General features: G+C 33.5%; 41 protein-coding genes across 53 annotated transcripts; 21 read left to right on the top strand and 20 right to left on the bottom strand.

Annotated features, from left to right (window-relative positions):
- Nucleotides 1-18758: 18758 nt before the first annotated feature.
- dally (division abnormally delayed protein) lies at nucleotides 18759-104125 on the bottom strand. Its single transcript, XM_090120015.1, has 9 exons — nucleotides 103857-104125; nucleotides 43456-43599; nucleotides 34731-35080; nucleotides 33414-33622; nucleotides 31939-32107; nucleotides 22916-23163; nucleotides 22535-22661; nucleotides 21736-21898; nucleotides 18759-21347 (listed from the first exon to the last, which is right to left on the bottom strand). Exons 1-9 carry the CDS (start codon nucleotides 103981-103983, stop codon nucleotides 21220-21222), a joined length of 1665 nt encoding a protein of 554 aa, XP_089976141.1. The 5' UTR covers nucleotides 103984-104125; the 3' UTR covers nucleotides 18759-21219.
- Nucleotides 56008-57807, top strand: LOC149909877 (uncharacterized). The gene is made up of 5 exons (XM_090120145.1): nucleotides 56008-56014; nucleotides 56214-56307; nucleotides 56743-56880; nucleotides 57008-57069; nucleotides 57144-57807. Exons 1-5 carry the CDS (start codon nucleotides 56008-56010, stop codon nucleotides 57182-57184), a joined length of 342 nt encoding a protein of 113 aa, XP_089976271.1. The 3' UTR covers nucleotides 57185-57807.
- A 12763-nt stretch (nucleotides 104126-116888) lies between the features above and the next one.
- Mcm7 (minichromosome maintenance 7) lies at nucleotides 116889-125142 on the bottom strand. Its single transcript, XM_090120007.1, has 16 exons — nucleotides 124998-125142; nucleotides 124816-124919; nucleotides 124596-124736; nucleotides 124396-124523; nucleotides 124182-124273; nucleotides 123722-123948; nucleotides 122756-122938; nucleotides 122237-122421; nucleotides 121764-121932; nucleotides 121147-121299; nucleotides 120421-120587; nucleotides 119461-119627; nucleotides 118705-118816; nucleotides 118185-118283; nucleotides 117557-117677; nucleotides 116889-117050 (listed from the first exon to the last, which is right to left on the bottom strand). Exons 1-16 carry the CDS (start codon nucleotides 125026-125028, stop codon nucleotides 116970-116972), a joined length of 2160 nt encoding a protein of 719 aa, XP_089976133.1. The 5' UTR covers nucleotides 125029-125142; the 3' UTR covers nucleotides 116889-116969.
- An 894-nt stretch (nucleotides 125143-126036) lies between these two features.
- Nucleotides 126037-132782, top strand: PolA1 (DNA polymerase alpha catalytic subunit). The gene is made up of 10 exons (XM_090120016.1): nucleotides 126037-126159; nucleotides 126239-126436; nucleotides 126557-126744; nucleotides 127020-127247; nucleotides 127347-127919; nucleotides 128544-128735; nucleotides 129057-129314; nucleotides 129621-129750; nucleotides 129826-132267; nucleotides 132495-132782. The coding sequence occupies exons 1-10, from the start codon at nucleotides 126144-126146 to the stop codon at nucleotides 132716-132718; spliced, it is 4449 nt and encodes a 1482-aa protein (XP_089976142.1). The 5' UTR covers nucleotides 126037-126143; the 3' UTR covers nucleotides 132719-132782.
- Nucleotides 132783-132798: 16 nt separating this feature from the next.
- On the bottom strand, nucleotides 132799-147687 carry LOC149909880 (uncharacterized protein CG7065-like). 3 transcript variants are annotated; one of them, XM_090120009.1, is made up of 21 exons: nucleotides 147480-147687; nucleotides 146553-146738; nucleotides 143876-144037; nucleotides 143508-143628; nucleotides 143168-143294; nucleotides 142608-142761; nucleotides 141667-141827; nucleotides 140995-141101; nucleotides 140800-140870; nucleotides 140531-140640; nucleotides 139272-139371; nucleotides 138757-138934; nucleotides 138133-138520; nucleotides 137856-137939; nucleotides 137124-137255; nucleotides 136501-136798; nucleotides 135746-135943; nucleotides 135235-135405; nucleotides 134645-134796; nucleotides 134028-134343; nucleotides 132799-133740 (listed from the first exon to the last, which is right to left on the bottom strand). In XM_090120009.1, exons 2-21 carry the CDS (start codon nucleotides 146643-146645, stop codon nucleotides 132898-132900), a joined length of 3966 nt encoding a protein of 1321 aa, XP_089976135.1. In that variant the 5' UTR covers nucleotides 146646-146738; nucleotides 147480-147687; the 3' UTR covers nucleotides 132799-132897. The 3 variants fall into 3 exon arrangements, with proteins under 3 accessions (XP_089976135.1, XP_089976134.1, XP_089976136.1); XM_090120008.1 differs by having other exon boundaries at nucleotides 137124-137258; XM_090120010.1 differs by lacking the exon at nucleotides 146553-146738 and having other exon boundaries at nucleotides 137124-137258.
- Nucleotides 147688-147768: 81 nt separating this feature from the next.
- Spn85F (Serpin 85F) lies at nucleotides 147769-154729 on the top strand. Of its 3 annotated transcripts, none has more exons than XM_090120013.1 (6): nucleotides 147769-148020; nucleotides 149587-150038; nucleotides 150551-151435; nucleotides 151545-151823; nucleotides 152710-152845; nucleotides 154584-154729. In XM_090120013.1, exons 2-6 carry the CDS (start codon nucleotides 149649-149651, stop codon nucleotides 154715-154717), a joined length of 1824 nt encoding a protein of 607 aa, XP_089976139.1. In that variant the 5' UTR covers nucleotides 147769-148020; nucleotides 149587-149648; the 3' UTR covers nucleotides 154718-154729. The 3 variants fall into 3 exon arrangements, with proteins under 3 accessions (XP_089976139.1, XP_089976140.1, XP_089976137.1); XM_090120014.1 differs by having other exon boundaries at nucleotides 149920-150038; XM_090120011.1 differs by lacking the exon at nucleotides 147769-148020 and having other exon boundaries at nucleotides 148027-150038.
- Nucleotides 154730-155612: 883 nt separating this feature from the next.
- On the bottom strand, nucleotides 155613-157811 carry RpS8 (ribosomal protein S8). The gene is made up of 6 exons (XM_090120017.1): nucleotides 157722-157811; nucleotides 157389-157495; nucleotides 157205-157304; nucleotides 156908-157083; nucleotides 156111-156240; nucleotides 155613-155750 (listed from the first exon to the last, which is right to left on the bottom strand). The coding sequence occupies exons 1-6, from the start codon at nucleotides 157723-157725 to the stop codon at nucleotides 155641-155643; spliced, it is 627 nt and encodes a 208-aa protein (XP_089976143.1). The 5' UTR covers nucleotides 157726-157811; the 3' UTR covers nucleotides 155613-155640.
- A 265-nt stretch (nucleotides 157812-158076) lies between these two features.
- mago (mago, exon junction complex subunit) lies at nucleotides 158077-159311 on the top strand. Its single transcript, XM_090118236.1, has 2 exons — nucleotides 158077-158555; nucleotides 159084-159311. The coding sequence occupies exons 1-2, from the start codon at nucleotides 158298-158300 to the stop codon at nucleotides 159264-159266; spliced, it is 441 nt and encodes a 146-aa protein (XP_089974362.1). The 5' UTR covers nucleotides 158077-158297; the 3' UTR covers nucleotides 159267-159311.
- A 1606-nt stretch (nucleotides 159312-160917) lies between these two features.
- On the top strand, nucleotides 160918-250848 carry pum (pumilio). 3 transcript variants are annotated; one of them, XM_090120018.1, is made up of 18 exons: nucleotides 160918-161773; nucleotides 162396-162890; nucleotides 175592-175724; nucleotides 176544-176690; nucleotides 177938-178133; nucleotides 183746-183932; nucleotides 184234-184306; nucleotides 184424-184524; nucleotides 186091-186228; nucleotides 233708-234218; nucleotides 235563-235740; nucleotides 237451-237551; nucleotides 241342-241531; nucleotides 243893-244061; nucleotides 244756-244914; nucleotides 245099-245293; nucleotides 248820-249025; nucleotides 249254-250848. In XM_090120018.1, the coding sequence occupies exons 1-18, from the start codon at nucleotides 161558-161560 to the stop codon at nucleotides 249483-249485; spliced, it is 3627 nt and encodes a 1208-aa protein (XP_089976144.1). In that variant the 5' UTR covers nucleotides 160918-161557; the 3' UTR covers nucleotides 249486-250848. The 3 variants fall into 3 exon arrangements, with proteins under 3 accessions (XP_089976144.1, XP_089976145.1, XP_089976146.1); XM_090120019.1 differs by having other exon boundaries at nucleotides 177941-178133; XM_090120020.1 differs by lacking the exons at nucleotides 160918-161773; nucleotides 162396-162890 and adding an exon at nucleotides 173971-174000.
- A 4383-nt stretch (nucleotides 250849-255231) lies between these two features.
- Nucleotides 255232-261290, bottom strand: Fip1 (Factor interacting with poly(A) polymerase 1). Its single transcript, XM_090120022.1, has 10 exons — nucleotides 261133-261290; nucleotides 260693-260923; nucleotides 260283-260463; nucleotides 259710-259886; nucleotides 259450-259523; nucleotides 259000-259174; nucleotides 257916-258132; nucleotides 256484-256634; nucleotides 255715-255785; nucleotides 255232-255445 (listed from the first exon to the last, which is right to left on the bottom strand). The coding sequence occupies exons 1-10, from the start codon at nucleotides 261277-261279 to the stop codon at nucleotides 255298-255300; spliced, it is 1572 nt and encodes a 523-aa protein (XP_089976148.1). The 5' UTR covers nucleotides 261280-261290; the 3' UTR covers nucleotides 255232-255297.
- Nucleotides 261291-262452: 1162 nt separating this feature from the next.
- On the bottom strand, nucleotides 262453-265299 carry DCTN3-p24 (Dynactin 3, p24 subunit). The gene is made up of 5 exons (XM_090120023.1): nucleotides 264874-265299; nucleotides 264589-264678; nucleotides 263687-263794; nucleotides 263308-263474; nucleotides 262453-262562 (listed from the first exon to the last, which is right to left on the bottom strand). The coding sequence occupies exons 1-4, from the start codon at nucleotides 265099-265101 to the stop codon at nucleotides 263334-263336; spliced, it is 567 nt and encodes a 188-aa protein (XP_089976149.1). The 5' UTR covers nucleotides 265102-265299; the 3' UTR covers nucleotides 262453-262562; nucleotides 263308-263333.
- A 4681-nt stretch (nucleotides 265300-269980) lies between these two features.
- Archease (protein archease) lies at nucleotides 269981-271727 on the top strand. The gene is made up of 3 exons (XM_090118246.1): nucleotides 269981-270196; nucleotides 270476-270500; nucleotides 271311-271727. The coding sequence occupies exons 1-3, from the start codon at nucleotides 270133-270135 to the stop codon at nucleotides 271699-271701; spliced, it is 480 nt and encodes a 159-aa protein (XP_089974372.1). The 5' UTR covers nucleotides 269981-270132; the 3' UTR covers nucleotides 271702-271727.
- Nucleotides 271728-274988: 3261 nt separating this feature from the next.
- E2f1 (E2F transcription factor 1) lies at nucleotides 274989-290868 on the top strand. The gene is made up of 10 exons (XM_090120024.1): nucleotides 274989-275473; nucleotides 275830-276035; nucleotides 280037-280200; nucleotides 280695-280891; nucleotides 283324-283568; nucleotides 283941-284046; nucleotides 284269-284377; nucleotides 284982-285157; nucleotides 285665-285775; nucleotides 290406-290868. The coding sequence occupies exons 2-10, from the start codon at nucleotides 275832-275834 to the stop codon at nucleotides 290519-290521; spliced, it is 1428 nt and encodes a 475-aa protein (XP_089976150.1). The 5' UTR covers nucleotides 274989-275473; nucleotides 275830-275831; the 3' UTR covers nucleotides 290522-290868.
- A 4103-nt stretch (nucleotides 290869-294971) lies between these two features.
- Jhbp16 (Juvenile hormone binding protein 16) lies at nucleotides 294972-305625 on the bottom strand. The gene is made up of 6 exons (XM_090120025.1): nucleotides 305391-305625; nucleotides 301451-301543; nucleotides 301122-301269; nucleotides 300827-300905; nucleotides 300481-300661; nucleotides 294972-295463 (listed from the first exon to the last, which is right to left on the bottom strand). Exons 1-6 carry the CDS (start codon nucleotides 305485-305487, stop codon nucleotides 295312-295314), a joined length of 750 nt encoding a protein of 249 aa, XP_089976151.1. The 5' UTR covers nucleotides 305488-305625; the 3' UTR covers nucleotides 294972-295311.
- A 2793-nt stretch (nucleotides 305626-308418) lies between these two features.
- Jhbp2 (Juvenile hormone binding protein 2) lies at nucleotides 308419-318960 on the bottom strand. Its single transcript, XM_090120026.1, has 6 exons — nucleotides 318755-318960; nucleotides 312923-313041; nucleotides 312457-312578; nucleotides 310259-310392; nucleotides 309756-309905; nucleotides 308419-309363 (listed from the first exon to the last, which is right to left on the bottom strand). The coding sequence occupies exons 1-6, from the start codon at nucleotides 318819-318821 to the stop codon at nucleotides 309170-309172; spliced, it is 786 nt and encodes a 261-aa protein (XP_089976152.1). The 5' UTR covers nucleotides 318822-318960; the 3' UTR covers nucleotides 308419-309169.
- A 6127-nt stretch (nucleotides 318961-325087) lies between these two features.
- Nucleotides 325088-327573, bottom strand: LOC149909891 (uncharacterized). Its single transcript, XM_090120027.1, has 3 exons — nucleotides 327417-327573; nucleotides 326448-326710; nucleotides 325088-326223 (listed from the first exon to the last, which is right to left on the bottom strand). The coding sequence occupies exons 1-3, from the start codon at nucleotides 327469-327471 to the stop codon at nucleotides 325165-325167; spliced, it is 1377 nt and encodes a 458-aa protein (XP_089976153.1). The 5' UTR covers nucleotides 327472-327573; the 3' UTR covers nucleotides 325088-325164.
- Nucleotides 327574-328330: 757 nt separating this feature from the next.
- Nucleotides 328331-330225, bottom strand: LOC149909892 (uncharacterized). Its single transcript, XM_090120029.1, has 3 exons — nucleotides 330155-330225; nucleotides 329738-330012; nucleotides 328331-329515 (listed from the first exon to the last, which is right to left on the bottom strand). Exons 1-3 carry the CDS (start codon nucleotides 330216-330218, stop codon nucleotides 328463-328465), a joined length of 1392 nt encoding a protein of 463 aa, XP_089976155.1. The 5' UTR covers nucleotides 330219-330225; the 3' UTR covers nucleotides 328331-328462.
- A 7081-nt stretch (nucleotides 330226-337306) lies between these two features.
- On the top strand, nucleotides 337307-342363 carry LOC149909893 (protein takeout-like). The gene is made up of 6 exons (XM_090118253.1): nucleotides 337307-337391; nucleotides 339226-339368; nucleotides 340193-340287; nucleotides 340878-341011; nucleotides 341508-341657; nucleotides 342191-342363. Exons 1-6 carry the CDS (start codon nucleotides 337328-337330, stop codon nucleotides 342343-342345), a joined length of 741 nt encoding a protein of 246 aa, XP_089974379.1. The 5' UTR covers nucleotides 337307-337327; the 3' UTR covers nucleotides 342346-342363.
- Nucleotides 342364-345608: 3245 nt separating this feature from the next.
- On the top strand, nucleotides 345609-356489 carry LOC149909894 (protein takeout-like). Its single transcript, XM_090120031.1, has 5 exons — nucleotides 345609-345778; nucleotides 347584-347675; nucleotides 353185-353333; nucleotides 353853-353986; nucleotides 355465-356489. Exons 1-5 carry the CDS (start codon nucleotides 345724-345726, stop codon nucleotides 355761-355763), a joined length of 729 nt encoding a protein of 242 aa, XP_089976157.1. The 5' UTR covers nucleotides 345609-345723; the 3' UTR covers nucleotides 355764-356489.
- LOC149909895 (uncharacterized) lies at nucleotides 348015-350369 on the bottom strand. Its single transcript, XM_090120032.1, has 2 exons — nucleotides 349564-350369; nucleotides 348015-349484 (listed from the first exon to the last, which is right to left on the bottom strand). Exons 1-2 carry the CDS (start codon nucleotides 349612-349614, stop codon nucleotides 348222-348224), a joined length of 1314 nt encoding a protein of 437 aa, XP_089976158.1. The 5' UTR covers nucleotides 349615-350369; the 3' UTR covers nucleotides 348015-348221.
- Nucleotides 356490-360603: 4114 nt separating the features above from the next.
- Nucleotides 360604-366770, top strand: LOC149909896 (circadian clock-controlled protein daywake-like). The gene is made up of 5 exons (XM_090120030.1): nucleotides 360604-360793; nucleotides 361927-362167; nucleotides 365059-365198; nucleotides 365547-365690; nucleotides 366018-366770. The coding sequence occupies exons 1-5, from the start codon at nucleotides 360736-360738 to the stop codon at nucleotides 366173-366175; spliced, it is 741 nt and encodes a 246-aa protein (XP_089976156.1). The 5' UTR covers nucleotides 360604-360735; the 3' UTR covers nucleotides 366176-366770.
- A 1696-nt stretch (nucleotides 366771-368466) lies between these two features.
- On the top strand, nucleotides 368467-371375 carry LOC149909897 (uncharacterized). Its single transcript, XM_090118263.1, has 5 exons — nucleotides 368467-368764; nucleotides 369368-369614; nucleotides 369991-370124; nucleotides 370366-370506; nucleotides 370914-371375. The coding sequence occupies exons 1-5, from the start codon at nucleotides 368656-368658 to the stop codon at nucleotides 371063-371065; spliced, it is 783 nt and encodes a 260-aa protein (XP_089974389.1). The 5' UTR covers nucleotides 368467-368655; the 3' UTR covers nucleotides 371066-371375.
- Nucleotides 371376-372326: 951 nt separating this feature from the next.
- On the top strand, nucleotides 372327-374880 carry LOC149909898 (circadian clock-controlled protein daywake-like). Its single transcript, XM_090120205.1, has 6 exons — nucleotides 372327-372405; nucleotides 372547-372636; nucleotides 373009-373156; nucleotides 373504-373637; nucleotides 374110-374262; nucleotides 374732-374880. Exons 1-6 carry the CDS (start codon nucleotides 372333-372335, stop codon nucleotides 374878-374880), a joined length of 747 nt encoding a protein of 248 aa, XP_089976331.1. The 5' UTR covers nucleotides 372327-372332.
- A 2163-nt stretch (nucleotides 374881-377043) lies between these two features.
- Nucleotides 377044-390212, bottom strand: LOC149909899 (protein takeout-like). The gene is made up of 5 exons (XM_090120033.1): nucleotides 389843-390212; nucleotides 380685-380925; nucleotides 379345-379478; nucleotides 377789-377938; nucleotides 377044-377282 (listed from the first exon to the last, which is right to left on the bottom strand). Exons 1-5 carry the CDS (start codon nucleotides 389946-389948, stop codon nucleotides 377131-377133), a joined length of 783 nt encoding a protein of 260 aa, XP_089976159.1. The 5' UTR covers nucleotides 389949-390212; the 3' UTR covers nucleotides 377044-377130.
- A 1732-nt stretch (nucleotides 390213-391944) lies between these two features.
- Nucleotides 391945-407306, top strand: LOC149909900 (MFS-type transporter SLC18B1-like). The gene is made up of 10 exons (XM_090118270.1): nucleotides 391945-392166; nucleotides 401280-401449; nucleotides 403016-403163; nucleotides 403565-403751; nucleotides 404066-404181; nucleotides 404689-404882; nucleotides 405189-405284; nucleotides 405524-405692; nucleotides 405965-406113; nucleotides 406666-407306. Exons 1-10 carry the CDS (start codon nucleotides 392056-392058, stop codon nucleotides 406835-406837), a joined length of 1512 nt encoding a protein of 503 aa, XP_089974396.1. The 5' UTR covers nucleotides 391945-392055; the 3' UTR covers nucleotides 406838-407306.
- An 11383-nt stretch (nucleotides 407307-418689) lies between these two features.
- Nucleotides 418690-481433, top strand: LOC149909901 (uncharacterized). 2 transcript variants are annotated; one of them, XM_090120034.1, is made up of 7 exons: nucleotides 418690-418873; nucleotides 432245-432431; nucleotides 467580-467945; nucleotides 475506-475630; nucleotides 476129-476395; nucleotides 476524-476713; nucleotides 476866-481433. In XM_090120034.1, the coding sequence occupies exons 3-7, from the start codon at nucleotides 467602-467604 to the stop codon at nucleotides 480689-480691; spliced, it is 4752 nt and encodes a 1583-aa protein (XP_089976160.1). In that variant the 5' UTR covers nucleotides 418690-418873; nucleotides 432245-432431; nucleotides 467580-467601; the 3' UTR covers nucleotides 480692-481433. The 2 variants fall into 2 exon arrangements, with proteins under 2 accessions (XP_089976160.1, XP_089976161.1); XM_090120035.1 differs by having other exon boundaries at nucleotides 432249-432431.
- Nucleotides 439065-444566, top strand: LOC149909902 (uncharacterized). Its single transcript, XM_090120206.1, has one exon. The coding sequence runs from the start codon at nucleotides 439065-439067 to the stop codon at nucleotides 444564-444566; it is 5502 nt and encodes a 1833-aa protein (XP_089976332.1).
- A 131-nt stretch (nucleotides 481434-481564) lies between the features above and the next one.
- LOC149909903 (uncharacterized) lies at nucleotides 481565-484426 on the bottom strand. The gene is made up of 6 exons (XM_090120036.1): nucleotides 484142-484426; nucleotides 483943-484064; nucleotides 483577-483786; nucleotides 482708-482842; nucleotides 482407-482448; nucleotides 481565-482178 (listed from the first exon to the last, which is right to left on the bottom strand). The coding sequence occupies exons 1-6, from the start codon at nucleotides 484258-484260 to the stop codon at nucleotides 481592-481594; spliced, it is 1215 nt and encodes a 404-aa protein (XP_089976162.1). The 5' UTR covers nucleotides 484261-484426; the 3' UTR covers nucleotides 481565-481591.
- A 2307-nt stretch (nucleotides 484427-486733) lies between these two features.
- LOC149909904 (THAP domain-containing protein 1 B-like) lies at nucleotides 486734-488901 on the top strand. Its single transcript, XM_090120037.1, has 5 exons — nucleotides 486734-487026; nucleotides 487326-487500; nucleotides 487666-487728; nucleotides 487950-488009; nucleotides 488329-488901. The coding sequence occupies exons 1-5, from the start codon at nucleotides 486956-486958 to the stop codon at nucleotides 488443-488445; spliced, it is 486 nt and encodes a 161-aa protein (XP_089976163.1). The 5' UTR covers nucleotides 486734-486955; the 3' UTR covers nucleotides 488446-488901.
- A 1111-nt stretch (nucleotides 488902-490012) lies between these two features.
- LOC149909905 (thiamine transporter 1-like) lies at nucleotides 490013-496400 on the top strand. The gene is made up of 7 exons (XM_090120038.1): nucleotides 490013-490579; nucleotides 490791-490921; nucleotides 491042-491186; nucleotides 493319-493455; nucleotides 493713-493898; nucleotides 495269-495486; nucleotides 496022-496400. Exons 1-7 carry the CDS (start codon nucleotides 490345-490347, stop codon nucleotides 496266-496268), a joined length of 1299 nt encoding a protein of 432 aa, XP_089976164.1. The 5' UTR covers nucleotides 490013-490344; the 3' UTR covers nucleotides 496269-496400.
- Nucleotides 496401-497162: 762 nt separating this feature from the next.
- LOC149909906 (single-pass membrane and coiled-coil domain-containing protein 4) lies at nucleotides 497163-497941 on the bottom strand. Its single transcript, XM_090118282.1, has 2 exons — nucleotides 497793-497941; nucleotides 497163-497704 (listed from the first exon to the last, which is right to left on the bottom strand). Exon 2 carries the CDS (start codon nucleotides 497695-497697, stop codon nucleotides 497515-497517), a length of 183 nt encoding a protein of 60 aa, XP_089974408.1. The 5' UTR covers nucleotides 497698-497704; nucleotides 497793-497941; the 3' UTR covers nucleotides 497163-497514.
- A 755-nt stretch (nucleotides 497942-498696) lies between these two features.
- On the bottom strand, nucleotides 498697-500172 carry LOC149909907 (polyisoprenoid diphosphate/phosphate phosphohydrolase PLPP6). 2 transcript variants are annotated; one of them, XM_090118294.1, is made up of 5 exons: nucleotides 499982-500172; nucleotides 499817-499884; nucleotides 499555-499698; nucleotides 499320-499419; nucleotides 498697-499238 (listed from the first exon to the last, which is right to left on the bottom strand). In XM_090118294.1, the coding sequence occupies exons 2-5, from the start codon at nucleotides 499823-499825 to the stop codon at nucleotides 498844-498846; spliced, it is 648 nt and encodes a 215-aa protein (XP_089974420.1). In that variant the 5' UTR covers nucleotides 499826-499884; nucleotides 499982-500172; the 3' UTR covers nucleotides 498697-498843. The 2 variants fall into 2 exon arrangements, with proteins under 2 accessions (XP_089974420.1, XP_089974428.1); XM_090118302.1 differs by lacking the exon at nucleotides 499817-499884.
- Nucleotides 500173-501188: 1016 nt separating this feature from the next.
- Nucleotides 501189-501868, top strand: LOC149909908 (uncharacterized). The gene is made up of 3 exons (XM_090118309.1): nucleotides 501189-501332; nucleotides 501480-501644; nucleotides 501728-501868. Exons 1-3 carry the CDS (start codon nucleotides 501189-501191, stop codon nucleotides 501866-501868), a joined length of 450 nt encoding a protein of 149 aa, XP_089974435.1.
- Nucleotides 501869-501954: 86 nt separating this feature from the next.
- Nucleotides 501955-506284, top strand: RpL10Ab (ribosomal protein L10Ab). Its single transcript, XM_090120039.1, has 5 exons — nucleotides 501955-502069; nucleotides 502217-502372; nucleotides 502880-503035; nucleotides 505610-505775; nucleotides 506082-506284. Coding segments are annotated over exons 1-5 (651 nt in total). The 5' UTR covers nucleotides 501955-502067; the 3' UTR covers nucleotides 506253-506284.
- A 1026-nt stretch (nucleotides 506285-507310) lies between these two features.
- Fancd2 (Fanconi anemia complementation group D2) lies at nucleotides 507311-511614 on the bottom strand. Its single transcript, XM_090120041.1, has one exon. It carries the CDS (start codon nucleotides 511513-511515, stop codon nucleotides 507466-507468), a length of 4050 nt encoding a protein of 1349 aa, XP_089976167.1. The 5' UTR covers nucleotides 511516-511614; the 3' UTR covers nucleotides 507311-507465.
- Nucleotides 511615-512894: 1280 nt separating this feature from the next.
- On the top strand, nucleotides 512895-513749 carry mRpS14 (mitochondrial ribosomal protein S14). The gene is made up of 3 exons (XM_090118317.1): nucleotides 512895-513058; nucleotides 513137-513360; nucleotides 513588-513749. Exons 1-3 carry the CDS (start codon nucleotides 512990-512992, stop codon nucleotides 513688-513690), a joined length of 396 nt encoding a protein of 131 aa, XP_089974443.1. The 5' UTR covers nucleotides 512895-512989; the 3' UTR covers nucleotides 513691-513749.
- Nucleotides 513750-514838: 1089 nt separating this feature from the next.
- RpLP1 (Ribosomal protein LP1) lies at nucleotides 514839-516066 on the bottom strand. The gene is made up of 3 exons (XM_090118326.1): nucleotides 515906-516066; nucleotides 515418-515667; nucleotides 514839-514942 (listed from the first exon to the last, which is right to left on the bottom strand). Exons 1-3 carry the CDS (start codon nucleotides 515975-515977, stop codon nucleotides 514929-514931), a joined length of 336 nt encoding a protein of 111 aa, XP_089974452.1. The 5' UTR covers nucleotides 515978-516066; the 3' UTR covers nucleotides 514839-514928.
- Nucleotides 516067-516497: 431 nt separating this feature from the next.
- LOC149909913 (small G protein signaling modulator 3 homolog) lies at nucleotides 516498-519259 on the bottom strand. The gene has a single exon (XM_090120042.1). It carries the CDS (start codon nucleotides 519135-519137, stop codon nucleotides 516750-516752), a length of 2388 nt encoding a protein of 795 aa, XP_089976168.1. The 5' UTR covers nucleotides 519138-519259; the 3' UTR covers nucleotides 516498-516749.
- A 2038-nt stretch (nucleotides 519260-521297) lies between these two features.
- Nucleotides 521298-533759, top strand: MBD-R2 (PHD finger protein MBD-R2). Of its 5 annotated transcripts, none has more exons than XM_090120047.1 (17): nucleotides 521298-521614; nucleotides 522412-522810; nucleotides 522890-523022; nucleotides 524432-524676; nucleotides 525181-525606; nucleotides 525804-526018; nucleotides 526188-526730; nucleotides 527304-527450; nucleotides 527731-527825; nucleotides 528022-528271; nucleotides 528438-528525; nucleotides 528608-529390; nucleotides 529864-530015; nucleotides 531245-531456; nucleotides 531981-532273; nucleotides 532678-532818; nucleotides 533319-533759. In XM_090120047.1, the coding sequence occupies exons 2-17, from the start codon at nucleotides 522441-522443 to the stop codon at nucleotides 533444-533446; spliced, it is 4221 nt and encodes a 1406-aa protein (XP_089976173.1). In that variant the 5' UTR covers nucleotides 521298-521614; nucleotides 522412-522440; the 3' UTR covers nucleotides 533447-533759. The 5 variants fall into 5 exon arrangements, with proteins under 5 accessions (XP_089976173.1, XP_089976172.1, XP_089976169.1 ...); XM_090120046.1 differs by having other exon boundaries at nucleotides 521298-521559; XM_090120043.1 differs by lacking the exon at nucleotides 521298-521614 and adding an exon at nucleotides 521646-521885.
- A 2230-nt stretch (nucleotides 533760-535989) lies between these two features.
- On the bottom strand, nucleotides 535990-537804 carry Prosbeta1 (proteasome beta1 subunit). Its single transcript, XM_090118337.1, has 4 exons — nucleotides 537695-537804; nucleotides 537293-537560; nucleotides 536749-536883; nucleotides 535990-536290 (listed from the first exon to the last, which is right to left on the bottom strand). The coding sequence occupies exons 2-4, from the start codon at nucleotides 537552-537554 to the stop codon at nucleotides 536013-536015; spliced, it is 675 nt and encodes a 224-aa protein (XP_089974463.1). The 5' UTR covers nucleotides 537555-537560; nucleotides 537695-537804; the 3' UTR covers nucleotides 535990-536012.
- Nucleotides 537805-561504: 23700 nt separating this feature from the next.
- hb (zinc finger protein hunchback) lies at nucleotides 561505-565097 on the bottom strand. Its single transcript, XM_090118346.1, has 3 exons — nucleotides 564952-565097; nucleotides 564294-564382; nucleotides 561505-563928 (listed from the first exon to the last, which is right to left on the bottom strand). Exons 2-3 carry the CDS (start codon nucleotides 564378-564380, stop codon nucleotides 562168-562170), a joined length of 1848 nt encoding a protein of 615 aa, XP_089974472.1. The 5' UTR covers nucleotides 564381-564382; nucleotides 564952-565097; the 3' UTR covers nucleotides 561505-562167.
- Nucleotides 565098-576716: the final 11619 nt, after the last annotated feature.

Here is a 576716-nt window from a genome sequence, read left to right on the forward strand (position 1 = left end):
ACTTAACAAACACACGCTCGCGTCCACGAACAAACTGCGCTCCCCTTTGAGTTCGCGCAAAAAACCGCTTCCGGAGCGCTCCGCCGTGCTCCGATCGTGCTCCAGTCGCGCTCCGCGATCACGACGTATCCATTATGTTTGGTTTGCGGAGCGGGCGCGTTCGCAAACCACGGCGAACCTAAGTGGATACCCGGCTTAAGACGGATACCATTCCAAAATATCAAACATGCTCAACGTTAATAATCAAGTTTTCACTTCTGCCGGCACTCCCGGAGTGCAACCCGTCTTTTTTTTTTAATTGGATGCTTAATATTTGTATTAGTATAATTCTCAAATTGAATTTTAATTATTTCGTCTTTTCTATTTAATGAATGACGTGGAATTTATCATGTTAAAACGATCTTCAGTCATCACTTGATTATTGCTGTTATTTTTAAGTAGGGATGTAACGATACATGATTTTGCCGATACGATACCGATACCGATATTTGTAGTAATGTAATATGTATCGGCGATACCGATACCGATACCGATATCGATGGCTTGGTAGAAAAATAAATAGTGAATTATGCATAAAAAGTTACCAACATTTAACAGAGACTCAACTGTTAATTGTATTCTTTTAAATAAAAATGCCAAATCAAAAAACAACAAAACCATTTATTTTAGTATTATTATTTTGCAAAGTCAGTTAAACTTTAAGTAATACACATACAATCAGTACCTAATAAAAGTTTACTATTGGTAGTTTTTTCAGAAAACAAAGTACGCACGCGCGGGCGGCCTCCCGCATCGTTCATTGAGCGCGGTTTTTTGAATTGTTTGATATCGGTATCGGTTGTTTTATTATCGGCGATACCGATGTATCGGCTTGCCGATTATATCGGCCGATATACCGGTATCGGTATCGGTATCGTTACATCCCTATTTTAAGATTAAAAAATGAAAAAACCAAACCTCATTGTTATGATAGAATAAATCGGATGAGCTAATGATAATATGCATATTTTAAATAAGAAGTATTCTTGTCACTAGAGCACTTCACTGTGAATGCGTTTAACATCAATTTCAAAACTGTTTTCTACTTCATGAGTATGCGTTGTGCCAACAAGAATTATGTTTCAAAATATTGATCGCTTTCAAGCTAGTTTGCTGGGTGAGTATGAGGTATTTTGAGTGGCATGTTAACTGGTAAAATTCCAAAATAAATCGTATCTCGGTCAGTAAAGGTTTAATTAATGAAATTCTTTTCAGTTTTTAGTGAGTCTTCAGTCTTCTGGAATCGATGTCTGTCTTTGCACTGGCCACTGATAAATATACTTCAATACATAAGCAGAATATTTTTTAGCTGTCCAATACATCATAAGATAATTTATATGGTCATTGATTTCGTCGTGATGAACATTGAAACTTGAAAGTAGCTCAGATGATTGATCCACGTCTGTGGATACTGGTGGAACTAAAATAAAGATCGATTACCATTGCGATTTGAAAGTGATACGTACCTACTTTTACCGAGCCAAAACATGCACGTTTCGCTTTTAAACAACAATATGCACATGCAACAATGCAACGTAACAAAACGCCTTTCCCACACGTCATAATATTTTATTTGCATACTTTCATATCTGAACGGGTTGAGTCGTAAACCGCCTACAGTGCGCCGCCCGCATGATCGATTCCCGCGCTTATTGCGATAGCTGAGGAAACAATGTACTCTAAAATATTTACAACTATTTTTTACTGCTTTATTTTGACAATGTATTGGAATATTCTACACGACTTAGGTACCTACCTAAAATAATTGTAAAATACATGATTATAGATTTTGTTTTCTGATTTTAGAGATATATAATGTCGTATTTTAGTTTATCCGTGTAACAATATTATTATTATGCATAATATATTGCTACATTAACGATAGTTGAAATATAATAGGTATCCATTTGCATGGCTGTCCTTGATCCTTGCATAATTGAATTGGTTTCCGGAATAGTGAGTCAGTACCCAATTACAATATTCAATGCTAAGGATGTTCCATTCATAGTTCGATTTAAGAGTCTCCAAATAGGCCGTAAGTCTGTCTATTTAAATCAATGCCATTTTGGTCATCATTCACTGAAGGTTACGAATCCTTATTGAAACAAACTAACGTATTACGTAATGTTTTTAAACTAAGGAAGTGGAACTATATCGTTAAAATTGTTCCCATTTACAGGCGTTCTCGGTTTAGCTCAAAATAAATAATTCTTTTAACATCAATTGGACAGGTACTATTCGAATGCAAATATGACAAATGTTGGCCATGAACGCCATTTCCACGTGGATATACATAATTCCCCGACGTTTAGTTCACTTAATAAAATTTAAACAGCACTTTATCAACACGCGAGCATAGGTAATACTTTCAAACGTTTGACCGTTACATACAATAATGTAATTTGTGAAAGCAGTTATGCTAATTTATTGATATTTTTATAGTTCTACGGAGCTCGGATGACAATGGCCTTACAAAATTCGTAAGATAAAGGCATTTTTATAGGATTATGTGAAATGTTGACCTCGGGTCAACGTATTTTCCTATTATGTGGCTGATGTTCGTGGAATTGTTTGACAGAACTTCAATACAATTCACAAAACTTTATTTGTAGCAATAGCCATGTTTTAGCATTAACATCAATTAAGAATATATCTTGGTTTTATTTTATATCGTTTTATATGAACATTGATTAACAATATCATTAAGCACAGTTTGCTCACTTCAGTAATACCTACGTACACACTTAGGTGCATCATACGTGTAGGCTCCCTAATGCTCCCTAAAGTTGACAATCTTTGGTGGGCCGCAACTGGAGTCTGGAACCAGATAGAATTACACTTCCGAAAATCTTACCACACTTGCAAGAAACTTACAGACGGCTTAAAATATATACTTCTTCATTAACAATACTACCGACCCAGCCTCTTTTCGCTTCCTTTCCAAGAACAAATAGCCTTATAAATCAATTAAGGAACTGATTCTCTAAGTGTGAAATATGTAAACATTATCTACTCTATCGATATTGCTAAAATACAAGTTTCACACATGAATCGTTTTTATATATTTTATCAATATGTAAAAAATTATAATTGGTATTAGTGACGCACCCATCATGATCATAAAACGTAATTGTTTAAAACACTTGCAGTAGACGTAACTAATTAGGTTTCAAGGTTTATTGTCGATGCCAAACTAAATGGTCAGGTTCAATGACCCAGCCAATGTCATGGTCAATTTACATCTCAATTAAAGTCTAGTGTGCTAAAAACTTATGATAAACGAGCGAATCGCCATCATGTCTGAACGAGCTTTTTAAAATTGGTATTGCTTGAACATCATACTTACCTATACCAATAACTATCTATATACCTTCTAATTATCAAGTAAAGGTAACAGTTTTGTGAGAGGACTTTTGGAGTCATGACTCTGCCCGCCTTGGTGGTAGAAACCTCATTCATGAATTGTTGTAAAAGTTCGTGTGCTTGTTTTCAAAACGGTGTATTTTCAGGATAAGGAAAAGGGAGAAAAACATTATACAATTGCAATTACAAGTAAACACTCGTTCAATGTGAAAGCTCCACCACCTTATATTTCCCACTGTTATTTTCAAGTAGGTAGTGTGGGAACCACTATAGGCGGTAAATATTGATATGAGAAATAGCATAATGAACTTCAGGTGTACCTATGTAGTTTTCTAGTAATATTTTTCTATTAAGAATAAAAAGTATGGTAAAGTAGATAATAATATTATTATCTGTATTTAGACTATCCGTATGTTCATATTATCCCATTATTTTTTAAGTATAAGCATTTATACACTAAATGCTAAATGTGGAATTTTAAAAGCTTTTAATTTGAAAAAATTTAAAAGCTCCACCTAGAAAATAGAAATAGAAATAATAATTAAAAATAAATAAAAATTAAAAATAATCAAGGTACCACGCATATGTTTTTATATTAAAATTTCTCATAGTATTCAATTTAGGGCTAATCTAGAACATAATTATGAAGAAATGTATACAGTTTAGAGAACTAAGAATGTAGGTATATACACTTCTGTTCTCTGGCAAAATTTTCTAAAATTACAGTTTCTTTTTGGCTCTTCTTTAAAAAAGCTGCTTTCAGAATCGGTTAAAAAGAAAGTATTTTTTGTATTTTGATGTTTCAAAAGTGCTTCTAAACGAAGCCTTGTTGAATAAAATATGTTCGAGTTTAAAGCATCAGATACCATCGAATTATGGAAGTCTTAATTACTTAATCTGATTGATCCAACACACTACTGGTTTTTTGATTGTATTCAATTAAGAACATATTTTATATAATTAAATTTTCAATATTATATGTAGGTACCTAGCGTATTTCACACAAAAATGTACGTTTATAACAGCTTTGCGTGTCGGCATTAAAATCTTTAAATTTTCTATGCAAATTAATTTACAATTATACATAATAGGCGATTGTTAAAATTTGGTTTCGCTATTATTGCTTGGGTATTTTGAATAATTTAAAAACCTTTATATTATTCACCTAATCTCCTTCGGGTTTTTCCTACATCTATAATACCTAATTTGTGTTAACTATCTTTGACCTACGACTCTCCATCGATATATTTAAATATAGTTATGCTCTAAATAGAAATAATAGACTTATGATTTTTTTAATGTTTTTATTTGTAATAAATCATTATTTTATATGGGTAAATGCTTAAAGGCCTAGCGGTGATAGGACGTTTGCAACTTTTTAACAGTAGTTAAAAACACCGAAAAAGGTTTCCAAATTGTGCGCTGTGGCGGTTTTTTTCAAACAATATTTTACCACAAAATTTCAATGAATATCAATAGATGGAAATTATATATATTCTCTTAGCTAATCCGTTTACTTCCCATAATATTTAAGATTCTCCACCAGTATAAAATTTGGACGTTAAAACAGTGACTAACTGGCGGCCAGTATTACAAAGCTCGAGTTAATAAAAAGCTTTTTTAAATGTGTTAACAATGTTTTTGTGATGGCAAGCAGAATGTATTGGTCTGGTCGTCTGTCTGTCGATCGTTGACCCGTCTACAATTTCGCATTGTCCGATCCACCGCGCTTCATTTGTGCGATAGCATCTCGGTGGATTGCGTCATGGCATGTTACTGTCATGATACCATCATAATATGATATTAGAAATGGTCTGTCGTTTATCATGGATTAAGAAATCTATAATGTATTGTAATATACCTCTGAATATAACTGGTTAAGTTCGGTTACACTTCATTGAAAGTATTAACAACTCTACTGTACTAAATAAAGAACTTTGGAGCTTTGAAGTAGGACGATTTTTTTTAAAGATACGAAGCGTAAATACACGATCTAGACTTACATTATTAGTTATTTAATTTCATTATATTACCGTAGCATTTAAGTATTGTATTTATAAAAGAATTAAATTTAAGTTCTAATCTAGGACGTGCTTCTAATTGTTGTTGTTTGTTTTCTGAGGAAGTCGGCGAGTACTAATTTAAAGTTAGACGTGATAATAAAGATAACCTCTACTGTTTTAAGTAATGATATTATACTGATTAATCTTTTTTCTAGCATTTTTTAAACTCATTTCCGTACTATTGTCTCATGCTGTATTTATTCTTGTTAGCTTTAGAACTGCAACAAACTTATTATTAACCTTCGGATCTTTAATATTTGTAGGAATAGTCTTTGCTCAAAGCTTCTTGGTCAGACAATAATGTACCGACCATAAAGGCCTATTAGAACTGAAGTAAAATGTCGATAGGCATATTTTTATCATGTACATGAAAGGGCACATTAATTAGTGCAAAATTAAAGCATGTTGTCTCTAAGAGAGCGGCATGTTGGTAACTCGCACTATGCAGTAATCGCTGCTTTATGACAACAATCGTGCCGCTAATTACTTACGGACTCTTTATACTTCACTATTGCTTTTTACTTTTATTTCCACTTCCCATATACTGTATAATTGTTGCGTTCACGTAATGAGCTTTGTTAACCCTGCTCTTTATATTTCTTTTGTAGCCTGGATTGTCTGTTATTTTAGCTAGTCATTAGCACAGGTTTATCTAGATGTAATCATATGAAAACATGGGCAGAATTTGCGAAGTTTAAAGAACAACTAATTACATGTTTTATAAGAAACATAATTTAGGTTTTCTTTTATGGTGTAGAACATCATCTCTATTAGCGATGTTCTAATGTCGTTATGAATAAACCTTGCCATTTTTTCCTCGACCTAAATTGTTCGTGCAATATACCCTATATTTGTCAATTTAATATACCGTGAAGGTCGGACAAGGGAAGAATGAAAATGATGGACGAAATGAGGCTCTATTTATAAAAACGCCTTGGTTAAAGAACATCTTATTCGTATTTCAATTTGCCGCAATTCGATATGTAAAATATGTTTTCAATTTAAATATTCTTGAATTACAAATGTAATTTTATTTTTTTATTAACGTTTATATTTTTGCTGCAGAGTTTTACAATGTGCTCGAAATTGAAGCATTTTAAATCAATATGAACAATTAATGTTGTCACTAAAATCAATAAGCTTGCAGAAATAATTTTAATTGTCGAAATTATTAAATAGGCTCAAATTAAAGGTCATTTAAAAGGACAATTACTGAGATATTAGTATATCCATATGTATGAAACTACTCTATATTCTCTAATCAAAGTATTGGGTTACAAAGGCATTGTGAGATATTTGAAAGTATGTCACCCTTTAAGCTGTTAATGTACGAGTACCCTCTAATTGTTTCATGGTAACTAGAAACAAGAGCTCTAGTGAAGGACTCTTCACACCGATTGAAGAAATGAGGGATTAACTAAGAGTTTTTATAACCTTTCAGAAGTCATTTAGGCGACATAGTTTTGTTTACAATTATGTGACGGAAGCAATTGCCTACTGTTTTTTTGGAAGAAAAAATTGAACACTCGCGTAAGGACCAATATAAAATATTTTTTACTATAAATGACCAATGTATTCTGGGCTGTTTCGTAATTTAACACAATAGTTTGACACTTAAAATATAAAGTCTTCCATTTTCTGAAACAGTGTTGGTGGATCAGTTTAACTTTTTACATGTCATGTACATCGTCCTGTCGCGAACGACCAACTTTTTCATTACTTTTAAATAAAAATCGTCAGATCGTTTGCGAGTTCTATAGAAGAATAAGATTTGCATAAAACCAACTTGTGTGAAGGCACCCTCAGTGTTTACAAAGATATCATGTTACAGGCTTTCTCTTCCTCATTCACGTGATGGCTCTGTTGGTTTCAGCGATGTCGTCATGTTGTTACATTACTGTTATTAAATGCACTTAGATAGCGCTGTGAATACAGTGTGCTGCATGTGCTATTCATTTGTTTAATTCATATCGTAATTAAACTTATGTGTGTGGTTTTGTTTAACAATTAGCCGTATTTGGAGGAGCTGCTTAGGTTGATATTTAAATTTTTAACCGGTAAATCTACACTTTTTACAACTAAATAACTTTTTGTTAATTAAGAGTTATAACTAAAGTGATACAGATTCATTTTTATTAATACCCTGTTGTTAGTTTACAAATGCCAAGGTATTATGGTTATCAATATGTAAGTATTACATGTAATGTATTGCCAGTGGCGACATGTAGGTCTATTACACAAATTAATGGCTCTTAAGATAAACTATCACCGTTCATCATTAGGCGCCAACGTAATGAATGCTTCAAATCTATTATAATTAATTTTTATTAGTGTTGAGGTGAAGCAATTTGTTCAATAAATTGTACATAAGAGATTGGAGGTCCTAGTTACGCAGAGTACCTGCTATATGGTATGTAGTTTAGATAGAAGAAGGTTATTTGTCAAGATTGCTGGAATTAAATAAAAAATAAAAAAAAAACAATAAAAATATTGAATAGGTAAATGTCATATTATATAGCCAAGGTGCAAGGATTTTTTTTATGTATGTTTATAGATAATAAAACTTCAATTTTAATAAACTAGAAATCATATAATTAAATATGTGGATGTTAACTTAAACCACAATTCAAATGCATAAAATAATGTGACTGTCATCTTATTCAATTCCCAATAGGTTTCTTAAGTAACTAATCATAACAAATGGTCTGAATTTAATGAATAGAGCGGTAGAGTTTACGAGCACGTATTTATGGATAATGTAAACATCATTAAACTATAATGACACGAAATGATAAACGGTGCAAGGAATCTAATCTGTACAATCGATGAATGAACTTTTCGTGAAGCACGTGGGTATGAGCGAGATAAATAAATAACTCTATATCAGGGTTGCCACAAAAATATTAAATAAACATGTTTAATTGGTGTTTTTTGGCAATGTATTTAAAGAATACTCAATTCACTTGATGCGCTGCTGAAACTTCAACGCACTGTAGTTTATATAACGTACTAAACATAATAATTTAATAAACGTATTATCAACATTATCAACAGATTAAGTACTTGATTATTTTTACTGATACAACATCACAATTTTTTACTAATTACCTTCTACTATAGTTTTGAGGTATGTTTAAAAGAAACCTTATTAACAAAGGTTGACGTCGTTCAACGAAGCTGACTTACATATAACAATATTATTTCTTCAACAATTATACTAGGTACTTCAGACTTCAGAGTACAATAGGGGTGCGCCGTGCGTTTATACTAGTAAACAGACAACCGTCAACTATGCACTAACTGACATACCAAGTTTTATGTGGCGACCGTTTAGAGTGCTCGTAAACATATCTCAGCCGCCCACGACCTTAGCTTCAATTTGTTTTACGTTAATCTCGAGAAAGCAACTGATTAATGCTTTTGTTAAGCTAATGAGGCTCGTGCCGAGTTCTTAAATCAATAGACTTATGCTCATGAGTCTGTTTAATGTCGCAACTAAATAAATATAAAGTGTACCTACCAGTGAAACTTAAACCCAAAATTATCTTATTTTATAGCTTTTCCGATAGTGTTGTCTTAACTAGTTCTTCTTATTATTTTGCCCTCACTTTTGTAGTAAAGCCCTTAGCCCTAATACCTATTCAGTAAAGTCATAATATTATCATCCATATCTATATATTTTTTTTAAATATAATTAAAAATTAGTAGCTATCGAATTTAGAAAGTTAGAAAAATGAAGAAAGGTTGAATAACTACAATTAATATCATCAGAACCTATAAATAGTACCTAATAGAAACTTCTATTAACATTTATGGGCAAACTTTTTAAATATTGAATATTGACACGAAAAGATCTTAAAGCATGATAAAGCGATAACCATCTAACGTAAATACACATTTTGGAGCGTTGCACTTCAATATTAAATTTAATGGCACTTATAATACGACATGACGTTCCCAACTTGTACTTGTTAATTGAATAAGCAATGATATGATGGTCGAAATTTATGAACAGTAGTTAATCTAACTGCTTTGCATTGGAACTTGTTAAGTATCCACCGTTTCCATAATCAGAGATAGATTTAAAACGGGTAGAGGTCGTGAGGTTATGAATTCCAGTCGATGTACTGATTTCTTGAATAGATTACACAATATACATATTTTTGATTCAACATTAGATGTACCCGTTTAAGGGTACGTGTGATGTTATTTATTTTAAGTGTAGCCAGTAGGCTTTATTGAGTGCAAATTGAATTATTAGTACATATTTACTTGATAAATTTCATCAATTATACAACTCTGCAATGAATGATTTACATTAATGACATGGATGGAAGATTAGACTTAGTGCAGGTCCACACTGCGAGCCTAGCGCGGTTGCGACGGCGGGCGCGAAATATCAAACGTATGAAACGCGCCTTTGCGTCCACATTGAAATGACTATGGCGGAAGCCTAGTGCGACGGTAATGAGCGAGCCAGCGCGCGTAGTTTTCAAACTCTCCTATCCGCGCGTTCTGGCCACACTACGGGCCTAGTCAGCAAGCGACCCAACGCGCGGACGGCGGGGGTATCAAACCAGTTCGGTCTTGTCGCTCGACTTCTTATATTATATCCTTTAGTGTGCGTCCACACTGAATGCGCGGTGGCGGCGGCCTAGGCGGGCGCGACGAGCGGGCGCTCGCGGTGGCCACACCGACGCGCGAGCTCAAGTAGCGGTTCGACGTTTTTCGGGTGTTGCAAACTTTGGACGATTTGCTATTTTTACTGGACAGTCCGATTTTGAGATTAGATCATTATAGAAGTTGTACACGAAATAAATAAAACAGAGGAATAACGGGTGAATCTTATATGAAGAATTGAGATTATACCCTACAAAATTACTGTGGTATATATAAGTGTTTTAGATTGAATCGCACTTATAAATAAAGAAGTTTCACTTCAACAATTAAGTATTTACCGCTATTTTACGAAAAACAATAAAGGATATAATATAAGAAGTCGAGCGACAAGACCGAACTGGTTTGATACCCCCGCCGTCCGCGCATTGGGTCGCTTGCTGACTAGGCCCGTAGTGTGGCCAGAACGCGCGGATAGGAGAGTTTGAAAACTACGCGCGCTGGCTCGCTCATTACCGTCGCACTAGGCTTCCGCCATAGTCATTTCAATGTGGACGCAAAGGCGCGTTTCATACGTTTGATATTTCGCGCCCGCCGTCGCAACCGCGCTAGGCTCGCAGTGTGGACCTGCACTTATTGTTTTTCGTAAAATAGCGGTAAATACTTAATTGTTGAAGTGAAACTTCTTTATTTATAAGTGCGATTCAATCTAAAACACTTATATACACCACAGTAATTTTGTAGGGTATAATCTCAATTCTTCATATAAGATTCACCCGTTATTCCTCTGTTTTATTTATTTCGTGTACAACTTCTATAATGATCTCATCTCAAAATCGGACTGTCCATTAAAAATAGCAAATCGTCCAAAGTTTGCAACACCCGAAAAACGTCGAACCGCTACTTGAGCTCGCGCGTCGGTGTGGCCACCGCGAGCGCCCGCTCATCGCGCCCGCCTAGGCCGCCGCCACCGCGCATTCAGTGTGGACGCACACTTATGATTTAATTGTTATAAACCTATAAATATAAATATGAATACGCTTTTAATCTGGGATCTTAATTGACATGTCGCAGTGAAATTCCTAGAGATACCGGAAATCACAGATGTCGAATAGTCTTGATTATTAAGTCTTTGAAAAAAGAATGTTTATAAGATATGACAAAATGCCAGTTTTCTATAAAAAAATAGTGATAAAGTAATCAGAATCTATTTTTTATATATTAAAATAGCAGTTATTTAATGAACTTTTGTAGTTTTAATTTCATGAACCCCTCCGCACTAAAACCTATCCCGGTCGTCCTATGCTTTCAAATCATATTCCACCATGTGCAGTGATAGTTCTCTATAAAAATAAAAAACCCTGACCCGTATATTCAAATATTGAAAGTAAAGGCTTTCAGTTCAAAATGTTAATATATTTTGTCGATTATATACATAGACAGCTAAGCTCGAGGCATTAGCTGGCAACTTCCCAATAGATCGCTCAGTGAATTTAAATGAACATTGTGCAACGGGCATATTACATAATTTATGAATGCAGAACCTACAGTGCTATATAAAATCGATGCAGAACGTTTCTTTATTGTTTTGTGTAAATGAAGGTTACGTAAACAAATAAATAAACCTAAAATTCTAAACAATTTAGGATTTTCGTTGTAATAGATATCTTATGCTATGAGTATAATAATTGTAGCATTATGAATATTGTCTTATTTGTGAATTTAGCGCATATAAATGATTCTAGGATACGTAAGAGTAAAAGTCTTTCAATTTTAGGGAGCGTTTTATTTTAAATACTTACCTCTCAAAACTCAAAATATTCTATTCTCGGATAATTCAGTGTAAAGATAGATAACAAATAAAGTAGACATATATTTATCTAAAGTAGATAATATATTGTCACTATCGATTGTAATAATTAACATTCTTTCGATACTCGGTGAGATGAAATGTGATTCAATTGATAACATATTTCGTAAGGAATTGGAGATAATCGAAAAGATAATATAACTTTAAATGTATTCATCTACTAAGATCGTTAATTAAATAGCTATAAAAATTCTTATGTCTATTAGTATGAGCGCGTGCGGCCCTTTCACAAGCGTGGGTGAAAATATTAAATCAACGTGCAGTACCATCATTATAAATAATGGATAGATAAGAGTAAGACAATAGATTGCATCTCTCGTGGGTGCGTTATGGCCATTTTATTTTGATCTGTAAATAACACCTGCGCATGTTTAAATTATAATCGATTATTATCTTTAAGAGATCTCTTTAATTTGGTTATTATAACATCTGTATGTAGGTGTATCGTTTAAAGAAAAATAATCAAGTGTCCGATTGATAATTAAATATAAATGAAATTTCATCATATTAATGATATAAGTAGGAAGAGTATAAATTGATGACATTATAAAATATACCTATTGATACATGAAATGAAATTTACTACTTATACAATTTTTTTATTTTTATTTGTTTGCGTGATTCTTTGCGATATGACAATTTTTTGTTATTTAGTTGTTAATAATAGGTTGAAAAACTACTTAGTTTGATACATAAAGTAAAATTTTATCTCCATAAAATACTGTAGATTAACGTGTATATCTACGTTTATTTTTTATTAAGTCAGTATATTTGATGATGATTCAAACTTTAACAATGTATTAAAAATTGATAGAATCTAAAATAATTGAATAAAGACGAGAGAATACATTATAAGTGGCCATCGTAAGATATTATACATGTAATGAAATTGTTCTGTTGATATTAATAAAAAAAATATTCATTCAAAAACGTTTAATTTCAATTCCAATAAAAATACTTATAACTCTCGAAAATTCCACTCCTTATGAAATCAACCCACGTAGCATATTGTTAGTAACTACAAATGTTTGTTTCGAGAATTAAACTGTTTATTTATTCAGGTAAACTCGTAATTTAATGACCATTAAATCTGTAGCGCCGTGTAAGAAACTCTTTGAACCGTTATTGGTCAAGTGGGCGGTTTGTTCTCCAGATTTATTAAACTCATCTAAACGACATTAACGTTAAATAAAAGCAGTCGGCTCTATTATCGCGCGGCTAAATCTATTTTATAACGGGTTAAAATGTTTAATAGACTGTGTTGACATCAAATAAATTGAGTTCAATTAATTTCTTATTTTGACACCAAAAGATTGCCATTATTTAATATGAAAACGTCAACCTACACTTGTTTTGTTTTCGTTGACAATGATGTTGAAGATTTATTCTCTTGGTTTATACATAAGATTTTGAAGATGTTAAATTGGTTGGTTCACTATACAGGGTGTCCCACTGTTGGTATACTAAGCTCAAAGGAGGTTATAGTTTTGCATACGCTGAGTTCGTAAAAAATACTTATAAAAATCCAGACGTATTTTTTTTTCAAATAGAAACATGGATTTTCAGGAAAAACTTAGAAAAAAATTTTGGCGTTATTTTGTTGTTTAAGTATTTTTTACGTGATCAGTGTATGCAAAACTATAAGTTCCTTCGCGCTTAGTATACCAATAGTGGGACACCCTGTATATGTTTTTTCTGTAAAAATTTCATTCTTCTCCAAAAAAATCCGCATGCGTTGCCTCTGAGATTGAAATTTTGAATTGCCTTCCTCTTTACTTCAATATTCAATTTCATACCTAGAGATAATAAATATAACAACAAAAATACAAACGTGTTAGATAATAAAATAGTCACAGATAATGTTAAAATCATGTTGAAATAATAATTTGATGTAGGTTTTTCTTCTAGACACTTTTAGCCAAGTCCATCTCTGTTTAAATGGGCATTTACGTCTTACTCATTCTTATTTATGTACTCATAAATTGAATATAGAAAAAATAGCGATGATAGATGTTCTGCATAGTAAAATGATCAAAAAGGAAGGCGAGGCGCGGCGGTCGCAAGTATTATATTGATTTTGACCCCAATTATGTAAATGTCCCACTCCTCAATTTAGCAAGAATCTGGCGAGGATTGAAAGTCCGTTAAAATGACAACCGGGAGCCATTCGCTTTGAATAATAAATATGCAAAGAATAATATTTTATTCTTTTTAGACTAAAGATGGATGTGTCTCCGGTGTGAATTCTATTATATTTTGTATTTTAGAATAAAAAATAAGTACATTTTTCTATTTTATCAAAATGTACTGCGTAATCTTGCCTGGCTTGAAATATTATTTCGTTTACGATTTGACTGAATATTAGAATAAATCTAGTTATAAACTTATAAGTATTCCCCAGGGCTTTTGCATATTTCTTATTCTTGCTAATAATTCAAAGACAAAATTAGGGGTTTTAAAAATATATCTACAAGTACCTAAGTATATTTACAATTTTTGGAGTATAATTGTGTAGTTAATGTGTCTTTATTTTAATTTTTAATATAAATGTTTACTGATAGGTCTATGAAAGAACAGAAAGGTATGAAATAAATAATTTATTACATCATAATTTTATTATCTATAATATCGCACACAGACTAGGAGCATACGCCATATGCTTCGTCTAATATTAAGTGATATATATTACCATCCTTACCCAATACATGAGCAACATTCAGTGAGTGGACATATTATTGCTTTTCTTAGAAGGTTTCAAGAAAATTCTGGAAAGGACTGTAAAATTGGATAGATAGGAGATAGGACTTCAAACCTCTGATTTATTGTTGGAAGTTGGAACGCAGTAACACAATATACCTAAACGCTATTACATCTTATTCAGCATGATACCTTTTCCAAATTATATTTCAAAAATTCTAATAAGAACAACAAAAATAAATTCTAATGCTATTATTTTGCAAATTTATACTTCTCTCAATTTGCATTACTGATAAAGTGTCGGCATAGTTTGAAGAAAAGGACGCTATAAATGTTTTTGATGCAAGTACCTTCGTCACAATATAGGAAGGTCCTCAGGGATACTTATATATTTGTACCTACTTTGATGATTGAGTTTTCTTTTATGTTTCCTTCCCTTTGTGCACAAATGCGAGGATGGCTTTTTTTCTTTTGTAGAATATTTAATAATATTCAATGCGGTATTTTAACGAGATTACGTAATCGCAGATGATTTATACATATATTTTATTGTTCAAAATATCCCGGGTTTACTATTGCTTTGCAATTTATCACTAATTAAGTATTCAATTTTTTGTTTAAGTATCAATTACTGAATTGTAGCTCGTTAGTAGAGTTCATATTATTAGGCCGAAACTGGTCGCAGCAAAAAGTAACTCCGTTATTCAATAGACGTTTCGAATAAGACCGCTGATTTTATTATCTATAAAATAAAACAGTAGGTCTATAGCGATTGGAAAGCTTTGTATTAACTTTTATGAGATCCCCGCAGCGTTGGTTGACCGCGAGTTTATTTCTACGAATTAATTAAGTTATTGTTTACATTTCTTTCAAACTCTATAAAAGAGTAGACGGACAACAGATTTAACAATATATCTTATTGAATGATTTTGCATTCTCATCGTTTTGCTTCGGTAATAATATATTTTCTCACACCGACTTTTGAAAGTAGCTTAAAAAAACCTTCGGTAGCAAAAACGATTTATTTATAGTTTATTAGGTCGTTATTATAATTTATGATCTAAAATTTCACTGACTTGAGTTTATGCATCACAATATTTTACTGATAAAGTATCTTAAATATATTAATCACTTATAATAAAAATAATCTGAAGAAATATTTTTAAAATACTATCAAAATCGGACCCTTGAGCAGTAAATAACACCTTAAGTAGGACGTAAACTCTACCATCTGGAAACTTGTCCAAACTTTATTGATACCAAACTTTAGTGGCCATTTGCAAAATGATGCCCCGTTGTACAATTTTATAAGGTTATTATAGGAGTTCGGCGTTTTTTCAACTCATTATTTATTGATACATTTAATGAAGCAGAAGAAATAAACTTTGAGTAGTACATACTTATTGTTTTTATTTACGTCTAGGTGACCCACGCAACTTCGTCTACGCTAAAAAGGATTATTTTGCTACTCGGTTCGCATTGATTTTAGTGTGATGTTATAATTTAATTGCAGCTTGTATCCTTCGTCGATAAAGGGATAATACAACGCAAATAAAGAAAAATGCAGTAATTCCTGAGATTGGCATTTGGCACATTAAACAAACAAATGATCTTCAGTTTTAGGTGTTATGTTAGTCTTTATACTTTATAGCTTTTATATTGTTATAAAGCAAAAATGCAATAATGGATTGCATTGAAACAATTGCTTAAATAACTAGTCTACAATTTTATACTAAATTGAAGTTAATTAAATAATACCTACATAACAGTCCTTTTTTGATTTAATTTTATTAAATTTAGCAATTGAGTATATCAATCTCAATAGTCAGAAAATGAATCATCTTTTCAAACATATTGATTTCATATGCGAATATCATAATAACGGGTGTTCGGTTCCTCAGGAAACTGAACAAGTCAAAAGTCACGAAGGTGACACGACTTGACACCGACCTGTGTTCGAACATACCATTCTAATTTTGCTGGGTTATATAATTACATTTGGCATTTACAGTACTCTGGAATGCTTCAAATAAGTTTGAATATGGTATACAATTTTTACTGCTACGACAGATGACAAATCGTATATAATATCAGGAAAAGTGATTGAATTCTGCGAGAAAATAATTTTCAAACTATTGTAACGACTACGTATGTTATTTAAAGGAAGGGTTGAAAAAGGTCTCCATCTTCCTTAGGGAACCATCTATTTCCGAAGTCCAAACTGATTCTAAAATCCATTTGATTTAAGTAAATAACATATAACACATGAAGGTATTTTTTATAATATGGTCAATATGATTGCTTATCTGAACGTTATATCAATCGATTATTATATTGCCTAGAAGGATATTCAAGTAGATCGGTGTTTAAATTCGACCATCTCAATTCACCTCTAAAGCTTCACCTGAGTTTCATTGATATGAAATACATACAGAAAACAATAACTTTTAAAAACATAAACCAGTGCGTTCTCTCCTTTAATGTTCCTCCTACGACTTTATAATGAAAAATTTAATTTATTTTCAATTCCTAGTGCTTCAGTCAATGCTACCTTTCAGTTTTAAACAAAGGCATTTCGATATTCAGTAATGGTAAGCAATTGTATAAATCGAACCGTTCAGTGGCGGACGCAATGGTCCGCGAAATGGTTCCCGATACCGACTTTCTATCTTAATGCTTTGGCTCCATTTCTTAATGTAACAATTTAGGCCAGGCTATATTTTAGGTAAATGGGATGTTTATAATATATATGTTGATATTTTAAATATTTATTGTATGCATAAATAAGTAGCTGTGCCCCGCGGTTTAACCACATTGCTCCGGTTCCTTTGGTCTTATACGATGATACCTGTAGCCTTCAACGATAAATAGATCATCTAAGAGTGATATAATTTTTCAAATCGGAGTTCGGACCCGTGGTTCCTGAGATAAGTGCGTTCAAACAGACGAACAAACTCTTTAGTATTATATTAGACTAGCTGGGCTGTGCGGTTTTACCCGCTTTGCTCCGCTCCTGTTGGTCTTAGCGTGATATAGCCTTCCTCGATAAATAGACTATCTAACACCGAAAGAATTTTTCAAATCGAATCAGTAGTTCCTGAAATTAGCGCGTTCAAACAAACAAACTCTTCAGCTTTATAATATAAGTATAGATATAGATGTAGGTCATATCTTGTGTCGTAGGTAAATGTCGGTGATCTGAGAATATTACTCATGAACATGAGTTGTTCGAGGCATGTTTGCGGAGAAAGCAGACTGTATTCAGCCTAGATAGGTCCTTTTAATACTCGCCTTATCGACGATAACTTTCAGGATGATTGAATTCATTGGTTGTTTTTGAAAAGTTATATATTTTGTATTTTACGTAACAACCTTTCCTCAATTATTCATTATTTCATCATATTATATCATCCGGATGATGTGAATTGCTATTACATTTTTATATTTTGTTTTATTAAGGGCCGATTTTTCAATGCTTGGATAAAACTTATCCGTCCAATAAAGTATTACACGATAATATTAAAATGTCACGTAAACTGTCAAATGCGGGCAATAAGAATACGTTTTTAAAATGGTAGTTTTATACATTATTCGACGAATAAGTTTTATCCGAGCATTGAAAAATCGGCCCTTAGAGTTATTAAATTGTAACTTTTTGTACATGGTAATTCACAACCATGGTGGTGTTTGTTGTAAACCAAAAACCCTTTCCTTACTTATATGCTGAATTTATTGCACCATATCCTTCAGCATAATATTGTTACGCTATTGATCATACCCGAAAAAGTTTTTACGAGGAAAAACATACGCACGGAGAATGGACTTTCTTACCATAAATAATAATTGTATGATCAAAGTTTTCCATCCATAATATACCTAAATATACATCCCTTCGGGTTTAATTTTGTCTCTTTTTGTTAAGTAAAAAAAGAAAAATACACATGGTCAGATGCAAATATGTATTTCTGATCATACAAACAATTATAAATGCAGTTTATATGTATACATATTTTGATGTATCTTTTACTTACCCACTTAAATATTCTAGTTCTCGTATCATACTTGGGAGTATATAATTAAGGAATGTTTCTTGAATAAAACAAAAACAGTTATGGTACAGAGTTTATTTTCATGATATAAACACACTATCTGTCCAATATTTACAATATTCGGGATAAGTTCGTTGACCTACGATCGAACTGCATACAACTTAATAGCATCTACTTCCATTCATATATTAAACAGTTTTCGTTTTTAGATAATGTATACCTTGCCCACTACACCATATAAAATAAAATTTATTACCGACTTTATAAAAATGCATAAATATTTCAACATAAAAAAGAGTGCCGAGCACACGTGTCATAAGTGAAACTTCTTTGGCAACATTCAAAGACACCAAAATCGCCTTACTTCATGACGTGACGGTATTGCCATGACGCGGACGCGACCATGAAATTTTACTCTCAACGCGCCTAAAGCAGTTTCACTTCAATAACTAACACTTGACTTGAAAATCTAGTAAAAACGTAGATTTTGTGTGATAGTTAAGACCTTTGTTAGTAATTTCTGCTCTAATGACCCTTATTGTTTAATTAAAATGGAATAGTACGGTGTAGTGGGCAGCCCTTTATTTATCTTACAAAAGAAAGAATCACACTTTCTTAACGAGGGTTGAAACAATAACATTTTTATTAAACGTTAAGCAGAAATCATTTCGCATGAATAAAAGATTTTCTTGGGTGAAAAAGAGATAGGATATTGTATTAAAATGTCAGTATGATACATAAAAGTTTGCATGTATTTTGGTATTGACCATTCCCGATAGGGTTATGCTTCGGTAATAAACAATAATAATAATTGATATATTCGTTACCGGTTCATCACTAACAATTTATATAATATACAACACAATTAAAATACATTTCGACGCCATTAAATGGCGAATATAATACATTTTTAAAGCACAATCGATTCATATAATATCCAATTTTCACTACGTCCTTTATAACTAATAATTTCTTGGAATTTTTAAGCAATTTTATCTAAATGTGTCTAAATCAAATAAAACCATAAAAACGGCTTTGTCAAGAATTGATAAGTGCCTACTTTTTGGCTTTTTGTCTTTTATTATACAGACTACCTAGTTAACATATCGTGTGATCTTAGCAAGTAGGGTGTCTATTTAATATATTAGTCATATTTTGACCTTTTAGATTAGAAATCCAAAAAAATGTGTGCGTGTACTAGTGTACACACGTAAGAAGTGGAACTTCTTTATAACCTTATTTTTCAAAAAATAATTTACTATATGCAACTTTACAGAAATACGTCGAATCACGTGTGGTAGGGATCAGAAAAAGATGGCGCGTACCGGAAAAATGTCACGCGCAACGAAAAAATGTTACACTAAATTTTTTTCCAACCCCGATAAAGAAGTTTCACTTCAACAATTTTCTTTATATTCATGAATACTAAATGTGTATCACAATGGTTTGGTTAATGCATATAATCATCTACCTTCAATTTTATAAAACGTATTTTGAGGTTAATTTAATTCAAATATAAAGACTCTACTTGTAAGTAATACGTATTAGGTAAAAACTCTACATTCGTAGACCAAGAGTAACTTACTAATAGATACATATTTAAATAAGCAGTAAGCAATTTGTTATAAAATTAGGCCCTATCCATCCTTTCATACAGCATCTATAAAATATTACTACAATAAACAAAGTCAACTTAAATATAGTAATCCTGTATCACATAATATTAGATTAAATTATGACTTAATTATATTTATTATAAATAATAATATGGCAACAAAACATGATTACTTAGCTAAGCACCTAGACCAGTAGGATTTTAGGTATGTACACATATACAATCGATACTTTTATACTCATTATACTAACCGATATATATTTTCTAAGAGAATTATTGCCAATCAGCTAATATTAATATTAACATCGAATAGAGATTCTTTATATATGTTTCTTATTATGACGATTTCACACTCAATTAAATGCAATTATAATATAAGATTCTTCCTATGCTAGTTATATAAAACGAGAAAATTATTTACAAAATACAGTTAACATTTTGATATGCTCTGTACAATCGCAGACTTCAAAATGATATTTTCAACGCCGGTATCGGCATTTTAGTTTATATTAAACTTAGTTTAATTTGGAAGCTTTCATACCGGGGACTAGCTACAGACACGCCTACGGGTTCACACCGAATATTTGGATTTATTTCAGACTACCCTCTAGTAGCGTTTATTTTGTACGAATTTAAAGTCACTAACATTTAATTTTGCCTACACTTTTACCCTTAATTACGTATGCATAATTCAATACAGAAAACGTGAATTACTATTGAAGTCAATTTTTCCAAAAAAATATTGAATGTGGAAATCAATTTTTCCAAAAAAAAATTGAATGTGGGAATCAATTTTTCCAAAAAAATGTATGTAATTTACCTTAATCAGTACGAGAGTAATCTCACAAAACGTCACAGTTTTCATTGCACAAATCCATATTACATATGATATGATTCACTGGGTACTTAGAGAGTGACACTTGAGATAAGGAAAATAATTGTAATTCCGAAAGACATGGACAAAGTTGAAGCGCTGCTGTTCACTTTGGGCGGCGCTGAGTGTGTCTTTTCTTCACCACTTACTGGACCACCAGCTAGAAAAAATATAAACCATGAAATATTGTAAATGACTATAATGTTTTTAATTACTTTTGCTATATTTGTGGAGACAGATATGAGATATACTTTCAGCAATCAGAACGCTTCAGTTTCATGAATGAATAAAGCGAAACGAAGCAGTTCAGTCTGAATGGACATGGTTCGGCCGAAAAAAATTACGGCTCATGACTTTTTGTTTGGCCGAGCCATGTGTAGACTGTAGGTACAAAGGCTGCTTTGCGTGGAAATGCTTAATTAAACAGGAATTAAAACAATTAAGAAATTAAAATGTGCTGAAATTGTCTGTCACGTTAAAAAAAAATTGAGAAGATTTTTCTATCCAACTTTCAAATTATGAAAAATAAATAAAATACAATAGCTCACCAATATCATGTGACCCAGACCCCTCCTCGCCAGACCCTTCAGTATCATATGAAGCATCATCATCAGTGTACAGTCTCCCCGAACCAGACCCTTCGTCCCCCGCTTCGTCTCCCTGCATGAAGGCTTCCGCTGTCGGAGCACTCCACGAGTGTTTTACTAGTAACTGTGGACGAAAATATTGTTTAAAATTGGGATTTGTGAAAAATATTTTTTTTTTGGAAAAAGAAAATTGTTTAAATTGTTAATTTTTCGAAAATATTTTTTTTTACAAGTAAATGTGGAGAGTTATTGTTTTATTTCATTAATATCTTAAATTGCATATGTTTACTATTTGAATTGCCTGTATCAATTATTTACTAGTAAATGTGGAAAAATAGATTGTTCTAATTTCTAAATATAAAATCATAGCTATTTTTCTTATAAGTAGGTAATAAATATTTATTTTCAGAAGCTTTACGACTTAATATATAATAATAATATCTGTAACTGAGGCTTAATGAAAATGATTTGATATTTCACTCAGGATATATACATACATGCAATATGCCAGTCTATCCTGGTCATAGCACCAGTCTTATTAATACAGTTATTGATTTTCATTGTGCTTGTGCTAACCTCGGCTTATTGAATATCACATGAGATTCGGCATGGAAATGGCTTGTCTAGAATATTTATATTTTATTATAAGTATAGGTATATACTATATATGCAATATATAATCGGATATATGTACTATAAAATATATGCTATTTAAGATAATATCTTAATTAAATATAATATTTTTACATTAAGCACATACCTGTCTTGCTTGCCGTAATCTATCACCGAGGACTGCAATTTTGGAATTTTGGTTCATCTCCGTAGAAACTTCTGGATTGTATTTTTGATCACTTATAGAAGCCGATGCGACCAGTGCTTTGGTATAGCTGAACAGAGAGAAAGTTTATATAAATTACACTGCTAATAAATTTGGTTAAAGTAGAGCTTTTTATTTTTATTTTATTCGCAATCTTATTTGTTATTTCGTATACAAAATGTAACTAAAGAATTTTTTTTAAACTATAGCATTTTGAAAAAATTTTAATACTTACTAAATTCAATATCACAGAGCTTTTATATAAAATTTTATAAAATAGGAACCAAATAGGTTTTAAAATTTGCATCCAATCGTAACACTTACTCTCCAATGCTTTCCCCGTTCCAGCAGTGTTCATTGCTATCAGCTGCGAAGTCTGTATTATCGCACAACCCATCAGCCAACCCCGCAAAGAGTTTCTTGCTAGCTGCAAGTGTTGCAGCGAACTGCAATAGCTCAGTGTCCGGTGGAGGCGCGCGGAGGGCATCCCGCCTGCTGGTCGTGGCTGTGGGCTGTGGGGAGGTGCTGCTGCCCGTGTCTAGGGTGGACGGCGGACCGCATTCTTGTCGCACCTATTAGTAATAGATGTTGATGTATTGGTGTGTTTTAAATGAATATAGATAGAGTAAATAGATGTGATGTTAATTCGAATTTGTGTTATTTCGGCAATAATACGCTAAGGCTAGATAATAATAGTAATTTTATAGTGAGTAATCAATCATCTTCTTCTATAATATAAAAATGAATCCCAAAATATGTTGGTAAGCGCATAACTTGAGAACGGCTGAACCGATTTCGTTAATTCTTTTTTTATTATATTCCTTGAAGTACGAGGATGGTTCTTACGTAGAGAAAACGTAAATATGTACCACGGGCGAAGCCGGGGCGGACTGCTAGTATAGGAATAAATATTAATAACTAATAAATTCTTAATAGATATCATAAATAGTTATTGATTGTAAATAACTCTTTGGCATTAATATTAATAAGTTTTATTTATAGTAACGGGGGGTCCTAATAAGCAACAATAATTACACATCAACGACCACGCCGGAATGTGCGAAACAGACAGACCGGTTGCCGACAAATTGCACTCGCGACGTGTTATTTATCTATCCGCATATATTACCTTATTGCAATTCAAAGGGATCTTATCCGCGTCATTAGTCTCTGTTTGTCAGTATGTAGTTACGAATATCATCAGCTCAAGACATCGGCGTTCGTGCGTAAATAGCGCCCGAGCCGTGTGAATGCCCTTAGCGACTCGCGACAAGCGCAAATAAACGAAGCCTGGCCGTAAATAGGCGCATAGTTCGTGCTCTGGACTACAACAATTTTGTGCAATTATTCTAAAAATTGCACCTTTACACTTACGCGGATTCGCGGAACAATTCCCATTGGAATGTCAACAGCTTTTGCTTTTGTTCGCTTGTTTAGTTTAATTGAAGTATGCCTTCACTTTGTGCTCCATATTTTAACATTTGAAATAATTGAAATTGAGGCATGTTTAAAATGAATTTTAGAATACGTATGTAAAGCTAACTAGTTAGTAACCTCATTAGGGTATAATATACCAGAAGGCATTGTTATTCTTATCTTTAACCTCATTTTCTTTAAATATTTCCTTATCTCCCCGGAAGCAGTTAAATGAGTAGGTAATAGAACTTTATTTGCGTTAAAGAAATGTTTTCACATTTAACTCACAAAAAATCTTATAAGTTATAAATTTCCAAAGTCAATAGGTAAATAATGAATCTCCATATACGTAACATGCTATGATATCGTCGATGTTTATACGCATAATAGATGAAAACAAGAATGAGTTATTACACCGAAATAATTTATTTGAGACATTATTCACATATCTCTACGATATTGATCATCAGATTCATAACCCACTGACTAACGCCATTGTCTCAAACTTTAATTAAAACAATTGTTACAGACGTCACTGTTTGTCCTTGCAATATGTCATTCATTATTATTTATTAGCTGAATATTTTGCCGCCCAAATGAATTTGAATGAAATAATAATTTTAAATGAAGCATTTTATCTGTTATTGATATCTTGCTCAAATTGTATTTAAATTTATTTTAACGCTGCATATTTTGATAACTTTTAATTGTCTATTGTTATGGAATATTGGTATAAATCTAAATGAATCAGTATTGATAAATTGTATGTACATATTATGTAACGGTGGTATATGAAGTGTATAAAAATATACAATATTTATTCGGCTCATTTAGCTCTACATCTCTACTCTATCAAAAAGTAGAAAAGCTTCAAACTTTAAAAAAACTTACAATAATTGAAATGGAAAATATACCTAATTTTAAAAATAATACGATAAGAAACGAATGAAAATGTCGCGTCATTATCGAAATACCACAATTAACTGATTTTATTTACATTCTCAACGTTAATAAAAACTAATAAAACGATGTTTTACTATTCCATTCTGTTCTTTAATGAAATATTTCATCAAGCTCTTTACATATTGATAAAGCCTCCAACAGCCATTAATTAACACATGTCACTTATAAAAGATAATATAATGTATAGTCACATGTTAATTACTTTTCGAGAACTTTAGTAAAATGGAAAAGATAAGATATGACAATACTTTCCAAGATTTAATGAATACTTGTAGGTATAACTTGTCAGATTTATAGCTAATAAAATATATGGTTGACATAATTAATAATTTAACATACTTTTTGTGTGCCTTTTCATCAACTTTCATAGATAACATTATATATTATCTACCTATTACAATGTATAAATATAGTATATCCATATTTTATTAATCATATATGCCGTGTTTCGCGGAAAACTAACTACATTGCAGTCATTGGGGAATTGTGAAAGCTCCATAAAGAAACTACGCAAACCAAAGTTAATATGATGAGATGTTTTCCAGTAATAAAAGTGAACAAACATTCAGTAGGAAATGTTCGATATATTATTTTTATAAATATGTGTATAGTACGAATATTTTATTGATTAATTTTCGCACAAAGTAGTGCAAAAGCAAGGGTTGCTTTGATACATGAAAATGTCTTTTGTGTTAAGAAATATTTCATAAAATATTATTATTTTCTTTCATCTCTTTTTTTCATTGATCCATCCATTCATCCATCATCGACTCTCTCAGTTAAAAATAACTTTTTGACAATTCTCAAAGTAAAATCCTTCGTGCAAATATATACAAATACATTTGAAAAACAAAAACCTCATCTGCGTCTGACAAAAACAAACTGGAAACCAAAATTGATGACTTAATCACAAGAACTATAATTTAGAGGTATATATTCTCAAAAATAACAGGCTGTCATATCGCTATTTGAATCTATCAATACCGGCTAAACGTTTTAAATTGAAGCTGTATAATCTATACAAATAGTGGGCTGGTGCGTGGGCGACAAGTGCTTGTAATTAATTCGTCTTTGAACATCCGGACTTGCGTAAAAGTTCAATCGTAGTGACAGATAAGGCAATATTAGAAAAGAGGTTGAGGTTTTATAAATTAGTGGACAACAGGTACATTTAAAGCGTTATTGTGTAAGATGAAAACGGTAATTCTCTAAATTAATGGGATGGTAAGGATATATGTCATGGTGTTATATTTCAAACACACTACCTACTACTTTAATTATTTAATTCAAAAGAAAAGCTTGTGTTCCATGTTCATGATCAAAAACGTACTGTATGCATTATGTAGTACATATATATTTTTTCCAAATGAATATTCACCTGTTTTAGACTGCTACGAATATTATTACCATAAACTCAATCTCCTCATAAAGCATGATGCTTTCGATCAAGATAAAAAGAAAGATTCCTCGAATATTGAAATAAAAGAAAATTAATTAGGCGTTCCAATCATTAGTGATAAATATTTAAAACAAAACAACACGGTCTGTTAAAATGTCTGGCGCCTTTAACGAATTTACATTAAACCATCAATATTATTGCAAATGACAATCGAAACAAACATTAATATTCAAAAATACCGGTTACATTTCACCAAACGCGGGTCGAATCAAATCGAGTCGTTAAAAAATCAGTAGTCGTAGGCAGATAGTGTCATGGCCATAAAGAAACTATCGAAGTTCAATAAATAAGTGTGATGCGGCGGTTTATCAATAAAATTGCGTAGTCGATTGGCTGCGCCGGCGCCCACGTGGCCTGTGGTGCAAGTCAAGTGAGCGGCGACTCACTTGGAAAAGAGAAATCGGTGCACCGACACCTCTTCTTATATGAATAAAAACCACTTGTAGAAAAAGAACTTTTCATGTAAGTAAGGAAGTGATAGATCACTACGAGTACACATAGACGCCAAAACATACGATTGAAAGTGGAAAACAATTGCAAAAAAAATGCAATTCTACATAGCGTTTCGTTTATCACAAATGACAAAACCTCTATAAACATGGTTTTTGTACGAAAAAGAAATACAAACATGATACTTATTTTCGCAGTCGTGTAATCAAAATCGCTAGCCGCTTATTCCGTAAACTCGGTCGCAGAGAAAGCTCGTAGCGTGGGCGGGCGCCGGCGCTTCAACCTGATGGAACTCGAGACGCGGATTGTTGTAACATTTGATGACTTTTCACTCGCGACGATGCTAATGACCTTACGATTTTTACCTCGTTCCAAATTTGAAATTAGCTTTTTTACGATTTGTTAAATTATGACCAGTCACGACTTAATCGAAATTCGAATCATGCGTTTTGTGCTAATATAATTAAATTTAAAATTTAACTAATATTTGGTAAATTAATTAATACTAAATTGATATTATGATGATGATTGAAAAGATTAAAACATGCTTGATTTTAATATTATTACGTACCTACCTATTGAATAACGTTTTTTATTAGCAAAACGAAAATAAATTTCAATCTAAATATTTTCAATCTCTATAGTTTACTTCAACTGTATGAAAAAAAAATGTTATGTAATACACAATTTAGAGTCATCTACAGTCGTAACATAATCCATGGAGAGACATAATGTCAACATAATCTGAATCCGTGCCTTCTGTGTGTGTCCTTTTGATAAAGGGATCCTTTGAAACCCCATCCATTGTCTAACGATGTGATGTTTTTAATCTTTGGCGAATAAAGCAGAAAAATTTGCTAAGTGTTAACACCGTTTGCGAAATGTATTTGCTTTATCCATAATTTCAAGTGTGCTTTGCGGGTTCTTTTTGTGTTTTAGTTACATATATATATTATTTAGGTTTATGTATTACTTACACATGATACTATTAAAACAGTAAATTCACATAATTTTAGGACACTGTTACAATTTATTTCATTTTTGTTTCTTTACGACATTATGAAAGGTAATCTTTTTTCATAAATCTATACCTATCGCAAAATTACATCTTATTCAATATCCATTTACCATAGACAAACCCAACTTGGTAACCGAAAAACCCAAATCAAAGTTTCCTTAAGTTCTAATAAGTTACGAAGAAAGTAAGTAATCGAAAATTTTATCGATAAGCAACCGATCCCTAAAGTTGTATCCTGCGAATTCTTGGGGGAATGGAAGCCGCACCAAAGCTATTAGTATGAAAATTGAAAGTCAACATTTTACCTACAGACTTCGATGCTTTCTAGAACGATTTACGACCGCGTGGAGCGGCATTGTAATGGAATATTAAATGTTTACTCTTTATCGTAAAAGTACTTTGTTGAAGTAACTTTAAAAAAGTCATTATGTTTAAGAGTCGACCTGTCTATAAAGACTTTTTGACAGAATATGATTACTGATGATACCGATTAATTGATCCAAGTACACATAATATGACATAGGTAAGTACTGATAAGCATAACCTACTTGTCATAATCGATGGCATATTTTCCATATATACGTGCCTCCAATATTCCTATTGATAATCGAAGCAATTCCAATTGTAACTAATTACAATGAGAACACGTTACTAGTTCAATATTACGACATGGCTTAGTAACATCTAAGGTCACTTCAGTTTTATTGTCATTAACTTTGCAATTTACGACGATCAATTGTGATCAACGGGTGTGAAGACTGTCAAGGGGACATAGGGCAAACAGATGTTTACTAATGATGTGTACTCACACACAGAAGTTCAGTCTTTATTATCATTTATCGTTATAATTTTGTAGGTATGTTGGTTGAATTTTGTATGGCATAATAGTTTATATGTATGTAGCTTACACGACAATAAGATCGTCTTGATTGCTAGGACTATTGTGTGATATAATCAAGGAAAATATCATCATATATTTGGAAGCATTTTCTTTGCCAATATCTTATGAAAACTGCTTTATACGAAATATTATGTGAGCAAAATGTGAGCACAATGAATTTAGAGAATTGAAACCGGTAAAAGAAACACTTAACAGTGAATTATAATGATCCGATGTATAGAATGATGTATTATGTCGAATTCAATGTAGCCCACATTTGCTCTTCAATGCTTTCACGATTTCAATATTCATTAAGTGGAAGCCCACGCGTACTGAGCCTATTATCCGCGAAGCAAATTCAACATAAGCACTTATACATTCGTACCGCGAGCATACAATAAAATTTAACTACGTATTGTATTTAGAACTAGATTCAAATAAAAATGAATAAATCTATATTATGAAATGTTTAATCACAAAATTTATACGGCAATTTTAACTAATTAACATCGTTATTTCTCTGTTCCAACTGTCATGTATAAGGTCAATTTATGCTCAAATGAAAAATGATACTCAAAATGAGCAAGCTGTAATGATATGTAAATCGTGTTATGTGTAAAGAGATATAATCTATATAATTAGTAACACATTAAACATATTTCCGGCCAAAGGTATAATTCGTTTAAGCGTCTGTGGTTTAGCGAAGACGTTCTTTGCCCTACGCCCACGATTGACCTGAACTTCGCCCACGTGCACACTTTATGGGCTCATAATTTCACATAAACTTATAATAAGAAAATTTCGAACTTTATTGCCTTCAGATGAACTGCAGTGTTGTTCGATTTTGAAGAACATAAAACTACAATAAAAAATAATGGCTTATTCTATTTTATTCATTTTGGAAAACTGCTAAAATTAAGGATCGATTGAAATATGCAGGAATGAATTTTTTTGAGAAAGATACGTTTCGAAACAAATTTTATTTATGTTTGGTCGAGATGATAAGCGAAACCTAACTATTTTTTAAAGAATACTTCTATTCGAATAAATTTTGTTGTGTCCATTTAATACTTCACAAAAGATAACAATATTTTGTAGTAATAAAATTTGAATTATTGTAAATTTTATTGGCTGCGAAAAGCGAATGTATCAAGTTTTCGTGTCTGGTTGATAAGCGAACTTGTGTGGCGTACTGCCAGTGTGAAAGTTTGAGGAAACATTTGTTAACTACAAATTGCAGTTAGCCAAGATTACATACAGCCGTCAAAGTGTGTACTTTAGTGCATTATTATAATTACGTTATGATTTATTTCTATCATTATGAATGTAATAATAGGTAAGTAGTTGAAACTCTACTAAAAGAACAACACATCTGACTCGTTGTTATTAAGGTATTTTAATTCGGATAAGTTCGGTATTTAAGTCACACTGAAGCTAAAATATAAATAGAGACTAAATAATATGGAAATAGATATTAGTTGCAAATGTCTTATAACTGTTTTCATTTCGTAGACAGGTTTTAATTATTCATAAGCTCGATTTTTTTACATAGGAATACTGTGTTTTGATACATATAAATCATTTTTTGAACGCCTATCCATTCTATTATACTTTTAAATATTTTTTATCTATAACTTGATGCAAATTTAAGTCGTATTAATAAATTAGCTTTTGAATTCATGCTGTTCATGTATATTTTAATAGTGATAAAATGTTTTGTTTATTTTTTATTCAGCTGCATTAGTAGGAACTGAGCTCATTATTTATCTATGTTCAGTTGCATTGTCGTTTCCCGCCATAAATTATCTCTAGGTCAGTGACATTTAGCTAGCAAGCTCAAATGGCGTGCAAAATGCACAACTTATTGCTTCGTTCGCTGTAAATCAAAAGTTAAGCTCATTGTAGATTCAGAAGCATATTTTATGCAGAAAATTATCTCGTTCGCACAACTTGTGTACTTAGCGGCTGTAAATTAGTTTAAATTTAGTTCTGTAGCCCGTTTTGTCTACTTGATGAAGTGTTATTAATCATAACTCTAGATAGATTTGTTTTGTAATATAGGATATAGTGCTAAATATTTGTTATAGTTGACTATTATGCAGTGGTGCTGAATCTATAGTTTCTTTGTGTGGTATTGAGAACGATTATAGGCATAGCATACAGCACAATTTACATAAGTATTAAAAAAATCATCATAATTTATAATAACTTCTAAAAGCATAAATAAAATATTAAATACTTTAGAGTTCATAATGTAGATCTAATTTCTCCATAAATTGATGCCTGGATGTTTATTTAACCTTATCTCAGCAATTCTCGCCAACAAAATTACAAGGACGTGTAGTCAAGAGGCGAGTCTGCTTTGTGCTAGCAATAAACGAGGTGAGAGACAATTTAAACATAATGTAATATGTAGCGAGGGCATAAACCACTCAAGATATTGCAAGTGTCGTGTGAGAAAAATTACTCCACTTTAAAGAGATTTTCTTCAAAATATTATATGGTTAAGTGTGACGGATTTTGGCCAGGATAAAGCTGCACGATTTTGGGATTTGAGAAACTTATTGTATACTTAGAGCACGCAACGCATAGAGCCCTCGAATGTTATTGACTACTAGCTGACCCGAAAGACGTTAAAATCTGTCTTCACGCAAATTTTCAAACCCGTGAAGTTTATTTGGCCGTTATGTTTTTGCATTATCTTGATTTTTTGGCGAAGCTTGACTTTTTTCCTGAGATCCTTCTCCTGATTATAACGAACACAAACAATTTAAGAAATATCAAAATCGGTCCTACCGTTCACGCGTGATGCCGTGAGCCGGTGACCAAGAGGGATTCAATTTTATATATAGAGATTTTTTAAATATACAAGGTAGCCTATTTTAAGATTTATTTATGTTCATCTATGAACAATGGACGTCGCGAGGCAATGAGTAAACCTTAATTAGTACAAACACATTTATACCATTAACTAGCTTCCGCCCACGACTTTGTACGTGCATCCCCGTTTTTCTCCGTTCCCGCAAGAATTTCGGCCTGCATGCCAAATTTCAGCCCGTTACGTCCAGTGGTTTGGGCTGTGCGTTGATAGATCACTATATCAGTCACCTTTGAGTTTTATATAATTATATAGATTACTAACAACTCTTTCCAGCACGTACCTTTTTCTCCAAAATGACGTGGTTCTCCAGCGCGTGCATGATCGCCTCCGAGACCCTTGCGTCCAGCGCCCGCAGCGCGGCGTCCGCGTCCGCGCGCGCGAGCCGCTCCACGCCCTCCACGTAGCCCGCCCACGGCGCGTCCAGCTCTGATACTAGGGAACCTATGCAGCTAATGGAAAAATAATTCATTAACGTATAATATTTCAAATTATTGACGTGACAACGTCTTATAATTCGATAGAGCCGGCTGCACGCACGAAAAAACATGACTCATGCGGCGTTACCTCGCTCTGAGGCGTTCCATGTAAGGCAAGCGAGAGCGCGGAACGAGCGACAAAGAAGCACAATCGGACGTTGTCACGTTCAACTATCGTCAGTAAACCGACTTAACAGACAACCAATTTTTTTTTATATCCTTCTAGTTAAAAGTAATAGACTAACAACTTTACCTAACAAATGTTGCGATGAAATTTAAATATCATGAAATGGTATTCACAGCGTCATATTATACTCAAGTAGATAAAACAGAGCGTGTCAGAGAAGTGAAATTTCTTTGGAAAGATTCGAAGATACCAAAATCGTAGAGAGCATGAGGCGGAAATCGAACCCGCGTCTTTTTCTATTAATAGAAGTTTTATAAATATATGATTAATATTTAATAAATTAATATTTCTAATAATTAATATTCACCTAGTTGAATTAATCCTTCGTTAAACACCTACTACAATGGTTGAATAGACTACTAACTATAGCCTACTGAAAGATACGTTCTAAATAGATGAAATTAAAATGTCAAGACTTGAAGAATTGAAAGAAATAGACTGAAATGATACTCGACACGTTAATATTATACTCAAGCAAATAAAAATAATCCTTAAAATTAATGACCGCAACAGCTGATTAAGATATATTTTCACAACAACTCAACTTTTAAAAGTTTTAGTAGATAATATATTATGAGACATAAATCCTTTCTATTTTGCTTTCGTTTAAATTTCTAAAAGCTCTATCAAAACAAATTATCGCGAAGCGACATTCAGGATTTAAGAAATTTATTATAACGGTACAATTTTCAATCTCGCAAAAGAATCAAGACCTAAATTTAGTAGCAAAACATTTTCATATAATGGAAAAATAATTTTCGTTTCCTTTTCTTACTAAATGTAGGCTAGCTCCGTAATAAGAGATCCTTTGTTTTCTTTTAATGTGGAAAACGAGTGCATGTTGTTTTTAAAAAGATTCCCATTTTCAGATCGGAAAAGCGTTAAATATTTTTCTTTGTTTATGTCTTTATTTATTGCTATAGTACCTAATTCAAATTGATAATAATGGTGTGGCATTAAAAGTTAATTATACGTACGTATACGATACGTAAAACGACATTTGACGCAAGTAATTATTTTAAACATCAAAAAGAAAACCACCCTCCCATATAACCATTTACTATCTCTAAAGATATATTTAAAATAACTCACCCTCTCGCAACATTAAGGCAATAGCTTCTACAGGGGCTGACTTCGAATCCCTTGCACCTCGAACAGCCAGCCAACCGCAGGATCTTATTGGAGCACTCTTCATTGGAATTAATGACTTGCTCACTGGCTGTCAAAGCACCAGCGCCCACCGCAAGGACTTGCAGTAAGGCTCGTGCCGCTTCAAGCGATTTTGATAGAGATGCACCCAACTGTATGAATAAAAATAGAGTGAATATGTTTAATCATTTTGAGGACTTGTAGTAATGCTCGTGCCGCTTCAAGTGATTTTGATAGAGTTAGTATTTGTTTTAGTTTATAGAGATACACGTTAATATATTTTTATGATGGCTACATTGTGCACACATAATCAATTAGTGAAAGTAATTAGAAATTTTATCAATAGATTGATTTAAATAATATTGAATTATAAATGAATTCAAACATACAACGGAAAATTTACTAAAAATTAACTGTAATTTATTAATAAGAAACAGAGATTAAAAAATATATGTACACTACAAATTATATTTAAAACTAGCGGTCCGCCCCGGCTTCGCCCGTGGTACATATTTACGTTTTCTCTACATAAGAACCATCCTCGTACTTCAAGGAATATAATAGAAAAGAATTATCGAAATCGGTTCAGCCGTTCACACGTGATGCCGTGACAACGCGAAACGGGTACAGACCCGCCGCCTTTTTATAGCTCCCGCCGCGAAGCGCGTCGAACGCGGCAACTGATACACAAAAATAATCCTTATGGCATGATTCTGTATTCACGCGCGATGACTTATAGCGTATATTTTCATGTATAACTTTCGTGTTTCTACACCGATTTACATGATTCTTTTACTATAACCTGCCCAGGAGTATGAAGAATAATTGTGCCAAATTTGGTTAAATTCCGTCGTGTAGTTTTTGTTTCTATAACGAATATACAGACAGACAGACAGACAGACAGACAGACAGACAGACAAAAATTTTACTTATTGCATTTTTGGCATCAGTAGCGATCCCTTATCACCCCTTCATAGTTTTTTTTTTAATATATTTCATGTACAGAATTGGCCTCTCTACAGATTTATTATAAGTATAGATTTAAATATACCTCGTGGTACCTAATAAAGTTTATCTTACTGTTTATATTATTATTTATTAATCCCGAGAATGTAATTATTTAACATTAATTAATTTAATTTAAGGTTCTCCTAACCTAACTGCGGAAATTACCGTTTATTAAGCGTTCGCAATTCGCATACATTTTCATTAAGAAGTAAATGTAAGAACTCCAGTATGCAGAAATAGAAAATATTTTACCTGTTGTGGCACTTCGCCAAACGGCTGAACGGCATCATAAGCGTCTTTTAAGCACGCTTCGTACTCTGGGGTGAATTGCTTCGCATCCAATCTCAACACGTTTTGATACGCAACCGGGAATACCTCTCGAAAGAACTTTTTCGTGCTCTGAGCCATGTCTTTTGGAGGCGGTGATCCCAAATCCACCCCATTCGTGTCTTCGATTTCTGGGTTTGATCGTAGCAACGTTCGAATGTCATCGTATAATGTCGCTAGAGGTGCGTGAGCTCTCGTCGCGTGACTCCGATACAGTTGCGAGAATAGCACAGCTGTTTTGTTTTGAGACTGCTGTGATAACGCTGTCAGATGTTCTGAAAACAAAATGCGACTGTAAATATAAACAACAAAATGTAGGACTTTGGGCAACAAAAGAAAATTAATGAGTGTTAATGACATATAATGGGGTTAATGTAAATTCAAATTCGTACCAATTATTTTAATTTAGACACGAGGTGTTGGTTGAAGTTAATCTATTAGAAAACTATAAAAGATCTATTCTAAGGAACATTTAAGTTTTAATATTCTAGAGTACCTACTGCCGTAAAAAGACGTGCAATTTCTTTCATTTTTTTTGCTCTATTTCAACGGTGTAATGACTGGCGGGCGGCGGGTGCCAACGACCGCTGCCCACTTCTCAAATAGCATTCAACTATTTAATAGCTCAAAATGTGACTTGATGATATATTTATTTTACGCTATCTCTATTCAGTCGAATTAATTACTTTTGTTTGAAAAATAACAATGATTTGTGATCTATAGGCGCTTATAAATGTCGGCATTATTAATACTCATTTTAGTTCAGTTTATCCTTATTTTAAGAATACATATATGTTTTTTCGCATCATTATGAGAATGGTAGGTATGTTGTAATAATAATAACATTGAATTATGAAATTTTATCAATAAGAATTATTAAGTAATTCATAAGGTTTTATTTGTCTTACATATCACTCCTTACTGTTGTTATATTTGGGAGGACAAACAACGCACTCATAAACTTTGATAACGAACATACAGAGAAGCTCACTTTGACAAACTTGTCTTGTAAATAGTTATGTAATTCAAGCTCAGCGACGCAAACTAAAATCAAACAGTTCACAAACAAACAGGCTTAACAAAGCCTAAGTAAATACATATTGTAACGTCTCATATTTGAATTCACAACACCTGGGGCCTACCTTATCTAAAAGGAATGTAAGGAAAAAGATCAAATGCTTAACATTCTTGAGATATAGTTAAGATCTTTGCGTGAAGTCCATTGATATTACACATATATTTTAAACAGAGGCTTGAAATGATGTTCCGGTAGGCGCCGAGGCACAACATAGAAGGATTAACCTAGGATAAAGGGCCGTGTGTATTAATTTATTATCGGCAGAGTTTGTTTTTATCCCTTTTATGTCAAGGTCTTACGTAATATAAGAACATTTTATTAATGAAAAAAAAAACAGCCATGTGAAAACATAACCATAATACCAATAAGTATTAATCATCGACATTAATTAAAATTCGAACACAACACTTACACAGGGGTGGAAAGGTTAAAAGAAAGATAAAATTTTCCATTTAATAAAATCTGAAACAAATCTGTTAAAAATACGCGCTCCTAAAAGCTCTGCACGCTAAGTGCTACATTGTTATTCTATACGAATAAAAAGTGAATTAAGTTTACATGAAGGGAGTGTTTTGTATGTAAAAGCGAGTCTTTGATGTTACAATTCAAAGACATTCAGGCGAGGAATATGAAATGGCACGGACATGTGCGCTTTTATACAGGGCCATTGGTATCTCTGAATGCTTATATGAAAAGTGTTTGGTAATGTTACGAACGGTGCATTTGGCGGCTTTTATAATGCAAGAGTATTAAATATTCTATAGTAGTTGTACACAGCTTATGTGTGACGACAGATGGCATAGCAATAAGGCTTTAACACGGTAGAGGAGGGCTAATGAGTAGATTTGCCTTGTCACCTAATGTAAGCGCCGCCCTGTCACATTCGCTTTGTAGAATTGCGGATGTGATTTCCTCAGGTATAATAATAGAATAACAAGGTTCTTAGATTGCCGTAAACTTAAAGTTTGTAATGAAGCTTATAAATTTTGATAATAGAAAAACGATTTGTCATAATACCATAAATTTTCTGGATTAATTGTAAGAACAACTGATAAATTTATTTTATAAATGTACCAATTAAACTATATTTATTTTAGTACTGTGATAAAATTTATTAAATTTTCTCAAAGCTTGAAAAACACTAATAAATCGTTTATCTAATACAAACTCTTCCAATTTAAATATTTTACGTGTGATTTTAAAAAGTGTCTATGTTAATATTTCAGTTTACAATACTTAACCCATTTCTCTTCAATATTGCCACATTATATTCATAAATCGTGGCCCATAAATACACATTTAAGTTCCCGGGAAAATATTTTGCGTTCCCTACATCATTTTATTTTCAGTATGTTTTTACTGTAAGATTAATGATAGCCGCCATTTTCGCTATGTTAAGAATAAATCTACGTTATTCAAGGCTCGTTATAAGTCGCGTGTCGGCAAATATGATTTATTTACTTGATTGGGAATTGCTGAATAAGTATTCATTTCAGGTATAAGAATGAAACGGCATTTTATGAAGTATAAGGTAATAATACACATGAAATGCATATTTTATATTTTATTTTCGATATGATAATATAGAAACAACGATTTAATTTTCTTGATTTTCCTTTATCAAGAAAATTAAATCGTATAATAGTAGATTTTTTCAAAAGAAAAAAAAACAGTTAACATAGCAAATCTTAAGAAATTTAGGTAAGTAATGGATTCTCAATGGAAATAAAAACATTTGAATTGTTGCTCGAAAAAAAAGCTTTTATTTTTTAAAAGTTGCTCTCCAGAGATCAAGGAGATAAATCAAACTTGATTGTGAGTTAGTTGCCGGAAAATATAGTCACAGGAATTTTCTAAGGTACTCTGATAGGAATTTAAACAGCATGCGACTTTTTGCAACCTGGCAACTTTACATTCAATAAATAAAAAGTATTCATCTTTTAACCCGTCGGCGGGACCTCCAGACGCCCTCAAACGGTATAAACTCTACATTAAACATACTCGTATAACGACTTAAAAGTCTGCCTTATAGTATCCATAAAACTGTTAAAAACTAACTTTGACATATCTAAACACAATTGTTTATTACATCGTTCGTTTAGATATAATGTTCACAGATAAAACAAGCAAGGAATACCATTAGCATTTCTTTTTAATAAAAACTACGCAGTTATAAATGAAGGCGGGAAAACAAAATTATGTTCATAGCGCAGAGAAGAGGTATGCAGGCAGTTTGGAGTGCTGTAATTAGTTATGTAAATTACTGCAAACTTTGTTTATTATAAATGCTGAGCGTTGAAATTTGCTTGCAGTATAACAATAATATATTAATATTTGTTTGTTCCTGTATTTGTTATATGATTAAATTAAACTTACATGGAAATAATTAAGTGACAACTTCCAATTTTACCTTTTTGGATTACAGTAAATTTAGTTATCGAAACATGATTATTATAGGGTGTTATTTAAACGGTTAGCAAAGTATTGGTATATTTGTCAGTGGAAATATATATTATTGGTAAGCTAAAATATTGATATTTGGACAGCAACTTGTGTTCAGCAAATATTTATAAATCAGTCTGCAATATACTATATCATTCTGAACAGCAGTATTTTTTTTACAGCTGAGTATATATTAAAGCTGCAATGAGTGACTATACCTTATTAAATTTTGGTAAGCACTCCGAGAATAAGTAAAAAAATCAGTTAAGTGCCGCTAAAATTAGGTAGTCTAGCAAATAATAAATAAACAACATACTTAAAAAGCACTAAATGGGCTTACTGATGAATCATTTATTTATTCACCCTCAGCCCCTTTAGCCAACCGTCAAAACGCAAAGGAATAGAATCCGCTAGCGATACTTATTGTCATAAGCGTACGATATTTCGCTAAGGATTTGTTCACCCTACCAACGACGAAGACGACCACAAACAAAATTTTCATCCAGTCGCAATTTAACAAAATTGTAAAAAAGACACTTAAAAATAAAATATTAAAATTTCCTGTCGTTCGTGATTGGAATTTTTTTTTGCGAATAATGAATGAAAATATAGATTTTTCGTAGAAACGGTGGCTCCTAGAAAAAAATGTATCGGAAGTTTTTTATAGATAATTTTATGATCTACAATTTTGGTCCTAGGTAATTATATAATTAGCTTACCATCTCGGCGAAAATCGCAAAAAACCTATTTTTTTATTAATTGACCTCGAATTTTTTTTTCTTCCGAGTACCAGTATGACGGGAAATTTTAATATTTTATTTTGAACGAATTTTGTCTGGATGGGAATTTTGGTCGTTGTCGTCCTCGTCGTTGGTAGTGTGACCGAACCATTACTAAAATGTCATGAGCTTATGTCAATAATTAGCGATAGCAGTTTCTATTCCTTAGCGTTTATTCTATTCTTTGCCGTTTAGTCTCGGCCTGCAAGGTAGGTTACTTTTAGTATTATCGCATGGATATTTTGAAGGTTTTGAAGGAATTATAAAGAAGCCGTTTTAGTTTTATAATTATTATATTTCAGAAACAGTAGGGACCAAATATTTATTGTTATTAAAAATTATTATAATGAAAATATCATTATTTTTAATATTATACTTATTGTATAATTGAAGCTCGTTTTGCCTTTGACGGCCGGCCATTTTCCTCTTTTCCCCTATGGGAATTAGGAACTTGAATATTTTCCATCTTTGTAAGACTTTGCATTATTGCTTTTGGTTTCATTTTTAAATCAAATAATCGATTAATTTCGTTTTTTAGAGTGTCACACAAACCGTAAGTCGAGGATAACTCCTTTTTTTCGTCATGATCGTGATTCGTGATCAGCATTAGTTTTAAACAAAATCCCGGAATCTGCAGTGTTGTCCAATAGTAAATAAATCCTTGCAGAGCATTGTGGACCACGTCTTTTCAAATTGTTGCACCTATAATATTTCTTTTTCCCGTCTTCTGTTTCGTGGCAATAATGTAGTGCCCAAGTACCTTCAGTTTTAACGTATGTTTCGGCTTGTTCCCAGTTATCAAACTTTTGAATTAAGTTCCAGTCCAAACACAGCTTTGTTTTCTTCTTAACTACCAATTCTTCACTATCACTACTATTTTGCGTGTCCGAATCATAGTCTGGAACTAACTAACATCTTGTCATCAAACAATCGAAAATATTTACTACTAATTGCCGCACAATCACCGAATGACAATTCTCGCACACGACTGGCCACCTCATGTGCCGGCTTCCAATCAATTCATCATTTTTCAATAAATACGCAAAACAACTATGTATTTAAATTGCAAACATAAGTTGCGTGTAGAAATGTTTTCTGTGCTACCCGAATGTATAATCTTGCTGACCAAGAATTATTCTGCCGATTGACTATTAATTTTGCAGATACATGTGTACATAATAAAACTCGCTGCAATTTTATTTTTAAATTGCTGACCATTGTCATGATTATTTACAAAACACGAATTGCAGCCTGATTTTAATTATTGCTAACAAAATCTTTGTATGCTGACAAAATGATTTATTAGAGGTTATTTCTTGCAAAACAACTTTTAAAAAATGGTATACTCGGTAATTACTTCTCATTATTAAATGTATAGGTAGGTAATGGATCATTTCATCTTTGATATTTCTAGAAATTTCTAATAGAATAAAATTATCATCTACAACTCTTAAAAGAACTTTAATGATTTCAATGGCAACTATAATAAATAATTGATATGGAATTAATTAATCTAAAAATGCTTTCCACACCATTAAACTTGTAAGAGTCAAAGTATAAGTCAAGGACAAGACGGTAGAGCGTTTAATTTAATTAAGTATGAAATAGTTGGCTTCATAAACACGAGTTACGTTCAGGGTAAGGCACAAAGGTGGAATTATTTAAGTTCTAATGACGGTCTCAGGTCTGCGCTTGAAATTACTTGTAGGCACAACACAATGGTACAGAGTTGTAAAGTACACCGAACAAAACATGCTAAGCGATAACGAGCCCTTTTAATTTTATGAGATTGGTCTGTAGGCACTACTCGAGGAGAATATCAGAGTCAAGGTATTGGAAGGCTTAAAATGGCTTTAATAATGAAATTTTAATTTTGTTTTTATTACTAATATAATTATAGCACTATCAAACCTAGTTATTATAAAAAAAAAGAGTCAATCTAAACAAATAGGCTAAAGTTGTTTACGCTCTTAGGTATCAGTTAAAAAACAAAGTAAATATAAAGGTGGGAAAAATGAATTTTTTCTAATCTCGTTACAAAAAAAGTTCGTTGCACATAAAAATAGTGCTGCTTACACGGTGTAACGACAGTTTAAAAGGGACGTTTACACTCCGGTTATTTCCTCTCACCGTCTAACCGAGGGTGTAGAGTACGTATTGTTCTTAACCCACTCATTATGAAGAGGTCGATGCACTTGCCAATGTCAGAATTTACTTTATGCATCGTTTATGCGACTGCTGGCGGTTTTAGCGACGCTGTTTTGGGATGGCTGGTGAAAGGATCATTAGGCCTTTTAACTCCGACCTCTTGTGTACCTTTGACGTTTGAGAGCTGTGGTTTAATTTATTTTTTTGAGAAAATTCGAGTTCTTACTGGTCCACTGTATTAAATGTCTACTTGAGCTTTGGATGTGATAGAGTCACCTCTACATAGCATAGCAAGCGTGAGCTTTGCTATGCTATGTCGAAATATTGTAATATATTGTATACATATTATAAGAATCAATATCGTAGATACATGTATATTACGATTTGTTTTACGTTTACGTTGTTATTACGACTTATTGAATATAATTCCGAATTCCGAATTTGCTAATTAATCAGAACAAGTATTTGAATATAATACCTTAAAATAGCTTGATATCTAAACAGGTTTACAATCAAACAAACGATTGTTGAAATAGCTTTTACAGTTCAAAATCTCCTAATAATCATTTAACTTTTGTTTTATGTTCAACATTTTCTTATTAAGTCCCATTTAATTACGTAAAGCAAACATGAAATGAATCCTTAATACTCAAACGACATTACACCAAGTTGTCGGCAAGTTGATGACTGTAGCCATTAAATTTTATGGAATATAAAGCTTCTGTAAATAAAACTGATTTGTTGAGCGGCAGAAGATCGAATGAAACGACAATAATTTTTTTACGATTTATTTTCTGTTAAATTTTGCGAGAGTTATTGCCTTTCTTGTTTCTATGACCAATTTTCGGTGGAAGTGATATGAACAAAATTCATTTCATTTCGCTTGGATATAATAAAATAAATTATGATAAATTTATTGTAATAAAATATGTAGACGTCGCTATGTTAACAATATGAAATCAGAGGTATCTACATGAAAACATAATCGTTAAAAAATGGACACTAAAAGTTCAATTTGTTACCACCATTTGTTTTAACTTATAAGTATCGAAATAGCTTTCAAGTATTTATTGTTCTAGCATTCGATCAAAAATAAACGTCACATAAAACTAAACTTTATGCCTAACCCATACGTCACATAATTGTACACTAAAAGAGATTTATGATGTTTTCCGCGGTTGGGGTAGGCCTGATAGAACGCATTTGGTGTTTGTTTGATCGATCGCTCCTTCGGACACTTCAAACAATGTTCGGATGATGAATTATAAAATAATTACAACGCTGCTACAGAACAATAGGGAACTGTTTATGCAATTCTAGTACGTAATAACTAATACGGGGGTATTGTATAATATTTAATGCAAAGCAAACTGTTATGATTGCTTTGAAAATTTGATCGCATAACATCGGTTAAATTTATTTTAGTAAAGTGAAACTAATAAATTATAATAACCAAATATTGTTATAGTATTCTTAAAATATTTGACTAGTTGGTTAAACTTTATGTTAATGAATACCTACTTCTTTTGAATTTGTAAGACGTGATAATAAAAATGAAATTTGATACACCCAGTTACAAAAGATTATAAATTATTGATGTAAAATAATGTTATATTTTTATATATTACTTCAATATTTTTATGAGCCGCAATTAAATAGATTACTTAATTATTATCTAATATTCACAGATAATAAAGACTAGATTAAATTATATAAGTTTAAGACAGCGATATCGTACAGATTAATATTAATATATTCGCATTGTAAATGGTAATTTCTCTCAAGGCTGTGGAAAGTGTATTATGTGCTGGATTTGAATTTGAAATCTCTGAAATATCTCGCTTACAATATTTGTTTGTGACGCACTCTCGTTATCCCAGATTTACTTAATTTATGAACAGTGAAAATGACAAGATGTTTGATTTAAATTTATAATTAAATCTTTTATGAAGTGTACATAATCAGACTTATGTCTTTATGCGAGGTAAGAAAATATTTTTTTTTCATCTGTAAAATTTATTAGAAAATATGCTTAGATTTTAAATATTTGTTTCAAATTTATCAATATGAAAAATAAGGTAGCGTTTCTTACAAAACTGAAGCCTTATGTAACTTGCCGGGTTCGTCAGGCAATAATAATAATTAAATTCAATATAACAAGATGATTATCCAACACAAGTAATACTAATATAATCACACAAACCTTGTAAAGTCCTTCTTGTAGCCAACAACAGCTCAGCAATAGGCCTGGTGGCGGCTGCTATCTTGTCCTCCGCGTTCCTTCGTAAAGTGGTACGTAAGGAATCTTCTCTCCCCCGACCGCAACATTGACTTCCGCAAATGAGACCTATGAAAAGAAAAACCACCAAAAATTAACTCAACATATAATTTTTTCCAGACAAATTATGATAAAACTTAAAGGAAACCAATTTGATGGTATAAGATATATTAATCAGTCGATTAAAACTTTACAATTCTTGCGAGATCAGAATATTCAAGAGTTAAACTTGTAAGTTCGAAAGCATGCATCTATTAGTCTAAAATGCGGTGCAGCAATATTGCAAATTTGCATTGCAATTTGTTCCTGCACAGAAGATATTAACTAATTTCCGACGTAGAAATGTGAACGCTGACATTTATTAACTTTTCATATGCTTTGGACAAATACAACAAAGTAATAACATTTTATTGCAGTAAAGAAAGACTTATAAAGGCGACATCTTAACCGTAAATATTGTATAACCCTCTTAACACTATTCGATCACAATCGGGTGTGTACACTTGTATGTGTTCGTTGAGAATTGCGAAGGTGATTAAAGTGGTATTTAAGTAGTCTGTATTACAAGCAACATTGTTTCCCTTTTACACTTCATTATAAACAGTTTTTCTATTCTGGACTCTATCTGATCTACGACCTTAAAAATATATCCACAATTTACTACATAATTAATAGTTTCTACATCTAACGGAAAAAGTTTGCTAAATACTGTAAAATATTTTCTAATAACATTCCACATTATGATAAAAATAAAACAATCACAAAGCCATGGACTCTCATGTGCTTCTAAAAGTAATATATTCAGGTAAAACAAAGTGTAAATTACATTTAAGTGAGGTCACGCTGACGTAATGACAGGTCCCATTGTTGACGAGGGTCCAACCCACATTTATTGGACAATACACTAAGTACATTTTGAAGAAACTTACCCTTGCCGGTAACAGGTTGAATTTAATACGAGTTACGGATTGTTTACCGTAAGTCAAATTAACAACTAAAATATGTATTATAGTTGAAGAAACAGTTTGTTTTGTTTGCGAACTTCAATTTAACCTTATTTTTTTGTGCAGAACTACGGTCTAAAAATCGATATTCCATAAAAATCGAAACTAATCCATGAATGAGACATGGCAATAGAAACAGGATAACTTGATTTTGTATTTATAGAATCCCGAGTCTCTTCATACGTTTCTTTTATTACTATTTGTAGATATATCAGGTTCATAACATCAATATCTGCACAGATTCTTAGAGATCTTATAAAGATTTTGTTGCATACTTCAATGCAATAAAATATTCGCATATTTCTAAATAAAAAAAAGAATAAAGCTATTGATATAATAAATAATACTGTAATGACTTTAAATATAAACTAGGCGTGTTTTATTTAATACAATTTAATAAAGGTTAGATATAGGAGAACGTATATAAATTACCCTCATGCAGTGCAGAAATATCGCTTCTAGTCTAATAAATAATTTGGAAAATCCAAAAGTGCACGCCTCATAATTTTTTTTTAATAAATATTTATTAATTATTATTTTTGTTTATTTAATAACAATTAAACCACATCGAATCAGACCCTGAAAAATGAAAGGGTTCTATTCCTGAGCATACTCAAGCGTAAGAAAAAAAAAAGACTCGATTAGTAAAGTATTTTGGTCGCTATCGTGTTAACAAGAAAAAGGATCCGCACATACAGACACACGGACGTCCAAGACAGAACTTTTTTAAACTGTTTTTTAACTAGTTTAAATAACAAAAATGACATCAAAAATATCATGAACGTTAAAAATAGTGTTTTTTCTTAATATGTGTGTGTATGTATTATCTTACAAGTGCAATGTATGATACATAAAGACATTTTAAGTTTGAAAGATCAGATGTTTTGCGCGAAGTGACAGTAGTACCCACCTCAACGCTTCGCTTATGAGGCGTGCAATATAATACGATATGATGTCACCATATGTGGTAGAGCAAAATATGAACGTAAATGATCTGTAACATCCATTAAAGCCAAAGATGCGTGGTTCCGAAATAATACATTCTATAAATATCATATTATGTCTACATAAAGAAGTTTGTTTCTAAAATGTTGTTGTTAAAATTGTGTTGAATTTTTTGGAATTGAATAATAGTAACGAAATCTTCAATTTCTTTCATAAAGTCTAGAAACATTTAAAGCAACAGCTATTAATTATGAAACTTATAAAATGTAGGTACAGATTAATTGAACAATATGTTCTTTTGGTTAAAATCAACGAAACGAGTTAAAATCGCATACGCAAACTGTCTTTCCAAACAAATCAATGCGCTAGTCTCTCCATCGTCTTTGATATGTGCTCTATAATACGGTATGTTGATGTATGATATATTAGATACATCTAATATACTGTAGACAGTATACTGTATAATACAGGATATGTCATCGTTCAGTCATGAAACGTTTGGCACCGTCGCCGAGTTAACGCTCGCACGCGCCCAAGGCCGGACCCGCGCAGACATCGCGGAGTCCGCAAAAACTATTTTTATATCTCTTTTTGTTTAAATCGTAACGTGATGCAATTACTGAAAGCATTTTTAAAGAGTATTCGAGTACTTTTTATCTCGTTTTCAAGCGACAGGTGGCTAAATAAGATTAAACACGTTCGCGGCGAACCACTTACTTGAAGTCTTGAAGAGGGGACATGGTATTTTTATATGGCTGGTAAGGTGAAAATTTGAGTTAAAATTATCATCCACAATAATTTTTGCGTAGAAAATCTGCGATTTTTGCGAATTAAATATAATATAATTATGTAAGTAGATATTTCTTAAAATGAAAACGTCAACACATTCTACTTACAAATAGAAGACCTAACGTTACGCACACCTCAAATGAACCTAAAAGTGGAGTAGGTATTGATAATGAACCTGTTTTAAAGCGCAATCAGGTAAATTAGCATCGGCATTTTGAGATAACATCAAATGAATGAATAATAAGTATCCCCAAATGCAGTATTACAATATAAATAGGACGACCGACATCCGCTACTTTGTACTTTACGACTTCTAAACGACCTTTGAACGTGCCGGTATTTGCATAAACGAAATATTTTTACTGCCATTCTTACTAAACATAATGTATTTTTATTTAATTGCCTCGTTAAGCCTACACCACTCACATTCTAAATGTTTTCAATAAAGCTAAATGTTGTAAACGCATGATTCAATCGTGATTCAAACGGAAAGAGGCGTATAAAATCCAATGCGTATATTTCTCACGATTTCCAATAAATGCGCTGCTACAATCCGCAAATCCTTTGATATAGTGGCGATATTTCAGTATTTTCTTTGATAACAAAATATTCTGTATGGGATAAAATGTAAGCTTTTGTTTGTAAAAACTCGAAATAGCTCGTTCACCGAACGTTAGTGGAGGTTAAGGGTGCTTACAGAAATATTGGATTAGTACCAGCCGAGTGTATTAAATAAGCAAAGCACTATCGAATATACACGAGATGAAAGAGCTCGTACAGATAGCCGAACAACAATAAACTTATCCTGTCTCTGTGTACGATATTGATCAAATAGTTAATATAAATAAACTCGATTATACTAAAAACAGTAGCTGATGTATATTGATTAGTACTAATACATAGTTAAATAACTATTGTTATTTTAAATGAAATATATGGAAAAGCGAAGGTCTATGTTATATTTTTTTTTGTAAATAAAGAAAATACATAATATGCGATGCGCGCAGAATTGTATGATATATGATATAAAACAATTTCTACCGTTCAAGACTGAAGAAAGAAAAGAAAATGAGTGAATAAATAATGTCACGTATTTTTCTCCTTGACATTGTCTGATTATGCTTGATACGAAGATCGGGATGTGAGCTCTGAAGAAAAGGAAGTAATATAGCTGTAACATCTGCAATTTCATACTTGTATGTATAGAAGTCGGTAATATTATGTGCTGCGAACAAGCTGGTACGTATGTTATAATTTTAGTTGACAATTTACGGCAGATGTTTCTTTTTCTATTAAAATACATATAGTTTCTACACAGATATATCTACTAACAATAATCACAATAATAGTAATCAAGATCTTAGTTAAGTAATGAAATGATTTTCTTTTTTCAGCTAAAAAAAATTAAAAAAAATAATTTGAATTTTCTTTGAAATCGTTGAATATAAATTCATACTCGTATGTTAATCCTGAACTATGTACAAATGTGAAAAGCGGGTCATTATATTATTATTTTTAAAATTTTCTTGCGAACTTTTAGCGCTATAAAGCGTTGTCACGGAAATAGACTGAATAAACTGTTTCATGAAGTAGCTTAGCGAGAAATATAATTAAGTCTGCGTAAATTGTTAATTTTCGTTTGCGAAATGGTTTTAAGATTGAATAGTGGGTATTTAAACGTATACATAATTTCCTTTTGAGAAAAATATACTTTTAAACATATTAGATTGAATTAAAATTTATTAATTTAGTTACAATTGCCACATTTCATACTTTAAACTATTTTTTTTTATTTTTGTTACCTTCTCACTCCATTTTCATAGTTTTCGTATCTCATACATTTTTTACAGAAAACTAACTTTTCAACCACACCATGTCTAAAATTTGCTTTTCACTTTTTTACGAACACAGTCACTTTTATTCCCTTCAGTAATATTTTATTTAATTAAGAAAACGATTAACTTTTTCCCATATCAAATAAAACTTCATCCCCATATTATACGCGTTTAGTGTTCACGCGGCAATTTTTTTTTTTTCTGTAGCACCACAGATTATAGAACACTATACTAGGTTAGCACTTAGCACAGATAATATAATACTATATTAAAGATAATATAGAAGTATATACCTAAAAGGTATGTTTGTTTAACTTGGATGACACACATGATATTGCGTTTGCGTACTTTGTATATGCTATTATTAATAATATCTAGAATATTGATAAACTTAAATCAATTACATTTAATGATAATTGAAAATAACACCTATTGACATGATGATTATAGACCCTTGAACCGTGACATTAGTAATCGTAAAAAATAGGATTTCCATATAGATAATCTTAAAGATTATAAATCCGTATTAACGTAACGTATAACGTAACAATAATTATAAAACTATTTTTAGTATAAAATAATTGTACATAACGCCAAGCGACACTTTTGCTTTCTAAGCGAATAAAAAGTAACTTTAAAACTAAACGAGTCTCGGAGGAAAGAGGTCACTACAGCGAAGGCGTATAAGTATCATTATAAAAACGTGTGGGCAAACGAAACCGAGAGTTTAACTCTTTATATAGACAGTTCCCTTAATTAGAGTCGAACCCACTTGCATTGCGTAAGGTATTACCATATTCATACGGGTCCTAATACTTTGCATTTCATAGACTTACGTTATATTTTTAATTAATGACAGCCCGCGGCAGGTTTATTTAGTGGTAAAAATAAACCTAATTAAAACATACTTATAATCCAATTTCATACCAATTTTTTGTCAATTTTCATCAAAAATTGCACTTTAATTAATTACCACACACACGCACACGTACACAAACTTTCTTCTTCTTTTTTCAAATGGTAACTTTTAAATGTGATAAAATAATTTAACATCACTCAGATTAATATACGATAATTTAATAAGATACATAGCTATAAACCCACAGATCTATACAGATAAATAATTAATTAATCATAGAGATGCAACAGTAACATGTAAACAGAGTAATTTAATTGTATGATGGATAGCAACAACCAATGCAAGCTATAAAGCAAATTATACGTTTGATTGATCTATAAATAAAATATTATATTATATATTTATTCGCCAACCAGAACAAAAAGTTATACTATTTTCCTAACATAAAATTACCTCCCTTTTAATATTATAAAAGTAGTGTCACAGTATAAATGTCATAAATTTACCGTATAAGTTCATAAAAAGTAAGCATTACATAGTTAACTAATCGTGTTCTTATTGTGTTTAATTTCACATAAATGTGAGTTAGATGTTATACGTGGGCAAATTAAAACTTCGCCAAAATGTTCCAGCCATATTGTGCTTAAGATTTGCATTTCAGAAGAACATGCAGAGCATCTTTCTTACAAAAAGTGAGTTCATTAGCTGTTATATTCAACGTCTTACGTCTCTAACTAGGAGTCAAGAGGCAGGTTCAAGCGCTCTTTGGAGCGGCGATGCTGGATTAAACCCGCTTTACAAGACTATTCCGAGATCTGTATCTTTGTGTGTAGATAATTATAACTAGGATAAGGGACAAGGGTACGGATCCCCTTGAAGTCCTTACAACTTCTATAACTAATATTATTGAAGTTATATGAAACTTTGGATTAAGGGTCTGTAATCTTGGCACGTAATCATTTTGTCTGAATATTAATCTAGACTCTATTTGGATAATATATACCTACATGTGATATTTATTTAAAACTAGCTTTCCGCCCGCGGCTTCGCCCGCGCAGTCATAGAAAAACCCGCATAGATCCCGTTCCCGTGGGATTTCCGGGATAAAACCTATCCTATTTTCCGGGATAAAAAGTAGCCTATGTCCTTTCTCGGGTATCAAAATATCTCCATACCAAATTTCATGCAAATTGGTTCAGTAGTTTAGGCGTGATTGAGTAACAGACAGACAGACAGAGTTACTTTCGCATTTATAATATTAGTATGGATGTTAAATAAACGTAAATTTTAGAACACAGTGGATTTACTTATATTTTGTAGAGGAACTGCAGGTTTGGTACTTTGTAATGAATTTATATTTACAGCAACTTTTGCTGTGACATATTTTCTACTCCTAAATTGAAAATTAAAAAAATGTTCTACTTCCGAGTATGGTTAACGATTCATTTGGTAAAGTATTATATAAGTGTCTATCTATAAATAAGTAAATCGTAATTTTTCATCAAATACTTTAATGTTAAACATTTGTTTAACTTATATAAAATTTATTCAAGTAGTGAGTATAAGCAACGACGAGCTCGCAAGAGAGCTACAAACAACAAACAAATTAAGTGTCTATAAATATTTATAAACAACGCGGACTGTAGAAATAGCTGAAGTAGCCTAGCGTAGATGGAGGATATCTACTGTTTAAACTTTAAACAATATCTATAAATGGAGCTCGGTTTAAAAGTACGTATTATCGTATGTGTTTTAATGCGTTGATATATGTACAAAACATTTCCTTGTTAACTTCATATAAACAAATCATTTAATTTCACATGAAAATATCGAATGGCCTAAAATAGTCTATGAACGACCTTAAATTAAATTAAATTCAGCCCTAATACTAGCAATTATAATTATTGCTATTATATCTGTAGAAATCCGTATCAATGTTGGATTTTTCATTGATCAAAAGTGGAAAGGAAACTGGGAACTCAAACTGAAATCAACCAATTAAGATACGCAGTTAACATGGTGTTTATTTATTAGAAGCACTTTAAATGCCAATTTTAACAGTTTTAGCTCATTAATTATGTATTACTATGTAGGTTAGAGGTTTTCACATGAAACTTCCGCAATAAAGAAAAGTGGATGAAGATTGGCTTTCATTGGAATGCACCTTCTACATTGTAAATAGTGTGACACCATGTGACACTATGCGGGCATTCCGTCTTAATGGAAAATTAGCGTTTTAATATGTAGGTACAATAACATAACTTCCTTTTCTTTATTTATTTTATTGAAATGTTTAAGATTTTAGTGATTGTTTTGATGTCAATGCAAAAAACTACTTAGCTGCACATACTATTATATCTTACTCTCAGACGATTGATACGATCAAAAGATTGTATACCACGTATCTATTTATACCGGCTTATACCCGACACATCTGACCCCATCTTTATAGATTTTTTTCTAATAAATAATTAATTTAATATGTGATAAGTTGGACTTATTTTATTTTGGAAAATGAATAACGATTATTTGCATCAAAACGTAAAATATAAACCAACGTTTAATAGTTATACCGACCTTATTTATTACAGAATATAATTTTATTATGGTTTAACATAATATTCTCCGATAGCATGTAATATAATATTTATTGATTGATAGAATATTCGCCGGCGATACCGGAATGTGCTCTGACAAAAATCGTGCCCGCATAGGCCTTGAGATATTGCTTTACATCCATTTAAGTATGAACAATTAATTTACCAAACAACACGTAATAAATTTATGCTTTAATATTTCTCGATCATTCAGTTATCGAATTTCATGCAGGTCATTCATTGACATCCACGATTAATACAATGTTATTAACATCGCTTAAGACACTTTGTAATATTAAGAAATTGTAAAAGTTCTTGTTTCTAGGATACTGACCAGACTAAGACAAAGTATTAAAGTAAATTGCTTACAATCCGTACTATATACATAATCTAATCTAATAAAGACCGCGGATCCTAAATCAATACAAATATCTATATTTAAAGTTTTGAGCTCATCTCTTCTGAGGTAAACCACAGACGAAAGTTCTAGTGGAATACCCATATCCCTGGTGGATATATTAATAGCCTGATGATGAATAAATTAACACTCGATTAACCCACACTGCCGTGGGTTAATGGCTCTCTGAAATTAGAGACTTCTCCGCTTACTAAATCAATATATTATTTCAGTTGATGGAACTCGAGTTCATAAAAAAGAAAACAATATAGGGATAAATTTGGCTCAATGTCTAATGTGATTGTCTTAATATGAATATTATTGTATTATCTATTCAGTTTTGATTGGATAACGAAAATATTGTGGTAAGTATAAAAAGCTCATTTTAATTAGGATTTTCTTATCATCCAATGAAGCAAAATACATATGTTTATTTGAAAGCGACTTGCTTAAAGTTATAACTATTTTGATTTAATTTTTTTTTCATTTGTAGCTCTCCATAATATTTTAATTACAAGTCATTCAGCAAATTTCAAATACATATGTCTTAACCAATATTTTTCACAAGCGAAGATTAAAATTTACAAGCGACTGTAACATAATAAGACATTTAAATTATTACTTAATATACAAGAACATTTGAAGTCTGTTCAAGAAGAGAATAAACAAAGATTAGGATGATATTGTACATATTTACAGAAGCAAGGTATATTTAGAGCTAAGCTGACTGAAATTGCAATAAGGCGGTCCACAAACAAGTAATTCAGTCGCTACGTTAGCGTAGGGCTGCCACTTCATTATATCATAATATAATATATTAAAAAAAAAGAATAACAATTTTAGTATCTACGAAATCTTTAAGCCCATGGAATTCACCAATAAACTATTCATTAAAAAGAATAAGTAGGTACTTACGTTTAGGAAAGATATTAAATTAAGTTGGACTAAATGAAAACAGTTAACAGTCCAAACAAGGTTAATTAATGTCGGCTAATCGGTCTAGATACTAGAGGGAATTAAATAGATAATTCGAAACCTACATACTAAACTTGATTAGGAATACCACGTTAATAGGATTAGCATGGAAACAGTATTAAATACATGAAATCTATATAATCATGAACTCATTTGTTAATTCCAATCTCCTAATAACCTATAGCATAGGCTATACACTAGGTATACACTAGTATACTGTGTAGTATTATATTATCTGTGCTATAACTAAGTTGAGCCACAAATAATGCATTATTACTACCGAACATTACAATGTTCGGTAGTAACATAAGAAATAAGAGCATTTTCATAGTGGCAACCCTAGAATCATGAGATTTCGCGTAATATTCTTTAACAACAGCAACATTCGGTAACAACATTATCATTACGGAAGGATTTCACTAACCATATTACTGCGACGTGTAATGGCACTGCTATTAACTTCTCTTTGTTGTAAGTACACGTTTGTTGCATTAAACTTCTTTTGTTGGGAAGTTCGGTCAAAATGCACTCGAATAAGTTTTTAACTGGTAGAGCCAAGTTTTATTTAAATTCAGAATGTTTTATAGTGCATTACTAAATAAAGTTAGGAAAACTGAAAAGCACAAATTCCTAGTCGTATCTTATATAAGTATCACTGACACTATACATTATTATATTACATTTTTGAAGAAGTGTCGAAATAATTTACTTCGAGAGAAAAAAATTGCTAGTTTTTCTTTCAACTAACTACAATGAATTAGTTTATCAATTTTTTGCGTTCATTTCTCTCTTTTAATTTTTAATACGTATTTATTACATTAAACTACTTCAATATTTAGCATTTAGAAATGTTAGTGCATGCGGCATGTCAACAAGAATGCATCGTGTATAAGCTAATGCAAGCGCAATATTAACCGCTTATCTTGTTGCAATTATCTTATCAGATATAATATCTCGAGAATTGCTTTGTAAGATAAACTTACTTGTTCTAATTTCAATAAAACGGTCGTGTTAATAGAAAATGCAAATATAATCTTTAAACTTTTAAAGTATTTTGGTATTGAGTTTGCATTTGTTACTAACAAACAATAGAACGTCTGCAAACAAAGCGGGATAATATTAAATTTCCAAAAAGTCTTAATTTTTTGACATGACAAAATGCGGGCCGAAACACGAAATAAAGCCCTCAGCGGCGACTGACAAAAGTATTATATCAAATATCCCTTTATGTATATTTACGACGTAATCTGAAACGTGTCCTCGGAGCGTCGCATGTCAATGTACGCTTAAAGTGCAAATGCAATTTTTTCGTGAACCAGACCGGTCGGTAGGTACGCACTCAACACTGCGTGTCAGCAGACGAGACATATTATTATATACGTTTAGGACGGTTGCTAACGATACCAATTAATATGTAAAAGGTTTTATTGGCCAGTAAGGAAATACACTTTTTTTTTAAAGAAGAAATGAGAAGATGACGGTAATGTGCTAGTGTAAACTCAATATTAAAAATCGGAAATTTGAAGTCGATTCAATAAATTGTCTTTTAATAAACTTAGTTAAATAATGCAAATGTTATTTTCCTGGTATAAAAACAAGTTTACATAAGTTAAATTGAAATAAATGAACGTTTACTTTTAATTTTAAGCTAATTAAATGATACTAACTGGAAGTGAAAAATCAATAATGCAATAACGAAGCAACAAACAAATTATGCGAGCTCCTCCGAACCGTATATTTGAACAGAGTTTAAATTTTATTTTTTATTTTTTGGGCGATGCATCGATAGCCTTATACGTAATTTGAAATGAAGGTGTAATAAGAAACCATTACGTAGCGAAATGCGAGTAAAAAGAATTTCGTAATTAAGCTGTTTTTATTGCCTCCTAATTTATATATTACATTTGAGCGTGCGCTGTTATTTTGATGAACCAAATGCGTAAATAATTATAAGCTGCCTTTGATTATGACATGTGCGGTGTTTTATTTTAAAGCACCTACATCTATATCATCTGCTCACATAATGGGTATTTTATTCATCAATTCGAAGCCTTTACTGACCTTAAAGTCCTCACAAAGCCGTGCAAAATTAAATTCCTTTCCACACTTTTCGCTGTTTACTAAAATTGTACATAAAGGGCTATGGAATTAATTACAGGGAATTTCCAGGACGCAATTTCGTATAATCTTATAATACCTTTATTAATGTGGATAAATCTTTATACGTTGTTGTAACAATGCAAAGTTTATAAGGAAAAAAAAAACTTAGGTAAAAGTGAAACTTAGGCACAAAATTATCGTACGGTTCGACCGTCACGCGACATGCGCTACACAGACCAAAAAGTTTGAGACGATGTAATAAAAGTTTCACTTTAAAAACATGCGATTAAATTATAAGAAATTTACATAACACGACTTGTTAAAAAATACGATTATCACACAGATTATCATCAGTAAACATATGTAGACATGATCCATTGCGTGTTTCATGGATAAATATAATACACATTTCTCTCCAAAAGTTATTCTTGAATTTCTGTACTAATTGTTATTTATGGCTTTTTAATATAATTGTGCAGTGAAGATCCCAAAACTTGAGATAATATCATCAAAATCAGACAATGAGACAACAATAAATTGCGTTCCAAATCAATTACGAGAACGAACGAAGGTTTATAATTAGAATTCGATGAAATTATACAGTTTCAAATAAATTCAATTTTAGTTAGGCTTTGTCGTGTTGCAAAATTCCACAACAAAAAGCTTTCAACTGGTTTTCCTTATAAAAGATAACATAACAAAGCAAACAATACGATCAAATACATTTGTATAGCCGGTAATGTGATGATGAAGCCGGATTAGAAAGAGAGCAGTGATGTGGCAGGTTATCGACGGTCGATAAGCCTAATGTAATGGATGAGTCGATGAGAAATGTTTCCTTAGTGAATTGATGTAATAACTGGCTTTGATGCGATGCTAGATAAAAATAACGCTGAAAATACCCTTCCTGGGATATTGGCTTGTTACGAAATCTAGGGCTGTGAACCCATACATCATTATGCTTTATAGTGATATAATGGACAGTAATTATTGTAAGTGCCATTTTTCCTACTTTTTTTGTCCGAATGGAAAAGTTGCTTCACAGTTCACACATATCTTTATAATAGATATTAATTAATCTCTATATATGAAAATGAATCCTTATTCCCATGGTCATGGCATCAGGCCTGAATAGCTCGACTATTTTTGATAATTCCCTTTTAATGTCTTCGTTATTGTAAGGAGACGAGTCTTATGAAAGAAAAACAAAAGAGAAATCAACGGCTATTGAAACTTCACGGGCTGGACAATCCGCACGAAGACAGAACGTTTTAAGGTGATGAATTAATTTTTCTAACATTTACGGCCCTTTTTAAACCTTCGTAATTTTTATATTATTAAAGTTGTCGTGATGAAAATTCTTGACAAGAAAGTTCAATAGTTACACAATACGTCTACCGTTTTAGAAACATGATTCCATGATATTTTCTCGATAGAAAAAAAATACAAAGTTCTCATTGTTATTTTTTTTTAATCTCTGGCATCTTCAAAATAACAAACGTAAAGTTACGACTTTTTGGATATTAACTATAAAACATACAACCTATACGTCTACCGATTTAGAATTTTGAAATATGCGATGGTTTTGAAATAAACAAGAAATACTTGAAATTAGCGCGCGACCAGCCAATATAGCGAGAGCCGCCCTGTACCTTCCTACCCCGATCGCTGCACGAGTCATTCCCGCTACGGCCGTCACACGGGGAACTAGTGTCGCTCGCGCCATCGTAAAAAAGGGTGACAACACAATAAGACAAAATGAGACAAATGGGGACAATAAAGAAAATAAGAAGAAGAAACATAAAGGTTGGAGGAAAAAGAATGCTTACAATTGGAACAAATTAATGAAGTAAGTTGGTTTTATTTTAAATTTGATGATAATTGTATTATAGACGATGTTTGATATGTACCCCTGTTTTAAGTACATAACGAATGTGTAAGATTTTTTTCATTTATAGCATAGATAATCTTTTCAGAAATCCGGAATCCAGAAGGAAAATAAACCCACTGATTGTTCTCAATGTGAACCCACTCCTTCGTAAGTACCTTTATTCAGTCAAAAATGTATGTTATCAACGCTCTACTGGTTTTATCGCATGATTCCATTTTTAGCAAAAAGCAACAAAGTGCAAAGAAATAAAAAATCATGGTGAACTTAGTGGAAGTATGGTGGCCGTAATATGGAACAGGAGCTCATCGGAGTAGTATTATATTTAAAAAAATACGAAAAAATTTCAAGAATTACATTTCTTAGTAGGTGGTAGATAAGTATGTTGTATAAAGAATTTGATGTTGATATTTATTTCATTTATACTTACTACACCTGTGCGGGAAATTGCTTAGTACTAAAACAGGTTTATATTCATATTTACATAGTAATGTGAGTTTTCATTTCGAAAAATTTTGTGTAAGTATATTAAATTGAGTTCCTGGGTGATCTGGAAACACAATTGGGCCCGGAAGATGGCGCTGCAGTCACTCCTCCTAATCACATGAACCGATTTGGATGAATATTTGTGTGCACATTTCATTGTTGTGGGATGATTGGTTGATTCGTTTTCACATTAGCTAATATTATGTATTTTTGTTGTAAACTTAATTTAATGTTTATAATACATTATTATTGGTATAAATAAGCCAGTGTTCGTCTCACATTGCTGTACCTGCCTACCTACCCTACCAGGGCCTAACTTTGTTCTGGCTATTTTATTTTGATTATTTGTAATGAATAATTACAATTATAATAGAGTGCAAAAAATAAATACATGCGTCAATATATTTTGTGTTTTTTTTTAAACAATTTTTTTATTTAAAAAAATATCATTCCGACCGCGGCTTTGCCCGCGTGGAATTAGGTTATATCGTGAATCCTGTTTTTCCCACAGAAGTGTTCAGTTCGGATAAAAAGTATCCTATGTGTAAATCCAGACAATTAGCTATATTTTATCAAAATTGGTAATGTAGTCTTGACGTGATTAAGTAACAACTAACAAAAAAATATACAAATTAACATCCAAAGTTTCGCATCAGTTTTACTGTATTAGTGATATCTTCCACTCTTGACTTTGACTGAGAAGAATTAGGGTTTATAACTTCTTTCAGAAGTAGTACCTTTCATTTCTGGGCATGATGTACCTAATATCTACGTCAGCATCAAATTCTATCTAAATCAATTCAGTAGTCCGCGTTATTGAGTACCATTTCATTTTTTCAGAGTAACAATATTTTTTGTTATTTTAAAGATTATTTATAACCTGTATTATTTTGTAATAAAGTAAACATTACGAAATAATAATAATTATTAATAATGTCTAAGTAGTTGTTAAAAAGAAGATTATTTGTTTGCAAGAAAATAAAACCAATAAATAAACAATTAAATAAATGTATAACAATATTATAACTATATGACGACTCCATACATGTTTGTCCCGAGTCGGCCAGCGGCAGCGCGGCGAGTTTGCAAGAATGACTTCGCGCACACCCGCGTTCGCGATAGCGAGCTATTAGACTCCGCCCGCCAAGCAGTTGATTTTTTTTTGTGTATCGTCTTAATCATTCTATCTGTTCACTTGTTAAAAAAAACTAGCTTTATTCGACAAAACTATATAATTCTTACCACTTTATTTCTTCTGAAACTTTTTATTTTGGAAATAACCTGCCAAGAAATTACACAACAATAAAATTATTAATACGTTCGTATATTTTATTGCATTCTCAGTGACATCGTAGCGGTATCCCGCCCACAGTACAAAAGAATGTAAACAAATTTCAACACATTCAAATAATTTATATTGTTGTTGAAATTTATAGCTTGTGATCATGATAGTTATTATAACATTAATATTAAAGTTTCATCAAACGCTTAGTACGAATTAACCTTTTACCTCTGTCTTATTCATAATCTTGACGATTGTCTCGTACGGTGTGGACGGATGGTCTTACCTGAAAAAGAAAAATATCATTAGTATTCAATTTTCAATATAGTTCATTTTTAAATACCTACTTCATAATTCTAAACTATAATTTGGAAAATCCAAAAGTGCACGCCTCATATTTTTTTTTAATAATTATTTATTAATTATTATTTTTGTTTATTTAATAACAATTAAACCACATCGAATCAGACCCTGAAAAATGAAAGGGTTCTATTCCTGAGCATACTCAAGCGTAAGAGAAAAAAAAAGACTCGATTAGTAAAGTATTTCGGTCGCTATCGTGTTAACAAGAAAATCCTCCGCACATACAGACACACAGACGTCCAAGACAGAACTTTTTTAAACTGTTTTTTAACTAGTTTAAATAACAAAAATGACATCAAAAATATCATGAATGTTAAAAATAGTGTTTTTTCTTAATATGTGTGTGTATGTATTATCTTACAAGTGCAATGTATGATACATAAAGACATTTTAAGTTTGAAAAATCAGATGTTTTGCGCGAAGTGACAGTAGTACCCACCTCAACGCTTCGCTTATGAGGCGTGCAATAGTTCATTTTTAAATACATCGTCACTCTAAAGTCTAAGCTATATCATTTATATTGTAGCACTTTTGTACACATAAACAACTTATATCTATCAGTCCTAACGTTATAACTTACAAGAAAGGAAAGCTTTTCTATCAATTACTAATGTTGTTGTATGCGCCTAGAAAATCATTGCCAATTCTTTTAATTCCCACTTATATTACCTCTGCGTTTCATTCTTTTATTTTCCACTATGCTTTAACTCAGAAAACCATTAACTATATTGAACTACAAATCTTATAACAACATTGCGTGGTATAAATCGTGCCAGTAGCAGGGGGCAGACAGTATGGCGATGGCTAATTCCAACCCACGCACGCATTCGCACCCTCGTGGATCGTACATGCATTATTTCAAGAGTATTACACATGTGAAACACGAAACTTCGCACTTTATAAACAACCACTGCTGACGGCTCTGCAGTTGACTCATGTTGAATTTTTATTCGCTAAGTCGAACGGCTTTTGTCAGACGGTCTTAAATATATGGAACGTAACATAACAGAACTTATACCTTTTAATAAATTAGAAACTTTGTAAATATGAATTATAAGTAGGTATATCAGTCATCCATCGTTAAAGAAGACCTTGATAGAGATCTTGAATAATATTATTTTTTATGCAGGATTTATGTTCAGATGCCCAAAAATATCCAAAACATTATTACCTACATTTAATCTCGTTTAAATTAAGTTTAAATCTACAGGCTGTTTTAACAACAACTCTTATTATTTTAATAACACCTAAATATAAAATTACTTACATTACATAAAGGCTTTAATAATAAATATGAATTATTTATAGGTGGTTTATCAGCGTACCGCATCACTCGCCGGCGTATTGCACATTACACGTACATACGTTAATCATATTAATCAGATTCCACAAAACTCAACATATGCATTCAAGTACATATATATTATCAATGCAATATAAATCTAACAATGCACGTTTTCCTCATTTTGTACAGATTAAACCCAAATATGAGCATTATGTTAACGTATTGGTAAAATATTGTGAATTCAAAGCCGCGAGATCTCTGCTGATTTATGCACCTGCAACATTCTTGATATTTACGATAGATAGGAATATTTATTGCTAAATAACGAAGGGTCTCTTTGTTGCACATTTAATAGTTGTTAGAGGTATAAAATAACTTTTCTGTATAAAACAAGATTATTTTCATCACTGAATGTCATTGTTGGCCTCACCTGACCAGCATTCCGTATTTATTTTTCGATTAAATTGAATATATAGCGATTTGTATGTGGACATTTCCATACTAAATTGTACGTGGTGGTAGGTACTCATCAAACGTTGGACAATACAAAAAATAAAAGATAGTATGCTTTTGTTGTCTTGCACTGCAGTCTGCATACCTTTGCCTCCCGATTTGACGATAAAAATTATAAACTAAATTGATGTACACAATCCACACTTGTAACTAAGAGAAATACCATCGCATAACACTCAGTAACAAAGCCAACATCAAAGAATGTTGAAACATATCTCCGAAGTATAACAATACAGATTCCTCGGACGTCTCGTGTCGGGAACGCGAACGGAGATTCGTTACTTCTTTTTACATATTTCGTAAAGAACTGCGTATCGCGCACTCACTTGACAGGCGGCTTTTTTTGATGATCGATCTTCAGTAAAAAAGTCTACAAAGCGACACAAAGGCACGCGGATTAGCGAAGGAGGAACGAGAGATCGGGCGTCAGGCCAAGGAACGGGTTGCGTGAGAATACGAGCTAATGTATGCGTTGGAGACAATGCCGTGCCTGCTGTAACGCCTCGTATATCTCAAACACATTTGCATACATGTCACTTATATTACTATAGAACAACTTGTAAATAGATTATTATGTGTTGATTGTTTTGAATTAGCTGGGTGTTCGGTTATTGTCAAACATCAGTAATTTATGTTGAGTTTTATTATTTGATATGGATCGTGAAACGATGAGAAACCTGATAGTTTGCTTACAACGTGCCTATCAGTTCAATCACACCTAATATTTATGATGACGTTAAATTAAACGTCTAATCTAATTAATTATCCAGTTTCAAATATTCTTCACGCTATTGTAAAAAAATCACATTGTTACTTCGATTACGCAATCATATTATGGTAGGAGGTATAGCAAAAAATCCTGAGAATGTAATCTATTATATTTAATAAATATAAGGCTGTGGTAAAATATGATATATTATTTCTTTATACCTTTATTTGTTAGATATGTATTAGCTATAACTATATCCTAAGAAAAATATATGAAAACAACCTTTGGCGACAAAAATGTTGGAAATTTTTGCAATAATGAAGTCACTCGTTAATTACTGCGGGGTTAGATAAAATTTCAGCGCGATAATAATTATTATTATACATCATTATTACCATCTGGCCCAGTAATGGAACTAAGTATAGCTGACTGTGCACGTGCAAGCACCTCGCTTCGTTAAAGCTGCGGATTTAAAATAAAACTTTTGCAGAACAATAAAAGTTGCGGTTGTACTGAAACGTCACGAATGTAATCCGTGACACGCTGAAACCGTTCTTTATTCCAGTTGTTAGTGGTTAATTTCGCGTGCATAGCCATTTGCACTTCTTTCTTGGCCGATCTTCAGCTGCAGCGTTTTATTTCAATTGTCTCTGCGGGTGGATTGCCCTATTTGGAGTGCGCGAATAATTCTCGCTCGATAGAATCTGGAGTAGCGCTCATTACCAAACACTATGCCAGGTGAATGTGAATGCCGTGCACCGCTATTGAAACACCCACTTGATGACCCTTCATTTGGAGGCACGTGTTCCGAGATTAATTGTTTTTATTACCATTATAATAAAATGCTGAACAATAGACTTTTATATACAATGAAACTTCAACGAACACATTCAGAAGTGACTGCACATTGTCGATATTATTAAAAGAATAATAAAACATGGGAGAATAAGACACAGCGTCCCGACAATTTGAATAATTTAAATTACAGTCATCATGTGACGTCATAACGTGCCCTTATTACTGGTAAATGAGTATCAAGTGATAAGCTCAGCTTAATAAATGGTAATAAGATTAGAGCCCGCCTGTCTGATTGGGTGAACTTGTTATTACGGATCAAGTTTCTTGACGGTCAACGCAATTTTCCGCTCTGGTACCTTATGAGTAGGGCTGCTGATGTTATTTGGTTATTCCAACTGTGGATTGTTATCTAAACTGGAACCATCCATACAAAACTTTGATAACATTAAATAAGTCCAACTTTTCTTAATAAGAATTTTGAATTAACGCAATCAAAAGATTTTAATGAATTAATTAACTTATTGTTTTTTACTAAAAAGAACATACTGTAATTAAATATGAAACTCTTAAAATGATTTTTGAGCGCTTTAGTGTCAAGCAAAAAATGTAGACGTTAAAAAATGAGGGCAACACTGTTTGATTAATTGGACCGTCTATGTCGAGGATTATGGTGGGAAAGAGAGACCGAGAAAATATATTATGTTAGTTACACCGAGTGATTTATATTGGAACTTGTGATATAAAGCAAACTTACGATAACATAAATAACGCTTTCAGAAAGAAAAACAAAGGGAATTTAAGTATGTATTACAAATACTTGAACTATAATACAATAACACTCAATAATTTGTTTATTTTTATAAGATTTTAATAAATTTAAAGCTATCCTGGGCTTCTATTGAAAAAAATATTTTGATCGTGTGAACATCCCAGCATCGCGTGATATGTATGAACACATTCCACTACCTTATTTATGCACTAAGAAGTTTCTTTTGAAAAAAAAATCCCAAAATTCTGTCTTGAAAAACCTTCATGCTAAATTTAATCAAATCTGAACCAGTCATCCGAGAAAACGAAACAGAAAATAAAAATAGCATTACTATACATTATTGGTTAAGCAGATACATACCTATTCTAGTGAAAATGGGAGATGGGTAAATAAACTCATTTAGAAAAAAAACAGTAGAAGCAACCCTAACCGTCTATTACCGTCTATTGAGCCAGACGTCCTGACGACGCGGACGTTACTGTAATAAGAACCCTTTCGTTTTAAGTTTTAACTTGCTATTACTTTAATTGATTCTTTTTTGTCCATTAACAAATACAGTTTGCTCTCGTTAAGGGCCCTTCGAATGATCCTTATTCAATGAATCAGAGCTATTGGCAAAATAAAGAACTGTGATTGATTCGCTTGAATTATTTATTTTATTATTTTTATTGTATTTATGTGGATTTTCAAACGTAATTCGCATTTTTTCTTTAACTTCACATTATCATTGTAAATTAAAAAAATAAAATGTCCTTTTAAGGAAAGTATTTTATTTTATTATTCCACAAAGAGGAGAACCAAAGGCCATCATATTCTACTGCTCATTTGTTTAGGCTATGGTTTAGGCCTATACTTAGTCAGAACAAATATTTTTAAACAAAATAACATATTTTATTATGAGCCATGGCTGTCCCACTGAGCAAAGGCGTATCTTCCCTCAATCCATTTCTCCCTATTTTGAGCAATTTTGCTCCAATCCGCTAAATGAGAATCAAGCTCGTCCCGCCATCTTGTCCTGGGCCTGCCACGCAGCCTTTTGTCCTTGTTGGGGATCCACAAAGTGGTAATTTTCGCCCACAACTCCTCCGACATTCGGCCAAATAACATATATGATTACCATTAATAACATATCTTTAATCAACAAAAAGGCATTCCGATATTTGATATATTTAATGTAAACACGGGTATGCAACACAAAGCCTACATGATTGAAATATTATACTTTTATAAAATAAGCATGCACATAGTTCCAATAAATATATTGGCGTAGTAATTAACAGAAAGCTGGCGGTAATTAAAAACAAACAGGCCGGACGGTAATCGGCGGCGAATTTATTTTAACGATCTAATTTGTTATGTTAATGTGCTGATATCAGCCACTAGGGATTTCATTACTCTATTATATTTTTATTCATGTGTGTACAAATATAAAATATTAAATAAGCTCAAAGAGACTCGAAATTATTACTTTCTTCGCTGAAACTATGAAGCATGTTTGAAAAAAATTGTTATAAAAATAGGTAATAAAATTCACGTTCAAGAAATTTCTTAAATATTTAAGTTACTTCATGGTAGGTACAATAGTAATAAAACACGATAAGCAATTACAGAACTAGGTTTAAAGAATCATTTAGACAAAGCTAAATGAGAGTAAATTAACAAAGTAAATACCTAAATAATGAAACAGTCGTCCGGGCACAGCTATTCCAAAGGTAAGTTGTTTTTACTCCAGAAGTGATTGGTCATTAAGTATGTGATCAGCTAGGCGCTTTTTAAATACAAACATTGATTTAGCTGTTTTTATATCACTGGTGAGTTTATTATAAAATTGGGCACCTTCAAATGTAATGCATTTTTGTCCATAGCCAGTCCTGAACTCCTGACCTTCGGTATGTATAGATCCCATGTGTTGCGTCTAGAATATGTTGGTTTATTTTTTGTGAAAGTTAGTGCTGTATAAGAACTATCATTGTTATACTTAATAATTCATTATTATTTATAATTTACGATTGAATCATCATTATAAAATCAAACATCACATCGACTTACTATTTCAGTGCAAATCATCCAACTCAATGCAGATTCTTAGCGAGACACCGTTAACGAAGCGTCTACTCAACTCAAGCAAAACTCAGCAAGCTCAGATTGTTTATATCATGCACGCAAATATATGCCGTACTGCCTTCAAATTATGAACAGATTGGAATGCAAGGGATATTATATTGTGCGACATTGGATTCACGAATAGGACCCGAACTAATCAGGCGCTTGCTGTGAGTGAATGCTTTTTCTAGAAAAAGCTGTAAAGTGCTAATAGTCCTTTTGCGTATAATTTAGAGCTAACATGAATCTGCAATGAATGAAAATTGGAAAACTCTGTGCTTAAATCAAGAATATTACCACGAAAGTTAACACAAGAAAAATATATTATAACTCTAAAACTATAAGGCAAATAAATATTTATTTTTATAAATCCTATTTTCAGTTTATTCTGTTCGATAAAACTAAAAGGCATATTTGCATTAAATGTTTTTATTATCTTTAATAGCACTGGTATGAAATGAAGAATGAAGAATGCAGCATACAATACTTAATACGCTCATTTAACGAAATAATCCATGAAATAAAAGCGGAGCTCTAATAGGAAATAAAAAGCTACGCTGAAACTTATTGCCTTCAATTTTATGTCGCGAAGACAACAGCTGTTCTCTATCGATTCGTCATTAAGGTGACCTCAGCCGGAGGTGTCGCAGAGACATTAATATCGGATTATGAAGGAAATAATGATATAATATTAATAATATTAATCGCCTGTACAAATATATTAATGTCATCTGTATTATATGGGCGTAGCTGGTGTAGGTAATAACGAAGAAATTACTATTTTTTTTAACACGAGGTATAAGGTACTTGATAATTATAGTATAAATAAATCAATACTTTGCGTTACAAATTGTTTCAAAATATAATAAACCATATAGGTAATTATTTACGTACTTATAATTACTATCGCAAAATACCTATACAAATATGAACATGCCTTTATTTTCACACAATAGAATGCTATCTGGGATAAAGCGTGCCTGCTATAACTCTTTTATCTTAACCTTGAAGAGACAATACTTTTTCTGCCAAAACGAGCTAGTAGAGGGTTTTACCCGCCGGCGTTTCCAAACATAATTTTCGCACGAGAGCCTTGTTATTTTGTCAGTCTTTGAATGTTTGAAACTTTCGATATTCATTGTATGTTCAAATTCAAAATGTAGTACGTTCGAAACAATCCCCACAACAGCATTGGACAAAGTAAATCACTTCAGTGTAGTCTCATGCCCGCATAATATATCCGTACACAAGCTTAGCGGTGAGAATATATCTAGAGGTGCCACTAACCGTAAAGGCTTATTAAATGTTTACGAGCGCCGTAATACTGTCGACGTTTTACCGCTAATGCTATGAAGAAATGATCGTCCTATAAGCTACATTAATTTACATTACGTATGAAGTTTTACGCTGTTCAATAAAACTCTATTTAAGTACGCTATAAAAGCGAAATTCATTGTTACGAAACTTTTTTTTTACGGATTAGTGCGTCTGCCGAGCGAGGACGACATTTTTTGATGTTACCACCCGCCGATAACTAAGACCAACTACTGTATAAGAAGATAAAATAAACAAATGAATAATACAAAAGCAGAAGATGAAACGATATTTTGTTTAATTGATTGTTTATAATGACAAAGGAGATTCTGAAAGCAATGCAAAAAATTCAATTATGGAACTCGATTTCTCATCAAATTGTAAATCAAAGTACGCTCACGATGACATTCCAGCGCTACAATGCTAGCTTATTTTCTATACAAATGCTAATGAGGATGAAATTGCAGCGCTGTAGCGGTTCAAGTCGACATCACAAATGATGTCTAATCATACGGAGTTATACACGAACACGTACTAGTTAATAGTTCAACTGTAATCGTGATTATGGTTACGATGTATTATTGAGTCAATTTTATGCGGTAAGGAATTTCAGCCTAAATAACGGTAATGTTAAAACTTTTTCTCTTACAAAAATATGGTAATGACAAGCGACAGCCGCCTACGAACTCGCTACTGAATGATGTTTTAAGAAAATTAGGATATAACACTGAAAGTGTCATAAAAATGTTTTCCTTCTGTAATTCATAAATTCAATGTCTTCGTTTTAAAATAAATAAGAATATCCCATATTTTTCCATAAATGCAAACCTGTTTGCAATAAAATAAATAACAAACAATCCACGGCAAAACACATACGTATAAGCTATAAGCTGGCAATATTTCACATGACGGCAAACCTTCTACGATTGTAGGACAATATGGTTCGCATGTAATGCACTAAGATAAGTTTCCTTGGCACAGTGGAGCCGAGTCGATTCAATGCTGTACGTACGCCGCATATCAATCAAATGCACAGATGGTTGCATAGATTTATTGTGCCTCCTCATATGCATTTAGATTGAAACATGATATTTTAGAGCACGCTCTTTGTATCAAATATGTAGACCTGCACGGAACTTTTAGCATCAAATATTAAAAGCTAAGAGGATCTTTCAATTTATAGCAAAATTGGGAAGTAAAAGGAATAATAATTTTGGCCTTTATACCTACATAAGTATATGTGATTGAGAAACTGTGTATTATATGGATTTTTAAATAATAGAAATGTGTATTTCATTAATATCATTTTATAAAATCAATTGAATTAAATTATCTTCAGAAGATAAACAAAACATAATATATAACATTTTTTGCAAATATAAACTAAATAAAATCCGGCACTAAAAATATGTAATTAAATTGCAAAATACCGGCAGCAATGAGAATCTGTATAATTTATGACACTATTCGATTTAAATGATAATAAACGACAGCGCTAAATTGCCACTAAATTGATTTGCTCCAAATTGGAATTAAATTTTAGTTTACGATGTAACAAAATTATTAATTCCACATCTATATTATAATCATAAATTGTTAGACTTGATTTCTACATCATATTACGTATTTCCCTTCTTTAGAGGTTTTGAATTTTAGAAAACCCTGTATGAATCCTTGTTTAACAAAACCTAACCAAGTTTCCATTTTATACGTGACAGATTTAGGCAGATAATCTCGATTTTTCAATGGGATGGCACTAGTTTGTCACGCAGCGCCGCGGACGGCCAGGCATGAACCTCAAAATGTATGAAAAAAATGGGATTGTCCGATTTTTAGTATCGAGAGCCTTTGAAATTTCCATCAGCGTCTACAGTTTATTTTCCAAATAAGACCTCATTCACGAAAATGTATAGTGAAACAAAGTACCTAATTTATTTCCCTATTGTATAGATAGTAGGTATGTATCAAACTTAAAACTTAAGTTCCCATTGCTCCAATAATGCCGGAATTATTTTTTTTTCTTTTTATCATTTATTTTCCATAGTTAATCAAATTACTAATCACATGGATTACGAACGACAAGGATTATATTCATTAGTATACACGTTCCCTTTCCAGTAATCTTATAAAGTAAAAAAAAACTTTTAAATTCAAGGCACGTATCCGAATTGCGTTCTAATGTTCGTTCTTGTTTAATTGTCTCATAGGATTAGCATATATTTGTCATTGTCTGGGCTACATATGCTCTTAACAATTTTAATTAGTTATTACGTTATACTTTATACCTAAGGCAGAGTTTCTATAAAGGTACAACATATTCACATTGCTTAATATTATGTCGTTGAAATTATAGACATTAATAAGGATGAACGATTAGAAAATGAAATCAAATTAAAATAATTGCAAATAATAACGGCACGGCGTGCAATCAATTTTCGTTTTTTTCCTTTAAGACATAAATAATTAATGAATACCTATAGCCACATATAAAATATTCTCCGCCTATTATTCAATTTATTATCCCCTGAAAATATTGGATATGAAGTTGAAAGGTTTAATATCGCTTAAAATCTATTTCAGTTAACATTGAATAGCCAATATTTAAACGCATTAGCGTGACCATTGAAATGTAATTTAAATTGAAGAAAGCAATAACAGATAACACACAATTTACACATTATCTCCTAAAAGCTTGCACACCGTTCTCATAAATCATAGCCAAATCATGCGCTAATACAATGCAATATATCAAGCGCATTCAGATAAACATAATTGTTCATTATAAGCGGGAATCGCGTTACGTAATATCAGTGTTTGTTTAGCACTATGATGTATATGTAGTTTTCATTTGTTATTTCAAAAACAAACTTTGTGTCATTGAACCCCTACGCAATAATGACTACCAACCAAGAGGTGGATAGACATAGTCTTCTGTTATCTGTGTTTCGTTAAAACAACTTTTTCAACACCAGCGAATACATAAGGTACATTTATATACATATTCTTGACGTATCACATACATGAATAAAACAAAATCCTACGCACGTTGAAAGCTCTTTTGCTCTTAGCGTATTGAATGTCAGAGAAAGTCAATCGTCTAAAGCTATTTTGTGAGCTTATTTGTTGAAAACGACAGGATCGGTAAGGGCACGTATTGATGGTCTTACATCAGTGAATTTTCTGAAAACAACACTCAACAATCAATTCGGCTCTCGTTAGTACGTGTACTTGTCACGAACAAAATGTGTCAAGAGCCCGTCTCTAAGTTTTAACGACGTTACCGCTTGGAAACACCTACGCTTTTCATTGCTTACGTTTGAAAGAAAAGTTCCTCCATCATTGGGTATTATATAGTTATATTGTGCGAAAAGTAATTGAAACTATAGAAACCAAGAATTTAGTGATTCGGTCGATAAAATGAGTAATTCATATCTCTACCACATCATACCTCTTTTATGCTTTGTTTAATATTTAAAGACTGAAAAGTGATTATGAAATACCTAATTTTTATATTAATTCGTGATTAGTGAAATTTAAAGGTAAAGGTAATGGCAGTCCATTGATATGGCTATTGGCTATATCTACTGTTTAAGAATCTAGCGATGAATAGCATTATAAAATAGGTAAACAAATCTAGAAGGACTACTGATAAAACAAAACTTATCCATCAAAGTCGACAATCGAATTACACTACTTAACTGATACAAGAGTAATCGAATGTAAATTGAACCGTTCATGAATATTTCGACTGTATAATTAATACAATGTTGGCGACAGATGATTGATAACATCCTGCCTTCAATACATCAACTATTAACACCATACAGTATATATAAGTAGCAATGGCTACATAAATGATAAACTGAGCTAAAAAGTGGTAATAGTTATGACTATATTATGTATTTTAGAAACAATAACAAATAACAATAAGTACGATGATTTTCATGAAGACTACCTTCAGCTGTTATATAACAGCTTCAGTGAAATAAAATAGTAAAAACGTATCTGGCAGTTTCATTTTTTAATTCAAGATATGGAAAATACGACCGCAGTAGGCAGGTTTGAAAACTGTCGGATATTGCTGTTTTGGCATCGATGATTCGATTAAAGTCGGACAGAATAATAAAAGTTTCCATCGGAGTCCACGCTAATTGCCAATCAAGGACGCGTTGGTTAGTTACGATTTTAAATTGTGTATTATTGACACTGTTCAATTTTTTATGTATTGTGTATCTATAGTTTAAACTTTAAAGCAGAAAATTCGGCTTAAAATTACCTCAAAATTGAACATACATTACGTAGTAGGTATTCAATAATTACTTTTGCAACTTTCAACTTCCAGACTAAGATATTAAGCAAATACGTTTGCTTCTCTGTCATGATCAAATAAAAAAAACTAATAAATAAAAAATCTTTCACATATGAATACACAGTAGCGAGTAACATGAGCTGCATTTGCTAATGGGATTTGCACTCACTAGGATGATCCTGCACAGCTATATGAATATGAATAATACATAAAAACGATGCAAAATATGTATTCTTGAGGTCTCTGGTCTAACAGCTTCGCTATAATCGTTTTATCAGAATGCTATTGCGTAGTTTATCGTTTCGAATAGTAACTCCTAAGTGCAACCTAACTCTCCGCTCTCTATTTCCATCCAGATTTTATGGTAGTTCGTAGTTCCCTTTATTGACTATCAAAGGTCCATCAGCAGCGTCTTTCCAAACTATACAAGGCCAGTACGCAACGGTGTGAAACTAATCACGTATAGTTTGGAAATAACTTTTTTACAAAGTTCTTCCAATCTATACAACAGCAGTACGCAAATACTCGCGTATACTTTGTAGTGAAGTAAGTAAGAATAGCGCTCCAAAATATACAGCGCCAGTACGCATGCGGACTAATCGTGTATGTTTCGGAGTAAGCGCGGCGTCTTTCCATTGCTCGCGTTTATATTATTGTATTGCTGTTTTGAAATCTATTATTAAAATGCATGTGTATTGTGTATATAATGTCGCGTACTGATCGTATATTTTTTGTATGGAGGATGCTTGTGTCTTCGTTCCCGACTATACTGCACGACTTACAATTGACAATAGTGCTAAAATGTAAGAATCCAATAAGTCCAGAAGATAAGTAAGATAATAAGTCAAGACGGTTGCGAGGCGACGGAGCCCCGCTTCGCGGGGCTCCTATTTTTGTGTAGTTAAAAAAAAACACGAACCTAACCTAACCCATAGGTAACCCTTATATCTGTTACCTATTTATTTTTCTAAGCTTACCTAATAATATTTTTTTTCATATTTTACTGAATCAATCAAGAAGAATAAAAGTAGATGGATATAGCTGTACAAGTCTTTACTCTTTGATTGCCTATATATTTATTATTTCACTCAAGTGTAAGTTGTGTAGTAGCTATATTTAGTTATACATATTTTGCGTACTGCTCGTGTATAGTTTGGAACGAAGAAGCAAGCATCCGCGTTACAAAGTATACACGATCAGTACGCAAAATTCGTGTATATATTGTAATAACAAACTTAAAAACAGCATTACAAAGTATACACGAGCAGTTTCCTATGGTTGCGTTCTGGCTATGTATAGTTTGGAAATACGCCCATCAGCAAATAACTTCCAAGAATATTCAAACGAGGTCATTTCTAGATCTCCGTATCTTCGATGACCGTAATTGATGTGCATTGCAAACGTACTCGCATGTCGCCCGTCGGCCCAGCGTTCGTCACATATTGTACTGAATATTAAACAAAGTTTGTTTCTTTGAATGCATATATTATTACTTTCTAGTAACTAGTCTATCCCAGGCTGCAACATTTCCTGTACGAGACGTTTCCATCATGCACAATTATACGCAAATGGAATTGACAAGGTCTTGCAAGAGTTGTCAAGATTTATAAACTTTTGAATTAAAACCCTCTTATACAACTCATGTCTTTTAAGGACATTTGTTTTGGCGAAATAGATAAAATCTATTCTTAACAATTATCTCCCATTAAAAGTTTGTAAAATATCGAAAACAATCTGTACAGTTCGCTCATTGAACTCTGACCCACAAATGGCACTAACTTTAGTTCACCGAAGCATTCCTAGTCACGCACTAAGGCACGGTCCTATTCCATTACGTCACGCCATCAGCTGTAATTAAGAGTTCCAAGAACCGACCGATGCGATCTGCTTTTCCTGTCACGATTGTGATCAAATGCAATTAGCGACTCTTTGTCAAACAAATGAATACCTGTCGCCATAAAAAATGAACAATCCGTTGGAAAGATTTAAATTTTAGCATAAATATATCATTTGAATAGATTATAATAACTATTGGAGGCGCCCGCGCAGTATCTTGACGCCGATACGGTATCGAAGATTTCATTAGGCGCATTTATTGTCGGGTCAGGCGGAATGCCAAACAAACTATAAAAAGGTTTATAAAGGCGTCCAATTTACATAAAATTCCACAGCTACATCGGAATAGCGTTAAAGCCGCTTCGCGACCGATGAGCTGTATAAGATTACAGTGTAGGTATTGTATGAAGTATGCGGTGGGCTGACGAGGGTTGTTTTAATTTAATTCAAAGACTATGCCGCCGAGTAAGAAAATAAATCGTTTGCGGATAATGATGAGTGATAATTCACGCCCGGGAGAGCGGTGCCGTCGATTCCACCCGTATAACCCGTTCCATATAAAGTAATCAGAATAACTCCGCGGGCGCTTGCATCTACAGTGCTATAATTTCATAATAGTTATGAATTTACTGGGCTTCGAGTTCGTATTATTAGTAGCCAACTTATTTAGCTAACGATACTCTATTATACTCGACTGCTAGAGAAGTTTATCGGTGCTGTTAGCTAATTAAATAGTAGGTACTTTTCGTAATGTGACTGTATACGTGAGATAGAGTTAATTCAGTTTACGTAATTTTTATGAATGGACATACAGTAAATATTTGAATAATTAAAACAATTTCCTTCTTAAAGTATTTTTAATCTTATTTTAAGCATGAAATCGTGAATATCAAATTTCAATGAAATATTATAAATTAACCAAGAAAAACAATATGTATACGTTAACCTGAACTACATACAGATTATCCTCAACTAATGACGGTATAAAATAAGAATGGCCATTCACAGCAGAATAAAAAGGTTTAATTAAGGTTTTGGAAGTGAGATGATTAAGAATCCCTATGATGATTAAGCTGATAATGAGACGAGGTTAATGAACTCGTGGGCGAGATGCACTTAGTGTTTATTTGATGGATTAAATTAATGTTTTTACTGGATGGATAAAGTTTCTTGTGATTATATTATTTATATCAATGTTTATGTATAGCTTTCTTTTTTTATTAAAAACTAGCGGTCCGCCCCGGCTTCGCCCGTGGTACATATTTACATTTTCTCTACATAAGAACCATCCTCGTACTTCAAGGAATATAATAAAAAAAGAATTATCGAAATCGGTTCAGCCGTTCTCAAGTTATGCGCTTACCAACACATTTTGGGATTCATTTTTATATTATAAGGATATGAACTCGAAATTAATTCATACTGTATCGATTTAAGAGATTTATTAAAATCTTTTATGTTGAATGCACATGAATTATTTTCTAATTATTTTTATTTACATTATTTATTTAGAATAATCTATTATCATGTATTGTTTTGTTTCATGTTGTGTTGTTTTAATTTGAATTAAGTATTGTATTTTGTGTCAATTGTGTTTGTTATTAATTATTATTGTGGAGTCAAATAAATGATCTTTCTTTCTTTCTTTCTTTCAAATTCAAAACAAAATAACGTTGCCAAAATGGCTATAATAAAGGGTAGAGTAACATTTATCTATTGCATTAAATTTGCTATAAAACATTATGAGGGATTTTCAGAAATGTTATCTCGAATAGTCACATATAGTATGAGTGCAAAGGCAATATCGTGTAAAATTCTTATATTGCGCCAACAGATATAAAGCTGTGCAGGTGCGCCCGGCTCGTAAAATAAATTACATTAGTTCGCAACAAACGCTATTGTATGTAAGCTGTAAATATATGTGAAACGCTGATTGCTAAGGACTTTCTAAAAATAACTATTCCATTTTCTTTAAAGCACATTTTTTATTTCCTACAACTAAAGGCTTGCTCTATAATATCTATAACAGTTTGTCCTAATATGTCATATTTTTCAGACTTATAAGAATCTCTCTATACTTACCTATGCGAATACGATAAAAGTTTTCAATTCAAACTGACTTACTTTACTTTCACAGTGCTCAATAATGCCTTAAATTTTGATATAAAGGTATTTGAAGGTTACATACTTATATATTGACCCTGTTATCATTATTCTCCTTTTTTGGAAAAAATTTCAAAATAAAAAACATAATGTTTCTACATGTACATTGTACATATTAATTAAAAAGCATTTTAAGGTTAAAACCAAATAGCACTAGAAATAATTACATTATATTAAGTAAATTATATAATATTCAATATCTCTATTTCCCTTTAAATTACATAAAGATAATTAATAAAGAATTTCCATAACATTTAATATTGCGTTCAATTTTTGAACAAGCCCAGAGATACATTTTATGGGAAAGCAGACAACTCATAAAAATATAAAATTCATGTTTTGGGTTTACGTCTTAATTTTATGAAGGAAACCCATGACCCTTATGTTGCCAGTTTGACCCCTGCGTATCATGATTATTAAAATTTATTGCTGAAATTATAATAAAAATTTGATAGTCCACTCGCAGTCGACTTGAACTTGTTGGCGTCATGTTAATCAAATCGTTAATGTTATTAAAACGTTAATACCTTCTCTTATGAAAATAAATATATTGCGGTGCTTTTGGAGATAGAGGTTAATATTAATTAAGAATATATGTTGCAAGAGTACCAAATAAAAAAAGAAAATGATTAAAATGTCGTCTAACATAGTAATGGTATGAAAATTATAGTTTGTAAATGTATAATTCCATTTATAATACAATAAACAGTATGTACAAAAAACAGTACGCGTAATACGTGTTCATATATTGAGATATATCCGTCTGCTCATCATGCAGACCTAAATAATTAATACAGAAAATAGGGCATAGCGTCATCGCTGGAACTACGGGTACCTTCATTAATGAACGACTGCATAATATGATCGTGATGTAATTTACAAGGATTTTTACGGAAATGTAGATTGAATTTGTAGTTATCTACGTGTTTTATTTTTAAAGGAATATGGGTATATAAAATTGTAATTTGAGTATTTTTATAATATCATTTTGCTCTATAATTTTCACTATATTTTCCTACATATCAGTGAAATTCTTTTTTGGCTAGTAACCCAAAAAAATGCAGCATTTCATCAACAATATTCAAAATGAAATCACGCCACCTCGTAATACTTTAATCTAAATTCGCATGGGTTCAGAATCAACAATTCCAATATAAATGTACAAACGTGACCACCCACATAATTTTATCTCCATGCTCATTTCGAAGTGTCGTTCACGCGACACGCGTGTATTATAAAATCCTTTTTAACCCTTTTATTTCTACATGATTTAAATTTTAGATAATTTTCAACCAAAATTTTATATCCTTAATAAATTATTGATCATTAATAATTAGGAATATATTTGGTGCCCGCAGTCAGACGTCTGCCGTTTTGTCACTTTTTTAGTTTTTAGTAATTAAGTATAGTCGTATTCACCTGTCGGGTAGAGGTGATTTCGTTAATTAAGAGGTGCGGAGGATATAAAGAATTATGGCTTCTTGATGAAAAGCAATCTGATGCCCTGACTCACACGGCTCAGTGACTCATCCAATGAATTTAAATATTGGCAGAATGCAAAAAAAGCACGAATACAAACGGAATAAAAAGTTTTTGACCCTCGTCTGCTTTGCAAACGTTTATTATTTTTAGCATCCTAAAATATTGTTGGGTAAAGTATCAGATGTTTAAAACATAAGAATATGCATTACCTACATACAGCAAAATGAATTTTATTAAATAATTTATAGCGTATGATACAATATTTTGTCAATTGATTTTAACTGAATCTACACACCCATCTCATCTGATTAATGTAACAGGCACATTGTGATATCTATTAAAAACAATTTAGTTCGATTTGAATGAAGCTTCTCATAATTTGCAAGTAAAGAACCATATTCTTGTTATTAATTTGTTTAAATTCGCATTTAAAATACTAGTAAGGACTAAGGATACCTACTAGATAGGTACTTAAGCGACCAATGCACGATTCCATGAAAACAATTGAAGTATCATTTAGACAATTGTATTCACTATTCAGCTATCCATTATCGTCCACCGATAAGCTCTACTGTATAAATGGTAGATTAGGATTTGCAGGACGTTGGGCCAATTTATTTGGCGTTCTGTTAAACTAAAACAAATGACGCGGCATTATTGCATCTATGCCACGTTCCATGTAACACACATACGCAATAAACGTCGTTTTAACCTAAATACTGTTCAAATGGTTAGTTTTAAACCGTTTTGCGAATAAGCTAACGAAAATTTATTACATCCGTATAGGTATGTGTACTTTCCGTTTCACGGACATATATCAAGATAGACTAAGCGAGTGTATGTACTTCCCGTGTCCAAACTACGATTATGAAACTTACTTGACGCTGGCCTACACTCAGTCCGCGCTTGCAGTTCGCCAAGGAAAGACGTGAAGCTGAATAAAGTAAAATGCCGAATTACGCCGTTATAAACTGTAGAAACTCCACAGCTGTGAGTGGCCGAGTTAGCAGAGATGTTTCCTTCCACCGGTAAGTAATTTTCTAATCAGAATATGCACTATTTATTTTAAAATCAAATAAAGAATATCTGTGGAAAACGATCGTGACAAACACGGATACCAAATCATACGAAATGATTCGGAATACATTGCGGCTTTTACTTGGCACGGTAAAGATCGCGTCGTATGATAACAAGCAATGAATAGCGTCTTCTCATTTTTCTGTTCTCATTTTTCTGTCCAATTTTGTGGTTAGTGATGTTCATTTGATGCAACAGTTCTCGATTCTAATCGATTTTATAATCGAACAGATAAATGATAATTTGAAGGAGCAATTTTTCAGAAAAAAAGGCATAGATTTTTTTTGTCATTTAATACGACTTGACCTAGAACTTTTAAGTATTTTAATACAAAGGTACTAAAAATAAATATTATGACATGGACGCCATTAGTTAAAGTGTCATCTTGGGAGTTTTTTAAGAAAACTCCTTATTGCTTAGACTATGTTTGTTTTTTCAGTTTTCCAAGTAACCCGAACATAAAAGGAAAATGGATCGATACAACGGGACATAAAGATTGATTGATTGACAGTTTCATTACTTTCTTTCGATGGCCTCTCTAGTACGTAGTACATGGTAACTCAATGGGCATATGTAAGAAAAAGCTAAAACACATTAGTTTACTTGTTAGAATATTAAAAGGTTTATAACTTTATTTTATCATCCCTCTGTCTATGGTAATTATCATTTTTCTGTCTTGAATCGATTTAGTAATCGATTACGATTCATTTATTTGACTACCTCTTAGACATAGATCTAGTTTGATCTGATTTCTTTCGATTTACTTCGATGGGATAGGACGATACTAGAATCGCCGCGCGAGTGGCGGCCTAATCGATTTAGCGTAAAATGAAATTAACATCACTAAAAAGCGCTCGTGACGTCATAACGCGTCAAGGTCAGTACAAAAAATATGACACGCTTGGTTTTCATACAGATCGCGGTACTTGCGTTGTCTACTTATATATACATGTCTGTGTTCCGTTTTTATGTCCATTTAATGTCCTCGCGTATGCTTCGACGTTAAATATCTATTTTTAAGAAATTAATGGTGATATAAAAGTGCATGAAATTCATAAAAATAATCTTTCATAGAATACCAACATCACGTAATAACGAATAAGAATTTAATGGTTACAATCAAAACTCATTATAAATTCACACAGTTAAACTTTTTTGCGCAACCGTCATTACAAATAAAAATTCACAAATCCAAAAGCTTGAAAATTTATGCTATGCTTTAAAATGTTTTCTTCGAATTTATACGAAAAAGTTTCCAGCTTGTGAATTCCCGCGCACTGCACCAAATAAAAATCTCTTTTTTCTGCACACAGATAAAAAACAAATATGCGCCGGTTCACACCAGTTATAACTATCAAACAGTGGAACTTTCATGAAAATGCACACAGATAAAAAACAAATATGCGCCGGTTCACACCAGTTATAACTATCAAACAGTGGAACTTTCATGAAAATGCACTTGGTTACGTAAGACACTGAATTTTAATTGGATTGTTAGTTGCTTAGTGTTCATTCTAATTGCTTAACTGTTATTTAAAGTTGTCGTACAATTAATGTACAAGTAATGTAATAAATAATATCTGTAAATAATTCAAGTTATAATAAAGAAAAATAATATTATACGGTTAGGCGTTTACATCTCATAGACACTAAACTTAATTTACACGTAAAAAAATAATAATGAAACAATCATTTATCATATCTTACTTCAATAATATTTAAATTATAAACAAGCTATCGCCATAAACTAAAAACAACACAAGTTGCAGTACCTATTCTTTAAAATAAAACTCACCCAGCTAACTTTTTGATAAATTCAACTGAAAATTTTAGTTTGTGGAAAGTAAGATAAATCCAAACATTATAATATTATTTAATTATTTATTTAGCTTTAAGTTATAATGTTTAATGTTTTGTAAACAGTGACATCTTGTAGGTACCCTAGATTCCAAATATTCCAAGATTCCAAGTATTACCTACACGGTAATAAATAGATCTCAGAACGGGCCAATTACCTACTTATCAATACTATAGCCAGCATTGATAAACACATTATTTTTCAGTACAATTCAATACCTACCAGTCAATTGTAATTAATATTCATAAAAAGTAATAAATACCAATAAATCAAACTCAGCGCCTGTCACAGTTAACTCACGTCTTATATAATATACAATTCATTGCCATTAGCATGTGACGAAAATAGGATTGTATAACAGTTCTGTAGATGTGCTATCAGTCCATATTAATAAAACATAGGCGACAAAGTATGATTGTAGTGACATAATAAGCGCAATGTTCGAGACATTAATAATGCAGACGTCTTGGTTTGTATGGACCATTGTTCTAGACTTCAAACAGGGGCAACGTAAATGAATATTAAAGTTTCTTAAATCGCTTTGTACTCGGCTTTAGTTCTTTGGCAGTTTATTAAGGATTTATAATAGCGTCCTATAATAATTAATAGCAAAGAAACTAGAAAGGAAAGCAGAAACTTCACAGTGCCTGTAATTAAGGTGACTAAACATAGGTATAGATACACTAGTATCTTATTATTTAATATAACATTCTTATAATATTTGTCTGCTCTATTTTGTTGTGTATATCGTCAACATTGCCTTCATTCTAATTCTAAAGTTAGGAACATTTTTTATTTGAATTCTATGTAAAATAATTATTTATTCTATTTTCAGGAGATCCAGAGTCGTTTCTGCTATCGTTCTCTCTTAAACCGGGTGTGTGAATTTTATTCAACTTACAACTTGTTAACGTTACAAATGTTAAAAAACAGTGTATTGCCTTAAAAGTATGTTAAGTAACATTTACAAAACATGTAAGAACGTCTTCAATAGAGACTTTCAAGACAATACACTGTTCTTTACATTTAGAACATTGTCAAGTAGAGTTGTATAAAATTCAGTCAACCTTAGCATTGTCTCAAATGCCTATCTTTGGATTTAGTAGAAAAAGCCGCTGCCCTTGGGAGTTCCGCGGCGGATGACTCAAGACCTTGGCCTGTGGGGTCGCCTGATCGATCAGTCGCACCTAGAACTTCTTAATTCTAGACACTTTTGTTTTTCGCCTTTTATTTTAAGTCTAGTGTAGGAATATAATACTCTAACAAACAGATAAGAACTACGTAAATAAAGGTGCTGCTTAAATATAATTTTATCTGCGATTTATTGTTATCTGTGTTACATTTTCCGAAGTAGGGTCCAATATCACTGAAAACGTCAAAAAATAAGATCTACCTACTTTTTTACGTATTTAAAATAAGGTGCGTAAGTAGTTTAGTAGATTCAGATAGATACATAATTTTAAATATTTTCAATAGCCATTCCATATCAAATTACCACTACATTCCACTAGTAACAAAATAATTCTAAATTACTATTAAATATGCGGGACATTGAATAAAAAGCTATCATGTTAATATAATTGAAACGTTTGCTACGACATTTGTGTTAAAAGTTGTTGTCAAGCGACTGTTTCAATTCATTGGTAATTTAGTTTAAATACAATAGGGACATCAATACTATTGCCAATTGAATTTCAACGATACATGACTGAAGGTATAAGTAAATTATTGTATGTATGTGCATCGTTTAACTTAGTGTAATCATTTTTATTGAAACTGATTCTTAAAAACTTAATAAATCATAATAAACAAAGAGACTCTTGTGCACGCACAAAAAGTTTTTAGATGCAGGTTTCAAACTTTATCCACTAACGACAAATGCTCCAAAAAATTACCCTAATTCAATACACGGTCACAGTTGCGTAAAATGACAATATGTTTATTTAATCCAAATTTAATCCAGTACGATGTCAAAGAACTGTATCAGATATCAATTCCAATAATTAATTATTGAATATATACGAAATAAAAGTCACTCAGATGTCATATAAATATAATATTGGCATGCTTCCATCCGCGAAACTATTCTCGAGAAAGGTCAGCATATAAGACGACAATAGGAAGATGGAATTGTGTCACGCGAACCATACCTACGCCACGCTTCACGAACCGTTCATGTGCAAAATATTGATTACCGTAGTACTTCTAATTTATTTTTGAAGTGAAATTTCTTTAGGCGCGTTGAGAGTAAAATTTCAAGGTCGTGTGACATATGACAATACCGGCACGACATGGAGTAAGGCGACGATTTTGGTATCTTTGAATCTTGCTAAAGAAGTTTCACTTCTGACACATGTGATCAGAACACACGCTCTTTTTTATTATTGTAGATTAAAATTTAAAATTAACCTAGTTCTGTAATCTGTTAAACAAGATCATACTTTATCACAATCTGGGTTTTGACAGCTAACCTTTTTTTATTAAAATTCACACAGTTTAAACTTTGTTGCGCAACCAATGCAACCTTTGTTACAAATAAAAATTCACAAATCCAAAAGCTTGAAAATTTATGCTATGCTTTAAAATGTTATATGCAAAGCCCAGTTTGAAACTCCCACACCAACCAACCACTGTACCAAGAAGGCGTCCTTGATTTTAAAAATTATATTTAATTAAACAAACACGCTATCACGTAATAATCAACTAAATTAATCTACACTCGATAAATGTTTATGAGTTAGTGATTAAAATTTGCTAATGAGCTTTTAAAAAATTAAACAACGTTACCATATTCGATTTCGGCCTGCAACAATCGGATATTTGAAGCAGTTCCTATACAGGGTGTAATCGTTAAGTGTGCACAGGCGATTTTTCCGTAAGTATTACAGATAACAAAAAACTTTAAACTGATATCGAAAGTACTTAACCTAATGAGTAAAATGGCCGTAATAAATTTTTAAAAATAAATCGAGAAATATCAAGAAAAATATCTTTAAACCCTCCCATACATTAAGTATGAAATATGAATATCCCATATACATTTAATATGAAAGATTTTAGCTTTCTTTTTCTTTTTTGGTTTTCTGCTTTAATTACTTCGCAAATTTGAAGTGGCGTTTTCCACGCTTTTTCCGGACATTTTCACGCATTTTCCGGATATTTTCCGGGGATTTTCCGAGCATTTTCCTGGCATTTTCCGGGGATTTTCCACGCATTTCCCAGACATTTTCCGGACATTTCTCAGGCATTTTCCGGGGGTTTCCAGGCATTTTCCGGATATTTTCCGGACATTTTCACGCATTTTCCGGACATTTTCACGCATTTTCCGGACATTTTCACGCATTTTCCGGACATTTTCACGCATTTGCCGGATATTTTCCGGACATTTTCACGCATTTTCCGGATATTTTCCAGACATTTTCCAGGTATTTTCCGGTTATTTTCCGGGATTTCCCAGGCATTTTCACGCATTTTCCGGATATTTTCCAGGCATTTTCCAGGGATTTTCCAGGCATTTTCCACGGTTTTTCCGGAATTTTCCACGCATTTTCCGGATATTTTCCAGACATTTTCCGGTTATTTTCCGGGAATTTCCCAGGCATTTTCCGAGCATTTTCCACGTTTTTCCGGACATTTTCACGCATTGTCCGGACATTTTCACGCATTTTCCAGGCATTTTCCACGGATTTTCCGGGTATTTCCCAGGCATTTTCCGGGGATTTCCCAGGCATTTCCACGCATTTTCCGTACATTTTCACGCATTTTCCGGGTATTTTCCCGGAAATGAAAATGTCTAGGAAATGCGTGGAAAATCCCCGGAAAATGCGAGGAAAATGCTCGGAAAATCCCCGGAAAATATCCGGAAAATGCGTGAAAATGTCCGGAAAAAGCGTGGAAAACGCCACTTCAAATTTGCGAATTAAAGCAGAAAATCAAAAAAGAAAAAGAAAGCTAAAATCTTTCATATTAAATGTATATGGGATATTCATATTTCATACTTAATGTATGGGAGGGTTTAAAGATAATTTTTTTGATATTTCTCGATTTATTTTTAAAAATTTATTACGGCCATTTTACTCATTAGGTTAAGTACTTTCGATATCAGTTAAAAGTTTTTTGTTATCTGTAGGTAATACTTACGGAAAAATCGCCTGTGCACACTTCAATTACACCCTGTATAATGTATATTATATTTACTCATGTCACTCAAATTGACATATAGCAATTGAAACATTTTTCTCGCAACGAGTTTGACAATAATGGGGCCACGAGTGATCTGACCATATAGGGAAACGACGTGGGCAAACAAAAACCGTGGGATAAATTGTCTCACAACTACACTTTACTAAAGAAATTTGAAGCAATTATAGTTTTTATGCGACTTTACGCTTCTAATTGATCACAGCTATGTATACAATTTGACACATTATCGATACCATAAGGCATCTAGTTATATTTTATCTGTGCCATAAGTAAAGATCATTCACAATGTGATTCACAACATGTATTTCATAATTGCTTGGAATGCTCTTTTATCTATGTCTTTGTAAATATTAAAAAAAACATTATGCAGTTCTTACACAATTCTCCAAAATAATGTCACAATTACAAAGTATTGTTTAATATTTACAATAACACAGTATTAAAACTTCATACAGTCTATGTAAGAGATATTCTAGGCGAAAATTCATACCGCAATCTCTAAATAGAACACCACAATGAGAGGCCAGTATGTAGCGTAGTCCTTTTTATTTTTAACTCAAAGCAGAGCCTTTACAAAACTTGTACTAAATAAAACAATAAGGTATTCAGTTTGCATATCCTAGTTTTTAGTCGGGAAAGCGCTTTCACAGCATGTGAGTTCGGATTGGAGATAATAGACTTTAGAGGGCGCTGTGCGCGCTTCGGTTCGTATGAAGAGAGACTACACTGTGGCTTTTATTGTAAACCCAATGTGTGATAGTTCGAGGCAAGAAGAATTTATATTTGTACCCGTAGTATAATATGTATGAAGTGATTTAATGCAGTACTATAAACTAAAAATATTTATATATGTTATGTGCATTATGTCCTAACTTTATTTTACACTACACACTACAATACTTCTATAAAAATTGACTATAACTAACAAATAGATCATAAATAATATATGATTTATAAGGTCTCGTTCTTACTCTAATAAAATAAGAATAGAGAAAATCCCTCTTTCATTTGTTAGTGGTACTTTATTGAAGGATTTAAATAATGCTTACGGAAGTTTTCCACTTAATATTAACTTTCCAATAGCAAAGTTTTGCAAAAGAAAAATCATTTATTAAAGACGGGAAGTTAATTTAACTACGCTCTTACAAATCCTTATGTCCGCATGAGTAATTTTATCCAAAATACACAAAACATCTCTTTTTATTAATAAAAATAAAACAAAACTTGAAAAGAAATACTTTATATCTTCATTAATATAAAACAATAAAACGCTCTTAATTATAGAGCAAGTTTAAAATATTCTATTAATAAATATGTCTTCCACAAATTATAGCTATTTCACGACGTCTCCCTCTCTAATTAATTACCGTAATTTTGTCTTTGACAGGTAAATCGATACCTACACTTTTAAGCCAATCAAAAGTTATATTTTTTCTTCTGTATAACACAGATAGATAATATAAATAGCCAGTATATTCATACCAATATAATCGTTCGATTCAGACCCGTCTGTTACCTATTCAAGCGAATCATTAATTTTTTGCGCGTCAAATAGAAAAACATTTTTCATTTAAACTCCGATAGACATTTGAATGTCGTTAACTGCTCGATATGTATCTCTAATCCTTATACGTGTTTATAATTGAAAAAGTATTTTAAATTATTATCGCGAGCGATTGTATTACTCTTAGCCGGATACATAAAGTGTTGTGTCGTGACTCTACAAGTTCATGTAGTGTAGATTCTTAAGCACACACACACATATACATATATGTATTGGGTACATAGTAGGTACCAAACTCACATTATTTTTAATAAACAATATGCCAAGAAGGCATTATTGATTTTTCTATAAGTTGTGTTTACTTCTACGTCATTTTATTTGAGAAACAAAGCTTAGGTACAGAACCTACAAAGAAAAATCTCGGATGCATCACGACTACGCGAAACCCAAGTATAAATCTTAGCGAGAGAACTTTTTGATGCCACAAATTTGTCCGCAACGAAAGTTATATGGCATCCGTGATTCTGAGATTTCATTTACGAGTCTATCGGGAGTTCCTTTATCTCACGGTGAATTAACCTTGTAACAACGTATATTCACGATCCATATATAGCGTTAAGGAGTGACACCCAAACGTGTTGGGAATGCAGTCAGAATACATGCCGCTAGAATTCCGTACCCGTCCGCCTACGTCAGGGCACTATATATTTTACACGCCTATGATAATTTAGAAAGGAATGAAAATACAACCAACATAAATTTAGTTTAAGAACCAATGATTATTTAGTTCTCGAGACCTTGTTTACAATCTCTGGAAGATAAATGTTTATTGTAAATATTTAAATATAGGAAGTAGATAATTGCACGAAACAGGAGAAGATTTTGTCTCAACTAATATTTAAATTAGAGTAAATCATCTTTCGCTTAACACACAATATAGATATAATTTGTAAATATAAGTACGTAAGTATAAAATATTAAAGATATTTGTTAAAACGCCTGACTTTACGTGAATAACTACAGTTCACTATAAAAGTCTCAACTACAGCAGTACTATCGACATACCAAAAACTTGTAAAAAGTATTTCACTTTCTACACACGAATAATTTAATTCCGTGAAAAGGAGAATGAAATTCCGTTTCATTAGTTGTCGGCAGTCGGCAGCTCGTGTAGGTTGCTCCAAATACGTCTTTATAGCACACGTGGCAATTTTATAAATGAGTCTGGACCCTAACTCTGACGGCGCGGACCGTGAGATCGGACTGTGTCAATGCTTAATCTCTGATCGATTTAAAAAGTATCGGTAGAACATGCTTTTTTGTCAATAAAACTTGTACGTTCAAACTCTATAGTGAAAAGCTCTTACCCAATTTTTCAAAACTGTTTTGACGCTTTGACGGAGACATTCGAAATAAAAGTGGTTTGAGACTGGAGAAATTGTACTGTTATTTCGAAAGTAAATTATTAATCAAAAGGGTTACTGTATTGACTATGAATAAATGAAAGCGTATCAGAAGCTGTCAAATACAAGAAAGTCAATAAAATTAAAGCGGATGCAAAAAGCTCATGCCTCCATTATTCATTATTCAGAAAATTTCCAACCTTTATCATTTAGATTTTGAGAATAGAATTTTCTAGACCCTAAAATCACTATCTTTTATTAGATTCACAGATAATCTCTTCTGTATCCAAAGTAGATAATTCAATCAAGGGCCGGACTTCAAACCGAGGGGCACTCACGGTTCGTTGGGCAGCACACCTCACACAGAAATTGGGTTAACCTCAGTACAACTCTACTGTAACCTCTACTAATTTAGCGATACTTCACTACCACTTGACGTCAAACTAATTGTCTGATATTGAGAACAATCTTAATGTGCTAAATAAATTGTATTAAAATATATATATTGTATATTGTATATAATAGAGGAAAGAGAGTCTGTAAGGCATAAACAACACGATATTTCGGTACTAACTGTACGTGTTTATTGAATATGTACTCTTTGATTATTTCTTATAATATCGAACGTTATAGATACTGCTACAGCTAAAACAATCAAATTGTTTGTATGTAAATTCCAAGAACAAAGACTCCTTATTGCAATTTGCAATTTATTCTTATAGATGAAGATTCATTCCGTTATAAATATCAATTCAACGCTTCAATAAAAGTCAAACAATTGTGATTTTGTTCATTATTCAATGCAGATATTGCTGAACAATGAACGGTGAAGAAAATAACCAGTCATAACTGATAATATGAAATTTACTTCATGGATTTACCACGAATGCTACTGTAAAAGCTTCCGATTTCTAATTTGTTGCTTGGCGATTTCTCAAGCACTGAACATTATTCAAAATTGAATTGCTATTTATATAGTGTCGATAATAATGTTTTCTATAAATATTTATAGACATTATATCTATTTTCTGCCTAATTTATGTGTACCGCTTAAATTAAACCAAATAAAGATGTATGCCATAGTTAGGTTTGTTCATTTATTTAAAAAAATGCAAACATACATCAAGAAAAAATTTTACAAGATTAGTTTGTAAAAGTGTCATAATCTTAATAAAAATTTAATTTTTGTTACATATTTGGTTTAAAACATATTTCATAACAAACCTGGTACATATATGAGATAAAAAAGGAATTACGCAGTTTGATATAAATTACAAGCGGTATCATATATCAAGTTCGCAGCATCACAGATTACAATAGAACTAAAAACTACTCTGTATTGTAATAAAAAGGTGACGCAAAAACAACAATTGTGACAAAAGCAAAGAATTATGTTTAAAGCGAAATATGAAACAAAAAAATATGATTCTATATTTTCCTATGAAACAAAATAAATACTCTACTTTATCATAAACAAATTAAAACAACATAATTTTTTTATAATTTAAATATTTATACGATAAGCCCATTGAACGTTTCCTTCCTATATTCATTTTCTAAATTTAATAGGCACTTTCATAGTTAACTACTTCAAAGAAGCACACATTGCTAATAATCGCGCTTTAACTTGGACACAAAGGAAATAATTTTCATTTCATATTCTGGTACATAACATGAAATGTGCATTGTACAAAGGGTGGCACTGTCTACTTGTTTAATGGCTGTCCGTCGGCAGCACATGGCAGTAGGCTTCATTAGCATTGTTACCCAAGCTTGCAAGAATACGAGCGACTGCGAAATATTTGCGCTCAGCGGACTGTGCAAATTTTAAATATCTCGATTTTAATCAAAATCGTTGCTATCTTCTGCTCTATTATGTTATCCAAATCAAACCCATATCATTAAATGTTCTTATTGAAAACTATAGAGTTTTGTCGTACTCTACATTGATGCGATAAGCCTTCATTGCAGCAGAAACAAATCATGCGACAGAATTAATTTAAAAGTTAAAACAATAAGCAACGCAAATTGTAAGCCGATTTCTTGCACGAATATCTCAATCCTTAACTATAAACTATAAGTTCAAAGCTGACTAGTGCTAGTCGGTACTAGTTACACGAACCGCGGACTGAAAGTTTTATCGTCGCTAAAAAATATAGGCCAGTTCGTACAAGACATGCGAAAACCGCGAATAAAGTCTGACAAGTCTTCTTATGAACTACTTGAAAGTTTTGAAAGTCCGTTTGTAACTCTAATTGAACACAACTATTTGCTAAACGAATTTGTACACCATTAACTATTAAGTCTACAATAGTTCAAATCAGATTACGACGTGCTAATGAGAATGCCACGATTCTCTTTGAATGTAATCCAAACACCGGCAACGTAAAATCGATAGCTCCTACACGTAAAGCCAACTCGAACTAAAACTATAATTTATAGAATGACTTTCGAATGCATGTGTGTGCAATATCTTAAAGCATAAATCAGTTCGTAACACATATCGAAATGCAGTCGTCACAAATTCAACGGCAAGACAGCTGGTGCATGCGGTCAACGCATTAGCTATGCGATTCGAACTCAGCATCTTGAGAATGTCCTCGTTCACATAATATATTCAAGACAAATGTATGAATATATTCGCATATTTCACTTACGCGAGGCGTTAATAGTACGAGATAATTCTGAACTTATCCATTTCATTGATTAAATTACTTCGTTTGAGGTATGACCGCTGCGCTGGTTTAATTTTGTCGATACCAAAGTGACTTTAGAATCGCCCAGCGTAACGCGACAACGGGGAACGTTAATTTCTCCATAGAAAATACTGTTTCTAAACATTTCTTTTTACATTACCTGGCGATTCACACCCCAATTAATCCTTAATTTATTTCTTCACGACGTACCTGGAACAATAAAATAACAATAAGATAATGATCCAACATTGCGCAACCAACGCAAAGTACACTCAATGGAAAAAACAAATAGAGGTCTATTAGGAAGCGAATTAATTAAGCCGTGTTTCGGAACGGGATCTTAATTAATGGAGGGAACATTCAATAGCAATTGTTTAGCGCCTCCGGAATACTAATCGATAAACAAGAATTCCAAATGCATCTATAGATAATTTAACTTTGTTTAATATTGGTAAAGAAAGAAATAGGATATTAAAATTTAACATAGATGATAAAAGAAAGTAGGAAAAAATCAATCCATTTTGGTTAAAATCTACGCAATTTCTTATTTAACTAATAGAAAATCGCTGCGTAAGTATAACAGACGATCTAGGCTTCTGTTGATTTTGCAAATTAAGCAATTTATAAAATAAACACAAGAAGGCAATAATGATAGAAGTTTTAATGGGAATTTAATTTTAGAGTAATAATTGAAACACAAGCTGTCTTCATTAAAATTGATAATAAACTTTGTTAATTGGATCGTTTCGGTGAGCATTTTTAAGAACTTCGAAACAACAGAATGTTCATCCTTCAGCATTTTTACCTGATAACTACACCACAAAATATTCAGAATAAAGATAAAGAAGTTCTTCGAATTACGTTGTTCTTCAAAAGATTGAGGTGTTAACACTTGTATTGTTTTTAGAACACTATTTACAGGCAGGTAGCATTGTTTAAAATGAAAGCAAAGATGAGTAACATTTTTCTAAAATTATAATTCTACGTTTTTGAATAAGCTTAATAAGCCTAATATTACCTACACATAAAATAATACTAAGTAAGAGGATTAGTATAATTAGTCACAGTCTAAATATAGCTTTTCGTAGAAAATTCAATCAAAATGCTGAAAAACAACCTTTAAGATTTATCTTTTAAAGAAAGCGAGTCTAATAAGCGAGATTTTTGTAATTTCATTAGTTTTAGTAAGTACGAAACGAAATAAACTTTGTTTTGAAAAGGGAATAAATAGAAGCCGTAGGTACCTACTAATCGTACTTTTGCAGGAAATGTGTTTTTTGCTCAAATGCAACAAAATTGAATATACTTAAATGCTGATCTTTAAACAATGACACATAATATTTAGACGAGACGAGAATTATTCTGAAGTAAATTTACAAGCTCAGATTAGTTCTGTCGGGCATTAACCGGGAGAAGGGATATAAACTTTTAAATTAAGATATAGTATGGATCGGAAATCCCATTGTTGTCCTTTCATTATCAATCTGAAGTTTAGCAAATCCGTTGTAGTTGGGCTGATCCGAATTACCCGGGCTTGTCCGGGTCAGGTCAAGGGCAGTTCTGAGAAGAATACGTGTTGGCGGGAATAATATTTATTGTTAGACCTTTTTTATTTTCTGTAATGTACGTCGGATTGGGAATATTAATGATAACGTGTACACCATTGTAGTGTTTATAGAGTTTAATATGTTTACTAATCACGACATAATAAGTAAAAATATGATTTTGTTCATCCTAATTCCTAAGATAGGTAAGTCTAGAATTAGGTCTAAGCTTTTAACATTACGTTTTTTTGCGAAAATAATATGTTGGCGTGCTATCACTTCTCTAAGACCGCAGAACACTAATAAAATGAGCATGTTAAGTAGGTAACACAAAAACCTATAATCCGTATACATAACCTCTCGGCCAGGCAAACATAAAAGCGGGGCGAGCGGTAAGCCGATAACTGTATTCAATAAAAATGTATTATGGCTGTATTTTGGATGAAATTCTTATCGTTAACGAGCAATGATGTCAGGTTCCGACGTAGCAGGAAGTAGGCCATTTCACTGTCACGGATGAATTGATTTAATCTAATCAAGCGATAAATTGCCTCTACAGAGCTCGTTATATTTGAACAAGTATCATCTCCACTTCATTCTCCACACTTGAGATAAGATATCTCATAACACTCGATGATTAGCGCTAATTAAGTGCTAATGAGCGCTCTTCAGTTAAGTGTTAAATTCCTAAATTACAGCAGCAGGTGCTATAAATCATATCACGCCTTATATGTTATGTAGTATATTATTCTTAGTCTGTGGTTATACCGTCGCGTATGAGAAACCGATCAGTAATTACCCTTGACAAGAATTAACACATGGAACACGTTGAGGGATAAATTTATAATATAATATTATAATTATGTTAAAGCTCTTCATTTCATTCTCATTCATTTCGTATTTACAATATCATTAACTTAAATTATATAATAATCAATATGAATAAGTATAAGTTGTTAAATAAGACATCGTAAGGAAGAAATAAAAGGATTTATATCGTATAGTGTAGACTGTAAAACGTCCGAGCGAACAAAATTACTGACAGGAAACTCCCCAGACATTTCGTAGATGCCTGGGAAATTGAAATAAATCTAACGTCCATTTATTTCCAACGAAAAACTATCATCTTTCAATTATTTCATCATAAAACCCATAACCTAAGTCAAGCGGGCGTTAATGTGGTTCCCAGTGTTCGCATTCGCATTGGTTGCGAACATAAAATATATTTAGCCCATCCGGTGACGCGAGCGCGTGATGAAAAACCACATGTGGAGACCGCATCTAAGCCCCAACCAACGGATCCTGTTTAATGTGGAAATCATGTTAAGTACGTTTTGTCCTTAATTGTGTTTAAACTATATATTTACGGTTACGATTTTAGAAAATTATAGACATTCTGTTTTGTTCTGTACTGTAATCAGCGTACGATGCTTTTGTGATATGATATATCTTGTCATTAATGTCTACTATTCTGAATCTGATCTATTCTTCAATATTCTATTGGCACAAAGATTTACGCCGGGAGGTTGCCACTCCCAGTCCACGAAGCAAGTACATAAAATATGCTTAAGTATAAATAAATAACAGGCGAGCAGTAATATCGAAATTATCTGAACATTACGGTGTTGTACTATTGCAGGATTGTGAAATCTAGGTTTCGCCCACACCTGTTCACAACTTTATAAATAAAAGCCGTATTTAATGTCATTTGATAACAGTTATCGCTTCCCTTACAAGACATTTGTTACGGACGAAATATATGCGAAGAATTACGCCCGTAGCACACCTCCGCTGCAGAACTGTAACAGCGGAACCGCAGTAGTTTCGCTCTGTCTTGTCCCGTGTACGAGAAGCGGAACAGTAGCGAAACTGCCTGTTCTAACACATACATCTAACTATTTTTTATCACTTTCTTCGCGCGGTTTCGCAGATCTCTTCTAACGCCAGCCACATTACCGCGCTCACGCCGCTATTTGTTTGCGGTGCCGCATTGTTTTCGCGCGTGTTTGTCAAAACCGACAAAAATAAAACGCGGAACTACATTGTTATTGTAAAAGAGTATGTAAATCATCAAAACTCTGAGGGGTCATTCTAAAAATACATATGTATATGTATAGAAACGATCTTCATGGTACTCGAGTTCTTTACATAGTAGGTTTTCTCCTAATTTCTGTCTTTTTTATTAATCTCATGCACCCAAATTCTACGAGTTTTATGTCTTTTCAAAGTTAAAGTCCACAATAATATTTCTTCTTCCTCTGACTCCGATAACGACGTCATTTCGCTTCGATCGTTGCTTCTTGATCACATTCTTGACTGACTCACATGAGGTTTCGCCGATGCCGATTCCACTAATCAAACTACACTTGATCACAGCGGAATTCATCTAGCGGTTCCGCGGTCATGGTATCGCAGCGGAGGTGTGCTACGGGCGTTAGCTATTAGATATCAATGGAAATGCTTGTAATTAAAGATTTATAAGATGCCATAAAATTAATTAAAACACAGTTTAATTTAATTTCTTCTTATTCTAGTGCACGGTGTGTTTCGATTAAACCGAGCAACCATATGTGGTTTCATATGTTTTCTTTTTATTAGTGACCTTTTTCATTTTTTCATGAAAGAAGCTAATTATTCAAAAAACAATAGACACGGCCATAATTAAACGTAGACTGTTATTTCTACAACCGAGACAATTTTTATTATTGTTTGTACATTTATTTGTTCAGATATTTAGAAGCTATTGCTGGACTTAATAGCCAAACACACAATTTGCTTTTTTTGTAATTAAACTATTGTAAGCCCCAACGCCCCATAACTTTCAGTATGGGGCGTTGGGGTTTGGGACCAATGGCAATCCTGTAATACCGCGCTTCAGTCAAATATCCTATACATATTTAATTTTGTCTTTTATAATGCGTCCACAATACCTACTTTACGTTTTTTAACAACAAATTTAAAATATCGACATATCCGTGGGATCATAATTTCACCCTACAATCTGGAATAAATGATCACTTGACAGTAAACTACCGGGATGCGAGTCAAACAATTCGGTTTCTAACTAAAGCCGGAACAGCTTAGGGTAAAGAGATCCGGCTTCATATGTTCACAATCACTGCTACTTTCCCATATTTAAAGTATACATTAACATATTGTTATACAAATAAAAAGAGACTAGTGTTTTCTTTTATATTTCGTTTGAACTGTTTCCCATTATCTTTTGAAGGTTGATCAAAGCTTTTTTCCTCGTGAAATCATTATTATACTCATTTGTCAATCAAACTCTCATTTGAAAGAGATAAAGAAGAATGAAAGCTTGGGATTAAATTTTATAGATAAACGTCTCTAATCTATAATATAAAAATGAATCCCAAAATGTGTTGGTAAGCGCATAACTCGAGAACGGCTGAACCGATTTCGTTAATTCTTTTTTTATTATATTCCTTGAAGAACGAGGATGGTTCTTACGTAGAGAAAACGTAAATATGTACCACGGGCGAAGCCGGGGCGGACTGCTAGTAAATAATAAAAATATGCTAGATTACAATTTTTGATAATATCAATATTAAACATGAAGCAGAACATAATTTTATAGGTACTCTTTTGGAACTTAAGTGATGAAAGAAACGATATTTACTTTCCCATTATTATATAAGTAATCAGTATTAAAGTAAAAAAAAAGTAATTTAAACGCTTTACTGGCATACTTTGTATGAAATTAATAAACCATAATATTGTAATTCATTCTTTGATATTGGGTAAATATTTGATTAATCATTAGTCGCCAAGCCCAGCCGCGTTCTTGTTGGACAATTAATAACTCATAAGGTTGATTGCTTTTATGTATCCAATTATTAAAATAATATAATATATGTACAAGCAAACGAAAATGAAGGACATTTTCGTAAAATTATCATCGACTTTTCCCGAGCTTTAACATCGTAAGAACTGGGACGTTAACTCGACATTTCTACAGAATTTTGTCCGACAGTTATTGGAATAACTCGCCGTGATTTACGGAAATCTGTTCAAATTCACGAATTTCAATATAAACAAACATTAATTCCCGTAATACTCTGTCCAATTAATATCCACGCTTGATAATTCAAACAGTTATGATATCATGTCTGTCTGTTATATTTACAATAATAACATTGAAGCGGTTTTCTTAGAAGCTGGTCAAAGTTATGAAGTTCCACCCTCTCAAATGTGGCATGAGATTGACACTTTTTTCTTATACATTTTTAATGAAATCAGAAGCTTATAATCTTTCTGTTTTCGAAGTTAGCCCTTGAGCAGAGGATGAAGTTCGTTACATTTTAGAGATGAAATTGTAATCAATAAATAACTATTTGCATTTAACTAACATCGTATTCAAATAGTTTATTATGTGGTTCCATGTTAGAAGAGATAAATGAACCAGTGTACATACAACAACCTTAAAAACCCAAAACTTGACACTGCGTAAACTATTACCCTTCACCAGTCACCTACCATTTTCCAATCAACCAAAAACGCTCTAAGAAACCACAAACTAATTGCCAGAACCACGTATCGATGTCTACAACTCATTGGCTTATGACTCATTGATCGTAACTTGACCCGGGAAGCCACCGAGGGTCGGATGTGAAAACTATACCCGGATCACACGACCACCTGTTTTATGACCATTGACAATCCAAGTGCTTGATAGCTATCGACGCCAGCTGCGATCGTGTTCAATACCAATTACCTTGGATTAGTGTTAATATCTATCTAACATTTCTGATTAGATTATTGAATTTGTAATTCTATTGTGTAAATTATTGTAAGTTTAACTGTGTGTGTTTATATTAAAAAATCCTAAAGCAATGTCACTTGAGAAGCTAGAAGGTACACAAAAAATCCCTATCTCATTAAATATGACTTCAATTCACTACCACTACACTCATACACACTAAACATGCAAATCCCATTATTAAAAAGAAAGCGTCAACGCTAGAGGCGCAAAATCTTAAGTAGGTTCGTTTAATAAAAATTTATTCCAGATAAGCTGGGTTTACCCTGGAACGTAATAACTTTTTTATTAATATTTAAACCTGTCTCCGGCACAAATCCGACGCCTTACCTCGTCGTCCCGGGGGAGGAAATCGAGACTTTGCAAGACCTCATTCGTGACCTGCATTTTCTTTAAGACTTTTACCTCACTTATTCTCTGAATATAGGACAGATAAGATGCTTATTTCTCGCATCTCGAGAGGAAATGCCTTATTATGTATGTTACATGATGTATAACTCAGATGTCATCTTCTATCTTATATTATTAGATGTTACGTCAACATCCGACATAAGCAATAAAGAACAATTGCAGGACCATCTGCATTACTTATATCTTGGTTAATACTGAAGTTTCCTTGTGACTCATTTACTTTATGTTTTAACTAAATGCAAATTGTAGATTATTAGTTTATAGAGCTTATAAATTAACTGTTTCTTTACGATGAATATAACAGGTATTTAGATCCAAATATAAATAAGAACGCTATATTTGTGTGTAGAACACTTAAATCGAATAAAATTACAATTAATATGTTGTATGATATAAGGACAGTAGGCTAAACCTAGGCAAAGCTATTACAATATTGAACATAAACAACTCCGTCCATATATTGCAGTATCATATTGTGTCTATCTCATATATAAGCTCGACAGTGTCCAGCCTTTTTGGGCTGACGTTTAAAAGCTCTCAGAGAAGTAATTGTTCCTATCTAGAGGCAGATGAAATGCCGTATAAGGCCTGCACAATTAGGTCTCACGGTGTTTCCAGCTCGGTGAACCTTTGATGCACCGACATGAGGAAAATTAGCAGTGATTTAAGTACATGGCTTTTTATTTAAAACGACTAATGAGTTGAACAGCTGGTGGTAATACCTTCAATTATTTGAAGGTAAATGTGATAAAATAAATTCACTCAAATTATATAAGTAGATATGTAAAACAAAAAATAGATAGTGGACAAACGGATTTTTGGATAACTTTATTGCAAGATTTGTTGGTGCCAATCATATCTCGTCTATTATCATAACTTTATAGCTATACTACCCGAAATTATCTTTGCCCAATTTCAGTTGACAATCACAAGAGCACAGATACAACAAGATAGCAGATAAACAATGTCCCAATTATTCGCTCGACTCGCAAACATCTGTGAATGTAAACGTGTTCTTGTCAGTACTGTCATGTACCGGAGACATACACCTATACGATAGAAGGGATCGTGAACCGGCGATAACAGCCCAGATACTTGACCCCTGTGGGCTGAGAGCTGCTGCAATATCTCGCAAGCTAATTAGGTAACAAGATGGTAACAAGCTATCAAACGTTCTCGACTAACAATATTTTACATAATTAGTTGCAACGATTTTTTTAATGCTCTACATTTTCCAAGTTTATATATCTTACGGATGAATTTATATCAAACTAAATATATTCCGTACAATTAAAGTATAAATACAGCTTTGACCTCTAAATATATAGAAAATAATGTAAATATAGAAGTATCTACAAATTGTAAACTGATATGTTGTAGCTACTGTTGCTAGTAACATGAGTAGTTCTTAGCTTAGAGCTAGATGCCTTGGATCGTTTTAGTTCATAACAATACAAATATAATATTGATTATTAAAAAAAATGAGCATTCGATCTCTGAGGCTATCCTCACAAGGGACAGTCGAGGACTAGAATAATTAGCGCGGCCATCTTATCTCTGTTAATTAATTCCAAGAGAATCGCTGGGCTCTATCCGAATATATAACATTACTCACTAATTAAATTCCCTCACAAAGCACTCGAACGGGAAAATAAAACCCAATTTACCGGATTGTGTTATGAGTGCGAATTTTCTCACTTGCCCGGAGATAAGATAAAGTTGTTTGACACAGTCAAAACATTTTCTTTATTGATCCAACAATGATGTGTTAATAAAGGAATTGGTTACAAATTTAAAATGTTTTTATGCAGTTATTCGAAAAGTATCATTGAATCGATATATTTCTTTTGACAGTTTTAATTGTTTAATGCAATAATATAAATAATATTTAATTTCATATCAATTGTCATGTTACTCACCGAACACATTAATATAATGGCAAGTGCAAATTATACATAGATATATTATATAACTTATAGCAAATTTCTTGATAAATTAATAAAAAGCCTGTGTAAACATTAATTTGTGTCTTTAATAAATAAACGTAATAACAAACTAACGAAGTTCAAATTATTCAATTAGGCATATATGTATAAGTAAAAGCTATTTTATTGTTAAATAAAGTAAACTAATTAACTGATAACATCAAAGCACCCCGCTTCCTTAAATTTGTATGCACTTAAGTGGTGCATTGAGCAACTCAATAATCCTTGATCTTAAGCACCTCATCAACTACTCAGGACCCCTAAAAGTATGAAAGACATAAAAAATAACAATAAGGGCTCTCCCCTCAGATATTAAAACTTCCGTTACAATAAAACTTTCGTTTTTATTTATTATTCCAATTTATTTTGCCGCTCTTCTATCAGTTTAACGTGAGACGTTAATATCAACGGAAAAACTTAACTTATTTTTCATGAAGCTTTGTTATTTAAATGTTTGGAAACTTCTGTGACGTGGAAGAAAAAATAAGAAATTAGACTTTACCTATTATGTCCTATTCTTGTACACATCGTACATAAAATAATATTTTATAAACAACAATTTAAATTACAGACAATTCACGAAAACTCTCTCCATTCTAAAACTCTATATAACTCTACAAGATACATTTATATAAGTATGTATATCATTTCAGTAAGTTAATGTTGAAATAAATAAAAATAAAAAGCGTACTTCAAACAGCTTCATTTATCTATATGTTAGGTATTTCGCAAACACAGCACGGCTTGCTACGTGCCGCTCCGACTACGAAAATGCTTCCAATTTATTCGGACTTTCATCACTCCCTGACGAAGTATACTCTTCATTTAAAGCATTTTGGTGTGAATCGCAAAACGAATGTACGTGTACTTCAGTGGAATTTCATTCGTATGAGCACGTTTTCATTGCAGGTTATGAAGTGATATTTTTTTTTTTTAATAATTTAATCTTTTTTATACCGAGGATTTATTTCATTCAGGTATTATACACGTGGAATTAGGTTTATAATTACCTTAACCACTATGATTTTTTACTTTAAACCTTAATATTTTCGTTGTTGTAAGCAAGAACAAAAAGGAAAGCAGCTAATGACAGACTTTTTTGAACCCATACAGAAAAAGAGCCTTCACAATTTACGTAAATACTAAATACCCAAAAGTAATATCCGTCACCAGTCGACTAATCCTCGAAAACAAATAGAAAAAGCGTTCAAAACTAACAGTTACACAGATAAGACAACAATGCCACCTTGGCGATAACTTTGCGAGTAAGAGGCGATTGTCAAAATGCATACAATAATATACCTGCGCGCAGGTACGGCGGTGAGCACAATGGCATTCCAAACATGGATATGAATCAAACTCGATTCGATTTTGAATGAATCCAATCTTAAATTATCGACTTTCGATTCGTGAAAATAATACCTCTGAATATCGTTATGCAATCTTATAAACGCTTTTGCAAATTGAAAAATATCGAAAGGGCAAGTGAATGATATTCAACGAGGATAGAATGTTCGGCTGACTAAGACTGTTTCAACACTTGTAGTGATAACTATCTTTTATTTGCTTGTTTTAAGGCATTATAACATCCTGACTTAAAACTTGCAATAATGACTGCACCTTACTACCCTTCTAACAAACCATAATAATATCCTTTATCGTCGTTATTGGGGGGATGATTTCATTAGTACGACGGAGCAGGTGCACCTTCGACCGAGACCTCTATTACCTACCTGTCAACCATATGATTAGTGTTAAATAAAAAAGAAGGTCTTCCGAAGTTAAACAGCGCTTAGTAAATTCTAATTGTCTTTAAATATACGTCCAGCTGCATAATAACATACATTATCGTTCTATAGGAGTTTAAGTACATTTACGACATTTATCCTATTGCGATTGACGTCAGCCAATTTAATTTGAACGAATTGAAATTACGAGTGTCTGCGAATGCTTACATCGATATTTCCAATTGCCCCGTTTTCCCTAAATGTCATTTAAGGATACGGCGAGCGCGTTTATTGGAACGCGAACAAGTCCTCCCCACTTAAACAACTGGTTCCATTATTTGTAGGAGCGGCGACCTACCGCGCCGACAGGAACAATGAAAGTGAGAGAGGCAGGAATGTGCGGGGCGCGGCGCGGGGCGGCCGTTCCCGGTTCCCAGGCGAGGAATGTCAGCACGACCAACAAAGCCTACCGGCCGCCATTCACCCCGCTCTGCCGCCACCCTAGCGGTTCCGTCTCGCACTCATAATTTTTCATAACCCTCTAAGTACCGTTTACAATCCGAAATTGATTCGAAAGCTCGATTTTCGCAGCGCATGCTCATGTATCGAAGGAACAATGAATCGTAAATACGAACGCGAACATACGTCGATGTATTAATGCATGTTCAGTAAAACATTTAATGCGATATGATTGTTCCATTCATGAGCAGTGTCAAAGTTCACGGCCAAGTGTCAAATAGCTACAGCTGATTTAACGTATCGCGGTTTATTTACTCCGTACCTCAGAACCAGACTAATAATAGTACAGTTACACTGTTATTAAACTAATAATCTTATCAAACAGAGTGGAGCACTTGTCCGCGTCTAACCGTTGATTATTTAAACTACTGTATCGTCTAGCTCGTAACTCGATAATTGCACGTAATGTAGTACCTACTGTGGATATAATTGCTCTATAATTTGGATATTCGTTTTTGTTAATCCTATACTGTATAATATGCGCTTCTTTAATGAATTATAGTAACTAAAAAATATGCAATAAAAATAGAGTCAACTTCCCATCCAAATTTTGATCCAAACATTGACTCTCCTTAAATTTTAGGGTAAAAGAACTGCAATGAAACTGACAAAGAATAAATACAGTTGAACGTTGCAAGTTTCCCCAAACAGTAGACAAAGTAAACGCAAATAGCGTTGAACAAGAACAAAAACGTATTTACAATCCGATCAAAGTCAGCCATCGCTAAAACAAAGGGAGTAAATAAAAAAATTACCCCGTGTCTGTGTTTATGCACGCGAGGTGGGTATTAGCGCCAAGCGGACTAGCTTACACCGTACACGATGCCTACACGATATCCAATGCAAACTAATTCAACGTTACGGTACGTGTGCAGTAACTAGTAAATTATTACTCCATTTAGATATACGTTTTCAATATAGACAGCGATTTTTTGCAAACTAGTCTAGTTTATAACGGGAAATTGACAAGGAAATCTTAAAATAAATAAACGAATATTGAATGCTGAGTTGAAAATTAATGTGTTGACAATTTTAATACAGATAGGTATATAGATATAAATATAGATATAATATGTAAATAATATAGTTTATAGAATAAAAACTATATTATTTACATACGTTTATAGAATATAAAATATATAATAATATAGATATATAGAATTAATATGTAAATAATATAGATATAAAATGTATATTAAACCATTTCTGTGATTAAAAAGAACAGTGGTTATTTGTTTTATACTAATAGAAAGTAGGGCTTCTGTGTAAATAAATCACTATTACAATAAAAATCTTGTTCTATATGTACGTCTATTATAACTTAGCCGAGATAACGCTGGTCAACAAGCCGCGAAAGCCCTCGAAACAATTTTTCTTTGTGTAGTCATCAAAACCCATAACCTCTAACCTTTAGTATATGTGTCATAAGGGATAACAATGCTTCACATTTATTACGTAATTCGAATATGTTTAACAGCCTCTAGTCTTAGCCTTCTATCGCGTTTATTACAAACACTATTCAATGTCGTATACCAAATCACACCCAAATCCATAGAGCCTTATTATTTTATCCAGATCCATAAAGTTGACAAAGTAATCAATACTTACATACATTCAAACTGTCTCATTTATAATAGCACCTACGATATAACATATCGTCTCATCGAATTCAAATAAGATTTGCAAACCAAGATATATTGTGACCTCTACACGTATTCATATGTCAAAATAACATTTTGCTTCGTCCGCACAAGATTTTATCGCAAAGTACAGCGGATCATTGTCCACACAATAGATGATTACACTAAGTATTGTAATCCTGTTTGTCATTGCCACAATTGAACCTCACATGATACGCTGTGGTCACACTCTTGCTATTAGATCATTCATATGTTTTTATTCATTGTATAGTATAAGATTACATCATAACTCATAACAACTGTACACTTCATTATTATTAAGCAAATGTTAATTAACAAACACGCGAACTTCCCAAATTTAATAGAAAACAATTTAATAATTAAAACGTTTCAATTCTAAGAAAGCGAAAAATGATAACGCGAAGCAAACATTGATAAGAAAATTTAATTAATAAATGTTTAAAATCTACATGACCCTTTTGTTTTGGGTAAATAATAAACATTAAATGTTTTTTTAATAAAACGTAAAGGTTAAATTAATATGAGGTTAAAGACACATAATGATAATAACAAACAAACAAGTTTTATATTAATAAACTATCGTTACCATTTATCTCAGTTCGCTTGAATGCAGTTTATACTTTATAGTGTGAAAATAAGAAATATGAAGTGTTTGCATACATAAATTAGTTTATCAGTGAGCTATCAATATTCATATTCTCGTTCTTGACTCAGGCAACTTATTGATAAAATATTAAAACAATTTTTATTTCTGCTCTTCACTGGTATAATTCGGTACAAATCGACCTACAAATACTACATCCGGAGGGTCCAAATCGTATAATCCTCTTGAGGTCAATATTAATCTTATCTGCTCTCGGTATTTAACTTTATTTTCGAGACATTCAAAATATAGAAAGAAAGAAAGAAAGAAAGAAAGAAACATTTATTTATCAGAGACAGCACAACACACACACATACATAGACATAAAACATAAAACCGTACAAGTTAAATAAGAAAACACCGCAATAAGAAATAGTTACAATAAAAGAAGCAAATACTTAAATTAATAACATGAAAAACACGTACAAAAAAAAAAAAAAAATAGAATGATAACTACATTTATTAGGGTGTGTCGTAGGGCCCTGACATATATAATCATATTATGTTACTTCAATAGCTCTAGAATTATCCGGAAAAAATTAAATATGTTTGAAATAAAGTAAAGAGAAGTGTAAGGAACAGTAGAGCCTAATATTTTTGATGATTTATAGCAGTAGAGTCGGTAATTCTACTATCTCTCTATTTCCAACTGTTCCTTATAGACAGCTGAAAAAGTCAGATAAAAAAATAATAATTAATAGAATCTTCATAATATATACGGCAACATAACCGTATTATCCTGTTATTTGTTTCATGATGTTATTAGATTACGGAAAATGGGTCATTAATTATCCAAAATAACAAGAGTTATCATATTCAAAATTTTGCATAAGTTCAAAAAATATCAAGTCAGTTCAATAACTTTTATCAATAAAAAAACATAAATGTTGATACAGATATGTACTTTAAACAAGGAAAAACCGACAACTTTTCGCCAAATATTCAGTCATTATTTGTAAGGAGCTTTAAAGCCCATCCAAATATACTAAGAATTAAAAAGAACACGTTGGATAATTGCAATTGTTGTATTGTTAATTGTCCACTTTTTAATTTCACTTTTTCCTTCGATGTTGAATATAATATTATTTATATTGTATGTTTAAATTGTTGAGAACGAGGAAAACAAATTATCTGCCTGTAAATGAAAGAAAATATTTAAGATAAAGATGTAATTGAATACCTAATGCGAAGCTCTTCATGATATACCTAGATTTCAAAAATAAAAAAAGTTTGTACGTTGTAAAAATTAATTTATTATCGCGATAATCATCAAAAGGCTCTACATCATAAAATGTCACTTTTGTATTCGTCGTATGTACGGAAGACTTAATAAAAATAAATAAAAGGTACTCTGATTATTGTAGGTAGAGCTTTTTACCGCTAAATATGAACTTCATTAATACAGAAATAATTTTTGTGTTTAAGAAAATCGCTCCAACACATAAAATTGCGTAGTTCAGTCAAGAATGCTATACTGAAGTTTTGTGAAACCGTGGTGTTTACAAGATTCGCACCTGGCTCATGGCTGTCATCAGCTGATATATTATGTTTCTTGAAGAAGTCTTCGGCGAGACAGGACGCCGCCGCCGCCGAGGCAGAGCTCACACACGCCGCAATACAAACAAGCACTAAACACCTCATGGTCACAGGTACACAGTATGGTCACAGAATACGAAACACACACGAGATCAACGGAGTTCCGCAGACGAGAGCGCGTGCAGCCACATCGGTGCGCATTCCCTAACTGGCTGCGAGCTTCGAGTGACGACCGGCCGCGACTGCAGATCGCATCGTTATAAATTAGGAACAGAAATAAAATAACTGGAAGTAGCTATGAGCTGTCCGGAGCACTTTTAGCAATTTTAAATCTTTTGACTTTTTTAGTTTTATATTTCGAAGTCAACTTTGGAACCTTTTATACGCCGTGACTCCGGTTCCTTGGACTTAAAGTTTCGTGCACATTAAATATTCACTTCGCCGCTTCGCTTTTAGCGAGTATGCTTGGAATAACATGAAACTTTTGATATTGTAAGGTAAGCTTGGCTTAGCAAATGATCAAGTGGAATAATTATTTTGGATTGCAACGTTTGCATTTGAAAGCTTTCAGGTGCTTTACAGGAATTGTGTTGTAGTGTGAAGTCATACGAGTATAATATATAATTAGGTAATAAGCATGTTTGAATAGAGTGTATTATAAAGGTCTGTGCAATGTGAGCAAGCAGCAGCTCGCCGGCAGACAAGTGTGTGCCGCAGCGCTGCGCGCGCACTGCTATCGAACCATTTGAGTCCGCTCCACGAGACACACGACTTTATTAAAATAAAGCCTTAACGTACGACATTTCGTAATTGCAGTTAATTATTCTTCTTATACAACTTAAATACGTAATTGCATACAACTTAAACGCATAATGTGCACGTTCTGTGCGACGCTATATAAGATAAATTCTGCATTTAATTGAAATACACACAATACCTTAAAAACTTCTGTAAACTTATACAATTATAAGACTATCTATCTAAAATTAATTCTTTGAATAAATAATAAAAGTTTACTAATTTTATACCTATTTTGATCAAAAAATGTCTTTGTAATGAATTTGTATTCGCGCTACATTCCGACTGACAAAACTTAAATCAATGCATTCTTATATTCCCCGAACAGTATTAAAACACCTTACATGTGACCTTCGTGTACTCACGTTGCATTTTCACGTTCACCCCGAACGGAAGAGCGTCTAGCCAGACTTCCAGACATAGCTAATACTCGCTACACCATGAATTAAATCACGTAGTCACGGAATGCTGACTCTTACAGTCCTTTGTTTGTATAATGTTCAAATATAACAAGATTTGTTTCAAACGCAGCAAAGATAATTGCATGCATGGCAATTTAAAAACTATTCTAAAGAAAAAATATTTCAAGGACATTGTTATGAAATTCGCTGTTTCAATAACAATAAAATGCTTATTTCAGCTATTGTGTTTTGTGTCAATATTGTTTTCATTACAAAGAGGTCACCCGTGCATCGTTGCAAGAAATCTCACGTTCGCAACACAAAAGGCATTAAAATTATTTAACGAGCCACTTCACACAAACTAACCTCGAATTTATTCGAGTCACATAAAACAATCGCGCACAAAATATTTTAAGGTATAAAGAAGCAGAAATGACCCATTCGGATGATAAATGCCGTTCAAATGCCATATTTATAATTTATCACCCGATAGATAATCCAGGTAGGTTTCATTGAGTCCCGACACCTCGCCGCCCGCCGTGATGCTTTTGTTACTATGGCTATGAGAGCGGCTGCCTCTATTGCTTTGTGCAAGTCACACGATCACGGCGGAAATTGAAAAGTTTTACATATCATAAAGTCTTTTTGATATATTTGCCTAAAACGTTATTTTTATATATATAAATGATCTTGATATTATTCAATTGATCGTGAGCCCTTTAGAACCGTTAAATATTTATGAAATAGAGTTTGTGGTAACGGTGAGCTTTTTGATAAATTTTTATTATTTACTCATACATTAAGACTCTACCTTTTTAAGATCCTCGTTAAGATTTTTAAAATAACGTCAATCCCAATCTCTTATAACTTAACCCAAAACCTATTGATACAGCTCCAAACTGCACACCGGTTATGAATGTTAGTGGTAATAAAAGGGACGTCTCATTTATTATTACAAATATTTCGCGCTGAGCCGAACTCCGTACGGAAGGCGCCACCTTCATTGTATGAATGTACACAATGACAGTGCCCACTTCGGGCTTTGGCGGTAACTTTTGGGAACCATTAAGATTATGATATATACAGGTGGATAACAGCTGCTATTGCTGTTTCTATTTATTTATTAAATTATTATTATTCATTTATTCAGGAAAACATTTACAATTCTTAAATACTCATTGTTTTCTTACACGGTTTATTCGAGTACTATCACATTCGATACTGTAACATTTCAAATGAAGCTATGAAATATTTTTGATGTAACGTTATCAATTGTATAGCAAAATTAAGGTTCTCATTTATCCTGTGTTTTGTAATTTCATACTTCAGCTTCATATCTATGTGTAAAATATTGAATACAAGAAGAAACGTGAGATCCAATCAATCAGAATTCAACTTTATCCATATTGTTAGTAAGAAATAGTAAGAAACATTAACTTGAAGTCTCTCCTTTATGTAAAAAGTGTCTTCAAATGACAGGAAATAGTATGAATTGTAAGTCAGCGTCCTCTCCCTGGCTGACAGTTGCGCGCGCGTTTATGTCTATTGTGCGATGCGCTTGCGCATGCCTTTGGAATTTCATTTAAATCCACTTTTTGTGTGCGAATAGTATTAACCACCTTGTGATTTTGAAATGATTTATATTTGGTGTGACTAATCGTGTGTAACTTTTTTTCTTAAAGATGAATTCCTGATGATGAGTCTTCTTTAATGTGACGGATACACGTATTTTGTAATAGAATGAGGCTTGTTTTAAAATTATCCTTTATATAAAATTTCCTGGTTTAATGAGATGATACTGATTCGCAACCTGTGCTATATATAGTTAGTGGCTCTATCTACATGGAGTAACAAAGTTAAAAGTTCTAAGTTTGCAACGTAATATCTTACAATCATAGATTCTATAAAAACATCTTCAACCATAACCTTTCTTGTCCCATATTTATAGCTGTTTAGGTCGTAAACATTAACGTTTTTACCTGTAAATAAAAATAATTCAGTTAGTATATCAGTCTAGGCGTGTCGTATCTTGTCGACACACGAGGATTTACGCAAAGCACACAAAAACGTGCACAAAAACAAGCGAACACAATGCCCACAACCGTAAAAATTCTTTACAAATAAAATCATCTAAGAGATGCGTACTCATTTTGTGGCCATTGTTTTGTATGAATCTCGCTTTGAAATACTGAAAGCATTATTGTGGCATTATGTTTCAAATACTCTGTTGAAATATACTTTAGATATAAGGCCGCCCTACTTTCATAGTTTAAAAATTTGCTACTAATTTTATTAATGCGATAGTTTGTAAGAATGTATGTTCGTTACTCTTTTACAGAACATAAACTGAACTGAACATATTGAACAGAATTGTATCATACTTTACAGTAATGTAGATGGTGTGTCAGAATAAAACAAAAGCTATAGAAATATACTATCTTTTACCACTGAGTTCGTCCGCGGGTTAATCCACAAGACATAGCTAAAACACTTAAATGTATAAACGTTACTGTTAACATTACTTAATTATTATGCCATTACAACACTTTATTACGAACACTTAACTTAAAAGAAAAGCTTGTCTTTGACTCTCAGACTACAAGGGTCCGAAACGGCCGACGCGTTGTTTGTAGCTAAAATATGTACATATTAACGATCAGATAGTGCAACATCATCATTTGCTCAGTCGGCTACACTAACACAATTGCCGTGTAATTAATTAAGACCGGGAAAAGGTAAAATTTAATGGCTATCTATGATTTTACGTTTTAATAGGTGAAAGATTTATTATAAATTTGGACTATTACACAGTATTATAATAGAAAACAAAGCATGTAGCTGTAGTATTTATGTTTTATGACAGAGTTTAATGCTAGGCGTCCATTAGAGGCGGATCGGGCCGGGCCGCATCGCAACGGGCCGTCTCTAATGGACGCGCTGTTTGCTCCTGCGTCCACCTGTACGGGGCGCGGCGGACCGCCTAGACGGATTTTATCTAACAGACGCTCGCCGCTCACATCCGCCTGCCTGCGTCCACTAGACGGGTCGGGGCGGGCCGGGCCGCAGCGCACCGCCGGCAGAAATCCGCCTGCGAAGCGATATCCGCCAATGCGTTGCAGCCCGCCCCGGCCCGATCCGTCGCTAATGGACGATGTTTCATACAAAACATAGGCCGGCGTATTTTTGCGTTGCGATGCGGCCCGGCCCGATCCGCCTAGTGGACGCCAGCCATTAGATGGAGAGCGTATTTTTCTGAAAGAGGTTGATGTTCGCTTATCAGTACAAGATATGCTCCAGGCCAATGTATTTTGTGGGAAAGCCTGCGAGTGTACTACGTAACAACGCACTTCAATGCGTTATACAAGAGAAATTGACTCCATTTGAAGTATTGTGACATATCTTCTTATTAAATTTGTGGATGTGTAATAATCGACATTTAAAAAATAGTAGATAACCGTATTCTCATTATGAAAGTTCTGAAAGTAAAAGTTTTAAATGCAATGTGATTGTCAAGATGTCCACCTTCTGTCCTCCATACACCTAATATATCGAACGATTATTTAATATAAAAAATACAAAACAGCAATATGCAAATACCATTGAAAATAAATAATTTTCAAGCACATTAAACGCGATTCAAATCTTCGATCATTATTAAACTTTCCTGTCGATACACAACAATAAACATAAATAAAAACAATTTACTGAATGCGATTGGAAGCGAGCCATTGTTGAGCAGTTGAGAAATAAACGAATCTATTGTCAATGCGATATATAAATCATTTATATTGCGAAAGCATTCAAGTCTACGTACTTTAGTAAGAAAAATTTCAAACCCTTTGTTCAGGAAATAATTGAGTGTTGATATAAAGTACCATTAACTGTTCATGAAGATCAAACAGATTATAGAATTCATAGAATTTCATTTCTACTTCTGTTACGTGAACAATTATATTATGTAATCGACCCAAATGGACTTAAAATCAAACTGCAAACATAAACGTTTTCGACGTTGATTTCGATAAATATGAAGATAAGTAAATTCATTTGTCGTAAACTGTAACGCGTAAGACCGGTATAGACAACTCTAGCTTTTATTCAAGCGTACATATAATAAAAATGGATAAATCACATTTCCTATGTAGGTTTCTTGTGTGATCAGAAAAGTTCACTTCGCACATTCAATTGGGACATTCAGTGTTAATTTCAACACTAAATCAGATATCCTGATTAAATAGAAAGAATGCGATAACCGAGTGAGCACAAGTTTATATAAATAGATAATGCGACTTAAATATACAATTTTATCAGTAGTCGTCTGAAAGAATGTCTAGGCAAGCAAACACTGACGCTTGCGTTCGCGTTCCCACCCCTTCAAAGCCTGTCACTAGCGAGATATGATTCTAATTTATAATATCTCGTTTTATACGCTCGATAAAAACCTTCACACGACAACACTTGATCATTACCAGGTCGTTAACTTATTTTGTGACAGGAAGGACAATAATATCACAAAAAAATAATTTCGTTTCACAAAATAAGATAAACTAATTATGAATTATCTTCATATTGTACTAACTATCCGTATCGCTGAAGAGAAATCATTTCTAATATTTTATGTCAACAAAGTTTTATCAAAAGCTTACGAAGCTTTCACGGTACTAGCGCTGATCGCGACTATAATCATACAGAAACTAGGTACCTTCCGTTTCCTTTATCTTATTAATACTTTTGTAATCTAAACTTACAAGGATATTCGGCTAGGGAACCTTGTCATTGCTTCATTTTTTAAATTGCGCTTTTTAATGATTAGATTGAGGTAGAGATAGCTTATTATTTCTATTCCTTTATGGAATTCATAATTTCATAATATCAGTTTTACACCATACAATATACCTGTGTATACTAAATAATTAATATAATAAATTCATCTACTTTAAAAACATTCCCATATTAAAATTATGAGACATACTTGTACTTGAAATTAACTTTTACAGAATTTCATCAAACATTTCATGTCTTACACGGCTTTCATATTTCAAATAACAAATAACAAGACGCGAGCCGACTCGCCTCAAATTATACAAATTACGCAAAAGATATTCAAATTCATATTCGCAGTTACGTTTACAATTTCAACAGCCCTCAAGCTTGTTTTATTTACTGAGTAAAACATTATTCACACAGCAAATGATGTCTGCCGAATATATTTTATCTCACGTATGAAATATTTTTGAAACGTTATGTACCTATGTTTACTCGAGATCTAGAGGATCTTAGTTTATTCAAATGCCACTCGTTTATTTAGCTTATTTATTATTTACCTTAACTAAATATTAGAATTTGCTCTAATTGTTTACATTCCTCAAATGTTATTCCTACGGAAACTAACAAAATATGTATTTCGCTCGCCTAAATAACTATAATTCCAGGCATGTTTCACAACCGCATGTAATTTATTTCACAACTACTTCAGTATCGATTTTAATGGCTCAGGTCAACTATAACCTTTTTACAAAGTCCAAGAATTTGTTATCTAGTCTTGTAGCTATACAAGACTAGAAAATTACGTAATTAGCTCCTTGTGCTAGAGCTGACGGTGTTTTCACATATTTCGTCGCTCTACGTGCATTATCCTATATAGTTATTGGTTATAATTAAGAACGTTACAGCGCTCAAATTAACTCTATAAAATAAACATATGAAAGTATAACTAATAAAACAGCATTATTAATAAAACGATCGTTTATGTCATAAAAAGCTAGCTTTTCAAATAAACTCTTATCTATCTAAAGCAGCACCTGAATGGTGCGAGCGAAGCGCGAAACGCCCGCCGGCATCGCTTTGATACACCGCACTCGCATATCAATACAAGATAAATCGTATCTCAATGAAAATCTATTTCATGCTTAAGCTGCTTCTACGTCACATTATTAATCCGTGCCATAGCTGTAATGAATGGCTTTGCTTGTAATTAATGTGCAAAACAGAATGAGCTTTGATAGTCATCGAAGTGGTTTGAATTAGAATTTGAAACTTTAGTGCTTAGAATATTAACATGTTATGTTGTGTTTATATGATAAATTGTGTTTTTATGTAAAATCGCAATAGGTATTAGATATTCTTAGTCTCTATTAATCTATATTAATCTCTATGTTTATCTATTAAATAAACAGTAGATATGAAAATATTTAAAAAATTTCATAGTTTGACGAAACAATAAAGTAAGTATACATATAAATTTGGATTATTAGAAAAGCCATAAACGCGGCGCTATCAAGACGTCACGTAGACGAATGAAACAATTTCACAGAAGGTGTTCACAAATCAGTGGAACGTCATGCCGGTAATTATCCGGGCAAGTCTCCCAGATCCGATACAATCTTCCATCCCGAAGCCTGTGTGACTAACTCGTGAGGAATGCGACGTGCGAGCGCCGGCGGTAGTCGGGCGCGAGAACCTGCTCAAGGCACAACTGCAGAACATCATAACACAAACACATTATACACAAAAATCTGTCTTCCCCACAAGGAATAAGGATGGAGGTACCTGCGGCAAAATCATTTTTTATATTCCTTTTTTAGAGGTGTCAGTTAGCGCCGGCGACAAAGCAATCCTGTGATACAGCCTCCGAAACTGATAAATAGATCAGGCTTTTAATATTTTAATTTGCATGTTAATTAGGGATAATAACTTAACAAAAAAATATGAGATATTTGAAAGACACGGAAAATTGATCCCAGTTTTGGTGAATTAATAACATTTGGATGTATTTCATGTAATATTTGAATGTTATAGAGACTGTCCCTTTCATAGGTTTTAGCCCAAAAGATTATTATAATTCAAGTTTTGCAAAGTATTGCAATTCCACAAATTGCTATCATTATCGATTTCTTGAACTATTCCCGCTATCCTATAAATAACAATACTTAGGTTCATTGACAAAGCTTAAATTTTAGTTCGTAAAACTAAAGTTTGCGAACAGGTAAGTAACGAACGCCAGGAAAAAGTTTTAAGGCTAACATTAATCATTGCCAAAACTTAGCCGTGAAGAAAGGAATTATATCTTCTTTGACATGTTCTATGAGTTATGAGATTTTCTTGTAGGACGTGTTTTCAAGATATAATAAAAAGTAGGTGTTAGTTTGGAAGCAAAAAGAAAGGATTATTGATATCAATGATGTAGCTATGATTCAAATATTGTATTTAATTCATACACGGAATAATTTAGATGCAGCTAATATTTTAAAATTGCAAACTCAATATTTTGAAAGACAATTAACTACAGAAATCGACTTTCTTGCTGTGCTTTATCCCTTGTGAGACTCAGAAAATTGCAAAACGTTTAAAAATTTAAATTTCTACATTTCGGTACTTAATTTAGGTACTTCAATGTAGATAGATAATATAAGTACAAATAAAAATCGAACATAGGTACAAACTAAAAGCGAATAACAAACAAATTTTACTAAATGATGTATAATCAACATAATTCACAACTTGAAGTTTTAAATGTTTCATAGTTTATTCACTTTTATCCTAACTACACCATTTTACGAATACGTATAAAAAGTTATTGCATAAATAGCTAATATGAACCTCAACTCCCAATAATCCTTGCCGTGCTGACAATAATAATCAAAAACCACAACTACAGACAACTCGTGACGTTTATTAAAGACGTCTACTTTACCAACTTCCCCTTTCAACTTTTTCAATTTCGACCCAAGCTCGGGGCTTAGACGCGAAACGCTTTTCGGTACTACACCTATGGATAAGCAGAAAATTCTTTAAACGCTTTCGAACAAAGTTTTGATTAAATAGTTATCCGGCACAAATAGTACCAATTTATATTCCTTTTAATATAACAACTAAAATCAATAGTTGTAGTGCCCTTACAAACTTATACAGGTAAATTAGCTTGGAGAAATTTTTGCGTTTGTAGTAGTGTATGGTCAGCAAATAAAATAAAACAACATTTTATTTTTAGTTTTTATTTTATATATATATAATGGTTAGGGAGCCAGGTGCAAATTGGGTTCATTATTTCCTCTCAAGAGATAATTCGTCAGAAGCATCAGAGTATAGTATTATAAAGCCTCGTGAACGTCAGCTGGCGCTCGGTTGGGGGGGTGAGCGGTTGTAGCCTCCCACGCACGTAGGAAAAAAAATACATTCATTCATTCATTTCCTCTCAGCTAAAAATTTGTCAAATTGTAGCTAACCCAATATCTCAACGCAAAAAAATAATCAGCTGGTTACAACATGGTGTATTATACGTCAGCTGGTGTCTCGAACATGAAAGTTAAATTTAAAGAAAAATTTATTTTCCGTCATTTCCTCTCAAACAAAAATTTACCTGATGATAGCTTATATGTAACTGTGGATAAATATATAGGTCAGCTGGCTGTATCTTGGTGGAAAAACCGTCAGCTGATACGGGAGGCTACAACCGCTCTTCCCCCCAACCGAGCTCCAGCTGACGTTCACGAGGCTTCATAATACTATACTTTGATGCATTTTACTAATTACCGCTTGAGAGGAACTTGGTCATAAAATCTGTTCCTGGCTCCCGTACTATAAGGGATTTTAAATTAAACTATATGTGTTTCTCCTCTGAAAAAGATGAGACTTTATTTTAATATTTGCACATTTAACATACGTATAACTTTTACATTAACTAGACCGGGAGATATTGACACAAAATTTCGAGTCATTTGTAACAGGATGGCGGTTCTACAGGGGTCTTAGTACGCAATGACAAAAAGAAAAACGATGGTGTGAACGCTGGTACCGGCGGCTTAGTCACGTAGGCGTTAGTCGAACTCGTCGGAAAAATAGCGAAGTCAAACAATTTGTAACACAAAAATTTTAGAATTTACCGATAGCCCATAAAAAGAAGTAGGCGGTAGTGTCATGCCATACTTTTCCGGTGTGACTTACAGCCCGCCATACCGACGCGAATGTGTTGATTTAAAAAAAAACAATTCAACCATTTGTACCAGGCTAACTTTTGCACAGGTAACCATCGTCGTGCAGCCATTTACGAAAATCGCCATGCCATACTTTTCGGACGATTCCAAATGGTCGCCATACCGCCGAAAATCTGCAAATTTTTTTTTTCGCCGAACCATTTGTACCACCCTAAATTTTTTTTTCAACAACTCCTGAATGATTATAAATAGAAGTGTGATAATGCCATACCTGTGGGAGGTGGCGAATGTGTATAAGATTTTTTTTTATTGTAAGATTTTATTCGTATTTTGAACGATTAGTAACAGTATGGCACTAATTTTTCCTGTAAGTTTGAGGTTCAACGAATATAAATACAAAATTTCAAAGATCTAGGTGGTGGAAATCTTCACTTATATAAATTAATACTAAATTAATTTTTTAAGTATGGCAGCACTTTTTCCCCCTACTAGAAGTATGGTAAATATAATAATGGTCACATTTTATCAAATACTCTCCAAAAATCCAAATGCAATACTGGTACAAAAAGTTTGGCGAAAAAAAAAATTTTTGCAGATTTTCGGCGGTATGGCGACCATTTGGAATCGTCCGAAAAGTATGGCATGGCGATTTTCGTAAATAGCTGCACGACGATGGTTACCTGTGCAAAAGTTAGCCTGGTACAAATGGTTGAATTGTTTTTTTTTTTAATCAACACATTCGCGTCGGTATGGCGGGCTGTAAGTCACACCGGAAAAGTATGGCATGACACTACCGCCTACTTCTTTTTTATGGGCTATCGGTAAATTCTAAAATTTTTGTGTTACAAATCGTTTGACTTTCGCTATTTTTCCGACGAGTTCGACTAACGCCTACGCGACTAAGCCGCCGGTACCAGTGTTCACACCATCGTTTTGCACGCCTCATAAGCGAAGCGTTGAGGTGGGTACTACTGTCACTTCGCGCAAAACATCTGATTTTTCAAACTTAAAATGTCTTTATGTATCATACATTGCACTTGTAAGATAATACATACACACACATATTAAGAAAAAACACTATTTTTAACATTCATGATATTTTTGATGTCATTTTTGTTATTTAAACTAGTTAAAAAACAGTTTAAAAAAGTTCTGTCTTGGACGTCCGTGTGTCTGTATGTGCGGAGGATTTTCTTGTTAACACGATAGCGACCGAAATACTTTACTAATCGAGTCTTTTTTTTTCTCTTACGCTTGAGTATGCTCAGGAATAGAACCCTTTTATTTTTCAGGGTCTGATTCGATGTGGTTTAATTGTTATTAAATAAACAAAAATAATAATTAATAAATAATTATTAAAATAAATTATGAGGCGTGCACTTTTGGATTTTCCAAACTATTTCTTTTTGTCATTGCGTACTAAGACCCCTGTAGAACCGCCATCCTGTTACAAATGACTCGAAATTTTGTGTCAATATCTCCCGGTCTATACGTAATAATTATAATTTTTGAATGAAATGTGTGCTTTATGTTCACGGTACCAAACGACTGCACGTGGCACCTGCGGACAGCGTAAACTGGTTTATTCTGGTTTTGTGCGTGTTTCCACTTTCCACTATCAAGTGACGATTTATTTATTTGTTTTGTTTCGTAATTATTATGGTCAAATATTAATTATGAAACAAATTATTATGGACACGATATTTTATTGTTTCACGGTAGTCGCCTTGTCGTTTGCTCAAGGACGTGAAATTGAATGATATATTTTTTTTTATAAAGTCAAAACCATTTTCTTTCAAATAAAAACTTGTTTTTATTGAAAACAAAAGTGTTGCTAGGAATAAGTATAAAATTAAATAGTAATGTTAGGATATCGAAACATTTTTGTATAGGCCAGAAGTCAGAACGATATAGTGGAAACGCGCTCTAAGATCTGAGTAATATACACACCACTACATATGCAAAAATTTCTCCAAGCTAATTTACCTGTACACCTAGTCTTACTTATTAGATGTTAAAAAAAGCTTTTTCAGTTTTAGTTCACGTAATCATCTCAGATTTTAGTTGATAGTCTAACTATTCAAGATAACAATATTTTTAGAGATTACAGTTAATTGTGAGGATCGTTTCAGCAAGTCGATGATGTTTCAAATACTTATCACAATGTAAAATTACCATCGTTTTCTATGCAAATACATGAACTCTCAACAAAATGAAAGTATTTGCTACGATCACTACAACTATACTGAACCATTATTAATTTCAATATTGTATGACATTCGATTCTTCACATCTCCCTAAAGCACAGATATAAATATTAAATACATGATTCATAAACACAAACATACATTTAAATGAAATAGGTCGTTCCTTTGCGCATTTCCTGCATTCGATTGTTTAAGTTAATATCCACACATTCGGAATGTGAAATTCGGTCGAGAGTCGTGACCCGTTCCGCGACCCACATGAAAACTTTAGCACTTGTCAAGCGCTTTAATTTATTTATACTTCTCACTCGCTTACTAATTAACTCTTTACTGTTTGTTTCGTATATTTGTTTCCGTTTCGTGTTTTTTCAGCAAACAATTACTTTTTATAGCATACCCAATATTACGTGCAAGAATAAACGTTAAGGTACAATATACCGATGCTATAGGAAATGAGTAAAAATTTCGTGAAAATTTAACAAATATGTACTCTTATTAATAAATGCGAAGACTAGGGGCGGTAGAACTACTGTTTGGATACATCATCGTTATTCGATTGAATTCCGCTATGCATATTTGAAATCACAACTAACTTAGTTAATAATAGATAAATAAGCTTATTAGATAAAGGTAAAGGAATCCGTAAGTAATAAGAAATTAAACAACAATAGTATTCATCAAAAACATTTATTGATCATTCACAAAACTTATAACTAAATAGGCAGAACAGATCTTAATTCTAATTTCTAAGGTTACATAAAAGTAATTTTGGTCCGCACTTGGTTCACTTGCCATACATTCAAATTTTCATACTCTTCAATGCACGCATCCACCTGAAATTTTTTTTATAGTTAGTTTAGTCTAAAATCTACAGCTTTTTCATCCTCACACTATAGATGAAGTAATAAAAAGAATAATTTTCTCCACCGAAGATCGGAAACTTTAGATAATTTAAATTCATACAACACAATTACAACGAATACAAGAGATATGCCTGCAGAGCACAAGCGTGAGCGCAAAAGCTTTACTCACAATTTACTAGAGACTTTAGGATAACTAAATACAGTTTAACTTTCCCAATGAATTATTAAGTAAAAAAATGTAACAAAAAAAACTAAAAAGAATTGGTTGTCTGTAAAGTCGGTTTACTGACGATAGTTGAACGTGACAACGTCCGATTGTGCTTCTTTGTCGCTCGTTCTGCGCTCTCGCTTGCACTTCAAGCCTTACGTGGAACGCCTCAGAGCGAGGTAACGCCGCATGAGTCATGTTTTTTCGTGCGTGCAGGCGGCTCTATCGAATTATAAGATGTTGTCACGTCAATAATAACTAAATATACCTGATCAGGTTTAAAGCCCTTATCCACACAGCGCTCGATGACGTCAGCGATCTTCACCGTGCTGGCTCCGCCGGCCAGCTCGCGCACCACAGCGAAGATTCTGTCCGTTGCGCTTATACCCCTGGAATTTTATTTATTTTAGTACTTACTAATTGTGTCGCGATATTTCTCCTATCTTAATATATATAAATCTCGTGTCACAATGTTTGTCCTCAATGGACTCCTAAACCACTTAACCGATTATAATAAAATTCGCACACCATGTGCAGTTCGATCCAACTTGAGAGATAGGAGAGTTTAAACATGTAGGTAGCACGGGCGAAGCCGGGGCGGACCACTAGTATATTTATATAGCTTATTTCTAGTCCATAAGATTTACTTTAGTACTAGTTATGCCGCGCGGTTTCACCCGTGGACGAAAAATCGGACAAAATACAGTATTTCTATAGATCATATTGTGTTATTCTAATATATGTTTTTTCATGAATGAGTAACAAACACACATATATCCAATATCCATACTCACAACCTTACAAACTTTCGCATTTATAATATGCGTACGATAGTATTAGCACCAACAAACTCAAAAGGACATATCAAATGGGTACAAAATAATAACAAAAGGTACCTTTGCACGTTTTCTTCGACGTGTTGCAGCGACTGCTTCGACATGTCCACAAGGCGGATTGCTTCAGACACATCTTCTTTTTCAACCACATCAGATAACCTGATATATAAAATACACTTATGATTGAATGCAAAATACTTACAATTTGATTTTATTTATAAAATTTTATTTAAGTACCATTTTTGTTGGAGATTTCCACTTTTTATATTTCACACACATTACTAAAAACATGTATTTGAAGTGAATTTTACATTACTGTGAAATATAATTAAAAAAAAATATTGGTTGTCTGTAAAGTCGGTTTACTGACGATAATTGAACGTGACAACGTCTGATTGTGCTTCTTTGTCGCTCGTTCCGCGCTCTCACTTGCACTTCAAGCCTTACATGGAACGCCTCAAAGCGAGGTAACGCCGCATGAGTCATGTTTTTTCGTGGCGGACAGGCGGCTCTATCGAATTATAAGACGTTGTCACGTCAAAAACTGGGAGTTTAGACATAAATATTTCAGAAAACTTACCTAAGTCTTGCGAGCGCAGTGGAAAGCCGCAACACGGCGAGTAAATTCCTCGCTGAAGTGAACGTCACGTCGCGGCTGTTGCGGGCCTCACGACGCAGCTCTACGTATGACGCTGAGAGAGTTAAAAATTTATAAATAACGCTCTATTGTTCTTAAAATGAAAGTAAGAGATTGCTCTATTGCCATTTGAAAAAGAAAAGTGGTACAGGTTTTGCGCTCTAGACGTCCTATTCTACATAAAGCGTCACTGCTATCTAGAATTTAGATACACTGTGCTGCGCTCTATGTCGTGCTCTGCTCTATGCATATCACAATAACTACCGCGCTTTAAGTATTGCACTCTGTGTCGCTGTCTGTGCCGCGTTCTAGGTGTCGCTCTTTAAGCGTCGTGATACCGTATTACTCGTATAACCCTCTAGATGTGCACCGCCCTACCTGTCGCACTTCTCTATATTCTACTCTACGTAGAGCGCAAGTACTCACAAGCAATATAGTCAGACAACTGCTCTAGGTAGAGCACAATTACTCACAAACAATATAGTCAGACAACCGCTCTTGGCAGAGCACAAGTACTCACAAACAATATAGTCAATCGCTCTAGGTATAGCACAAGTACTCACAAACAATAATATAGTCAGACAACCGCTCTAGGTAGAGCACAGTTACAAACAATATAGCCAGACAACTGCTCTAGGTAGAGCACAATTACTCACAAACTATATAGTCAACCACTCTATGTAGAGCACAAATACTCACAAACGATATAATCACTAAGATGTGTGGGCACGGCGGGCTGCTTGCGGCGTGTGAGAGCCACGTAGCGGCGCACGAGCCGCATGCTCAGCGCTCGCACTTCGCTCGGCGGCTGCGATGAGTGCTGGTGAACGTATGCTATGTGCTTCGCTAGTTCCAAGTCCTTGTCCCTGTTTATATTGAGATATTATAGATACAATACAATACAATACAAATATAGATACTTCTCTACATCTTATGAATGGATGGAAATCTTGTTGTATGAAAAAAATTCTTTGCCCATTTCTATAGATTAGACAGGTCAAAAATGATTTTATAGCGCTTGGTGTTAAAGCGGTGTTAAGCACTTTTATGCATAGAATTTATACAGCTATAAATAAATTTGGAATACGTATTTGCTCTTGCTGCATTTTTTTTTTTTTAATTTTCTGATTAAAAGACTACAGAACGTAGTCAGGGTGGACAGTATTAGCGACACGTTATACAGTCACCTGTTGGGCTTGTCCTGTATGAGCCAGAGCAGGTCGAAGCGCGAGAGCAGCGCGGCGGGCAGCTGGATGTTCTGCTCGATGGTGCGCTTGGGGTTGTAGCGACACGTTATACAGTCACCTGTTGGGCTTGTCCTGTATGAGCCAGAGCAGGTCGAAGCGCGAGAGCAGCGCGGCGGGCAGCTGGATGTTCTGCTCGATGGTGCGCTTGGGGTTGTAGCGACACGTTATACAGTCACCTGTTGGGCTTGTCCTGTATGAGCCAGAGCAGGTCGAAGCGCGAGAGCAGCGCGGCGGGCAGCTGGATGTTCTGCTCGATGGTGCGCTTGGGGTTGTAGCGACACGTTATACAGTCACCTGTTGGGCTTGTCCTGTATGAGCCAGAGCAGGTCGAAGCGCGAGAGCAGCGCGGCGGGCAGCTGGATGTTCTGCTCGATGGTGCGCTTGGGGTTGTAGCGACACGTTATACAGTCACCTGTTGGGCTTGTCCTGTATGAGCCAGAGCAGGTCGAAGCGCGAGAGCAGCGCGGCGGGCAGCTGGATGTTCTGCTCGATGGTGCGCTTGGGGTTGTAGCGCCCGTACGCCGGGTTCGCTGCCGCTAATATTGACACGCGCGCGTTTAGGCATGTCATAATACCCGCCTAAACAACAAGTATACAGTTAATAACAAACATAATATAACATAAATATTTAAATTATTTTGAAATAAACAATTCAGATAATGATTTGCTTATAAGATATATGTATTACGAAAATAAATAGACAAAATTACGCCAAACAATCCGTAAGGGCGTATTCAGAAAGAAAGCTTGAAACTTATAAGCGCTTATCGGCGCATGTCAGCGCTGGTAACCCGCGCAGGAAAATATATGAACATGCGCCGATAAGCGCTGATCGGCGCCGGCAAGTTCCGACAATCTTCAACAAGCGCTGGTCAGCGCTGGGCGCTGCCATATAAAATTTGTTTTGGTCTGCTTCAACCTGCTTCCTTTGTGTAGAACGAACCAGCGTTGACAAGCGCCGATAAGCACTTATAAGTTTCAAGCTTTCTTTCTGAATACGCCCTAACGCACCGCAAAGTCGACGAGTCGCACGGGAACATTAATTCAAACTTCTATCCTTCAGTTCCATCTCAATTTCAAAGTCATTTTAGTTTTGACTAATATTAATAATGTTATTGATTCATATTTCATACATTACCTTAGCAATACTGATAGTCTGTTGTTCCATAACCTCGTGTATGGCGGTACGGTCAGTTTCCGCCATCTTGTCGAACTCGTCAATACAACACACGCCCTGATCTGCGAGCACTAAGGCACCACCTTCTAACATCATCTCGCCTGTGAATGGATCCTATGGAATACAAATAAAATAAATAAAGCTTTAATTTTTTTTTTAATTTTTTAATAAATACCAAACAAAAAACATTAGCAATTATACAGAAATCTGCTTCATAGTAAGTTATCTCATGATAGTTAAAAGTAACTGAAACTCAAAACAGTGAATTGAATGGTCATGTTCCAACACAAGTGTAAGATTACAGTCTATTATTTTCCTAATTCATAATATTCGTAATATTAGTTTTGACACTATAAATAGCATTGAAATAAAAAATGCACACCACATCATATGTGGGGCTAGACAAGTGGCTTTCTATTAGCGTAAAGTTTGATAGAATAGATTATGAATGTATGAGATTGACGTTTGATTACGACGACGACGACGATTGATTACGTCAATCTCATACATTCATAATCTATTATATTAGACTTTACGCTAATAGAAAGCCACTTGTCTAGGGGGGCTGTGCTACAAACCTTCATAACAGCCGCCGTAAGCCCGACGCCAGAGGAGCCCCGGCCCGTGGTGTACTGCGAGCGCGGCGCCAGCCTGTCTATGTAGTTGAGGAGCTGGGACTTCGCCACCCCGGGGTCGCCCATCAAACAGATGTTTATGTTGCCACGGATCTTCATGCCGTTTGGACGTCTATGAAGTTATGAAGTTAGAATATGGAATGAAATAGAAAAAACACAACAATGTATAATGTCGCAGATAACTAGTAGTAGTAAATGTTCTTTACACAGTACTTGTAACTAACCTAGAATCTTAATAAAACGTCTGAATAAACTAGCTGACTGCAACATGTATATTATTTCAAAACTGTAACTGTAACTGTATGCTTAATCATTATTGTAGTCAATACAAGCCAATTTTTTTAAGTTATCACAATTTTTTTAACTTAATTTTTTCACATCCTTTTTTTTATAAAACACAATTAGCTAATACATACCTATCAACCCCTCCCACTAGAAGTAACAACAAGGCTTTCTTAACATCCTCATGTCCATATATCTCAGGCGCCAGACTCCTCGCCATACGAGAGTACAAGTCATCTTCTGCTAACTCCGCCAATTCTTCTTCAGTCAGAGCTTCCGCTAGCTCACTCTCGTCGCTTTGGTTTAAGCATGAAACGGACTAAAATAAATAATATGTATTTTATTATTTTTATGAATGAATATTGAGATTTCACAATATGAAAAGCTTTCTCTTCTTTATGTTGTAGTTAAATTGTAATAATTTTTTTTATCATATATATTTGGTGATGCAAATATGATGACAAAAATTAAACCTTTGTCTGAAATACAAGTATTGGGCGTCCTTTTTTTAGTCATGTAATGTAATAACATATTTACAATAAAAAAGCATGTAAGAATCTACCTCATCACCACTTAATACTTGAACCTGCCTTGTCACTATACACTTTGAAGATCATTTGTAATATTTACAAGCCTGTCTGTCCTTTACTCACATGAGCTTCCAAATAAGTATCAGACAGCAATCCTTGCACCATTTGTCGGAAGCCTGCATTCAGTAACGGCAGGAATATACCAGTCACCGCTACATGGTCACCGGGCTGTGCGCGGCGGGTTGTTTCACCGCGGCAGTAGACGGATAGTTGACGAGGTATGTGGCCTACTGGCACTTGGTCTGACTGGAAATTGATATAAGTTTAGCATAAAGAAATTTTATTTATTTATTTATTTATGTAAAGGTACCATACAGCTAAACTTACACTAGGTATTACGTTAACAACTCAATACGCCAATTAAAAGGTACACCAATAACAATCATAATACTGTGAGTGAGCAAAGTAATAATGTCACGATTTGGATAACTTATGTTACTGCTATTAACAACCTGTACTTGATTGTGATGCCACTTTAAGAGTACAGAAGACATACAGTAGTTTCAACATACGCACTTACTTGCGCACTTCATTACGCGCTTGAATAAACCGAATTCGCGTAAACGGGTATATTTCGGCGTGTTCGCTAGAACCGGTGGTGGCGACATGTATACGATACGTTGTTTACGAGCTTAAAAGCGAGTCAACGCTCGTATAAGTTGAGCGTGTGACATAAACGAGCTCATACACGCGTATAAAACGCTAGTCTGAAACTGTTCTTACATCAAACTTTATATTCCCTAAAAAATCAGCAATATTAAAACTTTTACAACATACAAATACAATTTAGCAACAATCATGTTAAACTTATTAAAATTATTTTAATTTCAATGAATGGTTGCTGGTTTGCTGACGGGGAGTCCTTTTTGCCACCATTGCTATTTTTTTTTCTGTTCTGTGTGTTAGATAATAAAATTTTTTGGTTGCAAATTTAAAAGTTTTTTAAATGATGGCAAATATATGCTTTCTTTTTCTATTTCTATTATTTCATTACAATAATTATCTACAACATCTACATCTATTACTCACATGCTCTTGAATTTTCAATTCCTGGAATTTCTGGAACCTAGATCCCCGAGTCTGTAAGTGTAGTTGTCCAGCGGTTTTGTTCAGGCGACACTCATCAGCAGTACATGCTGGTGGTGGGGTGAACTGTAGTGCTCGTACTGGCTGGTACGTCTCCGCACCACAGGCACTGCATGAGTATGTCGCTACTATGAGGAGGGGCTTCACATCTGTGCATCTTGTGACAATACCTGCAATTTTAGAAATATTTAAAAGAAATTTAAGGCTAAAGATAACTTGGACAGCATGTTGTTAATTGACTTTGTATGACAATAGTGTGGTATGATATAATATGGAGTAAATTGGGATATTATTGCTACATTTAAGTTTAAATTATATGCATTGTCATAATTAAAGATGTCTTAACTGTGAGAACTATCACTAAAATAAATATGTAAAATAGTTATTAATGATAATATCATACCTCTTACAGTCACTAATTTGCCAATATGTTCAGCTTTTACTTCCCTGATTGGTACTGATTTTGACGTAGATAAATCTTTGAAGTATACTTCACTAGAAATTAAACATTTCATACATGAAAAAAACATTAACAAAGAATGAAAAAAATAAGTATTAAATAGATGAATGATATTTAATGTAAATAAAAATTTAGCACAGGAAAAAGTTAAACTTACAATCGTCTTATTAGCTCTGGTGGGTATCTATTTCTGGGATCCCTCATTTCACCAGGAATTCTGTGGTTTCTGGATTCTAACATTATTCTGTGCTCTATATACACATCCAGAGAATCTTTGGCTTCAACCTAAAATGTTATTTTATACAAATTTGCTCCAAAATTAAAATAAAATATAACTGTTGATAATAAAAGGCTTACCTCTCTTTGTTTATAATCTGGCAGCATATCATATACTACATCAGAAACCATATTTGTGTATCGCCTAGTATTTTTGATTACAGCTTCGCAAAGCTCTTCATTCATTTCATGTAAATCATCCAAATCAACCACAAATGCTATCTACAAAATAAACATAGGAAAATTTTGAGGTTGCAAATAAAAAATTGTTTATACCTAACCTAAAATGATATAAACATACCTGCTCCCTATGCGCTACTTTAGTCAGCTGCTCAGAGTATTTAAAAAACTTGTTGCCCTCATCATCGGTTTGACAAAAGTCGATAAAGAAGTTTTTAAAGGACTCTGAAAGACAAAAGGAAGTATTAATAAAAATGTAATGTTTATTAAGTCTTCATTGAGTATAAATTGTATTATATTCACCTTTATCAGCAGTATAATCTCGCATAGCCATTTTTCTAGGTTTTATTATTAACTTAGATCCCAATAACACAAAGAAATTGTAAATATTTAGGGAAACAAATTAACACAACATCAATCCCAACTTTGAAGTTTGACACATTGACAAACTTTTTGGCGCGAAACAATTATGCCAAGTGCAAAGAATATACTACTCTCGTGCAAACTGCCAGAAACATGGGATCGGACAGCTGCAGCTCAAAAATATTCGTTACTTTTATCGGCGCTGCCAATATGAAAATATATAATTTTGCTCTATAATCTTTTTAGTTTTTAAAAATTCCTAAGAAAAATTCCTACGCTTTGTTATTGTTTATTACAGATTATTATTTCCGTATAATTCATACCTTTATCTTTTTGTTCGAAAATAAATTAAGCACAAATGTAATAATACGAATTTTACATAAAAAATTTACATTCAAAGTTGATATCTATACTAATATTATCTATACTTCTATACTAATATTAAGAGGAAAGGTTTGTAATTATGTATTGTGTATTATGTAATTATGTATGTATGGTTTTCACGCATAAACTATTGGACCGATTATGATGAAATTTAGCAAAGACAATCTTTAGACCCTGAGAAAGAACATAAGCTACCTTTTATTGCGAAGTATGTACCACAGGTGAAGCCGGGGCGGACCGCTAGTATTAACTAAACAAGAAGTTCCATATTATCTTATTTCTATTTATTTTTAAAGTGAAACTTTTATTACATCGTCTCAAACTTTTTGGTCTGTGTAGCGCATGTCGCGTGTATCGCGGCTGCCGAGTAGGTATACCTACTCGGCAGCCGACCAACACGCGACATGCGCTACACAAAGCAGTGTTCGGAACCGTTCGAACAGTTTCACTTTTACCGTGGTTTCATAAACATTTTTTTCATTTCACGACAAATCTCAATATTTTAATTTATGGCAATACTGCGTTCACTAGGCTACAGAAGATAGCAATCGTTAAAACATAACGTCAATATTTGGCGCCAATTTAAAACGTCATAGTGACAATAAACTTGGGAACTGGGAACTTGGTACAAAAGAAGTAAATTTAAAATTGAGATGAAATTCGTGTTTATATATTAATAATTTGTTTACATAATTCTTTGAAATGGCAGACTCCTTAGGTATGTTGAAGAATATGAGATTCATAGTGAAGGAAAGTTATTTTTGTTGGTATTTATGAAGTTCCTGATTTGTTTACAGCTGGGTCAAGAGCTAAACGCCAGAAAGTAGATAAGCATGGGCGAATGTCAGCGTTTGAAAAGCTGAAGAACCTAAAGAATAAAGGAACAAAGCATAAATATGATGTAGATGAACTTGAAAATGTTTACGACACTGTTGACGAGCGGGAGTACAGTGAACGTGTATTGCAAAGGCAGGAAGAAGATTGGATTGAAGATGGTGACTATACATATTTATCTGCTAATTATAAATCTTATTCCAAGTCTAAAAATTCCTGGATATCATTTTTTTAATAGTCATGTTATAACAGCTTGTAATAACCTAACACATTACTTTTAGATGGTACTGGTTATGTGGAAGATGGACGAGAAATATTTGATGATGATGAAATTGAAGATACATATGTTGCATCAGACACCAAAGAAAATGGAAGGGGTCTTAAAAGAAAAGCCAGAGTGGCTCCTCCAACTGCAGGAAAGGGTAACATAAGAAACCTTTTAGGAGCTATGCCGGCTAAGAAAAAGGAGGTAAGCTTACAAGCAAATAAATAAACAAACAGTTTATATGTTAAACTATCCAAAAATCTATATTTGAAATTTTCAACTTTTGATAAGGTTTCTTTGCTTCTCAAATATAGTTAATCTTATCACTTATTCTTATTACTTTTCAAAAAAACATGTTTTTTTTTTAATTTCACAATTTTATAATTATGATACACATGTGAATATACGGTTATAATCAAACCAAACAAACTTATATTCGCCTATAAATTGTCATATAGCATTTTAATTTTTATTTACAGGATACTAAGATATCTGATGACAATATTCTGTCCGACATTATGTCAGATTTAGATGGCAGTGGTCCAGCTATTGTAAAACCTAAGGCCTTAGCTACACCCAAGGCTAACACCATACAATCAACTAAGACAGATGCACAGAATTATTTTAAAACCTTATCATCATCTGTTAAGAAACCCGTTGCTACTGTTATTCTTGATGAATCCCCTGTTGTAAAGCAGGAGAAAATTGTAAGCTACTTTTTTACTTTATTTATTTAAATTGAAGTTACCTTGCTTTCAAGCATTAATAATAAAATATAATAAACACCTTATTTCTCATAATTCTAGGAAGTAAGCCCTCCCATTAAAGAAAATGGCAATGCTGCCCCCAAGAAAAACACATGGAAAATAGATAAGGAAATAAAGAAAGAGCTGGAAGATTCTCAAACACAAAACATAGAAGAATTTAATACACAAGACATTGATTTAGGGGATGATTTCAGCAATGACGCCCCAATAGAAGTGAAGGAAATAAAAGAGGAGCTGCCCAGTACAGCAAATACTATAACAGATGTAGCTGAAGAATTTCTCAATGAAGACTTTGAAATATTTCCCACTAAAAATGCGAAAAAAGAGTTAAAACCCTTGCATACAACATGGGACAACCAAATGGGTGAAAATCATGTTGTGAGTTCTATACAGTCTGATGGGAAATTACCTTTACAGATGAATAAAGATGGTAAAAAGGTCCTCAAATTCTATTGGTTAGATGCTTGGGAGGACAGGTATGTGAAGCCAGGAGTTGTATACTTGTTTGGCAAGGTGTATGTGAATCCAAAAAATAAGAAGGCAGGTTGTGTGTCCTGCTGTTTGGTTGTGAAGAATATTAATAGGCAGATGTTTTTGTTGCCTAGGGAATATGTAAGTATTAATTGATTGGAAATATAATTCTGTTATTATTTCATCATCTTGATCAAGTGAGAAAATAAAGCCTATGATATCTATAATACAAGTATGAATTGTTTCCTAAATGTAAATTACCTGTCCATATATCAGAAACAATCTAATATCACTACATAGTATAAAACAAAGTCGCTTTCTCTGTCCCTATTTCCCTATGTCCCATTGTATGCTTAAATCTTTATAACTACGCAACGGATTTTGATGCAGTTTTTTTAATAAATAAAGTGATTCAAGAGGAAGGTTTTAGTATATAATTTATTAGGTTTTAGACAAAGCGGGCGAAGCTGCGGGCGGTTAGCTAGTATATTATAAAGTGAAAGTTTGTAAGGATGTATGGATGTTTGTTACTCTTTCACGTAAAAACTACTGAACCGATTACAATGAAATTTAGCACACAAATAGAGGGTAACTTGGATTAACACATAGGATAGTCTTTATCCCGGAAATCCCACGGGAACGGGAACTATGCGGGATTTCCTTTGCAAACGCGGGCGAAGCCGCGGGCGGAAATCTAGTATTATTATATATTTCCATTATTAATGAAATACATCACACATTATAACATTTCTTGTCTTTTTATAGAAACTAGACCCAGTAACTTTAGAACCAACAGATGAAGAAGTTACCATTATGGATATTTACCAAGAATTCAATACTTCAGTTGCATCAGAATTGGGTCTAAAAGAATTTAAGTCTAGAAAAATCACAAAAAACTACTGTTTCAATATACCTGATATTCCTGCTCAGTGTGATTATTTAGAAGTCAAATATTCTGTGAGTAATTTGAATATTAATTATGTGGAAAGATAAAATAATTAATGTAGAGCTTTATCATTTATATTTTTCTAAAGTACCATCAATTAAATGTAAAAAAGTTTCAAAAGCTAGCTTAACAAGAAATAGACTATATTATAATAGATATGAATATATTTTATGGTCTCTAAAACATGTACCACCTGGTACCTTTATCATTAACAGTATTCCAGAATAAACAGTTATTCTTTTATAGTTCACACAATATAAACAGATTAAGTACCACTACATAACATTTAAGCATATAAACATTATAACCAACATTTTTTTTTATAATTTTAGGCATCCATACCACCCCCACCAACAAACAAGAAATTCTTAACTTTCTCACATATTTTTGGTGCTAATACATCATCATTAGAGATGTTACTTCTAGAGAGAAAGATTAAAGGACCATGTTGGTTGGAAATTGTAGAACCTGATAATGTTCAAGCTAAAGTTTCTCTGTGTAAACTGGAAGCAAATTGTGATGATATGGAAAACATTAGTGTTATTAGAGGTGATGAAGACTTGGAACCACCGCCCATTGTTATAGCTACAGTGAGTTGTGTTAAATTTTATAACAAAACTAGAAAATCCCAATGTACATTGTAAAAAGCTTGTGCTCCTACCACATTGAAGTGAAATTTCTTTAAACGTGTTGAGAATCATGGAGTAAGGCAATGACTTTGGTATCTTTGAATCTTGTCAGAGAAGTTTCACTTCTAACACTTGTGCTCGGCACACACGCTCTTATTTCATGTTTCATATTTATGGACATTTCTAATGGTCAATTATTTATTAATTATTGTAGTTTATTTTGAAATTGATAAATATTGATTAAAATAACACACTTTACATTTACAGATTAACATGAGAACTGCAACAGATCCTAAAACGAATAGAACAAAGATTTTAATGATTAGCTGTCTAGCACATAGTAACTTCCCCATACATAAACCTCCACCTAACCCACCGTTTCAACAGCATTTCTGTGGTAAGTATTTAAAATTATTGCAACCAAGTGTTCAATTATTTCTCATACCAAAAGTGATTTTTGTTTTTTTTTCAGTAATGACAAAATGTAATGAACTTTGGCCTCTTGATTTAAAACAAAAGTTGCCTCAATATAAAGCAACAAAACTATCAAAATGTGACACAGAAAGAGAGCTATTAAATTGCTTTATGGTTCAGTTTTGGAAATTAGATCCAGATTTAGTAGTGGGTCATGATTTGCAGGGATTCCAACAGGATTTGTTAATAGGAAATATTTTAGACTTGAAAATACCAAATTGGTCGCGTTTGGGAAGACTTAACAGATCTGTGGCTCCTCAAAAGAAATATGCCGCAAAAGATGCGTTTTTGGGTAGACTAGTTTGCGATATTAAAATTTCAGCCATGGAACTTATCAGAGCTAGAAGTTTCGATCTAGACACATTGTGTATCACTGTGCTTAAAATGAAAGAAGGTGAACGTCTAGATGTGGCAATAGAAGATTTGCCGCGTTATTACGAAAGTAGCAATGATTTATTACAACTTGTTACTCTGACAATGCAGGATGCGTCCTATATCCTCAAAATGATGTGTGAACTTAATGTTTTACCACTAGCCTTACAAATAACGCAAATTGCTGGTAACATAATGTCTAGAACTCTGTTAGGTGGTCGGTCGGAAAGAAACGAATTTCTATTACTTCACGCATTCACAGAGAAAAATTACATTGTACCAGATAAAGTATATGGTAGAAAAAATGTATCTGATGATCCTGATAATGAGGATAAAGAAGAAACAGGTGTAAATAAAAAGCAAGGCAAGAAAAAGGCTGCCTATTCAGGAGGTTTGGTGTTAGACCCTAAGAAAGGCTTCTATGATAAACTAATACTTCTCATGGATTTCAATTCCCTATATCCTAGTATTATTCAAGAGTTTAATGTTTGTTTCACAACCATAAAACGGAAAATATCATCAAATACTAATGATGATATAAGTAATTTGATTCTACCTGGTCCTAATACCGAATTTGGAGTTTTACCTACACAAATTAGAAAGCTTGTTGAAAGTAGGCGAGAAGTGAAAAAGCTTATGAAATCACCAGATTTGCCGCCAGAGCAGTATATGCAATATAATATCAGACAAACTGCTTTAAAATTAACAGCCAATTCCATGTATGGGTGTTTAGGATTTACACATTCAAGATTTTATGCTAAACCACTAGCAGCTCTTGTTACTATGAAAGGGCGAGAAATTCTCATGGACACTAAAGAAATTGTACAAAAACTAAATTACGATGTTGTTTATGGTGATACAGACAGTTTAATGATAAACACAAATTGTTTGGATTATGATTATGTGTTTAAAATTGGTAATGATCTAAAACGAGAAATTAATAAAAAATACAAGCAGATTGAATTAGATATTGATGGAGTTTTTAAGTATCTATTACTGCTCAAGAAAAAGAAATATGCAGCTGTTGTCATAAATCGAAACAAAAACGGAGAACTAATTTATAGCCAAGAACATAAAGGGTTAGATATTGTTAGACGTGATTGGTCGCAACTAGCCGCTGAAGCAGGAAAATTTATTCTCAAACAAATTCTTTCAGAGCAAAGTGCTGATGAAAGAATTGAGAGTATACAAACACATTTAAACAAGTTAAAAGACGATCTGTTGAGTAATAAAATACCAATATCGCTCTTGACCATAACTAAGCAGTTAACCAAAAATCCAAACGAATATGCCGACAAACACGCCCAACCTCATGTTCAGGTCGCTATGCGACTCAATAGCAAGAATAGTAGGCGATTCAAAAAGGGTGATATTGTTCCATATATAATTTGTGTAGATGGCACCACCAACTCTGCTACACAAAGAGCATATCACATAGAAGAATTAAAAAATTCGGAACATCTTAAAATCGATTACAGATACTACTTAGCGCACCAACTTCATCCCGTTATATCGCGTATATGTGAACCCATCGAAGGTATGGATCCAGCGCGAGTCGCCGACTGTCTCGGCTTAGACCCATCTGGCTATAGAAATATGTTAAAAAAAGAAAACTCAAACGGAGAAACTTACGAAGTAGAAAACGAAAAGGAGAAATACAGACACTGCAAAGAATTCTCATTCATTTGTGTAAATGAAAATTGTCAAACTGAGAATAGAATAAGAGAAGCAGTACGAAAATTAGATAAGGAAAGTGTAACGTTTTTAGAGCGTTGCCAAAACGAGCAGTGTACATACAAGCCAATGGACTATTTGCCGTGTATACAGAATCAGTTATGTTTGCAAATAAGGCAGTACCATAATCAGTATTACGCGGGTTGGTTATCGTGCGAGGACCCAGCTTGTGGTCATCGTACTACGCGGATGCCACAGAATTTCCAAGCAGGCTATCCACTGTGTCGCCTGTGTGAAAAGGGCCTTATGTATAGGGAATATACAGAGAAGGACCTGTATTTGCAGATCAATTTCTTCCTATTCCTGTTCGATCTTAGCAAACAGAATAACTCCAGTAAGTATATAAAACAACAAAATATTAGAAGTTGCATTTCTTTGAAAAACGCATGATGAATCATTCATGATCAACTTTTTTATATCCTTTAAATTTTTTCAAATAATTGTAAACTGCACTTAATGCTATAAAATACTTAATAGTGGATATTTCTTGTTGGAAAAAAGTAAATCAATTCAATCTATCAATTCGATCAACAACTCTACTAAAATGCCTTTTTTTTTCAGAAATCAAACTGTCACCTCAAGTCATATCTGCATTTCAAATACTCAAGGAGATGGTGGCGGACTGGCTCTCGCACTCTGCATATTCCATTATAAACCTATCGAAACTATTTAGATTCTTTAGCGTCGATTCCAAAGGCGGAAAAATTAAAACTGAGCCAGTTGAAATAGACATTTTACCAGAGACTGAACACATTGATGCTATCATGGAAATGGGAGCATACTAGATTTTATTTTTATAACTTATATGTAGATCATGGTTCTTATATAGAATTTGATAATAAATTATAAATAAAATACAACTGCGTTTAATTTTAATACCTTTATTTAAAACAATCATAATTCATAAACCAAAATGGTTTTTGAGACAAGTTTTAAAATATACTTAATCCTAGGTCTTATAATACTAATAATAACCCCTTCCCCGACCTCTTTGGGGTCCTCCGTGCCCTCTTCCTCGACCTCTGTAATTATTCTGCTCATAGTTTCCAAACCCTTGCCGATTTCCGAACTGCTGTTGATTAGGATTATTATGTCTGATATTTTGATTATCTAGCTGTCTTCCATTCATGAAATTCCCTCTAGAAGCTTGATTAAATTGATTTCCGGGTGGCCCTTGATATGAATTATTAAAATTACCAGGAGCGTTAAAATTGTTCTGAGGCATTTGTTGTTGGTTATATTGCATATTATCTCGATGCGGACCTTGATTAAAATTATTTTGTGACCCTAAAGATGGAATGTTAAAATTACTGCCTTGTGGCGGCCCAGGTTGCATGTTTTGATAAGAATTAAAGTCTCTCTGTGGTTGATTCACGTTCACGTCGAAAAAGCTATTATTCGGTTGCCACGAAGAATTATTCGAGTTATCGAAATTTTGATTTCCTAGGATTGGAATTCGACTTTGAGTATTGAGATTATCCATATGAGGCTTTCTTTCCATGGGGGGTCCATCCTGGGGGTCACCGAAGGATCTCGGTTGTATGGAAGTGATGGGCGTTGGGTCTATCGTTTGCGCGATAGGCGCCGTGCTGGCCTGTGCTGCCTGAGAGGATTGTATCGAAGCTTGAACTAGCGCCAAAAGATCTGACGCAGAGGAAATGTTCTTAGCGAATTCGAACACCGCCGCAGCGCTGCTCGGCTCGATCGTGGGTGGAGTCGATTTCGCCTCTTCTATTGATTTCTTTACAATTTCCATCTCCTGTCGTATTTGATTCTCTTTTACCTTTTCTGTTGCAGATTTAAATACCTGAAAATAATTACATAATTATAACACAGCCATACTAGTTTATTATCATAACATTTACCTTTATCTGAATTTATTAATTATCCTACTAATATTAAAAATGCGAAAGTTTGTGAGGATGGATGTGTATGTGTATGTTTGTTATTCTTTTAAACAAATACTACTGAACCGATTACAATGAAATTAAGCACACATATAGAGACTTTTGATAACCTATCCGATCGAACGTAATCCGTCTTTTACGGATAAATAAGCTAAATGACTAAAAACAAATACAAAACACCACCCACCTCCTCCACAGTGTAATCATCATCATCACTCTCTATACTGACAGTCCTGATATCATCCTTTAACGGCTCATTTGGTTCCTCTATTGCCTCGTGTGCCTCACTAGCCTCGTTTGCCTCGCGCGGCTCCGGGGCATCAGCACTCACATACTGTCGTAATCTTTCTACGCGTTGAGGCTCTCGAGCTTCAAGTTTCTTCAAATACGCTATTAAGCTGTGCTGTTCTTCTGCTGATAGTTCGTTGAAGTTCTTTAGGAGCGTTTCCAAGTCGGAGTCGGATAGGCCGTCCATTGCGTCCACTACGTCTTCCTTGTCAGTTCTGAAAATGTATTTATAAGTTATTATTTATTTACCGTTCCAATTGTTGATGTTAATAAGGGCTATTTTTTTTAAGTTGGATTAATTGTATAGCATTAGAGATTACCATTTACCATTAATTATTTATTTTTTCAGAAGCAGTAATAATATTGATATTCCCTTGTGGATTGCATAGCATTGGTATGAAGTGCTAACATTGCATTAATTATTGAGAATAGGATTATATTTTTATAGCATTCACAACAACACAAGTCCCAAATTTTTTTCAAGTTATCTAGTTGTTAATAAATTACTATACTAACTTTTTATCATCGTAAGCAGACTGTAACAACTGCAACGCCGAGGCCGCACTTGACGCGCTCGCGCTCGGTTCAGTCGGCGCAGGTTTCGATTCTATCGCACGAGCCTGCTCTTTGAGTTTCGCTTCCCTCTTTTTAGCTTCCGCCATTCCAACCTGTATATAGAAGATTGGGTAACAAAAAGTTTGTCTGTTGGAAGATTAAATTCTCAGGAATTCTAAAGTAAAAAAGGAATATTTTACGTTGTGTTGTTTATTGCGATTTTGATAATATTATATAATTAGCGACTCAAATTTAAAAGTTTTTTGCCAAGTATATTCTCGTAAGAAATAGCAAAGATCTTTGGCCTTAAATTTAACCCCAAAAATATTCACCTATATGTCTCAGCCCACTCAATTTAATGTTAATCCGTCAGTCCTCGGATCACAGACACAATAGAAAATCTATTGTGTCTCGGCCCGATCGGGCCGCTCGGTGGTCAATGGGTTAAATCTACCAACTAGTTCAAACTCAATGATTTATCGAACTACACTTCTAGAAGTACTTTCAACCAAAAGCCCAAACTTACTACATAGCCAAACAAACAAACTGACCACAGCGTCCACAAGCTGCGCGAGCTCCTCCGCCGACACGTCGGTCTTGCCCTGCGCGATGAGCGCGGCGGCCATCTGCTGCGCGATCTCTTCCCGGTCCACTTCGCCCACGCCCGCTACGGGCACGCCGTCCTTCTTGTTGCTGCTACTAGCAGCGCTCGCTTTCGCTTCCTGGATATTTCGTAGATAGAATAATGAATAAAGGACATTTATTTAATAAGTTAGTAAAAACATTTTCTCCAAATATTTCATGTAAACTACACTTCATTCAAAAATGTTTGTGACCACTGTCAGTAGGTAAAGAAGTCATTGTACGAAATTCTTCCTGCTCCGCGACCGGACTTTAGTAAAACTTTTAAGGCTTTTGTCTCTTATTGGTATGGATTTTATTGGATTGCTTAATTGTCTTGTGATGTAAAAAAAGGACAACCATAATGTATGATGCTATAACGTACACGTGTGCACTTTGTATACGCATGTGCGTACGTATACGTGCTGATGTATATCTCACCTTACTACTCTTCTTAGCGCGCGTGTCCGCCTCGTGCAGCGTAGCAGCCGCACGCACGACCGCACTGCGGGCAGCCGCCGCAGCGCCGCCCGTCACGAGACCGGCTTGTAGCGCGCCCTTCAACTTCTCCTTCGCAGTTTCGATCAGCACCAACGCCGACTCGCGCTCCAGCAGCAGCTCCGAGGAGTTAGGCTTCTCCTGTTTTTAGAACAGTGAGATATATGAGTTTTGAAAACATTTTCGCTAATTTATAAAAAAAGAATAAGCATTTATTTTGTTGCTAATTTTGAAGTGACAACGTCTTATAATTCGATAGAGCCGGCTGCACGCACGAAAAAAACATGACTCATGCGGCGTTACCTCGCTCTGAGGCGTTCCGTAAAGCTTGAAGTGCAAGCGAGAACGCGGAACGAGCGACAGAGAAGCACAATCGGCCTTAAGAAGTTATCACGTTCGACTATCGTCAGTAAACCGACTTTACAGACAACCAATTTTTTTTAGAACAGTGGTGAGATATGAGTTTTGAAAACATGAACCATCAAGTACATCACCTCACTATAATTTTCGCTAATTTAAAAAAAAGAATAGGCATTTATTTTGTTGCTATTTTTTAGATTGAAAATTGGTGGAAAATTATAAAACTATGTTATGAGTTATGGCGATTCAAAAGTGTTTATAAAAGAAGTCTAATTGAATAAAGAAATGTCAGAGATTGAGTTAAAAGTTTAAAACTACACACAATATTGACCAATCACCTTTTCCATCCGTATCGCCTCCGCCAGCAGATCAACAACCTTCGGCCCGAGGCTGCCCAAATGATCCTCTAACGCCACAAGCTGCCGAAGCGTGGCCACAATATTATCTGGAGCCCCACCAAAGTCGTTCATAGATTCCTTATGGTCTGGAATAAACTCCGGTCGAGGGGGATCATGTCTGCGCAAGCGAGATGCGTGTGAAGCGAGACTGCCGGTGCGAGAACGTGAGCGAAGGTCGGGCATGTCCGGTAACGAGCCGAACGAGTCGTCTGAATCCCATGGCGACATGTTGCCTTCGCTGTGGGGCAAAATTAATAATAAGTTTAATTAAAATAATAAAATATCGAAGTTTAAAAAAAACACAAAAATCTGAATAGATAAGAAATACAAACTGTTTTTAATGCAGTCTTTATACTCTTTAATTACTTATTCTTCAGTACAAAGAAATCCTGTCCAACAATTTTTGCATTTCCTTTTTTGCCAGGTTGTCTTGTAGTAATTTCTGTTCAGCAATAATACTGCCTTTTGTGCAAATTATGCTTTTTCTAACACTACTCCATTTTACATTATTTCTTTCTTATTTTGTACAATAAAGAATTACAAATAAATTATACGGCACTAACGGTTTGAGCTCATCGTCGGATATGAGCACGGTCTGCATGGAGGGCGGCGGGTGCGGGCTCGGGTTGCGGCCGCCCGGGCTGCGCCGCCGGTCGCGCGCCGACAGCGGACTGGCGCGCGTGCGGACTGGACTGCTACTAGAAAAGTTAACATTTGAATTTAGAACTGGGAATTAGAAAAAAAAAAGACGGGTTGCACTCCGGGAGTGCCGGCAGAAGTGAAAACTTGATTATTAACGTTCAGCATGTTTGATATTTTGGAATTGTATCCGTCTTACGCTTTTTCGATCAGGTCACGTGTCCTGACGCGAGTTTAAGATTTATACCCATTACAGAAAAAGTGCTCTACGCCGCCAAAGAAGTTTTCACTTCAAAAATAAAAAAATAGCGCCAGTAATTTTGTCGCGGATTTTAGTAATAACTCATATTTTCTTTACGCGCACTCGGACCGGGCTGCTACTAGAGAGTTAACATTTTAAATTAGAACTGGGAATGAGAAAGAAAAAAAAGAAAACATTCAAAAAAATATAATAATGTAGATTTTGTCGCGCATTTCGCTAATAACAGCTAACTATTTCAGTCATCAGTAACATCACTCATAAAAGAAAAAAAAAGCGTGTGTGCCGAGCACACGTGTCAGAAATGAAATTTCCTTGGCATGATTCAAAGATACAAAATTGTCGCCTTACTCCATGACGTCATTTATACTTATTTTATATAATTATAAACTATTACTTTTTATGAACTGGACTTCTAGATCGAGTTTTGAGAGTCCTCACTGGTGAGCGTCTTCGCGGTGGTGAGCGGCGATCCTTTATCCTGCGAAATATTTATACTTTAAGAACATTTGAAAGTCCATACTGTCGAATCAATTCTGATGGTATTATTATATTAATATTGTTTTATAGATAGACAGTCCAATAAAAATAACAACTTGGCTAGAACATAATAATGATGCTATAGTCGTCAATAACAAACAATAAGGTAAAAATATAAACTTTTATCAACATACCATCTATACCGTTCTGTAGACCTGCGTTCTGGCGACCTGAGTCGTCGTTCAGGCGTACGCCTCAGGCTGCGTCCGTCAGGTCTGCGTTCTAGCGACCTTCGCCTTTCCGGAGTCCTTCTACGTTCTGGAGTCCTGCGTCGTTCTGGCGTTCTGCGTCTTTCAAAGCGTTTGTATGGAGATATACGCCTTGGTGACTTTCTCTTTTCCACCGCACGCGGTTCTTCTTTCGCTGGAGTCGGTTCGTTATCTTCGGGAGCCGGTAGACTGAACTTGCGGTATATCTCGTGTATGGTGATGCGTAGTTCCTCTTCGTGCAGCTCCTTCATACGCGCCGTCCAGAACGTAATCCATTCTGGTTTGAAGTCGTGCTTCGATGCGTCTTTTCCATCTGGGTGGTGTAAGATTTTTGGTAATGTTAATAAATATGTGCGGTACAAAACATAAAAATCTGTATTTTATTCATAATTTCGCAATTTGAAACATGAGGTTTGTAACAGCGATCATAATTGATACACACGAAAGTCATATTACACCACATTTGATATGTGCTTTTTTAAATTCTATCGATATAAGTTTTTCATAGCATGTCATACTATAAGAATTTCGCAGTACATATTTCCTGACCTGCTTGCAACTCCTTATAGCGTCGATTCCAGAACTTCTTCCACTCCTCCGGGTATAGCGGATGCTTCTCAGGATTCTTCTCGTGGTAGGCGAGCATTTTCTTAGCAGTAGCCTCCGCTGCGACACGCTGCTCCTTAGCTTTCTTCACTTTGAACTCGTAATTTCCGGTACGACTCCGCTGATATAAAAAGAAATAATACATAATAATTATTATTTTCTCTATGATTCTGTTTTATATTTCAAAGAATATATAATAATTGTGGCCACTCGAAATCGAAATCTTGATAGACGAGTTTAAAAAAATGCGGTCAAATTATTTTCAAAAATTCAAGTGACCTACATTATACTGTGATTACCACAATTATTACCTTTCTTTTAAAATTTAGTTTTCTATTAAGTTAATAATTTCATATATCTATTAATTTATGAAAAAATACAGGAATTTAAAGATGATTTTTACAATTAATATGATACTTTATTAACATGTTTATTGAATAATAAATAAATAACAATACCCTTTCATTTCGTGCATTGTTTGCATTGGGGTCAGGTTTACGGTTTTTAACCGGTACTGGAGCATCTGGACGTCCATAAGGGGAGAAACGATGTCCCGGTCTTAAAGACAAAATAGAATTACATTAATACTAAAAAAAATAATAACACTCATTGGTAATATACACAATATAAGTTGGTTTGGTATGCATGACCTTTATAAAATGCGGGCGATTTTGTTTTAATTTCACAACATTGGTCAAAATTATTAAAGTTCAGAAATAATGGGGTGTTTGAAATCAATACAATTACTTCGTAGATCGTCAACATTATCAATTATGAATAATATTAAACAATTTATTTTCTCAATGGTTTTCAAAAATGAATAAGTATCACGATAAAAATGTTTTTATAGAGCCTATTTTAATATTAAAGATGGTGGTGTTAATAACACAACTCAAGAACGGCTGAACGAATTTGCTGAGTTTTAGATGACTATGAAAATTTTATAATAACTTACAAAAAGAAACGTCTATACGGGCGTGACCTGGGCCGGATGTAATGGATAAAAGAGATTTTTGAATCAACTATTCATTCCTTTTTGAATAAAATAATTTTAAATATTGAATGACAAATGCATATACATATCCTCATGTATCATATATTATTAAAAAGAGGAAACATTTGCATTTTTGTATGTATGTTTTTAATGTTTTCACACAAAACCTAGAGGTAGAAAGATACATTTTTTATCTGAGTCACATTTTATTTGTCTCCTCTGGGATCAGAATGACAACAGTTAGAATTTTGAAAAACTTACAAGGAACGTTTATACGGGCGGAGCCGGGGCCAGCTTGTAATAGAAGAAGATAAATTTTGCAACACTATGTTTACTGCATATATCTTCGTTTTTTTTTATAATATACTGTATATTTAAAGACGAGCCGTAGTCGTATCTGAACGGATATTAATGAAAGTTTTATGAAGTTGACTTTTACATGAACAGAATATGAATCTGTATAATTCAATAATAAAGAAAACTTAATTGACCATGTGTTAGTACTTGGTTAGTACAGACGGTAAAGTGAGCAAGAGACAAATAAGGGAGCCGATGTATTTGGTTGTGTAATTTAAAATAATCGTAACATTTAACATGAACCTAATAAAACTCAATACAAGAACTACTTAATAATTCACTTACTTCATTATAATTGGCCCAAAAATGGACACGAATCGGCTTGTAATATTCAGTAATGAAAGGAAATAAAAACAAATGACCCACCTATTATTGGCTTTGTTGTACCGCCCAAATTTCGCCGCTTCGTCCTCATCGCTGAGGTCCGACAGGGAATCCACTGACACATTCTCACGCTTTCGACCCGCTTCATTAGGCTGTATAATATACAAAAAATAAAAATCATTTATAGATGCCGAACATCGTGTAAACTATACCCTATACATATTTAAATATGTCTATAAAGATATAATTCAATTTCTTCAATTTAAACAAAAGATTTTACATGCTATAACTAATAAGCGTAATTCAATGACCTTAAATTGTGGTTTTGTAGGCGCAGCAACACGCGGCGGCGATGGATCTTCAGTATCTGGTTGTCCACGACCTTTCCGAAATCAACACTCCATTAACAGTATAGTTCTTTTTATATTAAAAAAATAAAACTTTTATGTAAGTATGATATTAATAAAAAAAAATTATTGGTTAAATATTAATCCTGAATAAATTACCTGCATCAAGTGATTTTAATAAATCGACGTCAACGACTTCTTCAAAGGTACAATCCTCGACCTCGGCATAATGTTTGCCTTTGAATATCAATTTTCGTATTTGGTCCCTGAAAAAAATAATGTATTGGAATACGAAATAAAGAATACAAATTTTAAACAAAAAATCCAGAATCGTTATAAGCTGAAAATTTACATTTTATTTATTCACTTATATAATTTCCCTACTTTTCCAGTGTACGAACGTAGTACACACAACTATGTTTAACATAAAAGAAGTCCTTATTCATTGTGATCAATTTAAAGGTTCAGCATTATTTTTCGTTCGCAACTAGACATTTGCATTTTGCACTCGTTATCTCTTAAAACTCACTTATTCTTCTCTTACTATTCCTTCATAGACTATTTACGTAGGAGGCGATACAAGATATATTTGGAGACGCTCGATGTGGACGCTTCCATACATTATTATTAACCGATTACTTAACTATACAAAAACTGACTTATACTTTACTAATCCTAAATAGAAGTTATTTACGTAGGAGGCGATACAAAATATACTTACTTTTTAAATTATATATAAAGCGCTTCTAAACGAAATCTAGTTGAATAAATAAGTATTTGAGTTTGGAGGATATTTACTAAGTAGAACCGACTATAGTACAGTGCACCCACTTGTTCTTGTCGAACTCCTCCTTCTGCCAGTGCACGGGCTTCATGCGGCCGTACTTGTGCTCGATGCAGTGCGCGAGGCGGCTCACCGTCATCGCGAAGCCGGTGCGGTGCGTGCGCCGGAACGGCTGCAGCAGGTTCGTCGCTTTCGGGAAGTGGTGCGCCTGGGTGAATGTACAAACCACAGAACATATAAAAGAGGTTAGAAAGGCATTGTAGGCGGGGCAGACGCGCCAAGGATATGAGCACTGCTCACATCATCATCATGCGTATGATTCGTTCCATTTTAAATCGCGTGATCGCGCGGCGCTATGATTGGCTAGATTTGAAATTGCGAATATGTGCGTAAGCGGACTTGCGCGGACTTGGCAACACCCACAGGCGACACCGGTTCTTATAGGAACGGCGAATTATTGCCATTCTAACCTCTTTTATATGTTCTGTGGTACAAACCCATTGAGCCCCGAACGGCCCGATCGGTCCACGACACAATAGATTTTCTATTGTGTCTGTGATTCCGGGGCCTGAGTTATTACTAATAACACATTTTGTACTGGTACACAAGTAATAAAATATGTATTTTCATGATTTGATTTTAATTTTTAAACAGGGTTTTCCAACGTCGGTGTACTCATAGTTTTGCATATACACATCACTTGTGATTGACTATATGATAGATTACGTAAACGATGACGTCAAAAAAATAAACTTTATGCAATATAAATAATTAGGTCAAAAAAATATCGCGGGCGAAAAAAAGTAAGCTTCAGTTTATGTGAAATTCTGGTACATAAGCTACATCATTGCCAATGTGTCATGATTTTATGTTGTTGTTTTGATGAATTTTCTTAAACTTTGAAAATGTTATTTATTAATTTATTTATCTGAAACAACATAGCCGAACAAAATTTCTTTAGTTCACTCCAATTTACGAATAAACTTACAAGATACGTATGGCGATGCCAAAAACAGGTGAGATGGTTGACGATAGTTCTGGGATGTCCATGCTTATTGCACAGAGTGCACACGTACGAGGGCTCGTGATGAGATTCCTCTGGAGGGTGCTCCACTAGATACTCGATGCCTAACAGAGGCGCTCTGAAAATCAAGTTTATAGTAAATAACCAAAACAACAAACATCTTTCCTTTTTCCACATAGCCTTTGTCCCACCCAAAAAAAGGTTTTAGAACTATTTTTGAAGATAAATTATTTTGCATTATGGTGCTTCGACTGCATGGTCAAAGGAAATTTCCCTAGGAACAAAATGTTTGCCCGTCGTAAAAAGTAGTATATCGATCGCTAGCTTCCTAACTATCTCCAGATACAAAAATCATGTCGTAAAATAACTTGGTTGTTACGGGAAATAAATACAAATAAACAAATACACTTTTGAACGAATTGGGCGTAGTTAGCACGCCATTAGGAGAGCATATAAAAAAAGATTCGATTAGCGTTGAGAGAAGATATTATAGTACGTGAATCTTTATAAATGAAATAACTTACTTTGTTTCGTTTAAAATGTCTTGAATGTGACATGGCAAAGTCTTGTAGTAGTTATACTTTTCCTCAATTGTTGTAGCATTGTGGAAATTCACTTCTTCAGCCATTTTTTTGAGCACATTCGACATGGCTGAAATCAAAGCAAATTTAGCTTATACTGTGAAAATTAAACTAGTACCTATATTAGTTATTTTAATCCTTTCAGTAATTATTCTTATGTTTGAAATTGGATATAATAAAACGATTGGTTTAAAAGACAATAATAGGTGAATAGACACAAAAAAAAATAATCATTATAATAATAGGAATGGAATATTTATCAAGGAATGGCGAACGAACTTACCTCCAGGTTTAGTATTCGCTCCCCTTTCATTGAGAAGGTAGGGATGTTCTTTGAATATTGCTTGCGGCCAAATATTTCTAGTTGCTAGCCTTGTTTTGTGCTTTTTCCCCGATATATGTGTCTGTTGAAAATAATTGAACTTTAAATTTACCACCTAAATTGAGTGGTGGGATGTGAACAAAACACTGAACATCAACCTCAGTAGTTCTTACTACAAACCACCTGGTTAGCTGTATCCTCAACTGCAATAACTTACGACTTCCATTCATGACATGTGTTTTGAATTCTAAGGTATCCAAAACTAATATTTTACAATTCTACAGAATCTAATACAGGATTATCGATGTTTTAAATCACTATAAATATACCTGTAAGACGCTCTCTCCGCTGCATACAGCTGCGCAAGGGAAGCACAAGTAGATCCATTTCCCCGAGATGTCGCGCCCGCGTCGCTCCACCATGCACCGGACCGTGTCATCTTCAACCTTGATCTTCAAACTGTTCAGATGTTCCAGAAACTCCTGCTCAGCCTGTAAATTATATTTATAAAGTTATATTACCGTCTCGATTTTAAGCGCGTAGAAAATAGCGTAATAACGATAATCATATTACAGAATTGCATGTAAACATCAGTCATAATATGAGGGGCAAAGGAAATAAAATACACAAATAATTGTTTTTTTCCATTTATTTAATCAACAAACCCTTTTTTGTAAACATACCGACTTACCTTAATAAAATAACAGCTAGTTCAGTTTTAACCAAAATTCACAATCACGAAACGGAATCGATGATAAAAATCAGTGTGAATATTTTTGTTTTATTAAAAATAAAAGATTTAATAACACCACACACTACACTATGTCAAGAAGTTTGACCTGAATATAGTCTGATCCACACATCTAGTGGTCATATTTTTTTAATACATACTAGAAGGTTGTTTTTTTTTGTTCTTTTATTTAAAACAAAGGAGACATGAAGATAATTTATAAATTAATTTTAGATATTTAATTTTAGTCCCGACTATCCAAGTACTCTCAGTTGAGGCCAATTTCATCGACATTTTGCTGCTTTTGCCCATTAACACCTGGTTAAATCTCTAAATATTCTTTATGCAGATTGCATACTTTAATCCAAGTTTTATGACGTCAGTGCCTCTTTAGTTTTTTTTAACAGTGTTGTAAATATAAACAACTTTAGTGTACTATTAAAACGATATTGAAAATAAATGTTTTACTTTAATGTTATCACCAAACAGAAAAGGTATTGTAAAAATAATAATCAGTTTTTGTGCATGATAAGCTTTTAATAATATGTATTAAAATAATATCTGTTATTGGATAGATAGGATTAATATGGATTGGATATGAAATTGCGAATAATGTTTTTATTGGTACTATCGAAGAATAAAGTATAATTTCTATGAAGATATTTGTCATGAAAAAAATGCAGCTCATTCTGTATCTATCATGAGTTCAATGCACATGACAGATTCTCTAGTTGGATACTACAATATTATAACACAAACTTAAGGTAAGAGCAACATTATAAAAGCTGCTTGTCTTATTGTGTGCTGTTCCCTAACTATTGTAAGATCTTTTGTTGTATTAAGATTTGGGTAAACAGGCACAATTTTTTTACCTTCATGTCATTTAAATATCAGTTACAACCATATTAATTAATTTCCTTACATTAAACTCTTACATATTGAATGTATTTGATAAAAGGGGACATATTATTATAAGAGGTACATCCACAGTGCCTGAAAATGTTATTGTGTACAGTGTATTCCTATAAACTTTTGTCTTATTCTGTATCAACTTTCCCAAAAAAATATGGAAGATCCCCATATTATGTACCTTTTTATAATGTTTTTGTTTAAAGTAATTGATCATATCATTGTTTTAACAAATATAATGTGATATTTAAGTTATTAAATAGTTGTCCGAATATGGGGGGCCGAGTGCTTGAGCATTATTTGTCATTTCATTCCATCAGAATACCGCATCATCTTTTCTTATCTATTCTTCACAATGTTTAAATGGATAAATTAAAATAAAATTATAATTTGACAAATTAAATGTTTTTAGTTCAATACCATAATCAATAGTCAATAACATTGTATTTAGAAAAATGTTTCCATATGCTTTAGCAATTGAAAAGCAAATTATCTAAATAATAATTATTTATTAGCATTTTTCACACATTTTTTTAGCTGTTATCTCTGGCTTTCATTAACACCTTCTAAATAATATTCTTAATCCCAATAGAAAGCAGGAAATATTTATAAATTCTTAAACTAATAATTACTTTTAGTACCCTAGTGCCTTATATTATAAATCTTATATATAAAAATGAATCGCAAAATGTGTTGGTAAGCGCATAACTCGAGAACGGCTGAACCGATTTCGATAATTCTTTTTTTATTATATTCCTTGAAGTACGAGGATGGTTTTTATGTAGAGAAAACGTAAATATGTACCACGGGCGAAGCCGGGGCGGATCGCTAGTAATAAATAATTATGATATAAAATCTATAGTTACAATCCATAGAAGCTACAGGTCCTTCTAGAACTTCAATTCAATATATCCTATAAATACTTTTTATTCTATTCAAATCAACATTTTGATTAATAACTCAGGCCCCGGAATCACAGACACAATAGAAAATCTATTGTGTCGTGGACCGATCGGGCCATTCGGGGCTCAATGGGTTAACAGAATTTTGTGAGAATCTTATACTTACACTCAGATGTACAAAAATACACTATTGAACAAGAACAATGGAATAATATCAACCAAAGAAAATCAGGTATCAATTATTCAGAATGGGAATTAATTTTCCCACCACAATCTATGCAATCATATAATTTAATAATTTAAATAGAGTTGGTTAAGTTTATACTTTTTTATTTACTTTATAATGTAGGTTAATAAACTCAAAATAAAATATCATGTACTCAAAGCTAATCTAGACAATATTTAATAAATGTTTAAATCCAATATGAAATATCAATTGAAAATAATTTCAAATTTAATATTTACCTTAGTGCATGTTTCTACGTCTGGTTTCTTGGGTACTTCAGTTACAGAATCTTGATATCCCTCTGCACCAGGAGGGCAGTCTGGGAGCTCCATCTTGATTCACTACACTTTAGTTTATGACCTCAGGACGGTCATAAACAATTTTTCACTACTTAAAAAAAAATCTTCACTGTTCCTTACACACAACTGGAATGAAACAAATAATAATAATAAATAAAGGTAACAGACTCGACACCTAAACTATAAAAACTTTTGAAATAGAAGTGTTCAAATGATACTTACACAGTAGCTGCATACTTACGTGCAATTTTCATACTTCACTATTGAGGGTGGTTTTTAGTATTAATATTACATTCATCATAAATAAGGATGAACCCTTTTTGTAAACGATATGAAGAATTTTAAATTGTGACATTATAACCTATGTACATTTGAGCATTATAAAATAAGTGAAAGCATTTAAAATTATTCAAATACAACCAATTAAGCATCAACTCTTAAGAAATCATAATATTTTATCGTATAAGTAAAATATTATGATTTCTTGTTATTTAGGTACCTCAAATATGCATTGAAAAAGTCCGATAACTTCAGATTCCATTCTGATCTAATAAATGATAAATGTGTTAAGTAAATCTTTACTTACCCATAATTATAAAGGCACTTTAAATCACTAAAATGTATTGGTTTTAAACAATACTATGTCAAAACAAACAAAAATATTGATAATTTATATACCTAGGTATGAATTCATGTCAAAGGCAAACAGCATCGATTGTCAAAAAAGAAACGCCAATCCTTTCTAAATCATCGTCAATTACATAAAATTTGGTTATATACGTAGACTTATTCTATTTTTGACAAAAGATAATAATCATTTTGGGTATAATATGGTTTCAATATTCTTAATACGTAGATGTAACTAACCTTAAATTTACTGTTGCTAGTTTCCTATAATGTTCCATACATTCGTAGGCCAGGTTAATTTATGGGCATACTTGTTACAAATAATAATCCAATATATTTAATATCTTCGTGTGATTCTAAACGACGACCAACTGAAATCAGAATACGAGATATTGATTGCTCAAATCTACCAAAAGCGTAGACCAAAAGGCAAATTCCAAACCATAGAAGCTTGTCAATAACCTTTTGACATTTAAATAGTACTCTATGCACCTCGCTATGCACAGACTCTATGTATCATACTCTATGCCCTATCGCATAACTTTAAAAAAAAATATTTATATAATATTTATGAATAAGAATTAACTGTGGAATTAACAAACAAAAACCATACAAAAACACTTTATTGTGCACCAAGAAATAAAAATTACAAAAGTAAATATGTACATAAAAGAAAGACACAGTTGAGCACAACAGGCGGTATTAAGTATCGCTAAAGACAGCGATCTCTTCCAGACAAACTGGTGGTCAAGGAAAAACAGTGGAAGTTTATGGGCAAGAGGTGCGTTTATAAAGTTTAAAATCATTGAACTATTATTACTTTGTTTAAAATACGTAAATAAAATTAAGTAGAGAGAACCTCCAAAATTTATGTGTGTGTGGACTGTGGTGTAGGCACATATAGAAGTGATTAGTATGGCAGAATAAATAAGAACAATACATGGTTGATCATAGTATTGTGCTCTTGTGCTTAGTAATTTTCAATTAACGCTGGCCTTATCTAGCTTCTTCAATCTTCACCCACTTTGTCTAATACCTAATAAATTATACTATAATTAAACTATAACTGTAGTAAGATTATAAAAAACCGCATAAAAATCCGTTGCATAGTTTTAATATATATATAAATATATTTTTTATAGTATGAAGCTAAGAGTATGAAGCGATGTACCTATTACGATTTGGAATAGATTTTTCTAGGCAACCTTGGGATATAGGATAAAAAATAACGAATTTGAGTTCTCATGAAAATATAAAAATTGCTTACGTTACCTAGAACAAGTCTCTATCTACCTTTTATATTATGTTTATTATTTGGGCAAATAAACTTCGCACCGTCCTTTTAAGAGGCCTCAGATACTTTGCTGACTTTAAAATCTTATAAACTCATTTGCAATATATTATATTAGATTTATTTTTATACATAGAGTTATTGTTTCGCAAATTCTTTCACCAATCTTTCACCAATAGAAAGCTTATTAATTTTTCCTTTTTCACAAGAATTAATGCAGGTGAATTATTTTGCTATAATATTACCTAACTAGATATAATTAAAAAGTGTTTTTTTTTTGGCAAATAAGTTGGTAGAGCACAACGGTGTTGGGGTCGTGGGCTCGGGGGCACTCCGATGATAGAGCGGGGAAAAATCCAACATCAGCGCGTTGGCGGCGTAAGCCCTCGTTCTAGGGTTCTAGACTCTAGTGGTGGGCCTAGATTGTTTATCTGCTGGGCGGGACACTCGGTCGAGTCCCGAGTCGTAACTAGTAACCGCGCGTTCCCGCAGTTCCGTTCAAAGCAGATGGAACAGAGTGGGGTTTTAGTCGGTAGGAAAACGATATAACCACGGTTCTATTCCCGGGAGCCAGTGGTATCTATGTAAGATTTCCCCACTATAAAAAAAGGAAGAGCAAAACTACGAAAGCCATCGAGGAAAGAATAGGTCTACGTCTGATTAAACGCAGGCTAGAAAGTTGAGAAAAAATACTTTTATTTTATATACCTACCTATGCTTATTATGTTTGTGTAATTCATTATAATTGTACGGGTTCACTGTACTTTATTATCGTACCTAATAATAATTGTTTCACTAAAAAAATACAAAATACATAATTATATAGTTAAGTCAGCGTCTTTAACGTTTATATAACATATTGTAAAAACGAACTATTTAGTGGGATATATACCTAAATACTACTATGTTGAATACATAATATTATCTTGTTGTTTTAATCGTAAATTTTGCAAAATAGCATTGACCCTCCCCGACGAAAAAGCTTTTACGTAAAGCTATATATGACTTACACCTAGAGGGCATTCACCGTATGCCCGGAGTTAATGCTAATTACAGGTAAAGAAGCCTCCAAGTATAGCAGCCTTATTCATCGAAGCGCGGACAGATTTGCGCTCACAATGAACTGGAGCGGACGCATTAGCGTCGCCGCCACTTTTGGCATAATACCGCGATTGTTTTGTGTTTACGCTTATATCGACACTTTCTCTCCCATTGCGGTTTCGGAACATGGAGTACCTATAGAAGTAAAGTTTTGGGACACTAAAAGAACTCCCCTTGCACATATGGTGGACGTTACCAATGAGTTTGGATTAAAAGTTTTAGCTGAACATAATTTTTTAAATGATAATAACATTGCATTTTCGCCCTACGGTCTTATGGGCATTTTAGTAGCTTTATACGAAGGTGTTGATGGTGAGTCTTCGTATCAAATTAAACGTAGCATGCAATTACCATGGAATAGAAATATTATGAGGATAGGCTTCAGGGATATACATCGTACTTTGAAGGTTAGTATGTACTAAATACAATTAGAAACTCAAAATTTTTAAGTGTGCAACCCATTTTGTTTTGATTTAAATAAAGGCCTGTCCATTTTTTATAACTTACTAGCTGTCTCGGCAAACGTTGTTCTGCTGTACCTACTCTTGTCACTTAGGAGTATGAAAAATGTTGGCCGATTCTCAGAACTATCCAATTGCCATGCAAAATTTCATGAGAATCGGTCCAGCCGTTTCGGAGGAGTAGCTGTGGTAACTTACATTGTGACACGAGAATTATATAATATGTATATTGTTAATTGTATACATCAGATATGGAGAAAGATAGAGAAGAGATAGATTATCTAGGTAGGTATTTAGTCGAAACAATTGAACAGAACTAGCTTAGAACCATTAAATTGTTTGAGAGCCAAATAACTAAGTAATAATTATATTGTTTTGTAACAAAAAATGTAAAGATAGTTATTTGAAAGATCAATAAGTATAATTAATGTTTAAAAGCTGTTTGCTAAAATTTTCAGACTTATTTCGTTCCAGAAGAAGGATTTTTAGCTGGTTTAGCACTTAATAACGAGAATGTGACTTTCAGCGACAGCTATCGAAAAATTTTAAGATTTTATGGTTTTGATTTGCAAAGTGACCCATTGCCAACACCACCAGAAGTTAATACCACGGATAGTTTAAACGCAACTACTACTGCCACAGATTCTCTTGCTTCAAATGGTGTTACTGAAAACGATCAGGAAATAACATCGGAGCAAACTTCTACAGCTCAGCCTACTATATCTGCCAAGGAAGAAACAACGATAGCCACGAACTTTGAAACGATAAATGGAACAGACGATTCTCAATCGCCTACCATGGCATCAGCGGCAAATTCAGAAACAACTTCGGAAATAACAAGTACTCCGCAAATGGAAACTACTGAAACAACAACACAAGTTTCTTCTTCTGAATTAAATGTGAGTACTGTAACGACATCTGCACCGACGACGGATTCTGTAACTACAATGTCAACTATATCTACAACGGACGAAATGTTATTGAATAATGATGTTGAAATTCTGTCTACTCAAACAACCATCATGTCATCGGGTTCAACGACAAGTTTTGATTCGAGTTCGACGCTAACAACAGATATGGAAAGCACAGCTTCAACCATGACTGAAACACAATCAATGGACGAGATGACGACGCTTGAATCCACCACAGCAACAGTCAACAATTCAACGATAGAAACACTTGAGCGTCGGAAAAAATCAATCGTAGACTTCATCTTTACCAGTCCGCCAAACATCGATGACTATGTGGTTTATAGATCCTTTAATATAGGTCCTGATCTCCCTGATACGGAAGGTTATAATACTGATTCTATGTTTATGGTGAACGGGCTTCGAAATATTCAGGTAATAATTGACTGTATTTTTAATGATCTAAGGTATTTTTAGATCTTAATATAATTTAGTTTATGTTATTCTTTCAAAATCCATTTATTTTTAAATTATTTTTTCACAGGTTTCTTACATGCATTATGATACAGTTTTAGAGCATGCGTATCTACCTCATTTAGAAGCATCTGCACTTCGGTTACCTCTGGACAGTGAGCGATATTATTTATTGGTCGTATTACCAGTTAGAGCAGGCAAAGGGGAGTTGGAAAGACTGTTAGCACGAATGGCTCGGGAATCAGACCTCTCTGATGTGTACGCGGCGCTGAGACCTCGCCGTGTGAGGGCCGTAGTACCGAGCTTTACGGTGAAGGGTCATGTTACCTTAACCACAGATTTGCAAAAAGTAAGAATACACTTCATCGTGTTATTATTATATCTTAAGCGTTTATCAAATTAGGACACATGAAATATGGTTTATTGAACATCTTTAAACGCATCGGTGAATCCTCATAAGCGTTTTCTTTTTCGAAACTTGTTTAGTAGGTATGTCTTTCATTTAAATTTAATTGAAGTTGACTACTTGCCGATACATATTATTATCTAAATTCTTAATATCATCATGGCTCTTCAAACTAGTTTGCTTTAATCGTTTCGCCCCATATACTTAACACTTCCACCTATAAAAAACAATCTTTAAAGGTTACGCAAAAGAGGATATTGAAACTACATTATTTCCATTATTCGAGCATTCACTTTGTTTTTTATTTGGCTGTGATGAATCATCATCGCAGCAAAATAAATTTCTTAATGCTAAACTAAATAGGTTATAATATGTAGTTACGTTATGCTTATAACTACTTAGGTACATTTTTGCCTAGGTTTGTAATTTGAAAATTGCAATTTGAAAATATTTGACCCAATTTTAACTGATGAGGCAATAATATAATTTATAATCATTCTCCGTGACACTTCCACAAAATCGTAACAAATTGTATGTAATTACCATACAATTAAACGAGATTTATATCTCTACAATGAGTATTAATTTACTCTTATTCGCTCTAATTTGCGCTGATTTATTTAGGGAACGCGTTTATTGTCTCAAAAATTATGCAGAAAATGTTAGGTATTACGTGCTCACGTTAATTAAATTTGAAGTAGGCATAGAATGAGTTTTAGAAGCCAAATATCATCTTCACGGTTCACCTCACATCATCAATGACTTTTTTATCCAAATTATAAATACCTATGTGAAAAGCTTTTTAATGCTTTCCTACCGTTCCTTTCAGCTAGGGGTTCGAGATGTGTTCGAGCCACGACAAAGAGACTTCACGACAATGACGTCCCAGCCGGGTGTGTATGTGCGCAGCATAGAGCAGGCGGTGTCCGTTACAATACGAAAATATCAACCAGATGATGCTAAGAGTAAGCATTCCAATTATTGTATTAAAGGTATCCTCGACGTAAGATCTGGTTATTTATAACGCTACATTCTTTCGTTTTAAAATATATGCAGTAATTGTTTAGCAAAACTGGTAATTTTTCGGCAGTATTGTTTGAAAAAATATAAAATAGGTAACTATATGTTGTTTTACAAAGGGCTGAGAATGCACTGTGGTCACGGTGTTGATCTACTTAATTGTAACAGGTGTGGTTGTGGCGAGCTTTGAACAAGACGAAGTCATGCGCTAACGACCGCACATCCTTGAAACCGTTCACAGTTCACACGCTCAGCCCTGTGGCGAATCACATATCGATAAAAAACATTATTATACATTGCTAAACAGGAAAACCATTATTTTATAGAGGAAAGATTTGATTTTTGGTTTGTTACGGTTTCAGAAAATGCTGCATCGATTAAAAAAGAAAGCTCTAACTATGTTTACCAAATAACAGGTTATTTTTTATCCCGAGTCAATCCGGGCCAGTACTTAATATTATGTATTAATTAATAATGCAGTTTTATCCATTTATGTGGATAATAATCAATTATCATTATTTATTTTTTATAATCGATTTTGAAACAGCCACTATCGATACATAAATAAAAAATTTCCAAACATGTTGTATTATAAAAATAATTTTAAATTTTGAGCAATTCATAGTTACTAAAGATTGCTATGTGAGTGATATTATCATCACCTACGAGAACGTGCCAATGTCGCAAGTACGGCAACTGCGGCAATTAGTTCTGTCATATGCATACGCATTACACAGATTGAAATTTTTGCTTCGACCTTATTTTCCGGTGTAGGATTAACTTAATGATTATTACCAAAAGAGTGCGAATTTGTGGTGCCAAAGCATGAGAGGACAATTTCCATTGTCTATGAGTAGTGATGTCGCAACACGGCGACACGCGCATTTGAATCTATTGATGCGCCCGCGCCGAGCTGATCTGCGTAGGCATCGACAATTAGGAAAATGGCCTGTTGCACAAACGCCATTACCGGAATTGAATACCTAATCGAGATTGGAATAATGATTCCTCGATACAGCAACTTTTCAATTACATAAATGAGCAAAACTGGGGAAAAATTACGATGTAATTGTTTCCTGTCACCACAAATAATTCTGCTATTTTGTTTTAATTTTAACGGTCCGGCGCATTTGCATATCAAGGACGCAGTTTTGCTACATAACGTCAATTTAGATTAAAAATGAATTATTAGTACCTACCTACTTATACATTATTTATTTGCTACTTCCATTTATTATACACAATATTATATCTTTCTTTATATAAAAATGAATCCCTATTTACCTTGGTCACGACATCACGCGTGAACGGCTGTATGTACCGATTTCAATAAATCTTATTTTGTTCCGAAAAAAAAAACGCCCATATAAACTTCGTTAAGCTACTAGAAGTAAATGCTTTTAAGGATTTTTAAGGGTCCAGAGGGCTTTTAACTTTTTTTATAGGTTCTTATCATTTATTTAAGAACTAGAGGTCCGCCCCGGCTTCGCCCGTGGTACATATTTCGCAATAAAAGGTAGCCTATGTCCTTTCTCGGGTATCAAAATATCTCCATACCAAATTTCATGCAAATTGGTTCAGTAGTTTAGGCGTGATTGAGTAACAGACAGACAGACAGACAGAGTTACTTTCGCATTTATAATATTAGTACGGATTGTTTTGTAACATATAACTTTCTTTCAGGATACGTGTCAAAGAGGAATCCAGTGCTATTCTCGGCTACATATCCCTTTTTATATTTTGTTATGGATTCCAGTATACAAGTGGCCTTGATGGCTGGCAAAATGGTAGATCCACTAAATACTAGAATATTATAAAACGTTTGAAAATAAATTCGGTAGTTTTATTTTTTACTCCAGTATTCATAGTTACATCTGTGGTTACATAGTAAAGATATATATCAAAGTTTAGTATGTAAGGATTTCTGCCACTGCCCACTATCTTATAGATATTACTAGCGGTCCGCCCCGGCTTCGCCCGTGGTACATATTTCGCAATAAAAGGTAGCTTATGTTCTTTCTCAGGGTCTAAAGATTGTCTGTGCCAAATTTCATCAAAATACGGTTGAAAGTTTAAGCGGGAAAGCGTAACAGACAGACAGACAGAGTTACTTTTGCATTTATAGTAGGGATGTTGATTTTGATAAAATATTGTTGTTATACGTAAAATAAGCATAGTTCTTTGTGAATTCAAATCAATCATTTTATTCATTGCTTTCAGTTGTGTACCTATGTGTACATTACTACAGATCAGAAAGCATAAATAATTTTCTTTACATCCTGTTCTGTATAATTTTTAAAGTTAGTAGTAAAGAGAAACTAAGTGTTTCTATATCAAAAATAATATGGATGCTTTCCTATATTTTGCTAATGTCCCTGAAAGCTTATTTTTACACTGTATATTTTCATATATTGGTTGTAAATTTATTTATTTATTTAACAGACACATGATCTAAACAGAACATATCCAGATGCTGTGTAACAAATTCTAATACATGAGTGCTAACATATTATGCAACAATATTTAATTTTCTTACTACCTCATTTCAATTACATTAACTGTGGAAGAGTATTGTAGCAGTGTATTTACACTGCCAATCATCTATCTAAATAATATGCCAACATGAAAATTAGAGCTTTATGGAAACCAACAATTTTTGCTTCCAGTCTTATCAAAATAACTACACTACAGAATTAAATGAAACAAAAGAAATTGTTTTTACATTATTTAATTACACTTCTCACTTAGCTCTCTTAGATTTGATCTTTCTCAAGTAGAACTCAAGTTCCTTGCCCTCAAGAACGTAACCATCAGCCCGTCCGCATTGGCCTGGCCGACTCGCTACACATGCTGCAAAACAAACACAACATTTTAGTAAACAGTCAAAACTGATATATAAGTAAATGTTTGATAAAATTTATCAGAGTAACTATGACAGTAAAAATCATTCAGTTGCTGGACAGTTCCCATAACGGTACCCATCCGTGACGCAACTTCAAAACTTCTCGATTTCATCACTTAATAAAACATTTATTTTGCCGTTTGATAAGTTAATCCCGCAGTCCCCGGAATCGTGTCGTGGCCCGATCGGGCCGCTTGGTGGTCAAGGGGTTAATATATATTTTCTTAACTTATCAAATATACAATTACAAATTAAAAAAAAATTCCACACAGATATTTCTAAATAATTGATAAGCTATAAGATCTTACCTAATAAACGTCCAGTGTGGAATTGCTCTTCTAAAGCAGCTTCAACTTTGGAAAGGCGCTGCCTGGACAAGTACTTCTTTGCTGTCTTTTTACTTCTCTTCTTGTTGATGATGGCTTCTTCAGCTTCAGTCTGGAAATGTGAATTTAAAACATTACTAAATTATATTTATTAAACTTGAATTCACAATAGCAGTTGTTAAGAAATGCATGTGTTTCAGGTACCTTTAGTCAAATCACTGAACATCATTTGACACGCAAAATGTTATCATCATGATCAAAAATGTTTTTTTAAATGGATTTATTTATATTCCATATTTATTCCAATTGCATTGTCTTAGGAATGGTTCACATCACAATTTAGAATTTACACTTTTTAAAATGACTTGATAACTAGGAGAAGATGAGAGGACAAATTCAAAAGTGATTGATTATTATGGTATATTTAGTACTTTGTAAATAAAGTATGGTTAATGCAAAAAGTAAAAACATGTCCAATAATAATAAAAAAAAATGTATGATACATATTAAAATAACATCCAGATAATTCCAGATAATTAATCTGAAGAAACCATAATAATTAAAAAATAAGTTTATAGGAAGTGGTCCTAAGATTTCTACACTCCAAAATTAACTACCTAATGAATATTCTGTTGTATATCTTCAAATTTGCAAATATATTCACAAAAATGGTGTATGTGACAAATCAAAGAATGAAAAATAATTTACAATAAGTTATAAATCCAATAGATTTTAATATTATTATCTTGTTACATATGACAAATAGAAACACTACTTACCAACTTGGCACCCTTCTTTCTTCCAAGAGGGAGAAGGTAGTGGGATTCATACCACTGCCTGAAGGGTGTTGCATCAACCACCACAATTGCGTTCTTGACCAGGGTCTTTGTACGCACCAACTCATTGTTAGATGCGTTGTATACTACATCAATGATACGGGTCTTGCGAGTGGCACCTGAAATATACGAAACATAACAATCATTATTTGAAAATAAGAAAACCTGATTAATAGTTTTTATTCTTTTCATTTAAAATGTTAATATAGATAAACAAAACCACTTCTAGATTTTACTTACATTCGGAACCCCAAGCGAAGTTTCCAGTGTCAAGACGTAAAGCACGATACTTGGTATTTCCACCACGAGAACGCACCAAGTGGATACGTTGAGGTCCAAGCTGGAAGATGAAAATAGATCATAAATTAAACAGAAATAAACAAAGTCAAAACAATATAAAGAGGTTATAAGTACACGTTCTTACTTTGGTGTTTGCAGCCGGGCGACCTAACTCGTACTTCCTCTTCTTGCGGATTGGGGCGCGTTTACCGCCCGTAGCTCGCCTTTTATGCCAGTGATCGCGGCTGATACCTACACAGTAACAATAATTAAGATCCGATTTCAGCGGTGTCCTAAGTTATGATATACAAATAGACCGAATCACTTCACTATTATGTTGCAATCCTAACACAGAAAATAATAACAAATATAATTTAACCCAAGGGTAATGCACACAATATTCAGTACGATTAAGTAAATGAAATTATCACTGAGAAGATATTATTCGATAAAATTTCACAATAAACATACTACTCACCCATCTTGTCTGGGTCAGAAAGAAAAGGTTGTCAAAAAGAACTTTGAAGTTTAATGAAGTGTTGTCTATGGTCACCTCATTGACCCTAGATGAACTAATGCCTCATCCACACACTTTTTGTATTTCTTTAATTATTGTATGTATTAAAATTTCAATGACAATGGGAGAAATAAAAGAAATTAGAATTTCGTATACCGTAATTCACCAAAAAAATTGCGAACAAAATATATAAACTATTTGTTATTATTTTTTTTATAATCATGTTCGCCCAAAAAATGCTGTATCTTTGCCTTCTATAAAAATGGAGAATAAAAAAAAATCATGCCATACTGACAGCGTTTTCTGGCGTTTTCGTTGTTTACTTGACTTATCTATGGTTTTTCGCTTCGCTTTCCTTCGTTGTGCGATTTATTGGTTACCGCCAAGTATATTATTATTGTAATTGAAATAATGTTATTTTGAATAATTAAGAATATTATTGTAAAGCTTCTTCTAAATAGATTGTCAACTTATGATTCTTTAGGAACTGGGTAAAGAAGAGGGTGAAGGAAATCTCTTTTGCATAGGTTATTGAGAATGTCTACTGATTTTTACATACGTTATTACGTGGGCCACAAAGGCAAGTTTGGTCATGAGTTTTTGGAGTTTGAATTTCGACCTGATGGTAAACTCAGATATGCAAATAATTCTAATTATAAGAATGATACCATGATTCGCAAAGAAGCATACGTACATCCTTGTGTCATGGAGGAATTGAAACGTATAATAGTGGATTCCGAAATAATGCATGAAGATGATCGACTATGGCCACAACCAGACCGTGTCGGCAGACAGGTAATTAAACCTTTCAGCATAATAACACTTGTTCTGGAAGACTTATCTTACAATTTATTTTTTTCCTATTAACTTTCTAATATGGTGTACATTATCTAAAAATTACATTGAGAAAATAATGAACTAAATAATAATTAGATAAGGAAAGGTATAAGTTCTTGTTTATTTTTATAGTACCTATGTTGTAATTGGATGTTACAAAGTTTAAATTCAAATACTATGTTGATGATCAGAGATATTGTTCATTCTACAGTGCAAAACATTAATAATTGATATAACTTATTAACAGTTCACACTATTTAATAAAACTCCTTCGACTAATTTTTTTAATGTATAGTATAATATAGATGACTACTGAAATTGTATATAAGATACCAATGAAAAATACCGTCTTGTAAGGATGATAATATATTACATCTTTGTCAGGCAATCTGGTGTACTATAGCAGACAGTCAATTAATGTATTGTTATGGCTACATATGTCATAAAGCAGTTAGTATAAATAATATGTTTAAATTATCTTTTCAGGAACTAGAGATAGTGATTGGAGAAGAACACATTTCATTCACAACATCAAAAACAGGATCTTTAGTGGATGTAAATCAATCTCGGGACCCCGAAGGTCTCAGATGCTTCTATTATTTGGTCCAGGATCTCAAGTGTCTTGTATTTTCTTTAATTGGTCTACACTTCAAGATTAAACCCATATAGAGATGTATTTTTGTATTAAGTTGAATTAAATAATATTTGTACTCATTCGCTTTTTTATTTAAAAATTATTAGAATAAGCAGCCTTAACCTTTTTTTTTAATTCCTCATAATTCAGAGTGAAGCAATTTTTTTTTTTTTATGCTGCGATAGGGGAGCGCTTGACCACGATCTCGCCTGATGGTAAGCTGAGATGTGGCCTAAGATGGAGCATGCTTCCCTAGAATGTACCTGTTCACTCTCTTGAAGACCCCCATATTGTACTCGTCGGGGAAATTTAACACTGCCACTTCAACAAGTTGTGAAATTATTAATTAGCTGTTGATTTTGTGTAGTAAGTGAAATAAAAATAAATATACACATAACTCAGAAATTGGTAACCTATATAATATTTATTATTGGGTATTGCACGCCTCATAAGCGAAGCGTTGAGGTGGGTACTACGGTCACTTCGCGCAAAACATCTGATTTTTCAAACTTAAAATGTCTTTATGTATCATACATTGCACTTGTAAGATAATACATACACACACATATTAAGAAAAACACTATTTTTAACGTTCATGATATTTTTGATGTCATTTTTGTTATTTAAACTAGTTAAAAAACAGTTTAAAACAGTTCTGTCTTGGACGTCCGTGTGTCTGTATGTGCGGAGGATTTTCTTGTTAACACGATAGCGACCGAAATACTTTACTAATCGAGTCTTTTTTTTTCTCTTACGCTTGAGTATGCTCAGGAATAGAACCCTTTCATTTTTCAGGGTCTGATTCGATGTGGTTTAATTGTTATTAAATAAACAAAAATAATAATTAATAAATATTTATTAAAAAGAATTATGGGGCGTGCACTTTTGGATTTTCCAAATTATTTAATATTTATAGTTTGAGTTTGAAATGCTTCAAGCATACAGTGAACTGGTACCTTCTGGAAACGCGTTACATCTTAGACCACATCTCAGCTTAACATCAGGCGAGATTGTAGTCAAGCGCTTCCCTATTACAAATAAAAAAGAAAAAAAAAATGATTGTAGAAAAGTAGATGCCTACATGAAAACAAAACAGTGGGTAATAAGTCGTGAATGCGTCCGTTTAAAAAACGTCAATGTGCATGGACTCGCGTTAAAATGGGTTCCATACAATTAATAAGTTAAAGAGGAACTGCAGAAAAACGAAAACGGGTTTAAGTACTGAATCTTAAAAAAGAAGGGAAATACGTGTTTTCATAATCGTTTTTTTGCTTGCATAAGCATGTATAATAGTTTTTTATTAATTGTATTAATTATTAAAGTGAAACTTTTATTACATCGTCTCAAACTTTTTGGTCTGTGTAGCGCATGTCGCGTGACGGTCGGCTGCCGACCGTCACGCGACATGCGCTACACAAAGCAGTGTTCGGAACCGTTCGAACAGTTTCACTTTTACCGTGGTTTCATAAAACCACATAACATTTTTTTATTTATATTGTAGTTAGAAAAGGAATTCAAGTATAAAATTATTTAACCATCGCACATCTACATTTCTTTTAATTATTCCGATATAAATTTAGGAAAATTTAGATTATAGATATATTTTTTCTTATCAGTTGCTCTCGGTATGCATGAAAAGAAACGTATGTTGCTGTATTTATTTATGTTTATAGTATAGCTTTGCGCGTTGCGCGCGCATCGCATCTGCCCGACTATGGCGGACGGACAGTGAAGTATGGTAGAAGTCCTTTTTAAATCGGAAAGTATCGACTTTAGCCAATGGCATAAACCGGGTTTTCTGTAAAAATTGTACATTGTAAATAGTCCTGTGTACATATAGTAATTATATTTGTGGTCGTTTTGTTTAGAAATTGTGTGAATAGTGTATTATTTTGAGTGTTTATTGAATTCAGTTCTCGACGCCGACAAATCCCTATTCAGTGTGTTAATACATTGGCTCATAGCATAAAACACAAAAATAAGTGATATCACAGCGCTTTTATGCTGTTTACAAGCGTATTTGCCATTTGTCTTTGTTTCTAAGTCGTCGAAACAAGCCATTGCAGTTTCTTGCAATATTTTGGTTTTCTTTAGCGGCTGTCATCGTGCTTCGATAAAACTAGTAGCTGTCATTACAAAGACAAAAAGAATATTGTAGTCTCTAAATGGCTTCAATTTAGTATAACGCTAGGCCGCATGTAGTATGTTTGATGATGTAAATCATAAAAAAATAACATAGATCGATTAATATTTACCGTAGTCGTGTGATACAGAGATTGTGATTATTTGTTTACGGTTGTGAGGTATTGAAGCATTGTGAAACTGAATGCTTGAGCCTCACGATAGCCCAATGAAGTGGCCAGGAACAGGCGGTGAAGAAGAGGCTGGAGAAGGGGGATTGCAAACGGCGCGAGTGTCCCAGAACCGCGCTCAGGATGATGCTGGTGTGCACTATGTGTTTCAGCGTGAGAGCCAAGAAGCTGAATTATCGTCTTTAGCACCCAAACAGCGGTGGGCTGTTGGTGATGATAATATTGCTGAGGTAAGTGTTCCCACTTGGTTGGAATAACATTACATTTTAATCATTGTCAACTGTCACTGATGTGATTTAATAGTATTTTTAGTATTTCAATTTTTAACTTGAAATCAGAAAGTATATACATATTCAATTTACTTTATGTTATTGTTATTGAAAAATTCAAACATTTTGTGTTTGACATTTGTGTAAGTTAGGTTATAAATATAAAACATACATTGTATTCTTTCTTTATAACATAAGTTTAGTTCAGCTAATACCTAGTGAAATAATCTAAGTAAGTATTAAAAACTTTATAACATGAGAACGATTTTTCACTTTTAGTTTTCTGAAATAAATCAAAATTCACTACCAAATATGATGATTGAATTATAACAAAATGCTTTGTTTTTTTGAAAATGAAATCCCTATTGGCAAATGTAAGGTTAACTTTATTATATTAGGTAAATTTATTAAATTGAAGTAAATGAATATGTTCATACTTTCCATATCCATTATTATGCATGCAAAATTAAGAAGGTACAATTGTAAGAATATGATTATAATGTAATAATAAAATCATGGCATTCAAAACAAATTGATATTGTGTGTTTAGCATTATTATACTATTATAATTTTTAAATTCCAGAATCAGGATAAATGGAAACACCCTGCCCCAATGGCAATGAATAACATGCAACAAGGTCAGATGGTGCCAATGAAGAACTCGCAGGGCGCCCCACAACAATATATTAACCAGAACATTGCATCATCTGTTGGACCTTTGGCTATTAATCCTTCTGTTATTGGAAGTCATCCTCATTTGACAACAAATATGGTTCATACTCAAATGGCACCACTTCAAAATCAAGCATTGGGGAGTAATCTAACAATACCGAATAGTGCTATGATGCTGCCTGCTCTACAAGGCATGCAAAATGCTCCTCAATTGGGACAGCAAGGATTGTATGATATGCACCAACATCATGGAAATCCAATGCAAGCCATGAATGGTATTAGCAAGAGCGCTGAACATATGATGTATTTAAGCCAGGCAGGAATGCTTGCACCTGGAACTAATCAATTCCTTCAACAAGGACAAAACCAATTAGGATTAGCACCCATACCAGCCGTCAGAAATCAGGTAAGTCATATATCCTTTATGCATACATTTAAATTTAAAAGTAATATTTATTAATGCTAGAAATATACATACTAATTGATTCAACTAAGATTAGGATAGACTCTGCGCCATTTTGTGTTTTCATAAGTATGAATTCAGCTACTTAATAATATATGTTAGGAAATAGTAATGCTATTGAAATATATTGTAATAGTCAGGCAATAATAAATAACATTATGTTTGGAATGCATAAAATATTTCCAAAAAATCATAAGATCATTGATTTTCCTGTTGTTATACCCGGCGCGGCCTAAGATGATCCCTATGACAGTTCGTCTTAGTGATTGCTCGTATGATGGATCGTGTCGATACTTTACTATTTTATAGGCTAAGGCGTGGTTTGCATTCAGCCACGTCGGTAAACATGTTTTTACAAATATTATAAAATGAATTTTTAACGTCTATTATGTAAACGAAACGGTAAGTAAAACGAAAGTTTTCCAAAACATTAAAATGCACCTTATCATTTTCTCGTAATCTTTAACCCGTTTAACACAGTGTATATTATTTTATCATGAAAATGGAATCCCCCATTTAATTTTTCTAAAAAACTTATATTATCATAGGTAAGTAAATTAACACGAACGGTAATTAATTAATTAATTATGCTGCGATCTTCTGTTCCATTCAATAGAGAATGAACTATAGCTTAAGCATGGAAAAAATGTGAACTCGTTTCCATTATCGAAATTTGTTTATCGATACTTTCCGCACTAGTCGATAAATGCCAACGATGTAAGTTTTGAAGGACGTAAACGTAAAGTCAGATTGATATAATTTCTCGTAAATGTTAAGAATTGTTATAATTCCAACGGAATATCATTGTAATGGCATAAAGCTACGTAAAAATTAATAAATGCCATTTTTAGACGCCTCCAATACGTTTCTAATTTAATGGTGACGCCATTACAAGTTTGTCTCTTGAGAATAACTGTCAGTGTCATAGGGATCATCTTAGGCCGCGCCGGGTATAGTTGAATACACACACATAGTATGTATATTTTAGTTAAAAAGTATACTTTTTGCATTAATAAAAATTATAAATGTACAATCACCATTTTCATTTTTATAGTAGTTCAAAATAATATTATGTATGGTACCCCACAACAGTAATATTTGTATTCTTTAAAATGTTACAAAATTTGACCATATTTTGATAATTTTTAAACCAAATACTGTGTTACAACTTACAACTTATAATTACAACCATTTTAAATGGTTACATAATTTAATAATTAATAAATTATAAAAATGTTTCCAAATCAAAATTACTATAATATAGTATGGCCATTCCATGTATCATGGATACTATGCAAGAGTAGATTTATTAATTTTATTATAAGGTTAACTATTAATTAAGTGTTAAACAAATGAACAAGTAGACAAAAATTTATCTTAAGAATAAGTATAATTTTAGGTAGGTAAACACCACATGCATAAATTAATGATTTGAAAATAATTTTTAAGTAAAATTACTTTCTATCTAGAATATTATGAAATTAATTTAAAGTACATAATATGCTATAAAATAGAGTAATTAAAAAATCTGATGTTCCTTATTGTTACTATAATGAATTTATTTGTTTTTAACATGTCTGTTTGTACTGATGGAGTGTTTTAGAGCAAGTGCTTATTACAATATTAATTGTATTGTACAAGTTAATTTAATCCTAATAACTACTTTCTATTTACACAAACAATTTTCTCTCAAAAACATGCCTTTATATCTATAAAAGACTAGCAAAGAAAATTCAAATGTGTTGCTAGTGTGTATGACCAGTGGTAGCCAGCCTCTTTTGTTTGCTTTACCATAGAAAACTGTATTGAGTTTCCTCCTATCAATTCAATCAATCAAAATAACTTGACTGCTCAACTAAGAGCAGCACACTAATTATATTATGTAAGAAGTACATATTATTGGTGTGCTAATAATATTTCCTATTCTTTACTCCAATTTCATATAAATAACATATATTCGTAATCACCATTAAAATTTATTTATTTTGATAGCAAACTCGATAAACATATTATATTTTGAAATGTTTTTAGATGATTTTTTGGCGCCAAAAATCCCCTTTTTATTTTCTATGTGCCCATTGCGCGTCTCACGACTAAGACGATTCTTTTGACTCTACTCATATAAAAATCAAAGTAGCTGCTCAGGCTCCAGATTGCCAAAGAAACGGACCCAACAGATATTGTACATGTATTCGCGCGAACTGTCAGTCGTGTGAAATTTAAATAGCTGTAAAGTTTAGAAAACTCACTTCTTTATTATATTTTCGACACAAATATTTTAATAATAATCATAAGGTTTTCTTTCATAAGACCCTTCTCCTGACAATAAGGAACACAACAAAAAAAGAGTTTTATATGTATAGAAATTGATCCAGCTATTCACACCTGATGCCATAACCAAAGGAAATAGGGATTCATATTTATAAATAGAGATAATTAATTTAATTTTAAAATAGTTATATATTTAATGTAATTGAAGCTAAACCATTTTAATTATTATGACAATAAATAAATAATAATCAATTAGTTGTAACAGTAATTATAAAATTATAAATAAAGATTTTGTATATAAATACATACATAAATTGATAAGCACAATAATTTAAAGTTAAATTTATTCAAAAGACCAAAGAAAATTTATGTCATTCACTAATAAAAAGATCACCACAGAAAAAGTGTGACTTGCTTATACTATAAATAGTATATTGTGGAATTGATATTTATTATTTTATGGCATTCAAATTCAGTCGAATTTATTCTATTCTTTCAGTTTTATGTGTCTTAGTGACACACCGTGCGCCATCTATTGGGATGATTAACAAGTAACAACCATCTCAACCAATATGAAACACTTTTCAGTGAATACAATATTGTAACGATGGAGCACGACCTTTTTTGTTGAAATTGATATTTATTATTTTATGGCATTCAAATGCTTTATAAATATAAATTTATAAAGAATAGAAAAAATTCGATCACGAGGCGGGACTCGAACCCGCATCCTTTCGCGCCATTCCGGGGCGGATGCCTGACCAATTCAGCCACTCGTGACCCGCCAGAGCAATCGAATTTATTCTATTCTTTCAGTTTTATGTGTCTTAGGGACACACCAGTATATCGTGTCCATAATATAACTTGCTAAATTAAGGGTTTTCTCATTTATATATGAAATGATATATGTATTTATGTTAGTGAAGTTTTTTCTCCTTTAAAGTCCTATTTAATTTCATTCATATAAAAGATTATAAATTTATAATTAACTTCATCAATCTCAAAAGTATTAACATAAGTTGATTAATGTATGATTCTATTAAATATAGTTAAAACAAAAATCAATCAAGTTCATTTTCATTTACAATACAATTTAATTTAAAACTATTCCAAGGAATAATTACTGCTTTTTCAGTTATCACTAGTTAACTGTTAAAATGTTAAAGCCTTAGGCCAAAACAGAGCTAAAATATGATATACATATATTATTGTTTTTAATAATATTGTAAATGTGGAATTTGATTAGTAATAACTATAAATCAAAACTAGACTAAATTTTACGACATACAAGTACTTATTAGTCATTTTATATCAAAACTTGTACTTCAATTATATTTTATACATCCATAATATCTTAAAATATTATATTACAACAAATGAATGTTTTAGTTTTTGACTGTTATATTAAATATTTTAATTATTTTATTGTTCTTTTACAGCAGATAGTATTGGACAAATCATGTGTGACAGTATAATTGTATATATTTCACAAAATGATGAAACCCATGCCATCTCCTACTTAGCATATTTCTGTCCTAATGTTTAATCCTAATCTTCTCATTGGTTAAGGCATAAAAAACTGAGGTAGACAGTTGCTTTCGCATTATTCAATAGTAAGATTTAATGATTTGATATTTTGTTTTGTAGCATTCAAATGTTTTATAAACATAAATCCTACTAATCCTACTAATATTATAAATGCGAAAGTTGTGAGGATGTGTGTGTGTGTGTGTGTTTGTTACTCTTTCACGCAAATACTACTGAACCGATTACAATGAAATTTAGCACACATATGGCGCAGTTTCATTAGTCGATAGGGCCCGCATGCGGGGTGCGAGAGATTTCTGGAACGCGTGCCACAGGGCCAGCATTCGGGGAACCGTTTTCATTAGTCGATAGGGCCCGCATGCGGGGTGTAGGGAGAACCTCCATTTTACGTAAAACAATCATAATCTCGATAGATTTCCACGAGATTCAACATTTGCGAATCCGTAAAGCGATCAGCCATTTTGTGCAGCGTCTTTATAATCCAACAAGCACTCACGAATGAAATTGAATAATGAAAAAGTATTTGACTTAAGACCCGCAAGCTGTACCGACCTTGATGGCGCAGTTTCATTAGTCGATAGGGCCCGCATGCGGGGTGCGAGAGATTTCTGGAACGCGTGCCACTGGGCCAGCATTCGGGGAACCGTTTTCATTAGTCGATAGGGCCCGCATGCGGGGTGTAGGGAGAACCTCCATTTTACGTAAAACATTATGATTGAACGTAAAATCTCCTGCGGGGACTCCCCGTATGCTGTATACCGAACGAGTTAACGACTAATGAAACTGCGCCATGACCGATGAATTTCATTGGTCGATATCACGGTCGGTATTAAGCATGCGGGGAACTTGTTTTCATTGGTTGTTATCTCGCCTGCGGGGACTCCCCGTATGCTGTATACCGAACGAGTTAACGACTAATGAAACGGCGCCATTATAGAGGGAACTTGGATTAACACATAGGATAGGTTTTATCCCGGAAATCCCACGGAACATGAACTATGCGGGTTTTCCTTTGAAAACGCGGGCGAAGCCGCGGGCGGAAATCTAGTACTAGGTACTACAATATTATAAAAGCGAAAGTTTGTAAGGATGGTTAGATGTTTGTTACTCTTTCACGCAAATACTACTGAACCGATTATAATCAAATGTATGTAGGTAGCTGAAGAGCCAGAATAAGACATATGCTACTTTTAATCCCGGAAATCCCACAGGAACGCGAACTATGAGGGTGTTTCATTGAAAACACGGGCGAAGCTGCCGCTAGTTTTTAATGAATCATGTGAAATGAAAAGATCATTAAGATTGCTCTGGCAGGCCGAGAGATCAGAAATAAATTGAATCCTTTAAAAATATATTCAAAAAAACTCGCATCGTTATATTGTAATTATTGAAATAATGATTCATATTGGTTTAGATGATTGTTTAATCATCTCAATAGATGGCGTGGGGTGTCCCTTTCTTCCTCCTCTCCTTGTCCCAAACCGAAAGAGTAGAATAAATTCTATTGCTCTGGCGGGATCACGGGTGGCCGTCAGGTCACGGGTCGTCCCGGTACGGCGAAAGACGCGGGTTCGAATCTCGCCACACGATCGGATTTTTTCTATGCTTTAAAAATTTATAATACATAGTACGGATTATCTAACTGTTTTCTGTATCCTTTTGAAGTTATTATTAAATAAAATAATAATACTGTCATGTCACAGAGAGATATGTCAAAGAATCTGTATCTGCAATATTGCTGGTACCTAACATCAGCTCATCATTATAAAACTGAATGGATTATCTAAAACTAAAAAGAAAATGCGATAAAGTAGTAGAAAGTCAGGTAATTGCCTGAAATTGTTTTATGCGTAAGAACTAAGAATAAAAGAGCAAGGTTTTCGCCTAAAAATACGATTTTGTAGGTCTAAACCTGTTTATCCTTTTAATACGTCAATAGCAACACCCATAATATTGGACTAGAATCTAGATCTTTTTTTCTGATATTGTTTTCTTCAGATCGATCCATAATCCTTCACCATCATATTCATATGTACATAGTTGTGGGTGTTGAAGCAAACATTTAATGTGTGACAATAGGTAGGAATTAGACTATTTTTTTATACTTTACATCTTCTTGTGTTTATCTTGCATTAGCATTTTTTGGCTGACTAATTTTTTCCTAAGGCTGCGTCCCCAGTAGGCAAACAGTTAGCGGCTGACTGAGTGAGCCGCAAATTTGCAGCGAACTGAAATTTGAGTTAGCTGCAGACTCAAATCAATTTTCGTGCGTCGCAAGCAAACTGTTTATGCTAGGCGTCCACTAGGCGGATCGGGCCGGGCCGCATCGAAACGCAAAAATACGCCGGCCTATGTTTTGTATAAAACATCGTCCATTAGCGACGGATCGGGTCGGGGCGGGCCGCAACGCATTGGCGGATATCGCTTCGCAGGCGGATTTCTGCCGGCGGTACGCTGCGGCCCGGCCCACCCCGACCCGTCTAGTGGACGCAGGCAGGCGGATGTAAGCGGCGAGCGTCTGTTAGATAAAATCCGCCTAGGCGGTCCGCCGCGCCCCGTACAGGTGGACGCAGGAGCAAACAGCGCGTCCATTAGAGACGGCTCGTTGCGATGCGGCCCGGCCCGATCCGCCTCTAATGGACGCCTAGCATTAGAGTTAGCCGCTTATTTATCCGACCGACTGAATTATCACTTTACTTTTGTTGTACGAAGGGAGTGGTTGTGTTGGTCACGATGGATATTTTGGAAGTAGATTGGCATCTTAGAAGCGCTGAAAGAGGATAAAAGGAAGCACTGGGTTCACCCATTATACAAGAAAAGCTTTTTTCCAACTATCCGAATAATCAGTTTGCGGCAAACTGAGTCACTACGCCCGGCGAACAAACAATCGCCGCCGCCGACTGGAACCGGTTTTGGGTGGTAGTCGGCCGCTCACTAAGATAGTCGGCGCGCGTATCGCTGCAAACTGCGTACAGTGAGCGCAAAACTAGCAAACTGTGAACACTCCATTTGAAATATATGGAAGGGCGTACTAATCCGATACGCCGCTAACTCAGTCGGCGGCTAACTGTTTGCCTACTGGGGACGCAGCCTAAATCTGTGAATGCAGTTGAGAATATCATAAATTTTAATAAGAAAGAATATCATAAAGTTATAATTCTTTCTAGAGCTACATCGAAACATTTCTTATATAGATATTTAAAGAGATTGTAATATCTAAGATATTTCCAAAATTAGTCCTATTAATATTGCCTTAGTCCTTCGAAAAAAAAAGTTAGAGAGTTTCTTCTCTTAGATTTCTGTTTATTGCTGCAAAATAAACAAACAAATTTGTTCATTATCTTATATAATTGTGTATTTTTGTAGCTTCACTGTAAACAACCATGCTAACTTGTTCATGATAACGGTAATGTTTTTAAAATAACAAATTTATCAGAAGTTAAATTATACTCAAGCAACATGTAATATTAAAATCGAAGTGCAAAATGCAAACTGAACGCAAAATAACCTGCCGGTGGACACATTTACAAGCTTCGTAAACCTAGATAATATTAGCACAATATACAGATACATACAGTAAGGAAACTTCATACAAAACGTTCGAAATGGCACACGCACACAAGCAAGCGTGTTTACGAGAATCATAAGGCGCGGGACAGACACAAGCGGCGCGGCGCGTTTCGGGCGCACTGCCGCGGCCGGCGCGCATCGGGTGCGCTATTGGCTATTTCCAAAGTTCTTTCATACAAAATGTAGAAGAAGGACCTGGTGCAAAACAGGTTGAAGAGGTGCGCTTATGGCACGCCCGCGCCCGCGCCGCTTGTTTTTGACCCGCGCCTAAGGGTAGCAGGGGGATCGATAGTAGCGGGTGACACATCCACAGATTTTGAATGACAAAGATACATAGTATAGAAAAGTAATGTCAATGACTTCACGTTAAATAAATATCGATTGTTTCAGTTTGCAGCCTAACTATATTTTTGGCTTCGGTATCTATTGTCCCAAGTATTCTTTTAAAAAAATATTCAATCTACAATTTTGACTTGCCTACGATTTTATTATATGTATAGATATTAAAATAACCATTACATAAATATGCCTATAATCGAAAAAAAAAATTACAAATTATTTACTGAAAAATACTTTCGTCTACTACGACTAATTTGGAATTTATTGTTAAATTTTATAGTGTAAAATATTCTCAATCTTATGAACAGTTTTTTTATGTAACTGATTATGTTTAATTCGTTGTAAATTAATTCAGCCACTTTACAGTTTATGTGTTCACTCTTAAAGCAGCAACGAAAATGTTATCCATTTTCTCGACATATTGAACAAAATCATCTGGTGGTATAATTGGTATAGTTGAATTCAAGCAGCCGAATACTGCGCAATTAGTACGTGGCATTTTTAAATGATCGCCGAAATCAACTTATCTACAAGCACGTGTTCAAATTAAACTGAAATAATATATTTCACCAAAATGTTAAAACATAAATACATAAAAGATAGATATTATAATTATTATATTTTTATCGATACGTGACTTCACCACTTTGTCAATCACTAAGCCTGTCAAACTATTTTCCTTTTCATTCTAAAACAAAAAGGTGGAGGTTCTATACTCGTATAATAATAATTTTAACCCTTTATTTTTGCATATTTTGTGTTTTTTAATTTAATTTAATTTATCGTTTTAAAAATAATTTAGTAGGTACTTATACCTACATACAAGTATTGCAAATTCTGGTTTAAAATAATTATTGAATATATTATGTATAATACAAATATCAAGCATTATAAATAATTTAGGTACATTAGCCTTCAGCGTCCATAACAAAACAAGATTTCGAAATATAGCACTGATAAAAACGTATTTACTTTTACAAGGTGTATTAATTCGGATTGTTTCTTGTAAATTCATATTTAGGCTACACCATTTTTGTATTTAACGAGTTTTAATCTCAAAATTACCACAAAATTGACTGTGAAAAAAAAGCAAACAGAAATATACAGGCCGAATTGATAACCTCCTCCTTTATTTTTGAAGTCGATTAAATATCAAAAAGGTAACAGCCCTATAGCTATAACAGTGCTAACGTCATAATTTCATCGCAGGGGCTTAATTTCCTAACTGTATGTACGTATATATATCTGTCAACTGTGATATTAGCCAGGTTCTATGAAGCTTTAATTCAAACTAAATCCAAACAAATGAAAACATTCATGAAATTGAAATAAGATGACATTTATGATAAGAATTTTGTCTATAATCTTCTTTCTTCTTCTTCTTATATATAAAAATGAATCGCAAAATGTGTTGGTAAGCGCATAACTCGAGAACGGCTGAACCGATTTCGATAATTCTTTTTTTATTATATTCCTTGAAGTACGAGGATGGTTCTTATGTAGAGAAAACGTAAATATTATGTACCACGGGCGAAGCCGGGGCGGACCGCTAGTAATAATCATAAAAAATATACAAACATGTTATTATAGATAGGAATATCTCATATTGGTCTACTATTTTCCCTTTATGCTAGGCGTCCATTAGAGACGGATCGGGGCGGGTCGCATCGCAACGGGCCGTCTCTAATGGACGCGCTGTTTGCTCCTGCGCCCACCTGTACGGGGCGCGGCGGACCGCCTAGGCGGATTTTATCTAACAGACGCTCGCCGCTCACATCCGCCTGCCTGCGTCCACTAGACGGGTCGGGGCGGGCCGGGCCGCAGCGCACCGCCGGCAGAAATCCGCCTGCGAAGCGATATCCGCCAATGCGTTGCGGCCCGCCCCGACCCGATCCGTCGCTAATGGACGATGTTTCATACAAAACATAGGCCGGCGTATTTATGCGTTGCGATGCGGCCCGGCCCGATCCGCCTAGTGGACGCCTAGCATTACAGTGGATTGCTTCCCATCAGGTGATCCATAAGCTTGATTGCCAATTGTTATAAAGAAAAGTAGAAAATATGATTCTGTTTACAAACACCTATCTATATTTCCCATGAATGTTATACAGATCAGCTACAGTGCATAACATGGAACAAATATATGGCTAGCTAAATATAATCTCATTCCATTCTTGAGAGTTAATGCCATTGAAGAAGAGGCCATAATAAACGAATATACAGGGTGTCCCAAAAAGTAGTGATATACTGAAGCTGGGAAGTAGAGGACCTAGAGGGCTATCCGAATCACCCCCATGTATGTTATGCGATTTTTCGATTCAAGCATCTTCCGCAATAATTGACGTCACCATGAGTGAAAATCTCATCGTACTCGGCGATAGGTGAAAAATTGAAAAAAACGTCATAACTCCGAAAATTCGAAAAATCGCATTACATACATGATGGGGGTGATTCGGATAGCCCTCTAGGTCCTCTACCTCCCAGCTTCAGTATATCACTACTTTTTGGGACATCCTGTATAAATCCAACTTAGTAAGAAATTACCTGAATTGATTCCAATAGGATAAAAGTAAAGAAGCTGTAGTTAACTTGTATTGTATTCACTAATAAATTGCAATTAAAAAAGGTACGTGCCTATATCAGAATAATATATTATACTATACTAGCTTACCGCCCGCGGCTTCGCCCGCTTTGTCTAAAACCTAATAAATTATATACTAAAACCTCCCTCTTGAATCAATCTATCTATTAAAAAAAACCGCATCAAAATCCGTTGCGTAGTTTTAAAGATTTAAGCGTACAAAGGGACATAGGGACAGAGAAAGCGACTTTGTTTTATACTATGTAGTGATTTGAAATGCATAAAAAATAAGAAGCGGAAATTGGGAAATGTAGATTACAGACAAAACGGAATAAACCCTGAAAAAAATCAATAGCTCTCTATGGTCCGCAACTTTTGTATTGCGCGCCATCTATTATAAATTCCGCGAAGCCTTAGTTCGTCCGACGCTCCCGAGAACGGGAAGTTCACGCAGGCGCCGTACTCGGCGTATGTCCTTTGTTCGAAACAAGTCAACATTGTATTTTACTTAAGATTTTTCCAGTTAAAAATTGAAGAAAATAAGCATTTTTGTGTAAGAATTGTGTTGTGTCACTGTTTAAATTAGTACGAATACTATGTAGATAAAAGTATTGATGTGTAGTGTTTCGTTTGCAAGAAGCTTTCGTTGTGGTAAATGATTTGAGCTTTAGGTGGATTGTACGCATGAAACCTTTGAGTGACTTTTTTTTCGAACCTAATGTTAAGGATATGGGCCCCGACATGGTAAGTTATTATACATGATAATGAAGATATCTGAACCTAGATTATGTTTTAAGTCATGAAGTTGCGAAAATTGCGTTTTTTATCAGCAACAGGTCCGTTTTTGTTTTGTTTACTTGTCACCGGCGTCCGCCATTTCTGGCTCGTAATAATTGTGTTCACCGGCATTTGATCAGAGTTCAGCGAAACATAATATTTTATGAATATTTAATATACGAAATGATGAATGACTTTGATTGTGTTATACTAACGTTTCTATGAATTTTCAATGCGGTTTTCATATAAATATCAAAACTTATCTTTGAAAATAATTATAAAAATGGTGTAAGAATAAATCCTGATGTTCTTATGTTCGATATGAGGTAAAAAGAATGCAATTTCATTTATATCATAAATACATTAATTGTTCTTCAATTTCTACCAATACCTAGTAAAAATTAACATAATAAAATTACCTAAGTATAATTTATATTGATTGATGATACCACACACAATGTACTACTAGGTTTATGTGATAATGTGCAGGTTATTTGCTCTTAAACATTATTATTAATTACATTGCACATTTTAAAATATAAAGTTAAGAATATTTATGTAATAAAGTTTTTAGATATTTTCTAGTTTGATTCCTATCATAATATTTTAAGTACAAACGGAGGCTATTTGCATCAGTAGGAATGTGTTAGATTTAAGGTTATATTATAGTATAAATACAGAAATGAAGAATGTAAGTGTGTTGCACAGACATGCAAATTCATGATAGTGATAGCAAGGTTACCTTAATTCAATAGGACAGTTCTATGTGTTAGGCGACAGTGGCATCTGTGGACTCTACGGCTAGCAGAACGCTGCTAGATTGCAATGCAGAATAGAGCACAAGTCCGCTAGGTAATGAAACATTTCAATGCGCTTAAAATGAATGTTCATGTGCTTCTGACAAGTTTTATGACATTCCCCTTTTAGTTTTGCGTATTATAAAACTTTCTGCTCATTGCGTCTATAGGAAATCTGTCTAATTTATTTTTTTACATGAGGTGCACACTATCTCTGACTTTTGGCTGCATTATCTGGAATTATGTAGGCTAAAAGCTTATTAGTGCACTTAATTGTGCTTCCTTGATTATTATTTTTGTTTCAAGTACTTAGAGTGATATCATTGATTTTTTTTTTGTTCAATTTACAATAAAAATGTTTTATTTTTGCATGAATCCATGAATAAATATGAAGCATGACATGTATTGATGTTAGAAATGTAAACAATGTTAATTAAATGTTATTAAAAAAATATGCATTAAACTAAATATGTATACATGGATAGGTATTATAAACATTGCAACTGGATCTGTTGTGGGGACTAAGTATTGATTAAATTTGAAAAAAAAATTCTACATAAATTTTCTCATATACCATTAAATAAATATTCCATTTGATTATTTGCAATACATATTATGTGTGTTTTATAACAGTAGTTGTGTGTTATTAATTAATGGTAAATCATAATATATGCCAGATTTTTATTTATGTTATACATCATCATAAAATAGTATGCAACTAATCTTGTTATTTATACTTAAGCATATGGGGTATTCTTTAGATTGCACCTGCTGCAAAAAAGCTATGGGATAAGGGCCCAGGTGCTGGAGGTGACAGCAAAGGTCCACCACAGTTGCCACCTTTGCAGCTCAACCCTGAACAAATGTGGCGTGATTCTACTTGGTCCGCACAAGGTTAGTGTGAAACAATTTGTATAAAGTGATGTCAAAAATCCTTTTTTATTATAATACTAGATTTCCGCCCGCGGCTTCGCCCGCGTTTTCAAAGGAAAATCCGCATAGTTCCCGTTCCCGTGGGATTTCCGTATAAAACCTATCCTATGTGTTAATCCAAGTTACCCTCTATATGTGTGCTAAATTTCATTGTAATCGGTTCAGTAGTTTTTACGTGAAAGAGTAACAAACATCCATACATCCATACTTAAAAACTTTCGCCTTTATTATTCGCCTATGGTTAAAATTAGGAATATGTAAGAAAATAAGAAATTTTACTTATGCCTTTACTTTTTAAATTAATCTTATATATAAAAATGAATCGCAAAATGTGTTGGTAAGCGCATAACTCGAGAACGGCTGAACCGATTTCGATAATTCTTTTTTTATTATATTCCTTGAAGTACGAGGATGGTTTTTATGTAGGGAAAACGTAAATATGTACCACGGGCGAAGCCGGGGCGGACCGCTAGTAATATATAAAACATTTACATCATAAAATTATTTGAGTGTACCTACTATACTATAATGGCTTTTATGAATACATACTAGAACTTTCTTAATAGTTAATGCATTTTTTATGGTACATGAATATTGAATATACAACTTAATTAGATTATTAAATTCAATGAATTATTTGTTTTATTTCAATATTTGCTAGGTATAATTACTTCTTCAAGATTTTAATTATTACTGATGATACCTACCACTTCAAAAGTTCAAAGATAGACTAAAGGTAAAATTTTATCAAATACTTGAACAATATATTAAATTCGCTAGTGGAACATAATGTGGGTGTACCAATGATGGGCACACGCCGTGGCGTGACTTTCCCTGGCGGAGACGCGGGCAGCATCCTCTCGCCCAGAGACACGGCGGGCCTTGGCGTCAAGATGGTAGAATATGTCCTTGGCGGATCGCCCACAGGTAATGTGTGCCATTTCAAACTTCATGCACTCACTGATTAGTTGTTGTGGTTTTTTCTTTTTAATATTTTAAATCTTAAGAATTATATACATATAAAGCTACATATAAGTACAATAATAGTTTTGTTTTTCTTTAAACAAAAAACTCATCATTGGAAACAGTTTCATATTATGGCCTCCGATTAAAAAAGTAATATTTACCCCGCATTTGCTGATTGTGTCTTAAACAAATCTGTGTCACAATAAGTGTCCACAGCGCGGCAACATGAACGTTATGACGCAAATGCTTCTTGCTTCGCTCCGCCGCTCGTATGTTTTGTAATGCAAATTTTTTATTTAAAATTGTGAGAATTAAGGCTTTGTCAGATAGGACGCGTATTTTAGCGCTGCGTAGTAGCGCTACAGCGTCCTGTTTTAACGTCGCGCGAGGCTTCGTCAAACAGAACGCTTTAGCGCGCGTTAGGACACAGCAATTGATATTATTAAAGCTGCATGTTGTTTACATAATTATTACTTACGAACAAAACAAGGTACAGCGATATTAACTCCGGAGTCGGAAGAATTTTTTACTTAACAGTTTCATTAATTTCTTCTCCAATTTGTGCCCACAATTTTGCCTTCATTGATATATATTTATAGTTTATATGAACTATCCTTCGTATTATATAAGCATGGATATTTTCTAACCAATTCTATCAAATTTTTGGTCATTATGCAGTATTTTATTATTATTTTACGCCTATTAACTCCGACGCTAAAATAAAATTTGTAAAAAAATACAACACCCGACGTTAAAGCGTCCCAACGCCGCGACAGAGCGTTGCGTACTGCTAGCGCCGGCGCTCTGTTTGACGGTATTCTACGATGATAGTAGAACACATCTTAGCGTCATATCGCGGCGTCAACTTAACGCTCTGACGCGCGCTAAGTACGCGTCCTGTCTGACAAAGCCTTTAGACAATTCATTCATACTCTAAATGTCCATCTTTGGCAACCTTTTATTTTGATTTATTTTTTTAACACTAATTTCCTGTAAAATAATAGGGGTTATGAATTACGAGAAAATTTCAACGTTAAGTCCTAAATGTATTTATTTTAATTTATCAAAACCACTATATCATATCTTAGATAAAACTTCTTATAAGGCCCGAAAATGGGTTAGTGTCTTAACTTATTTAATGTTAAACATTTATTAATAATGGCAGCATTCCGGAAAACTTGAAAGACTTACAAAATACTTTTGAATAGAAGCTGGTGGGGTTGCTACTGGCGGTGGGAATGAAAAAGTCGGTGGTGTGGTGGCTGGTCTAAGAGGGATGGTTCTAGAAGAACGTAACGAAGAGAAATCCGGCTCACCCTTCGAAAAAGATCTCCATGAGTTGCATGATCATGGACCCCTACCGAATGGTCTTCATAACGGCCAAGAAGACGATAAAGCTTTCAAGTGAGTTATTATTTGTATTTATTTCTTATTTTCGCACAAAAAATTATATAAAAGATGCGCGCTTTAAATTGATCGACTTTTAAGCAGTGTCGTTAAACCCGGAAGTGTTTAAAATTAATGTCTCGGAGATAATAATAAAAGTGCAGTTGTTAAAATAAAATTCCTAAGAAATTGATGTAAAACATTACTTTCTCAGTATTTCTACAATATATTATTTAATATTTACATCATTTATCATAAAATGTGACACGAATGGGGCGAAAAGCGTTAAATTAAAGTATTCGGTCGAAATAACGAGCCGAACGGCATCGTCTCGGGCCTAGTAACTCGACCGGTGTGTCTGTACGTGAGATCGGGCGCGAGTCGTGAAGGTCGGCCGCGAGCGGTGCGCAGTGGCCGGCACCGGGCGGCGAGGCGCGGGCAATAACCGCGAGCGTTCGATCATGGCCTCTGTCAATGCCAAACGCCCCACTCCGTCCTCATTTTTGCCGTCTGCGTCCGCGCAACTCCGAGCCTTCCCCTCCGCGCCCCGCCTCCCCGCGACGAGCGCATGCGTAATACTTTATCACGTCGCTATAAAACATATGATTCACATAGTAAACAGATTTCCTTAGATAGCGAGATTCGCGCTCGACCGATATGACTAATTAAATAAGTGTCAAATCATAAATTTTTATCGAAGATGTTTTTTGTTGTTATGAAAAATGTATAATTAATTTCAATTCTGTACCAGTTATGTCGATAATCTATATATTGCACGCCTCATAAGCGAAGCGTTGAGGTGGGTACTACTGTCACTTCGCGCAAAACATCTGATTTTTCAAACTTAAAATGTCTTTATGTATCATACATTGCACTTGTAAGATAATACATACACACACATATTAAGAAAAAACACTATTTTTAACGTTCATGATATTTTTGATGTCATTTTTGTTATTAAAACTAGTTAAGGGGATTACTATGGTCAAAACCGGAAAACACCTTATACATATTGAATTTTGTTGAGGAAACTGTTGGTACGATTGTCTTAAAAAAAATATATGTGATACTCAAGGATATAATTAACAAAGTGTATTGTTTACTTTTCAGTTTAGAACGGCCTAAACATAAAAAAAATACATACAAATCAACCCCTTTTTGAAGATAAAACGCATTTTGTTAGGAAAACGGCTACATATTTATACATGAAATTTATACCAAAAAATATGTTATGATATTTGTAACAATGTGTATTGATTGTTTTTTCAATTTTCATTATTATCGTTAGATTATCAAGAAAAAACTCGAATTTATAATAAAACCCACATAAAACCTCACCTCTATTGCATATTTTCGACGAAATTTGACGGTGTCAGTTCGACTCGGACGGGGGACTGTACGTGCGGTTTTTTTTGCAAAATAACGCTAAAATTCACCGAATTGAATGTTTTGTTAAATTAAACCAGATTTTAATAGGTATTTACATGAGCAGTTCATGAAATGAAAGTTAAAAATAGGTATGTAAAGATATAAAAATCTGTTTGTAAATTAGCTTTGTTTTTGAAAGGCGTCATTGAATAATATCCAGTGTTGATAATTTTTGACAGTAAAATAATTATTATCAGACAACACATACCTATAAAACAGTAACCAGACTTTCCCTGTGCCTTGAATATTTTTTAAAAAAGATTAATTGCTGTTCTATATGACACAAAATTTTGGGTCATTTGTAACCGGATGGCGGTTCTACAGTGGTCTTAGTACGCAATGACAAAAAGAAAAATCATGGTCAGAACAGTGGTACCGGCAGACTAGTCGCGTGGGCGTTAGTCGAACTCGTCGGATAAATTACGGAAGGCAAACGATTTGTAACACAAAAATTTTAGGATTTACCGATAGCCCATAAAAAAGAAGTAGGCGGTAGTGTCATGCCATACTTTTCCGGTGTAATTTACAGCCCACAATACCGACGTGAATGCGTTGATTAAAAAAAAAATTCAACCATTTGTACCAGGCTAATTTTTGCACAGGTAATCATCGTCCAGTAGCCATGTACGAAAATCGCCATGCCATACTTTTCAGACAGTTCCAAATGGTCGCCATACCGCCGAAAATCAGCAATTTTTTTAATATTGTATAAAATCATTTAATTTTATATTATTGTATAAAATCGTAGGAAAGTCAAAACTTATTAAACGTATAGCAACATTTTTAGCCGACGCCATTATAGGACGAAATTCTCAATTCAACTGAATTTTTTGTTGGTTCCGTTACCTCCGCACTTTTAACTGGGTGAACCGATGATTTCTTCTACACTAATATTTTGAAGAGGAAAACTTTGTTTGTTTGTTTGTTTGTTTGTTTGATTGTAATGAATAGGCTCATAAACTACTGGACCGATTTTAAAAATACCGTTCACCATTCAAAAGCTACATTATCCACGAGTAATATAGGATAGGTTTTATCCCGGAAATTCCACGGGAACGGGAACTATGCGAGTTTTTCTTTGAAACCGCGGGCGGAGCCGCCGGCGGAAAGCTAGTGATTCATAAAAAAATAAATTATATTATAACAATAATTCCTTTGCAGTGACTCTCCGAGGAAAAAAGAAATAGATTGGTGTTACAAATTTTAAAATCATACTTAGAACATTTCCATCGACAAGGTTTTCTGGTATTTATAATCTACCGCCTGACAACTTAACCTCCCCTCCAGTTGGTTAGTTGTCAGTCGATCGCTTACATTTTTTGAAGAGACGATCAGCGAGCCAATTGATCTTAAACAGCCGACCAGTGCGGTCTATAAGTGCCATAGCCGTGCCTTGTGATTTATGTAAGATTTAAGAAAACTATCAAGTGAATGTACCAAGTGAAGGAATAATAAAATATGAATTGTGACGAAGGCGTTTTTATTCTACAACCCAACATTCGGGATAATAATAATCAAATAAGGCGTCATTATAAATATATTTTTAAGAAAAACGAAGGTTTTTTCAATATTATTTTTTTGTTAAATTTTTACTTCACGAAAGCGAAAACTCTTCTGAAAACGTCAACTCTCTGGAAAATCTGTTTAATCGGAGTACCAGATAATATGTCGCAGTCATCTGCTATTTGATTGAACAAATATCAGATTTAATCAGATGTCGGCGATGTCTTATAGACACAAATAATGGAAACAATGCTAAAAAACATAAATTTAAAGTTACATCATAAAAAATAGATTTGATCGGAGCCCTCAGTGCGCGAGTCTAACTCGTACTGGGTCGGTTTTATTTCCTTCTCGAATACCTTTAATCTTCAACTGTACTATAATTTTCCTGTTGCCATGACATGGTGGTACTGATCTACACACGTCACATGCATTTTTTCCAAAGCCACAACAAAATAAATTATCCAAGTTTGCACCCTTATAAAACCAATTCCAAGTTGCCCAATTTCTTCCTTGCCCGCGCCAACATAATATTATGTAAGACTGCTTAACTATAGCGTTGAACATTGTAATAGACCATAGATACCGACACAACTAACACTGTATTCTTTGAACGGAAGGTATGACCCATATCAGTCATAGTCATAGGCTCTGGTAACTTCAGTCGCAGGAAAATCACTCATTTTGTAATGTGTTCAAATATAAACAGTAGAAAAAAATAAACTCAGTTTAAAACACGTTATAATATTTTTGATTTTAAGCTGCTATATAGTCGATAAATAGGCACCAAACTCTTAAAGGGGTATAATATTTTAATGTTTAAAAATCGAAACATATTTTATTTCTCGTCATCATTTCAAAGACGTAAGGGATTTAAAAAATTAACCCCGAACTAACTACAAAATAGTCGAAAAAAACGTGATTTCTTGTCCGTTCCCCTATTTTTTTCGGTGTGTGTAGGTTGCATGCATATATTCCTACTAGGTATGAAGAGATATACAGAGAACGCTAAATACATTTGCCTGGTCACCATTACCATTCGATACACCATGACATGGAAGAGGCCGTTCTATAGAATTACGTCAAATAATGTACTCCATCTTTTATATCTCTGTAGGTGAGATGTTCTCCACCCTAGCCATCATCAGGTCTCCAGAATATAGTAGAGTCCGTGTTGAATAAAATTAATTTCTAAATCGGTGTTTTCTTAACTGTTCCCCACTCTAGAACTTATAATTACTTGCTTAGTCATCTTAAGGTCTCCAGAATGGGTCATGTAGTAGAGACTTTGCTTATAACGGTTAATGTTGAAAGATGAGTCTTCCTACATTACATTTACAACATACATAGTACACAATATTTACTATTCATAAATGTAATATGTTACAGCCTCTCAGAGAAAACATAAATTAGGTAGAAACCACTAACACATTACGATACAATACGATACAGTATACAATTCCATAATCTTTGGTCACTTTTACTTCAACAACGATGTATATTTATAGAGGGCGGTTAAAAAAACAAATTCAAATGTAGTGACAGAATCATTAAGGTCGTTGAACCGTGTAATTGCCTTAAAAAACAGTTTAAAAAAGTTCTGTCTTGGACGTCCGTGTGTCTGTATGTGCGGATTCTTTTTCTTGTTAACACGATAGCGACCAAAATACTTTACTAATTGAGTCTTTTTTTTTCTCTTACGCTTGAGTATGCTCAGGAATAGAACCCTTTCATTTTTCAGGGTCTGATTCGATGTGGTTTAATTGTTATTAAATAAATAAAAATAATAATTAATAAATATTTATTAAAAAAAAAATTATGAGGCGTGCACTTTTGGATTTTCCAAATTATTTAATGATTGCTTTGAATACTTACAACATTTAAAAAATTTAATCATTTTTTAGGCATACTCATATCGACAAATTAATTAATTTAAACGTTTTAAATCTATCGTCGCGTTTATTAATTAATGATATAATTATTAAATGGAACGGAACAAATTTTTATAGTGCAAAAGATCAAATGAAACACTCCAAACACTATAGGGTCAATCTGGGTAATTGTGAACAGGTGTGATTGGAAATAACTACACTAACACTTTTTATATCTATTCTAAATAACTAGAAGAGTTACAACTGTAAATAATATTTCATTCTGAAAACTTAATATAAAAAAATTCTTGTCAGTTGTTTACAATCCATCCCTGTTAACATTTCCAACCCACCCCAAATATAATGACGTTTTTTTTAAATTATTATTTCTTGTTATTTTTAAATCCTTGTATAAAAACGGTTTGAATTAATGTTTCAAATTAAAAATAATTATAAACCTTTCTTAATAATTGAAGAGACTGAAGACTTATTTAATTAAACAAATTGTATTAGTATTTTTTTTGCATTGATCTTTAATCATTATATCATAATATCATTGACTTTCATATTCTTATTTGAATCACACTGTATTCATTACGTTTTCACACCATACAATTTCGGGTGTATAAATAAGGAGCACTGGGCACTATATCCTAATTCTAGATGCTAATATTATAAACTCAATACTCAAATTCATACATTTATTCATTCTATTAGACTTCGAATTGTTATAACATACTTTTATCAATTACCATCGATTCGGAAGATCAAAGAAAGAACAAGTTAAGTGGAGCCTTTACCAAATATGAATGTGTCGTATCGTTGCAGCCGCACTCCGGGCTCGCGGCAGCCATCGCCCGCGGAGGAGGAGGGCGGCGTGGGCGTGGGGCCGGGCGGCGTGCAGCACGTGGGCGTGCGCAACGGCGACGCGGGCGCCTTCCCGCTGCTGCCGCACGCGCTGCCCGCGCACCAGCCGCAGCCGCTGCACCACCTGCCGCACCTGCAGCACCCGCAGGTACACACACACGTACGCGTTCATACGCACGCACACGCACACACAATTAAGACTGAATGTAGAATCATGCAGTAAATACTAACAATAAATTTTAGAAGTAAATATAATTAAAACCTTCGTACTCATAAACCATACAAGAAACTTACTTAACTTTAACTAGTCCCATTCAGAATTATTATATATAAATTTGCCTTTATCAATCAAATCCTAAAAGTAATATGAACTTAGTATCAACAATTCAATATGATTATATGTTAGCTATGATAATTAAATTAACTAAATTGTTGGTTTTTTCTTCCAGCACCACCCAGGAATGCTGGGAGTAGCTCCACTACAAGGACTGCCACATCCACAGCATCCGCAAATACATCCAGGTAAGCTACGACGAAAATTGATTTAGTTATTATTACATTACTACAGAATATCATCTATGGAAAGATATGTGTTTTAAACTTGATTGGTTGCTAAAAATATCAATAATAATATTTCAGGCATGACATTGAATGATTCCATGAATCAACACATCGAACTGGTTCTTCAAATGGAGCAACATCCTCAATTCGACAACAACAGCTTTGCCAACACGCAGCAGGTGAGTGTTTCCAATAAGTTATTTTATTTTTTAAATGTTTGTATAATTGTATGGGATAATGGTACATATAACTTGTCAGCAATTATATGTTTTTACTAACATGGACCTTAGTCTTCAATGAAAAGAAGTAAAACCGTAAATTAATCTAAACGTTTTCAGACCGTAACGTAAACACGTTAAGTCGCAAATTATGTGTAATTTATTTGATATAGGAGGGCATATCTTCGTTATTTAGTTAAATCGAAAATGGTAATATAAATCGTTTTGCTGCAAATTCCAAATATTAGTTCAAAATTTTAACCTACCCCTTCAGTTGAGTAATCAAAATAACATTAAAACATGATAAGGTAATTAATGTATTACATCATTCTCAATCTAGTTCTGTTTACTCAATACTTGCAATTAATTGAAAAAAACAATGTGCTAATTACAATCACTATATTATGTGATTTCATAATTTCGAAATAAATATTTTTAAAATACTTAATCCTTTAAAAACAATAACAAATATACAGAATATTTTTCTTGTTATTAAAACGATTAAGAAATATGTCTCTATTTTTTATATCACTAACCTTTTTAAAGGTAATTTATAATAATTTTGTAACTAACGTAATTATGGGAAATTTGCATACATTATTATAAATTTTTTTTTTTTTTTTTTTTTTTATTTATTTGGTCCGCTAACTGGACGTTCCAACATTAAGAAATGGTGAAAATACAATCATAATCTTTGTGACTTTTAGTTGGACGGCCTTCTAAGAGCGAACACAACATGCAACAATTATATAAACCTACACTTATAATAATAATTAAAAATAACAATTAAAACATAATATTAGTTACATATTTGTTAGAGAAAAGAAGAATTTTTTGATTGTACTGACCGATGCATTAAACAAGTCGAGCTCATGGCAGACAGTGTTATAAGAGGTACACATGCGGTTGATAGGTGAATTTTGGCCGTATTTAGTGCGACATAGATTTAAGCTAAAGGTCTTATGAGTGTGGATACGGGAACCAATTCTTGGCGCGTTCAAATTTAGGAGACCTAGCAGATCAGGACTGTCCACCAAACCATGAAGAACCTTGTATAAGAAAACCATGTCCGCTGACTTACGCCTTATAACTAGGGAAGTCATATTATAGTGTTCAAGCCTAGAATTATAGGTGGTTAAGCGTCGGCAGAGGTTATTGGTATACGTAAGATGGTATAAGAATTTCTTTTGAAGTTTTTCAATTCTATTGACATGGACTGTGTAAGATGGGCACCAGACCTGACTACAATATTCAAGCAGACAGCGAACGTAACAATTGAAGAGTATATATGCTTTATATTTCCTTAAATAAGTATCAGAATGAATAATATAATAATTCGTGTTTTTTGTTTCAATAACTGCAAAATGATAAATAAAAAGTTCTTAATAATTATGAAGTAACAAACAAATATTACAGCCTTTTCCTTTATTAAGTCAGTTTAGTCAGCTATTGATCCTACACTTGTTAAATTGTGAACATAATAAGACTAGTTTGTTTGACCCAATAAGTGCATTGCGTGTGTGTCAGTACGCGGGTGGCGTGGGCGCAGTGGGCGGCGTGGGCGCGGTGGGCGGTGCCAGCGGCGGCGGCGCGCTCGTCAACGGCGCCGCCGTCGGCCCGCCCGCGCCCGACTCGGCGCAGCACCACCAGCCCTTCGACGTGCAGGTGCGTGCGACACTTGATCTTATGCGGTAGATAATAAGGCTCACAATCGCGTGTAGGACTTCGTTACGTGTACGGTACCACCAGCCCTTCGACGTGCAGGTGCGTGCGACACTTGATCTTATGCGGTAGATAATAAGGCTCACAATCGCGTGTAGGACTTCGTTACGTGTACGGTACCACCAGCCCTTCGACGTGCAGGTGCGTGCGACACTTGATCTTATGCGGTAGATAATAAGGCTCACAATCGCGTGTAGGACTTCGTTACGTGTACGGTACCACCAGCCCTTCGACGTGCAGGTGCGTGCGACACTTGATCTTATGCGGTAGATAATAAGGCTCACAATCGCGTGTAGGACTTCGTTACGTGTGCGGTACCACCAGCCCTTCGACGTGCAGGTGCGTGCGACACTTGATCTTATGCGGTAGATAATAAGGCTCACAATCGCGTGTAGGACTTCGTTACGTGTACGGTACCACCAGCCCTTCGACGTGCAGGTGCGTGCGATACTTGATCTTATGCGGTAGATAATAAGGCTCACAATCGCGTGTAGGACTTCGTTACGTGTACGGTACCACCAGCCCTTCGACGTGCAGGTGCGTGCGACACTTGATCTTGTGCGGTAGGCAATAAGACTCACAGTCGCGTGTAGGACTTCCTTCCGTGTACGGTACCACCGGCCCTTCGACGTGCAGGTGCGTGCGACACTTGATCTTATGCGGTAGATAATAAGGCTCACAATCGCGTGTAGGACTTCGTTACGTGTACGGTACCACCAGCCCTTCGACGTGCAGGTGCGTGCGACACTTGATCTTATGCGGTAGATAATAAGGCTCACAATCGCGTGTAGGACTTCGTTACGTGTACGGTACCACCAGCCCTTCGACGTGCAGGTGCGTGCGACACTTGATCTTATGCGGTAGATAATAAGGCTCACAATCGCGTGTAGGACTTCGTTACGTGTACGGTACCACCAGCCCTTCTACGTGCAGGTGCGTGCGATACTTGATCTTATGCGGTAGATAATAAGGCTCACAATCGCGTGTAGGACTTCGTTACGTGTACGGTACCACCAGCCCTTCGACGTGCAGGTGCGTGCGACACTTGATCTTATGCGGTAGATAATAAGGCTCACAATCGCGTGTAGGACTTCGTTACGTGTACGGTACCACCAGCCCTTCGACGTGCAGGTGCGTGCGACACTTGATCTTGTGCGGTAGGCAATAAGGCTCACAATCGCGTGTAGGACTTCGTTACGTGTACGGTACCACCAGCCCTTCGACGTGCAGGTGCGTGCGATACTTGATCTTATGCGGTAGATAATAAGGCTCACAATCGCGTGTAGGACTTCGTTACGTGTACGGTACCACCAGCCCTTCGACGTGCAGGTGCGTGCGACACTTGATCTTATGCGGTAGATAATAAGGCTCACAATCGCGTGTAGGACTTCGTTACGTGTACGGTACCACCAGCCCTTCGACGTGCAGGTGCGTGCGACACTTGATCTTATGCGGTAGATAATAAGGCTCACAATCGCGTGTAGGACTTCGTTACGTGTACGGTACCACCAGCCCTTCGACGTGCAGGTGCGTGCGACACTTGATCTTGTGCGGTAGGCAATAAGGCTCACAATCGCGTGTAGGACTTCGTTACGTGTACGGTACCACCAGCCCTTCGACGTGCAGGTGCGTGCGATACTTGATCTTATGCGGTAGATAATAAGGCTCACAATCGCGTGTAGGACTTCGTTACGTGTACGGTACCACCAGCCCTTCGACGTGCAGGTGCGTGCGACACTTGATCTTGTGCGGTAGGCAATAAGACTCACAGTCGCGTGTAGGACTTCCTTCCGTGTACGGTACCACCGGCCCTTCGACGTGCAGGTGCGTGCGACACTTGATCTTATGCTGTAGATGGTAAGAGTTACAGTCGCGTGTAGGACTTCGTTCAACGTATGGTGAAGGTTCAGAACGATGTACCACCTGCGATGTTCCCGAAAAACAGATATTAGGGCCTTCATGAAAAGAAGATCGGTGGTAAATGTTAAAAATATGTTATGACGATTCAAAAGTGCTTCAAGAATTTAACCAAATGTTTGAGTTTGAATTTCAAGAGCTTATTTTTTGTCCTTAAAAGGCCGGCAGAGCACCAGTGACACTAATAGTGTTACTTGTTTTAATGGGTGATGGTGAACACTTAACATCAGGTGGTCCACCTGCCCCTTTGCTTGCTCTGACATAAATAAGGACGATGAAGCGGCCTTGCGTCGTTCTATTGATATATATGCATTCAAATTTACACCTTATAGTGTGATAGTAATGTTCAAAGCCTTTTGTTTTGCTCATTAGAAACACTGCCCTGAGTAGCAGTGTTGACCGTGATTGTGAGTCTTGTTGTTTATTGTATGTCAATGGCATATATTAGTTTGTTTTTGATGTGATAGCGTGCTATCGAGGTGGTGGATCGCCTGACGTTAACCGATCGACACCTTCAGTGAAAATTGCAGAGATAGGCAAAAGAATAGATACTACTTGACCAGAAGGAACTTTACGTTGTAACACGGACGCGTTAAATAAAGGTTCTTCCTGGTAATTATATAAGTTATAACTGCGTGCTCGCACATACATTATCTTGCGTCTTACATTTAATGATGTATAGCGACGCTTTAGACATCGGCGTAGCTTCAACATAGAATACAAATCTGTACTGCTCTTTGAGGTGAAGATTTGTATTATCACGAGCTTTAAAATCGTCCAACGTATGTTTAAGATTTAATTCAAAAAAAATAAAAAAAACAGCTCGAGTTATGTCTATAGCCATTTATGGTGCAGATTTGTATATTCGTTTTCTCGTGGAAACGTCATGCTGTATTTTATTTGATAAGATTAAATAGAAGTCTATCTTAAGGAATACTAATTCATTAATTGCCAGCTATTTATTGTACGAAATAATAATCTTTCGAAATCTTAATATGAAGTTTATTGCGAAATAACGTCCCCGAATTAATATTTAATACCGGATATGGTTGGGTTGATTAGATCGATGCTGGTTTCTGGGCATGTACCTACCATTAAGACAGATGACATAAAACGATATAATATGAAAAAAGCTCCCTGAAGGCTTAAGATTGTTGTCATTCTGGGAGTGGATAAATTCAGGTAGAAAACGTTCTTTTAACATACATATTTTACAGGATTCCATGTATAGTAATAATTTCCATTATCCCGTTATTTAACCTCAATAAGTTATATGTCATAAGTACATATTTTTATATAAACATAATAGAGCAAATACCAAAGCCACCAGACGTCGCGTATTTTCTGATAAACGAAATGTGGACGATTGAAAAGTGGTAGTACGTATTACGATCGAATGCCCAATTTGCTACCTTGGTTAAAGAACAGATGATAATGATACATAAAAACATTCACGTAAATTCTCATGGTTGGTTTTCACTCATGTTTTAGACAATATAGTTAAAAACAAGTCTTCAATACTTCAAGACATGGGTCGTTGAAGTCAGACAGTTCAGGCGACTGTAGACTGCAATTGTGCACTCGGTCACACTATGCAAAGTGCTGACTTCGCAGCAGATAGCTACTGTACTCGTATACTTCGTCCAATGTATCATGTCTTTTCCAATGTTGTCGCGAAATCATGGGCCATAGCGTAAGAGATGTGTACCTATTGCAATGTCGCAAAATCATGTGAGTTGATGTTCGAGCTCAAAAAGTTGTAGTATCTCGAGAGGTCATGAAAAACATCGCTAGGAAACCGAAACGTCGAAGAATCAAAAGTACAACGACATACGTGATATCTACCTACCCGCACTTGGCCAAGTAAATTAAGTGGGAACGTATATGGGGTGATGGTGATATAGTAACTTCGACGCGATTACATATTACATTTGTATTATTTATTTGGTAATTCATCATTAGTGCCAAGGTTGAAACTTTCCATTATCTATTGTCCTTGTCTCTGCCTTAACGCTGAAACATGTATTTAATAAGATAAGTTCAAATAATGCTACAAATACATATTACATCAGATTAATATAAAAAAAGACGTGTGGCACTCGGAATTTCTCGATTCGGTTCCCGCGCTCAAGGCCCGCGATAGAAGCTATGCAATAGCTTAAAAAATACTTTTTAATAAAATCACTCAGAAATGTGTCGTATTGACTTAAAAATTTACCTTATTTATAATCTTTCTCCCGTTTACATAATTTTAGTTATATGTTAATTGAGTAACTCTCATATCACCTCGTCTTTTAAGAAACTATAATTGTATGATTGAGTATTAATTTACTTACTCACTTAATTACTGACTCACTTATTCACTTACTTAATTACTTACTATTTGGCGCATCGAAATTGGTAATTGACTCCACTAATGTCAGAATGAAGCGACGTTTTCCCCATCTTTTCTAGGCATTTCTTACATATTGTATGAAAATCGGCCAAGTGCGAGTCGGACTCGCGCACGAGGGGTTCCGTACCTGTAGGGACCCTATCCCTGAATATTTATATTTTTTAATATTTCTATTATTTTTTTTATTTTTATATTTGTTGTCGTAGCGGCCACGGAAATAAGTACATCATTTGTGAAAATTTCAGCTTTCTAGCTATCACGGTTTATGAGATACAGCCTGGAGACAGACAGACAACGAAGTCTCAGTAATAGGGTCGGGACCCTTTTATTACCGTTTCAGTACGAAACCCTAAAAATGGATCTCCTCTGGTGATCTCTCGATGCGGCGTACCGCAGGCTCGTTGAAAAAACGGTCTAACTATCGATGCCTATGTGATGTGATGATTTGACCTTGCCTAAGATATTAAGTTCCGCAAATTTTTTTGGTCTCCTCAATTCTCGAGGTCTATTAATACGATAAAATAACTTATTTCTAGTCTTATATACTCCGCAATTTATTTTACGTTATATTTAAATTTATGTAAACTACTAAAACATTGTAAGCCATTATATTTATGTTAATGTAGGAGTTGTTCTTTTTCATAATAAATGGTTTATGCAATAATGTTACAAATTTGTATTAATAATACATTGAAATATATTTTATGCCCTTTGCTCTATTTTACTTGATAATAAGTGTAACTTTGTCTATAATATGTTTATGTATTGTATAGGGTTGTTAGTTTATGATCGGAAATTAGTGATATGCGATGTAATTATTAATTTTCCATACCATAAGGCTACAGTTGTCTACTTGAAACATAAGTTCTTGACATACCTAACAAAAAATAATATATAAGTATTATTTTACTACAATTTATTTTTTATTCGTGATTTCTTTGAACAAACAACATATTAGTCATAATTCAAGTATTATTATATATTTATATTAGGTATTATTATCCATATTTTTACGTGTGATAATTAAGTTTTTATTGTATTTGTATTGAGTAGGACATGGAAGGTGAGCGTTTGTGTAAAGATAAATGCAAAGTATTTATGTATATTCATCTGTGACGCCTAGCTTTGGCGACGATTGAAAAACCCATTAAACATGTAAATAACATGATATTCAATTTTTACTTTTAATTTATCTTATTGAACCTTCTCAACTCACAAGGTGCGTCTTTAAATCAAGATGAATTGAAATCCGTTGAGAGTTCCTAGGCTAGAAGTACAATAGACATGTAGACAAATATTTCTTCCATTATGCTCGTGCATGTGGTGTGGGTCTGTGGCGTGCTCTAATATCATACCGTAATAAAATAAATTAAAAATATAAAATAAAATAAATTTGTTTGTGAATTCTGATGTATGTATATTTATTATTTTGTTTGTATATTAAGGGTAAACTTATTAGTATCATATTGGTCCGTGGGCCTGGTGCAAATTTCGTTAATCATTTTTTACGGAATTTTTACGGAACTTTTACGGAACTATGAAAGCAATGGTTGTGATTGCATCGTGAAAGAGAAGATCAACGACCAGTCTACACGACTGGACAACCAGTAAAGCATTGTTTGATGATGTTGAAAAGCAATAACCTTTTCTTATCCTTTCCACACACGAATCTGTGCAGTGGCACACATGTTCACCAGAAAACATTGCATCATAACCAAACTCATTGTCCATTTAAATAATACTTTCTTTGTTTTTGTTACAATTCCATTGATAACAATGACACTTATTATTTCTTCATTCAATTGAGTGATCAATATTTTTGTGTACCTATAATTCCGCCCCTGCATTAGGTATCGTTGCATCCACAATCTTCTTAAGTCATTTGAGTTAGGTACTTTTGACTCTTAGAAGTGTCAATCCACCCCACTCATCAACTCTGATTTGACCTAGCCTTGGTGGCCGTGGTCCAATCCAAACGTTAAAGATCGAACCAGCTACGTATTTATAGAAACTGCATCATATTCTTAACACGGCACGCTGTGCCTTGACGATGAGAGGCTATGTGTGGTAACAGCAAACATGCAGAGCTTCTACTCCTAGTACATAGTAGATGTTCACGTCTGGTCAGGACAATGACATATCACATATGTACACACATATACAATTATGATTAGCGTAGTTATAGGAAAGTTATGAATAATAATTAATAATACTGTAGTCATAATTAAAATATCTAACGGTGTAAGTGACTATACAGATTACGTTAGGCAATTTCATAAGTCATAACCAATAACGACATCAGAAAAAGCAGGTAATTAATCTTTTTTTGTGTGTATTATAAGAACATTTTTATCATTGTTTATGCGCAATATTTTGTGAACGTAATCAAATTATTTTGTCTCTTTTGTAGTGATGTATTTCTTCAATTGCATATATCTTTAAGTATTTCATGCTTGCTTTTTTTCATAATATAAAAAATAAGCAAATTTTAATGATGATTAATATCCTTATATGTTATAACATTCAACATCTGTAATTATCAATGAAAATTAAGCATAAGAAGTTATAACTATGTACGAGCACAACATAGTAACTAAAACTTATTTTGTGTTCATTATCAGAATTTGGTTTTATAATCTACTCACCGTTACAATATTATATAATAAACCTTTGGGTCTATGTATTTGCTAACTTAATGAACACTTAAAACTTGAAATTTATCACCTAATTTAGATAAGTAAAGGATGGTATATCAATACCATCATACCCCGTTCCCTCCTGAGTGCGCCTTCATATAGGACAAATCTTGGCAAAAATTCACCCATAGTGAGACTCTCCCACGAGTATAATAAGCTCACGAGTATCTCGGGAGACATAGACATCTTCGGTCAATCATTAACGAAATTTAAATCGTTAATCCTCAAAATCTGTTATTGAATGACTGTAAAAATGTTATTGAATTCCGACAATTATTTTTGACAATATTGTTTTCACATTGCTCTACATCTAACATTTTTTTTTCTGTGTATAATTATTTAGATTAAATATTAAATTCAATCCAATTCTGAAGTAATGCTGTATGTACCTATAATTAGTAGCCAATTTAGATTAAGACTTTATGTACGATTATTTATATAATGTTACAAATTGAGTTACTGTTGGTGCATCATAAATAAATAAATAAATAAATAATATAAATAAGGTTTGACAGTGTAACAAAAAATTGAACAACAGTTTCCAATAGTATGTCATCTTAAGGACACCTGTTTTCTAGATCTTCGTGTACAAGTAACAGTGCTTTACACTTTACATGTGTTTAACATTAATATCACGTCCAGTCGTTGCCCAACCTAATTGCAGATGCAAAACGTAAGCTTTTTAGTTTTTATCTTATGTGCAATTCTATGAAGCAGCGGTTCTATATAAATGGGTTAAAATAAGATAAAATTGACAATCAATTTTATCTTATTTTAACCTTGTCAATTATTGACTGAAAATTTGCACCCCCGTCTCTGTTTGTACGAATCGCATTTTAATGATGACATGATTAAAAGACAAGCAATGCACCTATAATACTAGCAGTGTTACTAATGTTTATGGGGGGTGGTGACCACCTTATATCAGGGAGCCCATTTGCTTGCTCTATCATTAAAATAAAATAAAATAATTGTAATTTCAAAAAATTGAAAATGGCATAAATAGCACAAAGTGACAAATGTAAGAGATATAAACAATTCGGGTATCTGTAGCTATTATTATGTATTGATGATTAGAGATATGGAAGTGATTTCCGTAATTGTCACTTTCGTATATGGAAGATACAATTACGGAAATCTATTACTTATGTAAATGTCGCCGTCGTGGTTGAATCTGCTATTTGATTGAATGACTAGCGCGTTCATTGAATGACGACATTTAATTGCATGACGGCGACATACACATACAATATGTATATTGTAACGCTCATTATTTCTTCAGTCATTTTAAAAATTTTAAAAATATTTAATTTTAACGTTAATATACAGAGTGTTCTGTCAATCTTCGCTGAATGGTAAATGAGAATGAGCATTATTTTAATAATACTCAAATTAATGCAATAAAAATATTCATCAACTTCCTATAAACATTCTTGTATTTGTAGATATCGTCAAATAATCTAAAAGTTGAAATTAATTAACTCTAACAAACTTACATGAAAATTCATTAAAAATATCAAAACAAGGCGCCATATTTTAATGCAATCTAAATTTATGAAATCACGTGAGATTGGGATAACCCCGGATTTTGTTTGCTGCCATCGCTCTGACAAAGTGTCGTTAACATTTGCTTTTCGTGGTCACGCATAGAAACCTGAATAATTATTAAGTAGCTTGAAACTAGGTAGAGGTTGTTATATTTACGTAACGCGTAATATAACTCGTCGAGGCGCTGAACTCGTAGCCACTTTACTCGGGTACATTTATACATGCATGTAGGTGATGTTACCGTTAGTGTTATGTAGGAACCGACGCGTGCTTTTAACGAGTGACTATCTCCGGCGCTGTTCTCATGGCGCGTCGACTAGGAAGCAATAAGCGTACGCCCTAACTGCACACACCATTACCGATTGTACCGCGCAAATATGCGATACAATCTGCCCGGATCGAGGCGGCGAGGCGGCTATAAAGCCTTATCGAATCGTCGTCTTGAAACTGCCGAACCAATGCTTTCGCAACGCTTTTGTACCGATTTGATTGATTTTGTACGATGTCAACAATTTTTTTGCAATAAAACGAATTTGTTACCCAATTTTATTTTTCTTTACAACAAGTCGAAGTCGAACTGGAGTATTTGACATTTTCGTTTGTTCCCATGGAATTGTGCGTAACGAGATATTGTTTGCGCAACTTTTTAAAATATCATCACAGTCTTATTTAAATAATTAGGTTTTTTCGTTACTGAATTTTTACATTCGGTCGCCGGCCGCCACGCTCAAAGTCCGAGATAAAAGCTATGCAATTGCTTAAAAAATATAAATTAATGAACACATTGAGCTGAATTTAGATAAATTCAGTTTAAGGCAGTCCAAAAAAAGACGTAATATTGTAACAAAAAATCTCGTTTCGTTTGGATGACGAACTTATATGCCCAAAAGGAGTTGTTTGAAACTGTTTTATTCTGTTTCATACGCAGCGTTCGCATACCTAAACAAGTAGCGCATGCATAAAAGGTGAACGAACTTATGACAATGTCATGTTGTAACTTGGGACATGCTCCGATTTGCGATTCGTGTGAAACTTACATTAAATGCGATTATCTAGGTAATCAAACAATGGGCTATTTAGTTTAGCTAAATAATTATTATATATTCTTAGGGAATTGATACTATTTATCTTTTTATATAATATTAGTTCTGTGTCCTCGCATATTCGTGTAAACATATCCCTATAAACCAGGATAACCTGGTAGACGCCGCGGCCGTTTGGACACGTATCTTATTTAGAATTTATTTCTCTGCCTCTGCTTGTACAATTAACTAAAATAAATACTGAAAAATGTTTTTTTGGGTAGAAGAATGTCATATCGCGATATTTTAATATTTTATTGATTTTCAAAATACACTATTTAGCGTATTTATCGAATACAAATTATAATCCATTTCGATAATAATTTGTTCGCCTAGCAGCTCGATAACTACCTACAAGGACATAATAATTTTTTTGGATACGAAAGGTCGTGTAATTTCTTAATTCGTGTACATCTATACATAATTAACGGATGTTCACTTGACTATTCATTACTGGCAATTAATTCCCGCGGGCTGTGCGCGCGGCGCCGAGATCGACCTCGTGGGAAATTAAACTGTGCTCGGCCCGTCTTGCGCCGCCTCCGTCTCTCGCCTCTCGCCCTCCCTCTACTTGCACACATATGAAACACTTTCTCTCGAGCATTTTCACATTTTTCTCCAAGTGCACTCGCAATAGCAAAACAAGACTGTTTAATTTGCGAGCCACAAAGATACATTTATAAGGGAAAAAACCATTGTCTCTAGAGTTAATTGCAGCTCTCTTTTGTTATACTGTGCGTAACGCATGCCACACTTTATTAAATAATCAAGAGGGTATTGAAATTAGTCTGCCCCCGCTGCGAGCCAACTGTGAGTGGCTCATCAAATATGGAGCCGTAATCAGTATGGTGTTGTGTGCTCACAAAGTCCTCTACGCTTTGGTATCAAACAAACAACAAAGGACATTCAGTTTTCGTGAATATGTCGTAGGAAAATGACTAACACCGTAATGGTTGGATTTAGTACTATTGATTAACTGGACTGATTTTTGTCGGACGACTAATATTTCGTTTTAGAATAAATACTACTTAATTTTACCTATTTGAGCAGTTGTAAAACTAGAATTACGTTATCATGCCGCTTTCTTTTTCTTTGGCGGAAGGAGCGCACAGAATAATGTTGCAATCGAAGTTACCGCGAATCGGATCGGAATCGCTCAGCCGCGCCCGATTGCGCCGATACGCATGGATGATCGCGGAGAAATTCAGGTATAGCGGCAAACTGTTCTTAACGGCTTGCAAAATTTTTCGTGAGTTAATTGCCTTAACCCAACGATTTATTTTCGACGCGATTATTGTAAACTCTTAAGATGCTGAAACTCTATTAAATTTAAGAATAACCAATTATTTATCTAATAAGTATTAACTTCATATTATTTGTGTACAACAGAAAAATTCTCTTTTTTTAAATAGGTAATGTAAGATTATACTTTTGTGACGGTTTGTGTTGGTAAAACTAGGGCTGAATAATTACCCATTTTATGAGTACGAGAACAATAAAATTGTACGTTAATGGATACGAGAACGGAGCGACGTTGGCTTCGTGCAGTGGTGTTTGCTCAAAGAAAATCTCACTAAGCCCGAGGGCGCTCAGCTTAAGCTGTCCGCGTCGTCCGGACCGCGGTTATGAGATTATTCTCGCTTTGACGAACCAACGCGGCTGCATACACCAGGGCGCACTTTAAGGTTCACTACTCTTTTGTAATAACTAATTTGCTGTTTAACTTTTCTTTTCATTCAGAGATAAAAAAACAGTCATACATTTTTGTAAAGTTTCAAGTAAACGTCACTGTTGCATAACTGCACTGTTACGAAACACTATCGACAGCTGTAGAGCGACCTTAGTGCGGTTATCGAAGTCGATCATTCACGGCCTAATTGATACAATGATCGCGTTAGTGAATGTGTTGGATGAGTTATAACGTGTCGGGAGATTCGAGATGGGCGAGAGAGACGGGAGAGCGGCAATTTGTACGTAGCAGCCGTGGTCGTACCGGAGATAACAGTCGCCTTATTGCCAGCGCCGCGCCTCCAACCCGCTAACTAACGCTTATTAAACTTCACAAGGCTCCCGCTGATCACTTCACCTTCTTGTTAGCTCTCTAAACTTAGATTAATCGTTCGTTCGTCGCCGTCTGCTCTACTATTTATTTTTATTATCAAGAGCAATTTTTCGATGTCAATTATTTTTATTGATCGTAATGAGTTTGTACTTTAGTTTCCATTTCGAAGTTATAATATGAAAGAAATATTGGTTATTAGAAAATATTACTTGAATACTTAATACTTCATGTTACATTCATATAGACATGAAAAATGAATTCACGCGAAATTAAATAAAAAAAGCATACTGGTTGCATAAATAGAGTAGTTATAATACAATAGGTTTGATTATTAACTGTGCGTGATCAAAACCAGCCTTTTATCAGTACAGGGCTACCGACTTTGATCTTAAATTAATCAATCTAATAAATAAATAAACAAATACCCTCTAATATAGTCCAAAATTATATCTAACTAACCTGATTTTAACATAATACCGTATAAATTTGACCGAGGCTGTTCTGTGGTTGAGTGTATGAGCACATACATGTACCTCTAATTTGTAAGCATTATTTAATTGTATCTACATGCTGAATTCGGAATTATATTACCTACTAACCTTTTTTTAATTTTATAAACATAATTCCTCTTGCTTCCTTTAATAATGTTTAATTATGAAATCAGAGCGTCTTATAGGTACTTATGCGTTTCATTAAACAGTGTGGTACGTAGTAAGAATCAATTTTATGTGTCGTTTGATATACATATAGGCCGTACTTCGGCGACACATAGCTATGATTAAATTGCACCGTTACCGGCACTGGCGACAATGACGAACGAGTTGTACGTTACAAGGTATTTTCTATCACGTGTAATTTAATGCGACTATTTTTTATTCCTTATACCCTAGCTTTAGTTCCTACCATCATAGTACAAAGCACTTTTCAATTTTCATTGATAGATATATTGTATAGATAGATAATACGATCTTGATACCTACCGTAATTTTATTTAATTCAATACAAAAAGAACAATGTTGTCATTTCAAAAATTTATTAATTTCAATTAAAAGATAATGAAATTAGTGAATTAGGTACTTGTTTCATTATAATTATGTTTTACACTAGGCATTTCAATTTTCAAATTTGAACAAATACAATCTGTACAAAAAATAGGTTTATTATCGATACTCGAGTTGAATTACTTCACTAAGTAGGCGTGATACAACACCACGCGACACAATCTACGCGAAGAAACAAAGGAAGTCATCCAAATGTTCCGCAAAGCAGTCACGCAACCCACCATACGTTTGCCTCTTTCACCGGAAGGCCCTTCTTTCGAGAATTTTATTATCCGCTATGCGAACTAAATGACTCTTTGTTATGCTTTTCTTAAATGTTTAATAACGAGTTAAGTGGTTGATATACTGCATATTTAACGCCAATGTATGCGATTTTATTTTCAAATTGTACATATGTATTTACTTTTTATATAGGTATGTAGTTATAGCTTGCGACGCTATGAAAGCTCTCCCACACGCACAATAGCAGCTACTATTGGTATTCTCTTGTTGTGTACTGTTATGTTATTGTATCGTTTCGCATCTATACAATTGTGAGAAATTGTTATTAGCTATCGTGGTCCAGAAACTTGATTAAATTTCAAACCACAAGTTTGTTCACCGCTTGTTTCTAATAGAATACTTTTAATAGAGTGGATAACGATTTGAGTCATGATTTATCATATCACATCGAAATACAAAAATTGGTTTATGATTTACCCTTCTAGCAAATAATAATTTTCAAGCAATATAAAGATGAAAATCAGTGCTACTTATACATATATAATTTTTGCATACGGATTGCCCGTAGAATTCTCTTGGTGACACATTTCATATAGGATTTGTTTCAAGCGACCCCGGACAACCTTTAGGGTCTTGCAATGTCACCATCGGCGAATTTCGGCTTAGTATCGAAACCTAGATTAATGGGATGGAATCCTTTGAAATGCTTCCAATTTAGCTCATTTTATTACATGAGCCTTTTTTATAATTATTATCGTCGCTGTGTGAATTGTATGATGTACGTTGTGTATTGTACATTGTTTACATTAAACGTTTAATGAAAATGTATTGTTACCTAATAGTCCTCGTATTGGGAAAACTATCCCTTTCTTCACTATTGTGTAGTCGGAAAACCTTTGATTGTTAACACAATTGGGGGACAAAGTTTACAATAGGGCACGTGGAAATGTAAAACGTTTAGCTTTTATGTGTCGAATTAAGTCGAGAGCTTGAACAATAGCGTTAAAGGTACACAAAATAGTAAACAAACGGAACAATTCGATTTAATTCTAGAATAAACGCCTATGATAAACATTTAATACCTAAAAGTTTGTACATACATATTTAGTTATCCAAATTATTTTTTGTCCGCATAGTTTACAAGTCTATGTATTTATGTAAAGAAAAAAAAAACGTTATTAATGTTTTCTGTATGATTATGTATTTGAAAATTTTATTAATTTAGGAAAGATTACATTTTTTATACGTTTAAATGCATACACATAGGATAAAGTACTTTCTATTTTGAAATTTATTTCACCTGAAGAAAATTACCTAACTATATATTTATTTAGTTTTACCACGGTTTTAGCCGAGCATGTAGTCCAGGCTAGGGGCTAGTTTTATAAATAAAGAAACCCCAACCTGCTCTGGTATTTTGCCAAAACATTCATCAAGGGATACGAGTCATTAATGCTGACTTTTAAAGATCACATTGACATTTTCACGAACGAAAGTTCTTTTGTCCTAAATCCTAATATGGATCATAGTAGTTCTAATGAGGTCAACGTAGCAAAAAAAAATTTGTTTATGGGAGTTGAATTTTTGGAGATTTTAATAAATCATATGTCAAAACTTAGTGGAGGCACTAGTGTAGAGTTAAAGCATTAATTCCACTGCGGTTTCAGATCAACGCTGGCTAATTAGCTCTGCGTTTGTATCGGTCTGGGAGCAACTGGTCAAAGGATTTTCAGCTCATTACTGTTGTCGCGTTATAAATACGCATCATCATCCTTAGTTTTTGAACAATGCTATATATTTACTTACTATTCATATTGTCTAAACTCGTTATTCCTTTTTCTCTTATCTTTCATGATTTGTTATAGCTATCGGAATATAGACTTACCGGAATATAGACCATAGATAAATACGATATACCAAAAATTGCAATGTACATATTATGTTAAATGGTAAGCCTCTACGTATTTATTTACCTTTTTATTACGTAGTATGCTATTGAGAAGTTATTACAGCACAGTGTAAGAATTTTTCCTATTCGCTTAAATATGTGAACTATGTGGCTAATACAGAGAAAGTCATATAAAAAAAATTCATAGAATAGACGAGAGCGGGCAGTGGCGATGCCATGTTCGCGGAAGGCACGATAAGATCGCGTGAGGCGGGCACGGGCTAGCAAACGGACAAACTCAGGGTTGTCAACGAAACATTTTCGCCTTTTGTATCTACCGTTTTATAATACTATTGTAGTAAATAACTAAATTATTAAAAAAAATTGAACAATAACAAACTATGATAAGATTTATGTAAAGATAATACTATTGATTGAATGAATGCCCTTGCTTTTTAATTTTTATCCTAGAATTAGATTTGACCCTTTAATTCTGAAAGGAGGAGTTTTGTTTTGAATTTTTAATTATTGTCCGTTAAGATACGATTGTCACCCCTAAGCACGCTCCACCGCGCCCCATACCGATGAACCCCGGATGATTCGTCACGCTGCGTTAATGGTAGCATAACACGCTACACTTGACTATCGTGTATCTGCTGCGATATCCACACGACTTATTGACGTAACCTCTTACAAAATAGCTTTTCGGTTCAAGCATTGTAATTTGTTATTAATAGCTTGAATGTTTTAATGACTTCCAGTAACTTTTATGATTGTATGACATTTTCCGCTTGATCTGTTTGTTTCTTTTGATTGAATGAAATGTTTTAAGATGTTAACTATATTGTTTTTGAAATGCCAACTGACAAAAATAAACAAATTTACACAAATTGTATTAAACCAAGAAAAAATAATTATAAATACAAAAAATAAACGATACCTTTGAACTGTTTACTGGTAAATGTGATGAGATGATGAATTAACTGAAAACATGATTAAGTATTAAATATTATATATAATATAATATTATAATAGGTTATTGCTCTTTTTATTTATTTAAAATTGATCCGGTTCAAAAAAGTGAATTTTATTTACACGAATGACATGACATCAATAATTGCCTATATAATAATTAATAGTGCAAATATTTAAAATCGAGAATGAATGGTAAATCTTAAATATCTGTAGTTTGTTTGTCTTCAACATTCGCTTAAGTGCTAAAAAATGTTTAAAAATGGGTGGTCGTCCCCGACATAAATAGGTATGTTAATTTTTTTCTCTAATGAATAGCTAGTTGCAGAATTTCTGGATATGTTCCTTTTAGCTTATGTGTCACTTAAAATTAAGTTATGTACGAAAATGCATGTAATTTAAACAGTTAGAAATAGGCTATATCTTAGTGTTTCCTTGAGTCTTGAAATTGGCCTTTTAGTTTAACAAAAATGTAAAATATAAACAACCAAATATACTCTACATTTGCGGATATTTTTGCTACCACAAATTATGAAATATACATAACGTAAACCTTACTTACTAGTGCACTATTTTTTTATAGAACAATTATTTCAGAGTCGCGTTGCAATGCTAAATGTGTTGTGATGTGTTGATTGTTACATTGGTAGTATACTTTAAAGACAGGAGCCAATAAACTTAGTAATATAAGCTGTTGCAGAAAAATAATTGTATAAAACCTCACCTACTTTAAAGACAGGAGCTAATAAACTTAGTAATATAAGCTGTTGCAGAAAAATAATTGTATAAACCTGTTAAATTTAAAAAATCTAGGTACATATATGAAAAACATTTGTTGAGCAACAGTGGATCAATAATGTTGCTGGAATCTGTTTAAATGTTGACTCTCCTGGACGCGTTCTCTCGGGCGAGATCAGCATGCGTTATCAAATCTGTTACACGCAGTGCTGGTAGCAAAATGTTGTTGTTTATTCAACTTTGTTGCCAAACATTACCATAAGACCGGGCCTAAGCATTAATTGAATAAGGTTCTTCACTTCACGAAAGCTATTTTGAATATCATGAGACGCACACAAATGTAGAAGCAGCATTAATTTACAATTAAAAGTATATTTCAGTCCATTAGTAAAATCAGAAAAAAATAGGCTAGTATATATTCCAAATATATTTGCTATAAATAAAACAGAGTCTTAAAATAGACGCTTAAAAATAGAACATAGTAAAAAAATTATTTTATAATTCGCAGGTGTTGATGTTTCCACGGAATCTCTTAAAAGTACCTACATTAGAACATCGGCTTAAAATGTTATATGTAATAGTTGCTGGCTCGGTGTAGGGTTTCAGCGATAAACTAACACGGCCTGGAACACGGACCATACGCGGCGCTGTAACAGAATATTATGAGGGCGTAACCCGCGTGGCAGATGGTCGTGGCTCTGATTAAACTTAATTAACTGAAGCCATTTACAGGCGACGGGGACAGGCGCGGGCCAGCGTCGTGCGTGATGCGCCGTCGCACCCCTATATGTGGCCACCAGCCACGGTCACCGACATTACATTATAAAGCAGATTAGCCTGTAATATTCTTTTTATAACTAATTGAATTGACTCAATGTATTCAACGTTTTAAAGTATTGATCCAGAAATACGTCTACTTACATTCAAATTTTAACTATTTGTAGCATTTTAGACGGACGTGTGAAGTTTCTTTTGGAACTACATGTATATATCACTACATAGTATAAAACAAAGTCGCTTTCCCTGTCCCTATGTTCCCTTTGAAACTACGCAACGGATTTTGATGCGTTTTTTTTTAATAGATAGAGTGATTCAAGAGGTAGGTTTATATGTATAAAAACATCCATTAAATAGTGGAGAAGTACTGTTATTTTTGAGGTTTCTAATGTGATGTCGTAAAAAATTACATTTTTTCCGCTTACGTTGCAAACGCAGGCTGAACCCTACGAGTTTTATCAAAATAAAGTACTAAGTATTATACACATTGAAAAGGTCTACAGACAAGTCCGCGATGGTATATGTCTATCTCTTATGGATAACCCACAATAACTTTTTTTTGTCATTTACTTTTTACGACAAATAATGGCTAATTTTCGATGCGATTTTAACCAATACAGCATTTATCCTTAACCAATTGAATACCTTGAATACATTGTTCATTTAATATAGATCTATATGGCCCTTTACACCGTATGATTTAAGTGAATATTTTCGAAGATATTACAGATTTAAAAATTGCGGGACGTAGCGTTTGCGGCGGCACCGGCCTGCCGCCCGGCTATCTATTTTATACCTGTGCGAAGCGAAGCCGGAGCGGGCCGCTATGTTTTTATATATCTACAACGTTCACATTTTTTCTTTAGTGTATTTAGTATCAGCATTACACCCGTGCGAAGCCGGGGCGGGTTGCTAGTATATATATAAATGTACTATAATATGCCGCATTATGTTTTTGTACTCTATAGATTCAATCGGGCCCATCCGCAAGATTTATCGTGCGGCCTCACGCAGCTGGCGTAGTGAGGTCTAACGCCCTTGTTCCTTTTATCACCAGCTAAAACACGCCCGTCGTGTTAATTTGTTTGCTTTGACGCGGCTAAACTAATGAATCGCCTCGGGTCTGACCCATGTCCGCGACCCAGCAGAGAATTAAACGTTACGCCCCTTAAATTGTTACGAGCCAACAAATAAATCGTAAATCAACTATAAAAATACAAGGTAATTTGTGGAAGATATTAGATATATCGAATCTTTCGTCTCTGTAGAACAGCTTACCAGTTAACCCTAATTTAATATTTACACGATCCCGACAGAATAGCAACACAAAATTGAGCGATGAATGGTGTGGCGAAATGTGTATCTCTAAGAATGATGTCGAGCGCACTGATTTAGCTCGAATGAATCAGAAGCGCTCAGGTGAGGTCGCATTCCGCGCACTACGCTACCTGCTCGCTCAAAATATCCTCTCGTGCGCTCTTCGCCTCGCACACGTATATACGTGCGGATTGTTTATTTTTGTCGTACATGCGTTTAACGATATTTCCTTGAATCAAAGTGGCACTCCGCAATAAATTCTAATATCATACACATTTTTCGCGTTCAATACGTGCTACGTACGCTCGATATTGGCCAGGATGGTTGTTATTCAAATTATCATAACAGATCTCGGTTTGATTTAGAACTTTTGGATTGACTTATTGTGCTAGTGAAAGGACTAGGATAACAACTGATTGAATTTTTTAATATTTTCGAAATGTCTACCCAGGCGGAGACGGGGCGGTCAGCTAGTTCTAGAAAAATCGGCTTGATTTAAATTATACAGGGTGTAATCGTTAAGTGTGCACACTAGCACAGGCGATTATTCCGTAAGTATTGCAGATATCAAAACTTTAAACTGACAAAGTCTAAATGAGTAAAATGACAACAATAACTTTTAAAAATAAAACGGGAAATATCCAAAAATTTTACATCAAACACATTACATACATTAATTTCCCATACATTTTGTATTCAAAGCAAATTTTCGAAGTGACATCCTCGTTTTGGAATACCATTGTATTCCTCATCGAGCTCTATTTACAGTTTCTAAATGAATTTTCATGAACATTTGCGAAGTAATTTAAGCACAAAACCAAAAACAGAATAATCGCTTGTGCACACTTAACGATTACACCCTGTATACTGCGGAGCATAATAAAAATATAGTTCTTTTTAAAATTTAAATTCGTCCAACCAGTGCTCTTCGTCAAATATCAGAGAACTGATTTGGATGAATTACTAATTTTTATTGTGACGTTGTTTTTCCTACTATACACAATACTTAGACTGGGTACATTTTATTTTGGTGAACTGCCATAAATAAGTAAGCATCTAGCAGTACTACAGCATCTTGCTTTTGTAGTACCTACTTATTTAAATGAAAATGTTATTAAAATGGTCTATGTCCTATGATATAATCTCTAATAAGTTCTATACTTATAAAAAAAAAATATTTAAAGCGACCAATGCTGGCATATCTAGTAAGCATGAAATAATATAATAGCGCTGGTTAAATTAAACGAGATATTTTGTTTATTCATGTACGGATTCATAAGAAGTAGATAGGATTGCAGTTAATATGTTACTGTTTGTATAACGTTTGTTAAAGAGTACTCAACTTATTTGTACATAAACGGTTTCTTGGTTTTGTTTGGTTCACCACTTAATTAGGTACTGCTCGTAAAACTGTCTTCCTCATCTTATATTTACCGCGTTTGCCCTTTTTATTATCCGATTACATGGGCCTCGCGGTTTGCAAAGCATTCTGTTGCGCGAGGGGGAGCCGTTTCATTTGTTTCTTCAGAAATTACTCCAAACGATCTCCGGCCTTCTCGTAACTCCCTTTATGCCTTGTAAAATAATTTATCGGGAAGAATAAACAGTATCATACAATTAGCACAAGCTTTTGTGCCGTTCATTTGTTCTGACATTTCCAATAATTAATGTTTCGACCGATATCATTACGGATGCTCGTAGCTTATCAGTGCAGTCCTTTGGGTAAAATTTGTCGCGCGGTGTAGAGATATTTACTTTGATGCGAGAAATTATATTTTTAATATTCGCTAAAATCTATTCGCGCGAAGTGAGAATGTGAATACGTCATTTTATGATCGAGCGTAGTTCTACTGAGAGTAGAGTCGGTAGAGGATAACGTGGCGTTGCAATTAGCAGGGCACTCGACGCGTCGCCGCCCGCAAACCAAAGCACGGACTGCACTCACATGTCGCCGCGCAAATTAAAACGCGACACTCGACCCGATCACACTCAAACACAGATTTGTTCTATCGAGTGAATCATTTAACAAACATTTTTTATCCATCATTTAATCCTTGGTAAATATAACGTTGCCGCAGCGTAGCTCAAGCGAATTCAGCTCGGGTATAATACTATATTCATAGTAGATGCAATTTTATTGCACATTAACTAATTAGTAAAATTTATACAGAACAATGTATGCTTATGATTAAAGGATTGAATATGAATAAAACTCAAAGTAATATAAAATATTACCATTAACTTGGCAGCGAATTGTTACCATTGTAACAAACAACACATGTTTTGTTAAAAAAAAAGTTCTGTAGCGTTATTTTAAAATAAAAACTTCTATCATATAGCATGAAAAGCAGGCAACATATGGCTTGGTGTAAAATACCCTACACATTTAAAAGTGGAGCTTGTTATTTTGTCATATAGGAAAAACACAGAGAGTAAATAAACACAGAAGCTTTTCAGTCATGTCACTAAAGACAAAAGTATATGATATCACGTTTCAAATTATAAACGGATATTATTATTTTTTAAGAAAATATTTTCAATTAATTATAGATAATTCAAATTGCCATAGAACAGTGGTCTATAGATTATTTCATACATAATGAACAGTTGAGCAGGGGTTGCTTCGTTATGTAGTCGCGAGGAAGATTAGTAGTGAATCCCGCAGACCCTATACGCTGAAGGTGCAATCCCACGGGCGCGCCTCTTTGTAATTGAGAGCGCCAGCGGGCCGATAATTGTGGCTGCTCGCGAAACCAACCGGCCGCGCTCCCGACCACCGCGCCGCGTAAATCATGCCCGTTACTCTCCATTACTTCATAATGCCAAATTGACTTGCGAGGATTTTCAGACTCGCCCCTGCTTTTCTAGCCTTTAGCGGACCATCTTTTGTTCTATTTATATTCACGGCTTAGCACGCGAATAGTGTTTCAAAATAAACAACACGAGAATAAATGTAAATAGCAATTTTAGTTTTCTGATCTGAAACACTCGCGTTTAAAGTTTGTTATGAATGCAAAGATTCTTTCCACCGATACTGGTTGAAGCATTTGGTGTAGGTACTGTATAGTAATAAAACGTGTGGCATTTTCAAAGGGTTTTTGTGAAATATAGTTATATCGAGAGTTTACACCACTCGTCACGACAAGGACGTCTATTTAGTAAAGACATGCGAGCTTTTTAAACAAAGTTTATCTGTTCTATAAAAGAGAAAGAAGGTGCGCGATAAAACGATCGCGTGACTTAGCCACGAACCGTTGCTTCGGTGAATGCCTTGATTAGGAGAGAGTTATATCGTCTAAACCGAAAAATAACGTTATTTAAAAGCGTTTTCATATAACTGTAAGGCGCCGAATATTTAATTGCAACAACTGTAAGAGTGCTGTACATTAACTGCAGATAAATGTGAGGAGAGGTACGGCGGTACCAAAGGATCGCTGGCACTATACGCTTATCGGCAGTGACGTAATTCCATGGGCGGTGCCGACGTAGAAGCATGTAGATCGCGAAATTGATTGCATGTTATCAGATAGGGCACGGGTTCTTCGCTAGCGTTTAATACTGGCGTCGGACTAGGCACGCGATCCTTGACAGGAGATCGCCCGCGCCCCCATCGAGCGTGGTAATTACGAAGGGCCGTGTGCTCCGGCGACGTCGCCGCTGCCGACTTCGGAACACAGCCCCGTAATTACCCAACACACCTAATACTTGTCTGTTTACCCTAATGTATATTGCAACGTTTACTTTGTATTCTAACGTCCATTTAACTTTCAGTCATGCCAGATGACTTTTATTCATGTGAAAGTTTTCCTTTTTACGTAGTTATGAACACAATCAATGTTATACTTAGTAATGTTTTGGTTATTATTTCCGTGTGTTTAATTCGTTGAATTGGCATGGAAAATATATTAAAACAAATAAAAACATATTAACCGTAAAGTTCTTGTATGTTATTTGTTTTGTATTATAATTAAAAGCTTAATAATATAAATGAATAAGCTAAATGTTGACAATTATTAATATTCACTTAAAAATTGTTACGTTAGAAAAATTGACCGGTAAGGTTGACGCTATTATACAATATACTTATTAAATTTATGCGCATAATTAAAAGGTAGGCGCGACCTGGAAATCAAAATTGACGAGAAACTCGTTTCTTTTGTCTATTAGTTGGAGTGTTGATGTTGCGACATGAATTGGAAAAGGTTTGTTTAATGGTTCGGTGGGGTGAAGTGGTGTTTCTCCCGCGAAGCCCCGTAATTTGATTGGGGCCGTGGATGGACCGAGAGCCGCTAAGAATCGCGCCTCACCCGACTTGCACTAATTGCCTCGCGCAATATAGAAAACAATGACAAAACTTGGAGCCGCTCCGGTCGGTCTCGGCCTTCGACCTCCCGCTTTTTATTTAAAATTCGTTTACCCGCCTCGCAGATTGTAATTCAACCGAGTTAGTACGTCTGACGTTATGAAAACAAGAGTAAACTTAATTTCGTTCCCATTTTCAACTGAAATCTTATACCAATTATGATCTTGTTAATTTATTTTTTACCATAAATTTGAAATAAACAAGGCGTTTGGATCACACAAATCTATTGGTTTTGAGAAATCGACAGTTTAATTATATTGGTAAGTGTGGTGGCGGACGCGGACGCAACTCGGGGCCGCGCCAGTAATTAATTGATAGTGACGTGTGATGGACGGGCAGCAAGTGTATATTGCACCACCGGGGACCTTACACTGGCGCACTAAACTTAAACCGACAATCATTATATTTGTAACAATCTATTTACAGATTTATTTTTAATTTTAATGAACAAAATATGCTCACTCATCTTGTATTTGGTAAACATTGCTCAAAACACTATTTCAAATAATGTAACATGTTCGTGTCGTACATTTAAAGCCCGCTTGTCTTGTATTATAAATTGGAGTCAGTCTAAAAGATTCAAAATATACCTTTGTATTTGTTACACGTTCCTCGATTATTTAGTTGTGGCCCACACTTGTGTCCATACTGTGTGGACATTGCAAACTAAATAAACTCACCTTTGCAACCCCTAGTTTAAACCTCTGCAAACCAAGGCCGCTGTGAAAGTTTTAAGGTCTGCTTAATAACGCAAGCAATTTGAGGGTCTCCCCTTTGTTTGCTTTCTTGTTTTACTAAGGTGATTTGATGATTTCGACTTATTCAACTTGTGGATTTTGCTGCCCGCTTTGAAAATAATTCGTGGCGCTCGTATCTTTACTTTGCGTCATACCATATAATTATTATTTATTATTATTATATTATAATTTACAATTGTCAAAATGAAAAAAAAATCTTATTTTGAATATAAATAAAATTATAATAATTATCTACTTACTGAAAATTTTAAGAAAAAATTTATATTAGGCCATCATTACAACGGATATTTTGAATTAATTTTTGGCATCGATTTCCTGTATACGCTTTAACGAATATAAGATAATTTGTAAGTATCATGAATCTTTAAAATTTTTTAGGTGTATATACATTCATGGCTTTTCTAAGTTTCACTATCATACGCTTAGAGAAACTATTGGCGTTTCTCTGGAGAAAGCAACGTTACCAGTCTGCTAGAAATTACAGAAATAATCAATTTAGTTTTTACCATAGAGTAGGTATTATGTAGTTGGTTTTTTGTTATTCCTCAATTATGTGTGTGTTTGCTCGTACAAAATTTTATGCGTTATCTCCAGTAGTCATTACTCGGTAGCACAAGACATAAAATTGAGATAACGGTCACACATGAGAGGTCGACGTTATTGCTAAGTAATATTGATTGGTAGAGACAAGTACGAGGTGGGGTACGCGAGGTGCGATGTTTTTATTCGCGCAACACGTCCTCGGCTGCCGTCTGCCACGATATGTCGTCCTCCCGCGGGACACTAGCCGCACTTCCGAACGGAGATATTTATAGCCGCCCCAGAAGACGCCGTTACCTAATGTTACGTTTTATGGTAGCCCTTATTACGGTTCTCCTTCAGACTTCTTATATTACTACTTTTCTTTCGGTGCGGAAATTGGTCCTTTTCAATATTAACCAAACTAAAGCGTGTACCGATATTTTGCTGCAGTCTATTCGACGGTCACTAGTGGCTCGCAAAAACGACACGTGGAAGATATTCTTTGCGGCAATCGTAAATTGAGCAAGTCCCGGGGGTGTGGCGGATAAGGTCGCTACAGGCTGAGTTCCACCGTATACACTAATCGCTCTAGCCGAGCTCCTTACGCTCCTCGCACCCGGTGTTTCGTTCGTGCATCCCGTCCTAATGGCCGCGAAAAGCCTCTTTTGTTGCGTTACCTATTTGTTATATCTCGACGCGATTTACTTAGATACCTTCTTTGACTCGGGTAATTGTTCTTTAAAATTGACGGTTTTGTTGTGCATAAAATGCTTTGTCACATGAAGCTTTCAGGAAGCTCTGTTAATTCTGATTTATTTGTGTAAATAAGTCAGGATTTAATGGTGCTCGTTCATTCTGAAATAGGATAGTATGTTAAGTGTTTACTTCTCAATTATATAATAATTAATAATACAATTTTTTTATTTTTAAATTTGTTCAATTATGTGCGTCTGTTATGACTAACGTTTTTCAGCAATACCAAGCCAATTCAAATTTGAATGTTTTAATTCATTCATTTAAAATTGGCCAGTTTATACAATTAAATTGGAAGTAGCATTTGTAAATCACAAAATCATAGTGCAAAGTATAAGCGAAGCCGTATACCGCATCGCTCTTGCTACGCTCTGATGCTCCCACGGCCGTTCAACTCGAGATCGTTTTACTGATTTCTGGTTAAGACTCCGTTGCTTCCTGTATTTTTATTTAAAAATTTAACTTAAACAGCCGTACAAATAAAAACTTGCTTATTCAAACCTTATGCAATGCATAGATATGATAAGAATAAATAAAGAATAAGGATATCATAATTTCTTACAAATAAATTTGGAGTAACGTCGATGTAACTATGCTCACGCTATGCAATAGGCGCGGAGCGGCAACGTAGCAATTCATTCACAAAATTATGAAAAACATTGAAATTGTCTACGGTTAAACCTTGGTGCTGTCATTTTGACGCTCGTTTGACTTCGTCGAATTTGTTGTGAAGTTTCATCATACGATGTTCTGTTTATTTATTTTTTAAATATTTATTTGAAATAATTTAAATACATATATCATTAAATATGCGAGCAAATGAAAGGGAACCCTATCCAATATCCGGAGAACAGAAGATAAACCCACCTCGAGATAGAGAGTTGCCAAATAACTGGTACTCAAAACATACAACTCGAAGCTTAGAAGATTTATATTTTCAACGAAAGTTTATAGTATTGTGATAAGTTTAGAAATAAGTGTTTTATGTATGTATGGTTTGGCGCATGTCGTATATAAATAAATCATTATAAATATCAAAAGGGTTTTTCATAATCCATACTAATATTATAAATGCGAAAGTAACTCTGTCTGTCTGTCTGTTACTCAATCACGCCTAAACTACTGAACCAATTTTCATGAAATTTGGTATGGAGATATTTTGATACCCGGGAAAGGACATAGGCTACTTTTTATCCCGGGAAAATGACGCAATCCCGGAAATCCCACGGGAACGGGAACTACGCGGGTTTTTCTTTGACTGCGCGGGCGAAGCCGCGGGCGGAAAGCTAGCATCCTAAATTTTCCATTTCAATAGGTACGTAATGAAATTATTAATTTGCTCAACTTTTTCTACTTCTCGTATTACTCTCATTGCTATTATCTCAAATTGAGATTGAAAATAGATTCTAAAACTTGTAAAACACAGCACAATGTACTAAAAACTACGTTATAACTCAGTTATGTCAGACTTATACTAGGGTGGTAGCCGGAATAAGGACGAAATAGCATTAGTATGAATACTTATTACGAAGTTATACTAGGTTTCATTTATTACGTGTTTATTTGTATGATTTTTCCTTATTCTTAGAGTTTATTCTTTTCATAAAATGTTATAACTCGTTTTTTTGTACGGAAAGAAGTTTGGCCTGACTATTCCGAACTTATTTGTTGGTGCATCATATTTTGACTTAAATAATCATTTAACTTTGATAAGCATAGAAGAACTAATAATCGAATTAAGAACTTGATAGATAATACGTATTTAATAACGTCAATGTTGAAAGCTTGGAAGAGAAACAGGTTTCCATATCAGTTTGGACGCAGTTGGGTCATTCAGCTTAACATTTGAGAAGGTCGAAAGGTTGTTTAAAACTATTCAAACTAATCAAATGGCAGTGTCCAAAAACAACGGTTTATTTTTATAGATTGCTTAATGAAAATACATATCTCAATCCGAAACTTAATACAGCACAATAGGATATCTGATATTGTTATATATACCTGCACATACGTAATACATAATGGTTATGATCAGTGTACAACGAGGCTCAGACGTCACCTTCCTTGTGTACGTGTCAAAATAATGATACAACGTGTGACATACTTTGCTTTTGTGACAATATTCGCCGTAAGGGGCTACTCTTGCAACCCCATGATGACTGCGGTCCCTCGTTACTGTTTCAGTACCACCTACAGCTAAACACACGGCCTTTGTCGCTAATGATCTTGCTTAGATATTATCATAACAATCGAGCAAACAAGTATTTTTGAGCTTTATCAAACTTTCTTATTTTTTGTTATCTCGTAAATACTGTGTAATTCACATTTTTCTATTGTTGTAGAAAATATGCACATGAAGTAAATAGACTTTTCACTTTGCGCCACCATTCATCCAGATTCATTGTTCTTCGAAATTGCTCCGCGCTGGTAGTAGCGCTATGGGTCTCGGTATTTTGCATCTATTATTGTTGCTAACAGCGCAGGCCTTGCCAATCTGGAAGGATTTTTTCGATATTTGGACAGCTACAATAGCATGTTAGACGAAGCACAAGTAAAATCTAACAACAACGTGAATTAATCGATACTCAATGTATATTGATTATTCCTTTTTTTTAAGTGAAAACTTCTTTAGCGGCGTTGGGTATAAAATCTTAAACTCGCGTCAGGCTCAGGACACGTGGCCTGATCGAAAAAGCGTACAAGACGGATTTTTTTTTAGCCCTTATATTCCATGCGTAAGACGGATACCATTCCAAAATATCAAACATGCTGAACGTTAATAATCAAGTTTTCACTTCTGCCGGCACTCCCGGAGTGCAAGTTGCAACCCGTCTTTTTTTTTTCATATAAACGCAGCGGTCAGTCTGGCAATATTATCCGTATTGGCAAATAGATAGCCGATAAAATGATAGTATGTTTAGCTGTAGTTGTTTACTCGACAGCGGTAAAAGGTTTGCGAGTCCCTCGCGGCGCGGGCGCGTTTGTTTTCATTTCGTTATTTACTTTTAATTTGGCAGCAAGCGGATGATGCGGCCGATGTACAGGGGCGTGCCGTGTGAATAATTGAGCCGGTACTTTGCCATTTATCAGTCGTCATGATTACTCTGTCACGAATATAAATTTTCATAATTACACATAAGTTTATGTAACGCCAATAGACGCACTGAATAGTTTTAGGTCAGTTTAGTAGTGTGGAGGCAATTTCTTCAGACAAGTTTATTTATAAAATCAACAAGTTATAATTGAAGCTTTAAATCCCTGATCAACAAAACATCACACTTTGTGTATAAAAAAATATAACTGCTTATATGAATAACAAGGTCAGTCATAATATCTAAAATAAGTGGTAAAATATTGAAGTTAGTAGTTTTGTTTATAACTTGTAATGTGATTTCCTGATGTTAAATTAATCAGTTTTATAATATACTTACTACGTTTCCGCCCGCGGCTTCGACCGTTTTGGCTAAAACCTAATCAATTATATATAGTAGGTACTAGTGGTCCGCCCCGAGTTCGCCCCTGGTACCTACATGTTTAAATTATCCTATCTCTCAAGTTGGATCGAACTGCACACCGTGTGCGAATTTTGTTATAATCGGTTAAGTGGTTTAGGAGTCCATTGAGGACAAACATTGTGACACGAGATTTATATATATTAAGATATACTAACCTTCCTCATGAACCACTATCTATTAAAAAAAACTGCATCAATATCCGTTGCGTAGTTTTAAAGATTTAAGCATACATAGAGACAGAGAAAGCGACTTTCTTCTATACTGGTTAATGGCAAAGTTAGATACTAAACCTTGTATATTTTAGTTAAAAAATTATAGGATTGTCACGGTCTACGAAGAATATGTACGATTACAACAACATTTATTACGTTACATAAGGGTATGTTTGTACGATAGGTAAGCTTCTCTACCTATTGACAGTTAATTATTATATAGATGAAGTCAATGTATTCCGGTACAAAAATAAAACATAGTACAACCATTTTAACGAAATTTTAGTTAATATTCATGGGTATGAACTCAGACTAAGATCTGTATTAATGAACGAATGAAAGCTTTATTGCAGGAAAATTTACAAGTAACAATTAAAGCTTACATAAGTTTTAACTGAGGATCCTTTCTGAAGACAAAGAATATTATATTTAGAATAATACACTTTTTTGTCTGATAACTACCGCCCCCGATGATGTTTTTGTGAAAATAGGATCTCCCACAAAATACATATTATTGAGCTTAAATTTTTTTCTATGAAGTTAGACATACTTAAAAATAATAAGCAAAATTATTAAAGTCGTTTTATGAGGGAAGAGGGATTACAGCAATGTTTGTGAAAAAATTCTATAACAGTTATACGTATTTCTAAAGCTTTTTCAGAACTTATATCATCACTCCCATACGTCTCTCAAGGGGACATTCTTATAAATTGGATTTAACTTAGAATAACTTTTTTCTCTTTCAAAGCCACTGTGGTTTTGTTTGCTTTCATAGTATTAAAATTAGGAACATTGGTACATATTATTAGTTCTATTTATTTCGTGACAAGTTCACTAATTGTTTAAATTTGTTTTTAAATATTTGATTTATTAAACGCGAACTTTTACTCAAGTTATCTCGAAACGTGGCCCCCAAGAACTTTCTTCGAAATACTTTACATTATTAATGTGATGTTGTTTAATGATTAAATAATACCATAGCATCTTATCGATCGTTTCACAATACATACATATATCGGATATCGGTATAGTAGTTGAACTTGCAACACCACATGTCGGTTTGGGAAAGTGGGACGAAAGTAGAGCTAGGTGCAGGGCTTGTGGCTCGCGGCCGCTGCAACAACGGTGTTTGTTGACGAGCCGGTGGGCGGCGCGAGCGGGGCGCGGGTCGCGAGCAGCGCGCCGGCCGCAGGTGAGCGCCGCGGCAGTTCCGCGACCAGAGCCGCGCGCGACCCACGTGCCGCCCGCCAGACATGTAGCTCCCGTCGTGTGCGCACTCAGTGATGTGTCTAGTGTTGTGTTTGTAAATAAACTGTGACTGGATACTCGGACGATATGGTGGTTCTCGAGGGTGGCGGCGCTCTGCTCGAGCCGGCTCTGGCCCTCGACGGGGCCGCTGCGGCCTGCCTCGAACGAGCTTACGCTCAGGCGGATGTTTCCCTTAAACTTTTACCAAAACGTTATATTAATTTGCACCAGTGGTTGTCGCCCGTGACCACTTCAGTGACCGCTGCCTCGGCTGCTGGAAAAGATCTCAAATTACAAATTGTAAGATATGTTTGATGATTATTTTACTGTTTAAATAACTTCGCTTGTATTTTTAAATCCAAATACCGCGAGTGTAATATACAACAAGTATATTCATTTTATAATCATTGACATAAATATTGGTGAATCAACAATTTTATAAACATGAATATGATAGTATACTGTAAGTTTTCATTTATCGCGCATTCAAATTCTTATAAGTTTTAACAAATATGCACCAAAATGATCGCCACCAAATTCCACTAATGGGTCAGATAACCTGTTTCAAACGATGTTGATGGTACTGTTATTTCATTATTTTCAACATCAATTTCATTCAAATTATTTATTTCACAATAAATAATTTGAATTTGAACAACAAGTAGACAATATCAAATCGTCAAATACAGTTCCAAATTTTATTTATAAAATAAAATAACTTTTTGTGTTCCTATTTGAAATGAGAATAATATAATAAAATATATGGTACTTTCACTGTGACGAAATTATAATTATTCGAGATAAAACATAGGTTTTTTTAAATGATCTGGTGTAGTGTTACTACTATTGTTTCCAAAGAAATTACGTTTCTTTAGGTACCTACTTAAAGGAATATGTTGTAAAAATAAAAGACACTAATTTACTGTGATATTGATAAATAAACGTACAATCAGATAAACTGGAATGATATAGATGAAAGAATCGTAATCTATTACCATACCATTTAAATAATTGTTTTAAATAGCCGCATAATAATTACAATTTCATTAGCGATCCTAACTTGAGAGGTATCGGTTCATCGGTTTTAGTTGTGCTAGCTTCGCTTTGGTGGATTTCTAATAAAAAATGTTTAAGTAAATTCTATGTTCAATTTTTCAACACACAACTTCAATTTCATTCTAAACTTGCTTATTTTTTTTTTAAATTCATAAAAGAAACAAAAAATCTACGTTCTATTGAAAAAAAGAACGATGATATAATATGTATTAATTCTTTACCGACTTGAAGGAACAAAAAATTTAGTAGTGGATAAAACGTTGTAAACATGTTTATGCAGAACTTATAGTTCGGAACAAATATCTAAATTATTTGAAAACAAACGGAATATGTATTAGGTTTGTACTACATATCGTTGCAAAGTAAGAACTTAACAATTTTTGTTTGTGATTCGTAGAATAATCAAGGCAGAATAAAAATGTACAAGAAAATCTCTCTTCAGATATGAGTTGTCGATCTGATTTCCTAAAATATATTTTGCTCGTAAAATTTAAGGAGTTCAATGAATGCCGCAGGGTTAATAGCAGATGTATAAGTATGATTGGAAAGCGTTGCCTTTTGCGCGTGGTGAATCCGCCGCACCGGCCACGCCGTGGACCGTCCGCAGTATCGTAGCGTCCGATCTTGCCCGCCATTCATAGCGTATCCCTGAAAACAAGCTAAATGAAAAGATTTGGTTTTATAAACCGACTCACCTACGGCTTTTGAAAGTTCGTGCACGGTCTAAAAGTTTCATTATACAGATTGAGTTCGCCTTTTGTAGTGCATTTTGCAGCGGATTTCCATAAAATTTTGTAATTTTTGACGGTCGTAGACGCTGAGCTTACGAGATAGAGTTTAAAGTTGTATTAGGTACCGGTACCGCGCTCCATTTTATGAATAAATTCAAGTTACAGACAATAGCGTGATTAAAATGTTTCCTGTTAACACATAACTTTAAATATTCATAAAATAGTTGAATAATCAGCAAATGATATATAAATAACGTTCTCAATAATATGAATTTATCTTAATAGATTATAATATATACATATTGTATGTTTTATGTTTCTTTGATTTACCTAAACAGTTTGAGGCTTAGGTATTAGGATGAGGGAACTGCAGAAAGTAGCGCTCGTTTATTTGCGCCTTTCCAGCTCTTTTGTTATGTGCTGTCGCGTGAACCCGCTCTGAAAAATTGTACTTGTTGGGGCTTGTAGATGCGACTTGCTGCGATTGTGCTAGCTATTCTTACGAGCCAATGTTAAGTTCTCGAGATTATTAACCCGACTATTTATGTCACCTCAGGCGCATACTCTACATATTTGATCCAGTATTTATAAGATTAAAAAAAAAACATTATTTCTATTTTCTAGTTATATTCATTATATTTTTATTCATTTGATCTATCTATTGAATATCTTATATTCATTTAATCATATCACACATGTACCTACCAAATCTAAAAATCTAATATTTTTTAAGGAGGTCCTAAGGATTTTGTCGCATTGCTTATGCTTAATTTACATGTAACGAGGTATATTAATAACATGTGTATATTATACGCGCGTTGCGGCGAATGGGTACTTTGTATGTGAAAACACAACACAAAGACGAAGGGTAAGGTGGAACATACGAGTTGTGGAATACATTAGCCGCCACTAGCGGTGTTAGCGGTAGAATACAGTAATATATTTCACTAGCGGTCATTTTCGACAATTAACCACATAAAATAAGTGAAATTATGCATGCGGTCGACGACGGCGTATATCACGTCCAGTTACGGGGCACAATACCTACCCACCTGTATATTCATTATTCAAAGAAATGTTTCGCTCGACCATGCCGCGTCCGGAAGTGCTGCCTCTGTTCGAGTGATTGATGGAGAGCTCTTTATATTTATTGTTCTTTTTCACTTAATGCCATCTCGCATTTTTCATTCCATCTGCTAAATACGGGAAATTTTATAACCCTTTTAAAAACAATTAACTAATTTCAATTCCTAAATTATCATTACATATTACATATATAGTAATTGTTGTTCAGTACATATAATAAATAGATCCTTACATAGTGATTTTAAGAACAACAACAGTAATAACCAGTTCCCGTAATGAGAATTTTAAATGGTTTTTAAATATGTGAAAGTCTCTTCTAAGCCTGTTTGAAACGGACCTCCAAACCGGGCGGCGGATTCATTTTCTGTTGCAATTTCCTACAATTTCCGGGCAACGTTTAGTATACTGACGTGTTGGAAAATTATTTTCATGTAGATAGCATGTTTTACGAGACAGTTACCGTTTCACATTAATATTTAATTGCCTACTACATATACTTAAAATATAAATATTATTGCTTAAAGTTAGAACTGGTTTATTATAGAAACATGTGCTAGATTCGAATCGTGAATGAAGTTGTTGAAGGCAACGTAAGCCAATAGAAGGCAATGTCAAGCGCGAGATCAACGTCCTCATTGAGCAGTTGTATGTTACGCAAGGCGCAAGAGTTGACCATACAACCTACGAATTACGAGTGAAGTGTCGTGCTGAGCCTACCTCACTTGTACCAACAACAAAATTCATCGTTGGGTACATGCTGCTTATTTCGCATTAATCATTTTCCTGCAATTGTACACTCACCTACTTAATATATTTTAAAGATGCAAAACTATTACTAACTAGTTAAATTTGTAATATGTAGACATTCATGACCATTTTATAAACTGCGATGCGTATTAATTAATCAAGGATTACAATTACTTTAAGATGGTAATTAGACCATCACGATGATATACAAGTTAATTAGTAAAGCCAGAAGTAGCATGAGTAAGGGTTAGATAATAATGGATTGGGTGAAATGAGACGTGTGCTCATTCCCAATCGACATCACCTTGAGGTGTGCGTGAATCAGCAGACGGCTCACGGCGTGCTCACCGGTGCGGTGTGACGGCGGTAGTTCAAGAATAGCATGCGGTCTATTTAGGATTCCTCTCTGTTTGTTTGCCAGCAATATGTGTCATTGTTAACTAATTTAAGTAACATCCTCTGCCAGCTGTTACGACATAGCAACCTGTGAGATCATTTCACAAGGGAACTCCGATACGCTTATTAATTTTTATGACTTTTTACCGAGAGGCTCTGTCTTTACTTAATTATTCTTAATTTAGTAGGTAGTATACGTGAAAATAGCCACTCGGAAAATTGTTATTGGGTTGATTCACGATGCCTAAAAGCAGTAAATTTGTCTCATACGTTTTATTGCAACCTCGTATAATCTCTCTGTATACGCACTTTTTACGACCATTAGAATTCTGAATGAAATTGTCTATTTCCTGTATCATTTTGAGAAAAGTTTACGCTTTGTCGTAGTCCACAATCAATTCTGAGTCATAGTCAAAGTAATATTTAGGATTACGACTATGTTGTGTTTACTTAATACACAAAATTAACTAATTATGTGCTCTTGTGATTGTAATCAAGAACCACCGACATAATAATGAGAATTTTAATTTTTTAGTGAGGTCGGCCGCATTAATAAATACTTTATTAATTAATGTGAAACCCTGGGTTGCAACATCCGATAGCCGGGGACATTATCGGTGGAGAGTTGCGTAAACATCACAATGTAAAACACGATACCGTTTAGCCAGTTAATTAATTGCCGTGACTGAGACCGGGAACGAGGAGCGAGCGACGGTTGTCGTGGGCTCGTTATGGAAATAATGAATGCGAGCCGTGCTCTACCAACAACCGATGCACAAGTTGTTACTCGCCGGTTAGCTACCTACATCTGCAATCCTCGGCGCCCGCTTCCATTTTTATTGTTAGCAACAAACTTCTACGACTCCAACGGTCTTTTAATTGATATTCGATTCATTTTTATGTATGTATAAACTGTCTGGAACATCTAAACTGCATTTAATGCAATTTTATAGCGATGATGTGTCACATAGCTAGCAACGGGACGTGTATGCGAATAGTCTGATCCTAATTAGAGTAAATATGTAAAATATACACTTGAAACACCCACAAAGAAACATCTATATGCGACATGTGCAGATACTAAACTACGTTGTAGTATGTTATTAACATTTTGTATAATATAAATGCTGCAATCGATATAAGACTTTACAATAAATTCTACAGATATTGTATTATTATACGTTGTGATGTTCATTATCCATTAATAACATATGAATATAGAGATAGTGATTATCGATATCATTGTAACTCCCCCGCCTTTTCTTTGTCTATTTTTACAAGTATTTTACATTTTCTATATATTTTCGTATTTATTATTGTATGGGAAGTTTTCTAAATGTGTTTTATTTTAAAGTAAGCAATAAGATTTCTTTCAATTCTAAACAACATGAATTGTACTCGTATGGAAATAACAATAGGTTCTGCCAAAACTAATTTTAATTATTACAAATTGAAGTGATGCGACGAGAAAGAGCAAAGCACAGTTCGGTATACGAGCTTATAGGGGTCGTGTGATTGAAGCTACGAACGAGACGTGTCACTTGATTTAATTAAGAGTCGCTATACCTCCCGCACCGCCGTGCTAACACCACCTTAGGTACCTGCAGGTTAATTTCCAACCGACTCATTTCGTGCGAGATTTATTTCAATATTAAACCCATCTTAAACCTTCCACACATCGCGTTTTCACCTCTTTAATTTGTTAAAGGAGTGTCGTAGCGTGGACTCGCCTTGTTTGTCACGATGTTATTCTCTATTTTGTTGGAGAGCACAATTAAACCGAAATTAATTAATATTTTATGAATTTATGATTTGTTATTTTTATTCTCTCTGTTCCGCCCGAGTTGACCCGGGACAAAAACAAAACAGTCACTCAGAATACTGTAGCTTTCCGCCGGTGAAAGTATTTTTGAATAGTTTCAGTAATTTTGAGTTTAATCGTTACGGATATTCAACGATACTCAATACTTATGTGTTTACATAGATTGTTGAAATTTGATCGATGAAATAAAGGGCACAATTTAAAAAGGGTCTGATCCTTAAATCCGCTAGTGAATTGCATCATTTATAGAAAATAGCCGTCATTTCTCACAGTTAGCTCGCAGAGTTGAAATATAACGAGTGATCTTATTTGTTATCCGGCTGGATAACAAATGATCATGAGAATTATCTATGGTTAAGTAGGTAGGTCCAGCAGATTTGTTTCTTTTTTTATTAACATTTTTGATTTATCTTAACATTTATTTGTTCGTTTAAAAATTACATAATTTATGGATTTTCAATAAGAAATGACGACAAAGTCCATTAATTGTATATATTATATTGCAATCAAGTTATTTTATTCTTTTTGTCGGTAATAAATCTTGTAGACTTATGTAAGCGTAACTTAACTTATTTATACCGCATTTGAATAAAAATTTCCAAGGAAAGAATAACATCGGATAATTAGAAAGAGATTTTGCGAATTTTCAGTGTCGGCGTAATGGGCTACTCTTGTCGGCCGTCATCACGCGTCGCGGGAGAAGTTTGTTATTAATTCATCGTTTCTCAACTCGCCCGCTTTCCCCGTGTTACCCACTTACCATTGCAGCTCGATTATTAACTACTACTTTTAGAACGGCTTTATACGAAATTTCTCCATATAAAAACCAGATGCAGATAATTTTTTAAAGATAGAAAACGTACATAAAGTCGACATAATTTTTTAAATTGAAATGTATGCAAGATTTTTGCAGTCTTATTTAGTTTCGGCGAACATCCCCAGCCGGTTGCAACTAGAAATGAAATCTTTGTTACAATTATGGCGAACCACAATCGGCAATCATATGATGGTCAAAAAGCGTCCACGCGATGTTGATTGTGACATTGTCTGATAAAAGCGAAGCCCGGGCTCCGTGGTCGGGTGAAGGGAGCGCGGGGTGCAGCACGACCGCCACCCGCATTTGTGATGCAAATTGTTGCGCCGCCGCGACGCAGAGCGCCGATGCGCTTCACGCCTTACCTGCTTTGCTCGACATAATTATTGTGAAAAATATTCATTTGTCCGCATTTACCACGTCGCTTACATAAAGAAACTACAGTTAACTTTGTAAAACAGACTATTTCACCTTTGCGTTTTGTTCTATTTAGTTCACTTTACGTTTTCTTTTGCCGAGTAAGTCGACACCGTTGTCGATCCGCCAATTGTAATAGCGGAATTCAATAGCTAACTGACTGCAAGAAGCCCGTGTGAAGTTTCGTGAGAACTTACGATTCTCGGCACTCGATTGAACGTTATCATATTTCAAACGATTTCGCAAAACGAGTAAGAAACGAAGGCAAGAAGCGTGCGGTGAAACCGAGTCAAAGCGTGGGTATTAGAAACGCTCCGATTACCACGGCACCGAGAGATGCTTCTTTTGTTTCTGAGCTTAAACTTTGTCAAGTCGCTGTTTCATGTTGAATGCATTGATGACGCGATAATCGAGTGTAGAGTTGACATGGGCCGTTTATTTACGAGATTCACGGACAGCTCTACCACCGGTGGCATGACCGCGTTCCACTAACGGTATCCACTCCGAAGTATTTCTCTGGCGCGTGGCACACTTCGTGCGTACATTCACCTCGACGGTCTCGCTGGCTCCATTCTGCTTTCCACTGCCCTTTCTCTATCAAAACATTAATTACTACGTTATTTTGCCAAATAAAGCGTTTTAAATAATACGCGTTACATATGAAAGGTATATAACAAGTATAGCTATCTACTCTGAACCGTATTAAATGAGATCAAAATACCGTTAGATAGAGTTCGACGCACTGGCGGTCGCACTTAAGTTAAAGCTAACAGTTTTACAAATTACTGTTATTTGTTAATGTTTTCATAAGAACGAGGAATATCTATGCAATATAAAATCTATTTTCTACGCTTACGCGACAGAAATATGTTAATTATTGTAATATTATTCACATTTAACTTAAAAATCTCGCGTTAATCTTTAAATTAATTATTCAATATAATTTAAAAATACACCTGGATGGTAAACCTCTCGTTAATTCTATCACAGACCAGCCTCACAAAAGAGTCGCACAATCTGGTAATGAGGTTCAGAGTTCAGAGGGAGTTTCTTTTAATTTTTAACGATTTATTTTGCTTCTTATGATGTTTAAATAGATCTTGAGTTTATATGAATTAAAATACATAGTAAGTTTTGTTATCAACCTTAATTTGTTTAAAAAATATTTTAATTGATCTTTATTGCGATTTAATGTCCATTAACATTATTTACGTCGTCAATTATAACTTGAAATAATAGCGAAAATCCTGTCATAATTTTTAAACAACTAGCTAGTTGTTGCCCGCATATCACATTTTAAACAGACGATCATCTATCGGTATTTATAAAATTTGGAGTGATTCAAATGCGCATTATATATCTTTCCATGGTCATGAAATTAAAAGTAGCCTATGTCACTCTCTAGTCTCTATCTATCTATATTAGGGATAATTATCTCCAGACACGAAAATCATATCATTTAAATTTTAAACCCCCTTCATTGCTACGTTACAGAAGAACAAACAAACAACTCATACTTTCACATTTAAGTATAATATTATTCAAATAAAGATAAGATTTTTTTTATTAAAAACAAGTGTACCTATACTTACCTTATTGGTGCATTAATATGTACTTACCTTATTTAATGTAGAAAGCAACATAATTTATATTGTATTTCATAATTAAACGAAAGCTTACAATAGCTCTATATAACTATGAAAATTGCTATTATCAAGTTTCGAACTTTTTAAAGTCTCTTCCAACAAACGGGCTATAAGGAAGCTATTTCGCTATCCTTATCTAACATTTCGAGCGGCATAATTACATCGCTTTGCTTATTTTCCTTTGACTTATAGAATGAAAATTAATTTTAGGCTCAAATATAAACGGGTAGTAAATCGTTTAAGAAATATACAATATGTATATACATACTGTACATAATAGATTGGCAGTATATATAATGGCAAAATAGCGAGGGCCGGAGGGTTGTTGTGTTATGAGTCCAGTTAGCACGAAATTGGAGCGAGAGCGACCCAAGGCGTAACGTGCCACTTCATTACACCATTTCGTTACCGAAAGCGTCTTATGGACTTGTCTCGTTAACACCTCTCGCCTCCAGATCTTGCTTTTGGAAAACCCCTCATACCGTCTACCATTTCATAACACAAATACATTCAATGTCTAGAATGCCCGTGAATATTGTTATATCTCATCGTTAATCTTGAAATGCTATATTTTAGCCTCGCATTATATTCTTTTCTAAATAGCTCGAAATTAAAGTGTACGTAGGTGAATTATTGGTTTTACAAATAACATTTTGTACGTGTGCAAGGCGTAGAGCTCGGTTTCTTGCGTGCGTATGATTACTTGGCCCGTTTTACTGTGTAATATATTCATATTTTCACCACCTTCGCATCCTTAATGTTTCGTTTCCTTCTCGGTTCTTTATGCGAGGTAAAGCTTATGCGACTATATTATTTATTTGATACCAATTGTTTTTGTTTGAGTATTTACGCAAATATTATTATGCCCAAGCAAAAATAAACCTATTAGCTGACTTTTGCATGTAACTATTACAAGTACTTACGATTTTTTTTTTATTATTATGTAACAGGAACAAGTTTTTTTATGAGTCTCCTATTTAATATATTAATGATATATTTGCGTGTTGTTATTCTAAAAACTTAGCTTAAATTTGATACTTATATTATGTCGAGTATAAATCATCCGGGGTACAAAGTTTCATTAATGTGTTTTAATACATCGTGTTACTGCAAATAACATATAAACATGCTCTTCACAGTGCAATCTGTTGCAATTCACTCAATAAAATTGTAAAACTTAGGGCTTTAATATAAAATTATCACAATTTATCTGTATGTGTAGCTATGTTATTGATATGATGATGCATACAATAATAAAAACTTATTGAAAAAGCAACTTTATTTGCTTTTTAAACTGAATACTGAACGTTCAAACAAATAATAAATTGAATTTGACATATTCTGTGGTAGGAATATTTAGGAGTCTTGGACGGTGATGCTTTGCGTGTCATTTGAAAAGATAGTTTTCGATAAGCAGCCTGCATACAGATAGCAACTTAATTGACCTGTTCTACACAGCAGTGTCCTTACCGCCTGACCGAATTGGTCATGTCGTAAACTGATTTACAACGATTACCATTCTATTCGTTTGTAAAACAAATGGAATCAGTTTTATATTGCAAAATAAACTATTAAACTAAATTGTTCTAACTTTCTCGAAAGACTATGGCGTTAGGTATTATTTTTATGAAGTATAATTTCAAAGCGACCGCTATATGTAAATTATATAATGCCGGCGTTGATACCCAAATACCACCAACTGTTAGACATCTGATCCATATAATCCATGCGCTTCGCGCTATATCCGAACATGCCTTTTTACTATTCCAAGCGGTATTTCGAAATACCACTTAAGTCTTATCGGACCGTGTTTATCCCTATGATGTCTGCAGTTTAGGACTATGGAGTCAAACAATGAAAGATGTTTGATGCAAAATATTCAAGTTAATTTATTATAAATATTGATTTTATGAAGGGTGAAATATAAGGGTGTGATAGCGAGGTGCGGCTCTGGAGTCGTTGATGCGGTGACGGCCGTAGTCTTTTACGATAGGGGTGTGCCGCGGCTGGGCGCGCCGCTAATTTTGATAAAAGCATCGTCCGACCGCACCCGTACTACCTCAGAAACAACATTTCTCCCAAATACCAATACGCTCCATGAAAATATTTATTCATCTATACCTATGTTATTTCTTTTTTTTTTCATCGATACATTTTATTCTTCACTAGCGTAGCAACCTAAATCAAATGTTTATTTTTATACAATACCTACATTTAATAAAATGAATCCTAACCTTTTATTTTTTATTTTTATTGAACAATGTACATATATGTAGGTAATTGAATTCGAATGCAATCTCATTCTTATTTTTAAAATTTATAGAGTTATCTATTTTGTGAGTATAGGAGTATAATTACCCTCTTGTATTATTTGTAATGTATTTTTATTAACTCCTCTTTTACAAAAAACTAATATTATCTACTATAGTGCTATATTGTTTTAGTTTAATGATTAGATATTCTTATATGTACTTACCTTAATTAAGATTAGCTTATTTATGCAATAGCTGAAAACGTCCCTGAAAGCTTTTTAATGTTTGTGTAAATATAGTGTATGAACCACCATGGGATTCAAATAAATGTTAAATATAAAGTTTTGATAGACAGTATATTGAGTATTTTGATCATCCATATTAAAATATGTGAAAAATGTTTGTAGGTAGGTAGTAGTAGGTACATGTTTTATGTAAGTAATAATAACTTACGTTCATGATTTCGTTTTATACTTTATAGTTTTGACTAGTAAATATACCTAGTTAATAGTTTCAAAAAATGATAATTTGTCAAGCTCCCAACTTTCGCACTTTAGTTCTTTATTTCATTATGGGAAAACAAACAGGATACCGTTATGTAACTTCACCGCAAGGTTTAAAATAAATACTACCTATTGGTAAGGAAAGTATTAATTGTGCACTATTGTAATTAAAATATACATTATTAGGTAGTAGATTCGTCAATTTTAATATTAAGTTTTAATTCTGGCAGGGCGTGGGCGACGAAGGCGTGGCTTTGCTCCGCCCAACTTGTGCCCGCCCTCGCCCTTTGCCACCTTTTCACGAAAATCTAGAGGCTTTCTAAAGCGAAGGTAGCTGGAGGTATCCAATCAAATGCCGTAATTAGAACTTCTTTTCATTTGAAATGTTAAAAAATAGTTACCTTTCCTTTTTCTAAAATTGGTAGCGTTATTAAGGGGATGGCAAAAGCGTGATGAAATTACCACTTTATTGTTTTACTCGTGAATGTTATAAAAATGTTTTTTTTTTGTGAAAATTGATTACATTTGGGCTTAGATGACAAAAGAGATGAGCAGCCTGCGGGGCAGATAAACTTGTTACGGCAAGATACACGACAACCACGGTCGAAGACGCCGGAACACGAAAATCTTGGATATCCCTCTAATCTTATTTTGACTTCCGTCCTCCCCGTCGACATCAATTTACTCCACAAAGCTAATTTTGTACGAAATCGTTTTTAAAATATCCCATAATACAACACATTTAAACAAAATTTTAATTTCAACAGAGTAAAATTGTTTTTTTAAGAAAGTTAATAGTGAAACGTCCGATTCGCACGTAGCAGGAGCATTTCTTCTACCGCTAAAAGGTTCTTGTTGACGGAGCGTTCGATTCAAGAGGCACGGCGACATTCTCGTTCTTGTAATTGATTGCTTTGTCACGTAATTTGTTTGCCGACGCCTGGAAAGTGCTATTCTCGCGGGAACACAGAGTAGCGCGTCCTCTCGTCATCAGCCTTGTAAATAATAAATGCCATCCAACGCGAACGATGCTCGTACAATGTAGCACTCCTCACCTTCTCGTTTCGTGACTCGACAAATACACATTTAATTACTGTGCTAATTAATGGTCCTCTATACGACTATGCACTATCATGAATTTGCTTCATTATTGATAATCCAAGATACCCTTTTTCGGTTGTTTGATTTTTCGTGTTTAATATATCAAATCGTTTAATAATGAATAAAAAAACTAAAAAATATAAAAGATATTTTGTAATATATACATTGCAATAAGTTTTGTTAATCAATTATGTACGAAAGTTCTATTTAGAAAAATATAACCAAATAAGGCTTTTCTTAATTTTTCCCAAAGCATGGCATATCGCGGATATTTGTAGCTTTGTTCAGGTTAACTGAGTAGATCCGAGCACGTGTTTTCTCACTAATAACCCTGTAATTGGTATTGGAGCTCGCCGCAGCCGTAGCCGGATTACTGAACGTCTAATTGAATGCGAGGCGCTTCCTTGCTTCCTTGCTGCGACAGAAACGACTTAATTTTGTTGCGGTCAAGTTGCTCTGTGCACGTGCTAGCTTCGCACCCGCACGCCTCTTAATTACAACATCCCGATGAATTAAATTGCTATGGAATCCGGAGCCGAAGCTAGAGATCAAAGGCGACACCCCGACCGAATGAGACTTTGGATTTACCCGCCGCAAAGTTACGACGTTAGATAATCATTCCGTGTCAATTAGCTAATGAAAAATAAAATAGGCACCCGGAATGTAGTAGCTCCGTAATTAAAATTACGACGGTCGTGCCTGGCGTCTGTTTGAAAATTTTAATCTTTTCAACTTTCTGACGAGTGTAATAATGTTTTAATATTATGAATTTAATTTAATCGAAATATAAATCACCAAAACGTTGAGCGATAAATCTACTAATAATTTTACCTTGTTTATTCTTTAGGGAAATTTTAAAAACTACTTTTCGTGTTGGAAGTAGTTTATGATTTCCGTATAAAAATAAACACATTGATACGTTGCAGAAAGAGGATGAAATTAGCTACGTTAAACAAATATTATCGGCAAGTGTAGTTTTGTGAACTCATCTATACAAGATAGGCGCCCAGGTGGTAGCAATAGCAGCAATGGCACGAACGGTGTTTGTATGGCCAATGTTTCATAGTGTTTACTAGATCGCGCAGAGCTGGAACCGAGCCAACTAATCTCTTCCCAACAGGTAAACCAAACTTACTCGTTCTAGATGACATCACACTCACATTAACCATTTCAACGCATCGTGAACCATCTCGCTCAAACCTCGCACCTAAAATAATTGTACAGGTAAATTAGCTTGGAGAAATTTTTGCGTTTGTAGTAGTGTATGGTCAGCAAATAAAATAAAACAACATTTTATTTTTAGTTTTTATTTTATATATATAAGGGATTTTAAATTAAACTATATGTGTTTCTCCTCTGAAAAAGATGAGACTTTATTTTAATATTTGCACATTTAACATACATATAACTTTTACATTAACAATGTTACTAAAATGAAAAATTTACTAACCTGAAAAAGAAACGACATTTAAAGTTTAATTCTTTAGTTTGAGAAGTCAAAGGCTTGCCTCGACCATGTTTTAACACTGGAGCCATTTTGAATTAACAATATAAAGTTACAACACTTACACACAAATTAAACACTAGTTATGGCCCTGCCTTCATACAAAACTGCTGAATACGCCGTTCGCACGGGAATAGAATGTGGATGCGATTTCCCTTAGTTAGCATCCAAGCTTACGTCTTTATAATTATTAAACTGTATAAATTCATTCTTTAACTCCGGTCTGCATCGTGCAGACATGGGTGTAAAAGTCTCATTTTAGCTATTAAATGTAGTTTTTAAGTACATCTGAGTTTTCATTTGGGGCCTCCGGCTGCGGGACATGTAATTCACTTCAACAAATATTATAACAATAATAACAAATAATAACAACAATCAACAAATACAAAATTTATCAATTAAACTACGTACATAATAATTATAATTTTTGAATGAAATGTGTGCTTTATGTTCTAACGTTACCAAACGACTGCACGTGGCACCTGCGGACAGCGTAAACTGGTTTATTCTGGTTTTGTGCGTGTTTCCACTTTCCACTATCAAGTGACGATTTCTTTATTTGTTTTGTTTCGTAATTATTATGGTCAAATATTAATTATGAAACAAATTATTATGGACACGATATTTTATTGTTTCACGGTAGTCGCCTTGTCTCCAATTTCTCAAGGACGTAAAATTGAATGATATATTTTTTTTTATAAAGTCAAAACCATTTTCTTTCAAATAAAAACTTGTTTTTATTGAAAACAAAAGTGTTGCTAGGAATAAGTATAAAATTAAATAGTAATGTTAGGATATCGAAACATTTTTGTATAGGCCAGAACGATATAGTGGAAACGCGCTCTAAGATATGAGTAATATACATGTTATGGACCAAGTGATAAATTGGGCAGTATACATAATGCACGGGCATTATGAAAAATGCCCAATATGAGAGTGCAATTTGATAATAATTATTCAAATAATCAAATTGACCGGGCATTATACATATTGCCCATCACCTTTTGGGCAGAGTAATACAAACATATTTAATTACTATTTTTTTATTGTTATTGTCATTTAACTTAAAATAAACTAAATATTAAACCACTTAAACAATCAGGCTCATTATTTGGATTAATTACCAAGGACTTCTACCTTAAAAATCCACTAGTTTTTGCATTTAAAACTTAAGGAAAGTCATATTAAAAATATAACATAAAATATAATTAAATTTAAAACAAAAATTTCACAACGTACCTTTGTTTTATAGAAATGACTTATTATTATGAAACATAAAATAAACTAAAGTTTAAGCAATCAGACTCATTATTTGGCATAATTAGCAATTACTCTTAATAAACGAAATGTGAAGAAGTAAAATAGAACATAACTAAAATTGAAAACAATAATTATACAATATGTAGCCTGTTACTTGCTACATTTTATTTATTTATAAATAAATAAAATGTAGCAAGTAACAGGTTTATTTATTAGAACAACTGCCACTGTGATGGCATTTTGAGGCACACAACTTTTTGGCTTTGCGACAACTACATTTATCCGACTTGCAACCACCTTTACAACCACATCTATTATAACCTTGCCCTCCGCATCTAGATGACATTCTACAACACTCTCTCAGCGAAATCTGTGTCTCTGGAACATCTTCAGGCGAAACAAATCTTTCCTTGCAGACAGTAAATTGGTTTCTTGAATATACATAGTTGGTTTAAAACACCTTGTTTTGTTCCCAGTTTATAAAGGTTATTGGCTGTTAATTCAATAACTGTAGCAAGCATATTTCTTCCATCGCTACGAGCGCGATCAACATCGGGAACTCGGACTCTTACAGTGTCACCAATTGCAGCCATGGGATATTTAGCGCTTGATACATCCAACATTTTATTTGCTTGTTTCTGCAAATTTTGTAAAGCTAGTTTCCTAACTGCCATAACATTTTCTTTTTTGCGCTCTAGGTTTTCGTTTTCGTTTGTGGGTATTGGGTTTGAATCATTTTGAGTGGACTCCACTTGGTCAGTTTCGATGGGCTCGAGTTGATCATTTTCGGCGGACTCTACTTGATCGTTTTCGGCGGACTCTACTTGATCATTTTCGGCGGACTCTACTTGATCATTTTCGGCGGACTCTACTTGATCATTTTCGGCGGACTCTACTTGATCATTTTTGGCGGACTCTACTTGATCATTTTTGGCGGACTCTTCTTGATCATTTTCGTTGACAACCACTTGATTCCTTTCAGTAATAGTGCTCTCAGTAGATAATAGTTTCTCTAAGTCTTTTTCAGAATTAATATCAAGCAGAGCCTCATGTGGTATAGAAGAACTTTTAAGCCCTACTTTCAACTTCGTTCCAAACATTGCTTCATATGGAGTACAGTTAATACCTGTGTGATGGGCTCTATTTTTCATTAATTGTACAAAACGTAATCCTTCCGACCATTTCTTAGTGTTGTTATCCTCCAACCACGTACTCAGCATATTCTCTATGTCCTGGTTAAATATAGCTTTATTATCAAATTGCCCAATTGTCATGTAGCATTATAATAATGACCGTGCAATGTGATAAATAATGAAGTTAAGATAGTAATTAATCACTTAGCCCAATAAAGCTAGACATTATTCATAATGCTCGGGCATTATAAATAATGCCCGCATTAATCACCTGGTCCATAACATACACACCACTACATATGCAAAAATTTCTCCAAGCTAATTTACCTGTATTGCAATGTAATTAATTTATTAACTATCTTCTTGAATACCAATATGCGCGAAATCTTATTAGTTTAAGAATATTGAGAGACCACGGCGTGCATGTATTTCCTACGTTGTATCGATTTATATCACCGTTATTTACGCTTACAATTTTTCATCCCATCTTATGCAGAAACTTGTGTAGAGATATACCTACTTTTTTATTTGCGGAAAGCCAGACAAGATAATACCGTAAGCCGGTAGAGGCATATGCGTCGGACAGCAGCGTGCCTTGTTATTAAGTTTTTAAACGATTGTGTTAATTAGCGCGTTTCACGGCGGCCGGCCCTCGAGCAAATGCTGTATTGAATAAAAAGTAATAAATGATACGTTTCTTTATTAATTAAATTTAAAGCTAACCGCTAGTTTTAAACGGTACGCTTATTAGAAACCTTTATTTATATCTTTAATATAGTTCGGTCCATAAAACTTAAGTATTTTCTGTAAAATGTTGGCACGAACTTGACGAAAAGTCATCACACGTAAACGCTCATATAGGAGATATTACTAGTGAGCATAAAAAAATGTAATTTCGTTTGTTGCAGCAATTATTCCGATCGCAACAAGCGGCGGCGGCCGGCGGGCAGGCGGCGGCGGCGCAGCTGCAGCTGCTCCAGCAGCAGCAGCAGCAGCAGTTCCAACTGCAGCAGCAGCTGGCCGCGCAGCAGGCGTTCACGCAGGCGCCGTACGTGATCAACGCCGGGCAAGAGGGCGCGCCGTACGTGAGCGCGCTGATCGCCGGCGTGCCGCCGTACTACGGCGTGGCGGCGCCGTGGGGCGTGTACCCCGGGCTGGTCGCGCAGCCGGCGCAGCAGCAGGCGCAGCAGCCGCGCCGGCCGCTCACGCCGGCGGGCGGCGAGCAGCAGGTGAACGGGCAGGGCCAGTACGTGATCCCGTACTACGACCCCGGCTCGCTGGTGATGGGCGCGCGCAACGGCACGCCGCTGCGGCTCGTGTCGCCGGGCGGCGTGCTGGCGCCGCGCCAGTACCCCGCGCACCCCGCCGCCACGCCCGCGCCGCACCAGCCGCCGCAGCCGCAGCCGCAGCCGCAGCCCGGTCAGTACCCGCGCCCCGACTTCTTCTTATCAATCATTTCATACAATTTTTCTTTTCAAATCTTTATAACACTCTCTACTTCAACTTGTGGAAACATTTTTATATTTCATGAATTCATTAATCAATTTATTGCGGTTACGTATATAATAAATGTACTCATGATAATAAATGTTTATCTTAAGTGAATAAATTAGTGAACGAGCGTGTTTGATTCACGGTCTTTATTTATTTTATTATTAACAACTTTTAAATTACAAATATTGCGGATTTTACTATTCCCTTTGTACAATATATTAATCGAACAATATAACAATAGTACATTAGTACAATATGATGTCGTATATTTTATTCTATAAAATTAATTCCATGGTTTCGGTTTGATAATTGACATTGATTCATTTAATATTGTTTATTAATAGAGGTAAATTAACAATGCATCAATCATTAATATACCAAAGTTCATTAAAATTAAATTAATCGATTCACTTAATTACTGACCCTAGTTTTCTTTTAATAACACAATTTCTTATTCCATATCAGGCCTACAATTCTTGTAAATTATTAAGTTTTGTATATAAAAGCACACACATTTCGGTAACATAAAAATAGCAAAATAAAAAATATCCTTACACAAAATGGTTTGATTTAACTTCTGTGAATTATTGTACATACAAAAATTTTGTCTCACTTTACATACATAGTCTAGTTATGTAGATTAGTATTTTGGTATTCGTATGTATAACATAATGATTCTTTGTCACGCTTTATTTTACAGTACGATGAAATTTACACAAAAATCAGCATATTTATAAATATATACAGACATGCAAAAAATAGAAACAAATTAACACTTATGGTATAATTTTTTCTTACAATGAAGAACTAGAGTTGTTAGTTTGTTTATATTTTTGGCCAGTTTTTAGAAGAATAATTGTTTTTAAACATTTATTTACATTAAAATAGTGACTCTTTCTATGTGCATTTGCGTTTTCTATATCTTATTGTATATAAACATCGCCATTTACATAGGAATTTGTACATAAAAATGTAGTTATGGGCGAGAACGGGCTGATTATTTAAATTTTACGTAATTGCCGTATGCAGCATCATGAATTTTTATTCGATATTAATAATGCAGTATGCTTATGGCGGTAGTTCGACACTTGCATATTGAACAGGAATAGTTGTACATTTAACGCGAGGTCCCAAGTTAAACGGGAGCAATCGTGCCGGCCGCTAGCGCTAGGGGGGGGGCACGTAAAGACCAATTGGGCGCGACCCGCAACGGTTGGTCTTTGGGAGCGGCGGCAGGCAGGCTCGTGCAGTGCGGAGGTATGGTTGCAGGCGGCGTGGCGGCGCGGCGCGACTCGCTGGAGTTCGGCGCCGGGCCCGCGGCCGCGCTGCAGGACTACGCGCGCAAGTGGGGGCCCTCGCCGCTCTCCCCGCCGCTCGCCGCCGCGCTCGGGCCCGTCGGCCTGCGCCCCGTCTCCGCCGCGCCCGGCGCCGAGACCGCCAAGTACAGGTACCCGCGCCCGCCACACCACATACACCACTACACACGCACACCACTACACTTCAACACGTACACTATTTTATTTATTTATAAGCTTTAATGCACACGAACGGAAAATACAAATTTTACTTAATACATCTACACGTACATCACACATTTCACACACTCCTACGCACTTCCACTTCCGCACGCACATAATACATTCATACATGCACATCAACTACTCGATGTGATCTTATCACACTCACACGCATAACACACATCTACACATGACTTCACACACACACACACACACATTGACACTGCTCCCATATAATCAGCTAGCCAGTCGGGATAGAGTTGGATAGGGACAGGGTTAGGAGAAAGACTTGTTTAACTTGGGTTATATGATCCTCTATAATCCTTATTTTACATCCTCGCCCGCTACATGTATACCAGCAAACCCTGTATGGAATATTGTAACTACTAAGATCAGTCGGTGGTCGACGTCTGAACCTTTTCATTCTAGTGAGTCTTACCCATGCCATGTTCCAACTGCATTTATCGCGATGAAAGATACTTTCGCCAAGTCTGCATTGTACCACGAAAATAGCAATCTACCTGTCATCACGATACAGACGTTGAGGAAACAATTTAATATTTATTTCAGAAGCTAACACACAATTATTAAGATTGAGATTGGTTTTCATTGTCCCACTGCTGATAAAAGACCTGTCTTTCTTTAGTCCAGTCCATTTTTCATAACATTGGTCCAGTTCTCTAAATAGAAATCTGGTTCCATGCTTCAGTGTGACATCACCTCCCCCTAGCTCTATTCCGAAGTCGAATGTAATAGTCGGGTATCTACTTCTACTTTATGCCCACAAATCTTCGATAGCTAAAACATGGCCGACTAAATTATATTTCAGCTGATCAACATTTTAGTCTACATTGAGTATTTGAGTTTTGGAACCATTATAATATTATTAATAAATTAAAGAAAAGTAACATGCATCATCGCGAAAGGTTTTATTCCATACGCGTTAAACTTGAAAACCACAGCAATCATTTTTGGTCATACTGGTTAAAGTTTTATGTATTATTTTCTTGTGTCTTATCTAATTTGTATGATGAATTTTAACAAATATCAGCGTGATGGGCCAAAATTTAAGACATTAGCGATGCCACGTAATGTAGCATGATAAAAACCAATTTTGTACGAAGTGAAATCTAACGTTAATTAAAAATTTGTGCTGGCACTTGATTTGTGGAAATAAAAGCCAATTTTACGTCCCAAATTTTGTAAATTTCTTTTCTTTCCGAAGTTGTATTTTGTTACAGTTTCATTTCCGCTATAGTTAGTAAAGTTTTACTTTTCCACGAACTCTAGATGATCTCATCTTATGTTTTAATATTGCATGTACATATTTCATTAAATTTTATTACACCTCTCATAATGGATTAAATTATAAGCATAATTCACGATGAGACTTGTAAGCGCGCGATAATCAACCAAAATTACATAAGACGGTGTGGTGCGGTGTCGGCTTCCGCCACTGTTTATATATTGTATATAGCTTTGTATATTTTGTCTGTGTTCTAGACGGCCCCAGCGGCATGTACAAATGTACCGATATCATTTTTAGCATGCTCATCCTGTATCTTTAATTCGATAGAAACGTGCTTTGTTTCCGAGACGTGATGTAGATTGATTTTAAAATTGTATTATTTACATTGCAGAGCTGTCAGCAGTTTAGCACAAGGTTTAACGTCAAATGGCGGAATGTTCGGATCATCATCTTCGTTATTGAGCAAACTGAGCGGCGTCGGCACCATCTCAGGTTGGTACGGGCGAGCCTCACATGCCTCTTGACACTAACTCATAGACATTATGTCGACAGAAGTAGTTCACACCTACCTCTAAACGTTTATAATATTTTATTTACCCCACCGTGTGTAATAGGTATTTTCCATATACATATATTTTTCACAACTAATGTGAGTCATTACGCGCCACTAGATCTAAACTTGCAGTTCAATACTTGCATCACATTAAGGCTGACTTACGTAAACACGATAGATTTGTATCAATCATTATTTTATGCGCCACATAGCAATGGGTGCAAGCAGTTTACTTTTCTTTTAATTATGTGTACTTACTTGTTAGTATGGAGGAATATAAGATAAACATTAGATTTATAAACATTTTCAATTTGCATTATTCTCGGTAAAATACGGATACATCACTGGTAATAACCAATTAATGTAAGGTATTTATTCTGAGTAACTTAATTATTATGGATTAGCCTATTATTTTTATAATAATATTGATATACACTTCTAATGATTCAACTATAATCGAAACTTACGTAATATATTTTATGACGTTTTGAAAATAAAATGATTCTTACACTTATTCAAAAATAAAATTAAAATACAATTACATAAAATCAGCGACACATGTTCTCTGTTATTTAAATAACAAATTTAGTTTCTTATAATAAATAATTCATAATATAAAAAAATCCACACAAATTATAAATTAATAACAATTTTTATAGTCAACTAACAATACATTTACTAATAAATTTGTTAACGTTTGCACGCTCATAACAAAGAAATAAAATTGTATCCAAAATGATCTGATTAAAAGGTAACCAGACCAACTAGCACAAGAAATTGAGTATTTGAATTAAATTTTTTTTTGTGATAAATGGAAAGATTATATATTAGTTTTATAACAAAACTGTTTTTATTTTTATTTTTTTTGCAATAATTCAAAAGTTATTTCAAAATAAAAATTAGTCTTTGAATCCAGTACCGAAGACACGCCGACAACTCCCGAAGCGTCACCCGAGCGCGTGTGACGTCATAATGTTAGTTTTCACTCATTGCAGTTGATAGAAAATTAAATATAGTTTGAAAAACTAAACAGAATAAAAAGATAAATTCATGAAATTATTGTATTGTTACCGGGTTTTTATAAGTATACAAAATTTAAATTAAATCCGTCGGTTTATAGTGGGTCTAAATCGAATCGAAAGGAGAATTGGTTACATACAAACATATGTTTTAAGCTGATCCTGGCGATCCTTATCAGGATAAATTTATGATATTATTGTATTGCCATCGGACCTTGATAAGTGTTCAAAATTTGAACAAAATCCGTCGGATTTAAGTGGGTCAAAATCGAGTCGAAACTTCGAAAGGAGACGGTTACATACAAACATACAGGTGAAGCTAATAAAAGCGTGTTAATAATAAATACAGTGTTTTGATCTATTTAATTTTGTTGTCATTATTAAATTACATATTAATTATATTAAATGTTAATTATATTATTTAAATTTATATTAAAAATGGCGAACCTCAAAAGTTATCGTTTTGTACCATTATGTACGAATACTACAAAGGCAACTCCTGACAAAAATCGGTGATCATAAATATATCAACATCAAGAATATTATTCGTAACTAACTAACTAATTCGGAACCAACTAACAAATCGTATGTAAACGCTATGTACTGCAGTTAATAATAGCTATAACAATATGACGTCACAACTGTGGTGACCGCAGTCATGGCGCGTTTTTAGTCACGTGATTCTAACTTAAATTTCATCAATTTTTAATTGCTTATAATTAACGGAAAAAATTTTTTTTGTAAGTTATTTGCATTAAATATCATTATTATTAATAATAAAGTTTCAAAATACATAAAAAAAATCAATAATTTTTTTTTATTCAAATACTCAATTGTGAGTTTGGACGACAATGAAGCATAATCTTTTGATAAAAAATGTTTTCTTGCACTTTCCAACAATTTATTGAAGCTGCGAAAAAATATTTCTATTCTTAAAAAATTCTATTGTGCTAACTGTTATAAATTTAATTTATTTGATAAACCAGGACCCGTATTCCACAGTACATTTTACAGTGCTTAAGCTTAGTACTTACAATAAGTGATAATGATAAATGTGAAGCAGTTAAACACAGATAAATAATCGGTCAATAAATCAATTATAAATGATCTTCCAAATTGCTTAGTATGAGACTGATGTAATACAAAAAAAAATTGAATCCTGTTTCTAAAAACACCATTGTACATGGGTTGATCCAAAAGTAATGATAATCAATATTAAACAAGGTCATTACAGTTAAAATTATTATGTATTCCTCTAGATAGTCTTCTAACTAGAAAATATACTTCGATATTTTTTTTCTTAAAGTTAAAAAAAAAAAACTTTGACTTCATCCACAAAAACTCCTCTACTGCGGCCATCACTTCGCTGTCGTCTTAAAATTTCTTGCCTCGAAGATGTTTCTTGTGCCGAGGAGAGAGATAGAAATAACTAGGAGCTAGATCTAACAAACAGGGTGGGTGTTCAAGCATTTGGAATGCCGATTTTTGAATGGCAGCCATTGCAACTGACGCTTTGTGATCTGGTGCATTGTCTGGGTGAAAAAGCATTCAAGCCCGCATTTTGCCATGTCTCTTTTCCTCACTAACCTACCGCAATCTTTTAATTTGGTCTGTGTAGTAAGAGCCCAATATAGTGGCTACCTTCTTAAAATATCCCACCATAATTATTCCTTCAGCGTCCCAAAAAACTACCGCTTTAATCTATCCCACTAATTTTCACTTTGAATTTCTTCATCGTCACTTTGGAAGCTCCCATCGCAGGTCATTGATTGTTTCTTGGTTTCAGCATAAACATGGTGAACCCGGGTAACGTCCATAATCACAAATCGTGACAAAAAATTATCCTGGTCTCATAAAAAATTTGGAAATTCACCCTCTAAATGTCGAATCGTTGTTTCTTCTTTTCGTCGGGAAACATTCTGGCACCCACGGTTCACTTTCAAATTAATGTAAATACTTGGAAACGTGGCCTGTTGATATGATTTTTTTGTGATAACTTAGTGAGTACATGAGCAAGAAAAATATATTTATTTTGTATTTTTATGTGCACAGGAAATACCCAATTATCATTACTTTTGGATCAACCTAGTATAAATTGTTTAGCTTACAGTTTCAAGTATAACTGAAATATTATCTTTTATTTTACGTTTATAAATAAAAGCTATGACACGTATTTTTTATGGATCAAATGCTTATTGGCTTCTTTTTCCATTGTAATCTTCACCTGAATCGGTTTAACAGCAGACCGACGAGTGCATAATAAAGTCAGGATTAAAGAGTGATTATTGGCGCAGCGATAAGTAACAGGTTAGCTTCAGATCAGACCCACACCGAGTTTTTCTAGTCATAATAATTATATATGTATGTATTCACAAAACAACAGTTATGTTTATTGGATGTCTAGTTTCCATATGACAAGCTTTGCTCAGTTTTTCTATTTTGTCAGTAGAGAATAATGAAAAAAACTGGACTATGTATTAAAAATGTAATCTATATGTCGCCGTCATCGCATTGAATGTACTATTTTATTGAATGAATAAGCCGAAGGTTGAAGCGTCACTCGTCTATCTAGTTAGTGGATTGTAACAGCCTTTTGAACAGACCGAATATGACTGAGAATTACCTTTTTCCAAACGTCCACAACAAGACGGTTCGAGTCGTGTGAACTGTGAAATGTGCGGCGACATTGACGGCGTGGCGTGCGTTTCAGAGCTGGTCGGCGGCGGCGTGGGCGTGGGGTCGGTGGGCGTGGGCTCGGTGGGCGCGCTCGTGGGCGACAAGCCGGCCGCGGGCCGCTCGCGCCTGCTCGAGGACTTCCGCAACAACCGCATCCCCAACCTGCAGCTGCGCGAGCTCGCCAACCACATCGTCGAGTTCTCGCAGGACCAGCACGGGTCCAGGTAACTTTAACTCTTTATTCACTTGTAGGCAATGTTACATTTTAACAATTCATGTAACAAACAAACATAAAAAAAATATTTACTGTGCACAACCGGCGGTCTTATCGCTCAAATGTACTTAACTTAAAAACTACTTACAATCATAGCCACTTGGGTATCAACTGAGTATTCTGTAGGCATATTTTATATGTGTAAAAATGTACAATATTTATTACTATTAATTTTTTAATAAAAGCTTAAATTTTTTCGTTCATTAAAAAATGTCTGATGTCATGTAATATTTTTTGTTCTATTAAAATTCTGCACCTCTGCAGGGGCCTTAAGGGCGTTTGTCCACTACAATGAATTTTACGGTCCGACATTCCGATTTTTTACGGTCCGGTATGGCACGCAATTAATCTAAATACTAGCTTGTGCACTATACGTAATTTTACTGTCCGACATTTTACTTTTCCCTATTCCGGATGGTTTTTTGAGTTTACGAGTCGCTGTAGGTATAATTGTTTTCGAGTGCCAACTTGCTTGGATTTTACTCTTTTTATTGCATATGCCAATTGAAAGCAAGCTCTTGTTTTACTTTCTTTAGCTGGCAATGAGATTTGAGAAGTTGGTATTGTTATTTTATACCAAGCATTGACCTATAATTATTATCTAAGTAAGTGTTGGTAAGTTAAAGTTCAAGTGGGAATAGATTTAGCTCCTCGTCACCGATTAAAATAAATAAGTGAAACACGCGTTTTAAATCTCTTACGGAACTTTACTTTTAATTATAACGAAGTAATATAATATTTCACCTTCTATATTTTTACTCGTTTCTTGTAAAATGCGAAAACAATCATTTATGATAGCATTATACCGCCAAACTTCCTTGAACTGTACCGCACTGATCCGAGTAAAGACGGACAGGTGCACAAGCAATTCATCGGTTTTTTCATGCCACACCGGACCGTAAAAAATCGGAATGCCGGACGGTAAAATTCCTTGTAGTGCTCAAGCGCCCTTACATTGTCCTAACTCCATACAGTGAGGGCGTTTGTCCACTACAAGGAATTTTACGGTCCGGCATTCCGATTTTTTACGGTCCGGTATGGCGCGCCATTAATCTATATACTAGCTTGTGCACTATACGTAATTTTACTGTCCGACATTTTACTTTTCCCTATTCCGGATGGTTTTTTGTGTCTACGAGTCGCTGTAGGTATAATTGTTTTCGAATGCCCACTTGCTTGGATTTTACTGTTTTTACTGCATATGCCAATTGAAAGCAAGCTCTTGTTTTACTTTCTTTTAGTTGGCAATGAGATTTGAGAAGTCGGTATTGTTATTTTATATACATTGACCAAGCTTTGACCTATAATTATTATCTAAGTAAGTGTTGGTAAGTTAAAGTTCAAGTGGGAATAGCTTTAGCTCCTCGTCACCGATTAAAATAAATAAGTGAAACACGCATTTTAAATCTCTTACGGAACTTTACTTTTTATTATAACGAAGTAATATAATATTTCACCTTCTATATTTTTAATCGTTTCTTGTAAAATGCAAAAACAATCATTTATGATAGCATTATACCGCCAAACTTCCTTGAACTGTACCGCACTGATCCGAGTAAAGACGGACAGGTGCACAAGCAATTCATCGGTTTTTTCATGCCACACCGGACCGTAAAAAATCGGAATGCCGGACAGTAAAATTCCTTGTAGTGCACAAGCGCCCTAACTTAGAGAAAGTTGAGAATAAATATCCTAAATTACGCACGCATAATATAAAAGATGAGATATACAGGTTGACCTGCATGTGGTGTATTATGCTCAATAGAACTTGAGAATGGTATTTGCTGGCTATGCGAAGCTAAGAATGTAAACACACAATTGAGAAAAATAAAATCAACAAGTTTTTACCACGTTTTTTTTTTTAATATTTTTTAACGTTATCGGCATATATGGAATATGGAAAACTATACGTTCTTTGATAAATCTGTGGCAGCCTGTATACATAATTATTATTAATTGTATAAAATATTATATTTATTCATCTTACGAGCCATTGTAGAAGAAGTATAATTTATACATATTTTTTATTTCCTTGTGCGAGTATATTGAATGGGCTTATATATAATCTAAGAGCCTTGGAATTACTTGTGAATTATAACAAGTCGTCAGGTTTATCATTATTATTTAATGACTTAAAAAAAGCCTATTAATTATGATAAACAAATGACTTTGTATGTTTATTTATTTGGGCAAAGCACAATTCCAAATGACTGTTCAAATATTTGAAATGCAAATTATCCAAAAATTTGCGAAAATGACTATTCATTATAAATACTTTTTTTACTGAGCAACAAATTATTGATAATTCCAGATTTATTCAACAAAAGTTGGAGCGTGCCACAAATCAGGAAAAGCAAATGGTGTTCAATGAGATAATTAACGCGGCGTACAGTCTAATGACGGACGTGTTTGGAAATTATGTGATACAAAAGTTCTTTGAGTTTGGCACGCCCGAACAGAAGACGACGTTAGCGCAAAAGGTATGTATCGGCCATACTAGTATGTATTAACAACATCCTATATTAACATGACACCTATAATTACTGCAGTCTCGAACAATAAGTTCATGGACATTTAAATTTTTTGTTTGTTTTTTTTTTATCATAAATATTCGTAAAAAATTATAATATGCATAATATTCATAATGGGATGAATTATTTTTTAAACAAAAAAAAATTGGTTGTTTGTAAAGTAGGTTTACGATCGAGATGTTTACGTGATAACATAATGCAGTGGCAGCACTCGAGATGAGACGGGAGATCGGTCCGTCTCTCTCTCGTTATACCTGCGATCGCGCTCGTGAGGTTTTGGTGTGACACAAGTTTCTGAACATGTCACCCGACTAAAACGATTTTAAAAACGTTATCACGTTAAAAATAAAAAAAATCATAATTATTGTAAGATTTTCTGGATAAACTATTCGTTCATGCTTTTTCATGTAAATTTAAACAGCAAATGGTTATGCACAAAAACATCACGCACATTGACAGTCAATTAATTCACTTTTGATTGATGCACATACAACATAGGTAGTAATTATTTATCTATAAATGAATATCGTTGGTTGTTCAAGTTGATCTATAAATGAATATCGTTGGTTGTTCAAGTTGATCTATAAATGAATATCGTTGGTTGTTCAAGTTGATCTATAAATGAATATCGTTGGTTGTTCAGGTGAGAGGGCACGTGCTGGCGCTGGCGCTGCAGATGTACGGGTGCCGCGTGATACAGAAGGCGCTCGAGTCGATCCCGCCCGAGCAGCAGCAGGAAGTGGTGCGCGAGCTCGACGGGCACGTGCTCAAGTGCGTCAAGGACCAGAACGGGAACCACGTGGTGAGTGTGTACGACACAATATACTACTTTATAAGTTTGAAATCATAACAATATATTATTGCTTCTACCGTTTTTTTACAATTGATACATGTATATCATAAGTTTATGATAAATCAGTCTATCAATAAAAGTTAAAGTTTATTTTTATTAAAACAGATGATGATAAGTAATGATCGATTTGCAGGTCCAAAAGTGCATCGAATGCGTGGAGCCGGGCGCGCTGCAGTTCATAATAAACGCGTTCGCGGGACAAGTGTACGCGCTGTCGACGCACCCGTACGGCTGCCGCGTGATCCAGCGCATCCTCGAGCACTGCACGCCCGAGCAGACCGCGCCCGTGCTGGCCGAGCTGCACGCGCACACCGACCAGCTCATACAGGTACAATCCTCGAGCACTGCACGCCCGAGCAGACCGCGCCCGTGCTGGCCGAGCTGCACGCGCACACCGACCAGCTCATACAGGTACAATCCTCGAGCACTGCACGCCCGAGCAGACCGCGCCCGTGCTGGCCGAGCTGCACGCGCACACCGACCAGCTCATACAGGTACAATCCTCGAGCACTGCACGCCCGAGCAGACCGCGCCCGTGCTGGCCGAGCTGCACGCGCACACCGACCAGCTCATACAGGTACAATCCTCGAGCACTGCACGCCCGAGCAGACCGCGCCCGTGCTGGCCGAGCTGCACGCGCACACCGACCAGCTCATACAGGTACAATCCTCGAGCACTGCACGCCCGAGCAGACCGCGCCCGTGCTGGCCGAGCTGCACGCGCACACCGACCAGCTCATACAGGTACAATCCTCGAGCACTGCACGCCCGAGCAGACCGCGCCCGTGCTGGCCGAGCTGCACGCGCACACCGACCAGCTCATACAGGTACAATCCTCGAGCACTGCACGCCCGAGCAGACCGCGCCCGTGCTGGCCGAGCTGCACGCGCACACCGACCAGCTCATACAGGTACATCTTGCAAATAATAATTAAACGGGATCCACCTAATGAAGTCTCGTCTAGCAAATGCATTGCTTTATCGCTCGCTCTGTGTGGACTCGCCTAATACAAGTAGCGTTGACCGCAATTCCAGTATAAACCTGTGTTCTATATTGACCTTCTATCTAAGAAGGTCAATATAGAATACCTCATAAGCAGTGGCGGTACGTTCATACAAGCCGAAAAGCCCGGCTTGCCTTAGAAATTCGCTACGAGACAGGAAAATTCACGTTTGAATATTCGCGCGCAATGAGCAATTCATAATTTGCTCCGAAATTCAATGAAAACTCACCTACAATATAATATATAATACGCCTAGCATAAAACAATGACGAATTCGAGTAAACTTTTTAATTTCATCCTTCTTCCTATCGGAATAAGGTCGTACCTTTTATTTTGACGTTACAATCTAAATTGGATGGATTATAACATGTAGTTGTCTCGCTTGCACGCGTGGGCTTTTACAGTCCCCGGCACGTAAGTTGGCAAGGTTTTGGCGTAGTGGGGGCAAGTTCGCGCATCCTACACTTGTGGAACAAAAAACTGGTCACTTTTATTGATTGTTATTATGGTTATTGCCATCATTTATTTTTAATCTTGTAGTTAAACAAAGCGGAGGAATCCGTGACATTTAATGGGTGTTATAAATAAAACATAATATTATGCATTTTTTTATTCAGTAAAAAAAAAATATTATTATTAAAAATTATAAGTTCTCGTCGTCACTATCGGTTAATAATACTGTTACACCTGGCATCAAACTAGAACTACCACCTGAGCTGGTGGAAGGAGTTGGCTCCTCATCCTCGACAAAACTATTGTAATACACGTTACAAAAACTAAAGTTAAAACAACAACTATAACACTAATAAAGCCAAAAAAAATCAAAACTTAATTTAAAACTGAACTCGTAACAAAAAGTCAACAAAAACAAAGGGTACAACTTTCGTGCACGCAAGTGTAATCGGGAGCGAACGGAACGTAAACGCGGTGCGGGAGGCAAGGGTCGACTGACGCACCAATAGCGAGTCGTGATCGGCGCTACGTTATACCCCGCGTCCCGCTTGACCACCAAAGAGACCTAAAGAACGACTTCTGCGCATCTAACGACTCTTGCCAAGTTACGTGCCGGGGACTGTACCGGGCTTTGCGCTCATCTCTTCTAACGTATGAAATTTCGTCTAAGTAGATACATACCTAGCTATAGAATTCTATAGCAATCAGTATGGAAAATAATGCCCGGCTTTAAGAGTGTGAAGATAGTTACGATTGCGCGAACGAACGTCGTGAATATTATTGTTATTAGGTATAGTTTGTTTGAGCGGGTGATTATATCGGTGTAATTTAGGTTAAGTTTTTCGAATTTTGTGATAAAATGAGTGTCGCGACAGCAGATTGTGTTGTAAATTGTGATGGTTTGCTTTGTGCTCAGCGGGGGAAAGGTAAAATCATTAAACTTTACTGAAAAACATCAATTAATTTCTTCATAAAAACCAACTCCCGATTTGTGCATTACCCAAACAGCTAATATGGCACATAAACGAAATTTTAATTAAAATATGTTTACGAATTAATCGATTTCATGAATAAGAATTGCTTACAAGCCCCAGCTGTTGAAACTTGCACATTCGGTACTTGGTAGTTACGATTTCTGCTAGTAGGTACCTATAAGGTAGTTCTTCCACGGAGCGTGCTTTCTCATCGTTAAATCGAATTCATAGGTACGTATTTAAGAAATACACAAGGCCAAGAACGCCTGATTGAATTATCAATAATTGCCAGTTGTTAGGTAATTGAATTCTAAAACAATCACCTACTTTCTATTCCGATGTTATAAAATCTTTCCTTCAGAAGATCGCCGTTTGGAATTATTAGAATATAAATGATCTGTACAATTCTAAGATCCGAACATAAGACGAAATTCAACGGCGTGATAATAGAATGAGACCAATTTTATAATTAATTTAGTCTAAAAAAAATTTATTAAAAATGGGTTGACTGGTTAAATCCTGGACAGGACATTTTTAATGAATTAAAAAAAAAACATTTTTTTTAATTAATTGCAGTATCAAGATAATAAAAAAAATATAATAGACTTAAAGTATGAAACCTACAGAATGTGCAGTCATAGTCGTTTTCTAATATTTACCGGGACAAACGGCTAGGTTGGCAGGTATAAACTGGTATGTCGGTACCAGTTACTTTCACTTGATAGGATGATGAAAAAAAAAATTATGTCAGCACTGTTTTATTACAAAATTGTTTTATTATCTCGAAACTGCAATTAATAAAAAATAAAAATAAATAAAAAAATTTAATTCATTAAAAATGTCCTGTCCAGGATTTTCCCAGTCAACCCATTTTTAGTACATTTTTTAATAGACTAAATTAATTATAAAATTGGTCTCATTCTATTATCACGCCGTTGAATTTCGCCTTATGTTCGGATCTTAGACCATACAGTTTAATATAATTTATCGATTTTAATGATAAACGTTTGACTCCACTGTTAGCGGGCGCGCGTGAATATTTAGAAGCAAATCTTCTTAATTACTAATTACACAGTATACCTTAGGAAGGTTTCTAATTCAAGAAAAGGGTACCCAGCAATAACTTTGAAAACTTTGGGCTTGCCCAGTCCTTACACCCTGCACGCCACTGCTAATAAGGCTTCATAAATTTACTCAAACATTTATTTACTCAGTTGGACTTTTTAGATGCACTATTGAATCGTCATAACCTAGATGAAAATTTACCATAATATACAACCGATTCGAAAATCTGATTTTATTCGAATCTCTTTTTAGCAATTAGCTTCACCTGTATGTTTTTATGTAACTGACTCCATTGGATTCGCTTTAGATCCACTTGAAATGTATAAATGTATAATAGAAGGTGTATTGTTTGGTGCGCAGGACCAGTACGGCAACTACGTGGTGCAGCACGTGCTGGAGCACGGCGCGGCGGAGGACCGCGCGCGGCTGGTGGCGGCCGTGCGCGGCAAGGTGCTGCAGCTGTCGCAGCACAAGTTCGCCTCCAACGTGGTCGAGAAGTGCGTCTCGCACGCCACGCGCAACGAGCGCGCGCTGCTCATCGACGAGCTGTGCGGCTTCAACGACAAGTGAGCGCCTCATCCTTGTTTGTGTTTATTGATATCTATGATACCTTGCATATACATAATGAGATACTTTATTATTCAAGTTTTTATTTGTCTAAAATCATAAAGTAGTATATTCCATTCTGGACTCGATAACAATACTTTTGTAAATAAATAGTAATTTATTTAATTTACACATTTCTTTAATGATATAATGTTCAGCATGATTAAAAACGTGAACGTTTATTGCAGCGCTCTCCATGTTATGATGAAAGATCAGTACGCGAACTACGTGGTACAGAAAATGATAGACGTGGCGGAACCGACGCAGCGCAAGGTCCTGATGCACAAGATCCGGCCGCACATCGGGTCGCTGCGCAAGTACACGTACGGCAAGCACATCATCGCCAAGCTGGAGAAGTTCTTCATGAAGGCGCCCGAGCTGGGCCCCATCGGCCCGCCGCCGCCCAACGCGGTCCTGTAGGGGCCCGCCCGCCCCCGCCCCCGCGCCCGCACCGCCCGCCCGCCCCGCGCCGCGTATCCTACTTGAGATTATTTATTACCTGTACATTCGAAACCCACACTTGCGTCGCTAGTGTTGATGAAATTTAATGTGATTCATGAAGCGCGTTCACGGAGAGTTGCACGGTAGCCCTCGTTATGACATTAGGATTAAATGAAACGAAGCTGTTCAATAAAATATATGTAATAGAAAAGTTAAGAGAAACGGCCCCACTGCACAAAACTGCTAGTGATCAGCCTATCGGTATTATCGGTGGAGCATAGTGAGTAGGGAGCCGAAGCGACGGCGCGGGTTCCCGCCTATTATAAATTTGTGAATATTGCGATTGTACATTTGTAACTATATAGGTCGTGGCGCGGGCCCCGCCCGGCGCCTGTACATAGTAGCGCAGACTGATGTACAGAACGATACGATTACTGTTACTGTTATCCCTAGTTGTACCGCGCGAGCCGAGCGCTCGGCCGTCGCCTCGCCGCGCCGCACCGACTTAGCCTCTTAAGTGTTCTAGTATTATTCCTTGTTCGTATGAATCTATGTATAAATATTTTGAACGTCTCTCATTCTCGTGTAATTTATGAATCGAAGGAAAGCAGAGGTCCGATGACTCCGTGCGTTTCCGTAATTTTAGCTCGTCGTAGATTTACTATTAGCTGGGCTAGGGGACCTTGAATCTTAAAGCGACGAACGGATGCCGCAGGCAGTTCTGGACAATCGGCACTATAGTCGTGATTTATTATTATCGTTTTTTAATGTTCGAGTCGAGCTCTCGTTTGAGTTGAATGAAACCGGCTTTAATCGTACATAGCTTATCGAATATTTTTTAGCGCCGGTGTGTATAGTTTGTCGATTATGATTTGTGAAAATGATATTTTTGTATATTTTTATGTAAGGTAACGTTAAGTTATTTAGTGGAAGCGCGCACCGACGTCGCTCGCGTCTGCGCGCAGTAGGTTATAGTGATGATTGTAAAGTCCTGTACTGATATTTGTAGTCCGAGGTCTGCCTTGCCGGTCGCACGTCACGAGCGTAGCGTAGCCTCATTCCCCCATTGTAATTATTTTTTATAGGAAGCGTAGTTTCCTACGACACCTCAGATTTTCTACGTCTAGATGTATGTAATTGAAAATAAAATTATTGTATATGGCTGTACAAAAAGTTAACAAAATGATTTGTAAAACCTGTAATGTGATGGACGGGGCGGGGCGCGCGCGCCGCTCGGGCTCGCGCGCCTCGCCCGCTAGGTTGTACTAGATAACGTTTATATGATGATCCATCTATTTAGACATTAATTAATAAAGCATTTCTGTAATAATATTACAAATTACGTGTAGTTTCATTCCTTACGACTCCCTCAACCAATGCAACATAATTATATACATATGCAAGAACAATATTCATGTATTGTTGAACACAGTTGCTCTAAAATCCAATTCTAATATGAACAATGAACATATACGAATTGATGAAACATATTATCAGATTTGTATGCTGACAAAAAATGAAATAGACAAATGAACAATATGCCTTCACCTATTCTTACACCTACTGAACATGCTAAGTTATATACAAAATTATAATTAATATAAATAACGCGTAAGCCGTTTCTTTGAAGTTTGATTACAAACCACATGAGATTAAAGAAAGCAAAAACGCTCATTGAACGGAAAAAACCATATACATATGTACTTACAGGTAAATTAGCTTGGAGAAATTTTTGCGTTTGTAGTAGTGTATGGTCAGCAAATAAAATAAAACAACATTTTATTTTTAGTTTTTATTTTATATATATAAGGGATTTTAAATTAAACTATATGTGTTTCTCCTCTGAAAAAGATGAGACTTTATTTTAATATTTGCACATTTAACATACATATAACTTTTACATTAACAATGTTACTAAAATGAAAAATTTACTAACCTGAAAAAGAAACGACATTTAAAGTTTAATTCTTTAGTTTGAGAAGTCAAAGGCTTGCCTCGACCATGTTTTAACACTGGAGCCATATTGAATTAACAATATAAAGTTACAACACTTACACACAAATTAAACACTAGTTATGGCCCTGCCTTCATACAAAACTGCTGAATACGCGCGCCGTTCGCACGGGAATAGAATGTGGATGCGATTTCCCTTAGTTAGCATCCAAGCTTACGTCTTTATAATTATTAAACTGTATAAATTCATTCTTTAACTCCGGTCTGCATCGTGCAGACATGGGTGTAAAAGTCTCATTTTAGCTATTAAATGTAGTTTTTAAGTACATCTGAGTTTTCATTTGGGGCCTCCGGCTGCGGGACATGTAATTCACTTCAACAAATATTATAACAATAATAACAAATAATAACAACAATCAACAAATACAAAATTTATCAATTAAACTACGTACATAATATGTAATTATAATTTTTGAATGAAATGTGCTTTATGTTCTAACGGTACCAAACGACTGCACGTGGCACCTGCGGACAGCGTAAACTGGTTTATTCTGGTTTTGTGCGTGTTTCCACTTTCCACTATCAAGTGACGATTTATTTATTTGATTTGTTTCGTAATTATTATGGTCAAATATTAATTATGAAACAAATTATTATGGACACGATATTTTATTGTTTCACGGTAGTCGCCTTGTCGTTTGCTCAAGGACGTAAAATTGAATGTTATATTTTTTTTTATAAAGTCAAAACCATTTTCTTTCAAATAAAAACTTGTTTTTATTGAAAACAAAAGTGTTGCTAGGAATAAGTATAAAATTAAATAGTAATGTTAGGATATCGAAACATTTTTGTATAGGCCAGAACGATATAGTGGAAACGCGCTCTAAGATCTGAGTAATATACACACCACTACATATGCAAAAATTTCTCCAAGCTAATTTACCTGTACATAATGTGTTATGGTCTCAGTGAGATAGATATCCACATCGCGAAATACTTGTTAACCGTTCATGACACGTTGTTACATTGAAGAAAAGCCTCGATGCGTTATAAACATAACACAACAGACGGGCATTTATTCCTTGAAATATGTATATTTAATTGTCATACAAAAATTTCTTAGTATTTTAGGTGGGTAGATTTTGTTATCGATATAAGTGGAACCACCGCACGAGCCGAGCGAACAAAGCGAGCGTGACCGTAGCTGCTAGCGATTGATATAATCGACTTTTTGTATGAGTTTGAAGTAGGTTCAAATAAAAAAATAAAACCGCAACGCATTGTGAGCTGTTTTTTCGCTCAATGAGCGTTTTCGAGCGTAACTTACCTACCTATATAGTAATTATAATATGTATGTAGTTAAGGATATACATTATACAAGTCGAATAAATTTACACAGTTGCTGCCCCTCATTCACAAAATCTTCTGAATTATGTTTGAAGTAATTCCGTTCATTGACCGCATCTACACTGCTATTGTAAATGGAAATTGAGATTTTTATTTTCTTAAGTACCTACCTAACAAATAAACTCAAAAACGACGGGCTTGTTTTCAAGTTATTTTTATATCATTATTACATCTTTTCCTAATAACATAGTAGTTATAGATTTCGTTTTAGGGTTCAGAACCTCAAAATGAAAATAACGGAACCCTTATAGGATCACTTTGTTATCCGTCTATCTGTCTGTCGACACGAGGTATCCAGCTGAAATTGATATCTGCGGTCCCTTGATGCTGTGAAAGACTCAAATCAGCTCATAAGGCAACGCAATCAAACGATACAGGGTAGGTACTTGCCATGAACACACGAAATTCGGTACGAAGCAACATCTTATAGCACAGATATAGGAATAATGCCTACATGTATTAAATTGATATTCACATCAAAAATTTAGGTCAATCCCTATAAGCTGTAATAAAATTCTACTTCTACATCAACGCAATTAGAAGAAATAGCAATTATTATAAAGCCGCATATTCTGAAATTCGCAACTACCTACGGGAGGTTCCCTTCCAGTGAACGCAGAAGAAATGTCTCAAGCACAGATGAGTCAAAAATTGCTAAAAAAATAATAAAAAATAGATTTGTTCGGAGCCCTCGGTGCGCAAGTCTGCATTAATTATTATCCTAAAGAAACCTTAAAAAGTAACACAGTAAAACCACTCCCGCATTCTGTTCCCATGCGAACGGCCACGTAGTCAGCAGTTTACTGTACAGTGTACACATTTGAAAAGACTAGAGGCGAAGGCGGAAGGAATATTCAAACGCAACATTATATTTTGTGGCCTTATTTACAATTTGTTCTTAGGACTATTAGGATAAGTATTCTTTTGTAATAGCGCTTGGATATATCGGTAAACGACCGCACTTACTAACATTTATATGAGGGCTCTACTATAGCACTACATCACTCTAGTAAATGTAAGCCGAAACGGTTGACGGAAAGCCTAAAATGTACATTTCTATGAGAAAATTAAATGATTTTACTTAAGTCATCCAGAAGAATGCTGTTATACGTATAGACTACTAGAGGTCCGCCCCGGCTTCGCTCGTGGTATATATTTCGCAATAAAAGGTAGCCTATGTCCTTTCTCGGGTATCAAAATATCTCCATAGCAAATTTCATGCAAATTGGTTCAGTAGTTTAGGCGTGATTGAGTAACAGACAGACAGACAGTTACTTTCGCATTTATAATATTAGTATGGATAATATACAGTATAGTGGTTAACGTGTAAGAATATACGTGTAACATGCAAGATAAGTTTGTTGACACCGCGTTACAAGCAAGGGAAGTTTTATCCTGCTATGCTACGTGCCGGCTCTCCGGCAGAAAAAAATTTTTATACTTTGAACAATTAATATAAACTGCACCTCTCCTTTATTACCAATTGATTACTAATAGCACAGACTAATAATAATATACTACGTATACTAATAGTAAGTTCTCACGAAGGCATTTGTTTAGTTGATGGGAGTTTTAGCCAGTTTACACTGATACCGCCTTCACCGCGTGAAGGTACTCCCAGCTTACGTTTTGAGTACTCAGATTGTGAGTGATTGTGCTATGCTCTATTACAAGAAAATTAAATTTTCTACAACGTTATTTTATAACCTTCTCATAGAACGAGCGGTTTTGCCAATATTTTACTTCAAATGTGAGCAAAACTAAAAATTTCAAATTTTCGGGTAAAACTGACTATCTTTGAATGGCCACAGTTTAGTCGTTATAAGGTTTAGAGAGCTGCGGTTAGGCTTAAATTCTTGCAAATTTAATTACCTTTATTTATGTACTGAATGTTATTTGTCGGAAACGCATAGTTTATGACTTATAGAGCAAAAAGTGAAAAAAGTCCAAAATTTTCGCAGTTTATCACGTGGTGCGCAGCGAGCACAACTTTTTCGAAGTTGCAAATTGTGATTTACATCACCCTAACTGATCCAAACAACATACCAAAAATGCAGCACTACATCGTGCTTTGCGAATTTAATGTTAATTTCCACTAGCCTAATATTCTAAGTAAATTTGTATAACCAATAATTTTGATAGAACCATGGTTCAACTACCCCACGTCTTGTCTTTGTGATGTATGTAAAATAGCTAACTAAGAAACAGGACATATTTGTCCGCCAGATATATCTCTCAAATAAGTACGTGTTCCCATACTTTACAATGATTATTATAGGTACAAACTTTTTCAAAGAAATGTAGATTGGGGATTCAGTCGGTAAGCTGTATCATAATTCGCAGAGAAATAAAACACATATTATAGTTCTTAAATTACATTTAATAGACTTATGAAGACTTGATTACTGCTACAAGTAATTTCACCGATGAGTTATTTATCGTCATCTTTTTCTTTCGGTTCCTTAGTCTTGGCTTTGGAAGCGCGTTCACGGTCACGAGAACGATCACGTATCCGCGGTGACCGTGACCGTGACTTGTGGCGCCGTGACCTTGACCGTGACCGCTCCCGTCTGTACGATCTGCAAAATAATTATATGTTTTAAATGTGTTATGTATCTTTCCTAATAAATACTATTGTGAAAAAACTTTGGGACGTTTTATTTATTATTTCACCAAGCTCCTTTTCTCCAATTTTTAAAAGAAGTAAATTTTTAAGGAAATCTGTTTTTATATATTACACGATGAAAACGTTCAACATTCACGAAATCTTCGATTATTATGATTAGTATGTGAAAATTAGTGCATAATATGATCAATATTTCTTAAAAAATGAAAATAATGTACTCACTTTTCACGGGAACGATCGGGCTTAATTGATCGTGATCTTTCGCGATCTCTGTCGCGGTGCTCTCTTTCTTCCTGTAAAGTTATAAAAAATATATTTTAAATTGAAAAATTTGAATTGAATAATGCTTATAAAAAATTAAAAATTAATCAAGTCTCAACCCCATGATCGGATGTAAATGAATTTTTGTACAAAGGAAGCTTTTAGCACAGACATATATGGAACTTAGTGTCTCTGTCGTGGGCCGTGGCCATATCGTAGATTTGCTCATTTCATGAAATGATTGATCATTTCACGAAATGGTCGCATTTCATGAAATGGCCAACATAGTTTGATCAGATCGTTAAATCGTTAACGTTTCACGATTTGGTCATCCACATTTGGCCATGATCGTATAAAATATAAAGAGTCCATAAAATATTTAAAAAATTCAGAATATTTTAAGAACTTGTAACTGTTTATTGTCATATAAGTTAGTGCCGCGGCAGCGGCAGGCGAATGCCAGAAGCGAATGGTTTTTGCAATAGAAAACAGTTAGGTTAGTCTTTGATAAACAACGCACGAGCCGAACGCATTGATCTGCTCAAACCACATCATGATGTGGCCAATAGACATCCAATCATTTCATGAAATGCGACCATTTCACGAAATGATCGATCATACCATGAAATGAGCAAATCTACGATATGGCCACGACATCTCTAAAATAACTTGCACCTTATTACATAAAATAAATAAGGAAGGTAATAAAAAAATACATTACAATCATTACCTCTTCTCTCCTGTCCCGCTCCCGGCGGTCCCGTTCCTCGCGCTCCCGTATCCTGTCACGGTCACGGTCACGGTCGCGCTCACGGTCACGGTCACGTTCACGTTCGCGGTCACGGTCACGGTCAAGTGGATGTGGCGGCGGGTGGTGCGGCCTGCGTTAAAAAAAATTGTTGTTTATCACTACATAGTATAAAACAAAGTCGCTTTCTCTGTCCCTATCTCCCTATGTATGCTTAAATCTTTAAAACTACGCAACGGATTTTGATGCGGTTTATTTAATAGATAGAGTGATTCAAGAGGAAGGTTTTAGTATATAATTAATTATGTTTTAGACAAAGCGGGAAAGCCGCGGGCGGAAAGCTAGTTTAGTATATTTTGCTTTTTACAATCATTCCGTTTGTTATAAAATTTTAATAAATTCATAGTATTTTTACAAGAAAACGTAAAGGCTTTTAATTTGTATGACGCATATGTTTACCGGTTTGGGTGGAAATTAAACCGCGCGTTTGCTGCGTGTGTATTTAGAAGCAGTGGGTATCTAAGAAGCTCGCTAAAGGGGCTCGCACGCATTTTGTTATATTTTATTTTTACGTTTGTAACAACGCGTCGTGAACGTTAACGTGAAGAGTAACAGCCATAACTCGAATCGATTAGAATTTTGCGATGCATATTTTTTCTCGACTCTCAACGCGTCGTGGTCACGATCACATGTTGTGAGCAAATTTGTCGCTCAGTGAGGGATAGCGGTCATTGAGCGTAACATATATGTATAAAACCAAACTATCGTAAGAAACTCGTATGCTTAGAACATATATAATAAGTATTTTCAACATATAATTATTGTAAAAATGATATTTATTTAGTATTAGAATAAGATCTCAGAGCCGTAAGACACAACTTAATTTCTAAAGCATATAACTTTCGGTTCACAGTAGTCTCTAGTGTACTTTTTTATACCAAAATAAACTAACATACTAGAGTCTAGTATATTAGTTTATTTTTCCCAGTCCACAGTCTAGTAACTAGACTGTAATAGATTGTGAGTTTAAGAAGGGGATCACTCTATCTAAAACGCATGTATAGCTCAGGTGTCGCAGTCACCGCTAGTGCTCCACAAACATTCAGATATTAAAAAGTGCACTAGAGACTGCTGGGAACCGAAAGTAATATGCTTTAGAAAATAAGTTGTGTCTTACGGCTCTGGGATCTTGGACTATATGACATTGTATTGTAAATTTTTGCATGCCAATCAATTGGCGATTTGTGCTGAACAATGAATTATGTAGATAACATCTATAAACCTTCCATTTCTTGCAAAATTAATATTTGATTTCATTTGATTTGAACATAGTCAAGGCAATATTAGGCCAGAAAAAAGATCAAGTATTTTCGTTAGGTACAATCGAAATCTGTTAGAAACTTGTAATGCATACCTGTAGGGCGAGTAGGGTGCAGGCATCATGTGCGGGGGCGGGTGGGGCCCCGGGTGGGGGCCGGGGTGAGGGCCCGGGTGGGGCCCGGGGTGCGGCCCCGGGTGGGGCCCGGGGTGCGGCATGCCCATCGGGGGCCCGAGCGCGGCCGGCGGGGGCATGGGGCCCGGCGTGAGTTCCTTTATCTCAGTGGGAGCCCATCCACTTTGTTCTGGAGGACCTGTGAACGAAATGTTTCAGAAATGTTGCTGTTTATTTGTGATTAAACTATTATGCTTAGGGCCGATTTTTCAATGCTTGGATAAAACTTATCCGTCCAATAAAGTATTACACCTTAATATTAAAATGTAACGTAAACTGTCAAATACGGGCAATTAGAATACGTTTTTAAAATGGTAGTTTTATACATTATTCGACGAATAAGTTTTATTCAAGCATAGAAAAATCGAGTATATAAATGAAAATTTAAATATTTGTTTTACTTGTCTTTTATTACAAACCTTCATAGATACTGTTAAATATGGTACAGACACCCAACATTCTTCCAAAATATTATTAGTGTTAGTTCTGGACTAACTGCATAGGTAATATTACTTTTGGTGAGGCAACATTTCACTGAATAAATTCTCTATTGAGATTCCATGTACATGCTGATGATTTTTATACTTGTACTGAAGAAACTATTTAGCTATCTGTAAAAAATAGACTTGTGATTTCAAACAGTGACACTACAAATTACCATACAACAAGATTGATAACACATCAGAACTAAAAGTATGAGTATTGATATCATACAAACCATATAGATAAAGCCTTTTGTATTCATGGTAAACCTTTGTTAAGCACAATTTTTTTTTTAAATTGTGTCCTATAGGTAGAGTAAAGAATTTTTTATTCATTTCATTCTTTCATGATTTATTTAAATGTTGTTGCTCCTCGGGCAAGACCTTTTTACATGCTTTAACAACTCAACAATATGCAGCGACCGCCAGCAACATATGTATTTACAACAACACTGCAACATTCTGTCTCAATTTTGTTGTAAAAACATTATTTACCATGAAGCTGCAGATTAAGGCTCACTCACCCCAAGACGGTTCCTCGTAGCTAGCATGCGGCGGGTAGTAGTGGTCGGGCGCGAAGTAATCCGGGCCGGGCCCTGGCGGGGGGCCCCCGGGGCCGCCGGGCCCTGCCCCGGGCCCCCCGGGCCCGCCCGGCCCCGGACCCGCGCGCCCGTACTCGCGCCGCTCTGCTGTCATCACCTGCAAGATAGCATATGTTTTGTTTATGGTATAATATTTCAAATAAACATAATACACATAACAGCTTCTCTCTTAATTATTTTGTATATAATTTTTTGCAGTTGCTCTTTTCAAATCTAATAAATGAACATTGTTGAAAAAAAAACTTTGCTAAAATTGTCCCAGTAGCTCGGAATAAATTTTTTACAAAGAGAACTACAAAATGAAATTTATAATATTAGCTTTGAGCTAATATATTGAGCTAACTTTGAATTTGAATATTTTATATTACGTACCTGTATAGTATTCTCTCTGGCTTGATAATTATTTTGCATCATAGGTGGTGGTCCATCATCATGCCTTACTGGACCTAAAAGTTAATAAGTTATACATTAATATAGAACAATTCTATAAATTAACACTTGCTACAAATGAATGTAACTCAAACAATATTTTCCAGTACAGTATACTAGTGGAGCAGCATACTTTGAAATCCACTTGCGCAAAAAAATTAAATTTTGCTACCCTATCAAATCAAAACACCAATATACCGCACCTGACTGTCTGCGCATATCGTTGCTCTGGCGGGGCGGGTGCGGGGGGTGCTGTGGGTGCTGTGGGTGCGGGGGGTGGGGGGGGTGCATGCCGACGCCCGCCTCGTTGACGCGCATGCGCCGCTGCCGCTCGCAGTACGCGCTCCACGTCACCTCGTTGAAGCCGTAGTTGAAGTAATCTGCAATTTTAGTTTTTTGACGTGACAACGTCTTACAATACGATAGAGCCGGCTGCACGCACGAAAAAACATGACTCATGCGGCGTTACCTCGCTCTGGGGCGTTCCATGTAAGGCTTGAAGTGCAAGCAAGAGCGCGGAACGAGCGACAAAGAAGCACAAACGGACGTTGTCACGTTCAACTATCGTTAGTAAACCGACTTTACAAACAACCAATTTTTTTTTACACTTGGAGTCTGTTGCACGTAAAATATATTACTTTAGTACTTAATATTTATTTAGAGAGGTCTGCTCTTAATGATGGTTCCAATTACATTTGTCAGTATGCTATAGCATAGTTAAATATTTTTTCTTTATTTCTTAATTCTGTATTCAACACTTGTAAACAATATATTACCTGATATATCAGCACCAGGCTTGTTCCATGGTTTATCTTCAATTGTATCAATATTGAATTCAAGTGCGGGTACTCCATTGATGCTGCCAGGGCCATCCATATCCTCGAGGGTGACCTTACCTCCAGCCGCTGGTCCAGTTCTAGGCTTGTCACCTCCTGAGGCGACTAAGCCTACCCCTCGCTACAAACATATCATGATATTGTAAACCAAACACATTTTAAATTATAACAGAACATAAAGCCAGTGTCTTATATAATTGATTAGAATATTTCAATAGAAATTGAAAAATAGAAACAATGTAGGTACATAAATATTATTTAAATACAGACATACAGTTTACTGGAAAGAAGCAAACATAAACGTAAAATGGAACCAAAAACTAATTTTATTGGACAAGGAAACTTTTTACCTTAATGTTCAAGCTGGCATAAGCTTGTGGGCCTGATTTGATCTCTCCGATTGTAACTTTGACGTCATCACTGTCGTCGGAGTCCGAGTCCCCATTATCCTGACTATCAGCATCACCATTGGTCTGACTCTGTTCATCTCGTTCTACTTCACCGAAATGTTCATCGTTAAAGTGGGAATCGTCGTTATTCCCTTCAGTCTCATCTTGATCCTTTTCTTCTGTGTCTTGATCCTGAAAATAGCGAAAAATAATTACTAAGTGTAGGCGAATAAATTTATCAAAATTTTAATAAATACCAAGTCATGGAATATTATACGTAATTTCGATTTTCGAGCAGATACTCATTCAGATAGCAATAAAAAATAAGAGAAAATGAATATATTACTTTTTGAAAAAATAGACATAACCTTATCCGAAAGCAAAACAACATATAATCTTACCGCGCTTTCAATCGTCGAAGGTTGTTGTTTTTCTTTTTCGTTAAGATTTGGCTCCGTGTCTTCATTTTGATCAGCATTGGACTCTCCGTACAGCCATGTATCATCATTTTCATCATTCGGCGCCGTTTCAACAGCAGCGTCTGCCATCTTTGTTTGACAACTAGACTGTTTCGTTTTGACAGTTCTTTGACAGAAATCATTTTCTGTGATTTTATCGCAGTAACCACAGACACAATTTTTTTTTTTTTAAATAATTTATTCATAACCATGGATACAAGTCCTTCAGTCGCAATCGTGCTTTAACAAAATTGCCACCCTTCAAAAAAGTTGAATAGAATTAAATTGAACCACAGACCACGAAGATAAGCAAAATTTAAATTTAAAATTACCAAATCACAACGTTAGGCTAAAACCATACAACGGCGGAATTACCGCGGATTATAGTCGTGAAATAAATATCTGCGCAACTGTGCACATAAAAAGCTCAAATGAGCTAGCCGCACCTGCCGCACCACAATAGGTAGTTTTAGCTTGCTATAAACAAATTTGCCTAAATATCGCTAGCGCGATAGTGTAGAGGTGGACCTGCGCGCGCTACGAGCCAAAAATAATTCAAATTCAAATTATTTGTCAGAATTGTAGTAATACAAAGGGTCACCCTTAGAGCGTATACGCATTATGCGTGTAACCGCATTGCGGGTAGCCGTCCGGCTGACCGCAAGCACAATTATGTACGTAATATTCATTTCTATGCGCACTGTGCGGTCTGCGGTTGCGTACATAATTGTGCTTGCGGTCAGCCGGACGGCTACCCGCAATGCGGCTACCCGCATAGTGCGTATACGCTCTAAGGGCAAGAGACCGCTAAGGACCGCGGAAGATGGATAGTTCTCGTCTCAGAGGCCAAGACCCACTTTGGGGTTTCAGCGCCATAGGAGTAGTAGTAGTGGTATGTAGTAGTATAATCCGTTACTGAGTAGAAATTTCCCTTTTTTACCTTAGTCCCCGTGGTTGGCTGGAAGAGATACTGTTAGGTGATAAGGTCGCCAATTGTGCTACATCTTTATTGTACCATATTGTTTAATTTTTAATGATTGTATATGCACAAGTGGAATAAAATAAAAATAACCGTAACACGATCATGCCGTACATTCTGTGTGTACTTGTAGTTAAAAAAATGTCCCCAGTCCCTCGTATAAGAGGAATATTTTTTTATCGAAAGTTCGTGAATTTACTGGACTCTTGATTTACATTTTCGATATAAAAAAAACAGTGGTTTGTAATCCATAAAACCAATGCTTGTAATTAATAAAAGAGCACAAAAGATGCATACCTAATTATATATATTTTTTCATGTAAAAAAACCACTTCATTGATTTGAATATACTTTTTAATTTAAGCGATTAAATAAATATAAAACAATACTTTATTGAGGGCCGATTTTTCAATCGCGAGATAAATAGTCTAATAACTACCTCTCGAATAGATTTATTCAATTATTTATCTAACTCATAACGGCTCGCCTATTTTTCAATCGTGATTTATTTGATGAATAACTATCTGACCAAATATTTCCATATTGGCAGCTCTGCTCTCGGAGTGGCGAAACAAACAAATTAAATTAGTCAGGTTAGAGCGGGATAGAGCTCTTGCAATTTGTCAACAACCGCCATTATGACTCACGTCAGGAGTGCATTTTAAGTTTGTCTTGTATTGCTCTTGTCTTCTATGATTGTTGATTGTTGTTTTGATTCGAGTAAAGAGTTTGGTTAAATTTTTGTTTCAATTTATATATTTTACGATAGAAACGACATACTTAAAGGCAGCGTTCGGCAAATTTTCAATGGCATGGTCATCAGTACTATCAAAAACATCAATTCCAATATGATTTTAATTGATAATAATTATATAGAAAGAGGTTTCATTGTTAATAATTCTACGCTCTATGTTATGACAAACGAAAATATCCCAAATTTGACGCGTTAGTTGTCAACTCAAACGCCTAACCGTCGAATAGCGCGCTATCTGGCCGTTGGAGCGGCAAATAGATTTATTCCTCAAATAACGTAGTTATTCGATAGATAAGTCCTATTCGTCTATTGAAAAATTGAATATTTTGTTAACTGAAGAATAAAGTCTATCTAGCTGTTTATCTGGGCATTGAAAAATCGGCCCTAACAGATGTTACAGATCTGAATTGTTTAATCTAATCCATTTCGTCTTTTAGGAAACAATTTTTGTTCAGCCTGCTCAACCTTTTGAGCAACATTAGTCAATTGTTCAGAAGCATTGGAAGCAGCAGCACCACAGGTTTCAGCCAGTTCTTGAATTCCTTGGGATACCTATTGAAAAAAAAAAGAAATTAATGTAGACAGATAATGAACATCTTTGAAATCAAAATGAATACAGCTTTAAAATATTCATTTTTAATATTCTTTCTTATTGTAATGATCACCATAAGTTGTAACTATAATATATTTTGTCAACCGTTTTAAAAATTTACCAACACCACCTCAAAGGCAAAATAAGAGTATAAATTTAAAACAATACAAACCCCATCAGCTTCTGCCTTTGCTTCTGCAGCAGCAATGTGCATGTTATTTACAGCTTCCTGCATTTGGGGAACTTGCTGTAACACCTCAGACTCCAATACTGGGGCAGCCTGTAATATTCAATAATAAAGTGAAAGATTATGCAGAGTTGTTGATTACTTACAATAATTTATTGTATACCTATAGATATATTACAACTAGCTATCTGCCCTCGTTTTCAAAGAAAATCCCACATAGTTCCCGTTCCTGTGGGATATCCTATGTGTTAATCTTACCCTCTATATGTGTGCTTAATAGTTAATTTCATTGTAAACGGTTCAGTAGTACTTGCGTGAAAGAGTAACAAATACATCCTCACAAACTTCTGCATTTATAATATTAGTAGGAAGTAGGAAGAGAGATTACATTATAATAAGGACAAGGAGTATGTTTGTACGAGTGAATCTGAGTGGAAAACTTATAAACTGAAACAACATATTTATTTGTTTGATACAAGACCTACTTTGAAATTTTTATTAAATTTTATTATAAAAATAATTATTTAATTAGAAGAAATTCAATCAATCAAATCATAAAATCCATCTTCACCTTTCAATCAATATACACACTTCAAAGGGACAATCCATACTAATATTATAAATGCGAAAGTAACTCTGTCTGTCTGTCTGTTACTCAATCACGCCTTAACTACTGAACCAATTTGCATGAAATTTGGTATAGATATTTTGATACCCGAGAAAGGACATAGGCTACTTTTTACCCCGGGACATAGGATAGGTTTTATCCCGGAAATCCCAAGGGAACGGGAACTATGTGAGTTTTTCTTTGATTGCGCGGGCGAAGCCGCGGGCTGAAAGCTAGTTTATTATATTTTGTTAATTGAAAGGACAATAATTATCTTTACCTGTTTACATCTATGCATACAATGGCAATGATGTTTGATTACAGGCTCTGCGGCTGCTATTTCATGCATATTCATGGTATTTTGTTGCATCTAAAAGTAAGAAAAAATAAATATCAATTGAGTATGTTTTAGTGTACCCCCCCAAAAAGTGGACGCATTATAAAGTTGGGAAAGCAATAATTGTTTACTGTAAATTACTGATTTTTATATTATCTGGTCTTAAAAATATTACTATCACTATTCATCAATGATGGTATATTATATTATATTGAAATTTTTACTTACATTTTCTATAAAGTTTGGATCAGTATAGTTGTTTAATTCTGAGGCCATATTCTGAGCCTGCATTAGCTTTTCATGTCCAGCAGTAGCATTGCTGATAGCTTGTGCCGTATTTATTAGGTTCGCTGTTACTGAATCACCTTGTTGACCCTCAATAAGGGAATTAGAGGGTAAACCCAATTTAGCTTCGAGTTGCTCAATTCTGCTTTGTAAAACCGCAATGGGATCCATTATAAATTTCTTCACAAAAATGTAAAAAGTAAAAACCAAGAAAAATACGTTGACTTGTTAAGCTGAAAGGTAACGAAGCAAATGCAAATAAGATTCTAAATTTAAACCTATCTTTTTGTTTTAAATTAAATCTTTATCTATTCAGCCAGTGTTATTTTGTGATTTTTGATCAATTTGGTATGGTAGAAATTTAGAAAAAAAAAACACTATAATTTTGACAGATGACGTATGACATGACGTATGTATGACATTATTTCGACTTTCGACATGACGTCATTTCTTAGGGCGTATTCAGAAAGAAAGCTTGAAACTAAAGCGTCTTATTCACGGTCAATCCCCGACGTACGTCGGCTCAAGGCCGCGGTGCTGGATGTATCCTACTGACGATCGTGCGCGCATCAAGCATGGCTAGGGTTGCCAACTTTTATTTGAAGAAATAGAGTATATCTGATTTTAAAGGAGGTAAATAAAGAGTAAATAAATATTTTTAAAAATGTATTTTTTTGTACTTTTTGCAGTAACTAAGAATTTTTCATTATTTTTAAATGAATTATATGAATCCAAACATTCCAAATCTAAATTTATATATTTCAAGAGCTCATTTTTAATTAATTTTTAATGAAGCTCGGTTTCTCTCTTCCCGCCACTTCACATTCATGACCGAAAAGACTCTTTCAGTAAATGCTAAAGTGGCGGGAACAGAGAGTAGGTATATAGCTAATCATTTTTTTTAAACAAACAAATTCGTCAAGATATTTTTTTTAAATAAATTGCCATTTTTCTGCAGTGGACTTTTGCATAAAATCTGTGTTATTCAACAATTCGCCTTGGAGTTCTTTTAAAATAATAACTTCTGAATATAAACTGTCCATGTGTACAAGGTTGATCCAAAAGTAATGATAATTGGGATTTCCTGTGTACATAAAAATCAAAAATAACCGTTTCTTGCTTGCTCATGTACTCACTAAGTTATCACAAAAAAATCATATCAATAGGCCTCGTTTCCAAGTATTTACATTAATTTCTGTTGGCAACACTAATCTGCTGTACGTCCGCGCTATTCACTGTCCATCTGCACGACGTTCGCGGTGGAGGGGGTGCTTGCTGGATGAAAAGTTGGTCGTGCACATCCAGCAAGATAATAATAATAATTATTGACGTACGTCAACGCTATTCACTGTCGTTTTGCGTCGTGCATCGTGTATGACCTTGGCGGGACGTACGTCAAGATGGACCGTAAAGCGTCTTAAGCGTCTTATTTACGGTCCATCTTGACGTACGTCCCGCCAAGGTCATACACGATGCACGACGCAAAACGACAGTGAATAGCGTTGACGTACGTCAATAATTATTATTATTATCTTGCTGGATGTGCACGACCAACTTTTCATCCAGCAAGCACCCCCACCACCGCGAACGTCGTGCAGATGGACAGTGAATAGCGCGGACGTACAGCAGATTAGTGTTGCCAACAGAAATTAATGTAAATACTTGGAAACGTGGCCTATTGATATGATTTTTTTGTGATAACTTAGTGAGTACATGAGCAAGCAAGAAACGGTTATTTTTGATTTTTATGTACACAGGAAATCCCAATTATCATTATTTATTTATTTATTTATTTGACACTTCATTACACACATTATTTTATAAAATATAAAAGTAAATAATAAATCACAAATCCATTACTTTTGGATCAACCTTGTACACATGGACAGTTTATATTCAGAAGTTATTATTTTAAAAGAGCTCCAAGGCGAATTGTTGAATAACACAGATTTTATGCAAAATTCCACTGCAGAAAAATGGCAATTTATTTAAAAAAAATATCTTGACGAATTTGTTTGTTTAAAAAAAAATGATTAGCTATATACTCTCTGTTCCCGCCACTTTAGCATTAAAGAGTCTTTTCGGTCATGAATGTGAAGTGGCGGGAAGAGAGAAACCGAGCTTCATTAAAAATTAATTAAAAATGAGCTCTTGAAATATATAAATTTAGATTTGGAATGTTTGGATTCATATAATTCATTTAAAAATAATGAAAAATTCTTAGTTACTGCAAAAAGTACAAAAAAATACATTTTTAAAAATATTTATTTACTCTTTATTTACCTCCTTTAAAATCAGATATACTCTATTTCTTCAAATAAAAGTTGGCAACCCTAGCCATGCTTGATGCGCGCACGATCGTCAGTAGGATACATCCAGCACCGCGGCCTTGAGCCGACGTACGTCGGGGATTGACCGTGAATAAGACGCTTAAAAGCGTCTTATTTACGGTCCATCTTGACGTACGTCCGGCCAAGGTCATACACGATGCACGACGCAAAACGACAGTGAATAGCGTTGACGTACGTCAATAATTATTATTATTATCTTGCTGGATGTGCACGACCAACTTTTCATCCAGCAAGCACCCCCACCACCGCGAACGTCGTGCAGATGGACAGTGAATAGCGCGGACGTACAGCAGATTAGTGTTGCCAACAGAAATTAATGTAAATACTTGGAAACGTGGCCTATTGATATGATTTTTTTGTGATAACTTAGTGAGTACATGAGCAAGCAAGAAACGGTTATTTTTGATTTTTATGTACACAGGAAATCCCAATTATCATTACTTTTGGATCAACCTTGTACACATGGACAGTTTATAATATTCAGAAGTTATTATTTTAAAAGAACTCCAAGGCGAATTGTTGAATAACACAGATTTTATGCAAAAGTCCACTGCAGAAAAATGGCAATTTATTTAAAAAAAAATATCTTGACGAATTTGTTTGTTTAAAAAAAAATGATAAGCTATATACTCTCTGTTCCCGCCACTTTAGCATTTACTGAAAGAGTCTTTTCGGTCATGAATGTTAAGTGGCGGGAAGAGGGAAACCGAGCTTCATTAAAAATTAATTAAAAATGAGCTCTTGAAATATATAAATTTAGACTTGGAATGTTTGGATTCATATAATTCATTTAGAAATAATGAAAAATTCTTAGTTACTGCAAAAAGTACAAAAATATACGTTTTTAAAAATATTTATTTACTCTTTATTTACCTCCTTTAAAATCAGATATACTCTATTTCTTCAAATAAAAGTTGGCAACCCTAGCCATGCTTGATGCGCGCACGATCGTCAGTAGGATACATCCAGCACCGCGGCCTTGAGCCGACGTACGTCAGGGATTGACCGTGAATAAGACGCTTTATTTACGGTCCATCTTGACGTACGTCCCGCCAAGGTCATACACGATGCACGACGCAAAACGACAGTGAATAGCGTTGACGTACGTCAATAATTATTATTATTATCTTGCTGGATGTGCACGACCAACTTTTCATCCAGCAAGCACCCCCACCACCGCGAACGTCGTGCAGATGGACAGTGAATAGCGCGGACGTACAGCAGATTAGTGTTGCCAACAGAAATTAATGTAAATACTTGGAAACGTGGCCTATTGATATGATTTTTTGTGATAACTTAGCGAGTACATGAGCAAGCAAGAAACGGTTATTTTTGATTTTTATGTACACAGGAAATCCCAATTATCATTACTTTTGGATCAACCTTGTACACATGGACAGCTTATATTCAGAAGTTATTATTTTAAAAGAACTCCAAGGCGAATTGTTGAATAACACAGATTTTATGCAAAAGTCCACTGCAGAAAAATGGCAATTTATTAAAAAAAAATATCTTGACGAATTTGTTTATTTAAAAAAAAATGATTAGCTATATACTCTCTGTTCCCGCCACTTTAGCATTTACTGAAAGAGTCTTTTCGGTCATGAATGTGAAGTGGCGGGAAGAGAGAAACCGAGCTTCATTAAAAATTAATTAAAAATGAGCTCTTGAAATATATAAATTTAGATTTGGAATGTTTGGATTCATATAATTCATTTAAAAATAATGAAAAATTCTTAGTTACTGCAAAAAGTACAAAAAAAATACATTTTTAAAAATATTTATTTACTCTTTATTTACCTCCTTTAAAATCAGATATACTCTATTTCTTCAAATAAAAGTTGGCAACCCTAGCCATGCTTGATGCGCGCACGATCGTCAGTAGGATACATCCAGCACCGCGGCCTTGAGCCGACGTACGTCGGGGATTGACCGTGAATAAGACGCTTAAATAAGACGCATTATAAGCGCTTATCGGCGCTTATCAGCGCTTATAAGTTTCAAGCTTTCTTTCTGAATACGCCCTTAGTCATTGGCACAGAGCAAGTAATATAGCGTCATTGGTTTATTTTCTATTGATTTTATATTAATATTGATTATTAACACGATTAACTCGTAATTCCCAAATAAAATTTTTTAAAGATAAATCATCGCTTATAAAATCTTTATTTTGGTAGTTACTGTGATAATTTTGGATAGAAGCAAAATGATCCGTGAATCACGCTACGCCTAGGACCAAAGAGTATAATGTATAATAGGGCATCTAGGAAGCACGAATTGTTGTTTCTTAATATATTAATTATTGTAATGTAGGTACACATACTTTTGTTTAAGGAGTAATTTTGTGAATTTTTTATACACGGTATGCACTAACTCGTCAGATTTACTTATTCTGTAATATTTTTTCAGAATAAATAAATCGCAAATGGTATGTGAAAAACCATTTGTGATGTGCTTACACTATTTTATTAATAATTATTATTCTGGGGGCACGGCAGCACCCCCGTCCCCCGCTTACTGCCAAGTCGAGCAAAGAAGTGGCACGGCCATGGCACGCCGCACGGCCGACCATCCTTTTCTCGAATAATAATTATCTTAGATAATTATTATCTATGTTCTCATAGATATAGATAAAAAATCATAACAGCTGATTGTTAATACCAACCTCCCCATTGGGCGTCTCAGCTATTGACATTTTGTAAAGTGACAGATCTGTGACAGATCATCCTCATTTCTCGCCGCAATTCGCGTGTATTATTTTTCAATTCACATTTCAAATTTACGATAGTTGATGCGTATTTTTCAATAATATTTTCATGTTATTTTGCAACCAGGCACAGAACTAACAGAAATGGATGAGGAGTTAGGAGAACTGACAGAGAATGACTTTATCATTCCACCTGTGAAGTATGAATGTAAGTTTATTTACTTCTTATTTTTCAATATTTTAGTCTTTCTACATTTGTAAAATTATTAATATATTTAAAATGATGCTTTCCGAATTTCATGTGAAGTCTAAAAATCTTATTCAAAGTGAAATAAACTGCTTAATTTGTTTAGTCAACAGAGACTAGATTACACATATTTGCATCACATTTCTCTGATCAGTAAAAAAATAAATAAAAATAATGTAATGTATAATGATTAAAAATTTATGATACCTATTAGTAATATTAAACTTTCTTTTTTTTCAGATTTAGACCACACAGCTGATGTCCAGTAAGTTTAATTTATTTTTATACATAAAGCTAGCTCCTCCTAAATGTGTTTCCTTGTGGTTGAAGGTACCTTCACTCTATCTCACATATTATAGCCTATATCCCAAAAGTCATATCATAAAAATGCACTCCAATGCAACATGGAAAAATGATAACCAATTTCGAGATATTGAAAAAATTGCAACAGAAAAATTGTAGGCTTGGGTTAATGTTATCAGTAATTTTATTTCAAGATCCTTTTTAAAAACAGCTGTTGTGAAAAATAGGGAAAGTAATTAAATCAGCAGTAAGAATTTAGAATCTATATAAATAAAATCCTTATATAAATATTTCTGTATACAATATTATCTTAACCATAATATTTTGCAAACACCCCAAAATCTTTTAATTTCCAAAGTGAACTATATAGTATATATATACCTAAAATAGACTGTGATGTCCTACAAACACTACAAATTGATATTTGTTACTCATTCCCCCTGAACTGATTTTGATCATACTTGCCGGCAATATAGCTATATACTAGAATAAAACATAAGCTATAGAAATACTTGATTTAGCCCGAGGTTTTGTATGTGGATTAAACATAAATACAACCACAGCTAGTATGATCATTGATCATATTACAGACATACATAGAATGCTATAGATATGAATATGAATGAATCTGCATATTTTTTAATAAGAAAATTGTGTTTACATATTTTTAACACAATTTTCTGATTAAAAAAAGTTTACTGTATTTTATTTTATTAATTTTTTTTGTCATAACTATATGTATTTATCATACATTTATTTTTTATAATTTCAGATTACATGCATGGGGTAATAGTTTGAAAGAGGCATTTGAGCAATGCGGCATGGCAATGTTTGGATACATGACAGACCTGAATTATGTACAAATTAAACAAGTGCACACAATAGAGGCATCAGCAGATGATATGATGGGCCTGTTATACCACTTCCTTGATGAGTTGCTATTTTTGTTTTCTGTTGAACCATACCTTATTTGTAAGAAAGTAGTGATCACAGAATTTAATACAGAAGAATTTAGAATAGTTTGTAAGTGTTATGGCGAGGAGTTTGAGATTGGTAAACACCCTCAAGGATCGGAAGTCAAAGCTATCACATATTCAGCCATGCAAATTGTAGAAGAACCAAAAGATAATAAGTTTGAAGTATTTGTTATTATTGATATATAATATAATTATATTTTTATATTTTATAATGTTTTGGTTTCATTTTCTTATTTAATACTACATTAATCATAATTACCATATTTCCCTCGATTTAACGAACTGTAACACCACAACCAACATTTCTCTAGTGTGACTTACAGCTACACTACATTACCCTAATCTCTCCTTATTTATCGACAAAAATATCGGAAAATACAACCATTACCAGATACTCTGTGTCAACATGTGTTTCTTCACCATTTTGAGTAGTGGTAATATGGACAATCTGCAATTAAATTAAAAATTAATTTATTTTTGCGCGCACGTCTACAAAATGCTCTCACTGCTCTCATTTTCACTTACAAAAAATTTTAACCACATTCCTCGTCGTCCGCAGATTCGATCGCACTTTGTATTGCTCGTATCGTTGTCAATGATATACAGATGTAGCTACGAGGGAAAAATTAGAAGGTATCCCAATTTATCCCTCAATGCCTTACCAATTTGGTACTAAAAAGGGTAGCTACGATCAGCATCCTATATTACTTGCTCTGTGATCAGCATGTGCTGCACAGTGCACTGCACATGTGAGCGCATCAGTTGCCCCTTGTTGGAGTGCCAGTCATTAGATTTAAATTATAATTTATATTAAATAACAAAGCTTTATTGTTATCTATACTAATATTATAAAGCTGAAGAGTTTGTTTGTTTGTTTGAACGCGCTAATCTCGGGAACTACTGGTCCGATTTGAAAAATTCTTGCTGTGTTAGATAGCCCATTTATCGAGAAAGGCTATAGGCTATATCATCACGCTAAGACCAACAGGAGCGGAGCAATGCGGGTGAAACCGCGAGGAACAGCTAGTTTTATATATTTTGCTTTACAAATTTATATTATGCTGTCAGTAATCCATACTAATATTATAAATGCGAAATAACTCTGTCTGTCTGTTACTCAATCACGCCTAAACTACTGAACCAATTTTCATGGAGGAACCAAATTTCAATTTTCAAATTTGGTATGGAGATATTTTGATATCCGAGAAAGGACATAGGCTACTCTTTATCCCGGGAAAATGACGCAATCCCGGAAATCCCACGGGAACGGGAACTATGCGGGTTTTTCTTTGAATGCGCGGGCGAAGCCGCGGGCGGAAATCTAGTGTATTATAAACGAATAACTTTCAAAGAAAAACCCGCATAGTTCTATCATAAAACCTATCCTATGTGGTAATCCAAGTTACCCTCTACATATTATATTGTGTGCTAAATTTCATTGTAATTGATTCAGTAGATAGTATTTGCGTGAAAGAATAACAAACATACATCCATCCTCACAAACTTTCGCATTTATAATATTACTAGCTTACCGCCCGCGGTTTCGCCCGCTTTGTCTAAAACCTAATAAATTACATACTAAAACTATGACGTCGTGGACTAAAACCTTTCTCTTGAATCACCTATCTATTAAAAAAACCGCATCAAAATCCGTTGCGTAGTTTTAAAGATTTAAGAATACAAATGGACATAGGGACAGAGAAAGCGACTTTGTTAAATACTATGTAGTGATGATGATAAGATCCTAATAGGATAGGATTCACGGGGCCAAGACGGGGCCCCCCTTCAAAAAGTAGATCGAGGAAATAGTCGAGTTTAGTTAAAAAATTAAAAAATCAGAATGTAGTTACCTAAATAGTTACATGTTGCAAAACTGTAACATTCACATTATTAGTGATAATCACAAACTTATCGAATTAATTTAGTTTAAACTTTTTATTAAATCTGGCAAGTTCACAAAAATAGACAAATCCATAACCTTTATTAAAAAACAAGTCATGTTGTCTATGTAAAATGCCTGATGTCACATCCGTTCAAGTTCGCGGTATTTTATAATTTTGTATTTTTTATTGTTTGTTATAATTTAAATATAAAATAAATTTTAAGATATAAATCAATTAAAGAAAATAGTGTAGAACATGTCAATATTTAATGAATATAATATTACTAATTTTAAAATAAGTTATTTTCACATAATTTGGAAAATAATTTTTGTATCAATAATTTAAATAGTATGTAATTTATTTAGGGCAAAGTAATTTAATTTATGTAAGTATTATTTTTTAAGAACATATATATTTTGGTTTGATATTAATAAGAAGGTATTGATTATATTTTCTGGAAGTATATTTTGGACATGGCTACTTAACTAATTGAGTCCTATGCAAGGTCCTATGGAATAATTATTTCTAAAATTTTGCCAATTGTTTCTCGAATGAAATGAAAATTTTGTACAGTTGTATCTAAAATGAACGTGTTCTACGAAATATCTCTATAACCAATTGCTTAACGTTTAAAATACACAAAATCTTGTATGATTATGTTGACTATTTGATGAGCTAAAAACCTTCTAAAAACAGTTGAAAACAATTTTATGAAGTAAAAATAATTTGTTTAGTTTAATTATTTTCGATTATTTATTAAATTAATACAATATTGATGACATACGATTATGTGCGCAAATATCAACGTAAATTGAGTAATTTATATCCATAGTATTATTATTTTATTGAACCACATTTTAGACAAACTAGTCTGGTACCTACCTAGTTACCCGTTATTTATCATTAGTCATAGATACAGAGATATTACATGTGTTTTTATAGTTTAAAAAGTATGCAAAAAAGTATATTTCTTGTAATCTACATTATTATGTTATTTAGTATTATTTATTTCAATTGGCCAAAGAAATCCGTTGATAAATTAATGGACATACTTCGTAAACTTAAATAATATGTACATGTGTCATAATAACAAATGCACGTAGGCCTACACAAGCTAGAATCCCTGTAGAGCTTTATTGATCCGCTTTTAAATTTCCTTCGCTAATAGGAAGCTGCAATGTGAATTGTGGAGTATCTACCGGTTGTGAGCAACGTGAGATCTACATGTATGATATTATCTTACGGAAACACATTAATATTATATTATCCAAAATCTAAAATTTTATATGTACATAATCAATTCTAATAGGTACCTACTTATTTAGAGTATTTCGTGAGGGTGCGCACGAAATTATGGGGCGTAGTTATGAATTACGCTGGCCTAAAATCTACTCGTAATATTTAATTAGCATTTTTTTTTGCTATTACAAATCAATGTAACCTGATCAAACGTATTGATTTATGTATACTACCTATATAGTAAATTATTTTACATCACAAGGATTACGATGTATGGATTGTTTCTAATATAAAATAAAGCTGCGTATGTATTTATATTCAAGAGAATCGAGACATGCGCAAAGCGCTACGCTTCTACAAAACCGGTCTTGCAACGAAAATTCAAAAATTCGTTATATTTTTTATGGCTTCTCAAACGAGGGGAGGAATTTAGAGAACGGCGTCCGCTAGGGGTTGCTTGGTTTGTTCGGTCGCTTCGCGCCTGCGCGCGTAGTTCGCGCCACTGCTACGTCGCTTGCAAGCCAGATGTTCTGAAAAGCTTCCTGTCGTCGTTTCACAGCTCTGCATTTTCATCTATTAAAATATAAAATGTGGACTAGGGTTATTATTTTGTTTTCAATTATTAGTGGTATATTAAGTGTGTAAATGAATATGTGTTTTATAAAGTGTGACGATTAACTGAAAGTTATCGGGCGTCTCGATATCCACGAGTTCACTCGAGACCAACAAAGCGGCGGACATTTTATTTTGAGTACTCGATAATGTAGCGTTTGCGTCGAAAACATTAAATGTCGTTTTATGGTTCTGTATTCGGATATCGTTCGCTTACACCTTTTGTAAGTATTATGTATTTATAATAAGTAATTTATCTAATTTTTCCATGTTTATGGCGAACCTGGTAAAGCGGTTATGATTACGAATTACCGCTAGGTTGTCGATATTTTTGGTAAATGTCGTTGAAAAAATGACGTAAGCTAATTTGGACAATCGCATATATCTCTAGAAAATATGGAAATATACTAGAGCATATTAAATTTTGTATGAAGACTCGTTAACGGTGGAGTCTTCCAAGATGTGATTTCCGCGCGCACGGCGCCCCTAACCTCTTCACTAATTTAATTGAGTCGATCACGTTTGTGTTTAATGAGGAATTGATAAAATGCGTATTTACATATTGATGTTGGGGTGACAGCGATGCCGAGGGGGGTGAAGCGAGGGCAGGCGGAGGGCGAAGCTGAGGTGGTGGTCCGCGTCGGGGCGTCTCCGTCGCAAACCACGCTCCTAGATGACAGCCCGAGCCAGCCCATCAGCTATCACCTGCTCGACCACGGCTATGGCGCCACGCCGCAGCATCAGATACGGCGGGAGGCGCCCTCCGCACCGCCGAAGACTTCTGAGGTTTGTTATTTACATCATATCTTTCCTTACTCTACAAACAGACATGTATCAAACAAAATGGTTATAACTTGTGATGTTCTAAATCCATGAACTAAAAATTAATATCTTCATGTGTTAATAACATCATGCTCTGAATATCAGCTGTTTACTGCATAATTACATATTCATTTCTTTATGGATTGGTTATTGAAGCAAAGAAGTTTTTATTTATTTGGTAGTATGTTTTATCAAGGATTAGAAAGTTAAACTATAAGTGCGCTTAATTCTTTCAAATAACTATTTAAGGTTAACATAATTAATAATGGTTTTGTTCTTATATAAGTTAAACTAAAGAGCTCACATTGCAATTCACATGTACTGTCCTGCAGCACTTGTATGATATATCTTAGTTTATAATCCTTTTTTAGCACCAAACACCCATGGCTTGGTTTCGCAGTTACATAGTTAAGTTACAAGCGAGAAGAATGACTATCATATAGATTTATATACACAGCTAATTAACATTACATAGGCAGTGATGTTCAAGGATGTAGGATCTCTTTGAAGAGATTATTAACGACATAAAGGTAATATCCAACACCCTTGCTGATAAAACTTGTTGTTGTACCTACAATGGTACATTGGATTATTCATATGTATAAAGATATCTTCTCATATACATCCAAATTTAAATTGGTCAAATAAAGTATACAAGAAATTAGTTGCAAATTTTATATGGGCCATTATTTGAGGTCAAAGACCTATATAGGGTCATTGAACTTAATAGCAAATGTGGGGGTCTGTTAAAAGATACAAAATTGATGAATCTTTTCATTTTCTGTTCTAATCTAATAAAGCAAGAGTAAATGATATTTCTCATAATTATTAATCTTATCATATTTGTGTTCAATTTAACATTCAGTTCTTCATCATGTAGTTTATGAGAAAAAAGTATGTATTTTGATTTCACACACTGAATATAACCAATCTTAAGATTCATAGCGGTTATGCTTCTTGAAAAGCAGTTACTTTTATCAAAAAATATATTAAAACATTGTATATAACATAGCCTTAATGAGGATAGAATAACATATATAGTATATATATATGTAAAAAGATTTGATTCATCTTCGAGTGCATTTATTTTTTGCAGTTAGGTCTATGTAAGAAACCAAAAGTTAAAGTTTCTAGTCCTTATCTTGAATGGCTTGGAAATTCTTTAAACAATATGATATTTTTCAATTATAGTTATCCCATTTTGATTTCAAATATCTGCTTCTCATATATTCCAGAAAAGGTTTGATTGTATGAGTGTACTGCTTGTCACATGGTATTTAATTGGATTATTACCATTAGCTATATGTTATGTGATCACATTCATATAATATGCACATTATATCTTTGCTATGATAAAAACATAGCTAAGTCTTGTAAATACATAATAGGGAAGTCATTATACTATCCTCATTGATTATATGGAAGGAAGTGGTACACATAGATTACATTTGTTGCTCAATTTATTGAACAACTATAGGCATAGTTGTTGGTTATCACAAAATCGTGTAGGCGCCATTTTGACGAAATCTGAGGGCATTACTTTCTACTGCCCATAATACGTCGCATTTAAGGTTACAAAACATGTCAATGGCGTGCATTTTTTATGATTAAAGTGAATATTCTTGTTTCGTGTTTGTTTTGTGTGTCGCGTATATTTATCCAATAACCATTGTAATTGGCAATCTAACTGTTCCTACGTCCGGACCTCAACAGGATACAAGTTAGGTGTACATTCGATTACATCTACGCTTCCGAATATTGTGCTTGATCATGACGTGGCGTAATTAATCCGATCATCGATAAGAATGGAACTAGACAAACGATAACAAACGTTGCTTCAGACGTTTATCTGTGTGCATATTTGAGAAATAGAATTTCGTTGTATTGTTTATTTGATAATAATCAATAGCTATTTTTGTCAGGTTTTTCTTACAACTTCGTTCAGAAGTTTTTTATAGAGTTTTAGGATAAGATTGGTCCAAACTCATATATTATGAATTCAAAGATCATCGTAGTTTCTAAATTACGAATCGAATTGGTTCGAATATTTAAAACAGTTCAGAACTCGTCGAAACTCTTGTTTCATCCACACTTGTTATTAGGCTTCGAGACATTTAAAGTCTTTAAATTTTAAAATATCAAAAAGGTTCCTTGTACATTGCTTTCTTGGGGGTATTTTTAATGTATTTAATACATGCCAAGGTCATGGTCCTTTTATTTCGACAATTGCTTTAATAGTTAGTTAGTTCCCGTACCATAGAACTGACAATTTATTACCCTTGTCTTAATTGTTAATTAAGAATGTCCTAATTGTAACTCAAGAAATATATTCTTTTGACGAAGAAATCGTGGCAAGTTGCCGAATGTAACGATGTTGACAATACAGTTACAGTTGACGAACCGTGTGTGGGCTAGGCGTTTTGTTTCAATGATTCTGGATCATGTCGGTGGGTACATATGTTAGCAGTAAGTGACGCCTCGAGTGGCGATCACTCGCCCGCTACGCCATGTGGCCCAAACGCTATGGGGTCACGTGGCCAGGTACCTAATTCCTGCGTTGCGCAATGCAATCCCTCGTCCTTATCACGAACAAGAATATAAATTCAAACGCTGGATCACTCGCTTTCCTTATTAACGTTAAAGGATGCAACCACAATGAAGCTGTAATTTTATTAAAGTTAGAATCCGCTCCTCTATTACAAAAACCGGTTCTAATCATGGGGGATGCATTGTACTATTAGATCGGAAGGGCTAAATTGATTATGTAAATATTGCAAGCGCAATTTTTAATGCAAGGGTGTCGAATGATGTTTTATCTTAGATGTCACGCTTTAAACATCTGCTCTGATTTAGACGATGCTACACAAAGCTGTGCCAGACCCCGCAAAATCGACGGATTAACAATAGTCCTGTCAGTTCACTATTAATAATATCAAGAGTTTTTAAGATAAGAAATTGGCATTCTTTTGCCAGGAGTCCCTTCCGAGAGCTCGGCGCTTTTGTGTTGATTCTAATTTATGTCGTGTATTGTGTAGCTTCGGGTACCCTCCCCACACACTTCCTTAAAGGGGACTTTGGCCCCGCAATTCTTTAAGTTGAATTAGTTGCATCAGCTCATTGAAAAATACCTCTTGCATCTATCCTCGGTCGTGATTAAAACTAAAATGTTTGACCGGTAATTTGTGCAGTTATGGAGTTTTGGATTTCAATTATGGAATACCGAACGGTGGCTCGTAATTTTTTTGTGTTATGTGCGCGTACTAATCAGCAAGTTGTACTTAATTGAAGAAAGACGGATTTACGATGACGTACACCATTTTGAGAGTGAGTCGTGATTTTTGTCACGTTTTGCCGTGGGTACTACAAAGGATAGAAAAATCTCATTACACCTCCTCATTAATTACGTAATTATCTCACGATTCATGGGTCGCTTATTTTCGTTTAATTGTGGTATTTATATCGCGGATGCGTGATATAATGTATTTATAATCCTGAAATACGGCTTCAGTCTACATGAAGCTACGTTAGGTTCGTAAGAACTCGTTGACTTACTTGTGTTTATATTATAGGTAGAACATTTTTTGATATTATTATAAAAATTTACCCTGTATGGAATTTCGCCACAAAAGTATACTATGAAGTTTATGTTCTATCAGATTTTGGTTTAATTTATTCCTATAATTATTTCTTATAAATAAAACACTAATAAAGCCATGGTACCTACACACGAGATGCTTACTTTACCGTTATACTATAAGGATATAGGTATATTTGTATCTCGTTAGCATTTCATTTCGTTTTACATACCGAATGGTTAAAACATGTTTATGAACAACTATCGCATCAAATATATCACTATACTATACGATAATATGGAAAGCTGCTATGTGTATCCAAGAGTGTACTATTATAACGACAATTGTTTTCATGTATCGAATGTACATTTAGCAAACAATCGTTGGCAGGCGGTGAAAAGACGACTGAACCTCAGCGAGAGCAGTTCAGGTAGTCAGGGGCATGTGGTGCCGATGAAGGCGGACTTCAAGACGCCCAAACAGAAACGGGTGAAGGTTCTCACTCCGTACAGCCGACCGTCCAGTTCTATGAAAAAATACACAGAGCGCTCCAGGTAGGAACGAACATTTCGATACAGGTAATCATTATTTTGGGATTATGTTTCATTCAATATCGTTATTTGGAAATTCATTTTTTGCCCCGTGTAGTGTTGGTTCGTGATAAACGACTTCTCGCAGAACATGCAGACTTTTAAAATGTTATCCCGATTAGGGCATTTATATAGCGACAAAAAATGATTTCGTTTTTGCCGTACATTACATTCTACTTGATCACAGTTTATGAATGGGATTTGAACGACATTTCTCTCGCGCACGTAGATAACAACGTTGGCGTTGTTCACTTTATTTTCACAGTAATTTCTTATCTATGCTAGAATTAGACTCACTTACGATAAAGTATTATTCTGAAAAGATCATAAAAATTAATTGATATTTCTAAACATGTAACGTTTATTCCCATTGAAGAAGCTCAGACGTTATTCCGTCAAACAATGCACTAGCTATGATTCTATGCTATTGTATTGAACGGCGCTATGGTTTGTTCCAGGTTTGACACATCACTAGGTTTATTAACAAAAAAGTTCGTCGCACTGCTCAAGTCATCACCTAACGGTGTCTTAGATCTCAACGTCGCGGCGGAACACCTTTCGGTGCAAAAACGTCGTATCTACGACATTACCAATGTGCTCGAGGGTATAGGGATATTAGAAAAGAGATCGAAAAATAATATACAATGGAAATGCGGTGAGTGCTTTCAACCCCTTTTTGTGAATCTGTGGGGAGTTGCCGACTATTGTAGGCTTTGGAATAAATGTAGACTACCTGGCACGGTTTTTAGATTGAATTTTGGGGCGACACTATTGTCTTAAGACAGAATATTCGGCCATGTGGTGTTTATTGTAGAGGTGCATACGAGCGTGATGATTTTTATACTAAATACACTACACGTTATACATAATAGCTTTGCTATACTTTTATGTATGTATTACCTATTATATTTTATTCCAAAAGCAACGACAGTGAGCAAAATATATTACGGCACAGTTCTCGGTTTATTAAATGTAAATCAGAAGAGAAAATAGCAGTTCTTTTAAAATGTGAATGTCACTCTTTTTTAATCGTTTCTTTTAAAATTGCAAATGAGTCATAAAATTTGCACCATATTTTTTTTAGCAGCAAGAAACATAAACATCTCATCTCAGAGAGAAATTTAAGTATGGTAACATATTGTGCATCACCGCAATGATTCAAAGAGATTGAATACTTGAATAGCCTTATTAATTAATATACATATATTTTCATACATTAAATTAGGGATGTAACGATACATGATTTTGCCGATACGATACCGATACCGATATTTGTAGTAATGTATCGGCGATACCGATACCGATACCGATATCGATAGCTTGGTTGAAAAATAAATACTGAATTATGCATAAAAAGTTACCAACATTTAACAGAGACAACTGTTAATCGTATTCTTTTAAATAAAAATGCCAAATCAAAAAACAACAAAACCATTTATTTTAGTACTAGCGGTCCGCCCCGGCTTCGCCCGTGGTACATATTTACGTTTTCTCTACATAAGAACCATCCTCGTACTTCAAGGAATATAATAGAAAAGAATTATCGAAATCGGTTCAGCCGTTCACACGTGATGCCGTGACAACGCGAAACGGGTGCAGACCCGCCGCCTTTTTATAGCTCCCGCCGCGAAGCGCGTCGAACGCGGCAACTCATACACAAAAATAATCCTTATGGCATGATTCTGTATTCACGCGCGATGACTTATAGCGTATTTCATGTATAACTTTGGTGTTTCTACACCGATTTACATGATTCTTTTACTATAACCTGCCCAGGAGTATGAAGAATAATTGTGCCAAATTTGGTTAAAATCCGTCGTGTAGTTTTTGTTTCTATAACGAATATACAGACAGACAGACAGACAAACAGACAGACAGACAAAAATTTTACTGATTGCATTTTTGGCATCAGTAGCGATCCCTTATCACCCCTTCATAGTTTTTTTTTTAAATATATTTCATGTACAGAATTGGCCTCTCTACAGATTTATTATAAGTATAGATTATTATTTTACGAAGTCAGTTAAACTTTAAGTAATACACATACAATCAGTACCTAATAAAAGTTTACTATTGGTAGAGTTTTTTCAGAAAACAAAGTGCGCACGCGCGGGCGGCCTCCCGCATCGTTCATTGGGCGCGGGTTTTTAAATTATTTGATATCAAAAAAATTGGTTGTTTGTAAAGTAGGTTTACGATTGAGATGTTTACGTGATAACATAATGCAGTGGCAGCGCTCGAGATGAAACGGGAGATTGGTCCGTCTCTCTCTCGTTATACCTGCGATCGCGCTCGTGAGGTTTTGGTGTGACACAAGTTTATGAACATGTCACCCGACTAAAACGATTTTAAAAACGTTATCACGTTAAAAATTAAAAATATTCAAAATTATTTATATCTTTCCTTTACATAAACAAATTTGTGATTGGAGCACTCCTAGTAAGCAAATAAAATGCTTGTGTCAGTAGGTTCCGCTCTTCCTTAACACTATTACAGAAACAGAAATAAAACAATATGAATGAATACAATGCAAAAACATAAAAGAAAAGAAAGAATTTAATAAAAAAATATCGGTATCGGCTGATTTATTATCGGCGATACCGATATATCGGCTTGCCGATATATCGGCCGATATATCGGTATCGGTATCGGTATCGTTACATCCCTACATTAAATAATGTAATTTAAAACTGACCGAAAAGCCTTATACCAAGTACGGGATATTTATGTCGATAGACGACCTATACAATATACATATAACTCACATCATTATCACGCACATCCATTACTCTTGCTTCAAGACGAAACAATAACAACTCCAGAACAAATCTAAAGGCTGTAAAATATTTATTGAAGATAATTTCTTTAGGCGCTTTGAGAGTAAAATTTTAAGGTCGCGTCATGGCAATACCGGCACGTCATGGAGTAAAGCGACGATTTTATTATCATGGAATTTTGCTAAAGAAGTTTCACTTCTGACACGTGTGTTCGCATACACGTTATTTTTATCATTCCGTTTTTTTTATAAACTTTGTACTATAAAGCACAATATAGCGTTTGCAATAAAAGTCGGCAATCCGCGCGCAGGCATCGGCGCGGACGGCGTCGGTGAGGAGAACCGCGTGCGGCGGCTGCGGCGCGAGGTGGAGGCGCTCGGCGTGCGCGAGGCCAAGGTGTGCCGCGCGCTCGCCGCCGCCGAGCACGCGCTGGCCCGGCTCTCGGCGGAGCACGGGCAGCGGGCGTACATCACGTACGCGGATCTACGGTCGATCAAGGACTTTAGGAATCAGACGGTGATACCTATCAAGGCGCCGCCTGATACGAGGCTCAGTGTGAGTTGATGATTTGTTCTTCAGCATAAGGCGGATCCACACAGCGCGTATGCCGCCGCTTGCTTCACGTATCGTCAATACAGATTAAAATGTTTCGCGTAGCAATGGCTTCGCGTGGCTGTTCGCTTTGTGGATCCACCTTTTGAGATTAGGAGCCTCACTCTAATAAAAATTTAAAAAAATAAATAAACAGAATAAATTCCATTTGCCTTGATTTGGTATTTGGATTCTTCTTGTAAAGTTGAAATTAAATTATCATTGATAGCTACAATTCAACTCAAAAGCATGTTTATTGAGTATTTCTGCTTCCTTAAATTATTGAAATATTTAAATTTCATCATGAAAGTTAATTTTCTACAAACATAATTGCAGGTACCTCACCCAGATGAAAAGGGCTACATGATCCATCTGAAGTCCTTATCTGGTGAGATTGAAGTGTACCTCTGTCCTAAAGAACGGCCAGCATCACCACCTCCTTGTAAGTAACACTTATTTTGGTTTTAATCGTCTATTTACAAAATTTATTTCCTTTGTTAAGCAATAATAACAAACAAAACATTTAAATATACATTTGTTCGAAATATTCTGTGCGAATAATATATTAATTAATTTCCGAAGCCCGGAGTCTTTGCACTATTAGAAGTTATTTCGACAATCATTAGCATTTTAACCTAAATAAACAACAAATTTAATTCTGTAGCGGCCCTGTTACCGTCGGACCCGCTGCTCGAAGACAACAAGGCGTTGCTCGCGCCGCTCATAGCACAGCTCCAGGCGTTACCCTCTAGCTCTATAAACGCCAGTTTTACGTGAGTGTTTGTATAACATGGTTTATTTATTATTTTAATTGTTATTCAGGAATTGTTCGCCCTTCTGCTTTGGATTTGTTAAATAAAAAATGTTTCTCATTTCTCTCACATTAAAAGTCAATTCATTATTGTGTCACAACGCTAACTAAAGCTGGGTATTGTTAGGAACCTAAATTACAACTTTGCTCAACTCTGCAAGCAGCAAGATTACATGTATAATGTATATTGTATGTGCACTGTGCAGTGTTCACGAGTCACTAATAAAGCGCAAGTCGAATCTTTATCGATCAACATAGATAGGCATAGGTTTACACACAGAACATATAAAAGAGGTTAGAAAGGCATTGTAGGCGGGGCAGACGCACCAAGGATATGAGCACTGCTCACATCATCATCATGCGTATGATTCGTTCCATTTTAAATCGCGTGATCGCGCGACGCTATGATTGGCTAGATTTGAAATTGCAAATATGTGCGTAAGCGGACTTGCGCGGACTTGGCCACACCCACAGGCGACACCGGCTCTTATAGGAACGGCTAACTATTGCCATTCTAACCTCTTTTATATGTTCTGTGGGTTTACATGTATGCTCTGTATACACAGGACGCCAATAAAGCGCGAGCCGGAGGAGGAAACGCAGGTGGAAGTGGAGGTGGAGGTGGAGGCGTGCGGCGCGCTCGTGGTGCAGTCGCCGTGCGTGACCGACCCCACGCTGCCGCTGCACGCCGCGCCCCACCCGCCGCACCCGCACCCGCCGCCCACGCCCCCGCCGCATGATAGTGAGTACACCTATGTTTAGGAACCTTTAGTAGCCGTATTACTCTCTAGTAGTACGGCTACTAAAGATAAGCCGTGTAAGCCGTGCGCCACGCACGCTGCCGCTTACGCTTACGCGCTCGGTTCAGAGAGCCCTGGGTTTGGACACTGCTCACAACGGACGGAAAAGGAGTGATCTATCAAATAAATTTTACTGCGTTCAATCGTATCGCTATATTAGCGGAATCATGAGTTATCAATGGAGCAGCAACACTGTCAAGATCAGAATATCACCAAGCTCTACAAATTAGCTTACCCTACAGTAGCTTACTGTAACTTTGTCAGATTGAACACTTACGTGTTGACCTTACGGCCAATAAAGAGTTAACTGAGCGTCGCCATTTACTGTATATTATTTTAGTTTTAGTTTGGCGAAGAACACAACTGCGCGTTTAAGCATCTTCATAGTTTCGAAGACACAAATTCATATTAAATTTGATCTAGGTTTCTAAGTATCTATTTCTCTCTAGCCGGTGGTGCACGTGGTCGGCTACGCAACGCACTGATAGCGGACAGCGACGACTTCGCGCCCATCATGGGCGGCGGCCGCTTCCAGCTGCAGACGGAGGACCAGGAGGCCGGTGAGCATTACATCTATTGATTTTTAACATAAAACTTTTACTCGTTTTTAAGTGGCCTTTCATATAAATAGAATAAAAAAAAGTCTGTTTCTTATTAAATAGATAGTTTGTAATTGTCAAAGCAATTGACGGACTTTAGTTTTGATAAGCAGGATTGTATATCTACATCAACTTTTTGCCTTTAACGTCACAACATTAACTCAATGGTGATGGTTTTAATTTGTAAATAATGTCCATATTGGTATTTTAAATGTACAAAAAATCTTCACATAGTAACATACAACATAAATATAACCTAATATAAATCATTTAATTGGCGTCTACGATAAACTTGGGAGTCTAGATTTCATACACACAGGTGAAGCTAATATAAGCGTGTTTAAAATACGGGAGCTTAGCTTGAGGATGCCGCGAGGAAGAAACGGCGTCTCGTGGCTAGCACTCGGCCTGTGACCTGTGTGTCACTCACATCACAGTCAGAGTTCTAGCTACGCGGCGTCTGTGGCGCCGAGACATCGCTGCATTTGTTATCTGTAAGACGTTGATATTGTGCACCGGCGCAACGACGCGACCCAATTTTGCAGGCGTTCCAAATTTTAAAAATAGAAAAAAAATCTATTTTTTTAATAAGCAATAAGATGTTTATGTGCCAGTGTTGAATAAGAAGATTTTCTTTTATTAATGTTTTTTTTATTACTGCAAAATTTGGTTGCCAGTGTCCGCTAATATGTAAGGTTGGTTATAGCATGCTTTTTTCACAAATCATCAATCATTCAAGCTTCGACACTAACTTTGTTAACAAAATTGGGAGACATTTGAAAAACTGAATGGATAAAATTTTCAGTATTTCATGGGCTGGTATTTTCAGATGTCTGATCAAATTTTTTAATGTGTGTTTTTAATATAATAATCTATTAATGACAGTTGTAAATAAATTTTGTAAATACATATGAAACTAATACTACTTGTGATGTTTATTGTTTGTCACATCATACATTTGCAGTGGCGGTACGTTCATACAAGCCGAAAAGCCCGGCTTGCCTTAGAAATTCGCTACGAGACAGGAAAATACCTATATTCACGTTTGAATATTCGCGCGCAATGAGCAATTCATAATCTGCTCAGAATTCAATGAAAACTCACCTACAATATAATATAACATGTATAATACGCCTAGCATAAAACAATGACGAATTCGAGTAAACTTTTTAATTTCATCCTTCTTGCTATCGGAATAAGGTCGTACCTTTTATTTGGACGTTACAACCTAAATTCGATGGATTATAAACAGTGCGGTGTCTCGCTTGCACGCGTGGGCTTTTACCGGGCTTTGCGCTCATCTCTTCTAACGTATGAAATTTCGTCGGAGTAGATACATACCTAGCTATAGAACTCTATAGCAATTTCTAAGGGAAAAAAGGCCCGGCTTTAACAGTGTGAAGATAGTTACGATTGCGCGAACGAACGTCGTGAATATTATTGTTAAATTATAGTTTGTTTGAGCGGGTGATTATACCGGTGTAATTTAGGTTAAGTTTTTCGAATTTTGTGGTAAAATACGTGTCGCGACAGCAGATTGTGTTGTAAATTGTGGTAGTTTGCTTTGTGCTCAGCGGGGGAAAGGTAAAATCATTAAACTTTACTGAAAAACAATTAATTTCTTCATCAAAACCAACTCCCGATTTGTGCATTACCGAAACTAGTAAGTCACATAAACGAAATTTTAATTGTAATGTTTACGAACGATTTCATGAATGAGAATAACTTAGAAGAAGCCTTTCCCCAGCTGTTGAAACTTGCACATATTTTGTTAGTTACGATTCCTGCTAGTAAATAGGTAGTAGTTCTTCCACGGAGCGTGCTTTCTCATCGTTAAATCGTAGATTCATAGGTACGTATTAATTATTAAGAAATACGTATAATAATTTATTTGGCCAAGAACGCCTTTCTGTATTAGGTATCAATAATTGCCATAGAAAAGTAGCTGTTAGGTACTTAATTGAATTCTAAAACAAACACCTACTTTCTATAATTCCGATGTTATAAAATCTTTCCTTCAGAAAGATTGGCGTTTGAATTAGAATATAAATGATCTGTACAATTTTATTAATAATATAATGTCATACAGTTTTATATAATTTATCGATTTTAATGATAAACGTTTGACTCAACTGTTTGAGGGCGCGCGTGAAAATTTAAAAGATTTGATTCGGTATGTAATATGTTCACGTTTTTTTATAAGTTTTATAACGAACATAATTACACAGTATACCTAGGTAGGTATCTTATTCATGAAAAGGGTACCCAACAAACACTTTGAAAAATTTGGGCTTGCCCAGTCCTTATACCCTAGGCACGCCACTGTACATTTGGTTATGGAAATTGGTGAATAACAACATTTTACACAATAGGTACATTGAAAAGAAAATAAAACACCCAAACATATTAATTAAACCTTGATTCACTAATAATCTTGTTTGTAAAGTATCATGATGGCATATGAATCCTATCAATTCCTTCTGCAACTAGAAAACACTTTTCTGAACAAAAAGGAAACATATTGTAAAGTGTAGGATGTTTACAATAAAAATGGTATGAGCATGTTTCATTCTAAATTTTATGGTCACAAATTAAACAAAATTAACCTGCAACAAATCAAGTACATTATTATGTTAAATTGATAAAAATGACTTTGCTCATACCCTTTTTTGTACATACAAATTTTTGCTGGGTTTCAAAATATAATATGTACCTAACACCTGAATACTCAAACTATATGAAATCATGGGACAGGCATAAAATCAAAGATTTTGTCCAATAAATAATAATCAAATACCGAATGAAATTAAATGGATATGAATTTTAAAATATCTGATACACTTTATTATTTTTCATCAATAAAGAAAAACTAGGTGTAATAATCATCCTTTGAGTATTTAGTAAATTTATCTTTGTTAATAGCAGTGGATCACTAGGTCGAGGGGTAAATTAGGGAAATTCACGTTAATTGAATATTCGGGTGTTAAAATTGCACATAAGCACTTACATGCGATCCAACTAAGAATAGGTTCGATTTAGCGCCATTTTGTGACGTCACAATCAATAACGTTTGTATATAAATTTAGTTTGTATTTTTTCTTCAATTTTTTTATTGGTCGTATTCGCTTGACCACGATATTGCCTGCTATTTTACCTATTCTTAGTTGATTCGTATCACACCTTATTATACAAATACTGTATGTATAACTCTCGGGCGTGTGTACGGCAGCGCAGGGGCGCGGGGTTACAGGGCACAGGGGCGCAGGGCGCAGGGGTTAAGGGCGCAGGGGCGCAGGGCACAGGGGCGTAGGGCGCAGGGGCGTAGGGCGCGGGGCGCCGCTGCGAGCTCCATCCCGTGTGGCTGCAGTCGCACTTGTAGCACCATGGGATTCAGCTCAAGCGCGCCCCACTAACATCATCTACTAATACAGCATACCGCATCGCCATCGATAACATTGTCTAACCGTCCGGCACACTGTGCTTCATGTTTTTTTTTCTAATGTATGTAACTGTGTAACTGTCCGTTGTGAGCTTGCTCTTGTGACGGAATAACCCATGTTCATTTTATGTCAAGTAACATCACAAATCTAAAACATTTGGATATGTGTTGACGAATAGTATATAATAATATGGACCATATTATAACTAAAAATTGTTTTTTTTGTGTGAATTACATGGGTTATTTTGTTGGTTAATGGGTCTTTAATTTTAACGTAATATAGGTTAAGTAACGTGTGTATAATATTATTATAATGGTATTGAGTCATGTGATTAATTTTTGTGTAAAAATAACAATGGAAAACACTAGAATATATTTTATTAATCTATGAAATAATTAAAGAAGTAAAATATATTCTAGTTAATTCCCAACCATGGTCAATGGTCATGTGTAGCGGATAATTACATTTGAATATATAATTTACTTATAATATTATTTTGTACTTGGTGAATTAAAAGAAAATAACATGAAATTTGAGAAATAAAATCATCTATTGCTTTTCTTTATGACTAAGCGTTATGATAAGACAGTAGTTATACTTAGATTAGATTATGGATTTCTTATTTCATATACATATTTTAACTATCTATCTCCAATTTAAATAAAATCAAATATCCATTGTTATGCAATGAAAGGGATAAGAACAAAAATTTCCTTGTAACTCATAACAATGGAAAGTTTATCCTTCAGGTTGTTAAACAAAAACAATTCAGTATTTATTTTCCTTTACCGTGTAAAAAAAATCAAACAAGAGTTGTAATATTTGGATTTATAACGTGATTTCCATCAGTAATCTTAGTTGAACGTAGAAATATAACTTTAATGAAAGATATCTATATAAATCTTAATAATCTCGTGTCACAATGTTTGTCCTCAATGGACTCCTAAACCACTTAACCGATTATAATAAAATTCGCACACCATGTGCAGTTTGATCCAACTTGAGAGATAGGATAGTTTAAACATGTAGGTACCACGGGCGAAGCCGGGGCGGACCGCTAGTAAACTATATTTTCTATACACGCCTTTTCAATACACACTCCGCGTAAATGATTACGTCAAAAATTTGACGCGTATAACCAACATTTTCAGAGCCGCTGGAGCTGGAGCCGTTCCTGGCGCTGGAGCCGCCGATGTCGGCCACCGACTACGGGTTCTGTCTCGACCACGACGAGGGGCTCTCCGAACTGTTCGACTTCGAGTTCTAGTGATAGTTCCTGGGCCTAGACACTCGCCCGACATTCACTTTCCACTTTTCTACACTTGTCGTTTGTAAAGGAGTACCTCAATCAAAATCAACGAGTTTTTCGTTTGACTCGCGTGGGAATGTAAACGATTAACGCACACGGAGGTCGAGCATGGCGTAGGTGTGGGCGGCACGCTATAGTTATTATTGTTAGTGAAGATTGTTGTAAATAGTATTTTTGTATAGCCTACGTTGTAAAAATGACCAGGTGGATGTGGCGGTAGTTTTAGTTATGCAAGTGAACACGCTGTATAGGATAATGGAGATTCATCATCAAATAAATGTAATTTCTCGATGGAGTAATCAGTGTATATAGAAAGATCTGGTACGTACACAAGCGCCCATGCCAGCTACAGGGTGTTTATATTCCCACAGAGTCGAAAGCTTCGGTTCGCGGCCGCAATGTACATATTCTCGCTCAAATCACTGGGAGGCCGCGACTGAGCGTGTACATATTAAATGTAATGAACGGTGATATCTTAGCGGCCTTCGATTTTACTTGTAAAGCTAGATCTTAGTACCCAGTAACAGTGCTATTGGTGGCTGAAAGGTTTGCGCCGCGGTTACGGTTGTGGGACGCGCTGAGCGTGAATGGTAAGCTTTATTTGCTTTGTTCAAACGAATTTCACATTGTAATCATAGAAAGTAATAAATTCAGAATATTTTTGAAATTTGTTCATATTCTCGGTACATTTTCATGGGTTAGCATGGCCTATGACTAATTAAATCTAAATTCAATGTTACATAAACTAAAGCTCAGTTGCTATTACTAGATACTTACGACCCTTATATCCTGAGCATTATAAACACCATATCATATAAGAACATAATCAAAATTAACACACATAATCACAATTATACGATATAATCACAATGGTGCGTCCCACAGCGGTACAACCGCGGACGGATGTCGTTTGCCAAATATTTAGTTCGTAACATTATTTTGACGTTATTTAAGCTTCACGTTTAGTTGTCATTGTAAATACGCCCCGCGGGCTCGGAGACGTCGCGGCAATGTTATTTCAGGTATAATTTGTAAAGTACAAAAAATGTTTAAAAATTGAAACCGTCTCAATCGTAATGTAAGTACATTGCAGTGATGTTGCGAAGATTCATAAGTTGGGGAAACGTTTGGTTCTAATAAAAAATTCTAGATAATTCATGTATTGTTCGGAGAGCTTAATGTCATAGTGTCAAAAATTTCATATCAAACATGTTGTAATGTATACTGTTGTTGAGTTTGGTTGTTATCCTACATCAATACCAACGTAAGAGTTGTCTCTGAACTACATAATCGATTGCAAATTTAATTTTTAACATAATGTACTTGATTTTCTGTTGAAACATAAATGCAAGGAGATTGTAAAAATATAAATATCCTTGTAAATCATTCAACCTTCGCGACACCACTGCACATAGCGTCCGCGACGTCCTCGGTCCGCACTATAGTGTACAGCACAAAATTCATTGTAAAAAAATTATAAATAAGTGCATATCAGAATAAAATTAATGTTAGTATTAAATGCACGTGGACGTTTGTTTCGTAGTCTACTCCTCTGACGTGTTCCGTTTTAGTGTAAACTGTATATTGTATAGTGCTGTCACATTCAATGTGATTTTTATAATATGCGTTTCTTTCTACGCTTATAAATGTCGAAATGCGTCAGAGTGCTAGAGGCTATAAGAGCCAGTCGCTGATGGGACCTGCTCGGTAAAACATTCTGAACATATTTATTTTCGTTTTTTTAGATATTAGACAAAAAAAAACAAATACCAACGAGATTTCATACATTTTCGTATTGTGTCAATACTAAATTGTATTGGTTATAAATAGACATCGGATTATATGCACTAACAAAATGCCAAAATATGCATGCAAATATGCACTAAAAAAGGCCGAAATATGCACTAAAAACTACTGATATGCCTAAAATATGCACAATACAAAATCAAAAAACTTTTATTATTTTTATATATTTAAATCAAAGATTGTACAAAAACAGTGAAATTTTCTTGAAATTAAGTATAGTTTTTGTGCCAATATACAATTAAGCATTTTTACCCAAATTTTCGAGCGCAAATTTGTGACGTTTGTCACCCGCGAGCCCAGTGTTGCCTTAGACCTTTCCGGGCTAAATCTAGCCCTTTTTTGGAATTCAACCCGTGTTTTAAGTTTTTAGCCCCAAAAGGGTAATCTAGCCCTATTTTGAATGGCTAAAATTTACTTAAAATGGAGCCCATTATGTAATTTTTTGCCATTTTACCATGCCAAAATAGGGTTTGTTTACTCGCTGAGCGTTCTGATTGGCTAATAAAGGTTAGTCGACCAATCAAAATTCCCGCTACTTAACGAAATATGCACGATTGGGGAAAAAGGCTAAAATATGCACTAACGCCGTAATTAGAGAGTTTTATGCATTTGCATATGCAAATATGCAAATGCATATAATCCGATGTCTAGTTATAAAATTTTATAAGAAATGTTGGCGCGAATAAATGTGTTCAGTTTTAGTTACGAAATTTTTCCTTACTAGAGAAGACTGTATTAAAATTACATTACTGGTATGTTTCGTTATTCCTTCTTTGTACAGAGTTTTATGTTTTGGTTTCGAGTCCCGCCAGACATTTAAATTTAAACTAAGTAATCATTTTAAATGTCTTCGTGTCTAAATCTAAAATTAAATGAAAGCTACTAATGAATTTGCGATAATTTTTCCATTATTCTATATTCGATTCGATTATATTTTGCCTTGTTACTTTATTTGGTTTTAGGTTCTTTCTTTAATTTATGAAACGATATCTTCTGATCGGATAGCAAAGGTTTGTTTAGATTTTATCATTGTTATTTGGAAGTATGGACAAGTGACCGAGTCAGCTTTAAAATTAAGGTCATTTGTCGCGATTATTGGACATTATTTTGTTGAAATCTAGAAGGTATTATTTTATCGTATGATTTTTGTGGATTATTACACAAATTCAGGGGCCAAACTCACGAGAAAAGGAAGTACAAATATAAAATGTTTTTTTCTCGTTATTTAATAAAAGTTACTACTTTGAATGATTGCTTTCGTTAATTTATTAATTTCGACGTAATTGGTATATTTGTAATTGAAGACAAGAGTGCGGTGTTTGAGAAACAATAATTCGTTTATTTGAGATCTTGCTTTAGCATATTCATTTCAGTTCGCCTGGATACTAACTGTCTTTGTGGAACATGTTTCGACGAACGTTGTACTATATTCATTCATGATGTTTGAGTTACGTACATATTGTACATTGTTTTATCGCATAACCACAATAAAGGTGCATGGTTACTTTATTGTTACTCAAATAAGTGGGTAATATACCGTGACTTAGTTGATGCTCACTGATGGTACACAAGATAGTGATTATGAAAGAATCTTTTTCAATATGCTAGAAAAACATTTTGTACATTGATTTTATATAAAAGACAAAAACTGATCTCGATTCGGAGTGTTACAAAAATTATGTTATCTGTTGATAAAAGAAAATGAAAGATACAATGATAATCTCGAAGTTATAAGACCGATTTCACGCTGGTCGTATATCACATATGTTACATATGTATTGCAAAATCTCAGTAATCAATTTCTGAATGTAACGTGTACCGTTATTTAGCATCGTAAAGTTGCTGCATAAAGTCGCACGGATTTAATTTGTGCTAACAGAACGTGCCTGATTGTTATAATAATCAATTGTTTTCAGCGCTCGTTTAACTGAAATTAAACATTGCGGTAACCGCTTTAAAAGTATCAGAAGTATGTAAAAATTAATGCTAGCGATTGTTTGAAATTCAGTTAAACGCGTGTCTATAAGAATCAACCTCATAACATTACGCTTATAACATAGGATGTATAGTAGTTCACTGCGAGCGGCCGCCGGTCGAAGTGAACTGCCAGAGCAACATTGTATAAACAAAACAACGATTTTTATGTGACAATTGCGTCGTTTGACGATCCACAGGGTCCTAATGTAGTACGATTTGTTATGGCGACTGTTCATTCTTAGATGCATTTTTAATATTCGATTGTTAACCATTTACAAACGATTTGGGATACTGCTTACTTGAATTTTTTAATCACATTGATCTAAATTATCGTGTACAACAGTTTTTACTCCTGAACTCGTTCTGAGAATAAACAGTCGTCAGAATAGTTTTAAAGTTTACAACGCGTTTATTTGCACGTATCGTCTGACGCGGGATTTCCGATTAATTGTATGGTTTTGTTCACTTTCCTGTGAATTGTACTTATTTTGACTTCCAACAAACGGTTTTGAGTTGAACTGGCTTAGTGATGGACATTTTTGACGGCATGTTTTTGTGTATAAATATATCTGGTTTTATAAATGGTGCAATGTTATACTGTATTTATGGAGTGAGTGGACTCGAGGGTGCGACCGTCGAACCCGTCGGTGTATCTTGTGTCGGAAGACTGAGGTTGATTATTCCAGTTTCGAACGAGCGAGTTATTTGTTGATTGAATTTAAATATAAAGTCATATATATAGTTAGGTTATATTTTTTAATAAATATAATATTGAGATATGTAATATTTATGTCTTTTATTTACCTTAAAAATAATTAACAATAATGGTCTTAGGACTAGTTTAAATTATAAAGTTATTACTCGACGTATAATTGGATTATACAGTGATATTTCTGGAAGCGAACCCGCATTTTATTAAAATTTTCTATTGGTTTCTGGCACTTAATGGTCTAGTTTTCTATTGGTCAGTCTCTAATAAAGGCTTCAACGGGGAAGTGTTGGAAGGATTTGCTCCAGATGTCGGTGAAGGCGGTGCTCACGAGGTCGTTGATAAGTGGCCTTATTACTGCGAAGCCCGGCTTCCATGATGCGTTTATGATACGGTCCAATACGTTTTCTGAAATATAGTGTTGGTGAAAAGTGACGATTATATACTAGCTTGCCCGCTGCTACGTTGGCATAGTAAAATTTCACAGGCATCACGTCTATTTGCCCATATTCTTTTTCATTGTCGAGTTTATTATTGTTACATATTTCATCACAATTGGTTCAGTGGTATAGACGTAAACATAAAGGCAAACAGCCTCACACAACTCTGCTCTCAAAAATAATATCTTAAGAGCGCATATTCAATTTAACGCAAGTCAAAATCTCCGCGATCTATTACGATAGATCGCGGCTTGCGCTATCCTTTTACTATGAACAGCATAGGTCTACAGGAGAGCGCCGAGCAACATGTCCTCTCTCTGGAAAGGCTCGCAGAGTATATTTGTTCTGTGAGGCTCGCTGCCGACTGATTTTAATCGGGTCGCGCGCAGTGTTTTATAGTACTTTAAAAAAATTTGTAGAAAAATAATAGAGGTACCTTATTTGATTTTTTAAATTTTATCTTATAAGTAAGACATTCCTTTATTGAAATATGTATAAATTATATTCAATAAAGTCAAATATCTTAGTTAAAATAATCATTTTGTCGACTATAATTTAAAAAAAAATTCACATTGTTCGGATTTTAATTTCGTAAGTTAGGAGTCCAAAATAAAAAAAATCTTTTAACTAACTATTTTAATAAGGATCTTTGCAGTTAGTTAAAAATAATTGTGTGTTAGATCTGTCAGCAATTTCAGATATTTTTAGCTTCGAAATTGACACTAAAAGTGAAATCAAGTAATCATCGGCTCAGTTATCTTGATGGTATTCACAACTACTGTATTAATTGAAAAAAACTCTTAACTAACTACATAGACAATACAATTTTCTAAAATTATTAGTAATTCATATGTTTGTAAGATAAGTGGTTGATGGACAATCTGGTTTGAAAAATCACATATTTGAGCCAAACAGCGCACGGACCGCGTACACGGCCTTATAGTCTGTCCACTATAAAATTATAAACAGACGTTCGAACTGGTGCGACCGGACCACCGTACACGTGCGGTGCGATCGACTCGCCACACGACCGCACCGCACCTAGGGTTGCCAGTATTTAAGATGCCAGGATTTAAGGGTTAACAGCATCAAAAATACGAGTTTTAGTTATTTTTTACGGGAGATACCTAATTAAAACAGCAATGTTAAATAGAGAAAATTTATTTTTGGCATTTATATTTGCTGTTGGAAGAAACAGCTTTTAATAGCTCTTCATTTTCTAAAGCGAATGTATAAAAATCTTTGCACGATAATTTAAAATTACATTTAATTAATTTGCAGCTTCGCCTTTACAGTTTCAATATTCAATTGGTTTCGGCTATCCATCCAGGCATTGCCGCACAAAGAAAATATTCTTTGTTTAAAAATTATGATTAAATTTACGATTTTTAAAAAAACATTTAAAATATTGGAATTTTCGCGGCCGACTGAGCTAAATAAATTCGTATAAAAAAATAGATACACTAGTGACTAGATAATTTATTACGTTGCTAATATATGAAGTGATTAAAGGCGCAAATTATCCCTTTTTGAAATTTTCGATATTGTCGATAGAGGCGAAATTATTGTAATTTTTACTGATTTTCGTTTTTATTTTTTATATTATATGCAGGCGTTAGTAGAAGCTCTGTTTAGTACCAAAAGAAACCTTGAACTGAGTTCTACATGTGACAAAAATACCACATTCTAGCCACGAAGTTATTACGAGATATAGATTTTCAAAGAATGTCAGGGTTGTCCCTAGTAAACAAAATTATATATATCATCTATCTATTACCAAGTTTTTGTTTATGTTTTAGTCGTTAGTTATAGTCGATATTTCAATATATTATTATATGTAGGTAAAAGGTTAATTTATTACAATCTTTATATTTAATAAATTAACTGAACAAAAAAAATATCTTAGATTTATAAGACAATTCAATAATATCAAATTAATCTCCTTTTTTTGTGAATATTTCGAGCATTGATCATAGTACCTAATCTCATTAAAAGTCAAACCGAATTCCTTGAAAATCTATTTCTCGTAATAAATTCGTGGTTAGAATGTTGTATTTTTTCACATGTAGACCTCAGTTCAAGGCTTCTTTTGGTACAAGTACAAGTACAAGTTACAACCATTGAAAAGAAGAAAACGAAGAGAAAAGAATGGGCAAAATTATATTTAAAAGACAGGGATTCATTCAGACATATGCAGTCATATCATAAATCTTTGTAGAGTTCTAAAATTTATATTATTAATCTTTTTTCAGTATTAGCCACGTCATCCGACGCCATCGCCATTGATAACGATCGACCGACGTCCGTTTTGTTTGGCGGTAGAACTATGACTAAAGCTGTAATAAGTATATAGTCTATGACTAATGCGCTGTCCGGTGCGATCGCCCGTCCACACGCGCGAATTTGGTACGGTCCGCACCAAGTTCGGATGAAAAAACCATCGAACCAACCGTACCGTCAATAATAATAATTATGTCCGGCGGACCACTGTACACACGATCGAATATGGTCCGGAGCGCACCAAGGTCACGGTGCGGTCCGTACCAAATTCGAACGTCTGTTTATAACTTTAAGTTAACTTTAAGTTACTAAAAAGAAACTTTTTCTAACTGTTTATAACTTTAAGTTAACTTTAAGTTAACTTTAAGTTATAAACAGACGTTCGAATTTGGTACGGACCGCACCGTGACCTTGGTGCGCTCCGGACCATATTCGATCGTGTGTACAGTGGTCCGCCGGACATAATTATTATTATTGACGGTACGGTTGGTTCGATGGTTTTTTCATCCGAACTTGGTGCGGACCGTACCAAATTCGCGCGTGTGGACGGGCGATCGCACCGGACAGCGCATTAGTCATAGACTATATACTTATTACAGCTTTAGTCATAGTTCTACCGCCAAACAAAACGGACGTCGGTCGATCGTTATCAATGGCGATGGCGTCGGATGACGTGGCTAATACTGAAAAAAGATTAATAATATAAATTTTAGAACTCTACAAAGATTTATGATATGACTGCATATGTCTGAATGAATCCCTGTCTTTTAAATATAATTTTGCCCATTCTTTTCTCTTCGTTTTCTTCTTTTCAATGGTTGTAACTTGTACTTGTACTTGTACCAAAAGAAGCCTTGAACTGAGGTCTACATGTGAAAAAATACAACATTCTAACCACGAATTTATTACGAGAAATAGATTTTCAAGGAATTCGGTTTGACTTTTAATGAGATTAGGTACTATGATCAATGCTCGAAATATTCACAAAAAAAGGAGATTAATTTGATATTATTGAATTGTCTTATAAATCTAAGATATTTTTTTTGTTCAGTTAATTTATTAAATATAAAGATTGTAATAAATTAACCTTTTACCTACATATAATAATATATTGAAATATCGACTATAACTAACGACTAAAACATAAACAAAAACTTGGTAATAGATAGATGATATATATAATTTTGTTTACTAGGGACAACCCTGACATTCTTTGAAAATCTATATCTCGTAATAACTTCGTGGCTAGAATGTGGTATTTTTGTCACATGTAGAACTCAGTTCAAGGTTTCTTTTGGTACTAAACAGAGCTTCTACTAACGCCTGCATATAATATAAAAAATAAAAACGAAAATCAGTAAAAATTACAATAATTTCGCCTCTATCGACAATATCGAAAATTTCAAAAAGGGATAATTTGCGCCTTTAATCACTTCATATATTAGCAACGTAATAAATTATCTAGTCACTAGTGTATCTATTTTTTTATACGAATTTATTTAGCTCAGTCGGCCGCGAAAATTCCAATATTTTAAATGTTTTTTTAAAAATCGTAAATTTAATCATAATTTTTAAACAAAGAATATTTTCTTTGTGCGGCAATGCCTGGATGGATAGCCGAAACCAATTGAATATTGAAACTGTAAAGGCGAAGCTGCAAATTAATTAAATGTAATTTTAAATTATCGTGCAAAGATTTTTATACATTCGCTTTAGAAAATGAAGAGCTATTAAAAGCTGTTTCTTCCAACAGCAAATATAAATGCCAAAAATAAATTTTCTCTATTTAACATTGCTGTTTTAATTAGGTATCTCCCGTAAAAAATAACTAAAACTCGTATTTTTGATGCTGTTAACCCTTAAATCCTGGCATCTTAAATACTGGCAACCCTAGGTGCGGTGCGGTCGTGTGGCGAGTCGATCGCACCGCACGTGTACGGTGGTCCGGTCGCACCAGTTCGAACGTCTGTTTATAATTTAAGAATTGCTTTTTGACAGCTCGACGGGTGATACCAGAAGTGATGTTCAAAAGATTATCGATTGTGATACCATTTCAATTATAAATTCAAAATATTATCATAAATCGAATCAGGTACGTAAATAATAATTACAACGTAAACGTACTAATAAGATATGTAATAATAAGACCACATATCTATGCATTGTATGTTAAAACTAAACTAAACTAATATTTTATTATTTATTGGTTTCTATCTTACAATTTGGTTGTCTTTACGTTTAAATTATATGACATAATAGAAGAGTTTTTCTGTATCGGATATATTTTACAGAGTATTTCTATCGATTATTTTAATCTATCGACCCATCATTGAATAATTCTGTGTAGGCCTCACTAAGTGGGCGGGACCTGTCCATGAAGTACGATAATTATTTGTATGACATTTTAACATAGACAATACAATTATACATAGGCGTGAAGCTGTCAAAAAGCAAATAATATAATGGACAGAGTATAACAACATTTTTCATTTATGCTTCGCTCCTATTGGTCAAAGTGTGATCTTTTATATAGTATTTTGTTTTCCTCGATAAATTGCACTATCTGACACAAAAATAATTTTACCAGTAGGGTTCGAATTGAAAATAGTTCAAGTAGTTTTTTAGATTAGCATATCCAACCAAACGAGCCATCTTTTCAGCTTTATAATATTAGTATTTGTTTCTATTAGTGTAGTTGTATTTACCCATAATGCTCCTGCCCTCCAACAGATTGCCGATATGTATGTCCATATCGCCGATATGATCGATTTCTACATGCACGTCGACGCCGTCGCCGTTGCGTTTGATTCGAGTGGTCTGCGAGTAGTCGCGGAGGGTTAGGTTCCAACGACCCATACGGAGGACGCCTAGACCGAATGCGTCACCCTGGAATAGTAATATTATTTGTTTGTGATTATGATTAATAATAGAGTAAGGCCACTAGGTAAGGTAAGTAATAACAAAAATGGATAGAGAAAGAATTATGGAGTCTTATAGGTAGAAAGACAAATTGGTTTTCATACAGAAGCAGGATATTTTTCAAAATATTACCTTAAATTCGTAATCACCTTCTAACCACTTCTCAGGGAAATATTGCGAGTAAATTATTCTTTGGTTTTCCCAATCGGTCCTGAAATATCATTATAAAATGAAATCTAAAGATATTCGAAAACAGTAAAATTTGCGAACATAGTTTGTAAGGTATTTTGCTTTTATACAATTTCTAAATAATATTTTTTACTCAAATACGTTACCTACTCAATACACAATGAAATTAGCCCGAAGAATTTAATTTGGACGCCTTCAATGAAAATGAGAAAATATCAAACAATGTTAAAAAACTTACTTATATTTAGTAACAGTGGATTGAGTCCAGCCTCTTTCAAAGACATTTTTCAAGGTAAGAGTGTAACCCATTCCTCCCACAGAACGTATTTGTTTCACTTCTGGCGCGAAGTGGGGGTCGAATGGAGCTATTCCCATTGCTGGGATTCCTGCAAAATATTCCATAATTATTATCAATGATAGCTTCTTTATTATGGTGACATAATTTGATCTCATCTATAACTTGTAGGTAAGTTAGCCTTATTACTTTACCTATTATATATGATTAAAATGTCACGATACATAAGGAAAATAAATTATTATATTGTTCATTCAATCTTATTGGCTTACCTTTTTTGAAATACGGTCTTAGTTTATTAAACGCTCGCTTCATGCACCCATCAAAGTCTGCAGAGGATTTCTTACATGATAAGAAAATTTTTTCTGAAAAAATAATAAATATTAAATATCAATTATTGGATAATAATTGGCTTTATACCTAAGGCAATCCTAATAAATGCAATGATAAATTATAGTTAATATCAACAATACATATAAATATTTTTAAAAGTTGTTTGTTAACTAAATGTTCATAATTAAAATGCATACTGCTCACCGAGTACTTTACACTTATTGGCCATAAGTAGTTTTATATGTAAATATTGGTTTATTATTCAAAAATTTCACAACCCCATTAAAAAGAGTTAATTATATTAGCCTCAAGGCTATGAATTCCATGTTGGGAACATTTCGTAAGATACCTAGCTAGTGGATATGTTGCGTCAACAGCTTAACGACTTAGCATTGTTCATCCTAGCACCTCGATGCACCTAGATATTGTATGTTGTATAAACATCTATAAACATACCGTATTAAAAATTTAGGTTGGCAATATAATAAAAATGATTGATTTGACTATGTGTTTGTTTGTTTGAAATGATTATAGATTCCGAAACTGCTGGACCGATTTGATTAATTCTTTCACCACCTGATAGCTATGTGACCGAACCGAGAGCCGGGACGATCAGCTAGTATCTTAAATAAATAATTATATTTTATTTTTTGAATTAAATAAAATGTAAATAGGATCTAATATAAATAATAATTAATATAAGATAATTTTATTAAGTTTGCTTCATGTGGTTTTGTTGCATTTTTTGCATTCATTTGAAAATTATTATACCTAATATTATCTTTCGGTTCGAGATATATTTATCTAGTTGTCTAATTTTTTGCCTCAAAAGTTCACAAATCTGATTTTGATGTAAAAAATTACCTAGTCCATTATTCTTCCAGTGCTAATCAAAATATTATGTAGGTAAGTAAATGTAATTAACAAGTAATGTAATTAACATTATCTCTTATATATTCTTATGTTTATAGGTTTTCGTTAAAAAATGCGTGTTGCAACACTTATATAGCGCCTTCACCTTTTACAAAATTCTCGAGATTAATTTTATTTTGTAATAGTGATGTAAACAGATTCTCGCAAGTATGAAGTATCCATGAATAATTATAATGCACGATTAATCAATAGGTACGTAGGTTATTTACTAAGAATATTCACATAGTGTAATAAATTAATTGAGACATGGAAAACAATAGTTTGCTTCAAATCTGTAAAATAAGACGAACAGTATATTTCTAAAATTTTAATCTAGTAAAAAAATATTATTTTGAAATATTAAACACTTCGTAATATGTATTACGTTGCGATTAGGTTAATTTATTTGAAAGATCGATATTCAGCTCATAATAATCTTTATATATAAAAATGAATCGCAAAATGTGTTGGTAAGCGCATAACTCGAGAACGGCTGAACCGATTTCGATAATTCTTTTTTTATTATATTCCTTGAAGTACGAGGATGGTTTTTATGTAGAGAAAACGTAAATATGTACCACGGGTGAAGCCGGGGCGGACCGCTAGTTACAAATAAAATCCATTGTTTATAAAACGAATATTATGTATTATAAATTATATTATTAAAATCTAATAAATACCCAAATGTTATGCATAGCTTGAACTTGACCAAAATATATGATTGCATTAAACTTTTGTGCGAAAATTCCTTGAGTAAATATTATCTGTTTAGAGAACTATGAATGTTATGTACCTATAGGTATGTAGAGGCCTGTGGTAGAGGCTATAGGTATAGGCGTGGTAGTTAATACTTAATAGGCTTCATTATTTTTCATATTTCAAGAAGTAGGTAGTTATGATAACTTGGTAATTATTTACCATATTATTTTTATCAATGCACATTTTCGTAGCAAATTTCATTTTTTAAATTATGTTTTATACATATTTACAAAATAATACAGTTCAGTGAAAATATTATACCTAGGCTTAAAAATAAATACTTGATGAATAAGTTTTAAACACTACCTTAGTATAAAATTAATACATACCTTTCTACGTAGTACGTACTTGTTTTGTTGCACTTTAAATGAAGTGCGAATACCTATGTTTAATTATGAGGAAATCTTATATGCATTTGTAAGCAATCAACGATCAAGTTGCATCTGTAGAAACTTGTCAGCCACTACCTACTTCTTCCAATTTCCTAGATCTTAAAAGAAAGTGATTTCCGCATATAATTAATAACTATAACATATATTATGCTAATACACTAATGAAATTTTTGCTACTTGTTCGAGATATTAATATGTATTAGCTTAAGCTTGGCATACGAATGCCTACTTTGCCTAAACGAATTCCAAGATTTTTAATTTTTAAGAACGTAGGTGACGTAGTATATGTACGCAGCCAGAAGGGAGTAACCCCCATAGGATATACTGATATAGGAAGAGAAGCTTATTGATTCTGAGAATAATAATCTAATTACTGGAAAATCGTCTTCGTCGCCTATCTATTGCTAGCCACTGATGCAATGTATGTATAGGTACAAATGTGTAAATAAACTCAGATTACCTATCGATTTGAACATAAAGATAAACGAATCGTGAATTGTGGTTTTATGGGTAAATACACACCTATATGAATGTTATTATGAAGATAAAATACAATAAAGTAGGTATGTTATGTTAATTCTTTGGTTATAGAACAATAATAATAAATAAGTAATGTGCGGTTCCAGGCTCCAGCACTCTCTGATGATATTTTAAGAATATTTTATAAGTAATTGATTTTCCGATTATGATCAAATATTTTATATTGAGTTTTCTGCTATCAAATATTATTACTAGGTATAAAAACGATCTAACCAGATACGCCCTTCCAAAGTTATGGAGTTAACCACGTTAACCCTTCTTTATTGGCGGTATTTCCATTTAAAAGGTAGGTTTTATTAATATCTACGTATTTCATCATTCACAAATAGTGCTGTAGTCAAAACATACATTAGAAGCAATTGTAAACGCAATGCTAAGTTCGAAAAGTAAACATAAGTTTGTAAACAGTCATCAATGCCTTGCTTGTACCTGGTTAATTTTAACACACAATGTTACTATTTGTTTTGCAAGGACGATTATAACGATATAATAATTATAATAATGACGTTAGTAAAAATTAAAAGTGCATAATTCCGCATCTTGTAGGTATAGTTTTTGCTCTACTACTCTCTTTTACCGGTATTTTATAGAGTATTTATTATAATAATTTTTATTTATTTATACAGAAAATATCCAACTGTTAATTAAATCTAAACTAAACCGATCATTATCTGTTTCTGTGGAGATGTTTCTTATCGTACATACCTAGGTACATAGGGGTGCCCTTTTTATTTGTATTAAAACATTTCAAAAGATGTATTATATTTTTATGATATGCTTTGATCTTGTTACATTATAATAATTTAATAATTTTATGACGACTGTTTCAAAATTGCAAAATGACCTTATTTGCCAAAACTTTATTCTTGAATGCAACTTATGTAATGGTAGTCGACCAACGACCCACATTCGTAACTTGTTACCAAAGGTTAACTATCATATTTTGATACTGAAAAAATATTTTTATTTAAGTAAGTATTTAAAAATATTATTAGATTTGATGATCGCGCATACGTACCTAATATTTAGATTAGAGGCTTGTTGTGATGTTAAAATAGGTTGTATGAATTTATTTATATACAAAATTCCAATGAAAATAGCTAATTTTTGTTGATAAAAGTAAATAGACCCTATACATGTGATGATCACAAATATAATTAAAAAGTTAATATTTAAATAATAAATATCAATTTATAAATAGAGTAGTAGTAGTAGTAGGGACAGTTCAGCTTATTTGTTTTTCGTTATGTTTACATGTAGATCAATAAACACTTACGTATTTCTATTTCTTCCTTTTCAGAAACAGTTATTTGCGATAAACATAACACCACAGCACAAACACTGAGAATTTTCGAATGCATTTTATACATCATTTTTTTCGTTAATCGCAGATCTTTATTGAAACTTGTGAGAACTTAGGAACGTAATATGAGGTCTGTTATGAAGTTTTGAATGCAGCGCACTTGTCCGTCACCGCTAAGGTCTGAGAAAGTACCCCTACCGATGCGTTGCGACAGCCAGCGGTCTCAACGTTCGTAGATGTATGTTGAATATCAGTTCAGGGCTAATGCTAGCATAATATGAGTAATTGGATATTTATATGCGTTTGATTACAATATGCATTGCATTTGATATTGTAGACTAGTTGACGCTTGCGGCTTGGTTCGCGTCGGTTATGAATTTTTCAAAGAAAGGTTATGAATTTTTGAAAGACAGACAGACAAATTTAATAAATTTTTGTTGATTGTTTTGTGTTGTTTACGTTTAGTCGTCGTTGGAAGTAGTGTTTAAATATTAAAATATTTTTTTCCTAAATTCCCCTATTTCGGTACTAGAATAGAGTTCCCCTTCAGTTCCTGTTCCACTTTATTGATGTAAAATATTAAAATAGTTTGATGTTTAAATTTTATTTTCATGCTCTACAAAACTGTGACAAAACGCTGTGAGATTATTTACAAAAATTCCCCATTCAAATTATTTTACAATTTGAGTATTCTGAATATTTTTTTTAAATATGCAGTAAACACCTTTAAGACGGATAGAATAGAATCATGTATGGAAGTTTACCGATTTCCACAGCGATCATAAAATGTGTACAAAGCCACATTACAGAATAAACACATCGAAGAACACTCGTCAGTGTTGAAATATTATTATGAAAGCATCTTCAATCTTCAAATCGCCTGCACTTTACATTTGAACTTGTAAAGCGTATCAAATGAAGAAATGTAAATAATGTAAGAGTTCATACAGACGAACGGCAAGTTGTGAACGGCACACTGCACAGTGCACAGGCTACTTCAGCCGTCGCGGTCGCCACCTATCAACGGCAGTCGTCGACGCGTCCGCGTCGGCGGCACCAGTCAATACGTCGAATAGTAAGCCTCTGCCGTTCACAACTTGCCGTTCGTCTGTAAGAACTCTAAATTGTTAACAATGCAATAGTTCTATTACGACTATAATGAATGAAGTAAACTATTCGGTTACAAGGTCACAACGTGGTCAATGGACACGTGAAATAACGCAGATTGTCTTTTGTAGAGCACTTGATCTGTTTTTAATATTATTATTTAATAATATATTGTAATTTGTAGAGTGGGTGAGACCGAGACCCAAACTTTTTTTATAGCTTCTCCCGCGTGGCTCCGTTCCTGTTGGTCTTTATAAATGAGCTATCTAACACCGAAATAATTTTTCTAATAGGACCATTTCTGAGATTAGTGCGTTCAAACAAACAAACACACTCTTCAGCTTTATAATATTAGTACCATGGATGTACAGATAGAACAGACTTGCGCGGAATTTTTCAGGATTCTCCGTTTATTTCAACGCGAGATAATGAAAATTTAATATCAATGTTTTTGTACTTATTCACGAGCGATTCACAATTAGCTGTTTTTATTCATCGAGATAGCACAGTATTACCATCCTACAGTATGGCGACGAATGTACTTGTGCAGAGAAACGAAGGGGAACTGGCGGGGGGTCGGGCGACGCGGGCCGCTTAATGCAATCACGCTGAGTTTGCATTAACTATCGCGAAAGGACGACGCAGTCGTATTTTTTGTGTAATAATTTTATTATACATAGGTACTTACATATTCTATTATGACGCGCAAAAACTGTTCGGTTTACGGATGTAAATCTACATTGAAATCCCAGAAGGAAACAATATTTCAGAAAGATTGTATTAATTGTATCTGTTGAATTAAAATCAAAGCTATGTATATGTTGTCCTCATTATTTTCTAATCAGATTGTACATCCCAATGCGAATGCATTACTTAGTTAAATGGTATAATATACAATTAAGAACATCCAAAAATAAAGTGTCCACGTAAATAATATTTAGCAGTGCAATATCTGTAATTATATATTTATGAACAAATAATTACATCAGATTTAATAATCGCAATTATTTTGAATGTACATATGAATAAATGATTTCATCATAATATTAATAATCAAAATTGTTTTATTTCCCATTTGTTGCAACCCTAGCGTATTTTCGTGTGGCAGCGTAAGTACCTACGCTGGCGGCGGCATCGCGCGACATCAAAGGCGATTCCTTACTGTAGGAAATAATATTGTAATACTGTGGAGATAGTATGTACAGTGCCACAAACTTATCTGACCCGGTGGCAAAAACTGGAACTACGTGCCGCCATTTTGAAATGTCACATTTTCACAGACTTTTCATACGGAATATTTTGTTTATATAAAAGAAAGCGACATCAGTGACACTGTCACCGGGTCAGATAAGTTTGTGGCACTATACTACATATCTCGATGTTTTTATTGACGTTCCGTTGACGTTCGTTAACAATGGAAGATTTTAATAATTATAAATAAAATAAATTAAAATAAATATAATTTTCGTTGATATTCGAATTAAGTAAATTACAGTTCACAGATTTTTACTATAAAATTTTATAATCATTAGGCAGTGATATATACGAGTAGATCATTACTTTTCCCGTTTAGTTTAGCTTTGCGCCTTTTGGTATTGGCTATAAACGGACTCTACCTATGAACAAGCTGGATATCTCGGTGGTTCTTCATCTGAATGGTGTGATGTGATGGACTGTGACTACCTTCCCAAATGGTTGTAGTTAGTATTTACAATCATCTTTGGTAAAATAAACGATGAATAATTATGTCGATATATGTATATGGCGCCAACTCGAACTTGAACTTGTAAAAAAGCTTGTAAAATATGACATAAAGCCTCATAGACTTCCTGTTTCTTTTGAGTGGGAATAAATATGGAATTATCATGATGATAAGAGGAATTAATAAAACAACATTTATAAATTATATTTTATTCACTGAGACCTTGCTTCCTAATCGCTAAACTAATCCATGCTTTATAAACACAACCTAAATAAATAAGGAAATAACTTATCGAAATTAAAATTATGTATAATATGTATAATACTAAAATATATTTTACCATAGGTAATTTCTTATTTTTATCGATATGATATTTCAAGATAATCACAATATTAAAATAAAAAAAGCTCTATCTTCAATTACTTTCAAAAGTACCTAGTTATTTTTGTACGATTGATTGTTTCGAATACTCTGGAATTTAAACAGGTTTTTTTCTTTATTTGTTTGCCAAACTGAACCTCGATGTAAGAGAATGTTACTCTACAATCATTGAAACTGCACACAACCTTATAGCACCTTTAGATTCTTTCAAAGGAGTACAAATTTATTGGAGAATAATTTACAATACTTAACAACGTAAGAGAAACAATTACCTACGTAAAAAATTGTTGTTATCAGATACATTTTACGTTGAAATACCTTTTCTTTTTAGTTATGGGATCAAGAAAATTGAATAATTTTTGAAAAAAAAAAAACGATTCTACCAAAAACACTAGATAAAATATAGGTACAGATATTTAAAACTATCTTCATATTTTCGAGAACTTTCAGTTTTTTAAATTACCTACATAATTTTATTCACATAATTATATTTTATCTCTCAATTCGCATTCCACAGGTAAAAAATATCTGACAATACAAAATTGGCGGGAGAATTTTTTATTTATTTTTCTTCTTCTTCTTCCTCCTCTGCTTCTTCTGTTTCTTCTTCATTAATCCAATCATCATATGGTATTTTAGCGAGGATCCTATCAAGGAATCTGGACATTTTCTCAGCCAAGTCCCGTTTGAGCGCGGGCTTCATTTCCTTGAGGAGTTCTTGCGCGTTCGTGTTTATGAACAGGTTTAGTGCTGCTTCTGGAAATGTATGGGTTTGTTTGTGAGTAAATTTGTTTTGAGCAATCTATTCATATAGGTATTTAGGTTCTTTATGTATAAATTTACTTAATACGGTCTACTAAAATTTGTATAAACGAGGTTTATATTATGTAAAACTTGAAATTGGCATTAGAACAAAGTATCATGGGTGCAATTCAAGACGTTAAAATCTTTCTGTGAATTTTGCCAAAATCTGCTACAAATAAAGCATCGATTTTTTGTAATACTAGATTTCATTATTTCTATAGGGTCCAAAATTGAATATTTATTACTTCCATTAAAGATTTCAAAACCACAATTTCCTTAATCTTACCAAATTTATGTCAAATTAACAACAATCCCAAAAACAAATAATATCCCTAAATACTCACGTAACACAGTGTTACTGTTATCCAGATTCTCGACCCCCATCTGAATGCCCTTAACTGAAAAGTCCAACTTCAACTGCTGCAGCTTGAGGTAAGTCCGCCCGTTGCGAGTGTATGGTGATCCGCGGAAGTATACTTTGGCTTTTACACCGTCTGTCGGGAGTTTTTATTTTATTTACAGAAAAAGTTTACAATTCTAAACTAAAACAAAGGCAAATAAAAACATAACGCAATTTCACGCAAGACCTTTAAGAAAAAATTGAAATAATATTTAAAATTTTCACATCGATGGTAATTCCCACTAGTTAGTACTTCCCCTATTTTGTATTAATATTCTTCGCATAAAGTGTGACTTATTAAATTGTTGAAACTTCTATTTCTTAGGTCAAATAAAAAGACAGGTATCAAAGAACAATTAATTGGGTGGAAATATATTTTTTTATCAAAATACGCGAAATAAAATACTTTAACTAGTCACTTCTTAAAAATAAATAACTTTCTCTTACCATATTCCCCCCAATAATCGCCCCCACCACTCGCTCTAACGAGCAGCAGGACGCCAGAGGAGCGGTAGCGTGCTTTAGCGCTAATGTGGGGTCCGAACATTGTGAGTTGGAATTGATGGGTTTCTAAGTCAGATCTGTAAGGAGAGGAGATTACTTTATTTTAAAGAAAAAATTGTTAATATAATAACCATGAAAAAATGCACATTTAGGATATTTTCTTCGCTATTGAAGATTTACAAGAGAGCGAAAATCAAAAGATATTCAATCAAGATGCGCTTGACAATTAAATTTCTGTATTCTGCAAAAACTTCATTACACAAAAATGGGAACTTGAACTTCGAATATTGTTTTTAAGATATTAAATAAGTACCTTTACCAACTGTAGTAAGTTTTACAACAGGAAGTCGGTTCTATATTAATGAATAACTTTATTAGATTTACTGTTCAACAACATACGTCAATAGCTAAGAATGCCTAATAATATATTTAGGTAACTACTTATAATTCACTTTATTATCTATTTCGAACAATGAATTACGTAAAATCATGAAGTTCACAATAATATTTACTACCATTATTTTGACAGACATAGCCTTTGGCATTGACGACGAACATGTAAAGGATCAACGAAGGCCAAGATCACACATTTCATATACACATTGTCGTAGAATAAATGTTTGCGGTTATTAATCATATTCACTACACAGTATAATACCTACTAAGTCGCTTTCCGCCATCTGTACCTAAGTCTGTATGCTTAAATCTTTAAAACTACGCAACGGGTTTTGATGCAGTTTTAAAGTGAAACTTCTTTATGCGCGCTGAGAGTAAAATTTCAAGGTCGCCTCATGACAATACCGTCACGTCATGGAGTAAGGCAACGATTTTGGTATGTTTGAATCTTGCCAAATAAGTTTCACTTCTGGCATGTGTGCTCGGTACACGCTCTTTTTTTAATAGATAGATTTATTCTCGAGGAAGGTTTAGTATATTATTTATTAGTTTTCCGACAAAGCGGGTGAAGCCGCGGTCGGAAGCTATTTTAGAATAAATGTTTGCGGTTATTAATCATGGCAAATACAGGTGATCGATGACTAGTCCGTGCATACAGCTTTGTCTGCCAGCTGTGTGATTGAACCGTGTGTCATGGAGTTGTGATCGGAATAAATTAGAAATATTTTGCACTACGGTTCTTGACCAGGAGTTTATAAATAAATTGTTGAGTAGGGGTTCCGGGTTTTATCACATGTGTAGGTAATTTTTAGATGGATAGGCTATATGAAAATGTTTTTAACGATGTTATTATATTTTATACGAAAAAATAACGTTTTCGACAAAGCCATAGAAATCGACTTGGATATAAGTAATTTGAAATGAAAATATTTGAATTTCCAGAGTCCAATATCTTATACTTTTTACAAAAATCAATCCCTACCTTGCAGACTGCAGTCCTAGTGATTAAAAACAATTAAATACATTGCATTTGTGTGGTCGATTTACATAAGTCATATATTTTGTAGAGCTTTTCACTATATTATTCCAATGTGACTTTAAATTGCTCATTAACAGTGCGATGTACTTTTTGTTTGACTTTGACTTTGAATTCAACGTGCTAAGAATTATTTAAATACCAAAAGGGTAATACAAATTTGAACTCGATGTTAGGTTAGTCGAAAAATTTTCTGCTTGATTACTAAAAGCAGCGTCATCAACCTTCATCCCTCCTTATGATAATTATTGAGTTATAGTGGTTGAATTTTATTTAAATTCATCATCAATCATCTTTAGTATTTAAAAACAATAGGTATACCTATGTGATTAGTGATTACATTTTCAGATTTGAATTAAACTTTATATAAGTACACACAATGTCTTACATGTCCTTTATTTTTATGGTTGCCTGGAAGAGATTGCTTTTAAGCAATAAGACCGCCTATTGTACACTTTCCAATTTTATGTATTCACTTATTTTAAATTCCTGTTATATGTACAATAAAGTGTCATAAATAAATAAATAAATAAATAAGTACCTAGTGTTAGATAACATTTGCTTGGCTCTCCAATCTCCATTAGGTAAGTATGTATATAACTTTTACATCCTTAACGTGAAAATGAAGTAATTTATTACATTGTCTCATCTTTTTTTACTTTTGCATAGTAAATGAATTGATAACAACAAGTGAAAATAATTATATTACCTGACATTAGTGATAGTCATGTTATTGACTCCCGTCGCGTGAATATCTTTGAACGTAGCTCGGTATCCATCGGGACCTCCACCCAGAGCTATAGATAGTTCGTCTATCACTATCTCGTCTGACTGTAAAATAACAATAAAGGTTTTATTAATATTATTACGTAAATTAATTAATTACTTTAAATTCGTGTTTCATAGCTGAAGAAAAATGTAGAGCAAAATTATAATGTCCTCATATATCTATAAGTTTAAGCTATTTTAATCTTATTTTACGTAGATAAATAACTACAATTTAACACATTTTCGGAACTTTAAATGTTTAATGGAAGAATGTTTTTTTAAAGGATAAATAGAACCTTTGATAAGATGAAACACATTTATAATATGCAACAAAGACTTTATTATAGTTATTTAAAACGATTATCTCTTACAATATATGCGAAAAACAAGACATAAATAATAAATACCTCTTCCAATCCGAAATCTGGAGCACCACTTTTCAAGTAATCTAGCAGATTGTTAAAGCTTCGTAGTAAACACGCGTCCACATTGGGATCCTGTTTCGAACAACGACCTCCAAATATATCTGAAACAACAATTTCAATTTACAGAAATATACAAGTAGGTATTGTATTTTTAAGTGAAGTTTTACTTCTGTCAAACTTCTACAAAGTTTGAAAATAATATTATTCCGTTAGGTATGTTTAATTATTACTAGAATACAGTTTATCTAAGTTGCCCAAGTCTAATGTATTGATAGAATTCCGCCGCTTCTAAATAACAATTATATATTTGAATATGTTTTATTTACATCATTTTTGGTTATGTTATACCTATTCGTGTACTTAAATAAGAGTCATATTTTACACTAAAAAAACGCAATAGTTAAACGACGTGAAGTATTGCGTTTTTTAGTGTAAAATTAATTAATTAATCCAACCACAGATTCTTAATCCATGACCTGAATCAATACCCAAAAAGCCGCTAAACCAATAAACATCAAAGAAACAGTTATTAACACGCGGTATATAGGCAATAAGCGATAGTTATCAGCTGGTCCAGCTTTCTACATACATTAGTATGCAAGAGTGGTTCTTGTAACGGTAGTGTTGTCGCTAACAGAAAGACAATAGATACACGCTGGACAATGGGACTCTAACCTTCAGATATTTTATCTGGAGGTATACAATAGCTTTGTCTGATGACCTATGGGCTATTAGAGGTTAGTTTGTATGTGCATGATTTAGCGTGAGTCTTAGATACTAACTGTACGTTATTGCATTTTTGTACTCTACTATGCAATTTTCTAAGATTCTATTTTAGAAGATAAATATACAGTTGTCGAATTAATCGGAATAATAGTAGTAGCCATATTTTTAAACTATAGGAAATGTGAAAAATCATTCGACATTTTTTAAAATTTATTAAAATTTACACACATTCTCATAATATTTAAGTGTTATGTCACTTACGTAAACCTAATCATATAATGTAACTGAGTTTGTAATAACAGTTTTCTATAGTAGAGATAGAACAAGATACCATAGAATCGAAAAAAAATTCAAAATAGAGTTATTGTCCAACAGATATTTTGAAATGTTTCGTATATATGTTCAGTGGTGAATTTAACCTCCTTTTAAGCTTTTTCCATTGAAAAAGATTTTTTCTTGATATCAAGAGCTGATCAGATAAAAAGCTAATGATGTCCGTGAGGTCGTTGGCCGTTAAACTTGTCCGCAAAACTTGCAATCGTGCGGCTTGTACCGTTTATTAAACTTTTTATTGGACGTTTAAAATATGAGTATTATATATAACGTATTATATAATAAGGTTTATAATGTTTAGGAGGAAATTGTTTGATACATATTTATAAATCTATATATGGAGAATTTTATCTACTATTCGTAAATAATTTCAGTTAAAAATAGAGTTTGTGGCTTAATAAATAAAAGTATAGAAGTGATAATAATACATAATTACTGCTTTTTGTTGTTTCAATTAACACTATTTTATTTCGTAGTTAGATAGAGCTTTGACCGAGCCTTAGTGATTCACTTCCAAAATAGATTCTCTTGTTATGAAAATGAAAACTTGCTGCAAAATATTGAATATTTAAATATAGTCAAGATACAAAATCTTTAGTTACTAACAATATATGAAAGAATACTAAAACCATTATTTTGCATTCAGTCAGTCTATAAATCGTCTCTACATTTGCATATGGGTTACATCTGTCGTAATTCTTATTTAAAATATATTACATAAATGTGCAATTGTGTTTAAAAATAAACATTAACTCCTGAGAAGTGCGAAATACTAATTTTACAGGCAAGATTAATTCAAAATTTAAGTGAAGTATGTATATCAAAAGTACCAAACTATGATGAAAAATAGAAAAAGATTAGAATAACGGAATTATTTACAAACATTGGTTGCATAAGTATTATATCAATAGGTAAATGATGAGCTTCATAAAATTTACATAAAAAGTAGGTACCTACATTAAGGACATAAAAGCTTATATTTTATCAAAAGTCAATAATACTGATTTGTATATCTGTCTTATTTTTCATAGAAATTATTACATAGTCTTATTTTTCCATTTAAATTCTAACTTTTTTTCTATGTTTATTTTAAAATTAAAAAATAAATAGCATGTCGTAACCACAATTTTATAACACATTAGATATGGAATATCTTCCGCGTGATGACTGCACATTTACAATTTCTTTATTACATAAGATCATTACGCGAGATCATTAAGAGTGAGATTGTACTCACTCGTTACATTTCTATGAATTCTAGATGTATAATTAAACAAACAAACACACAATCTTACATCGTTGATAAACTGATTTTAAGGTGCTTTGGTGTGTTGCGAATAGTTTTAAAATAGTATAAAAGAGTAAGTCTATTCCATGCTTTAGTAAAAATATTAATATTATAAATATAAATTTATAAAGAATAGAAAAAATTCGATCACGAGGCGGGACTATTATAATTATTGACTTTATATACTTACATGAAAGTAAATTTTTCTTAGTTTAATAATAAATTTTTAGAAAGAAATCAGATGAAAAGAATTTGAAAAGTTCAAAGTTCTCTACCCACCATCAGACGTGTGAAAAATTAATAGTCCAGGAATATGTACATCACGTTGCACATTTAATAGCAAGCACCTTATTGTATTATTCAGGGAGATGTTTGATAAAAAGACACAGTTAACTCATAATAAACAACTCATAAATCCAAACAAACTATCAATTAGGTACCGGTCAAATGTGGCTACTTGACCACATTTTTTTACTTTTTCTTAGCTAGCTTATTTATGTTAAACTTTTATTAACATTTTATGATTTGTTCATGTCATGGATGATTTCATCATTCACTTTTACTAGGTATTTCTTAAAAATATATTGAATCTGATATTATTTACAAATAAACGTAATACAGGTCAAGTTGACACTGATGTGGTATCTTGACCTTGCACATCAGTTTTCATAGGTAGATGCTTAACATTCTTGTTTTAGGCTAAGTTGCTATTACTTTTTAAGTCTTCGACTTTTTAAATATTGCAGCCCGAAGCTTTACAATAAACTGTTAGGCTCTGGCTACCTGGTCAAGTTGCCACGGGATTTGTAATGATTTCATACAACGCATTACATGTCGGATAGGGTTGTCACAAACAAGACACAAATTTTAATGAACTATTTATTTATTAAACTAAATTTAATACATATGTATATGTATATTACTTAATACCTATAGGTATTTATTAATAGGTAAGGAAAAATTTATTTTTCATTAGAAATATGCAAAATCGTTGTCATCAAAGAGAGTATAAGTATCTGGATTGTCTGAAATTTGCAGCAAATTTATTGATTTTACTATGCAAAACTCGAAACAGATAAAAAAAGGAAAAAATGCAGTCACGTTATTTTTTGTGTCAACCCTAGGCGTCGGTCAAGTTGCCACGCAGCGGTCTATGGCAACTTGACCTAACCTGAGGCATCAATGCCCAAGCAAATATTTCGACAGATGAGCCTAAAATTGGATAGTTCCCACTGTAAAATCAATCTCTAGGGTTTATTACACAACATATCAAAACTGTACTCACCTGAGATGTGCAGTTTAAGCTCTACAAACATAATAATACTGACACCGGCAAAAGATCCTTAGTCACAGTCACACTTCGAAACGTTATATTGCGAGAACCAACAGAGTTACCGCTTTAAAATTAAAATATGTTGCCAATTAATATTTTAAAAACCTACCAACATCGATACGTTAGGTCAATTTGCTTTCAATTCTACAAAATTTGATATTTTGTTGTTAAACGGAAGGTGTGGTCAAGTTGCCAAGTAAAGGTCAAGTAGCCACATTTGACGGTACGAATTTACACGGTTAATAGAAGACAAATCACAAGTATAGTTTCCGGCAAACGAATGAGGCGAAGGAAACAAAAGCATACATTATTTTAACCATGCATATTTATGGGATGTCGTATGCTCATTGCATCAAGCTTTGTGCAGTTTTAGTAGGTTAGTACATAATTAATAATATAAACGAAAAATAGGAAGGGACTTATTCAGTTTTGAAATAAATAATCGCTAATTATTGGTACCAACAATACGAAATTAAAAAAGGTAGAAAACCTCCCCTAGACACTATTCGAGCTAAAAGAATTTCCTTCGTTTTGATAATGCTATTTTTTAGTAATCGGTAATAAATAATTAGATGATTTTAAGTGTAAACAACCAATTTATATTTAAGTAATTTCAGTATTTGTTTAATATTTTCAGGTTTGAGCCTGGTGACTAATACACTTTTATTGAACTTTTATATTTATTTTATTGGCTACAAAACGAATGAAAAGATAGTATTAGGTTATAGTATACTTCTTCCATTTTTTAAATACGTTTTACAGTAATAAAACCTGAAGATAAATGTATTTAGTTTGTTCCAAAATGAACTCATAGAATCACTATAAAATTAAATATAATACGATCGAAACGGAGTGTGTATTTACTTATTATATTATAACAGAAAGGCTTCTTAGAAATTCATAATAAGTTTGGCTAAAAAGAAGTTTCTTAGAAAGTTATTCATTTTCCTCAAGCCGTTAGCAGGAATTTTTATTTACCAAAATTCGTCTTAAATAGGTATTTTTAATTAAATACCATCATGTAAGTTAGGAACGTCATACACTAGTACTTAGCAGTAGTGTAGTATGTAGTACTAGGTTATTTAATTTTATATTTAAACAAGTTTTCCACCTGCGGCTTCGCCCGCTTTGTCTAAAACATAATAATTTATATAATAAAACACTCTATCTATTAAAAAGTTCGCATCAAAATCCTTTGCGTAGTTTTAAAGATATAAGCATACATAGGGACATAGGGACAGAGAAAGCGACTGTTTTATACCACGTAGTGATAGTATATTTTCCACAAAATATCGGCCAAAAAAAGTTGTTTGTCTCTCCCTATATTTCGTGGAACACACTTTAGCAATTTTGGAACATCGAACGTTTACAGTATTGGTTTGAAATCGAAAAATTCAGTTAATTAGTAATGTTTACAAATATTTATGATGAATTAGAATTTGGTGCACTAATAATGTTATCGTTAAAACATCCTCTAAACAGACAGACACTTTTTGCATATAAGATCCAACATAAGTTTTTACAACTCTCATGTAAGGAAGACATTCCAGGTTACTCAATAGTTTAAATGGATATTTCCTTCACGAGTTAGAGCAACGTTTTATATAATAATTTAAATGTACAAGCAACTACGAGCTTTGTATCTAGTTTTGCCGAGGAAACGTTGTGTCATGGTACCTAGAGAAACAATGTAAGGTTTCACTCAGGAAAATGTAAAAAAACTTGAAAGTTATTTTAATATAGGAATTACACTAGTAGGTACACAAGTATTCAGCGGGTTAGCCAGGAGAGTCATATGAACTGTATTGCAAATTATATAAAAAAATAGTATCAATTATATGGATCAGTTACATTTAAGAGTTATAAAAGTTTAAAAATACAAAATTGTTAATTATAAAGTGATAAATTAATTCTTTTTAAACTATTATAAGGATAAGTTTGATGTAGAAAGCCAAAAGCTCTGAAGGCTGAAAGCATATTCTGCTAATTAAAATAATAATTAAATGATTCCCAGAAGGAAACTCAATTATTGTACAGGTTTATGAACGTAAACCGAACATGTTGGACGTGGTTATATCCTAGACGAGTCTAGGCCCGCTACGGTAAATACTTTCTTCTAAACATAAGCACTTACGTGTGTTCGATGTGGTCGGTGCAATCACAGCGGCGATGAATAAAATAAAAACTTGATACGATTTCATTTTTACTAACAATTAAACCAACATTTAAATTAGGAAACTTAAATTCGCGCGTAAAATTTGAAAAGATTCGAAATTATTTTTTTTAAAGCGCGGCAAGCGTGCGCCCTGGCCAGCTTCAGAAACAGCAATGTTGGAGCTTAGCAGCCACAGATAACTTCCACTTTCCATATAACACGATGCGTCGACCGCAAGCCTGTTTTGATTGTTTTAATATGGTCAGGATTTGTTTTCCTCCTTTTTTAAGTGATCCCGGAGAAATGTCATTTATAATCGATCAATGACCTCTATGTAGCTTTTAGGAGTTATGTAAATTAAAAAGTAAAAATGTTTAAAATTCAAAATTAAAACGGAAATTCCGAAGTTGTATGTCTAATATCAATGAGTCGGATATATTTATCAGGTTGAACTCGTTGCCTTTTAATATGAGAAATTGTTCCGTTACTTACCGGTTGGGTTACCTGACGACATAATTGATTGAATAACATGGTTTTAATACATAGGTGCATCGTTCAGCATTAAAAAAGTAATAGAACCATGTTTTAGTATGGTACTTCTAAGTACATGATCGAGGTTTCCTATGTAAGTTTCCTGAACAGTCAAGAAATATAAGGACAAATATTCTAATCTTCGTTTAAATAAATGGATAATATGGATAATTACTATATATAGTAAAGACTATCTATGTACGTGACATTGGTCATTTGCGTCTATAAATAACATATTATGTTCTTAGTTTACAGCACATTTAATGTTTAAAAATGGCACCATTATGAGGAGTAGAAATTTCATTTAATAGTTCTAGGAAATTATATTAGAACAGCGGTAAAGTTATGTAAGAAAGTAAATTTTAACTACTTTTAATTAGGGCTTATCAACATATATAGTGACGTTCTTGTCTTATTCATTCTAATTCAAAAGATTTTCACTAATGCCTGAAAATGGAAAAGAATAAATCTCATGTTTTCAACAATATTTTTTGTATCTGTGATTACTATGGTGATTACAATTTAGAGTGAGAAAAAAAAAAACAACCTTGTAATGGAAATACGACAAATATAATATCACATAATAGTATCTTATTAATAAATATTCAACTTTCTAAATCGATTTTAGAATGAATCCGAACATTTTTAATCCTGGTGCTAAGTACTTTAGTTCTTTCGATTTTTGTTTTTTGAGAATATTGAGATTAAATTGTACAGCTAAAAACCTAGATTTTTTTGTAGCAATCTTGTACATTTCAAATTGTATCCGGTGAGTACGTAATTTATAAATATTGAATACTAGCGGTCCGCCCCGGCTTCGCCCGTGGTACATATTTACGTTTTCTCTACATGAAAACCATCCTCGTACTTCAAGGAATATAATAAAAAAAGAATTATCGAAATCGGTCCACCCGTTCTCAAGTTATGCGCTTACCAACACATTTTGCGATTCATTTTATAATATATAAAGCTACACTACCACTGACTGACTCACTGACATCGGGTTTCTCGGAAACTACGGGGAAAGTTGGGGGGATTTCGACGTGGACGTGTATAGGTGCTCCCAGTGACCACCGGAAAAATATTGACATCTCCAACACCCTGGACAAGAGAGTGGACCCCTGGAGGTGCGCAAAAACGGTGACACCTGGAGGGGGGGTGTCGGAACAAAAAATGCTCAGAACTGGTGGCGATTACCAGGGGGGGTGGAAAAATGGGGATTTTCGCGAAAACAAGATGGCCGCCGTACTTTGCTAAAATCGCCGTTTATGAATCCTTACGTCTCAAATTTGGCACACGTGCTCTGTTCGAGCCGGCGAATCGATCGGTGCCCCGTTCGAGTGGCTCCGGGCCCCAGTTTCCGACTTCCATACAACGTAAAATCCAACGGCCCGCGGAAACGGTGCGAGTTGGGTGGAGGGTCCCGGAACTAAAAATGATCACCACCCTGGGACGCTACCAGGGAGCCATAGTGGGACGCTCGATTTTGGAATTTTTCCATTTTTGGCGCAAACATAAAAACGTAAATTTAGACGAGGTGGCGCAACGGAGAAACACACCAATGATGCATTCGTACTCGCCCAGCTCCCAGGATATCCAGAAAAATACGAAATCTTAAACTTTCCCTCATCTCTCGAAGACGGTCAACGGCCCGCGCAAACGGTAGCAGCTACATCTGGGGTGCTCGAACTAAACTTGTAGTAGACCTCGAGCAATTACCACAGATAGTGAAAAAAATTCAAAATGGCGGAAAAAATGGCCGCCGCCATACAAATGCTAAAACGGCCATCGCTGGTCCGATCGCGCTGAAACTTGGCACAGGGGCTTTAATCGAGCCGCACATTAAGTTGGCATACTCATAATCGAGTTTCCATCGCTGGTTTCCGAGTTTCATACAACGCGAAATTCGACGGCTCTCCGAAACGGCGCCAGATAGGTGGGGGGTGTAGAACTAAAAAATGATCAGGAAGATGGGGCGCTACCAGGGCAATGGAGAAATTTCAAATTGGACGCAATTTTTTTTTCAAAAATGGCCAATTTTTCAAAGCAAGATGATGGCGCCGATTACTTTACGATCGGTCTGAAAATTGACTTATGTGCTCTAATCGGCCAGATTTACAAAACTGCATACTCAGAATTTCTCTTCGACCCTCGGTTTCCATTTTCCATACATCACGAAATTCAACGGCTCTCTGAACCGGTGGCAGGTAGGTCGGGTTCGCCAAAGTAAAAAATGCTTCAAAACCTGGTCCGCTTCCAGATATATAAATTTTTTTGTTAAAAAGCGAAATTTTTTTTTTCGAAAATTTTGTATGGAAATTTCCATAGTAGGAAGGGTAATTGAATAGCAACGGCAAAAGACAGCGCCGCGGGCTGCTTGCTGCCCGCGCACCGCGCAACCTCGAAGGTCGACAGCCTCCCGGAGTAGAAAATATTTATTAACTTTCGAACTACCGCACGAGCCAAGCGAGCGAAGCGAGCGAATCACGGCAGCGGCTGGCGTAAATATTCAAATTGGTAGCGAGGAGCGAAGCGACGAGCGAGTTAGGTTAACTTTTGAAATACCGCACTAGCCAAGCGAGCGAAGCGAGCCAGTCACGTCAGCGGCCGGCGTAAATATTCAAAGAAGTAGCGAGGAGCGAAGCGACGAGCGAATTAGGTTAACTTTTAAACTACTGCACTAGCCAAGCGAGCGAAGCGAGCAAGTCACGTCCGCGGCCGGCGTAAATATTCAAAGAAGTAGCGAGGAGCGAAGCGACGAGCAAGTTAGGTTAAATTTTGAACTACCGCACTAGCCAAGCGAGCGAAGCGAGCCAGTCACGTCATCGGCCGGCGTAAATATTCAAAGAAGTAGCGAGGAGCGAAGCGACGAGCGAGTTAGGTTAACTTTTGAACTACCGCACTAGCCAAGCGAGCGAAGCGAGCAATTCACGTCAGCGGCCGGCGTAAATATTCAAATAGGTAGCGAGGAGCGAAGCGACGAGTGTGTTAAGTAAACTCTTGAACAGAAGCGACTTTAGGGCGATTCCCAGTCAAACAAAAAAACTACGTAGGTTAAAAACTATTAAAACTACATTAAAAAAACCGACTTCAAAAACGGAAAAGTAGGTTCTTATTTTTAGTGCCGAAAGCATACTGAATTTGATTTTAAACGAAGCTACTAATGAAGTTTTCAATACGTAATAATATACACATCTTCACACATTTATTGAGTGAATGAGATGATTTATAAGCGTAGGACTTACACCAAGAGTAGTGTAGTTTTTATATCGAAAATAGCCAATGTTGCGAATAATGTAATTGAATTGCAAGTAGGTAGTTCTTGTATCGAAATAATCGTAGTTCTTGTATCAAAAAATAGCGTAGTTTAATAAGTGCTTAGTGCTTGGCACCGACTTCAAACCTATATACTTATATAGTGAACTAGCAATGCCCTGCGGTTTCACCCGCATAGATAGCGATATCGTTACAGTGAAAAGTCTACTATAGGTCGGACTATAGGTTTAATTTTTAATCACATGGAAATCACCTTTACCCCGTCCCGCACTACGGCCTTTTTTTTTTGTTTTAGTGGGGAAATCTTTCATAGATACCCACGGCCTCCGGGGGAGGGGCCGTGGGTTATGTCGGATTCCTACCGACCAAAACCCCACTGTGTTCCGTCAAGACACATATAGGTAGAATTCCTCCGTGACCCCCGCACTACGGCCTGCTCGAACAGTATACCTACTATTTTCTGTAGATTGACACTTTTAAAAATTCGTTATATCTTTTGAATGGAATATCCAATTCTTTTCATTTAAAAAGTATTTTGCTGGTATTGAAACATTCTATAATAAAACATCATTTAATGGGATAAGGATTAATATATGTGTATGGATAACATGGTTTGATTACTGTCGGCACTTCTATTTACTTTGGAAACGTAAAAAAGTTGTTGTAGTAACATAACTACTGAAGATGGACATATGGTATTGCGGACTTTCTTGTAGATATTGATCCATTCTATAATACCGTAGAACATTTTTTTGTTCTATCTTCAATAGATTCCGCAGCGCACGCGATGACAGAAGTTTTATTGAGGATTTTTTTACACCTTGGGTTACATTATTGCATTTTTGGTAAGGATCTCTAATTTTTTTGAAAATGCAATATAGCCTATGTTGCTCAGTAAAGATGCAGCTTTCTAATGGTGAAAGAATTTTTGAAATCGGTCCAGTAGTTTTTGCGTGAAAACCATACATACATACATACATACATACATACTTACAAACTTTTCCTCTTTATAATATTAGTATAGATATAGATAACACAACTAAATAATATTATGTAGTAATTAATTATTTTTTACTTTTCCGTTTTTGAAGTCGGTTTTTCTAAAGTAGTTATTTTTATAGTGTAACGATATCTTATTCGATACACCCTTTGACTGTAGTCCTATGGCCTTGCATTTAGATATTTTTAGTGCCGAAAGCATAATGAATTTGATTTTGAACGACGCTACTAAAAAGACTTGAAGTTTTCAATATGTTTTATACATCTTCACACATTTATTGTCTTGAACAGTTTATTATGAAAAGTCACCGCTATTGATAAGACACCTCAAATAAATGAAATTCGGGATCACGTTTCAAAAATTTAACTAATATTTGAATAAGTAATTTATAAGCAGTTTCGACTGACTGTAGAATCGCTGTTAGCAGATGTAACAAATGGACAGGAAATTCGAATGCATTTTCAAATGACTGAAGATTTCTGCCCTTGGATGAGCCGCGAGCTGCTTGCAGCTCGCGCACCACGCACCCTCGAAGGTGGACAGCCTCCCGGAGAGGAAAATGCTTGAATGGGGAATTTATAAGCATTACCGACTGACTGTAGATTCGCTGTTAGCAGATGTAACAAATGGACAGAAAATTCGAATACATTTTCAAATGACTGCCCTATTGCTTCAACCCAGGGGCAAAAGGGGCTCGCGGGCTGCTTGCAGCCCGCGCACAACGCACCAGCTAGTTTATATATAAGATTACTAATTTGAGCCGTATATTTATTTACTTGCATTTGTTAAAATAAATCACAATTTTAAATTATAGCCCTACAAAACCAAATAATCTTCATTCAACTTTTACATTAACCTTGTTTACAATCCAATAAAATCAAGTTATATTAATATAATGCAATAAACATAAGTCAATAATTTACAAATGAAGTGGTTAGGGAGCCAGGTGCAAATTTGGTTAACTATTTCCTCTCAAGAGATAATTCGTAAGACGCATGAGAGTATAGTATTATAAAGCCTCGTGAACGTCAGCTGGCGCTCGGTTGGGGGGGTGAGCGGTTTTAGCCTCCCACGCACATAGGAAAAAAAATACATTCATTCATTCATTTCCTCTCAGCTAAAAATTTGTCAAATTGTAGCTAACCCAATATCTCAACGAAAAAAAATAGTCAGCTGGTTACAACATGGTGTATTATACGTCAGCTGGTGTCTCGAACATGAAAGTTAAATTTAAAGAAAAATTTATTTTCCGTTATTTCCTCTCAAACAAAAATTTACCTGATGATAGCTTATATGTAACTGTGGATAAATATATATGTCAGCTGGCTGTATCTTGGTGGAAAAACCGTCAGCTGATACGGGAGGCTACAACCGCTCTTCCCCCCAACCGAGCTCCAGCTGACGTTCACGAGGCTTCATAATGCTATACTTTGATGCATTTTACTAATTACCGCTTGAGAGGAACTTGGTCATAAAATCTGCTGCTGGCTCCCGGACCAAAGCGTTAACTTCATTGGGATGTAGTCTAATCACTCTAACCATGTACTAATGGAAATTTAAAGCGTTATTTTTTTGGTACTAATTAAAAGTTAAAAAATTCATCTTCGTCATAAGGTTCTTCTTTGCTCTCTGATGCTATAAGAGTCGATAATTTGAGACCGCCTCCTTCTTGCATTTGATCTACCTTCGGTAATTCCTGCTTTATCATTTCTTCAACATTGATTTTATTCAGTTCTTGCTGTACTTTTTCTTTAATAGGCGTCTCTAAAGCGTCCATGATTTGGTAACGAAGTAAATTAGGTAAAATATTTACTACTAATTCGACAACGTAATCTATAGTACCCGCTCCGTCGAAACGTACTTGGATATTACCAACTTCGAGATCTAAATCTCTGAATTCCGGTTTTTCTCTTGTATCGAGTGGCTGTGCTAAAATGACTCTACCACTTATATATTCTACAGAAAACGACGCACTACCAGCTCTTGACATTAAACCGCTTATAGCTGATATATCCCAATGAGTTGTGCCTTCTAGTTTTTGCGTACCAATTTCGAAATCAGCTATAGCAGTATTTTTTTCCATCATCAAAGTGATATTACCGACTCTGTGGAACGAAGATATTCCTGTGACCCAAGTGTTAGATAGAGTAACTGTGAAAATGCTGACTGTGGTGTTATAATCTTGAATTTTATAGGGGTCCATTTGCAGATCTCTAACCTTTTTCCTTGCGTCAGCTATAACCATATCTAAAGGAGATATAGAGTTCGGGAATTGCATGTCACCCGCTACTTCGTCAAGCTTCTTGTTTATTTCTTCTCTCGCCTTAGTGTATGCTTCCTTGAGAATGTATGGTTTGATAGAATCAAACAAGAACGTTCCCATTGAGTTCACAACACCCTGCAACATTCCACCCAAGAAACCTGCATTTTGGAAGTCCATGGCAATATTGGTAAAGCCTATATCGATGACAATATCTTGAGCTCTTATTTTCCCATCTCTTTCCACTCCAAGATTCGCTTTAGCTGTTATTTTAATTCCAGTTACATCTACCGTGAATGGACCTTGCACTTTGCTCAACCAAGTTGCCATCGTGTAGTTACCGCGTGCTTGAAGTTTGTCTATTGCAATCGCTGCGTGAACCTGGAATTATAGCATAGAGTTTTAATAAAGTGAATGCGCTTTAGCACGAAGTGCATAATTATAAAACTAAATAAAAAAATGAATGTGTGAAGAATTTTTGCAATCTTGAAAAGTAAGGTTTATTGGATTGGCCTTGGTGACATCACTCGTTAAGTATTTGTTTACGAGTTGTTTATACACGAAAGGAAAAATAAATAAATAGTAAATACGTATGAAAAACCCACCTCCATAGCACCCATTTCAGCGTCTACATGCAAAATGCGAAATTTGCTAATACCATAGACAGCTGTATTCTTGAAATACATTGTTCCAAGTGAAATTGACTGTTTCATGTCTGGCACATGGTAAGGTTCTGGTATCTTAGCTCCGGGCAGACCGACTGGGTTTGGTTTTTTGAAATGCTCCAGCACTTGCAGTATGTATTCACTTATTTTTTCCTCACCCTCTGCAAGCTTGGATACCGTTGTCGTTTCGATGTGAGAGGCATCTGGAAAATTCAAAAAATCATTTAATATGTTATACTTCATAAGTCTTAAAATAGGTTGAAACTTAGTTATTATTACCTTTTTTATAAGTAATTTTTACTTAAACTTGTAAAGAGTAGTTTACGTCATACTGAACATTTCATTATTTTTATTAATTTAAAAAACCTTAAGGCCATACTTATATTTATTTTGATTATTGCCAATGTGTTTTTCAATGTACACTATTTATACAAGTTATTGTGCCCAAAGGCTTGCGTTCTCTTAAAACTGTGTTATTCGAAACGTATTAAATTACGAGTATGTTTTGCATTCTGAACGTATGCATAATGTTCAATATGCGTTCAATAGATCATAATAAAGAGACAAGAATGTTTTTTTTTAGCTTTTTCACTTTCTATTTCGACGTGCTTAAGAAATATTTTTATTAATGTAATATCCATATAACCGCATATACGGCCATTCGATTTTTTTGCTCTACATGTCCTTATTGAAGATGTTGAATGGTTGATGTGAATGCAATCTAGAATAAGATCAAACATTTAAGACGGAATCACAACTTCTTACGCTAACCGAGCTGAATAAAGTCTAAAGTTCTATATATCTAACTTATGGTCCATATCCGTCACATTGGTTAAAAACAAAACACGCTTAAAATCGAATCTTGGCGATTAAATCCAACACCAAACCTAGATTCACATTGTAACACACCTTCACTGCTTCCAAAAGTAAACACGAAGCACAGAATCACAAATTTTAACCACATTTTTCCAATTTTAGAGAACTTCCTGCGATGAATGAACACCCCGACTACGCGGGTCAGAGTTTATCACTTGTCAACTATTTCGCTGGATCGTCAAATCAATTCTGAGTAATAGCCATTGGTTGGCCCCTCGTTATCTTATTGTTTTGTTTGTTATAACCATAGTATTTACCACATGCTGACAATACTATTTGTTACCGTTGCAATATTTGTTTTGCAAATCATTAGGCTTTTTAAAGACAGGCTCCGTAATTACCTTATAATGGAACAATGATGTTAGTAAGTAAAGGTGTCATAATAGGATTAGGCTCTATGTAAGATTTGCTTATTATTATTTTAAATTGTATTTGAGGGAGTATCTGATGTGCATGCCTGTTTTGGTTTTCAACCATATGATAATTGTGCTATATTTTTGAAAGCTGATTGATTTTGTTTTTTTTTTGGTTAGCGTTGTGACGTCTTTGTAAACTTATGTAAATAAGATAATATGTACACTGTAATCTAAGACTGTAATATTATATTATATTGATTTGAAAGTTTTGGTTTAATGCCATCTAGTGGTGATCACTGAAACAAGGCTGTTTTTATTGTTAGATTTTGGTTAAATCACCGCATACATTTTTAACTTTCCATGTTCTTTTTATAATAATTTTTATTCTAAGCCAACCTGGGGCGCATTGAATAAAATAAAATAATAAAAAGAAAATAGTGTGAGCCCTTTAATCAAAAGACTTTAATTTAATGTAACAGTTTACTACTTACACTAAAACAATCACAAACATTTTTCATGTTTTATAAATAGGACTTTAATAAATTCTACTTAACGTAAACTTAAAATGCATAAACACAATTTCATACATTTTATTACTATGTACGGTCTGCCTATAGACGTAGATAACTTGTTAAGTAATAACCAACGCCTCCGCGTCAAAAGAGCAAATATAACTCGTAGCGTGATAACTCCACTTAAATAAAGTTATATAATTAATACAGTTTAAAAATTAAAAAAGTCATCTTCATCGTATCTTTCATTTTTATCAACAGAAAATAATTCACACGGATTAAAGCCATTTCGCTGTAATTCGTACATTTTTGGTAAATTTTCTTTAATCATATCCTCTACATCAATTTCATTAAATTCTCTTTGTATCTTCATCCGTATGGGGTCCTCTAAAGAATTCATTATTTGATTCCTTAATAGATTCGGTAACATATTTATTGAGAACTCTGTAATATAATCAAATGTCCCTGCTCCATCAAACCGTATTTGTAAATTGCCAAGGTCAACATCCAGGTATCTGAATTGAGGTCTTTTTCTCGTATCCAGCGGTTGACCTAAAATTATTCTAGCCCTTATATAATCTATTGTAAAAATTGCAATTCCAAATCTTGATAACATTCCTTTTAACGTATATACGTGCCAATTAGTAGATCCACGTATCTCTTGGGTACTTATATCAAAATCAACTATTAAAGTATTATTATCCATCATAAAAGTTGTATTTCCAATACGATAAAATGAGGACAGACCGACAAGCGACGTCCCGTTTAAAGCGACATTAAAAACGCTTACTGAAGTGTTATAATCATCGATTATTAAAGGGTCTTTATGAAGTGCAATCATTTTCTTCCTTGCATGTATCATTACCATATCAACAGGTGATATTGAGTTAGGGAATTGTATAAAAACATCCAGCTCTTCTAGCTTTTTGTTAACCTCTTCTCTTATTTTCGTATACGCATCTTTTAGAATATAAGGTTTAATGGTATCGAATAGAAACGTTCCGAGTGAGTTAAATAATCCTTGCAATACAAATGCCAAAATTCCAGAATTTTCGAATTGTACGTCTATTTTCTTGAATGCTATATCAATGGAAACGTTTTGAACCCTTACTCGCCCGTCGGTTTCTACTCCAAGTGTCGCTAGACCAGTGGCCTTGATGCCCTCGACATCAGCTGTGTAGTTCCCAGAATAAGTTTTTAACCAAGTGTGTAAGCTGTAGTTGCCATGTGCATGTAGTTTGTCAATTCCTAATATCGCTGTTCCCTGAAATGCACATAGATTAAATCAGATAAATAAAATTATGTGTTAAAAAATATGCGTAAAAAATTAAGCTATTAAACTATTTGGTTACGTTCTGTACGATTACTCTATATTTATCGAAGTATTGAACAGAACGCTATAGTGTTAAATTTTATCATAGTATTAAGGACTTATTTGTATATTTATCGCTCATTATAGCTAGTTCATTAATTAAATAAATCTCACCTGCATGGCAGAAGCTTCTACATTCACATATAATAAACGAAATTTACTTATTCCGAGCACTGCAGTATTCTTAAAAGCAATGGAGCCACCAAAAGTTAAATACTGTTTCATATCTGGGACATGATATGGGTCTGGTATATTTGCTCCTGGAAGTCCTACAGGATCTGGCGATTTGAAATGCTCTAAGACTTCCATAATATATTTAGATAAATTTTCTTCTTCGTTGAAAATCTTCGTTTTTGTGGCAGATTGACAGACCTGTGACGAAACATCTTCTGTAAATTTGAAGAGAATACGATAATTTTATAACCAATGTCTTGAATATTTGGTGTCATCATGACTAAAAGATTGCGAAATATTTTTAGTGGAATATTTAAAAATGATTCAACGTAAGTTTTAGGTAATTTCAGTAAGTACCTTCACAGTTTCCAGGTCGGATTTTGATACAAACGATACAAATAATAATTATCTGGGTCCACATTACGCAAAACACTTCACAATACTAAATACAAACCGTGAACCCTATAAATTTGTGAGAACAGAGGTCAGCTTATCGACAATTGAATTGACGAGGGAATTTTTATCAAATCCGATTTCTACATCATATAGCCAATAGCGAGCGAACTCCCGGGAAAACCAAAATTCAAATTTCGTTAAACCTGAAGGATTATAACAAAAAGTTCTATAAAAAGCTGACAGGAAGAACATAGCAATTCAAAGGTTCAAAATAAGGGCAAAAAATGACATAAAACCTTCCTAAATATTTTTTTTTGATATAGGCATTCGTAAAAAAGTAATGTTGAAGAATTCAGCTACCGTAACGTGTTTGTTCTATATGAAATCGTGGATAATGGTAAAAAAAATGAACGAATGAGTATCATCTCCTCTACATTAAAGAGATATTTATTATATATATAATCAATAATTCAGCAGTGATTATATAGTACATTAAAAAAAAAGGAAAAAGTGTTCCTTGTATTTACTTCAAGAGTATATACACTGGGGTAGATCCCTTTAAAAATAATAAAAAGTGCAAAAAAATCGCAGTCGGATGAAACCCATTAGAAAAAGAGGGGAATATGATGAAAATTAAAGGAAAAATAAATTACGGTCAATCCGAGTTCGGGAAGTGGGAGGGGGGAGCTTTTAAGAGAAAAAAATGGTTTCTCTCGATTTCCGACAAAACTACAAGGCCTACGGAAAAAAGTTCAATGGCAAAGTTGTAGGTAATAAAAAAATCTACAACTTTTGTATTGAGTATTTTTTCACATAACCTCAAAATTTAGGTGAAAAATTCAAAAAACCAAGTTTTTGGTTTTTTATTTTTAACTACTTCAAAATTTATTTTTTTTCTACGACATTTGGTAGAAACTTGCTTTATTATGTCCCAAATACACTGTAATTTATTTGATTGAAAATATTTATTTTTTCGCCTTATTTTGAATTAATACCAAAAAAACAACCTAATTTTCAATCGAAAAGTCACCCGTCAAAATATCAGCTTTTTTCAAAAACTTTGGGAGCCTTTTATTCATCAAAATCTCTACTTTTATATGGTGTAAAAAAAATAAACCTTACCATAGTAAATGTTCTCAGGAAATGCTTACAAACAGTGTCATAATTAGCTTTTACTAAATCAGGCACACTTCTCGAACTCTATATCTTCTCTTGTATCGGCTTTTCGGTAATATTTCAAAAGAAAAAAAATTATCTGTTCTAAGTATAATATTTTACAGCATATTCAAAAGCAAATTGATGTCGATAAAAACATTTCAGGTAGTTTGAGAAGTGTGCCTGATTTAGTAAAAGCTCATTTTCACACTGTTTGTATGCATTTTCTGAGAACATTTACTATGGTAATGTTTATTTTTTTTTACACCATATGAAAGTAGAGATTTCAATGAATAATAGGTTTCCCAAGTTTTTGAAAAAAGCTGATATTTTGACGGGTGACTTTTCGATTGAAAATTAGGTTGTTTTTTTGGTATTAATTCAAAATAAGGCGAAAAAATAAATATTTTCAATCAAATAAATTACAGTGTATTTGGGACATAATAAAGCAAGTTTCCACCAAATTTCGTAGAACAAAAATAAATTTTGAAGTAGATAAAAATAAAAAACCAAAAACTTGGTTTTTTGAATTTTTCACCTAAATTTTGAGGTTATGTGAAAAAATTGTGAATACAAAAGTTGTAGATCTTTTTATTATCTACAACTTTGCCATTGAACTCTTTTCCGTAGGACTTGTAGTTTTGTCGGAAATCAAGAGAAACCATTTTTTTCTCTTAAAAGCTCTCCCCTCCCTTTTCCCGAACTCGGATTGACCGTAATTTATTTTTCCTTTCATTTTCATCATATTCCCCTCCTTTTCTAATGGGTTTCATCCGACTGCGATTTTTTTTTGTTTCAAAAATTATCTACTCTAGTCTAATAAGAAAAAAGCTCTTAACAATATTTGGATATGATATGCTGAGTATATAATTAATTAGTAGCTTTCTAAAAAACGTTCATCTCTTATTACAAGTCAGACACACACACACATACACACACACTTACTTTCGCATTTATACAGGGTGTCCCACTGTTGGAAATTGGTATACTCAGCTCAAAATAGGTAATAGTTTTGCATACGCTGAACTGTACGTAAAAAATACTTATAAAATTCCAGATGCAGTTTTTTTTCAAATAGATGAATTCTTAAAACTCTATGTGTACACCCCTAACAAGCAACCCCGCTTTGCTGCCAGCACGTGACCTATCGTTTAAGATTATGTTTTCATAGACAAAATGCTCACATTAGCGAAGCGGTATATGCCGGCTGCGCGAAGCTAGAGAAGAAAACATTAGCAATTTTTTTTTGATGTAATTTTGTTGTTTAAGTATTTTTTACGTGATCAGTGTATGCAAGAATACAAGTCCCTTCGCGCTTAGTATACCAATAGTGAGACACCCTGTATAAGTGTATAGTGTATATTATGTACAGTACGGATAGTTATGTTAGGAAAAAAATATACCCGCATCGCTCTGAGATTAATATAATCTGATTAGATTTTTTTATGCACAAAAATATTAAATTATGTTTAAAACACGTGTTTTAATTGATTCCTTCCAAAAAAACTCCTCAATGTTAGAAATTATTTATTATACGAAAACTACTAGGTACCGAAAAATCTAAAACTTTGAAGATTTAAATGCTATTTGGTCTATTTCTAGTTTTAGTCTAATTAATAGATAATTTTTGCTGACCTTAGTAGGCGTAAATATTTATAAATTATTTAAATAGAAGTGAACATTAATGACGTTCTCTGCTATATTTTTTCCTTCTAATTGTTAGAAACTAAAAGGGAAGTGATAATGAGTTTATAATTTAACTATCTTATCTGAATCTCCAGCGCCCTTGCTTCTGTGGTTAGCGTGTGAGCTTTACAGCCTATAGAGTATAGAGGTCATCGTTTAGATACACCCTCTGAAAATTTATATTTTATTTTAATAAGGAAAAATGCATTTCTTAGAATCAAGAGTTTTCGTCGTTTTTGGGAAAGTCAGGTAAAAAGTTTCTTTCGCATATAAGGCCTATACAGTGCCGTCTTTAAGGCAGGGCCCGCAGGGCCCTGGCCCGAGGCCCCGAGGTAGGCAGGGGCCCCACAATTCTGAAAATTTTCGATATACAACAACAAATTTTATAACATAATAAGAAAAATATGAAATCACACACTTGGTAAAATAGAAACAAGATTTTAGGGTATTAGTTTTTTAGATTCAAAAAATTTATTTATTGAACTCTCATATGTGGGGTGTTAAGAGACGGGGTTACGATTTAGCCTATTGCGTTATTGTAAACTGAAAAATGATAAAGTTAAAATTTAAGGATTTTACATCCCTTACATAGGCCCCAGCCAGTACCTTGGCCCATAGCCTCGTTGATCCTAAAGACGGCACTGGGCCTATATCCTTATATATCGAATTTATCAAACTAAGCTATATTTAAATTTATACATTTATTATATTATGCCAGTAATATTTAGTTCAAACTAATGTTTGTTCAAACAATGGCATTGACCGGATATAAGGTAGCAAGTTAGTTGATAGCTGTATTTAGTCAAACGATTATTTGTATAATCAATCTTGTATATTATCTAAGACTAGCTGTTCCCTGCAGTTTCACCCGCATTGCTCCGCTCCTGTTGTTCTTATCGTGATGATATACAGTCTATAGCCTTCCTCGATAAATGGGCTATCTAGCACCGAATCAAAAATTTCAAATCGGGTCAGTAGTTTCTGAGATTAGCGCGTTCAAACAAAGAAACTCTTCAGCTTTATAATATTAAGTATAGATGTGGGTAAGTGGGTAAAGAGTATAAGTTATTCTATATGTATGGTGTATTCTGAACACGTGGATGCATGCAGCGGATTGGTAATTAATACATAAGTTCGTATACATATCACACTCGTGTTTTTTATGCGATGATGATAGCTTGGCATTTTTCCATGTTCTATTTTCTGATATTATGTAATTCTCTTTTAACGAAGTATCGTTTTTATTCTATAATTTAAAAGGAGTAGTGATTTTGGTAATATGTTATGTGAACGAACTTTGGTCTAATATAAGCACAATATAAGAGATAATTTGACATATTCAGACCTTGTCCTTGAATTTGAATAATGTAAACTTTATCAAATTTTAAATGGGATCACATCGGCTATTTTTAATTAGTAAAGTGTTATCGTATTAGATAAGTCTGACTTGAAGGAAGCGAATAAAATTTATTCCATATACTCACTGAATTACACGGGCCGATTTTTCAATGCTTGCATAAAAATTATCCGTCCAATAAAGTATTACACGATAATATTAAAATGTCACGTAAACTGTCAAATACGGGCAATTAGAATACATTTTTAAAATGGTAGTTTTATACATTATTCGACGGATAAGTTTTATCCAAGCATTGAAAAATCGGCCCTAAGTTAAATAAATATTATAAAATTAGTGCATTAGATAGGAAACTACAAAGCTTCAGTGGATAGGATCGGCGCTAGATGCATAGGGTTGTCACTTGTCAGAATTTTTTTGGAATAATGTTTGCAATAAATATGAAAAACCTTCTCAGTATTATTCTCAAGCCATTTTACATAACTAATGGATATTGATTAATTATATAGCATTATGCTTGATCTGTCATCTATTTAAACATGTGAAGGTTGTCGTTGAATGGTTTATTAATCTTGACCTAAAAACTATGAGGAGTCTATCGAGATCTAGAACCTAGATCCTTAAGCACTAGCACACTAGCACATAGCACATTGACAGCTTTGTCAATGTTGAACTATACTCAACTTAGTCCTCATAATAGTGATAAAAATACCCGAAGCAATATTATAAAAAGTAAAATGAAGGTAGGTATGTGTAATTAAAATTTATAAAATACTAAACTAACATAGCTAAAATACTAACTGACATAGTGGACTTCGCACAGCCTCGTGAATTTTGAATATGTATGATTTGTTTGTATTTTTCCGATATTATAATAGTTATTAGAACCGGAGATTATAAACTTTGGACAACCCTTCTTGGCATAGTTTGTTGTACGTCATCTCATGTGAAAAATACTTCACATTACTAGCAATTATTTGCGAGTGATTTGAATTGACCTATCTATTAACATGGCGAAGAAGACCTGCATTGATATTTTTTGGAAGAAACATTTGGAGGTAATCTGGCCAAACAACTTGAATATGTTCCAAAGGAAAATAAGGAAGGTATTTTGTAGGTATACCTCTTGTAAAATGTCTAGAATTAGCTCCAAAGTTTCCTTCTAGTTGAATTAATTATTAAAACTTTGTACTAAATTATGACGCTAATTAAATTTTTAATATATAAAAATTCAAAGAATCAAGGAAAAATGCACTTAATGGCTTCTATGTTGTTTAAGGTCATACTGAAAAAAATGGTGGATTAATATTATAGAGATAATTTTAAGGATTTACGTATAGTCAACTGAAATAAACAATATATTCTATGATTTACCGAAGTTGAAGACTGAGATATACTTTTATCATAAAAAAGGAAGCTTAAAAAGCTCTAAAATATAATATATTATATACCACCTTACACTATAAATTGAATTTGGAGTTAATTACAATATGCCTAAACAATGTTTAGAGGTAAAAAAATGTAATCATATCATTGAATAGAAAAAAAAGATATTTGCATTAAAATAGTTATGAATTTATGAATATAATACATATATAATATATTTCCTACACAAGTAAATTTACGTAAAAAATGTTTAAAATATGTATTTCATGGTTATAAGATTGATGCTTTTTATATTTCAGTAATTATTACATTTAATTTACACATCCGTCTTGTGACGTCATAAAACGTAAATCTAGCATAGATTTTAATTAAGATTAATAACAAATAATAATTGGTTTGGTTAAATAGTCAATAAATTTATTATAATTTTTCTTAGAAATGTGTACAGCTGTTTATAGCGATCATAATTTGATAAATATCTGCTAAGATTAATACTGGATAATAGAAAAAATATTGTACCTAGGTAGAAGGAAAAAAAAAACAATTCAAATCAATTATTATATCTTTTGTAAATACAAATTTTATCGTGTGTCTCGTGGAATACATAAAAAGCCATGGAGCAGGAGAGAATCAGAGTATATTTGATAAAAAAATTCATTGATCGTTGAATGATTTTTGGCGGGAATACTTTAGTAATAATAATACTTTAGTCTTCTGGGGCAGAGCTAGGGCGGCTATCAATGACTAACTACAAAACGCAACTTGTAAGTACTAGGAGAAAAATACAAAATTTTGGTAAAAAAAATTAAATCTTTCGCATTTGCCCTTGCCATCAGGATGCATTGCAATTAAATGCTTGAAAATGTCCAAAGTATTATAGTAAGGAAAATATCGTTCTATTTCAGGCATCCATGAAGGATCCTGTATTCTTACTTTTGATCACTATTCATCAAAATTTTGTTAAGTGAGGTTCTCCTCCAATGTATATTTTGGTCTAAATAACCCATGCCCTGTTGAAACACGTGCTACATATATATAAAACTGGATATATGAGTGTGTTATTTATAGAAAATAGAAGAAGATTACTTCTTCCATTGCTGGGAAATAATAAAAGTGAAGTAATAAAAGAAAAGCAGTCATTAGACATTTTCTTTTCGAAGTTATATATACATTTTACAATTTATATAGCACTTATCTCCATTCATACATTTCAGTCAGTCTTATCAAGATATTTTACTTACATTACGTGTACATGGCTTGAGATATTTTTTAATTCCACACCATAAGGATATTCCGGAATAAACTTCCCAAAGACAAAAAAATTACAATGTGGACATTTCGGCGTGATGATACAGCACCCTTTCACGGTATTTCCTCCTAATTATTTAAACAAACGAATCAAAAGGCATTCATTTGTCCCATTTTTTGTTGAACCGCGGATTTTAGCGTGATCGTCACCTTGATACTTAATTCTTCACGTCAGGTATATAATGTATCATACGGTATGAGGGATTATAGTTGGCAGTAGACAGTCAAGTCAATCATACACAATGTTTCGTGGTCTATTCTTGGTGTTTTATTGTTTAATCAACAATGTATTCTCGGTGCCTTTGCGTGAGTATTCTATATTATTTATAATATGAAATAAATTATTAGGATATCTGTAATAATTTACGATTTTAATAGTTTTATGGGAATTTTATGGGAGTCAGAGAGGAGAAATTTACTTAACATTTTAAATTTAAGAAATTAAAGTTATTATTATAATTATATGTATAAACATTTTTTAAAGAAATCTAATCATTCAACATCATCGAATAAGGAAGAAAAATATAAGAATCCTTTAAATTCTATGAAAAATGGCGGCTCATTGATATGCATAATGTGATGGTTTTATAAATACTGCCTGTGCAGTTTCACCCGTTGATAAAACTGAAATAGAAAAAAATAGAGATAAAGCCCTTTACTTTAAATATAGGGAAAGCTTACCATGTCACTATCTAGCTTCTAGCATAGTAGCTTTTATCTGGATATATTGATAGTCGAGTAAATAATTTCTAAGTATATTTATTATATTTTTATTATACTAAAAAGTTTTTGAGGCCAAATCCTTTGAATAGCATATTATTATAATATAAATAGCATTTAAAAATACGCAAATTCCACACAAACGCACTAACAGGCTACATGCATACATAATTTAATTATAAAAAAGATAATAATTAACAATTTTACATAATAGAGGTCAGAGTAGAAGAGTGCCTTCAATTTGATGTATTCCAGTGGAATAATAGCGATCTGTGCATGAGGCGACCTTCGGAATTGTTTAATTTATTATTTTATTAAAAAAAATAGAAAATTTAACTAAAGTGTATCATCTTCGTGATTAGAATAAATTTGTATAATGGTGCATTGCTAGATCAAGAACATTCTTTCGTGATCTTTGTAAAGGAAACTCGGATTCAATATTGTTCCGTATTAGTACACGGTATGGAATCTTTTCGAACTAATAACAACGAATGAATCCTCTAGCCTGTTTACACTAAAATAATTTTACATACTGGGGTTAGAATGAGCATTCGCTCGTTTGGTGTAAATGCACCGTAAGTGAAATATTGTTACATATAGAAAATTCGATGTGCTACGAAATTGTAGAGACTTTTATATTAATGAAAATGTCTGTCACCTTCAAAAATCAAATCCCTTTTGCATTAAAAATTTAAAAAGAAAAATATGTTTAAAGATGGGATTTTCTAATCAAAAATTCCCCTTGCTTATGAAAGAAAAGCGAAAGAAAATTAATACATATATCTTGCTTTCTCTACAACGGAAATCTACTCCGTATAATTGAAAGTACATATTTGTTATTATCACTTAATAATGTGTTTGGTATACAAATGCTTTATTATTCAGTCACAAGCGATCAGCTGTCACTGTGTGTGTAATTTTGTATTACGTGCAGAAAATGCAAGTATGCAAGAATCATTGATATTAACATTGAGAGAGATTATTAACAGAATGCACACGAAATTAACGATCTTGATGAATTCCTATTAAAAATTAAGTAAATATCAAAGTTTTTGTATTTTGTCCAAAACAACTAAAATTATACGTAAGACTAGCTTTTTGCCCGCAGCTTCGCCCGCGTAGTCAAAGTCAAACCCGCACCCAGTTCTCGTGTGATTTTCAGTATAAAAACTATCTGAATATTTTAATCTAATTTACCAAACTTTCGCATTTATAATGTTAGTAGGATGATGTGCTTCAATTTAGAATAATTTTACTGAACAGATATTTCTGCCCGATATGCGTTTTAATATCGTTTTCATGATAGGGCATCGAAAGATTGGTTTTAGAGATCGGATTGGTAAAAACCGTTTACTAACTACATTTAGTAATAAGTCTAAAATATCATTTATTTATTTCTAATAAAAATCTGTGTTTACAGCGGATTACATGAAAGTCTGTAAGCGTGACCAAAGCACCATCAATGAGTGTGTCAAGAATTCCATCGAGAGCCTTCGCCCGAACCTCATAGCTGGTATCCCGGAGATCAATGTGCCCAGTATCGAACCGTTTTACATTACTGAGGTAAGACTTAATAAATAAAACTATTAATACGAATGTTAAAATTTCAACCTGTAACATTGATGATTCAAGTGTATCTTTTAGTTAAAAAGATATAGTAGATATTTAAAAAAAATATACGCACCAAATTGAGAACCTCCTCATTTTTTTGAAGTCGGTTGAAAAAAATCGATCATTACTGAGTCATAAATCTTGCTCGATTTTAACGTTAAACTACCTACGGGGTTGAAAATTGACTGACTAGAAATTCAATATACGTTATATATTATGTTTTTAATGAAACTTCTAAACTTCTTATATAAGTAAAATCCGGGCAGACTATAACACATAAATGCTCGATTTTACGCATTGTTTAAGATGGTTAATTACTATAAAAAATTGTACCTTTTTGAGGAAAACGAATATAAGCCAAAGTAGACATTTTTTGCTCGTTATTCTTTTAAACCAGCTGTGAAATGAAACTAAGTTTTATTTAAAAAATGCAATTATAATGTTAATGAAATATGTTTTTTTGTATGTAGAGCAAAGTTTATTATCAACGTCATTCTCATGTTTTATCTTAATAAAATCTTAATATCAGGTAAATCTTACATATGATTAAATTTTTTGTAATAGATAATAAGAAGTTAAAAGGATATTAATTCAGTTTTTTACTTATCACGATTTATTAAGTTAAATTTTATTCACGATTTATTTTTAAACTAACGATAATTACGTGCATAAATTCGACTCTTGTTTTTTTTTAAATGAGAACTTAACATGAAGATAAAATTAGGTTAGTAGGTGTGTATGTTATTATTTATGTATTTATATTTTTATAATTTTAGGTGGTTGCCATAAATGGTGAATTGGCTCCACTGAAGGCTTCCGCAACAAATGTCAAAGTTTCAGGCGCCGGAAATTTCTCTATTAAGAGCTTGGAGTAAGTACAAACATTCTATCATCATAATGGAAACATAATTAATAATTGTATATAATTCCATACTGAGTCACTGGTTAAATCATAAAAATATACAATTTGTATTGGCATTGCCTTAACAATAAATAAAAAGCACGAATGTGATATGATATGATAGGCGCATAGCGCGCACTTAAATTTGTAGAGACAGCTTTGCTTCTCTATTTATTTAGGAGTCTTAAATGTAAATCTTTAACAATACTTTAAACATCATATACATACATTAAATTGACGGAATAATTACTTTTAAAAAAATATTATCTCTTTATGGGGCATAATTTCCCATTTTAATTTGATCTGACCAGGAAAAGTGTTTACGACTTTCTTTAATTACTAGGTTCAGTCCTGTAAACAAACGTTTATGAAAGCCATATTACACTACGTTTTCCAAATGCTGTAGGCTGTATGCTAAGGTTTAATTCAAACACACTCTACTTTCTCCTTCAACAATCTTTAAAGCATCTCTTAATTAGCCTGACTGCTCTTGCTACAATCCTCTGGCATAACATTATTACACTTAATTTACCAAATATAACACTAGTATTGTTTTTCAGCCTTGACTTGGAAACATACACGATTCGTGCCCGTGTCCGCTTCCCCCTGCTTCACTTGGAGGGCAACTACAAGATGGACACCCAGATCCTCGTAGTACCACTCAAAGGAGAGGGAAATGTTTACGCTGATGCAGGTAATTGCTTTTACTTTTTTTTCATCTATCGTATAAAGGTTAAATAACATTTAATTAATACTGTTTATTAAATGTTCTGTAAAGGTTAGACTTAATATATTTAGGCCAGCTGATAATGTCTCTGATAGTCTATAAATATTCTAAACAGAACATATCACGAAGTTGTGAAATCATCTTGTATTGTAATTTTTTTACAAATATGTTTCTGAATTTCATATTGTGTATTTCTGAATAACATTCAGGTATTGTATGAAAATAGATTTCTTTAAATGTTTGATCACTTAACACATAATTGAGATTATAACATTAAGCGTTCAACGATTTGGTAGAAATCTCATTTCATTTCTTTTCTTCTCTTTTTTTCATTTCTTTCAGTTCTTACAAAGTTTAATTTTCCTGTAAGTATGTACTTATAGGAAAATTAAACTTTGTAAATTGTATTAAATTTTGAAATAAAGTTGTAATATACATATATTAACAAAACGACTATTTTCAGTGAAATGCGACGCAGATATCGAACTAAAGAGCAAGATTTACAATCGCGATGGAAAGCAACACATCAAATTCACGAGTTTGAACGTTAAGTTGAGCCTTAAGGACTATAAAATTCGTCTCACTGGACTCTTTAATGGAGACAAAGCGCTGGGTAAGTCAATAAGAAAATTTTGATAATTATCGGTTTTGATATAACTCTTTAATTGAACTATATCTTCTACTATAAAATATACGCCATAAGCTTGTGAGTTGTACCAACAATTTATACGAAGTGTTTTATTAGATTTCGTCAAAACAGCTAGTGTGTTGTCACCTTCTAAAAAATTTACTTCAATCGATTTAAAAAATAAACTGAATTTCCCGTAAATTATTTTAATATTTTTTGACGACTGACGCTATTCTATATTTTCTATATTATAAAGGTTTTGTAACCCTCAAAGTGTGTTTAGTAAACAGATAAGGTTGCTTTAAGAATTTTAAGATATAAAAGACTTTTACGGATTTTAAACATGATTCATCCATTATTCTATATTTTATCCCGACGATTCTTTAGTATTCGCGGGAATACACCACTCTTGAAAATCCGTCTAAAAGGCTTTAATTTCTAAATGTGAACAACATAAAATGTAAACTTGCATAAAATGAAACACAAGAAATTGATATAATTTTATTATAATTAAACAGAGGAAGCTACAAACGAAGCGATCAACCAGAACCGTGCAGAATTCTTAGAAGCAATGAAACCATACCTCGAGAAGACGGTCGCCAAAGTGTTGTTGGATTCCGCCAATAAGATCGTCCACCCCTTGCCTTTAGAAGACTTGTTCCCTATGCCTTGAATAAATGTTAATTAAATATATCAGTGTTTCTTTTCGTATGTGATTTTACCTTATTCAAGTATTTATTTAGGTCTGATAGATAATTGTAAGGATTTGCTAATGCTTCAATGAAAAAAAAAATTAATGCTCTGCGCTTTATTTTCGTGCGAAACTGGTACCACACTGGTAGCTTCATTCCTACTCTTTTTATCTTACATTTTTAATAGAAAATACTACAACTTGAAGGATGTAAAAGGAATTTGTTCCTCTATAAGACTTAATCTAGATTATTAAATACAATGAAATCTGTTCAGCTGTTCCGATTTTCAGAAAGTGCGCAAACAAACATACATAGAAATAGAAACACATACACGACACGAAAAAAATAATTCGCACTGCTTAGCACACAGAAGAAAAGTGATGGTCAACAATTGCATACATTCCTACATGAACCTTGATAACATTTTCTAATTACTCGATAGCGGATTTGTACCAAGCATCCTACGACCCTTCCGTTGGCTCAGCGGACGCGGTAATCACAGTGCCGGTTAAGAAACGTTATGTTTTAAAACATTTAATAATAGTGCTATAAGTTATCCTTACATCGGGGGAAGTTCTGAGAAATATGACTCCCTTTTTACGAAATAGAGCTATTTCGTAAACTATTTAACGCTTTGTATATGGTGTTTTAACTGTGATAAAATCTATATTCTATAGGTACTCAAATCAGTACTTATTGTTCTTACTTAGTGTAGACAGCGAGGTAGAAAGGAAAGGTTATATTTAGAACCTCATTATAGTATCTACTATAATATTACCATTTTTAACTTATCGAAATCGAATCTCGATAATGATGTAATTATCAGTGAAATTAATACCTACAACAAAACAAAAAACATCATTACAAATTTTATCCAGTTCTGCAAATCATACATAGAGTATCCAATTTCCACAATTTTCATCCAAAACACATAAGTCACACACAAATCCCTACAATAGAAATGAGTCGTGTTACAGCGATTGCGAAAATGCATCTTCACGGTATTAGTTAGGAGCACGGTGGCTCGCCTTGACCAGCTTGCGTCATGTGGGGGAAACGAAATTAATGTCATATAGATTGTCTAATCTAAAAATGAACGCCCCTCCACTGTGTTTACGCTCACATTCAAAGTACGTGTATAGACGCAATACACACAAATTGGTCTGCCTCATTGGTCGTTCAGTCCTCCAGTCCCGTCCATGCCCGAACGACAGGACCAGTTGGCCAACTAGTGTATAAATGACGCGATGCACGACAAGACGGACGTGTCATTCCGTACATAGCGCGCTCTCCCCGCCATACAATGCTAGGCACCTGAACTGATCGCCCGATTAGTTGACAAATCAGTGCGCGAGTGTCAAAGTTTGCAGTAGAATCGACGCGCGCACACATATAAAGTGGTTCAATAATTATTTGTCCTCACACATTGAAACAATTAAGTTTAGTGGAGGGGCGTTCATTTTTAGATTAGACAATCTCTACCCATATCCCGGTATTGGTGAAAGGAATGCATTAATAACACTCAAACTGTGACTATAGCTTGGGGAAAATTGTAAAGGACAGTTTTTGTTTTAGCAATCAATTGGAAAATCTACTCTACGACGACGATAATAATGTATTGTTTAAAAGATTTAGATGGTGCTAATGTCCACAGATTCGGTAAATAGAAACTATCTGCACCTTTTCCGATGAAGCGGCTTTTGTATATGTTTTAGAATATTATATTTTTACATCCAGAGTTCTAAATTATCAAGTTCATCACTTACTAATTTAACTATTAGGCAATGCAAATTTGGAATTTGTTACTTATGCTCTTTTTCTGTATTGGTTTTCTTTATTGGTATACACTTAAGCGTCTCCTAGTATAAAGGATTTTACTTGGGATTGTAGAATAAATGACAATATATGATTGCAATTTTACTATTACAATGGTTGCCTAACTTTCAATCCTCTAAATATGAACACAGAGCTGATTAATTGGTGTTATTTCGAGATAAAAATATTACTTGCTTTGAAATCCGTGTTGGTAAATTATAGGCAATGGTATAGCCATATAATATTACGAGCAATTGGGAAATTGTAGCCCAGATATTGTATGCTAGATTTGTAGTTTGGTTGTATGAATATTATTATTAGTGTACTATATGTTTTAATTTCAGAATAAATATATCACTTCAAATATGTTTATTCCTGTGTATCACACAAGAGACACGGATTAAGGTAAAATAATTCAAACTTACATTCCTGGGTAAGTTGCAGATTTAGGTACAAGTTATTGATCGTTTATAAAATTGTAAGAATCTGCTAAATTTGGTGTGTTTCTTTTACAAATCTTCTATTCTAGAATTCAATAAAATTTTGGGAAATATCAGCTAGTGATTTAACAAAATTGCATTTTTAACATGAAAGGAACTAGGTCGAATTTACGAGTATGCAAATTGTGCGGGCAAGCCTAAGTGCGTACTATGCATAGGTATTGCACCATTTGTTGGTACTATCATTTTGTCACATTTTTGTATAACAAGTAAAATACGTGTTCGTACGTAAATCTTCTATAATAAATACATTTTTTAATCGTATGTTTAACTTGTTTGTAAGCTGGAAGTTTTAGATCAAATATGAGTAAAATACTTAGGGTGTTACACATCGTGAGTAAGGGATTCTTCTGAATAGGTGATCCTGAAACCAATTGCTTTTAAAGTGAAACCTGAGTACAAAATATAAGTTCATAGTGAGTAAAGCCCTTTTTTTCAATGTTATCAGTGCTGCAGACTCCATATAACGTACCTAATAGGTTAATAGAGAGTGTCGAATATGGCATAATACTGATTTGAGTAATTTGTACTTATTATAGATATGTATCTACTTACGTGCTAATCATGGATTTCGGGAAGCGCGTTCATCCAATGACTCATAATCGTTAAATTAATAACTATCTAACAGCTAACTAATAAAACGTATAAAGTGCTCTACATTCCACCACTAGGGAATTGATACTAAACTTAAAATAAATTTAAAAGGATGCAGTCCTTGACTTGACTGCTTAATTGGAGCCCTCTTACTCCACAAATATGCATAATGGAAAACATCGGAAAATTAGCCAACAGGTCTCGTGCTAAAACGGATGCCGGGATCAGACAGCTTCCACCTTGTAATAGGAAACTTGCGTCTCGCTCGATCACCTAGCATTAGAGGGGGATGATCGATGTTTTTCGATCTGGTCAGGTGGTGGACGTTCACATGTCCTCAGCAAGTAGACCGCTCAGTGCCGGAGCGAGCATCGGGCCGGCCGGTCGAACCCACGGCATTGCCACATAAATGTTTAGTTTACGAAAGAGTTTCTTGTGCAAGATAACGAAATGTTGACTATCGCTCCGTTCCTGTTTGCTCTGCACTTTGCGGGTGCTGAAATACGTAAGTATGCATGTTGTTAATAGAAGGGCGGGCTGTGTAGCGCCTTTTTGTTGTTTGAGTTGCACTTTTAAGGGGGTCACAAAATAAAAGTAAATAAGGCATAATATTTTATGCACACATTTGATTTCATATATATTTAGCTCATTTGAACATTCTAAAAATTTTGCGAGATTAGTAAAGCGCAACCTATAATGATAAGTCAGGCTTAAAAAGTATCGAGTCTATATAAAATGTCTTTCACCAATAGAAATCTATGTTATTTACTTTATATTATGCAAATAGAGTAACGGACTTCTTAAACGAAGTCGCATAAAAATTAGTTTATGTCAATGTGAGAAAGTTTATAGCTGTTTCTGAGATTACCCGTTACAAACAGATAGAGAGACAAAAAACATTTTCTCTAATATGCATTAACTTGACTGTTATTATGTATTATGTAGGTATAAACATTTAGTTGAATTATTATTTACACGTAATATAAGAAATTTATTTTTCAAATCCATCCTGATTATCAGGTAAATAAAAAAAAGCAAAGCGATTTATAAACACAGGACGTCTGATATAAATATTAAAATAACATATTTGTATTATGTGTTTTTATGTAGCTATGCAGGTTATGTTTTGCCCTAGAACCAATAGGTCTTTCGAATAAAAGTAATAGCAATAAAGAGTTATTATTAATTATCTGCATATTAAATGTGATTTAAATATGCTGCAAATTATTTTATAATATCAATTAAATTGAAAATAATATTGAGGCATGCTTTTGGCTAATAGGATCAGACATAAATCTATTTTTGGGATGAAATAGATGGATCAAACTTAATTGTACTAAAAAAATGTTCGAAATAGTTCATACAAGTATGTTTTATTTTGACTAATTGGCACGAAACAAGTCCAATGATAAACTATCGACTGATAATGTTGAAACTGCATGTCAACACTCTGTGGTCTTTATTGCGAGATTTTAAGTACAATTATTTTTGAGTATAAGACATAGGTACGAGCATGGTACGAGTTAAAAGTATTAGGTAATTTTAAGTATGATGGAACGTTCATTATAGTTTTTTAGTAAATCAGTTCATATATTTTAAAAATACGTTTTATGATAATTCCTATAGACGCTAAAATACAGACAAATATAAGTAAAAAGTAGCTTAAATCACTTCGGATAAGTTTTCGAAATGGTGAAAAATTATTATTGTTGTAGAAATTATTGTGAATATTCATTGCCAATAACAAGAAGCTTACCTAGATTACAATTTAAGGTTTTTAAAATAAGGTTGCGTTTTATATTCCTTAATTGTCCCCCTAATAATTTTTAACATAATAATATCATTGTTTTATATTCATCGTAGTATTGATAATATTTCAATGAACCAATAAGCCCTAATATTGGGAACAAAATTTTCCTACCTATCGGTAACGGGTTATCTATAATCATTTCTAGGTGACTCTTATTATTAAAAAATGAAGGTCCATATTTCATGCTCTTAAATTAATAATTTGCCTCTGGTATAGTGGTTAATTCATATATATTTCGAGTTCCTAGGAGATTCGATTGCCAGTGGCGTTAAATTAGCTAGAGATTGCTAAAGCTGACTGTACCATTACAAAGACTGTTTTGTGAAAAATAGTTTGTATGACATGAAATTAAATATTACTTAAAGGGTTGAAAAATCTTCTAGTTTTAGTAACAAGCTTAAAAAAAATATATATATATATATATATATATATATATATATATATATATATATATATATATATATACATATATACTTATAATATATTTTTTCTTATTATAGCTCCATACATCAAAATATGTCATCGAGATGACCCCAACGTGGACAAATGCATCATGAACTCCATAGAGGAGCTTAGACCTAAGCTTATCAAGGTAATTATTGTTTATAAAGGTAAATACGAAAAATATCAACAAATTCGAAATAGATAAATCGTTACATCTCAATAAAGACAACGTAATAATATTTTTGTGCAAAAAGCTTTTATGAAAGTTTAGATTATGTTTTTTTCGTATCCATTCCATGTATTCTTAGGTCAAAAATATATTAAAATTAAATACTATAAAATTTAATATTTTATTTAGATCAGGAAAAAAAATAAAAAGTATGTATAATGTTTTTATTTGTTTTTTTAAAACCTGTTTAATTAATGGGTTACTGTTTGTAACAGCTAAAGCTACAGCTCTTCAAAAATTGATATGATAATATTTATTTACACCTTTTTGCTACTAATTAATTAGTTAATTATCTATGACACATATTGAATATGAACCGAATATCACACCAAAGCATTTAATATGTAAATTGAGATATTAAAATGAATTATAATACCTCAATTGTACAAATTATATATTGATTTATAAACATTGTCATCCGCTTTTGGTGGTATTGGTCTTAATAACCGAAGGATGTTTAAATAGTTATTCCTTTTTTTTATCATCTTTATCATCCTTCTTATCCTTATTGTCTTCGTCTGATTTATCTTCGCCGGAATCTTTAGTTTTCGGATCTTTCTTATCTTCACCAGAATCTGGTTCGCTAGAATCATCTGGTTTCTTCGATTCCTTAGAATCTTCTTCGTCGGAATCTTTTGGTTTCCGATCTTTCTTATCTTCACCAGAATCTGGTTCACTAGAATCTTCTGGTTTCTTCGATTCCTTAGAATCTTTGTCGTCGGAATCTTTTGGTTTCCGATCTTTCTTATCTTCACCAGAATCTGGTTCGCTAGAATCTTCTGGTTTCTTCGATTCCTTAGAATCTTCTTCGTCGGAATCTTTTGGGTCCTTTTTTTTGTTTGGTTTGCCTGAATTCTTAGGCTTGCTATCTTTCGCTGGTTTATCCGAGTCTTCTTCACTGGAGTTCTTTGAGTCTTCGTCCGATGATGGTTCTTCATCTGATGACGGCTTTGCGTCTTTGTCTTTCTTGTTTTTTTTCCCTTTATCTGATTCCTCTGAGGAGTTATCATCATCTTTTTTGTCTGGTTTATCGTTCTTTGGTTCGTCTTCATCTTCTTCACTACTTGAACTACTGCTCTCGGAACTTTTGTTTGGTTTTCCAGCTGAAGCTGATGCTTTTGGTGTCCCATTTGGAGGAGCACTAGCTTGAGCACTTGGGACGTTTTTAGGATCACTAGAAGCTGCAGAGGCTGCCGCAGATGAATTTGATTGTGAGTTATCTGCGATGAATATGTCTTCGGTCTTCTTCTTACTTCCATCAGGAGCAGTATCTTCGCTTGTGAAATCAGCTACAATTTCTGAATTCGAAGTTGATGTAGATGCCGCTGCAGCAGCGCTGTTATTTGTTCCATTTGCTTCAGCTTTACTGTCACTAGTTGCAGAAGACGAACCTTGAATAACAACTAGAGTTCCCTTCTTAGTTGGTGATGTTGTACTAGGCTTTGTGATTTGCACTGTTTTCGATTTAGAGCCAGCGACATCAATAATAATATTAGTTCTAGAACCAGGTAGAGAAGTAGGCGCTTTATTTTCATTTCTATTACACCGACTACAACCCGATTTCTGGCATGTGTAGCATTCTCCAAAAGGATTCCTTCCAGAACCGAACGGATTCGGCACGAATTGCACAGGATTTGTTGTAGGCGGATATTTTACGTTTACATTAGTGCGTTGTGGAATTCTAACTTCTATAACTGTATTTTTCCGATTGCAGACACCGGCATCGCACTAGAAAAAATATATAATGACAATAAGATATGTTTTTAAAATTATTTTAAATGTTTTTGTTGTTGTTGTTCTATCTTACCTGCGCAATAATAAATAGGACAGCGTAAAGGACTATCCGATAGTGCTCCATATTGCTCTGTTTTGAAATAATTACAAAATAGGTGGCTTATATACTGGGCTATTTACTGATAGGAGAGCATAATTGTTCGTCATACTTTGTTAGTTTTTTTTATCAAACAAACAATAAGCACGTACGTTTTGCGTATTTATTATGGATACTTGGAGATATCGTCTGTCAGGTGTAGAAAAATTAATACATAATGTTCCATATCCAGCCATTCATGACGACAGTAGGTCAACAATGTAATAAACACGTTCTGGTTAAACGATTGCGGTTTCAAATTAAAGTACTCATTTCATACTATGGTTAAATATAGTATAAATATTTACTGCGACATTCATATTTCATCTAAAGACTGTTGGAAAAATATAAGTTTAATAATTTAAGTTTATCTTTAAGTTTTACCTTCGATTTATTTCATTAACATTATAATGTTCATATTACTTTGTTTGAACTAATATAAAACATAAAAAGAAACTTCAAAAGTAACTTAAAGTTAACTTAACATTCTATAAAATTAAATAATAATGATATAATTAAAACAAAGGAAAGGCACGTGCATATTTACGACCTAGTATAATACATTCATTGAGCAATTCAAAACGGAAAATGTCTATCGTCATATTTGCGGCCAACGCTATTATGAACTGTTGCATAACATCGATTATCGAATAAAATTGGATTTCGTTGCGTTAATTGTTATAATAGGATATCCCTTAATTTATGCAATTTCATTTGTTTTCAAAGATTTTTGTAGTCAGTGGTTCTAAAGTGAAAAAATGCACTATGGTTAATCTGTATACAGGGTGTAATCGTTAAGTGTGCACAAGCGATTATTCCGTAACTATTGCAGATATCAAAAAACTTTAAACTGATATCGAAAGTACTTAACCTAATGAATAAAATGGCCATAATAAATTTTTAAAAATAAAACGAGAAATAACCAAAAATGTTACATTAAACGCTCCCATACAATTTATTTCCCATACATTTTGTATTCATAGTAGATTTTCGAAGTGACGTCCTTATTGTGCAATACAATGAGGAGGTCTATTTACAGTTTCTAAATGAACTTCCCTCCAAATTTGCGAAGTAATTAAAGCAGAAAACCAAAAAAACAAAAAAAAAAGCTAATATCTCTCATATTAAATGTATAGGTTGATCCAAAAGTAATGATAATTGGGTATTTCCTGTGCACATAAAAATATAAAATAAATGTTTTATGCTTGCTCATGTAGTCACTAAGTTATCACAAAAAAATTATATCTACAGGCCACGTTTCCAAGTATTAACATTAATTTTAATGTGAACAGTGCGAGCCAGAATGTTTCCCGACGAAAAGAAGACACAACGATTCGACATTTAGAGGGTGAATTTCTAAATTTTTAATGAGATCAGGATAATTTTTTGTCACGATTTGTGACCATGGGCGTTACCTGGGTTCACCATGTTTATGCTGAAACCAAAAAACAATCAATGGCCTGGATGCGAGCTTCCAAAGTGACGGTGAAGATTTTCAAAGTGAAAATTAGTGGGATAGATTAAAGCCGTAGTTTTTTGGGACGCTGAAGAAATGTGAAATATTTTAAGAAGGTAGCCACTACTACACAGGGCTCTTACTACACAGACCAAATTAAAAGATTGCGGGTAGGTTAGTAAGAAAAAAAGACATGGCAAACTTCGGTCTTGAATGTTGGTTCACCAAGACAACGCACCAGATCACAAAGCGTCAGTTGCGATGGCTGCCAATCAACAATCGGCATTGAAAATGCTTGAACACCCACCCTGTTTGTAAGATCTAGCTCCTAGTTAATTCTATCTCTTACCTCGGCACAAGAAACACCGTCGATACAAGAAATTTTAAGACGACAGCGAAGTGATGGCCGATTTTGAGGGGTTTTTGTAGATAAAGTCAAAGTTTTTTTTTTCTAAGTTAAGGAAAAAAAATATCGAAGTATATTATCTAGTTAGAAGACTATCTAGAGAAATACATAATTATTATAACTGTAATGACCTTGTTTAATATTGATTATCATTACTTTTGGATCAACCCATGTAGGTACATGGGATATTCATATCTCATACTAAATGTATGGGAGGGTTTAAAGTTAATTTTTTAGATATTTCTCGTATTATTTTTAAAAATTTGTTATGGCCATTTTACTCATTAGGTTAAGTACTTTCGATATCAGTTTAAAGTTTTTTGATATCTGTAATAGTTACGGAATAATCGCCTGTGCACACTTAACGATTACACCCTGTATATGTATCTATTATTATTCTTTAGGTGTGTATGGTTTTGTGTATTCAGGATTCCAGTAAGATTTAGATTTACAATTCGAACGCCAGCGAAGCCGTGGGCAATAGCGTAATAATTATTATAAAGTAAAAAAAAAAACATATTTTAGGGTGCACTCACACACATCAGTCACCGTCAAGTCACCGATGACTGATCGGTGACGGTTTGTGTACGTATCCACAAACACCAGTCACCGTCATGTTGTCCGTCAGTCACGTCGCCGGTTTGACTGAATCATTGAACACATACATCAGGTTAGTCAGTGATTAGACGTGTGTCACGCTAGAGAACATGTAGCAATTGACGGTAGCACGACGCTGACTGAACTGAGACGTGACGGCACCGGGTGAGTGGGGATAAAAGTATGGTACATGTATGGAAAGATTATTTGACGTGCCTGACCGGGGACGTCACTGATAGATTTCGTGCCGGCGACTGTCGTGTGGGAACAGAGTCATACTAGAACTATTGATACATATTTTTTTTTAATCCTGTCCGGTGACGTGCCGTGACGGTGACTGATGTGTGTGAGTGCACCCTTATTCAGAGACAATAATTGTATTATACGGATATTCAAACATATTTTTATCTTAGGTATACCATAGCTACAATGTATGAACCTTTGTTTCAAATATTTTCACGCTTTCAGTTAAATCGCTTCAATAGTTTGGATTAAATAATAATTGGGTGTAGATTGGAAAGTATGTCATTGTCAGCACAATTTCATAACGGTCAAGTGTGTCAAGCAAACGCGAAAGATTAAGATTCGCTTAACATTTGTTTAATAAACATATTTCTACGTGAACTTAGCATATATTTATTTATTATTATTTTATGGTTATTATTTAAATAAATTAACCGCAATGATGTGCAAATAAGTCTTAAATGAACATAGAATTTAATTGATTTATAGATGTTGTCGTTAAGAAATTGAATGCGGTTGTGAATAACGATTTGACGTATTTAATCACTGTTTTGAAAAGATGTAATAGAATAGAATTCTACAGTTTAGTTATTGTCGCTTATTGTTGCTATTTATTTACCTTATTTATCTTAGAAATAACTTCCTACTCTACCTGTATTAAACTTCCTACACTTATAAGACGATTTTGTCGTATGGCATTCATTTTATGGTGTTTACCAATTATGGTGTTTGTATGAAATTTTATAAAGAACATAAAAATCTTTGCATAAATCTAATTTGATTCCATAATTATAAGTTTTTTTCTATGTGGATTATTAAAAACATGAAGAATAATGGCAAAAAATTTCAATTCTAGGGTATTCCCGAACTAGATGTACCAGGGATAGAGCCTTTAAGTCTTGGTCAGATTGCATTGGCAAGAGGACCCCAAGGTGCAAAGTTAACTGCTGTGGTCAATGACGTCAAAGTGAGGGGACCGAGCAACTTCAAAATTACTGAATTGAAGTGAGTATATTTTTATGTATATTGTTTGAAAGTTATGCCCTAAATAAAGCTGTATAGCGTTAATAAATTGGTGCAGAAAAGAATATGAAAGGGAATTGACCTCATTATTTGTATCTTAAGTTATTTATTCCTCTCAAAGATGTACTACAAAAAATCAGTTGCGTTCCAGTTCATTTTCTTAAGAATAAATGAGATATAGGTATTTAATAATTGCCAATATTGAATAAGCTTAACAAAAACTAAGTTTTTAACCTAGAAATCGAACCTATAAGGACTAGTGTAGCGCTAACCTAGATATTAATAATGTAATAGGTACCTTTTCTACGTTTTATCTAACTAATCACTAGGATTTATTTTTGTATTCTATATAAACTTTAAATGATATAACGCATATTACATGACTTTGACTTTGTATTTAGATAAATACAGTTTACAATGTTAGTTGTGTATAATTGTACACAGTTTTTCAGATAATTTTAAAACTGCACGTGTTCTGATCTTATGTTATTCAATTTCCAGGTCGGACCTGAACAAAAACAAGTTTGATTTCAAAATATTATTGCCCAAGTTGGAGTTCGCTGGGAAATATAAAATGGACATCCAAGTGTTGCTGCTTCGTCTTCAGGGAAGAGGAAATATTACGGGATCATTTAGTGAGTTTTGTTATTTTAATAGTCATGTTAGACTATCATTATGATATAACATCATTGTAGGAAATGCGGTATCATTTTTAAGATGTGTATTAGATGTTCATATGATTAGGAAGTTGGATATTTTCTTAAAAAAATATTGTAATAACCGCATTCAAGTATTTTTCTAATTGTTTTATGATTTAAATACATGAAATAATTAAAAAATAGGGAACATTGAAGTCACCTCCGAGTAGGATTAATTTTGTGTTATGATATAAATTGGATAAAGTGGGTAAAATAAAAATTAACCAATTTTTCACTAATTATTATGATTTCGAGCAACCGATTTGTGGAACCAACAATGAGCTGATAATTTTAAAAGCGTATTCGACAGAAGGCTTATGTTACCAAATTAATTGCAAACATATTATTTATGTTACGTCAACAATACAAGTAATTAACATACAGTACTTGTAATAGTTATTTAGTAATAAACGAAATCTGAATGCTCTGGGCAGTAATGATCATAGACACATTATACTATGTCAGAATGTGTGTTAACGAGTGTATAGTTATCAAGCTCATTTATTACATATACACCTCGTAATCTTGGGTTTTTATAATCTAATGCATTTGCATGTAGGCTAGAAGGTTTGTTCGGTAATGGTGTAAGACAACGTAATTATGAGAAATGCAAAATGTTTAATTATAGGGAAGAAATTTAACGTATTGTACTAGGGATTAAGTAGTTATTTAGGTAAATTAATAATTAAATTAAAAGTTTAAATGGATAAAAGAAGCGGTTTTTTACGTTATAAATTACTACCCCGATGTTGTAACTTAATAGAAGTCTTTAATGTTACGCATAAAACTACAATAAACCATCACTGTAATATTATAGGCATTTAAATTTTACATAAACTAGACAAATTTGCATCTTTTCCCACCATTATGATGATTCTATAAATCTCAGTGAATGGGTAAAATTTCAGTAATTTCTTTTGTTTTAACAAAAATAATTGCCCTGTTAAATTATTGAAACATTTTATGTACCATAAAGTATTTCCAATTACACTAAATTAATTTTTCAAGTTTTTATGTTTTCGTATCATAAGCAATATTGATCTAAAACTGAAGTCTTCATATAAATATTTTATACTTACGCTTTTTTATTGACCAAGAACTCTCTCGCTCTCTATATTAATTGATCGATAAAAATGATTATGTACCATGTTATGTACCAATTAATTCTTAAATGCACAGGAAGAGAATTAATTACTGACTTTACTATTGTAAATGGGGAAACGTTATAATATAATACTTGTATCGTAGTAGTCGTATAGGTAATCTTGATGGCCCTTGTAACCAATGATTAATCGTCTTCTACATTTGTACCGGAAACGAAAATTCTTCTGTATATTCCACTAAAAGAACTAAATCTAATATATCTAATATATTATAAAAATAAATAATATCTAATTAAAACACCATCATTACAGAGGACTACGCCTGCAACGTCACCATGCGTGGACACAAAGAAAAAAGGGGTGACGAAGAGTACCTAAAATTTGATCCAATGAAGGTCAAACTACGTGTAGGCGACTCTTCCATTTACCTCACAAATCTGTTCGACGGTGATCCCGTACTCGGACCAGCTACCAACAGGGTCATCAACGAAAACTCTCAAGTATTCCTCTCAGAAATCAGCCCAGTTATGGAGAAAAGTTTGGCAGATATATTCACGGAAATATCAAATAAAATTACATCCAAATTCACGTATAAGGAACTTTTCCCTTAAAGTTTAGGGTGTGGCTACACAGTGTAAAGCATAGTTAATTTTTCGTCTATAACTATTATTTCGTGTAAATTTATAATTCCGATTCATGTCATTTTGTAGTTTCATATTAATTTGTGACTTTAACATTAAATAATTTTGGCACGAATAAAAAATAAAAAGTCTTTAAAAACAAATATCACATGTGACTTTCTGAACTTTGATATCATATAACAAAAAGCTTATGGCGATATTTTAATACCTATTCATTTCATGAAAATATATGTAAATTAAAATTAAATCAGGTGGCACGCAAATTTGACTATTAGCTTTAACTTACTGGTAGCCACCATCATTTTAGTTAGTAGTTTTTTTGTGATAAATGTTTGAAAACGTGATTTTTAGTTGGTTATCTATTTTTTGTTGAACTTAATTCGTTTTCTTTTCAATAAAAATTTAGTTTGCACTATGGATGCATTGAAAGTAATGAGGCTGTTTGAAAATGAAGTAAGTATTTTTTGTAAACGTATGATTGATTATTAATTAGAGATTAATGATTTTTAAAGAAAATAACTGATTACAAATTATTTTTCAGTTATATAAATTACCAAATGTCTGTATATTATAAGATGGTGTTAGTTTTTTGTATTTAGAATTTAGTATTAGCTTGAATGATTGTAAATATATTTTATTAATGTTAAGGATCAATCGGTTTTTATATGTTTTTAATAAAATTTATGAATGAAATTATTTTTGAAGTAATTTTATTTATAGATATCTATGCTTATCCAATATTTGTGTCTTCACTATAATAATTTATAACCCCGAACATATGAAGAACTAATAAAATAATAGATACAGGTGAGATGAATATGTACATAATATTTAGTATTTACCCTACTTAATACCGTAAGTAAAAATGAGAAGTATTACGCGGAGTAATTTATGAAAATTATCTTAGTCCCGCCGCTATTCTATGATTAGCAGAGTATTTATTATACATGTGGTAGGCTGACGATTTATACATGTATAGATGATATTATATACAAATATGTAATAATGAATCCATTAAATCATGGCAGACATTATCTTAATCTTAAAAAGCTTAAGTAATTTTGGATGACCACCATAATTTGTAGATGCATTTAAAAACAAATAAATAAACGATTTTTAGTTTTCAAATAATCTTTTTTTTGCTTGTCTTTTTTGATCAATAAACTGAGGATTAACCATCACATTGATCATAGGTTAAACATTATTTTATACTCATTTAAAAACTTAAAGCTTACATGAGAATACTCATTATATAAAGAAATTAAAGAGTCGTCCGGGTACAGTTGTTTCAGCGGTAAGTTTTTTAGTTACTATCAACCTCATAGCATTCCAGGAGTTATTTGTCATTAAAAATGTGCTCATCTAGTCGTTTTTAAATTTATCAGGTTTCTACGAATCAATGCGAACATATATTTGGTAATAGAATAATCCAGTATATTTAGATCGGCATTGATAACCTTTTAGATATATCTGAGTAGATTGCATCGGGGCTTGAATAATGGTGTTGCAAAAAAGTTTTGACAAATTAGTTTGTTGCTGTAACATTTTTTTAACAGTTATAAACGTTATAACACTAGGAAGTGCGCGTAAGTAGGAGCACAAAAAGTTTTGGCGATTGTATAATACCTAAAGCACTTCTAATATGTGATTTCTTGGTAAATATATGGCTGAACTAAATAATAAAATTATTATTGAATCACATTTAAAGTTTAATTTTCTGTATTGTAAAGCTGCGCGCCAAATAATAATAAAGACAATTTATGAATTATTCTGATTATCTTATTATTTGTGGAAAGCTTTAATTGATATTTCGCTTCATTGAAGCTTTTATTTTATCTGAAGGTTGATATAAATTCAGATCACTACCGAGTATCGTAGCTACGGCCCAGAAACTGATTGACAATACTGCAATTGTTCTAATTAAAGAAGTTTTGATTTTTAAATTTATGGCACTTATGACGTAAAATTATGTGCAGAAACGGTTGCGTTAGTTACATTTTTTTAATAGGTATTGTGTTACATGGGATAATACATTCAATTATATCCAATCAATTTGAGATGGATTGTGTAGAGTTCATATCAACAATATTTTATATGACATTTAGGCCCATTTCCACTTTATAATTAACGAGCTGTGCCCTGCGGTTTACCTGCATTGCTCCGCTCCTGTTGGTCTTAGTGTGATGATATATAACCTATAGCATTCCTCGATTAATGGGATATCTTACACCGAAATAGTTTTTCAAATCGGACCAGTAGTTCCTGAGATTAGCGCGTTCAAACAAACAAACAAACTCTTCAGCTTTATAATATTAGTATAGATAATATAGATTTATGCCCATTCCCGCTTCATAATTAATATTAAATATCTAGCTAGATATTCTACAAATTCTAGTCCGTCTTATAACTAGTTACGCTAGGTGTTACAACATCATACCATAAAATTACGACTCGGTTTGAAGGGAAGTCACCTAAATGCGTACGTGCGTGGTAAAACATTGTTCATGCATGAAAATACAACGACAATTAACGATTTGTCACCAAATTGCGATTGAAAATTACGATAATATTAATTAATTCTACTTCATAGTCTAGCTTTTCGATGCTTTGCCCGAAATTCGCCCGGACAGGGTCATGTAAACACAGTAGAGAGTGAAAATTAAATAAAGGGTTTTTTTATATTGTTTTGTAGCGCAGGATAGAGTTGATATTATATTAGATTTAGAAGTTTATTCTCATTTCAGATGAATTGATTGGAATATAGGATCTAAATGACTAATAGTGCTTCAACGCAAGTACTATTACCTAGAGCAAAACATGTTTCAATTGTTTTGTACAATTTAAATAAAAGCCGGTCAACGAAATTAAAAAGCTAAATTGTATTTTATATATTTCATCAGCACCCTTATACACACAGAACATATATACTCAGGGGAGCTTATACATGTTTCGAACTTTTAAATTAGGGTTAAGAAATGAAATTAATTATTTTAATTAATGAGTTAAACTTTGTGAGGTTTCGTTAACTTTGACTCGAGTTTTCGTAACACAGTGGGGTCAAAGACGCATGTTACTGTCGTTATTTGTTTTATTTGTAAATATTTTACAATTATAAAGATAAAAGATTTCGAGATGCATTATTTTTATGATAATTGAAATTATGATGTCACATTTACAACATCTACAGAAAGTTTAACAATTTATGATATAACTTTTTCCTAATTTCTACTGTTTTATTTTTATGTGAAAAAGAAGATGAATACTGTGGTTATACAGAGTGGTAAATGAATAGGTGCTAAATTTAATTGCACTATGGCATCTAAAATGGACTCTGAATTTTCGAGCAAGTTTAAAAGAGCAAAATAATTTGTTCAATGAAAACCTTAGAAAAGTTTATTTTCATAAAATGACAAAATGTAAAGTCGTTAGTGAATTTTAGTCGCTATGGTCACTTCCGCACTAAGTACTAAACACCAGAGGAGCATGTAATCTCTTTCAATTATTCATAAACTTTACCTGATCTCCAAGGTACTGTGGTATTCCAATCCCCCTGCTTTCCTATCTGCAAACTATTAATGGACCCATGAATCGAGCCTGAAACTTCAAGATATATCAGCTATCTAGAGAATAAGATAAACAATACATTCCCAGTCATAGTCATAGAATAAACATAGGTATTCAAAGAACATGTTTGTCAAATAGTGAAATGGTGTCCTAGTTGTCTAATTTTGTAATTTTGTTATTATTGTATAAGAAACCATTATTTTAATTATTTTAATTGTCTTTCTTTTATATCTAATATTTAATTATTGAATTTTTAATTATGAATTTATTGTAACACGCTTTAAATAACTGTAAGCTGTATCTCATTATAGTAGTAATTGTACACATTTTGTTGGGTTGCGATCTGCTCCCGAAATTGATATGTCGCCTATGGGTCCGGCATGGGCAAGATCGTGACCTGTTGTGTGTGTGTATTTAATTTAAATAAATAAATAAATAGTCCTATTAAAGCAATAAGTTTTAGACTAAACGTTAGGCAATCGATAACAAGAGTATTTACAATGAGATATCTCAATTACAGATTGTATAATGGTAGCAGGTCAATTTGCGACACATTTTTATGTAACGCTTCACGGAAACAATTATTTAAAGTCGAACACTATTTGCGGATAAACCATACGGAAGGCTTGTGTTCAGTGGTGGTTTCGTCGGAAATTGTTTATAAAAATACACAGTACCCATATTTAATCAAAAAAAATGTATCTAATAAATATTTCCTATGAGGTATTGCTAGAGATTCCATAAACATAACCCCATAATATATTCAGAAAATATCAATCGAGGGTTCAGAAAAAAAAATATATACATATATATATTTATGACTGTTACTAAAACTAAGGAAGCTGAAACCCAAAAATACTACTTACATAACATCTACCTGAGATGCACTTTTCGACTGATATACCTAATAATGACGTCAATATTACGCTCGATAAAAATAAAAGTTGTTTTTACAAAATCATGAATAAATCCAAAAATGACCTCCACTTCCGCTTCACTTATTAAACGGGATAATCCGAAACGACAATTTAAACTAAGATGCAAGTAAAAGTAAACTCGATTGTGCAAGCTACAAGGCTTCCTTTTGTAAATAAAGCAAGGAAGTAGTGTACATAGGCGTAATGTCAAAGTTTGGCTATAAGGCCGTGCAAATTCATAAGAATTCCCTCCAAAATATTTATTTTCCTCCAGTTACTCAAGCCCCTGCACTGCACCAGTGTTGCCGCTCCTTTCATACAAATATCGGACTCGATTCGGCTACCGCGCACTCTTGCGTATTCCTTTGCCGCGAAAGTATCCATAAATGAAACAGAAATTAGTTTAGTTTTTAATTTTTTTTATTTACTTTTTTATTAGAACCGGATACTTGGTTTTTAAGATGCGAGTGTTGCTAGTTGTTGCGTTTTGTGTCGTTGGCGCTTACGGGAAAGTTTTGCGTAAGTTTGTTATAATTACACCCATTGTTTTTTATGTTAATTTTTGATAATCAAAACAAATATTTAATTTTAAAATTATTGTTATTCTACAATCAATTATTATATTATGTTCTTCTTCTTCTTCTTATCAGCCGTGGGACGTCCACTGCTGGACAAAGAAACAATTATATTATGTTAATAAGTTTAATTTATTTATCCTAAATTCCAATTGCTACCATCTCGCGTGTAGTCATTTCAGTTATTGTTCCAAGGTTCTATTTACATAAATATTTTATTAATAGCAAAATATAGCCTATTTAAATTAATAATCACCCAATTACAAACATTATCTACATGAAATACGAAGATAATATGATTCTTCTCTTGTTGCTCGTCTATTCCCTATTTAAGTATAATGAAATGAGACTATAAAAAAAGGACACTTACACTTGAATAGATATGTTAATCAATATTTCATAAACAAATATTGAGGTTAAATACATGATTGTTAAGTGGATACAATGACATATGTCCCGAAAGGATGTTGCAACGTAACATTAAGAAACTGCATTGCAATAACGACTTGTTGAATTTATTCGCAACGATAAAATAATAAAGCTTTGAGACAATGTTATTAGAATTGCGTTTTGTATCATAAACTTTGAATTGCATGTTGATTAAAATGATATTAACTAATATTCATATTTATGTTTATTCATGTAGTGAAATTGCATTGGGAACTAAATAGTATCCACTCAAAATATGAACTTGATTTTTGCTGTGGTTCTCGATGCAACTTTTTTTTTGTTTTGTTCAATATTAATTACTTTTTTTCGTTCATATTATTTCATATGAGTTAGGTATTTGTTAGGTAGTTTTGTAATAAATAAATAAAATAAATAAACTGAAATCTCAGAATAACAGTATTTATATTCTATCATTCAGTACTGCTGACTGAACATACCAATTACAGTTTCTTTTCCCATACACAAATTTAAAACTAGAGCCAAATGATTTTGAATAAAAAACAATAACAAATAGTGAAAAAATATGAATAACCAGATATTTACACAAGTTTTCAATTACTTTGTAGTAAGTTTTAAATTAACAATGTCCTACTAATACAATTAAAACATTACACCTTATTTTTACAGCGGATTACTTCCCCCAATGCAAGAAAAACGATCCGCAAATAGAGAAATGTATCCTAGACGCGATAGACGTCCTAAGACCTAAGCTCCTGGGCGGTATCCCGGAGATCAATGTGCCAGCTTTGGAGCCCTTCAATGTACCAACCTTGAAACTAGACAGGACAGCTACCAACCTTAAGTTAAAAGCAACCATAAAGAATATGAAGGCGTACGGCGGAAGCAACTTTAAGATTGAAAAATTTAAGTAAGTATTTAAATATGTTTATTTTAGGAGGCAGGATAAGTTTTATAAAAGTCCGAGGTGCATTGGGTTAGAAAATGCATAAGATTTCTGGCTTCAAGTTATTGTTCGTAAAAACTTGAACTAGGTATATTGAGCTTTTATAAAGTCAAATATTTTTATTACGAGAGGTCTGCCATATATATACGTAGTATATAGATAGTTAAGTAGGTAATGATTGTTTGCAAGTTAAGGGGGCGCATAAAGCAAAATAACCAATCTTCTATTAGATGATACGTGTAATATGCAACACCAAATCTAAAAAATAAAATATATATCAAACTAGATGATATGTTCAACGATTCTGTTTAATCAAAAACATAAAATATTAAAATTGACTTGATAAAAAAAAATCACCAAGTTAGCTCTAATTTTCACACTTTTACGTTTTCTACTTGACATGGTAATACTTATTATGATTTTTTTTTCATAAACAATTATATTAAAACATTTGCAAGATATTTGTCAGAGCATTTTGTGTAATTACTTTTAGTTTTGGTTTTATCTGCGATAAACCACTTTTGGCGCTCTTTTTTTCTCGAGATAAACGTTTGATTTTGTCACGATAAAAGTGGTTTATCGCACATAAAACCAAAACTAAAAGTAATTACACAAAATGCTCTGACAAATATCTTGCAAATGTTTTAATATAATTGTTTATGAAAAAAAAATCATAATAAGTATTACCATGTCAAATAGAAAACGTAAAAGTGTGAAAATTAGAGCTAACTTGGTGATTTTTTTTATCGAGTAAATTTTAATATTTTATGTTTTTGATTAAATAGAATCGTTGAACATATCATCTAGTTTGATATATATTTTATTTTTTAGATTTGGTCTTGCATATTACACGTATCATCTAATAGAAGATTGGTTATTTTGCTTTATGCGCCCCCTTAAAACAATGTTAACTGTCTTTTTGGCATTTTATAAATAAGAAGAACTATCGACTATCATGCCTATGTAATACGAATAAAATATTTCTCAGTTTAGATTATATAATATAGGCTTCCTATTATGGTCATAGTAATTAGCAGTGTGATTTTAACAGGCGTGTCGAATGGATACAAAAATTCGATATAGTTATACTTTATGCAATATGTATCAATTGCAATTAAATTAATAACGAGTTAAGTTAGGAGAATAATTATTTAATGAACTTCATTAATAAGATAAATTTTCAATTCGGTCTCTTTTTAAACCGAAATAAGTAACAGAAGAGCAAAAATAAAAAAGGTTCTACTACTCTAGATTACCCACATCAAGAATGAATTAACATTAACATTGACTAATCAAAACAATCAAATTTCGATTTAAATTATTATCCTGAAATTAACACAAATTCAATACATCGAGATAATTTTGGTTACTTATATGCCTACTCGTATTAGCTGCCCTGCCCAACACAAAAACAATATTAACTTATAATTATTTAATTATTCTTTCTTCATCAGTAGCCCACGCTCTACTAGTTATTATGTTAATGTGATTTTCATAATAACCCTTCCTTTAATTTAATTAAAGATTAATAAGAAATTAAATCTTTTAACTACAAATAATTAATAAAATCAGAGCATTATTCTTCAGTAGAATGGTTTCATAGTGCTAACTAATCGCCTAGTCCTAATCAAACAGTTATTCGTCATGGTAAATAATTATAAAAAAAAATACTTTGAAATTCCAGGGGAAAGAATGAAATACCTACTTATGATAAAGTAGGATAAAAAACCGCAACAATAAAACACTATTAGCAATACCCCTTTTAATTCTGAGATCAGAATCGAAAGTAGGTTTAAGGAGTTAGGAACCAATTAAAACGACTGCTTAAAATTTATGAAAATTCAATTGCAAGCAACACGGTTGTTAATTAAATAAATAGCCAAATTAACGCGACAGAACTAACATTGCAAAAGAAATTAAACCCTGACACTAATAATTAACTGGAGGTTTAAAGATCACGGTTTTGTAGAAAGTAGACATATTTTTTAAATGGTACAAGAAAACTATGGGTCCGTTCACACAGACCGGCTCGGAGAGCATCGGCACGCATTTTTCTTTTCACACAGACCGGATCGTATATGCTTGGAGTAGGTCGGAGCGGAGCCACCAACTATTTCACATAGACCAGCTGGAAGTTATCTAAAAGCGGATGCACATGCAATCGGAGCCAAACGGCTGCGCGAACGAGAAAAAGTACGCGATCGGAGCCGGTCAGCTCCTCTTATTATTTCACACCAAGCGCGTTCAATCATTTTTAATGTCAAAAGCAGTGCACACGCAAAAATAAACCTTACTACATATACTAAAAACTCTGTTTTCATCGTAGTAAGAATCTGCTCTTCTCTCCGAGCCGGTCTGTGTGAACGGACCCTATTTCTCAATATTTACATTTATAGCTGAACTAGAAAATGTTACCAATAAATTACAATGCTTACAAAAGTGTTATGCTCTATTACTCAAGATGTTATTATGATTTGCATAGAATATTGATTTGTTTGTTTTTCATCGGAGTTTATGTAATTTTACAAGTTTAATATACACGAGGTATTATTAATGACATGATTGATTTTTAGAACGATTATTAAATAATGCGTTTATTATAAACCATAATTTCATCATCTCTATTTACTTAATACGTTTTCAAATGGTGGTGTTAATTTTATTCCTTTATATGGTGGCTGAAATAAGAAAGATGTTATTCACCGAATTTCGGATATGAACTTTGAAAATACCTACATAAAAATGTAAACTTTGAACTTTCTTTTAAATTTGACTAATCATTGTTAGTTTATAAGGTGTATAAATAATTTTCGTAGTGAATAGTTACATAATGAAATATATTAATTTATTTGCAGTTTGAACCTAAACAACAAGTATCTTGGTGAGATGAAGATAGTTCTACCAAAGCTGACAGTGACCGCAGATTATGACGTTCGTGGGTCCAAGATACTGACCTTGGACATCAGCGGCAAAGGGAAACTTAGGAGCAATTTTAGTAAGTAATTAATTATTATTATGGATTTAAATTTCATTGTGTATCCTGATACTTTTAGAATAATAAATAAAATAAGTTAATTAAATCAATATTTTTGGATGGTCGATATTTACATATTATATTGAGCCAAGTTAACTAAGTGGATTAAATTTTCGAAAAATTAACTGCCTTCATTTTCTCTCTTTTTAATAAACCAATAAGAACTATAATTACATAGAGTTAAACCAAACGTAATTTTCTCGCTTCACATACTTAGTAAGTATATAAATTATTTAAGAAGCAAGTCCCGAAAACATTTTTTTCAATGTTATATGGATGGAATATAAATTTCTCTTTTATCAATTACAGCTGGAATCACAGTGGTAGTAAAGGGAGCAGCAAAGGCAGTAGAGAGGGATGGTGTGGAGTACTTGCAGGCAGAGAAGATCATCACCAAGCTCAAAATTGGACATGGCCAGCTTGCTGTGGATGACACTGAGAGACCTGTTGCTGGTAAGAGATATGATCATTGAAATTTATGGATATTATTCTATCGATAAATTTTTCATTGGGAGATTCGGCTAGAAGCCTATGAAAAAATCTTTGAAATTTAGAAGGAAACGAAAGCTTTTGTTACTATCCTACATATTTTGATAGATGACGCTGTGTGAAATACCCAAAATCAATTTGCAAAGGATCATTAGTAGACGGGTTATGAATTGCGAACGAAATGGAAATAACGAAAATAATTCTTTGAAAATAATTAAAATGCTAATTTAGTTTATGTTTTTTTAAATAATTTTTTTCTTCTTTTAATCTGTTTAAATTGATTGTCAACAGCAACATCAGCAGCTGCATTTTTCAACGCCAGCCCCGGCGTGGTGTTGGATATTCTGAACCCACTCATTGAAGAGAGCAGTGCCGCCATCTTTAAAGCTTTCTTCAATAAAATCCTTTCAACTATCCCACTTAAGGAAATTTTGGTGGAAGACGCTTAAGTTTATTATTATTGACTTTGTGATATTTGTACATATTTTTATAAGTTAGGAATATTGAAATTTCGGACTAGAATCAAAATCCCATGACACTCACTAGGAATGGAATCTAAGTACTGTTCTAGCAATTGTAAAACTAACAAAGTGAATCTTAATTATCCAACAAAATGTCAGAATAATGCTGTTCTTTTAGTACTTGCCAAATGATTGCTTAACTGCCTGCAGCAAGAAAAATATGACAATCATTTTAAATATGACACACACCCGCAAGCGACATCGCGGGTACTAACTAGTTCACATCTCGGTTTAGTAATTTAGTCTTTAATATATTTATAGTAATTGTAAATTATTTTTATACCAAGAATGCGGTTTACACCAAAGAATTAAATCTACAATTGTTCCGTTTTCTTTGTAATTTCTTCTTCTTCATCATTACTTTGTAATTTAACAACGAATTTCTATTACAATCATTGAAATGATATATTTGTAATGAAGTTTCTAGAAATATAATCTATAAAAACGGGACAAATAATCTGAATTTATCGGACTGTGTTTTTTATTGGTGAAATGTACCTACTTAATAAATGATTTTAGTATACAGTGGCCTTTTATTTACACGTTAGCCTTAATTTTCTAGGATTTATTTCCTAGATCCTATCCTTGCACTGTTACTTCCTATAAACCATCAAATGTGCAATCGTAATTGAGTTTGTATTTATATTCTTGTAACTTGTCACGAATGTTGAATATGAAACAAGAATTCTATGTGATCTGATGAATATTGAATTCATATACAACAAATAGAATTATTCTTTTTCACCAGAAAACTTCCTTCAAATGTTAAAAGAAACTAGCCGGAAGGCACTAGCTTTCAAATGAAAATAGAATAATCAAAATCGGTTCACCCAGTTAAAAGTTCTGAGGTAGATCTCCAACGGGAAAATCTCTCTATAATTCTGTTTAATCAAATCCCAAAGCTGAAATATAACTGCTGCTTGACCAAAAAGACAATAATTCAGATAAAAAGACTGTCTCTGCTTAGCAAACGTTGATTTTGTCTTCTTAATTGCTTACTTGCTTTAAGCTTTCGTAGCTTTTTCTGTAGTTATATAGGGTGTCCCAACAAGAACGCAAGATTTAAATTTGGCGCCATTCGAAGTGTCATTGTTTGACATATCAACAAGTGTTATTTTTTTTTAGTAGAAGGTATAAGGTTAGTGAAAATGGAACGCTAAACGAAGGATCAACGCATTCTCATTGTAAAATTTGTTTTATCAAAATAGTGAAAGTTTTGCGGCTACAGTACGCAAATTGCGATCAAAGAAATTGCGATCAGTAAAAGAGATTAATGGAAAAATTTGCTGAAACTGGGTCTGTTAGTGATGTAAAGACAACAACGCGCCTTCGACCTGGTCGATCAATCGAAAATATCGCAGCTGTATGTGATGATATCGCTCAAACTCCATCCATCTCAATTCAACACTGAGCTCCAAAAATTGGTGGTTCCGAATCCACTATGCAGCAAATTTTGACAAAAGATTTGTGTCTTGCATGCTGGAGGGGATGTGGTTTCAACAAGACTTCACCACATGTCATACAGCCAGAGAAACAATACAATTGCTGCATCAGTCATTTCTCGGTCATGTTACTTCACGCTTTGGGGACCATAATTGGCCACCTAAATCATGCGATTTAGGGGTTTTTTTGAAATCGATGGTTTATGCGATTAAGCCGACGATGACTCAAGCCTTAAAAGACGAAATTAGACGCTGTATTAATGAAATACCACAGCATTTATGCAAAACGGTCATTGAAAATTTCATTAAAGATCGCCTATGTGCCAGCAAAGCCGCGGTGGCCATCTCCCTGATGTGTTGTTCCAAACAAAACCTCATCTTGTCTACTTTATGATATAATATAGTTTTCACAATTTTTTTTTAATATCTGCGTTTTATGTCAAATTTAAATCTTGCGTTCTTGTTGGGACACCCTATATAACAGTAGTAGCTGCTCCGCGCGGTTTCACCCCCGTGGCTCCACTCCTGTTGGTTGTAGCGTGATAACTGATATCCTATAGCCTTCCTCGATAAATGAGCTTTGTAACACCGAAAGAATTTTTTTCAAACAAACAAACTCTTCAGCTTTATAATATTAGTATAGTTTTACATGAAATTGACGAATTAAAACATAGATCCAATTGGGAAAACATTTTTTTTAAGATGAGAAATTTATCCTGTTAGAACCTTTGCTAGTTTTTATACATGCATTCGTATAAAAACCACGTTTATCATCAAAGTATCACTCTACTTACTAAGGTCATTAATCCTACCAGTATTTACTTCATTTACTTATGTCCTGGAGACCTTAAGAACGAGGCTAAATTACTTCCACATATGGGCTGTATGAGCGACCAGTTCAAACTATTATAAAGGCAGAGTAATTGATTCAGAGACTTAGATAATTCTAGTCGATACAGAGACAATATGCTCAGTGCAATTGTGAAGTTTTTGTTGGTTGTGAGTGTGAGTTATGTTGTAGCGAAACGGTTGCCGCAAAATGAAACGGTCAACGCCGGGAATATTGAAGAAATGGGTAAGAAATGGGTCTTTAGCTATGAGCGCATACAAAGTTATAAATTGTGAATTAATTTCCACTGGTGTTAAACAAAACTAAGCCAACAAGTAACGAATACAAGAAAGTTGGATATTGAAAACCAATTCTAATTAAATATTTTCCTTATTTTCTTAAACAATAGGATCGTAATATCTGGAATAACTGTACTTTAAGGATTTTGTTAAAAGTAAAACGCACACGTTTCATTATGCACTTAAATAATCGAAACATAGAGTTTTTTTAACTTAGTTAAAACTTAGGAAATTACAAAGTAAATTTCATTTCGTTATTATACACTAGTTTTCAAATATAAGAATATCCAATCAAATAAGTGCATTATCTTGGTACATAAGAGCATAAATAGATATACTTTTTTATAATAATAAAATGATTTGATCTGCTTGGCACTGGTTGCGTGGAAGAAATTCCTATTCCACCAATTGCTTCTTATCCTGATTTTCTAAAAATTAAAATTGTGTGCAAAAGAATATATAACTATAAACATCATGTATTTCCATGCAAAATAATATTCTATTAATTCCTAATATTATATCTATATTTCCTAATACCATCATATTATAGCCCAAAAGCCAGTATGCCACTACAGCGACCCAAATGTGGGAGAGTGCATCAAGCGAGTAGCAGAGCAAGCCAGAGCGCTGCTCGCCCACGGCATCCCCTCATTCGGCATCCAGCCCCTTGAACCCTTGAAGGTACCGAGCATACGGTTAAGGCAACATAACATGCCGCAAAACAGGTTCAAATATGATGCCTGGCTCTCGGACTTGGAGTTGGATGGACTGACTAATTACACGTTTAATAAATTGGAGTAAGTATGGGAGGATTTTCTTCATTTTATGATGTAGAGTACAAATGATATGTTGGATTAACCGCTGTATAATAATATATTATATTAGTCGTAATGGACTCGTTAATATAGTGCTTATTATGTATCTGTTATACTACACAGTAACTGTACCAATTTTCAATAATACTCTTTGAAATTTATAAATTATTGATCTTTTTGTTGTTATGTAAAAAAATGTTTATTACATTTACGAACGAAAAGTTATAACTAAAATAACATAAACCTATGAACTAAATTGTGTTGGAAGACAATTTGATTAACCGAACGATTTACCTCAGATGTAAACATAACACATGTTTCCTTATGGTTTCCTTACGTTACTTATTCTTCGTTCTAGTGTGTACCCAGAAGATTTAAAAGTGTCTGGTAACATCAGCTTACCACATTTGGTAATGTCAGGAGAATATGTTATCATTGGCGAATTCCAAATGCTACCTGTCGAGTCCACGGGCTTCATTTCTGCTAATTTTAGTAAGTTTCCTTAAAATTTTAGAATTTAGTAGAATTGGAGAATTTCCGTTGAAATTGTAAAGCTTTTTAGAGATAGAGTTTCCATCAAAATTGTAGAGTTTAGTAAAATAAGAGTTTTCGTTGAAATTGTAGTTACCATTATTCTTTTTTTCTATAACACTTTATCCCAATTTTTGTTAAGGATATATGTACATTAAGATGTAATTTTGCAAACTTATTATATTTTTCAATATGATTACAGCTCAATGTACCGCAGCTCTTGACGCAGTGGGTGCGAAAGTTCACAAGAGAATAGTAATCAAAGACGCTAATGTGAAATTGCGTTGCGCTGGGCCTTTGGATGCAAGTCTTAAAGAGGCTCATTCAACTACCGGAGAAATGGGTAAGTTTTTACGTAATATAGTTTTAATTTAAAGCTTATTAGCTAATATTTATTAGCTCAGTTAGCTTTTAATTTAAAAGAATATATATATGTAAAAAGAAGTGTTAATTTGATGAAATTATATTATGCTTTGAACAGACAACATTATTATTTTGCACACATATTATTTTGACATCATTTCCACAAAGTTTCTCAATGCATGTTGTTTTATTAAAAAAAAAAAATTGTCCATCTTGGAGCAATCATGGAGCATTTATTCTTGTCTTTTTACATAGTGTGTATGCCATGCTTTCATCCAATATAGTCTAACATAATAGTATTCTTGTGTTCTATGTATTTCACTTAAGCATTTTATTTGAACCAAGCATTTCATTTCTATAAAACTATTCATTGATATCAATTCACAGAAATGGTGACAAAACACATAGTCCACATGCACGCAAGTGAATTGGCCAAGGAAGTTCAACCAGCCGTGGAGACAGCTCTCAGTATGGTTCTAGAAGACATAGCCAACAAATTCCTGAAGCATGTACCCCCCAACATGGTCTTCCCTGCTTAGTGCCACCTGTTCTTAACATTTTGTGTTGTTTGTTTTATTGTTTGCGCCATTGTTTTAGTGCTAGTCATAAAACGATATAATTGGTGTAATAATGCACCTTAATCTTGAATAAAATACATTTTATAAGAGTTAGAGATTGTATGGATTAAGTTTAAGTAATAATTTATTGCTGAAGGCTTATTTATTTAATTTATTGTAACAAATGTGATGTGAATTGTCATGTTTCGTAGTTCACAGACGAGTCTTGTCTACGCTGCATGAAATACAAATAAATGTGTAATTTTGTATTAAAATGGTACAAAGCAAACAATTTGTTTTATTTACTTATTATTAACTCTTAACTCATTTGCTTTTTTATAAAATGACTCAGCGACATCTCGCAACAAACAAATTGCGATGTCAATTCCACTAAAAGTTAAGAAAATCAAACACAAGGTCATCTAGATACTATTTTGAACACACGTCTATGGTAAGCAAACAGAAGACGCGTTTCGTTGTATACTTGTACTAAATAAAACTGTGCCAAGCCTGGTCGCTAGCCCACAAAACCTTACGTCACTTAACATTACAACATGCACTTTAACTAGCTATATTAATTTCAATCTTAAGTTACTGAAATACGGTTGAAAGTTAAGTAGCAGTGGTTTTAGGTTGATCTGACGACACTGAACTGCAAGATTGCATCGTCATCGCTCTGGAGCGTGGAAGAGTAACGAATTTATTAAGTAGTATTAGATCATTTTGAATACAGCTATTATGAATACAAACTCGTGATATCGGCATTGAGAAATTGATGACATTTTTAACGAATTTAAAATTCGATTTATTATACCACTTATCTCTACTTTGTAACATTTTATAAAGAGCACAGTCAAGGTCAGATTCTTACATCAAAAAGCTTTTTAATTATTAAGAAATTATTGCATTTAGAAATAACAAAACATTGCCTTACATATTCATGTTTTCATTTGTCCACTTACTTGTCTACTTTATCGAAGAAAATTGTCAAAATTATGAATTACCGTTACCAAAGTTTAGAGCGTATCTTCATATACGATTAAGATTTGAATGTTCGTATTCGACTTCTCAATGTTGCAATATTAATCATTGTATGTACGATTCCCCATATCAAACAAGATGTGAACGTGAGATAATATTCAATAGGTTTATCGATAATTTCTTTCAATACAATAATCACGTTTTGTTTAAAGTAATTTTAATTTCTTACTTGTAATGTTCACATTAATTAAGATACCTTAAAGTAAAGATGTGGTGTGGTTTAGGAATATGTTTATTTATTTTAGCTTCAGTTTCGTGTGATGAAAAGAGCTATGTTAATTGTAAGTTCAATTTTTTATAAGATATTTTAAATTAAATATGTTTAATCGTCATTCAGTAGTTATTCAAATAAGGAGAAATATGTTTTTTTTTGTATGTCTGAGGAAAAGGTTTTATAGTTCATTTTTAAACTTTATTTTTAGTCGGTGGATTTATTTGTCCAAAAGAAGAAAAAGCCTTAGGACGATGTCTTCGAGATGCATTGAATAAATATATTCCACAGCTTGCCTCAGGTCAGTAATTACAAACTAACCATACGTATAAATTTATGCCAACATTATATTTGAACAAGGCTATTTCAAATACTTCTTCAATTTGAGATATGCATATCACGTATTTCACAAAATCTTACAAAACATATCCTAATTAAAATTAAAATAAAACTGACTAAAATTTGCATCCACCAACCAGCCAGTAATTTGTATTTCTAAAGATTAAGATACATATATGTATTTCTTGTCTTTGTCATCACTTTTTTTTTGCTTTAAGCAAGCAATTACATTAATGTATTGGAATTTCCCCTTTGTAAAGTCTAACTTTATCTCTCACTATATAGCTATTTAACTATTTAAACTCTAATTCTCTCCCTCTCTCTCTCTTACCAGGAATACCCAAATACAAAATACCACCATGCGAGCCGCTGATAATAAAAACGCTCTCCGTGAAGCAGCACAATGGACCCATTTCTATAAGGTCATCATTTAGAGATGTATCTGTGAGGGGCCCTTCTACTATGCGTTTGACGGATGTTGAGTAAGTTTGAGACAGCTTCTATTTTTCCACAATCTTGCGAATAAAGTCAAATTTAGTTTTTAGATTAAAAATTAATCTTACCATTAGAAGAGATAGGTTAATTTTTTATCTGGGATTAACCGGGGCGAATCTATGGCAGTTAGGTAACATGAGATATATTTGCGGGGTAATTTAACGACAGTAAAAACAAAGTTTGAAACTGAATTGTTGTCATAATATTAGGTAGTCTTTCAAGTACTAAATACTTACATTCTGTTCCATTTACCAAATGGGAAAGGTTCGATACATTTAAAAGTTTCTTAATTTTTTCGCATTATGTCCTTAAAGTCTCCTCAATTTGTTTCCAGGGTACATTCCAAAAAACATGAAATAGTGGCTAAACTACACATACCTGAATTGAGAATGAAAGGTCATTATGATCTTAAGGGACACTTACTTATGTTACCAGTCGAAGGAGATGGTGAATTTACTTCTAAATATCGTAAGTACATAGTATATTATTTATTATACATTGATAACTACGCATAAATAGGTATATAAGTATCTAAATACTGCAGGCCACAGCTAAAAATACCGAGCAATTAAAGTTACAAATTACTCCTATTGTATTGTATTGCATATTACTCTTATTGCATAAGTAAGTATTACACAAATGGTTATATACGAGGCTTCTCCAAATTTATTATGTAAACCGATATCAAAGCAAAAGGGTAGAATCTCAATATGGACTTTTTCGGCCTCTACTTGTTGAATAAAGAAGATTAAATGTCATAGTAATTTTTTTTCTTCTAGAAGAACTTTTATGTCGAACCATATAGGTACCACATGTTCGGACAGCAGTTTCTACGGTGTAGAGCCAAAAGTTATTATCATTATGATGATATTCTAAAGTTTAATTGAATTTAAAACTAAAATTTTATGTTTCCCTTACCCTTACCCTGCCTTATTTTCAGGTGATATCAATGCAACCGTCACAATTCATTTGGCAAGAAACAAAACGTCCAACGGACCTGACACTTTGTTATGTAAGGATCTGAAAGTGAAATTCCATGTAGCTCATGCATCTATGAATATGGAGCATCTGTTCGGAGGTGATAGTGAATTGGGTATGTTCGATTTTTTTTAATTACCTGTGCTATAGGTAGTGCCTATGCCCCTAGTTGGGTATACAGGGTGTAATCGTTAAGTATGCACAGTCGATTATTCCGAAACTATTGCAGGTATCAAAAAACTTTAAACTGATATCGAAAGTAATTTACCTAGTGAGTAAACGACAATAATACCTTTTCAAAACGAGATATCTACGATATCTACGAACCCGGTATATAATTTTGCCATATCGCATATTTCATAGTTTACTAATTACTATAATGCAATTGGCTTTTTAAGTACCAGTAAAAATATGCCCCTTTTTGATGAGACTAATCTCTTCTGCTGATCGATACGCTTTAATTGTTATTTTCATTGATAATAATTCATTAGTATATGCTTTCTCTTGTGGGCATATCTTGAAGTTAGTTGTGAACTTATGAATAAATCCATATCTATGATTAAATGGTTTTTTGATGGTTTTAGGAGCCGCCATGAATAAGTTCTTGAACGAGAACTGGGATAAATTGTCTGAAGAACTTCAAGAGCCAATAGAAGAGGCTTTGAGGGAATTCCTGAAACCATTAGCTGAGCATGCGTTTGCTGCACTTAATGCAGATGATATATTATTTTAAAAATAATTATTTTACTAACCTATTTATTATTTAAACGTACTTTATAATTTATGAGATTGCATAAATAAAATATCCCACAAAATAAAACAATTGTGTTTATTTTTGTTTAAAATTTTTTGATATCTATAGTCTTTCTTTCTACATTTTATACTTATGCCTTTTTAACAGAACTTTATTCTCCATTTCTGTATACCAATATCATAATGCAAAATAGTGTTTGTCTATTTCCTGTGATTGGATGATTTGAACAAAACTTGGAATAAATAATAAACATAGGATAGGTTTTATCCCGGAAATCCCACGGGAACGGGAACAATGCTGGTTTTTCTTTGACTGCACGGGCGATGCCGCGGGTGGAAAGTTAGTAATAATAATAAATATAGTTGAAGACCCAAAATCAAACAAAGGTACCTTTTTTTGAAAAGTCTTAAAGGTCGACAAATAAATGTATGCTTTTACATTTCATAGAGTACACGTAGTAAATCCAAATAAACATTAGCCTATAAATCCTAAAACATTACGGAGACATTATCAAATCTCATTAAAGCTTCATAAATGCGTAACTTTACAGCCATTGCTCCATAGTTAGTAAAATTACGTCAAATTACGTTGTTATTGCGATTGTAACTAGAACTGATGGAAGGTTTCGTCAGTTGAATTAGTTGTATCCAATCTAGTGAACATCTATGAAAGTATGTTAATTATGGTTTATCATTTACTCGTAATAAAGATTGGTAAAGAGTTGTGATACCCAGAATAGTTATAGTTGACCGTAATAGTTATAGTTGACAGTAATTGATTTCATTAAAAGCTCGATTTTTTCCGGAACAGTGGACTGATAAGTTCTTAATATTTTTTCCAAATAAAATACATAGTAATATTATACTACGTATTTTATTTGGAAAAAATATTAAGAACTTATCAGTCCACTGTTCCGGAAAAAATCGAGCTTTTAATGAAATCAATTACTGATTATTCTATACCTTATTCAATAAATAATTTTTTTTTATTCTTATTCCGAGTGAAGCAAGACAAATAAAATAAAATACAAAATGTTGGTAAAATACTTTTATTATTTAACATATTCACACTATCACTTACATGCTATTCAGATCGGTCGCAAAGTCGCACATTTACAATGTCTTAAAACTAATTACAACTAAATAAATAAAGCTTTTAATCCAATTAATATATTCTAATTTGTCCCGTATCTTGAGACACTTATGACCTTTTTGATGAAAATTTATAAGTTTGTATCTTATATATATTTGTTTCGTAAAACAAATATGAAGAAACATTGAAGTATAAGAACTATTTACAAATACACAATACTTGTATGAAACATTTGTTAAGCTTACATTAGAACTTATGAATAAATGCTAAAACACTGTTTTACAATGTCTCACTTTTATGTTATAGTCAAGGTTTATTCGACTGATGAACGTTAAAAAATTTCTTTTATATTCACTACAATGCCCGCTCAAAAAAGTTCTCTTAGAAAATGTATGACTATTGAATATTTATGGTGAATAAATCGCGTTTAAAATCCGCTAAAATCGCGCGTAATACTCGCCTAAAATCAAACTATTAAAAGGGTAATATGTTAATAGTATATTCAATATTTTCACATCTTCAATTAATGGAATTTATACTTGTATGATAGAGTGAGACAAATTGTACTTCAGACTTCCAAATTTTATAAGACAATTTCATACGAAAACTCTCATTCTTTCTACAATCATAAAAGTCTGTTTGAAACAGAAATTTCCGCCAAACAAATCCTACATTAAATCACAAATCCAATCAACACTGAACACAAAGAAATATCGAAACACACAAAAAAATACCGCATGTTTTACAATGTTATTTTAAATAAAAAGGTATAGATAGGTTACCAACACGAAATTCGATCTTCAAAAACGGCACCAATAATTTGCACCAATAATATGCGAGGATGTGTAGAGAGTGTTTGTAAATAACCAATAGTACCGCTTCAAACTTTAAACTAAATGAAGAGATATGATTGGTTCTTAACAAACACATTCCTCACTACACATCCTCGTACATTATTGGTGCAAAAGCAACCTTCGCACACACGATACGTCAAAGTGAGATGGTATGATTAAACTATCGTGAGCGAAAAAAAGACAACTCATGTAATTAGCCACATTTCGACGATAACCATCTTACATATTTTTACTTACAACACCATTGACATTTTAGGACAAAGAGCTAGAACAACTAAAATAATCAAGGTTTAAGCCAGAGATCGACAGGAATCTTCTCAAACGCGGCGTTAAGGAACACTTTGAAATGTTTAGCGATGGCCGCCGCAGCTGCGGGACGCATCTCGTCTATGATCTCTGCTGCGTTGTTGTTTAAGAACTGGTTCATTGCTTCACCTGGAATGGGCTTTCATATATGTCTAATACCTATCTTTTGTATTTTTAGGGCCTCGAACTTGAAATAGGCAATGTCTGTTTTGTAGGTCATTTATTAAGATTTTGGACTTCAATAAAAAAGTCCAGTACTGGGAAATAAGAAATTTGGTCGAAATTTATATTGATGAGCCAAAATGAAATCGATTTGTTAAGTTAACTACACATTTTCCGTTTCAGCAATATAGAAGATATTCAATTTAAAAATTTATCAAGGAAAATATAGCTAGGAAACTGGTATGCCCAAAAAGTAAGAAATTCGACATACTTAACTAGCGTGGTGCCCCTGATTAATGGGAGCTACTATGTGCCGATGGTCTATTCCTAAAATGTCTTATTTTTATGTCTGCCTTTTGTCTAATCATTTCTTTATTCTAACATATAATAACCAATCCGGAAAATGGATCTTCTATTTGCAATTTGAACTAGGTAACTTTTTTTATAAATATAAAAATACTAAAAGATCATACCAATAACGCTGCCATGGTTAACCGTGTCCCTCACTTTGAACCTTGAGCCTCGCAACTTAAAGTCCACCAACATCCTATCAGCTGTGAGGAACTTTGTGTCTTGTCGCACTGACTCCTTGCCGAAGATCTTCACAATGGCGGCCACGTCACCTATAATATTTCGTGTAATTTTTTGCTTTTAGATGTTTAAATTGGTGCAGTACATTGGGTATAAAAATGTATGGAGTTGAAGTGTCAAATATTTTTTTACCACGAGTAGGCACTTATGACGTGTGTGAATGTTTGCTGAAATGATCGCTGTTTTTGTCTTTAATATATTCAATGCCCAATGGTCTGACCTCAACATTTCCTACATATATTTGGAAATACGCACTTATAACTTTTTTATGCCATTAAGCAAGTAAAGTGGCAGTATATGGTCGGTATATTATAGGTATTTCATCATTAAATTATATCCTAAGCATCAGAATTAACAATGAAGTTTTAAAAATATGTATGCTGAGCAAAGCAAATCATATTAATTAAATAACAAACAGTTTGCAGACTAAAACAACGAAAGCGATATTTTTATACGTTTCCATAATTCAGGAACGTAGAACTTACCTAAATTTACTTGGGATGGAAAACTTCAGTCTTTCTTAGTTTCAGGAAAACAGACCAAAATTATAAAAGCAGTTTTACCGAAATAAAAAAAAAAATATTAAAAAAGTAAAATATTTTCGTTGTAAAATAATTTTCGTGAAATCAAGATTGCTTCGAGTACCGTCAATATGTATTACATATACATATATGTATTGCCTAATGAAATTGTTCCTTATTTCCGTATTAATCATTTTCAAAGTAATGTACCCGGTATTAAAATATAAGCATGTTTTGAATATACTTAAAACATTAAAATTGTTGGTGAACGTAAGAAATTATTTTAGTAAATTTGTAATGTGTTCCTGAAACTCAATAGGTATAAGTAATTTAATGAATATGTCCCTTCCGCGAAATATTTGCAATTCATAATATATCGTAAGGCCATTTATAATAAAAAAAAATATTTTTGAAAGTTTTAAATACCACGTCATATGTTTTACAAGTATATACGTATAAACAATCACCGAAGTACAAGGACGACAACTATTAAAAATAAATTCATTGATTTGTAATGTTATGTCATATTATTATGTAAAAACCAATAATACCGGTAAATTAATAAAAACAATATTGGTAAAGAGAAAAATAAACTTTTCTATTGCAACGAATACATGTTCAACTGCAGTACAATACAATGCTGACGACTAGTATTTACTAGAATTAGCAAGACCTACATTACATTCTTTTAATTAAAATCTATCCATTTCTAAAGCAGCTAAACCACAAGGTTATGTTATGAAAGTCTCATATCTATTATGACATACAGTACATATACATACTATACGAAGAAAAATCAACCTATCACTGCACAATGCACATACAGAAATAACCTCGAACCTTGTACGTAAAATGACAGACAGACAGTACCTATACGTAGAAACAATATTATATACTTTATAAAAACTGATACTAACTGAAAGAAGCCCAGAAGTCTCCCTGTGATCTGACCGGGAACAACAGCACTTGTCCGCTCACTTCGTAGCGACCGGTCACCTCGATGCGCGGGAGCACTAGACCCATGTCTATGCGTAATTTTTTCAGGTCCGATCTGAAATGTATGTAGTAATAAATGTAGTTAAAACCAAAAAAATATAATCGTGAAATTATTGCATTGTCACCAATCCTTATTACGTGTACAAAGTTTGAATTAAATCAGTCCGTTTAAAGTGGATTAAAATCGTAGGTATATAAAGGAGTCGTTTATATACAAGCATGCAAACATTCAAGTTAATAATTGAAATCTATATCAATAAAAATAATGCTAAACAAACAGACACAGTAAGTTTTGTTTAAGTAAAAAGGTAAAAACATATCTGTATGTTATTTGTCTCTGTATCCATTGTGTTGTTTTCAAGTGTGAGCAAATATAGGTATACTTAGATGAATATTTTTCGCATTTTTTTAAATTGGTTTTAAATATGAATCTACTTGCGTTTTGGATAGACGGTGTTAATTAAGCTAACAAAATCATAAATTAAATTATAACTTCTATTATAGATAAGAATGATTTTATTTAATTTATAGACATTTGTTGTAATCGTTATTGGATATACATCCGTTAATTAATAAGAGAAAAAATATTATATGTACTTGGCTTTATCACAAAAAATATTTTAGTAATTTATAAATAATAATCATTATTTAATGTGCACATTTCGTGTAAAACTCAGATTTCCTTATCTAAGGTCGAAAATAATGATCTTTGAATAGAATAAGTAACGTAATTTTGAAACTAAATTATCGTCTCCTTTTTAGTCTTGACATACTTTTGGTAATTGTGAATAGACAGATTATAATATTCCACACGCATGCCCATTGTGTGATGTTTGCTTGCAACTTTACGGTGTTGTAAGATGTCATTCTGCTGATTACTATTGCCAAGTATACTGTCATTTAATGCAAATTATGATATTAGTTGGTATTTTCCATAGTTCTTAAAGTAATGGGATCTATGAGAACCCTTATCGTGGGATAATCAAAAGATCGGCATAATATAAAATGGAAGGATATGAAAACTAAAAGATACGATTTTTCTTTACCAATCTGCACACTTTCCCTCCTCCTATCGACAATCCTCTATTCCTATTTCCTATCCTATTTTATCCTCTTTTTCTCCTGTTAAAAAACCTGACCTAACATAGCTCTGTAAGCGCTTCTGAGCGAATTTTAACCATCACCCCGTTATTTTAGAAACACTTAATAATAAAGGCAAATTCTTAATTAATAAAGGCGAAAACAAGGAAGCAAGCAATACCTGATCTTGGTAACCGTATAGTTACTAGGCCCAACCACGGTGATGTTATTGAAGGCGGCTGTCACTCGCACAGGGCCTGCAGAGTTCTCCATAACCAGTCGGTCTATGAGCAGAGGTTCTACGGGAGGTACAGCCAAGTCTGTTAGACCACGGGCCAAGTAGGGGCGGAGGTGGTTGAAGGATCTCTTGATACATGTGTCCAGCTCTGGGTCGTTTCTGTTGCATGGCAGGAGGTATTCCGCTGGAAATGAATGAAGGGAGAATTTATTTAGTTTGTTATTGAGAAGGCTTTTTGGTTGAAGGTTGAATACAGTACTATGGTCTTTGTAATGCAACTTTAGAACAGTTGGCTATTTGTGAAGATGGATGGGTATCAGCAATTCTTTTGGATATGTCCTAAAGGATATTATAATCTCTAACAGAAAACACATAGGTACGTGGTATGAATGTGGTAAAAGTTTTAAGCAATGGAAAAATAAACAATTCGCATTAAATCCATTCTTTATTTTTGTAACTATTAAGTCACTTTAGCTTTCCCAACATTTGCAATTACGATCTTTAAAGCATAAATGTTAAGTATTAAATAATTTTCATAAACCTAGCAAATCCTTTGCGCAGGCGTTATGTAACGACGTGATAGTGCGGTCAGTAAGGCAAGGTGATCCAGCGAGCGATGACCTACAGCAGTACGAAAGTAGAGATAATAATGGAAATTTTGAATTATCTTTCATAATTGGTGTGTCGTGTTAAGAAAGATCAGCTTGACAGTTTTCGTTGCTTTTGATGAATAACGACCTTGTAAATGAAAGACAGGTCTCATAGGGGGGGGGTGTTCCTGCAGTGGAAACGTATACCTATGGGCTAATGACGATGATGAAATGAAAAAGGTGGTTGCAATGAAGAATTTCGTATAAGAGCCCACATATGAAAAAGTCGTGCTTTACCTCAAGAATTACTAATTAAGCACTGGTTTCCATTTATATTTTAACTAGCCTGTGTTATTAATGTATAAAAACTTAAACCATTTACATGTAAAAAACAAAACAAAATAAAATATGTATGTTAGGAGGATGCGTTTTTATAAAATTATCAACTGAGTGTCAATCTAAAAAAGTATTCAAACATAGAGTAATAATCGGATAAAATACAAAGAAATATGTTAATTTGCCATAAAAATAGCGAAAACAATCTATCGGAGCATTTATAATTAGCAAGCAAATAAAGTTTCATAAAATTTAAAGACAATAATTTATTGGCATTATTATTCTCCTTAAAAGTTCCGAATAATAATGTTCGACCATGGCCTTTACGTAATTAAATAGCACATATATTTGCCATTTAATCTCAGGGTTGATAAATTGTGCTCATCTGAGGTCACTGCCAATAATGAGTCAGTAATGCGCGACCCTAAAAAGTTAAACGCTTCGCGAATACTTAATTATTTTAATAAAAAATTCAGCCCGTTTATTATAAAGCTTTTCTATTATTACAAAATATCATAACACTATATAAAAATAAAACAAAAACATAAAATATGCCAAAATGGTCCCCTTGCATGAGTTGCAAACGAAGTTTCACCTACCTACGCTAGTTTTCGTATAAATTAGCTCTGAATTCTATAATTCTGATTTTTTCAATGCTTGGACTTATCCGTCCAATAAAGTATCACTCGATAATATTAAAATGTCACGTAAACTGTCAAATACGGACAATTAGAATACGTTTTTAAAATGGTAGTTTTATACATTATTCGACGAATAAGTTATAACCAAGGATTGAAAAATCAGCCCTTAGTATACAAGAGTAAACAAAACTCTTATACGGTTCATAAATTTTTGTCCTCTAGTGCTCTCATTTGGACCGAAAATTGCAAAATCGTCATTAGTTCAGCTATAACCGAAATAGAGCTATAACTTGAACTTGAACGGTTACGGTTACACAAGGTCGCTTACACAGGTTATGTAACCATTGACAACCCATAAACCTACTTTTGCGGATTTAAATGCGCCGAATACTTTTGGTGTGTTTATTTAAATTAACGTGTTTTGTACTATTTGGGGGAAGGTGTGTCATTAATTATAAATTAGTTATTGTTTTAATTTCCATATTCTGACGTAAAGGTGCCTGTATGTTTACTTTATGACTGAATAAGCGTTAGGCATAAAGAACATTTGCTAGTTAAATATAGGACTATTTCGTCTATTTATAAAGAAGTTCATAATCTATACTATAATATTATAAAGCTGAAGAGTTTGTTTGTTTGTTGAACGCGATAATCTCGGGAACTACTGATCCGATTTGAAAAACTCTTTCAGTGTTAGATAGCCCATTTATCGAGGAAGGTTATAGGCCATATATCATTACCCTAAGACCATCAGGAGAGGAGCTATGCGTGTGAAACCGCGGGACACAGCTAGTATATAATAGAACTTCTTGCTTCGGAATGAAACGATGAATAAGATAGTTCGAAAAATTACTCTTTCGTGATCTATTTACTCTACATTTGAATAAATAAATCAGCATAAAAGCAACGTCTTATTAAAATATTTTTGTTATAAATATTACCTACAAAACATCGTAATAAAATTTGTAACATTATGTAAATCAGTTAACATTCACGCTAAATGGATACCATCTAAACATTGTGACACACTATTGTTATACCTTTGTTGTATTTTATGGACGCAAGAATGATTCATTTGTCAAGAAAAACCCGCTAATTATTTTCGTTACAAATATATTACGTAGATGGTCATTATAACTAATTTTCCGCGCGTAGCTTTGCCAGTTTTGTAAAATATTAAAAAAAATCTATACTAAATTTTTCTTCAAGAACAACTCTATCTATTAAAAAAAATCCGTTACGTAGTTTTAAAGATATATACTCGTATCATTTAAGCATATACTCGTATAAGGACGGACAGACAGTGGCAGTGACTTTGTTTTATATTATGTAGTGATAATAAATATTAGAATAAATAAAATAGATAATTAAGTTCCTCATTTTTGTTTGGGTTTAAAATACGAGCGTATTTTAATTCGTTTGAATTAAAATGGAATGACTGCGACACAATCATTACAAGGTTTCTTAATCGTGACTTGCATATTTTGAGTCTTTCTATTTTTATAAGGACACACATTTTTTGGTATACATATGTGGATATCTAGATAATATGTCGTATTAAAATATGTAAATTGACTATATATTTTTAAATGTTAAATTTATGTAGTTTAATATTAATATATTATATTTTGTATTGAGAAATTTCATTAGTTATTATTTATAGCACACAGAAGAAAATAAATATGAAGCTAGTTCCCGTGTAAAAATATTCGTTTAAAATGACCACGAAAAAGTAAGACCTCGAAACCTGAATGACCAGGCACTGCGTGATGTCAAGTAATTGTGAACGTTATCATTTTCTAAAATGAATCCTATAGTTGCATCGTTTTAACTTTTACCGCTCCCGAGAAAAGCTTTTTGGGTTTTTTCGGGTCGTATCATCATAAAAGTGAATGTGGTCGTATATTAAATCAAGACACACCCTCACCTATAACAGAGACTAAATAAATCAAATAATAAAATTATTATGAAAACTGTCACTGCCCTTGATTAATTTATAGATATCGAGCTTCAAAAATATCTTTAATTTGCATAATGTAATTTCAGACGTTGACTGGACTTAGCGTGGAAGACATTATGAGATACTGTGATTATAAATACAAGTTGCGAATGACTCATTGCATTACATAGATACAGAGTGGCGTAAACTAATTACTTACCTATTTATAATCGATAGCCATCCACACTGCATAGTAATGTGTTTGAGCGCAAACAGAATAAAGCAAAATGCATTATGTTCGCAAACAAAATAAAAGCAATGATAAGGCTCGTGTTTTGGTTTGTTCTCATAATATAGGTAGTATGTATATTATAGTGAAGTCCCATGTCCCCTAGTGGGGTAAGGGTCAGATGCATTATAGGAAATTCTTTAGGGACAAGTAGGTGATCAGCCTTCTGTGTCCTACCAGACCGTGACATTTTTTTTCCTTCGTTTCCAACGGGATTCGATCCCAGGACGTAGGTATATTAGAGGTTTCTAAAACGCATCACTTACTTGAATTTTTAACCGACGTTCCCAAAGACGAAGAATCTCAATTCGGCTACGCCGTTCAGTTCAAAAACGCATTCCAATCTTTATTAATAGATACTATGAGTTTTTGTCACTAGACATACGCAAACTATAAAGAAAACAAACAAATACATACTTAAAACCGTAATTGAAGCTTATCTCATAGCAATTATTACAAGCACAAACCCAAATACGCCGTGTGCAAGCAACACTTAACGTGACGTAAATATAATTATACCGCGATATCTATCTACAATTAAATGTTACGTGCTACTAAGGAATGTTTATTTAATCTTTTAAATAAAGGTGTTTTTAATAGAGCTTTTATATCATTATTTCAACTTTAAAATTCGTTTCCCTTTTTAATTTTTGCAATTGATAATAAGTAACATGTAAGCAACTTACTTCATTAGAAGGTATATTATTAAACAATTTGGCAGTTTTTGTGAATCGATACGAAGTTATGTTAATCCAATGTGACATGTTTGTTTAATAATTTAATCATTGGAATTAATACGTTTATTCCTTTCGAATATTACCTACCTATATGATATTCGAGTCGTATTTGTCCATTCTAATTGGAAATAACATTCAGTTTATAATATATGGTTTCATTATCTATTTTAAATATAGGTTCTGATTTTGTACGTTTGTTCGTGGTAATCTTCGTAAATACTGGTACGATAATGAAAATTCTATCATACACAGAAAGCTACATTATTCAATAATAGCACAGACTAACCCCATAGAACCAATATACCAGCCCATCTAACACCCCCTTCCATAACCCAGTTTTATTCATGTCCATTTTTCTGCAATAGTCCTACATTGGCCGTGGACTGCCCAGGGCTGTATCTCTATAGTGCAGTCATGGGCAGGCTGCGGCTGGTGTCCCACAACACATTAAATTCTCTAAAGGGCCTCTGCGTGTTGGACCTGTGTCCCCACGTAAGCCTTCCAAAGGACCGGGTATCTTCCTTCTGGTGGTACCCGTGTATTATGGAGGGAGGGCACAGACTAATAATAATATACTACGTATACAAGTAATAGTGAGACGCGTAGGCTATATTTTTATAACCGGTCAACTCGACAAAAGCTAGTTAATAATAAAGAAAGTTAAGTATCCGCCATCGTTACCTATCTGCCGATGATTTAAAATTTGAAAATTTGCCTAGCCTTTCAAAAAATCGCATGAGCTGAAGTTGTTATGATCGATCGAAGAATGAAACAATATTTCAAATGCAAGCTCTTAACAGGCTCAAAAAAGTTTAAAATTCCAAGGATGCTCATGTCACTCAAGGAAACTAGAAGCAAAAGTTAAAAAATTGATTCATAGCTAGACAAAACGTTGCAGAGATCTCGATATATCACTGTGGGCGTGAGGCTACTACCAATGCGTTTCGTAAGCTGACGCAACGCGGTGTCAAGGCCTTGCCGATTGCGGTGGTCAAATTACCAGCCCGTTTGGTAACTCGATTGCCAGAAGACTGTGTATGACTTCCTCGTGGTAATGGACGGCTTTTGTGTGAACCGTAGTCTCTGTTTATGTATAGAGACTACGGAATATTAGGCTATAGAACTGTTGTATTTAATCTTTTTTCAGTTGAAAAGCACGCACAGAGGATACTGTCACTTTTTTGAACTGATAAAAAAATATGAAAACAAGCAACAACAAAAAGTCCCTATTCATCATCGAGTTTGCGTTTAAACGATTAAGATAATGATAATAAGATGATAATATGAAATTACAAGCTTAACTTAACAACAACACAAAACTTGATAACTAACTTAATAACAATGCTTTTCAGTCGCTCGCTTTTTAGGCCCTTGTTCTATAATGAAACCATAATACGACATTCAATAAGCAGAATAGAACTCGATATACCATACAATATATCCTTCACTGAAATGTTACACAAGAGTTATAATTGCAATATGATCATAGTAAAACAATGATCGGGTCAATGTCGTAGGTATATTCGATTATAGAGTGAATTTCAATGCAGCGGTCTGAATGAATCACATCACGTACAAGCCCCATTAATAGCGTCTCAAAAGGAGAAGCAAGGCTAGCAATCATCTCTTACCAAAACTAGAAGATACGGCGATATTTATTCAAGGTGTTCGGTTGGTATTGTTTCAAGCATTTAACAATCCTTGTAACGATCTTTTGTTTTATATATAGTTTTTGTTTAAAACTTCCTCATGGTTAATTTAAAGATATCTCGTTTTATTTTTAAGACTATGACACTATGTTTGTGTGGTTTATTTCGTGTAATTGGGAAGAAATATAGAAGAATATTTCAAACCTCTTCTTTGACGTGCCAATTTTACACTGTTTATACTTCGTCATTTAATGATTTAATTTCAAGGCACGTAAGAAAAAGTAAAGTGTACTTTTAGGTTCCGAAAATTAACTTCCGAATAATGAATAATTATAATGTTATTTATTATTATGTCAATTTTTAATGCTCTTCAAAGCATGGGCGAAACTGCCAAATGCATATTATACGTCCGAATGCCAATGTCATCATAATCCTTCTTATCACAAGGCTTTTAATATTCTTTCGTGTTCGTAGAAGTCTTTTGTATTACGCGCTCACAGAATCTAAAAAATACTTGACCATAATTTTTTGTCCATCTCAATACAAGGGAGAGTCAAGGAAAACGGTATATTAAAAAGCAAATGGAAACTTTGAATTAAATTTGAATTTAATGGGTTCGTTTCAAATCAAATAGGTACATGTACCTATTTGTGAATTCACAGTGTTTTCTTTGTCACACATTTCAAGTTTAAATTGTATGGAAATCTATACTTCTACAAGGTTAAGATCTAGCAGTGATATAGGGATTAGTTTCGCTTAGAATAATAATGTATATCATGTACATTTTCCTCAACAATCAGTTCTATTTAATATTTATGTACCCTATATTGTATTCATGTCACGCTTTACAAAAAAACATTTACCTATATAAAAAATATCGTTACTTATTTTTTATTCTATTTGTGTTTTATTGGAACGTATTGCAATAAACGATTTACAGATAAACATTCATACACAAAGAAACAAAATTGCACGTTCATATAAAAATACGTCTCGAGATTGCATCGCAACTTGCATAGAGCTTTCAAAATATATTTAAATCTAATTATGCAATTTTTATAACATTTCATTGAATTACTTCAAAACATTGCTTAAACAATATTAATAAGATTAAAATAGTGTATTCGGTCAACAACTTATATTTTTTTTTACTAGCAAGTAGGTACGTAGTAGACTTTGTTTTTTTTGTGTGGTGTCTCTCAATGTTAGCCAGATGTAGACTTTGTATTGGCTGTATATCACCAGATACACAAAATGCTTTGTCCATTACTTAATTTATTAAAATCTTTAACACTTGATTCATTAAAATCCTTAGCTGTTACACCGACCGATATTTACATTGTTAATCGAGTTCCAGCATATAAAGCTGTATAATCCTTTCACACATGCATAGTACATCTTGATACTTATAATTTACTCAAGTCAGGATCATCTTATTTACATTATAATTATGTGCATACGAACCTTCCGTGTGTCAGCGCAACTTGGTAAATATTCAATAAATACTTCGGTATATTATACGCACAAACACGCATTTCGTCAAGTCGAAAGTGGCCATGGCATAAATGACACATTTTATTCTATGTAAGCGTTGTTGATATTGGTATTTTAATGCTTCGATTCTTTTGTTCAAAAAGCTTTGGAAAATAAACGGATGATCTGATAATGCGGTATAATAATTATAATGATAGAATTAATCAGATTAAGGAACTTACAAAGCCTTAAACTTTTATATATAAAAAATACATACATTTTCGGACGAAAGACACTTCATATATCAAGGTTATTACTTTGTGAATAATGAAGGGAGAGAACTGTTAAAAAAATGATGTTTTTAACAGTTTTATAATCTATCCAACTATCAAATATAGCTGTATTTCACTTGAAACTCTACAAACGCATCTAGGTTTAATTTAACTTCGTTAATATTATTATCCAAATATACAAAGCTTACAGTTATTAGCATTAAGTTTATTCAAACCGATGAATACTCTCTAATTTTTAATCAATTTCAATAGATGCTGTATGGTAAAAATTGCATGCATGTTGTTTATGAAATATGCAATATACAATATCTCGCAAGATGTTTACTAACAAGTTTTATGCTGTCATATTCACTATTTCACCAAAATTTAAAGCGATTAAACTATTTAGTTCAAATTTGGCAATATTTTTATTTGAGCAATCGTTTTAATTAAGACAACATTCGATCAAGGTATTGCATTATCATCTTATCTTAAACGCAATTTTATAACATGTTAAAATATTTTTATTAAGATTTTGTAAGAAACTGCTTACTTTTGTGTAATAGTCTTATTTGGAAAGATAGGATTCATTTTCCACCGAAATCGCTGTTTGCTACTTCAACATATTATATTCGAATTATTCAATCGATGTACGGAGTATTTCTTACTCTACTACTTTTAAATACTAAAATGAGCAAACAAAATTTCAGCAAAATTCGAGCATGAATACATTTATTCCTATGAAGATTATTCATTGTAACTGTTTATATACAAAATGAATCAAATACTTGAGATACAAACATTATTGAAATAGATAGGTGGTTGTATAATAAAAATAATAAAAAGACAAAGGTCGCCTTTTCGTCACTTTTCGAAGTTGCCAAACAAACATTTCGACATTGATCGTGGAAGATCATCGAGATGAATTCTGTCAGAGTCATCTCTGTTGCAAGAAGAACCTTTTTAAGACAATGTTGTTACGGAGTATTACAGCGAAGTTTTGTAACGCACAGTTTATTTTATAAAAATTACACATTTAACACATGCAAATGTTACGATTGATGAAATATTTTACTCAAAATTGCAAATTTGGATTTTGGTAATTATAAATAACGTACCTAATTAATTCATTTAATTTATATAAAATAAACAAATAAAATAATAACGATACTCACGTAGTGTCGTTATGATTTCATCCGCCGCTTCTCCCGAATGACAGATAACCGTCAAACAAAGGATGAAAAACATTTTAACGCAACTTTCAGCCATTTTCATTTTCATTAATTTGAACCAAATCTAAAGAACTAAACTTCAAAAATGGGCAAAATCACAATTTGAACACATTCAATTTTTTTTATTCGATTCGATTTTTTATTTTTAATAATTGTATTTTGACAGTTCTTTTTTCGAATTTCCCGCGTCCGCCGTCTATTAGGTTCGATGGGCAATAAGCGCGAGTTCGGTCAGCAGGCGGACAGGCGCGCGTTTCATATTGTTTGAAGTGAAAGCGTGGATGTTGTTTTATTCGGGCGCGATTTTCGTCATCCCTCAGATGTTTCCCCACCCGTAGACCGGGTATTTACTAACACCACGTGTTTAGCCGTGCTCTGTTATTTTGTCCCTGAAACGACTGAGGGCTTAGACTCAGGGCTTGTTCTTATATGGGTAATTAAAGTTTGTTATGTCATACGCGTAACATGGGAGTTCTGCTAAGATAATATACATAATTGTGTTATTTCCATTGAGATAATATTACTATACGTATGGAGGAGACACCACGAACAAAATCTGTGCGCCATTTTTTTGCTCTAACTAAGTTTTAAAAATTATTATCTAGTTAGGTTCTTACCGATGAAAGTTATTCCTTTGCACATTTCCGTATTATTTGTATTATTTGTGCAATATCGTAACACACACGAAGGCATATTTGATGCGTTTCACTTTAAAACCATTAAAAAAAACCGCTCAACATACGTCATGTGGCGTATGTTGAGCGGAACATAAGTGATGTAGGCGGTGTCGTCTCCATATATGTATATCTCAATGGTTATTTCATGGTTTTATGAACATCGCTAAGTTTTGTTGCATTAGAGCAGTTATTAATGATGATACTCTTACATGGATATTTAGGTTGCTTTTTCTTATAGACAACGTATAGTAAAAACTGCATCAATTTTTACGAGGTATTTTTTATAATTTGCAAATACTTTCAGAGAAAATATTAAAGTTGAAAACTACTATGTTATGATGATAAAAGAATGGAATAAATTGCGAAAATTGGATTGCCCTGATATGATTTTTTTATAACGTCCATTGAATTTAGTTCAATATAAATAAAAATTATAATTCTATTACATTCAATTTTTTTAGTAGGTACATATTTAGTAGGTGAAAAGGGCAAAATGGACTGTTATCTATGAGCTATAATTGAAAATATCATAAAATATTGAAGTTTTTTCGCACTGAAATTTCTAATAATATATGTATTACAGAACGTAGGTATGTGTGATGGGATGACTGTTTCCAAAACACGATTGGAAAAATTTTGTTTGGTAAAAAAATCCTGAAGTTACCTCTAAAATATCATATAAATGCTCATCACAACCGTATTTTACGATAATAATTCGTGTAAAATCACAAATACATAGGTATTTAGTATTTACCTTCTCGATTTCGTGACTGTTTTAGATTTAGAAAATAGGTACTAAATATTTTCATTCACTTTTTGATAAAAATGTGAATGGCGCTTACGATTTTTAGTTTCGAGCACGTTGATTCCATAATAAACGCGGACCCCTAACCTAAGGCGCGAATAGCTGAATGTGGCTGAATAATTATCGCTGACCGCCTAACACCTCTTAACTAAAAATGACTGGCCACAAATACTGAACTTCACAAAAATAAAATTAATAACGGGTCGTTGAACCCTAACTCGTAGATATCATAAATCATGTAAGTAAATTGTTTACAGTTATGTAGACAATTAAAAACATTTCAATAATAGCAATAATATTATCAACAGAGATGTAATAGTTATCTCGTACTGGATTCTGTCATAACTAATCAATAAAAAGAGAAATTTCTGAACTGCGTATTACATTGGCGCCAAATGTATCAAGCACAGATAATAAATTTAATAAAAAACGTCAATGTACATCGGCCAATTCGATAAAACAATGGAGTTGAAAGTTCAATTAATGACATTAGTGTCATAATATGATTAAAATTGTATCTTACCCTCTTCATTTAGTCAGTTAATTATTTGCTTCAAGAAAATTGGCACGTTTGGGAACTGTTGGGATAATTATTAATTTAGTGATTTGTGTTCGTAATTCGATGATAATTTGAATTGTGATTTTGTAAATTAAATTGAAGAATAAGGGTTAAAATGCGATTAAAATTTACAAGGCGACAATGGTCAACGTTAGTTGTAATATCGATTGCGGACTTTTGTAATGCCATATGTGTTGCGTTACAAGCGCCATTTTTTCCACAAGAGGTCAGTATGAAAATAATGGTTTTAATTTTTATGTAGGTATTGAATTTGTTTCACATAGGTAGTAAGGAAATCATAAACATTATACCAAGACATGGTAGACCGCTGAATTGTGTTGAAGGCTTAAAAAATATGTTAAGCTGAAATTACGATAAATTGATCGAATAAAATGACGATTATTTCGTATTTTTGTATTTCCAAAATATAAAATATAAATGTAAGATGAACCAACTAAAAATAAGCACACTTATTTTAACGGCTATTTCTAACGATTTCAGGTTTTTAAGTTCTTTTTGGAACCTTGTTGATTTCATAAAATGTTTTCTTTACTTTTATTTTGTACTAGCGATCCGCCCCGGCTTCGCCCGTGGCACATGTTTACGTTTTCTCTACATAAGAACCATCCTCGTACTTCAAGGAATATAATAAAAAAAAATTATCGAAATCGGTTCAGCCGTTCTCGAGTTATGCGCTTACCAACACATTTTGCGATTCATTTTTATATATAAGATAAAATAAAACACCACCCACTTAATACGTTACCTACCTATTCAAAAATCGATTATTCGGTAATTATATTAATTTAAGTTCCTAGCACAATCGATTCATATACCTATGTTTTATTGTGTTTAACGGAAATGGAATGGAACCTGTTAAATATATAAATAATCATAAATAATAAAACATTTCAAATATCAATATCAGTCGATATGGTCAATTGACTTTATTTATTGCACCTCATACCTAGCAATTTCAATATATTTTCCAATTACTTTAACATTATTTGTATTTATTTATGCAATTTACATATTCTAAGTACATAAGTGTACCTACCTAAACGTAATACGTAAATCACAAGTGTTTAAAAATACTTTAGACTTAAATAATTTATTTTTTCTATCATCTAAGTATCTATATCTATAACTGAAATATTATAATTTTTAGACAATCAATATAATCCATAGTTAAGTATCAACTATAAAAAAGTCGGTTAAAAATATAAACTTACTCAATAAAATATCTAAATGAACTTAGTATTTAAATATATAGATGCGTTTTTTTATATGCCGAAGCCCGAAACATTAGATATATAAATTTGAAAAATTCTAATGATAAGAAAGTTAGGTTTGCGCTGTTTAGAAGACAATCCTATTATTTATAATAATCAAATGATTTGTTCACTTCAAATCATCTTAGGCAGGCATGAGTGAGAAATTTAATTTTTATTCCTTCATGTCATAGCTATTCATTCATACATTGGGAATAGGTACTTACCTAGTATTTTTAACCTTTTAAGGCCGATCTTTCAATCCTTGGATAAAACTTACCCGTCCAATAAAGGATAAGGTATAAGGTACAGGATAATATTAAATAAAATATGTATGTACCACTAGTGAACTTTCAAATACGGGTAATTAGAATATATTTTTAAAATGGTAGTTTAAATATGTTATTCGACGAATAAGTTTTAACCAAGGATTGAAAAATCGGCCCTTAACCATTTTAAATAAGAAATCTATAAACCATAGATATTATAATCATTTACTAAATAATATAATAAATAAAATAAACAAAACATCCGTCAATTTGAATTAAATGTCCCTTGACCTGTTTTGATTATTCGATAAATTATTGTAATATAATATCATTGAAGATTCTATACGGTTCTGGAGTAATTTTAGTAAATATTTGTTGTGATAAACGATTAATTTAACATTACATGTATTTAGATTAGAATATAACGTTCATTTACCAACGTTATCATAATATACAATAATGGTTAAGCAATATCAAAAATATCAATATCAAAAATATGTACAGAAGCATCAGGTATGTTTTTATTTTATTAATAGACTTCATTATATTTTAACATAAATTTAAAAGTAAAAATATTATACTCGCGACTTAATCATACAAAACTCGGCGGTATAAATAAATCATGTTTTAAACCTTGGCAACAATGCGTTAAATGTGCGTTTTATTCTTATTTAAATACTGGCATAGTATACAAGTAAATTTATATCCTAGGAATAAATTGAATTTTCTGCGTTGAGCATTCAATTTTCAGCCGAATATCGAAAGCAAAATAAACGGCTTGGGTCGAACAGCTAAAAAACGAATCTTCCCAATCTTCAGTTATTCAAGTGACACTATCAACCTTATAACTTCGATATAATTTCAACAAATAACAAAGGTTAATGACACATACCATTATAGGTTTTTACGTACGCGATATCAATTGGCCTTCACTTTTCTTTATATCCTCCTTTTTCTTTCAAGGAAATGGAGTAACATACGTAGGTATGACTTGAACACGGAATCTGTTTTGATATTTCAGCGACATTTAGAAGTTCATCCGACATGCATCCTACGTGAATGTCGTTGTACTTTAATTTGAAGGATACGTTATTACTTCCTCTAATATAAAGAAGTGTAAAATGTTCCTTTTCTTTTATATTATTACTAGCTGTGTACCGCGGTTTCACTCGCATTGCTCCCGTCTTATAACTTATTGGTCTTAGCGTGATGATAGAACTTCGATAAATGGGCTATTCAACCATGAAATAATTTAGTCAAATACGAACGGAATTTGTCCATTTTTATCAGCATTCATCGAAAGCTTCGCGTTCACATTCAATGTTCATCTATGAAATAGGTACAATTTCTGAAAATGTATTTACATTATAGCATCCGTCTACGGCAGTATTATCAACTAATTGTCTTATAATTTACTAGCTGTTGCCCGCGACTTCGTCCGCGATTACGTCGTTTTAGGTCATTCGTCGTTTAAAAAAAATACGTGACACTTTATTTTTGAATGTTCTTAATTGTCTCTTATAAAATTTAACTACATTAAAATTGAACACTCTGAAAATCTTAAAATCGGAGAAAATTGAAAATCTGAGGAAAACATGAAGGAATATGATTTAAATTCTACATTACTTAGTATTTCAAATAATAATCTAAATTAAATGTAGATTAACAGTTTGAGCGCACTGTTATAGAATATGTACCTAAGTATTAAATTACGTTAGTTTACATAGTAACAAAACAAAAACACGATGACTTTCTTTCGCGCTCGGTACCACAAACTAAGCATGTTAATGGTACGTGGCCCGCGTCACTTGACCCCCCGCGAGTTCCCCTCCTTTGCTATGCGAAAATATGCGAAAAATTGTAATACTGTGGCCTGGGCGTTATACACGCCCAGGGAGTTCCTGAGTGCCGTCGTCGACGTCCGTCTATCGGCATTTATAACAATCTTATATTAATATCACCATCTTGAGGAAAAGCTTCTAATGTCGATTTAAAACTGCATACATACGAATTAACCTGATGAAACATGTTCTAAAATTGTGAAATGAGTTCAGTTTTAAATTCGAGAAATATTGATAATTCTTGTATTCGACTATTCGTTGTAGTCGAATACAAAATATATTTAAAGAAACTTAGGTTGGCCTTCAGGCAAAAGGGATCCTATCAAATGGTAAACTTGACCTTGTATCTTAAAAGTAAGCATGAAAGGACCTTCTGATAATTGTTGAGCACCAAAGGATCATTTGAAACGCACTACTATAAGAGCGAATATTGTCTAAGAACTGTTTAGATTGCACGTCATGTTCCTCTAAAAGTAGTGATTTCAAAGGTTCCGGTGTATCTTCAAACGAAAGCCGACTCCTTACTCCACTTTAAAGCATTACAAAAATAACATACTACGTTAATATCGCCTATACAGAAGATGATCTGTAATCAATTGTGAGGTTATAAGAAAACCCACTTTTATATTTGTCGGACCCCACCACCGAATTCGTAGATTGATCTTCTATGTTTACCTCTAAGTCATTAAGACTATGCGAAATCTGTCTGCAGTAAGAGGGGCCTCTCGCTATTCGTCCGTTTCCAGAGACCGAATAGTTTCAATTCTTAATCTTTCATTAAACAAACTTAATAATCGTTTTTGTCTCAATTAATTGTAATATTCGCGTCCCTACTCTAGTCATTGCTTATGCTCATGTTCATCTTCAAGAGATCGAATAATATTATGGTGCACCCTATCATTTGTCAAACGGTCTTCATATTGAGTAAAAGTTTCAGATTCTCGAGATAAAATGTGACGGCCGTGATCAGCTGTGAGACGTTATACCCTCTCAGTGAAGGTTTCGGTCTCACGGGATAGTACATGCCGTTCGCGGTCAGCTGTGAGCCGCAATTCTCGTTGTGAAGCGGTTTCAGGTTCTCGGCATAACACGTGTTGTTTTCGGCCTAGAGTATACCTCTAACGATTCTTGAGAACTCTTATTTCTCATTTTCTTAGCTTTGCTCGAATTTCGAGATAAAGATTTTTTAGGTGGCACTGATGCATGAAAATAAAAATTGAGTTAAAACGGACTGAGAGTGTTATAGACAAATATAATCAGAAAGCTTCGAACTCCTAAGCTATCGGAAGTTACACGTGTTATTGTGAGTCAACCATAAAAGATAGACATTTATGATGGGAGATATTTTTTATATAATAAGGAGAACATTTCTTTCATACATGATTTCTGTGTAGCTTTAACCATTAAGGTTGCACACGCGACGAAAGCTTAAAAATGGAGTTACTGCTCTGCTCAGGAATATGAAAAATAATTGTACCAAGTTTCGTTTAAATCCGTCGAGTAGTTTTTGTTTCTATACCGGTTATACGGACAAAAATTTTACTGTTTGCTTCTTTGGCATCAGTGTCGATCCCTAATCACCCCGTGATAGTTATTTAGGAAATATATTTCATGTACAGATTTAATAAACCTAAGTATACATAATATATTTAGATTCCAATTTCCATGTAACGTTAAATTCGACTATACAATAACTAACAGACAACGCAGGTTACTCTCGTTTCCGTAAGTTGAGGCGGCTACATATTCGGTCCTCATAACATCACTTTTAGTGAACGAAACGACAGCGCGGTTTAATTCGATGCCAACACCATCAGAAAAAAGGAAATATTTTTAATTGTGAAAAAATATTATGATTTACACTATTTTAATATAAAATATATGGCTGTGAGTGTGTAAAAATAAATCCAGCTAGTTTCACATCACACTTATGTTTATAATTAGCTATACGACATGAAAATATACATATTAATTACCAAGCAATAATCATACAGGTAAATACTGAACAAAAGTATTAACAGTCAAAGTTTATTTTTACTAACATTTAACAACACCCATGTAAATGATGAAGAAATGATAATTATCAACGAACTAACCTTTTCTATAATACTTAACACAGCACATTTTTTAAATTATCTTGCTCAACTCTGCTCAAAAATTTGAGGGTTTTGTTGGAACTGTAATGTGTCAAAACTATGATATATCTAAACTACGATACAACTTGCATGCGGAAATGCTCATTACAATCAGTGAATTTAAAGAATAACTAACAACAACTATTCAATTTTATTGAGCTGATGAATATCTTTTGCCTGGAAGAGATCACCGCCGCCTAATAAATATACTGTGTTTTCTTATAAAATCGTAACATAATTTCTTTTATCTACTAAATTTTAATAAATAAGTTCTTTTTGTTATTTTTATCTAAAAATGATCTTGAGCTTATATTAGGCAAAAGTATACATTAACTTTTTATAATTTCAGGACCGCACCTTAAATGGGGTGCTCGGAAAATATGCCTACGGATTATTAATAGAGAAATGATACCTACACAACAAAGTTATGTTGGTTCCATTTTATTTATAAAATATAATGAAAATGGGCAAATATAAAACTTATTATGTAAAATGATTAAAAATAAATAAATGAAGCAACTACGATTCAAAGAAAACATCTTTTTCAGTGTGAAAATGCTCTAAGCAATCCTGGATGATGAGTAGGTATAATATCATGTACTCTCATCCCAGTACGGTCGGTACCTCGATAGCCATAACGATAAATATTATAATCAGATAACAGCAAAGTCAGAATAAAAATCATAACTTGTACAGTTGTGAGTGCAAAATTTATGTTTCATTTGGCAATAACATTTTTTTCGGTACTAAAACGTAGTAGTTTGATATGTGGTTGGCTGCCCCTCCTCTCCTTCCTGAAAAATATCCTCCAAAATTACCCGAGATACTTCCAATGATTGAACCATACGTTGGACATTAACTTCAGTCAAAAATTGACGAAGCGGATTACTAATTTCCACTTAATCCTTGCTGCCACTATCTTCATCATCAAATCATCAATTTTCAAGTGGTGTTGTAAAATTGTCAGCAGAAATAGTCTTCCAAAGGCGATATAATTTTATGAACATTGAATCTGTAAATAAAAAATCAAACGTTAATAATTGTAAATCAATAAAAAAAGCTACTTACAAATAAAATTTTATCAACAAACTACTGTTCCCAACGCACCTCAAAATCTTGTAAAAGTCAAAAAGAATTCATCATTTTATTATTTCATTCTAAAAGTGTAATATAAAACCATTATAAAACCAATAAAAAACATGAATTGCTATCATTATAAAAATAAATACCTATAAAAGTAACAACTTACCTTTTGTGGGAACGCATGGTGAAAATTCACAAAACACGAAGATTGAATTTGATATTTTTGGTTTTATGACATTTATTTTAATTTTATTTATTTATTTATTTATTTATTTATTCAAATGCTTTATAAATATAAATTTATAAATAATAAATTTATAAAGAATAGAAACATTCGATCACGAAATTATGTGGGTTCGAGTCCCGCCTCGTGATCGAATTTTTTCTATTCTTTATAAATTTATAAAACACGAAGATTAAAAATGTAACCAATGAACACAATCAATATTAGATTAATTGTAATGGTGTCTAGTTTGACTTAAAATAATAAACATCTACCCTCACTTTTAAAAATGTAGTATATTCACACGAAATATAAGCGCACCTTATAGGGAAGGGAAGATATGGGTTAAAGAGTTAAATAAATAACATGATTATATTTAAATTATTAATTTTCAACAGTTGTTCAGTAGTGATAACATGTAAATTGATTTGATTTTTACGAAATCTCATAGATGGCGCTGTTTCAAATTTGTCTTTATACTACTAAATTCATTAAACTGTTTCTCTGCCCAAATTACGTAAATGACATAGTTTTTATTTTGTAAAGCTAGATAATAGCATGGCTTACTCGAAACCAACATTTAAACATGAGTCTTTAGATTGTACGCTGTCGTAGTACACGGAATATGTAAGAAAAATAAAGGTTCACAGCTCCTCCCGCGAAGGTGATATCATGATAATATGTTTAAACTATCCTCACCCGACCTCTTAGGAATATTCATGCAAAATTTGAAGTAAATCTATGCAGTACTTTCTGAGATTAGCCCGGAAATACATACAGACAAACAGACAAACAGACAAACCGACAAACAGACAAAAATTCTAAAAACTATATTTTTGGCTTCTATATCGATTATAGATCATGGATCAAGTATTCTTTTAAAAAAATATTCAATGTACAGTTTTGACTTTCCTACGATTTTATTATATGTATATAGATTTTAAACTATAAATACTATTAATATTGCAAATATTAATAACAATTGAATATACGTATAAAATCTATATGTACGGTGCGTCAGTGCGTTGATCGCGTGATAACCTCACAAGCAAAGCGGGGTTATCACATTATGTTCACAATATAATTACTAGGCGCTTACAAGTTATAATATGTATCTGGGTGAAATATCAATTACTTTCTCTAGCGAGAAACAGGAGACATAAGTCTTTATTTGTTATATATTGCTCTTGGCGTAATTCGTTTTTATCGAAGCTTTTTATTATATTTTTCAAGAATTTCTATGGATTAAATTTCATCTTTTAGTGCGTCAAACTGCTTGTATGACAGATATGTAGATCTAGATTCTTGGTATTATTCCCACTTCGTGTTTCGTTCAACTTAAAAGAGCTTATAGCCGTAATTAGCTTTCCACCCACTGTATCATATCTAGAACCTATTAAAAAAACGCATCAAAATCCATTGCGTAGTTTAGTGACCGACATACAGATAGACATCGAGAAACGACTTCATTTTATACTACATAGAAAGAAAAATACTCATATTTTCATCAATTGAAAGGAAACAGAAAATTTATCAATATCCTGAATTTACTAAGCTCATATAGTGTATTTCAATATGTACGAGATATTATCATCTCAAAGAAACATGATGTACACGCACGTGACGCTTATATAATAAACAAAATTATCTACAATCGTGGTGTCTATTTTTATTTAATATAAATAAAAGGCAATTAACAAGGTCACAGATCAAAGAGTAACAGATATTTCGTAGTTAAGTACGTCGTAAATCATTTTATCTCAAGTTTTGGAAACTTTAAACTACCTATATATCAGGTAAATGTATCAATTATATAGTAATAACATTTCACTATGATATCGATGAACTCAAGTCATATATTTTATGAGTTAAGTAATTAAAATAAAAGCCTAATGACTATAGCACACTCGCAAAGATAATACCTATAAATAAAAACTGTAGAGATAATGTATATAAAATAATGCAAAGGCTAGCAAGAATATAATTATTATTTTTATATATGTCGCAGATACACGCAACAGATGCAGAACACGAATTAAGCGCGTCACACACGGTGAAGATACTATAATGTTTTATCTTAAGATACTGTTATATTTTATATTACAGTATCTTAACGCATCCGGTATCAGCGTTCGGACCATCATTTTTCTTTTTGTCATTGCGTACTAAGACTCCTGTAGAACCGCCATCCTGTTACAAATGACCCACAAAATTTCGCGTCATTTGTAACAGGATGGCGGTTCTACAGGGGTCTGAGTACGCAATGACAAAAAGAAAAATGATGGTCCGAACGCTGATACCGGATGCGTTAAGATACTGTAATATAAAATATAACAGTATCTTAAGATAAAATATTATAGTATCTTCACCGTGTGTGACGCGCTTTAGAGAGATAAATCTTGCTGAAACATTTCACCCAATCATTACAATAGGGTCAATCAAGAGATACTTGTTCATTCTGCTGAACGCGTTAAAAATAATAAAACAAAGATAAAACCATAAACAATTTATTTCCAGGCAGAGAAGAAAGGCTGCACAGCTACAGAGTATGGGCTGGTCTTCGGAGTGTTTGAGCTCGTAGTGTTCATCATCAGCCCCCTGTATGGGGCACATTTGAATCGCTTGGGTCCCAAACTTGTGTTCAATGCGGGTATATTGACTACCTCAACATGCGCTATTTTATTTGGGTAAGTCTTATATACGTTTTTATTAGTATCCATTCAGAATGCATGCTTTTTAAAATAACTGATCCATTATTATAACTACTTAGTACATACTTACATATAGGTTCAATATAATTCCACCTAATGTAATGTTACTTACAAAAATAGTTAGTTTAGTTAAAATCCCACGCAAAATATATTATGCTACTGAGAAAATGATTACAATATTATTTATGGTATAAATCCTGAAAGAATATTTTCTTTCGGATGTTCATTCTACTAGGAGAAATTTTTGTTGTTTGTAAAGATATATATTTTGTAAATTGCGTCAAAAGTCCATTAAAAGTTTTGGAAATAATATTGATAATTTTGTAAAATAAACATTGCATAATAAAATTGTTTTCCTTATTTAAATTAGTAAACACATACTTTGTATTTACGCAATTGCTGGTATGGTGTAGTTAATTCCGTGTTTATTTTTAAATATTTTTTTTTTAATTCTCGAATCTCGTTAAATATGTATATTGCGTCAAATATGTATATTTTTCTGTTTGCCAAATATTTTAATTTTTAACAAAACAGCTAGTATGTAGCATCTTAGAGGTTTTTCTTTCAGTGAACATTATTTTTTTCAATCGTCTTTTTTCAAGAAAAGTTCAGTCTAATTATTAACTTCGTACCCCTTTTTCAAAAATAATTCTATTGTTACTTAAAACTTAAATGGGTTTTAATGGTGGCATGATAAAAAGTGTTTAATGATAATAAATTCATATTGAATGCGGAATGAGAGTAGGTATAAGAGCTCTGCCTCACTAAAATGACATGTCGACGGCCACGTATCCAAAATTAATATTATAATGATGAAATGCCCATATTGGCGACGTTGCTAAACGGTCACCTCACCATATATTATTAGTTAATATTGAAATGTATCGAACCTATACTCGATAATATGGATAACCATTGCGAACTCTAATGAGGCAGAACTCTACATATTTATTTATTATTTATATTTATTTATTTATTTATGATAAGGTACCTTACAGCTAGTGATACAATTTTTGAGATGAATAAATACTAAGCTACGCCAATTAAAAGGTACACCAATAGGTAGTAAAAATAATATACGTATGTGAACAAAGACTAGTATAAGAATTTTACAAATGATAAGAGAAAATATTTTAATTTCATGTAGGTAGGTAAAGTAAGCATTGATCATGCCCAATAAGTATTTATAAAGAAAGGAAATGTTTTTAAATATCTTCGAATTCATAATAAATTAAAACCAACTTAATTTAATATTAAGTAAAACCTGGTAAGTAGGATGTGATTGTGAGTGTGAGTGTGTATTATACTTACATTTTTTTTATCTATACTGATATTATAAAGCTGAAGAGTTTGTTTGTTTGAACGCGCTAATCTCGGGAACTACTGGTCCGATTTGCAAAATTCTTTCGGTGTTAGATAGCCCATTTATCGAGGAAAGCTTTAGCCTATATATTATCATCACGCTAAGACCAACAGGAGCGGAGCACTAATGGTAAAACCGCGAAACACAGCTAGTGTATGATATGAAACTGTTTTCACCAGATTGTTGGACAAAGTTGACGGTCACATACCGTTCGTGACGCTGGCGTTCACGATACGAATCATAGAGGCTTTGGGAAATGCGGCTTTCCTCACTGCTTCTTTTGCTATCATAGCAAAGGAGTTCCCTGATAATGTGGCTACAATGTTTGTGAGTATTTAGAATTAAGCTGCTTAAAACGTTTTATATAATAGAACTAGAGCAAGGTTTTATTTCGCCAACCTTTATACGACACAATGCATCTACGTACGGGTGGGTCCTCGCAGAACGAGCAGATTAGCGAAGCCATAGCGAAGCATTTTCTGCGTGAGGCTGCTGGCTCTGTGTGGATCCGCCTATTATGGTACCTTCATTATGTAGGATGTGTCTACAATCTACATCTATCAAAAAATTATGCTCTAAAAAGTGCTAGGCGTTATCTTTTACCCTCGGATATTTGCGGCTCTTTTTCCAGCACCTGATCGAAAGTTTATTTTTTTTTACTACATACCCACATCATTTTATTATCTCAACAAAACAAATCTTGCAAAATTATTATATTTTAATTTCAGGCCTCCCTAGAAACTTTCTTCGGGTTAGGGCTCATAGCTGGTCCCATGATTGGTGGAGCCCTTTACAGCGTGGGAGGATACTCCTTACCTTTTGCTGTTCTTGGTGCAGCGCTCTTATGTACTGCTGTGTTATGTTATATAACTCTTCCAAAAGCTGCTGATGATGAAGATATTAAACCTACTGGACGTAAGTTGTAGTTTTAGTAGATTTTCAGTGCATTGTTAAGTGAAGTATGTATTCCGTATATTAATGAAGTAATTATGTTTTTTTTGTAGATTTTGACGGTATGTAGGTGAAATGAAGTATGTATTCCGTATTTTGATGTGGCAATTTAATGCAAGAAATCATAAACGTGTAAAATTTTTATTTCCCCTTGTAAAATTAATCAAAAAGTACAGTAAAGAATAATATTTAATAAAAATAATTTTTGATGTCATTTTTTTTTACACTTATTTTGATGAAAATGAGCAAATTGAAAGTAACATTTGAATTTATTTCAGCTACCATGATGTCAGTATTGCGAATTCCTGGCGTTTTATTAGCAGCAATTACTATAATATCCACCAGTTTGAGTATAGGCTTTCTGCAAGCGACATTAGAACCGCATATGAGACAGGTATAAACTTTTAACTTTTTCTCTTGCTCCCACTATAGTCAAAGGTGAAATTTGTTAAATATTTGTGTGAATATTAATATTTATTTTAAATAATAGGCGTTTGGTTAAATATTAAATGGATACTGGGAAAAGCATAGACATACTTTTTAATAAACAAATAATTCGTATGAAATTGACGTATATAATTATTTATTTACTTTCTGTTCAAACTATATTCGGTAATAACAGTATTCATTATTCTTCTTTACCTTCATTTTGCCGTAAGATAAATTTCATATAAAATCTCCTGTCGACATTATAACAACAATTTCACTTCCAAGTTTTTTTCTAATTTAAAGTAATAGGTGTATATTTAAAGTACAACTTATATTAGTCATTTGATGCTAATTATACTTTAACATAATTTTTTGTCTACTTTAAAGTAATAAAATGTAAAAAAGACTCTTATCACTGTAGTTGTTTTGATGAGTTTAGTGACAACTATTGGAAAAACTTTTCCTATTGCAGTTCAGTTTCTCGCCAGTAGTGCTAGGGGTTATATTCATAATCAACGGCGGTATATATGCGCTGTCAGCCCCCGGGTGGGGTTGGCTGTGTGACCACCCCGCGGTCAAGCCGAAGTACATCACTAGTATAGGACATATGTTCGTGGTTGGCGCGTTTTTGCTTATTGGACCGGCGCCTTTCTTTGATATGCCTACGTGAGTATTGATGTGATGAGAACATTATTTATTCCCTGGTTGAATGGTGACAAAATGTAAGATAGGAAATGGAAGACAAAATGTAAAAATATAAAATGTGCTTATTATGTAATGGCTATTTACGATTGGCAATGTAACCGTAAAACCCCTATTTTGCAAGAACTACTTTGACATTGAAATTTTTATCAATTAACTAATTAAGTAACTTTATGTTTAATAGCAATCAATGAATGAATGTATAACTCGAGTTTCCATTTGAAAATAACAATTAATATACAATATTTAACATTTCTTGTTTATTTGCAGAGTATTATGGGTTACTATTTTAGGTTTGATTCTTCACGGACTTGGTATGGGAAGTCTATTAGTATCTTCATTTTCAGACGCTCTGAGCACTGCTATGTAAGTACATTTTAAACATATTATTACTGTTCTGTCAAATTTTATCTATATTAAACTTTTCTAATTGTGAGAAAACAGCATATCCCAGTTTATTAAAAAAAATCTAACTAGTGACGATAGCTAAGTTAACGTGGTGGTTCCAAAAGAACATAAAAGCCTATGCACACACTTCGGGTGGAATTAAAATCATATCCCTATCATATTTTTAAATAGTTTTAATTTATAAATGTTGTTTCCAGTTCAAGCGGTCTCCCCAACTCAATAGAAACATATGGGCTAGTATCGGGTATGTGGACGTCCACTTTTGCTCTCGGCGCCTTCATTGGCCCAACTGTGTCCGGTCTTCTCTTTGACTCTATCGGATTTAGAAGTTCTACTACGTTTATTGTTATTCTTCATATATGTGTGGTGAGTATTATATGAGACTCTGATCTCCAGACTATGTAATTCTTGTTTATGATTATTCATAGTCATAATTTTATATTTTTTAGTATTCTACAAATTCGGAAAAGTAGCAGATATTTTCTGTATATGAATACTTTTGAACTGCATCATTGAACTCGAATCCTTGCATCTATGTAAAACAAAAAAATGATCTTAATACTTCATGCGTTTGAGTCATGTTTATCTTTATTTGCTACTAGTGCAGAAACAACTACAATTTTTTTTTCATAATTTAGATGTTCGTAGTACTAATATTCCTATGGACGTGTGATCGACCGAAAATGGAGGTATCAGTTTCTGCTGGAGATTTGCTTCAACTGGATGGTACTTTGGATGAAAGCGTCCTTATTGGAGAGAAGTTTATACCCACAGCACGACCTAAGAGGTAAGGGAAAAATATTTAAATTTTAGTTTCAACATAATTATGGTCTGCGATGCCCCACGCGGTTTGTAAATATGACGCTTCATGATTGATATTTTTTGAAATATCTTCAAAATAGTTTTAGCACAAATTCTCTAAAATTACCAAAAATACTACAAGCCCTATCTTATTGGAAAATAAATTTGATATCATGTATAGATCAAGTCTATTTTAGGACTTAATGTAATAAAAAGTTACCTAGTATTGAATTCATGTATACCGCTAGTTTTATATGCCCTGTCCGATCAAGATTTTATCTGTGTTCACCAAGGATAGAACCTACTATCTATCGATTGTAATACCAATACGCTTAGCATACTAAGAAGGTAGTTGTGAAATCAATCAGAGAATCAGTTCTCAAATCCCAGCACATAATATTCTAGAATTTTAGTTTAAATCAGTCATCACGTTTTTTCACACTGGAACGAATACGCCTTTAGCACTTCGATAACCGCCCTGTACATTTTTCCCTACCATATCAGAAATATTCTACAACTTTCTATCCATTTTCCATAGTCGTCGTTACGGCATTAGCGTGGAACAATCTAGGCCTCCAGCAATGAACAGTCTCATAGCGTGCTCCAGTTATAAGAATAGACGGAGCCCTTGGAGCCAACGTACTCCGAGATACAGACCCTCGTATGGGAGCCTTGATACTAGGTTCAGGGGTTCTGTGTCCATTACATAGATTTTGGCAGTTTTTTTGTTATTGTGATGTTCTGTGCCTGTTAATTTTTCTTTTTAATGATGTACCAAAGCTTTTATGTTTATCTGTAGTTGTATTTTTTTTGTTTTTATGTGATGTTCCGTTTTAGAGGCTTATTTTTTATTGTACAATGATATTTTGAATGTTTTAAAAGTAAAGGTTTTTCACTGGAACTGAAATTAAATGTTTTTCTTTCTAGTGCTATCGAATTATATCTGTCTTGTGTACTGTTTTCTGCCTATATATGAATCCTGTGAAAATATTCTTAGCAACATTTTGGTTTTAAAGAATCAGATAATATACGCAGGCGTCATAAAAAATAATTTAATACCAAAGTTTAATATAATATTATGTGTAGCAAATATCATTTATCACAGTGTATTTTTATAATACTAGTAATTATAAGAGCTATATATTAAAGAATAGAGTTAAGATTTTTATACGTTCCTTATAGATATTATTATAATTTCTTTAATTATAAAATATTCAATAATTTATACCTAAATACGACTTATATCTCTGTGAATATAGTATTTAGCTTAATAATTATGAACAATAAATGTATTTTTTAATAAAATAAATGTGTTTTTCTCTTGGATTTACACCTTATAATTTGCAAATAAGACGCGATAAAATGCGCATAATATAAGCACAGTTTTATTTCATATTATAATATATTTATATATTTAAAGCAGATTAATATTCAAATAAACTTTGTGGGTCAGATCAGAGTAAATAATAGCAAATATTCACAACATAGAATAGAATATTACTTTTGTCGAGAACAAGTTACCTACCTACCTATATATTTATCTTTCCGATAACTAAACAATAACACATACTTCTCTTAAAATTTAAATACTTAATGTAATCTATATTAACGAAGTATATTTTTATTTAAATTTATTATAAACGGTTAGATAAAAAATTTAGAAAACATATATGGAAGTTCGTGGAAGGTCGTCGTGGATTATGGAGAGAATGTCACAACCGGTCCGCATGCTATTTATTAAAAATATATCCTTATAAAGTGGTAAGGAAATTTATCTACTGTATACTAATATTATAAATCTGAAGAGTGTGTTTGTTTGAACGCGCTAATCGCAGGAGCTACTGGTCCGATTTGAAAAATTATTTCGATAGATAGCCCATTTATCGAGGAAGGCTATATGTATATAGTCTATATTATATTATCATCACGCTAAGACCAACAAGAGACCACTACGGGTAAAACCGCGGGGCACAGCTAGTATATAATAATAACAGAATTGAAATTTCAAATATTTTTCTTGAGGATTGTATTAAAAAAAATTGCAAAAAAAATTTGAACCACCATTTTAGTTCGTAATATGCATTCAAATGATGAATCTCGTCACATACAATTAAACTTCACTACAATTTGGGTACATTAATGTATAATCTACTTAGCAACGACCCCAACCTTGAACTGTACCCAATTATTATTATATTAATAATGGAAACAATTCCACCGTGAAATAAAAACACAAAAAGCTTAGCTCCAGCCATCTTTTGGGCATGACGTCATACACTTACTCATTCTGATGGTTATCCTTAAAATGTGGTGTCATGATAACAACCGGTCCCCTTTGGTATGCAAAAATTGAAACAATTGTTACATCTTAGTAGTTAAAGAAGTTTAAATGTCAGTGTAAGTTTCTGAAAGAATCAATTTAATAAAAAATAGATTTAATAACAATAAACATACCTTTAAACTAACATAAGTGTATTTAATTTTGGCTGGTATTCGTCCTAAATATATTACATTATATAATACTAGCTTTCCACCCGCGGCATCGCCCGCGCAGTCAAAGAAAAACCCGCATAGTTCCCGTTCCCGTGGGATTTCCGGGATAAAACTTATCCTATGTCCTTTCTCGGGTATCTCTATACCAAATTTCATGCAAATTGGTTCAGTAGTTAAGGCGTGATTGAGTAACAGACAGACAGATAGAGTTACTTTCGCATTTATAATTATTAATAATAAGTAGGTATGGATATATGATTATTTTTATAGTCATGTATATTAATAGATGTTTATTAATATCAGCATGCTGCGTCTATCTTTACATATTGTAAACACCATAAAAGTTTATAAATTAATGTTTATATATATTTTCGGTAACTTACAAAAAGAGTAGGCGTAGGTAATAATACAGTCTCATACTACTGAATTTAACTACTAAAAAATAAATATAACAAATACATACATAGTGTCTGGCTGTCTGACACTTTAGTCACCGCCAGTCGCCAGATATCGAAACAACAGACTCACGGATGTATCTTCTTTTATTGTATGTATATTATTATTATATTTTACTCGCTCAACTCAGAGAAGGTAGCTATTTTTGTAAGGCAGAGTAGGCAAAGAATCACCTTAGAGGTGTATGACATATAAATTTTAATTTATCCAGTACTATCACAAAGAGCTTATTTAAATATCATACAACAAATATCCAGAGATCAATAAGTAATTTCTAGTTGTTTACTTTAACTAAAATAGAATAGTAATTAAAATAACCGTCGATTGTTATGCTAATTTAAATTCACGAATAAAATCGTCAAAGACATAAATTTACTCAAATGTCCTTTAAAACATATTTATTTAAATTTATAACAAAACACGCTAAACGTGAATTTCAACAGTCACGGATTCAAAACAAAAGTAACGAACTAAATTTGAATGGAGATGTTTTTAATTATATTCTATAAACCCACTTATTAAGACAAGATCAGCTTTTTCATGTGAATCGACAAACAGCCTTCAAAGAACTGAATCGGTTCCAAGTTTTTATGTCAAAGAATCTACGCATGGGAATGGCATTCATTGAAATAACAAAAAAATCAGCATCTAAAGAATACGCAATTGTAACGGCTCTACCATCTGATATATTATTTTCATTTGAGATAAGCTGCATAAAAAATAAACGAGTTACGGAGTGCAAAAATAAAACTGTTGAAGCTTCAAGTACCAGGGCAATAGGAATAGATACTATCGTGAGTGCCGCTACGCAGTAAGGTGAATGTACCTAGTGTGTATCTGCTGAACAAATATTAAGCATATTATGCTATAGTATTTATTAATTTAAGTGTTTAAATATGTGCATGATCTTAATATTGAACAAACTTTTTACAGTCCTCAAACTCTAAAGAGGAAATTGAAAATATACCTACTGAATGAGTATGAACACCAAAATTTTTCTTAGCATAGCATTAATTTCATAGCATTCAAATACGTTATTATTGAAAAGTTAAATTAAATTATACAAAGGCGGGTTTCATATTAATTAAAAATAATAAAAAGCACTTTAGGATCGGGCACACATCCTTTAACTTTACGCTGAAATTATATCATGCTATTACTAGTACAATTCACAAGTAAACTTTATAGTTTCGCAGCAATATTCTCTCTCTTTCACACACTCTACAATAACATGAAACAGACAATAAGGCTGCACAGAGGGCAAAGATGTTTATATGAAACCAGTCGAGCCTGCTTATGTCACGACTTGAGTTCAAATTTCGAGTAACTGAGTTCCCAATATTGAAGTAAACGGTACAAAAGAAAATGGAAGTACATTGTTTAAATGTTCATGCACACTTTTTGGTGAAAAATATTAAATCTAAAGCCATAAAATGTGGATACATTAATTTGTGTTTTGTCTTAAATTATCAATATTTCCTTTGAAGCCTTCAGGAGGTATGATTATTACAAGCCTACTTCGGTAAGCTAAAATTCTAAGTAGCCTCGGAGCATCTAGTTCAAATAACAGCGAAGGAAGCGTTTTTTTAACCGACTTCAAAAACTTTTTCTTCCTTTACGTTTGTGACATAAAAACCTCTTCCTTAAACAGATTGCAAGCGTTAAAAACGGAACTAAAAGATCGTTAAATCATGTCTTCGTGTAAGACGATTAATGTACGATATTTTTTTTTTTAATTCAGGTATTCAAATTAGTCATTATACAAAATCAGCTAGATATTATGAATCAGATGACAAATCTTCAATTCCTAAAAAACCGGTTGATGTAGTTCGAATCACCTTGACACCCAAACCAAATGCCATATCAACCAATAGAGCATCACGTATACTTGTAAAACTTTTTTATAAACAGTATTAAGTCATAACCATAACGAAATAATCCATTGTGACCATGGCGAGGCCTCAAATTAAATGTACATTATAAAATAGGTCGTGAAGGTAAGCTCGTAACAATTTTGTATGTCACTACAGAGATATGAAAGGACTAGAATGCAAATTATTACATTTTAAATAATTATAGTTAGAGATACTTAATAAATTTGTTTTTTTCCGTAAAGATTAGACCGTACATGATACAAAAAGTTGGTACCTATATAGGTCTATATTTAAGTATTAGTAAGAGCCAAATAATTGAGATGCGAATTTATACATTTACAAGATTGTGCTATTATTTTTAGTATTTTCCTTGTAGATATTAAATATGTCTACAACTGCTCTGATAATATATTCTCCTGCATAAATTACTCGAGTTGGTATCTTTAGCAACATAAATAAGTCCGAAAACAATAATTCGACTATTTAAATTCACTTAACATTATCTAAGTATTATTGAATTTAGTTCTTCTTCTTTTTGTTTGTCTATGGTCTTAGTTTGACCAAGCATAGATAATCTTCACGTACAAGATATTTCTAACGAGTCATTGCTTTGCTTAATTAATTGATTGTTTTTGTTTTCATTTGTCCACTTTAATTTGAATAAAACAACTTTAATTTACTGAATAAAATTGTCTGTCAATTACATAAGGCCCAGCCTCCAACAGTTTCGTTCAAGTTGCATAATTTTCTGACCACAACTCAGCAAATTAGACAGACTTTTACTATCTAGGCAACTATGCAAGAATAGATCTGAACATTTCACCTAGATAATAATTGGGTGCTGTTTGTTAATCAAATGTAGCTGTTTTATAATAGAATCGATTGCGATTTTCATATTACTCGTTATATTATTTAAAAGATAAAATATTTTCTATTGCTTTCTATTTGTTATCGTTTTCTTATTTAAAACAGCAATCATTGTATAACCATTTTTAAATGTACCTAATTAATTAATTAACAAACAATAGCAATGTGTTATTAATTGATTTCGTGAAATTTTAGAAAACCCAACCGATTCAACATTTCAAAATCATCGAATGATTCATTTACATTAAGCCGCAGTTAAAACCCTGACCGCACCAATAAACAATAATTTGGAAAATCCAAAAGTGCACGCCTCATAATTTTTTTAAATAAATATTTATTAATTATTATTTTTGTTTATTTAATAACAATTAAACCACATCGAATCAGACCCTGAAAAATGAAAGGGTTCTATTCCTGAGCATACTCAAGCGTAAGAGAAAAAAAAAGACTCGATTAGTAAAGTATTTCGGTCGCTATCGTGTTAACAAGAAAAAGGATCCGCACATACAGACACACGGACGTCCAAGACAGAACTTTTTTAAACTGTTTTTTAACTAGTTTAAATAACAAAAATGATATCAAAAATATCATGAACGTTAAAAATAGTGTTTTTTCTTAATATGTGTGTGTATGTATTATCTTACAAGTGCAATGTATGATACATAAAGACATTTTAAGTTTGAAAAATCAGATGTTTTGCGCAAAGTGACAGTAGTACCCACCTCAACGCTTCGCTTATGAGGCGTGCAATAAATTAAGGAACATTCTCGAAGAAAATTATATGATATCAAATTCAACGAAAAAAGCAAAAATTTCCGCCAGTCGCAAAGCCGTACAAGTTCAAATCAATGCGTTCAGGTGTGCTTCCGAATTTCCATACATTATAATAATATTGCATGTAGGTGCATGGTGCATAATATAAACACAATATTTTTGTTACAAAAAAAGACATTTCGGAGTTTAAGAGATCCACACAAACAGAAGAGTGTAGTCGAAAACTATCATCCTTTATTTGGTAAGTAACGTTTTATTATGAAAAAAAAAAACATGATCATATAAAAGGTGTTTGATAGTCATCAATATGTTTGCATTACAAAAAATGTAAACCTCTATCATTTTTGGCAACGGCGCGTTTACTTATAAGGAGTCATTTTAAAAACACGGAAGTGTCTTTGCGACGTACACATCTCCGAAAAAAATTTGACAAAAGACACTTGCTGTGTAGCAGATTTTTTTTTTTCAAAATTGCAAAAATGCTGAGCCATTCTTCCTCTATAGTATATTATCTATAGTGACGTCTTTAGACAGAACTTTAAGAGCATCACAAAGTTTCTTACATTGTTCTTGGGAGAATCCTCGACACTGACTCATTGTCTGACTCCATAGTCTTACCGGTTTGTTACCGATGGGAATTATAAATTATTAGGTTTTTTTCTACGTAGGCATTACGTCGAAAAACAATTAATAATGCTTGATGGAGTTTAATTACATTAGCTAGAGTCTGGAGACTACATTCTCAGTTTGTGTGTGCGTCTGCGCGTTAATGAAAAGGTGGGAGCAGTTCGAGTAAGTATATACACATACTCAATATTGTAATTCTGTTTATGTTCAATTGGATGTTACAATTAGGAACGTACTGAAGAATAAAATTATAATCTACAAAAAACAATCCTAAATATTATAGATATGAAAATTCAGGAATATTTAATTTATTAGATACTGTACGTTAAAGGCAAAATAAATATTTTGCTTAATTAATCTTCTGGCTCGTGGTATCTAATTTATATACAGCTATCGAAATAAATATAAATTCAGATAATTTTTTAGACTCAAAAACGTGTTAAATTCTGGATATTATCATTAGTACGGATTTCACGCTTCATTTACGTATGTATATATTTCTTGGGAGTGGTGTGTTTAAGGTAAAATAGTACATACCTACTACAATAAAACAAAATTTTTATCATTACCAGTTCCAAAGTACAAAACTACATGAACTCTAAACCTAACATTATTAACCTAAGCAAATATTAAGCGGTTCGACTGGGTGAGTGCCTGGCGATCTGCATTACAGGCCTATCGCAGACACCGGTCCTCTCCAATTTATACTAGGTATGTAATAGGTACTTTGTAACTGTAGTTGTAAGTTTTTGAGGAAAATAAATAAATATTACATATTAAATATTATTATTATAAACATAAATGAATCTGAAAACAAAATAAAAGCTCTCGTCACCATAGAATTAAAACAATTGATTCAATACTACAATGATGTAAAGACGTAACGCGTAAACAATGTTATTCCTATAAGTCATCCGTTATCTCTTCACATTCTTGGATTGATTCACAAAGCGTTACATCCTCAGATACCATTCACATCCTACCATTGCCAGGTAGTCGTGTATAACTCATCCATTGTATTAAATGCATCTTTTGTCACACTCGAGTCGATGTACATTACTGCGTGTGTTTTAGGGAAAAAGTTGTGATGATACAGTTTAGGTGTGTATGACGTAATGTATTTGAACTTTCTGCATCGTCATTGTACGCGTCATGAAGGATGATTGAATAAGAAACATGCGTAACGTTCTTTAATTTACTTTGAATTGGAAAAAAAATAATGATCACCAAATAATTCTTTTAAATCTACACTAATACATATAATAAAGCTGAAGAGTTTGGTTGGTTGAACGCGTTTATCCTCAGGAACTACGTTACGATTTAAAAAATATTTCAGCGTTAGATAGTTCATGTATCGAGGAAGGCTTTAGGCTTATATATCGTCATGCTAAGACAATATGAGCGGAGCAATGTATGTAAAACCGCGAGGAACAGTAAATCGGTTATAATTTACGAATCCTTAAAAAATAAAGGTATAATTGACATTATAACCGACTTTATGACCTATATATATCATTTCATACATGACAAATTCTCGACTCCCACAATTTCTACACGCAACCCACATTTCTACGGGCCAAGTAACATAGTACAAGTCTTGGACATTCGACCCAATACCGTCGATCCGCTCCAGCGCCCGCCCCACTTGCTCGCCCTCACTTCCTGCATGTATCGCGTCTCCTCAGATCATATTTATACCTTTGATTCTATAGAATAACATGTTTTATAAGACTAGAAAAGGTACAGAATTAAACGCAATATCTTAAATACAGAAGATACGTTGAACATTCGATACATCGATGCCTTTTTCAACTTAATATCGGACTAGCTGTGCCCTGCGGGTTTACCCACGTTGCTCAGCTCCTGTTGGTCTTAGTGTGATGATGTATAGCCTAAAGCCTTCCTCGATAAATGGGCTATCTAACACCGAAAGAATTTCAAATCGGACCAGTAGTTCCTGAGATTAGCGCGTTCAAACAAACAAACAAAAAAAATCGGCTTTATAATACATATTAATAAGTATAGATATTTGTACAAGAATAGCAAGTATTAAAAGGCTAGAAAAAGTGCAGAAATTAAACAAAATATCGATCTTAAATAAAGAAGATTCGTTATATAAATTCGATGCATTGACAACCTTTACAACTTTATCTCGGATATTCGTACACAATACAATATTACATTTGAAATATATTGTATAGATTCTAAATGCAATAAATAAAGTAACACTCGCGGGAAATCATTAGATCAAAACAATATGAAGAAGGAAAAAAGGGTTTTTACACAGTATTACAATATTATTTCCTACAGTAAGGAATCGCCTTTGATGTCGCGCGATGCCGCCGCCAGCGTAGGTACTTACGCTGCCACACGAAAATACGCTAGGGTTGCAACAAATGGGAAATAAAACAATTTTGATTATTAATATTATGATGAAATCATTTATTCATATGTACATTCAAAATAATTGCGATTATTAAATCTGATGTAATTGTTTGTTCATAAATATATAATTACAGATATTGCACTGCTAAATATTATTTACGTGGACACTTTATTTTTGGATGTTCTTAATTGCATATTATACCATAATGCATTCGCATTGGGATGTACAATCTGATTAGAAAATAATGAGGACAACATATACATAGCTTTGATTTTATTCAACAGATACAATTAATACAACCTTTCTGAAATATTGTTTCCTTCTGGGATTTCAATGTAGATTTACATCCGTAAACGGAACAGTTTTTGCGCGTCATAATAGAATATGTAAGTACCTATGTATAATAAAATTATTACACAAAAAATACGACTGCGTCGTCCTTTCGCGATAGTTAATGCAAACTCAGCGTGATTGCATTAAGCGGCCCGCGTCGCCCGACCCCCCGCCAGTTCCCCTCCGTTTCTCTGCACAAGTACATTCGTCGCCATACTGTAGGATGGTAATACTGTGGTTTTTATGCATAATGAAGAAATAATTGTTAGTCACGGAAGTGTTTTCTACTTCATCGATTTTTCCCAATTAGAACTATTTTTATACAAACAATGATTCACTTTACAGAATAACCTTAGTAATTCAAGTAAATTTAACAACTGTCATCGTTTCTGAATAGTTGTATTAGTTAAAAGTATTAAATTACGTTGAAATGTATTGAAACTTTCTCTAAAAATAAAGGAGAGTCGGAAATAAAATTAACAACATGTGTTTAAATTGCAAGCCAATCAAGCGAATCACTTCTAATGACGCTTGACCTACAAATTGCAATAAATTATTCATAGTTTTACAATCCATTCATTATTTTATTCATAAATACTATTCATAATAAAAGTCTGTATAAATTCTCCGCATTAAAAACATTTTCTGGCATTCATTTAGTTATTGCATTTACCAAGAGAACGTTAAAGAATAAAACATTTTTCCTATAAATTTATTTTTTAAAATAGAACAATTCTTAAATAATAAAATCGAAAGAAGTCAACATAACCTAATTTAGGATAATAACTCTATTTTGTCGAAAACTTTTGCTGACAAAACAAACAAAGCATGAGTGCAGTTTAAAAGTATTTCATGATCTTTTATTGACTCTAGACAATAATAAATAATGAAATATTTTTAAACTAGAGTCTTGAGTATTAATCTCAATTATTCTTATCAATACCTAGCAATGCCCTTTAGAAACGATTCATCTCAACTTCGCGGTATTTCACGGCATTTCCGCAACTCAGTGCATATCGTAGTAAAGATGTTTTAGTTCAGTAATTTATGGCTTTTGTGCTAATGATCGACCTTTAGACGGGTATTCCTCTTTCGTAATCAACATTTGTTTGTATCAGTTTAGTTTTTAGAATTATTTTTCGAAATACTGTTGAGTAAAGTTTCGCGATGATTATTAATTATTTTATCCTATGGGCTGTGGGCTAATTAAATGTGTTCGGGCTAAATTCTTCATGCTGTATATTTATGCTGAAATAAACATAATTTTATTCATGACTAACGATCTAAACAAAGAAATTGAATAAATTTTATAATTGCATGGAAATCTTTCAAAATTAACAAAATATTCTTGTACCCGAACACATTCTAACAACAACAAATGTCTGGTAAATGTACCCTTATCACCGAAACTTATCGTAAATTTTTGTAAAACATTTCAAACCAATACATAAACAATAACCGATTCTTATAAACGTCTTTATTGTATTATTCTTTTATCAGACATTGCAATATATGCAAGAAACATGTTAGGCTCGTAATCATTTTCTGAGTAGTGGAGATAAGGCGCTACCTGCGTGAGCTTCGCAATGCCCTTCTAATATAACCCTGCTGGTTTTGAAAACACAATATTATTTTAAATTAAGCTTCATTTGGTATGATTAAAGCCTTATCTTATAGGTGACCAATACTATTCCACTAAAATATAGTAACATTGTCGCTGATAGGTATATGTGTATTATACAATAAAATACTGAAATAGAAGTAGAAGACATATTCATTAATGATAAGGAACCCGAAAGCATTCATATTTATGATTAGGAACTCGTCTTTGTGTGTTTGCCTTATTTTGAACCTTCATACGTAGTTATTTGACACGATTTGATCTTGATTTGATTTATAGAGTAATCAATAGTTTGTTTACGGCCTTCCAAAAAAGTTTATTCTTTGTGTATGAAATGTTCTATGTATGTAATGTTATTTATTTAATGTTCGTTCAGACTATAGTCAAAAAATATCAGGAACACACAGTATTTAAAATTTTACTGAACTCTACTATTAACTTATAGTCTATAAATTTATTTTTATGACATTTCACATCCCCTAATATTACTTTCCTTATATACCGTGTACCTATACCAGATGAAATATATTTAATATTCAATTGAACTTTTACTTTTTTACATCCGAAAGAAATGCTGCATGTTCTTGATTTTATTTCTATTACTTCCGTATTTATTTTTGCGTCTATAGAGTCACCGACACTATCTAACTTTTAATGATAAATGACAATTGAATGTTACTTCCTCAAATAAATCAATATCACTTCATTGTCCTTGTTTTTTTATGAAATAGAGTCATTAATTTTAATAACACCAGATCACTGTACTATTGTTTATTTCCAGTAACTAGGTAATTATGAAGTATCGTCGTTTATATTATTCATTTTTGCTTTGTTTTATCAGTGTTTTCCCGATTTTCACCTCAGAGTGTCGGTAGAAATTGAATAGAAAAGTCTAATCTTCAACCATTTAAAAAAAATAGTTTGCAAAATTAGCTTATTAATATTTTAGACTACACATATCTGTCATTGTCCGCATTTGTCTTGATTTGTAAGCGTGAACGTGAAGTCCTGTTGGAACGCAGCCGTCAAAACAAGGATCTACTGAGCGCACAACAAAGGACGGAAAGAGGTAAGAGCTATTTGGCTATAGTGACGTGCGTACCTTTCCAACTCGGCAGGGTTACAGGTGGTCGCTCGCCGGTGCACGTGACCGGGCGCCACTCGCGCGCGCACCGCCAACTCGGCCGCTTCGAATTCGAACGTTAACCGTTCCATTTTTTGAATTTTTTTTCGTTCCATCACATTTTTTTAAAAGTGCCAGTGGAACAAACTGTTGGATTTTGTGCCAGTGTTGTGTTCCTTGTTTCAAATACAGGTTTGTTGTTTTTTTTTTGACGTGCAAATGTTCGCTCCTTGTTCCTTTTTTGTTCCGGTTCCTGAAGCTTGATATTGTAGCCGGGACGTTCAACTGTTTTTGTGTAACTTAGAAATATCACATTTATGTTTAAAATTTGGATAAACTAAGTATAGCCCGGTCAAAATAAGCATGAAAATAGTATTGAAATAAGGATAATTCCGACAAAGCCAAATTTTGGTGAGGAGCTGGAGTGTACCATAACAAATAAAAATTGAAAAGTCCCCACTTATCAAATGTGTGCTTCAAAAGTTATTCGGGGTCAAAGGTCAAACTTTCTGATTTTTTTTAGTTTTTCTCGAAAACTGTAAATTTTATATAAAAAGACCTCAGATGAAAGTTCTAGATCTTATAATTTTCTACAAAAATGGACTCTATGATTTTTTTCGCAAGAGTTACCGTTCCTGAGATAACGCGATTTGAAGAGACACGTTATATATCTTACTAGCTGTGCCGCATGGTTTCACCCGCGTGGCTCTGCTCCTGTTGGTCTTAGCGTTAGCGTGATAATATATAGCCTATAGCCTTCCTCGATAAATGGGCTATCTAACACCGAAAGAATTTTTTTAATCGGACCGGTAGTTCCCGAGATTAGCGCGTTCAAACAAACATACTAACAAACAAACTCTTCAGCTTTATAATATTAGTATAGATTGAACGGTCAAGTTTATCACGATTAGGTTCAAGAACTCAAAAATCAGTAACTACACTTGGATTGCAGAAAATTATACACCCAGAAAATTTCAATCGCTGCAGTAAAAAGAAAACGTGAGGAGGAACAGGTTATGTAAGTGAATCAAGGTTATGGTTTGAAAATTTACATTTCACATACTCAATTGCCACAAAATAAAGAGTATTTTGTGGCAATTAAGTATGTGAAATGAAGAAAAACTGAAGAAAGCTCAGCATCTTAGAAAATAACGTAACCCCACTAAAATTCAAAGATTCCCTGTTAAAATTATCTAAAGATCGTTCTGATAATGTTTCAAAGGCTTGCTGATGCTTGATTTCAGTATAATTAACTATTTCTTAAACCTAATACTGGTGGTAAGGGAACGTACCCATACCTCGTAACCCGTTTAGGTGGGGAGGGGGTCTTTAAAATAATACGATCAGTCACGAGAGGAAGGGGGGTGACTTGTTACGTAGTCGATTTCGTCACTAGAAATTTCGGACTATAGTCGAATATGACTCGCAATTTTGCATGCTTCTCAAACTCACAGCTAGTGGCGCTGACGTATTACTATAAGCATGAAGCAGTCTTATGTGATAGACGGTGTATTAATAAACACAAATTTGACTCAAATTATTTTTTTTTGTTACACTTTCTTCTTCTGAAATGATTGAAAATCATACTTGTCACTACTACGTAAAAAACTTGAAGGGGGAGGGGGGTCTTTGCATATACAACAAGTGGTTACCGAGGGGAGATAGGAGTCGAAAAATCTTAAAAACTAGGCTACGTAGTATGGGAACGTTCCCTAAAATTAGCCGTCACCAAAATGTATAATGTATCTCTTCAAATCGCGATATCTCAGAAAAAGTAACTCTTGGGAAAAAAATCATAGAGACCGTTTTTGTGGAGAATTAATAGATCTATAATTTTGGTCTGAGGTCTTTTTTTATAAAATTTACGGTTTTCGAGAAAATCCAAAAAACCTCAAATTTTGACCTTTGACCCCGAATAACTTTTGAAGCACACATGGGATAAGTGGGGACTTTTCAATTTTTATTTGTTATGGTACACTCCAGCTCCCCACCAAAATTTGGCTTTGTCGGAATTATCCTTATTTCAAATGCTTAATTTGACCGGATTAGTAATAATAATAAGATGACGTTTTTAACAGTTTTTTTATTAATATTCATGTCTTTGTATTGGTTTCTTACTTAATTTTTTTTTTAATAATGTGTGCCACCTGCTACACCTGCTGACATTGTAATGTGTTTCTTTGATCTTTTCCATTTTTGTTAATTATAAAATTCTATCTACACGTTATTTCAAATAGCACACGACAATGTTTTGTTGGTTATTTGCGTTTTTGGAAAAGAGCTCTACCATTTAAAAATACATTAAAGATTTAAATATTATATTCAATAAATATTAATTTACGTGTTGCATAATACAATTCTCAATGTATCACAGAAATTCAATTTTACAACATAATTTATTTAAATTTTATTATTAGTAAATTTTATATTATTAATGGATAATAAATTTACATTTGTATAAGCTATATTTGTTGCTGACCGTGGCATACTATACTCGAACGATAAGCCCAAATATCAGTTATTTTAAATTTGAATTTGAAGAAAAAACTTGTCTTGCGAAAAGACTTCAACGGCATTGCGTCACCTTTTAAACGATCTTTCAAAAATAATCTCTAATCGATTAATTCAATCGGTATTAAGTAATTTTGGTTAATAACAATGAAACTCTAATATCAGGAAGTGCAACAGTAATTATACGGCCTTGTGAAAAATGTTCGCTGCAATTGCATTCAAATAGTTTTCTAAATGTATTCAAATTGGAGGAAAATATAATTCTATTATGGATTTTTAAACAAGTATTCATCTTGAACATATATTTAAATGCAAAACTTTTGAAATGCATTGTATCAAGAATTATGTGAAAAAGATAGAGCATAATATAATTTAAACATTAATTATGTATCTGGTATCAAAAACGCCTCAGATTTTTTTACCTGTGGTCCTATCTAACACCATCATTATCTACAAAAGCATTTATTATTTAACAAAAAATCTGAAAGCTGAAATTGAGCTGAGCTTTCAAATATGTGTAAAGACTAACAAGTCAATAACTGCGTTAAAAACAACCGACTTCAAACTTGCACTTGCAACATTTACAAATACAGACAAAAATGCTCATAAAATAAAAACTACTGGGCCTATCCGAATAAAATTTTTATGGGACCAATTCGACACCATCCCGCATCGAACAAAAAAAGAATCACGTAAATCGGTTCAGAAACCACGGAGTAATCGGTGTACATACATAAAAAAAAAATAAAAAAAACATACCGGCCGAATTGATAACCTCCTCCTTTTTTATGAAGTCGGTTAAAAAGATATACACACTAACTAGAATTTTGCTTAAATTTTGTCGAAAAAACGTCTAGGTAATAATAACAAAAGTCAACAAGCAAGACTCTACGGCTTTTTTAAATATATATTCTGTACATGTGTAAAAGATATGTACTATGTTATCTCCTCAGTTTTACATGCGGGTATAGAAACCTTACAAATCGCTTATTAAGGCTTTAACATTTGTAGAAATAGATAGATATCAAATGAAAGATTTAATGCTACACTGGGTTTAATCCAATAATCCTAACTACCTGGACACATTACGCGTGATATCCTACTATAATCCTCCTAATACAATAAATCAGTTTATTTAGATTTTTGTAACTTAACCGAAAAGTAGGTAATCAGCTTATGATATTAATATTAAGAATGGAGAGTTTAGCGAACCCTAGAGCTACCTACTTTAGGCTAGAGAGGGAGGATATAATAGTTTAAAGTTGTTAAATAGTGTATTTATGTTAATAAAGTTGATGCCTATGTTTTCTTTATCTTGCTTTGAATAAGTGCTTAAACCACATCGAAACTATGTATGACTAAAACACGAGTTTTTAGATATTCTTTACGTAACTTTTTAAAAATCATTGCTCTACAAATTCTTAAATGTATAATATGATAGCAATTATAGCAGTATGGTAATAGCCCCGATCTCTAAAACCCCGTCGTTGAGTTTAAATCAGCTGTTTAAGATGACATTATGTGTGTTACGTTTGACATAACCAACGGATGATAATTTAAACGTCGGTTATATTCACGGTGAAATCCGGTAGGCATTAGCATATTAAATTTTGAGTAGATTTGAGTATTCATTAGATAGATATTACGTAGGTATTATATTTTGGACGCAATCTTAGTAAATTTGATTATATATTTAATAACTTAGGCTTGGTAGAGCCGGTCGAACGTTGAAATTACTAAATCTATAAAGGGGAAAGTTTTATCTTATTTCATTTCATTTCCAATATAATACATATATATAGATGTCAAGGAAATATTCAAGTTTATAAAGCTTACTTAATTTTTATAATGTACCGACTGTGTACTTCATCAACATATCAAAATATTGACATAGAGCCAAATGTACAAACTACCGATATGAACAAAAGTCATTTTTCTATCATTACAGATTAATAAATCAAGTGAACTAAATAAAGAGTGCATATATTTCCGATAATTTATCTTAATTATCTAAAAAAGTGGTATATTATAACATGCCAATGACGAGGGTACGGGCGGTCTATAATTTACAGATTTCGGCCTTCCTTCTAATACATTTCTGAAATACAATAGCCGATACCCGGAATTAGTCGAGGTTAAATCCAATCACGAGAATTTAGACCAAAACTTGAAATACGTTAGCAGATAACTGTAAGGTTTATTATTATAGAGGTATATTGAAACTTATAAACGCTTTTGAATTTAATTCAATGTATAGTGAATATGAAACGTTATTTATTAGGTAATTATTTACAAAGATAACAGCAACAACAGCTGTTTTTAAATTGTAATGAAATTTTTATTTAATAAATGTGTTTTTTGTAGGGAAAAGTCCCTCTTAGCTACAAATTAGCTTGAAATAAAATTTAAAGTCGAATAATTTTAATTAATATTATATACGTTTTGACTTTTGCTAATACAATTTGTTCATTCTACTAAAACCCATCTTAAAAATAATAATAATTGTCACCTGAACGCAAGGCTACATAATATATGTATTATCAGTTACATAATTCAAATATTACCAAAGTTTTCACAGTTCGATAATAAAAAAGAATAATCGTCACGTCTTCAACAATCAGATAAACGTGCAGTAAATGTATAAATAATATGATTTATTTAATTTCTTCACACAACTCCTACATTTTACGTTTGTTGCGCAGTTGCCCGCTTACATAATTTAAATTATAAATAATGATAATTTATGTAACAGGTATCCCGCTTAATCTGTAGCTTAGTTCAATTGTTCGTAATTTCTTTATCTGTAGAATTTATTAAATAACCTGGCAACATTGTATTGGACGAAAAAATATCAACTTTATTCGAAGATTTGCGGTCAACTTTAAAAAAGTGGCAATCAAATTCAAGCCTCATTAAATGCAAAAATAATACCTTTAAAACATGTACTTCGATAGGCAGGCATAAAAATTTAATCGTCTTAAAATAAGCTATGTATCTTGAAACAGTCTAATACGGGCTTCATTATCTTCAACTGTGTGTGTGACCTAACATTCTGTGACCCATACCATGTTCTAGATTAGCAACCGGCTTGAACAATCCCAAGCAATAACATTATGGGTCCTTAAATTTGGAATTTTAGCTTCCAATAAACAACCTTCGTGTTGCCCAAAAATGGTACAACAAAAACTATGGAAAACATTTCGGTGTTTTGTTGAGAATTCTCTAAAGAGACTAAAAATAAAAACAGGTTCGTTTTGACCTTGTGGTAATCTCGAATTAGGATACGAAAACAAAGTTATTGAAACCCATTATATCGAGACATTTTCGAATAATATTTACTTCTTGGACATTTGTAGATATTTAATGTGAATTTAAATAATATCTACATGTCGTTGAATAAATGAGACAAATTCAGATTTTTAGAGAAAAATCTTATCAATTTATTTTACCTAGATATATTTATATTATTTGGTTTAATATCTGAAGTTTATAAATTATTAAAACCAATTTGTGCTAAGTATAGACTTTAAAAATTATTACAGATTCCTTATACGAATGTGTAAAAAGTGAGTCAATGTTATTAATGAAAACGCAATAAAATCAATAAAATATATAAATTTATTTCTTATTCCTAACAATAACAATGTCTGTATGTCCGTTAAAGCTTGTGACTCACCCTCTAAAATGAATTTCCTGTATCGATAAAGCAATTCCTTAGTTACGTATTCTATCCAAATTTGAACTATCATTCTCTTTTGAAAGAGAAATATATCTTTTACCTATCTTAAAAATATAAAAAAAGGTGTGCGTGTACTAGTGTACACTGTACACACGTAAGAAGTGAAACTTCTTTATGACCTTATTTTTCGAAAAAATATTTACTATAGGTATTCAACTTTACAGAAATACGTCAATCACAATTAAAATCAATCGTGGTAGGGATAAGAAAAGGATGGCGCGTAACGGAAAAATGTCACGCGTAACGAAAAAATGTTACACTAAATTTTTTTCCAACCCCGATAAAGTAGTTTCACTTCAATTATCAACCATAAACACTATAAACTATTATTTCAAAATGTCTTTAACATTTTCAATGTTAAAATTACAGGTAAACTATAATAATGTCATGTGTCGACTATTGTAATAACAATTCAGAAAATAAATCAGTTACTAAATATCATTGTTTTGAAAGGATTTCGATACAAATTTATTTACTAACAACAGCTTTGGAAACTTTTCTTGTTAGAGCGAGATAGTGGCGTAATAGGATAAGAGTGAACGAGACAAACACATATCGGTGGGGGAGTGGTGCAGTATGCGTTTTTACTGCAGTATTTCTGCACCTTTCGATACGGTGTTGTTGACAAGATCTTGCGATTACCGACATTAATATGGCTACTCGGGTTTAAACCTGCCTATGACCACATTAAAAGATTATGACGAAAACTAACTAGGGACATAGTATCTTATAACGTTGATGTTGAAAGCACGTTCTTAGTTCCAATTTTACAAATAACCAGAATATATTTATTAATAAAAACAGATTTCAAAAATGGTTAAACCTCGATCAATAATTATGCCAATCTTGAAAAAAAAGGAAAATCCGTAATTCGCAACAATCCGATCCGCACGATCTATAATATCTTACAACCAAATTAGTTACGAGTTACCATCGTCTATTCATAAAACAGCCAGATTCATTAAAAATTTATCATCCTTGATTTTGGTAACTTCCTTGATCGCATTCTTCATTCGTTATTCTTCTCTGCCTCTCTCCATGTCTAACACCAGTCACTCACATTCGTACGAATACACAAAACCAACAAGTTTAACATTTGCAAATGTTTAATTGCATTTTCGCTGCGCATATTCGTATGTCACGTGGTAACCTTTGCACGCAAATCTGTGACACATTGGGGTTACCGAAAGTCGTGACGTCATAAAGCAGCTGCTTCCATTGTGGTCAAAAAGTATATAATCTGTAGTCTGGTGGCATTACCACACTGGAATTAATACTGCTTCTCGACATCACGGTGTCCCTATGTTTGCACACAAGTGAGTTACCCATACAAAGTTCTACAAAACCGCTGTCGCTTATGACAAACGCCGTCATTAGACAAAGCGCACGCCCGTTGGCCTTCGGGAGACCGGTCGACAACCACCGCTTACTTTCAAGAGTTATTTCGGACACAAACACTAGTCAGGCACCATTTACTGCTCTAATGAATTGGCTCCCAATTGCCAAATAGATTTTTTACTCTGCTTTAATTGGTAATAGTCGCTTATAAATATTTATGGGCTCGCGTGACAGGCAAAGGCGATTTTTACATAAATGCAATACCACTTTTTATAGGCCCGATTATTATACTTTATATGTTTATTATACTACTTTAGATTGATTCCTTGTGCATTTCATAACTTCCTTTATTGCCTATAATAAAAGAAATATCCTTTTTTTTTAATAAAGTTATTAATTACTCTTCCACAGAAAATATAAAAAATATATATTTTTCTCTATCCAGCCTATTATGTCCATCCTTACTGAAATAATAAAATAAATAATATTATAAATTTTGAGCAAGCTAACAATAAACAGCTTCTTAGTTACACGATTATCAACCAGTTCTTAACAAGGAGCCGGGAAACCTAATATTTGTTTAAACACGATTATGCTAAAACATCTTACGTGTGTGCCTACGTATCCATTGCAAAGGATATTTGAAAATATTTTAGCACCATTTTTTGGATGTCTTTATGATATAGAAAGCCACATGTATATAAAAAATTATTATTATCTTTTTTATTATCTTTTCTATATATAAAAAAGGCTGGTTATAACTAAATAGTAACGGCGTAACGTACTTTAGATATTTTTCCTTTTTAAGGTTTGTATCCACTTACAGATAGACATAATAATTGTTTAATAATGGGATACCTTAGCCGTAGTACAAAAAAGCGTGGTCTAAATTTAAGAACCTATGAATGAGTCGATGAAATCTATAAAGTTTAGAACACTGTCACCGTCACCATACAGTCGCCAACCTATGTGTGACGTCTATGAATGAAACTCCCCCGACGTGTAGATATAGTGTGCTGTGTGAGTGAGCGTTATCCTTTTTGAAACTCGTTCTGTAAAAAACCTCCAAACTACGATTTTACATTCTAGGCATATTAAAATAAGATAATTTTTTCCATCACAAAAAAGAAAAAACAAAACATGTTTTTGCGACTGTTGAAAAAAATGAACAGCATAAAAAATTTATAATAACACCACAAATCGAAAGAAAAATTACGGCCAATTGGCCGCCTTAGGCTACAAGCCTGCACTGGTATGTTCTTCATAATACGATGTCTGCTCTTCTTCAAAAATATTTAACGGCGAAAGCTATTTTTTGTTATTTTGATTAAATTTAATGCAATTTTAAAATATCTGAAATAGTCAATAAGTGATATGAGTCGCGCCTTACTTATCTATTCTATCCTTTTTTTTTATATTATTTAGGATTTAGATTAGACATATTGTTATTAATTAACTTAACATTTCTATGAATCAATTTTTAAGTGTGTGTATAAAAAAACTTCACAAACGATACTTCAGAAAATTACAAATCAGTAAAGTATTATGTACCTATGCTTTATAATTAAAAAACTTAAAGTAATTTAATTACCTTTGATCACGCTTCATTTTAATGTTGAGTGTTGACGCTTGACAGGTGATGACGTGCCATATCGTCACACGAGGCTCCATAATTAATTCTCAACACAAAGTGACCATCGTAATAAATAAAACAGTAATGCAACTTCTAATGCATACTTCAATTGTTATTAAATTATGACTCTTTTATAAAGGTAAATCCCAAATAGCACTACATAAAAATATTTACTTTTTATTTCGCGTTTAGTATTATGAGACACGAGTAAATAAGATATGATTTTAATACTTGCATAAGAATTAGGGAAAATATATATATGAATTAAGTGCATCTTTTTGAATTAAAAAGCTTTAATTGCTTTGTATATTATGTATTAAATATTAAATGATAAATGTAATATCTACTAATTGATGCATTTAAACATTTTTATTCCTATATAATAGCTCTTTATACGCTCTTTAATTTCATTATATAAAAAATAGTTTTATCAAAAATAATATTCATGACATTCGCATATAAATATTTAATGCCTACGCATTACCATTTTCACGGGAAAGTTCGTTCAAACGACTTCCTATTTTGCTGATGGCAAAACATATATCACAATTGTGCCTCAAATCAAACAGATCATTCATATGTTTGTAACATATTACGTAAAACCTCGGTAACTACTGGTCAGGTGCCACGAGTGGGTCAACAATTCGTAACGAGGTCAACCGCTCAATTTGACATTTTAAACCTCCAATTGAGATTCCGAACGTTAACGGAAAACTTTATTTTTGATTTTACGGCCGCGGTATTGGTTGTTATTATCGTTGGCATTTTTTCAATTTTACAAATCCTTGAACATCTTTGGCATAGCATAATATGAGAGTTATTGATATGTTTATTGCTGTAAAAAAGTAACACAAAGGTAAAAATCAATTTTACATCGTCCAAGTAAAGTTATTCTAAATATAACATTATCTCTAGATGAGCACAGACCCTAGTATAGCAAATGAAATAGTGAAATTTACATCTATTAATTTTGTTAATTATACATAAATAATTAATGGTAATGTACCTTAAATTATTTACAAAATTAAACACAACATATAAATACAATTTTATATGTAGAAAAAACAAACCGAAGAAAACGCATAGGTACGTAAAAAATGCACATCTCCGCATAATAATTTTTAGATTTTTACATGCAATTTTAATTATGTTTACATTCAATCAAATCTCATTTACCTATTAAAACATAAACATAATATGCAAAAAATCTCTTTAATTTATGCATAAGTTCAGAACATTAAAATTCATAAGAACTTCGTTATTCCGGTTCAAGAGGAATATTCCAATATTTTCTTAATGTTATTTTGGGCACAATTATCGGTTATATTTCCTTTTTATATCTTTCCGTAAAGTTAAAAGTTACATCTTTGTTTGACTACGCAATAATGAATTATGAACTTAGATATACTATATGATAACTAGCGAATTAAACCATATTAAATGTTATCATAAAAAACCTATTTTACATTACAATGTCTTAATCTATGTTATAATGACGATCAAATATTTCAATGCGCATGTCTTTGTAATAATAAAATAATATTGAATGCAATGGAATTTATAAAATGCGAATAAAATTATTCATTATTTTAGATTCAGATGCGAAATAACATACCAAAAAAAATAATATTGTGATAGTTAATAAGGATAAATGTACTAATAATTCCATGACGAATTCCATGGAATATCTTTTATCACATCAATATTTATTTTAAATATTTTTCTTACATAACACTCATAAAGAGCATAACATGGATGATTGCGTTTTAATTGCAATTTTATGAATAATTATGTTAATTTTTAATAACAAGTGTCATCGAGATTTAATTATTGATCATTCAATCAATATAATATTAATAATTGAAAAATATTACTAATTAATTAAAAGCAAATAAACCCTTTTGTAGAATATTTATTTTAAATAAGTAAATGGTTACTTATTTATTAGTGCATAAATTATGTCTAGCATTGACTATTAGGTAGAGATACTTACTGATATCAACACTCTACAAATTGATTAAAATATACCCTGTAATTTTTGAAACTTTACAATATTTCCATTTTCATAGAAACCATCGCTCTAAGCATTCAAATAACTAATTAATAATTATAAGTGAAGTCCCATGCCCCCTAGTGGGGTAAGGGGCAGATGCATTATACATCTGTTTCACTGATCGATTTTCTTTAGGGACAAGTAAGTGATCAGCCTTCTGTGTCCTTGTGTCCACCAGACCAAGACATTTTTTTTTTCTGCGTCTCCACCGGGAATCGAACCCAGGACCCCTCGGTGTTACGCTGACGCGTCAACCACTGTACCGAGGAGGCGGTCAAATAATAATTATAGTATGTATTTAAAAACAGTTCAATCATAAAACAATAATTCAAACTTAACTATTAGGTGTCATACCGCAGCAAGGTCTGTTTGACCACACTAAGTCCTTTCGCGACCGATATTTGAGCTACAAACCTTGATGCCAATAAAAATATTTTTCAAGTATGCTCGAACGTTTAAAATTAAATTAATCTATTTAAATTATATGTAATGAAAACTTAGCAAACTTAGAATATTACTTATTTTCGTTATAGATATGTAGTCGAACGTAAAAGCAAAAACAAAGAACGTATTTAAGTGTAGGAAAAAATCCCTACACTTAAATACGTTTTATTTTTAAAACAAAAAACGGCACCAAAAACAGCCAAAAAAAATAATTTGAATCATGAACCAGTTTCTTTTAAAAATAGAGTGTTTTGTTCCATTTAATATTAATTAATTATTAAACCAGTATATTATGTGCGCATAAAGACCTACGCGGGGTTTTGTAATTTCTTTATCTAACAAGAGATTGTGCACAAAGCAGTGTAATTGACCTTTGTTTTTACTCATAAATGTAACTTTACAGAATTAGTAATTGCTCCTACAAGAATATTTACTTTGTACCTGTTTGAACTTAAGCAATTGTTATAAAGTTTACACCCATTATCTTTCAAAAGCATATTGTACGGTTGGAAAATAACCGTATTTAAGTTTTTATACATATTTATATGTATACTAGCTGTTGCGTGCGGGATCACCCGCGTGGCTCCGCTCCGATATAATATAGCCTATAGCCTTCCTCGATTAATGGGCTATCTAACACCGAAAGAATTTTTGAAATCGGACCAGTAGTTCCCGAGATTAGCGCGTTCAAACAAACAAACAAACTCTTCAGCTTTATAATATTAGTATAGATTACGTTTCTAGAAGCACAACTAACGTCTATATTCATTGCCTTATGGTAATTTCGAGTTGATATTAGCCTGTCCTCTAAGCTGCACCTTAACGACTCGAGTTGAACAATAATTTTAGTATTCTTTCTTTTTAAATACTTATTTAAAAGCAACCAGTTTCTTGTTTACCTTCTGCATACGAAATAGTCTAGACCAAAATTAACTATAAGATCTACTTATCCAATCTCTTAAAAATAGCAATCTCGTGATATTTATTTGCGTGAGAGATGTAAAAGAGGTACAATTTCTATTTATCAATAACTTTTAAGAAATAATCTTCAATTTATGTTTATAATTTTACTAGCTTTCCGCCTGCGGCTTTGCCTGCTTTGTCTAAAACCTAATAAATTATATATGTACTAAAACCTTCTTCTTGAACCACTCTATCTAAAAAAATCACCAAAATCTGTTGCGTAGTTTTAAAGATTTTTGCATACATAGGGATATAGGGACAGGGAAATAGACTTTGTTTTATACTATGTACTTAGTGATAGTAATGCATATTTTCGTTGATACTTCATAACAAGAGATCTCTTGTATATTAAGATGATATTAATGCAAATTGGCGATATTTTATAATAATTTACGACTTAACAGCGAAGATCTTCGCATCCTATATCTTATATAATCACTATATGCACTAAACACATAAGTAACAGCCAATAAACGGTTAGTCACGACTACAGTTACCTTGAAATAGCTTTCAAAATGTCTAAAAGATTGCAAGTTATAAACTTTATATTGTTTATAATTTAAATCCGCTTTATTACTAATGTCAATGAAAACCTTGGTTATTATATTTAACGGCATATTTAAACGTAAAACGAGTTTATTAAACTAATAAATTGCACAAATTTATAAGACAAAACCATACAAGCAAAAACGGTAAAAATGAACGTCCTTTTCCCTAAGGAGTGATATTTTTCAACCAACCTATGTAACTTTAAATGTGAAAAAAAAAATATTTAATCAAACTAGTATATAACCGTACACTTTACTTGACCGTAATTATTCTTACAATTATTTTGTTTACACTGCACTGACATACTTAACAGATAGTTTTATTTTTCCGCAGGTAGTGAGGTGCGATCTGTGACTGTGAACGTGTACAAAACTAAATCGATAACTTTAACGAATAATCGATATTTCGAAATGTTTTCACGTTGTGAAATCAATTAAACGAGTGCCCAATCGAACTACAAACGAAACTTCTGTGACACTGCTCCGCTACGCCGAGCTTTTTGATATCCTGTTCTTCCTTGGTAAGTACTGGAATCTGCTTGTGTTACTTTTAAAGTGATTTGTAGGCGATTTTGCAAATAAAGAATTAGTGACTCTTGCATAAGTGTTTTTCAAGAAGAATGTAAAGCTAACATGCTTTTGCTTTTGAACTCATGCTCATAGATGAACCGTAATGATATAAAAAATATTATAATTGTACCTGATTAGACGACAATAATTAATTATCCAAGTAATTATAGCAATAAATATTTATAAAACATTCAATATTCATGGTTTGCAATGCAAAACTTTAGAATAAAATTGCCGTTAAATTTTTTCTAATCACACAAACAGGAAAAAAGGTTAATGGTTATGTTAATAGAGTTTTTACAGTGTTTAATAATACAATAAGGCGGAAACTTGAAAAGGATACTAAGGTAATTTTTCCGAGCACTTTTACACGTCAATGTTATATCGATCATCAATTACTTAAAATATAATAAGCTTATTCTCGTCTCGTATCACTATTTTTTTTTATATTAATAAAATTGTTAGAATTCTTTCTTATGAGTTATGCGACATGATATTTTTAATACCAGAGGACCCTAATAGTAATAATTGTACTATTTAGTTCGGGTTAACTTTCTTACAATTTCTTATAAATTATGATCATTGTTGCTATCCCGGATTTGCCCGAGAAAACCAGAGTTAATAAAGTCTATCTGTAGCTTTCGTATTCAATTGCAAGAAACAAACAAATATGTCCCCTTTATTATATTATATTAACCATTCTTTAGTCTTACAATTTACCACATAGCCTCACAGCTTGCCTCACCTCAGTACTGCTCGATGCGAGTGTACAATGTACATGCAAGTTAATAAATATGTAATATGTACTTTAATAATAGCATATTGTTCACTTACCGTAACATCTTAATGAGTATAATGTGTATACAACAATAACTCTAATTACAAACTTACATATCTCCTGCCTCTAAGTGCTAAAGATTTTGTAAGTGTTCATTAACAATTCAACGCCTTTATTAATGACATTGTTTGCAAATTAAAACTATATTTATTTCAATACATGTCAAACTATTAAATATTAAAGAGTGCAAACATTTTTCATGAATGTACCGAAATAATTTTTGCAACTCTACCAACCGAAACTAAAGTTTATTAAGCTTAAAAAAAACTTTCTGTATTATATAATTTGTATGACATTCATATTCTCCAAAGGCCGTTGGAACCAGTCGTTGCATCCGCTTTAAAAAATAAAACAATCATACCCTTTTATTGGAATATTTTGAAGTTACATACATGTTTGGTTTGGTACCCACTGTATAGTGAACGTAAATACTTGATTACTTAACCTTTAAACTTAAAATATTATTAATTGGATTTCACATTTCTTCACTTCATACATTTTAAGATCAGAAAGAATTCGCAAAAATGAAACATTCATTCTTTATTTACATAACACATGCATTCAAACCCTAAATAATTAACATATAAAAATTGTAGAGCCAATTTCTCTATATTATTGTTATTCAGCTAAATAACCAAAACAAATGCTAAATCGTTTTACATCAACTAAGATCTCATTTCATCTATTATTTACCAATCCCCTACATATAAAAACACGTAAGCTAAATACAGTCGTTAGCTCTCGTCGACCTTGCTGTCACAATTAGTGGACAGGCGGACAACGAAACAATTTTCTATCACAGCAAAACGTAAATTGCTTAGTCATTATACAGCCTATTCAATGTCGATCATTTTTATGCCATATACGTGCGTATTTATTACGTGTAAACATATAATTTTTCTCTCTCTTTAATTGTAAACAGCTCACAAACGTACGATACAACAATTAATAGAATACTATTAAATTAAAAAAATATACAGAAACTTAAAATAAATCTAAACTAATATTATAAAGCTGAAGAGTTTGTTTGTTTGAACGCACTAATCTCAAGAACTACAGGTCTGATTTAAACAATTATTTCGGTGTTAAATAGCCCATTTATCGAGGAGGCTCTATAATCTATATCATCACACTAAGACCAACAGGAATGGAGCGACGCGGATAAAACCGAAGGGCGCAGCTAGTGTTACATATAGACAGATAAATGTTTTTCAATAACGCTTCCATTGAAAATACGTAATCAAATACAGATAAAACAAAAATTAAAGGTCGAATGACAAATTAATTTTCCCGCACCCGCCAATTTCGTTGTCACTATTCCGGATGTAATCTGTCCTACTCAATTACACTATTTATTCAAGGTCATGATCGTGAGAGCAGATTTCTTCCATGGAAAACAGAACTACTTATTACTATTATTTACTCCACTTGTATTCAAATAAGTTGTTCTACGAAGTATTTATAATCCAATTATTATCTAAAGCGATAGTAACAAATAAGAATAAAATCTTTAAATACTGGGAGGATGTCCTATATCCTATTTAATGTTTAATATAAAAGAAAGTTATAACAGTCATATGCTGGTTAATGCACTTGTCAATGAGACATATCTTAAAATATGTAAGATGTGGGATCGGCGCAGGGAAAGTACAGGCGCGGCAACTGGATTACTTAACTTTTTTACATCATGCACAGATTATGTAACTCTTATTTTGGTTAAGTTTTTAAATACTTTTTACACCGTGCCTAAGGAATTAAAAATTTTGAAATTGGATATGAAGCAAGTGAATGTTTTTTTTACATAATAAAGCGATCTACGTCTACCCCTGGTATTCGTTATCAGTAAATTAGAACTAATATTTTATTATTACATGAATGACAAACATCCTTTTCAAAATAATTTAATTTTTGTCTTATAGCTGTTGCCTAAGTTACCTTTTATATATCTTATAATAGGATGAGTTCCGAACGAGTCTTGAAAAAAGCAATAAACACGAACTAAACTCTATTAGTACCGGTCAAATGTGGCTACTTGACCACATTTTTTTACTTTTTCTTAGCTAACTTATTTATGTTAAACTTTTATTAACATTTTACGATTTGTTCATGTCATGAATGATTTCATCATTCACTTTTACTAGGTATTTCTTTAAAATATATTGAATCTGACATTATTTACTAATAAACGTAATACAGGTCAAGTTGACACTGATGTGGTATCTTGACCTTGCACATCAGTTTTCATAGGTAGATGCTTAACATTCTTGTTTTAGGCTAAGTTGCTATTACTTTTTAAGTCTTCGACTTTTTAAATATTGCAGCCCGAAGCTTTACAATAAACTGTTAGGCTCTGGCTACCTGGTCAAGTTGCCACGGGATTTGTAATGATTTCATACAAAGCATTACATGTCGGATAGGGTTGTCACAAACAAGACACAAATTTTAATGAACTATTTATTTATTAAACTAAATTTAATACATATGTTTATGTATATTACTCAATACTTATAGGTATTTATTAATAGGTAAGGAAACATTTGTTTTTCATTAGAAATATGCTAAATCGTTGTCATCAAAGATAGTATAAGTATCTGGATTGTTCGAAATTTGCAGCAAATTTATTGATTTTACTATGCAAAACTCGAAACAGATAAAAAAGGAAAAAATGCAGTCACGTTATTTTTTTGTGTCAACCCTAGGCGTCGGTCAAGTTGCCACGCAGCGGTCAATGGCAACTTGACCTAACCTGAGGCATCAATGCCCAAGCAAATATTTCGACAGATGAGCCTAAAATTGGATAGTTCCCACTGTTAAATCAATCTCTAGGGTTTATTACACAACATATCAAAACTGTACTCACCTGAGATGTGCAGTTTAAGCTCTACAAACATAATAATACTGACACCGGCAAAAGATCCTTAGTCACAGTCACACTTCGATACGTTATATTGCGAGAACCAACAGCGTTACCGCTTTAAAATTAAAATATGTTGCCAATTAATATTTTAAAAACCTACCAACATCGATACGTTAGGTCAATTTGCTTTCAATTCTACAAAATTTGATATTTTGTTGTTAAACGGAAGGTGTGGTCAAGTTGCCAAGTAAAGGTCAAGTAGCCACATTTGACGGTACTTGATACTTCTTATTGGTATGGGCTGAGGTTATGCACCGTGTTGGAAAGCTCGACGACCCACATCCAATCCTTCAGACCTGTTCCGTTTTACATAATCTGCTCTCGCTGCATTTACGCTGCATATTTTATGACACTACTTTGTATTATCTGTGCAATGTTTTTGAATTGACATAAATATCCACAGATCTACATAAACTAGAAGCCAGTTTTAGCGGTCTTTTCGACAGAATAATTCGTATTTCATAGTTTTCATATTATAGAGTTATTTATGTTTACGTTATTACATAATTCATATATTTAAGTATGAATTATTCCAATATTATGATCAAAAAGACATTCATGAAATGTAATTTTAAGCATAACATTGCAATAAATTGTACGATAGTGAATCTCGAATCGTAATTAGCCTATCACCTTTGTGAAAGGAAGTACGGACGTGCGGTGGCATTAAGTGAATTATAGACCAAATATGTAATTGAAAACAACCATTATAATTTCATAAATTAAAAATACTATCTTATGAACTATTCTCTCTCAATATACAATTACCATGTATTTTGTTATACGGATACCCTTCAAAATCATAATTACTCAAAAAGTGAAAACTCGGGTCGCAAAAAGCTCAAAATATAACAAGTAAATGGTATCTACACTTTCAAAAGTTCGTTCTATTTTTATGTATTCGAAATCTAGACATTACCCTTTCCATTTCTTTGTTTTGTTTTTTGTATTTGATTCAATAGAATATCTGCTTTATCTTTTGTGCGCTAATAATACACTTTCATGGTTTAAGCGATTCGATAAGCTCTTTGGCAAAATAGTCTGCAAACGTTGACCTCGTACTACGCTTCTGGGTATTAAAAGCTATTTAAAATGAAATAGAAAAAATAGTAGTTGTGACAGACTGAACAAATCTATGCTTTAACAATGACAATCATGACTAATTTACTGATCGCGTGCTAAGAATTCTACATGAACTCTTTATATACGGCTATTTGAAAGATTCTGTACGTAAGTTACATATTATAATGATCATATCGCATTTTCTGTTTATAAAAAATATTTGCTTCAACGTACTTATAATTGCGGCTTAAGTAACAGCAAAATCGAAATATGTAGGTATAATTTATTCATAAGTATTTTATCATTGCGTATGCTGACAAATGAAATATCTCAAACCTATTATGAAATGACAATATATTATTTGTACTCTGTAGGTACACACCAATTTCTCGATTTAGATAACCTAGGTCAAAACCTAATTGGGTTTTTGGGACACTGAAAGCTATTCGAATGGTATTTAGTTACGAAAGCGAGAAATTACTTGTTACGGACGACAACCCCTTGTAAATAGTTTCACCATGTCTTAAGTATATTTTAATGTATAAAGTTCCTTCGTGTGTTTTTATTGTAGAATAGAGTAACGTTTTATAGTGTGTTTTTGATTATCTTTTTATAATGTTTTAGTGTGATATTATTGTATGTAATTAGAGAGTTTATAATACGTTGTTATTTTGCTATATTTTATTATTATATCGAGTCTATGTAAAGTATAACGTAGTAAATTCATTTCGGTAGACGCACGCGGCACTTTTACCACCGTCGGGTGTATACTGTGTAAAAATGCACCTCTAGCCTACGGGGTACGGCGTCTTACCCACCGTCGGGAGTAATCCCTATAGTTTTGTATAAGAGAAACGACTTTTGACCGCATAATACACACCACTCCGCACAGTCAAGAGCTCATCACTTGAGCAACAGCAAGAAGCAAGAAGTCTCATGGTCAACAGTCGTCGCTCAGCGTACCTACTACTATTGTATATAGTAATAAGAAGCTATTGTACGTCGTTATTAAGAAGAAATTGTACGTCGTTATTATCAAGAAATTGTACATCGTTATTAAGAAGAAATACAGTCCACTGAATTAAGAAAAGGCGGGTTTTATTATATCCCCAATTGGCCCCCCATAGAGGTTGGCCCTTCGGAAGCCGGATCAATAAGAAACCGGTACGAGCGTTAAGAAGACCTGGTTGAAGACCGAAGAGACCCAAGTAACATCAAGATCACCCAACGGTGCGACGGGCAGGCGTTTGCAGTGCAGAGCGGCGCAACGAGTCAGCGCAGCGAGCCAGCACAGCGAGCAACGCAGCAAGCCAGCGCAGCGAGTCAGCGCGGCGAGTCAGCGGCATCGTGGTGATCCAGCTTCAATTAAAAAACGCGGTTTTCACCGCGCCTCTAATTCACAGCACCTAACGGTGTCAAAGGCTGTGAATTCAGAGCTTAACGCTGTTGCAAGACAGTGGTGCAGTGCGTGGTGTGACACTGCCGGTTCAGTCGAAAGGCGCAACGGGCGTCGAACCGAAAAGCACTGCTACGCCGGTAAGGTGTTGGACGGTATTGGGACCGGACTGTAGGTACTGCCAAAAGCACCGGACACTCCCGCCGGTGACAGAGCACCCAGTACTTTCCAGCACTCTCTGCCGGGTAGGCCCTCCCTTTCCTATCCTTATATTCCATCCCTGAAGGAGCATATCTCGGTGCAAGCCGAGCCCTCCTGAAGGTCTGTTAGGGCCAGTTAGGCAGGTAGGGGGGCACCAGCGCCCGAAGAAGATGCCAACAACGCGCAGTCAGACTACGGGGGACGCGAATAGGGTACACGCCGAAGGTCCTGCGTCGGCATCGGCCGACACCTTTGAAGTCCCGGACACACACGTTGGGGTAGGCACGACGACACCCGCGATGACGACACCCGCGACGATAGTAGGAACGCAAGCTAGGCGCACCGCGGCGCCATCGGTTAGATCACAACGCTCGTCGGCGAGCGTAACGGCTAGGATCAAACGGCGAGAGTTAGAAACCGCGGAAAAGCTAGCTGCATTTAGGCGGGAAGAGCTACGCATCGAGGCCGATTTAGAACGAAAACGACTCGAGGCGGACGTCGTCGATATTCGGGAAGAAACAGATAGGGAAAGCGTTGAGGGAGAGATTATTAATCATCGCGTGAACGATTGGTTAGAGCGAAGTATGCCACGGGGGGAGCCGGAAATCCCCAGAGCCGCGATAGGAGCAGAGGCGAAGACGCCGCGGAACCACTCGCCAGAGGCACGGCGGAGTACTACAGGGATTCGTGAGCTGACGTCTCGTCGCGTACCGGATAGGCATAGGGACCAACGATCACCGTCGCCGCGGCGACAGAGCGATATAGAAAAACTCGCGGTTACGTTAGAGCAGCTAACAAGGAATCGACCGACGTCAAGGCAAGCTATGGAGTTGCCAGGCTTTAACGGGGCCCCGGGCGAATGGCTACCGTTTAAAGCAGCGTATGTAGAAACAAACGCGCAGTATAGGTTCACGGCAAGCGAGAATATAGCACGCTTAAGGTCTTGCTTAAAAGGAGAAGCGAGGCAAGCCGTATCCGCGTTATTGTTTACAGCGAACGACCCGGACGTTATACTAAAGACATTAGAGCAATGTTTTGGAAGACCGGAGGTTATTATAGACGGCGCTTTAGAGGACATTAAGCGTCTGCCGCGTTTAGGGACCACGCCCAACGAAATAAATCAGTTCGCGATAAAATTGCAAAATATAGTTACGATAATATCGTGTCTAGATGAGCGAGGATACTTGCAAAACCCGATGTTAGCGCGAACTGTAGTAGACAAGTTGAGCCCGCACATGCGGTCACGCTGGTGCGATTACGCGGAAGACCATGGAAATTACGCGGAGCCAGAGATTACGACACTATCACGCTTCCTTATGCGAGAGGCGGATAGGAGTCTAAGGCACACTTTCGCGTCCTCGGGGCTCGCTATAGGCGGTCGAAGCATCGGTAGGTATAACGAGCCGGCACAACGTAACGAACGCAAACCGATGAAAGTATACGCCACCGCGGCGGTGGAGAGTAAGGACGTATGCTTTTGTTGCGGGGCGGAGCATAAGACGTTTACGTGTAAAAAGCTATTAGCGATGCCAGTTCAAAAACGATGGGAATGGGCGAAAGAGACACACGTATGTTTCCAGTGTCTGAATAGCAAACACAGACGTTTTCGATGCAAAGCAAAACGCTGTGGCACAGAGGAGTGCCGGGAAGGTCATCACGCGTTATTACATTTACAAGAAAAGAAAAATAGCGAACGTGAAAGCGAACACAGCGAGGACGTAGCCGTACATACGGCGTCCATCCACGCCACGACGGCTCTCAGTAAAGTACTACTTAAAGTTTGTCCTATCACCGTCAGAGGCGCTGGCGGTGAAGTAGAGACGTACGCGCTACTGGATGAAGGGTCCACAGTCACCTTGATAGACGATGAACTCGCAAACATCGTGCGCGCACAGGGGCCAACGCAGCCGCTAAGTATAAGGGGTATCTCGTCTGCTACGAATGAGAACGAAAGCAGGAAAGTAGAGATTAGTATACGCGGCCGCGGCCAGAGCGATTTCAAACAAATAAAAGCGCATACGATGAGAGATTTGCGTATCGGTAGTCAGACGGTGCGAGCCGAGTATCTAGTACACTCGCACCTAACATCGTTAAGGTCACGTGACTTGTGCTACGAAAACGCGACGCCTAAAATACTAATTGGAACGGACAACTGGCACTTAATCGTTTCGCGACGCTTATTGGTCGGCGGGAATGACGAACCGGCGGCGTCACTTACCCAGTTAGGATGGGTCATTCATGGGACCGCGCCGCGCCGATCGATAACGCGGGACGATGAGAGGGTGTTACACGTCGTGAGCGATAAGGAATTTAAAAGTAACACAGAGGACGAAAACCTGCGCGATAGAGTGGAAGCACATTTCGGAATAGACGCGTTAGGTATTTCAATGCGTGTGAAACCGTGCGAGTTAGATGAACGCGCGGTACGAGCCTTCGAATCGTCGGTCGCGCTGAGGGACGGGCATTATGAGGTGGGACTGCCTTGGAAGAATAGCGATATAATAATGCCACCTAGCTACGAAGCGGCCCGGCGACGATTACAAGGAATCGAGTTGAAAATGGATAGATCGCCGTCTTTTAAAACGGATTATACGGCGCAGATAGACAGGCTCATCAAGGAAGGATACGCCAAGAAGTGTGAAGGCAGCGCACACGCGACGCACGAACTAGATACGCGACTTTGGTACTTGCCGCATTTCGCGGTAACGAACCCGAACAAACCGGGTAAGATGCGGCTAGTATTCGACGCGGCAGCGCGCGTGGGAGGCCGCTGCCTCAATGACGTATTATTGGATGGGCCCGACTTGTTACAATCGCTCAACGGCGTATTATTTCGCTTCCGGGAACGGCCCGTGGCAGTATCGGCCGACATAAGAGATATGTTTTTGCGAATAAAAATACGTCCGGAAGACGTGGCGGTGCAGCATTTTCTGTGGCGAGGGGACGACCGAGTAGGTCCGCCGCAGAAATACGTCATGACATCCATGATATTCGGAGCGAGGAGTTCGCCTTTCTTAGCACACAGCGTGCGTAATAAATGCGCTCAAGATCATCAAGAATCCCACGCACTAGCTTACGAGGCCATCACGCTTAATCACTACATGGACGACTGGCTGGATAGCTTCAGCTCCGCGGAAGTGGCCGCCCGCACTATACAGGAGGTTAGAGAAGTCTACGAACGCGCGGGTTTCCATTTAGCAGGATGGAGCGCGAACATAGAGGAGTTACTCGCACCTGTATGTAGAGAGGATAGAGCCGGCGCTCCGCGTGAGCTAGGCGCCAACGCCCACGCATATGAAAAAACGCTAGGCATCTTGTGGTTATCGGGTAGCGATGAGTTAGCATTTAATACGGCAATGAATAGGATTCCGGGCGACATTAAGAACGGGCAACGCGTACCAACAAAACGAGAGGCGCTAGCGACGGTTATGGCGTTATTCGACCCACTCGGCTTGTTGAGCCCGTATACGGTCACAGCCAAGATCATGTTGCAGGGGCTGTGGCGCAAACAAGTCGCGTGGGACGAACCATTGCCTGTCGAGGAGGCGGAAGCCTTCAGCGAATGGTTATCAGATATACGGTACATAGAAGCGTTGAGGTTGCCGCGCTGTTATGAAAAGAAAGAGATAGCAAGTAGGCAATTACATGTGTTTTGCGACGCGAGCGAGCAGGCGTATGCGGCGGTCGCGTACTGGCGATTTGTGAACCATGACGGCAGCGTGTCCGTGGCGCTGATCGCAGGAAAAGCCAGAGTAGCTCCCATGAAGGCGCAAACGATACCGCGGCTCGAGCTGCAGGCGTGCCTAATAGGCGCACGCCTAGCGGAGTCAATTATGCGCGAGCATCGGGAACCGTGCGAAGCTACATTCTGGAGCGATTCGAAAACAGCACTGCATTGGATTAGGAACGAATCCGCGCGATACACGCCGTACGTAGCGCACAGGCTTACCGAGATCACCGAGTTAACAAACGCAAAGCAGTGGCGATGGGTACCAACAGACAAGAACGTAGCGGACGCCGCCACACGAGCAGGAAATACCGCACTTACGAACACGAACAGCTGGTTTAGGGGACCGCGATTCTTATTAGAATCGCCCGAGACGTGGCCCCAAGAGAGCGTAGGAAAACCAACAACAATTTCATGCGAAATCGTAGCGCACGCGACAGTAGAAACACCGTTGATAGACATAACGCGGTTCTCAACGTATACCCGATGCGCCCGGGCGTTAGCGCGCGTTTTATTGTTCGTCGCTAAATGCCGTAAGCAAATACGAACTATGGACGTAACGTTGATGGAGCAGGCAGAACGGACGTTGTTGAAGCAGGCGCAACGAGAGAGCTTCGCAGACGAAATCAAGGCGCTCGAGTGCGGCAGAGGCGTCCCGCGCACTAGCCGCGCGTTTAAGTTGAACGTGTGCATAGACGAAGACGGGCTATTGCGCTTGAGAGGACGGATTAACGCAGCCGACGTTCCTGAATTAAGAAAACGGCCGGTCCTACTCGATGGCAAGCACCCGCTCACACGTCTCATCGTCATTAAAGAACACAGTGAAAACGCTCACATCGGTCGCGAACACGTAGTTAATAATTTACGGCAAAAGTATTGGATAATAGGTATACGCGCCGTAGTAAAATCGGTTATAAGTAAATGGGTCACATGCACGGTGAAGAGACGCAACCCAAGTGTGCCCATAAAGGGCAACCTACCGCGGGTACGACTAGACATGTATTCCCGTCCATTCGCGAGTACAGGAGTAGATTGTTTCGGCCCGATGACGGTCACGGTAGGTAGGCGCAGAGAGAAACGGTGGGGAATGCTATTCACGTGTATGACAACGCGCGCGATACATTTAGAGATCTTACATAGCCTGAGTACGGACTCAGCCATAATGGCATTACGTAGGATGGCCGCGCGACGCGGGTGGCCAGCGGTTATAATGAGCGATAACGGTACTAACTTTCGCGGCTCCGACGTCGAATTAAGGCGCGCCTACGCAGAGTGGCTGCCAGAGTTGGAAGGATGCGCACTGGGAAAAAGAACAAAGTGGAGGTTCATCGACCCGGGCGCACCCAACCAAGGGGGTAGCTGGGAGCGGCAAATCCGTACGGTTAAGAGCGCATTAACGGTTGTATTAAACGAGCAGGCACCCCGGGACGAAGTGCTACAAACGTTAATGAACGAGGTCGAGTTTACGGTAAACTCGCGACCGCTTACGCACGTCTCAGTCGACCCTGAGGACCCGGAAGCGTTAACTCCGAACCACTTCTTACTAGGAACGGCAGACGGTATGCCAGTGATAGGTTCCAGTAACCGGTTGGACAAGCGGGCTTGGAGGGTTGCGCAAGCGCTAGCCGACGCTTTCTGGGCTAGATGGGTGAGGGAGTATTTGCCTACGCTTACACCGAGGGGAGACGCGGTACGGTCGACACCGAACGTCAAGAAAGGGGACGTGGTGTTGATAACAGACGGCATATTACCGCGCAACGTGTGGCCTTTAGGGCAAATAGAACGTGTGTACGAAGGGACGGACAAGGTGGTACGCAGCGCCGACGTAAGGACCAAAGGGGGGATTTTTAGGCGACCCGTTAGGAGGTTAGTCGTCCTCCCGTTAAATGAGGGCTCCGAGGTTCTGCGCCGGGGGGAGGATGTTACGGACGACAACCCCTTGTAAATAGTTTCACCATGTCTTAAGTATATTTTAATGTATAAAGTTCCTTCGTGTGTTTTTATTGTAGAATAGAGTAACGTTTTATAGTGTGTTTTTGATTATCTTTTTATAATGTTTTAGTGTGATATTATTGTATGTAATTAGAGAGTTTATAATACGTTGTTATTTTGCTATATTTTATTATTATATCGAGTCTATGTAAAGTATAACGTAGTAAATTCATTTCGGTAGACGCACGCGGCACTTTTACCACCGTCGGGTGTATACTGTGTAAAAATGCACCTCTAGCCTACGGGGTACGGCGTCTTACCCACCGTCGGGAGTAATCCCTATAGTTTTGTATAAGAGAAACGACTTTTGACCGCATAATACACACCACTCCGCACAGTCAAGAGCTCATCACTTGAGCAACAGCAAGAAGCAAGAAGTCTCATGGTCAACAGTCGTCGCTCAGCGTACCTACTACTATTGTATATAGTAATAAGAAGCTATTGTACGTCGTTATTAAGAAGAAATTGTACGTCGTTATTATCAAGAAATTGTACATCGTTATTAAGAAGAAATACAGTCCACTGAATTAAGAAAAGGCGGGTTTTATTATATCCCCAATTGGCCCCCCATATTACTAATTCGCTCTATCTTTGGAATCGAAATGTACTATGTATATTTAGCTAATGTCTTTAAAAATTAGGAAGAAGGAAAAATTTATAACTCACATTTTGACCTTGGCAAAACTTTTTTATATAATTTCGACTTTATAGTTTATAATTTCGGTTTTTTATTTCATTAAAATTCAATAAAAAAATAATTTATGTTCAAATAATCTTTCGAAAAACTTGCTTCAACAACTAGTTTTCCGGTAAAAAACTAATAAGAATTCCAAATGAGGTAACTACCAGATACCAGGACAACAGAAAGTCGTCAGAGGTGGTAATACCGTGTACGGCTGCAGCTTTCCCATGTCTGGTCATCAACCGAGCCTGAGCCAGTCAATTAAACAGCAAAATTATGAACAAACACTACCAGGATAGCATGTGGTGATTACAGGTTTAGAAGTTGAATGTATTTTCTAAGAATAAGACCCTACAAATAGAGTTTAAAAATAAATATAACTATGCAAGTTTTTTCTTCTTCATGAACAAGTAAACAATATTAGGGATAAATACGTATTGCAAAAAAATAAGCACAAAAATAATAATAAATCTATCTTGAACATGTAATTACGCGACCAAAGTCGTGACCTGTTTTAATTCCTTATAAGCATAGTATTTCATAATTGCAATTTAAATACATAATATAATTAATGCTCAAGTTTACCTTTATTAAATGCATGCTATAGAAAAGTTTTATAGCATATACAAGTATTATTAAATAAATATACCATTATTTATATTAACACTCCTATAAAATTAAATCGATCTGCGTCATCCAAATTGATAAAGATAAATATGTATATAAACTATTTCACACCATACTTGCACATATGCGTGATATATGATAAACCGGTAGCTTTCGATCAGAAGATGCCTCCAATCACCATGAAACTAGTTTCTCATCTCAGTTACATCACAGTGTACTCGTGTACCAATATTTAGCGAGTTTCACTATCATTATCGTCACTAGATGCAAAACATAGTGAAATCGCAAACATCTGGGTAGGTCGTGCTGGTAACTCGTGATTTGCTCATCTGTCTTGATGTCGACATTGGGATGAACTGGTCATGTGATTGACAGGATATATAATTAATCTGTGGAACTTACCGCCAAAATACATTCTTGCTATAACGTCGGTAAGATCAGTAGAACATACTTTTTGAAAATGATACAGCAATATCAATTTATAATGTTGGAAATAAATTTAAAGAAACATCAAGGTATCAAATCGTATTAAACCTTTCCAATTTCATAGTATTTCAATAAAATAGAACCAAAAATAAGTGTCACATTATATTAAAACTCCTGAACGTTTTCTTACATTCTTTTTCATGTAGCATATAATATAAATTGCAAATATAATTAGTCACAGTCAAGTCATTAAGCAAACGGCGAGGCAAGAACGCGGGAGACAAATAACAACTCGCAGTTACTTATTACCCTGATTGAATCGTTTTAACTGTATTTAGAAACGAAGGCTATACTTTACGTCTACAATGTAACATTCTGTTACGGAATAGCGGTGTGAAATGCGCATTAGATCTTCGCAAGACTGTTATTTTCAATACCCTCACGGATCAGTTCAAATGGGAACGATTTATTGTTGTATAAATCAGGAATTACCAACTTTAAAGCTTTATATGAAAATTAGCTTTCCGCCCACGGCTTCCCCTGCGTTTTCAGAGAAAAATCCGTTAAGCTCCCGATCTCGTGGGATTTCCGGGTTAAAATCTATCCTATGTGTTAATCCAATTGTTACCCTCTATATGTGTGCTAAATTTCATTGTAATCGGCTCAGTAGTATTTGCGTGAAACAGTAACAAACATACCTACATACAAACTTTCGCATTTATAATATTAGTAGTATAGGATATAGAATTGACTCTAGCTTTGCGTTTGTTGTACCTATAACGCTATACACTTAGAGCTTTTGCATTACATAGTAGGTATACATCAAACATTTTTCTTTAATAATTCTTTCAAACTAATCCAGACAGTCAATTAATGAAAGACAAACAAATTAGAACATTTGAGCACTTAAAATGCACACAAACAGTGCAAGTAAACGAAAATTCCCACATCATTAAACAAGCATGTGAGAGTGAAACGATTACACATTAGCACCGCCTAACTTTCATCTTCCATGAGACGTGGACCAGTACAATCATTTAAGTGGCTAAGCCTGATTAGAATCTGTAAATCACATTGGACGGGCGTGCTGTAATTATATTGTTAAAATTTGCATATTTTAGAAGCACACAATATGTGGACTTTGAATCCGCATGTCCTAGAAGCTAAGCCTAGAAGGGAAGTCGACGGCGAATGGTCAAATTGTGTTATGTTAACTCTTGGATAAAAGCCACCTAAAAAGGGCTAATCCTCCTGCTATGAAAATACAGATACAGTCAAAATGGATTAGCAAATACATTTTATTTGTAGGAATGTAGAGATTTAACGTATTGTAGAGAATTAACATGTCGTTGTAGCGATATTCCTCCGAAAACCAGATGTGATATTGGAAATATAACGATTTAATGTCCTCTCAAAATATTTAAAAACAATATTCTTTTGTTAGAACGTGCAGGGGCGCCAAATAAAATATGTATATTGATACAATTGTATATTGAATTGCAATAACAATAATATGTAATGCAACCTTGATTTATTACATTTCTGTTTTATAATGAACATTAGCCAAGTATTTTATAATTATTATATTAATGTAATCAGTAACTCTTCGTGTAATTGCGTATCTAATTTGCAGCAATACTGTAGCTTTATGAAGAAACTTCAGGCTGTTTGATTTTAATTAAAAACTTATCAGCGGAGATTGTGTTGTAAGATCATCGTTTAATCTAATTTTCTAAGATTCAACGTAACGTAGTTTTCGCTATTGAATCATTTTAGAGGTAAAACCTGTAAATAGTTTATTAAATTATATTACAATCATAATCTACAGAAAAATTAAGTATGTAAAAAGACTCCTAAGTGAAAATGTTTATCAAAAAAACCAATAAAGTAATTGCTTCAAAATCTACAATATATACAATTGTATTATTTGAAATAAACCTTCTCATCAAAAGATCGATACAAAAATTAAGTGAATAGACATTGTTCTCAGCTCTGTTACCCTATAGGTGAAGAGCCTTGCAAATTACTTTCATTCCATGAAATATCTGCTTCGGTAATTTTAGCTTTATTGAACGATAAATATACGAGTTTTGATTCAATTTCCTTCAAAGTTAGAGCTGAGGAATGTTATAAGAAGTTTGTGTTAAAGCTAGATTTAAGATACAACGATGTAACGGTAAGAGCTGTGAGGTCAAAAGAACATTATATTGCTGTTAGCACTTACAAGTCGCCATTCTTACTTGGGTTTCAGTTGACATTTCCTGTTGTTAATTACTTGTGGAATTTTTAGAGGTAGTTCCTAAATAGTTTATTATAAACACTAGCGGTCCGCCCCGGCTTCGCCCGTGGTACATGTTTACGTTTTCTCTACATAAGAACCATCCTCGTACTTCAAGGAATATAATAAAAAAAGAATTATCGAAATCGGTTCAGCCGTTCTCGAGTTATGCGCTTACCAACACATTTTGCGATTCATCTCTTATATATATAAAATTCTCGTGTCACAATGTTAGTCTGCATACTCCTCCGAAACGGGTGGACCGATTCTCATGAAATTTTCTGTGCATATCGGTTAAGTCTGAGAATCGGCCAACATCTATTTTTCATATGTACCACGGGCGAAGCCGGGGCGGACCGCTAGTTGTTATATATAAGAAGATATTCATTTATGGAATAAAGCTCCACTAAATACTATGTAATTAAACAAGTGTATCAATGATAACCGTGTATACTTTCAAATATATATTTCATTAGCGCACAAATAGTATAACAAATTGTTTATTTATAATGGAAAAAACTTAGAGATTTTCCATTATAAACCATTGAGGTATTATTACTACCTAGTACACAGTAACACATAAACAGACAATAAATACCTACTATTTTTACAGAAGAATCGAATCACGAATACAAATAAGACCACAGACATTTTAACCGAGACAGATTATAAAAAGCATCAGTAAAAAGCACAGTTCATTGTCCGATTATGAAGCAAGGAGGTTGGCTTAACTTCATTAGGCATGATGTCATTCCGCTCATTAAGATAAAGGTATAATGCTTCATTTCCCCAAATATTTATATCTATTAGAAATGGTTTAATTATTTGTCATCCAGTCAATAATGTCTTCTGAAATAAATTAATACTAAAATTATTTTTGAGTAACTGAGCTCTTCTTTTTGAAGAAATAATTAATTAAAAAATTTTTCTATAATAAAACATAAATTATTTTATAATTCAAACCTAAAAGATATAGCAAAAACTGATTTTATTTAATAGTGAACGGAAGCATCTAGTTTATCAATAGTATAATACACATTTCCTTTGAAGTTTAAGTGCTTCCTTAAATATTATAAGGAAATACATATATAAAACGACGCTTCTTTTATAGATAAGATGAACAAAGAACACAGGATATTTTAATCCGTGTTCTTTTGTTTAAAATGCGTAAAAAAAATATTATATTATATTCCACGGCTATTTTTTTCTAAATGTAATAAGATTTAAATATCAGCTCTATCTGCATTAAAATATTTAAATTTATTGGACCAGTTTCATTAACATAGATGATGAATCATATTTTCATGTAAAATTTATTATACATGTGTGATTTTAATTCATCATGTAATTTAATATGCTAAATATTTGCTCCAATTAATGCAGCTAATTGCGACCTTATCTATAGATATTAAGGCATTCACCATTGTTGAATTAATATTATAATACATATTTAAGTATGAATCACAATTAATGTGATATTTAATATAAATACATATGTATTTTACTAATATAGCAAAGCTTTGCTCAACGAATATTTCCGTATTTTTTTTATAACTAATTAGCGCTATTATCTATGACCATGGACGTATAAAAAAAGATGGACGCCGTATTACGAACAAACAACGTGAAGCCACCATAGTAAGCTAGCGATCGTGTAAAGACAATAAACACGCACACACTCTCACCATAGTAAGCTAGTCGGCCGCCATTACGTCGTGAACTCGTGAACTACCGACTGATTAACTGCGTCACTGTTTCACAAAAAATATTTAAAATGCCGTCTTGCGTGGTTAAATGGTGTCGCAACAGTACAATTTTAAATAACAAAACACAAGGGATTACATTCCACAGGGAAGCAAGTTATTTCTTTTATGTTTTAATGACAAAATTATTACGGCAAAATTTATAGAAAAAAATACAGCCGCCATTGTCATCAACACAACTGTTGCCATGGCAACATGGCACACACACATGGATGTTTCGCCGCCATTACTAGGCTTCACTCAATGTTTAGGCGATATACCGTCCGTCTTTTTTTATACGTCCATGTCTATGACCATATTTTGCTTAAATCCTCCAAAGCTTAAACCATAAAAAATCTAAATGAACTGTTAATCTAACAGTACACATGAGTCAGTATAGGTTCCTATAGCAGGCGTGAGGGTCGCCAACACCCACAAGGACTCTCGATTTCAACCGTGATAACTAAATGATTGTCATTCCAATTCTTAACCTATTACAAAAAGCTGTTATTGCCTTAGGCGGCCATGTGGGTGGTAATCAAATAACGGAGTTTCTGTTACACTTAGATTTGTAACTGTAACGTATATTACGAATTTTAATCATCTGTAGATGTTAATTGTTAGAATGGATTGATTAAATTTTGAACGTCAATTCGGGTATAGAAAATATATAACTCAATTCATTAGTTGCTTTGATTAATAATAATGATAAGTCATATTATATGTAATCATTTGTTGTAAAAAGTTCATTAAGGAAGTTAAATCTAAATATAATGCAATTAGAGTTTTAGGAAAGCACTAATAAAGCGGTATTTTATGTAATCAAATCTCCATTTGTCTTTAAAAAACAAAGGTGAGATAATTACATGATACCTAAATATGAACAATGAACCGTTATATTAACTGAATAGAAGTCTACTTAAATATTTTTGTGTGTGAAAATTTATTAAAACAACAAAATATCATGTTTACTCTACCAATACATACAGATATTACATACTAACTTTTCCCCCGCGTTTACAAGGGAAAACCCGCATAGTTCCCGTTCCCGTGGGATTTCCGGGATAAAACCTATCCTATGTGTTAATCGGTTCAGTAGTATTTGCGTGAAAGAGTTACAAACATATACACACACATATCCATCCTCACAAACTTTGGCATTTATAATATTAGTAGGACATCGTAACAGACTTCGACGCTTTTTTTAATAGATAGAGCCTTCGCGAAAGGTGTAAGTTGTTTCATCAAATAGCTAGTAAATAGATAAACCTCCGAACCATAACCACCAATTATTAACACACATCATTTAAAAATAAAAGCTCGCTAATGACAAGCACGAACCGCAAACAAACGTATTCAATTGAACGTTATATAACACATGCGAAACTTTCAAAGAATAGTACAGTCGTATCCGGTTGGGAAGCGAGGCTTGTATCGAAAATTGATCTAAGGCTGCGCACAATAGCGGTTTGGCGATTGTTGATCCTGATTTTCATTTATTATTCCACTTTTACGTTGAAAAAATGCTTTAAACTATGAGTAAATTTTTTTTTTAAGAATATGCGTTGGTACTTTGTGTAAAGCTCTAAGAAACATGTTCTTGTAAACTGCATGATAAAGATGTCCTTTGAAGGACACGTGTTTTGGTATCTTACTACAGTGTAAACTCTATATAACGACACTCCATTTAACGTCAAACTCCGTATAACGTCAAGATTTCTCGACTTTGGTTGGTTTATATTGTTGTCTATACAATAATACACTCCATATAGCATCACGCTCACTCTAATTAACGACCACAATAAGACATTACAACTAGGAACTAGGACTAGGAAGTACTGACTAAGTTGCCGAAATCAATGAAAATGTAGTTGTTTACATTCTTTTTTACTGACATACCGAAGATTCTCAGAAATGCAGTCGTAGAAAAGTAAAGAAAAAATTCTACATGCCGAAGAAGATGGACGATCTGCCAAAAAATTGAAGAAACCTCAATATGAAGACCTTGATCAAGCGATGATAACATGGTTTCATAGGCAATGTCAAAATAATTCCTGTCTCGGGACCAATCATGCAATTTTCCTTTTCTCTCCATTTAACGGCCACTCTCTATAACGTCGAAAAATGCACGGTCCCTTAAGTGACGTTAAATAGAGTTTACACTGTAATTAATAATGCAGTAAATTAACAAAATATTTAATTTAATTAAAATTTAAAGTCTACCTATATGACAACGCTGTGAACTAAGCAATCAATTCTTAATAATATTTGAAGTGAAACTTCTTTATCGGGGTTGGAAAAAAATTTAGTGTAACATTTTTTCGTTACGCGTGACATTTTTCCGTAACGCGCCATCTTTTTCTTATCCCTACCACGCGTGATTCGACGTATTTCTGTATAGTTGCATATATGTAGTAAATTATTTTTTGAAAAATAAGGTAATAAAAAAATTTTCACTTCTTACGTGTGTACACACGTGTAAAATACACGCACACATTTTTTTTATAATTATAAACATAAATGTAAGAAAAAGCACAAGCTGTTTCGTTAATAATATATCATTTAATGAAAAGCAATGATGATATTATAAACGTTACTTTTCAATGTTATCTACAATCATGAATCATGGATACAATTGCAACTGATAGTTTCGCGCCAATAGAGCGTATAACGAAATTTTATAAATACACACTAAGTACTGCTTCAGTAGTTTATTTCATTACCTGTGAATAGACAAGAAAAAAAATATAGCATTCATTCCAATTTTTAAGTTTAAAATTAGAGCGGGAATTGTTTCTTTTTTACTTTGTCGCATTACTTTTCTCAAACATAGCGTTCATTCCAATTTTAAAGTTTAAAATTAGAGCGGGAATTGTTTCTTTTTATTTTGTCGCATTACTTTTCAAACATAGCGTTCATTCCAATTTTAAAGTTTAAAATTAGAGCGGGAATAATTATTATTGTTTCTTTTTAATTTTGTCTCATTACTTTTCTCTGTATGTACAACTCTTTAGCTCATACCTTGTTGGAGGTCATACGTATACCTATTATATCAGTTCATACAAGTAAAAGTTGATCGGTGGCTTAACATTAATCGATATTATTGTCGTTTTGAAAGCTTTTTTGTTATCGATACGTTACTGATAAATCTTGTTAGACTTTCGTTTAACTTTCATGAACATGCAATCGATTATAAAGCATTACAAGCATTATAGCGAAAGAAATTGGAGAAAATTTTATCAAACTTAATAGTTTATACGTTATGATGAAAGTCAGTGTAAGCTATTAATTAGTAAATAGAGATATTTAATAAAAATTTCCTATAGTTTTAAAATCTATAGAATAATTCTTACGTGTTAAGCAATATTGAATACGTATACGTTAATCCATTATATTTTAGAAACGAAAACCTTGATGCACATCGTTGCAAATAATTTGGCGCAATTAGTCAGTCTTCAACGGCTATTTTCGTTGCAGTAAGCACTTACATATATGGTAAAATAAGAATACCAGACACTTAATTGATACCAAATTATCTGTATAAATAACCGCTAATCATACACACAATTTAGAAGTGTTTTTTGTACCTTCTTAAAATGATTGAAAGTATATTACCGAACCATTTAGATAATACCATAGATAAAACTGTGAATCAGAGCCGTATCATTGCTCTCAATTATCATTCTTGCGACAAGTTATTATTTATAATAAATTCAATACAATTGTGTCTCTCGGCGAGGCGTGACTACCGCGCCCAAATTCTTTTCGCCTGACATTTTGTCACCAGACTAGAATTGCGTGTAAACCTGTAATATAATTGTTACGTGAACATGGGGGTTAACATGACGTCTTGAAGCAATGTGAAAAAGGATAGAGCTATATAAGTCGACTAGCGCCATCACTTTCCCACACTGGAATAAGAACTGCTTTAAGACGACAAAGTAACCCCTGATCATAGTTAAACGTTTTAGTTTCGTTTGTAATATAGATATTTAATAGTCCTCGAACTTGTGTCAGGTCAAATTGTAGTTATAAGTTTTCAACCAGGATGTGAGTAGATTTGGAAAACCCTAGCCTTAGGGAGTGCGAAATGTCGCTGCATTTGCGTTAATTTATTGTTATATTTTTATACCCGCTATTGTATCTAAACACAAAATTATGACCTAAATTATGACAGTCTTGAAACGGAGAGAGACAGTGTCATTCAAATATAATATTCCATTCCAAGATATGCATGGATTCCTATTAATTATGTTCCACCAGGTTCCAACATTCAATTAAATAAAAAACAGTCTTCAATTACTTGAGATTGCACTTAATCATAGAATTAGGTACTCGGCGATCGTCTGACCACTTATTTTTTTCCTTTTCTGCCCAACAATTACGTTTACGAGGCCCAATAAGAGATAAAAAGAGCAAAACAATATTACAAAATGCGGAAGATAAACAAATAAGGTAAAAACCTCAAAGAATTGATTGTTCGTGATTAGTCACAAAGGTTTCTGATCGCCACGTCTAAGAGTCGATCACGGCTGTTCACTGAAGGAACGCGGCAAGGCCTTGTTCCTAAGGTCTGATTATTATAAATAATAATAATTGTTACTTTTACTCAATACTGAATGAATATTTCAAATGATTACGTTATTTCGAGACAAAGCTTCACTCCAATAAAGGACTTAGTAACTCTTTAAGATAATGAGACAAAACTTGTTTATATTTTAGATACGTTTTAGAAATATGACTTCAAACTATAATTAACTAAGTCCTACTAGTATATACAACTTTATTATTTAAAAATTATATCTAACCGACCGCACATTTTCAATTAGCAACGTATTTTTACTAGATAATGTTACAGTTTAATCACTGTATAATAGACGTAGTGGGAAAACTTTAAAGTAACAGTAAACGAGTTTCAATTGTCTTTGTTATAAACCGGATTACTCACTTACACTATTACATTAAAAATATTCCGGACTTACACATATATGGCAAATTTTATGGACTCTAGTGATGTTTAATTTAAAATCAATGTCTGCAGTATTGTGCTTTGTTAGAACTGACAATGGGAATACTAAATCATTTATAAATATATCATATATTTGTTGTTTAAGTGCAACTCCTTGAATAATAATGTAGAAGTTATTATACTTAGTAGATGAGTAGCCAATTTTTTGTTGTATTGGTTGTTTTTTTTCAGCGTCAGATAGAAAATCAAGATAAAAACATCCAAAGTTAAGGAACTTCTAGAGAAGAGCTATCTAACAACTCCATATTATAATTACAGATCTACATTTTAAATAAATACCTATATCTCCGTATTTGTAACAGATTAACATGCCATACCATCCATGTCTTTTACTTTCCTGACTTCTTCATTTTTCAACAAGTAAAACATCATGTTCAAGATATGTTTACAATAGCCTTATTTACGTCACAAATCACGCTATTTAATTAAATAAACCAGAAACCCATAACAGAACGCTATCACAGAATCGATTACCACGGAGCCATAAAACGTAGCACATTAGAACTTAATAAAACATGGCAATTGGGTTCAGGCAATTGCTACAACTTGCCCACGCCACTAGAGGTCATCTACCTTAATGCAGAACTTACGATGGTCACTGACCATCTATACAGTTACACCACCAAAAATGGTTTAAGGTACAGGAAGTGATTGGCGTAATTCTATGACGTTGTTAATTTTGTTTTTATCGCATCCGAATTGGCTTGCGTGAAGGATCTTTTTTATTTTTCAATCTATGAAGAAAAGACAGAAATCTTTATCTACACAAATGTCTTGGATTAACCAAAAAAAAACATAATGCGTCTTTTGCGTTTTCACAGACGATTAGAAGATGGCCGCTGCACTGGTCCAATTTACTGAATAAATTAAATAAAACGGAGTTCTGCCTAGTCAGTTATATTTCGCACTAAACTTGCCTTCATGAACTGTAACAGTTAAATAAATATAAAATATTATAACATTCGAATATATAATAAAACTAGCGGTCCGCCCCGGCTTCGCCCGTGGTACATATGAAAAATAGATGTTGGCCGATTCTCAGACTTACCCGATATGCACAGAAAATTTCATGAGAATCGGTCCACCCGTTTCGGAGGAGTATGCAGACTAACATTGTGACACGAGAATTTTATATATAAGATTAACACTATTTCAACTACTAAAATATAAAATCCCTTGAAAATACTGTGCTAAAATTCAAACATTTATTTATTCAAATAAACCTTCAAAGAAGTCGAATATAAACATAATGCGTCTTTTGCGTTTTCACAGACGATGGGTGGTTGGTTTGGGACACAAAATGGGTGGTTTTGTATCTATTACATTAAAAATATCCGATGAGTATGAGTAAAAGCTTGCGGTGAAACTTAAAGCTAAAATATAACCTTTTAAATATAAAATATCTACAGACCCAAAACACCAAGATATCATTAACATAACTGTTAAGTTTGATGATGACAATCAATCATCTTTTTGCATCGCTATCCTTGAAACGCGCAATTTTGACCAAATGTTCCGACGATCAAGTTATTACTAACACGAAGATGACCTATTGTAGACGGATTTATGTGTTCTATACAAATGTTAGATACAATACAACTAATAAATACGTTTGTTATGTTTATAAAACACCTACGTACATTGTTTTTCATTTACACTACTATAATGTTGTGAGAATTTGTTTACATCTTGATTAGTATGATCCAATTAAAATAATTATATGTAACTGAAACCCATTTTTCAGAAAATTTACTTTTTAGTGAAGACTAATGAGACCTAGCCTAGCCTTATTAAAATCTGTTACATAAAAAAACAACAAAGCGAAATTATCTCGTTCTCACTACGTAACTGCAACAACGCTATTCATTTGTTTAGCCGCTTTTCCCTAGTCAAGAGGCGATTTATAAAACCTTTGTGGACAGCTATTTGTAATTCGGTACAGATTAAACTCAAAGTCAGAACGAGGTCGGTTGGTGTCACGACACTACGAGGGCGGCTTGTGAAACCTGTTCAATTTATTTCACTAACCTGCCAAATGGTCGTCAATGGTATAAGGAAATTTCAGTATTATGCAATCAAGATATTCATATATAAGTAAACTCCAAAATGGTCTTGTAGAGCGAAGGCTCTACGACCGAATCGTTTAATTAAAATTTTTGTAAGTTATACTTTAGTACCAAAAAGAAGCATTAACTTTGCTTAGAGTATTCTTTATTATTCCTTTCTATAAGCAGAACTTTTATTAAATTACAAATCAATAATCACGTGTTGTGTGTGGCTTTCAAAACATGTCATTGACAACATAGCACAATCAAATGTCATTCAATGTTTTAATCTGTGCACATGCATAAGCTTTATAATGTTATACTCTATCGTACAAAGAGAATGTAATTTGATTATCTGTGCATCTTGAAGGTAAATATTTCATGAGCGCGGATGAGGGCGCATTCCACATGAGTCACGATCAGTCTCCATTCTTCGCTCCGATATGTTTCAATTTACTCAGCTGTTCAACATAGTTTGGTATTCAAAATGCAATGACTAATAAACTAGCTGTTGTTATTTAATTGCTTCTGAATGTCAAAATTTTATAACTACTTAATAGAGCATGAAATGTATTATGGCAAACGAGTTGAAGCATCGACAGCCTTGGGATTGAATGTTTAATGCCATTAATTTATCCGTCGATCTTGGAGCACATTTTATGCATCTTATTTTCCGCATTTTATGTTTATACGTTTGTTACTTGAGTCTGAACAAATTAACAAACATAAAACCAAACCTTAATAATGAAAATGTCTACAACGATGATGATAATAACTCAACAGTAATAAAGTGCAAAGATAAACAACTTTGGCATTGTAATTTACACCTAAGCTTCCACCTTCTTTACGTACGCTGTGTACGCATCTTACTCAAATATAGACAATACATAATTGACTACAATAGTTCAGTCATCAGGCATGTAAGGCCGTATTGCACACGCGATGTGGGCTCCATAGTGATTCAGACTCCCACACGACCAAGAATGGTAGCCGAATTTTATCTATATTTGTTACGCTTTTACTGGTTTTTATTAAATCTACTATGTCTAACATCGCAATTTTTCAAAAGGCAAACCGGTTGACTAATCATAAACAACTCTCTCAGACAAGCGCGGCGCTCTATCATAAAATATGTTAACCATTTTGTCGAGCAAATAATTCATAATCGTTATAACGCCGTTCATTATAAATGGAGTTGAAATTCGGTTAATTGTTTAACTAACTATACGTTACTAAAACTTGTCAGTCGACATTGTATGCAGATTTGGTGTGGCCTGTGGTGGCGTAATAGCAAGCATGATCGGAATTACCTAATATTGTGCACTGCAACCGCTTCGCTCTGAATCTCTGATCGTGGTCACTTGAAAGGCACTTAATATGATCGAAGCACAAGGCCCATGCAAATGTAGACCTTAAAGACTTCAATTTACATGTACTGACTGACAATTATCGGTTGCAGGATAAAACAAAGTTTATTCGCGAATTTGTTTCAAGTACTTATATTCGTATGCAATTCGTTTATTTGTTGACATTACAAAAGTAAATTGAAATGCTTTTTAGAATTGACGGTTAACCCACTCTATAACAATTATATTATAATTGAGTGTAAGCTTTTGTCTCAATAACAGCTGTCGGAAAATACTAAGTACATACTTGTAATTTCCCCGATCATTGTAAAAAGTAAAAACGTTTGATTACAATTTTTCCTTCCCTCATTCAAGATAAGATCATCTCAATACGCGGTAAACCCAATTGGTCATCAAGGTTACACGGGTACAATAAATATGTGATTTTAATATTAACTACATACGATAGGTATTTACGTACAACTAGGGTTGGCTCTAGTACAAATTATACTTTTTAAATATTAAAAAAAAACATTATATACAAATATGTAGTTCGATTATAAAATTGCTTCCATTGTATACTATTTATCTATTTCTTTAGATGTTCCATTTGATAGATAGACTAGGTAAATTACAAAATTACCATCTTTAACTACGTATACACGGCACGAAGATCATACATGTTAGTAGTTACTAGTTATTTATGTGCTATTTGTATTCATACTAAGTTTCTGTAGAATCGCAATAAATCTAATATAGACAAGAGTCAAGACGCCAATTTTAACCATTTAATAGTAGATATTAAAATAAAACTAAATCTGACGAAGAACGAAGATAGAAAACATAAGTATAGGATTTCAGAATAAGATAGGTAGGTACTTGGAATATATTGCAAATGTTATAACTATAAAAAAAACAGGTTTAAAATTTATTACTTTGAATAGAGGTATTATCTAGTATCTTTCCTATATTAATAAATTAAATTTCCTATTACTTAAATGATGTTTAACATTTTATTTTGCGCAGCTTGAATAGTGAACATATATACAAATATCTTTGGCATATAGAAATACTCTAAAAGATTGTACAAACGTTTATCATCTTATGTAAATATTTTGAAAGATGTGTAGTTAAAGAAGCACTTACGATTAGTATGACAAATACTAAGGATTTCGATTTGCAAAATATATTATCTACGACAAGTAACATTTTAAATTTATCTGTCTCTACATTTCATCAATATTCATCAATACAATAGAACGAGACCAACTTGAAATAGTATACTCAAGATGATTTTTTCTAAATTATTGGTAATACCAATCTCGCAGATTTCTATAAATATTGCTAAGCGTTTCGTAAACTAGTGCTAATTTGTTTTTCCCGACTATGCTAGAAGAGTTATTTTTATCTTATTTGCAGCTTAAAAGCAAATATTTAATATCGTACATTGTTATATTTCTTATAAAATTTTCTTATTACAAAATAAATTCTAAACTTTCTCAAATCTTTTTGCTTTTCGATCTCGTCAATGCCAATGAGCGTGAACAATTTGTAATTAGTAAGGACGGCTTATGTTACAATGTGTTGCGCCACGAGCACAACGTGGATTGTTCTCATATGTATTCACTATTCATTGTTTTTTAATTTAATAAAAATACAAAGGCTGAATAATTACTAGTATCGTATTATATTATCTGTGATTTAAATTCAAATTGATTCCATTGAATTCAAAAACATAAATAAATAAAAATACATAATGTCCAACAATTCCATTTTTGAAAACGCAATTTTTTTTTTTTAACAGCCAGCTTTATCCGTGTTGCCAGATATCGTATATCGTACCTATATCTGCGATATAGCTAAAGCGAAACTAAAATGCAGTCTATCTAGTATGCAGTTTAGCAGCTTACCTTTCACAACCAGACTACATGGCTAGCATTCTTGTATTGCACGGTTACATTGATTTATTATGACGAACGTCCTTGCTTGCGCCGCTGCTAAAACAGGCAACTTCAATTAAGAATTCGGAAACATTAACGAGAGAAGTTATTAAATATTAAGATAATTATGTCTTACTCAATCATAATTAAATTACAGTTATGTATTATGTCAATTAAATAGGCCTAATTACCTATATTCAATTGATCCGCTCTCCATAAAAATTCCTATATTTTGCTTTTAGATAAACTTTTAAACAAACAAATAATACTTTTGATGAAGCATTAAAATCACGTGTACAGTAGATACGTACGTAGAATTTATCACTTAATTTCATAAAGTGCGAGGTTAACTCTACATCAGTTGTCACTTGTCACAGGCCACCCGTTCACCTTTTGTGGAATGTATTCATAAATAGTATTGCTATGTTAGTATGTTAGTAATTACTTATATTTTATTCTAAGGATACAATTAACTATTGTTAATTGCATCCTTATTCATAAAAGTACCTAATACTACTCTACTACTACCTAAAAAGTAAAGTAGTAAAGTATTTAATTTAGATAATCAGCGTTCAAGCAATTTTAAAAACGTTTATTATGCGTTTATTACAGTTTATGGTCTTCATAAATGCGTCATATATCATATACTTACAAGAACAAAGTGACCTTGTTGAAGTTGCACTATTTATATCATCATTAATATCTAAAATTCTTTTAATAGTAAACAATAAATATAATATGGCATTGTCGGGTTATCAATGGTTATTCGTTGAATTGCCGCGTATAACAACTTTGCATGTTTATTCTTTTAACCAGAAGACATTCATCATGAAAATATTTGTATAGAGTCAGTTCACTTTATAGTCTTTAAATAAAGGAATATTTCTACTTTTACAAATGAAATAAGTTAAGTTGTTAGCCTTTGTTTATATTGTGAATGGTACAATATTACATAAATATAAATATAAAATCACAATAAGTCAGTCAAAACATCTCAGTGGTAAGGATGGTATTCATCTAATCTTCTTATATATAAAAATGAATCGCAAAATGTGTTGGTAAGCGCATAACTGGAGAACGGCTGAACCGATTTCGATAATTCTTTTTTTATTATATTTAGTTTTAGTTTTAAATGTATGGTTAAATCTCACTTTCTCAGTGTTAGCCGTACATAAAATTTATTTATATTATATACGTATTATTAATTACTATGTATTATTTTAGTATGGTATTTTTCTTTGAATCTCTGTTCCCTTTTACTTATTTAGTTTATATCACAATATATATAATATGTATGTGTATCCTTTATCATAGTTATTATTGCACTACCCATTTATGTATTTTGGTATTTATTCCTCTATTGTACCAAAGGTTGTCTGGAAGAAATCGCTCTAAGCGATAAGACCGCCAATTGTACTTAGTGTAAGTTATATTTAAGTGTTTGTATTTCTTGTTTTGTTATCTTTAAGTGCAATAAAGTATTTATAAATAAATAAATATTATATTCCTTGAAGTACGAGGATGGTTCTTATGTAGAGAAAACGTAAACCGCTAGTATCTAATAAAATTATAGACTTCTTCTTCTCCACAATATGTCCTCTCAAAAAGGTTTTTAAATACTAAAAACTATTACTAGGCAATTAATTCCTACTGCAAACAATAAAAATTACTCTCAAGTAGTCTCGACGTATTAATCATTACAAACAAATCACCCCATATGCATAAACAATGCAAACAATTGTTTACATGATTGTTTTCTTCGTCAATTGAAACAAGAGTGTAATCGGTGTGATTGGACGTCAATGCTGGCTGTTTCCCGGCACATGTAGTTAAAAAAAAGTATAATGAAATAAAAAAGAATAAAAATGTCAAACTTCGCGCCTTTTTTAAAAATAGAAAGTGTTTCTTTTCTAAATTTGGAATGTGAGTAAAATCACGAAATGACTGGTGGAGGTAATTTGATTAGGGATGTGCGGTACAGGAAAACACCACGGACCCCAAGGTCCGCGCATGCGCGTTACTATTACGCGAGGTCCGTTATAGAACCGTCTGCTAGAAGAAAACGGGAAATATCTAGAACAAGGTGAGGTTGATTTAAAGCTGTTATTAAAAGCTTAAAATATTTTGTAATGTGAGATGATCAGAATCATTCTCGTATGCCAATAAGTTTTTTGCAATAAAATTTAATCAAAACTATAACAACTATTGTGACAACTAGTGAAACAAACGAAAGTCTAGAATGTTTAGATCATAATGCTAATTGACGTTTAAAAATATAATTTTCAAACCAACCTTGACCTTGATTAAAAAACTTGTTTAAAAAGCCTTCTGCTCCAATAATTATACGAGAAAATTACCATACAACTATATGCATAATAATTAATGACAGTAAGCGATTTATAAGACCTACCTTATACCTATTAAAATGTTATAGTCGATAGAGCTTACATGGAATTTATGTACATTAATGGTCATTAATATTACCTACACGTAGGTATTAAATACGTGATATTATCTTGTTTTTTTGTCAAATAAAATATATATCGATTGACGTAAAACATTTTTAGTTTTTTTTACAAGGGTTAAGTCTTATTTAAACCTAGTAGAATCAAATAGGTACCTAATTTTATGAAATAAACAAAATTTTATTAAAATGATTAACTAAGTACTACTTACTACTTACTTAGCACTACTTACTTAGCAAAAAGCAGACTTATTTTACCTGTATAACCTTAAAACCCTGGGTTACTTCTTGAGATCAGCCTAGATGAGCAAACATTCCCACGATAAAATTAGGATTCCTTTTTAAACCTATATATATATATATATATATATATATATATATATATATATAAATACCAACCTGGGCACTAAGTTGATCCAGCCCGACTGCCGTGCATTCCTGACTCCACCTTTTCCCCCATATTACTCGACTCCAGTTGCATAGATCTTGCCCGGAGTGGCAACGGCGCAAATATTTGAGCGATGTTGCCAAACGTATTCATGGAGAAATTGATGTACTCAACATTTTTATTGCTAAGATCTCGAACTAAATCGACTCCGTAACGGCCGAAATTCAGAAACCCATAAACACTTGTTGGCTCCGTTTTATATACCAAATCCAAAGACGTATGTTGATCAGATCCATTTATATTATCAAAATTACAGCTTTATTTGATCCGACAAAACGAAACTGTATATTAAGTAACGTAGATTAATTTTTCGTAAACACTACAGTATTTGTTGGCTCCGTACACAAACATATTATAGTTAGGTAATGTTCTATACATTGCTAAATCCGCCTAGACTAGACGAACTCGACTCCGTAACGGTTCAAATTTTGAAATGCTCAAACAAGCTGATATTTTGACGGGTGACTTTTCGATTGAAAATTTGGTTGTTTTTTTTGGTATTAACTCAAAATAATTTTCAATCAAAAAAATTACAGTGTATTTGAGACATAATAAAGTAAGTTTCCACCAAATTTCGTAGAAAATAAATACATTTTGAAGTTGATAAAAATAAAAAACAAAAAACATGGTTTTTTGAATTTTTCACCTAAATTTTGAGGTTATGTGAAAAAATTGTTTATAAAAAAGTTGCAGATCTTTTTATTACCTACAACTTTGCCATTGAACGTTTTTCCGTAGGACTGGTAGTTTTGTCGGATATCGAGAGAAACCATTTTTTTCTCTTTAAAGCTCCTCCCTCCCACTTCCCGAACTCAGATTGACCGTAATTTATTTTTCTTTTTATTTTCATCATATTCCCCTCCTTTTTTAATGGGTTTCATCCGACTGCGATTTTTTTTTGTTTCTAAAATTATCTACTCTAGTCTAACAAATAACAACCTACCTCTTGAATCATCAGTAAATATCAAGATAATTATCATAATATTTATTGACGTGTAGCGTTCGCCTTTGCCCTGATTCTGATATCAATCTGACAAAATAATTAAAATGTTAGATTTAGGTCAAACAAATGACGACTCATATTCCTGCACAAATTATCCATTGCGGAGTAAATATGAGTGTACGCAGATCGCCAACACGTTTAACCAGCAGTGGTGCAGTGGGTACTGCCGGTGGATCGCATCGCTATCTATCGAAGCTAAGTTCGTTTTCTACGAGTTCTACGCCAACTGATACTCAAATTACTTACAGAAAACGGAAACAACCGCTAGAACAAGATTGCAGATGTAGTGATAATATGAAGGATATTCGGTCAGAGTTGAGCCGTATTAGTACATTACTTGAAAAATATGTATGCTCAAATGAACAAATACTTAGTAAACAAAATTCATGAAAACATTTCTGAGGTAAAAACACAAATTACCGAAATTAAATCGTCCAACGAACAATCCTTGGATTTAATTCGCCAAAATACGAATCAAATCAATGAAATTAAGTCATCAGCATGTATGATTTATGAACAAAACATATTGAAGAGTACTATTTCTCAATTAGAATCCCAGATCAACCAGGGTGAGAGTAAAATAAAATCACTGGAATTAAATCTTCAATCAATAAATCAGTCAGCCAATCCATCGGGTTTTACGTCTAAAAATCAACTTCATATAAATGAACACTTAATCAAGGAACTACGGGACAGAAAGAGCCGCGAAAAAAATGTAATTTTTGCTGGTTTCTCAGAATCGACATCTTATAACTCAGAGGAGAGGATATCTAAATACAACTCAAACTCAAAAAATTCAAAGCTCATAACAAAATTACGGTATTATTCCACCACACGCTCCACTTAAAATGAACGGTGTTGTATTAGAACATAAGACCCACGAGAAATACCTAGGTTTGCGAATCGACAGCTCTCTAAAATGGAATTATCACATCGACCACCTAAAAAATAAATTATCAGCACTTCTTAGATATCTGCGTAATATCACTTTTGCATTCCTCATAAATTACGACACACCATCTACAACACGTTAGTAAAGCCGCACCTAATGTATTTAATAGAAGTATGGGGGAGTGCTTACAAAAATAAATTAGCGCCACTCCAAATTTTACAAAATAAAATCATTAAAACTATCTTTAACTATCCTTTTTTAACTTCTACAAATAAAATCTACGACGACATTAAAATAATGAATTTAAAACAATTATACTTTTATAAAACGTGTATGTTCATCCGCAAAGCGCTACATAAAAACATAAATACAATTATTAATATTATATTCTCAACATCAAATCGCCACTATCCTAATAGACGAGCTAGCTATCTTGCCCTCCCGAAGATCCGAACAAATTATGGAAGGCGAACGGCAACATACGAGGGAGCACGTGTCTTTAACGGATTGCCAAGCAAATTGAAAATTGTAAACTCATTCATTGTATTCAAAAAACAATTAGACCAATGGCTGAGCTCGGTGGGCTCTGATTGGCTCATTTGAATCGGATCAACAAGAGCTAAAACGCAAAAAAGGTGGATTTGTATAAAAAGCACGTAATTATTATTATTACTGATGGTGACACTTGTGGCTCCGTTCGGATCCACATACGGACGGTGGTGTGGCAATGGATCAACAAATACCAACCGGATCAACAAGTGAAAACGGATCAAATAATTACTAACTATATGGCACGTTTGATCAACATAGTGCCCATGGAGATATCTATATATATATATATATATATATATATATATATATATATATATATATATATATATATATATATATATATATATATATATATAAAGCTCCAGCTATAGATTCGTATATGTATATTTATTAACCGGATGTTATCGTTCCATTACAATCTTAACTTTTTTATCTATATAAATGTAGGCATTCACGATTTCTATACAAACGTTAATAACAACGACTTATCAAACAAAAAGCCTATTGTACATCAATATTCATCTCAGTCAAATTAAAGCAAGCCTTGACCCTCGGCCCACGCATTGCGAAGATTCCTGACATTTATACAACCTTTAATCGTTATTGCATTACTCTAAAGCACTGGCTGTTATAGGAACATTCCATTCTAATCCTATACGCACAAATATTGAGATACGATGGGAAAACACCGAATTTCATGTACAAATACAGAACAAACAATAATGAATATGAACATAAGAAATTCATACTCTATTAGTGACTCTACCAACTGAATTAAAACATTAAAAGCACAATCAAATGTTCGAGTTTTTAGCCGTATTCCAAATGCCAAAATGCCAATAAACTGATGATCCTTTGTTAGTTGAAACCAATTCCAAAATAAATAACAAAACATATAATACCTTCAGGTATGAGGTATGGATATTTCGACAGATCGTGTTTCTGTATTGAACCGGAACCTTTTATTTAATTTACCTACTAAATATATAAAAAAATCTAGATTTAATATTATAAGAAAGTTGGAAATGAATAAACACGTTGATAGAGCTTTGACTTTATTTACCCTTAGCTTTAAAGTGAGTATTTACATACTCGAAACAGTAAAAGGTTGCTTGCCTCGTCTAGACTTATTGAGATTAAGGACGTACTGGGTAGCGTAGGTACATCACAAGTGAGCAAGTTATGAATGGAATTTTCATTTATTTTAATACTCATTCTGGTAAAAGAGTATAAAAAATCTTTTATAATTAGCTGTATACTTTGTCATTTTGATAGTGTATCCGATAATATAAATGGAAATCAAAACCTGAAAAATGTCTTCCTATTCTTCATAATACTAAACTTATTTATCTACACCCTTCTTTAATAAGGAATGGAAGAAATTGTATATTATAAAAATTTATTCTGCTGCTCTATCATCAACACGCCTGTTAAAAGTACCATATATGCAATGTTCTCTTACACCTCTATTCACTGAAACTCTCCTTTTCAGATGTCAGTCCGCTCCAAAACTAATGGATAGTCACAGCAGATCCGCGTCGCCGCGGGAGCCCGCGCGGCCACAACACAGGCCCCCGTCCCCGCCCGCGTCCCCCGCCGGCTTCGACAACCGAGCCTACACGCACGATGAATCAGACCCCAACCACAACGACTCCTTTACATCCACCGTCCCACACCAGAACGGTCACACAAAAGAACCCAATGGAGACACGAAAACTCTAGAAGCTGTGAATTTGGAACTGATCAATTTGACGCCAAAGAACGGCGCGAAGAAGAAGGACGTTGAAGTCGATATGAGCACGACGACGCCGTACGATGAATACTTCGTGCCGGTTAATGAACATAGGAAATATATGAGGTGAGTTTTCGTGGTAAAGCTTTTGCGAATATTGTTGAGCATCTTTATTCCTTAGTAATTATGGCTCTGAAAATGAGATAGATTTTCGCGATGCTTTTTAATCTAGGTTTAGGTATACTGATAAAGACGATTCAAGTTTTTACAGTAAAATGCTTTTCATTTTACTATAAATAAATATTATGACTATAATCATGGTAACACAATTACAATATCTCAGATGATACCAAATTTCTCTGTATGCAAAAGCATTTCATTAACTGACCTCCAATCTTGATCAACTCACACTTTTCAGTTCTGTATTGAATCCAAAGTCGCGATTATGTTTCATGAAATGTTTGACCTTACAATTTCGGTTTTGTTTCAAAGTGTATCTGGATTTAATTGAATAATAATGAAACAATTTATATCAAAGAGCTATGAGATAGATAGGTAAGTATAATTTAAAGAAATAAATGACCGTTCGAGAGACCGTTCCGCATGTTTCTAAAACAATTTGGACCACCGCATCGAGTAATTAGATACTTATCAGATATCTATTGACTATTTAGTAACTAAGAACAGTTACCGTTATCATGTACTCCGTTTGACCCTAATTAGACTTTGTCTTAGCGGTATAGATTATCCCATGAATAATAAATAGCCATAATAATTGAGAACAACATCGTAATAAATATTTTTTCCATCTCTAACTATAATGAGCTTAATTTACTGTTAGTTATTTCGTAGAGACAATACAAAAACATCGATGATTGGTTACAAAAATATTACCAATCAGTTTTATGGACACCCAAAATAAAGTTAGATGTTAAAAATATGCTACGACGATTCGAAAGTGCTTCTAATTGAATAAATAATTAATGTTTGAGTTTGAAAATACTGTGCTAAATATCTGCCAATGCGGATAGATTAAAAAATATCGAAACGTCAGAATCATCCTTTAAACTTTGTATAAGAAAATTACTTGGAAGGTTTATCATAATCAAATGAAATACATATTTTATACATCTATATTTCTACATGCTAATAACATTTCGTGAAAATGTAACAAGTGTTGCCACTGCTCTATTATGATTTATTTACTTTACAAATTCAACCTTCGTTGCCTAGCTCCATTAACACCTTATTAACACCCGTTTTAACAATTTACCTTATTTCACGTCATATATTTCAAGACCAAAATAATTCAAAATCGTGTTTTTGTGAAGGTTAGCTGAAACGTAATAGATTTCGTGTCTAAAATTTGTCTAGGTATTAATTACTTAATATGATTTACAGTCGACTCGTATCTTCAGAATATCACTTAGAAACTTTTTACAGCAGATTTTCCGATAAAGGAATTAGCTCTTACCTACTCCTGAAACTGTAGTTTTTACGTAATTTAGATAACACGTAAAGATAGAGAAAGCTTCATCCCGTCAGCTACAGAAAAGCTTTAGCCTTTACCAGCTTTGTAAAGCATCATAACTTTACCTTTTTAATATTGATTGTAATCTCTTGAAACTTGTGGATATTTTTTGTTATTTTAAAACGATAGGTCTGCTAAGAAAATATTATATAGAGTTTTTGCTAATGGAAATCTTTACCTATATTTCTCATTATTATTTTTATTTTTTATGTTATTCATTGAAACATTTTTAATTTTTCATCCATACACGTACAACTTGTAACTTTATAAGTAATGTAGGTCATTTAAAACTTTATATAATCACAAATTATACCTACTTTCGAATACTTTTCACCAGAGAATTTGTCATCGAGGGCATGTAGTAATTAAATTTCGTAAAAGGTCGTTTATCTGAGCACGCGAAGCATAATTTAATTATTATTCCAATTACACAATACACAGTATGATATTAAATATAAGATCGATGTTAAGGTTAGATTTTTCGCATGCGAACAGATACCATTTTTGGTGGAGACTAACCACAAATCAGTAGATGTATCTTGTAGGTATGTGTCCTTGCTCCGATATTGTTGTATTCTAAGCTTTTATAGTCAAGTAAAGTAAGGTATTTTATTTTGAACAAGCTTTTATTAGCTTCACTTGTATGTTTGTTTATGTACGGTCGTAAAAAAGTCGGTACTTTTTTAGACCCGATTTTGACTTATTTTAAAAGGACAGATTGAATTCAATTTTTTAAACTTATCAAAGATCGGTTACAATACGACAATTTAATGAGTTTATATTATTAAAAGCCTGTTTTTAGTTTTTAACTTTATTTATTTTTTATAGACTAGTCTACGCATTTTTCACAACTTATTTATCATAGAGATACTTATCCATTACATAAGAATACCATCAACATAAAAACAAATTGTTAGCTTCATAACGACATTCAAATCACAGTAACACATGATAAAATGCCTTAAACGTGAATCGTTTGTTCCACTTGGCATATCGTGTGGCCAAAATGTTAACACACGTTGACCTTGGTAGTTTATATAAAGCCAATCGGGTGTCAACGCCGGTATGTCAAGGAATCCGTGACACTGCTATGAATTTCAATCCGCTCGTTTTTCTGACTTTTGGCAACGCGTCTGCCAAAGCGCGTGGAATATTAAAAGCTTACGGCCTTGAGCTTACGATGTTGATTACGACCTGTGATGTTAGAAAGTAAATGATTGCATAAGCAATAAATACTTCAAAAATGCGTTAATTCAATAAAATTTAAAGGCTTGTTTGTAAACTTTTTGTAACATTATTATTGACGTCAACTTTTTTTCTTTAGGTAATATTATGAATGATTATATTTTCAATCATAAATACAGGAATGCTAGGGGCTTTGAACAAAAATAGTGTCAAATACAAAACAATACCCTACAAAAACCAATAGAAAGTCTACAAGTTGCTAATCGTAATATTCATCATCATCATCATCATCATCAGCCCATATATGTTCCCACTGCTGGGACACGGGCCTCCTATGAGGGTACAGGCCATAATCCACCGCGCTGGCCAAGTGCGGGTTGGCATCGTAATATTAGCAATAGAATAATTTTACGAAATGAGTTTACCCACTTCTTTCTTTTGAGGATGAACACAATTGCCTGTTATTGACCGTTGAGACAAACATCTCTAACCGAAATTTTCCACAGGATTTCAAGTCACCTTACAAAATCAATGAGTACGGTAAACGGTAATTACACTTGTACATGCTATTGTTTATCCAAAAATACGAGTAACGGTCAACATTAGCTGTATGTTAAGCAGCTAAGAGCGTGTCGTATACGTAAATATTTTATTGGGTACTAGCTTCCGTCCGCGCGGAAAAATTAAGAAAAATTAAAGATTCATTTTTTTCTACGTATTTTTCCGGGATAAAAAGTCTATTTTATGCCCAGGATAATAAGGTATAATTATACCAAGTTTCATCGAAATCGAACCGTTAGTTTCTATGTGATGCCTTCACATAGAGATAGCTACAACATTTTTTTTAATCACATATTTGGGTTTGGTATCGATCCAGTAACACCCCCTGCTTATTTATTTTTTCAATATTTTCAATGTACCTACAGAATTGACTCTTCCTTAGATTTATTATATGTTATAATAGATACTATGTAGATTATATTTGAAACCTTTATGCTTTAATTTTTTTACAATAAACGTACCTATAAGCTTTGTTCGTACATCCAACTATCCTATTATCTTATATATCCAACAAAATATCCTATTATATATTTTACAATTCATTGAAAAATACTTTGCACACATCCAATAATTAATAATGGCGGGAATTTGAAGTTTTAAATTAATATTTACCTAATGACTATTATAGAGCGTAAAGTACCTACGTGTGGTAAATTCATATCAAACAAAATGTTTTCGCACATATTATCATCATTAGCGTTTAAACCAAAAAAATGTCCACGCATCTCCAAGTTACAGATACATTATGTTACGAGAAAGCTGCTACATATTCATCGCGAACACAAAAGCGTCGGTTGAAAGAAATCCAAACAATAGAGCGCAAGACAACGCGAACGCCGGGCATTTGTGGCGCGTCTGGCATACCTCACATTTCCTTCGCTTGTTCATATTATCACAGATTATAATATACTAAAGACTTTAATTGTAAATCTAAAACATATTAATCCCAATATGAGGTGTAGCACATACCGATTAGTATCGATTTAGGTAGATTAGATTTTATTTTTGGGTACCGTTTCTTCTGTGTTTTAGTATAAATATAATTAAATATTAATCAATTATTCATTCTTACATATCTGTTAAAGATAGCTTCAATCATCGTGATTTGAAAATCTCCACTAAAGTGTAATTCGTACATATTACAACAATTTATAACATTCCCATGTGATTCCCAGTATTTTTAACGCAAAGCTAAACATAAAAGCAAACGCGAAACGCACTGAACATTATAATAAGATCGATAGTTGATGCAATGCACGTACACGCAAGGAAATCAAACACCGCATTGAAATCTGCGCTAAGCTCCTGAGCCCTGGGGGCAAGGGATAGGCCTCGTAGGATTACGTCCGCGTCGTGTGAAGCAACAAAACGTTTGAAAAATGTATTCTTTCATCCTTGATAACTTATGAACCTCGCGTTATATAAATTTACTGCAATACTGCCTTAACACTTGTTGAAATGTGTAAAAAATGATTTAGTAGGTAGCTTCCTGTAATAAATACCTAATCATTTGAAAGAAAATGCACTTAAAAATAGAAATATAATATGTATAAATAAACTGGAAGCAGCTGAACTGAAATCATCCAGCTAATTCAATATTATTAAATAAAATTGTTCGTTTGCCTAGATATATAGCTAAGTATATTATAGATTGAAGATTACTCAACATCACGGTTTAGATGCGACATGATGGTGACAAACATTGTGCTACATTACGACACACATGGTGACATTTCTCATTCATAATGTCAGAGGTACTCAATGAACCGATTCGTAAGCATACAAAGCGATGCAAATCGAATTAGTACCTACAGTTGAATCTGCTTATAATTTTATCGGAGGATATTACAATTTGGTCATACTAAACGGACGGGGCACGAAACGTTTAAGGTCTATTACAGGAACCAAGTTAAATACTCTTACGATGAGTATTTGTTACTTAAAACCACTTAGAACAAAGTTGGAATGGAATGAGACTAGTTTTATAGGCGTTAGCTAAAACAATCTTAACCCGTGACGCGTCCTATGTACAGACGGTTAATCGTAACTCAAAATGGTACTGTAGCGTCCTGCGTAACAACGACTGTTCATAACGCGGCCAATGACTTTGAAGGTCACCTGTAGTTCTTACAAGTGAATGTTTCCAGTATAAAAAATATTTCTCTATGCCTTAAACATTTATAATTCGAATCGACACGACTCCGAGACAGGCAATAGAGACCAAAACCACAAAATAAAAAAAAAAGTGAATCATTGATTGAGTTGCGTCATCGGCCATAGTTTGTGACATTTGTCTTGTTCAACGAATATTTGGATTGTGAATTATGCCGAGAGGAATAATTAGATGAGTGATAATTGAGACGTATATTACTGGAAATTTTACGTAAAATACGTTTATGATATTGGTTTTAGGGATATTTGAAGAATACTCAGTGAAAAAGTGTCTCAACTTTTCAGTGCGGAAGACGCAAAATGGCGCTTTTTTTCTTGTTTGTGAATAATGGAGATTTGTTATTATTCATAGTGAAATACGTTGTGTTAAATGTGTGAAAATATAAGTGAATGTATTTGGCAATCGTGTAGTGATATGAAAACGTGAATATGATCATTTGATGACTCAGCATTATCATGTAAGTGTTAGTATGTAAGCAATTAAAATTAAAACAAAAGAAAATCAATTTTTTATAATTTTATAGAAAAAATATATCGTCATGATTACATTTTTATGCTATAACTAGTTTCTTCCTCTTTCCAAAAATATATCATACATGGCATATAATTATAGAACAATAGGGTAAATAAAATTTTCAAACTCGGTAGTCATAAAAAAGCTAGATTTCGTGAACTCCCTTGACACTATCGGGATCGGTGCCGGCTGTGCGCCGGACGCGTCACGGGTTAAGTAAATATAGGTAGGTAGATTCCTATTTCTTTTGGGGTCTGTGTAATCTGTAATCTAATATTTTCATGAAATATTTATTTTCCATATGTACTTTATCTAATAGATAGTATTATATTATCTGTGCTAATAAGTAATAGTACATCGTTACCTTCCTACTCCATAGAAAATTCATAAAAAATACAACTAAAAAACGGATGACGTACCTACCTACAGACCGATGATCGAATAGGTATCTATTAATTATTCCACCTCAATCTGTGACCTCAATGCATCAATCATTTCGTCTACCCTGTTCAATACATAAAAAATAAAATTGTATTTAATTTCGAAATTAGTATTAGGTTAGGGCTATCAAAAATCTAAATTTTTGATAAGCGTTGATTTCTATTTCAACAGCAATTACCCAATTTGAAACAGCAAATGTACTTAATTGTAAATAATTATATAGGAAGGATACTTCAAATTAAAAATTATTAGATTAAAGACTCGAATTAACATCCGTTGCAAGTGAAATTTCAGAACATCCATTACTATGCAGGTACACAGTTTTTATAACACGGATGAGTGTTGCATGCATACCACTAAATGCCTGATGGCTCTACGACTTATATGAGAATAAGTTGAAATGTGTTGACTCGGTTACATATATGAGCAGCTCAGTTTGTAAAGGAATACTTACACTTCTACATGTACTCGACAAGTAGAATTTTCTGAACCAAATAATGTTGTCTACATTCTACAATATCAATAAAGGGCTTCATTTCAGTATTACGTTATAGATCTTACGCAACGTCTGTTGTCAATCAGTTAATCACCTATTATTTAAGTGCCTCTTAATCCAATTATAGAGACGTTTCCCTAACAATCACAATAAATGGTGACGTCTAAGGATAACTCTGAAAACTATAACATTGACTGGATCCAGAGCTATTCGCACAGTTCGTTGACCCTCTTTGTTCCTGCGTGAGCGTCCCCCCCCCCTTCCCCCACCCCGCAACATAACCTCAACGCCTCGCATGCTGCAGGCGCCGTATTACGTGACCTTATAATATTTAAGCTCGACGTTGGTGGTAAAGGCTAAAGGATTGTTTACCACCTTTTTTGTATTATGCTCACTTATGTTTAAAAGGTTTCGTTGAAATAAATCGCTCTTTACTTAAGTACTTGACCATCCTATATGTTAAAAGGCAATACAAATGTTCATACCTACTTTTCTATTTTACACTAACCTAACCTAACTATGCATTTTAAATTCTATTTCTACTACAAATACAAACATGCTGTATTTGGAAATGAGAATGCAATCTTGCCAAGATGCATGTAATTATCAAGTTAATTAACTAAGTATTCAAATACCTACTAAGTTTGCTGTTCTGACTTATTCTCTGAAGTCTGTACTTAATCAGGAAACGAAAATAAAGTCATACCTATTAGGTATATAGGTACTATAATAGAAAAAAAGTTTTTTTCTGTGAATATAAAAAGATGTATATCTATTCTATTTCAGGGGAGAAAAATTATACGTCACAGCCGATAAACGTGGTGAAAAGGCTGGATGTAAACGACCACTCTGCTGGACCTTGCTGGGACTCGTCGTGGCCGCCATTGTTGCTCTTATTGTGTTAGCAGCTAGTAAGTTGAAGTCTTGAAGTGCCGTAATTTATAAACATTTAATGAAAATTTTATAGATATTGACTTGATAAAGCTATATAAATATATTTTCCAATAGATTTGCATCGTTTAAGTATTAATCGAAGTATAACTATGTACTTACTACTTATCTATTTTTTTTTTTAATATGTTTTATTTTGATTACATTCTAAAGTCTAAGTCTATTTATGCAATTATTACATCTAACGGCATATTCCCTTTTAATTTTAATTATCTGTCTTTATTATAGAGTACTAGAGGTCCGCCCCGGCTTCGCCCGTGGTACTTATTTAGCAATAAAAGGTAGCCTATGTCCTTTCTCGGGTATCAAAATATCTCCATACCAAATTTCATGCAAATTGGTTCAGTAGTTTAGGCGTGATTGAGTAACAGACAGACAGACAGAGTTACTTTCGCATTTATAATATTAGTATGGATTATCATATAATACTAATTGAAACTATGTACATCAAATTACAGCTGGAATTCTGTTCTCGAATTCTCCAACACCACTGGAACAATATAATGCATCAGTCAGCTCTGCCCGAGCGTTTGGCGGCATCGGCAGCTCTAATCACGACCACGCAAGTCATGATCACGCCCATGACCACGACCACGACCATGACCATGACCACGACCATCACCACGAACAGACTACAATGGTTAGCGAACCAGCATCAGAAACACAGAGTGATGAGGGACAAGATCACAGTGTTGTTTCCGATGAATCGGATATTTCTATGTATGGTATGTATTACCACATATAATATAATACTATACTATCACCATCATATAACATCTTACCATGGCGGAAATAAGACAAATTTTACTGTTAAGTCTAAACCATAAAGCTTATATTTTAACTTTTTTTTCAGTACCGAGGACCGTAGAAGGTGAGCTCAGGATAGACAACGAAGAATTCGTTCCCGCTTTACAAGATTCAGAAAGTGAAGAATACAGGGAATTCACAGCAATATTCAATGACGCATTAAAAAGAGCTATATTCGATAAAAATGACTTGGATAATAGCGACAATGAGATAACACTTGAAGTAGTTGAGATAAGGTAAGCACGTTTTATCTATTTATCTTAACGAGTCTATAAATATAACAATACAATATAGAACATTCGATTTCCTTCTTTTCAAATTTTTATATTTTTAATTTCTATTGAGTGAATCTAGATAAAAATATATACCTATTATTTCTCCATTACAGAAATGGATCCGTGATCGTCACCTACAGAATACATTGGTCGCCAAAATATAATGCTGAACCCACAGAAGACCTTATTACAGCCAATTCACTTAGAACAAACCTTGATTCTTACCTCGCAAGAAATAACAGAATGATAAGCGTATATCACGTTGCTGAAGAATCAATTAAGGCTAGACCAGTACTAGACATGTGCAAAGTAAACAATTACGACTGTGAACACGGATGTGAATTCGATGACACAACACTAGAATTTACGTGCACATGTCCACATGGACAAATGATAGATATGCATTCACCTAAAAAATGTGTAAATATTTTGGATTCTACACAATCAAGAGGCTTTTCAGATGATAAACTGAAAAACCTTGGCCTCGACTCTGACTCTAGCACTATGAAATCCACTGTAGATGAAGAGAAACCAGTTACGGAATCTGTTCAAGTAATGGATAATAACAAATTTGACTGGAAAGAAACGAAATCATCACCCACAACAACCACAACTGAGTCGGACGCAGAACTGAATTTCTCCCATATATTCGGCCATCAAAGTGAACAGAACGATTCAGAAGAAACGCCAAAGCCTGAACCAGAGCCTACTTCCGAACCCAATGATAATTCCAAGCCATCTGCAGAGATTGAACCAGCCGCTGAACCTGAACCGACGGCAGAACCTGAACCTTCTGCTGAACCTGAACCATCTGCAGAAGCCGAACCTGCAGCTGAACCAGAGCCCACAGCCGAGCCAAACTTGAGAGTAGAGCCAGCCGCTGAACCCAGTCCCGATCATGAACATTATCCAGAGCCTGAACCAACTACTCAATCAAACCCACAACCTGAACCAAATCCAGAACCGGAACCGGAACCAACCTCTGAACCTGAACCTTCATCAGAACCCAATCCAGAACCTGAGCCTGCATCAGAACCTAATCCAGAACCTGAACCTACGTCAGAACCCAATCCGGAACCTGAGCCTAATCCAGAACCCGAACCAAATGCTGAACCTGAACCTGCTAGCGAACCAAGTTCAGAACCTGAACCTACTAATGCATCTAAATCAGAATCTGAATCTGCTACTGAGCAGAACATGGAATATGAACCTAAAATTGAATCGGAATCAAATACGGTAACAGAAACAGAACGCGCTGTTGGATCGTTTATTGAACCAGAAATTAAACATAATACAGAAACAGAATCTGCCACAGGAAATAATTATGAAGCGGAAAATGGTGGAGAAGGTAATATGGATGAAGAATCACAACCTGAACCAACTACAGAAATGAATCAGGAGCCATCAGCAAATACAGAATCTAATCATATGTCAGAATCTTCCAACTGGGAACCAAATGCTCCTGCAGCCGCCACGACTGAAACCTTTCCAAAATCGGAAATAAATAACAGTGGTATGGAATTAACTACGGAACAAACTGTACCTTTAGATACAATGTTAAACAATCAAGACGAAGAAACTAAGGAGAACGACATGCTAAATATAAGACCAATAGCAGATCAAAACAATGACAATACTGAGCAAGAAATGGCTGACAAAACTACAGCCAATCCTGAAGAGAGCATTGACGAATCCCTACTAGTGAAATCCAATGAAAATGACAAAATGACAGTTTTAATGGAAACCACAACGACGCGAATTTCCATCTCGGAACCTAATATAAGAAATGAACCATCGTATGAAGCAAATCCTGAAATTATTACGTTGATAAGAGGTAATCAAGACCATGTTACCGCTAATAATTTAAATGAAGAAACAACGACGGAGAATGATTTGCTTCAAAACGATAATGCAGATTCACCTTTTGATTCAGACAATCCAACAGAACAACGGTCATCCAAAAGTTTTGATGAAATTATGAGTGAATCAACAACACAAATAAATAAACAAAATGATATGGATGAAATAACTTTTGATCTTATACATAATAAAAATCAAGAAAAAGAAGCTACCACGATAAGATTAGATAAAAATGATGAACCGACGACAATTACATCAATGATTAATGATGCACAAAATCAAAATGTTGATTCACAACCCGCTTACACAAACGATGATGAAGTGGACATGAATAAGACTGTTATATCAATAAACCAAAATAGTTCATACGAACCACAACAGGCTCAAACTACAACAATGAAATCAAATACTGACATAAACTACTCAATAAATTCTGATTTTAAAATGACAAACTATGATCAAAATTTAATGGATGCCTTAGAAAAAACCAACATAACAACTACTGAAAAAACATTAGAAAGAAATACAACGAATGAAAATATGGACGTTACTTTTGATACCATAAGCTCATTATACAATAGAACCTCAAAGTCAATGGAAGAGTCGATCAACAATGATATAAAACCAACAACCTCTAATGAAGTTATTAGCGAAGTTACAGAAAAATCTACGGAGTCTGACTGGTTATCAGAGCCAGTTACAGAGGTTAACTATGAAGATGTTATGAAAAAATCGGATAATAGAGAAACTACCGAAGCATCAATGACAAAAGTTGATGAAGTAATTACTAAAGAACTAAACAAAGATGATTTTGAACCGGATTATTTGAACAACATGGAAAGCAATAACAGCAAAATGTCTGATCGAGATGAACCTCTGTATGGCATTTTACATGATTATGACAATGAAGATCCACGTGTGAAAAGAGTAAACTTAGAAAGAAAATTTGACTCGACTCAAAATATAACAGAAATGGCTACAGAAAACGGCTTACCAAAAACCAATCCCGTACCGCTAGAAACGACAACCATTGGTGAATATATTTACAGAACCGCCGGGAAATCTGTAAGCGACGTTTCTTCATCTGCAGCACCAATGTATTTATCATCGAATGATATGGGATCGCCTATTATGTCTGCTAATACGGAGCCGGTGATGAACGAAACAATGAATGAAACAAATAGGGGTATAATAATAAAGGAAATACCAAACAATGAACCAATTACTTATACAAATAGTCCTAATAACGAAAATCTGGCAATTACTACATCACCAACATCTAACCAAAATGTTGAAAATTCTTCACAAGTAAACAATCTAAGTGTAACAATATACGAAGTTTCTAGTCAAAATAATAACCAAACAACTACATCACCCAAGGCAATACATTCGCACTCAACGGAATACGAAGACCACGAAACGGAAATGAATCCCTTCCTTCCCGAAGTTGAGAACAATAAAATTCTCGTGAAAAAACTACAAGAGGGACATGATCTTGAACCAAGCACCTTAAACGAAACACAAAACGAAAACGGAGATGAACATGGTTCAATCCACGTTGATGCCAAAACAGACAAAGCTCAAGAAATGATTACCAATGCTCCTACAATCTCTGAAACCACACAAACAAGTATGCTGGCATCTGAACAAACATCAGAAAGAGACGTACCTGTAACAACAGAGGACGATATGTTATTCAATGATTTACTTCTTAACCCAAGCAACCATGATGATGAATCAACGACAGCTAAAGTACAAGTAACCACTCCTGTTACCAATATAGAAACCACAACAAGAAACGATTCATATGAAGTTTTGCCCATTTCAACATTTTTACTAGACACAGACGATATAGATTTTACGAAAACAGTAAAGCCCGCGTTATCGGAAAATGGATTAAATAACGTATCACCAACGGAATATCTAAGTGTAGTGCCAATTGATGATAAAGAATCTATAAAGAAAAATTATAAAAGTGACAGTGAAGAGCTCAATTCAATAAGTGATTCCCCCAAAAAAAGTGATAGAAGGACATTAGATGTATCGAACGCCGATCCTGTAATAAACAATGAAGCGTAGTCCATACGTGAACTTAGATGTAATTATTATCATGCATAAGGTTGTACATTGTATTCTATTTCCTGTGATTTCTGTCGAACAAATGCGTAATCAGTTTCTGCAGCTCATTCAAATGTAAATCGAAAATCTTATATCGATAAAGATTTTTATTTAAGTTCCAAATATTTCTGTATACCTGCTAATAACAATATTACTGATAAGTATCGTTAAGTACTTATTATAAATATATTTTTCGTTAGACTAGTCAAATTAGGGAGTCATCACCATCGTGTCTATTTTAGATTATTTATTGCTTCAAGTTAAGATGCACCTTTGACTAAAATACATCAATCATGATTGTACTCTAAGATTGAACTATATTTACCGATGTTGATTCAAACTTATACAATGACGTCAATACCTGAAATTGTTTATTTGTTACCATAGATAATTATATTGTGTTAATATTTTCATATTCCTTCTATGGGCACTACTTATATTTAAGTTTAACTGTGGCATCAAAAACATACACTATTGTGTCGAAAGCTCCTTTGCCATGGAATATTGTGATGTGATAACTTCCGCATACCTGTAGCTACATTCCATTCGTACATAAAGTACTTATATTATAATTTAACATAGTGATTTATTGTGGAAGTGAGGTCTGATTGTAAAATAATAATAATTATTGTAGTTCTTGTTAACTGAGATATATTTTGTATAATATGGTTGAAACTGTAAAGAAATATGTTGTAAATAAATAGTTAATAATATGGGCATTTATTTCATTTCTAGTTATAACCTAACACAATCTTCCTCCTCTGGAAAAATAAACCTTCAATACATTAATTCTGTAGGTATTCAATTGGAAAAAGGAAAAGTAAAACACAATCCCATTTGTATATCCATTTTTATGTTTCTTTATGCCATAGATTTAACTGGATGTGGGGTAATTTCATCAATCTCTTGAGATATCATTTGGTTATCATCTATAGCCATTTTGGCACAAAGGCATTCCTCACTGATAGTTCCACTACCAGAAACAATACATTTACCAAGAATTGCTTTACAACTATTGTATGGAATTAAATTATTACTAGATTCACTCCTATCTTCTTTCTCTTCTATTGCAACATCTATTTTATTTTCTATTATAATATCTTCATCTATAAACTCTTTAATTTTAATTGTGCCATCACTATTGTATGTAAGTTCAGGCATATTATTTTTTTGGTTGTTCTTAATAAATTTATCACAGGAACAGCTCTTACAATTACTCTCTTTGTTTTTCTTTTCGAGTTCTATAGGTCTTGTTTCTTCATTAAATTTAGTTTTATCATCTATATTATTACTAGGAGGGAGTATATCTTGTACATTATTATTTGGTTCTATCACATTATTTTCCTTTACATTTAACTCCTCATTCAATTGATACTTATCAAACCAGTCCGCTACCTCTTTTGTAAATACTTTGTCTATATCTAATTGTTGAATTTGCATCCGTTCAGCTACAAAATAATAATTAAAAATTAATTTAGTTTCTTTTTTTTCATCTAATATTCATACAAAAAAGACACTGGTATAGAAATTGCAAAAGAAAAAAATAATGTCATAGGAAACTGTACAGTCACAAAAAAAGATTGTAATTCAAATTGTATGTTCAAAAAGATTCTAATTTATATGATAAGTTGTGAATTATTATGGAACAAATTAATAAATTTTAATAAACTACAAACCTTCAATTATCTCCTGTTTCATATTGTCCGTTTCATGGTTTTCTGTAAACAAAAATAATTTTTTGATCAAATAATGTACTTACAGACTTTTGTAGTAAATTGCCTTAAAATTTCGCCATTAAATTGTGAAACTACATTTGCATAATTTACCTTATTTAAAAAAATATTTTTAATAAAATTCAGCAGTATAAAGTTAATCAAAACTGCTAATAACCCTTTATTACATATCAACAGTATTAAGTTCATCAGATTTGCTAATGATCCTTTATTGCATTAGAAAAAAATAAAGGCCAAAACTCACTGTGTCTAGCAAGATGTCTTCTCAAAGCATATTCATTTGTAAATAATTTACCACAACTGGGTACAATACAATTCAACCAAGAATCCGGCTGATGACTCCTTAAGTGAGTTTTCAAGTGATTTATTTGAATGAATCCTGTAAAAAGAGTGGTTATTGTATAAAGAAATGGAGTTTTCATTTATTTAATGTAAAAGATATTATAGACAAATTTAGATCAAGTAGTTGAAAACTTTCCATTATATCTAAATTCTATAATGTTACTCACACACAGGTTACTAGTAGAAAATAATACATAAAAATGTGTGCGTATACTAGTGTACACACGTAAGAAGTGAAACTTTTTTATGACCTTATTTTTCAAAAAATAATTTACTATAATATGCAACTTTACAGAAATACGTCGAATCACGCATGGGCCATGGCAGGGATAAGAAAAAGATAGCGCGTAACGGAAAAATGTCACACGTAACGAAAAAATATTACACTAAATTTTTTCCAACTCCGATAAAGAAGTTTCACTTCAATAACATTAAAATTAATCTTTGGTTCCATTGAACAAACAGATTTGTTTACTCTTCAAAAGATGAACACATTTGATTTTTTTTTAATGAAACTTCACATACATAGTTGCAATTATATCAGTATAGTTAATGTGTAAAATATTAAATTTTACAGCTATGTGTTTGGAAATTTAATAATACAATATCATGAAAATTTGCAACGTAAATAAATTATATTTTATATTCTAGCTTCTTCATATTTATCCATGCTGCATCTTTATTTAAAGACATCAAGACAATGAAATCTCTGTATAAAGTGACTTACTAAAATATGTGCTTAACAAGTTAATCCAACAAACATTAACTTACCCTTTCCACATGAACTACAGTGGTGTTGTTTTTGACCAGAATGTGTTGGTTCATGATTCCTCAAGTGATGCGCAAAGTTAAATGTTTTCGTACAACCAATGTAACTACACTTATATCTCCTCTCAGACTTTGCTTTGTGTGTTTTCTCATGTGATTGTAATGCTTGCAGGCTGTTAAACTTTGTTTGACACTTTGTGCATATATGCACTTCTGTAACAAGGTACATTTGTTGAAATAAAAAACTGTTAGAGCAATACATAAATATTTCTATATTATACTTTGCGTAATCTTTGATGCATAGAACTGAAATTATCTTTATGAAGTTGTGTTTTTGAAAATTTGATAAACTAACTCAATAAATTTTACCTTCATGGGCGTATTTGATATGGCGTTTTAGTAGAGCATCATCTCGGAAACTTCTGCCACATTCCGAGCAGTTCACGCGCTCTCCTCTTTCATGTTGTTTCTGATGACGCCTTAAAGCTGAACTATAAAGAAATGTATCCAATATAATCTTTGAAGACCCGGTAATATAATTAACAATAAATTATTGCGTACAACTTACATAAAACTAAATTTTTTGAAACATTCTGGACATTCGAACGCTGGTACATGACTCCTTTCATGTCTTTTCTTTTCGCTCTCATACTTAAAGGTTTTATCACAGTAGGAACACACGAACATTTATAAAATTTCTGTTGAAGTAATGCCAGGCGATGCTACTAAAATGCACTTTGTGCAATCACAGTTTTCTATATTTGAAAAGTTTTCTATATTTTGATCTTAATTCATTTTTTAGACTGAATCCTTATCATAAGGATTTTCGATAGCATCTTATCAGGAACTACAAATGAACAAATGAACTATCATTACAAAATACAAACTTGAGTTTGACACTAGACAGACATCTAAAGTCACTTCTGACATCTTACTGCTGACTGCTCAGTAGTATGACAATGACAGAAAATATCATGACATATACTCTATCGTTTATTAACATATTGTAGAATCTTTTATCATGCATGAGCATAACTTAAATGTAAATCCTAAGAGCGTTTTCACATTATCCGATCCGATATCGGATATCGGACGCCGATAGCCGATATCCGATATCGGATACAATTTTCCCTTTCACATTGTCCGATAAAATCCTTCCGATATCATCATGAGTGTTGCCAGAAATTTTAAGAAAAAACTAAACTAAATTGCCAGTTGATAAAAAAGTATAATTAAAAAAAAATTCAAATGATAGATCATAGTTGTACATACATTAAAAATAACAACGTAAAAAAAAAACAACTTCAAAAAAAGAAAAGTAAAATGTAAAAAAGATTTGATATCATTAATTACTGCATATTATATTTTAGATGTGCTATTTACTAAATAGTTTTGATATCGGTCATTTGTATAGTATATGTTAACACATTATAAATTAAATAGATTTATATCAATACCTACTACAACCTAGTATTAGTCAATAGTTTTACAATTACATATTAGAATTACATTTCTATGTATCAGTAAATACCTTTCAAAATCTATTAAATGTATTTTTAACAAGACGTATCTAGTCATTTAGTCATTTTTTCACTATATACATTTATAAAAGTTCATGTAGTACCTATGATAAATTTATTAAGTGATACAATCTTTGTTCACATTTTCTATTCTTTTTCTTATTACACTGTAAATAATATTGTCACCCGTTCAAATATATATTTTATAATATGATTGTTGAAATTTCCTGTAAGTAAAGATACATAAATTATTTTATTGTCATAAGCAATTATTTTAGAATTCAGAGTTTTCAAATATTCTTTGTTGTTAATTCAAAATAAAAATAAAATCGGTGTGAAATCTCCTCCTTTTTTTGAAGTCGGTTAAAAACAAAGCACTCAATGACAACAATACAATAAACAGCACAACCACAGAGCACAACCAACATCCGAGTAGGAGGAGGAGCGAGGCAGAATGAGTTAAAATAAAGATGATAGACACTAATATTTTCGAAGATAGATATTTGAATTTAAGAACGCAATAGGTATATTTTTGTTTACTTCAGTTAAGCCAATTGCCGTATATTTTAATACGGTAATTAAAATAGCTGCCGTATAAATCGTATTTTTAATGTCTATAAATACTTAAATGTGTGTTTTCTTAATAAAAAAAGGTTTCTTTTAATAGAAAGGATTTTAGGTTAAAGCAAAGAATTTTTTTAATGATTTAGCGCCCTATAAGACTGAAAATACACAAACTAGTGCTTTTTTGCTGTTGGTATACTGCCTTTTCGAAAATTGAGTTGGTAACACTGAACATTATCGTCCGATAGCTCACGGGCATATTATCGGTGTCGGCTCCGATATCCGATATCGGATCGGACAATGTGAAAGACAGGTACATATTTCATACATTTTACTTCCCTCCGATATCGGATATCGGCTATCGGCTTCCGATATCCGATATCGGATCGGATAATGTGAAAACGCTCTGAGTGTGTTTACTATTTTTTGAGTTTTCTTTACGTTACAAACACAACACATGTTTTTGCTTTAAATAAATTAAAATATTAAAAAAATGAATATGAAGCACTTATACCCAAATTTAAGACCAATGCAAATTGAGCACCCCATCAATTCTCTGACTGTTTTCCAATTACAGAGCATAATGCGACTCAGTGCCGCACAATGCCGAATTATGCTGATGCTTAATTGGAACATGAAACGCACCAGCAGGTTGCGCTAATTTCAGTGTTGAAAAAAAAATATTCATAAGAGTAAGCAAAAACCTCATTAATGTGTAAATAAAGTGGTATACATAATAATTGGTTGAAAAATATTTACGGTTATTTTAAGTAATTTGGATTTTGATTATTTCATTAACATTTTTTTCAATGTTTGTACCTTCATCCATACTTATATTTATTTTTTTAGCACAATTTGAATTAACTATGATTATTTCGAAAAAACTACAATGAAACGAAAGCTTTAAAATTTTTTCCAACAATCAATGGAATATTGGGTCAAAAATGACATTTGACATTTGACAATTTAACATATGATTGACAGATTTGACACATCATTGATGAATTGAATTTTGCGTAGAGTGAGAATGAACCATAGAGGAGGCACTAAAATGACAAGTAATGCGTGAGAGAAATACACTTATGACTATAAAGCTAAGAGCAAGCGAGACAGAAACATTGTTTTTTGTTTCTCTCATGTTATGCGATTTCTTTTGTTGGGGACAAAGGCAGTTTGTCCCAAACAAGCGGCTACAGTCCATTGTTTTGCTAGTTTTCTGTTTTTTCTCGCTGTTAAGTGACTTCAAAGTTTAATAAACGTTGACAGTGATCTGTTTTAATCCGACTTTAAGTGAAAATATGGTGCGTTGTAGTGTGATTGGTTGTAAAAATCGGCCGGAACGAAGATTACCAAATATTACCTTTCACACGTAAGTAAACTTATTTGAAGTATATTGTTTTATAGAACTGGATATAGTTGATACATTTTCATTAACTCTAATGTGAAATTATCTACAAATATATAATATTTTCATCGAAATAGACGTAAACATTTTTTTGTGTTATCCGACTAAATTACGAAGTGTTCTTGTTGTTCAGGACGCCATTTGTTTTTACGTAGTTTCAAATTTATGGTATAATCATGTGATTAACATTAGGGATACCAGTACAGGGTAAAATTTTCCCCAAAATCGTGAAATGTTTTTTTAATATTAAATATGTTTTTTAGGTTTCCAAAAGAAACAAGTACATTAAACAGATGGATTCGAGCTACCGGAAGGAAGAACTGGTTACCAGGAAAAAGTCACAGAATATGTTCTATACATTTTGAGTCGCGTTATTTTCGAAAAACGAAAAAAAAAACCTATTTGATGCCCAATGCAATTCCAACACTTTTTACAACAGTGAGTAATTTTTGTGATGCATTTAGTTTGGATTTAAATGTTGTAGTTTAAATATTCATAGACCGATTTTGTTGCTACGTCTACATAATAAACAAAACAAGTTATTAATTTATTTTTATAGGGGTATATTTTCTATTTATACTAAATCAAATTTTATTTTTTTAGGATATTATTGTTGAGCGACTGAGTACTGCCCAACAATCAAAAGTCCATGGACCAGGTCTTAAGGTAAATTAATAATTCCATTGCACTTTCCCACGAGCAACAACACTGCACTATTTTAGAACTGCACGACATACCGTGGAGAGGAAGTTTATGAGGTGTTGTTGTGTATGTACACGGCTCATATGAATGTGTGAAGCCTGGATTAGTCACCGGTTTTTTACACCTTTTATTTTGTACATGGATGTTCTTAGTATTATCTGATTCAACTAACTTAATCTTTTCAGGATGTTGTTGAGCTACCTAATACAAGAGAACAGGCGAAAACCCCTGAACCAAGTCTTGAGGTAAATTGATTATATTATAAAATTATGGTGAAATATATATCTATACTAATATTATAAAGCTGAAGAGTTTGTTTGTTTGTTTCAACGCACTAATCTCAGGAACTACTGGTCCAATTTGAGAATTTCTTTCGGTGTTAGATAGCCCATTTATCGAGGAAGGCTTTAGGCTATATATTATCTCAACAGACCAACAGGAGCGGAGCAATGCGGGTGAAACCGCGGGACATAGCTAGTTAGTAATAATTTCATTTGGGTACATTTTGTACATTTATGTTATTTGAATTTTCTGGTTTACCGAAGTTAAACTTTATCTTTACAGGATATTATTGAGCTACCTAGTACTAGCAAACAGTCGAAAGCCCCTGAACCAAGTTTTGAGGTATATCATTATTTCATATACAACAATAAATTAATGAATGAATACATTTATTTCTGAAACAATGAAGTAGAGTATAGTAATAATTTCATCACGCCGGTGCCAGCGCATGGTGACAGCGCTTGTGGCCGATCACGGGGCCAGGAGCAGGAGCCGCCGTTGTGAAACTATATAGTGCTCGCGCAATAACTAAAACCGTAGCAAATGTTAAAGAACAGCCGAAGTGATATCTTTAATGGCGTATAGGAAATGTTGCCACAGCGTGGTTTTATAGCGTGACCAAAAAATATATTTTGAAGAGTTACCGTGGGAGCACTGTAACTGTTTAGAGTTATTTGTATAAGTAGTATATTTTGTCTTATTTAGGTACATCTGTGTGGTCTTATATTTTTTAAAATTGTAAAATTATTTAAGTTGGAAAAGGAATCAAATCTACTATAATTGTGAGGGGAATCTAAAGCCTGTAACATAGTTTTGAAGTTTGAACTAATACATGCTTTAATTTCCCCAAATATATAAACTGTATTATTTTAATACTTTTTCGAAGCGATTTTAACCAATACAGCATTAATACTTAACCAATTAAATACCTTGAATACATTGTTCATTTGATATAGATATACAAGGTGAAAGGTAAGACATTTGAAAAATTTAGACAGGAGCTTCTACTCATGAAACTGAACAACTTTTGTTCTACAACTTTGCTGAATTTGTAAAAAAAAATTGGACTTTGTAAGGAAACTTCGCTAATCAGCTGACAGATTTCCATACAAAGTCCAAATTTTTTTCTATATAATATAAATAGATATTATAATTATATATAATAATTATATAATAAGATATAATATAAACTACCTTATGTCCGATTTATTCCAGATATTGATGCATGCCAAAAAGGAGGACTAGGCCTACTGGGGATACCTCTTTAAAAAAAACGCACCTAAGGTTCTTACCTCACAGGTGGTGTGGAAAAAGAACCAATACAATACAACAGTGAATATATATATATATACTAGCGGTCCGCCCCGGCTTCGCCCGTGGTACATATTTCGCAATAAAAGGTTGTGCCAAATTTCATCAAAATCGGCCCAGTAGTTTATGCGTGAAAACCATACATACATACATACATACAAACCTTTCCTCTTTATAATATTAGTATAGATTTAAAAATTGCGGGACGTAGCGTTTGCCGCGGTACCGGCCAGCCGCCCGGCTATATATTTTATACCCGTGCGAAGCCGGAGCGGGCCGCTATGTTTTTATATACAATGTTCATAATTTTTCTGTAGTGTATTTAGTATCAGCATTGCACCCGTGCGAAGCCGGGGCGGGTCGCTAGTTAAGTTAATAAATAACAAAATCTTTTCAAATCTGTCTTTTTCTTCATAAACCTATCTTACAAAAAAATACCCAAACATTTATAGATATTTTGCCAGTTTTTCGGATAAAAAGTTTTTGTAATAGTTGGCAACATTGACGTAAGGATTCGCCATCTCGTTCGGGTATACGCCGATGTGATCTCTAGTACATTCTCCCTCTACGGAATTTTGAAATTTCAAAATCAAATGAAGGTTATGTGGCGCCATAGGATTTAAAATAAAACAAAATGAAATGAATAATCATAATATTGATGTACCTTGTGTTCGTTAAGACAAATGTTTAATAGACGAAAAATATATAAATCCAAGATCTCGAAACAATTATTATTCGATAAAAAAAGTATTTAATTAATATTTGCAGACTTAGCAACTTACGTAAGTGTTAACAACAAAAAAATGCACCAAGTAACAAATTATAAACATATTGCTGGTTGTAAAGGCAAAATTATTATCATGTGTGCCCAAAGTACACAAAGATACTCCGTTGGATGATCACAGGAACAGACCGGCATTCATAGACGCTTATCAAATCTCGTACTGTTTTCATTCAGTTCTTGTAAGATCTTAAAAGACGCACAACATGCTCGCTTGGATCAAGATAACTCTTATTTTATGTTTGTTTGGAACTTTACGAGAAATCCGGCCGTCGGAACCTTTTGTGACAGAGTTTTTACTAGGCCAATGGAGGAATATAACTGAATCTCAGTTAAACAGAGATGTTTATCCTGTTGGTACTTATTCTTATTTGGCGCTATTAGTTGTTGTGTTCCTCATCACAGACTTCTTACGATTCAAGCCAGTTATAATACTTTCAGGTGAGAGTTAACAGTTTTTAATTTTATAAAATTTACAATTTATTTATTGAGTGTGACTTAAACTAGCATGTTATTTTATTACTACGCTTCATTAATCATTTTAAGTCAAACATTATAAATTAAATATCTTCAATTGATTATTTTGTACAATACACCAATTTGAGTATGGATTTAATACATAATTAACTTATGAAAATATTACGTTTTATAGGATTAAGTGGGATCTCAGTGTATGCTGTATTGCTGTGGACTTCAAGTTTAGAATGGCTACAAGTATCCCAATTCTTATATGGGATTTACATGGCCACAGAGGTTGCTTACCTCACATACATCTACGCAAAAGTAAGTTTTTTTTAGAAGTAGAAGGTACATTAAATTTTATAAGAATAAACATGCAAATTTATATCTAGAAACTGGATCTATTACATAGAATATAATATTAAAATAAATACATATTTTTAGGTTGACACCGCAAAATATTCTAGAGTATCTTCTTATACTAGAATAGCAGCACTTACTGGCCGTTTTCTTTCTGGAGTCAGCTCACAACTACTCATTCATTATGAAGCCATGGACTATAGAGACCTTAACTATATTACATTTACAGGTATGTATGAACAATAAATTAGTCTTAAAATTAAAATTTATCTCAATTTCATTTATAATTACTGTTTTTTCATATAACTATCATATAAAAACAGGTTCAGAAAGTAAACAAATAACACAAGCTTAAAATTATAAATAATCTTCTATGATATAATACTGAAGAGTCTGCTTGTTCAAACATGCTACTCTCAGGAACTACTGGACCTGTAACTTTAAATAAGCTGTCTAAATTTTCTTTAACTTCTTTTTTATTCTTCTTTTTCTATGTAAATGAATTCCCCATACAATAAATTGTCCATCTTGAATCAATCCCTGTGACTAAAGTCATAGTCCAGATGTATTAAAAAAAAGTGTACTTTATTCATATAATGGTTAAGTATACTTCTCATAGGTAATGTAGTTCAATTACTAATTAACCTTGATTGAAACTGAGTCACTGGACTGAAACTTGCAATAGTGGACTTTATGATATTAAATTTTCATAGTGAGACTACTTTTAAGTGAGGTAACTATAGTGCTCATTAAATACCAAATAAGCTTGAAGTCTAAACAAGATTATTGGATAATTGTTCTAAATATTTAAATCTTTTCATAATTTTGGAAAGAAATAAATATTATCTTCAAATATTTTTTCTTCTCTCTGTATTCACATAGAATGCCTCAGACCAATACAAGGACGAGAAAATTTAAAAAACAAATAAAACACATGTTAATTCAGCTGGCTTAATTTTTGAATAGTCATTTTCAAATTCGTTTTTATTACCCTTTGCTTTGAAGGAAGATTCTTTACAGAAATTCTATAGTTGCTCATTTCATATAAGTTTTATCATCATAAAACTGAAATATTTCGTTTTTTCTTGTTTTTAAAGTGAAACTTTTATTACATTGTCTCAAACTTTTTGGTCTGTGTAGCGCATGTCGCGTGTATCGCGGCTGCCGAGTAGGTATACCTACTCGGCAGCCGACCGTCACGCGACATGCGCTACACAAAGCAGTGTTCGGAACCGTTCGAACTGTTTCACTTTTACCGTGGTTTCATAAAACCACACAACATTTTTTTTTCTTAATCAAGAGAATTGCTGCATTCCATCTGAAAGTAGGCTATGTTACTTATTATTATAATTTATAAGCTATCTTATCATTTGATGCAAATAATGTCATAAGATTATGATACTAGACTAGTATGAACACATTAGCTTTTACAATGAATCATTCTGAGATACATCTTGAGTCTTAATATACTATGGTAAATAAGGAACCTGCCTTAACCAGATTAAAGTGTGTTAGTTTTGTTTGTATAGAGATAAGTTAAGAACATGTTCCTTTGTTTTGTTATTATAATACTATTTGCAATTCCGAACAGGTTAATACCCAAATCAAAATATAGGTATCTGTTATATAGAAATGAATCGCAAATGTGTTAGTAAATGCATAACTCGAGAATGGCTGAACCGATTTCGTTATTTCTTTTATAATATTCCTTGAAGTACGAGTCGGGTTGGACCGCTTGTATAGGTATATAATTATTTTAGCGGCTTGCAAACCATAAAGTCATTAATTAAAACCATTATATCTTAGAGTACTTAATAAATCATAATATCTGTCTTCTATAATTAAATAGAAATAAAAACTTCTTTTACAAAATATACAAAAGTAAAGAGAATGAATTGCATAAAACATTAAGAATGATAAGTCAGTTATTTATAAGCTAGCTATAATCAATGCCTTATTATTTTTTATCTATACTCCTTCAGTTTTGTGAAGGTCAGTAACAAATTTTATTGATTAATTTCTTTTATGTGATTGATGTACATATTGTTTATATCAATGTTTAATTTAGATTAAAATGTTTGATGACCCGTTAATTTCTTGTTTTCAGTTGTTTCTGTCAACAAACAATGCAAAGATTAGTATTATTAAAAGACTACAGTTAAATATCCTGCAGAAAAAACATTCCCTCTTCTATGCCACAAATCACAATGAATTAGTACTGATTAGAAGCTTGGAAACTTTACTACTATTCTGATGTTATGTGTTCTCACTTTGATTATGATTTAGTTTGATAGTAATCCAAACCATACAATATGATTAAAAACATACATGATTAAACAATATCGTTTTCTCCCTTTTTAGCACAAATCTTAGCAACCTTCTGGGCGTTCTGGCTACCGCCGGTTCCATACGGTATTTACTTCCACAGAAGATCAATAGTTAGTGCCGGACAAATAGATATCAATATACCTGTAGAAAAACAAGCACCTATAAAAACGGTAAGTTATTACATCTCATAATAATATTCATAAATATAAAATCTGTAAAAATTATCTATTGCTGTATCAAAATATTATTTATCTACTTTTTATTCCATATTTATGCTACTTATAAAATTACCTGCCAAACGGTGGCTCAATAGTTTCTTGCAAGTCTAATCTTTCTGGTGTGCGTAAATATCTAACTACCTCACTTAAAAATGTCACCATTTCAATGTATTTACTTTCGATTCCAATTCCTTTATGCTACTTTTCAGCCGTCGATCCTCACGCAAGTATTCGACGCGGCGACTCTAATATCTCGGCACGCGCGCTCCGCGTACAGCCGGCCCAAGGTGGTCGCGTGGTCCGCGCTGTACGCGGCCGCGCTCGCGCTGTTCGTGCAGGCGCAGACGTACGTGCAGCTGCTGTGGGCGCAGATACAGCGCGAGAGCGACGTGCCGGTGGGTTGGGTACATAGCTACTGGTGCTGATATCGCGTACAGCCGGCCCAAGGTGGTCGCGTGGTCCGCGCTGTACGCGGCCGCGCTCGCGCTGTTCGTGCAGGCGCAGACGTACGTGCAGCTGCTGTGGGCGCAGATACAGCGCGAGAGCGACGTGCCGGTGGGTTGGGTACATAGCTACTGGTGCTGATATCGCGTACAGCCGGCCCAAGGTGGTCGCGTGGTCCGCGCTGTACGCGGCCGCGCTCGCGCTGTTCGTGCAGGCGCAGACGTACGTGCAGCTGCTGTGGGCGCAGATACAGCGCGAGAGCGACGTGCCGGTGGGTTGGGTACATAGCTACTGGTGCTGATATCGCGTACAGCCGGCCCAAGGTGGTCGCGTGGTCCGCGCTGTACGCGGCCGCGCTCGCGCTGTTCGTGCAGGCGCAGACGTACGTGCAGCTGCTGTGGGCGCAGATACAGCGCGAGAGCGACGTGCCGGTGGGTTGGGTACATAGCTACTGGTGCTGATATCGCGTACAGCCGGCCCAAGGTGGTCGCGTGGTCCGCGCTGTACGCGGCCGCGCTCGCGCTGTTCGTGCAGGCGCAGACGTACGTGCAGCTGCTGTGGGCGCAGATACAGCGCGAGAGCGACGTGCCGGTGGGTTGGGTACATAGCTACTGGTGCTGATATCGCGTACAGCCGGCCCAAGGTGGTCGCGTGGTCCGCGCTGTACGCGGCCGCGCTCGCGCTGTTCGTGCAGGCGCAGACGTACGTGCAGCTGCTGTGGGCGCAGATACAGCGCGAGAGCGACGTGCCGGTGGGTTGGGTACATAGCTACTGGTGCTGATATCGCGTACAGCCGGCCCAAGGTGGTCGCGTGGTCCGCGCTGTACGCGGCCGCGCTCGCGCTGTTCGTGCAGGCGCAGACGTACGTGCAGCTGCTGTGGGCGCAGATACAGCGCGAGAGCGACGTGCCGGTGGGTTGGGTACATAGCTACTGGTGCTGATATCGCGTACAGCCGGCCCAAGGTGGTCGCGTGGTCCGCGCTGTACCTACTAGAAATTAAAAATAAGAGCGTGTGTACCGATCACACGTGTCAGAAGTGAAAATGCTTTGGAAAGATACCAAAATCGTTGCCTTACTCCATTACGTGACGGTCTTGCCATGACGCGACCTCTCAACGCGCCTGCAGTAATTTCACTTCAAAACCATAATATTTTAAAATGCTACTCTTCTAGCAGAAAGTTATTTATTTAGGGCTATTTGCGTCAAAATTATTATGATGCGAATAAATTAAAAATATTTAATTTGAGTGATTTATTTGTATAAGAAAACAGAACCAAAAAATTGTAGAAAACAAATTAATTTTTTTTTATTAATTACCAGATTGCGTACAACGGCGCGGTGGAAGCGATACAAACGCTCCTGGGTGCGTTCGGAGCGTTCCTATCATCGTACTGCGCACGCGCATCACTACCAGCGCCCGTCGCTGCAGTACAGGGACTCGCTGTGTTCGTGGCCGCACACGTACCTAACGTGTTCGTCTCGTACGCGGGGTACATTGTGATGGGCATGCTGTATCACTACACCATCACGCTGGCTAGGTAAGATTGAATTCAGTACTTTCTAGTAGTATGACTAGTACAGGGACTCGCTGTGTTCGTGGCCGCACACGTGCTGAATGTGTTCGTCTCGTACGTGGAGTACATTGTGATGGGCATGTTGTATCACTACACTATTACTTTGGCCAGGTGAGATTGTAAATGCCTATTGTAGACAATTGTGCTGTACTAGTCAATATAGATAAATAAGAAAGACAAACAGGCTAGATGACTTTTTTTTTTATAAAACATATTGTTCTCTCGAAATGAGTGGAAAATAAAATTACAACATAAGAGAGAATACAAACACTAGAATCTAGTAAAAAATATTAAAAACTTATAAAATTTGAACTCAGCAACAACAACATAGAGTGAACAGGTACCTTCTAGGGAAGCGCATTCCATCTTAGACCACATCTCAGCTTAACATCAGGCGAGATTGTGGTCGAGCGCTTCCCTATTGCCAATAAAAAAAAAATAAAAAAAAAACATGATTTATGTAAATAACTTCAATTTTAATATTTATTTTGTATTGCAGCGCAAAAATAGCCAGCCAGCTGAGCGACGAGAGCTGTTTCGGTCTAATATTCGGCATCAACACGCTCATAGGGACCGGCCTGCAATCTTTACTCACTCTTATACTAATCCAAACTTTAGAACTGCCGATATATTCTCAGTACTATTGTATAAGTGCATTGTATATGTTACTAGCGTCGTTTTGGCTTCTAGGCTGGATAGTACAGCTGTGCAAACAGAAAAACAGTATTCCTTTAAACCAGTATTGATGTGTGAACAAATGTGCAATTTTGAATTTACTTAATGTAAGGGAGTCGACTGTATATGCAGGATGGATTTTTTTTATCCAATATAGAATGTTCAGATAGGTGTTGTATAAAATTAATGTTTTATTATTGATAGTTTGGGTATAAGATATTTTTGGGTAGTAGTAGAATTAGTTCTAAAACATTTTCTTTGAAGAGGTAATTTGGCTTACATTTTATTTGAAACAAAATGATCAACTTTATTACATACGTAATTAATAAGCTTCTTAAATACCTATATCTAAAATATTTTCATAAATATAAACTAAGTTGTTAAGGGTTTTTTTTATTATTGTTGTATGCATTCCGTTTTATATTATGTATAATTGTTACATATTAGATCGTAATTATTTTATTCCCATTTTATATTCCTTAGTCAGAGGTAGGTTGTGATACTTAATAATTGTATTTTAGATGATAATAAATAAATTATATTAATAAAATTAACCTTATTTTGGAGAAGAATTCTCAATATAGTACAACTAAAGGATGCAAATAATACAGGCATAGTACAATAGCAATCAGTTGATTTTTAGCAAATTATTTTTAGATGTTCACAATTAATTTAATACACAATATCTTGTTTTGGGTAATCATTGTTATACTTTTTCTTTTTCAAATGTAAATATAATAATGAATCTACGGAAATGTACCATCAAAATAAAAAGGAATTGAGACTGTGATATTATATTATTGTTATAGTTTTATTTGTTTTATTTTAATAATTCCTCTTTCCCCCTTCCAGAAAACGGCAAAATACTCATTTTTCAGAATTAATAACATCTAGGCTAGCCCTGTTTTGTAAAACAGCAATCACTGTATTGAAGGTACACATATAACAAATAAAACCCAACAACATAGTGTTTCAATTATTATATATTTCAGTTAATACTTTTGTAAATCTTACAGTATGCATTTACAAAGATTCAAGACACTTTTCATTTTCACTAAACACTTTGTGAAAATACTTTACTTGTCAGTATACATTAATTATTAATCAACATCATTCATATATAATAAAATACATTGTAAAATCCTAATATTTACACTTGATATGTTTTTAAGGAATATAACAAATAAATAAACTGGAAGATCAATCTTTTTCACAACCATTATATATATTATGAATATGAATATTCTTTATGTACATAACAATAATAGATGGGCATGTGTATTTTTAAATACATATAAAAGTAAGTAATAAATAAATCTAGGCAACTTGCATTGAAGAGGGTCTCGTCTTTAAATAAACATAAACACATATCAATATGAAAACAACCGCGACGGTTGGAAGGACTATTGTATGAATTTGTTGACGCATTTTCGCAAATTCTTGCTTCCTCTCGCGCTTTTGGCGAGCAGTTTCCTTTACTGGACCCTTGAGTTTTCTCATGTTGTACCTAAAAATAAAAATTATCTAGCTAAACTAGAAAGTTCCGGCTACATTTACGTATCAGTAGAAAATGGTATTATATTTTAATGTTTTACCTTAATAAATTAAATTTAAAACAAGGAAGACAATCTGAGAATAAATGTAATATTTGTGAAAATATAATAAGATTGAGTTGAAATTTAGAAACAAATTATTATAAGTTTTTGTAAACACGTCAGCAGCGCCAGCGAAGTCGGTGTAATGTCAGTTTTATTCTGTCACTGACCACTGTCATTCTCATTTAGTTTTTCATTGTTCATATACGAGTCTTTTTGGGTATATTATTAATTTGCCCTGTTTTATTATTAATACTAGCAGTCCGCCCCGGCTTCGCCCGTGGTACATGTTTACGTTTTCTCTACATAAGAACCATCCTCGTACTTCAAGGAATATAATAAAAAAAGAATTAACGAAATCGGTTCAGCCGTTCTCAAGTTATGCGCTTACCAACACATTTTGGGATTCATTTTTATATTATAGATTCTACTGAAAACTTCTGACTTTGTACCTAAGCTAATACAATAGGTACATTTATAATGTCTGAAGTCGTTAAAATATATCATTGATGATTAGAGCAACAGCACAACAATAATGTTATAACTTATAATATTAATTAATATACAAAAGTCACAAAGTCTATAACTCAAAGTTAACATTCAATTATAATTGAACTTAACATGCTAGCTTTCCCCCAGCGTCTTCGTGCGCGTAATCAAAGACAAATCCGCATAGTTCCTGTTCTTGCTTGATTTCCTTATCTCTTGTTTGATGGGATAAAAAGTAGCCATTGTGTTATTCTGGGTCTTCATATATCTACATACCAAATTTCATTGTAATGGGTTCAGTAGTATTTACAAGAAAGAGTAACAAATATCCATACATACATCTGTGGCAAACTGTCGCATCATTTTGTTTGTTTGAATATTTTGGGTGTCAATAAAACTAATAATAATTATGCAGTAAAATTATTTATTTGCATTATTGACTAAATGGGATTTTTTTGGTCAAGACATTTTTTATGATTATTTAAAACAAAAATTTAGTATAATTAACACTTAATAACAGCTAGATTTACAACAAAACATATTGATTGATAAGTGCAAAAGATTAAACATGAAATTCTCCACCATCTCGTTTTTCATCTGATAATGAATTCAAAATGCTTGTTGATGAACTTTGAGAAAGCCATAAAATACTCATGAGTAGCCCTTCTAAGATCCCAATACCAATGCCTCCAAATATGTCTAAAAAGTAGTGCCTTTCTGCAAGAACTCTTGATATTGCCACTGAAGTGACCCAGGCTACTAGTGGTGGATAAAATATAATAGAAATAGGATCCACAACCATCAATATAAATGCAATTAGAACAGCTCGGCTTGCATGTCCAGATGGAAAAGAGTACTTATCAGGGTTACCAGGTATCATTTTATTCATGGGTATTGGCCTACGTCTTCTAACAAATGCTTTTGTTACTGCTATTACGATAATATCTAAAATAAGAGCTGAAAAAAAAACATTTGAGTATAATAACCTTTTTTCTTGATAATATTGATATTAAATCAGGTGGTTCAAGTTTTACATACCTATTAACATATTAACTTGAAGTTGATACAGCTCACTATTGTTAAAAAGCCAAATAAATGTGAGCCAACCGGCAAGCCACACAATCCCATGGCATGATAGCTGCAACAATTTATTTTTTGTACAATCAAATAATTAATATAAGAAGTAAACATTAATATGTAATTGTATATCTAGGTATTTATATCTTCCAATACAATAAAAATAAAAACTGTTTATTGATGTTTTTTTGTTTACCTCTAAAAATTTGGAGTGATTAGCAAGTGACCTTAGAGCAGTAACCCTTTGTGCATTCTCCACAAACTTTTTTGTTATCTGTATGTCATATCTCAATATTTTTTGTAACATCTCTGGAACTTTCCTTTTGTCTTCTTCACCAAACTTTAAATAGAAAAAAGACATGAAATATATACAATTTGCATAAGAATAAGTATGACACATAAGATGACGTTATTAAAAACATGAACAACAACTAAATGAAAAGTGACTGATGCCTTACCATGTCCATTTTAGTAATTTTTAGAGCATGCAAGCACTAATTCTGGAAGCAGCTGTGTAAATACGTGACTGAAAATGAAAATGTTTGTTCAAATAACGTGCAACTTAAAAGATAATAAATTACTAAGCTGATATCTACAAGGTTAATTATGTATTTTATAAATACCTATGTATTATTGCGAGATGTTTAAAAGCAGATTATGACCATCTAGAAATAACGAGATTGTTAGTATTCTCTGGTGTTAAATATATTACATAGATTGTACGAATATGTATCAAAGAAAGCTTTTAATTACACAAGTTAGAGCTTGAGCCTTAAAAATAGAACCGAAGCAAATTACCTATTTTCTGTCACTGTCAAACCATCAAACCATGTCAAACACAGCTGTCAAACGCACAGAACATAATTTACAGTGCTGCAAATTGGCTGTGGACACGCTCGCGCTGTAAAAGGCTGTAAATGTAAAAAAAAAATAAGATAGTCCTATTCTGTGATGCATCTGCAATATTATGTGAATATCCCACAGGAATATCCTATCCTATCCTTCCTATGCTTTCTTACTAATATTACAATTATGCGAAAGTTTGTGAGTATGGATGTAAATATGTGGTAAATATGTATGTATGTTTGCATACTCAACCGATTTCAAGGAAATTTAGCACACATATAGAGGGTAACTTGGATTAACACATTGAATAGGTTTTATCCCGGAAATCTCACGGGAAAGGGGGGTTTTTCTTTTCGAAAACGTGAATGGAAAGCAAAAAAAAAAGACGGGTTGCACTCCGGGAGTGCCGGCAGAAGTGAAAACTTGATTATTAACGTTGAGCATGTTTGATATCCATTCGTCTTACGCTTTTTCGATCAGGTCACGTGTCCTGACGCGAGTTTAAGATTTTATACCCAACGCCGCTAAAGAAGTTTACACTTCAAAAAGGGGAGCGTAGGACGTGTGGTAGGACGCCATGCTACAAGGTGGAGTGACGACAATGGAAATGTTAGAAGAGAGACAGAAATTTATTATGTAATTAAATACATTACAATTAGAATCAAAGCATCTTAGAATTGCTAGCTGTTATGTATAAACTTTTCCAAAAGTCTGTCAGTAGCCGGTCGCGAATGGACGGAGCCCTGACCTAAACCAGCAGCTCAACTTAACTGAACTAAAATTAATTGACTTATTCCGAATTTCAAAATAGCCCTTGTTCTTGGAAACGGCGATTAATTCAATCCAACTACGAACATTGTAACCTCATTGTAACATTGTCGATGTCCATGTCTTTGACATATATAAAATTAACTTCAAACTCACATATAGTCATTTTAATAAAATCACAAAATTCAATTTTGAAGAGTTTCATTACATTAAGCGATGGAATTTTTTGGCCATACACTATTTGGACCGCAAAACTACATAAGAGATACAATGAGGGATGATTACATCGAACCGGTTACAAAAGAACAGGCAGATCAAATAATAGAAAATATTAAATTAAATCTGAATTCGAAAGGACAGGTACTGTTTTACTAAAATAATTTTTTTTACTATTTTATGGTAACTACCTTTATAATAATAAATTAATAATTTATAGTGTATTATGCTATTTTTTTCTAACTAAATTTAGAACTTGGTTAAATATCTTTTGCAAAATTAAAATTTCAGTGTCCAGATCTAGATGCCATAAAAGTAATAGATTGTTACATTGGGAGAGTAAATGGATTTGCTTACGGGTCGTCCATTCGATTTAAAAAGATGAAACGAAAAGGAGTTATTAAACCTGTCGGACCAGCTGAAATGTACAGATTACCCCCAGTGACTTCTATTGAGGTTATTTAAAACTTGGTAGACATTAACAGTATATTTTGTTATACGAAATACTTAAATATTTTAATTTTTCGTTTACGTTACAGTATGGTTGGTTTTTGCATGATCCTGCATTGACTTCAACATCATGGTACAAAACACATCCCAGACATCCTCAACCAGCTTCTCCAAATACTTTAATTCTTGATGTTGTACGCAAAAATCATAAATATGCGACTTTGTTCTAAGTTTATTTGTTATAATTTAAATAATAAAAATAATAAATATTGAGTTGGTCAATCCCAAAAGACTTGTCTCCAGTAAAGTTAGAATTCAAAATGACACTTGACAGACACAATTCCACAATTGACAGATATTGAGAAAGATCGAATCTTTCATTCTTTTTATGTATCGCGTTAGTTGAAGGCGGAGGTTAATCTAGCCAAAATGTGAGTAACTTGTGAAAATCTCTGTGATCATACATTTAAATATCTTTAAAGAATTATCGGCATTTGTATTAAATTCCAATCTACATCGCTATGAATGTATTTCCGAAAATTTATAACACAGTATTGAATAAAACGTGTACTTTTCAGGTCGAAGGTATCTCGTGATACCCTTTACGAGTGCGTAAATGCCGTTTTACAATCCTCCAAAGACAAGAAGCGTAACTTTTTGGAGACTGTTGAGCTCCAAATCGGTCTGAAGAACTATGACCCACAGAAGGACAAGCGTTTCTCCGGCACCGTCAAGTATGTTTACCTGAAAGGGGGACTTTTGTGGTTTCCTAGTTTCATTTATCGTTAAAGAATTTAATGATACAAATGATGTATCTTTAAATTGATTAAATTTAATAATAAAAGCCACAAAATTGGCCCTGGACCAGGGAGTCAGTTATCTGACGGGACTTTGCCCAGAGTCTTAAAATAATGGGTAGGCTAGCTTCGGCTAACCGATTTATATTGATATCCAGTATGTTTATTTGGGTAAGATTATTAATTGCTAGTTTTAGTAGAAAATTTGTTTAATGCTTTACAACTATGTAGGCGACGAATGTCCCTAATGTTACGATTTATAATGTTCTTCGTTCTGGATATTTTGAAAAAGAAACTCCTTTTATTTATATGATGAATAAAAAATTAATTGCATGTATTATCTGATATTGATGATAAACTTTTACTGAAATAATTAGAAGAGGAATATCTATCAATTTAATAAATGTATAGTCTCAAGAGCTAAAAGATGTGTTTTGTTTGCAGGCTAAAGTACATTCCCAGGCCAAAGATGCAAGTGTGTGTGTTGGGTGACCAGCAACATTGTGACGAGGCGAAGACCCTCAGTGTACCCTGCATGGATGCCGAGGCTTTGAAAAAGCTTAACAAGAACAAGAAGCTTGTCAAGAAACTAGCAAAGAAGTAAGTTAAAAAATAATTTAGTGGCATTTTTGTAAGAAAGAGATTATTTATATTGCTCCATTTAGTTTCTGAGACTTCTTAACATTATCATAAACTAGCTGCTCCGCGTGATTTCACCCCCGTGGCTCCACTCCTGTTGGTTGTAGCGTGATGATATACAGTGGTGGACGTTTAATTAGAAACACGTAACAGGATGAAGTAGTCATCAAATTTATTTACTTTTGTGTATTAACGTTTTAGAGATTAAGCATTATTTCATATGTAATAGATCACCGGTTTATCTAGTTTTACAAGACATTGCTTAATTTTAATCAAAAGTTAGCTTACATTAATAAAATTAAACAACTTTAAGTGAAGTCTGATTTCCAAGTATTTTCAGTCTGGACAACAAATTAGAAACAGCACGGTTCGAGTGTTCCAAAGTCAAAACCTGTTGAAATGCCGCCCATATTTTTTTCTTCTACAAATATTTACACCATTTTTTAAACATTCCATCTAAAAGTTTCTGAAAATTAATTTGCTTTGCAGTACAAATGGGTAAAAGTAAGATTTGTGACCCATCAACAAGAAAAATAATTTTAAGTTTACATTTTGACAAAAACTGGAGTTACAGGAAAATTGCAAATCATTTAGAGTGTTCGATAAAAAGATATTCAATGATACCGTTTATTTAAAAGAGCATGGTACTTCTGATTAAGTCCCTAAAAAAGTTCGACCATGAAAAACCACTGCTCGCGAGCATAGGCAAATAATTCTTTTCGCAAAGATGGATCCATTTAATGGTTCCAATTCTATTAGAAAATATTATGTTTTTGCAAACGTCTCAAAATCTCATACAAAATAAGCCACGACGTTGTAAAGCCGTTGTTGTCTATAAAGATTATAACAGTCTAAAAACAACCCCATACATGCCCATACTATAATGTTTCCTCCGCCATGCTGAACTGTTTATTTTTATTATCTAAGGCCTGGTTAACTGAACGACGCGCGTATCCTTTGCCATCAGAATTGATTAAATTATTTTTAGTTTCATCCCAAAATAAAACATTTTCACTGGCGGACTGTCCACTAGAAATATTTCTTAGTAAATGAAAATCGTTGTTCCCTGTACTGCCTAGTAAGAAGCTGTACTTTTCTGGCGTCTCTCCCAAAAAATTTTGCCTCGACTTACTGCCTGGGAATCGATCTCATCGACACATTGCGAGGTTCATCTTCGGAAAAAACCTAATTTAATAATAGAATTTGAACTTTTAAATGGATCCATCTTTGCCAAAAGAATCATTTGCCTATCCTCGAGTGCAGTGGTTTTTCATGGTCGAGCTTTTCCAGGCACTTGATCGGAAGTACCATGCTCTTTTAAATAAACTATAGCATTGAATATATTTTTATCGAACACTCTAAATGATTTTCAATTTTCCTGTAACTCTAGTTTTTGTCAAAATGTAAGCTTAAAATCATTTTTCATGTTGATGGGTCACAAATCTTACTTTTACCCATTTTTACTGCAAAGCAAATTAATTTTCAGAAACTTTTAGATAGAATGTTTAAAAAACGGTGCAAATATGTGTAGAAGAAAAAAATATTGGTGGCATTTCAACAGGTTTAGACTTTGGAACACTTGAACCATGCTGTTTCTAATTTGTTGTCCAGACTGAAAATACTCGGAAATCAGACTTCACTTAAAGTTGTTTAATTTTATTAATTTAAGCTAACGTTTGATTAAAATTAAGCAATTTCTTATAAAACTAGATAAACGGGTGTTCTATTACATATGAAATAATACTTAATCTCTAATACGTTAATACATAAATGTTAAATGAATTTGATGACTACTTCATCGTGTTACGTGTTTCTAATTAAACGACCACCACTGTATATATATATATATATATAAGTAATATAAGCTTATAGCCTTCCTTGATAAATGAGCTATCTAACACTGAAATAATTTTTCAAATCGGACCAGTAGTTCCTGAGATTAGCGCGTTCAAACAAACAAACTCTTCAGCTTTATAATACAGTAGAACTCCAATTATCCGAATTAATGGGGTCCGGGACCCATTCGGATAATCAGATTTTTTTTTAATTTGCAATTGGAGAGAATAAAAGCTACGTTTTGATATTGCACTATATTTTTATTGAATTAAATGAAAGAAACATGCAATTTTCACATGTTTTAAATATATAAATAAAATGTACCTACTTATATACAAGTTTAGAAATAAAAATCATTGTTTTTTAAACATCTCAAGTCAGTGTAGGCACAACAAGTCAAGTCAAGACTTGACGCGCAAACACTGGCTTCGCGGGGGGAAGAATAATAGCGCACTTTGACTTTTTTTGGTCAATTTTTTGTGATTCGGATAATCGGGGAGTTCTTCTGTATTAGTATAGGTATCTTAAAATAAATATCTATCCTGGTTTGTTAAACATAAATGCTTTCTTTAAGTATATCTAATTAAACATACTACATTTTACTCCTGAAAAACAGTTTACAATTAGGAGCCGGGGTCATTAAATTTTTGTAAGATATAATGGTGCAAATAGATGATTATTTATTTATTTATTTTCCAGGTATGATGCCTTCCTTGCGTCAGAGTCTCTCATCAAACAGATCCCGCGTCTCTTGGGTCCCGGTCTCAACAAGGCCGGCAAGTTCCCTGGTCTCCTCTCCCACCAGGAGTCCATGACGCAGAAGATTGATGAGGTTAAGGCCACCATCAAGTTCCAGATGAAGAAGGTAATATATTAATTTATGTTATGTACTTTGTGCTGTTACTATATATTTTAGGCCTGATTTGCTACTTCGTATGTTTCCAGAATTTTGTAAAATTTCAATTTTGTTATAATCCTTTTTAATTGCATTGCTAATTGTAACATTATCAAAACAAAGCTTAATTCAGAAATCTTACCTGCTTTTCCTTTATATGTACAAATATTTATTCTTAATGAATTCTGAATGAAAGTTATTCAGAAAAAAAAATATGTGAATATCAACAATTTTAGTGTTTTTGTAGGTATTTAATATTGATTGTTTTGTTTACAGGTACTTTGTCTTTCCGTAGCGGTTGGTCACGTTGACATGAGTGCTGATGAGCTCGCACAAAACGTCCATTTGTCTATCAACTTCTTAGTTTCTCTGCTCAAAAAGCACTGGCAGAATGTGAGGTCGCTCCACATGAAGTCAACTATGGGACCACCCCAGAGATTGTACTAAGTATCTTATAATAAATGTGACATAACCATCAATTATGTATTTTTATTTATAACCTTAATGTTATTGTTCTTTTCTGTATTAGTTGCACTGTGGTAAGTATTCAATTCTTTACTTTTCCATGAAGAGATAAAGTACATACTGTTATTATGAATATTTACTATGGATTATAAAAAAATCCACGTCTGTTCATGATTATCGAAAACCGCATGGTCCGGGAGCCAGCAGCAGATTTTATGACCAAGTTCCTCTCAAGCGGTAATTAGTAAAATGCATCAAAGTATAGTATTATGAAGCCTCGTGAACGTCAGCTGGAGCTCGGTTGGGGGGAAGAGCGGTTGTAGCCTCCCGTATCAGCTGACGGTTTTTCCACCAAGATACAGCCAGCTGACATATATATTTATCCACAGTTACATATAAGCTATCATCAGGTAAATTTTTGTTTGAGAGGAAATAACGGAAAATAAATTTTTCTTTAAATTTAACTTTCATGTTCGAGACACCAGCTGACGTATAATACACCATGTTGTAACCAGCTGACTATTTTTTTTCGTTGAGATATTGGGTTAGCTACAATTTGACAAATTTTTAGCTGAGAGGAAATGAATTAATGAATGTATTTTTTTTCCTATGTGCGTGGGAGGCTACAACCGCTCACCCCCCCAACCGAGCGCCAGCTGACGTTCACGAGGCTTTATAATACTATACTCTCATGCGTCTGACGAATTATCTCTTGAGAGGAAATAATGAACCAAATTTGCACCTGGCTCCCTAACCACAACTATTTTCTATAATTTTTATTCAATGGATTCTCTAGAAAGGTTTTAGTTTAACATACCTATTTTGTTAGCTGAATACTGAACAGTGCATAGTACGATACGTATACAATTTAAATAATTAGGTCATTGAGGTACTACGTACTAGAGAGTAGAGAGGCCATTGCCACTATACTATTTGTACCAGGAACACTTGTTAGAGTCAATCGTCTCAAACCAATTTTTTTTTGTTTCATTGATTTATAAGTATTATGAGGCAGAATATCTTCAAAGTGTATGACTCACTAAACGCCCCGCGCCGACGCGCTTGTCGCACAGATTTTCTTCGTGGTGTCCTATCCATAATAATCGACCACACTAAAATTCTTTCTCAAGTACGAATATTTTGGATTTTAATAACAAATAAATAAATAAGAACGTTTCATATGAATTTATTAACATTATACAATATCGCTTAAACTTTTAGAATCAGGATTAAGCATTTCATCATCTGTATCATCACTATCTTCGTCTTCAGGTAATTGTTCATCACAGTCTTCAACAGAATCTTCACTTTCAACGCTTTGTTGAGTTGCTATAACTTCACCGTGAATATTCTTGTTTTTAAGATTACCCATCCAAAAAGCTTCAGAACAATTATTCGCAGTTAATGCAGCTTTAACTTTATATATTAACGTTTCGAGCATTTGTCTCACGTAAGGGACTTTGCCCATTAATGCAGAATCTTTCTTTAACCGAGAATGACAACATAGCGACTGTAGAAATCTTGTTGATTGTTGTAGAGTTTTTAATATTTCTAGAACTTCTTGTGTCTCGTTTTTAAATTGTATTTCAAGTATTGGTATTCCGTGTGACAAGAATAATTTTATCATAGGCAAAGATTTCTTAAAAAAGGCCGATAGATTATTTCTATTGTCTAAAGTTTTCGCTATATCCGCCATACACTTAAGAATAAATGTTACATCTTTCCATAATCCTAAATGTTCTGAATTTGTCAGGCCATCATTTAATCGATCTTTTGTTAATTTATTCAGAGCAGTGCCCAAGTTTCTATAAAAAATGGCAAAGTTTGCTTTATTTATACTTTTATAACAAGGTAACGCGCTGTTGCGGTTCGTTAAATACTCTATATCTCTTGTTAGAGAAACTGTTATTTTTTTAAGTTCTAACAGTTCATTATTAATTAAAAATACTTTAGCTAGACTATCAATACTTTGATTAAATAATAAACCCCTCTCTAAAACTCCATCGGGAGTTTTCCATTCCTTGGACAAGAAATTTTCCGCAGTCTCTCTTAAAATCTTTAAAATGGTAGAATTAGTGGAATACTCTTGCAGGGCTTTAAGAAATTCTATTAACGAAACAGCGGTTGAAAGTTGAAGACAGTATTTCTCATGTTTTTGTAAAAACTTAGTAACCAGTAATAATAAATCTTTCAGAGAGACTGTATTTTCGTGCTCCACAGTAACAAAAGTTCGTAATGACGTTTTCAATAATGGAATATTGCTATGTTTAAATCCCATCCATTTAAAATATACCGTACACATATTAAAGATATATTCCAAGCAAATAACAAAATCAATCATCTTCGACGTATACATAAATCCACTATCATTTTGAGTATCTGCTGTGGTATGAGTATCTAAGTAAGATGCAATACATTTTAAATGATTTACGATATTTGGCAGAATTGTGCTTATGCTCTTTGCATATTCTTCCGCTTTAGCCTTATCATATACATCACTGTTATTACGTTTTGATAAAAAGGTTTGCTGTTTTATTTTGGAAATCAAAACTGGTTCAATATTGACGCAAACGTTTTTTAAAACATATTTAAGGACGCAAATCGTTATTTCCGCATCATCGTCTTTAATATCATCACCTTCGGTCAAATCATTTTTGACTACATTGATGATACCAAAACTTAGTGGTCTGAAATTGACGTTACTTATTAATTCAATATTATTTTTGAATGGCTTATTATTTTGGCTTACTTGGGTTCTTCCAGTTTCAGGAAGAATAGTTTCATCTTGATTAACTGTTTTTTGCGATTTTATCTTACTATTTTTATTGCTTTTAATTTGTCTTTTATCTCCTTGTTCTCTATCATTCAAACTGAATGAATTATTAGGGAAATTATATGTTATATTAGTTGAAATAAGAATTTTCCCAATCAAATCTTCTAACTGTTGAGCTTGTGTTATTCTTACAAATATTTTAGGCTTCAGTGCAGGGTCATTTTGAGATGCAAAGGCGTTAATAAGCTCTCTTATCCAATTTACACAATAATACAAACAATCGAGTTGAATTTGAATATTTTGACTATCCATATCATCTAACAAATCAATGTCAAAAACTGGCATTATAATTGGGCAGCCAAGTAGTGCATCAATACTTGATAGATTGCCCTGATGGTGTCTTAAATGTAAAGTTTGAACAAGTTGAAATAAGGGTGGCAAAAGACAAATATTCACATCATCTCTTTGTTGTAAAACTAATCCACCAATATTTATTGCAATTGTCTCTTCAATTTCACTATCAGAATTTAGGCAATGTTGCATGGTCAGTTTAATTTCTCCAATTCTATTATTTTCTAGATTGTCTACTATAAAATTTTGTTGTAAATCATTGGTCACAGCATCAGTTAGCCATGCTAAGAAATTTCTATTCATATCATTAGCAGGTTGAACCACCTTGCAGAGTTCATCATAGAAAAAAACAATCATATCAGGGAACTGCCTTGTACTTCTACTTATGAGCTCTATAATTTGAGCTGCTTCTCTCAAGTTGCCATCAGCTAAGTGGTGTACAGAACTATAGCTGACATCATCTGGTAATTCTAAGCTTTGCTCATCATCACTTTTGGTTGCCATTAAGTATTTAACTGCATGTATTCCAGAAATAACACCTTGCAATTTTATTGTAGGATTTGAACTACCCAATTCCTTTCTTATAATCATATGAATGTCATCTCTAATCACAGAATTTTCACAAGTATATGCAAGGCAACAGAGTAAGTTCATGGTAGCCCTTAATTCTGGTAAGCTCATGTCATCCATTCTATCTAACAGAGTCAGCATTTGTATGCATTGTGGTTTAAGTATAGTTACATCTTTTAATGCAACATTATTTAGAATTAACAAAATGTTCATCATACTCTGTTTACAATCCAAACCCAATTGCAGAAGTTCCGCAACTATTGTCTGTCTACATTCTTCCAGTTTTGAAAACATTAAAGTGTAAATATGTGTTGCAAAAGTCTGTATCACTGGGTTTGATTTTGTTTTTAGGAGACAATTTGAAAGGTTTATGAGATATCTTAAATTGACTTCCAATATAGGCTTAAACTTATCAAATGCATCATCTATCAATTCATCCTTTAGAATATTTAATTTAATATGCTTATTCAGCAGCAATTCCACTTGCTTCTGTCTCTCTTCTGAAGTTGAATATAATATCAACAAGATTATAAAATCAATAGGCTTGTGATCATTACTATCTTTACAATTTGATACAACTTTCATCCATGCATTTGCTATATTTTTTGATGAAACAATGCTGTTTCTTATTGCAGCGGCAGTAAGTACTTGGCTGGATGCAATATCTTGTGGCTTTGCAATAGATGTAGACCAACCCAGTGCATTTCTCAAATTAAAAGTAACTTCTATGTATTGACTCTCCGTCATACGGCCAGGTATAAGTAAAAATTTTACAAAGTTGGCAAAATAGTTACACTTTGATAAGCCGGTTAAAATACTTAGAGTTTTCCTTTGCAATTGTTCATATTGATCATCAGATAAACAAAGGTATGATAAGCAGTCTAATATTGCAGGAATAAGATCATGGTCTTCTGATAAAATTCTGCTCATTTCTGTAGCAATATTGTCATGTTCCTGATCTCCAATTATATCTGGTATGGCAGTAATAATTTCAAGTCGAACCATCTTTTCTGATGCAATGTCTAGCAAGTTAATAAGATTTGTGGATATTTTCTCACCATCTATTAAGTTATCTAAAGTAGAGAAACTTTTCAATATCATTTGAATCCATGGTCCACATTTAGAATCTGCAGCTAAATCGATTGCTTTCTCAAAGATGTGATCTATAAGTTTCACTTGTAAAATGGGAATATTCAAGAGAATCTTAATTACACTATCATTTATTGCAAGTTCACCGATTTCAGAAGAAGTTCTTACAATATTAGGATATAAGTAATGCTTGAATACATTTAAATCATTACAATCTTTCTGTAAGTCAGTAAAAAATTCTGATACGTTACATGGATAGTTAATATGTTTTTGAAGATTCTTCTTTATGTTGCGTATGATATGTACAGTTTCCTGCGATGCAATACATTTATCTGGAGGCGATGACAAAATCAGACCGCTCTCTTCTAAAACGGTTTCCAAGTAACTTTTATTATCTTTACGCTTTTTATATTGACTTATAGACTGTTCATTTTTATTTTGAGAATGTCGTTTTAAGCTCATTTTTATACATTCGATCAAAATTCACTTTGAATAAAGTTGTCCGCGATTACAAGATTTTGAAAAATTCTGTAACTTTCAAGTGAGCTCTCAAGTCATAACATGTTTGACATTTCACATTGACACCACAGAACAAACTCATTCTCATGGTGGCAGTACACATTGGGCCAACGTGTTGGGCCAACGGGTTGGGCCAACGTGTAGAGAGCTACTTGGCGGTATGTTGGCTTCATTAGCCTAGTTGGCGCCAATATTGGCAGGCCAACCGAATGTTGTCGGTTTTTTGTGCACACATCAAAGGATCTTGGCGCGCTCCACAAACAGCGTTCACACGTTGGTGTCTTGTTCAGTTTGTTGTTACTCGTCAGCGGAGACAGTATCGTTGCGCGTCAATGAAATTTACGTTTAACCATGTTCCGATAGCGATGGCGGCGCCGAGGTTTTACAATTCGTAGAATTGTATCGACATGAAGGAATAATTTGGAATCCACGGCATGAACTACACAAAAATAAAACCATATAATGACTCAAAAAATTAGATGTTCTATTTTCTATTTATTATATAATTCTAGATGTTTTTCTTATCTCACTTTCATACAATGCGATAAAAAAATGAATATATTTATAAAATGAGTAAAATAGTATTAAAAAGTTACTTGTTCTTAAAAATTAAATAACAATATACAATGAGCATGATTTTGATCAAATTGTGCTTTATTACATAAATAATATTATCATTTAATATAATAATATCTAAAATCTAATCTTTAAATTTTCGTTTTATAGGTAGTTAAAATTAAATTAAATGTACCTAAAATGTACACATTTTAAACATTTGAAAAAATCTAAACATAATAATGTTTTATTTATACAGATATAAAAAAAGGACAATAGAGATTGGAAAATGGTATCATCGCAGACGGCAGAGTACACTCATTGTTATTGATGCATAATAATTAAACGCACTGTATATAAATAAATTGCCGCGGCTGCAAGAACTTCTACGGACTACGTCCATCTTTGAAGCGCCAATGCAGAATGATCAGTACGCCAATGTGTGAACAGGAATCTTGGTATCCTTCATTTTTTCCCAACACGTTGGCCCAACGCCTTGGCCCCATGTGTACTGCCGCTATCATATTTTTTTCAGGCTCGGCTCAAAGAGAGCTAACGTCAAATGAATTTAATATCAAAAATAAGTTTCCAAGATAAATTTTGTGATTTAAATCACAAAATTTATCTTATACTTTTAACAACTAATTAATTAATTAATTATTATTTAGATAAAATACGATCATATATATATATATATATATATATATACTCTGTGATTAGCATTAACTAATTAGTTCTTTTAGTAGTTATCTGTGTAGTTCTCAATTCCAATTGTCAAAGTCAAAAAATTGGTACCCTTGGCCGAAAGAAAATTGGATTACTTTTTTAAATATTATAGAAATTAGGGCACCCAGTACAAAATATGAATTTTGGTAGTGTTGCAAATTTTGGTAAATACATTTGGAAAACACAGGATATTCCTGGCTTTGGAGTAAGTATACACTAAAAATAAATATAGATAACCTACATTTCAGTCTCCTGTTTTTAAATAAACATAAAATTATTTCAGTTTCAACAACTTAGAAATAAATGGGCAAATCGTTGGATGATCCGTGATGTTAAACGACGCCGTTTATGTGCCGAACACTTTTTAGAACGGACAAGAATTAATGCTTTGAGAAAGAATACCATTCTACCAGTGGAAGTTAGGGAAATAGCAGATAAAGAAATAAATAAGTTCGAGTTGAATGCTACTCCTCTAAGGATCAACAACAGATGTGCTGTTACCTCAAGGTAAGTTCAAGTTTTTATTTATTTTATTTTAAATGATTTATTTAAATAAATAAATAGTTTTTATAAATGAGTTTTTAAACATTTGTTCATGGCAGCCCCATTGCAACAAACGCCCTTATTAACTGAATAAAAATCTATTAAACATAAAAAGAAAACAATGAGAAAGCCTGTAAGAAAAGATCTTACCAAGCTACCTATACACTAAATTAATTTTTGTTTTATTTCAGGCCCCGTGGAGTTGTAAAAGAATGGAGATTGAGTCGTATTGTGTGGAGACACCTTGCTGACTACAACAAATTATCTGGTGTCCAGAGAGCCATGTGGGGCTAATTAGAATATAATATCATAGATGTACCTAACTAGTTAAAAATATACTATAGATAAAATAATTTGTTTTATTTATTTCAATGATACAATTTGAGTATACTCTGACAGCTAGACAATATAGGCTGTTTAAAAAAAGGTAAAAATTGAAAGGAGTGGTAGGTCTCACATTATGTAGGATTAGTCAGATGTAATAATATGTAATCATATTGAATTGGAATTATTTGCCAAGCCTATGTATGTGCATTCATCAACTCCCAAAAACAGAGGAAAGCAAAGCATAATCACTTTAATTTCTGCTATCTTTAAGTCTTTACTAGATAGCCAAATTCATTAAAATGCATTCACTCTTTATGGCATGATTGAATGATAAGCATAAATAATTTGGGAAATCCAAAAGTGCACGCCTCATAATTTTTTTTTAATAATTATTTATTAATTATTATTTTTGTTTATTTAATAAGAATTAAACCACATCGAATCAGACCCTGAAAAATGAAAGGGTTCTATTCCTGAGCATACTCAAGCGTAAGAGAAAAAAAAAGACTCGATTAGTAAAGTATTTCGGTCGCTATCGTGTTAAAAAGAAAATCCTCCGCACATACAGACACACGGACGTCCAAGACAGAACTTTTTTAAACTGTTTTTTAACTAGTTTAGATAACAAAAATGACATCAAAAATATCATGAATGTTAAAAATAGTGTTTTTTCTTAATATGTGTGTGTATGTATTATCTTACAAGTGCAATGTATGATACATAAAGACATTTTAAGTTTGAAAAATCTGATGTTTTGCGCGAAGTGACAGTAGTACCCACCTCAACGCTTCGCTTATGAGGCGTGCAATACCAATACATCCCTTACACTCATAAATTTTAGTTACCTAAGTATGTAACACATATTACGAAGAATTGCCTTTTTTCAGTGAAATGTTAAAATTATACGTAGAAAAACTAAGCAATCGCTATGACATCCCAATGCCTGCAATTGGAAATCCTAATCAAATTGATTTTTGAATGATTTGTCAGTACTACTGAAAATGTTAAGAATCTAAAAAAAATATTTTAAAATCAATAAAAACAAGCAATCTCATATACTTAATTAATTTGCAATACTAGAATAAGGTGGATGGATGGAGAAAATAAAAGATATATTTCAATTTTTTTACATTTTATAAAATTATTTTCCTTATGCCTAAGCTTCGTGAAGCTTTATGGAATAAAAGCTTTGAAAATAAAGCTTTTTAGTCAAACAGACCTGAAACAAAAGAAAGAACAATTAGTTTTTGGTTATAATCATACAAATAACATTATGTGGAAGTTATATACTCAGGTATAGTTGTTATCGGTCATGAATTTCCGAAGCTAATACATGCAAACATCATTGTAATAGTGTTGAATATTGAATTAAAGTTCAATAGATTCTTTAAAATAAATGTCAACTGATTGAATAGTTTCTTTTGAATTGCTTATAAATCAACACACAAGTTGTACAGAACTGAAAGTTTTATGTATCTTGAACTCGCTGTGCCTCCCAGGTTCGTCCGTGTTGTACACAATTATATAGTCTACTTTAATAAAAAGATTATTACATTCAAACCAGCCTCTAGTTCATAAATTAAGTTTGTTCAACTTGTTCAGTTCTAAATTTATTATTATAAGTAAGTTAATATCTTTATGTCTTACTAATATGGTAAAACCATGTTTTTAAAAGAATAATGAATGAAACGTACCGAAGCCCATGTCATCATCAGATTCCTCGGGTTCTTCTTCCTTCTTTTCTTCCTTGGCGGCTTCAGCAGCGGGCGCCGCGGCGGCGGCAGCGGGCGCGCCTCCGGCGGCCGGCGCAGATCCTACGCCTGATCCGATGTTCGTGATCAAATCACGTACATTTACGCCTTCTAGGGCCTTAGCGAAAAGACCCGGCCAGTAGGGCTCCACATCGACACCCGCAGCCTTCAAGATGGTCGAAATCTTCTCACCCTACACCAGACAACAATATTTACATTATACAACGTCACGTGTACACTTTTCACTGAAATATCATTTCATACATTTACTTTGAGCACTCAAGATTCAAACTTCACATTAATACGATATTAACAGTGTTTGGATAAATTGATGAAAACGGATTTTCGATGAACGGTATGTGTTTGGGTATAGATAACCTAAAAACACAAAATATTGTAGTGCTTTCATCAACTTTAAGTTTGTTACTTACAGTTACGGCGACATCATCGTCAACCAGGATGAGGGAAGAGTATACACAAGCTAATTCAGCCTTTGATGCCATTTTTCAATATAAAAGTGCAAGTCGCCTGTAGGCCTTAGCTCGAAGAGAACAAGCACGTTTGACTTCCAAATTTGAAGAGAAGTTTGATTCGATTGTCAAATCATATGTCAAATTGACGTAGACAATTTTCTCGGTGCTGCCATTAAATAAAAAGATAACAAATTTCACAATAGATCATACTCAGAAAGTACACAGACTACACAGAGATTACAAGATTTTATAATTTGAGTAAATTAACAATATTGTGAGAAAAATTTGAGAATGTTCTTATCACGTAGTTCTTACTTACCTATCTATATGAATGTTGTGGAATGTTCCATTGCCTTTTTGAGATGTGTAGTCCAAAGTTATCAAATAAAACCTTACATATTGGTTTTTGTTTGTATTATTAGAAATATCGAAAAAACAAAATATTTACATGGGTACATTATTTAATACATAATAAATATAGCAGACAAATGGGTAAACCAAGAATAAATAAAAAAATTAATTATTAATATATAATATATTTCTTAATCAAAAACTATTACTGAAACTTGAAAGTGCACAGGACAACTTACAACACACAAAAATATTATATTATTATTTTTATCTTCTTCGATTTTTTTAGTATTTACAGAAACACTATACAAATAAATACATTGATATTTATTTATAAATACAATTTTAAAGCAGGCAAAAAAGGTATGTTTAGTAAAAATTACGACTAATAAATAATTTATACGAGATCAATGGAAACCTCACTAAAGAATGAGGATAAAATATTGTGGAACTACAGGTCCCATGAAAATAAATGATGTTTAACAAGCATATCTCTCACCCCTTCTTTTAAAGGTTGGTTCTGTGTATCTTTCTTTAAAGGCAATTCCCATTCTGGATTCAAATTGAAACCAAATTGAGATAAGATTCGAAGTTCACATTTAATCTGCACCCATCCAGGTGAGTTAATGAATGACCATGGGTGATACCATTTCTGTACTACATCCACACATGAGCACAAAACTTCAAGCCATAAATGCAAAGCTTCTTCATTTAATCCCATACAAATTAATGTACGCAATTTCACATCCATCTGTGCATGAGCATTGTCATGGGAAAGATTTATTGCTTGTACACACCTATACAGTAATTCTTCTGGAGTCAAAACTTTACCATCTTCATCTAATCTATATGTTTTACATAAAACTAGGCGGCTATAGACAGAATTAAAATCTTTTTCAACTTCTCTCGATGATGCTTCTTCTATAAATAACCAAGGGTGGCATGGACCATCTAAAAAGCTTGGTCTTTTTATTCCATGTAATAAAACTCTTTTGAAAGCTGGAGCTAAGACACCTCTTACCAAATGTGCGGCCTTTTCGGTCACTGAGTCATCTCCAGCACGGCTGTACTTTACTCCTTTCTCATCCAAAAGTTTTACAAATCTTGCAGGAAACCATCCTCTTAGGCCATTTAACTCTCCAATCCAACAGTGCTCATCTCTAGAACTAATGACTTCTATCACATCATTCTTCCTGAAACCCAGTTCATCACCATCTCTTCTCTCAAAATCCAATAAAGCTTTAGCCCTTCTTCTTTTACTACGTGAAACATTGACATACCTTTCTCTGTCTGTTGCATGGCTTTGCATAGTATAGTCAGCAGTAAGCTGGACTTCTGATGCCAATTGTGGTTCAAGTGCAAGGAAGTGTCTAGCAACTTGCAAGATTGCCTCTCGAAGGTCAACAAGAATTTCTGTTTGCTTTACATTCTTTGATACTGCATCCTCATTGTTACTGTCATCTCCAAATAGAATAGTCTGAATGACTGATTTATTTCTCTTTATTTGGCGTCTTTGGAGTTGTTGTTTTGGAAGATTGGGGACAACACTAGGGTTACCCACTAAAGCTCCTTGATCTGCCATCAGATAAGCTAAATGTCGCCTGCGGTGTGTTTCTATTAGTGCAGGGCTTAATGTCTCACCACAAACCTCATCAATTGTTTTTATCAGTAACTCCACATCATCTATTTCTCCAGGGATATCAGACAATGCATTAAATATTTGAGCTGAGTTTGATATTTCTGTGAATCTATTCTCTTTAATCTTCAACATAGCCAATGTTACTTTAAATAAAACTATGGAACCATCAAGAAAGAAGAGATCCCAAACTCTAAGTAAAATTTTCATATGTACAACATTTGCATAAAGAGTCAAAAACCAGTGCATAGTGATGAGAGAGAGTTCAATGTCATGTGCGTTCAATACTTGGTCAATCCCAGGAAGATATGAAGATATAAGGCTTCTGAGAACCTTTTGATCAGCTTGTATACCAATCAATGTTGAGGAATAATATGATGCTGGCAAGAGGTCTTCCACAGTGGTACACATAATCCAAAAGGCTTCTTCTTCTTCCATGAGAAGTAAAAGGGATGCAGCAATCATTCCTGTACCCTGGCAATAACCAATATCAGGGTAGAGCCAAGCTAGAGCTCTTAATATTCTACGTAAGCGGGGCACACCAGTGCTAGTTGGATGAGAAAAGCAAACATTGTTAGGTAATATTTGTACCAGATCTTTTTCTATTTGTTTACTTGTTACCAAACCGTCATCACTGGATGCCCTCACAATTTCATGATATGTAATTTCAGTTGTAGCTCTCTTCCTATTAGCACCACACAGATGCATCCACACTTGAGGCCTGAGGGAGTGTGGTATTCCATCTTTCACCATCTTTTGCAGCTTCTCAGTTTTTACCATTTTACTTTCTTGTTCCGAAAAATTAATCTCTTTGCTATAAAATTCCCATTGGAGTCGGTGTTGGTCATCCTCCACAAATGCAGATGCAAGTAGTTTGTTGGAACTTTGTTCTGGTCCATCTTCTTCATCTACACAAAAGCCAAATTCGTCAAACCTGTAGTCTGGCAGTCCTCCGTGACCTTCTGATTCTGGTTGTGCGAGTTTAGCCATGATATCCTGCGGTACCATGCTAGCTGTAAGCGCTGAGAAGGGACCCCCGGGTGCTGGCAATAGTTCGTCAGCGACGTTCATACCACGGATAGCATCGATTACATCTTCTGGGTCGTCATCTGCTAAGGCTGCACTAATTTTACGTTCATGCTCTTCACGGCCCACATACCCGACGTGATCACGCGAACTAAATAAAGATTTCGCTAAATCCATCTTTACTATATTAGCATCACAATGCAGTAATTATAAATGTTACAAAAACACGATTGTACTAGCTTTCTAATTTCCAATTTCCATTCATGATACGAAGATACGGATAATGAACAATACAGAAGTCAGAAAGTCAATGTCAATAATAGACAAAAAATTCGCACATGTGTCACATATTTGTCAATAAAAGTAAACAAATTATTTATAGAAATTTATAATTTGAATTTCGGTATAAATTACAATAATATATGTAATACTGTATAGTTCCTGTAGGCTGTATTGGACATTGGTGCTGTTTATATATTGTGCACCATAATAATTTTTATTCTAAGAGCGTTTTCACATTATCCGATCCGATATCGGATATCGGACGCCGATAGCCGATATCTGATATCGGATACAATTTGCCTCAGAGGAGGTTTATTGCTCTGAGCAATTTGCCCTTTCACATTGTCCGATAAAATCGTTCCGATATCATCATGAGTGTTGCCAGAAATTTTTAGAGAAAACTAAACTAAATTGCCAGTTGATAAAAAAGGTAAGTATAATAAAAAAAAATCAAATGTTATAAATCATAGTTGTAAATGTACATTAAAAATAACTACGATAAAGAAAAACAACTTCAAAAAAGAAAAATAAAATGTAAAAAAAGATTTGATATCACAAATTACTGCATATTATTTAGATGTGCTATTTACTAAATAGTTTTGATATCGGTCATTTGTATAACATAATACACTTTATATGTTAACACATTATAAATTAAATAAATTTATATCAATACCTACTACAACCTAGTATTAGTTAATAGTTTTAGTAATCCATTCCATTCCATTCCAGTTTTAGTAATACATATTAGTAAATACCTTTCAAAATCTATTAAATGTATTTTTAGCAAGACGTACCTAGTCATTTAGTCATTTTTTCACTACATACATTTATAAAAGTTCATGTAGTACCTATGATAAATTTATTAAGTGATACAATCTTTGCTCACATTTTCTTTTCTTTTTCTTATTACACTGTAATATCCTAAAATAATATTGTCACTCGTTCAAATATATTTGTAATATGATTGTTGTAATTTCCTGTAAGTAAAGATACATAAATTATTTTATTCTCATAAACAATTATTTTAGAATTAAGAGTTTTCAAACTTTGTATTCTTTGTTGTAAATTCAAAATAAAAATAAAATCGGTGTGAAATCTCCTCCTTTTTTTGAAGTCGGTTAAAAACAAAGCACTCAATGACAACAATACAATAAACAGCACAACCAACATCCGAGTAGGAGGAGGAGCGAGGCAGAATGAGATAAAATAAAGATGATAGACACTAATGTTTTCGAAGATAAATATTTGAATTTAAGAACGCAATATATTTTTGTTTACTTCAGTTCAGCCAATTGCCGTATATTTTAATGCGGCAAATAAAAAAACCTGCCGTATAAATCGTATTTTAATGCCTATAAATACTTAAATGTGTGTTGTCTTAATAAAAAAAGGTTTCTTTTAATAGAAAGGGTTTTAGGTTAATAGCAAAGAATTTTTTCAAAGATTGAGCGCCCTATAAGACTGAAAATACACAAACTAGTGCTTTTTTGCTGTTGGTATACTGCCTTTTCGAAAATTGAGTTGGCAACACTGAACATTATCGTCCGATAGCCACTAGGAATATCGGTGTCGGCTCCGATATCCGATATCGGACCGGACAATGTGAAAGACAGGCACATATTTCATACATTTTACTTCCCTCCGATATCGGATATCGGCTATCGGCTTCCGATATCCGATATCGGATCGGATAATGTGAAAACGCTCTAATTCTAATGATATCGAGTGTCATAGTGTCATTGAAACAAAATAATATCCAGGACAGTATTAAATCCTTATTTAATGAAATTTTTATCTTTTAGTTGTTCATTGTAACCTGAATTTAATTAAATTCAGGTTACAATGAACAATTATGAGGTATTATAATCACAACAACCTCATAATTATGAGGTCAATAAAAAATAAAATACTAGGGGCAACACATTACTGTTCTGTGAGGGGCAATTATCTAAATTCTATTATATTACATACTCTGTGAATTTTTAATTTAAACATTTCTACTCTGTGATTGTCTAATTTCTATAGTCTATACGGCCTGAGCCAAAAGTGCAAAAACCAAACATTGATGAAACATCTCAATTGATTACGAAATGTTTATTTGTATTTTGTTCACACTATATTCGTAGTTTTATTAAGTGCATGAATATATTTATTATGTTTATTGACTATTGTGTTTCCTAGTTAATTTTGAGCCTATCTTGTATTAACAGTATTATCTTATATTATTACATAGGTACGCTAATACGTATGAGCGTGGTATGAAATTATGAATAAACATTGATTATTCGGAACGTGTTAAAAACTCATATTGGAGGTTAGTAATTAAATTATATATGAAAATTTACCGAGAAATCTAAGTTTTTACGTAAGTATTTGTTTGTACATACTAAACATATTCACTTATTAGGATGGCTGTAAAAAAATGTTCTATAGATCATTGTTATTCTTCATCTTCGAGACGCGAAGACCTCGGCGTAACATACCACAAGTTTCCTAAAGACCCAGTATTACGCAGTGTTTGGGTCCAAGTAACACACATAAAACTTACTAACAATGACAATCCTGCATATGTTTGTTCAAGGCACTTTTGTAGAAGTGATTTTCAAGTATATCAGGAATCGAAATATGTATTAAAGTCAGGTACTTTATAGATGCTACTTATAATATTAGTGAACTACACTCAGTACCTAGCTGTGTATTTAGAAGCTTGTAACATTGAAATGCATGTATTTCATGCTCATTACATTTTTTGTTTATGTTGTAATTGTGTATTTTAGATGCATATTTTTAGTTTCTTAGCAACTCGATTTATAAACTGCATTGAAATTCTCTTTCATTTATGTGTTATAATTATTGAATTAATTAGTCAATTTGATTTTGTATAAAGGCAAAATTTTACACTTGATTTTTTTAGCAAAATTCTATTCTGCACAGTTGAAACTATTCATAAAAAATAATTCTTTACTATCTAATCATTGTGCTAATGATATCTTCTTCTTGATCTGTGGTTGTCTTTTCAGTTCATAGTGTATTTTTTTTTATTATATGTCAATTGTATTGCTGTTGTTCTCAATGTACATATCTTTAACTATTTTACTACTGCTGTGTGCATGCGTTTCAATGTAAAAAGTATAAAATCTTAAAAAAAACAATACTCTTTTTTTAGGCGCCATACCATCTATATTTGCTTGGATCATGGAGGATATAAAGGATACAACAAATAAAGATATTGAAGACATCTTCGAAAACAATCATAGTGACAAAGTAAATACTTCAAACAGTAGTAAAGAATCTGAAGTGGAAAACTTAGAAAATATAAAAAAGTTTATTGAACAAGAACAAAGACAACAGGAAAACTCACCACAGACAATAAAAAATGTAGATAATAAAGGTAGCGATCCGTTTGATACACAGGCATTAAATACCTTAGATGTGATACATAAACAACAAGAACCAGCAGTGGAAAAGAATGTAATGAATATGGTTATTAGTGAATCAGACTCAAAAGTTAATGAGAAAAAAGATAAAAAAGTGATATCCAAAACATTTATTAGCCCTGACAAAGGTAATTTCATATTAATAATTTTTAATTTATTTATACTTGATTACTCCTGTACTATGATTATTAATATGTATATTTCTAGGTGCAGTTGCTCTATCTGTTGGTTCCAAAGTAGAAGCCAAAGACTTCAGTGGGGCGTGGTATCCTGCTGAAATAGTTGAGGTTGATTATGATGAGATGGAGGTATTGGTTCACTATGAAAATGACACGAAAAAGTAAGTAAAATATTAGAAACTAGTTTAACGCCCGCGGCTTCGCCCGCTTTGTCTAAAACCTAATAAATTACATACTAAAACCTTCCTCTTGAATCACTCTAAGTATCTATTAAAAAAAACTGCATCAAAATCCGTTGCGTAGTTTTAAAGATTTAAGCATACAAAGGGATATAACACATAGGGACATAGGGACAGAAAAGCGACTTTGTTTTATAATATTATGTAGTGATAATACATTTCATGTAGTTTGTATAAGAATACCTATACTAAAACGAAATCACTTCTGACACGTGTGCCGAGCACACACGCTCTTCTTTTATTATAATGATGCATAATATATGTAACTAGCGACCCGCCCCGGCTTCGCACGGGTGCAATGCTGATACTAAATACACTACAGAAAAACTGTAAACGTAGTATTTAAAAACATAGCGACCCGCACCGGACGTTCGCGGTACCGCCGCAAACGCTACGTCCCGCAATTTTTAAATCTGTAATATCTTCGAAAATATTCACTTAAATCATACGGTGTAAAGGGCCATATAGATCTATATTAAATGAACAATGTATTCAAGATATTTAATTGGTTAACGATTAATGCTGTATTGGTTAAAATCGCTTCGAAAATTAGCCATTATTTGTCGTAAAAAGTAAATGACAAAAAAAAGTTATTGTGGGTTATCCATAAGAGATAGACATATACCATCGCGGACTTTTCTGTAGACCTTTTCAATGTGTATAATACTTAGTACATTATTTTGATAAAACTCGTAGGGTTCAGCCTGCGTTTGCAATGTACGCGGAAAAAATGTAATTTTTTACGACATCACATTGGAAACCTCGAAAAAAACAGTACTTCTCCACTATTTAATGGATGTTATTATATATACATATATAAAAATGAATCGCAAAATGTGTTGGTAAGCGCATAACTCGAGAACTGCTGAACCGATTTCGATAATTCTTTTTTTATTATATTCCTTGAAGTACGAGGATGGTTTTTATGTAGAGAAAACGTAAATATGTACCACGGGCGAAGCCGGGGCGGACCGCTAGTTATACATATAAACCTTCCTCTTGAATCACTCTATCTATTAAAAAAAAACCGCATCAAAATCCGTTGCGTAGTTTCAAAGATTTAAGCGTACAAAGGGACATAGGGACAGAGAAAGCGACTTTGTTTTATACTATGTAGTGATATGGAATCTTTGTTACCAGCCTGGGTTGCTTAGGTCACATAAATTATTTATTTATTTACTTAAACCTAAAATTACTTAAACCTTTTTGGAACTCTAATAAAAAAAATGTTAATGTGACATTGTCATTTTTTAAAAAACGAGTTGGTTTTTATGTGTCAAACTTTTCATTACGAAAAATCGAAATCGTTATAAATATATTATAACTTTTAGGCATGATGAATGGATAAGTGTGACTAGTTCGAGATTGCGACCGTACGTACCAAAACCGGTGAAAGTAGAAGTACCTGAAATACAAATGACTCCACCACCAGTTAGTACTCCAGATCCCAGTCAGGACAAAGAGGAAAATGTATCGAAGAAAAAACAACAGACGTACGCTATCGGCGAAAGGTGCTTAGCGCGATGGCGGGATAATCGACGGTTTCTGGCAACCATCTCTGATGATTTAGGGGATGGTAAGTTTGTGTTCGGTTTTATGAAATAATTAAAACTTTTAAGCAGTAGTGTTCCATAGAAAACGCAACTAAATTTAAGAGCGTATACGCACTATGCGGGTAGCCGCATTGCGGGTAGCCGTCCGGCTGACCGCAAGCACAATTATGTACGTAATATTCATTTCTATGCGCACTGCGATGCGGCTACCGCAGACCGCACAGTGCGCATAGAAATGAATATTACGTACATAATTGTGCTTGCGGTCAGCCGGACGGCTACCCGCAATGCGGCTACCCGCATAGTGCGTATACGCTCTAAGGTTTGCCAATCGGCAACGAACAAGACAATGACTAAAGTTTAAAAAAAAGTCAAATGTATTATATACACTGGACTTTATTTTGGTAAATGTGGTAAATGTTAAAAATATGTACTTAATGACGTTTCAAAAGTGCTTCTAGAAGAAGTCTAATTGAATAAATAAATGTTTGAGTTTGAGTTTGTGTATGAAATAATGTGATTTTTAGGTCTATATGAAGTAGTTTTCGACGATGGATTCCACTTGAAGTTACATTCAGCTCGAATCAACAAATTAAAAGAGACACAGCCGAAACAATTTTCCGAACAATCATTAGGTGACACGACAACATCTTCATCATCTCCTGTACTAGGTATAGGACCGACGGCAACTTCATCTAGTCCCATATTGAATGCCCCATTATACCACACACATTTATTTGATCCCACCCGAGATTACTTGGGTTCGAAAAGCGAACGCCGTGAAATGAAACGCAAGTTAAATATAAAGGAGATATTCAATATTGGACAGAAGAAACGGAAAATTAGCACGCCGAAGGAAAAGCCGCAACCGACAGAGAAGAAACCTAGAGTCATTAAGAAGAAGTGGAAGAAAATTAAAAAGTTGGATGTGGACATTAAACAGGAAGTACCAGGTAAATAATATTTATGGTCTTTATTTATATTATAGAAATATTTTGATGATAAACTATTTTGTTTAATATAAAACTTATGGACTAGTGGAGATGTCACTATAAGTACTGATAAATTTTAAGATTTAGTTAATGTCTTAATGTATTTTATAAAAAGTTTTTAAGTATAATTTTAACTTTTGTTGTGAATTTATTTATAGATGCTGTGGCGTCAATTATCGGCACTGTTGAAACAGAAGAAAATGAAGTTAATATTGATATTAAGAGTGAATCACCTGAACCTTCAAATGTTGAAGATGGCAGTGATAAAATTACCTTGGAAGATTTATTGGATAAAAATGAAACTACTGACGTGAACATTAATACTATGTCAGATATGTCTGATGCTTCCGAATTTAATAGCTCCACAGATCCGGTAAGTTATTATTACGTAATATTAAGTTAATTTTTTATATAGTTTCGATAGTGTTATATTATTGAATGTGTATTATATATTATACTCTTCATATTTATATTGGTTGAGGAATTGGATTGTAGTATAAACTATATTATTGTTTTTGTAAACAATCAATATTTTTAATTAGGTGTCGAAAGAGGAGGAAAAATTGGAAAAGTTCGAGAAACCGGACGAAAGTAAACACGAAGAAGTGATTGATAAAATGAAGGAGGTAATCAGTAAACTCGAGGGAGGTTTGAGTAACATTGAAAAGGTTGACTCTCCTAAGCCCGAGATCGAGCCCGAAGTTATTAAAGTAGATCCGATAAACACAGAAGTAGATATAAATGTAGCGGAATTAGAACCGGTAAATGTAGAAACAAGTGTAGCGGATAATGGCGTAGATTTTACTGTAAAGTTGGAGCCTGAGGAGCCGATACAAATCGACACGGTTGGTACATCGAGCGCGGCGATTAGTACTGAAGACGTGAAAATGGAAACAAAACCGAAGAAAGTTTTATCGAAAGTGAAGAAGACTAAAAAGCTAAGGTTGTTACAAGAGAAAAAGGTTAAGAAGCAAGTTGAGAAGGTAAAGAATGAATTGGAAGAAATGAAGCGGCAAGTTGAAGAAATGCGGAAGGCCATGTTGCAGAAGACTGAGGAACTATCGGAGCAGAATCGGAATTCTGTGGTGAGTACGGTTGGTAGTGTAGATTTATGTAATTTAGTGTAGGTACATGTAGAATTTAGGATTGTGGTGGTTAATTTGTTTTGTTTGGTTTGTGTACACAGTACAGATTTGTCCATAAATAGCTGTAAAAGATAGTTTTGCGTAAATTTTTGTTACGTCTATATTTATTAAGATGCAAATTATTCGTGTTGTATGAAACTTTCGTAGAAATTTCAATAACAAAATTGACTTACAAAATGGTTTTTAAACGAAAAATTTTCTATGATATTTTCGCCAAACTTGAAGAATTTGATTGAGAATGCAATTGATGTCTCATTTATTTCGTGCAAATCCACATTATCTCATTATATGTCGATCTTATACGTCTTTTAATAACTCAGGCCCCGGAATCACAGACACAATAGAAAATCTATTGTCGTGGACCGATCGGGCCGTTCGGGGCTCAATGAGTTAACGAAGACATTTTTCCGTAACCATCACATTTGTCCAGAAGTTATATGTCGATCTTATATCTGATCTTACGTCTTTTAACGAAGAAAAAGACATTTTTCCGTAACCATGACATTTGTCCAGAAGGAGATGCCGGAAAGTTTCCTGCTCCCTGGCGAGTGGTGCTGCAAGTGGGTGGACGGGGAGCCGGTCGGTACAGTACTGGAATCTGATGCCGAGCCCAAACTTGATGCTAACAATAAACCTGCTCTGCCGAGGAGATCTGTTATGGTAACTTGTTTAATGTGAAAATTCAGTATTTGGGTACCAAAATTTGTAGTCTAGAAATTTTCAATTATTTGTAATAATTTTTAATGATTGATAAGTAAAAATTAATATGCGTTATAATTGTCAAGGATAAAAAACTAAAAATTAATATGGATTTATCCTGAATTTTTTTCTATGCTTGTAGTGCTGAATATTTGTATCCATCTTGCACATATAACATACATTCGACTTCTTTTATGGACGATTAATTTCTATTTCTATTGTGTAAATGATTCTTTTGAAGGTTGAAGACAAGAGACTACCACAAGGTTGGAAGAAAATGATGGTGCGCAGGAGTTTAGGACAATCTGCTGGCAAGTGGGATGTTGTCTTGATAAGGTATATTCTAATTTTGTTTGTCTAAAGTTTACGTTTTTCGTGTATGTTGCTTTAGATAATTTTTATTGGTTCTATGTAAATTTGTGAATGTAGACAGAAATAGGTGAATCCTGTTGCAGTTCACACATGTTGATGTTGTGTTTGTTTGAATCATGTGTATATTTCAATTTATGTTGATTTTATATTAAATCTCCAGCCCAGACAATAAGCGTTTCCATACGAAGCACGAAATGCGGCAATACCTAGATCAAAATGAGCTCTCGTCTTTGAAACAATTTGAAAGAGGTCTCCTAGACTTTGGAGTCCACTTGAAGCTATCTCGTAGAATGGGCTGGGTCTCGTCTACTGGGAATGCTCAAATAACTCCATCGCCGGTGGTGAAGAAGAAAAAACTTAGTCTTAAAAAGGACGTGAAGAAAAAATTGAAGATTAGAAAGCCTAAAGCTGTGAGTATTCAATTTTTTAAGAAAATTTTAATGAAAAGTATTTTTGTGTATGTGATAATAATCGAAATACTGCAATGATAATAGCAATAAATTTAAACTCTATGCTTGTTCCATATTTTTTTACTCTACATATTTAGGAATTTTAGTAAATATTCTCTATTTTTAGTTCCAAGTCAAAGAAGAAGAAATTCCACAGTTAGAGGATGAATCTATTCTTAACGAAACCCAATTTCCCACTATTGAAGATGGTTATGGTATGTTTATAGTTTTTTAGTCTATAATATACAATTTTTGTTTCCTCAATCAATTATTATATTATTTTATTTCTGCTTTCAGTATATGTCGGTTCTCTTAAAGTTCAAGTAATTGACAACCTCCTTCGATGTCCCGCTGAAGGCTGTTTGAAGAATTTCAGAAATAACACCCTCATAAAAATGCACATTAAACACTATCATAGAGATTTGAAGAAAATGTTGGGCGCGACGCCGAAAGTATTGGACTTGGCGTACGCTAGAACACGGCCAACTATAGCGGACATAAAACCAAAGAGCGAAAGTAAAGTTATAAAAGTGAAGGTTCCACGGCCTACGAAACGGGAAGAAAAACTAGAAGTTAAAGAACCTCCACCAGAGTTACGAGTCAATATAACTCCCCTGCCTCCTGAGGTTATTCCTAAACAGGAAGATTCGCCCAAATTACGACAGGCGTTGATACCCAAACCAGTGAAGAGACCCAAAGTATTACTACCAGTGCGAAGACCAGACCCTGAACCAGAGCCAGAGCCAGATATAGACGAAGAAGAAACCTATGATATTCCTCAACAAATAGAAGTAGACGAATGTATGGACTTTGAAATGGCGATATCCACTCATACAGTGACGAAACCCTGTGAATTCTTTAAGAAGACTGAGAAGAAACAGAAGCTGTTTCCCAAAATGGCAGCCAGTGAGGAGGACGAGTGGCTAACAATGAATTCTGACTATGATACTCGGTCGAGTTTCCCCGGTTCGTGTACGCCAGACTCGAAAACTATGGAAAAAATACCGACTCCAAACCCAGCTGCGTCTTCCGAGTCGAATGAGGATCACAAGGAAAGCGATATGTATATGTACACGGAGAGTGAGTATTGTTTTACATATTATATTATAGAAAAGATAAGGTTTATGGTGTTGATTAAACGGGTGTATACTTGCTTAAGTTTGGAAATTTAAATATGCAAGTCATGCCTTCGTCAATTGACGATATCAAGTTGAATCTTGCGTTGGATTAAAACAATAAAAAATGCGTTTGTCGCGCGGCGCGGCAACGTCGCGACAGCCGCTCCTCATGCGTTTGTCGGACGGCGCGGCAACGTCGCGTTAGCCGCTCCTTGCCTTGCGGCGCGGCAGCAGTCATCAGCGGCGACTTTCTCTCGAAATGCTAGTTGAGAGATGATGATACTTTTTGTAACATTATGAATATGCATTTACAAAAAAAAAACATTCCATACAATAAACATAACGAAACAAACAACAACAATATAAAACGCAAATCCACTAAACATCAAAACATTGCACACCCAAAAAAAATAACATTAACGAACAAAATTCCAGCCGGCGAACGCATAAAGATTGAGCACATGAAACGCGAAGAGATTATCAACTGCCACTGCGGGTTCCGCGAGGAGGACGGGCTGATGGTGCAGTGCGAGCTCTGCCTGTGTTGGCAACACGCCATGTGCCATAATATACATAAGGAGTCGGAGGTGAGATGTCATGTATTACTTTAGCTTAGCTTTACGACAAAGCCGCGATTGCCCGCGATTTTATACAAACTCAAAACATTATTAATTCAATTAAATACTTCTTCTAGAAGCACTTTTGAATCTTCATAACAGTTTTAGCATTTACTACTGATTCGGAAAGCAGTATCTATGGAGAAGAACCGGCAAGGAACTCCATAGCTGTTCTTTTAATACTTTTTTTCTAGGTAAATTTAATTCTAGGTCCAATTTTATCTATGCCATATTAGACTGTATACTTTAGTCATTCAATTAAATTTAGTCATTCAATAAACGCGCTAGTCTTTCGATCGAGAGTCATAGTTTCATTGTTTGATGTTTATAATATTTATTTTAGTTCTAAATTAACGTAAAATAACTTTAAGTGAAAACTAGTTATTCTGTGATTTTCGCGGATAGCAACTTTAGAGGATAGTTTAATTAGAAGTCAAATCAAATACATATGTCTATTTGAATTGATTTGAAAAATAAAGTATCCCGTGTTGATTATAATATCAAGCACACATTGCGATGGAACATACATTTTGCATATTATCATACAGTCTGGTAACAAAACAAATGAAAAATATAACAGAGACTCGTTTTTGTGGACAAATTTTAACTATGACAATGTATAATATTAAATTTGGGTACAGACACAATTTTAGTATATTTTTTTTGCCAAAATTTACTATTCTGAATAGCAGATATTATATATATTATACAATTTTTTTAACCTCTTCTTATATGAAAACTATTGAAACTAGAAATGGTGGTCAGAGGTCAGATACAACAAAGACAGTTACAAATTTGGAATATTCAAATATGTCAATGGGTTAATTTTAATTCATGAATAAAAAAAATGAAAAAAAAAAATAGTGTTTTGTTTTAATGAATGTAAATTAATACTTTTGAGACAACGTTAAATGCAAAAAATTAGGATAAGTAAAATTTGGTCACAATAGAATCAAGTAATATTCATGTTTCACTTTTTTATTATTGGGTACTTATTTTTAAATGCTTCCTATAATATTTCAATGAATATCATAGTTACTATAGAAAAGCTCCTTCGACGCTTTTATTTCAATTATTTATTCAAATATTGCTTTAACGATTATTACGATTTTAAGCGACTTTCTAAATAATGACGACAGCTTCTCAAATCTTAGCATAAGTCTTTTTATTATAACCATATATATCTCTATGATTTTAAGGTGCCCGAAAAATACACATGCAGCATTTGCTTGAATCCGAAACGCGGTCGTCGATCAAAACGATTCCTTCACGATCAGGATAGATTGTACGAAGGCCTACTGCCGGGGGCGAAGCCCTGCGAATTCTTAAGACGGTCACACGAACTGTCTGGTAACTTGCTGAGGATTCAAGACGCTCTGCATGCTATGAGAGTCAAGTATTATGTTGCTACGTAAGTGTTTTGTAGATTACTAGATTTAAGTTAAATGATAAGATTTAGATCTGATGATAAAAATATGGGTAATTATTTTCATTATATATCAAAGAAATGTACAGATTGATCCGTATGTGGTATAATATTATAGGCCATCCACACGTCTGCCGAACAACGTGGCAAACAACGAACACATAGGGACAGTACTATACGAAGAAAAGAGATGTACTTATTTCCTTCTCGCTTCTCTGTATAGCGCCGTCCCTATGTGTTCGTTGTTTGTCACGTTGTTCGGCAGACGTGTGGATGGCCTTTTATGCTCAATGGAACTTATAGTTTTGCATACGCTGATTATTAAAACAACAATAAAAGAAAATGCACAAAATATGATAGGTTTAAAAATTTCTTTTGAACATAGTATACTACTTTCGAGAATAATGTATATCAAATTTTTTAGTTTAACTTAAATATTTAAATCAACAATATTATATTTTTTTGAAAATCAGAATTCCGTATATTAAATATTATCTCATATTTTGCAGCAAAAAGGATCACCCCAAACTATACCTATGGGCAAAAGACTGGGAGAACACGGAAATCAACCTCACGCAAGAACGTCTCAACTCTGACTATTCAGATCTGAACATTATAATAAATAACATTGGCAAAGAGAACATGCCGGTTAAGAGTCAAGTGGATGCTTTGGATGATGACGGACGGTTAACTCCGAGGGATGCGTCGCAGTTGAGTTTATCTGGAAGTTTCTCTGGGATTGTGCCGTTGGACTTTCCGATTACTACATCGGATTTGGAACGGATGGCGAGGACTATGCAGGGTGAGTTTTGTTAAATGAATTGAACAATAAATATTTATAAACCTGTTTAAAAATGACTTCAATGAAATCAAAAGAAAGACAAAATTAAATTAAATTTTTTTTGTTATTTGTAAATATAAAAAAGAGTGTGTGTGCTGAGTAAACAAAAATCGTTGCCTTACTCCAAGACGTGACACTATTGTCATGACGCGACCTTGTAACTCTCAACTTTACTTTACTCTCAACACGCCTAAAGAAGTTTCACTTCAAAAAAAAAAACTAATTTCATTCCCTTCGTTTTGGAACGTTTCTTTGAAATGATCTCATTCGTTGTACTCACTATATTTTTTTAATAAAGTAGAGTTTAAATATGTACAAATATATTGATTATAAAAAAATTATTGATAAAAAAAAATATATCTCAGAACAAGAGCCGCGCGTAACAGTGCCGCAGCCGGAGGCGGCGATCGAGAACGGCGCGTGCCGCGAGCGGCTGCTGCGCCACGTGCAGCGCTGCCAGGCGCTCATCGACGCGAGACTCGACTCGATCGAGGCGCAGGTGGCCGGTGAGTGACGTCATGTGATTGTTTTTTTTTTTTTCAGGAATTTGTTGATAGTGTTGTTGTGATAGTAGTTGATAGACAGAACGCACGAACCGATTTCCACGGTTTTGAATTCGTTGGAAAGGTCTCGGGCTCCGTGAGGTTTATAGCAAAGAAAAGGTGGCGAAACGGAGTTCACCCGGTTTGCTAGTAACTTATATAATCAAAAAATTCTAGCAAATTTCCAGAATATTTTGTTATTTAGATGACAATATGATACAATCACTGGATAATAATTGTGGTCCAGATTATTTGGTTCTAGTTGAGATGTATTTTACATTAAAACTGTTCCTATAACTGTACTGTTGTTGTTGTTGTATTTTTGGTTAGTTAATACTTGTTTAAATTAAAGTGTTCTTATAATGTCTGCTTTTGAAAGAAAAAGAAAAGAAAGAAAAATATTTGATTGAAAAATATGAATAATTTTCAAAAGCATGAATATAATTTTGACCTTATCTTCACAGAGCTGGAATCCCAAGACCCGTCATTCGAGGACGACGAAACGGCGGACTATTTCCCGCGCACCAAACAAACTATACAGATGCTCATGCGAGACCTCGACACTATGGAGGAATTGGGAGTCGTTACTTAGAAATACAATATGCCATGCTTCTTGTCATATATTTCACAGCTTTAACAGAAAGTTACACTGAAAGCATGTGTTGTAACTTTCTGTTAGTGCAGCATAGCACTACCTCGATATGAATTGTATGTATACCACAGTAAAAAGATTACGAACAGTACGGAAACTACATAGAAATCGTTGGAAACGGCTTACTCACACCACACACACCACGCCGTAGTATATTATATATTATCTAGTCTGTGCTCACACGCATGCGCATCGATGAAATGAGAATTAAAATTAGGCTATTTAGCCAATAATAAATCATGCGCATAGCATCCCCTCCTTGGCTGGACCGCCTCCTTGGTACAGTGGTTGGCGCTTGAGCGTAGAACCGAGGGGTCCTGGGTTCGATTCCCGGTGGAGACGAAGAAAAAAAAAATGTCTCGGTCTGGCAGGACACAGAAGGCTGATCACCTACTTGTCCCTAAAGAAAATCGATCAGTGAAACAGATGTATGAATAATGCATCTGCCCCTTACCCCATTACGGGGACACGGGACTTCACTTTTATAGCATCCCCTCCACATTTCTCTCTGCTCTTGGGTTATTTGCCGCTATTATAACTATTGTTTTATCGAAAAAGTTTACTTTACTGTTTGTATTCTATTTACTGTTTCTACGTAATACAAGTGTCAGGACTACTATTTATTGCCCTGGAGCTTTTTGTTCAGTGTCTATTAACTTTATTTGCTCAGATGCTTCTTAAAGAAGTTGTTATTAGTTAAGCTTTAATATAGATCGCGGTATACGATTTTAGTACACACAGCAGTCTTTTTACTGCATAAATAGTATTTAGATTTTAGCTGCAGTTGAGTCTCGTATTAATTAAAAATTTGTTCAGCAGCAGTTGATCAATAATGTTGCTGGTAACTTTATTCAAATGTCGCTACTGGAGCAAAAATTTTGACTGGTTTTAAAATTCAAAATTTTAAACTGGTTTTCTCTGATATTTTATGATTGGTAAACATGTTTAGCAACAAAGATAATGTTATTCATTAAAGTTAGTTGTAATGTATTCACTAGGTACTATGTATTACACAAAAAGGACATTGTTCATGATTTGCCTATGGTGTGAAATTAATAATACCAAATTTCACTCATTTTTTGTATCCATTTCCATAGTGATTTTTAAGTACAAACCAAAAGGAACGGCTATTTAAAATGCACTATCGTTTTAATTTCCCGCTCATATATTGTTATTATAACGTATTAAGTGTATGAACTTCATTATAATATTATATACTAAGCAAAGCTTTAAAAAATAGTATGAGAAACTAATTCTGTTGTTTCATTAAATGTATATTCCCCCCCCCCCCCAAACCCTAAACTAAATAAATATCAGCTGTTACTTTTTCATATATCTGTCGTGGCCATATCGTAAATTTGCTCATTTCATGATATGACTGGCCATTTCACGAAATGGTCGCATTTCGTGAAATGGCCAATTTAGTTTGGCCACATCATGATGTGGCTTGAGCAGATCAATGATAAGAAATCGTTTCACGATATGGCCAACTAAACGCGCGGTTTTTTCATGAAATTATCAAAATTATTTGATCATATCGTAAAATTTAATTAATCATTGGTAGAGGCGCTGCAAGCTCTGTGTTTATGTGATAAGATGGCGGCCGCTGGCGAAAATTTAATTGTTCGCAGTTAAAAACTTCATAATTCGTTTAATAACAATATGAAGAAAGTCATAGCAAAGAATTTACGACGGTTCGAGTACCTACTATGGAAAATGTGGATATCTTATATTATGTATTGAAGAAAAAATGCGTCTTAAATAAAATAATTTAAGACGCATTTTTCTTTTAGGATATATATTATTTTTTAAAAATTGTTTGTTTTTTTAAAAGCTATCCGCTTCTGGCACTCGCCGGCCGCTGCCGCGGCACGCTCGCTCGGCTCGTGCGTTGTTTATCAAAGTCTAACCTAACCTAACTGTTTTTTATTACAAAAACGATTCGCTTCTAGCATTCGCCGGCCGCTGCCGCGGCACTAACTTAATTGACATTAAACAAGTTTTTAGAATATGCTGAATTTTAATATTTTATGAACTCTTTATATTTAATACGATCTGGCCAAATGTGGATGGCCAAATCGTGAAACGTTGACGATTTAACGATCTGATCAAACTATGTTGGCCATTTCATGAAATGCGACCATTTCGTGAAATGATCGATCATATCATGAAATGAGCAAATCTACGATATGGCCACGACATATCCATAACAATTGTTTCTCTTATTTTGGTGAAGCTAAAAAAACAATGACCATGACCTAACCCACCCCGTTATAGAAACCAACGACTATGGTAATGACATTCAGTCAAGACATTAAACAACAGCTTGAGTCGTTATTCAATATCGTCATTCAATAAATTTAATATTCTAGTCATTCAATCAAATAGCAGATTCAATCAGATGACTGCGACATATACACCAGAGTCAAATCCAATGTGATATAGGAAAATGATTTCAAACACTTATAAATCAAACACACCAATGTATTAAAAATTATTTATTCAATCAACCCTCATAGAACTTAGGCAGCTGGTCGCCAAGAATGACAGATCGCTCGACACCAGCCTCCGTAATGACTCCCAAACGCACGACACCTCCAGACGAGCCATCACGTAACATAGCGAGTGTTAGCGTGTTTGTGACGAACTTCACGGCTTCCTCCTTGCTCATGTTCGGCTTGAAGTTCGCGTCGACGTAACCATAGACGTAGGTGGAGCCAGACCCGCCGATGGACACAGCTTGTCTTTGGACCATGCCTCCGATGGGGACGGAATAGATTTGACCTGGGATTATAGAAATTGGGATATTTAGAATGATGAGAAAGTTAATGTAAAAGTTTATGTTAAAATATTATAATGTTATCATAATTTGTTGGTATAAAACAAAGTCGCTTCTCAGTGTCAGTCTTTATGTGTGGTTAGTTCACAAAAGCAACCGATGATGCAAGTGATTACAGTATATAGAATCATATCCTATTCATAACAGCAATTTATTCTAGTTATATAGGCTTTTGTTGCATAGTTAAAATGAAAATGAAAAATTTATTTGCCCGAATTATGGTTACAAAAGTTTTACTATATTATGAGAATTACGTCCGCACGAAATGGCATACAAATATTTATGTGTATTTAACTTGACACTTTTATAATTGTAATATTATTTATATAAGTATGTAAGGTTAGTTATTCTTTGTGCATTGAATGGTAGTTTTATGTCAATAATGATAAAAACATTATCTTACCTCCCTTCTTCTTATCCCAGCCAGCTACAAGGATACCAGCGACTAATGAATCTCTGTAGTTGTAGCAAAGCTCTTTGAATATAGCAGCGGCAGTCTGCACCAGGGGCATCTCGCCCAGTTCCATTTTGTGGAAATCTGAAAGGTTAAGTTCTTAGATGAAGTCTTTCCAGGCTCTACAGTGGTACTTCTAACTGATTATACTAATATTTTAAAGCTGAAGAGTGTTTGTTTGTTTGAATGTGCTCATCTCGGGAACTACTGGTCCGATTTGAAAAATTATTTTGGTGTTAGATAGCCCATTTATCGAGGAAGGCTATAGGCTATATATCATCTCGCTAAGAACAAGGAGCGGAGCACTGCGGGAAAACCGTGGAGCAGAGCTAGTTTATTATGTGTGACAAACAACTTCCAGTTCATATCTAATTAGTAGGTATGGTATAAACTTTACTGCTTTGTTACTGAATATATTCTAGGTTGATTAGCCCTCACTTTAAAACAAAAGTTATCTACAAAATGACTTAACAATTCTTTGTTCAATACTCACTCAAGTGATAAGTAACAATGTCAGCAATAGCTTGTGTATCAGCAGCTGATCCTGAGCGACAACAGTAGATGTGGTCTGTGATCTTGGTTAATTTATCGGTGACTCTGTTGGCAATGTAGGCACCAGTCGTAGTACGGGAGTCAGCGCCGATAATCACTCCTCCGTCGAACTCGCAAGCCATGATAGATGTACCGGTGCTGTGAGGAGCGTTCATCCAGCTCAAGCTGGGGTCTGTGTAAGTGTCGACTACGGATGTGGCCATCTTTTACTAAAACACAAAACAAGAGATCAGTTAGAAATCTATTATAAGGTTAGAACTCAACTATTACGCACAATACGTTGTTAATCTACTATAAAGTGCAGAAATGCAATTCTTATTATAACTAAATATGCATTACTTACTAGTTTTAAACAATTTTTATTCAATTGAAACTCAAATTTTGAAAGTCACGACAACAGCAAAATGCCGAATAAAGCTTGTCAATTGTCATTTGTCAATGTCAAACCTAGTGGGACTGTCAAAAATATAAACTTGCCATAGGACTTATGACTTATTTGCATTATGTATTTGATATTTTTTACATAATTTGAAATCACCTAATTATTATATGTTGGAGTTAATAAATGAATTGAACGAAAATATTAATACTACATTAAGAAGTTCAAATTTCTCAAAAAAGTTTACGTTCATGATAATTCTCATTTCTGAACGAAAGGAAAGATCGCGGTAAATTTAAATTTGAATAGAATAGTTCTGGAGAGTGGAGGACTTCAATCACCTTCAATTTATTTTTAACCGACTTCAAAAAAAGGAGGAGGTTATCAATTCGACCGATATGTGGCGATGGTTTTTTTTTTTTTTTTTATGTATGTACACCGATTACTCCGAGGTTTCTGAACCGATTTACGTGATTCTTTTTTTGTTCGATGCGGGATGGTGTCGAATTGGTCCCATAAAAATTTTATACGGATAGGCCCAGTAGTTTTTATTTTATGAGCATTTTTGTATGTATATTTGTAAATGTTGCAAATGCAAGTTTGAAGTCGGTTGTTTTTAACGCAGTTATCACTTGTATCAACAAAATATTCCTATTTTCCTATTCTACGTCTGTAGTAAAGCGTAGGAGTCGATTTTAATGTTTTTTCGATGGATCGAGAATAGTTTAGCTTTATAATTCGAACGCGAAGAAAGCCGCGGGTAAAGGAGTTTAAAAATATTATACCTATAAGTCTATAAATCAAATTATTTTAAATTCAATTATCTGAATTTGTTATTAGGTTATAACTATGCAGTCACTCTTATTTTATACTCACTATGAAGTTGGTATTAATAAATATTTACTTTATAAAAAATTAGCTTAGGTATGTTACAAAACATTTTAGCTTCTAATTTTTATATATTTTAATAACAATTAATTTAACCTAAATTTCTGATCAATTTCAGTTAAATCAGTATATGTTTAACTTTATAAAACCAATGATGCCAGTAATATGTAAGGTAAACTGTAAAATTATTTTCATGTTAGAGCTAGCGCGCACCACGACTTTCTGCAGCGTGATTATTTTATCGCAGAAATACAACGTATGAGTTACTATGACAATGCGCGCACATGCGATTAAATAATCACAGCGATTTTAAAATTGTGATTTGTCACATTTTGCTGCGACTGCTCGCGACGCGATTGTCGCAAAAATGAAATGCAGCATATGAAATTGTATGGTACCGCGCGCACTGTGATAATAAAATCGCACAGTCGGGCCCGGCCGGCACTTCACTTGTGTTTCGTCTGTCCAACAGTAAACATCGTAGTGGTATAGGTACTGTTTGGTAAACATAAACTCAGTAATCTGTCAAAAGTTTGAATTTATTTATTGATCCATTGAAATGTTACATTTTTTAGGCCTGACCTTGAGTTTTTTAGAGGACGCAATTTTATTTTTTTGATGTGTAGGGGGGGTCAGTGTGAAGCTAAAACCAAGTTTGTGGGATCGCCACCCTTGCCCCATGGCCGCCATCTTGAAAATAGCGGTTGAAATGGTTTTAACGATATATCTCTTAAACTATTTATCTGATAATAAAACAACTTTAACATTATTTGTTGCAAATTAAATTCTCTACAACTTTGATTCAGTAACTTTTTGTCGTAGAACTATAAATAAAAAAGTTATAAGCGAAAATGTTCAGAAATTAGAGCTATTTATATTTTTCAATAAAACTTTTTTTTATCATTTTACGAAGAAATGATATAAGACTATTTTTGTAGATTGTTTTTCGAGGAACAACTTTTATATGCAACATTTTTTCATTACGTCAAAAGCTAAGGTTTTACAGCGCTCAGAAGTGAGTACTATTTTTCAGTAGTAACTATACATAATAAATTGGCTATTGGCTCTTTTCCCAGACTCCACAACAATGGAAGCACACTGCAGAACATTTCAGCCCTGCTTTTCGACGTAAAAAAAACGCACTTCCAGACTCTACCTCCTGGGTTGTGGGGAAAAGATTCAATAATTAATTATTAATAATATTGTAAAATTAATTATTAAAAATATTATTATAACAAAAATAAAATAATTACTGGTGACAAATTATTATTAGTACACACATAATATATCGTATTCTGTATAGTAAAGAGTACTTAAAATAGTACTCACTTCGGATGGCTGTAAAACCTTAGCTATTTACTTAATGAAAAAATGTTTTAAATAAAAGTTGTTCTACGAAAAACAATCTACAAAAATAGTCTGATATAATTTCTTCGTAAACTTATAAAAAAAAGTTTTATTGAAAAATATAAACATCTCTAATTTCTGAACATTTTCGCTTATAACTTTTTTGCTTATTGTTCTACGACAAAAAGTTACTGAACCTAAGTTGTAGAGAATTTAATTTGCAACGAATAATGTTAACATTGTTTTATTATCAGATAAATAGTTAAAGAGATATATCGTAAAAACCATTTCAACCGCTATTTTCAAGATGGCGGCCGTGGGACAAGGGTGGCGACCCCACAAACTTGGTGATAGCTTCACATTGACCCCCCCTACACATCAAAAAAATAAAATTGCGTCCTCTAAAAAATGCGACCCCAAATGTAACTTTTCAATGGACCATATTCATTTATTTAACACTTTATTGTGCAAGAAACAAAATATACATAAAGGTTACAATAATAAAAAAATAAAATAAAAAAGCACAAAAGGCGGCCTTTTGGCGGGATTTTCATTCTATATTTATTATTCTATATAGCCAAAGAATTTTTTGGGATACATCTCATACATCCGAACTTCATTGTAAAAGGATGAGTCCAATAATGACGAATTTTTTTTTTCTACTTATCCTCCGAAGTAGTAAATAAAGACAAGCAACTTGTACGAAATCCATGATGAAAGTGAGTAATGATCACTATTAAATTATCGCTGTGCGCGCACCGTACTCTTTGCGATTTTCTACAGCGCGATTTTGAAATCGTGTCGCAAAAATTAAAATCGTGGTGCGCGCTTGGCCTTAAACTGATAAGTAACAGCAATTTATTGAGGCTTTCTTCTATCTCGTCTTTTTGTATACAAACGCGATCGTCTAACTCCTCTTATTGCTTGTTTTAAACAGGACTTTCTTTCATAGATGATTGGATGTTAAAATATTAGCATGATATACTTAGATTATTATTTATTCGATATTTGGATACCTACGGATCGAAGAAGACATAGAGACACGGAGTGTTTGCTTTATTTTATTTACGTTTTAGTTTCAATTTGCATCATTCTAATTAACGTGAAATTTTTAATTTATTAATTATTTTTAAATTTATAATTTATAAAGGATCAAGACTCGCTCTATGAAACTTTGTGCCATATATTATCAATATAATATAGGTACTTACCTACCTGAAAACGAATAGTAAAAAAACGTTTTCGCAAACATTGTTGAATGATAATGAAATCGCACTATCATCGTAGCGTGGGTGTCCTCCGCTCATTAGTAGTCCTTTCACACTAAAATCTTATTTCAACAAAGAATCGCTACGCACCATTTTGTACGTCATCCCAGAAACGATGTTTATTTAAACGATATAAAAGATGGGTATGAATGAATGTAGGTTTTTGATAAATCGCTTTTTTATTCGACACTTTTATTCAAAAGGAATATCGAATATATTTATTCATGAACTTCGATTCGCCACCGTTGTTCAAATCTAAAGGACACGCGACTCAGGATTTCACGGTATACGACGTTGGGCGTTTTTGATAGTTGCAAATTTGAAATTATTGAAATATATACCAAACAAAATATTTAAATTAATTAATAAAATTGCTAGAAAATTAAATAGGTAATAAAGTATAAACCTAAATCACTATTATTAAATATGAAACAAAGTTATGTTATAAACTTGACGAATATGAGTCATAACGTTATGCAGCGCCGATCGTATGTCATGTTGAGAGTATAGAGTCGTAGAGATCGTTCTGTCATCCTTTTATCGAAGCATTAATTATTCAGTTTAAAAAATAATATATCCACATTTTGCAAGTACCAAAGGTAACCTATATACATGTATTCGTAGTGGCAAGTAGGTATACTTTAATTTCCTAGACTTTTATTATAGATACTCTAGAACTATTTAACGTAACGGCTAGGTTTTATCTTTTGAGTAAGGTGGATAGGTGTCATTTTGGCACCTCTAACGATTTTACGCCTAGAGCAACCACTCTACACGCTCTACAACAGAGCCGGCACTGTCGTTATGAATGCTATCTAACTATCTATTTATGCAGGCGAAAAACTGGTCTTTGCCTAGAAGTTCTTAGTGGTTACATTAAAAATTCATAACGATGTCCACTAAATCAATGTCTCATAGCACTAAAAATGTATAGGTACATTCCTTCATTATCAGTCTGTGAGTAAACGAAATTAATTACTTACTTTGAATTCTATTATTTAATATTTTATGATTGTTTTCATTGGTTTGTATCACAATAGGCGCCAACTAGTAAATGTTTGGCTGCCATTATCGTACGTGTTGTTTTCAAAACGTCTGGACAATCATTTACATAAACAATATGAATATTAGATATCTGCTTATTTTAATTTTCTATTGTAAATTAAGTAGTTCATAGATCAATGCAGTCACGTATGCATTGTGTTTATTTATTGACGTAATAAAAACTATACTTTTTTAATATTAATGAATGCAATGATTGGAGTTTTTTTATGGATTATGTATGCTAATCTAATATTTTATATGTGACAAATTTTTTATGCTTTTTGCTTTGTTGTAGAAAGAATAAAGTACATAAAGGTTTAGGTATAATAAATATTAAATAAAAACGGATGTGGCTCATTGTAAATTATGAATCGTAGACAGAATTTAATTTGAATTGCATTATACCTACGAAAAAAATCAATAATTAATTGACTAATGACGACCTTTTTGAACTGTTGTTAATTCTGCCATTTGTATTCTATTAATAACAGTAAGTTTTTTCCCTCAGCCTGACTTTGATTGGACAGAAGATTCAATATTTTATATTGAACTAGCGGTCCGCCCCGACTTCGCCCGTGGTATATGTTTACGTTTTCTCTACATAAAAACCATCCTCGTACTTCAAGGAATATAATAAAAAAAGAATTATCGAAATCGGTTCAGCCGTTCTCGAGTTATGCGCTTACCAACACATTTTGCGATTCATTTTTATATATAAAGATATTCAATACTTATTATTTGGAATATATATGTAATATTAAAACTTATTTTATAAAAAAAGTTAGAAAATTAATTAATTAAATTTATAATAACCAACATTGCTTTTTATATATCTACGTAAAGAGTTTGTGTTTATTTTATTATAAGTATTTAACCTTTATTATGTAATTTATTCATTTAAACAAATACAAATTTCAAAACAATCACATGAGAATTTGGTAATTTACGGCATATAAATATAAATATTATAGGACATTATTACACAAATCGACCTAGTCCCACAGTAAGCTCAATTAAGGCTTGTGTTGTGGGTACTAGGCGACGATAAATATAATATTATAAATACATATATAGATAATAACACCCAGACCCAAGAACAAATAATTGCTTTGTAATTTGTAATGCTTTGTAATAAATTGAACAAATAAACCCGGGATCGAACCCGAGACCGTCGGCTCAGTAGGCAGTTACTGTACCACTGCGCCAACCGCGTCGTCAAGTAGTGAAATCTGAATTTAAACTTAAATCTGCGGCTTAAATCTACCGTCCAACTATCCAACTTCACAACCTTTAAAATAATAGAACTAGGATACAACAACAAGATGTTAACTATCGATATTAACACGTTATCAACTATCATATTCAAGTTAATTAATATTTGCAGTATAATCGCGAAGGCTGTATAAAGTATCAAAACGATTCGCAGTCTGTATCAGACGCAATAAGTAGGCGTATTATTGAGCTCGCCAACCCAGACCTATGGAAGTGGCTGTCAATCGCGTTTGAATAATGGACGCGTGCGGTGGCGACATTTTGTTATTTATTTATTTTATTTTATACCGACTCCCCCGCGAAAGCTAGACAATGGCCAGATGTTGATATTTTTTCTAAATTACAATGTATTTTAAGTTTCGAACGCGCTTTGTGATCGAGATGCTTTTCCGTTGCGCGGCTATTCAGTCTCCCTTGCTGATGTCAGTTCTTATGAAATTTTGACATATTGTGTCATAGGTTGTTTTTTTTTATTAATATAATTTAACACATATAACTGTCATATAATTGTATCTCTTCATTATTTAAATTAAAATATTATTAAGCTTTTCGAGAAGCAGTCCGACCCAGACCCAAAACGACCCAGTCCAGCCTTGTAGAATGTGCTCGTAATGTTACCGATCGTCAGAAATGGAGACGTATTGTTGGACAGGGAGCGAACAAAGAAGTGACCACATCTAACAGGAATAGAGCACCATCACCATAACCACGACCACTCTGTCAAGAGTGCACGACTAAGAAGAAGATTAAGCATTTATTATCTAAAAACGGTTAAAAGAACGCAGTTTTTCTGTATCATAGCGATAGCTTTAAAATTATTGGAGTAAGGGGTTTATAAAATGTTTATTTAATAATTTATTATGAGAGCTCAATCTTTTAACGCTCTTTGACTTCTTTATAAATAAATCTTGACGAGCTTAAGATCATTAGTCATTACCCACGAGTATGCATTGACAAACCTTTTTGTTATCAATTTATTGTGATAGTTGACAGATACCTTATATTAATTTTGTATCATCTTTTCTATATTGACGTTTGAATAAATTTAAAACTTGTAACAACGCTGTAGTGTTCAGAATTTCAGGTTAAATAATAAAATGAATTAAATCGCCTTTAGAAATCCTTTAAAATACCTAAATAGGAAATTTCTAAATTAATAATAGGTACTCGTGTAAAATTTTAGTAGCGTTTTTAATGTGATAGGTCTTTTACTAAAAATAATTTAATCTAAACTCTTAGTGCTATTAATAATATTATAAAAAGTAGCCTATGTCCTTTCTCGGGTATCAAAATATACCAAATTTCATGAAAATTGGTTCAGTAGTTTAGGCGTGATTGAGTAACAGACAGACAGACAGAGTTACTTTCACATTTATAATATTAGTATGGATAAGTGTTGTTGTAACTATAACAACTTAAATTGTCTGGATACTAACTGTAAATATTGCTTTTAAAACATTAGTGATTCATCATATTTTATGAATACCTAAGTATTGACTGCGCTTGTCGCCGCACTTATATAGGTAGGTACTGTCAGTAAGTCTTAGGAACGAATAACAAATCGTGGTATAGCCAAAGGAAAAAATACTTTTATAGTTCCATGTTAAAGAAGGCTGCAAATATTTATTTCCCATGCCTTTATAAGGCGGGTAAAATCATTTGATCAAAGAAAAGACCAGGCTTTTCTTTAGTTGGCTTCCGGCCAGTTCAATATAAACTTTTATAACTTTTCATTTATTAAACCTTCGAAATATAACCGTAAAAACATCAAAATGAATAGCTGAAATAGTTTTGTATGTTTTGTTATTATTGACGTATAAAATTAACTCGAAGAATAATTGCTATGATAAAATTCTAAGCACTTTATTATACAGTAATTAATATGTAAAAATTATAATCACTTGAATATTATGCATGTTTACACGTCTATATAGGCAAATTCTTTTGTTGTTTAGCAAATAAAATACTTAGAAAGTAAACAATATATTTTACATTCAAACATCTATTTTAACTTTCTTTATCGCGTAACAAAAATCAAAAGAGAAATTATATTGTTCACACAAAATGTCCGCGCATGCCACTTTTTTCCACGCCTGTATATACCTATAATAATTTGATGCGACATCGCTGGAGCCGCGAGTTTTTTCTAAGAGGAGGGTCGGTGGGATGAGGCGGCCAAGGGAGGCCGGCCCCTAAAAAGTTATGTATTTTTTCTCCTCTTTTTTCCCATCGACGTGATGAAACGACGGGCGATATTGATCCAGCCCGAGTTGGCAGTTTGGTTATATTGTATTCTCTGTATTAGTTATAAGAGTCGAACGCTCTACGTGCAAATTTATTTTGACAAAAAGTGACTACATTTTTTTTAGGTAATAACATTTGACATTTTTTTATTTACGATTTAATTAACACGTTTTGAATTTTAAATAAGTACGAATAGTAATAGCTTTGGTACACGAGTTTTCGTGTCGAAGTTTAGAATCATATTTCCTAAGCATATTTCTATTGCAGCAGTGAGCAGATTTTGAGTAATTTTTTTGCGCGCAGGTGTGTGTTGGTCCATACCGGAGCCGGCGCGTGACGTCCATCCCTTTATGTTATTATGTCCATATAGGACAAGCTGTTCAGCACCCAACGGGCACATTGTGTGTACAGGGTGTTGTAGTGCAATTTTATGTGATGATATAAGTACCTAATATTGATTGTGCATTTCATGATAGCAAATAAACGCATTAAAACAGCGTATTGCTTGCTATTTACAATTGCTTCAAATTATTGCAAATTAAATGATTTCAGTAATAAATAATTATTAAACTCTACGTAAGTATCCTACTTTACAACAGTGCTCGTAGGTATCAACGTCTACGCTATACGCTTTTAAAGAAAATTTCAAAACTCAATACATTTTAGAGCTACCTGTAATGAAATTAAGTAGGTATGTAGGTACCTAAATATATCTATCTTAATAATCAAATTTCAAATTGTGAATGCTTCCGATGCTATGGCCTAAGAGTAAAATTAATTTAAACGTTGTCACGGTTACCAAATACTATCTAATACAATAACCACCCTGTATATCCAATAAGTTCTCCAATATACGGGCGATTTGGATTTTTTATTCGGACGGAATTCTAAGCACTTTGGGGTCACTTTTTGGGGATTATTCTGTATTGTGGAAGTCGCAAAAGGCATAAAGCCCTGTTGACCGACCGAGTACCTTTGTACAAAATAACGGTGGGTTTAACTATATGCGATGAAGGATGTATTAAGTTTTGATCTCTACTGAGTAGATAAGAATCGAAATAAAGATATCCTAAGTTTTGATGGCTCGTGAAATTGGTTTTAAACTCAATTGCGGCGCGTGGCAGATGCTGGAAATCGATACGTTTTAGAAATGATACATTTAGTTTTTGTACAGAAAATATTGAACTCAAAGAACTCTCAAAGATCAATATTTTTGAGGCAAAAAGGATTCCTCCCATTAGTGATTAGTCTAATATTTAGTAATAATGTAAATAAATACTTAAAATTTTAAATCTAATTCGCAACTAAGAGCGAATTTCACAAAACTCATTATAAATTTAATAACAAAAACTATTTTTAAGTCGATTTAGAAAAATTAATTATCTTACAAACAGCTATATTTTATTTAAGTGCTAAATTTTATCTACATTCAAAAGATTTTATATAAATAAATTTATTATTTCTTACTAACCATTTAAAAATCCACCTGAAAACTTGCGATAAGCATCAGATGTGTTATTATACAGGGTGTCCCACTATTGGTATCTATACTAAGCGCAAAGGGACTTGTAGTTTTGCATACACTGATCACGTAAAAAATACTTAAACAACAAAATAACATCAAAAAATTTGGAAAATACATGTTTTCTTCTCTAGCTTCGCGCAGCCGGCATATACCGCTTCGCTAATATGAGCATTTTGTCTATGAAAAGTTTTCATTGAAAACATAATCTTAAACGATAGCTCACGTGCTGGTATCAAAGTTGGGCGGGTTGCTTGTTAGGGGTGTAACTACACATAGAGTTTTAAGAATTCATCTACATATTTGAAAAAAAACTGTGTCTGGAATTTTATAAGTACTCAGCGTATGCCTCCTTTGAGCTTAGTATACCAACAGTGGGACACCCTGTATATCAAATAATATATTATGTAGATATTTAATTTTGAGATAGACAATACTGTTAACTCCAAGTTAACCCAATGTGATATTTAGATTCATCTTAAAATATTGACTTTAACTAGATGATTAACTATTGTGTAAGCATTTGGCTATTAAATGTGTGTTTTGCTGAAATAAGAACAATAATTAAACACTATAAGTAATAAGTATTTTTAAAAAACCACAACTAATTTAGGCCCATTAAAGTTCCCCTACCTGTCAGTACCAAAGTAAAAAACCACAAACCAATTTTAACATCGTTTTACACGCGCCAATAAAGTAAAAAAGACCCCTTATTTTTAAAACCACAGATAATTGCTCTTTTTTAAACGTTTTGTTGACGGAAGTATGAGGGCAACTGGCAAGGCGTCAAACAATGACGTTTATGAGGCAGATTATTTAGCGCCAAAAATCAGACCACACAGAATATAAGCAAGGGGTTTTAAGTAGGTACATAAATACTTTTTTTATTACATTAGGTATCTGTTGTACCTAACGTTACCTGTTATGAATTATTTTTTACTCAATAGATTAAGTACCTTTTAAAATATATACATATATTAAAATATTCCATCAGGTGACGCGTCTGCTCTGTTGCCTCCTCTTATATGTATATATTATATAATAAAAATATATATATAACTAAGAATAATAGCGATTTCAATATTAGGTAATTAGGAATATTCATAACTGAATCAAGATTTCAATGTAATTATAAATTATGTATATCAATAAAACAAACAAAGGACGAATATCAGGTAGGGTATAGGTACATTGAACTAAATAGGAATATGTAGGTACACACTTTCATGTTTTTAATAAATGCATTTTTACATGCTTTATACGTCATATGCATAATTCCAAATTGTTAAAGTATCAGTTTCGGCATTGCTATAATTAGTGAATTATATTGTCCTAAATACAAACCTTATTATATAGAGAGTTCATTCGCATAGCTAAAACATATAAACTTTATTTATTATTTAATTGGATCACTCTTGATCCACTTACTCCCATTTTTTAAAATCAATCGTAAATAAACAACAAAACATTAAAATTTATAATTTTCATCCATGATAATCAAACTCAAGTACCGAATAAAACCACACATCAAAGCATCACTCAACATAATAGAATTAAAGCCCCATTTATAAATAATATAAAAAGCGTAGGGGAAGTTTAAAACGTAACAAGCTAATTTCGTTTTTTTCGTGTTCGTGTGTCATTTTTTAGTACCATAATACGTGCGTGCTTCCTGTATTATGCAACCCTCTTTAATTTTACGGGGTCTTGACTAAGTATTGAAATAATTTTTGACTCGTGGCAAGCTTTCTTTTGAGGGGAGTGGGGACTTGAAGATTATAGGGTGATTGGTGTTAGTGGCTTTGTGTAAAGCCACATTCTTGCATATTTTTTTATATACTAGCACATAATCCATACTAATATTATAAATGCGAAAGTAACTCTGTCTGTTACTCAATCACGCCTAAACTACTGAACCAATTTGCATGAAATTTGGTATGGAGATATTTTGATACCCGAGAAAGGACATAGGCTACCTTTTATTGCGAAATATGTACCACGGGCGAAGCCGGGGCGGACCTCTAGTATAATATAATACTATATTAATAATATTAGTACGTATGTGAGTACATAGGTAAGTACTACGTTACTGAATAGACGCTACATTATGATACAACACAATGACTAATGATTTTTAAAATAATATAGCGCTAACATTTTAAAACATATTTATAGTGAAGTGATTTGCTATTTCGGAGTTGTGAATTGTAATTGTAATGAAGTAAAATACCTTTGTAGATTATATAACTTACTTAGATATGAAAAAGTAAAGTCATGTAATTAAAGGCTATTTATAGATATAAGATAACCTAAAAATTGCTTCTAATAACATAATTTTTTTATATCTTATATTTAACGTTTTATATTTTTATGCAAAACGTCTTACTTTTTAGTTTTTATAACATTTTTTTTACATAGGCTAACAAATATACTTCGGTAGATATACAAGTAACATTAAAATGCAGTTGAAGCTCTACATATTCATAAGTCTATGCTCCATATTTAGCCCTTTCTACGATCATAAATGAACAGAATATATTCGCTTGGGTACTTATTGCACAATGCACATGTTATATGTGTTAGGTACACACATATACATATATTTAAATAAGTTTCTACATCAAAAGACAATATTCCGTTCAAAGATTTACTAATTCGTAGATAAGTAGGTACCTAACGGTAGCATACTAAAATTGTTATAACTAATTTCAATTATGTAAATTGTTTAAAAAAAAAACGTAGTAATGATCCATGCGTCATTCATACTTACGCAAAAGATGCTGTAAAAAGATTTATAAATTATATTTTAATACGTTGTATACATATTTTAGTTCGCGACCTCATGGAATTTTGATGACGAAGATAGAATATTTTGTTCGTCATTTTCTATGTCATCAATAAAGTTTCAGATCAATAAGATTTGATTTTGCGTCATCTTTATATTGTAATTGTTATTGAGCTCTTTATTTTGGCTATATTTGGCTTTGCAATAAAAAGCAATACCTAACCATTTCATTTATACAAGCTTTCAGATCTATTTTAGCTCTATTTTTTCGCCTTATATGGAGGTCTCAATAATATATTAATATAGATTAAAATAGATTTAGTAATAAGCTTATAGTAAAATTCATCGATATAAATTTGTGTGCGAATTATCCTGAACCTCAGATTGCTAATATGGGTACCCAAACATCGCATACCACGTAAATAACAATTTAATATTTTGTAAGGACAAGCCGGCAACTTGAAGGCACTTTACCGTTATTTTATTTCCATTTAGAAAGTAGGCCTAACTAAACAAAAATTAATACCATTGTCCATTAATCAAGTTAAAAGGATTTCGTTTGCAAAAAAACGTCAGTTGTCCGTCTCCAACCCTTTTTTGTTGGTCCTAGAATGTACCGTTGTGATATTTGGAACAATTTTATTTTCTAAGCTTTTTATGATCGGCCGGTACAGTCTTTGTCGTAAAGTAATATATTTGCATATTATGACGGGATTTGCATTTCGGTCCCATGCTCTGTGGGGTTTATTTTTTATTACTCACTTCGTAACAAAGAGTTAAGTAATAAAATGTAAATCAATATTGGACTAATTCTATTTCCGTGAAACGTAGTCATGTTTTATGGTAATGTTTGAATTGTCTTTGAAGATTATTCATAGATTTAATTTGTACACAGTGAATAAAAAGTTACTTTGGTAGACCGGTAGAGACTCCAGCCCTTTTTTTGAATTGAATAGATTTTTGCAAACCTTTACCTACATTTGGAACAATCTATCAAATTGTTATAATTTTTTGTATTGGCAACATCTGTTAGGAGTCATTATTCATAAACTCAATGATTTTGAGAATGCACATGATAAAAGGATTAAATTGCAACATTTCTAAATTTCTCCCATAACCAGACAAAGGAATTTGACGTATGACAAAGAATTTTTTCATGCGGCAAAATTGTATGTTGAGGTTTTTTTATCGATCATTGCTATATTCGCATGTGTAAAGGACAAAATGCAGGTACCGACGTTTTTGCATTTCCTTTCCTGGCTTTTTACTGTAAAAACTTTCTTTTAAATAAATAATCCGACATCGCTTGACAGGGATTCATCTTAAAATAATAATTGCGATGTAGCCTACCAGCTTTTTTGCTTGAGAGATTTTTGGAATAACATTTGTTACTTTTGGAAACGAGTGAGGCGTAATAACTATAGCGAATCCATTTATAATTCAGAATGGAATAAAGGGTTGGTCAAATTGGTAATATTATTTAGTATTGATCTTAAAACATCTTGCTATTCTGCTAAGCTTGAAAATGGAACTTCATTTATAGACTGAAAAACATTTGTCAATCATTGGTGTGTTATTTCCGTGAAAATTTCGTGTTATACAGAGTATATTTTTTCCTCTTTCGTTTGATACATTCATCACAAGAGGGTGTAATGTAAGCGAGAGGGAGTGCGGTCATAAATTTGGCCAGTCTCATTTGAATTTCCAATCTCTGCGTCCATTAGCATTCGGACGAGGGCATTGGAGGGATATATCTAAAAAAATAAGGAGATATATACTAACATTCATGTCAATGTGCTGAATTAAATGCCAATTCATATAATAAACAAATAATAAGTAAGTTTTACAACACTGTGTCACTTTTTAGGTTGATAATGGTACTTCTGATATCGTTCAATTTACATACTTATTATTATTTACTTATAATTTTGGTGATATTGAATTTGTACACAATAATTACTGTTTGATTACCTACACATTATTGTAAGATACATACCTATATATATCCACTATCGTGTGAAATGTAAATTTCACTATCTACCTTTTTTGATTTTTGAAAAACATACAAACTAAAGTAACTATAATTGCATTTAAAAAGAATATACGTCACAATTATCTCCGGCTGTTTATAATTCATAGAAGAATAAAAAACTTCGATATTTGAAACACGTGTCGTCATAATGCATCTGTGGTATACTGATGGCAGATTAAACAAGTGTCGCGTTCTAAGCTTCCTAGAAGGCGAAATTTCATTTAATAACATCCCTCGTCCCCATTTATTTACGGGATTAAGCCATGTTTTTTGTGCTACACCTTTTTAACAACGATTTTTGGTGATCTGATAGCGACCGGGACCGGCTTAAAGTTTTGATAACGTTAAATTTGTTGATAAACACGATAAGCATGCTTCATTGAAGTTAGGTAAAAGGTGAAGATTCACATAATTAATGGAGAATTAGACATTTTTATCCTCAACCACCTTCAACAGATTCATTGATAGGTTACGATGGTTGAAAAACTTTAAGTGTGAAAACTGTTGCAAGTAAAGTTATTCTGCTTTTGCTTAAATTGATATAGGTAGGTACAATTATTAGAAACATAAACAGATTTTTGTTAAATAAGGTTTAATATTACCTACTATACACAATAATTACTTCAAAATTTATATTGTTTTAAAATATAGGACCATTATCTCGTTAATTTGAATTTCTCGGATTTTACAAAATTGTAGAGTCGGTTGAATCACGTAGGCAGCCTAAACGGCGTAACATCTGCCCAAATAGTATCTCCTTAAGACCTCTTCAATCATAGTATCACGTAACCGTCCAAGGAAAAAAACCCGAACGCTATGAGTGGTCATTCAGCAGCTGCGATTCAAAAAAGTTTCAAGAAAAAATTCCACATTTGAGGTCGAAGCGTGCCGCCCTCGTACCGCCTCTTACTGCGTTTTATTGCAATTTAGCTTTTTATTATAAGAAACGGGAGCGAAACGTGGTCAGTGGACCATATGCTTTTGTTCGGGCATGGGCATTACGGGAAATTAGAACGGCACAGGTTTACCGCCCTTTATTCCTCGTTTTTTGAAGTTAAGTATGTGATACTTCAGGATTGCTACGTTGTGTTATAGAATATTTTGTGTTATTCATACAAAATGCTTTTATGTATGGGCAAATACATGTATAGGTCTTTTTAATATAATATGCAAGAATAAAAATAGGTCTCGTGCAAATGTGCGCATCTAAATATAATCAAAAGATATTGTCTAATAGATATCTACATGTTCAATGAATATTATATCTACTCTATATTAAAATATATTAAAATTAAATGCTCGGTGTTTAATTCACGGATTTTTTAAGAACATTTGAATATCTTAAAAAGATTAGATTGTAATTTAAATTTGTTATGCGCTAACAAGTGAAACGGTCACTAATTTTAAATGCGCTATGCTTTAAGTCAAATAAGTTACGTTTATGCAATCCAAATTATGCTGAATAATTTAAAGTTATTAATAAATCATTCTAATGTACTTAGTAAAATTGTTTTTAAGGCAATTAAATAGTCACATTGATAAATAAAGATTATAGTTTTCAATTAACCTCAAAAAGTATTTTTTTAATATGAATTAGATGGTGGGCATGGAAATTAACTATCCTTTGGATGTATTTTTTAACAAATTGATTGATTGTTGCTTAAAAATAGTTTCTATTTGGTGGGTGTGTGTGAAAAATTATAAATTAGCGGTCATTCTACTTTGTGGTTGAGTGCGTCTTTTTTTTAACAGCGTTGGCGCCGCCTTTTGATAAATGATACGTGATGTTAATATTTTTTTAGTTTTATATCACAAAACTATTATTGTGTTTTGCTGCAATTTTGCAAATACTGAATTATCAGATTTCAAATTAACTAATTTGAAATGAAAAAAAAAAAAAATTTTGCTTTTGTTGTTTTGCTTTCATATTTCGATTTTTGAGTAGGTATAAATCGAAAGATTTATGTATTTTAGTCGTCTTTGAAGATATTCCTCTTGAGTGCTGAATTAAATATATTTTGATACCTAGGTACCTACTTACGGTCTTACTCATTAAATGTTACCCATTCGCTTTGCAATGGATTAGTTATTGCAATAACCTGTCTTGTTTTTATGATTGACGTTTCATGTGAGCAAGAGCAGGACACAGCTATGGTAGAAAATGGTAGAAATTTATCCATTGTTAAACTTTTTATTAGTAAGGCCGTTAGTGTTTAAAATAAATTGTAAACAGTAAGGTACAGAAACGGCAAAGAAAATAAAATCATTATAAATTAACGAACTGTATATAATAGAGTCATTAAAACTAAACGTTTGAGAACGATAAAAAGTAGTTTTTGTATATTAAAAACGAAAATATATGCAATAAAACGTTTCTTATCGTATTTTTTAATTAGCTAAATGACTCAATTAAGATATAAATTATGAATTTTTAAGTTGAATAAAATTAACCTCTATTTTTCTATTTTATGGATGTTATAATATTATGAATTTGTATAAAAAATAAAAATGGATTCGTATTTATTGCCCAAACTTAATCTCTTGAAAATTTAAAAAAAACATTAGGTAGACCAATTTGAATTGATCGTATATTGCATGTCATGTACACTGACCATTTATTTTTAACGGTTGCGTTTAGTTTTAACCAGAATAAACTCGATATGTGCCAATACCAAGTCCTAAAATTACAAAAATATTATTATTGTGACTCGAATATTATAACCTTGGCTTTTTGTGGAATAATTCATACATTGACGTACATACTTTATTGTTTAAAGTTTATTTAAATAAAATAATAATTAGTTACTGGCCCGCTCTAGTTTTTCACGGCGGCATTATATTGTTGGTAATTTTTATTTATAGAGATTTATATTTATATAAAGCTTTATTTAGTTTACTGCGTTTATAATTAGAGGTTCAGGCAATTATATAACTAACTAGCGGTCCGCCCCGGCTTCGCCCGTGGTACATTTTTACGTTTTCTCTACATAAAAACCATCCTCGTACTTCAAGGAATATATTAAAAAAAGAATTATCGAAATCGGTTCAGCCGTTCTCGAGTTATGCGCTTACCAACACATTTTGCGATTCATTTTTATATATAAGAAGACTAGCCTCCGCCCACTGTACGTGCATCCCCGTTTTTCCCCGTTCCCGCAAGAATTTCGGGAAATCCTTTCTATAAGCGGATGCCTACGTCCTAACATCTACCTGCATGCCAAATTTCGGCCCGATACGTCCAGTGGTTTGGACTGTGCGTTGATAGATCACTCTATCAGTCACCTTTGAGTATTATATGATAATAGATTGATGCTATATATATATCTAGTTTCGAGGGATAGACTAAAAATAAATATGTAATTATTATGGTTTAAAAAACAGACTTTAATAGGATTTACTCATGAAATTATTGTATTGTCACCTTGATGAGTGTACAAAGTTTGAATTAATCTGTTCTGGGTCAAAATCGTGTGTTAGGGAGTCAGTTTAATACAAACATATAGGCATACAATCATACATGTAAAGCTAAAAAAGCGTTTTAAAAATGGGCGCTTTTTAAAACGTTTGATGGAAATAAGACCGAACATAATAATATATATAGTTTACTGCTGGTAAAAAATATCGATTATAGATTTTTTTTTGACTTCGTGTATCACAATGTTTGTCCTCAATGGACTCCTAAACCACTTAACCGATTATAATAAAATTCGCACACCATGTGCAGTTCGATCCAACTTGAGAGATAAGATAGTTTGAATATGTAGGTACCACGGGCGAAGCCGGGCGGACCGCTTAGTTATTTTATAAGAATGTACCTACGTGTATTGTAGAAATCTTAAAACAATGGAGACATTAAAGGACAAAGCGGGCCATAGCGAACCAGGATCAGTTCTAAGTTAGTGTGATGATTAGTTATTAATAGTTTTAGGATCACGGCATTTAAAGAAAAATTTCCTTGACTTAAGAAAGTTTTTTTTCGCAGATAATGGGAAGAGTTGGTATTATCTACAGAAGAAAATTGAAATCAGTATACCTACAACGAGGTTATGTTGCTAGTACTCATAAATAATATTATAATAAATATATTGTAATAAATGATATATTTTGCAATAATTTTTAAGTAGGTATTGTTTTTGTGAATAAATTTATTTTTGACTTCAAGGAATTTCCCAAAATAAACGTTAATTCTGACCTTGTAGTTCTCAAATATATTATATTCTTAAATATATTTGTAAAAATCGAAAAATACATGTGTAGGTACAAAAAATCTATTTTTTTAGAGAACATTAGAAAACGTTAAGGTTAAAAATGTTAAAATGCCGAATCACGTGTTTCTTTTCAAGTTAAAAAAGCAAAACAAACTCATTTGAATACAATTGTAAAATAATTACGTTATTCGGTTAATGCATATGTAGTGTATGGAATTTATAAATATTTTGAGTGACATTTGTGAAGCATTTATTTCATATAAATTGATTTGGTATTGTTTAATCAATGCCACGCAAAAAATTACATTAAATTTATGCAAATTTGTAATTAATTTCTAAGCATATAATTATGACGTATAATTATATAATACTAGTGGTCCACCGCGGCTTCGCCCGTGGTACATATTTCGCAATAAAAGGTAGCCTATGTAATTTCTCGTGTATCAAAATATCTTCATACCAAATTTCATGCAAATTGGTTAAGTAGTTTAGGCGTGATTGAATAACAGACAGACAGACAGAGTTACTTTTGCATAATGTCGCGCGAAATATGTCAAATACTCGTGTGAAATAAAACAATAGAAAATACTATAACTTTTCTTGAAAAATGACAACGATATAATATATATCTACTTATATAATCACACAGTGTATTAAAAAAAATCAATTCCGGAGTAAAAATAAAACTATTACGGAACTAAACTACCTAACTAAACTAACTACATAGTACGGAATTCAAACAATGGAGGTAAATATTGCATAAAATAAAGGATAAACCAATTTATTCATTTGACAATCAAAACTTATATATCTACATATTAAACTCAAACATTTATTTATTCAATAAGACACAGAAGCACTTTTGAATCGTCAAAATACAGAAAAATGATTAGGTACCACTTAAGTGGATTACGAAGGGAGACGTCCAAAAACAGGAGTTGTTCGGGTTTTTATTCGAAACAAAAACGTAATTCTGGTTATGAAATAATGTTATGTTAGATATACCTAGTCAAATTTAATTTTTCAAGTTATAGACTAAACATGTTTCTACCATAATGGCAACCTATTTCAACTAGACACAAGTAGATTATTCGACTTGTCTAGGTTCAACTTTTAAGACTTTCTATAGAAATTATTTATGAAAGGGCAAGTTGAGGCTGAAAAAAATATTTTACATCAAATAAATGAGAAATGTCATTTAAATATCAAATAAATATTTATGACTTTTTTATGAATTTTCCCAAACCATTTGAATCACAGTCAATATCAGTGGGAAAATGTTTCTAAATGTGAGTGCTTAGGATAGAATGTCATTAATAATAAAAGTCTATAGGTACTTGTACGGGAACCACATTGAACAGCATAGCTACCTAAGTGTAAATGTAATGTTTAAACTATTTTAAGTGCTGACGATTAGATGAAAGATGAATAATCATATAGAAATAAACAAAGATAGTAATTTTTGAATTATGAAATCGAATGCCAATGTTTCTTTTCTATTCCATGAAATTGAAATTCATGAAATAATAATGTGATAGAAGAAGGAAATTAATTTTAATTAAGACACTTAAAATTTAAATGCACAAAATGGCTAACAAAATAATTTTATAGATACATTAAACAGTTTAAAATATTTTTCTAAGTTTTACGAATATTACCTAGGTAGTATACATTTTGTGTCATAAAGTCATGCATGCTCTTGCAGTACGTATTGATGGAATGGGGACTATTTGTATCGTATTTTCGTATTACCACAGATTATATTAGGTAGACCACCTATTACTGTGCAGGCTATAAGGACTATGGCGAAAGAAAATAAAAAAATTTACCCATACCTATAGTGAGATGGACGCATGTCCATCGGGCAAATCTAGTATAATTTATCTTCTGCAGAGTATTTTAATCGTTCTAGAAGAGTCGAGCATAGTTCTAGTTACATAGATTATTCTTAGAATATTGTTGTGAGTGTTCATTTCATATAGGTCGATACGTTAATTAAAATAATACAAAGAGAACCGTAAGGTAAGTTCCATCAAGTTTGGTTTATTGTTATTATTTGTTTTGAGTTGAGTAGATAAGCCTAGACGCAGACAAATACCTACCTTACAAAAATAAAACTACAAAAATACATATTTTACTAATTTTTACATAAATTAATTGTTTCTGACTGATTTTGGAAATGTAAACGAAACGCTAACGTAATCCATTTAACGACAACGATTTCACCTGAAATTAGTTAACAATGCAATAAAAAACAATGTATTGACGTCATGAAATTGAAATTTTGGCTATAAATTATATTACAATGATCAAAAGCTAACATTAATATTCTAACACGAGTGAACCTATGAACTCGAATTCAATTACTTTTTTCGGTCCTTGATGACGCAGGTGTATAGGTACTGAATCTTCTATAAAATAAGGAAAATAAAAAAAACATACACGCAATGTCCTTTGCGTATTGGAGTAAAATTAGCTATAATTTACGGGAGAAAGTCGAAACAAAATATTGTATACCTAGCTGCTCCGTGCGGTTTCACCCCCGTGACTCCACTCCTGTTGCCCGTAGCGTGATGAAATATAGCCTATAACCTTCCTCGATAAATGGGCTATCTAACACTGAAAGAATTTTTCAAATCGGACCAGTAGTTCCCGAGATTAGTGCGTTCAAACAAACAAACAAACAAACAAATAAACAAACAAACAGACAAACTCTTCAGCTTTATAATATTAAGTATTAAGTATATTAGATTTAATGTGCTACACGTATATTAAAACATAGTGAAGGTACTTTGGAATAGAGTTGTTAATTAAAAAATAGGATGTATATCATATGTATATAGAGGTTTTAAAAAATATGTCAAAAAAATATTAAGGGCTAAACTAGGTTCTATAATTTAATCAACAACAGATAACCGAAATACTTGTACATATTAATTAATTCTTTAAGTAATGTAAAGAAGCACATACGGAATTACTGGTTGAGTCAATATTTCAGGATCTACAATCTACATACTATACAAAAACGTACTTTTTTTTATGAAAGCTTTTCAATACATCGTCGTTCGTATATACTCTGATTAGGAATACTGACTAGTAGGTAGTAGTAGTAGTTACCTAATTTGAATTCTATACTTCTGATTTATAAACTTAGTGCGCTGCTCTTTTAAATCGACTATATCTTCAGTGCCGGCTTTTGGGTGGAGCAGGTGAAGGTAATACACTAGACGCCTCACGCCAGATCAAAGGGAAACAATTCATAGTATAAATGTTAGAAATAAAATTGTAGATAAACATTATTTGTTAAATAAAAATTACAACAATACTTCGATCAAAGGGTGCCGTTAGAACGCTAGGCTCTACATCGATTCGATCAAAGTAATTAAAATGTGTGAGTACTATACCTACTATTAAAGAAGTAACTAAATTAATTATACTAAAATACCTATATTTTAATTTTATTAAAATTGAATAATGAAACAGCAGTATAAATAAAATATTAACTAATTAACACTGAACATACATATAAATATATACCAATGAAGATCTGAAGGCTACTTCCATAGATTATACCGTTACCCAAAAATAGTCATATGTTTTAAAACATCCAAATTTTCCACCTAGCCTCACATTTATTCCAACAATGCTGTTATTTTTTTAATATTCTCTATACGTTCGAGACATTGCTAAACGATTCAGAGAGACCTCATGAATATTCATGATTAGTTTTTACCCGTAACGGTGACATAAAAATTTTATTGTTCTCTAAAAAAATAGTACATAACAATGTAGTTTTGAAACAATAGAACTTATTTTTAGACGAGACCGATGTCGATTTTCGCTACTGTCTTATTTAGTGTTTAAAAGTAGGTTTAAATCGGATTAACTTAATACTGTTGAAGTGTGCGATATTTTATTAGTACGTTTATTTACGGGTCTCTTTTATTTGGGTTAATTTTATGCGGCTTTTCTAGAAAATGATTTTTGTAGACGCGTTGTGGCATGGTCTTAAATTTAATAGCGTTGTGCTAAGATATATTTTTAACTAAATATATGTCCTTAATTTATAAGTTTTTGTTAAAACATGCATTAGATTTAGACGTAGTAGGTCTTTGTACTAAAAAAATCTATGCGTCACAACTTCTTATTAAACTATAATAATAAACACTTTATTGCACACACAAACAAAACAAAATCAAACAAAAAAAAATACAAACAAAGTAATATAGAGCGGTACAAAATAGGCGGCCTTATCGCTAAGAAGCGATGTCTTCCAGGCAACTATGTAACTAACTTATATTGTTGTCTTAATTACGTTAGATCTACGTTAGATATATGTATGACAATTTTCATGATTGTTTCATATTACGTTAATGAAACAATAAAGTTTTTAAAAGAAAGTCATGTTAATTAGGTACACCACTTGTAAATTTCAAATGGAAGACCGTCTGAACACATTTTGATATTTAGGTTTTTGGTCTCTGATTGATTAGGAAATTTACAGTAAAAAAACAGCATGTGTGCCGAGCATACATGTCAGAAGTGACACTTCTTTGGCAAGATTCAAAGATAAGGTACCAAAATTTTCGACTTACTCCATGAAGTGAAGGCATTGCCATGACACGACCTTCAAATTTTACTCTAAATGCGCCTAAAGAAGTTTCACTTCAAAATACAAAGACGTAGGTTAAAGCACTCGTAGCCGGGGAAACTATAAATATGAAGTTGTTAATTAATTATTAGAATGTTTATTATATTATCTATGTATCAAGATATCTACGTAAAATTATGAAAAAGTGTTCATTTTAACGTAGGTATTTATTATTCTTCTATCATATTAAAGTTTAAAGGAGTGATTTTTAAATAATAAAAGCTCTCGCAAGGAGTGTTAACGAATCCGTTGATTGCACTTTCCTATATAATAGGACAATGTTGGTATAGGTATGCATTTTTATTATTTATTCTTATTATTTATCGTATCTCTGTAAAATCAGTAGGCACGCAGGTAGGAACTATATATAAAGCTTAGTTCGGCACTACATTTCAAATAAATTTAAATTTATCTTAGACTGGTGTTTGGTGATTTTTTGTAGCGTGAAGAAATATAGGTATCTATATAATAAAACGAAGTAAATAAAAATCCATTATTTTATTGTTTCCAGCACACAAGTAACATACGTTTAATTATACATTAAAAAAGTCATTTTAAAAGTATCCGTGAATTATAGAATGACAAAACATGCTTGAGATGACTACATGCAATTTCCAATATTTAATACTATGTATAATGTTAAGGAAACAACCGACAAACATACGCTAAATAATAAATAAATAAAATAAATCTCTTCTATAAATACACTCTGATTCGCTTACACAAAGTTTAAATACAATTTAAGACCTTATTTTTGGTCTATATTATCTCTAATCTAATAGGTAACTTCACCGTAGGTTATATACTTATAATACACGTCTTTACATAAAAATGTCGCTTAAAAGACATCGATTTGTACTTAATCAAAGACACAGTCTTCTTAACATTTGGTCACTTTCACCTAATTAGTATTTATTACAAAAGATAACTTAAACGAGGTTAAATAAATCGACTAAGGGCCCGAATACAATTTGGCAAAACTACAGCTACTTATTTACAATGACTATTCCACTTAAAGTACAGCAGCATAAGAATTACAATACCAACTATTAACAGATGTACAACGTTTCTATCGTACGTCGTCTTTGGTTTACAATTTACGTTTACGCATAACTTATAATCTCCCTACAACACAAAAGCGATACGCTGACTAGGGTGCACAAAATTTGTATGAAGCTAGGCGTGTTGTGCGCGACCGAGGTGAATGAAAAACGCCACGCGATCCGCACTCCGCTCACCACACTTGTTACACATAAAAGGATCATTGTATCCGTGGAATCCCATGTGTATTGTGTGCATAGTCAGATCGCCGAATGTTATGTCACAATACTGGCAGGTATATGCGTTTGGAGCGGTCGAAGACGGCACATCGGCGGAAGCTTCTGATTCGGCGTCGGAACCTTCGGCTTCCATTTTGTTATCCTCATGCTGGAGCCTCAAAGCTGCTGGTTGAAGCTTGAATGCGCGGCCTTTTCGTCTGTTCTTCATGGCCGTTGTCGGTGTTAGAGGCATAGCGCGTTCAGCTGGTGGAGGTGAACCTGCCTCGCTTGTTTTGGTATTGGTTAGGTCTAGTGCGTCATTGGTTTGAGGTTGAGGTGTTGGCGTCTTGGTTTGAGCTGTTGGAGTCTGAGGCGAACTCACAGGCGATTTCACTGGCGGAGGACTGACATTCGCTTCAGATGGTCGCTCCGAGTATGACAATCTTTGCTGCAAAATTGATTGCGGCGAAACAGATTGACGCTTGTCCATTATTTCAGGCAAGTTTGGTGAAGTCCTTGGCTCGTAATTATTATTCGGGGGGAATAGAAAAGAGGGAGGTAGAAGTGGTGGTAGATACGGTAAATTAACAGGGAAATGGTTGCCGAATAAAGAATGCGTCGGTGGAGCCGGTTGAGATTGATTGTTATTACAAGGTTGATCGAACATCTTAGACATTGGCTTCTGTTTTGGCCCGCGGCGTGTGCCATATACGTCGATAATTGGGAGAGGGTTGGGTGTTCCGTCTAAATTTAGCACCATGGCTGGGTTGTGTTTGTATTTCCGTAAATGTAGTTTGAGAGAGTGACAGTATTTCGTTGCATAGTTACAATCGGCGCAACGGTATTGATAAACATTTGAGTGGGATTTCAAATGTGAATTCAGCATTGATTTGTTTACGCAAGAGTATGAGCATTGTGAGCACTGGAACGGTTTAGATCCCATGTGGTTTCTCATATGGTACTCCAAGTGGTGCTTATATTCCGTGACGAAGGGACACTTTCTGCAGCATAACATCTTTTCAGGTTTAATGTGCTCTTTGCTGTGTTCCCAAAAGCTGAGTTTCGTTACAGCTACGAATTCGCACTGCTTGCATTTGAAGGTTTTAACTTTTCCGTGCGAGTTTACGGCAGGTACGCGAAGACCGGGTTCATCATCATAATCGTCTTCGAATCCTGATCCATCTCTTCCATCATCACCGTCGTTTTTATTTTGACCGACGCCATCAAAACCAGAATCATGGAAACGTTCGAATGCTCTTCGGTCATCTCTTTCGGGTGAAGAAGGAGTTCTAGGTGATTTAGGTGGCGTGGCATCGGCACGTGCTAATGGAGTTGAAACGTGCGGCGGAGGTGCTAAAGACCTAGGAGAATACGATGTTTCATATCCCGGTGACGGACCGCGTTCGTCTACAGTTCTGTTTTCGAATCCTGGAGGTGTTAGCAGGCTATAAGGTAATCCATTGCGATAGGCATCTAAATGCATACCGAGATTGGCTTTAGCTTTAAGGGACATGTTGTCATAGAATGATGATGGTTCTCCTGCGCTACCAACACTTCTTGGTGAGTGACCATTCGAGTCTTTGCTTGATGATGAAGGCGATGCGCTGTGAAAGCCTTCTGAATAAAAGCCACTCGTTTGATCCTTTGCGAAGCTGCCGTCATCCATCGGTTCAGATTTCTAAAAAGAAAATCATTATAAGCTATTGTTGTTGAAACAATAATATTAAGTTTAATATAATTTATAAAAATATGTTTTGTAATGTAACGTTTAACTTATCTGGGAAACTAAAAAGTGTAATTAAATAATGCGGGTCACTTGAAAACTAATGACTTCTTAATTAGTCCTTACAAAAATCGCCGCATATTTTATTTGATTTGAACGATCGGCTTCTTTGAACTTGTTAATTACATGTTGTTAATTATAAAAGAGTCGTTTAAAAAATTGGAGCGCGGTTTGTTGATTGTTTTTGAAGTTGTCACGTTTATATTGAAGAAATTATTGTGTAGATTGATTTAGAAGGTATAGTTTATAGATATACTTACGATGATGGGAGGCTGTTGGAGAATGTTGCCCCAGGTCGGCGCGTGCGGCGTTGGCGGCATGCCGGCGGGGGAGGCGCAGCTTAGCATTCCTAGTAATAACAAATATATTGTTAGATAATAAAAAATATTTATCGAAACTTATAAACAAATAAGCGCCATATTGATTATGTAAAATTCACGCACATATGAATGCATAATTTTAGATTATTCAACGTTGGAAAAAAACAGTAGCTCTATGTTTATTATGTATCTATTCATTTTTGTCAATTCAGTTTATTGTTAGGAACCTAGTTATATAAAATAGTCTATTGATACCAATTACTTGCAATGTAAAATTGTTATGAATAAGCAGAAAAACGTTGAAAACATAGTAATACATATTTGCTGAAGTTGCAATAGTAAAAAAATGTGAATTGCTAGATCACGTAGATGTATTGTCACGCGAATATCGGTTCAATATATAAATGTAAGCACATAATAAAAATTTACAACTTGTGTTAGATATCTACTTTGTACTATATTTTCGATTGGAGATAAAGTTTTCCATAAAATATTCGTAGTTTTTAATGACTCTACATGAAGTAAAGTTTAAGAAAGTAAATTAATATTTTATAATAATTTAATTGAATAGTGAAGGAAACACAAAACGAAAACCTACCTTCCCCTTAAACGTTCAGCAAAATAACGAAACACACACAAATATTGTTTTCATTAACGTAAACAGTAACTTCACTTAAAACACTTTAATAACAAAGTCACGTTCAAAATAGCTCAGTATGTTTTAAGGCGAGTCAACGCTACGGCGTCTGAAATCCGTGTGACCGGTACCACTTCTCACAATGAACTGAAAAAAATCTGTCAATTTTTATGCCCCAAACATCGATAGATGTATAATCCACATAGAAGACGACGAGTTTTCTAGTGCGAGCGAGACGAACGGACGGGCCGATACGCGCGTCCCGCTCTCACCCCCACAGCCTATTTTTACTCGAACCAATACGAATCGAGCTTCTGTGGGTGGGGATCAAGTTATTAAGTTATTGTTTATGCGATATTAATAATAAAAAAAATAAGCGAGTCAGGGCGCGCCGTTATTGTTATAAATCTAGCTGTTTTGTATCACTGGGCAATAAATGGAAGCACGCAAATGAGATTGTTTTCCTATTGTGTACTAAATACGATAATGCGATTTTTATGTTTGTTTATTAACTCACTGCTTTGATGTCGCTTTCACTTTTATGGCACCGAAATAATTACCATTAAGCGGAGAGAATTATCAACAGTTACATTGAAGAAGGCTTATATTAATGGAGATTGGAGAATAGTTTTGATTAGGAAAACTTTAAAATAGTGCTCTACATTTTCAATTATCGAGGGTACAAGTACGGAGTATCTATTCTTCTAGTGTAATTCTAAATTATACATATATGTATTACGTGTGTTAAAACTCCCCTCATCTCACACACATATTTATCAAGTCAATAAAAAACGTATTCTATAAAAAAGTTGAGGGCAGGCGCGAAGGGGCGTAGAGCTTTTTAACGCGGAACCAATAGCGCGGTCGCACTAAAAAAGGAATTTATATATATTCTGATAATGTACAACGTATTCAATTTAACGCAAAATTTACTTGTCGAGGAACTTTATTAAAATATATTATGTACGATATTGAGGTATTTTCCAAACTGAACTGTCTTGAATGTGGTTATATTATTCAGATCTATAAATTTAATAAAATTTAATATATACCTAAACATTACTGATTTACATAAATAGTATATTTTTTTATTTTTTTTTTAAAGTAATTCAAATAATCTAACCTTTAATGAATTGTGTTTTGAAAATTTGAGAAACTTTAGAGATAATTATATGTAGCTCTCTCGTAAAATAATAGAAAGCTAGGTACATACTATGTACCTACCATGAATGAATTAATTAATGAAAATTCTTTATTGCTTAAAAAATAAATAAATACAAATACAAAAACACACAACACATATCTATGAAACAAGCAAAAGGCGGCCTTATCGCTAGATAGCGATCTCTACCAGGCAGCCCTTAAAGTATAGTATAGGTATGCCATCTACTAATGGGTTAAAAATAAACATTAAATAATATAGCCTATTTTCCTAGGGAGTGACAGAGATTTCTGATCGTAGTAGAAGTCTTAAAATTGATCTATTAGTTTTAGAGTTTGGTAGCTAGACGTACATCGTAAAATACAAAAAAAAAAACTTTCCACTACAGTATTAGATTATACGTCGATCATTAGAAAAAATATGTCATACCTATGTATATTCCACTGTTATTTTCTGAATTGCCTAATTGGTAAATACAAAACACGGAAACAAATGAATTATTTATGAGTTGACAAAAACAATATGTGACAACATAATAGGTAATGTCATGTAAAAAAAGTCAGATTTGCGCAATTGTTGTTTTGTATGTTTATTTATGGACACCTCATGGCCTTTTCTGTGTACCTATAGGTATGACGTATATTTCTTGGGGGCATGAGAGCCAAATTTTTTACATGTAAATAGTAAAATAAAAAACAAAAATGTAGAATTTTTTGGATATTTCCGATTTGGGTAGATTTTATGACAGGCACATACATGCCTGAGTTAAAAACGTCAACTTTACTAAAAAAAAAAATAATATTAAAAATTACTATTCGAATTACCTAAACTCAAATTTTGGACAAAACAATGTAACATAATGTAGCATAAATTATGGCATAAATTATCGTGCATTGTATCTTGGTTTATTTTAATGTTTTATACTTACCTGGCTACTGTAAATTTATATGTAGCTACATAGTTGTGCCGGGCGATTTCACCCGCAGACGAAACCGGGTGAAAAATCAAGAATTTCTAGTCGTGTGTTCAAATTTCGTCCAAATCTGTCCAGTTGCTTTTATGGGAAAGAGTAACAAACATTCAGCTATCGGTTAAAAAAAATCTCGTTTCTAATAGCATGATGTTATAACTAGGAGTAGGTAGTAGAGTAAGAGGAGTTACGTGTTTTTCAGAATCATGTGTAAATGGAGTATATATCTATATTTGACATCAATTAATTAATTTCTCTCGGGGATATACGACGACTGCTCAGTTCTTTGTTGAATATCTAGGTACTACTTATACATGTATACAAATAATAAATACCTATGTATACTAGTGCATAAAAGCTTAGAATGTACGAAAATATTTATTTTTTCGCTGTAACTAAGTACCTACCTACCGATTATATTTGGTGCGTCAAAAAGGGTAACACTAAAATAGAACACATTAAAATTACCCGTTCTTATTTTGGTTTTGTGGCAGCAAGGAATATTAGGTATAAACTTTTTAAAACTTTTAAGATAATTTAATTTGCGGGTACATTTCATTTAAGCTTAATTGAATCGTACATTGGCTTGTTTCCAGTTTGATATCTATACATATAATAAAATCGTAGGAAAGTCAAAACTGTACATTGAATATTTTTTTAAAAGAATACATTATCCATGATCTATAATCGATATAGAAGCCAAAAACATAGTTTTTAGAATTTTTGTCTGTTTGTCTGTTTGTCTGTTTGTCTGTTTGTCTGTTTGTCTGTATGTTTGTCCAAGCTAATCTCGAAAAGTACTGCATAGATTGACTTCAAATTTTGCATGAATATTACTAACAGGTCGGGTGAGGCTTTTTTAAACATATTATCATGCTATCACCTCCGGGGGAGGAGCTGTGAACCTTTATTTTTCTTACGTATTCCGTGTATTACGACACCGTTCAATCTAAAGACTCATGTTTAAATGTTGTTTTTGAGTAAGCCACGCTATTATCTAGCTTTACACTATAAAAACTACGTCATTTACGTAATTTTGGCAGAGAAACAATTTAATGAATCTTAGTAGTATAAAGACAAATTTAAAACAGCGCCATCTATGAAGTGTTATAAAAATCAAACACACGTTAACTATTGGAAATTAATAATAATCAAATGACGCATATATAATTAATGTTGTTTAACAATATCTAGATTGACACTATAAAAATTATGCCATTTAATTTAGTAACTTGGGAAGAGAAACATGTAAGTTGTATAATGTTAATTTTGAAACAGCGCCATCTATGAGATTTCGTAAAAATAAAATCAATTTACATGCTGAATACACTGTTGAAAATTAATAATTTAAATATAATCATGTTATTTATTTAACTCTTTAACCCATATCTTCCCTTCCCTATAAGGTACCTATATTTCGTGTAAAAAATAAATATACTACATTTTTTAAAGTGAGGGTAGATGTTTATTATTTTAAGTAAAACCATGGTAAAACTAGACACCATTATCTACAGTTAATCTAATATTGATTGTGTTCATTAGTTACAATTTTAAAAATCTTCGTGTTTTATAAATTTACTAGCTTACCGTACGCGGCTTCGTCCGCTTTGTCTAAAACCTAATAAGTTATATACTAAAACCTTCCTCTTGAATCAGTCTATCTATTAAAAAAACCGCATCAAAATCTGTTGCGTAGTTTTAAAGATTTAAGCATACAAAGGGACATAGGGACAGAGAAAGCGATTTTTTTTATACTATGTAAAGCAATTGAATGCCATAAAACCATAAATATCAAATCCAATCTTTGTGTTTTGTGAATTTTCACCATCATGCGTTCCCACAAAAGGTAAGTAGTTACTGATAGGTATTTATTTTTTATAATGATAGCAATTCATGTTTTTTGTTGGTATTACACTTTTAGAATGAAATAATAAAATGAAGAATTCTTTTATATATATGACTTTTACAAGATTTTGAGTTGCATTGGGAATAGTAGTGTTTGATAAAATTTTATTTGTAAGTAGCGTTTTTTATAGATTTACAATTAACTTTAAATTTTTTTATTTACAGATTTAATGCTCATAAAATTATATCGCCTTTGGAAGACGATTTCTGCTGACAATTTTACAACACCACTTGAAAATTGATGATTTGATGATAAAGATAGTGGCAGCGAAAATTAAGTGGAAATTAGTAATCATCCGCTTCGTCAATTTTTGACTGAAGTTAATGTCCAACTTCCAATGGTTTAATCATTGGAAGTATCTCGGGAAATTTTGGAGGATATTTTTCAGGAAGGAGAGGAGGGGCAGCCAACCACATATCAAACTACTACGTTGTAGTACCGAAAAAATTTTTATTGCCAAATGAAACGTAAATTTTGCACTCACAACTGTACAAGTAATGTTTTTTTAATATTTATCGTTATGGCTATCGAGGTACCTGCGACCGTACTGGGATCAGAGTACATGATATACAGTTCATCATCCAGGATTGCTAAGAGCATTTTCACACTGAAAAAGATGTTTTCTTTGAATCGTAGTTGCTTCATTTGTTTATTTTTAATCATTTTACATAAATGTTTTATATTTTATAAATATAATATTATTTTCATTTTTTTTAAATAAAATGGATTGCCGTCCTGAAATTACAAAAAAATAATGTATACTTTTGCCAAATATATATAAGCTCAAGCTCATTTTTAGATAAAAATAACAAACAACTTATTTATTAAAGTTTAGTAGATAAAATAAATTATGTAACGATTTTATAAGAAAACACAGTATATTTATTAGGCGACGGTGATCTATTCCAGAAAAAGATATTCATCAGCTCAATAAAATTGAATAGTATAATGTTAGTTATTCTTTAGATTCACAATTGTAATGAGAATTTCCGCATTCAAGTTGTATCGTAGTTTAGATATATATAACATAGTTTTGACACATTAAAGTTCCAACAAAACCCTCAAATTTTTGAGCAGAGTTGAGCAAGATAATTTGAAAAATATGCCGTGTTAAGTATTATAGAAAAGGTTAGTTCGTTGGTAATTATTATTTCTTCGTCATTTACATGTTGTTAATAAAAATAAACTTTGACTAACAATCAAAGTAGTCAAAGTATATTTAAATTAATACATACTACTTAATACTAACTATTATACTTATGTTCAGTATTTTCCTATCTGTATTATTATTGCTTGGTAATTTATATTATATTTTCATGTCGTATACCCATTTATAAACATAAGTTTGATGTGTAATTAGCTGGATTTATTTTTACACACTCACAGTATATTATAATATGTTGCACACTCACAGTATATTATGTTAAAATAGTGTTAGTGTAAATCATAATATTTTTTCACAATTAAAAATATTTCCTTTTTTCTGATAGTGTTGGCATTGAATTAAACCGCGTTGTCGTTTCGTTCACAAAAAGTGATGTTATGAGAACCATATTCGGTCCTCATATCATCAAAAATCTGTGCGAAAACAATAAACACGTGTACGGCCCTCACGGCAGGGGGCGGTCTGACGCGAAGTGGGGACAGCGACCAGCGTTGTCACTGTATCGCTCTTGCCACGCTGTTCAACAGACTTATTCGATAGTTCAGTTTTATTTTAAGACCGCTGTGACAACCAACCCGTGAGACAACCAAACCCGGTCTCCCCTAATATCCCGAGAGACCGAAACCTTTACTGAGAGGGTATGACGTCTCACAGCTGATCGCAAACGGCATATTGTACTATCCCGTGAGACCGAAACCCTCACTGAGAGGGAATTACGTCTCAATACTGATCACAACAGTCATATTTTATCTCGAGAATCTGAAACTTTACTCAATATGAAGACCGTTTGACAAATGATATAGGGTGCATCATAATATTTTGCGATCTCTTGAAGATGAACATGAACATAAGCAATGACTAGAGTAGGGACGCGAATATTACAATTATTTGAGACAAGAACGATTAATAAGTTTGTTTAATGAAAGATTAAGAAAAATTGAAACTATTCGGTCTCTGGAAACGGACGAATAGCGAGAGGCCCGTCTTACTGCAGACAGATTTCGTCATAGTCTTAATAACTTAAAGGTAAACAATCTACGAATTCGGTGGTGTGGTCCGACAAAATATAAAAGTGGGTTTGCTTATAACCTCACAATTTATTACAGATCATCTTCTGTATAGGCGATATTAACGTAATTTGTTCTTTTGTAATGCTTTAAAGTGGAGTAAGGAGTCGGCTTTCGTTTGAAGATACACCGGAACCTTTGAAATCACTACTTTTAGAGGAACATACTGTGCAATCTAAACTGTTATTAGACAATATTCGCTCTTATAGTAGTGCGTTTCAAATGATCAAAGATGCGCAACAATTATCAGAGGGTTCTTTCATGCTTACTTTTAAGATACAAGGTCAAGTTTATTTGATAGGATCCCTTTTGCCTGAACAACCCTTTGGCCAACCTAAGTTTGTTAAATATATTTTGTATTCGACTACAACGAATAGTAAAATACAAGAAATCAATATTTCTCAAATTTAAAACTGAACTCATTTCACAATTTTAGAACAGGTTAATTATTCGTATGTATGCAGTTTTAAATCGACATTAGAAGCTTTTCCTCAAGATGGTGATATCGGCACTCAGGAACTCCCTGGACGTGTTTTAACGCCTAGGCCACAGTATTACAATTTTTCTTACAGTAGAGCAACTTATTTTCGCATAGCAACGGAGGGGAACTCGCGGGGGTCAAGTGACGCGGGCCACGTACCACAAACATGCTTAGTTTGTGGTACCGAGCGCGAAAGAAAGTCATCGTGTTTTTAGTAAAGTTACTATGTAAACTAACGTAATTTAATACTTAGGTACATATTGTATAATGGTGCGCTCAAACTGTTAATCTACATTTAATTTAGATTATTATTTGAAATACTCAGTAATGTAGAATTTAAATCACATTCATTCATGTTTTCTTCAGATTTTAAGATTTTCTTATCAGAGTGTTCAATTTTAATGTAGTTAAATTTTATAAGAGACAATAATTAAGAACATTAAAAAATAAAGTGTCACGTATTTTTTTTAAACGACGAATGACGAAAAACGACGTTATCGCGGACAAAGTCGCGGGCAACAGCTAGTAACCTATATTCCAGGCACAGCATTTTGTTTTTCTTTTATTTAAATGTCATATATAATTATCTGAAAGTTTAAGTTTAATATAAAAACCGAAATTTGGTCTGTTTTCACCACGAAAAGATATATTTTTGTGTTTGTGTAAGAAAAACGAATCATTATAAGAATTTAAGAGGTAAATGCAAATGTATAAACATTAACTCTAAAATAGTTTTTCTAGTGTTTGAGTTTACGTGAGTATTTAGAAATTAAAGACTTTTTAACGGATTTTAAACGCGATTTATCATTATATTATTCCCGACGTTTCGAACACTTTATTTACAGCGACCGTGGTCCCGGGCCGAGACTGTGTTTAATTCATAAGTCATAACTCTACAATGTTATTAATTAATATTGTATTTTAAACGAAATTGATACCTTGACACACCCCGGACACTCCATACAAAATTATCGTTTTGACAGTCACACTGTAGAGACTGCAAATGTGTGTGTTAACGCTTTATGGTTGGCACATTTGTGACTGGCATAAAAAAATCGCGTTTTTCTGATGAAATACATCCGTAAACAGCACAATATCTAACCATATTCTACAAAAAACGATAATCACAAATCCAAAATATGTAATAAAATTACTTTAAGTCAATTTGATTAATGTTGTCAATCTTCGTTGCGTATCGTCCCTGTAGAAAAATATGGAAATGAAAATATGAGAGCGTGCAGTATATAAATTGATTTTCAATCGTGAAAATATCGTGAATAAACGGACACGTACAAAAATCTAAAAGATTGACGACATGACGTGACATCTGCGAACCCGCACTTCACCAGGGCATTAGAACATAATTGGCTGATGATGATAAATAAATAAATAATAAAATCTTTATTAGCAAGCAGGCCAGGTAGGTACATTAAAAATTAACACTCTATGTACTTACAAACTAATTACTAAAACCTACCAGCTAAAAGGAATGCCACTCAGCATTTTACAGTGAATGCATAGACTTTCACTGCAGAGCTGATTTTCAGCGACACCTTATTTTACACCTTATGAATGCGAGCAAAAGATTTTCCCTACCAAAATGTACTCAACACGACCACGATTGGCCCAGCAACCATATTGGGTCATATTTATTCAAATACTATTTGTTTTAACCATCTATAAAAGCTATCACACAATGTATGTCACAAAATCATTAGTAGTCAAATAAGATATGTATTCTTTGTCGGCGCCAGACTGGTTATCAGTCCCTTAAAAATGATATTTAATGTAAAGAATGCATTAGCATCTGAAGTAATTATACTTCACATATATTGTTTTATAACAAGTTTGATCTGACTATTAATTTTAAAATTGCGTCGTTATATCGTTTTGTGGTTAACAATTTTTCGTAGTGCCATGAATTTTTTTCTTAATCACCTAATATGGTGTTTTAATGATTTTTTTAGGAATGTGATCTTTGTTAACATTATTGTCGATTAAATTAGTTAAAAAATCTTAACGATTTACGTAGCAATTCACATAGGTAGGTATGTACTAGAGAATTAAAACTGATATCTTTTGGATATAATTTTTAACGCATCAACATTACACTATTATATAGACTCTATATCAAAGAGTAATGTAGGTATAACTAAAGAGCTTACTCGTTCATGTAACTACGTAAATATTTTATAGCTATAACATTCTGGTAAAATTAAATAAAAGTATAAACTTACGTATTGTTATACGTAAGTTTATTACTTTTACTCTTTTTCAAATTAAACTCTTTTTCCTCAAATATCAAAACCAAAGCATAAAATTTTAAAATAACCCTTTTCTATTATAGGAAATACGCGACACAAAATGGCGCGCAAAATTTTGAGCTCATTCCTGAACGTAATAACGGTCCAGCGAATCGATGGCGGATTCTTTCCCGGTCAGCGCTCGGAGGCTCCCGTCGAGGAGTGCCCTTATCGCCGAGTAAAAAGTAATGCGCACAGCCTTTATGGCAGTTGCGAGACACGCTCTTTATTACGAAGGGCTGGTGTAGGCTGTGGTGTAGTGAGCTAGGGCATTTCGACTTCGGCTTCGCGCGTGGCACATTACTTATCACTAAGGGAACATACTTATACCAAAATGGCAAATCCTCTAATGTGAAAGATGCAGTGATTCGAAGAACATTAGAAGCTATCTAGTGCTCTAGAGGAATGAATATTTTTATTCAATGTAGAGCCAAGTAGGTATATGACCATGATCGGATATTAACTTTGAAATCTGTTTACATGTTGTAGAAAAAAGAAACACAAGGACATCGCCTACACAAATCACAACCTGTTTATATTTTTAATTCATATTTATAAAGCACCTACCTTCTACTTAAGCACGTGAGCACTATAGTCAAAGCTCATATTTCTCACATGCCTAGTAATAAATCTAGTCCAAATCTGATCAAATTTTACATAATATCTTATGCTATGCTATTTCAAAAGGTTTTTAGATAAAGACTATAGCTATTGAATACATTTGATGTGCAAAAAGACCTTAGGTAGAATAATCCACATGTCAAAAATATAACCAAAACAATAAATCCCAGTGTATTCCAGCCGATCGCATTATTCCCCTCGCATAAAAAATGATTGTACCTTCAAATCTATCCCGAGTGAGGGCCGCTCCCTTCCCAGCCTCCCCATATATGAATGAGCCGATCTTATACGAGGATAAAATTACTTCGACTATCTCGACAAGTAAAGCCTATTTAGTGTTATTTTTGTGTTTACCGGAAAATAAGGTCTGCTATATGTTATTGGAGACCTGATTTCATTCGATGATTTTTGTATAAGTAAGTAGTAGGTATTCATGTTTTATAAAGTCATAGCATGCTAGAACCTACTTCTAGAAGCGTAGAGTAGATACGCTTCTAGAAGTAAGGAGAAATAAGGAGAATTTATTTCAACAAACTGAGTTTGGTTCAGTGGTTTAGTTCTTGAAAAATCATACTGAAGCGTATTCATATATTGTCGCTTTCATGGTAGAGCACATAAGTTATAGTACCTTACATATCAGTTTAATTGTACATATTTATTTCCAATGGAAAATTACATACAAATTCCTAAAAGTAGCTGTTGGCATTTAAACGTAGTTTCAATATAAAAGGGCGAAGTATCAGGACTATCTTATTTTAGACTAAGCGAGGTTTGCAAGACATTAAAATATTTGGATTGAAGTTTCTTTTTTTTTTTACTGATCAAGGAAGTTTTAATATGATCAACTATAATATAGGAGAGTTCCTTAAGAGGAAGCAATACTTGCCTATCCCGTAATCTATATATATAAAAATGAAACCCGTTTCGCGTTGTCACGGCATCCCGTATGAACGGCTGAACCGATTTCGATAATTCTTTTTTTATTATATTCCTTGAAGTACGAGGATGCTTCTTATGTAGAGAAAACGTAAATATGTACCACGAGCGAAGCCGGGGCGGACCGCTTACTATCGTTTTATTGTTTGACTTTCTTTCACGGCGTGACCACGTGGGTTTAGAAATTATTTAAATTAATTTCAGGTTGTCTTTTGTATAAGCAATCGACAAATTTTAATGTATTTTTATCACAAAGTCATCTTGAAGTGCTCGCAAAAAGTTTCTGAATAAAATTGAAACAATTTATAATGAAGTTATAATAATATTAAAACAGATGTTGCTTCGAGGAAAATAAACAATAAAAATACACATTAAAAAAACTGCGGTTATTTCGCTATTCTATAAATGCTTCATTGAGGCCAAATTCTAATATACAAATATAATATTTCTAATTACAGAAAAACCACATTTCAGCTGTTTAAATGTTAATTTATTTTGCCTATGCGTAACGCGTAAAAAATAAACAAATTATCTACCTACGTAAAGGACAAAAATACTTCATCATCAATTTACATCACTTGACTAAATATTTTTGTGGTATTTAATTTTTGTATTATATTATGTTAACGTCTTTTCGTGGGTCTGTTATGTCAATAGTGGAAAATTTCGTTTTTCTTATCTATGACAAAATAAAAATGTGGTTAAGGTCTAAAGGTGAAAATTCAATTCTGTTTCATTTTTTCAGGAATATGATGTTGTGCACTGTTGAAAACAAATAAATATTTGTAAGTGGAAAAACTTTGTTAGGGTTAAATGAAATCGTCAAGGTTGATTATGAAATAAAACAAAAGTACATATTTGATGACTTCTTGTTTTTAAGGAGAAATATGAGTTCGTCAACGTCATAACTATAGGGTAAGAGAAAAAAATATATTTGTAAGAACGAAATAAAAAATAATAAATTTATATTGATAGGTAATCTATTTAAATGTGTAACAATGATAAAAATAAATGGTGGACTGTTACCTTAATTATTAATAGTTCAGAAACAATGGGCATTTAAGTGACGCAATACCATACGTTTTTTGAAATGTTAAACCTGTAAAACACAATAC

This window comes from Colias eurytheme, chromosome 3 (genome assembly GCF_061535395.1).
Source record: "Colias eurytheme isolate Ceu_HAF_F1 chromosome 3, ilColEury1 Martin Lab GWU primary, whole genome shotgun sequence".
NCBI classification, from domain to species: Eukaryota; Metazoa; Arthropoda; class Insecta; order Lepidoptera; family Pieridae; genus Colias; species Colias eurytheme.

Bases quoted from the DNA above. Each gene is read 5' to 3' on its own strand.
- LOC149909906 (XM_090118282.1), bottom strand. From the start codon at position 497,697: ATGAGAAAACTCAAGGGTCCAGTAAAGGAAACTGCTCGCCAAAAGCGC.
- LOC149909899 (XM_090120033.1), bottom strand. From the start codon at position 389,948: ATGAAAATGAAAATGGCTGAAAGTTGCGTTAAAATGTTTTTCATCCTT. The intron at 379,479-380,684 runs GTATTGCTTGCT...CATACATTTCAG, and splicing joins TATACGGTTACCAAGATCAG to ATCGGACCTGAAAAAATTAC. The intron at 377,283-377,788 runs GTATGATCTTTT...AGCCCATTCCAG, and splicing joins TAACCATGGCAGCGTTATTG to GTGAAGCAATGAACCAGTTC.
- RpLP1 (XM_090118326.1), bottom strand. From the start codon at position 515,977: ATGGCATCAAAGGCTGAATTAGCTTGTGTATACTCTTCCCTCATCCTG. The intron at 515,668-515,905 runs GTAAGTAACAAA...TGTCTGGTGTAG, and splicing joins ACGATGATGTCGCCGTAACT to GGTGAGAAGATTTCGACCAT.
- LOC149909891 (XM_090120027.1), bottom strand. From the start codon at position 327,471: ATGTGGTTAAAATTTGTGATTCTGTGCTTCGTGTTTACTTTTGGAAGC. The intron at 326,711-327,416 runs GTGTGTTACAAT...TGAATTTTCCAG, and splicing joins TACTTTTGGAAGCAGTGAAG to ATGCCTCTCACATCGAAACG. The intron at 326,224-326,447 runs GTGGGTTTTTCA...CTATAATTCCAG, and splicing joins CTGAAATGGGTGCTATGGAG to GTTCACGCAGCGATTGCAAT.
- LOC149909904 (XM_090120037.1), top strand. From the start codon at position 486,956: ATGGTGCGTTGTAGTGTGATTGGTTGTAAAAATCGGCCGGAACGAAGA. The intron at 487,027-487,325 runs GTAAGTAAACTT...TATGTTTTTTAG, and splicing joins CCAAATATTACCTTTCACAC to GTTTCCAAAAGAAACAAGTA. The intron at 487,501-487,665 runs GTGAGTAATTTT...TTATTTTTTTAG, and splicing joins TTCCAACACTTTTTACAACA to GATATTATTGTTGAGCGACT.
- E2f1 (XM_090120024.1), top strand. From the start codon at position 275,832: ATGCCGAGGGGGGTGAAGCGAGGGCAGGCGGAGGGCGAAGCTGAGGTG. The intron at 284,378-284,981 runs GTGAGTGTTTGT...CTGTATACACAG, and splicing joins TCTATAAACGCCAGTTTTAC to GACGCCAATAAAGCGCGAGC. The intron at 285,776-290,405 runs GTGAGCATTACA...CAACATTTTCAG, and splicing joins GACGGAGGACCAGGAGGCCG to AGCCGCTGGAGCTGGAGCCG.
- LOC149909877 (XM_090120145.1), top strand. The intron at 56,308-56,742 runs GTGATGAATTAA...ACGGGGAACTAG, and splicing joins CGAAGACAGAACGTTTTAAG to TGTCGCTCGCGCCATCGTAA. The intron at 56,881-57,007 runs GTAAGTTGGTTT...TAATCTTTTCAG, and splicing joins AATTGGAACAAATTAATGAA to AAATCCGGAATCCAGAAGGA.
- LOC149909897 (XM_090118263.1), top strand. From the start codon at position 368,656: ATGCTCAGTGCAATTGTGAAGTTTTTGTTGGTTGTGAGTGTGAGTTAT. The intron at 368,765-369,367 runs GTAAGAAATGGG...ATCATATTATAG, and splicing joins CGGGAATATTGAAGAAATGG to CCCAAAAGCCAGTATGCCAC. The intron at 369,615-369,990 runs GTAAGTATGGGA...TCTTCGTTCTAG, and splicing joins TACACGTTTAATAAATTGGA to TGTGTACCCAGAAGATTTAA.
- LOC149909913 (XM_090120042.1), bottom strand. From the start codon at position 519,137: ATGGATTTAGCGAAATCTTTATTTAGTTCGCGTGATCACGTCGGGTAT.
- Mcm7 (XM_090120007.1), bottom strand. From the start codon at position 125,028: ATGGCTATGCGAGATTATACTGCTGATAAAG. The intron at 121,933-122,236 runs GTATGTATTAGC...ATAACTTCATAG, and splicing joins CTAGTGGGAGGGGTTGATAG to ACGTCCAAACGGCATGAAGA. The intron at 119,628-120,420 runs GTGACTGTATAA...CAATATAAACAG, and splicing joins ATACAGGACAAGCCCAACAG to GGACAAGGACTTGGAACTAG.
- PolA1 (XM_090120016.1), top strand. The intron at 127,248-127,346 runs GTAAGCTACTTT...TCATAATTCTAG, and splicing joins TTGTAAAGCAGGAGAAAATT to GAAGTAAGCCCTCCCATTAA. The intron at 128,736-129,056 runs GTGAGTAATTTG...TTATAATTTTAG, and splicing joins ATTTAGAAGTCAAATATTCT to GCATCCATACCACCCCCACC.
- LOC149909902 (XM_090120206.1), top strand. From the start codon at position 439,065: ATGCCAACAACGCGCAGTCAGACTACGGGGGACGCGAATAGGGTACAC.
- RpL10Ab (XM_090120039.1), top strand. The intron at 502,373-502,879 runs GTATGTTTACCT...TTTTGTTTGCAG, and splicing joins CGTTTCTCCGGCACCGTCAA to GCTAAAGTACATTCCCAGGC. The intron at 503,036-505,609 runs GTAAGTTAAAAA...TTTATTTTCCAG, and splicing joins GTCAAGAAACTAGCAAAGAA to GTATGATGCCTTCCTTGCGT.
- mRpS14 (XM_090118317.1), top strand. From the start codon at position 512,990: ATGAATTTTGGTAGTGTTGCAAATTTTGGTAAATACATTTGGAAAACA. The intron at 513,059-513,136 runs GTAAGTATACAC...AAATTATTTCAG, and splicing joins AGGATATTCCTGGCTTTGGA to TTTCAACAACTTAGAAATAA. The intron at 513,361-513,587 runs GTAAGTTCAAGT...GTTTTATTTCAG, and splicing joins AGATGTGCTGTTACCTCAAG to GCCCCGTGGAGTTGTAAAAG.
- LOC149909896 (XM_090120030.1), top strand. From the start codon at position 360,736: ATGCGAGTGTTGCTAGTTGTTGCGTTTTGTGTCGTTGGCGCTTACGGG. The intron at 362,168-365,058 runs GTAAGTATTTAA...ATTTATTTGCAG, and splicing joins TTTAAGATTGAAAAATTTAA to TTTGAACCTAAACAACAAGT. The intron at 365,199-365,546 runs GTAAGTAATTAA...TATCAATTACAG, and splicing joins GAAACTTAGGAGCAATTTTA to CTGGAATCACAGTGGTAGTA.
- Jhbp16 (XM_090120025.1), bottom strand. From the start codon at position 305,487: ATGATGTATAAAATGCATTCGAAAATTCTCAGTGTTTGTGCTGTGGTG. The intron at 301,544-305,390 runs GTAAGTGTTTAT...TTATTTTTTCAG, and splicing joins AAAGGAAGAAATAGAAATAC to AAAAAATTTTCTTATCATGT. The intron at 300,662-300,826 runs GTAATATTTTGA...TTACTATTCCAG, and splicing joins AAGGTGATTACGAATTTAAG to GGTGACGCATTCGGTCTAGG.
- LOC149909903 (XM_090120036.1), bottom strand. From the start codon at position 484,260: ATGTTCGTGTGTTCCTACTGTGATAAAACCTTTAAGTATGAGAGCGAA. The intron at 482,449-482,707 runs GTGAGTTTTGGC...TTTTGTTTACAG, and splicing joins AAGACATCTTGCTAGACACA to AAAACCATGAAACGGACAAT. The intron at 482,179-482,406 runs GTTTGTAGTTTA...ATTATTTTGTAG, and splicing joins GAAACAGGAGATAATTGAAG to CTGAACGGATGCAAATTCAA.
- Fancd2 (XM_090120041.1), bottom strand. From the start codon at position 511,515: ATGAGCTTAAAACGACATTCTCAAAATAAAAATGAACAGTCTATAAGT.
- LOC149909900 (XM_090118270.1), top strand. From the start codon at position 392,056: ATGCGATTAAAATTTACAAGGCGACAATGGTCAACGTTAGTTGTAATA. The intron at 392,167-401,279 runs GTCAGTATGAAA...ATTTATTTCCAG, and splicing joins CGCCATTTTTTCCACAAGAG to GCAGAGAAGAAAGGCTGCAC. The intron at 405,693-405,964 runs GTGAGTATTATA...TTCATAATTTAG, and splicing joins TTATTCTTCATATATGTGTG to ATGTTCGTAGTACTAATATT.
- Archease (XM_090118246.1), top strand. From the start codon at position 270,133: ATGGATGAGGAGTTAGGAGAACTGACAGAGAATGACTTTATCATTCCA. The intron at 270,197-270,475 runs GTAAGTTTATTT...CTTTTTTTTCAG, and splicing joins TCCACCTGTGAAGTATGAAT to ATTTAGACCACACAGCTGAT. The intron at 270,501-271,310 runs GTAAGTTTAATT...TTATAATTTCAG, and splicing joins GACCACACAGCTGATGTCCA to ATTACATGCATGGGGTAATA.
- Jhbp2 (XM_090120026.1), bottom strand. From the start codon at position 318,821: ATGAAATCGTATCAAGTTTTTATTTTATTCATCGCCGCTGTGATTGCA. The intron at 312,579-312,922 runs GTATTTATTATT...GTTATTTTACAG, and splicing joins CAGATTTCGGATTGGAAGAG to TCAGACGAGATAGTGATAGA. The intron at 310,393-312,456 runs GTAATATAATTA...CTCTCCTTACAG, and splicing joins ATGACTATCACTAATGTCAG to ATCTGACTTAGAAACCCATC.
- LOC149909892 (XM_090120029.1), bottom strand. From the start codon at position 330,218: ATGTGGACCCAGATAATTATTATTTGTATCGTTTGTATCAAAATCCGA. The intron at 330,013-330,154 runs GTACTTACTGAA...TCAAATTTACAG, and splicing joins CCGACCTGGAAACTGTGAAG to AAGATGTTTCGTCACAGGTC. The intron at 329,516-329,737 runs GTGAGATTTATT...TGTGCATTTCAG, and splicing joins TAGAAGCTTCTGCCATGCAG to GGAACAGCGATATTAGGAAT.
- Spn85F (XM_090120011.1), top strand. From the start codon at position 149,574: ATGCTAATTACAGGTAAAGAAGCCTCCAAGTATAGCAGCCTTATTCAT. The intron at 151,436-151,544 runs GTAATAATTGAC...ATTTTTTCACAG, and splicing joins ACGGGCTTCGAAATATTCAG to GTTTCTTACATGCATTATGA. The intron at 151,824-152,709 runs GTAAGAATACAC...CGTTCCTTTCAG, and splicing joins TAACCACAGATTTGCAAAAA to CTAGGGGTTCGAGATGTGTT.
- dally (XM_090120015.1), bottom strand. From the start codon at position 103,983: ATGAGGTGTTTAGTGCTTGTTTGTATTGCGGCGTGTGTGAGCTCTGCC. The intron at 23,164-31,938 runs GTACGTGCTGGA...TATTACTAATAG, and splicing joins ACGTCATTTTGGAGAAAAAG to GTGCGACAAGAATGCGGTCC. The intron at 21,899-22,534 runs GTATGTGCTTAA...TTTCGTCCACAG, and splicing joins GATTACGGCAAGCAAGACAG to TTACTAGTAAAACACTCGTG.
- RpS8 (XM_090120017.1), bottom strand. The intron at 157,084-157,204 runs GTAAGTAAAATC...CGTATATTTCAG, and splicing joins CTTCGCTTGGGGTTCCGAAT to GTGCCACTCGCAAGACCCGT. The intron at 156,241-156,907 runs GTAAGTAGTGTT...TCACATTTCCAG, and splicing joins GAAAGAAGGGTGCCAAGTTG to ACTGAAGCTGAAGAAGCCAT.
- pum (XM_090120018.1), top strand. From the start codon at position 161,558: ATGCTTGAGCCTCACGATAGCCCAATGAAGTGGCCAGGAACAGGCGGT. The intron at 241,532-243,892 runs GTAACTTTAACT...TGATAATTCCAG, and splicing joins CAGGACCAGCACGGGTCCAG to ATTTATTCAACAAAAGTTGG. The intron at 244,915-245,098 runs GTGAGTGTGTAC...ATCGATTTGCAG, and splicing joins ACCAGAACGGGAACCACGTG to GTCCAAAAGTGCATCGAATG.
- LOC149909895 (XM_090120032.1), bottom strand. From the start codon at position 349,614: ATGGAGCACTATCGGATAGTCCTTTACGCTGTCCTATTTATTATTGCG. The intron at 349,485-349,563 runs GTAAGATAGAAC...TATTTTTTCTAG, and splicing joins TCCTATTTATTATTGCGCAG to TGCGATGCCGGTGTCTGCAA.
- LOC149909901 (XM_090120034.1), top strand. From the start codon at position 467,602: ATGGATAGTCACAGCAGATCCGCGTCGCCGCGGGAGCCCGCGCGGCCA. The intron at 467,946-475,505 runs GTGAGTTTTCGT...ATTCTATTTCAG, and splicing joins GAACATAGGAAATATATGAG to GGGAGAAAAATTATACGTCA. The intron at 475,631-476,128 runs GTAAGTTGAAGT...ATCAAATTACAG, and splicing joins TCTTATTGTGTTAGCAGCTA to CTGGAATTCTGTTCTCGAAT.
- LOC149909894 (XM_090120031.1), top strand. From the start codon at position 345,724: ATGTTGACTATCGCTCCGTTCCTGTTTGCTCTGCACTTTGCGGGTGCT. The intron at 345,779-347,583 runs GTAAGTATGCAT...TTCTTATTATAG, and splicing joins CTTTGCGGGTGCTGAAATAC to CTCCATACATCAAAATATGT. The intron at 353,334-353,852 runs GTGAGTATATTT...TTCAATTTCCAG, and splicing joins TTCAAAATTACTGAATTGAA to GTCGGACCTGAACAAAAACA.
- Prosbeta1 (XM_090118337.1), bottom strand. From the start codon at position 537,554: ATGGCCACATCCGTAGTCGACACTTACACAGACCCCAGCTTGAGCTGG. The intron at 536,884-537,292 runs GTGAGTATTGAA...TTAACCTTTCAG, and splicing joins CATTGTTACTTATCACTTGA to ATTTCCACAAAATGGAACTG. The intron at 536,291-536,748 runs GTAAGATAATGT...CTATAATCCCAG, and splicing joins CTGGGATAAGAAGAAGGGAG to GTCAAATCTATTCCGTCCCC.
- Fip1 (XM_090120022.1), bottom strand. From the start codon at position 261,279: ATGGCAGACGCTGCTGTTGAAACGGCGCCGAATGATGAAAATGATGAT. The intron at 259,887-260,282 runs GTAATATATTGT...CTAAAATTGCAG, and splicing joins GCCTGGTGCTGATATATCAG to ATTACTTCAACTACGGCTTC. The intron at 258,133-258,999 runs GTGAGTGAGCCT...TTTCGTTCACAG, and splicing joins CTACGAGGAACCGTCTTGGG to GTCCTCCAGAACAAAGTGGA.
- LOC149909898 (XM_090120205.1), top strand. From the start codon at position 372,333: ATGTGGTGTGGTTTAGGAATATGTTTATTTATTTTAGCTTCAGTTTCG. The intron at 373,157-373,503 runs GTAAGTTTGAGA...ATTTGTTTCCAG, and splicing joins ATGCGTTTGACGGATGTTGA to GGTACATTCCAAAAAACATG. The intron at 374,263-374,731 runs GTATGTTCGATT...TGATGGTTTTAG, and splicing joins CGGAGGTGATAGTGAATTGG to GAGCCGCCATGAATAAGTTC.
- DCTN3-p24 (XM_090120023.1), bottom strand. From the start codon at position 265,101: ATGGATCCCATTGCGGTTTTACAAAGCAGAATTGAGCAACTCGAAGCT. The intron at 263,795-264,588 runs GTAAAGATAATT...TGAATATTACAG, and splicing joins GTATGCATAGATGTAAACAG to GCTGCCCCAGTATTGGAGTC. The intron at 263,475-263,686 runs GTTTGTATTGTT...TTTTTTCAATAG, and splicing joins CAAAGGCAGAAGCTGATGGG to GTATCCCAAGGAATTCAAGA.
- LOC149909905 (XM_090120038.1), top strand. From the start codon at position 490,345: ATGCTCGCTTGGATCAAGATAACTCTTATTTTATGTTTGTTTGGAACT. The intron at 490,580-490,790 runs GTGAGAGTTAAC...TACGTTTTATAG, and splicing joins GCCAGTTATAATACTTTCAG to GATTAAGTGGGATCTCAGTG. The intron at 493,899-495,268 runs GTGGGTTGGGTA...ATTAATTACCAG, and splicing joins AGCGCGAGAGCGACGTGCCG to ATTGCGTACAACGGCGCGGT.
- LOC149909907 (XM_090118294.1), bottom strand. The intron at 499,420-499,554 runs GTAAACAAAAAA...AAATTGTTGCAG, and splicing joins ATCACTCCAAATTTTTAGAG to CTATCATGCCATGGGATTGT. The intron at 499,239-499,319 runs GTATGTAAAACT...TTTTTTTTTCAG, and splicing joins TCAAGTTAATATGTTAATAG to CTCTTATTTTAGATATTATC.
- mago (XM_090118236.1), top strand. From the start codon at position 158,298: ATGTCTACTGATTTTTACATACGTTATTACGTGGGCCACAAAGGCAAG. The intron at 158,556-159,083 runs GTAATTAAACCT...TTATCTTTTCAG, and splicing joins CAGACCGTGTCGGCAGACAG to GAACTAGAGATAGTGATTGG.
- LOC149909880 (XM_090120008.1), bottom strand. From the start codon at position 146,645: ATGGAGCTCCCAGACTGCCCTCCTGGTGCAGAGGGATATCAAGATTCT. The intron at 136,799-137,123 runs GTTAGTGCCGTA...TTTGCCCCACAG, and splicing joins TCCGACGATGAGCTCAAACC to CGAAGGCAACATGTCGCCAT. The intron at 135,944-136,500 runs GTGATTGGTCAA...TTCTAAAAACAG, and splicing joins AGGCGATACGGATGGAAAAG to GAGAAGCCTAACTCCTCGGA.
- LOC149909893 (XM_090118253.1), top strand. From the start codon at position 337,328: ATGTTTCGTGGTCTATTCTTGGTGTTTTATTGTTTAATCAACAATGTA. The intron at 339,369-340,192 runs GTAAGACTTAAT...TTATAATTTTAG, and splicing joins AACCGTTTTACATTACTGAG to GTGGTTGCCATAAATGGTGA. The intron at 341,658-342,190 runs GTAAGTCAATAA...ATAATTAAACAG, and splicing joins TAATGGAGACAAAGCGCTGG to AGGAAGCTACAAACGAAGCG.
- LOC149909908 (XM_090118309.1), top strand. From the start codon at position 501,189: ATGGAATTTTTTGGCCATACACTATTTGGACCGCAAAACTACATAAGA. The intron at 501,333-501,479 runs GTACTGTTTTAC...TTAAAATTTCAG, and splicing joins ATCTGAATTCGAAAGGACAG to TGTCCAGATCTAGATGCCAT. The intron at 501,645-501,727 runs GTTATTTAAAAC...TTTACGTTACAG, and splicing joins CCCCAGTGACTTCTATTGAG to TATGGTTGGTTTTTGCATGA.
- hb (XM_090118346.1), bottom strand. From the start codon at position 564,380: ATGCTAAGCTGCGCCTCCCCCGCCGGCATGCCGCCAACGCCGCACGCG. The intron at 563,929-564,293 runs GTAAGTATATCT...TTTTCTTTTTAG, and splicing joins TCCAACAGCCTCCCATCATC to AAATCTGAACCGATGGATGA.
- MBD-R2 (XM_090120043.1), top strand. From the start codon at position 521,654: ATGGCTGTAAAAAAATGTTCTATAGATCATTGTTATTCTTCATCTTCG. The intron at 523,023-524,431 runs GTAAGTAAAATA...TATAACTTTTAG, and splicing joins TATGAAAATGACACGAAAAA to GCATGATGAATGGATAAGTG. The intron at 526,019-526,187 runs GTAAGTTATTAT...ATTTTTAATTAG, and splicing joins TTAATAGCTCCACAGATCCG to GTGTCGAAAGAGGAGGAAAA.